General features: G+C 42.1%; 1 protein-coding gene across 1 annotated transcript; it reads right to left on the reverse strand.

The window, feature by feature from the left end:
• Positions 1-44,117: 44,117 nt before the first annotated feature.
• PREX2 (phosphatidylinositol-3,4,5-trisphosphate dependent Rac exchange factor 2) lies at positions 44,118-354,858 on the reverse strand. The gene is made up of 40 exons (XM_065397932.1): positions 354,718-354,858; positions 269,597-269,668; positions 269,399-269,521; positions 267,826-267,930; positions 260,752-260,853; positions 259,123-259,284; positions 246,446-246,579; positions 243,311-243,414; positions 236,129-236,278; positions 230,908-231,052; positions 223,348-223,448; positions 213,680-213,783; positions 212,221-212,270; positions 211,484-211,559; positions 209,786-209,858; positions 204,071-204,213; positions 203,856-203,948; positions 200,635-200,783; positions 196,879-196,964; positions 193,958-194,094; positions 187,475-187,592; positions 186,265-186,449; positions 182,873-183,034; positions 178,620-178,842; positions 177,972-178,179; positions 173,522-173,701; positions 164,261-164,355; positions 162,945-163,027; positions 162,480-162,570; positions 160,563-160,691; positions 146,229-146,270; positions 141,625-141,842; positions 136,998-137,100; positions 134,005-134,148; positions 129,370-129,484; positions 90,577-90,643; positions 87,704-87,894; positions 67,711-67,813; positions 47,921-47,988; positions 44,118-44,163 (listed from the first exon to the last, which is right to left on the reverse strand). Exons 1-40 carry the CDS (start codon positions 354,856-354,858, stop codon positions 44,118-44,120), a joined length of 4,821 nt encoding a protein of 1,606 aa, XP_065254004.1.
• Positions 354,859-463,019: the final 108,161 nt, after the last annotated feature.

A 463,019-nucleotide genomic window follows, 5' to 3' on the forward strand; every position in this document is an offset into this window, starting at 1 on the left:
TCCTCCACCATTAATTCACTCTCAGCTGTAAACTAGCCTTCAGACTTTCCAGTTTAGTATCCACCATAAAGAGCCCAATTGACAGAGCTATTGTAACAAAACCAGGAGGGGTCATCACCAAGGACAGAGCCCAGGGCCTACAGCACCAAAAGCACAACTACTATCTTTGTTAACTAAAGCATCCTATGATCTCATGGAACAACTTTCTTAGCTGTAAGTAGCAGATTCATAGCCTCTATGTGGACCAGATACTACAGGGAGACATAATCACAGATATTTCCTTACCAAGAGCCTGAAAGTTACTATCCAGAGTGGACCGCATGTTACTATTTTCTGGCTGAAAGTTTCTCACAGCTCTCTAATGGAAAGCTTGCCTGCTGCTGAAGTGTAGGAGTACAGGTATTTCCTGCAGAGTGTGGGCTCAGTGGCATGATAGAGTGGGAACAAGAAGCTTCAGTGTTAGCATATTTTTTCACTTTATCCCAAGGAGCTCAAACAATACAGTCATCAGCTGTTTGGTATAAGCAACATTAAGATCTCTAAAAATAAGTCACTGCAATTTGTAAATAAGCACAGAGCTTTGGCTGTGTGTGTCTGTCTCAGGTGGCTGTTAGGGAAACATTTTAAAAAAGTAAATTTTAAACAAGCTTTTAAAAAACTAAGGACACTAAAATAGCTCCTTTTAAAATTGATTGTCAATTAATTTTAATGAAGCATTATAGATTTTAGAACATGTATAATTTATATTCTAGCGTTTTGTTTTGTATGAGGAATTGTATACTAGGCTACTTTTCAACAAAGCAATATAATAGTCTTTCATTTAGTGCTGTTTTAGATATCTAACAGCAATTTTAAAAAAGCTTATGTTTCTTCATATATAAACAGTACATTTTTAGTGGGAATGAGATTTGTTATTGAAAGATTATACAGGCTGTGTTTCCTATGTAATAGTCTTCACTGAACTCTAAGAACAAAATGGTTACAGGAATCCTCACTCAGGGAAGTAGAGAGATGTAGTACACAGAAAGCGAAAGGTATCACTGTTTCCACAAAAAGTAAATAGTGGAAAACAGAAGAAAAAGCTGGGATGCAGACAGAAAAAGCAGAGGTTGTCTCATAACCCCATGACCCTACTCTATTCTATTCAGGTTCTTATACCATGCTCCTCACCTCGGAGCACTCGCCAGTAGTGCATTAAGTGATGTGACTAACATCTGTCACGCACTGTGTGTGTGTACTCATCCTCTCCCTGGGGGAATAAGTGTGTGTAATAGAGTGTCTCCTTTCAATAGGGTGTTTTTGTTTTGACCCATTTGGTTGCAGGGACTTCCCTGCACAATTCCAGCTACCATAATAATATTCTATATAATTTCAATGACGTGGCGCCTATCTTTCAGTAATAAGTCATTCACTGCATTTCCAACACTAAGGTCCCAGTTTTAAAAGGTGCTGAACACTTGCCGTTCCTATCAATTTTAGTTGGAGTTGTAGGGGCCAGCTTCTCTGAAAATCAGGCCCTAGATGTAAAAAAAATGTATTCTGCAGAATGAGTGGAACAGGCATTGCTTAGCAGAAAAGGAAAATGATGACTCGGCTGTCTGTAAAGATACCCTGTGGGTCACAAATACCAACAATTTCCTTCTCAGCTAAAAGTTGATCCATATGCTCTGCATGAAGCTTGTTTCCAGATGGCATTTTGAGTGTGAGAGAGACTTCATTACATAAAAGGGAAATATGGAAATACATATATCACAGAGATGCACATAGCTTTGAGGCTCCCAATAAGTACTGTATGCTGCAGTTATCAAAAATTTTAACCAGAAATCCCTTACTAAAACATCTATAAAGCAATTAGAAAACAAAACAAACATTACTAGAGGGCACATTAAAAGAAACCCAATATTATCAGATTTTTAAAAAATTTTCTAGCTCCTAAATTAGGGTTCACTTTGTCAGGTCACATTTTTTTTCTTTAATATGAAATAATTTTACACAGGAGGATACTCTATAAGCTTATAAAGAACCATTGATACATAATATTTGCACAAAAAACAAACAAACCAAAACCACCTTCTTCATAAGAATCCAGAGGAAGAGGGGAAAAGGTTTTTATTACTACTTCTATTTTCTACCTTTTACTTCTCTACTTTCATGGTTTGTTTCTGTAGAGTTGGATTTTTTATGCAAAGTCAGTTTCTATATCAAGAAGAGGTGAGAGAGCCATCAGTCAATGGTCAACTACAATGGCTTTAACTGTGCATGTTGCTTTTGCTTTCAAAAATGTAACTTAAATGCTTTTAAAGAAAACCTCCCAGTGATTTAGATAGATAGATTTTTATTCCCCGTCCCTTTCTTTCTGAGTTACCTTAATCAAAATAGATTCCATCTCTAAACACCTATATCTTATGTAAATGGTACCCTTCCTCATCCCTAAAGCATGCCCTCGCAAGTTTATGATCTTTTTTTCCCATGATGTTTAAAATAATGGCGGTCTAGCAGTTCTTGACCTAGAATGTTGTCATCTAGTTTCTTATTTAGTATTCTGCTAAACCAGGGGTGGGCAAACTTTTTGGCCCGAGGGCCACATCTGGGTGGGAAAATTATATGCAGGGCCATGAATGTAGGGCTGGGGGTTGGGTGTGGGAGGGAGTGCAGGGTGTGGGAGGGGGTGCGGTGTGCAGGAAGGGGCTCAGGGCAGGGGGTTGGGGTGCAGGAGGGGGTGTGGAGTGTGGGAGGGGGCTCAAGGCAGGGGGTTGGGGTGCAGGAGGGGTTCAGAGTAGATATGAAGGACTCCTTTAACTTCAGTGGAGTCCCACCTGCTTACATCAAGGCTGAATTTGGTTCTTTATATCTTTTGATCTACATTTATAACTTAATTTGCATATTGTGACTGAAACCTCACACTGACCACTAATGCTCGGATTCTGTTATGATACATATCCTATTACCTTTAGAACAAGAACCCTTGGGAATCTCATGACTTTTATATCTTCTGGGACCCATGCAACTAGGACAAGAATGAAGCCCTAAGAAACTGTGGATTCAGAAAACAATAATGTGCTTTGAGTGGGATGACTAGCTAGGCCTCTGGGAGAGAATGTCCTGCTTCCTCTTATGCTGGGATGCAAATTACACAATTTTCCTTCTTCTTCATATTCACCTTACTCCTTGCAATGGCTGGCTTGGGAATCATTTTTTCTAGTTCTTTTCAGCAAACAGTTTTTCTGCACTGGGAAATTCACCTAATCATAAACTTTGCCAGGTAGTTAAAGTTAAGGTCATATTACCAATCCAGCCATTAGAATGTAATAATGTTTAATTCTTTTGTTTAAAATAGTTTTTCATGCACTTGATTTATTTAATTCAGTATAGGTTAGGCCATTTCAGGTTAGTTATAGGAGGAAATGCATGATCTCCCCTCACACAGGGAACATTTCCTGTTGATGGAAAGCAATATGTGAGAGCTAGGTATTATTATTATTAAGTATATTAAAAGCTTTTACCTGTATAAGTTTACGGGTTGACCACAGTGTGTGTTGGGAGGAGGAGGGAGCTTGAGGAAAAAATGGATTGTGGAAAATTTCAGCCCTCCTTTTGCCTGCAAACAGCAACTTTAGAAATAAACAGTGGCTTCTAAGGTATGTCTCCCATACCTGTTTAGGCATTTTCAAATTAAGTTTCTTCTGTTTAACTATGCAGTGTTTACAGTGCATTTATTAAAACACTGTTTAAAAAGTCTAGGTTCTATCACAGGCTACATTTGTGTTCAGCAATATTGACACTCAAGGCCCCTAGTAATTAATAACTTTTGTAAATACAAATGTTTTGTAATGTAAATTGATTATATTCCTCTTTCTACAGGCTGATTCAATTATTAACCAGTATTAAACAAACAACATTAGCAGCAAAAAATCAGATTCCTGCATGCAACTCTTCCTGCCTACTTACTAATACCACTTTGCATGAGTATTTGTTTGTGTAGAAGCCCCATCCCCATGGATTGTCAACAGGGACTGAACTAAGACCCTTCAGCCTGTGTTGTGTTAGGCCATGTCTATACTAGGAGTGCTTTACCAGTCTTGGCATACTGGTGTGGATGCAGCTTATACTGACAAAAACTGTAGATTTGCTAGTATAGTTTATTCCAGCTCCCCAGAGCGAAATAAGCAATACCAGCCAAAAGTGCAGTTTGACAGTATAACTGCATTTACAGTAGGGGCTTTTGCCAGCACAGCTTTATTGGTCAGGGATCACACCACTTCACACTTCTAACCAAGATAGCTATGCTGGCAGAAGTTTGTAGTAGAGACCTGGATTTAAAAAGGCACAAGTGTTCTAGCTCAGTGCTTCTTAAGCTATCTGATGTGGGGGACCGGCACTTTTTTTCCCCAATGTGCCAGGGACCGGTGCCATATTATTATCCTATTCGACGCTCTTATGAGGAAACTTGCTGCGGACTGGCACCGGTCCGCGGACCACCACTTTGAGAAGCACTGTTCTAGCTGGCAATTGTAGCTCTTATCGTCCTATGTGGATCAGGCAGCCACTAGAGGGGGGGGAAGAGTCACATGCTGGTGTGGATTACATTTGCAAGCTGCTCTGTGCAAGAAACCTCAGGCTCAGACCTCCTATAAACAAGTGCTGTGTCTTTATCAACTAGTAGTTTCAACTCAGGTTCTATTCCCACAACTTTATGAATGCACATTATGCTTCTATACTAAGGTTACCTTAGAGTCTGTGTACATGGAAAATATGTTTATATTAACTAAATAGCTATTGTCAGTGTTAGAACTGCAAAAGGCACCTCCTCATTAATTTTACTGGTCTATTATTTAGGCCCTAATCCAGCAAGCGTTCTTACATGTATTTAGCTTCACACGTGTGTAGTCCCATTGGCTTCAATGAGCCCACACATACTTAAAGATAAGCACATGTTAAAGTACTTTGCTGGATCAGGGCCTTAGCTAATGCTCAGATTACTTAGTGCATATAGAAAGTAAAACATTGTCTCCCCTATTTTTAATTATATTACTTCAACAGCAGGTGTTAATGTTACTCTAGGATTCTCCTAACAAAAGGGAAAACCTCAGAGAGCCAATTAAATTGGTTTTCTGGCTGCTTTTAACTGCCCGAGGCAGACCCAAGAATCAGTATTGTCCTGGAAGGTCTATAACAGTATTGCCAACTCCCAGCATTCAAAAATCATACGTCAGGGCATTACCATGAGATTAGCTTTACAATTATGAGGTTTAAAAAATAAGGTAATTTGGGTTCCTTTTGTTTGTTTTGGTTTTTAAGCCATTAGAGTTCACATTTTCAAGTTTTTCTCTGCAGCCACGAGGAAACTTATTTTATTTTAAACAAAAGCTGAGATCTCATGTAATTATGACTGCAGCAGCTGGAGAAAAACATTAAACATTTCAAGCCTGGTGATCAAAAAAAAATGAGATGAAAACACTGCTATATCTTCTGCTCCAATCTTAATGGAGTTGAATTTGGAGAAGCTACCCAGGGGCAGCAGTTGGAAGGAACATTTGCCAACCTAAAGGTCCTTGTCTTTACCATGTGAAAGCCCATGCAGAGAGATGCATTCTGCACTGTGTTCCAAAGGAGGTAAGAGATGAAGTCATCCTGATTTCCTGAAGTAGAAATACATGACGAATATTTTGGGTGGAATCCATAAAGAGACTTAGGCACCATGATGCTCAGCATTACAATGCCTAACTGTTAGGTGCCTAGAAAAGCCACAGGAACAACAGAGCAATTCACAAAGCTGAGTTAGGTGCCTAGGCTCCCTACCTATACAATGAATGGGGAGAGAGAGGCTCCTAAGAACGTGATCCATAAAAGCCAGCATGTTAGGCGGGGAACTGTCCAAGCTAGCCAGTGGGAGACACTGATGTTCTAAACCCGTCCCTTTCTCCGAGATAAGTGCCTAGGAGGTTCCTAGCTTTGCTAGTGATACACAAATGGGAACCCCTCTCCTGTCTTATGCACCTATGTAGTTTCCTGCGGGAATGAGTAAGATGCCTGCCTTTCTCCACACACATCAGGAGAAGAAGGAGATGGAGGTGCCAGTGCCAACCTGATATCTAACCACTGGGCTCAAAGTTTACTCACTGGGTTATGGGCACGGTCGTCCCTAGTGGGGTGCGGGGCCCAGGATGGAATGATGTCACTTCTGGGACTGACTGCGCCGGGGCGGGTAGGGGAGACTAGGGGAGGCGGTTCCTCCCCAAATAGCCAGGTCTGGCCCTGCCCACACTCTGCCCCCCCGGGCTCTGCTTCGGCTGTGCTGCTGGGCTCCAGGGGGCTGGAGCCACGCCGCCCACCTTCCCGGGGAGGCTGCAGCGGCGCCATGCGCGCTCCGGGGCTGGGAGGCTGCAGTGCCACCACCACACACACTCCCTCCCAGCGCTCCAGGGCACGCGCTCTCCCTTGGGTGGAAGATGCAGGGCTGGGGGTAGCCTCCCCCAGCCAGCGGTTCACCCGCTGCCCATGCGGCACCAGCCAATCGCGCCCGCCCGCGGGGTCCCCCAAAGGGTGGGGCCTGGAGCAGTTGCCATGATTCACTGTCCCCTAGGGATGGCTCTGGTTGTGGGAGACCCAAATTCAATTATGGGAAAAAGAATTTGAACAGGGTTGTCCCACCTTTCAGGAGAGTGTTCTAACCACTGAACTATGGGATATTCTGATTCATAATGAAAGAGTGATTGGAGCAGAGGGACTTGACCGAGAGTCTCCTGTTCCCCACGTGGATGTCTGAACCACCACACTACAGAGTCATTCCCACACTCACGCTCTCGCAGTAGCCAAATCACTCTCTCATTATGTATCCAGAGTGCAACCGCTTTAGCAGGAGAGACTGAGGAAACCCCACATCAGAATATCCCATAGCTCAGTGGTTAAGCACTCTCCTGTTCAAATCCTTTCTCCCCCCTACCAGGGAGAAGCGAATTGAATCTGGGTCTCCCACATCCAAGATGAGTACTCAAACCACTGGGCTAAAAGTCATAAGGTGGGCACTGCCACTGCTGCAGCCAGCCTTTGAATGGGGATGTGACATTACCCAGGGTACAATCTGGACTGTTGAACAGCTGTGTCCTCTCAATTCTATAACCTGGGGTGCCTTTTACACTGCTTTGCTGTGAGAACAACCACTTCTGGTCTGCTTACTAACAGCTCCAGCATGTAACTTACTGCTAGCTATACTGTATGAGTGCCACTCTTGAATTATGCTGCAGCCACTATTGAATTACACTGCAGAGCAACACCAGCAAATTCCCAGTCCCAGATGCTCCCCCAGAAATGTGTGTTTTGTACTGCCCCGCCCTCTTCTGGACAATACAAGCTCATATAAAATCTGTCATTTTATTAATAGTAAATCATATGCATAAATCATGTTATCTCAAATGGAGTTTCCCAAACACTTCAGTCCAAGCACACTGGTTTAGAGAAAACATTAAAACAACTTTACAAACTACATAAAGATAGATTTTAAGTAATTACAAGTAATGAGGCATAAAAGTCAGAATTAGTTACAAGAAAATAGAAGTAAATTGCAACTAATGCCTAATTCAAAGCAAACCACCACGTTTTAGCAGTCTTCCTGGCTCTCTCCCCCAGTCCAAAGCAGTTTCCTTTGTTCTTGAGGTGTTGTGGATGCCGTGGGTAGAGAGAGAGGCAGAATCACTTGGGGCATCTGCTCCCCATTTTTATACTTTTTCCTCTTCTTTGAGAATCATCTCCAGCTGGGGTTCAGAAGATAGAAAGTCTGCGTGGATAGGAACCCCCAGCTGTTTCTTTGTCAAAGTGTAAATTTTTACCCACATCATCTTTCCTGCCAAAGAATGGCCACTTAACCAGGTGATGGTCCATTTGATTTTGCTGACACTTGGCTGAGACATTGGCTAACCTTTTCTTTCTGGGGAACTGGTTTGTGGCTGCTCCCCCTAGACTTGGAACACATCTCGTAATACTATACAGAGGAATCTTATAGCTTTACATGCATTGTTGCCCCACATATTTTACCAGGACAACAACAACATAGCATGTTATGAGTTTTCAAATGATACCTCACAAGGCAAACGATGTACAAAATTTATCTTAGTCCTGTAAAAGAGGTGAACACGGGGCTACAGACTGCCACAGGTGGTAGGTGTTCTCAGAGCACGTCTACTGGATCAGGCCTCTTGGGCAAGTTAGGTGGCAAGGCAACACCTGTCTTCCCCTAGTTCATGAAGGGCTTTGGAGCTTCAGCAGGAGATAGGCTCCAGCTGTCCAGATGGAGGCAGCAGGGAGCATGCCCAAAAGCAGAAATGTAAGTACCTAGGGATTTTTTTCTTTGAAAAACTTAGCTGCCAAGTAAGTTTAGGCACCTAAAGTGTTCTGTTGGAGTTTTGTGAATTGAAGCAGGTGGCTTAGGCACCTACAACTAGGACTTAGGTGCCTAAAGCAGTGTTTAGGAGCTTTGTGAATTCCATTCCTTGTCCTCAGATAGCTGGAGCTTTTTCTGATTGCTCATAATATTTGAGGAGTGATGTGAAAGTAGAGAAAGTCCTTAAGACAGTTGAGCCTATGTCCATTAAAATCTTTGAAGAAGAGTACCAGGATCTTAGACTGTATTGGTTTGGACATGGTTAGCAGTGTTAAAGCCATATACCAACACACACCTGATTCTTCCTGAGGGGGCAGTATTTGGTATGGGATGCTTCCCTTAAGGGGCTGTGCCTCTTAGAAAATGCTGGGCACAGGCCAATTCCATCCTGACTGATTTGCTTAGTTGGATAGAGAGATTGATATTTCTGCCACCTAACTATCTGCAGTTTTAAATTCCTGCTACCATTTAATTTTATTAAAGTTGCAGCTTATTTCCCTAACATCAGCTGTCTCCCACTGGCAATAGAGAGTGTGGCATGCTTAACACGATCTGCCTCACAATAAGAACATGCCTCAGACAGTTAGCAAAAAGGTAATTGAATTTGTCTTCTATCTCAAAATAGGGGGAAAAGCTTGGTTTATAATTAGAGACATGACATCCTTAATAAATTTTTAAAATTAATTTTAACTGATTAATTTTCAAGCTCTCGATAAAACAATTTACATTTCATAAACTGCATTGTCCTAAACAAAGGATTATATTCTGTAATAAAACTGAAAGGATTTGGACAGTAGGTTACTTATGTGCTTGATTTCCTATGTGTCTGAATTATTAATAAGAGATGTAGGGAGTTGTTTTGCTGGGAATTTTTTCATGCAAATAGAGGAATATATTGTTTACTTCATAAAAATACTTCAGATTTAATCCGGCTCTTAGATAGAGATTCCTATCTATTTGGTCATTTTAAATTTCTGTCCATCCACTATTTAGTTCAAAACTCTAAGTACAGAAAATAATTAGAATGATCAACCTCATAAAAAGGTGTTAAAGCAAGAAAAGTTAGGCCCCAATCATGGAAGTACTTACTCAAGTTTAAATCAAAAGGACTATAGACATGGATAAAGCACATGTGTAAATGTTTCAAAGCTCAGGGCCTTCGTGTTGGAATAACTATTGACTGACCCTCTCTAACTCTTTGCAGTGTATTTGTGTGAACAAATTGGATTGTGGCTGTTCTATTGTAACTGGGTTTATGGAATGGATTTTGAATTGTTCATTCTACGGTAAATTTTTATGCCAAGTGTAGATAGGAGTTGTATGCTATTTCAAATGCGTTTAGAATTATATTGTAATTGTTTCCCCCAGATCCACTATAGTCAGTCAGCATAGGGACTTGCACTGTTTTTCTTGCACTGTATCTTTAGAATGGGGGTTCTCAAACTGGGGGTCAGGACCCCTCAGGGGGTCACGAGATTACATGGGGGGGGTCGCGTGCTGTCAGCCTCCACCCCAAACCCCGCTTTGCCTCCTGCATTTATAAGGGTGTTAAATATATTTAAAAGTGTTTTTAATTTATAAGGCATGTTGTACTCAGAGGCTTGCTATGTGAAAGGGGTCACCAGTACAAAAGTTTAAGAACAACTGCTTTAGAATCAGAGATAACTGAGAGATAAGCATTATTAAACAAGTTAGAGAAAGAAGGGCTGTGATATTTATGAACAGTACTGCATTATCAGATATAAGCAAAGGAAAGATTTTTACATTTGTTTGGCTTTTGGTAGTGATAAAACTAATAGTAAAGGTGAGAAACAGCTGAAGAAAGGAGCAGCAGGGGATACTCATAAAGGTGAATGAACACAACTTTTTTGATGACAAATGCAAAATGTGAAGCAGCATTTAAGGAAGCACAGTGAAACAAGTGATGGAATAGTCTTGGAAGAGGAAACAATAAGAGTGACTGGTTAACTTTAAGGAGAATGGTGGGAAGGAGTGAAGTGCTGGAATCTTGCTGAACAGATTAAGGCACTGAACGAAATGGAAAGGACTACAGACCAAAAGAAGAGAAGAACTGAGCTTATTAGAAGATGATTGTCAGAGGCACTGTCCCATGCTGCACTGTCAGTTTGTCAACATGATAGGGAAAATAGATAAGGGATTTGTTTACTTGGGGCTGTGGTTAAGAGCAATGAGAAAAGGAAAGGTGAACCGACTCCACAGATAGCGAAGGGACATGGATTTCATCTAGTGGACCCGGTCTTGCTCCCTTAAGTAAGTGGGAGCAGGATGAGATACATATCTACATATAAATGGCAAAAGAAAAAGAAGGACCCCAGGCTCTGGAGAAAGGTTTAAGAAACTCCTGTATGTGTTGGAAAATAGAAATGAACAGATTTGTTGCTGGCTAAGATAAAAGGCTATGGCACTGAGCTGGATTATAGGGCTAAAATAAATGAGGGAATTATTAAGTGGGTCCGTTTGAGGTGGAGGAAGTATATTATGGGAGGAGATGTATACCACGTATTAACTGCATCTCTATATGTCAGTTGCTAATACTGAGCCTTAGGTAATATTTATTAGATTATATGCATTAGTGATTGGCAAGCCTCAGAAGGTTTAGCAGTTCAGTTTGAATAATCATCCACAAGTCCAAGGTCAATTGGGTAAAAAATAAGCCCCTCCACAGCAACCCAGCCCTCAGGACTGTTAAAGACTCTGTACTCCCTTGACAGGTTTCAGAGTAGCAGCCGTGTTAGTCTGTATCCGCAAAAAGAACAGGAGTACTTGTGGCACCTTAGAGACTAACAAATTTATTAGAGCATAAGATTTCGTGGGCTACAACCCACTTCTTCGGATGCATATAGAGTGAAACATATATTGAGGAGATATATATACACACACATATACAGAGAGCATGAACAGGTGGGAGTTGTCTTACCAACTCTGAGAGGCCAATTAAGTAAGAGAAAAAAAACTTTTGAAGTGATAATCAAGATAGCTCAGTACAGACAGTTTGATAAGAAGCAAGTGTGAAAATACTTACAAGGGGAGATAGATTCAATGTTTGTAATGGCTCAGCCATTCCCAGTCTTTATTTAATCCTGAGTTGATTGTGTCTAGTTTGCATATCAATTCCAGCTCAGCAGTCTCTCGTTGGAGTCTGTTTTTGAAGTTTTTCTGTTTTAAGATAGCGACCCGCAGGTCTGTCATAGAATGGCCAGACAGGTTAAAGTGTTCTCCCACTGGTTTTTGAGTATTATGATTCCTGATATCAGATTTGTGTCCATTAATTCTTTTGCGTAGAGACTGTCCGGTTTGGCCAATGTACATGGCAGAGGGGCATTGCTGGCACATGATGGCATATATCACATTGGTAGATGTGCAGGTGAACGAGCCCCTGATGGTATGGCTGATGTGATTAGGCCCTATGATGATGTCACTTGAATAGATATGTGGACAGAGTTGGCATCGGGCTTTGTTACAAGGATAGGTTCCTGGGTCAGTGTTTTTGTTCAGTGATGTGTGGTTGCTGGTGAGTATTTGCTTTAGGTTGAGGGGTTGTCTGTAAGCGAGGACAGGTCTGTCTCCCAAGATCTGTGAGAGTAAAGGATCATCTTTCAGGATAGGTTGTAGATCTCTGATGATGCGCTGGAGAGGTTTTAGTTGGGGGCTGAAGGTGACAGCTAGTGGTGTTCTGTTATTTTCTTTGTTGGCCCTGTCTTGTAGGAGGTGACTTCTGGGTACTCGTCTGGCTCTGTCAATCTGTTTTTTCACTTCACTATTGTAGTTTTAAGAATGCTTGATAGAGATCTTGTAGGTGCTTGTCTCTATCTGAGGGATTGGAGCAAATGCGGTTATATCTTAGAGCTTGGCTGTAGACAATGGATCGTGTGGTGTGTCCTGGATGGAAGCTGGAGGCATGTAGGTAAGTGTAGCGGTCAGTAGGTTTCCGGTATAGGGTGGTATTTATGTGACCATCGCTTATTAGCACAGTAGTGTCCAGGAAATGGACCGCTTGTGTGGATTGATCTAGGCTGAGGTTGATGGTGGGATGGAAATTATTGAAATCATGGTGGAATTCCTCAAGGGCTTCTTTTCCATGGGTCCAGGTGATGAAGATGTCATCAATGTAGCGCAAGTAGAGTAGGGGCGTTAGGGGACGAGAGCTAAGGAAGCGTTGTTCTAAGTCAGCCATAAAAATGTTGGCATACTGTGGGGCCATGCGGGTACCCATAGCAGTGCCGCTGACTTGAAGGTATATATTGTTCCCAAATGTGAAATAGTTGTGGGTGAGGACAAAGTCACAGAGTTCAGCCACCAGGTTAGCTGTGACATTATCGGGGATACTGTTCCTGATAGCTTGTAGTCCATCTTTGTGTGGAATATTGGTGTAGAGGGCTTCTACGTCCATAGTGGCCAGGATGGTGTTTTCTGGAAGATCACCGATGGATTGTAGTTTCCTCAGGAAGTCAGTGGTGTCTCGAAGATAGCTAGGAGTGCTGGTAGCGTAGGGTCTGAGGAGAGAGTCCACATAACCAGACAAGCCTGATGTTAGGGTGCCAATGCCTGAGATGATGGGGCGTCCAGGATTTCCAGGTTTATGGATCTTGGGTAGCAAATAGAATGTCCCTGGTCGGGGTTCTAGGCATGTGTCTGTACAGATTTGTTCCTGTGCTTTGTCAGGGAGTTTGTACTCCCTTGTTCCACTTCCCCATATAAACTACACCATATAAACTTTCCCCTTGCACTCCCTACTCTCTTACTCAATATGTTTTAGTGCAGAGAAAGGAATCAGGGTTTAAATTAGGTTCTTATGTTCAAGACCTACTTTGCTCATTCCTAACTGGGATGGTGTATCTGAAAGTGCAATATATGAGTGAAAAAATAAAGAGAAGTGCAAGTTGCTGAGATTTTTGTCTTCAGTGACCAGTCACCTCACACAGAACAATCTGCCTGAGCACTTTCAGTGATCTCAGCACTTTTAATCAGATCCCTCTCTTTTCTTATCCCACTTGAGCAAACATTTACTATTCAGTTCTTCAGGAATGCCTCCTGCAGGAAACAAGTTTCTCTTTCTGGTACAAATCTTAACTCTAATGGCTCTTTTCTCATATCTAATTAAGGTTTTGTCTTCCTTTTACTACTTCTACTGCAACACTCTTTTCGTCTTCTATTTTCTCCCACTCAGCTTTCTTGTTTACAGGATAGTCTTTAGGGCCCCCCATACCCTTAATCTCTCTACCCCAAATGCCAAGCAGTGTACACAGAAGCCACAATTCCATATGGAAATTAGGGAATGTCCCACATATTTGGAGCCCCTTGTAGCTATCTCATCTTTGGTTATTACTTCTGAGCAAAATTCACAATTCTACACCTCAGGTCCTTCTATCTGACCATATTCACTTATCTCCTGGCTCGTCCATAAATTTCTGTTATTGAATGCTTTAAAGATGGAAGCAATCCTCCTCACTAAAAAATTCTCTCATCTCCCAGGGGCCTCAATAATTACTTTTACCTCAAATACAAACTTGGGTCCTAAGGCTGGAATTCTTATTCTTTTTACTCCAGGCTTTGTTTGTTTTGCCTTTCCAATCTTCTTTGTCTGCATACAGTAACAGCCTTTCCCTGCCACTGGAACATTCCTAATAAATGTATCTTGCAAATGTATCTTGTTTAGGGACACAAATCTGATATCCTGGCACAGTTTTTACTTGGGCAAACTCCCTCTGGCTTCAGTAGGAGTTTGCCTGACTGAAGCTAAGTAAAAAGCGAGTAGCTCAAAATTTCATCCTTTGACTCCAACTGTGCTGAAATTGTTCTTCATGTCTTGATCTTGTGCTAGCATAGTAACTCCTCCTGTTACAGTCTAATTCCTCAAATACTTACTTTCAGGGTTTTAATAAGGTTGTCGCCACACTGCAATCACTGAGGGAAGCAGGACCATACCACAGATGCCCTTCATTATCATCTTCAGCTTCCATTTTATCCCTGAATCCAGTTCAAAACTCCTTCATTAATTTTCAAAACTCTGTGGGCCCTCTTATTTCTCTCTCTCATCCTCCTAGCAACAAACTTCCCTCCCCAGCCACTGCACTTGTCCTCTCTATTCTCTTCCCCACATTGTCCATGGAGGAAGGTTGATTAAACTGCCCCACTTATCTGGAACCTTTAAACAAATTACACTGGTCTACAATTTTTGAGAAGTCGTCTGCTTCAGAGATAAAATGTGCTATTTATTATGTATTTTGATGTGCTGAATTCAAATATGACAATTAAAACAACTGATTGGCTATTGTTTCTAAGATATTTAAGTTTTTACATTTTATGTCTATGTATATTGTGTAGATAGTAGAGTTTTAATCATAAATTGTAATCCTAGGTCTTTTCATGTATTTATGGTTGCTTTACATGATAATATTTCACCTGTCCTGTTTATGTAACACTTTAAAAATCAGCAAAAGGGTTATATAAATAAAATTTATTATGAAACAAAAGGCAAAAAACTATTATGTACATAGTTTAGTCCTATTCAGTGTCTACTCGGCGCTTCTTGGCTTGTCTCTTGTATTCATTAAATGGAGCATCTCTTGTCACTGTCCAGCAATAGTCTGCAAGCATTGATGGGCTCCATTTGCCCTGATAGCGTTTCTCCATTGTTGCAATGTCCTGGTGAAATCGCTCGCCGTGCTCGTCGCTCACTGCTCCGCAGTTCAGTGGAAAAAAATCTAGATGAGAGTGCAAAAAATGTATCTTTAGTGACATGTTGCAACCAAGGCTTTTGTATGCCTTGAGGAGGTTTTCCACCAACAACCTGTAGTTGTCTGCCTTGTTGTTTCTGAGAAAATGTATTGCCACTAACTGGAAGGCTTTCCATGCCGTCTTTTCCTTGCCACGCAGTGCATGGTCAAATGCATCATCTCGAAGAAGTTCACGAATCTGAGGACCAACAAAGACACCTTCCTTTATCTTAGCTTCTCTTAACCTTGGAAATTTTCCACGGAGGTACTTGAAAGCTGCTTGTGTTTTGTCAATGGCCTTGACAAAGTTCTTCATCAGACCCAGCTTGATGTGTAAGGGTGGTAACAAAATCTTCCTTGATTCAACAAGTGGTGGATGCTGAACACTTTTCCTCCCAGGCTCCAATGACTGTCGGAGTGGCCAATCTTTCTTGATGTAGTGGGAATCTCTTGCACGACTATCCCATTCGCAGAGAAAACAGCAGTACTTTGTGTATCCAGTCTGCAGACCAAGCAAGAGAGCAACAACCTTCAAATCGCCACAAAGCTGCCACTGATGTTGGTCCTAGTTTATGCACCTCAAAAGTTGTTTCATGTTGTCATAGGTTTCCTTCATATGGACTGCATGACCAACTGGAATTGATGGCAAAACATTGCCATTATGCAGTAAAACAGCTTTAAGACTCGTCTTCGATGAATCAATGAACAGTCTCCACTCATCTGGATCGTGAACGATGTTGAGGGCTGCCATCACACCATAGATGTTGTTGCAGGCTACAAGATCACCTTCCATGAAGAAGAATGGGACAAGAGCCTTTTGACGGTCACGGAACATGGAAACCCTAACATCACCTGCCAGGAGATTCCACTCCTGTAGTCTGGAGCCCAACAGCTCTGCCTTACTCTTGGGTAGTTCCAAATCCCTGACAAAGTCATTCAGTTCACCTTGTGTTATGAGGTGTGGTTCAGAGGAGGAGGATGGGAGAAAATGTGGGTCCTGTGACATTGATGGTTCAGGATCAGAAGTTTCATCCTCTTCCTCGTCTGACTCAAGTGAGAATGATTCTGGTGCATCAGGAACCGGCAGTCCTTCTCCGTGGGGTACTGGGCGTATAGCGGATGGAATGTTTGGATAATGCACAGTCCACTTTTTCTTCTTTGACACACCTTTCCCAACTGGAGGCACCATGCAGAAGTAACAATTGCTGGTATGATCTGTTGGCTCTCTCCAAATCATTGGCACTGCAAAAGGCATAGATTTCCTTTTCCTGTTCAACCACTGGCGAAGATTTGTTGCACAAGTGTTGCAGCATATGTGTGGGGCCCACCTCTTGTCCTGATCTCCAATTTTGCAGCCAAAATAAAGGTGATAGGCTTTCTTAACCACAGTGGTTATACTGCGCTTTTGTGATGCAAAAGTCACTTCACCACCAACATAGCAGAAGTTATCTGCACTGTTCACACAAGTACGAGGCATCTCTGCTCACTTTGGCTAAACAGAAATGTGTCCCTTTGCAAAATCAAACACTGACAAATAAGAGAGCACGACACTGTATGATTTCTAGAGCTGATATAGGGCAATTTGTTCAGCAGAGTGATGTAAGCTTCGTTATGATTCCATAATCCATGACTTCTAGGAATAACATGATGCAATTCATATCATGTATGACGCAATACCAGCTTCAGATTGCATCATTCATTGTTTTGCCTAAAAAGCAAGTACTGTCCAAACCCAGTCATAGATTTATTCATAGATCCAGTCAAAGATGTATTTTAGTCATTTCTGGTTTAAATTGAGATCCCTTCCCTTTATAACTCACTTATCCTCCGCCATTCCCAAGTCAAGGGTCGTATATACTGACCCAATAGCATATCTTGAAAACTAGAGCCAATCAACAATTTTAAGCATCATTTTTGTTCTCAGTGACCCAGAATTAGTAAAGTTTGACTACATTTATTTCAGAAGCATTTTGGCTGTAGAGCAGTGTAATTAAATGTTCGTTTTGAGTCACTTCTTTTGAAGTATCTGTTAGGGGGCTTATTCCTTCACCCGCTCACTTCCCTGGTCCTTCTTGCATGAACAGAGAGCAACAATACCCGAAGTCCAAAGGTGCAAACAATTTGATGTTTATTGGGGTGAACTTCCAGCAAGCATGATTCCAGTTTCCTTCCTCAGTGTCCCCCTTCCCAGCTCTGACACCACAGAGCCTTGCCTGTGTCCCTGTTCCCATTCCCCCCTTACTTCCTGATTGACTGCAGACTATATAGTAAAACTTGAGTTCTGCTTAGCTATACCTTAACCAATCATTTTACTGAAATTTAACTAACCAATCCTAACATATTGTAACATGATTATTTAACCAATTATATTCCACCACCTTAATTGGTTTACACCCAACAAAATTAATTATACAGCAGACAGAAACAATCACAGAACCAGACAGAGATTATACAGACAAACAATAGGGAAGTGGAGACTACAGTGATAGAACAATACAGAAATGAAGATTTTACATCCCAGCTATTGATAAATGAGTTCTTGCCAGACAGGATGCTATCAAACTAAGTTTTCTTTTACATCTTCTAGGCTCTTCCCTTTCTCTGGAGGTGATAGGAATATTAGGACAGGATTGTATTCCTAACAGCCCAATAGCACATAATTTCAATGTGACTAGTTTGGAATGTAAGGATGTGACCATACACTTCCCAGCTTATGGCTGGCCTCTGCTGCTTAGCCAAAGAACAGGGCCTCAGACTGTCACAGTAAGAGAAGGCCCTTACACTGGCAGACAGTGATTTTGATTCTTTCTTTTATACCTCTATAACTAGCTTAATGATAAGAATACACCTAAATTCTTAAAGTATAGGCCTTTGCAGACAGGCCTGAATATCTATATCCTAACACTATCACCTATAAACTTTAGTTTCTCTTTAGTTTACAGATTGTCCCATTTATGCAATACAGCAAGGACACCATGTATAACGTTTCCTTTACTGTGTTATGACTAGCTGATCCAAATTGGTGAGCTCTTTTCTACTGAGTCCCATGCCAACAGAAACTCAGGGATATACACTGGTGTAAGCCAACAAGATACTATATAGCGTGTCACAACAAAATTCACTCTGAGGAATAGAATTTCCCCTCTTACCATAAAGATAAATATGGCAATAATTGTTTGTTCTGTGTGTCTGGTCAGATTCCTAAATTGACAATCAGCACCTCTGTATTTGGAGCACCTCATTTCACTCAGACAAGGGTCTTAAGCAGATATTATGCAGTTCTCAGGTGGTAAGTGTTTGGGCATCCTCTCCAAATTTCCACTATGAATGAAAATATACATAATACAGTACTTCAAAGTCATCTCTGGAAGACTTTCAAAGCCCTCCCGCTTACTAGCTGGAGAGTGGCCATGTCCTTGGGTTTGCCAGGTAAGTATTTTTAAGCTAAAAAAAAGAGTCCTATGGAGACAAGGTAGCAGATGGCGATATTAAAAGAAAAGAAAGTACAGCACAGAATGTAATTTGGTTTCTATGCAAATAAAATGAACATGAAAAACAACAGCAGAAATGCAAAGATATTCAACTTGTTTAAAAAGAAATATAATGTAATTGGGTATAGGTACTAGTTAAATCAGGAAATGGACTGTAAATGTAGTTTTCTTTATGAGGAGATAAAGTAATTAGGAGGATGCTGAAAGGGAAGGTTATATACATCAAAATTACTGTGGTAAGAAATGTACTTTTTAAAAAATCCTGCAGGGTATGATGGGAGAGAATAGTGTTAAAGAAGTAGCATGAGCTAAAGGACCACACTGCAGGTAGCCTGCACACAGAATGGCTCAGAGTGGCGGGGAAAGGCATGGTTGCATGCATCTTAATACTGTTCCAAATGAAACAATGTGTTAGTGCATGCAATATATGCACTGCTTGAGAAACTGACTAAAGCCCCAATCTTGCAAGGAGATCTATGACAGCAGACCCCTGCACTCACCCAGTTCCCAATGAAGTCAAGGGGTCTATGAAAGCAAAGGGGTTCACCCACACAGAGTTCCTTGCAAGATAGGGACATAAGTTCCTAACTGGCAAGTCATGGCCTTTTGGGCCCTGGCACGGGCAGATACAAAAGCAGGGCTGTTTTTCTTTTCATCAACTACTAGATTGCAATACCACCCAGCTGCTGCACAGATGCACTAGAGAAGTTAGATGTTCCTTGGACTGTTTTGCCCCCTAGCAGATCTATGCAACACAGGGCAGGATTTGGTCTACAGAGGGTAGAAATCTTCTCACCAGAAATGACAGAAAGTTAATGGTTGGTCCTGTATTTACAGAAAGTTAATGTTGATCTCTCCAGTGAGAAGAGAAAGCAAACCAGTACCTGTGTCTGGAGATAAAAAAGGCCTGTAAAAAGCTTAGCACATAAATTCTAAAGAATTTCAATTATACTTTTATAAGTAGTAGAATAAATATTCTAGCACAACCAAAAATGTATATACAATTGTGGCAGTACTGGAGAACTGTGAAGTAAGATCAGCTGTGTTTTGTTAAATAGCTTGTTGAACAATAAGTAAGATCAGAGGCCATTCTGTATGTTGTCCAAGGGGGAAGACCTAGGAGAACAAGAAAGATATGAGCTGATGGAACCTTAAAAATGATTAATCATAATAAATCTGATTTAAGATTGCTATAAAGATACGTTCAGAATGGATGGCATAAAAGTGTATTGGGAGTGGTCTTTGAGGAAATATGACAAATTGATAAACTCATTGAGCAAATTCATTGATAAGGATGCTGTAACTCTAACAGGCTGTAATCTCACCAAAGTGTTCTGGCACTGTCGTAAAGAATTCTTGAGTGGTTTGCTATGAATAGAATGAAAATGTGAAATTATAGCTTTAATCTGTACCTTTTCAGAATGCATGATTTAACATAATGATTTAAAATATGAAACCCCTTATCTGTCACTGGCCTGGCCTGTTTCTCCTTCACCTCATTTCTAGTCTCTCAGAATGGCAGGTTTGTTTTTTAAACTCTCTACATTACAGTCACAGCCTTTAAAAATTTACCAATTGTACCTAAAACTAAATAGATACTCTTGACCCTCTGGCCCAAGTCGTTAGCCAATAATGGGAGCATTGCAGGATTGTGTCCTTTAGGAGGAGAAATAAATTATACAAATTGTATATGTTCTTTCATGTTATCTTGTTTATTTACTAAGATTGTATAACGAAGTCCTGTTTCCCTGAACACAGTAGAAACAAACATCAGCAGGCAGTTTCCTTGATCAGAAATCCTCAGGTTTGTCACTTCAGTGAGCCCTTCCCTTGCAGCTCTTCTGTAGTCTTTCTGCTAGCATTTTTCTGGCTCTAACACACACAGGCTGTAAAACCAATATCCTAGCCCCAGGGCTTTTAATCAGGGAAACCCCTGATAATCTGCCCACCCTAGCTCTGGCCAGGCCATGTGGCTCAGTGCCTCAGGCGGCAGCCTCCATTTGGCTATAGCTCTTTTTACTACATTAAGAGGCTAATTGCATTGAGCCTGAAGGAGGGTGCTTGGCACACTCACTGACTTTAACAAGGTCTGTGATTGTCTTTGGATCAGGTATGTGTCTTCCCCCTCCCCTGGTGGCAACCATAAGCAGCTTTGAGCACAACAGTATGGAAAATTCAGCATCTATGCTTTGTGAGTCCCTATAATGACCATGGGAAATACTTTGGCTACTGCTCACACTGAGGTTATTTAACTTGAAATACTTATTTAATTATCTCAGGTAACTGGCAAGTTTTTAAAGTTCCCTCACTGAATAATAAGATCATTGTATGCAGTACTATTTTACAATTATTTTCTAATTATAATTGAACAATTGTGTTTATTGTTGTACTGTGATCTCTCACAAGCTAACTGAGGTCAGTTTGGGACAAGTTTGGATGGGAGACTTTCAAGATGCACCGGGGTGCTGTATCAAGTTGTGTTAGAGGTTCAGTAAATGGCAGTTTACTGTGAGTCAGTAGTGACCCAAAGCAAAATCGTCAGAAGGCACTGGGCTACTGGAGAGGTTCCCTTTCAAATCAAGAGTAAAACCCAGTCTGTAATAATATTGGGCCAAATCCAGAATTCCTTCCTCAACAGGATTTTTCCTGAGTAAAAACTTGAGTATTTGGCCAGTGATTAATAAAACCTTTCACTTGTATGGAGGCTTTAGTCACAGAATCTCAGTGAAATGAATGGGAGTACACAGGGAGTAAGTACTACTCAAAATGAGTAAGAGTGGCACAGACACTAGTTTGTGCCACCTTTTTAAGGTCAGTGAACACACTCACACAGGTAGTCCCATTGAATTCAATGGAACTAATATAGAGAGTAAACACTCAATCACATGAGTAAGGGCTCCATAATCTAGTCCTAAGTAATTAAGTATTTATGGCACTCCTCAGGTGTAGGGTATTTAGTCCTTGTGTCCTGGTGAAATTTCATTGTGGGTAATAATTCTGCCTACTTACATTCTCCCTGAATTTTTAGGTGGAGCCTCAAGTTAAGCAGAGAAATACCCATCTCTAGGGTTTCAGGCTTAGTTATAGGGAAGTTTTTTCCCCACAGTATAGCCAAAATAGAACTACAATCATATTTATACACTACTCTGTAAACTCAAAACAAACAACACCGATTTATAAACAGGGTAGCTTTTATATCTCTGGACTCGCCTAGGTCTGATTCAACTCCTAGCCAGTTGCTGTTCCCATAAGACAAATCTTTTCTTTTTTTCAAGATTCTGAGGCTAGCCACTCAGCTGCCTGTGATTACCTCAGGTTCAGAGGACAAAGATCATGCTTTCCTGCAGTTACCCTTAGCTCAGGAAGGACTCTTGAAAACGTGGTCCAGAACTACTGGATTTAAACCTCCAAATCACCAGGCAGTTGCATAAAAGGCTAATATCATTCTGGAGTGTACTAACTGGAATGTAGTATGTCTGACACAGGAGATAATTGTCCCACTCTACTCAGCACTTGTGAGGTGTCAGCTGCAGTACTGTGTACAATCCTGGGCTCGACACTTTAAGAAAGATGTGGACAAATTGGAGAGAGTTCAGAGGAGAGTAATAAAACTGATAAAAAGTTTAGAAAACCTGACTTATGAGGAAAGGTTAAAAAAACCTGGCATGTTTAGTCTTGAGAAAAGAAGACAGAGGGGACCTGATTGTCTTCAAATATGTAAAGGGCTGTTATAAAGAGGGTGGTGATCAATTGTTCTCCCTGTACACTGAAGGTAGGACAAGAAGTAATGGGCTTAATCTGCAGCAAGGGAGATTTAGGTTAGACATCAGGGGAAAACTGTAACTATAAGAATAGTGAAACTCTGGATTAGGGTTCCCAGGGAAGTTGTGGAATCCCCATCATTTGAGGTGTTTAAGAACAGGCTGGACAAACATCTGTCAGGGATGGTCTAGGTTTACTTGGTCTTGCCTTAGTGCAGGGGACTGGACTTGATGACTTCTCGAGATCCCTTCTAGCTCTACAATTCTATGATTCGTTCGTTCTGTGCTACTCAGTGGCTTAGCAGCACCTTCCTAGCATCTGTAAGCCAATAGTGCATATGCTCCCTCCACACAAGGCACACAAACCATTTGTAGAGGGAAGGTGTGGAGTGATTTTCTTTGCTACCATAAGGGAGATAAACTTTTTTTTTTTTAATGAAAGCTTAGGGGGTGGATTCTAGAGCACAATTCTGCAGTGGAGAGAGGACAGTCTGTATCAAGTTACATGGCTGAAGAACTTCAGAAAACTTAGGACCCTGATAAAAAGCATCCATTACAAAGTCATTTTTAAAGTATCATGTGTGGCCCCTCTGAAGTAAATAACTTTTGAGACTGCAGCCATGGTACAAAATTTTGAATGACAGCCTTTAATATGAGAAATCCAGCATCTACTGTGTTCATTCATAAGGAAAACATTTCAATCCCATGTACAAAATAATCCAACTGCTGTAGTCCTTCTCTCCCAAAGTGATCATTAATGTCTTCATCACATTTCTCTTTGTTGCAGAAAAATTAGTTATTTAGGTTTCCCCTAAAGATGCATCTCATTCTTGTCTCACTCTATTTCCGTATGGAAAGAAAGGAGAAGAAATTTCCATAAGGGTGGAAGCTGGACTCTAATCTTCCTGGAATTAAAGCTGTATTCAATGAACAGCAGTCAACAGTAGTGGCTCCCTCTTCTATACATTTTCATTATATTAAGATTACCTCTACTTACTGAAGGTCACTCATAAAAAAAAGAGTTCTTTCTAAGTAGTTTCCTATAACAGCATTTCACTATCTATTGTTCTTTCAGAAATAAGATACAGAGTCCCCTTGGATACATTACTGGCTGTATCCAGGGATGAGAAAATTGAAAGGACTACGCAATTCTCATAGCAAACTCCCAGAAGCTATTGAAAATGAACAGCCAAAATTGTGCTTTTCTTTCTGTATCCAAAACTCTGGGGGAGTCTGTGGTCCACAAAAAATGCAATACTAAGCACTGTATCTTTACAGTTCCTTGATTTATTTGCTTTTTGAAAGATATGAACGAAGTCACTGAGAAATAAGTGATTATCAATGAGTTTTGTGATACTTTGTCAGTGTGTATTCTGCAGAATTGATGGGTCTGATGTATAGTCAAACATACTTTCTGTCTTGAATCATCTTATTGTAGAATCTTAGTAAAATGCAATGGGGAACAGCTATTTTTTTAAGGTGGTTTCTGCATTTGTTTTTATATAAAGAATCAGGAACCTCCTAAGCAATTAAATAATGGAACCATTTCCTGTGTCATAAGAATGTCCAAAATATAATTCTCCCAGAAAAATTAGATTTAAAATGATGACACACATGCTATACATTTAAAAAAGCCTAAATTAGATTTTGTGATGGGAAACACTCTTCTGCTGTAACCTGTGCCCTGTTGGTGCTCAAACTGTTTCCTCACCCTAGAAGATCCTTCCCTGCATTGGGAACTGTGTGTGGGGGAAACTTTGGGTCTCCCTGCTAATTCCCCAAAACACAGAATTATTCCACTTGCCATTCCTCCAACACAGTAGAAACTCTGAAACATGTTTTCTTCTCTAATAGATACTGTGAAAGGAAATCTTCCCACCAGAAATGACCTCAACAATCACAGCACTGCAGTGAACAACCATTTATGGTCAACATAGTTTCTGAACAATCAAACACAAAATGCCAGTAAATAAACCTTCATTATAATTTTGACATAATTGTCTTAGGTCAGCCTATAATTGGACTGGAAGGTCATAACCTCCTTATCCCAGCAAATTTCAATTAAAATCTCACTTCCTTTCTTGTATCCGTACTTCTGCAACAAGGGACTACTCCAAAGCTCTCTGAAGTCAATGAGAACCTTTGGCTTAGGGAGTTTTGGAGGCACTTGGGAAAAGAAGGTTCAGCATGCTTAGAGAACAAAGGCATTCTAAATAATAAATACACTGATGCAGAACTTTGCTTGAGTTGCTGTGTGCATAGATTGAATACATAAATATTACTGAACATATTTTTCATAAACTATCCCATTTATTAGCTCATTTTGGCAGTATATAGCAAAGCAGAAATAATTTTCAATAACTGGATTATAGGATCTGCTAATTGAATAGCTTTTCTTTGAGTGCTTTAGAAAAAGTGTCAGCCTGGCAGCAAGCCTGAAGAATATTGACATGGGCTTGAACTGACCTGATTGAGCTCTTCTTACAGGATTCGTCTACAAAATGGTCCTGAAATAATTAAGACTCAATTGTGCCTTTAAGTCATTGAGAATGGTAAGGGGTGGTGCAAAGGTGCACCACCTCAGCTGGAGCTCCTGGGCATCTGTCAGGTGCTGTTTTTCTAGGAACTCAGGAGGAGCATGGCCACTGTGCCACTCTTTTAAGGATGTATGCCAGCTCCCTTACATAGATTGTGTGTGTAGGGTGGGGATGACATTAATCCACTCCTTCAGCCACAGTGGAGAGGTTAGCACTAGGGTCAGCATCTGTAGTGATGCCTCAGCCAAACTCAGAGAGATTGCTAGCAGGAGCTGATGAGGGGTGGGGAGGTTGTGACGCATGGCTATTCCCAATAACCCACATTCAGAGGAGGGCATGAAAGTAGAGACGGATGAATCTCCACCTCACAGTAAATTCCAGCTCATTTGTATGACATTTTAGATGCACATAGGTCCAGATTTGTAAAGTTATTCAGCATTACAAGGCCTAAATGGCTAAGATGGCTATGTCCTGTTCAAGTGATTTAGGCACCTAGGAGCCTAAATCTCTTTAAGTCAATGCACTTAGGAGCTTAAGTCACTTTTAAAAAAATGAAACTTAGGGTCCTACGTCAGTTAGGTGTCGCATTGCTGAGCAGAGCACCATCTAAATCATATAGGCCCTTTAAAAATCCAGACCTTAATTTTAGTATGGACTAGAACATTTTGTTCCCTTTCTATTTATTTAAACTTTTTATTAAGAGAAGGTTACAATAAACCATTAACATATTACATCATATTACCTATTCAGGGTGGTTGAACTAGAACTCAAAATAGATTTGTATGCTGATGTCTTGTTATATTTGCAGGATCCAGAAGACTCCTTAACAATTATAGAACAATGGACTCTGAAATTTGGGTGGTATCAGGCTTCAAAATAAACTACAATAAATCTGAAAATTTAGGAATTATATTCCTGAAAGGGTCAAAACAAATCATTGTAAGCTGCATGAATTGAAATGTGTATAGGAATCTTTAAGATATTTAGGAATAAATATTGTGGAGAAACATAAAAATCTTTTTAAGGCAAATTACCCTCTGGTGTGGAATAAAATAAAATAAAAGCCTTGGAAGAATGGAACAAACATGAAATTTCTTGGCTAGGTTTGGTAGCCTCAGTAAACATGCATGTCCTCCCAAAGTTATTTTTGTTTCAGTGTATCCCTGTTGGTATTCCTGACATGACATTAAAAACATAGCAGGAGGAACTATGAACATTCATGTGGCAACATAAAAGTCAAAGGGTGAGTTCTAAAATTCTGTTTAAGTCTACAAAGGGCTAGCTTTCCCTGATTTGGCTTATTCTTTTAATTATGATACATAATAATATGTGATCAACTGGGTTAACAATGGGCCATCCAATCACTGGGTAAAACTAGAAAATGATTGGAACCCAAATATAGCTATTTATAGTAATGCTTGGGTTAAAGAAATCTAGGTCACCAAAAATAAAAAGTCAACCATTCATGCAGACCATCTTACTTTGGACAAATTTTCAAATTTCCTGTTGTCGAGGCCCTCTCCCTTAGTTACCTTTCAATTTTTAAAAATGTGTTATTATTTTAGTCATTAATATGTTTCTATTAATTCTATTTTAGGGGCTTAAAGAAAAAGATACATTTCATCCATAATTATCTACTAACATGGTCAGTTATGACTGATCCCTTCATTAAAGTTGTTTTAATTTACTTTACTAGTTAATTATCATTTATATGAATACAAAATACTATGCAGAAACAAGCTAATACATGGTTGATATGGGACTCCTAGCTTTGTATTACATGACTTTATGCATTTTAGTACTTGGCTGTATTGATGTAGTCACACACACACACACACACACATTTTATAATTAACTTGAGTAGCAAGTGGTAGAGAGGTGGACAATAGAGAATGGACTAAAATAATTATTTTCTAATGTTGATGTTCACTGGCATAAACAACGGATACAAATTGCATGTCTGTGAAAATATAGCAGAAAATAAATGATCTGTTTTGCCTCTTTTAGAACACTGACAAACTATCAACATTCACAGATTTTGCTTTACATGCAAAACTTTTTGCACTACTCTGGTGGCTGACTCTTAGCTTCTGGCTAACCAAAGGGTGGAACCTCTGAATATGAAAACAGTTACATTGGAGTGGTACAGTCAGGGGCGGCTCTAGGCACCAGCAAAGCAAGCACGTGCTTGGGGCAGCCCATTTGCAGGGGCGGCAGGGATCCAGCCTGGGAGCTGAGAACCAACAGGGGGCCCTGGGAGCTGTAGTTCCTTGGTTAGCTCCCTGCCTATAGAGCCAGCCCTGGAGCAGGGAAAGAACTACATTTCCCAGCATTCCCTTGGTCACTACCAACAGGAAAGAGGGGGAGGGAGTGAGGAAGCTGAGACCTCACGCTGCAGCCTGCTGGGAATGGAGAGCTGCACTGGGAAGGGCAGGGATACCATATTTTAACATTCAAAAAATAGGACACTCCACGGGGAGGGAGGGTAGCCCCACCCTGCCACCATCCACTCCCTCCGACTGCCCCCCACAGAAACCCCAACCCATCCAACCCCCCCTTATTCTACAATAAGATGATTCAAGACAGAAAGTATGTTTGACTATACATCAGACCCATCAATTCTGCAGAATACACACTGACAAAGTATCACAAAACTCATTGATAATCACTTATTTCTCAGTGACTTTGTTCATATCTTTCAAAAAGCAAATAAATCAAGGAACTGTAAAGATACAGTGCTTAGTATTGCATTTTTTGTGGAGTTGGCTATATATAGAATGGAGCACCAGTACTGTAACTAAAACTGTAATTTCACAAAAGGTGAATGAGGTTTCACTGTATTAAAAGCAGAACTGATGTGTTATCAAATCTTGCAACAATCTGACTGTACTTTATATTTCTTCACTTCATGAAGATAACAGACCAACTCTATGGAACGCACTGTATTAAGATAGAATGAAAACAAACTGAAAATTGCACTTGACTCACCACCTTTTAAATACGTGTGGCACCTCTCTAACACCTTCTTCAGTCATGGGTAGAATTCATTTCCCATACCTCTTTGTTTGGCCCCTCTGATGAGTCTGCCAGAAGGGTCTCAGTCTTAATGATGATGCTTTGATCTGAACATCACTGCACCGGGAACAAGATTTTGGGGGAGAAGAGTAGGGAACTAGACTGTGATTACACATTCATTTCAGAGTCCACAGAATATACGTAACCTCAGAATGTTTGTTATTCACTTTCAACCTGATCCATATGTGAACTAGTGATATAGAGGTGAAACACTCCATATCCCATTACTTATCTCCTGAATCATCCAGCCCTTCCACCCCCAACCAGTAGAACACCTAGTAGTGTTGCTATCACCTTTCCCTCCATAGATACAACCTTATCATGTCTTAATATGCTAATATGTCCTGGGAGACAAAGTAGCAAGCTACCCAGTTTGAACCATTATCACTTTCAGATTCCCAGCCACGGAGACATTTCTGTCAGTACCCATTATCACTGCCTCTACTTTGAACTTTATCAATGTCCCTGTGCATAAGCAAGGACACATCTTGGACCTTTTGCTCTCGTATGGTTTACAGCCAATGTAAATGTTAAGGATATGGCTTGGGGCAAACTAATCATCTCTATTATTCTTTCTGCAGCACCATTTTTGGCCTCATTTAAAGTGGACAATCAAGTGCTTTATAACCATTTATCTAACGTACAATATATGTAATTATTCCACTTATATCCTAAATGGTTTAAAAGTTCTGTTTCCTACTTTCCTAGCAATTGAGGATGTAAAGACTGCAGATAATGGACCAAATCCTGTTCCCGTTAAACTGAATGGTAAATTTCTCCTTGCCAGTCATGTGGACCATGATTTGGCCCTGTATGTCTGAGCATTAGTGAAAAGCATTGTGGCACCCTAGAGACTAACAAATTTATTGTTAAGGGAACCACTGTTGTGGCCCCTTGTGGCATGTAGTAGTTTAGATAGTTTAGTGTCCTTTTTCCTTTGTAGAGAAGCAAAGTGTGTGTTGTAAATGGCTTGTCTAGTTTTTGTAAAATCCAGCCACGAGGAAGTTTGTGTGGAAGGTTGGCTTTTTATGAGAGTATCCAGTTTTGAGAGCTCATTCTTAATCTTTCCCTGTTTGCTGTATAGGATATTGATCAGGTGGTTCCGCAGTTTCTTTGAGAGTGTGTGGCACAATCTCTCAGCAAAGTCTGCTCAAAGAAACTGCGGTTAAGATTATCATTACAAAAGTTTTTTTTCTCCTGCTGATAATAGCCCACCTTAATTGATTAGTCTTGTTAGAGTTGGTATGGCAACACCCATTTTTTCATGTTCTCTGTGTATATCTATCTATCTATCTATTTTCCTACTGTATTTTCCACTGCATGCATCTGATGAAGTGGGTTTTAGCCCTCAAAAGCTTATGCCCAAATAAATTTGTTAGTCTCTAAGGTGCCACAAGTACTCCTCGTTCTTTTTGCTGATACAGACTAACACGGCTACCACTCTGAAACCTGTCATTGTACAATGAGTTATTTGGGAACAATTTCTGTTGACTTACACTGTTATCTTCCTTTCCAGGAACCTCCATCTGTTAGTCTTTTTGTAGATTGTGAGATACTTGGGGCAGAAATCATGCCTCCTTGTTAGTATGGAAAGCACAAAGCACATTGTGGATCCCCAGGAGATTTGTAAAGGTACAAAGAGCCATTATGAGCCTAACTCTCATTGTACCTTTGGAAATCTCACCCATCCACCCCACTAACAAATAATAAGTGAAAAGAAACAAGCTATGGAGTCAGATGTGGATAACTGCTTCTCAGCTATCATTGCTGGCAGTAAAGGAAGTCTCAGAATCCTGTTTAAAGCATCGCATTGTTTGGTTGTTGAAGGGTTAAAATCCATGTGCATGTTATATAACAACCTGGTATATGGATTGTGCCAGCTCTTTCTCAGACCCAAAGTCCAGAGTTTGGTCTGGAGACCAGAGGCCTAGCTAATAGTGATCAGCTAAGAGAAAGCTGGGGTAAACAAAATAGCATTGCCTTTGCTAAGATCTGCTTGGTCAGTAGAAATGCCAGATGTTGAAGCAATAACTGAATAATTATGTTTCATCCAATGTTTCAAATTGAACAAAGGATCCCTGTTCCTATTGTGTTTCTCCTGAAGGGAAAACAGTCTTCCCACAGATCCAACCTTGAGTTTATGAAAATTGGCACATGTCAGTATAATGATATGGCATCCTTCCACCTCCCTTCCCAGGGACCAATGCCCTGCCTTAAGGCATAAAGGAGACAATCTGTATTACCATATCCTTTCACTGTTTCTTTGCTTTAACCCCTAGGAATGTACCTGTTGGACAATCAAAGGAGTTGCTCCATTCCTATGGACCCCAAATCAAAATTCAACATATATATTTTATACTAATAACATTTTATCAAAGTATTAATTAAATGTTAACTTGCTAATTTAAGACCATGGGCGGAGACATTATGTAACCTTTTAACCATTGGCTAATGTGCTATCTTGTCTTGCTGCAAAACCTATCCTGGGGTGTGGAACTGCCTACCCCGTCACTTTCCCCCGCCCATGAAAAATCTATATATTCTATTGTAATCAATTGATTGACAGTGTTTCTGAGCCTAATAAGCCAGGTGACACTCCGCCAGCGCTGTGTGTAATAAACCCCTATGCTTTGACCTTTACACGGTGTGGATTTATGTCTTTCAGTTGTTTTTCTTAAGGGCAGGGGAGAAGCATATTGATTACTTCTCTTGTTGTACAGAAGTCAGGGGTGAAAGTAACTTAAAGGACTTACCGATACGCCGGAGTCCCGAACGGGGGCGTGGCCTCAACCAGAAGAGGCGTCGCCTCAATCGGAAGAGGAGGGGCCTTTAAATCAAGATTTAAAGGCCCCGCTCCAGCTGCGGCTGGGAGCCCTGGGGCCTTTAAATCACCCTTGGAGCTACCAGCTGCAGAGGCGGCTGGGAGCCCAGGGCTAAGGGGTAATTTAAAGGGCTCGGGGCTCTGGCTGCCGCTACTGCAGCGGAGCTCTGGGCCCTTTAAATCGCCGAAGGAGCCCTGCCGCCGCTACCCCACAGTGGACAACGCCAGGTGCTTCAGAGGGAATGAACAGAAAGGGTAATTATCAAGTGATCCATCCCCACTATCCACTCCCAGCTTCTGGCAATCAGAGGGTAGCACTGCCCGAGCCCGGCTGCCTGAGCCCTGGGGTAGGTGGTAGGGCTTGGGCGACGCTTTAAAGGGCTCCCCGCAGTGGCAGGAGCCCCGGGCCCTTTAAATCGCCGTCCGAGCCCGGCTCCCTTAACTCACCCAACAATATTGTTAATCTATCCAGCTATACTCTTAGCCTGGCAGAAGAGTCTGTCCTTTCTCGGGGCCCCTCCTTCTGCCCCTTTGCCCTTTAAAGCGCCAGCCTGAGGAAGCCGGTCTGGTCCGGCATGGCATATTGGCTCTTGCCGGTATGCTGTGCCGGACTGTATTGGGTTACTTTCACCTCTGACAGAAGTTGTGTTTTTCTTTAAGGAAGGTTAAGATCCAGGCCATCAGAAATTCTCTATCCCTTCCTTTCTCTTGTGTGATGAGCATCTACATGAGGCAACTGGGGTTTCAGATTTTAATGCTTTCTTTTGAAGTAAGGCCAGGGAATTAGTCCAGAAATAAAAGCCTACGGTCTGTTCTCTCCATCTCAGGCCCACAAATGTCCGTCAACCATGTGCCAGTTCTGTACTTATTTATTTCCAAGTATTACTCACACTATTAATTTTTAAATCTGTGCTGTCATAATTCCAAACCATTTAACCTATTGTAAGGCCACCTCTTAATAAAGAGGGATGCATAAAGGATGCATAAAAGCATGATCAACTTTCCCATTGACTAGTGTCTATTATATTGCTAAAATATTTGATCATGTTTCAGAATAACAGTTGTATTGAATTTACAGATTAGCATCACTCAGTCTGGTTTCAAACACACTACAACACTGATCAAGATAACAAGCAAATTTGTTTCTTAATATTGATGATGGTATGTTATTGACTTTTGTGGTGCTGGGCAGAACTGTATTTGATGCAGTTAATCGCATTCAGTTGTTTGCAATCTTGTATTGGTTTGATAAGACCTACTGTATGACTGGCTGGTTTTGATCAGTCCCCTGTGATTGCCTGCACTCTGTTTCTCCTTATCCTATCACAGCAGTCCGTCTTGGGCCACTTTTTTGTTTACTAATCTAGGTGAGCTAATGACGTTGACAAGAGTTCAGCTAGTGAGGCGCTCAGATGGAAGTCTAGGTATTTCTGATTCATTCAATCAGCCAATGGAAATTTGTCAATTCACTACACTGGGACCTGAACCTGATAATACACTCGATTGATATTTCTGATACTCACAGTAATATACACACTGTCAGAATGCTCCCCAATTTCTAGAGGCCATGATGCTTCCTAACGGAAGTATAAATATAAAAATATTTCATGCTCAGCAGCAGTCAAAAGTACAATTGCAACCCCCCGCCCCACAAAAAAATCCTGTAGCTAAACTTGTACTTCTTTAAACATGTTCTGGATGAAGAATCAAGAGAACAGACATTTAAATAGAATCTAATCTTTAAAATGTGAGGGTTGTTTAGTGATGTATGCCAATAATGTCATGTGGCTGGAGTCCAGCCACTCTGCATCGATTTCTCAAAGCTTTCAGCAGAAGCCAGACACTCAGCACATTTTGTTCATGTTTTTCACACCATTGAGCACTTGTCCTCTTACCTTGCATCCTCACGTTATTTCCTTCATCTAAGTTCAGATATAGTTATGTATAGTTTCTGTTCTGTCTTGTTGATGGAGGTGTACTCCTCCACCTCTTGGCTGGGAATAATAGGCGTTAAGTACCTCTCAGGATGATGTCCTCAGCACTGAGATGTTGTAAAGCAGCTGTGAGGATTAGAATACTAAAAATATGTTTTTGGTGCCCTGGCAAAAGTGTGAGGCATTCAATTTTTTTCGAGGGTGATACAAGTCTGCGGTGTGTTAAATGTGGCATAATCTCTTAGAAATGCATGGTACCAAGAGAACAAAACACATTGTGCCTAGGAAGAAGGGATGGAAGAAACCCAGTAATAAAAGAGAACAATTTCAGCCAATTAATATTCTACAGAAAGAATCAAATATCATTTACATGTGTAGTATTATAATAAAATAAAACACATAGCACATCCTAATTGCAGAGAGAGAGAGAACATTAGTAATAGAAAATTTAAAAAAAAAAAAAAATTTTGAGCAGCATTTAAGGGAAATAGTCACCAGTGAAGGTCATCGGGCAGATATTTCATGCAAGACAAGGATTCAGTCTTGTCCTTGTCTAGTCTTGAAAAAACACATTGGGTCAACTCTGCCTTCCGATTTATATATGTAGTGGCTCCCTCTTATAGCACTTCCTTACCAGAGTCCCCATGGCAGTCTGGTGTGTGTGGTGCAGCAGCCACTCAGACTTAGCATCCCTGCTGGTCTTCCACTGCTCCAGCACCTTTTAGGCAGTTGCAGCTCTCGTATAGAAGGCAAAAGGTCCCGCCCCAGCAAAGGAGCAAGTGCACTTTTATTTTTTATTTTTTTTAAAGGGGGGTATGTGCATGCACACGCACATGTCTCTCACAAGTTAACAAAAAAACACGGCAGATCTATAGTGCCCCTGGGGTACTCGTCTCCACCACTCCTGTGGCGCGCACACAGTACTGATTTGCAATATTTGACTCATCAGCGTGGCACGCTGATTTCAGTGAGGTTGTGGGATGCTGGATTCACCATCCAAGCCACAGGCTGCGGTGCCTGTAGAATCCTGGAACATGTTCTGCTCTAACTGTCCCATGTAGACCCTGCTGGCACACTCTAACAGGTACCTAGAGCACACCAGCCTGGGGAAGTTAGAGCCCAGCATGTGAGTGCTCTCTACAGTCATGCCTTTCCCCAGGAGCAAAAGAACAAAACTCAGCAGTAGAAGCAGGTCCCAGAGTGATTCTCCATAAGCAGCTCAACAGCAACTCAGTGAGGAAAAACTCTGGGAAAGCAGAGAACCACACCACAGACCAAATGGGGGCTTGACTCCCCTGCAGCATCCAACAGTCTCTGCCACTTTTGCTGCTACCACTGCCACTTGAAACAGTAGTTTGAGTCCCCATCTGCCCCAAAGTCCACCAGCCACCACTGCTTCTAGATTACAGTGACTTAGCCCTCCAACTAGGTCACTTACAGTTCTTCTCTTGTAGGGCACTCAAAGGCCAAAACAAGCATGAAGCAACATAAAACAAATTCTCCCCTTTCGTCTGGGAATTCTGCTAGACGTTAGTCTTCCCCAGGCCCCAGCCAACCTTATGATCCAGAATGAGAGCTCTTGCACCATCTCTCCCCCCACCAGAGCTCTTCTTTTTAAGCCCCTCTCTGAAAGTCTGCCTCATGCTCCAGCTGTCAAATTTGGGCTAATTGGGCCTTCAGTAGCCTATTAATCCCTTCCTGCTTGGTGTGCTCCATTACCTCTCATTAAAGGCATTATTATACTATAGTAGTAGTTTCCCCCCTAACATGTGAGCTGTCATGGACACTCTGTGTAATTGAATTTTTTTCCAGGCACCACTGTATGCTAACTGATTAGCGAAGAAATTTCACCAAAACATTTTTTATTACATTTATGCACATTTATGGACGAGGTCACAAATCATTCATGATTCCATGTCCTTCATTTCTCATCTCTGCATTGCTGCAGATTGTCACTATCAGTAATGAGATGATCATGACTCAGGATGGTAAAGAAACAGGTCAAGCTTTAGGGCTTAGTCTGTATGGTCACTATTGCATCTCAGTAATTCAGCATTCAATTAAAATGAAACGTTTTGCAGCCAGGACTTGCTGTAATTTGAAGTTGCTGCCCTATTGGACATTTCCTGCACAGGATTCTGTAGAAGCTCAGAAAATCTAAGTTTTGGGTGTGTTTTTTTCCCCCGAGGCCATTTGAATGCAAGCTTTCCTAAATTGCTTTATACCAATTAGCAATTGTGTATAAAGGACAAGTCAACAAAAGTTTGAGCAACAGCTTAGACCTGAAAGACTGTTTGAGTGAAAGAGAAAATTTTCAACTAGATAGGATATTGTCCTTCAGTTTCTGTGCTCTGTTGAAAGCTGCTATAGTCCTCCCCTAGATGTGGTTATATTCCAGTTGTGAGTGAAGAGCTTTCTGTCTATGATGTGTTGTTTTTTTTCAAAGCATTTTATAATTGATAAACATTAGACAGCTATAATGTTACACAGAGCTGTTGTGGTCATTATTCAGCCATACTCATTTACAGCCCCAGGACCACTGAATTCTTTTAATTTTTAAGGCAATTTCCAGGAGGAACTTTAAAAACTTCTGATATCAGTTCCTATTTCCAAAACTAGCCACCCAACACCAGAAAGGAATTTTTACAATTGTGCAGCTATCTTTTATTTTAAAACTAGGCCTAAATTTTGTCCATTCAAGCACTGGTCATGGATGCTTCATCTCGTCCAGTTTGGTATATGCTAAATTACAACTTACCTTGTCTTGACTAAAGTTTTAGAAGGTGGTAGATGGAGCTATCTAACATTGCACCTTTAAGCCCTAGCCTAGACCAGGCCTGAGAGGAGATTAGAGTGTGCCAAGAGGTGGGATTGACATGGATAGAGAAACAATGAGACCATCATATGGTTAAATGCAGAGGATGCACTTTTATTAACTAATGGTTATCCCAGCTGGGAAGCAAACTGTATCTGCCCCTTTCCCCTATACTAGATGGGAGCCAGTGACCCAGCTTTGCACCATCCCCATCATCCAATGGTAGTGGTGTGTAGAACAAATGCTAGAGCCAGGCCTAGATGCAGCACATGACAGCTTACTCCTTCCCCACATCATGAGGAAAAGGGAGGGAAGGAGAAGAGCGATGCAGCAGTCCCCAGTCACTGCAGGTGCAGATGGGGAAAAGAGAGGGCATTTGCAACACTATTTGAGCTGCTCCTGGGCAATATGGCTTCTTCCCCATGAAAGGGTGTCTCTATTGCTCCTGACCGTGAGGTTCCACTCTGGCTAATGGGATGAGCATTTTCAAAAAGACATCAGTGAGGTGTCCTAGAAGCCATGTTCAGAACACAGTGGAACTGATAACTTGCTCTTACAACAAACAAATAGGTGGGGGGGGGGGGGAGGGAGGAACAGCTGCTCAGCAAAGTCTAATATTTCAGTTGCTTTTACTCCTCCAAAATTAAATTGTTGCAAACCTGCTGCTGCCTGTGGTCTAACCACTTGGTTAGGCAGATTGGCAACTAGCTTCTAAGGCCACACTGAGCTTCACTAACAGATAGTGTATGGCTCATTGGTATCATTTTAATTCAGACTGGAAAAAAGGCACACATTTTTAACAGGGAGGTAGGTTCCCCATCACTGGCAATTTTCAACTCAAGATTGAACTAGAGCATATATTTTAGAAAAACATCTAAATAGAAATTAATTCAGGGCAGTACCATGGCCTGAATTATGCAGAAGGTCACACTAGATGATCACAGTGGTCCCTAGTGATCCAGTGGATATAGTGTACTTGGACATTCAGAAAGCCTTTGACAAGGTCCCTTACCACAGTCTCTTAAATAAAGTACGCACTCATGGGATAAGAGGGAACGTCCTCTCATAGATCAGTATCTGATTACAAGACAAGAAACAAATGGTAGGAATAAACAGTTAGTTTTCAGAATGGAGAGAGATAAATAGTGGTGTCTCCCAGGGATCTATACTGGGACCAGTGTGGTTCAACATATTCATAAATTATCTGGAAAAGGGGGGTAAACAGTGAGGAGGCAAAATTTGCAGAGGATACAAAATTACTCAAAATAGTTAAGTCCAAAGCAAACTGCAAAGAGTTACAAAGGGATCTCACAAAACTGGGTGACTGGACAACAAAATGGCAGATTAAATTCAGTGTTGATAAATGCAAAGTAGTGCACACTCGAAAACATAATCCCAATTATACATACAAAATGATAGGGGTCTAAATTAGCTGCTACAATTCAAAAAAGAGATCTTGGCATCATTGTGGATAGTTCTCTGAAAACATCCACACAGTGTACAGCAGCAATCATAAAAGCAAACAGTGTTAGGCATCATTCGGAAAGGGATAGATAATAAGACAAAGTATCATAATGCCACTATATAAATACTTGGTAAACCCACACCTTGAATATTCAGTGCAGTTCTGGTCATCCCATCACAAAAAAGATAAATTAGAATTGGAAAAGGTGTTGAGAAGGGCAATAAAAAGGATGAAGGGTATGTAACAGCTTCCATATGATGAGAGATTAAAAAGATTGGGACTTTTCAACTTGGAAAAGAGACAACTAAGGTGGGGCGGATATGGAGGTCTATGAAATCATGGTGTGGAGAAAGTGAATAAGGAAGTGTTACTTACTCCTTCACATAACACAAGAATCAGAGACCACCCAATGAAATTAATAGGCAACAAACAAAAGGAAGTACTTCTTCACACAACACACGTGGGGACTCATTGCCAGGGGATGTTTTGAAGGCCAAAACTATAACTTGGTTAAAAAAAAATTAGATAAGTTCATGGAGGATAGGTCTATCAATGGCTATTAGACAAGTTGGTCAGGAATGGAACCCCATGCTCTGGGTGTTCCCTACCCTTTGATTGCCAGAAGCTGGGAGTGGATAGTGAGAACAGATCACTTGATAATTACCCATTCTGTTCATTCCCTCTGAAGCACCTGGCATTATCCACTGTTGGAAGACAGGATACTGGACTAGATCAACTTTTGGAGCTGAGCCGCAGTCTCATCAGTCAACCAGGAGCTGATCTGGAGATCACCTACACTTGTGTCTATTGGTTTAGGAGTGATTGAGACACACCTAAATCCCAAGTGTTTCATCTTCTAAAGTCAGTTTGAAAATCTTATGTCTACACTACAGCTTATGTTGGCAAAACTTATATTGCTCCAGGGTGTGAATATTCTACTCCCTGAATGACATAAGAGCATGTGTTCACAGTGCTATGTCAGAGGGAGAAGCTTCTGCTACTTGCAGAGGTGGGTTTTTTATGACGGGAGAGCATAGAGCGTCTTCACCAGATGTGCTGCAGCTATATCGGTACAACTGCGCCACTGCAGCTCTGTAAGTATAGACATGGCCTTAGACACACAATCTTTGACCACACCAGCAGAAAATTAGGCACATCTATCCCATGGCACACAGTGGTCATGAGCAAGCCTACCTCCAACTCTTTAAATATTACAAATGTGCCTAAATGGGAATTAGGCACTGGAAAAGACAATCAAATCATCACCAAAGTTCCTACATTCAGCCCTTCATTCTTCGAAAAAAATAGTATATATTTAAAAATACAATTCTTGTTGTTTGACATTTACTCTCTACCAGCAGAATTCTGATGGGTGGTGTACCAAACAGTTCAGTAAAACTGAAGGTGTCTTTACAAAAATAAACATCATATATTTCTTATTTAAATGCTCTGTATAAAGAAAGATTCACAATGGCCATATAATGTTTATTTTATTACCATCTGGTGCTTTGCAATACATTGTTAGTATTCCAGTCTTTAATAGGTAGACTAAAAAAATAAATCATATCTAAAAAAGTACACAGTATTAGTTTAACCCATAATCAATATAGTAACTGACTCAAAGTCTGCTACATAGATGCTTTACAAACCAGAAAATATGTAATTAAAATCCACATGTCAAGAGATTTAAGATTAAATTACAAATGTTATTTTTAACAAAGTTAAAATTATCTGACCACATGGCTGCTAGTTTGGGAGTTTTCAAAGAGAAACTGTTGATACACTGTATGAATGTATGTATATATATATATATATATATATATATATATATATATATATATATATATATATATATATATATATATATATATATATATATTAAAAGCAGTAATGCTCTAGGACTTTTACTGAGGAGTTACAAAAATATGTTCATCTGAAAAATATGCGCATCTACTTCAATGCAAAAATTAAAACATTTTTTAAGTGTTGCACAAGCTTAATTGACTTCACACACTCTACGGTGTTACAAACAGAACAGTGCTGCTGTAATCATTTTAAACTGACAAATATGTATTCATACAGTACATATATACATACACTAGATATGTTGTGGGTATAACCATGACTTTCAATTATGGGTAATTGCAAATATGTACCAACCTGGGAATCCACTACCTTGTGCATTTGAACTGTGGGAGGAATAATTTTCAAGATGGTATTTCAATTCTAGGTAAAAAAGATTTCTAGCATGGAATTGTCTTTTCTGGAGGACAGTCCTAGAAATGACAACTTGGCATGGTCAGTCACTGGGCAATTTGCAGTTGCTCATAGGTATTAGTATCTGTGCATCTCTTATGTATACAGTACATACATTTATACACACATAGCAGGCACACACAGAGACTATATGCAAAAAAGCCCACATCAGTTATAGGCAGAGAAAATATCCTTAACAAGTTATGTTCTTGAAGGAAAAATGGTTAATGAATATATACAGTATATAAAAATCAATACAGTCAGTTTACAAAAAATATAATAAGTGAGTTCAATATCTTTTTATACATCAAAATCTAGATATCCTGAGATCGGTATGGATTTCCATCTAATTTACAAATGCTTGGTGTACTGATGGAGTACAATTAGAAAAGCACTATGTGCAATTTTCAATGAGCACATAGAGAGAAAACATTTAAGGCAATGTGTTAATTTTAAGAACTATCCTGCAGACAGCATATTAAAACAACAATAGAGAAAATAAGCAACTATGTTGGCAGACACAAACCTGCCTAGCTGCAAAATTAACAAGTAAAGTATATTTGCATAAATATACTACAACTTTAGATTTTAAAGCTTCTAACTTTGAAGCCAACCAATGATACTTTCCTATTTTGAACTATTGTTTAACCATTATGCAACAGGACAGGTACTCACATCTTCAGGTACTTGTCTTCTTATATATACAGTATATCTAACAATGGATTAGTGATACAAAAACTGATGCCATTCACCTATCATTTTCTTTCAGTAAAAGCAGAACCATAAGGCATAATAAAAACTGATTGAATTATTGAAATCCTATACTGTACATGGGAGTCTAATCAATGAAGTTACTGATTGAAATATAATTATTATAGTGCCTAATGGAATTTAGTTTGTTGGTTTAGAGCCAAAACAATCAAAAGAGTAGCTCTGGCAGCTCTTGACTGCACTAAGAAGTTAAACTGAAGCACTTGTGCTGAAAACCCAAAGGTTTGTGTAAATATACTAAAAAGTTGTCTCAGAGGGTGTGAAATTGAAGGTTTTTTTGCTGATAGCAAAAACACCTTAAATTTGTGTATATCTAATGCAAAAAAACTATGTTTGACAACTAGAAACAGGAATTAATTCATTATCTTACATTTGTACCTTTAAAATCTAAAAGGACAACATAGTAAGTGTTATGACATTTTTAATTTATTCGGATTCTTAATTTTGAGGAACAGACTGGATCAGTTCTCATTTCACAGAACCAGGACTTTTAAACAGCCAATAACATATAGGTGGCAGTTATAGAAACTGTACCAGTCATTCCAGCTCTACCCTAGAATAAAAGTATAATCTTCTTCTAGACATGAATGTTGTAATGGATTAACTATTTCATGGCTATTAACCTTTCCGTCTAGATTTTTAAATATTCTATATATCCTTCATAGAATGAAAATTGTAATTACTACTAAGATGCAGTGGCAATTACATTTTTATATATACACACATTTATTTAAATTTTCTTCACAGATGTGTTTTAGTTAATTTGTATGAAAAAATAAGTTACACACACCAGTTATCTTCCCCAAATTGCTGTAATATATTGCAGTACAAATAAGCTACATAACTGGTTGCAGAAGAAAAGAAGATTTAACAATTCCTGTAAGTTATCACTTCTTGTCACTTGCAAGCCTAAGAATTTATGAGAGGATAAACATAATGTGTGTGATGAGAAACTATTTTTTAATCCTGTGTGTGTACATACCATGAGGGGTAAAGACATCCGGCACAGTCATTTACAAAGATTTGTAAATGTATAATTTAAGAGTAAGGCTTCTTCAATGCCAATCTGAACTAATTGGGGCTTAAATGTGTTAGGATGTGTGATTTATTTGGAAAATGGGGCCAAGTGCGAGGATATGCAAACTGCAAGATGTCTGCAACTGAAATGGTTAAGATTGGGATTTTCAAAAGGCGGTTAAGCAAGTCAGGCACCCAATTCCCATAGAAATTCATTTGGAGTTGAGGGCTAAACCCTTTAGGTGCCTTTGAAAACATTATCTAAAACCTACATTCATTCACAGCACAGGCCATTGGTTCTAAGAGTTGGAAGTGGCTTGCATAATGAACCTATGAGAGTTGCATAAACTCTCAAAAATGTGTTTCCTAGAGCAAGTAGAGCTGGGCACTCACCCCTTTTTGTCTTCCCAACCCCATAGGTATTTGGCGCATATAATGTAAAAATAGATGCACAAACACAGGGCCAAAATCTTCAATGCCTACTGAGACAAAACTCTAATTGAAGAGTTTGGTTCAGTGACTTTGTCTAATACCAATCTGACCTCAGTGTTTAATAAATATCTATTATCTTGTGCTTTCAAATGCAAACAAAAGCCAATAAAAACAACCATATTACACAGGTGGCATATTTACACTCCTGCACTGTCAATGTGACTCAGTTTATATTCAAACATAGGGAGCAATAAAGTAGCGTCTCCTTATTTAGTCCTTGATAATATATGTTCATGTGGCAGATTCACTTCACTTGGGTATATCATGCAGCAATATCAATTTCACTCACCTGATAGCACTCTTGCTTCTAAATAAACATGTTATGTAGTTCAGTCTCACATGAAGACTTGGGCTCATACTAAATGATGACACTGTCATACTAAACATGTGTTACACAGTTAGTGGTACCATCCCTGGCATGAGAAAATAGTGCATTCCATGTATTTCTTGTATTCAACCAAGCAGAAGCTGAAGAGCTCTTGCAACTTTCTGAATGGAGTAGGGATTATCCTAGCCAATACTCCCTCTCTCAGTAAAATATGCAAGCTGTGAGATTCTCTGACTATAATAGGAATTATATGAAACCAAACCCCAGCCCTTTATTTTCTACGAGTGTTGGGTCATCCCAGAAAAACAACCTAGGTTTTCCTATTTCATGTATATCTTATCATGAGAATAGAATTTTGTGTTTATCAAAATGCATCAAAAAGTCACACCTTCCAACAAGTATTAGAAGGGTGTAAACATACAGAATGGAAGGAAAATTGTGACTTTATGAAACATTCAGTGTAACTTGTTTTTGTCACAGTTTAAGGAAATTTAATAGATTTTACATTTAAGCTTGGATCACTACTTAATTGGTATGAATACACACACACACACACACTGCAGCTATATGTGCACACATATACACCTGTGTGTATGCAAAAATATTTACTTTGTTACCAAAATTAAGTTCTTTATAGCAAAATCAAGAATACTGAAGAAGGTAGGCATATTAATTTCTCCTTTGGAGAAAAGTAATAAACCCATTGTATGTCCTACATAAAGAACACTCTTTGCAAAGTACAACTCTGTATTGACATATTTCTGTACGAGTTAGAGTTAATAAATGTGTTGAAAATTCATAAATAAGTAAATATAGATCTGCTAAATCTGTGATGTAGAGGTTTTTGTGCCAAAGCATAACTATAACTAGCTGTAGTACAGAAAATACTTATACATTTAGATTATATATGCTACTCTCTAATATCTATTACTAGTAGCAATATTTTAAAACATCGTTTTTGCTTTAATGTGCATGAATGTGAAGGGTAATTTTGGTGCATTTATTTTCTCTAAAAACACTTTGGCCAGAAAACAATTAAACGTGTATATTTGTCATGGTCCCTCAACATTCTCAATACAGTCTGCAAATTAAATCCATAACATTATAAAGTTACCAATCTCCAAAACCAACGACTTCTACAACTGTAAAATGTAACTGACAAAATATTGTATATGCTGGTATAAAAATATTAAGCTTCAAAACTATGCTTTATCTTAAATACTCTAAAATGCAAAATATTCCAGTTTAAAGCTAGAAGTTTGCCCTTAGCTCAATGTACACTGCTTAGCTATTATAGCCTGTATAATACTGTACAAAGATATACACTACTGTTTGAAGACCCCTGAAATACAGAAGCACAACAAGGTATATTTAAGACAGGTCGAAGTCTGAACTTCTTTCTAATTATGGGTGGAAATCGGACCCATAATGTCAATTTTCTCTAACTGAAGTTTATTTTTCATTCTTATGGCAACTTCAAAAAGGGTAAAAGAGCACCATCAATTCACTATGCAATAATAGGCTTCTTTAAACCCAGTACAACAATCGACCCCTTAAGACATAGCTGAGTTTACTGTGTTGGAGCTAATTCTGTAAGTATTTATTCACATGAGTAGTCAGACTGAAGTCAATGGGACTACTTGTGAGATGAATTCTTATTTTTAATAGGCATTTACAGCATATACCAGAAGTGTTAATTTCCTTATTGCTAAAAGTTAGGAAATTATGATAAAATATTGGTGGGAAAGAAGGGAATTAGCAGTGCACGGGACATCAAATGTGTCAAGTGTCAAACTCTGGAGGATTTATTTTAGGCTTTTTTCCCTTTTCAAGTTCATTCTGTGAACACAGGAACAGCTTTTATATGGTTCAGATGGAATGGCTTTGCCATTAGATATTTGCTTTCATGCTGCTACCAATGCATAATGGAGTAATTTGCATTGCTGAACTGGCCACAAGAGAGACAACCTGATTCCAGTGTAAAATATCCAGGTAAAAACCCATAAAGTTCCTGTTTTATTTACGGGAGACCATAGTGCATGGAGTCCAGAAATATTTTCTCCAGAAGTCAGTTGTCCAATGCTGATAGAAAAATATTAAGGACAGACACTTCTTTATCCTGAGTGAAAAGCCTCTATTTATCAATTCTCCAGGCACGTTCTACTAGAATGCCATTTAATTTTGCTGTATAGTCCAATGTCTTAAAAGATGTTACTTGATTACTTCTTGGGTAGTTCTCTTCATTCTTCCCCAGCAGGAGGTGGTGGCTGGCATAGCTTGTATAATCTGGGCAAAATGAAAAAGAGCCATCATATTAGTCTGGGAGTACTGTCATTATTAAAATGGTCTGATAGAGGCAAAACAAACTAAATCTGAAGTTATATTTTGGTGATCCAGTTGCTACAAATGCAAGCTGCAAAGTCAGACCTTTCTCTCCATCACTCAAACAAGCAGAAGCTCCACTTAGGACAGCTCCACTTTTGTAACCTCAGCTCCACTTAGGACAGCTCTGCTCTCTAGTTTGCCTTGCCCTCTCAAGGACTGCAGTACATACGCACAGCAATTTGCAGACCCAATTCCTATTGGCTGGCCATCACATGTTTTATTAACTGTTTATTTTTTTCTCTGTTTGTACGTCTCCTACAAAATGCTCCCATTTGGTCTTGGGTTCCAGCAGACTAAGACAGACATCAGATGCACCACAAGTACATATGTCAGCCTTCGAATTTTGGAGAGAGAGACATTAACTGAAGTCAGATAGAGAAATTAAGGACTCAAGGTAACAGGTTCAATGCAAAAAAAGATCAATACAGTCTGAAATAGTTGTGCTGCCAGTGTTTGTCAGTTCCTCCATTTATGAAGACACTGACATTTCTATTAACTCCTTCATCACAGGTTGGCTTTTAACAAATGTTTGTAAAGTTACCATCACATTAATACCAAAAATAAAGGACAATTATTCTGACTTGAGGCTCACTGTAGCGAGGACTTTTCTGTTCTATGAGAAAGGGTAGGAAAATGCCCATCGCTTTGCAGCATCTCCCCTTACACTGCAGCACTGTGACACAGTACTAAGAATGGTCTAATCTGGAGTCTACATATTTCCTGAGAGAAAGTGCATTATTGCAGCAGGTAGAAAGAGATAATAAAAGGAAGAGACTAAGGTGTCTGGCAGGGCAGGGAGGAAGTGTGGCAGAATCCAAAATGAAGTGATCATTGCACATAAAGCAGTTAGATGTCAGGAGATTGTGACACTGACAAAGCCAGAGAGCAAGAAATAAAAATATGTTTAATGTGTTTGAGTATTATGAAAGATGCTGATACCTACACACTTTGTGGTGTTGTGGTACCTGAATTTTTGCAGGGAAGTTTGCAAACTTCCAAACCAAACTTCAAATAGCTTTAGAATCATAGAAGATTAAAGTTGGAAGAGATCTCAGGAGGTCATCTAGTCCAACCCCCTGCTCAAAGCAGGATCAACCCCAGCTAAAACATCACAGCCAGGGCTTTGTCAAGCCGGGCCTTAAAAACCTCTTAGGATGGAGATTCCACCACCTCCCTAGGTAACCCATTCCAGTGCTTCACCACCCTCCTAGTGAAATAATTTTTCCTAATATCCAACCTAGACCTCCCCCACTGCAACTTGAGACCATTGCTCCTCGTTCTGTCATCTGCCACCACTGAGAACAGCCTAGCTCCATCCTCTTTGGAACCCCCCTTCAGGTAGTTGAAGGCTGCTATCAAATCCTCCCTCACTCTTTTCTGCAGACTAAATAAGACCAGTTCCCTCCGCTTCTCCTCATAAGTCATGTGCCCCAGCCCCCTAATAATTTTCGCTGGACTGTCTCCAATTTGTCCACATCCTTTCTGTAGTGGGGGGCCCAAAACTGGATGCAATACTCAAGATGTGGCCTCAACAGTGCCGAAGAGAGGGGAATAATCACTTCCCTCGATCTGTTGGCAATGCCCCTACTAATGCAGCCCAATATGCCGTTAGCCTTCGTGGCATGAAGGGCACACTGCTGATTCTTATCCAGCTTTTCGTCCACTCTAATCCCCAGGTCCTTTTCTGCAGAACTGCTGCTTAGCCAGTCAGTCCCCAGACTGTAGCGGTGCATGGGATTCTTGCAGGACTCTGCACTTGTCCTTGTTGAACCTCATCAGATTTCTTTCAGCCCAATCCTCCAGTTTGTCTAGGTCACTCTGGGCAGTATCCCTACCCTCCAGCATATCTACCTCTCCCCACAGCTTAGTGTCATCCGTGAACTTGCTGAGGGTGCAATCCATCCCATCATCCAGATCATTAATGAAGATGTTGAACAAAACCGGCCCCAGGACAGACCCCCCGGGGCACTCTGCTTGATACTGGCTGCCAACTAGACATCAAGCTGTTGCTCACTACCCGTTGAGCCCGATGATCTAGTCAGCTTTCTATCCACCTTATAGTCCATTCATCCAATCCATACTTTTTTAACTTGCTGGCAAGAATACTGTGTGAGACCGTATCGAAAGCTTTGCTAAATTCAAGATATATCACGTCCACCGCTTTCTCTATATACACAAAGCCAGTTATCTCATCATAAAAGGCAATCAGAGTGCTCAGGCATGACTTGCCCTTGGTGAATCCATGCTGACTGTTCCTGATCACCTTCCTCTCCTCCAGGTGCTTCAAAATGGATTCCTTGAGGACCTGCTGCATGATTTTTCCAGGGACTGAGGTGAGGCTGACCAATCTGTAGTTCCCCGGATTCTCCTTCTTCCCTTTTTTAAAGATGGGCACTATTATTTGCCTTTTTCTCTAAGGAGTCATGGGTCAGACACTAGGTGGGTTCCGCCTTGCTGCCAGAAGCAGTAAGAGGGAACTGAGAGAGGGTTGCACCTGCTCTGCCCTTTCTGTCCTTGCAAAGGAGCACAATGTGGCACAGGGCACTAACATGGAACTAACCAACACTGCTATTCGAAAGACTCTGATCTCACATGTTTGAGGTGCATGTGCACCCACAGTAGGATCCCTGCTGACACATATACTCGAAGCAGCAGCTCAGATACAATGCAGAGGAGATTAACTGTCAAGGAGTGATGCCTGGTTGCTCCATAAGTGATTTTTGTAAGGAACTCATTAAGTGGTCTATTCTCCTACTGGAGAAAAATTGGTGGAATCAGAGTTGCCAGAAAGAGGGGGGAAGCAGATGGTTCCTAAGAAGGAAGGGCTGGGGAATCCAGAAGATACTGTGTTGACTGGTTGGGAATGCAGAGACTTCCCCATGGTTAGACAGCTAAGGGGAAACAATGGCAACACATTCCACATTAAAAAGCCTCTCATGCTCCAGCTTATGTGGTATGAATTTTAATGTTTCCATTTTGGGGAAAACAAAGATAAAACTTGCTAACACAAAATGATATAAATTCAGGAGATATTTCACACTACTGGTTTTACTTCCAAAGCCTTTAACACTTGGGTTACAAACTCCCCACCTTTGTAACTTATCAACCTGTGGTCAATTTCATTTGACTTGTTTTGGAGTTAAGCTCAAAAAAAGGAAAACACACACACACAGTTTTCTCTTTTGATTATTGATCAGAATCCTGAAGTCTCTCTCATATGAAGCTTTGTTGTTTTCCATTGTTTATGTTCTTAAATATTACATTGTTTCCTTACTGGAATTTTAACACCTCAGTGGGTCTATTATCTGTTATCTACATATATTCCTGTTTATGTATCTATAGTATATCACTGTGTAATTATTATTCAACAACCAAATATTAGATTTTAATCAAACTGAGAGACTGTAAACAATAAGATAAACTTCAGAGTAAATTTTTGAAGTATTGCATGAAATTTTAATTCTGCAACTAGTTTACTGTAATTGGAGTTATGTGGTTTTAAACCCAAGTAATTCTCTGGATATTAAGAAGCCAAACTTTGTCCATAAGTACAGTGAAGTCAATTTGAGCTGCATGCTTGTGACTGGGAGAATGATTAGGCACAAACTAAACAAATCATGGACTCGGACACAAACAACTGATTCTACTATTTAGTTACCTTGGGACAGATTGTGGCGTTCGGTCCCTCACTCCTAAATTCTTGGCAGTGTTCTGCACTCTTGCTCCCTGCAAGAAAGAAAAAAGATTTTGCTTCACACCGAGCTAATGCAAGTTTTAGTGTACCTACTGGGTGTATAATAGGCCAAGGATTAGATTTATCAATAAATAAACTTCACTATTGATGTCCTACATAAATAATTCTTTTCTTTTGAAGGCAACCAAGAAAACCACTTTCTAATAAATGCTACTAAATATGATTTTATAAAGATGCAGGAAAAGAGAGACAAAAAGCAGATACAAACAAAGATCTTCAGAAAAAAAGTTTAACATTTAAGTTGTGAAGAAGCTAACAACTACACTACTCTCACACTGCTGATTCAGTTTTCCTGGCATTCCTCGCTCTTCTGGAGTTCTCACTCTTCCACAATTCCCATCACAATCAGTGTGAGTTCTGAGTAAGTATTACAGGTTCCATCCCACACCCAAGAATACTCCTTATGAGCAATTGTCTGTTTAAGCACAGAAAAGGATGGCCTGTGCTTAAGGCACTAGATGAGGACATGGTAGATATGGGTTCTATTCTTGGCTCTGACACAATCTTCCTGTATAACCTTGGCCAAGTTACTCTCTCCGTGTCTCAGTTCCCCATTCATAAGACAGGAATAATAATGCTTTCCTACCTCACAGGGATATTGTGAGGATGAATTCATTTAAGCATGAAAGCTGCTCAAATACTATACTGATGAGCAACACAGACAAGTGGTGCATCAATGGAAATTAATTAACCTGACTTTCCAAAAACAGTCAGCAAGCAATGGCAGATCTACTAGACGTATTATTATTGCCAATCAAAAAGAACAGATCTAATAGACTTACTATTGCCAATATTTGTTTTCTAGTTTTTAGAGGAAGCAAAACCTATTCATTCTCTTTCTCTCTCTCTTTCCCCTCCCTTCCCCAGGTCAAATGCAAAACAAAATGAAGACAACAAATAACTGCACATGAAGGTAAAAATAGATTAATCTCACAATAGTTAAACTGAGAGAATATCAATTTTGTGTGGGATAGAGGTAAAGTTATATCTAAAACAAGACATATCTGTAGTGACAAACCGTGCAAGGGTATGGCTCAGCCACTGATTGGATTGAGTATTAGGCCTGGTCTACACTACGAGTTTAGGTCGACTTTAGCAGCGTTAAATTGAATTAAGCCTGGACACGTTCACACGACGAAGCCCTTTCTTTCGACTTAAAGGGCCCTTTAAACCGGTTTCTTTACTCCACCTCCGACGAGGGGATTAGCGGTAAAATCGGCCTTAGCGGGTTGGAATTGGGGTAGTGTGGACAGAATTCGACGTTATTGGCCTCCAGGAGCTATCCCACAGTGCTTCATTGTGACTGCTCTGGACAGCACTCTCAACTCAGATGCACTGACCAGGTAGACAGGAAAAGCCCCGCGAATGTTTGAATTCCATTTCCTGTTTGCCCAGCGTGGAGAGCACAGGTGACCATGCAGAGCTCATCAGCACAGGTAACCGTGATGGAGTCCCAGGATCGCAAAAGAGCTCCATCATGGACCGAACGGGAGGTACGGGATCTGCTCGCCATATGGGGAGATGAATCAGTGCTGGCTGAACTCCGTAGCAGTAAACAAAATGGCAAAATATTAGAAAAGGTCTCCAAGGCCATGAAGGACAGAGGCCATAACAGGGACGCACAGCAGTGCCGCGTGAAAATTAAGGAGCTAAGGCAAGCCTACCACAAAGCCAGAGAGGCAAACGGAAGGTCTGGGGCAGAGCCGCAAACATGCCGCTTCTACGCGGAGCTGCATGCCATGCTAGGGGGTGCAGCCACCACTACCCCAACCGTGTGCTATGACTCCTTCACTGGAGAAACACACAGGGAAGCGGGTTCGGGGTACGAGGAAGATGAGGATGAAGATAATGTAGATAGCTCACAGCAGCAAGGAAGCGGAGAAACCGGTTTCCCCAACAGCCAGGATATGTTTATCACCCTGGACCTGGAACCAGTAACCCCTGAACTCACCCAAGGCGTGCTCCCAGACCCTGAGGGCACACAGGGGACCTCTGGTGAGTGTACCTTTTTAAATATTACACATGGTTTAAAAGCAAGCATGTTTAATGATTAATGATTAATTTGCCCTGGCAATCGCGGCCAGTACAGCTACTGGAAAAGTCTGTTAACGTGTGTGGGGATGGAGCGGAAATCCTCCAGGGACATCTCCAGAAAGCTCTCCTTCATGTACTCCCAAAGCCTTTGCAAAAGGTTTCTGGGGAGGGCTGCCTTATCCCGTCCGCCATGGTAGGACACTTTACCACGCCAGGCCAGTAGCACGTAGTCTGGAATCATTGCATAACAAAGCATGGCAGCGTATGGTCCCGGTGTTTGCTGGCATGCAGACAACATCCATTCCTTATCGCTCTTTGTTATCCTCAGGAGAGTGATATCATTCACGGTCACCTGGTTGAAATGGGGCGATTTTATTAAGGGGACATTCAGAGGTGCCCCTTCATGCTCTGCTGAACAGAAATGTTCCCCGCTGTTAGCCACGCGGTGGGGGGGAGGGGTGAAGTGATCATCCCCGATAATTGGGTGTGGGGGAGAGGGGGGTTAGTTGGGTTTGTGCTGCATGTTAACCTGGAAACCGCAGCCCCTCCTTTTACATTGCAAACCCATTTTAAATGGCCAACCCAACGGGTGCTTGGTATGGGAAATGAGGGCGCTACTGTTTGAAACCATTCCCACATGTTAAGAAGGTTAAAAAAGCCAAAAGACTGTGGCTTACCATGGCTGCCTGCAAGCCGAAATCTGTTGCCTGGCACTGCGTGAGTGATCTCTCACACCAAACCGGCAGGCCCTCAATATAAGAGGAAAAATGCGACCTTGTAACGAAAGCACATGTGCTGTGTAATGTGAACAGCAAAATTTAACGTGAAAGAGTGTACCCATTGTTCTCTAAAATGTGTCTTTTTTAACCACCTCTCCCTTCTCCTCCACCAGCTGCAAATGTTTCTCCTTCACAGAGGCTAGTGAAGATTAGAAGGAGAAAACGACGGACTCGGGATGATATGTTCACGGAGCTCCAGATGTCCTCCCACGCTGAAAGAGCACAGCAGAATGCGTGGAGGCAGTCAATGTCAGACTACAGAAAAGCACAGTATGAACGAGAGGAGAGGTGGCGGGCTGAATCACGGGATGAACAGAGCAAGTGGCGGGCTGAAGATGATAGGTGGCGTCAGCTTGCAGACAGAAGGCAAGAGTCGATGCTCCGGCTGCTGGAGCATCAAACTGATATGCTCCAGTGTATGGTTGAGCTGCAGGAAAGGCAGCAGGAGCAGAGACCGCCGCTACAGCCCCTGTGTAACCAACAGCCCTCCTCCCCAACTTCCATAGCCTCCTCACCCAGACGCCCAAGAACACGGTGGGGGGGCCTCCGGCCACCCAGTCACTCCACCCCAGATGATTGCCCGAGCATCAGAAGGCTGGCCTTCAATAAGAGTTAAAGTTTTAAACTGCAGTGTGTCCTTTTCCTTCCCTCCTCCCCCACCCATCCCGGGCTACCTTGGCAATTATCCCCCTAGTTGTGTGATGAATTAATAAAGAATGCATGAATGTGAAGTAACAATGACTTTATTGCCTCTGCAAGTGGTGCTCGAAGGGGGGAGGAGAGGGTGGGGTGGTTGGTTTACAGGGAAGTAGAGTGAACCGGGTGGGGGGGGGGTGGAGGGTTCATCAAGGAGAAACAAACAGAAGTTTCACACCGTAGCCTGGCCAGTCACAAAACTCATTTTCAAAGCTTCTCTGATGCGCACCGCGCCCTGCTGTGCTCTTCTAACCGCCCTGGTGTCTGGCTGCGCGTAATCAGCGGCCAGGCGATTTGCCTCAACCTCCCACCCCGCCATAAATGTCTCCCCCTTACTCTCACAGATATTGTGGAGCGCACAGCAAGCAGCAATAACAATGGGGATATTCTTTTCGCTGAGGTCTGAGCGAGTCAGTAAGCTGCGCCAGCGTGCTTTTAAACGTCCAAATGCACATTCCTCCACCATTCGGCACTTGCTCAGCCTGTAGTTGAACAGGTCCTGACTACTGTCCAGGCTGCCTGTGTATGGCTTCATGAGCCATGGCATTAAGGGGTAGGCTGGGTCCCCAAGGATCACGATAGGCATTTCAACATCCCCAATGGTTATTTTCTGGTCCGGGAAGAAAGTCCCTTCCTCCAGCTTTCGAAACAGACCAGAGTGCCTGAAGACGCGAGCATCATGTACCTTTCCCGGCCATCCCATGTTGATGTTGGTGAAACGTCCCTTGTGATCCACCAGGGCTTGCAGCAGCATTGAAAAGTACCCCTTGTGGTTTATGTACTCGGTGGCTTGGTGCTCCGGTGCCAAGATAGGGATATGGGTTCCGTCTATCGCCCCACCACAGTTTGGGAATCCCATTGCAGCAAAGCCATCCACTATGGCCTGCACGTTTCCCAGAGTCACTACCTTTGATATCACCAGGTCTTTGATTGCCCTGGCAACTTGGATCACAGCAGCCCCCACAGTAGAGTTGCCCACTCCAAATTGATTCCCGACTGACCGATAGCTGTCTGGCGTTGCAAGCTTCCACAGGGCTATCGCCACTCGCTTCTCAACTGTGAGGGCTGCTCTCATCCTGGTATTCTGACGCTTCAGGGCAGGGGAAAGCAAGTCACAAAGTTCCATGAAAGTGCCCTTACGCATGCGAAAGTTTCGCAGCCACTGGGAATCGTCCCACACCTGCAGCACGATGCGGTCCCACCAGTCTGTGCTTGTTTCCCGGGCCCAGAATCGGCGTTCCACGGCATGAACCTGCCCCAGTAACACCATGATTTCCACATTGCTGGGGCCTGTGCCTTGTGAGAGGTCTATGTCCATGTCAATTTCCTCATCACTCTCCTCGCCGCGCTGCAATCGCCTCCTCGGCTGGTCCTGGTTTTGCTTTGGCATGTCCTGGCTCTGCATATACTCCAGGACAATGCGCGTGGTGTTCATAGTACTCATAATTGCCATGGTGATCTGAGCGGGCTCCATGATCCCAGTGCTAGCTATGGCGTCTGGTCTGAAAAAAGGCGCAAAACTAATATCTGACGGATGGAGGGAGGGAGGAAGGAAGGGGCGAGTGACAACATGGCGTACAGGTACAGGGAATTAAAATCAACAAAGGTGGCTGTGCATCAGGGAGAAACACAAACAACTGTCACACAAAATGGCCTCCCCCAAAGATTGAACTCAAAACCCTGGGTTTAGCAGGCCGTTGATTTCACGGAGGGAGGGGGAAGCAAATGAATACAGAACAAATCTATTTTTTACATCTTAAGCTGGCAGACGATGGTGCAGCATGACTGATAGCCCTCGGCATCTTCTGGGTGCTTGGCAGAAAATACTGGGCGCTTGGCAGAAAATAGCATACTACGACTGATAGCCATCATCGTCAAGACAGTTCGATAGGACTGAGCATGTCTGCCCAGGTGCCCATGATTGACAGCCACTGCAGTACGATGACGACGGATACCAATCGTAATATACCATCTTCTACCAAAAGGCAAGGGGCTGCTGCTGTGTGCAATGCAGCCCCACGTCTGCCAGCCCCACGTCTGCCAGCACCCAGATCGCCGATGAAGGCTACCAGTCATACTGCACCGTCTACTGCCAAAAGGCAATTAGCTGCTGCTGTGTAGCAATGCAGTACCACGTCTGCCGGCACCCAGAGGACATATGGTAACGGTGAGCTGAGCTGAGCGGGCTCCATGCTTGGCATGGTATGTTGTCTGCACAGGTAACCCAGGTAAAAAGGCGCGAATCGATTGTCTACCGTTGCTCTGACGGAGGGGGAGGTGCCTGACGACATGTACCCAGAACCCCCCGCGACACTGTTTTGCATCATTCAGGCATTGGGATCTCAACCCAGAATTCCAATGGGCGGCGGAGACTGCAGGAACTGTGGGATAGCTACCCACAGTGCAACGCTCCGGAAGTCAACGCTAGCCTCGGTACTGTGGACGCGGTCCGCCAACTTAATGCACTTAGAGCATTTTATGTGGGGACACACACAATCGGCTGTACACAACCGATTTCTATAAAACCAGCTTCTATAAATTCGACCTAATTTCGTAGTGTAGACATACCCTTAGAGTGAGTAAATAACTTGCATTTTGGCTAAAATTTGGTACCTCAGTCCACTACCACAATAAAACTCCCACATTAGTACACAATAAAGGACTCAAACTTAAGATGGAATAGACTAAATACCTGCAGGCAGCAGGTATTCACAATTAGAGTAAACAGACACATGCAACTTAAAAATCATTGTTTTGTTATCTATTTTTTAAGTTTAATGGTACTGAAGAAAAAAACAACCCACACTTATCTACTTAAACAACTCTAGAACAACTATGAAAAATTAAATTCACTAAATAATTCATAAATAGCATTTCTTTCATGTTTTATAAAGTACAATATATTCTGAGAAAGCAAAAATATTGATTAAACTTTTTAACATTAGCTATTGCCAAAACACACATCATTGGTACATCTAATTTGAAAAACCCTGATGTCAATATCTCTATGACACATGTAACTCTATCATCATTAATAAACCACTTTGAATTGTTTGACATGGGTATGTATATATCAAAGATAAATTGCTGATGGTCAAGATCGATGTGATTAACTTAACTGAATACCAGTGTATACATAATATATATGAGAATATATTAACATTAGTCATAAGTAGATCCCGACTTTTAACACTGAAACTGCTTCAGAGGAAGAAAAATAACATATTTTTATTTACATCACCCACTAGACAAATTAATCCTAATATCTAGCTAGCATAGTAAATCAAAAGTGTTGATTTCAAAGGATTTTGGCTTTATACATCCATCTAATATACTGTTTATTAGGAGAACAAATTAGACCTTACTTAAACCACCCCCACAAACAGGTTCATTTTTTCTCCTGGGGGCTGGGAATCAGGATTACTAATAGCTTGCTATGTGATCCTTCATCCTCCATTTTAGTACATCTAAATCACTTGTGACTTTTTTTATTCAAGAAATAATTGGCTTTTTATTTTTTCTGCCCATCTGATATTTTTAAACCAATAACAATCTGCATGTTGAAATTGCTAGTCCCATATTGGAGTAACAGATAGCACAGTTAAAGAGCATTAGAACTCTTTGCTCTGTGAACCAATAGTGCCTGGGCACTCACGGAAGATGACCTTTATCTTTGGGTAGAGAAAGTTCCATCACCAGATCTGTAAATTGATTTATGAAGCGGTATTTCTATTGTCGTTAGAAAAAAAAAAAGACAGACCCACTCTGCCAGGACACTTACATAAGAACGGCCATACTGAGTCAGACCAAAGGTCCATCTAGCCCAGTATCCACTCTTCCAACAGTGGCCAATGCCAGGTGCTTCAGAGGGAATGAATAGAACAGGAAATCATCAAGTAATCCATCCCCTGTCATCCACTCCCAGCTTCTGGCAATCAGAGGCTAGGGGACACTCAAAGTATGGTGTTACATCCCGAACCATCTGGCTAATAGCCACTGATGGATCTATCCTCCATGAACTTATCTAGTTCTTTTTTGAACCCCGTTCACAATACCCCCAGCAATGATTTTCACAGGTTGACACTTGTTTAAGGAGGGCAAAAAGTAACCACGTTTTTGTGACATTCTGTACCCCAAAGCAATACCCTGGCACCCCCATATTTACAATGGTGATATAATTATGATATGTTTTATGCAAAGTATACCTTGTAAGGTATCATTCTAAAAGTCTTGATCTGTTGAACATTAATATCCCATTGGAATGTATGTGCTATCATTGTATCTGAAGTTATGAATATTAACTATGTACCAGTATTTCAAATGTGTTTGTAACTCCCATAAGGGGGGGGGAGGGATAGCTCAGTGGTTTGCGCATTGGCCTGCTAAACCCAGGGTTGTGAGTTCAATCCTTGAGGGGGCCACTTAGGGATCTGGGGCAAAATCAGTACTTGGTCCTGCTAGTGAAGGCAGGGGGCTGGACTCGATGAACTTTCAAGGTCCCTTCTAGTTCTAGGAGATAGGATAAGGTAGTTTACATCCAGTCTAGCCAGCACATTGTGAATGGACTATTTAAGCTAATGGCCCAATAAATGAACACAATGGGCCATCGCAGAAGCTTATGCCCACCTGATGGACTTTTCTGGGGACATTCTATCCAGAATATGGGTAATGGCCCCTGCTATGACTCATCGAAGCATGCAAGGGCATGTGACTGGAACATGTGATACTGGATTCCAACTTGTGCCTGTACTTTTCCACTAACTGTGCCTGGGGCTTTTTTTGGGGACAATGAAGTTCCCAACACATGGAAGAAGCTATAAAAGGGGGAAGTGACATCATCACTTGGCCTCACTTCTCCCACAACTCAACACCTGGAAACACCGTAGGAACAAAGTCTGAACTGGGGATATGGTCCCAGGCTGAAGGGATTTCTAGTCTGAGTATGGAAGACTGTTTGTACCATCAGGGTGAGACACTGCTTGATTCAAATCCTGTCTAGTGTATAGAACTTAGATTGCAATTTTGTTTTATTTCTTAGGTAACCAACTTTGAGCTGTACACTATCACTTACAATCACTAAGAATCTATCTTTCTGTAGTTAATAAATGTGTTTTATATATATTTTTTTACCTAAAACAGTATGTTGTTTGAAGTGCAAAGTGAAATCTGCTCAGGAACAGGGGCTGGTGCACTGTCCTCTCCACACTAAGGGAGGGGCAAACTGGATAATAAACTTACACTGGTCAGGCTTCTGACCAGGGCTAGACGGTATAGCTCTGGGGCCCTAGGCTAGGGAGCTGTGGGGGATTGGCTGGAGCCTCTCTATTGTTGGTTCATGAGTGGTGAGCAAAAGCACTCATGTAACTGCAATTGGGTGTGTCCATGCTTATGTATGACTGTGCAAGTGCAAGACCTGGAGAGGATTGCAGCTTGTCACAGCCTCACAGTGTGAGAGGGGGCACAGATTGGTATGCCAGAGGGCTCAGCAGTATCCCAGTTCCAGGTTGCACCGCAGGGAAATCCGTCACAGTTTTGAAAAAAAGTAGCTTACATTTGTGCCTATATAATCAACTGAGCACTAAATCTGTATCGCAATGTTATAGAAAATGCAATGTTATTGTATATCCACGTTAAAGCAATGACAAAATGTTACTCAGGGTAAGACAACACAAATAATGTTCCCAGGCTTTTCTGCCCACTTATCTTTTCAGTCTCCTTCTCCATATCGTCTTCCATGTGGACTCTATGCAAACTATGAGCTCATCCTCAAGGCTTCTAACCTCTCCACATTTAAGTCTCTCTTGAAAACCCACTTTTGTCATGCTATTTACAGAGAATTAAGCTGACGTGTGTGTGTGTGTGTGTGTATACACACACACACACACACATATATATCTACACACATATACATGCACATATAGCCTGTTGTTGTTCCTTTTATCCTGTCCTCTGTTTACTTGTCTGTTCTTAGATTGTCAATTCCTTGGAGAAAAGAGCATCCTTCCTGAATGTTTGGAAAGTGGCTACCATGTAGTGATAAGAAAATTTTTAACAATAACCTCATATGCTTTTATGATCAGTTATATCAACAGCTCAGCTCCCCTAACTATTACACATTCCAGGCATTTGGGAAGTTATTCTTCATTAATATGATTGAGGTCCCTGTTAAGGTTTTGTGTTAGAATTCAATCTTCACAATTTGGAGTACATATTGCTTTTGGGGATATGATAGGAGATGAAAATGAAAGCTTTATGGAGTGTTTGAGTGTGTTATTAACACAGCTGCAGGCAATATGAATGTGGAAAGGAATGCACATGTCTTTCTCCTTAACTTTTTTCCATGCTTTTAAGGTTTTGGGTGGGTGGGTTGTGTCCTGATGCAACCTTAACAGCCATTAAATATAGTTTTTGTTTGTTAATTTCCTAGTTTTTAATACAACTTTGTGTATTTCAGTGGATAGTGCCCCAAAAGTCATGGAGAAAGGAAACTGTACCTGCCTGGGAATCAGAAGAATAAACCACGCTGCTGAAGCCACTCAACTATGTTGACCCTCCTGAAGGGTATGAGAAGCTATGATGTATCTCAGTAAATTCTTCATGTCTAAAATATTTCATCCCCATTTACAAGTTACTGAAAGCAAGTACACCAAGAGCAACCCTCCATATTTAGCAGTGACAACATAATTGTCAGCTGAAGGGAAACTCTGTGAAGGAATCTGTGTCACCTTTCACTTTCTGAAACATTATATAGCCTCTCATGGACTACTGGACATTGGATTCAGCCATGAGGGGCTGCAGCAGCAGGGTGCATACCTGCATTCCAGCATCAAGTCTGTCTTTTGCACTCCTCCTTCCTCTGGGTGCCCCCCCCTGCAAGTATGAAGCATACACCTCAATGTTCAATCTTGCCAACATGCAACACCTGTAAGTGTCACAACTTGTCAACACCAAGAACTGAACCCTTCCAGAGCTAAAAGCACAAGCCCTTACAGCTTGTGCTAGAGAGACAGGCTCTCAAGCAAAGAGCTGTCACAGACTCCTCTCCTCTGTGTATTAGACACATGCAGTGTTGGAGTATTAACACAGTGTGAGAGGGTGATAGGATTTGCATTAGCAAAAACCCCTTTAGACACCTGTTTTTTTGTGAGTTCTAATTCTGTCAGGAGTAAGCCCAAGTGTTAGACTCTATTATTTGCATTCACAGATTTTCATGCTTGAAGAGTGTAAAAGCAGGTGGTTGTCCAGTAATTTATACATTTAAAATGATTGTAGACTGGATTAACTAATGAAAAGCAGAAGTCACTTAATTTGGATGCATTGGTGGATTCCAACTCATCCCTATAATACTAACTGTAATAAACAGGGCTCTGATCCTCAATTCTTACCGTACAAGCATTTGTGGACTTTGAATTATAAATGACAGGGCAATTACACTGAAAACTGTTCCAACGGTACAGCCCAGACAATTAATTATGACATTTGTGTTACATATGAGTATAGCCCTATTCAATTTAATAGGGAAAAAATCCACTTCCTGAGGTTGCCCTATTTAAGCAGGTTTCCTCCATTATTCACTTTGGGTGCCCTCGGATGTGTTAGGATTTGTCTACACGGTGCCAGCAAACTCACTAGAGGGGTGTGATTTGTAAAGCACTCTAACATGCTGCACTCTGTGTAGATCCTCTTGGTGTGCTCTAAAAGGTACCTAGTTCACATTCAGGGTCTAATCTAACAGTTTGTCTACATGGTGGGTAATGCACACTACAGGAGCGTGATTTCTAAAGCTCACTAATGTGTTGCATATTAATTGGGCCACGTAGACCCTGCTAGTGTGTATTACAAGTTCCCCTAGTGCATTTTAATATAGTGCTGGTTCCATTATTAAATTATGGTGTGTGCAGGTAATATCTGGTTAAAACTAATAAAACAAAATAAAATGGAAATAGGAGCCAGATTATATTAAGTAAACTCAAATAACATATATAGCGTTAGGATGAAATTCAGCCCTGTGCAGAATGATTGCACAAGGCCTTTCATACTACTCAAACCCCACCTGCTCTAAATCCTTAATATAGAGTGCAGAGAGCCTTCCACACCCTCTGCATGGTGCTACATTTCACCCTTAGTTTGTGTTTGTATTTTCTTAGTTTGAGTTGAATTACAAGATTCTCTGAAGATACATTAAATGGCACAGGGTATATTGTACCCACTATGTAACTAAAACATTTATGAATATCTGACTAGAATACTTGTATAGTGCATGTATTTAAAACAATTATTCTTGTTCCCCTTCCCCTCAAAAAATCTAGTGTCTTGCTAAATCTACAGTAACTCCTCACTGAAAATCATCCCGGTTAACATTATTTCGTTATTAGGTTGCTGATCTATAGAGAATATTCTCGTTTAAAGTCACACAATGTTCCATTATAAGGTTGTTTGGCTTGCCCCACTCTGCCCGCCCGGCATTCCAGCCGGGAAGCGGGCAAGCCCCCAACCCCACTTCCCAGCAGGAGTGCTAGGCGGGCAGAATGGGGCAAGTCCCAACGCCCCGACCCAGCTATGCCCGTGCCTCAACCAAGCTTCACAATCATCATTGGTGAGTACAGTATTAAATGGTTTGTTTAAAATTATTTAAAACGTATACTGTATATGTATATAATGTCTTTTGACTGGTGAATTTTTTTTTCTGGAACCCAACCTCCTCTATTTACATTAATTCTTATGGGGAAATTGGATTCGCTTAACATCGTTTCACTTAAAGTCACATTTTTCAGGAACATAACTACAACGTTAAGTGAGGAGTTACTGTACTCATTATTTCCTCCAAAATATTTATTCATTTCCCTCCATCATGTGAATTCATTTCCTCCCATCCCTATGATTAAAAAGCTTTTTTAGGCCTTGGTCATCTCTCATTACACTATTGTAGCCAATCTTTCTTTCAGTAGATTACCTTTTACCTTGTCCTCCTCCAGCCTATTAGAAAAACAGCGGTACAGCCATGCTGGAGGAATAGCCTGCATTGGGCACTGGCTCCTGTGAGTGGCGGCCTGACATGCTGCTGCTTTCACCGTTGTGGTTCCCAGTAGAGCCCTCGAGCTCTGCGGATACCGATTCATATCCACGGATATCCGCATGTGACATGTGGCAGCTGTGGTATGTACATGGTCCTAGCAGGGGCACCTGAACAGAGGTATGTCTGTATGAAATGCCGCCTAATTGACCTGTTAGAGGAAAAGGTCCGAGGGTTGGAGATGCAGGTAGAGACCCTGGTAGAGTTTAGAAGGGGATTCGAGCAGCTACTGGAGCAAAGGCAGGGAGTGGCGGAAGGGGAATGCTCAGGGGTGCAGGTGGAAGCGGGGGCTATGGTCTGTGAGGGGGTAATGTCGGGGGGAGAACAAGAGCAGTGGAAGCATGTGACCGTGAGAAGCAGGCCAAGGAAAAGGAGGGCTAGTGAGGGGGAAATAGAACTCAGGAACAGGTTTGGGTGTTTGGATAACGAGGAGGGGACGCAGCAGGTGGTAACTGATGGTGGGAGGCAGAGGAAGAAAAGAAGAGCGGCTAGTCCAATAGAGAGAGGGGAGGAGTTGATGGAGACAGCATCAATACTTGGCCCCGGGAGGATACAGGATGGCACTAGGGGGACTATAAGGGAAAATAGAAACAGACAGGAGTTACAACTACAGGGAACAGGGGATACATTAGTAGATCGCACTGTCACCAGGCAAAGGCAGGTTTATGTGATTGGAGACTCCTTACTGAGGAGGTTAGACAGGCCTGTGACCAGGGCGGACCCAGAAAACAGAAGGGTGTGCTGTCTGCCGGGCGCTAAGATACGGGATGTGGACCTGCGGTTGAAAAGGATCCTAAAAGGAGCAGGTAAGAACCCCTTGCTCATCCTTCACGTAGGAACGAATGACACGGCTAGGTTCTCGCTAGAGAGAATCAAGGGAGATTATGCCAGACTGGGGAAGACGCTTAAGGAAGTTGAGGCTCAGATTATCTTCAGTGGGATTCTGCCTGTTCCTAGAGAAGGGCAGCAAAGGGCTGACAGAATTGTGAGGATAAATAGCTGGCTAAGGGAGTGGTGCTATAAGGAGGGCTTTGGGATGTATGGCCACTGGGAGGCTTTCGGGGACAGACAGCTGTTCTCACGGGATGGACTTCACCTGAGTAGGGAAGGAAATAGACTTCTGGGAGGGAGGCTGGCTCATCTCATCAAAAGGGCTTTAAACTAGGAATTTGGGGGAGACGGTTGGGAGATGTCCAGTTAATCTCTACGCCAGATTCCAACACTGAAAAGGAGGGTGAAGAGATAAGCACAGATATAGGTAGGGGTAGGGGATTGGACATAAGAAGGAGGGGGCGGATGGACAGTACGGGGTCCGTACCAAATTGCATAACTAATGGGAGAAAGGATAGACAGCATACAGTAAGATGTTTATACACCAATGCGAGAAGCCTAGGTAACAAAATGGAGGAATTGGAGCTCCTGGTCCAAAAAATGAAACCTGATATCGTAGGAATAACCGAAACGTGGTGGAACGGTAGTCATGACTGGAGTACAGGTATGGAAGGGTATGTGCTGTTTAGGAATGACCGGAAAAAAGGTAAAGGTGGGGGAGTGGCATTGTATGTCAATAATGAGGTAAAATGTAAAGAAATAATAAGTGATGGAATGGATAAGACGGAGTCTGTCTGGGCAATAATTACACTGGGTAAAAGAACTACTAGAGCCTCCCCTGAGATAGTGCTTGGGGTGTGCTATAGACCGCCAGGATCTAGCCTGGATGCAGACAGAGAACTATTTAATGTTTTTAGGGAAGTAAAAACTAATAAGAACTGTGTAATCATGGGAGACTTTAACTTCCCAGATATAGATTGGGGAACAAATGCTAGTAACAATAATAGGGCTCAGATGTTCCTAGACGTGCTAGCAGATGAATTCCTTCATCAAGTAGTAACTGAACCGACGAGGGGGGATGCAATTTTAGATTTGGTGCTGGTGAGTAGTGAGGACCTCGTTGAGGAAATGGTTGTAGGGGACAACCTTGGCTCGAGTGACCATGAGCTAATTCGGTTTAAACTAAATGGAAGGATTAACAGAAATAAAACTGTGACTAAGGTTTACGATTTCAAAAAGGCCAACTTTAATAAATTAAGGCAACTACTTAGGGAAGTGGATTGGGCTAACATACTTAGGGATCTAAAGGCAGATGACGCCTGGGATTATTTCAAGTTGAAGTTGCACGAGCTGTCCGAGGCCTGTATCCCGAGAAAGGGAAAACAGTTAGTAGGCAGAAGATTTAGACCTAGCTGGATGAGCGGGCGTCTCAAAGGGGCGATTAAGAAAAAACAGAAAGCGTACAAAGAATGGAAGAGGGGAGGGATCAGCAAGGAAACCTACCTTATTGAGGTCAGAGCATGTAGGGATGCAGTGAGAAAGGCCAAAAGCCGTGTAGAGTTGGACCTTGCCAGGGGAATTAAATCCAATAGTAAGAGATTTTATAGCCATATAAATAGGAAGAAAACAAAGAAAGAGGAAGTGGGACCACTGAAGAATGTAGATGGAGTGGAGATTAAGGATAATCTAGGCATGGCACAATATCTAAATGAATATTTTGCATCGGTCTTTAATAAGGCTAATGAAGGGCTTAGAAATAGAGGGAGCAGGACAGAGGGGAATAAAGGACGGGGGATTGACATTACAGCATCAGAGGTGGAAGCCAAACTTGACCAGCTAAACGGGACTAAATCGGGCGGACCGGATGATCTTCATCCTAGAATATTGAAGGAACTGGCACAAGAAATTGCAAGCCCCTTAGCGATAATTTTTAATGAATCTGTAAACTCGGGGGTGGTACCGTTGGACTGGAAAATAGCTAATGTGGTTCCTATTTTCAAGAAGGGGAAAAAAAGTGACCCGGGTAACTACAGGCCTGTTAGTTTAACATCTGTAGTATGCAAGGTCTCGGAAAAAATTTTGAAGGAGAAAGTAGTTAAGGACCTTGAGGTGAATGGCAATTGGGACAAATTACAACATGGGTTTACGAAAGGCAGATCGTACCAAACCAACCTGAACTCCTTCTTTGAGAAAGTAACAGACCTTCTAGATAAAGGAAATGCGGTGGATCTAATATACCTCAATTTTAGTAAAGCGTTTGATACTGTACCGCATGAGGAATTATTGGTTAAATTAGAAAAGATGGGGATCGATATGAAAATCCAGAGGTGGATAAAGAACTGGTTAAAGGGTAGACTGCAGCGGGTAGTACTGAAAGGTGAACTGTCAGATTGGAGGGAGGTCACCAGTGGGGTTCCTCAAGGTTCGGTTTTGGGTCTGATTTTATTTAATCTATTTATTACTGACCTCGGAACCGAATGTAGGAGTGGGCTGATAAAGTTTGCGGATGACACAAAGTTGGGAGGTATTGCCAATTCGGAGAAGGATCAGGATATTCTGCAGGGAGACTTGGATGACCTTGTAAATTGGAGTAATAATAATAGGCTGAGATTTAATAGTAAGAAGTGTAAGGTGATGCATTTAGGGATGACTAACAAGAATTTTAGTTATAAGCTGGGGACGCATCGGTTGGAAGTGACGGAGGAGGAGAAGGACCTCGGAGTCCTGGTTGATCGCAGGATGACTATGAGTCGGCAATGTGACGTGGCTGTGAAAAAAGCTAATGCGATCTTGGGATGCATTAGGTGTGGTATTTCTAGTAGGGACAAGGAGGTGCTGCTTCCGTTATACAAGGCGCTGGTGAGACCTCATTTGGAGTACTGTGTGCAGTTCTGGTCTCCTATGTTTATAAAGGATGAACTCAAACTGGAACGGGTACAGAGAAGGGCCACTAGGATGATCCGAGGCATGGAAAACCTTTCCTATGAAAGGAGACTCGAGGAGCTCGGTTTGTTTAGCCTAACCAAAAGAAGGCTGAGGGGGGATATGATTGCTCTCTTTAAATATATCAGAGGGATAAATACCAGGGAGGGAGAGGAATTATTGCAGCTCAGTACTAATGTGGACACGAGAACAAATGTATATAAACTGGCCGTGGGGAAGTTTAGGCTTGAAATTACACGAAGGTTTCTAACCGTCAGAGGGGTGAAATTTTGGAACAGCCTTCCGAGGGAAACGGTGGGGGCAAAAGACCTCCCTGGCTTCAAGATTAGGCTAGATAAGTTCATGGAGGGAATGGTTTGATGGGATAACGTGATTTTAGTCAATTAGGCAATAACGTGCCATCGCTGGTAAAATGAGGGTCCAGCTGGAGATTCTTGCCTGTATGCTCGGGGTTCTACTGATCGCCATATTTGGGGTCGGGAAGGAATTTTCCTCCAGGGTAGATTGGCAGAGGCCCTGGAGGTTTTTCGCCTTCCTCCGCAGCATAGGGCAGGGGTCACAAGCTGGAGGATTCTCTGCGACTTGAAGTCTTTAAATCACGATCTGGAGACTTCAACAGCTGAGTTAAGGGAAAGTGGGTGGGTCAGCTTTTGTGGCCTGCATCATGCGGGAGGTCAGACTAGATGACCATAATGGTCCCTTCTGACCTTAAAGTCTATGAGTTTATGAGTCTATGGAGGGCTCTAACCATCATGATCATCTAATCTGACCTCCTGCACATTGTAGCCCACAGAACATCACCCACTCACTCCTGTAATAGACCCCTAACCTGTGGCCGAGCTACTGAAGTCCTCAAATCATGTTTCCCATCTTTTCATGTGCTGTATATTTATTCCTGCTTACTCTATTTTCCACTCCATGCAGCTGATGAAGTGGGTTATATCCCATGAAAGCTTATACCCAAATAAATGTGCCACCTTAGAGACTAACAAAAGACTCCTCATTGTTTTTCGAGAATTAACAATTTATACTAGTTTAAACCTGCAAGTGATCCATGCCCCATGCTGCAGAGCAGGGGTTCTCAACCTTTTTCTTTCTGAGCCCCCCCCCCCCCCCCAACATGCTAGAAAAACTCCACGGCCCAGCTGTGCCACAGCAAATGTTTTTCTGCGTATAAAAGCCAGGGCCAGCATTAGAGGGTAGCAAACAGGGCAACTGCCCTGGGTCCCACACCACAGGGGGCACCGCAAAGCTTAGTTGCTCAGTCTTCGGCTTCAGCCCCAGGTGGTGGGGCTCAGTGCCCCACGCTGCAGTCCTGTGTGTCAGGGCTTCGGCTTGCCCTGCGTTCTAGGGTTTGGTGGACCCCCTGAAACATGCTCGTGGCCCCCAGGGGGCCCCGGACCTCTGGTTGAGAACCACTAGTGCAGAGGAAGGCAAAATTCCCCCAGGGTCTCTGCCAATCATAGAATCATAGGAGATTAGGGTTGGAAGAGACTTCAGGAGGTCATCTAGTCCAACCCCCTGCTCAAAGCAGGACCAACCTCAACTAAATCATCCCAGCTAGGGCTTTGTCAAGCCTGACCTTAAAAACCTCTATGGATGGAGATTCCACCACCTTCCTAGGTAACCCATTCCAGTGCTTCACCACCCTCCTAGTGAAATAGTTTTTCCTAATATCCAACGTAGACCTCCCCCACTGCAACTTGAGACCATTGCTCCTTGTTCTGTCATCTGCCACCACTGAGAACAGCCCAGCTCCATCCTCTTTGGAAACCCCCTTCTGGTAGTTGAAGGCTGCTATCAAATCCCCCCTCACTCTTCTCTTCTGCAGACTAAATAAGACCAGTTCCCTCAGCCTCTCCTCATAAGTCATGTGCCCCAGCCCCCTAATCATTTTCACTGCCCTCTGCTGGACTGTCTCCAATTTGTCCACATCCTTTCTGTAGTACGAGGCGCAAAACTGGATGAAATACTCCAGATGTGCCCTCACTAATGCTGAATAGAGGGGAATAATCACATCCCTCGATCTGCTGGCAATGATCCTACAAATGCAGCCCAATATACTGTTAGCAAGAAGGGCACACTGTTGACTCATATCCAGCTTCTCATCCACTGTAATCCCCAGGTCCTTTTCTGCAGAACTGCTGCTTAGCCAATCTGCCAATTGCCAATCTGACCCGTGGGAAAATTCCTTCCCTATCCCAAATATAGCAATCAGTTTGACCCTGAGCATGTGGGCAAGACTCACCAGGTAAAGAATTTTCTGCAGTAACCCAGAGCCCTCCCCATCTAGTGTTCTGTCTCTGGCTATTGGCTATCATATCTCCCCTCAGCCTTTTTTTGGTTAGGCTAAATAAGCCAAGCTCTTTAAGTCATCTCTAATAAGGTAGATTTTCCATTCTTTGGATCATCCTAGTAGCCCTTCTCTGCACCTGTTCCAGTTTGAATTCATCTTTCTTAAACATGGGAGACCAGAATTGCACACAGTATTCCAGATGAAGTCTCACCAGTGCCTTGTATAATTGTACTAGCACTTTCCTGTCTCTACTGGAAATACCTCACCAGATGCACCCTAGGACTGCATTATCCTTTTTCACGGCCACATCACATTGACAGCTCATAGTCATCCTGTGATCAACCAATACACCCAAGTCTTTCTCCTCCTCTGTCTCTTCAACTGATAAGTCCCCAGCGTATAGCAAAAATTCTATTGTTATTAGTCCCTAAATGCATTACCTTGCACTGTGCACTATTAAATTTCATCCCATTTCTATTACTCCCGTTTACAAGGTCATCCAGATCTTCTTGTATGATATTCCAGTCCTCCTCCATATTGGCTATACCTCCCAATTTTGTGCCATCCACAAATTTTATTAGCACACTTTGTGCCAAGGTCAGTAGTAAAAATGTTAAATAAGATTGGTCCCAAGACCGATTCCTGAGGAACTCCACTAGTAACCTCCCTTCAGCCTGACAGTTCACCTTTTAGTATGATCCATTGTAGTCTCCCCTTTAACTAGATCCTTATCCACCTTTCAATTCTCATATTAATCCCCATCTTCTCCAATTTAACGAATAATTTCCCATGTGGAACTGTATCAAATGCCTCACTGAAATCCAGGTAGATTAGATCTACTGCATTTCCTTTGTCTAAAAAAAGTCAGACCATTCTCAAATTATCTTGTAACTAATTTAAAGAGACAGCCAGTTTTTGGATATTATAATTATCTAAGTCACTATCGCTCTTGAGAAAAATGACTAGTTAATTCATTTTTTGGCTGAACACATGACATTCCTACAGAGAAATGTTAACATTCTGAAGCGTAAGGCTGGCCTACCTGTTTGCGCATCACATCTGTAGCTTGCATAATATAGCGAGGAGGTAGTCCATGGCTCCGAGCAAGAATTATAGCCTGCTCCAGAGTGACACTCAGAGTGCAGCTGCAGTGAGAGACAGAATTAAGTCAGGTATCTGTTGTCATTACATCTCCTAAACAGTTACTGGTTGCTCAAAGAGTATAGATCAGAATCCAAAAACATATATCTAAGTTATTATATAGACAGAAATGTTCCTTAAAAACCTGCAGAAAGCAACATAAATGTACAACGATACAGCTACATACTAGCGCAGGCAAGAAACACACTCATCCTGGAAGTTACTTAAGAACATAAGAATGGCCCTACTGGGTCAGAACAAAGGTCCATCTAGCCCAGTATCCTGCCCTCTGACAGTGGCCAATGCCAGGTGTCCCAGAGAGAATAAACAGAACAGGCAATCACCAAGTGATCAACCCCCTGTTGCTTATTCCCAGCTTCTGGCAAACAGAGGCCAGGGACACCATTCCTGCCCATCCTGGCTAATAGCCATTGATAGACCTATCCTCCATGAATTTATCTAGTTCTTTTTTGAACCCTGTTATAGTCTTGGCCTTCACAACATCCTCTGGCAAGGAGTTCCACATGTTGACTGTGTGTTGTGTGAAAAAAACACTTCCTTATGTTTGTTTTAAACCTGCTGCCTATTAATTTCATTTGGTGACCCCTAGTTCTTGTGATATGAGAAGTAGTAAACAACATTTCCTTATCTACTTTCTCTACACCAGTCATGATTTTATAGACCTCAATCATATCTCCCCTTAGCCATCTCTTTTCCAATCTGAAAAGTCCTAGTCTTATTAATCTCTCCTCACACGGAAGCCGTTCCATACCCCTGATAATTTTTGTTGCCCTTTTCTGAATCTTTTCCAATTCTAATATATCATTTTTGAGATGGGGCGACCACATCTGCATACATTATTCATGATGTGGGCATATCATGGGTTTATATAGAGGCAACATGATATTTTCTGTCCTATTATCTATTCCTTTCTTAATTATTCCCAGCATTCTGTTTGCTTTTTTGACTGCTGCTGCACATTGAGTGGATGTTTTCAGAGAACTATCCACAATGACTCCAAGATCTCTTTCTTGAGTGGTAACAGCTAATTTAGACTCCATCATTTTATATGTACATTTGGGATTATGCCTTCCAATGTGCATTACTTTACATTTATCAACATTAAATTTCATCTGCCATTTTGTTGCCCAGTCACCCAGTTTTGAGAGATCCTTTTGTAGCTCTTCGTAGTCTCCCTGGATCTTAACTATCTTTAGTAATTTTGTATCATCTGCAAATTTTGCCACCTCACTGTTTACCCCTTTTTCCAGATCATTTATGAATATGTTGAATAGGACTGGTGGGGGGACACCACTATTTACCTCTCTCCATTCTGAAAACTGACCATTTATACCTACCCTTTGTTTCCTATCTTTTAACCAGTTACCAATCCATGAGAGCACCTTTCCTCTTATCCTGTGGCAGCTTACTTTGCATAAGAGCCTTTGGGGAGGGACCTTGTCAAAGGCTTTCTGAAAAGCTAAGTACACTATATCCACTGTATCCCCTTGGTCCACATGCTTGTTGACCCCCCTCAAATAATTCTAGTAGATTGGTGAGGCATGATTTCCCTCCACTAAAAACATGCTGATTCTTCCTCAACAAATTATGTTCATTTATATGTGTGACAATATTGTTCTTTATTATAGTTTCAACCAGTTTGCCCGGTACTGAAGTTAGGCTTACAGGCCTGTAATTGCTGGGATCACCTCTGGAGCCCTTTTTAAAAATTGGCGTCACATTAGCTATCCTCCAGTCATCTGGTACAGAAGCTGATTTAAATGATAGGTTACAGACTACAGTTAGTAGTTCTGCAATTTCACATTTGAGTTCCTTCAGAACTCTTGGATGAATACCAGCTGGTCCTGGTGACTTAGATCTGTCACCTAAAAAGAATGGCTCAGGTTTGGGAACTCCCTCACATCCTCAGCCGTGAAGACCAATGCAAAGAATTCATTTATTTTCTCCGCAATGGCCTTATCGTCCTTGAGTGCGCCTTTAGCATCTCGATCGTCCAGTGCCCCCCTGGTTGCTTAGCAGGCTTCCTGCTTTTGATGAACTTAAAAAATTTGCTATTACTTTTTGAGTCTTTGGCTAACTGTTCCTCAAACTCTTTTTTGGCCTTCGTAATTGTATTTTTACACTTCATTTGCCAGTGTTTATCCGCCTTTCTATTTTCCTCACTAGGATTTAACTTCCACTTTTTAAAGGATGCCTTTTTGCCTCTCACTGCTTCTTTTACTTTGTTGTTTAGCCACGGTGGCACTTTTTTGGTTCTCTTACTATGTTTTTTAATTTGGGGTATACATTTAAATTGAGCCTCTATTATGGTGTCTTTAAAAAGTTTCCATGCAGCTTGCAGAGATTTCACTTTTGGCACTGTACCCTTTAATTTCTGTTTAACTAACCTCATTTTTGTGTAGTTCCCCTTTCTGAAATGAAATGCTACAGTGTTGGGCTGGCGTGGTGTTTTTCCTGCCAGAGGGATATTAAATTTAATTATATTATGGTCACTATTACCAAGCAGTCCAGCTATATTCACCTCTTGGATCAGATCCTGTGCTCCACTTAGGACTAAATCAAGAATTGTCTCTCCTCTGGTGGGTTCTGGGACCAGCTGCTCCAAGAAGCAGTCATTTAAAGTGTCAAGCAACTTTATCTCTGCATGGCGTCATGAGGTGATATGTACCCAGTCAATATGGGGATAATTGAAATCCCCCATTATTATTATTGAGTTTTTTTATTTTAATAGCCTCTCTAATCTCCCTGAGCATTTCACAGTCACTATCACCATCCTGGTCAGGTGGTTGGTAATATATCCCTACTGCTATATTCTTATTATTAGAGCATGGAATTTCTAACCATAGAGATTCTATGGTACAGTTTGATTCATTTATGATTTTTACTTCATTTGATTCTACGCTTTCTTTCACATATAGTGCTATTCCCCAACCAGCACGACCTCTTCTGTCCTTCCAATATATTTTGTACCCTGGTATTACTGTATCTCATTGATTATCCTCATTCCACCAAGTTTCTGTGATGCCTATTATATCAATATCCTCATTTAATACCAGGTACTCTAGTTCACCCATTTTATTATTTAGACTTCTAGCGTTGGTATATAAGCACGTTAAAAACTTGTCTCCTTTAAGCTGTCTGCCATTACACAATGTAACTGAATGGAACTCTTTTTTATTTGACTGTTTCTGATCAGACCCTGCCTGTATTTTATCATTTTCCATCCTCTCATCCTCACTAGGACAGAGAGATTCTCTATTAATAGATCTTCCCCTAAGGGATGTCCGAACCATGTGCTCCTCCACACTTGTCGGCTTTCCCCCAGCCCTTAGTTTAAAATCTGCTTTATGACCTTTTTAATGTTAAGGGCCAGCAATCTGGTTCCATTTTAGTTTAGGTGGAGCCCATACTTCCTGTATAGGCTCCCCCTTTCCCAAAAGTTTCCCCAATTCCTAATAATCTAAACCCCTCCTTTCTACACCATCATCTCATCCATGCATTGAGACCCTGCAGTTTTGCCTGTCTGTCTGGTCCTGCGTGTGGAACTGGGAGCATTTCAGAGAACGCTACCATGGAGGTCTTGGATTTCAATCTCTTACCTAGCAGCCTAAATTTGGCCTCCAGGACCTCTCTCCTATCAGGGCCGGCGCTTCCACTAGGCGACCCTAGGCGGTCGCCTAGGGCGGCAAGATTTGGGGGGGCGGCATTTTGCCGCCCTCGGTGGCAATTCGGCGGCAGGGGGTCCTTCTGCTCCGGGTCTTCGGCGGCGGGTCCTTCACTCGCTCCGGGACCCGCCGCCGAAGTGCCCCAAAGACACGGAGCGGAAGGACCCCCGCCGCCGAATGCTCAGAGGAGGAGCGCTGCCGCCTAGGGCGGCAAAAACCCCAGCGCCGCTCCTGTCTCCTATCCTTCCCTATGTCATTGGTACCTACATGTACCACGACCACTGGCTCCTCCCCAGCACTACACATAAGTCCATCTAGCTGTCTCGAGAGATCTGCAACCTTCGCACCAGGAAGGCAAGTCACCATGCGGTTCTCCCTGTTATCGCAAACCCAGCTATCTATGTTTCTAATGATCAAATTGGATATTACTAATATCTGTCTCTTTCTAATAGCTGGAGTTCCCTCCCCTGGAGAGGTATCCTCAGTGCGAGAGGATACCACATCATCATCTGGAAGGAAGGTCCCAACTATGGGATTGTTTCACTCTGTTCCAGTAAGATGCTCTCCTTCCCTGGGACTTTCATCCTCCTCAACAGCACAGAGGCTGTCAGACAGGGGGTGGGACCATTCTACTGTGTCCCGGAAAGTCTCATCTATGTACCTCTCTGTCTCCCTTAGCTCCTCCAGCTCAGACACCCTGGCCTTCAAAGCCTTTACGCGGTCTTTGAGGGCCAGGAGCTCCTTGTACCAAATGCACACATATGCCACCTGCCCATAGGACATGTCTACACTATAAACTTAAGTCGACCTATGTTAGGTACAGTAATTACTGCGGTGGTTCATGTCCACACTGCCCTTCTTGTGTCGGTGGTGTGCATCCTCACCAGGAGTGCTTCCACCGACTTAAGAGGGGCAGTGTGGGGGGCTGAAAGCTAGGGCTCTCAGATCCATGGGTAGCTCCCCACCAGGAGCCCAGCTGTCCTCCCTCCCCCCTGGCTCCCTGCTTCCCACTGGGAATGGGGCAGCTGACCTGACATGCACAGATCTCCCTGCCCAGAGACTGGCTGCCCTCCGCCCCCTCCCCCCCCCGGCTCTCCACTCCCCACCGGAGCACAGCAACCGACCAGACTCTGGGCACATAGCTCCCAGCTGAGGGCAGCCAGGGTTCCGGCAGGGAGATCCACGTCTGGTGTCTGGTCAGCTGCGCCATTCCCGGCAGGGAGCCGAGAAGCCTGGTGCAGTTGCCCCATTCCCAGTGGGGAGCTGAGAAGCTCAGTGCAGCTGCCCCATTCTCAGCAGGGAGTGGAGAGCTCTGCGGAGGCAGAGGCAAGCTGGGCTCCCAGCGGGGAGATCTGTGCCCAGAATCTGGTCAGCTACCGTGCTCCTGGTGGGGAGCTGAGAGCCCAGGCGGCAGCCCGGATTGGAGTGGGGAGCCAGGGTGATAGCCTGGCTGGGAGCGGGGACCCCGGGGGGACAGAAGGGCTCCCCAGGGGGAACCCTGGAGTCAGCCTGAGTCGGGAACGCGGGTGGAAGCCCAGCTTAGAGCAGAGACCAGGCAGCAGTCTGGCTGTGGAGCCCGAAGCTTATTTTCTTATCACTTTCATGTCTCCAGGAGAGCCATGAAATTGACAAGAATGAGAGCCAATAGCTGTAAGTAATGCAGTGTCTACAGAGACACTGTCACCCTAACTACACTGACATAAGCTCTATGCCTCTCATGGATGTGGAGTTATTATGCTGATGTAGTAGGGCACTTACATCAACAGGAGCAAGGCTGTAATGTATACACTGACTTAATAGACATAAGGTCTACGTAAGCTGCCTTATGTCAACCTAATGCTGTAGTGTAGACCAGGCCCCTCCTGTGTGCAAAATAGACATATTTTTGGACACATTACAATGAGAGGGAACACTGAACAGTTTACAGCTTTGATAAATGTAATTGCAAAGGTTAACAATTCTTTTGGCCAATGTAATTTCTAAAAGTGCTTTGATGTTATTTAATCTATGCAACTTCAGAGAGACTTTTTCACTTCATTAAGGAGAGGAGGACTTGGCCCTTAACTACAACTGGAGGCAACACTTTCCAAGTTTTTTTTTCTTTAATTTAAAATTAGCAGCCATGGTGATATCAAACTTCACTATTAGCTGTATCTGTACAGTACTCCTAAAAAAGACTGAGGGACACTACATAGTTTTCATAAATTTAATTTATCAGCCCTGATCCTCCATTCTGTTCAGTGGAGTTACAATGGCATAGAACTAATGTCAAATGGGGAGACTGAGACCGAAAAGTGTGTGGCCCAGAGCAAGTCACTTCAGTAAGTCAGGGACTCCCAGCTTTGTGCTCATTCTTCCAGACCACACTGCCCAATACATTTTTGGGTAGATGTCTTCAGTTTTGGGCCTCAATTCTGCTCTAGTTCAATCAAATGAGAAAAACCTCAATGACTCGAGTGGGAGCAGGATCAAGTCCTTTGCTACCTTATTCAGTTATATCTCCCCATTTGATAACCACGGGGAGTACATTTCAGAGTGAAAAGTCCTGCCCTGAAACCATTCTGGCACCAGCACCAGACAAAAAACTAGGGACAATCAGCTTGGATACACCGGCTGACCTAATCTATTACGGTGAGACAAGGGTGGAAAGATGATTTCTCAGATAGCCAGGACAACAGCCACACAGGGCTTAGCAAATCGAAGTCAACTCCTTCAGCAAAGCCTATGTACTTCTTGGATAATGTAACACATACTGTTTGGCTGCACCACCTAATAGGTAGGTAGCTGCAATCTGCACCAAATGAGTTTCTCAGTAGTCTTTCAGTATACCACCAAACAAAGCACATTGCAGTAATCAAATCTTTGCATCCAGCAAAATGCATATATAAAATGTTTTCTCCTTCATAGACCTTTACAGTGTCTGTTCCCTAATATGTTAAAAAGCTAAAAAAAGAATCCTCAGAAACATAATTAAAATTTGTTTTCTATACACCTTTGGTCAAATACTGACCAGAAGATTTTGCATGGCTTGTATTATGCACACTTCCATGGACAATGTGTTTCAATCAAATAATCATCCTGCTAAGCAGAAGATCTGTAGGAGGAAAAATGTGTGCACGTAGCTGATGCACTCATTTAAAAAAAAGGTGATAAGTTTTAAATACCACTAAGTACATTTATGGACTGTAAAAGTTTTAAATTAATAAGCTTAGAAAGGAGATACTGAATTCAATCTTTTTCTTTATTAATGGATTTTTGTGCACAATTTAGAAACTAAGTGATTTCCTTCAATAATTAAATCAGTTCAATTCCCTAGTTTCTTCTATACACTGACCTCAAAGTTAACATGAAGCAAGAATCTATTGATCTTTGGTGATATATGTCATGATCTTTGATCTTATATGCTTTGGTTTAATACTGCATAACTATACTTTCTAAGTTCTGTTTCTGTTATGAAGAGCCTAATTGTCACAATGAGTAGCAAATTACTCCACAAGCACTCCATTCAATGTAATGAGACTGCTCAATGTGGCAGAATCATATCCCAAGTAATTTGTCTTCACAGAGAAATCGTATAACTCCAGTGCATACACTCGAGTACAGTACTTCACATGTCTGTTTATTAAATTATCTATTACGTGAGTATCTGTTACGAGCAGAAGGAAAGATACCCGATGTATTCCACATGTGAGAAACATAATTCAGTCAGAAATTCACACATTACGTTCACCTTGAAGAATTAACTGTGGACAATGATCTGAGATGAAGCTATCCATCATCTGACAAATGCTGAAACAGCAATTCAGCTGAGTGCAAGGGTACAAAACACCTCCCCTTTCAACAACGAAGTGGTCAAGCAATTAAACCACCAAAGTGAGAAAAGTTAGGACAAACAGAAAATAGCATCATGAAGAACAACAGCTTAGACTACTAAAGAGATAGGTAACTACTGGCGTGTAACCCTGAAGTGTACAGAGCCAAACTGAAGAGCTGACTTGCTTCTATATATCTGCAGCAAAAAAGTAATAATAATTCTAAGAGGTACGTTTTCATCACAGCACGGAGAATTGGCAGTGAAAGCTACCTTAAATAGAATGGGAATGGCACTAACTATCAATATGCCTCTCTGAAAATGTAACCGTGCATCTAAGATTGAAAACTAATGCATATAAACATACTCTTTTGATATATTCATTGCTTCTTTTCAAAAAGCACCACTAAGTCTTGTATTTGTTAAAATCTTTGGAACAATGTCATGACTTCATTTTAACAAAGAATTTTATTAAAGTTAAAATTTACGATTGTGCATGATTTAGTTGTATTTGCTCTTGAGACACCAAAATGGCTTTGATGAATGGTTGCCATAAAAACAGAAATGATTTATTCATGTTATTTCTCAAATAATTAATGCATTAGTTCCTTATCAACCAGATAATAATGACTAAGGCTACATTTTAGTCACAGGTATTTTTAGTAAAAATTACGGACAGGTCATGGGCAGTAAACAAAACTTCACGGTCTGTGACCTGTCCATGATTTTTACTAAAAATACTCTTGACTAAAACGTGGGGGGGCACTGCCCGGGGGCCCCGCGGGTACTAGGGGAGGGCGTCCCAGGTGCTGGGGGGAAGGGGCGGGCAGCGGCACGTGGCCCAGGACCCCTGCTGGTGCTGGAGGAGGGGCAGGCAGCGGTTCCTGGCCAATGGGAGCTGCGAAGCCAGCACTCTGGGTGCAGGCAGTGCACAGAGCTGCCTGGCCACGCCTCCGCCTAGCAGCTGAGCGAGGGGGATGTTGCCACTTCCGGGCAGCCCCCCAGGTAAGCGCCACCCAGAGCCCGCCTCACCCCATCCTGTGCCCCAACCCCCTGCCCTCTCCAACACCCAAACTCTGCTGCCCAAGGCTGCCCCAGCAGCGGCCATTGCGAATGGCGCAGGGGCTGCCTGAGCTGCCGTTGAGCCAGGCGCACCGACCGCTGCAAAAGTCACGGAAAGTCATGGAATCAGTGACTTCCATTACAAACTCATAACCTTAATAATGACATAAAATAACTAACTTATTACATATTACCAGCAATAAAGCTGTAATTGCTTTATTTTGGTTGGATAACTAGATAGTTAAATAGACACATTCTATATGATAGATATTATAAATAAACCATTTAATAATGTTTCACTGAGATGATTCATTAATAAATCAGTATTTACACTTTGGTACTTTTTCACAATTATTTAAATTTAGTTTTCTGCCAGTCATGGCATATAATTTACATACCAATATTTGTTTTTATTTCAAATAATTGTTTCGTTTTCTGCTTGAATTACATTGTACAAAATTTGTTTTGTGTAGTCAATTTTTTATAAGAAGCACACTGACTGCCATGAAATGCTGCATATTCCTAGCTGCAAAATGTTGCAAGCAAAATCAGCATGGCAGCCAAGTGCTGTAATAAAAAAAAAAAAAAAAAAAAGGAGGAGTGGGAGAAAAAACACAACAAACATCACTGAAAACTACCCACCAAGGATAGGTTAGAGAGCTAGGTATCTCAGCAACAAAGTTGTCAAGTAAAATAAAATGAACCAAATGCAAAACTAAACAAATGCACCTTGCATGTTGTTCTGAATGAATATGAAAAGCAGTCAGTTCCAGGTGTAAGGGGTCTGCTCGAAGAATACTCTCCTTGTGGTCTTGAAAAGATTAATACTAGGAACTTACAGCAGGAGTATCCCTGAATATATGGCATAAGGTATTCAGTGGCAAAAGCACTGTTGCCATATAAGGTCAGAGTCCAGCAGGGTTGAAGGGTCCCCAAGACCATTCAAAGATCTCTAGGCTATCAGCCACACCCTTGGAATCTTACAGGGAGCCAAAGCAGCTATGCAAACCATAAGAACCACCCAGCTCAAGGGTTAATAAGCAAGATTTATTTAAGGTTATAAAGCAACTCAGAACCATATATAACCATTGTGTGCAACTGGTCCTTCAGCAGAAAAGAGACTAGATAAATCACAAGAAGAAAATAAAAGAAAAAAGCTCTTTTTAGAGTTCACCTAAACCCCACCCTAACATTCTGTCAATGGAAGCAAAAGTCCCAAATCCTCATACCTCAGAGTTTAAATGAACAAAAATCTGTTTCTTTCATTCAGGTCAGAGAAACAGAAGCCCCAAATTCCCTTTCCTCAGCATTTAAACAAGACAGACTAACAAATCCCATGCAGGCAGCCTACTTCCCTCAACATAGTTTGGCTTTCCAGGTATACCCAGCCCAGAACATCCTCTTTCTACTCTTTTTATAAGTTACGGCTGGTTTCCTGCAAAGTTAAGGAAGTTCAATTACTCCTAGCCCCTGCCTATTTCTCCTAGTCTCCCAGAAGAGTCCGACACCAGAACCATGGGTCTTCCTGACAATCCTGGGACCCAGGTGGGTGGTATGCCCAGTCATGATGTCTTCTATATAGTTGAACAACAACTTTGCAAACATCTTGTTGATCAAGTCTCCCTTAACAGAAAAGGTTGCATTACTTTTTCAATCATCAATATTCCCCAGCTCTGGGATTCATTTGTTTTTGATTGAATGGCATGCTGCTTGTTTCCCATTTGTTACATTTGTATATATAGACAACATAGCTTTTATAGTGCTCTTACTGAAAAAGATGAAAGATTAAAATAACTCAGAAATGGACTATTCAATGACAGGTTATTTAATGTAATTTGTCACCACATAGGAAAAATCAATTGGTGTTTGTGTACAGTACCATCTGAGCTGCCACTCAGCATGTTGTATAGAAACGTTACCTGAGTTAAAGGAATCTAAATAATAAAATCCATTCCCAGTTTTCAATTAGGGTTCTGGCTAGCTTATACTTACAGCTTCATCATTAGTCTAACATCTCTTGAATAGGGATGATGAGATGAAACAAATTGGTGTAATATTTGGCACATCACTTACGGCTGTTGGGGATGTCAAAGTGAATTATATCCTGGTCACACGAATAAAGTATTTGAACAGGATGTACATTTGCTTAGTCTAATTAATTAAAACTCTAAAGCTGCTGCTCAGTGTTAAATTTTATATCATTATTCTTTTGATAAATTTTGCATAGTTACTATATGCTAACCATTTGACCGCTTTTTAAAATATAGATATTTTAAGCATTTACTTGTTCTCATAAGACTTAAGTTAACTCTTATCCAGGAACTAATTATGCCAACATACTTATTAAATATGGCAGTTAAAATGTTAGCATAAAGTTTTCTTTTTTCTGATCTGAAGTTTTTAAGATAGTTCTTTATAATTCCTAGTGATTGTACATTAATTTGTATTTATTTATAATAATTATCTAGACAAGTGTACAGTAGACTAGAATCAATCTAAAATGAGAACATTACTTATTAGGATGTATTAAAATAGAGTGTTGACACTCCTGCCTGTGGATCTTGCTCCACTGTTATGTGAAGACATTGCCAGAACTTTTGTTAGAGTCTAAGCCACACCCTGAAGGGAATGGTCCATGAGAACCGTCCTAGAGCCTAGACATATTTAAATTCGTTATTCGGGATGATGTAAGCATACGTAAGCATCACGATTTTTAGTCTATGTATAAGAAAGTTTAAATATGCTGGCTGCAATCTTGGTTTTAAAAAAACGCCTTTCATCTCATTTGCTCATGTGCTGAAACTTTACTGAGCATGATTTTTTTTTTCTTTCGAGGAGAGGATTGGACCAGTGGTTAGTACAGTTATTAGAAATGAAATAAGCAGGTAAGATACTAAACCAACCCTCCATTAACAAAAGAAAAAAAATGTAGTTACATGAAATATGGGGGGGGGGGAAGTTGGCCATTCTGTTTGACACTAGTAGTAGGAAAAATTGAGTCATTATTTTAAAGGAATCCTATGAAGAGATTTTTGAAGAACATATTATTTCACCCTCCCATTGTGTCTGGTGAGAATATAGCTGTAGCAGGGGGAAAGGGGTAGAAAGCAATGGACATGCTTTGGTTTTAAGAAAATTTCATTAAAATTCCAAAGCAGAAGATAACCTCTAAACAGAGTTAAAATATTATAATTGGTCTAGTGGAGAATTCTGAGACTCATGCTTGGCCCTTTATGGACTTTGTGGTTAAGTTCAGTTGCCTCAAGTGTTATTATCATCTTGTAAGCAGAGTCAGGTGCTGATCCATTCATGTTTAGTGCAACATTAGTATTAACTTTTTCAAGATATGTCCAATAATCTTGGTGTCTGAACGCCTCTAATTTCATTATGAAAATACAGTATCTATCAATGCTTCTTTCTGGAAGCTATTGTGTTTGTTGGTAATGCTACTGCATCATGGAATAATCAAAATCTGCCTTGGCAGGTATTTTCAAACTTCAGCTACTAGCTGAGTTCTTGCTTGCTGAAACAAGAGACAGTAAATTTATAGCGACAGGAGACCAATCCTGGAGGATGTGTTTTGTAACCCAAGCTACTACTTCCACTCAGGAAGGCCTCAAACCTGATGCCTTTTGGGTTTTTTACTAGTGTATGTTGATTTTCTTTAAACTGTTTCTTGGAGGGTGGGAGACTGGCTTCATCTTTCAAGAGAACAACTGCTAATTAGACTAGTCTCTGGCAGGGAAGATGACTCAGTTTCTGAAATAGATGAGAAACACATGATCCCAAAGAAGATTTCTTACAGAGGAACAAGTTATTTGCTCATAAGAAATGGTCATTATGAGCATTTCATCTAAGAAAGGAAACGCCTTTCTTTCTAAAGCATGAAACAGTTATCACCATGAACTTGATAAATACTCTTGGAGCAAACAAAATGCAGAAGGGAAGGCCCTTGAGTTAAGTTTCAATTGAGGACTGCAAACCAGAGACACATTTCATGATAGAGTTGAATAGGTGTGTATATATAGTCATATTTCAGATCTAAATAGGAAAAATGCCCTGATTTGTAGCCTTTAAGGTTTCTACCTTGGGACTTCAGTCCTGCATATGTAGATTTATTCAGGTTTTTAGTACAAACCTCTTTGGAGTTTACTAGCTCCTGAAACAATGAACTGAGCCTCCAGGGGTCCAACCCTCTGGACTACAGCAATGGCTCCAGAGCCTCTGGACACCATTTCCCGGCCTGCTTAGGGTCCAGAGCAGGGATAGAATAGTCAGGAAACTTCTACAAAAGCCAATAGGGAATTTCTGATGGAGTGATTTATATAGACAATGTGCTGGGCCAACGAGAAGCCAGGACTGGTCAGTCTCTCAGTTAGAGGGGACAAACAGGCTTGGAGACAGACAAAGGGATTCATTTTAGTTTCGCTTTTGGACTGTTTGAGTTTGGAGCTGAGATTGGGGCAGCACAGCTTGGGGTCAGGGAGTCTCTATTCAACTCTCACTCCTGCACAAAGGGAGACTTTGAGCTATTGTGGGATTTAGAACACGATTATGAAGTGCCAGTCCTGTGGAGATCAGCGATTAGAAGGGCAGAGAAGCAACCTGGTGCCAGCTACCTATAGTCAGCCAAGATCTCCACAGGGCTCCAGACCAGGGAGTCATGAGGGGACCCTGCCCCACTCAGGGCTGAAGAGACTGTAAGGGAACCCCTTTCTTTTTGTTTAAGCTGACCAATATTCACAGCGCTCCAGCACTCATTGCAGGACTTCTCTTCAGCCTCTTATCTGCCTGGAATGGTGCTAGAGAGGGAGCTGAGGGTCTGTGTACAGTGGTGAATGCAGGGACGTGGAGGATATGTTATATTATTGATATCGTAGTGTTTTAGTTAATCTTAATCCTTTTCTTCCTTACAGAATTTGTTTCCTGTCCCTAGTAAAGCCCCCTGTGTTATATTGTTCTTTTGGAGTGTGGAATTTCATTGATTGGAGCTTGTAGTAATGTATTGTGTTGTTTGTGTCCTTGTGAATTTCCCAAGGGACAGCACCTTTGTTTCCCAGGCACAGATTGGAGTCACTTTGGGTGAAGGCACCAGGCACCGAAATAAAAAACTCAGGACTCAACCCATGCCAGGGGCAGAGACAAGCCACTCCGATTAACAAGCACCAGGGAGGTTTGAGCCAAGCCTTGGGGAAGGGGTAACATTAAATTCAAAATTAGCCTGTTTTTTGTGAGCAATGAAACCTGTTGAAGATAATACTGCCCTTTTCTCTAATTTTTAACAGGAACGAGTGCATTCCTCCATACCAGAGATGCTATTTCCAGAAATAAAATTTGTGAACACCCCTCTCTGTTGGAAAAGGGGAGTGAAAATAAATTCAACTGAAAAACCAGAACGGGGATCTAGGACTCACTCATCTGTCAACTTTTGCCTTTTTTCAAAGACTATACAAATGCTTTTAGACGCATCATAGATACCCTATAATTCTACCTCAAATTTAATGCTATTATGTTAGTGGTTGGAAATTTTGCAGGTAGGCACTAGCTACAGAAGACCTCACCTTGAATACTGTTTGTATGCCAAGAAGTTGGACTTGCCAGGAAACAAAGAATAGAATTTTTAAAGGTTTGAATTGTCCTGTGCTTCTTGTCCGCTCAAGCTTAATAATGGTGTCAGGATAGTTCAAGAACAAACTTGGCCACCATATACATTAGTCTGAGGAGCATCCTCTTCAAATGAGTAGGAAAGAGTTTCATTTTTATGTCCTTGGCAGATCAAATCAAGCTGTTATCCATTGGGAAACTGCAATCTAATTTATTTCATGTTGTAGAAGAATTCAGATTGTTCAATTTAATTCTTTTTCATCTCAAAATCAAAAGAACTTATACACAAGTTGATTCTAGACAGTTTGAAGGGGTCTATTGGATTTTTTTATATTGGTGTTTTCTGTAAGAAAGATTTGGATTCCTCCAAAGCCCTGAGTACTGGAGAAGAAATACTGTAGGAAACATGAGAGTTTGGTTCTGCAGGTTGAAGTGAGGGAGCTATATATCAACCCAGGCAGTTAAACAGCTACATAATGCATAAAGGTGAAGGGAGCGAAGAGGAAAACACTGCACTGGAATCCTTTTTGGAACCATCCCACTCAGTCTGTTTTCATGCATTTCTCTGCACTTTTTAAAATTATGTGCTAAGCAGAATGATGTTTCAACAGATGAAACATGAAAGAGAACTGCATGTGACTAACATCATTCCTAATATGCATGTTAAAAGCGAACAAAGCAAAAATGTGTAGAGTATAGAAAGGGAATATAAATAATAATAAATAACAATAATAAATAAATATAGAAGGGGAATATAAATCAGAATTGTTATGGATTACTTGTTGGTTTTCAATGTGTTGTTTGTGCTATCTTTTAGGACAAGTTCCCACATCTCTATCTGCCTTTGAACTGTAACAAGCACAGTATTAAACATTCTATTATCCTAAATATTTATATTATGAAGAAAAAAAAGTTTATTTCTGTCTCAGTGAATAATGGATCATGAAAATATATTAAAAATAAATGGAGATAGGGATAGTAAAATTGAAGGGGAAAACCGAATATTTAGCAAAGAGAGAGCAAGAGTGAAATCAAAGTATAGCTGACTACTCTTTGAAAGGATTGAGACACATAGGGACTCATTCTGCAATGCATGCTCATGCTGGCATGTACTTACTCATTCAAGTAATCCGGTTGAAGTCAATAGGTTTACTTACAAGATCAAGTAGTTCAGCGTGAGTAACAGTTGCAGAACTGGGCCCCAAGAAAAGATCTTTGCAGCACAGTTTCATTGATTTCAGAAGTAAATTTCTCTAGTCAAACTTTTAAAAGAAAATGAATGTATAAAGGAGAATTGAGATGAGAACAACAAAAATATAGTTACAGTGGAGCTCTGCGTTGCTGTTTGGGAGATCTGGGTTTGTTACCCATGAAAGGTGTGTTGCTCCCTGGACCTTCATGAGCTGGGCAGGCTTCAGGAGCACAATCAACCTTTGGCAGAACCTGTCTCCTCACTCAGCAGGACATCTGCTAGCCTAAACCCTGTGGCTTAAAGGAGCAGCAATTAGATGCTTTAAAGAAGGAAATCAAATACAGAAAAAATAATAAAGAACAGAGGTATCGCCAGAAGATTCATAATGGTTGTAAAGGACACACTCTCCTTTCTATCCACCTGGGAATAGAAACTTATAAATAAACCCAAAAATGGCATTATTTGAATATTTTAAATAATTCATTTTAGTTTGTATTCCTACTAGTCTCCAAATTGAGTTCTGCAGCTGCTGCACCTAATTTTATTTTGGCATAGAAAGAGCTAGGGTCTGTGAAGCACAGTCTGTCTCTTCCCTCTGGAGCAGGAACTGGCATAATGATTCAATATTTAAAAGTGCTTTTGATCATCTACATTTGTACAGACTGATTACAACTTCAAATAAAATGAATACAGGCAAAGAAACCCTAGTATCATTTACTGGAGGATAGTTAATTGGCAGGTAGAATTGCAATGTTTTAACTAAACGAAGTAAAATTTAATAGACCATAACTAGTTATGATGAAAAAAGGCAAAATAAATCATAAAAACCAGATTCCTTAGAATCACATTAATTGTAATTCCTGATGTTGAATCTGCACAACAGATTCATTTTATGATCATTTATGGGGAGGTTGTAGACATATATCACAAAGGACAGTGAAGGTTAAAGGTACTTATTGCTCCCTGGTTCTTGTTCAGCTGATTGAAATATACTTGAAAAAGACTTCTGTCTGGAATAGATACTGTATTTCTAGCTCTAATGTCAATTGGCAAACATAAAAATCAAAGCAAAGTAATCACCAGCAATTCAAAATCCCCAATATTATCTTGGATACTGGAATGAAAATGTGAGCTCTTTCAAGCTGTTTTAGCCTAGTACAATGTAAAAAGCAATTTAACTTGGATCACAGAGAAATTAGAAACCAAAACATTGCTGAGACTGAGGAGGTTATAAGTGATAGTGACAGTACAGCCAAAGTCTGTAGTCCAGTGGTTTTCAAACTCTTCCATAGTGGGATGCCTTTTGCCATATTGAGACCCTGTCCCAGAACTTCCCTCCCATCTAGGCGGGATCTGGCTAGTACTCTCTCCCACCTTCCATTGAAAAGGAAGGGAAGGACAGTGTGGCCCCTCCCCTCTGACATCAGTTCAGGACCTCCATGTTAAGAATGTATGCTCTAGTCTAGTAGTCAGTCAACAAAGTTTAACTAGAGAAAAGTGGGAAATCCAGATTTTTATTCTACCAAATATAGCCTGAGACATTAAATTCTGGCAGAGATGGGAATAATGGTTTGCTCAGCTCCCATTTCCCGAGAGTAGAAAAAAGGAGTGATCAGCACAGCATCCTGAACTCTGATACAGACTCCTAGACTGAGACTTAGGTCAGGCTCCATTAAGAATCTAACTTTGGAAACCTGGTGAAAATAAGTTCCAGGGGCCAAAATCTGGGGTTTGCATATTTAATGCAGACATGTGGAGACACGAACTAGGGTCTGTTACTATCATATTGTTCACCTTTAAACTGGTAGGAGGACTGATCCATTGAAGGAGGTTTCTCAAAGGGTAGCCTACCCACAGGGCTAACATACAATATTTTATTAGAAATGAGAATTCAGAACTCCATGTGTCTAAGCTATCAGGTTTAGAAATAGAGGTCTCCTCTACAATCTTGCAAAGATTAAATCTCATTCTACCAGAACAGGGGCAAAAAACTTATCACTACTTTTTAGGCCACTATACTTCATGAGACATTTTATAATTTATGCATATGAATGGGCAATACTGCTGAGTGAATAATTCAAAGTGTACCATTTTTTCAAACAATTGTCTTTCTGTTCAAGGATGTCAAGTTTATGATTTTATCAAATACATCCCCATTATTTAAAGTTATATTCCCAATAATTCTGAATAATTCATGATCTGTAAGTTGTGCACTAGCTGTTCATTCTGCATATTTGATATTCATGCTGCTTTGATTGGACATGTGGATCACATGGTATGTTTCTGCCCTCTGATTGAGCGTAACTCAAAAAAACCTACCACAACAAACAGATTTTTGACAAAATATTCACTTTTTCTAATTCAAATTTCATTTTCTGTGAGTATGCTACAATAGCCATTTAAAATTCACCATTTTTCAAATATTTCTGCTAATCAACACTTTGTCTGTGTAGAATATTCTCAGGAAACTCACAAACCCAGTTAAAGTGAATTAATTAACCATTCAAATAAATATTCATGGTACTATGCCCATCTCTAATAAGCACCAGAAAGAGAATTATGCCCAAATAGAACCCTCTCTTTCTTCCACCTATGAAAGTTTTTGGATGTTTGGCTATAGATAAAGCATATGCACACAAACCCATAATTCTCGGGGAAACAGGTATCTAATATTCCTGTCAATAGGCCAGCCTGAATAATTCATGACCTTTCAATTCTTGGGGTCAATCCATTTTTAAGTACCACTGTTCTTACATAATATGTGCTGGACAAGGCTGAACTGTTTAAATCCCTGTTCATTCTACAGATGACAGTCTCTTTCACAGTAACATTTTAAAGGAAAAATCAAGGAAAAAGGCACATGGGAGACAGAAGATGCTGCTCCTCATTGGAGCAGTGGAGGGAAAAGAAGGAAAGAAATGCTGCCCATATTTCCATTGGTTGACTAGGAGATTTAGCTGGAGTTATAACTTGGAAAACGGGATTCTCTAAATCATCAAAAACTTCTTACTTGTAAAAATGTTAAATCTGGATAAATAGCCAGAGTAAAGCATAAGGGCTTTATGGCCTTCTGAAAATGTCATGCTGATCCAGCTTATATAGTGTTCCCACATGCTAAAGGAAGGATAAACACAACCATCCTGCTCTGGTACAGGGGATGGTATTAAAAAATATCATCATCTCATATAACTGCCTAAAACAGAGTACTAGAGAGACAAGTGGATGAGGTAGACCTGCAGAAGGACCTGAAGAAGACCTCTGTGTGGTTTGAAAGCTTGTCTCTTTCACCAACAGAAGTTGGTCCAGTAAAAGATATTACCTCACCTACCTTGTCTCTCTAAAACAGAGGACAGTATACTTCATGCCACATACACTTGTCTGCCAATAATGCAGTGTCATACAAATGCACCATCAGATCTGAGCTGATAAAGATGGCAAGTCTGTTTCATAACGTGCACTTATTGATTGTTTCTCTGATACCTTGCTGACCTTTTCCAGCTTGTCATGCCTGATATTCTGCATTGGACTGGCACTATACTGTTTTTCCAAAGTTCTTTTTAGAAAGATGGACATTACGTAAAATTAAAAAGAAAGTTATTTTTGTTATAACCCAACAAATTTGTAATTGATGCTGCTCAAATGAAAATCTGCTAAGGATCAGAAATTAATAGTGTAAGGAGTTTGAAACAGTGAATCATGAGAATGAACACACCATTTTTAAACTGACTGATAACTGGAATCTATAGTTTGTATCCTTATGTAAAAAAGGATCATGTTAGCATCAGCTTCTGGGTTGTATAAAGAACCATTACAGAATATGTACCTAATGATTATTTTCCTCAACTGTTATTCTTTCATGTTTGCTGTAATATACACAAAGTTCTAACCCTACCCCGCTGGTACTTACACATACTGTTTTCTTGAATGAATTTCACTAACATCCTGGTGATCTTTGTAAAATTGGTTATTTAGAAGTATGTTAAGGTTGCTCAGAGTTTAGTACAGTGCAGTATATAGCGAATCAATTGAAAATTCAAAATGTCAAGTGTCTGAGTTCATTTTCAGTAATCAAATTGGTCATGCCAAGTATTACCCCCACAATATAGTGCTTCTGGTTATTCTGAACCAGACCTGCAGTATTTGAGTTTTTTGAGATCCACTGCTACTAAGATTCCCTCCAGTGTATAAAATGAACACTAGCTGTTAAAATGTCTTGCCTATACTGGAGTTCAGTAGAAAATACACAATATATTATGCAAATAGGAAACCTTCCTTGTCATGCTTTAGAAATTTTAATATTTCTGCCTTGTACTAATTTGTAAGACGAATAATCTGTTGCAATTATACAAGCTAAAATTATATTGCTTATTTTGTCAATCACTGCAACTACTTTTATCTTCCAGAATCTCACCATGAATAATCTTTTAAGAGTCCATTAGATACATACTAGTACACTCAGAAAAACATGGAATAAAAATTATTCTCCAAACTGGATTGCAATGACTGACTAAAGCAAAGACAGGTGGATAAATTGCCATACCGATGAACTCCACTATTGCACATTATGATGTGGCAAGCTCCAAGTCTGCTACAGAGTTCTGAAGAAACTGACAGCAATCCAACTCCAGAGGCACTGCAAGCAGTGTAAGCACAGGCCGCTGTGCGCTTGGATCGGATAAAAGACACAACCAGTCGGTAAAGTTCATCCAAAGAATTGAGGGGCCGCATCAGCTGCAAGCAAAGGAGAACAGAGAGATTTAGACAACATTTGCCATCAAGATGTATGTGAAGTTCTCTTCTGGGAGGGTGACAACTAAATTGTTTCTGAGTTTAATGACTCCAGACAAGAACAGATGAGCACTGTGGGCCAAACCCTGAGTCCAGCTGCTTTCAAAGCACAGATTTGAAAGGGCATGCGCAAAGCACACAATGTATTGTGGCAATATTTAAGACAGTTTTTTTAAAATCGGTATCTGGGTATTTTCATTGAACGTATAATCCCCACGCCCATCTCTACTGTGTTAGCCCTCTCCACCTGACTACACATGGGCAGGCCTTCTTCCAGGAGTATTTCCAAAGAAGGATTAATGCAGTGAAAGACAAATGCAAAGATAGGCGCAAAGGGAGGAGTGCTGGGACTGATGCATGACCACTATGAGAAAAATCAGCATACAGGTAAGACAAAACTGTCCTATGTTTATGCAAACAGCCATTCACTAATCCTGACTAACTACTGAAAGAATATTAGAGCGACTAGGTGGGTAAGGTAATATCTTTTATCGGACCAACTTCTGTTGGTGAGAGAAACAAGCTTTCGAGCTTACACAGAGCTGTTCTTCAGTTCTGTAAGATCAAAAGCTTTTCTCTTTCACCAACAGAAGATGGTCCGATAAAAGATATTACCTCACGTACCTTGTCTTTCTAATATCCTGGAACTAACACAGCTACATCAACACTGCATACTAAAAGAATAATAGTAAGCAGTAGAACAGGAGTGAAGAAACCACAAACAAGAACAATTAACTTTGCAACAAAACTGAAAAGAAAGTACAGGGGTCGGCAACCTTTCAAAGAAGAAGAGCCATTTTTTTGTTTTTGTCTTTGACCAAAATATTTCGAGAGCCGCATCACACGCAAAGCTACTTGTACAGTTAGAATTTATCAGCTAATAATAATTGAACATATTAAAGTTATTACTACTCACCAATACTTTTAATGCGACCTCTGCCATTTGAAGTTGAATATAAACAGGAGGGGGCTCTGGGCTGGGGCAGGGGATTGGGGTGCAGGAGAAGGTGCAGGGTCTGGGAGGGAGTTTGGGTGCAGGATGGGGTTCTGACATGGGGAAGGGGGTGCGAGGTGCAGGCTCTGGCCGGGAGATGCTTACCACAGGTGGCTCCTGGCCGGCGGCGTAGCAGGGCCTGCCTGCCCTGGCACCACGCCGCTCCTGGAAGTGGCTGGCTGCTGGCACGTTTCTGCACGCCCCTGGTGGTGAGGGGGAGGTGAGCTCCGTGTGATGTCCCCACCCCAGCACCATCGTCACAGGTCCCATTGGCCAGTGGGGGCTGCGGGGGCGGTACTTGTAGGCGCGGGCAGCGCATGGAGATCCGCAGCCGCCCTCCCCACAAGGGGTACACAGAGACGTGCCAGCAACCAGACGCTTCTGGGAGTGGCATGGGGCCAGAGCCCTGCTGCACCACTGGCCGGGAGCTGCCTGTGGTAAGCACTTCCCAACCAGAGCCTGACCTCGCACCCCCTCAAAAAATGGCTGCCCGCAAGGGGGCAGCCAAAGAGCCCCATGCGGCTCTGGAGCCACAGGTTGCCGACCCCTAATGGTATCCAGATTGAAATGATACATATATAGAGAAAGAGTTTAACCGCATAATATTGAATTTATATATATATATATACACACACACACACACACACAAAGATAGGAAAGACTGTCTTCATGAATTGGTAACAAAAGGCAGCGTCTCTCCCACGGTGTTCGGTAAAAAAGTGAAATGAGGCTCAAGTCACATTGCAGCTCTTGTCATACAAACCCCTGATTTTCTCTGCTCATGAGATACCTAGGGATTCCCATAGAGAGAAACCTGCTAACCAAAGAAAGAATATTTAAAAATCTAGACAAGCACTCCCTAATGGGAATTTTAATTCACCAGGGAAATGGTAGCCTTATTTAGACTTATATTTACCTATATTTGAAAAGTACACTGATTTAACTAAAGTGATTTAAAAATAAATCTAGCTAAACCAATGCAAACTGCTTACATAGACTCACTTAACATGGTTTAATGTTTAGTTATATCAATTTAGCTTGCATTGGTTTCAACTGGTACTAGTTTCTAGTTTAGACAAGGCTTTATGAAATATAAAACTGTAGGCTGTAAAATGGATGTCAGATCAAAAGCGGATGCCATGCTAGGTAGTGCGTTAGGCATAAAAGGAGGATTTTTTTTCTTAAAATGGAAATAGGAATCCATTTTAGGGGCGCCATCATGGGAAAGTTGTAAGGGCAACCTTGTGAGGAAAATCCTGAAGGGCCTGTTCTTTATGGGACAGTGCACCAAGTTCATTCTCCTGGGCACAGGGACTGTTGCCTGCAAGCACCCCTGACAGGACCCAAAGGGATAAGGCGGAGACCAGGCCATGGCTCTGCCCCTTTACTCTTTGCTAAAGTCAGAGGAAACAGATCGGCTTCACACGTGAGCATGTGCTGCATCTCCTGAAGCAAAATATCTCTTAGGAGGGCAATGCTGTGTCAGACCATCTGTAATGCAGAGCTGGGACAAAAGCCATAACAGAGCCCTGAAAAAATACCTCAAAATAATTCAACTCAAGCCAAAAGAAAGGGATTAGGATAATGTGTAACATACAGAGTTTAATTAAACACCTAATATTATTGTTTACCTTATCTATATAAGCAGCTTTTGATGTTGAATTTGGAGGGAGGTTCGACTTGTCCAGGTAGAATGCCCTGAGATAACAAACAAACAAAACTGTTAATTGTTTAAAAGCCTCTATAACATATACTTTAAATATAACTGAAACGTCCTTTGATTTATGAAGGGTTTTTTAGACTTAAGGACATGAGACAAGTAAGGGCTGGAACAAAATGAAGGTTAAAGGTGCACTAATGCTCTTTTTAAAGAAATTATGAACATGTTTTTTCTTGGCAAGCTGCAGTATAATGGGTCACTGAATAACGTGCATCTGAGTGTAGACCGTGCATCAGAACTTCTGCAGTGTGTTTTACTGCAAAGTTACTAGAAAAACTGGAATTGGTTATGGAAGATAATATTATTAGAGGAGCACCCCAAATGTACTAGGCACGGTGCAGACATATAGAAAGACATTGTCACTGCCCTGAAAGGCTACAATATAAAAAGAAACTAAAAAAACTAAGAGTGGGGGAAAGATACACCATACAAGCTAAGTGAACAGGGTGATGACCAGAACTAACAATGTCTGTGTCAATTTTTATATATGCAACAAACTATCTTCAACTGCTCCTCTGCATAATTTCCACCCACCTATATGAAAATGATTTCATATATAAAGAAGCAATTGAATGCAAATATTGTTCATCAACATAAAAACAAAATGCAATGTGAAAGAGAAAGACCAACAGACCCAGAGCCAACAGCTTAATAAAAATTAATATTGCATAGGAAGTGTCTGTAGAACATAAAAAGGCAGCATGTGTTCTGTCAAAGGACAGCGGCTGGTGTTCCATATGGTACACAGTATGCTCAGTTCGTGTTCACAGGCCTTCCATATTATCCTTTTTCTCCTCTGTCCTAAAACTGAATAACCCCACTCCTTTAGTACATAAGAACATAAGAACAGCCACACTGGGTCAGACGAAAGGTCCATCTAGCCCAGTATCCTGTCTTCCGAAAGTGGCCAATGCCAGGTGCCCCAGAGGGAATGAATAGAACAGGTAATCATCAAGTGATCCATTCCCTGTCACCTATTCCCAGCTTCTGGCAAACAGAGGCTAGGGCCCATCCTGGCTAATAGCCATTGATGGACCTATCCTCCATGAATTTATCTAGTTCTTTTTTGAACCCTGTTATAGTCTTGGCCTTCACAACATCCTCTGGCAAGGAGTTCCACATGTTGTCTGTGTGTTGTGTGTTGTGTGAAAAAAACACTTCCTTATGTTTGTTTTAAATCTGCTGTCTATTAATTTCATTTGGTGCCCCTAGTTCTTATGTTATGAGAAGGAGTAAATAACACTTCCTTATTTACTTTCTCCACACCACTCATGGATTTTATAGACCTCTATCATATCCCCCCTTAGTCGTCTCTTTTCCAATCTGAAAAGTCCCAGTCTTATTAATCTCTCCTCATACGGAAGCTGTTCCATATCCCTGATCATTTTTGTTGGCCTTTTCTGAACCTTTTCCAATTCCAATATATCTTTTTTGAGATGGGGCGACCATATCTGCACGCAGTATTCAAGATGTGGGCATACCATGGATTTATATAGCGGCAATATGATATTTTATGTCTTATTATCTATCCCTTGCTTAATGATTTCCAACGTTCTGTTCGCTTTTCTGACTGCCGCTGCAAATTGAGTCGATGTTTTCAGAGAACTATCCACAATGACTCCAAGATCTCTTTCTTGAGTGGTAACAGCTAATTTAAACCCCATTATTTTATATGTATAGTTAGGATTATGTTTTCCAATGTGCATTACTTTGCATTTATCAACATTGAATTTCATCTGCCATTTTGTTGCCCAGTCACCTAGTTTTGAGAGATCCTTCTGCAGCTCTTCGCAGTCTGCCTGGGACTTAACTATCTTGAGTAGTTTTGTATCATCTGTAAATTTTGCTACTTCACTGTTTACCCCTTTTCCCAGATCATTTATGAATATGTTAAATAGGACTGGACCCAGTACAGACCTCTGGGGGGCACCACTATTTACCTCTCTCCATTCTGAAAACTGACTTATTCCTACCATTTGTTTCCTATCTTTTACGTAGTTATCAATCCCTCTTATCCCATAACTGCTTACTTTGCTTAAGAGTACTGGAGGAAAGGAAGCCTCTGATCTAGCCTCCCCTCACAGCACCTGCTGCAGAACCCCAATACTGTACAAATGGTTCAAAGAAGACTAACTTGTTATTAAGCACTGACTCATTATTCCCCATGACCCTTTCCTTACTCCCCAGTGACAGCTCACCATGTCACAAACATCCAATGCATGCTACCTATTAGTGGTAGCACCACTTCATCATCTGCCTGCTCATATTCATAGACCATAGAGAATTTTTATTTTTCCAACAGACGTATGAGTAGCATCACTTATCAGACACTATCACCAGCTTACCATCTATGTGGCATTATCAAATGTTAGTAAACTAATATTAAAGACTCCCTATCAGGAGCAATTGCTGGTTTCCTTTAAAGTCTGGCTGGAGCAATTTCATAGTGTTCTATTACTCTATGATGCTCATACAGCTGTTCCTGAATGTGCTGCATAGAAATCCATGGTGACAGCATATTTGACTTCACTTGGTGTCAGTGAAGGCCACTCTTGAACTTGGACTGAACATATTCTGAACAAGATGTTATGCAGAGCAGGGTAGGAGAACATGAGTGCAAATCTGTTGTAACAGCTTTACTTTTGAGTCACAGAAAAATGTTTATTATTACAAACAAAAAAATAATCTATTAAATTAATAACTGGACCTTGTCAAAAATGGGAACATTTTTGCAAACATTTTCAAGAAAAAAAATTTGGGGAGTAAAAAAAAATTGAAAATTTCAGTCAGTTCTATAGATTGTAAAATAATTGTAAGCAACTTAAAGTGAATAAAACGGTTTATAGTTGTTTTAATAGGAGATCAGTATGGTAGTAAGGATGGACCATAGTGAGATAGAAAAAAAATGAACTTTAAAGAGTAAATTAAATAAAGGAACAGACTGCTTCTTACTCCTCTAAAAGACAATGAAAACTAAAAGGTACGAAAAACAAAGACCAGACAGCTGAAACCACCATACTTGTCCTTCTGTCAGTGGCAAGGCATCTGACACCTAAGCAGAATTAGTGTGGCTTATTACCTTGGTGCACTGTCAATAAGATGAACTGCCGACAGTCTCCGTCAGGAGGAAGGCACAGCCTGTCAGTGGAGGATTGCTGGAGATGGCATGTGGTAGAAATTCCATGTTTACTTTGTAACTAAAGAATTATTTTAAACTACAGTAAAGTCTGACTATGAAAATAGGAAGGAGATGTGCACTTACAGCAGCATCCACAAATGACAGGATCATCCTGGGCCCCGATCCTGCAAATACATACCCACATGCATAACCTTACTCACATGAGTGGTCCCATTAATTTCAATGGCACTGTTCACAAAAGTAAAGCTATTCACATGCATGTGTTTGCAGGGTCAGGGCTACAGAGTACAAATTTTAATAACCTTAAATATTTGAATTACCAGTAATAACTGCCCTATTAAAATCTGACACCCTATAATACTACTAGATTCTGCTGTATTTAGTTTTGTGGTTTTGAGAGGAATATTTTTTCTAGACAGAAGATGTAGATTCACCCCAAAAAAACATAATGACTCTGAAACCTGATCTAGTTCTATTATTTACAATTAAAGTGAGTCTGTAATGCCTCTTTGAATAAACTCAGCATCCAAAGGAAGTTGGAGAATAGACGACAAGAGATTTGCAGGAAAAAATTGCTATTAATGCTACATGACTAGCCACAGTGCATAACAGTTACCTCAGCAGTAACAGACCAACCTTTTCTGTGTTACTGTATAGCAGAGCTAAAAACAAATTTAAGTGTCATTATGCCATTCGTGTATTGAACATTATCAGAATAAAAGCCTACATTACTTTCTGCTGCTATGCCACAGGGAAATTTACTCATTCAGAATCTGTTCAGTATTCCCATCCTCTTTATACCATTTTTTCAGCAAATTCAGCTGCATTAAAACACTAGTAACTAAATATAGAACAGTATACCCACTAATGGACTATGCAAAAAATAACCAGCTCCATTCTGAAAATGAAGCAACATGGACATTGTAAAGGGATACAGAATTAAATTAATTGCTTCATTAATAAAGTCAATTATTCATTAACCTAAAGTACTAAAATTGAAAAAAATCAATTGAACAATATTAATTTTACAAATCTAAGATATCCTATTAAAAATGAAACCATAGCCAGAATCAGCTAGTAGTCCCAGATATTTCTCAAGTGCTTTATTTTTATTGTTTTTCATCAAAATTGTCTTCAGTTTTTCTCAGAACATGACAAATTGTGGACAGCATATAAATTTCCAAAGCACTTCACTTAATTACTGAATGCCTGTTAAGGTCCTTAATCAAATTTCAGGGGAAAGAGGTAATGGCAGTCTTGGCATGGTACCCAGTTTGGATGATATTTTCTAATCCATTTGAAGTGAACAAGAATGAAATCATAGTACTTTGCATGCATGCACCAAATGTTATTAGAACTGCTCTAAAAAAAATTCAATTTTTATAAGCTGTGGTAGACCATTCTTATTATAAAAAGATAGAAAACTACAGTGAGTTACCACATATTATAGTATATTTTATAAAACAACCCTTGTGCAACAGTCTTCAATAATGGAACAAATATTTGGAGGGAATTCTGTAAGGGAACTAGGTAGAATAAAGTGCTTGGGTTTAAAAAAGAATCTGTCAGATAAATACATGGTTTTTTGATCAAGCTATCCATAAATTGTGGATGAATGGAATGCCGTAGTTGTAATGTCTTGATTGTAGTGAAACATTTGATGGCGTCTCACAAAAGTAATTCAGACATGTAAAGGCTTGAGAGACTGACTTATAAGAAAAGAAGGTGGCTCTGATCCTGAAAAGACATACACATATAACTTTACACACAAGTCGTCTTCTTTTCTGTGCATCACAAGTCGATATCTAGATTGTTCAGCCACCTAATTGCTGCATCATCAAGGGCAGTAAGGGGTTATAGTCCACCCTCCAATCTTCTAATTGTGCACTCCTCCTCCACATGTTTGACCATCGGCATCACTGCCCCACAGTCACACTATGAAAACTGGTCTAAGCCAAATCTATGCATTGTGGCAACCACACTAGCTGTTCCAGTCAGCAGCCTATTAAGCCTAGTCTAGAATCTGTGTCCCAGGTTGCAAACACAGACATAAGTTAGGGCTTCTGAAATTTATCAGCATGTCTCCCTCTCTATCCCTGAGTTATTTTCACTATGCGAGGACATAACTGTCGGCCATGATATGCTGTTATTCATCCAAGATTGGCAGCGGGGTGGCAGCACTGTATGTAGGTGAATGAATGGCTTCCGCAAAAGGATGTTGCAAAGTCAGTTGTCAAATGTCAGCAGGAACTGCAGGTGATTGTTTTTTTCTTCTGGAGGCAAACGGATCTTCTTATAGGAAGTGTGTGTTGCTTATTTACATCTATTGGAACCATTGTCAGCCTTGTGTGCAGCAGGTTGTTTTCATCATCATAGACCTCCATGTAGTTTAAGGGTAATGGCATCTCATTGAAATTTTGAAGGAGCCATTTGAGCCTACAAATATAAATTACATCATAATTTGTGGCTTAGGCAAGCACTAATGATATAGGTGGCTGTGTTCAGCTCTGAATCAATGAGATGTGTATGCCAGCTTCTGCCCCAAACTGTTCCACTATATTCTGCTGGAACAAATACCAATGCCAAGACTGAGGTTCATAAAACATTTGCCTGTGCTCCCCAGGAGGTCCCTGCTAGTTTCTGGATCAAGGCAGCGTGGGAGCTGATCAAAGTGTCAGATATTGAAAAGTCACTCAGCCAGGATATAAATGCTCCGGCCACTCATCTTCGGCAGTGGAGACTTACATGAAATGAATCTAAGATGGTGGCCACAATCTTCTATCTGAACAACTGCCTGGCCAATCAAGCCCTTACAGTCTGTATTGAGGATTGTCCATTCCCTTTCCAACTAGTAGTGAGGGAGTAGTGGGGGCAAAAGACACATCTGGCTTCAAGACTAAGCTTGATAAGTTTATGGAGGGGATGGTATGATGGGATAGCCTAATTTTGGCAATTAATTGATTTTTGATTATCAGCAGGTAAATATGCCCAATGGACTGTGATGGAATGTTAGATGGGGTGGGATCTGAGTTATTACAGAGAATTCTTTCCTGGGTGCTGGCTGGTGAGTCTTGCCCACATGCTCAGGGTTTAACTGATCACCATATTTGGGGTCGGGAAGGAATTTTCCTCCAGGGCAGATTGGCAGAGGCCCTGGAGGTTTTTCGCCTTCCTCTGCAGTATGGGGCACAGGTCACTTGCTGGAGGATTCTCTGCACCTTGAGGTCTTTAAACCATGATTTGAGGACTTCAGTAACTCAAGCATAGGTTAGGGGTTTGTTACAGGAGTGGGTGGGCGTTGTGCAGGAGGTCAGACTAGATGATCATAATGGTCCCTTCTGACCTTAAAGTCTATGAGTTGTCATATATTTAGGAGTCAAACTGGACCACAGTCTAACATACTGGTCCAATCTAGAACACACAAATAATCCAAAGGAAGGCAGGTTTCTGATCCTACTCTCAGCTTGTTGTTCTTAGCAGCTCATGAGGCCATCCTGTATGCAGATGATCCTCTCTTTGAAATAAGATGATAATTCTGAGAAGCCAGAAGGGGTTCTAGAATTAAGCAAAGGCAGTTGGAGTTTATGAAATGATTTATGGTCCAGAAAATGTTCTATGGGGCTTGGCTTGGCTCCCTGTATAGCAGAAAGAAATTTAGACCTCTTTGCCTGCTTCATCACAAGTGGCATAGCATCAAGAAATAGGGCCTGCATCAAAGCCGCTGCTGGGCAACCTGACTAGTGCAGCTAGCCTGTAGCAGGCTGCCTGATTCGCTACATCACCAATTGGTGGACGAATCAGTAGACCAACTCGTAAGCCGAGAAGCAGCAGCAATTCAGCAGCTGCTCAAAGCATTCCTCCACGGCTGTGATAGTTCCTACACTTGCTTATTCCCAGTCTTGCTCCTGCCTTGCCTCATTCCAGGTAACCTGGCTCTGACCTTGGCTCCGATTCCTAACTTCTGCCTCTGCCTCTTGGCCCTGGTATCCAGCCTCTGACTCTGGGTCTGACCCTGGACTCCTAGCCTGGCTACCAACTCCTGCTCCAACCTCTGGGCCTGACCACCCATGTTCCCGTCTCCAACAGTCTGAGTAGCTTCAAAACCACAAACAGTAAGGGAACTAGAACTGATGCGGCAAGCATGGATCCTACAAAGGCCAATATCTCTCTGACAGAGATAGTTGGAGCCCTATGGACCTTGTAGGCTCATGTTGCTGCCCTTCAGGCACAGAACATGGTCCTAAAAGCTCAAGTTGCACCATCTTCAGCTCTATCCCCCACACCCCACGAGCTCAAGGTCCACCTGCCTAACAAGTTCAATGGAGATCACAACAAATGTTGTGGGTTCATAAATTAGTGTCAGCTCCTATTTCTGCCACCTCCACAGTCCTACCCCACTGACCAGACACAAGTGAGGTTAACTATCAGCCTGTTTACTGGGGAGGCCCTGGGTTGGGCATCTCTGCTCTTGGAAAAAACATGGCATGGGTGAAATCCCCACACAGCCTGGATCCCTCAGTCAACCTATACATCAAGATTTATGACCGCCTGAGTGAACACCGCCAAGAAAAAAGATGGTCCTCCCAGGTCCCAACAGCCCGGCTGGCTCTGCCCCCATCCATCACCAGTCCCTTTTCTGTTGACTGCACGCATGAAAGTCTACCTGGTCTGGTCCTGACTCCTGGACACGGAGAAGAGTCAACACTGGGGATCAGGCCTATGCCTATACTCAGGGAACCTGGACACTTTGCATCAAGCTACCCCACCAAGGTCCAGCCCCGATGGGGGGTCCGATCTGGGTCGGTACCCTTCATCTCTCCTCAGTAGTCCACACCAGTGCTTGTCTGCTCATAACCTGGTGATGGCCAATCAGCATCCAACGCATCTCCAACTACCTCGCCAACTCCAGCACACTGCAATGCCTGATACCATTCTAGAGGTGCTAATGGACTCAAGGGCCTCAGGCAATTTCATGGATCTGGATTTCACCTCAGCACACAAGATCCCCACCCAATGCCAGGACTCCCCCAAATTACTGGAGTCACTCTTTTTGTTGGGACCACCAGACAGTTCCATTAAAGGTAAATACCCTTTGAGACCACCAAGAAATCCTCCGGTTTGGGCTAATTCGTGTACCACATTCATCCAGTACAATTGTCCTTGGCATCCCCTGGCTCATCATCCATGAGCTGTACATCCAGTGGTGGTCAGGCATGGTAAGCTTTGACTCCTCAACAGTCCTGTTTATTGAGAGCCGACCTTGGTATAAAACAACCCCTTATGGTTTACTGTGTCCTCCAAAGAATTTGGAGATGCAAAGAGAGGTTCCAAAGGTGACCCCAGCAACCCCCATGACCTCCCCATCAGCTGCAGGGATTCCAGTTAAATATCAACACTATGCCAACATGTTCAACAAAAAGAAAGCTGACACTCTACCACTCCATCACAGCTAGAACTCCCCTATTGACGTCCAGCCAGGAGCAGAGGTTCCTTTCAGGCACATTTACTCCCTGTCTGAACCCAAACTACAGACACTCCAGAGTTATCTTGAGGAAAACTTGCAGAGTGAGTTCATTTGCCCTTTCACATCTCCAGCAGGAGCTCCAGTCTTTTTTATGGTGAAGAGAAACAGCTCCCTCTGGCCTTGTGTGAACTACTGAACTCTGAACAAGATTACAATCCAAAACCTGTACCCCTTACCACTTATTAAAGAGCTCTTCAAAAGACTCCATTTTGCCAGTGTCTTCACAAAGTTAAATCTCCACGGAGCTTGTAACATAGTGAGGATCCGAGAAGGAGATGAATGGAAGACCACCTTCCATATCAGGTAAAGCCATTTTGAGTATTTGGTCATGCCATTTGATGATGCCCCGGTGACCTTACAGTCAGAAAGTGGCTGCAGTACCCACTAAGGCTATGTCTACACTACAAAATTATGTCAACCTAACATACATCAGCATACAGCCACCACAGTTATTAAATTGCTTGTGCGCACGCACATTTGGCTTCTTGTGTCAGCAATGCACGTTCTCACCAGGAGTGCTTGTATCGATTGTGTATTGTCCATGTGGGGCACTGTGGGATGGGGCTCCTAGAGGCCTGTAACAGTCAACGTAAGCAATGCCTTGTCTACACTGACACAGTGTCAATCTAATTACATCGACTGTGACTCTATGCCACTCAGCAAAGTGGGGTCACTAAATCACCATAGAGACAAAATTACGTCAGCAAGAGCCAAATTTAAGTGAAGACACTTCCAACAGCTAGATTGACACATGGCATCTTACGTCGACCTAACTGTGTAGTGAAGACCAGGCCTAATTCTTCTGTTCCTGGCCTCTGGCTGGAGTAGTCTTTGAACCTGGCAGGATCGAAGAGTTTGGGGATGCGGTTTTGGGGGGTAGGGAGGGCAAGGAGGAAATAGGAAAAAGAACCCATCGTGGTTGTTTTTTCTTTTCTACCAACTGGGAGATTTCTAATTTTTGCCTGGGGAAGGAAGTGGTCTGACCAGATAGGAGGCAGGCAGCAGATGAGATTAGATATAGCACATGAAATTTCAGAGTAATTAGTTTCTTTTGGAAAATTAGGGGGAAATTTAAAACAATTGATTTACAAAGTAAAAGTAGTTTGATCTGAACTATAAAGCAGCCATTTATATAATATTTGCCATGTCTGAGCATGAGCACACACACAAATTTCTCTAAGGCCTGGTCTACACTAACCCCCAAATTCGAACTAAGGTACGCAACTTCAGCTACGTGAATAACGTAGCTGAAGTCGACATACCTTAGTTCGAACTTACCGCGGTTCAGACGCGGTCCACACGCGGCAGGCAGGCTCCCCGTCGACTCCGCGGTACTCCTCTCGCCGAGCTGGAGTACCGCAGTCGACAGCGAGCGCTTCCGGGATCGATTTATCGCGTCCAGACCAGACGCGATAAATCGAACCCGGAACTTCGATTGCCAGCCGTCGAACTACCGCGGTAGTGTAGACCTGGCCTTAGATGCATTCTAAGTTCTGCCATCTGGTGGTGAACTGTATGTATTGATTTTTCCAATTAAAGTATTTTTATCTGTTGTTCAGTGCAAGTGAATCTACTGCAGAAAATTGCTTGCTGTTAAAGCAAACAACTGAAGGAGTCAAATGTATTAAATGTTCTTTCTGAAGAACAAAAATTACTAAACCTAATTACTCTAATCAGAATACATTAAAATCTAGCTTGAGGATACATTTTAGGAATTTTAAACCCACAACAGTGAACACTTTTTAATTTAAAATGCATTATAACAAGTACAAATACTACTCATATGCATACTACTAGTGTTTTCACAATACTTTCTCTCTCATTCATACTATAGTCCAGAAAGAGAAGGGTTCTGAAATATTAATTAGCTGTGTAAGTTTGCAGGACAGGATTGCATTATTTGTCGCATATCATACATTAAGATAATCATTTGGTATATTGATGTCTTTTTTCTGTACTCAATAAAAGTTTAACGAGACATAGGAACAGTCTGATAGCATAACATACAAATATTCCCCCCCCCCGAAATTTTCCCACATATACACTACATGAAAGAAATCAGATTTAGCCTCATGTCTTTTTATAATAAAGAATTTTTATGAAAGGTGGGAGGGGTGGGGGGAAGGAATCAAACAAAGGTTTAGCCACAGGGTTATTTACCCACTGTCTCATAAGGAGGATCCTATGTGCTCTGAGGCACAATAAACATAAATTCTTCATGCAAAGTCCTATAATTTCTGCATCAGTACAATATTATTTAGCAGGGGAAATAAGTAATTAAATCAATTAAAAAACCCTCTCCACACAATACCCTGGCACAACAATTTCATTGCTTTCAAACACCTGCTGTGTGGAAAGCACCACAAATGGTACATTTTCACGCATATTTTACATGGTCAGTTGGCACTGGATCACAGGAAATACCACCTGGCCTGCAAGGCTATGACCCCTACCCACCTGCAGTTGACATTCTTGCACCCCCCCCACCTCCTCAATCCTGCTGGAACCCAAGACGACAAGCCATCTTTTGGCAGCCACATAACAAGTGTAAGAAAACATAGGGTAATCATAGAAAGCCAGTATAGTCCATGGTGTGGAAAACGTGCTTTTAGGGGATACCATGTGGAAAGTGAAAAGCAAAACATAAACAAAAGAAAAAAGGGAAAATAATTAGATCTGGGGATGAATCATCCCATCCCATAGAAAAATCTACAGCAGGTGGGAGAGGAGTCAGAAAACGTCAAGAGATTCACCTCAAGGAGTTTTCTTCTAATTGCCCCTCTGGTAGAATATATTTGGGGCATGGGCTGGGGCATAGTCCCCCAACCCCACAGATCCTAAGGATCCACAGGGAAGTGAAATCCCAGATGTGCAGAGGGGATTGCATCTCCATTCTTTTTCTCTTGCCCCCACAATCCTGCAGTAAAATGACTCCATCAGGAGCTATCTTGTCAGCATCTGAATTGGCTGCTGTCCAGTTGCTGAGGCGGGTCTATGGAAGAGTTAGTCTTGTGAGATCTCAGCATGGCTATCTTAGCTGAAGAGCATCTGATTCCTCAGTTCTATCCCCTAGTACCCAACCTCAGTGAAGCCTTATCCTTCTGGTACACAGAGAGAGGATCCTAGGAAGTTGTGGAAGGGAGATGATGAAAACCACAGTGGAATGGAATGAGGTGGAAGCAGCACTCAGTCATCTGCCAGATTTTTGTCCCCCTAGCTCATGAGTTGGAGAGACACTTCTGCTCCCAGGAAATTGAATCTCTTTCTCCAATATCTCCTGAAGACAGCCCTTTTCATTAGGGGAAAGGTCTCCACCTGCTCTCCGTTTCTAGGTCCTGGCCCAACTACAGTTGCCTTTCTTCTCCCCATTATCAGAGCAGAGGAAGTGAAACAGTTGTGATTACTTATCCTCTGCTGGGGGCTTCCATTCCTTATCCCCCACTTTTGTCAGTGTTGTCACTGCAGGGGGTATTTATGGGCCATTAAACTAGACATTAAATAAATCATTAAATAATTAAAGACAGGCTGCTAAATAGTTATTGGATGGTAATTATTTCTTGTTACTCCTATCCTGGACTGAATTCAAATAGGTGACCGATAAGTGAAAGCTTCAGCTCCCATCTTTAAATACTTTAGATCTATGTTCTTTGCATTTGAAGAAGCCAGAACAGAATGAAGAAGTTATTCAGATCAATGAATCTGCAGAGTTAGAACTCTGTCCTTCTGAATCTGGTAGTTTGTGTCAATTCGTGCCATTTCAAAGTTTCACAGTATTAACTAATATAAGGAAACATTCATTATACTTTGTCAAAGATTTAAAGAAAAAGAGCACAATGCTGGTAAAGAAAAATCCAAACTCTGTTCAAACCACTGGGGATTTCTTTTATACCAGCTATGGTAACAGAATGTAGTTTTTTCAGCAGCATCTCTCTTCTCTTTGGTGTTATTTCATTTAGATGCAAAGAATCTCAATTTCTGTTTGACCTAAAATGCTTTTCATTAAGTTTGTTAAAGACAAATGTAACTATTATTTTCCTGTTCGAGCCTTGAGAATAAGTATTTAATGCTGAATCTCCTTACTTCATCAAAATATGTCATGTACAGGTAGTTCACAGATCTATAACAAATTCATTTGGGGCACTTCTTAAATATCTACAAAATATCAGATTTCATTTTGATATAGTCATATCAAGCACACAGTGACTTTGCATATACAGTTGTGCAACCCGGTTTTAGTGTTGTATAATTAAACAGAAAGCAGTATATCAAATATTTGTCGTAAAGAAAGGCATGGATTTGCACCTCTCATCAATATGTCACTCTGTTACAATATAAATATTTCCATAAAACAGTTTTATTCTGTGAAAATTACTATAGTCTGTCAACTGTCTTCTGAATATGATAGGCAAGGACTATTAACATGATCAAATTTGTTATCAAGTGAGACAGGGATCCTTTTCCTTCATTCAATATCTGAAATTGTAATTAATGACTTCTAGGTGACTATACGTCCTGTATGATTTGTGTCAAAGTAACCATTAGAGAATTTTAATTCACAGTCAGAAGCCATGAATGCCATCAAATCTATCTTCTGCCCTGACTACATTATGCAGTTTGGGGAGAAAAAAACTATCATGCCAAGAACCTACAGGCTGAGGAGTTGCTCTGTGTACAGGGACAAAGAGATTAAGTTTCTCACATGCAATTTGTTATGCTCTTGTGTAAATTCTGGAAACAGAAACATTTCCCTTTTTTCTTATCTTTCTCTAGAAAAACTAAAGGAATAAAATAATAATGATATGAAAAACACATGGAGATGTAACAGGCTATCCTAGACTAAAGTATTAATTAAATGTACCATCATGCTGTAAAAGGCTACTAATGCCAGAAAATAGATACAGTAATCTTTAGATGCAGAACCTATTTGATGTTACATTTTAAATGAAATATTTTTTTAAAATACAACCATTACACTCTGCATAACACTGCTCTACAGCCAAAATGCTTCTGAAATAAATGTAGTCAAACTTTACTAATTCTGGGTCACAGAGAACGAAAATGAGGCTTAAAATTGTTGATTGGCTCTAGTTTTCAAGATATGCTATTGGGTCAGTATATACGACCCTTGACTTTGGAATGGTGGAGGATAAGTGAGTTATAAAGGGAAGGGATCTCAATTTAAACCAGAAATGACTAAAATACATCTTTGACTGGATCTATGAATAAATCTATGACTGGGTTTGGACAGTACTTGCTTTTTAGGCAAAACAATGAATGATGCAATCTGAAGCTGGTATTGCGTCATACATGATAGGAATTGCATCATGTTATTCCTAGAAGTCATGGATGATGCAATCATAACGAAGCTTACATAACTCTGCTGAACAAATTGCCCTATATCAGCTCTAGAAATCATACAGTGTCGTGCTCTCTTATTTGTCAGTGTTTGATTTTGCAAAGGGACACATTTCTGTTTAGCCAAAGTGAGCAGAGATGCCTCGTACTTGTGTGAACAGTGCAGATAACTTCTGCTATGTTTGTGGTGAAGTGACTTTTGCATCACAAAAGCGCAGTATAACCACTATGGTTAAGAAAGCCTATCACCTTTATTTTGGCTGCAAAATTGGAGATCAGGACAAGAGGTGGGCCCCACACATATGCTGCAACACTTGTGCAACAAATCTTCGCCAGTGGTTGAACAGGAAAAGGAAATCTATGCCTTTTGCAGTGCCAATGATTTGGAGAGAGCCAACAGATCATACCAGCAATTGTTACTTCTGCATGGTGCCTCCAGTTGGGAAAGGTGTGTCAAAGAAGAAAAAGTGGACTGTGCATTATCCAAACATTCCATCCGCTATACGCCCAGTACCCCACGGAGAAGGACTGCCGGTTCCTGATGCACCAGAATCATTCTCACTTGAGTCAGAAGAGGAAGAGGAACAGGATGAAACTTCTGGTCCTGAACCATCAATGTCACAGGACCCACATTTTCTCCCATCCTCCTCCTCTGAACCACACCTCATAACACAAGGTGAACTGAATGACCTTGTCAGGGATTTGGTACTACCCAAGAGTAAGGCAGAGCTGTTGGGCTCCAGACTACAGCAGTGAAATCTCCTGGCAGGTGATGTTAGGGTTTCCATGTTCCATGACCGTCAAAAGGATCTTGTCCCATTCTTCTTCATGGAAGGTGATCTTGTAGCCTGCAACAACATCGATGGTGTGATGGCAGCCCTCAACATCGTTCACGATCCAGATGAGTGGAGACTGTTCATTGATTCATCGAAGACGAGTCTTAAAGCTGTTTTACTGCATAATGGCAATGTTTTGCCATCAATTCCAGTTGGTCATGCAGTCCATATGAAGGAAACCTATGACAACATGAAACAACTTTTGAGGTGCATAAACTATGACCAACATCAGTGGCAGCTTTGTGGCGATTTGAAGGTTGTTGCTCTCTTGCTTGGTCTGCAGACTGGATACACAAAGTACTGCTGTTTTCTCTGCGAATGGGATAGTCATGCAAGAGATTCCCACTACATCAAGAAAGATTGGCCACTCCGACAGTCATTGGAGCCTGGGAGGAAAAGTGTTCAGCATCCACCACTTGTTGAATCAAGGAAGATTTTGTTACCACCCTTACACATCAAGCTGGGTCTGATGAAGAACTTTGTCAAGGCCATTGGCAAAACACAAGCAGCTTTCAAGTACCTCCGTGGAAAATTTCCAAGGTTAAGTGAAGCTAAGATAAAGGAAGGTGTCTTTGTTGGTCCTCAGATTCGTGAACTTCTTCGAGATGATGCATTTGACCATGCACTGCGTGGCAAGGAAAAGACGGCATGGAAAGCCTTCCAGTTAGTGGCAATACATTTTCTCGGAAACAACAAGGCAGACAACTACAGGTTGTTGGTGGAAAACCTCCTCAAGGCATACAAAAGCCTTGGTTGCAACATGTCACTAAAGATACATTTTTTGCACTCTCATCTAGATTTTTTTCCACTGAACTGCGGAGCAGTGAGCGACGAGCACGGCGAGCGATTTCACCAGGACATTGCAACAATGGAGAAACGCTATCAGGGCAAATGGAGCCCATCAATGCTTGCAGACTATTGCTGGACAGTGACAAGAGATGCTCCATTTAATGAATACAAGAGACAAGCCAAGAAGCGCCGAGTAGACACTGAATAGGACTAAACTATGTACATAATAGTTTTTTGCCTTTTGTTTCATAATAAAATTTATTTATATAACCCTTTTGCTGATTTTTAAAGTGTTATATAAACAGGACAGGTGAAATATTATCATGTAAAGCAACCATAAACACATGAAAAGACCTAGGTTTACAATTTATGATTAAAACTCTACACAATATACATAGACATAAAATGTAAAAACTTAAATATCTTAGAAACAATAGCCAATCAGTTGTTTTAATTGTCATATTTGAATTCAGCACATCAAAATACATAATAAATAGCACATTTTATCTCTGAAGCAGACGACTTCTCAAAAATTGTAGACCAGTGTAATCAGAGGTTCAATGTAATGAGGGTAGTTAGCTAAATAATTTGTCATTGAATTCACTGATTATAATTGCTTCTTTAGAGTAACATACTTATGTTTACCTCCTAAAAAATATAAAAGAATATCACAGTGGAGCAGAAAGCTATTGGGTAGGCCTTTTCCATCTATCATGTAGTTTTTGCTTTTCTCTCCTCTTCTGCTGAACAAAAGGGAACAGAACTATCTGTCAATAATTCTGGATACAATTGGCTTAAAAGAATGGTTCTAAATTACAAAGAATGATAAGCAATAGGAAAATAAATATGTATTTCCTCTGCTGAATGCACACATAAATTCATTACTATAGAGTGGTGACTGGCACCCACATGGCTGGTGGAGCTGGAGATAGTAATTTGCACTCTCTTCTTTTTAAAGTAAAAAACTGGGACATTATACATAGTCAGGGATGTCACAGGAAAGTGTTTTATTGGGGGATAAGGAAGGTTGATGGGCAGATCAGAAGAAAAGCAGCACATTTTGCCTTCTCTTATTACCTTCCCCTTTCAGAATGAAAAACTTACGGTGCTACCCTGTACACTGCTTACCGTGAAGTGCAGGATGGGAGAAAACAATATTTATCCCTCTGTGACCCTGTCACTGTTTTCTCCTAGTCCCAACTTCTCCCACTCCAAACTAGCTCTTATCCTACCATCTCCCTCCCAACAGACCTTACCAGTCCACCCACATCATCACTCATTTGTTGGCTTAATTTCTCCTGCACCAATTCTGCCAACCCATCAAGGGACTTTGGGGCAGATTGTTAAAGGTATTTACACAGCTAAAGATACAGATAGGTACCTAGTGGAATTTTCAAAAGTGCCTGGATACCTAACTCCCATCAATGGAGCTAGGCACCCGGATGCTTTTGAAAATCCTACTAGGTGTCCATATGCATCTTTAGGCACAAAAATACCTTTAATAAACTGGCCCCAATGATTAAGTGTCCTTTGTGGTTTTGAAAATCTTCTCCTAAGTGTTTACAGTATTTTGGGGCACTGACCAATGGAAAGCTGCTTCTCTGAATACCAGTGAACAGAAACTACTAGATATCTTGAGATACACACTCTAGGAAGCTACTTCCATTTTCTAGGACAACATACCTCTTAATAGCAATTTCAGAATGTCATTTAAGGAGGCCTATCCTCTTCTCACAGACTTAGTTTGTAACTCTGTCCACTCTATTTGCCATATACGGAAAATGGATTAATTACACTGATTTTAGGAAGGGGGTAAAGAATAACATCCCTATTGCTGTTAGTGGAATTCTTAAAGCGTTAGCTTAAAAACACCGTTCAATCTGAAAATTTATATTCCAGAAGCTTTCAAAACCTGTCCCAGCTAATGGCAACACTGCATAAAAATCAATGGGAGTTAGGCCAGAGTAAGGATTATAGGATTTAGTCCCATGCAATGAAGTTAATGATAGTTGTTTTTGACTTATACTCCCTATGACAAAAAGGAAAAATACGTATTTGCCAGATGTAAAAGTACAGTATAGTTCTGTTTATCTGAAACCCGATTATCTGAACCTCCACATTATCCAAATCCCTTCCTTGCTCCCCATGTATCTTATGCTGGGTGATAGGGGAGGAAGCAGTGCTTAATTTGTGCCATGGCTGAGCTCTGGGCTTGCCATGTGAGTTATGAAAGTAAAAAAATTGCTTGAGCCCCAGCACCTCTTTCATTACAAATTAAGTACTGGGAGGGAGGTTCAGGTAGTAGAGCAGAGAACCCCCTGGACAGGACTGCAAAGAGGAGGACTCAACACTGAGCCATGGAAGAGGCCCCTGTCTGCTGACTGGCTGAATGGCTCCTGCCCTCTTGGCTATCCAAACTCCTGATTATCCCAATAAAATCTGTGCTGCCCCCCGCTATTCAGATAATCGGGAGTAGACTGTATACTAAAATCACATGAGTAGTGGGGAATTTTATTAATTATTATTATTATTTTAATGGTATTATGAACAGTAAACCATCTCAGATTCGCAGATCGTATTTTCGGCGATCAACACAATATCAAACTACAGAAAATGCTGCAAGAACTCAACACAAAAAGCAGCCAAGTCAGACTGAAAATTAACCGATCCAAAATGAAATGTATGTGGTCTGATACCTTGTCAAAAGCCCAAATAACAATTAAGGGAGAACAAATAGAAGAAGTTGAGCAATATGTCTATTTGGGCCAAGAAATTAACATGTGCCACAATCAGAAAGGTGAACTCTCCCAAAGAAAGAAAGCAGGCTGGTGTGCATTCAATTCTATCAAGGATGTCCTCCAAGGAAAAATCAACAAGGCAACACGCACCAGCCTCTTCATCTCAACAGAACTGCCAGCAATGTTGTACGGCAGCAAAACATGGGCGCTGATGAAGACAGAGGAGCAGCAACTGTCTGTCACGGAGAGGGCGATGGAAAAAAGAATTCTGGGAATTTCAATCCACAACTGAGTCCCCAGTGAAGTGATTGGACAGCAGAGTAGAGTGCAGGACGTTGTTGTGGAGAGCAGGAATAGTAAAATGCGATGGGCCGGGCATATAGTGAGGCTCACTGACAATCGATGGACTGCAACTGTTGCCGAGTGGTACCCCCGGGAACTGAAACAACCGCTCGGCCGACCTCCAAAGAGATGGGAAGATTTTATTGTGAAAAGACATGGCCGCACATGGAGAAGGAAGGCCAGGATACGAGAAGAATGGAAGACGTGTTGTGATTGGCGCAATCTATACAAGGGCTGAAGGACTGATCGATCAAGCTGATCAAGGTGATGAACAGTAAAAAAAATCCTAAATTATAAGCAAAACAAAATACATCTTGATTGCGTCCCTTTAAGTCTCAATTATCCAAGATTAGCAATAGATTAATTAAGCCAACCCAAAAGTTCCCATAATGACATTGTGTTCAGGATTCAAACATCTTAATAACATTATTACAGTATTTATTACTTGCATTACTGCAGCACCCAGGAGTCCTAGTCATGGCACGAGAGACAGCACAAAGGTGCTTGTTTGACAATTTATCAAGTGGGTGATGGAGGCTGACATTACTTTCTAATGCAGGACGTGATCCATGACAAAATGCACTGGGATGAGAAGGGAAGCCCTCTCATCCTTTCAGCGATTGCAATAAAGAGCTGTGGTGACTTACGAAATGGCTTTGTGCATTCAATGTAGAAGGCTAGGGTATGCTTGACATCCAGGGAATGGAGCATCCGCTCTCTGCCAGTGGCATGAGGCTTAAGGAAGAAGACTGGTAAAAATATGTCCTGATTCACATGAAACTGGGAGACCACCTTGGATAGAAACGCAGGGTGAGGACGCAACCGAACCTTGTCTTTGTAAAAGATGGTGGGGGGCTCGGAGGTAAGCGCTTTGAGCTCAGAGACCCTTCTGGCTGATGTTATAGCCACCAGAAAGGCAACCTTCCAAGAGAGGTAGGAGAAAGGAAAGGTGGCCATGGGCTCAAATGGAGGGCCCATGAGCCTGGACAAGACTAGGTTGAGGTCCCACTGGGGAATGGGCTGCCGCACCGGGGGTGTGGGGGTGTAAAGCCTGTCCAAGCCTCAAGGCCCACCATGGGGTTTCCGAAGACTGATCTACTGACTGCCCCTGGGTTGAAGGCTGAGAGGGTGGCCAGGTGCATTTTAATAGATGATGTTGCTTCAGGTCCAGTAAGTAGTCCAAAATGAGGGGAATTGGCACTTGCTGCTGTGGGATACCCTTCTGCAGGGACCAAATAGAAAATCGCTTCCACTTTGCCAGATACATGGCTTGGGTGGAAGGTTTCCTACTTCCCAGGAGAACTTTTCTCACTGAGTCCGAACATTGGAGCTCCAACAGGTTCAACCATGGAATTTCCACGCCGTGAGGTGGAGGGACTCCACATTGGGGTGCTGGCGCGATGAGGTCCTGAGTGATGCGGTCCGGACATAAGGGAAGGGTTACTGGTCTGTTGACTGACAGGCTTAACAGCGTGGTGAACCAGTCCTGGTGGGGCCACGCAGGCACTATGAGGATCAACAAAGCCCTGTCCTGGCGGACCTTGAGGAGGACTCTGTATGAGAGGGAAGGGTGGGAATGCATAAAGCATGTGACTCATCCACGTGAGGTGAAAAGTGTCTGTGATGGAGCCTGGGCTGTGGTTCAGAAAGGAGCAGAACCACTGGCAATTCCTGTTGCTCTGTGTCACAAACAGATCTATGTGGGGAAAGCCCCACTTCTGGAAAACTGAAAGGGTATTGTCCAGCCTGAGGGACCATTTGTGACTGAGGAACGAGTGGCTGAGTCGGTCAGCTAGCTCCTTCTGCGCCCCCGGGAGGTACGACGCTTGTATGTGTATCGAGTTGGCGATGCAAAATTCCCAGACCTCTAGGGCTTCCTAGCACAAGAGAGGAGCGAGCACCACCCAGTTTGTTTATATAAAACATCACCGTAGTGCTGTCTGTGAGCACTGACACACATCTGCCTTGAAGTTGATTCTGGAATGCTTGGTATGCCAGACAGACTGCCCTCAACTCCCGCACGTTAATGTGCAGTGATAGTTCTGCCTGCGACCATAGGCCTTGAGTTCTGATACTGCCTAGGTGCGCTCCCCACCCTAGTGGCGAGGCGTCCATGACCAGCAACATGGGAGGTTGCGGTTTGGCAAAGGGAACTCCCGCACAGACCACTTGCGTCCGTAGCCACCAGACTAGCAACTCGAGAATGGAAGGGTAACTATCCTGGCCAGTGGGTCTCGGCTGGGTCTGTACACTTGAGCCAACCACACCTGGAGGGGTCTGAGACGTAGTCTGGCATAGTGGACCACGTATGTGCACACCGCCATATATCCCAGGAGCTTCATACAGTTTCTGGCCGTTGTTGTGGGGAACTGGTGGAGGTTCTCGATAATGTCCCTGAGGGCTTGGAAGTGTGGCTTGGGCAGGGATGCCCGGCTTGCACAGAGTCCAAGAGAGCCGCTATGAACTCTATTCTCTGTGTAGGGACCAGCATGGATTTGGGCATGTTTAGTATGAGGCCCAGCCTGAGGAATGTGGTGCAGGCCAGGGCCACATGCACCTCCACTTGTGCTTGCGACTTGGCCTTGATGAGCCCGTCGTCCAGGTACAGGAATACTTGTACCTGACGTTTAGAGAGGAAGGCTGCCACAACTGCCATGCACTTCGTGAACACCCTGGGAGCCATCGAAAGCCCAAACGGGAGCACCGTGAACTGGTAGTGCTGGCCGCTGGCCACAAAGCGAAGAAACCGTCAGGGCTGGGATAACAGAGATATGGAAGTAAGCGTTCTGCATGTTGAGGGCAGAGTACCAGTCCCCCGGATCCAGGGAAGGAATGATAGAGGCGAGGGAGACCATGTGAAACTGGGCTTTCTTGATGAATGCATTGAGGTCTCAAAGATCCAGAATAGGTTGCAGTCCGCCCTTGGCCTTGGGGATAAGGAAAAATTGGGAGTAAAATCTCTTGCCCCGAACTCTTGAGGAACCTCCTCTATTGCTCCCAGACTGAGGAGCGATTGCACCTCCTGGAGAAGGAGTTGCTTGTGAGAAAGGTCCCTGAAGAGGGATGGGGAAGGTGGGTGGGAAGGCGGGAGGGAACAGAACTGGATAGAATATCCCACCCTATCACGCTCAGAACCCAGCGATCTGTTGTGATATGGGACCAAGCACGGTAGAAGTGGGATAGCCGGTTCACAAAGGGAAGGGAAGGATCCAGATTGAGTCCTGGTGCTCCGTCCTTGGGTGCACCTTCAAAAGTTAGGTTTCGGCCCTGGGGGCTGTTTGGATGAGACCTGACCTTGGCCTGAGGAGGACTGCGACTGGTGCCTCCTATTATTCCTGCCTCTTCTCCTAGAGGAGTCCTGCCTTGGGGGTCCAGAGTAGAAGCGGGAGGGGGGCTGGGGTTTGAAGGCCTACCTTTGGGGTGCGGGAGTGTGGATCCCCAGGGACTTCAATGTCACCCTTGAGTCTTTCAGACTATGCAAGCGGGAGTCCATGTTCTTGGCAAACAAGCCCGCATGGTCAAAGGGCAGGTACTGAATGGTGTTCTGGACCTCCGGGGGTATGCACGAAACCTGTAACCAGGCGCTCCATCTCATGGTGATTGCTGTGGCCATGGTCTGAGCCTCAAAGTCAGCTGTGTCTAGGGCAGCCTGGAGGGAGGTCCTTGACACACTTTGACCTCCTCATGAAGTGCCGTGAACTCCGGGCATGAGTCTGACGGGAGCAATTGCTGGAACTTAGCGAGCGCTCTCCAAGAATTGAAGGCGTAGAGGCTGAGCACCGCTTGCTGATTAGCAACGCAAAGCTGGAGCCCCCTGGTCGAGTAGACTTTATGGCCGAAAAGGTCCGTGACTTTGGGGCAGGACCCGGTTGACCTTGCTGCTCTTTGTGGTTCATCGCATCCACCACTAATGTTCCAGGCTGAGGGTGGGTAAAAACGTGTTCATACCCCTTCTGCGGCACAAAATACAGTACCTCCTTTCCACCCCTTTGGCCATAGGAGGTATGGAGGCCGGGGTCTGCCATAGCACCTTTGTGGTGCTTTACATGGTCTTTATAAGGGGCAGCGCTACCCTAGAAGGACCGTCTGGGGCAAGAATGTCCAACATTGGGTCCGAGTCTTCTGGCACCTCTTCAGCCTGGAGGTATACGTTTTGGGCCACCCTCCTAAGAAGGTCCTGGTGCACCCTATTTTCCATCGCAGGGAGTGTGGTGGTAGAGGTGCCAGCCACCGCCTCATCCGGTGAAGAGGATGATGAGGCCTGTGGGACCAGGTCCTCCTGACCCTCAGAATCCCTGGAGGGTGGCTTGGGTACGTCTGCTCTATTTGGGGCGGACTGTGGCGCTGGTACCACATGGGGTGCTGGCTCAAGAGTTGCACCCACTTGCGAAGACCCAGGGTCCTTGTCACATGGGGGGTCTTCAGGTGCTGTGGAAGTATGGTGCAGCACCGACGTGGCTGAAGTAGGAGCACAGGACGCGGACACCATGGACATAGCTCTGGACCCCTGCCCTTGAGCCTGATGGTAGGCCCAAGGAGTCCAAAAGGGCCACCGTACCGGGCCCTGCCATTGTGGGGGCCAGGATACCACCAGTGCCAGCACGTCCCATGATCTGCAGTGCCGGGACTCAGACCATTACCGACCAACTATGTTGGGAGATCGACGACTTAGTATCAAAGTCCGACGAATAGTCTGAGCAAGACCATGGAGGGGTGGAGCCCGATGGTGCTGTGGAATGGTACCACGGTGACGAGGAGCAGCGCCGTAGCATCGTTGACTTGCCCCGGTGTTGAATGGGTGGTGGTGCCACCATCGGTGCTGCAAAAGGTGCAGTAGACTGTGCCATCGCCGGTGCTGGGCCTCGCGACGCTGCCTGGACCGGTGCCAGTGGTCGTGCCTGCAGGGCCGGGGACTGCGCCGTCAAGGCAATAAGGTATCTGGCATGGAGGGAAGATCAATCTTGTCCTCCAACTCCTCCCGAGATGGGGAGTCCACAAGCACCAGACTCGATGGAGCCACTGGCAGGACCAGAGTCGACAGTGCCAAGATCTAAGGGCCAGGCTGTGGGTGCCTTGACATAGGACACACCCCGCTGGGATCCCTGTGCTGTTTCCTGATGGGGGACCAACCCCTGTCCGCCTTCTTCTTCTTATGCGGCACCGGGGACTGAGAGCAGTGCTGCATGCTCAAACCTGCTTTGTGAGCCAGGGAGCAGTGTCTACGCTCCCTGGAGGAGTCTTTTTTCTGTGCTGAGGCATCCCGTACCAAAGCCAGTACAAAATACGCACCGATGTCGCCGATGCCGCTTCCGGTGCTGGCTGAGGGTGAAGAGCCGACTCCATTAAAAGGAGCTTGAGGCGATAGTCCCACTCCCTCTTCATCCTGGGTCTAAAGCTCCTGCAAATGGAGCACGTATCTGTTTGATGGCCCTCACCCAGGCACTTAAGGCTTCCCACAGTGTTCACATGATTTAAATCGCTGAGACCGAGGCATACCCCGGCCAGGGGAGCTGGGGGGGGAACCCCCCGAAAGAGGCTAACTATAACTACTATTAAACTACTACTTTCAAGAACTATTTACAACTAACTAGAAGGTAACCACTAAGTAGGCACTTGCAAAGCAAGAGACTGAAGGAAGCTCCAATGACCATCACTGGCGTTAAGAAAGAACTGAGTAGGCGGCAGGGCGGCAGTGTCCTATATACACCACCATGAAGGTGCCACTCCAGGGGGCTCCACAGCTGACCCGATGGTTACCACTAGGGGAAAAACCTTCCAACGATCGTGCACGCGGCACGCACACACACCTATTGGAATGGACATGAGCAAGCACTCGAAGAAGAATGTAAAGATAAAATGCAGAAAGAATCAGCAAGCTTTAAACATAGTCTGGAGGTGACAACTTAGAGAGAGGTCGAAGTCAAAGATCACACTCTGGTTATGGGACCGAGTGACTGGCACGATGGTTATGTTGTCCACAGTGATGGAGAAAGGAGGTAGCAGGAACGGCTTGGGGAGGATGATCAGGAGCTCTATTTTAGCCATGTTGAGCAAGAGCTGACTGCTAGACATCCGTGAGGAAATGTCAGAGACACAGGCTGAGATTTTGGTTTGGCCAGAAGGAAACAGGTCTAGAATAGAGTCAGATCAGTGAGTCGTAGTTGAATTTGTGTTTGTGGATGAGATTACTCAGACACAAGGCATGGAGGGGGGAAGAGAAGCGAACCAAGGAGAGAGCTCTGTGGAACTGTGACCCAGGAACCTTGTTGTGACAACTGGCAGAGAGCACAGAGAGGCACAGAATTTTACAGGGATCCCTTGGGTCAAGTATATGCACAATAATTCACCAAAGGGTGTCATGAAAGTTCTCTATTCAGAGCCAGTAGCTCACTGGTCATCATAATCATTGTGGAACGTGTGCACAAATAACACTTAAAAAGTTATGCATCTATACTGGAAATTATGTTCTTAAAGCCTGGACATTAAAGGCAGGTCCCCAGAGGTGACATGTCTCAGACAGATCCTGTTCAGGCAGGGGATAGTAGATGCTTAGTTCATCTCTGGTCATTGTGCATTGTGTGTCTCACAATGTAAGTCTATTTGCATACTGAGCCACCAGCTAATCAAGACTGTGAAATTAACAAGAGACTGCGAAATCTACAGGAAGGAACACACAGCAGGAGAGTGTCTGGTTTATTAATAAAGATCAGAGTACTATTTTGATAGATCAGGAGTTGCAAAAGAGACACAGTATCCTCTACCCAGGGGACAAGCTGGCAGCATATTCTGTCTAATAAAAAAAAGGATGACAGCCAGGCTTGGATGAAAAATGCTAGAAGGACTCTGGGAAGAGCTTTGCTCTATATAATGTGAAAATATCTAGTTAAATAAGTTTAGGCTCTAGAATGCGTGTTCTGATTTTATATGTAACCATTTGTTTCCAATATTTCTACTTGCTGTTATTTGAATCTCTCCTCTTTGTTAAATAAACTTTTCCTTATTTTCACTATAAACATATCTAAGTGCTGTTTGTTACAAGGAGCGGTGACCTGGGCAAAGCCAGTAAGCTGAGTCTACTGCTTCTTTGGGAGCAGCGAATCTGTGAGTACTATGAGTATCCAGTGCAACAAGGGCTGGACACTTCAGGGAGATGCTTGGACGGCTCAGGAATTGGAGCATGCCTATCGTTTACCTGCAGAGGGACAGCAGAGCCTGCATAGGCTGAGAGGGGAGCACTTTTGTTGTCTGTGTACATTTTTTTTATGAATCTAGCTAAATTTCAAAGCAAAATGTTGTTTTGAAACAAAAAGTTGAAGCATTTCATTTAAAAATATCAAAATGGACCATTTAGACTTTTTGAAGAACATTATTTTCATTTTTTTTAATTAGACCAAAAACTATTTGCTGAATTTGACCTGAATTTGCAAATGATGTCATTTGACCAAAAAATGTATTTTTGGTCAATAATTATTTGCTGGAAAAAATGCTCAGCTCTACTCAAGGGTATTTTTTAAGATGGGAGAGACTAGCATATGCTTGTATTGTGAGGGGAAAGAGTCAGAAGTAAGTGAGAGGTTAAGGAGAAGACTGGGCATGAGGGACATCAGGAGATTGGATGAGGTCATTTATATATCAGCTACTGTATCACTAAGGCATATGAGTGTAGGCCTTGCTGGAGCCTTAGGCATAACTAAAAATGTGAACCAAAGGATGTAAACCAGAGTAGGTCTGGCCTTGGTAGAATAGTAACACAGCAGGAATTGGCTAATGAAGGAAGCACTTCCCTGACTGGAGAGGATGGTGCAAGAATACCCAGAGTTCTCAAGTAACGATGTAAACAAATTTCCAAGTGACTGTACAGGAATACACTGACCCTTTGTAAGATAAGGATGGGATGACAGGATAATGGATGAGGATGTTTTGTTCGAACTAGCAGGCACAAGGTATAAGAGTGGTAACTAACAACATCTGGAGTGTAATGGGTAACTGTCTTGTATCAGTGTATAAAAGAAGTCATACGAGGGGCAACTTTGTATAGGTCAAGGGGATAGGACCCTAGTGGGCCTTTACCTTATCACAGGGCACCAGTACCGTGCTTTGCCAACAATAAACCTGGCCAAGTGCCTTCGCCACTGAACCGAGCCTGTGGTCTTTCTTATGAATAACATCGAGTTCTACTGAATTAACATGGAGCGCTGTTTGCTAGTGCAGCTGACATCAAAACTCCAAGAACAGCAGCACTGAGCAGCAGCAACAATGCTGCTGCAGCAGCATTCTGTGGCATTAACAACAATAAGCTCTTTATATTCTTCCTCTAACTTAGAAGATAACTGCTGAGTTATCAAACATATAGTAATAAAGACGTTTAAAATCTTTGCTGACTTAATTGCTTTCTTGTGGTTGCGCAACATCTTCTCATTAAGAAACCTTTAGGTCAGAATAAATTTACAATGCTGGCAACTGTCACCACCTTCCCAATTTGCAAATAGAACTTTTTTCCCTGCAAGTGTCAGGGAAACAGAAATGGCGACACCTGGTTAACTATAAAAATAAATGCAATCTGGCTAGCAGCGTGAAAAAGAAATATACACCCAATAAGAATGAGTATGGTGCAGATGTTAAAATTTGTTTTAAAAAAAATCATAGTTTTATTTATTTACTTCTGAAGTAACAGCTTTCCACAGATAAAGGTTTTCCTACGTGTTGATGCATCTTTTCTGGAATTCTGTAGCAACTCTAATACTTCACTGCACTAAAATTATAAGTTCCTTATAGTAGTGATTTGATTAAAACTGCTAGGGTTGAGTTAAATAAGAAAAATGGAGAGAGGTTCTATCCTTCCCCCATACACATCTTGTACTATAGCTTCCTCATGAAAATCCTATGATTTATGTTTCAGTCTTGATATATAGTACTTGCAAAAGCCTAAAAACAAGAACTGTAAAAGATTAAAGTTTTATGACTGCCCAACTCAGAGTCAAAGAGAGCAGTTTTGTATCTAGGCCAACATATCTGCTATATCACTGGTCAGAGTTCCATCATTAAGGTTGTGTTTTGCAATTAAAGCATGGACTCAACCTCCCTGTTATGTATGATGAATAAAGCATACCCTCCTATTTCTTTTATCTTTTTTACAGTGCAAATATTTGTAATAGAAAATACTAATATGAAGTGAGCACTGTACACTTTGTATTCTGTACTGTAATTGAAATCAATATATTTGAAAATGTAGAACATCCAAAAATATTTCTAATAAATTTAAATTGGTGTTCTATTATTGTTTAACAGTGTGATTAAAACTGCAATTAATTGCAAATATTTTTTTTTAAAATCATTTGACAGCCCTAGTAGATTCTACTACCTGCAGAGTTAAAAGTTATACTTCCAGTACTTCCAGGGAGCATGCATACATTTCCATGAGATATTTAATTTCAATTTTATGGTTTTCTTTGAGAACAATTATCCAAATGTCACTGAGTTTTGCTGCTATAGTTACTTTATTAGAGTCTCTTAGCCAAACACCTATTCTGACTAGCAACTGGCAGAACAAGAATATTAGCATCTGCTTTTCTGGATTTCTTGTACTCTATTTTCACATTATATTACATATGCAGTTAATTCCTGAAGCTCCCTTGTCCCTCATTTATGGGATGTGGTATGATCACCATTAAAAAGTCAGCACTTACAAACACTTACCACATTAGTATTGGACATAACAGGTTTTTTTTCCTATACTGGGAATACAAAAGACCCACTCGACACCCCTATGAAATTTTTGGTAAATCTTGACTGTTTAATCATGACTTTTTGAAAAAGTATTGTCCTAGAGATTGGCCACCGGTCAGGTTTGTGAGTAAAGATGGCCTTAAGAGTACTGTATCCCATTAAAGCTGCAGCAGGAACGAAGATAGGAAGAACATAATAATGCACAGCAGCAGCCACCTTGTTCTGTGCTCTTTCCAGCTCACACAAGCTAAGTAGGATCAGGCAGCATCCGCACTTTTAGGCCAATTAAGTTAGTGAGATTTTTGCCATTGATTTCAGTAAGCTTTAGGTCAGGCCCTTGGATAGTAAACCTCCTCAACTAGCTGTCTTGTGCCGCTGGTGTAAGAGCCAAGTAATTTGGAAGTAGATCTTCTTCAGTGAAAGGCTGGCCTCAGCTAGCCCATGTGTTGCCATGGTCAGAGAAAGCTGCAGAACCCATGTTTCACACAAGTACTTCCACAATAAACGAACCAGTAGAAGAAACTGAGAACATGCTCCTGGATGACAGTAAATGAAACAAGGGAAGAGTGAATGCAGTAGGGTGCCTAATTATTATAACAACAGTTGGGTTAAAAGTGCAGAGACACAGATATAGTAAACAGAAAGGAAATGCACAATTTTTATTGAATATCTTTTACGAACTCCTAAAGGAATTTCTGAAAGTCCATCAATGAGGTAAAACAGAAGAACACTATGTACACCTAGACATATTTTCAGAAGAAAAGCACAGAGAACCTCTCTTGAAAAGGGTGAGTGGAAGGAACTGTACATTTAATACTGGGATCTTCACTCTTTTTTTAATACTGCTCACTGTTCCCTATCCAAGTACTGTCACTTTAAGAAAAGTTTGGACAGGATGACTGTGTTCTCTTTCCTCCTCCTTCCCCTTTCTCCTACATCTTTATCTCATCGTTCTTTCCCCCACTTCTCATTTCTTCTTTTAAAAGCCGCCCACCTTCTCAGAGCTAATGGGAACCAGATACCATTACAGATTTCATCAGCCTCATGAAGCTAGAAAAACAAAAAGCCACAATTTTACTGCATTCTTGATTTTCCAGTGAGCCTTTTTAAAATTCAGCTACAAATATAGCCTACTCAGAGAAATGGCTTCCACAAATGCAGTGAAAACGCCTAATATCTATTCTCCTGGGCTTGTTACATTACTTTACATATAAATAAAAGCAGAAATTTTTCTGTATGAAAAATTCCACTGGATGTTATTTCCTCATGGAATCATTACTAGAATGCACCATCTTGTGATCTTTTTATGCACACTGTACAGTACATGTGCATATCTCTTAGTTGCAGTTGAAGCAAATACCCATGTTTATTTTTCTTTTTTTGTTGACACAATGGTATTGAGCTTCCAGGAAAACTGCATGGGCTGTTAAATCCTGTTCTGTAGAAATTAAGTAAATAAACCTACAAAATTAGATTATAATATTTAACAATTCTGATATCAATACATCAATTCATTAACCAAATACAGCTGTAACTCATGATATAGCAATATAGCATTTATCAGTGTCCTTTAGGGAATTTAAGTATACCAGTTTATGGTGTTCATCTCAAGGTAGATATTAATTTAACTGGTATGCACAAAAACTCTAGATTGTCCTAGGTGAGGCATTTCAATCTTACTTTAAACTGAAACTGATAGATTATTTATTGAATTGCTTGAGTATATGCACTGAAATGGTATTATAGTTTTCTAGATTTACTAGAAAATAAACTAGAGATTAACCTGAATCTAAACCCCTTATGCAAAAACTCCCACTAAGTGTTGGATGTTCACACCCACCTTTAAAAGTTGTGGGACAATCTGTAAATTAATCCCTCCCATGCACCTTCCCCCATCAAATGTAAACCTAATATTTTTATAAAAATAATATTTCCACAGAATTACAATAGAAATTTTTTGTTCTGTTACAAAATATTTTAAGGGAATCATTTCTTGTCTTTAACATTTTGCTAAGTCATTTTCCTTACATTATAAAGAATTGTGAGTATTGATTGGGGTTCTCAAATTTTTACATATGTGGGTGCTTATAAGAGAGGTTGGCTCAGATATCACTTTCCATTACTTTTGTGATCACCCAGACTGTTCCCTTCTCATATGCAATCAAATAACAACCTTGCAGCAACTATACTAATAGTGTACAGGGAAAAATATTAGGAAACAATTTCATTATTTTCACTTGTCTTTCAATGCAATTTAGCAATGCAAGGAGGAGAGCCAGAACCATGAGACCAGCCGGTGCCCTGTGAACTACCAGTCAGGGCCGGTTTAAGCCGATTCCCCCGATTCCCTGGAATCGGGCCCCGTGCCTAAGAGGGCCCCGCTCCAGGGGTCTTCGGCGGCATTTTGGCATTGGGGTGTCCGTTCCAGGTGTTGGTGTCACTAGGCATAACCCTAGGTAACTCGGGAGGGTGGAAGATCACGAGTGTTGATGAAGCCTTCCTGCACTAGGCCTAAATGAACCAAAGCTCCTCCATATTTGAACTTTAATCGACCTAACAAGCCAGCAACAGAGAATGGAATGTGTAACAGTCAGTTATCAGTTGCAACACCGCTCAAACCGGTATAAAGCGGTAGTAATAAGGCCTGCATGCTTCTGGCTGAAAGGCAAAATAACAGATCAAAGGGAAAAGGACAAGATAACGGTTCACAGAAGAGTTACTAACAAGCTAGACTTATAGCCGCCAAGATGACTTAACTGCTTAAATATAATTGCTACTGCTTAATGTAACTACTATAGGAGGAAGGGAGGGGGAAAGGGAAGAGCTTAGTTACACTAAAGCATAAAAAGAGAAAACTTGCTTATGTTGGTGTGCTTGATCTGGGACGTGCCAAGTCTCCTTGCACCGCTTTGAGATCTCAAATAAAACTTTGATTGCTTCTCCACCCTGGTGTGCTCATTGGCGCGACGCACACCGGGCAACGAACCCCGCTGTTGCTTTCCTCAGGCACTCTGTGCCGGCAACAGTTTTGGGGTCCCTGGGTGGGCTCGAGGCTGAAATTTAGCCTTGCCCGGACCCCTCTTGGAGGTTGACGGATTGCGGCGACAACCGACGCCCAGCGCGCACCGGTGACTTCATCGGGGGCCTCGTCGAAGACGTGGTTTGGTCGACCCCGGAGGGCACAACGGTGCAACGCGCTCGAGTAGTGGAGAAGCGGCTGCGGGCGACGGTGGGGAACCGGTCCCGTGGATAAGGTAGGAACCGTCCAGTGATCTGGACTTTTGCCTGTTAGGACCTGGGGATGCCCAGTGTCTCCCTAGAGTATGGGGCAGGGACAGAGTACTACAGGCAGGGCACGGTGTACACCCTTAGAATGCATTCTGGTGAACTGGAAAGTGTTTGAATCGGATCCATTGACTAAAAATAAACTGAAAAAGTTCTGTACAGTAGACTGGCCTCAGTACCAACTAGAGGGCCAGGAAAGGTGGCCACCGGAAGGATCACTTAATTATAATACGATCCTTCAGTTACTTCTGTTTTGTCAGTGATCGTGTAAATGGAATGAACATATGTATGCACAGTTGTTTATGTTGTTAAGAGATAGGTCAGATCTTTTGCAAAAGTGTAATTTGACTCCGACGGGATCGGTAGTAATTAATGTCAGTCCCCAGAGCCCCCCCGCAGTTGTAATGGCAGATCTGGTGTCCCCTTCAGCTTTCACACCCCCACCATATAAAGAAAGGGTGCCGCGGGCTCCAGAGATTGCCCCCTCGGTAAGGTTCTATCCGTTAATCACTGAGACTGTAGTGGCTCGCTCCGCGGCAGACAACCGCCAGGCCACTACTATGCAAGTTTATACCCATGTGCCTTTTAACCCAGTGGACCTAGCAGCCTTTAAGGCACAGGCTGGGGAATTTTCAACGAACCCAAGCAAGTTTATTTCGGTTTTTGAGAGGTGCCTGGCCAGTCACAAGCCTGACTGGGATGACTGTAATATCCTCATGAGAACCCTGTTGTCTGAGGTGAAGCGAAATCAGGTTGTGTCTAAAGCAAGGGAGGAGGCACAGCGGAGACATGACCTGGATATCCAGAATGTCCCCATTCCTGCCGATATGGTCCCCATAGCGGATCCAAGGTGGAATCCTAATGAGCCTCAGGATCAGACCCGCCTCAATACGTATAAAGAATTGCTTTTACATGGTCTCCAACACTCAGCTGTCCACCATAACAATTGGGCTAAGCCTTATGAACTAATACAGGAACCAAAGGAAAGCCCAGTTGCTTTTCTGCAGCGCATTCGGGACACCATTCAGCAGAATACTAACGCAAACCCCGATGAGCAGGCAACTGAGGCAATTATAAAGGGCATTTTTACCAGCTGTGCGGCCCCTGATATTAAAAGGAAACTGCAGAAAAAGGAGGACTTCATGCGCATGACCATGGCACAAATTCTGGAAACTGCAAACAGGGCTTACAGCCTTAGGGAGGGAGAAAAGGAAAAGAGGCAAGTGAAAATGATGGTCGCAGCAGTACAGGCCAATGGCAGGGGAAAGTTTCAGGAAAATGGAAGGGGCCGGGAAATGAGAGGCTGGGGACATGGGCGCCCTGGCTCACAGGAAAGGCGTCTGGGTCGCAACCAGTGTGCCATATGCCGGAAGGAGGGACATTGGAAAAATGAGTGCCCCGACAGGGAAGGTACCCCTATGATGGCAGCAGAGGATCAAGAATAGTGGTGTCAGGGGAGATGGACTATCCTGCCCCCGGAACCCCGAGTAAACATGCGGGTGGGAAATTCGGAAATAGACTTTCTAGTAGACTCTGGAGCGGCACAAACCGCCGTAAACCAACCCCTTCAGCTGCCCGTGGCAGATTCCCTCACTGTGGTGGGCGCCACAGGGAAAGAAACCAAGTGTCCAGTGTATGCCCCAGCGGAATGTACTTTGGGAAACAGAACTTTATCTCACAAACTGGTTTACCTCCCCGATTGTCCAACGCCTCTATTAGGACGGGACCTGCTTTGTCGCTTAGGTGCCACTCTGCATTTCACCCAAGATGAAATAACCCTTACCTTACCCCCAGAGAATGCATGGATAATGACCCCTGCAATTGAGCCCTCAGCCATGCAAGCCCCAGAGTGGAGCCAGTGGGAAGACCAGGTTTTTCCTCTAGTATGGGCTTCGGGGGTCCCAGGAAAGGCAGCCCATCAAACCCCCGTTAATGTTCAGCTCTTGCCAGGAAAAGGTCCGGTGCGAATCAAGCAGTATCCAATCAAAAGGGAAGCCATAGAGGGACTGCAGGAGACTAGAGACCAGTTCCTAAAGTACGGGGTACTTCGAGAATGCCAGTCAGCTTGGAACACTCCCATCTTGCCTGTACAAAAGCCCAATGGCACATATCGGCTGGTCCAGGACCTGAGGGCGGTTAATGAGCGGGTTAAGACTCTGCACCCCCTTGTTCCAAACCCGTATACACTGTTGGCCTCTATAGGGGGGCAGTACACCCATTTTTCGGTCCTAGATTTAAAGGATGCTTTCTTCACGATTCCGGTCAACACCCAATCTCAGGAGATTTTCTCCTTTGAGTGGAAGGACAAAAGAAGGGTTAAAAAGCAGCTTTGCTGGACAGTGTTGGCCCAGGCATTTAAAAATTCCCCCACCCTTTTCGGCCAGGCCCTGGCCAGAGACTTGGAGGAGTGGGACAATGAGGACAAGGTCCTCCTCCTGCAATATGTAAATGACTTGTTAATTGCCGCTGTGGGTCTAACCCCTTGCCTTAAAGCCACTGTGAGCCTCCTGAACTTTGTTGGACTCCGAGAATATCGAGTAGCACGGAGTAAGGCTCAAATTGCCCTCCCAGAAGTACAGTACTTAGGGTTTCACATAAGGAAGGGGGAGCGTCAGCTTTCAAACGAAAGGAAGGAAGCTATCTGCCAAATTCCTATCCCAAGCAATCGTAAACGGCTCAGGGCATTTCTGGGCATGGCAGGTTTCTGCAGAATATGGATCCCAGAGTTTGGACTGTGGGCTAAACCCTTGTACGAATGCGTTAAGGGAGCGGATCACGACCCCTTTCACTGGTCCTCAGAAGCCGACAAGGCATTTAAGGTTTTAAAAAGGAAACTAATGAAAGCCCCAGCCCTGGGTCTGCCGGACCTCACTAAGCCGTTCCAACTGTATGTGCATGAAAGGAAAGGGGTGGCCCTGGGTGTGCTTACTCAGTTATTAGGCACCTGGAAATGTCCCGTGGCATATTTCTCTAAACAACTGGATCCAGTTGCCAAGGGGTGGCCGGCATGTTTGTGGGCGGTCGCAGCAACTGCCCTAGTGCTTGGGAAAGCCGAGAAACTGACACTGGGGGAAATTGTGCAGGTGTATACCCCTCACATGGTGCAAGCCCTGCTGGATACTAAGGGTGGTCTCTGGCTTACACAGGCTCGGGTTGCTCGATATCAGGCAAAACTTGTAAAAAATCCTGAAGTTACCCTACAGACCTGTCCCTCCTTCAACCCAGCTACCCTGTTACCGGAGACAGAGGAGCAGGAACACGACTGTTTGGAGGTCATAGATGCCCAATACTCCAGCCGCCCGGACTTAAAAGATCAACCACTCCCGAAGGCTGATTATGAGTGGTATACCAACGGCAGTAGTACAGTTATAAACGGGCAAAGAAGGGTGGGCTATGCTGTTGTAACTCTCCACGAAACCGTGGAAGCAAAGGGTTTGCCTGCTGGGACATCAGCCCAGCTGGCTGAATTGGTAGCCTTAACCCGTGCACTTGAACTGTCAAAAGGGAAAAGAGTTAACATTTTTACTGATTCCAGGTATGCTTTTGGAGTGCTACACGCTCATGCAGGTCTGTGGAAGGAAAGAGTAATGCTGACAGCCCAAGGCTCTCCGGTCAAGCATGGGCTTCAAATTCTCTGGCTTTTAGAAGCGGTACAGCTCCCCTCAGCGGTAGCGGTGGTGCATTGCAAGGCTCATCAAAGGGAAGAGCGAAATGTGGCCTGGGGTAATGCCAGGGCGGATAGGGAGGCCAAGCAAGCTGCTACCCTGGAACCACTGAAAGCTGAAAGTGCCCATATGCATGCCCTCATCCCATCAGTAGGGGAGCTCCCGGCCCCTCAGTACTCTCACGAAGAAAGAAACCTGGCCGACACACTTGGGCTCCAGAAAAAGGAGGAATGGCTACACTCCACGGAAGGAAAAATCCTCCTACCAAAAAATCTAATACGGCCAGTGCTACAGAAACTACATCAGACCACCCACGCTGGCAGAAAGGATCTTACCCAGCTTATGAATAAATATTTTCTAACCTCTGGACTTAGACCCCTGGCCTCCCAGGTACAGGCTGAATGTCTAATCTACCAAAAAAATAACCCTCGACCGGGAGTGTCAGTGCCGCCAGCCACTCTGGAACCTACCCCAGGCCCGGGACTGGTTTGGCAAATAGATTTTACCGAGTTCCCCCGAACCCAAGGGTTCAGATACCTCCTCGTCTTGGTGGATCGATTCAGCGGATGGCCTGAAGCCTTCCCATGCCGTAACAACACTGCCAAAACGGTGGCTCTTAAATTTGTCAAGAAGATCATTCCCCGCTTCGGATTCCCCCAGTGGATGGAATCTGACAACGGAACACACTTCACATCTCAAGTCGTTCAAAAGATATCGGATGCCCTGCAAATTCCCTGGAAGCTCCACACTCCATGGCGACCGCAGGCCAATGGGGTAGTGGAGCGTACAAATCAGACCCTTAAGTGACATCTCTGAAAGGTCTGCCAGGAGGCCTCCCTACGGTGGCCTAATGCCTTACCCCTTGTTTTGCTCCGAGTTCGCGCTCTCCCAAAGGGCAGATTAGGGCTCAGTCCCTTCGAAATTATGTTTGGAAGGGCATGGCCTATGAACGGTACACCGGTTCTGTTAGGGAAGCGGGAGGTAGGCTGTGGCTTCTTATCTCAGTACATGTGCTCTCTGTCTGCTGTTCTCTGTTCTCTCCACAGGTATACCAAAAAGTTGCAGCCTCTCCCGCTGGATGCCCCTGTCCACTCCCTGCAGCCAGGTGACTCCGTTCTCGTTCGTACCTGGAAGGACGAGCCTCTCCAAGAGAAGTGGAAGGGACCCCACACCGTCCTGCTGGTTTCACACACAGCAGCAAAGGTTAAGGAACACAAAAACTGGATCCATCACTCTTGTCTAAAAGCAGTGCCCGCTCCTGAACGGTGGACCGTCCAGCCTACGGAAAAGACTGCCAGCGACAATCTGGGACTTAAACTGTTATTTAGGCGACAATAAGGTCTGCAGGGAATGCCCTGTAGCTTCTTTGGACAGCCGCAGCGCACTCCCCGCGAAAACTTTAAGCATTGGTTGTGTTTATTTTCACAGGGCCGGCCTAATCTGGTGGCCTGGTCCCTTTTGTTTTTAATCTGCCTGCTATTGGTAATTGTTATTTTGTGGGTATTTGGGGAATTGTAATTGTTAGACCCCAGGGTCACCTGCCCAAAATGGAATCAGGTCCAGGGTCTGCCACTGTGTTACTCTTTGCCATAGGGGCACTCCTCTCATTGACTCCCGTTTCCCCCCAGGCACATGCGGGATGGAGAGGAATCCCTATCAACTTAGAAACAAATACGTATGAGGCCCTGAAGGTTTGCTTTGCCCAAGAGTTTAACCTCTCTAACTGCTGGGTTCGTGCCCAGATCCCACATCACGCCGCTGGGTTGCCCTGAAAAGTTGTTCCCCAAAATTGGTCAAACTTCTGTCAAAGGTGGATGGTAACCAAAAACAGCACCTCTGACAATAAAAGTTTGCGATCTAATTGCACTACGGAGGCCCCTTATGGCCTACACAATGGCTCTTGGAATCCCCACTATAATAGCACTCTTAAGCCCCGGCCTATTCGTTTACACTCTCCCCCCGCTGGCCTCATATGCTTCCAGCAAACCAGTATAAGTAACCATACCTGGTTTGCAGGCAATAGTACATGTAGATTTTATGTTGGTCCTGGTATAAATCTCACTGTCCCTGTACTAAATGCCACCGGTTGGCAGACCGGCAATGCGTCTTTTACTCTTTCCACACATGCTACCCTACGGGACAGAAGAGGTGACAATGAAAAGGTTAGTTATGGCGAATCATTCTGGGTCTGTGGTAATAGTGCCTACAAATGGCTTCCTCATGGCTGGCATGGAAGCTGTTATTTAGGCTATCTTGCTCCTCCCCTCCGCGTCCTAGCCCAAGCCCCCTCAGGTCGCCCCAAATACCATCGGTCCTTGTATGCCACCCCACAGCCCATTAAAGAAGAAGACAGGTTTGGTATGATCCTCCTCCCATCCTATGGGGTGGGACGGCTGACTCAATTTTATCGTAGACTCTCTGCATTTCTCACCAAGTTTGCCAACAAGACCGTGGCCATAGAGAAAAGCCTTAACTCAGAGCTTTACCAGCTCCGGTTGCTGTCCCTGCAAAACAGACAGGTCTTAGATTATGTTTTAGCCTCCCAGGGCGGGGTGTGTGCCCTTATTGGAAGTGAATGTTGTACTTATGTCCCGAAAACCTCACAGGACATTAACAAGCACGTCCTGTCGGCCGAACAGGCTTTCGAGCAGTGGAAGGCCCAGGAAAGGGAACCCACGGTTTTCGATTCCCTGGCAAAATAACAGATCAAAGGGAAAAGGACAAGATAACGGTTCACAGAAGAGTTACTAACAAGCTAGACTTATAGCCGCCAAGATGACTTAACTGCTTAAATATAATTGCTACTGCTTTATGTAACTACTATAGGAGGAAGGGAGGGGGAAAGGGAAGAGCTTAGTTACAGTAAAGTATAAAAAGAGAAAACTTGCTTATGTTGGTGTGCTTGATCTGAGACGTGCCAAGTCTCCTTGCACCGCTTTGAAATCTCAAAAAAAACTTTGATTGCTTCTCCACCCTGGTGTGCTCATTGGCGCGACGCACACCGGGCAACGAACCCTGCTGTTGCTTTCCTCGGGCACTCTGTGCCGGCAACACGGGGGTCTTCAGCGGCATTTCGGCAGCGGGGGGTCCTTCGGTGCCGCGGAAGACCCAGAATCAACCCCCCGCCGCCAAAGTGACGCCGAAGCCCCAGACCGCCGCCCGGTATTGGAATCGGGCCCTGCGGGTCATAAAGCCGGCCCTGCTACCAGTGCTCCATGGACCACAATCTGAGAATGTCTGATTTAGGTTAATTTAAAATATAAAGTCTACATAGCCACCATAGGGAAGGCTGGCTCACTACCTACCTGAGTTTCTGATTATACTGTTTGACCTTTTCCAGTGAGGCTGCATTAATCTGGGCTTGAAATTCTTCTACTGACACATTGTCTCTGTAATAATATCCTTCCATGCTCTCCAGTGCTGTGATAAGAGGGAAAAAATAAGTATTAAATATTTACTATACTCTTTCTCTGCACTTAGAACCTGTCTGCAGTCTAGTGCCATACTTCTTAATCTTGACGCTGTGACCCTCAACATTGATTGCAAAGCTGTTTCTGTGTGTCATCAAATTTCTACAGATCTTTCTCTAAAACTTCGTTTACAAGAAAAACATTTCTTGCCCTTAAGAAAAACTGTAAAAGACAGGGCTAATATCAGTTCTGTGATTCTAATTAGAGTGCTTCTGCCCTCTGAATGTAAATACACAGGCACAATTTAGAACAGATTTTAGTTCCGAGGTGACCTTGGAAACCTCTGGAACAATGAGATACTGTAGCAGTGGTTAGGCTACAGAAAAGGAAAGGAAACATAATGACTCTCTTTTACGAGGCCTGACCTTGGGATACGTGCAGCCCCTGAAACTCCAGTTGCTTTATTCGAAAGTTTCAGGTGTTCAGTATTTCTCAGGACCAGGCTCCACTAAAAAACTTTTCCATACAGCCTGGAAAATGCCTTCGTGGACTGAAAAAAAATCTCTACTTTGGGATCAGAAATGTTTTCAGTGTCATGGAAACTTTACTCTGACTCCCTGTCAGTTAATGTATATACATCTATAATTAAATTAAATGGAGGGGGCGGAGAAGTGAAAAATGACAGAGTGATGAGGTAAATCATTTAACCCTTATACTTTTGGCACAGTTTTCCCAGCTCTAGTTCACACAAAAAAACAAACAAAAAACAAAACAAAAAACCACTCAATTTAATGTAGATAGTCAGGATGTTAAATCATTTTTATAGCTGAGTCATACCTACTTTAAAAGACCTATGAGTGTGCAGCTGAGAAATCAAGATCTTCACTTTCTGATCTTATTAGATTAATCTCATAATATAGAAATGGGATTTCAGTTAAATACCTGTGGGGGAGAAGCACTGTACAAATTTTAAGAGTTAGTTACCCAAGAGAACGATCAGAAAATGCATCTAATAAGCAGAATTCTTATGGGGACAGCTTGCAGGTTCCGAGCCCCAGTTGCACACCAAATACTAATTCTCATGACAATTCTTAATGTGACCAGTCAGTAAATAATTCATTCATTGTTCAAGAACATGCAAATCACAGTTCCTCTGAGTACTTATAGAGTTCATAATTTTGCTTCTGTACAAAAGATGGTAAAGACCAATGATCAAATTGCCTCCTAAGATGCCTGTCTTGAGCTCAACCAGACAGGGCCCATGTGGAGGGCCCACTGTTCTCATTGGTATCTGCATGGTTGTAGGTTTCCAAGTTAGTAGGTTCTGTTGCAGAATTGGGACCTTACTGTGTAGAACAGTTTTGCTCTCCCCTTAAAGAGAGAAGAGGGCATTGTAATGCAGAGGAGAGAGGTGCTTCTGTTTTGTATATTTAAAAACAGAATAGAAAAGTCTAGACTGAGGTTAAATGTGAACTGCCAAAAAATGTTAAAAATAAAAACAAATGTTAATTTCAAAGTTAAACAGGTTAATTAGCTCAACTGCAAATCCGAAATAAAGAGTTTGATTTTTTTTAAACTTATTTATTCAGTAGATATAAACTCACCCACTGGGAATTCAGACTTTATGACAATAGAAATATCCCCACATATTTTCTCCCTCTCTCTTTCAAACACATATATCATATTCATACATACACACATGCTCTGATCCTGCAAGGAGATATCATTTCTGTCCTTTTGAGATCTGTATAGTTAGTCACATGGTTCTAAAAAGTCTGGTTTACAGGTAGAGGGATACATAAGACATGGTAAAGATTTCTAAAGCTCTCTACAAATTTTCTAAGGCCCCAGTCTTACAACTGTTTATACACATGCTTAATTTTATACATTGGAACTCAATTAGACTACTCACTAGCATAAGGTTAAGCATGTGTGTATTTGCAGGAATGGGGACTAAAATTGGTTTTTTTTTCTTCTGTAAAATACTGTCTGTAGCCCATACAAAACACATGATGGTGTAATATGAAGATTTAAGTGTCACTCATCTGAAGTGACCTTCACTGACTCATGTATTCATCCTGCAAGTAACAAAAACCCTTTCCAAACTCATGCTGCTAAAAATCTTTTATACAACACCACTATGTAGACTCTGTATTTAGGCTGGAAAATAGCTTGGCTCTATTGAGTCTCAGACAGCAAGACTTTTTCTCCAAAAAATAAACAGCTGCATCTACAAAATGCTCAGTTCTTGAAGAGATGACATTTTCTCTCTTGATCATGAACAGGTTTCAGTTAGATTTGGAGAGAGTTTCTTGTCAGCCAGTGTAAATGAAGATCACAGCTTTGATAGTACATCATTATAAAACTGATGTGAAAATGAGTCACAGCTCAATGTGCATGTAAGAAAAACGAAAGTGAAGTTACAGTAGTTCAATGTATCAGTCAGTAAGACTTTTGTCATCACTAGAAGGATAGCATGTCTACCTTCTGCAGCTGGGTAAAGTAATGATAGGAAGGAGGAAATGGGTGTTATGCAAGGCATCTGGTTCTCCCCCTTGTTCAGAGTATTTTTCAGAAAGATGTAGAGTTTAAACATGGATCCCAGATCCAATACAGATGTGGGTGAAACTGGCTGATTTCACAAAGCCAACCTCACCAGTGAAGTAGGATGGATTTTCTCAATGACATTTTGATAGGATAGTGAATAAAGAAATCTCAGGAGTTTAAATACTGCAAATTATTAAATAACTGGGCCTTCTGGGAATCCTGGTCTCTTGCTCCCTTCCTCAAGCTAGCTGATGGTGAACACAGCTAGTGCCATGTCTGAACTTGTCTGCTGAGACCAGGGGGCATGTCTTAATATCCAACCACCTGTCAGGAATCAGGGCCTGCAGCACAGGCAGCCTCATCAGTACAGCTGGCCTGCAGCAAGCTGACCATAACGTCTGTTTGGCTGGAGGGGTCTGCAGGGTGGCTCTTAAGACAGCAGAAGCAGTTAGCTGACTGCTCGATGCTCATGCCCACCACTGTGAAGTCTCCTGTGTTACCTTGTTTCTGCTGCTCCTGCCTTGCACCTAGCCTTGCCTCTGTCCTGCCCTGCCTTGAATCCCTCCTTGCTCCAGTTCCTGACCTCCAGCTTGACTCATGACTTTGTTTCCTGACTACTGACTCTGGCTTGACCCTGGGTTCAGGTATCCAGTTCCCGTCTCTGGTCTGACTCTTGGCTCCAGCTTCCGACCACTGATGGGTTCAGGTATCCAGTTCCTGTCCTCCGGTCTGACCCTTGGCTCCAGCTTCTGACCACTGATGCCTGCTCCAACCATTAGGCATGATGCCTGCTCCGAACAATAGGCTTAACGGCCCTCATCCCAGTTGCCTGACGCTACTGCCCCATTCGGTGTAAAAAGTCACGGACAATTCTGCAGCACATTCTGTACAGGAAAGAAACTTTAATATTTTCAAGATCATATTGGAGCCAAGCTATTTCCCATTCTTTGTGTGTCTTTATCATCTCATCATCTGCTGAGATGTTCCTGCTGTTATTCAGTCTCCTCATTGCCCCTCCAGTGGGTGAATTTAAATCTATAAATAGTTTAAATGAAAAATCATTCAACTTTTTCTTTGGGACTTCATTTAAATTTGAGCTAACACCTTTTACTTTCAAAGATGTATTTGTCTTGACTTTAGCCTGAGGGTTTTCTATTCACCTTTAAATATTTTTGTATTGTAGTTACTTTTTATTAGATCAAAAGTTTCCACAAATTCTTCCTTTCCTTCATTTACTTGATTTATGAGCCCATTCCGGGTGTGTGCCAAGGACCTCCTGCAACATACTGAGAGCTCTCAACTCCCACTGAACTCAAAGGAAGCTGAAGGCAATCAGCACTTGGCAGGAGGCATTTACCACTTTGGTGAATCAAACCCCATGTTCCTGATGACTATAATGACACCACTGCTCACTGTAGGGAATAGGCAATTTACAAACAACATAAGCATCAATGCCATTCATCCTTTCACTAATGTTTGTGGTGTCATGGCTACAGATACCTGGAAAAGATATTTAACTCTCCATATGTTTTAAAGAAGAATCACAGCTGATATCACCTTAGTCCTTTACCTGTTTTTTCTTGCTTTGTTCATTTGGAAAATGAATTTTTTTTCAATTTAAGAGAATTTTCAGGTCTGAGAATTGCCCACTAATATCCACATTGAATGAACTTACAAAAAAACAAACAAAAAGATAATCCACTTATTCTCTGCAGTCGGTGTCAGTATGATTGGTTTAAACTCAGAAGTATGCTCTGGAAGAGTTTATATGAAAAATATACTTCATTCCTTTAAAATTAAAATTCATCTCTTAATTAGAACCCCAATTCAACAAAGTATTTGAATTGAGGCCCTAATTCTGAACTTAATGAGACTATTCATGTGCTCAGAGCTACACATGTGATTAAGTACCTTGCTGAATCAGGGCTAAGAAGGGACTGCAGATTTTCCAGACACTATTTGAAGGTATAGAAAAAGAATTACCTTGTGCAAAAAGTACTGGGTGGATTTTAAACCCTCCTCCATTCTTCAGCTTTTGAGGAAGCTGTTCAAAATGGTAACTATCAAGATAAAAGTAAACCTTCAAAGCTTGCCGGCTTCCTTCTGCTTGATATGTGATTGGAACATCTAAGAAAATAGTTAACATTGCCATGTTATTAATAGCCAACAACTATGTGATATTTTCTCTTCCAAAAACTAGAAAGAATGTTACACTCAAAAATTATACACAGCCAAATTCCTGTCCCTAATTCTGCCTGCTTTGCAATGGAACACCACCACAAAGCAGGCAGAAAGATGCCTTAACAGCCAACCACAGGTTCCTGCAACAGAGGGGAATCTTCAGGTGGTGTAAAGGTGATTCTACACCACCTACTTTCCCACAGGTCTATGAAGGGTGGGGAGGAAGCATGCCAGTGGCAGGAGGGAGTGGGGTGTAGTGCATACTGCTTTTTTTGATCCTCATCTGGGACAGCAGACCCTTTGTGATCACAGCAGCTGGCATGAATTAAAGCAACCCATAGGCTGCTTTAAGTTATGCTTGGGCCCACTTTGGCCTCTAGCCAGACCAGGATCAGTGGAGTAGACAGATGCCTTACAGCCACCTTTCACTCCCCTCTCCTCAGTGATGCCAAGTATAAACTCTGTGTACCTAAGAATGTGTCCCATGATATTAATTCTAGTCATTGAACCATGGCCTGCTCACATCAGAATGTCTGTAATGCATAAAGCTGAGGAATATATAACTACGGAACCATTCAATGAATAATAGTTAAATTGGAGACTCATTTTCTGACAACTGATTTCTTACTGTACAGTACATAAAATTATATAATAGTATGTTTCATTACACACTGACACACCAGATGTCACACTGAATTAAATGGGAAGTTCCCTTTCACATTGGTTTAGATTCCTAGATCGTCTAATGCCTCTGGCTCTATCATTTGCAATGATTCCCCAATGTACATTTTCAATGTTGTGCAGGTGAGTAAGCACAGAACTGCCATTAGCAAAAGCCAGTGAAAATTTACCCTTTTTACTCTAAGGGTCCATCTACACTTTGAATTGGGGGTGTAATTCCCAGCTTAACTAGACATACTTGTGCTAGCTCTGACTGATCTAGTGCGCCAAAAATAGAGCGTAACCACAATGGTGCAAGCAGCATGAGGGACTAACCATCCTGAATACGTATCTAGCAGGGTGAAAATATTAAAAGATTTGCTAGGTAAGTAATCAGGGCAGCTAGTGTCCTGCTCCTCATACTGCTATGGCTACACTCAATTTTTAGCATGCTAGGTCAACCACAGCCAGCACGGGTATATCTGATACTCAAGCTTCACATTACACTTCCAGATCAAAGTGCAGACATACCCCAACCTTAACATTTGCAGAGTTACAGCAGCTTACTTCAAATAAAAATTCATGCATATTTCCAGTTATAATTTTAAATTTTAAAAAACTACAGCCTGTAGCTGTTATTGGTATTGATGCTATTAGATTATGATTTTGCAGCTCCAAGAAAAGGAGGTTAAATTGCCACTTGTTACTATTTTTTGGCATCAAGAAATAATTAATTTCTTTTAACTTTGGCAGTTATGCTTTGCCGTAAATGAAAAGCTGAATTTGCCACCAAAATCTGCTTCTCCATGAAACCATGAAGTTTGGATAGTTGTGATGGTGGCATTTAAATTAAAGGCTGAAATAGAGCTTGTTGCAATTTTGTTTTGATCTGAATGCTGCACATAAGATCTCTGTATATCACCATATATGAGAAAGACTTTTCCATGGGAAGGAGACAATATGAGCACTGCACAACACAGGCAACTAATCTGCTCCCAACTAGGAATGCTGTCCAGGCTGACCCTCCACCCTGTCTTGGATTGATGTCTGGCTTAATGGGACCTTTTCTTAATGGGAAATGGTTGAAGCAGGGCTATGGAATCTCCTGCAGACTTGTTCACCCAACACAGCAGAAGTAGTATATGGATCAAATCCTAACTCACCACCAGCCCTGCAAATGTGAACCCTGGCAACACTCCGTGGCTGTAAGGTGGTACTTGAATTCTGGGAGTGCTGACACCCTCTCTCACTAGCAGCTTTGGGGTCTTTTTACTGTAAAAGTTATCTTGTGTGATCTCTATCCCCAGGGCAGTATTTGTTTGGAAAGCTTGAAGTTAATCAGACACGCTTTTCCTCCTGCTGAGTTATGAGACTTTGGAAAAGTGTGTTTTCATTCGCTGTGCCAAATTCACCGCAGAGTCTGAACATCAGGAGGGGGGTGCAGAGGCAGAAAAAAGCTGCAACCTCTCCTCCACCAGGAGTCGGCAGGCAGTCAGTGCATCCCCAAGAGTAGCTTGGGCATGGGGGATACTCTGATTCAGCACATCTCATTAGCCTGCACCAGCAGGGCTCAGAGGACACTTCTTGACAATTTAAAGATGTCCCTGACCGAAAGAACCCTGGAGGAAATACCATCTGCCTCTTCCCACTCAGAAGTCAATCTCCTCTTCTAGCACCATGCTCCTCATTGGTACTGAGAGATGTAAGTTATCCCTTCGTGTGTCACTGATGATGTAGATGTGAACAATGTTCTAATGTTCTTCTGTCCTCTCACAACTTGTTTTACACACTGCTCCTTAGTGAGAACTAGCTCTTCTGGACATTTTTTCTGGAATGGTCACTTATCCACTGGCTTCACTGAGACCTCGAATCATTTACTGAGGCTCCTGAACAGCTGTCAGATAATAATTACTTTTCATTGTGACTGACCTTTGCTGGATATCAGGAGATCTAGTGAGGAAAGGCTCTGTTATTCCATTCCCAGCCCCATGACCCATATCATTCCCAAATTAAGACATCTGCCCATGAGCTGAGATGCTCCAGAAGAGAAAAACATTATATTACTTTAAACATATCTAACATGCCACTGTTTGTTTATAGAACAATAAATCTCATAAATATACTTCTTTACTCACTTGCGACTAGTGGTTCTAGTTCTGACTGTCTAAAATAAAAAGTAACTTTTTCCAGGTCAAACAAAGCAACCAATGTATCTTCTAGCATGGCTTGTTCATCAGTCTGGAATGGAAAAAAAATCTCTACTCAAATAAAGATTATGTGATTTTAGCATGATGTTTCCATACTGGAAACCATTTACAGCATGAACATCAAAAATAACTGCAGAAAATTACACCCGGCTTCATTAAAGTATTAATCTAATTAACTTTCAGGAATAACAGATGATGGATTTGTTTTTATTCGGTTTCTACTCCCTCTTCTACTGGCAAAAAAATTATTATTCAAATTGAAATTAGAACTGAAATTATTAAACTATTTTGCAGCTAAAGTTAATTTACAGCTACCATTACAGCTACCATTTAATTTAATTTTAGTTGTTGTGTATGTAAATGGGCAAGCTTACAATATATATGACACTAAGCCTAGATTTTAAAAATTCTTCTACATTATTGTGATGCACTGTTTTAAAATAGCACCCTGTAACCCCCTTAGTCATCATTTGTATATGGTTGTGATATTTCATATGGAATGCCTTGCAAGGTATCATATGAAAGGTCATGATCTACTGAAAATCATTGTTCTGTCAAAATATGTGTATCGTGATTAAGGCTATAATTTGGTCACGGAGGTCATGGAAGTCACGGAATCCATGACTTTCGCAGACCTCCATGACTTCAGCCTGCAGTGGCTCGGAGCTGCAGGGTATCCCCACCTCCCGTGGTGGCCAGGAGCTGCAGGGTAGCCTGGCCGCCCAGAGTGGCCGTGGTCCCCTGCAGCTTCCCAGTCCCCATGAGTACAGGGGTCCCCAGCAGCTCTCCAGCCACTGTGGGTGCAGGGGTCCCTGGCAGCTCCTCAGCCACCGCCGCCACCGATAGGTGAACCCCCCGGAGCTCCCCAGTCCCCGCAGGCAGCAGGGGATCCCTGGCAGCTCCTCAGCTGCTGCCACCAGAGGGGGAATCCCCTGCAGCTCCCCAGTCCCCACAGGGGGCCAGGCTCCCCCGCAGCTCCCTAGTACCTGCGGATGTGGAGGACCTCCGTGGCTCCCTAGCTGCCACAAGCGTCAGGGGAACCCCCACAGCTCCCCCGCCTGGAGGGGAATCCCCCAGAGCTCCCCAGTCCCCAGGCGGTGGGGGATCCCCCGCAGCTCCCAGCCGGGGGTCCCTCCCAGCTCCCAGCCACAGGGCAGGGTCCGCAGCAGCTCCCAGCCACAGCAGGGCAGGGTGCTTGACCCTCCTCCCTCCCTGTTTAGTCATGGACATTTTTAGTAAAAGTCAGGGACAGGTCACACCTTCCGTGAATTTTTGTTAATTGCCTGTGACCCAGTCTGTGACCTTTACTAAAAATGTCCATGACAAAACCATAGCCTTAATCATCATTGTATATGGAATTATGATATTCTGCAATATGGTTGTTATTGAAGTTGTTGTGAGTTTGGCTAGCTCTCCAGTAACAACAATGGTGGTGACCCACATCCAAATGGGCATTAAGCAACCATCATGAGCCATTCACCAGCAGGGGAATTGTAAACAATAGATCTACAATTCTGTAAGAGGCAGTTGTGCAAACACCACACAATGAGGGTTGCTCAACTGTATGATTCAGCAAGGCCCACCAGGACATGTCTGGGCCAACATCTTTCCTGGGACATGAATTGAGAGTGTAAAATAAGGCACAGTGGCATCATGAGACCACCTTTCTCCTCCCTCACCTACTCTGAAGGCAACAAGAATGCTGGGAAGACAAAGACTTAGAACTGAGATTGGTCCCAGGCTGAGAAAGAAATTCAGCCTGTGTATTAAGAACTGTAATCTGCCTGCAACATCCAGTGGGGTGAGAAAAACTGCTTGATTCAAAATATTCCTTAGTCTGAAAGTTCAGGACTTAGAATGCGTGTTTACTTTTTATTTTCTTAGGTAACTACTTCTGATCATTATACCTACCACTTATAATCACTTAAAATCTATCTTTCTGTAGTTAATAAACGTATTTCAATGTTTTATCTTAACCAAGTGAGTTTGTCTAAAATGCGTGGGGACTTTGCTGAGATTGCAAAGGCTGGTGAATGTCCACTATCCTTTGACAAAGTGGCAAACTAATTAATGAGCTTGTATTGTTCAAGAGAAGGTCTTGAGCAGTGTAAGACGGTACATTTCTGGGGTGCAAGGCTGGTGGGGATTTGCTAGTGTCTCCCTCTCTATAGTTTATGAGGGGCTTAGAGAGCATTCATGCAATTTAGCTGAACGTGTCGCTGCATGCTGGTGGCTGTGTGACAACAGCACCTGGAGGGGTTTGCTGCTTGTCACTAGCAAACCATTGTGCGAAACAGCCCAGGATGGAGAGTTAAGGGGGCACAGAGGTCACAGAGTTCCAGATTGTTCCCTAGGGGTCCCATCACAATTACTACACAAAGTTAAAACTTTGTTTTTAAACACATCGGGGAAAAAAACACCTGAGCATAAGCTATCATTTATAGATAGTGGACTAGATTTTCAAAAGTCCCAGTTATGTGCTTAAGGGGAAATTTTTGTGCCAACGGTTGAATGGGCAGCTTAAATGTGGGTGAAAATAGGGGAGTAATTTTCACCTTGACCTACCCAATTTTGGATGCAAATCAAGTAGCTAGATGTGCCAAAGTCATGATTGGCACCTGTACTTCATTTTTGCAGGCTCAGATTTTGTGAACTCTCAAACCAAAATGATGGAAAATCTTACCCTTTGAAAATCAAGTCTCGTACCACATAACTTCAAGAAGTAAATTATAACCCTTTCAAGATATTTTATTGGATCTCTAAAAACAAGGGAAGTATTCACCAACAAATATAGTTAGCCTGGAAGTAAATACTTAGAGCAGTCACAGCAGAATCAATACTCACTTAAAATAATCGTATTTTTCATATTACCGTCCCTTCTATGCTAAACTACCAAGCAGACAAATGTAAACCTGATGTATATTTAGTTCTTTCTGCAAGCATTGAAACAGTTAATAAATGCACAACAAAACAGACGGCAATAAACATATTCCCTATAACATGAGAATTAGCTGAATGTTACTGATTTACACAGAGGGGAAAAAACAATTTTCCCTGTTCCATGAACTTAAATAGTATTTCCCATGTATTTATGAAGAAGGGGTTATGCCTGCAACATTTTACCTACTGGTTCAATTTATTAACCCCCTGGAGAGAGGGCAATTTTTATCACCAGAGTAATCTGAATACCATTCTACCACATGGGAAATCTTTACAAAATTGTTCATTCTTTATTGAAATCCAGATGTAATGAGTATAACTGCCCTCACAAGCCCTTGTTTAAAGTAACATGGATCATCTGTATCCAGAATGCTTGGTTAGAAAATACTGAAAAAGTTGTTCTTAAAGACTTTCCCCTGAAGTGATGAATGTTATTATTGGACTAACTCAGCACTCCTTTTTTGTGCAAAAAACTTTACAAAATTGAGTGTTAATTTTAATTTACAATTACATAATTGGAACAATTCATCATGACTATTATTACCAGTATATGAGTACATGAAAATAACATTTAAATAATGTGGGATTTTAATTACAAAGGAGCAATTTCTTGAGCCTTGAAGCAAAATCCAGAAGTTATGGTGTACCTGTGGTAACGGTTATCTTGTGACAGAACTACAACAGCTAAGAAGGTGGTAAAACAGAATTGCAAATATAGAAGACACTATATTAAAAGGTCTCAAGCTTTCACAATAAGAAGTCAGAGACTGACTCATCAAACCAGTAGGCCCAATCCTCAGGACCAGCCATTTGGCACCTCGCAGCTCAGGGGAGGAATGACTGAAGAGGACATTGCAAAAACAGCTTTCCAGCTCCCTGATCATCAGACTACCAGATACCAGTCTAGTCCGCTAAGTGACTTAAAGTAGCCTCAGGGATCCATGCAGGCAGCCAGGGATTACTGGAGTGAGGGGGTGCTTTGGCTATGGCACTTTTTTCTCAGCCACGACCCTTTTGCCAAGGGCAGTGGGAAGGGTGGCAAAGGAGCAACAATGGTCTACCTGTGGATTCCCTGCTGAATTCCTACTGGCTGGTTACATCAACTTTCAGTTTGGTTTGTGCCACCATGGCGGCAAAGCAGCCTCAGCGAGACTGAAGATTTAGCCCTCAGAGTTGAATTACCAAGGGAAAGTGGGGATTTTCTGTTAAAAATAGGTAATGAGTATTGTATTTTCCTTATATTGTTAATTACAGTGACTGAAGCTATGGTGATCACCTCATATATACTTATTGTTCAGAGGGGAAATAGCTGTGATAGCTGTGTGGTGTCTAATGGCATATTGGATTTTTAATCGCTACTATTGTGTGTTCCTCATACACCTTCTCAGTATCTAGTAACTTGAAACAGAAACATAACATTATGTTTGTGAGTAACATTATTAATTTCCCATATCAGTAATTATTTGAACTGCAGACTTCCTGAATAGCAGCTAATAAATACATGAGCTAAACACAAAGGATGCAGGATACTGTAAACATAATGCACCTTGCTTCGTGCTGCCCTTACTCAGCACTGTCATATTGACTCACGTGTTTACTGCAATGAGATTCTTACCAGGTTAGGTGACAACAATGACTGGAAGTGAAGGAGGACACCTGCATTAGCTATCTGTTCCAACCACCTTCTGCTGGCCTCTCCAGTCTCCATTTCATACTCTTTGCTGTTGTCAAACATCTGATTTAAGGCAGCCATTAGTTGCTCTGAAAAAGCACAGACTGTGGCCACCAGACTTTGGCAGAAGACCATGTCTCGTCTGAGCTGTATCTCACTATCTGTGAGGGAAAGACCAGAAGAGGAAAAGCAAGACAAATGGGAGAATAAATTAACAGTAAATTAACTGTAGCAAGTTTTTGTTTTGTTTTAAGCAAAAGAGCTGTTGTTTTCTGGAAAAATAAAATCTCACATCGCAAAAAAGCCTTAACTAAGAGATTTTACTCCTTATTTGAAAAAATTCAAAACAAATTAAAGGAGTTGTGTGAAAATAGTTAAATATGCTTTACGTACAAACCTGTTTAAAATTCACTATCCATTGAATAGTCATTAAAATGTCCCAATTTAGAAATCAAACTTTGGTAAGCAATTTACTTTCTGAGTCAGTAATGTTACTGTGGGTAGCTCATATTCCAAGCTTTGGAATTTGAGTAATTAACTCAGTAGAGTAAGTGTTGCCTTTAGCTTAATGAAGTATTTAATTAAAGTCTTCATTTAAATGCCACAATGTAACTTCCTTTCCAATACACAAGTTTTGTAGGTATCTCTGGCTCTTTCCAGATTCATGGTTCTGACCTATAAAACATCCATCTCTCTCGCTCCACCCCCGCCGCCCTTCCTCCCTCTTTCTGTCTGGTGGCAATTTCTCTTCTGCTCATAGGTCCTTCTTCTACAGACTCCCACAAAAAGTCATTTTTCAACCCTCTGCCTAGTTCTATTTTGCTCATCATCATTCTATCTTTAATTCTTACCAAGCTCATCGTGATATCACTCAACTGCAAATATCTTTCAACCTTTAATGTCTCCCCTCTTGTCTTTTTCAGCTTTCTGCCTGTCACAACTAGATTGTATCCAAACCGGAACCAGCACCTAAAACAAAGACCTGCTCCACATGGCAGCACCATTGCTGTGAAACACCTGCCTTACTGCCTGAGCATGCACTAGTTAGGGGGCATGTCAAGGGGAAGAACTGGCCCCTCACTCCATCCCCAAGAAAGCTGATTGGTTATTCTACCCATGTTCAACATCCTACTATCAGCCCTCTTGCCATTACAGGATGGATATGCTACTCCAGAGGAGAATCTGCCATGCCCAAGTTTGGGACAGTTATAAATGGTTATAGGTCAGTTGGTCAGCTCTTGGCCTATCAGTTGGGAGAGACTGCATGATGTGAGCTGCAGACAGGGGTCACATGATGTTGCTGCTGGACCACAGCAGGCCCAACCACAACCTGAACACAAGGGCTGTAAGACAGGCCTAGAAAGAAGGTGGGACCAGAGGTGTAACACAGGGCAGCCAGCAGGGACTGGGTGACTGCAGGCCAGAGAAGATCCAGTTCCTTGGAGAAGAAGCCCTGACTAGTACTTCAACTACAACTTCAGGCCCCTGAGGATGATGGGGGAATAGAATCTGGCCGGTGTAAGCTCATCCTTTATAGAAACATTGGCCACCAATCCAATGGGAAAGAGGTGTTCCCTAACCTGGGAGCGAGATTGGTATACACTTGGAGATGTTTGGTTACCAATGGAGTAAGACCTCTTTTATTAGAATCTAGAGTTTATTGCATTGAGGCTTAGTGCATAATTTCTGTGGTAATTAACTACATGTGACTCTCAAAGTGTTCCTTTTATTAACACTACAGCTCCATTCATGAGGGCTGATAAAGGTGTTGGGATATAGTTGTGTATTGTAATTCTTCCTGGTTACTGATTTCACAAAGATAGAAGAAAGATTCTCCACCCCAGAGCAAAAGGGTGTGAATTTGAGACAGCCTAGCAAAATGGTGAGCCCCCAACTGCAATCAACCCCACATTTTGGGGTGTTCAAAATCCAGATCCTAATTTTGTGGCTCAGGCCCTTTTAGTTTTAACAAGGTAAAAGTTGAGGGGCATGATTCTCCACTGATTCGCACCTTGGTAGTCATTTCACGTGTGAGAAGTGAATGCAAAGTGGCTGTAAAACATTTTTTCTGATTTGATAGTTTTACACCCATTTTGCTCTTATATCAATGACTACACATGGTGTAGGACAATGGTGAATTGGGCCCATTGTGAACAGACAGGATCCCTATTCGGTTTTCAATAAAGTAAAAACACAGTGGGTTAGTATCCAAACTTGTCCCCATTCTGGGGTTTTCCCTTTTCCATTAACTGAAATAACAATACAGAAAACTCAGCCTGAAGTTGGCTTCTTCCTGAGGTTTCTCCCTGCAGGGCCTCTCCTCCTTGCTCCTAGTTCTCCCTCTCTCACAGAGAGGCTCAAACCCTTTTATATCTCTGGGATGGAACTATAGGACTCACCTGACCAGGTAACCAGTAAAAATAATTCCGCATCTACAGAAATAACCCTGCATCCTAACACCTTCTTAACAAATTATGTGCTTCCCATGGGCAACAGGTGCCTCCTCAACATAACTCCATCCTCTCTATCTTCCTTCTTAACTCAAACTTCACATTTGCTTCCACTGTCTCTAACCTTGGAAACATCTTTGACCATGAGTTTGCTTTCTTTCTCCTACCTGTCTGTAAGGACTTTTAGAATACTGTCCACAAGTGCTACTGCTTCTTTACACCATTTCTACTGAAATCATTATCCAAGCCTTTATGTTTTCTAATCTTGATTACTGTAACTTCCTTCTCTATGACCTCTCCAAGTTCTATTCTTCAGAATCCAACATATGTAGAAAATGCTGCTGCTGGGTTTTTTTTCTCATTATAGAGAAATACAATAATCTCCCCCATGCTCAGATAATCCCACTGGTTCCCCAGTTCACATAACAAACTAACAGGCCTTCGTGATTTTTAACACCGAACATATATTTGCACCCGTATGGATCTTGTTCTCTCTACACTCCCCAGTGAGCTATCTCCATTTGTCTAGAAGCAGCTAATTCACTGTGCCTTCATAGATCCTTCACTCCTGCAGTGCCTGCCTTTTGATGCAGCCTTCCTGTATCACCAACACCTCACATTTTCAAATCTCATCTAATATATTTTAACACTGTGTTTAATATTGAACTCAATAGCACTTTGTGATACAGTTTTTATGAGAGACTCTATAAAAACTAAAGTTGTAGAATAAGTAAAATGATGCAAGCCCTGCGATTATTCTTTTATAAAATTAAACTTTTATTTTTTTCAGCCTTATAAGAAAGTAAAACGAAATATTTCTTTCTTTCAGAAAGCTCCCTGGCCTTTTTGGCAATTATCTATTCTTTAAAGATTGCCACAGAATATTACCAAAGAAGGATTTCAGCCAGTCACAGATCAGAAAAATCAAATGTTTTCTTCTTTAAAACGGCACTGAATTTCTTACAGACATTATGGGCATGGGTTCATAAAAGGGCCTCAGCTTGACCTCTCATTTTACAGCCTCCATTAATTGTGGGCACAAATTATGGCATGTAGACATCTGATTTGCAGATACAGTTTTGTAGTTGGAGGTCTATTTGCTATCATTTGTGCCTCCCATTAATTGCATCTGCAAAATAGGAGTTTTTAAAAATCATGCCCTTCAGGTGTCCAGTTATATCACTCCTCTGCACTGGCCACTCCATTTAAAACTTTTGAACAATTATTAATAATTATAAGCCCAAACTTTAAAACAAAGGACCATTACTTTTCTTTTATTTAATGCTGTGGTTTGTCTAAACTGTATGATAATAATTGGCTTTTATAGTCAAATGTCTCTGCTTCACTTGGCATTTAACCACCTGCAAAAGCTGTAGAATGCCTTGTACACTCTTCTGCCATGAGCATTATCTCCTGAATATTGAATGCCCATTTACTCATTATTTTGTAAATACATTTGCATATTTCATGTTGTTAACAATGGATGAAATTGTGGCAAAGTAGTCCGGGGAAAATGCAGACCATTTCCAAAAAGCAGGGTGATAATTTTTTTAAATCCATCAAATTCTGAAGAATTAGGTAAAAAAAGAGAAGGGACAGGGATGGGCAAGAAAGACAAGAATAACAAGGAAACTAGGGCCAGGGGAAGCTGGAGGTAGAGAGGAAAGAAAAGGAAAGGGAGAACGGAAATGATGGAAAATGAAGGTAGGTATAGAAAAGCAGAGGAGAAAAGATAGCAAAAATATTGTATATCAGCTCAGTGCTTTGGCAGCCACTTCACCTGCTGAGATCCAAAATAAGTGAGGGATGGTATTTTGCATACCAAACATAAATATTCAGTTTGTATTGTCTCTCATTTACTAGAGTTTTCATTTTAAATTGCCATTGCCTTCGGGAACACTTAGTGTACATAGTAAGGGTAAAACTTCACATTCCAAGTTGTGGTCAATGGGTTTGGGATCTTCCCTTCCTCTCTTCCACTTACCTCTTCTTTGGGTTCATAACACAAATATAAAACATCTGTGAAGAGACATTCTAGTGCTTCAAAAAGAAAACGAAAAACCAAACCTCAGACTGAAACTAGCCTATTAAAAGTACCTGTATATTCAAGGAGTGCCAAAAGTATCCTTGTCTTCACCTCTGGAAAAAAGCACAAAGTTTTAGGACATAGTCAAAAACATCCCCTATATCACAATGCATATGCAGATTCTGATTTTACAGTAATCAGAAAGAGTAATCAGATTCATTTGCCATAACAGTTAACTTAATTTTACATCTCACTTGATGAGAAAATTAGTCGTATTCTAAGTCTCCGATCCTGCAAAGAGAACCATGTCGGTGGAACTACTATGCCTGTGTGCAACCCCTGACACAAGGATCCCACATACCAGCACTGCACAGAGGCACAGGTCCATCCACGCAAAGGCAGCTGCAGGGTCAGTCTATATCGCTGTTCGCTTAACACCCCAAACCCTTTGCACAAGGAATTCCACCTCATTTCAGTTCTGCTCATAGAAGACCAGCCCTATTTTAATCATTTTCCCCATTTTATTCTTAAATCTCAAAATCAATGTTCACATGCTGTATGAGAAATCTCTCTCTGGAGCATTTTCATTCCATTGCAATCTCCGTTTTAGGGATTTTGGTTTTTGTTTTGTTGTACAAAAATTTAGTATGAATTAAATATTTTTATGACCTGAAGCAAGGCCACACAATAAGAAAACTTTTAAATTTTTTCATAACTGTTTAAACTATGTTCTGCTTTTAGTAAGCAACAATAATTATGGTCAAGTAATGTCTAAAGTACATTGAGTAATGCAGGCCCAAAATTTGAGCTAACCTTTGCATTTTCAAAATTTGACATGGAAGGTCTTTCCTATTTATTTTAGGTGGGGCTGGTAGCACTGCCTGTTATTAAGTCTGTTAGGGCTGAAATTTTCCATGATGAATATTCAGGCTGAATGTTTTTGGAAAATTTTAGGCAAAATGGCTCACCAGTTCTAAGAATAAGGCTAGGAGAAAATACATTATTTCTCAATGTTAAAAAAATTCCATTAACCTTTCTTTGGAAACCTCCAACATGCCTATGCTTTGAAGAAGAGACTTGAAATACAGTGTCGGTGGGGTGGGTGAAGGGCGGACTTCATATCAGGGATGTGCCTATTGCCATTCCTGTGAAAATCTGCCCAAATTTTGCCAAGTTATAAGCCTTTGAAAAAAAAATCAGTTTGCAGATGCTCAAAGACTTGCTAGAATTTAAAGTCTCCAAAGATTCCATCTTCAATGAGCAAGCTCAACCCTCGCACAGTACCTTGCGCTGACCAGACCGCATACTTGCCATCCCCCTAGAGTAACTTGCACCATGTGGGCATCAATATGATGCCAAGTGATAGACTATCTGGGTGGTTTTTTAGTTTGCATTTTTAAAACCTAGAACATTTAAAAAATGACATTAAGAGCATTATAAAAAATCCAATGGAAAAATAGTATGTGAGCATGTAATTAAAAAATTTATTATACCGTAAACACACAAGGGACTGAATTAAAGGTGCACAGACAACCTTAATTTGGGATTCCTTAACTTTTAAGTGCTTGATTTGCAGCCATAATAATGTCCTTTTAAATTAGATGGTGGGGGTCGGTGTATAGCTAACTATTGGTTTTACGTCCACCAATATGTGGTAAATGGTATAAGCAAAGTGCAGAAGTGTAAATGTACTTAGTACTATTGCTTATATGCTTTATATGAACTTGGTGGTACACTGGAAATACTGATCCCTGACTGTAAAAAACATGAAAATTAATTATATTTTATATGATTCACTAGATAGGTTTTTAGAACCAATATGCAGTTGGAGTTATCTTTGGCACTGTCTTGCCGTTCACCGCCTTTAAGGCAATTTCAATGAACATATAAAGCTTTTGTCTTAGGTGGAGTAACTGATATGCAAGAGTTTGGCTTTTGTGTAAACTTAGTAAATACATTAAAGGCCACAATTTTCAAAGAAGTGGTTGTTGACTTGGGGGCCCAACGTACAAGATTTAGGGCTTGATTTTTAGAGGTGTTGAGCAGCCACTTCAAAGAGAGTTCTGAGTGTTCAACGCTTCTGAAAATCAGGCCCATGGTACCTCAGGTTAAGCACACAAGAGCTAAGGCACTCAGAATTAGTGGCTACTTTTGAAAATGTGCCTACAACTCATCCTCAGCAGCCTTCGTTTTCAGATGAACAAAGGAAGCCTAAGGGCACATTAAAGATTAATATACTGGGGTCTAGAAGTCTGATCATTTTGCTTAGAAGACTGAAGCTTCTGTATGTGGAAAATTTTATTTTATAATCTGAAGTATGTAGCTATGTTGAGGCTATTTCTTGCAGCTCATTACAGATGGGATTTGTTGAATCTCTGAATTCAAAAGCATTTAAGGTTTCTATGAATATTATTCTCCTGCTTATGCTAGAATTACAGGCTGCAGCAACTTTCCTTTATCCTCTTTATTATAATCTCGCTCTGTTTCATAATAACAATGAGGAGTCCGGTGGCACCTTAAAAACTAACAGATTTATTTGGGCATAAGCTTTCATGGGTAAAAAAACCCACTTCTTCAGATGCATGGAGTGAAAATTACAGATACAGGCATAAATGTATTGGCACATGAAGAGAAGGGAGTTACCTTACAAGTGGAGAACCAGTGTTGACAAGGCCAATTCGATCAGGGTGGATGTGGTCCACTCCCAATAACTGATGAGGAGGTGTCAATACCAAGAGAGGGAAAATTGCTTTTGTAGTGAGCCAGCCACTCCCAGTCCCTATTCAAGCCCAAATTAATGGTGTTAAATTTGCAAATGAATTGTAGCTCGGCAGTTTCTCTTTGAAGTCTGTTTTTGAAGTTTTTTTGTTGAAGGATGGCTACTTTTAAATCTGTTATTGAATGTCCAGGGAGACTGAAGTGTTCTCCTACTGGCTTTTGTATGTTACCATTCCATATGTCTGATTTGTGTCCATTTATTCTTTTAAGTAGAAAGAATAAATGGACACAAATCAGACATCAGGAATGGTACTATATAAATCCCTGGTGAGCCTACACCTTGAATACTGCATCCAATTCTGGTCACCATATCTCAAAAAGGATATAGTGGAACTGGAAAAAGTTCAGAGAAGGACAATAAACAGGGGTACAGAATGGCTTAAAAAGAGATGACAAAGTGGGGGATATTATAGAGGTCTCTAAAATCATAAATGGTGTGGAAAAAGTGATTAGAAAAGTATTATTTATCCTTTTACACAATACAAAACCCAGGGGTTACCCAGTGAAATTCATAAGCAGCAGGTTTATTACAAACAAGAAAAAGTACTTTTTCACACAACACACAGCTGAGCTGTGAAACTCCTTGCCAGAGGATGTTGTGAAGGCCAAGACTATAACAGGATTCAATAAAGAACTAGATAAATTCATGGAGGATAGGTCCATCAATGGCTATTAGCCAGGATGGAAAGGAATGGTGTCCCTAGCCTCTGTTTGCCAGAAGCTGGGAATGGGCAATAGGGGATGGATCACTTGATGATTTCCTGATCTGTTCATTCCCTCTGGGGCACCTGGCATTGGCCACTGTCAGAAGACAAGACACTGGGCTAGATGAACCTTTGGTCTGATCCAGTATGGCCGTTCTTATGTTATGTTCTTAGACCATTGAGGCAATGTACCAGGAAGGCTTATTGAGTCTTTAACGAGTCCTTTGGAAAAAGGATGGGAGCACCAAATTCTATGTGGATTTATAGAAAATTGAATGAAGTCACTTTAAAGGATTATTATCCATTACCTCCAATAGATGATACTCTGGATGTTGTAGCAGGTGCAATATGGTTTTCCACACAGGATCTTTTGAGTGACTACTGGCAAGTGGGAGTGTATCCAAAAGACGGGGGGATATGCTTTCACTGGGTGATACTTGTGGCAATTTAAAGTGATGACTTTTGCCTAGAGCAATGCACCAGCCACATCTGCGAGACTAATAGAAAGGGTATTACCTGGAATGCTCCTTTCAGCCTGTCTGTTATACCTAGATGATATCATGGTGCCTGCTAAAACATTTGAACAGGAGCTAAAGAATTTACAAGTGGCCTGTGAGAAGCTGAAGGCAGCCATTTTGAAATGGAACCCAAAGAAAAGTGAGTTGTTTCAAAAAGAGGTAATGTACCCTGGGCACATAATTAGTGAGGAGGGAATCTCCACTGACAAAAAGAAAATTGAGGCTGTACAGAGCTGGTCAACTCTCCAGACACTCTCAGATGTGCAATGTTTTAAAGGGCTATGGCTCCTTTTACAGACGATTCACTTTTGCCAATATTGCAATTGAGTAAATTGGTTGAGTGAAAAGGGGAAACCATTTCAGCAGTCAGCAGTGTGTGAAGAAGCATTTCCAGGGTTGAAAGTCTCTGGTGACTGAACTGTTGTGGCCTATCCATGATTTAAAACTCCTTTCACATTGGAGACAGATGCTTTCAGTTTGGGGCAGTACTGACACAAGAACACAAGAGACCTGAGAGGTGGTAGCTTATTATTACAAAAGTCTAAGTTTTCCTGAAATAAATGATTGCATCCCTAAACAGAACTCCTAGCTCTGATTAAATCGATAGAACATTTTAATTATGATTTGTATGGGAGGAAGATTATGGTCAGGACAGCTCATGCTTCCCTGCAATGGCTCTATAGATTCAGAAATCCTGAGACAGGCTTGCCAGATTGTAGAAGAAGCTGCAGTGCTATGATTTCACAATCACACAAAGGCCTGGCCATAAGCATGGCCATTGCCATAAGCTGATGCCTTGTCCAGACGGCCTTGTTGCAAAGCTAATTGCAAACACTGCCCCAAATAGGAGCACAAAGGAATTAGGCCATGTCTATGTTACAAACTTTGGATGACATAAGCTACATTGGTGTAAAGCTGCCGCAGTTAGTCTTTTGCTCCTGCATGTGCATACTTGGCTGCTCGCATCGGCGCTTTGCGTATTCAGAAGAAATGCTCATGTCAAGGCAAAGTGCGGTGTGCCATGGGTAGGTATCCCAGTGTGCCAAGAGCCACCCTCCAGTGCAATGCCTTTTGGGGGGGTTTCGCAATATGTTGTGGGGCAGAAATGAGTCATGCAGGGAACTCTGGGATTTAGGGGGTCAAGTTGCCGTCATGCAACTTTCTCCATCCCAATCCCATAATTTTTACAACTGTTTTTTAAATCCCACAAACCCATGTGACACTTTTTGCTGTCCACCATCTGACAGGAGCATGGAGCCTGTACAGCTCTGCACTACTGACATGAACATGGCACAGGACTAACGGTCCTCCAGTATTTGCAGAGTCACAGGAAGTACCGCAACAAGAGCGCACATTATGATTTCTTTGAGGACAGATTGCTAAAGGACACAGTGAAAATCAATTCAAGATTGTTGGTGGCATCCTTGGAGCAGTTGCAGACAGTGGAGCATCACTTTTGGACCCTAGAAACAAGCACTGACAGGTGGGATTGCCTCGTATTGCAGGTCTGAAATAACAGTGACTGCAGAACTTTCAGATGTGAAAAGCCACCTTCCTGCATCTATGTCCCAAACTCAACCGCTGCCCTCCAGTGCTGGGACACCAGAATGAGACCTGCATTGACAGTCGAGAAGTAAGTGGTGGTCACACTATGGAAGATTGCAATGCCAGATTGCTACCGGTCAGTGGGAAGTCATTTTACAGTTGGAAAATCCACAGGAGAAATGCAAGTGTGCAGGGCCATCAATAGTAACCTGCTGTGCAAGACTGTGCAGGGCATCGTGGATGGATTTGCAGCTATGGAGATCTTGAACTATGGCGAGGTGACAGACGGCACTGTGACAGGGTGGTGCTCACCAAGTCAACGCCCCTCCCACAGTTGCATGCTGTCTCTCCATCTCTCTCTCTGGTCTGCAGTCCCTCTCTCACTCCAGGAATCGTAGTATCCTCTTCGTAACTCAGCCCTCCAGCCAGATCACTCAGTGTATTTCCCCCTTCTGAGGTACCAAAGTCTTCCTTCAGCAGTCCTAGGCAATTTTCCCATTGTCTGGCAGGGAAACCCGGGCCTGCCCTCTAACTCTGGGTTCTGGCTCAGGAACCCTCTAGCCAGCAGTCAAAGTCTATTCCCTTCTACACCTTACTGCTTTTTCCTGAGCCCTCTACCACCTTCCTGGCCACCCCACCTCTCTGGGTTTGCCAGCTCAAACACGCCTCCCTTCTCGCAGGGAGTGACTGCTGCCCCAGTCTGTTGCCAGTTTCCTTGTTTTATAGGCCCCGCCTCTTCCGTCCCAGCTGAGCCCGCTTGCAATCTATCCCTGCTCCCTGGGGATAAAACACAAGGTGGAGCTTGTGGAGTTAACAGGTTAACTCCTTCCAGTCCTGTGTGGGGTGACCACCACATCACAGGCACACATTTCTCACACATTGTGGCACCAGCCCACCTTGCTACAGAGTACATCAACAGACAGGGCTATTTTTCTATGGTTACTCAAATTTTGGTGGATCACCAGAGACGCTTCACTGATATCAATGTGGGTTAGTCAGGAAAGATGCATGACACTTGCAACTTTAAGAATACAGGACTGTTCAGACAGCTGCAAGCCGGGACATTCTTTCCTGTCCAGCGGATTACCATTGGCAATGTTGAAAAGCCAATAGTGATCCTGGGAGACCCAGCCTACTTTTTGCTTCCCTGGCTCATGAAGCCAAATACTGGCCACCCTGACAATGCCAAGGAAAGATTCAACTACTGTCTCAGTAGGTGCAGAATGACAGTTGAATGTGCTTTCAGTAGATTGAAGGGGAGCTAGAGATGTTTATTTATTAGATTCTATCTCACTGAGAAAAACATTGCAATTGGTGCAGCTGCCTGTTGTGTCCCGCATAATATCTGTGAGGCAAAGGTGGAAAAATTGTTACCAGAGTAGAGGTGGAGCAGTTGTCTGCTGACTTTGAACAGCCAGATACAAGGGCCATTACAAGAACTCAATGTGGAGCTATGCTGCTCAGGGAGGTCCTGAAAGGGCATTTATCAGTCAGACACAGTAATGTGCTGTGCTGGACAGTGCTCTACCAGGTCCTGAAGTTTTGGGAGTTGCTAGGAACTGTTTAGTGCTTGGTATACATTTATGAATATCACATTATCTCTTTTAATGAACCTATGAATTATGCGGTGCTTACTGTACATTTATAAGTATTATGTGTTTTGCACTGAAACCTATAGTCCTGTGGTCCTGTTCAATTACAATTAATGTGTGCTTTCAGTAGCACCAAGCATTTTGCTGCATCTGTTATGAAGCAATAAAGATGAAATTTCCAAAAATAAAAATTTATTGTGTAACAAAAACAGTGCAAAAATAATTTGCAATTAAAAAACAATACAGAGCAAACTTATAAAATACATTAACAGAACAGAACTTTAAAAATAGAATGCTAGAAAACATGTGTCCCCATTTCAGTCAATTTCAACCAAACATACACCAACCATGGTTCTCACAGTTCAGTGTATGTGAAGTTGTAGTATTCCTTACTGTCCACCCATGTGGAGTGGTGGAGGAAGGGTTGTGGTCCATGATGCCACATAGAAAGTTGCGGGGGGGATGTAGGGAGCTGCTAAAATGGAGTTCCCCATTGATTGTAAAAGAAGGTGAGCACATGACTGTTGGACCTGTACGTTAGCAAGATTCTTCAGCATTTGTGTTTGTTGCCTAAAAAGCCTCATTATGTCCTGGTGCATTTGCCTCTCTGACTCCTGGGCCCAGAAACTTTTGGCATCAGCCTCTCTGATCTTCCGATCTTTTCCTGGATATCTGGTCACCAACTCAGAGTGAACAATGCAAAAACAGAACTCAATATTTTCTCATAGACCTTTCTCAGTCCTTCCCCTTTCTATCTCTGTAGAAAACTCTACAGACCATTGAGGACCCTAATCATGCACCCTTACTGTTATATTCAATTCCTTTCTCTGCTTTCCACCACATCCAGGCTATTAAGACCTGTCAGTTTTTCCTTAATAATGTTGTAAAATGTCCCGCACTCTCCATCTTTCTTGCTGACATCCTGGCTCCTATCTGAGTCATCTGACCTTGACTACTGCAACTTCGTTCTCTCTGGGCTGGCTGATTCTCATAGTATGGCCCTCATGTCCATCTAACGTGCTGCAGCTAAATTAATCTTTCTCTGCCTCTTTGATAATGTTATTCCCTTAATCCTTGCATTGGCTTCTGACCTCTTCCACATCAAATTCAAACTCTTCAACCTCAAGGATCTGCACAGGTCTGCTATTGCTCACAATTTGTCTCATCTGCTGCTCCTTGGTCTGCCAACTTGGTACGTCTAGCCACTTTCTCCCACAAGCGAGTCTGCACCTTTTCTTGAGCCAATTACCTAGGGTCTAGTAATATCCTTCTTGAACCCATGCCTCATTCAGTCTCACATTCCTCCTACAAATTCCCTCCATTTATTAGCCTTTCAAGGCTGACTTGTACTGCCTGATTTCCCCTCTTCTAGTTAACGATATTATAGGATAAAAGTTTCAATAGTAAGAGATCTTGACTGTAGCCCATAGGGCTAGCCTGCTAGCTTGCTATATTATATATTCTGTTTTTTTCTTTATTGGTTTGATTGATTATATTATTTTGGCTTATATTTTTGTACTGAATAATTTCCGTAGAAATTACTCCATTATATTTGGCTGTAATGCAAGGAACCTATAGATCTGTATCCTGTATGATTAGCTAGAGCAAGTTAGCATGAGTGCTTGTAACCTTTGGCATAGATAAATGGCCTACCTGGCCATTGAGGAACCTGGACGATCAGACTCATTTAGCATTCCAGAGACAACGCTGGTCCTTTGTCTCCCATCACCAGGTTGCCAAGAAAGGGTGTAAATATGCTAGTCTAAAGTAGCTTTTGTAAGGAATGATACCATAAGTACTCATAGAACTGTATTATTTCTTTTTGATTCTATGGTTTTGAGCTTTGATGACTTTTTCCTTTATTTTAATAAAAATCTCTAAAGCTTGGCTTTGTCCTCAGCGTGAGTGTTCTTGGCATACTCCCCAAGGGTCCTTACAAATTACTGAATTCTCTACATTCTCTAATTCTGTGACCAGATTTCAGGATAAGAACCTGATTACCTTCTAGTCAGATCATTGGTGAGCCTATAACAAACCAGACCTCTATACATCAGGTCAACAAGAACTTTTTTTATTTACTTCCCAGGAAAATCATTTTTTTAATCTGAGCGCAAATTCATTGATATTTTGACGTGTTCGTCCAATTCCAATAATAATAATAAAATTGACAGACTATAACAGGGGTCGGCAACGTTTGGCACGCGGCTCGCCAGGGTAAGCACCCTGGCGGGCCGGGCCAGTTTTATTTACCTGCTGACGCAGCAGGTTCGGCCGATCGCGGCCCCCACTGGCCGCGGTTCGCCGTCCCGGGCCAAAGGGGGCGGAGGGAAGCCGTGGCCAGCACATCGCTCACCCCCGCTGCTTCCCGCCCCCCCCATTGGCCCGGGACGGCGAACTGCAGCCAGTGGGGGCCGCGATCAGCCGAACCTGCTGCATCAGCAGGTAAATAAAACTGGCCCGGCCCGCCAGGGTGCTTACCCTGGCGAGCCGCGTGCCAAACGTTGCCGACCCCTGGACTATAAAGTCCATCCTGAAGATATTAAGAATTTTCTCTTTTCTTCCTATTTATTACACAACAGAAATTAAAAAACATTGCAATGTAAAAGTTAAACGTGTCTTTTATGGGGTTCCTACATCTCCATCTGCTTTAAATAGTGAATCATTCTAATTTAATACAGCATGTTATTGAAGGCAACAGAACTATCAACAAGAAAATACAACCGCTTCTGAGTTTTCTATTAAAATCTAAGCACTGGAGTCAGTTTTCAATAAATGGATTCACTTAGTTAACATCAATAATGGTTAAGCAAGTTTTCAACCACTATAGCCACTATTCACCACTAAACATTTCTTTAGGTGGTAACCAAAGAGGCTTTGAGGGCTTCCTCATCTACTTACCACAGAAACCTAAATCTGACTCAAGAGACATAAATGTCCTCTTTTCGCCTTATTAAATATAGTCACTTAACTTCTGCTTATGTAGAAATATGAAGATTCACCTACTTACAACTGAAATTCTATTGAACACACACATTTAAAGGGTACACTAATGGCCTAACCAAGGATGGGCTTGCTAAGTTGTATGACAACACTTTCAACCAGCCACATCGAGCGTAAATATAAAATATTTTTAAACACTAAATAGAAAACACTTAATAATTTTTTTGACTGACTCCTGTGTTTTGTGCCTGATCATTGAAACACAGATCTGGGAGGAAGTTCAATTCAGCTTTTGGCTTGAAATAATTTTTGTCTTAAAATGCAAAATATAAAAATGAATTAGGGACCAATTTTTGTTCTTTCTGAATCAGGTAAATAAAAGAGCAAAAGGGAGAGGTCAAGTAACTTTAAATTCGCTGCTCAAACCTCATATTAGTTTCAGTCAGAAATATCCCAAAACAGAACTGCAGGCTGGCTAGTCTGTCTGCTAAATGCCTTGATCATTTGTGGAGACAACAAATGGCATGAAACTCAGAGGCACAGCACAGGGGAAGGGACTCTGAAAGTTGCTTTAAGCCTGCTTTGTGCTCTCCTGATCCTGGACTACTTGGGGGCTGGAGACACCCACAACACAACTTAGACAGGCTCCTAGGGCTGTATAAGTAACAGCAGCTTCCCCAGGCTGTCCTATGGGTCACAGTACTGCCTAGAATCTTGCAACACTGTGTGCTGCAGCCACACCCTTGACACACCCACTTCACCAGGACTTGCAAAGGGTCCTCCAAAGCCAGCCTTATGGCTGACTCTGACAGTGCCTGTGCCAGGCTCATGGGGAGCTTGGCTCTTAGGGCCCCTTTTCATCACATCACCCCTATTACCTGGTGTAAGGACAGGAGTGATGGTCTTGCCCAGGATCCCCTGAGTGTTTTTTTTTAATGAACACTCATGAGATATTAGAATAATTTTTGAGAAATCAATTAACTTTTTTTTTCAAATTCAAAATGAAAAAAATAATTAGAGCACATGGCTGAGGGGACTGGCGATGGGGAACAGACTTGTTTAATTGGATCCAGGCAAAGACAGTAGTGACTAAATTTATTAACAAATGATTAATTTGGTTAAAGAAGTCACATGTGAGCTGGTTGCTGCAATTTTCTAGTAGATAATTATCAGATGCCATGGACGGAATGGGCAGAGAGTGGGGTATCTTTTCACTTCCAGAGTTATCCCCTCAGACCATGCTTGGGACACATTGGTAGGGCAATATAAGGAAGCTCATGCTCCTGGGCTTGAGTAGCATCTGTGTGGACAGAGGGTTTCACTCTTCAGATGTCATAACTCAGCATCTTTTACACGCACAACATTTACTTTAAAATCAGTCATTAAAAATAAAGATTTAATAAATTCTTAACTGATTTTTTTAATCTGCATTTTTGCAGCAGAATGTCAATTTGACACACTATGCTTTTGTTAATTGTCCAGCCAGGCACCAAAGATCTGTCTAATAAAATCACTGTTATTTAATGACAGTGTTGTGAAAAGAGAAACTGTATTATGCAGAAGCAGGAGGTCATTTGGACCCCATTGAACCTTTCTTTAAAACTCTCTAAAAAAGGAAGTAACTTTTCCAATAAACTTAAAACAAGATTTATTTGAACGATCTTGGTGAGATTCCTAGGACACAGTAGGACCAATTTTGAGGTGGGCATAAGCTTATTTAAGTCATTTATGGACAAACTAGTCACATCAGAATGGCCTGTTGAGCTCTGACAGACTCTTAGAGGGTGTCAAACGATTGGTGAAGACTTAAGTTTTCACTTCTTCAAAACCATTAAACCATCCATGATTAATGCTAGAATGTACCTGGGTTTCGGTTTTTGCTAGGAACTAGATTTTTTTGAAAACAGTCTGTTCCCTGTTGATTCTGTGGCAGCCATTACAATATAAATGTGTATTTTGTTGACTTGGCTTTCTAGATTTTACAGATTTTGACCTTAGTGATTTGTACCAAATGGAGGAGAGATTTGTGTGGTTTTGGACTTTTCTATCCCAGTGTCTGAAGATCTCAGAGGATCTAAATTTAGAAATACCATAGGGTATTATTTGGGACTCCTCGCATTGGCCACTGTCGGAAGACAGGATTACTGGGTTAGATGGACCTTTGGTCTGACCCAGTATGGTCATTCTTATGGTTTTTAAAGTTTATATTTATAAAGCATATCACAAATTCTTTTGGTAGTTTGAAGAGCAGTTTCATCATGGGATATCATGGAAATTAGCCAATAAAATGAAGCTGCTAAATGTACAAACAAATAATTTTAACCTTAGACTGAAGCAACCTACAGCTGGCTTTGGTTCCCACAAAGAGATGCATGTTGCAATATTCCACTGCATAGTTTTATAAATCCCTTAAGCTTCTCTTTTCCATTGCTTCCCTATCAAACAGCACAATCAAAAAGGCAGGTCCTAAAAAGTGCTGAGCATGTCCTGTGAAATGCACACTCAAGTTCAATTAGGCCTGCTATGCTCCCTTTGAATGTCAGTGTTCTCACTGAATTCAGTGGGAACAGAAACAGGACCACTAACTTCAATAGGTGTTTGAATCACTCAGCATCTTCATCTAAGAGTCCAAATTCCCCTTGCGCCTGCTACTCAGAGAAGACAATATTCCCTTTTGCCTCCAAAGCTTCTGCTGGCATCTCTCCTTAGCGACCTCCGAGATATTATTTAAATTAGGTGTTCTCAGATTTTGTCATAGTGAACTTCCCTAAGCTAATAAAAACAACACTGCACCTCTCCACAGTTTATTAAGACAACACAAATAACTGAAAATCCTATATTTTGCAAAGATACAAGTAATAAAGTAGAAGGGCTTTGATCAATATAATTATAAGAGTACAAGTGTGTTATCTTGCTCTTCTGTTACAAAGAGTACAAATCGCAGCAGCGATTAAATTGCACAAACATTTTAGGTCATCATGATCGCCACTTACTGTGTGACACCTCCCCCAACCCTCACTTCTCTGGGGCCCAAGAATGAAGAGACAAGGTCTCACGGGTGCTGGGCCTACAGGCAGGGAACAGGGATCCCCTTTAGTGCATGTGGCCCATCATGTGAAGGCAGCAGGGTTCCCGGGCAGAATGGGGGCCAGAGTGTGGCACTCACAGGTCTGCAAGCACCAGGAGCTCCGTGTAGGTCCAGAGCAGCAAGAAGTTGAAGAGGGTACTGAGTTAGTAGCCAGGACTGACCACCGCTGTCACCAGCTGGAACTAGACTATTACCATGGGGGAGGGAGTGCATCACCCCAACAAGAACTGCACAGGGCCCCGGATCCTCCTGAGACCTGACCTAAACAGCCACAGGGATCCTGACCCCTGTTGGCTCTTCCCCAGGAATGGGGAGGAAGGTGACACCAAGGACCTCAGCAGAGTTCAGAGCCCACTTCACACAAAGGCTGCCGCCTTGATGGGGGCACTGACCCAGAAATGAACAGCTTCAGAGGACCAGAAAGAGAACCCTTCTGGTAAGCCCAGTTCACCCAGCCCCACTGCCCAGGAATGAGCGGTAGCTCTGCGGTGAATGATGCGAATCCCCCAGGATATTGCAGGACAGGGCTGTGATGGGGGTGGGGACCATGGAGAAGGAGGGGAGCCACTACACCACCACTGCAGGGCAGGGCTGAGAAGAGGAGACACATGGGGATAGAGGAGAGCCCCTGGGATACTGCAGGGAGTGCTTCAGCCAAAGGGAGGTGCACCAGGGGAGATGGAGGAGCTCTATATGAGCTGGGCATCAGCATGGGAATAAAATGGAGGGCATGAGAGGTCCTGTGATGCTGGGGGGGGGGGAAATGGGGAAGCAGGAGAGCTGCTGCGCTGCAGCAGGCAGGGCCACGCTGGGGAGCATAGCAGCACCTGCAAGCTGCTTTCCCTGGTATCCCTGCCCCCTGGTATGCCCCCATTCCTGCACTGCTCCTTGGGTGGAGCCCTGGCTCCCTCTGCCCCTTCCCAGCCCGAGCAGAGTTCTGGATTCACTCTGACATGCAGCACCACACCCTGGCCAAAAGACAGGCAACAGGCACCTCCCCTGCTGCAGGCCCACACCTCCCAAGGGAGGCGTACCCCATAATTTGAGAATCTCTGATTTAAACTACTCTCCATTAGTCTTGCTACTGAGATCATAAGCTGTGCTGGAATTTAGAAATTTCCTATTGGCTACATGCTACTCTGCAGACCTGGCCTCACGGACAACATAAACCTGTTATATCCTTCCTCCACCCTCCCTCATTAGCTATGAGTTTATTGAGGGTTACGTTTTTCTTACTGACCTTCAACAAATTTTCTGATATTCTGTGCAAGATTTTGGACACTGCTGGGAAGGTTCCAAGGGTCTTGCTTGATGTGAAGTCGTAATCTCTTTGGACAGCTAAGCTTAGGCTCCATTTCCTGCTGAAACGCTAAGCAAAGGAAAAAAATACCTCTTTAGTTTAAACATCCTCAGAAACCCACTGTATTTCTTTCTGAGTTGAACAGTCTTAACATTAAGAAGTGCCTGCAATTTCCTGAAATTTTGTCTTGACTGCTGTTACCTATAGCTTTTCAGATAATTTAATTCACTAAATACCCGTATAAAAAGTCAAGCAATAAGTAATTAGTAAAGTAAACAAGTAAAAAGTACATCAGTAATAAGTAATTTAAATAACACATGAATTCAACTACGTGTTTCATGGTTTAAGGGCTTTTTTAAACCTTTATCACATCCACTCAAGAATTCATATAATAGTGGACAATAAGCTATACCAAAATTATCAGAAAAATAATCTTCCTTACTTAACACAGAAACTTTGGCTGTTTAACCTAGACTAGCCTTCAGATCACTAAAAGTATCCCTGACATTATTATGGTATATCTATATAAAGCTGCATTGTCACACAGAATATACATCCCCCTTTTTTTTTAGTTCTCGTTCTAAATCATCTTTGTGAAATGGATATCTTTTTGGGTCTTTATATTGGATATTTCATATCTTGCACCTAGTTGCACATTTATAATTAAATAATGTTTTCTGAATGGTTTGTCGTGGAAAATTTTGCCAGCCATTCAGTCTGAAAACAATGATAAATATTGGTGTGCATAAATGTCATCTGTGGGTCATACCCATCTTTCCCTAAAACAACTTTAAAGGCTCTAAAAATGAAAATAGCTGCTAGAAAGAAATCTCACTATGTCTGTATTAACTTCTGGGCAGACTCACTGCAGGGTTAGTGAGTGGAAGGGCATGATGCATCAGAGGGTCAGATAACAAGCTGGTATATAAGGGTGTAGCTTCACTGGCTTCAATGGAACTATGCTGATTTATGAAAGCTAAGGATCTGATCAATGACCCTCTATAATTAATGCATTTTATTTGCTGAAAGTTGTATATGTTGACACTAACTCAGAAACCAAAGCATTTTACAGTAGCATTATTTCTATTACCCACACAACATTCCGTTGTATTTCCCAATCTCCCATACAGTCTTTTTTCAAACTCAGTTCACCCAAAAAGCCTTTCAGTAGCAATTTTAAAAAGTGTATCAATCCTGCTAAATGGCTCTAATCCTGCAAACACTTCACACACATTTAAGTTTAGACTGAACACTTATATACATGATTAACTTCGGACCTACACATATAGAAGCATGTATGCAGACCTAAAGTTAATCATATACATAACTCTCAGAAGGATCAGGGCCTCAAATTACACCTAGAATTATTTTAAATAATTAATATTTAGAATAAGAATTCACACTAAAGTGTTGCTTATTATTTATGAAGTACAATTTTACAAGAAGAAAATATCCACAAAGATAGAAAAGGTCAGGCATTAATAGTTAAATGTAATCAGAAAGTGCTTCAGTTGCTAGAACAGAAATAATATGAATCAGAAAAACACTTGTAATATGTTAAAACTGATTTTTGCTTCAAAGCTTCAGCAATTTTATATTCAATTCAGAGGCTGTAATTTCAGCTTAACTTTCAAGAAAACCTAAATGCCTTATGCAAGGAAAGTAAAAATGTACTAGCTAAGAATAGTAATATCTATGTAATAAAAAATTTGAATGGCAATTATTCCAGAATGTAACATGAACAGAAAAGATTGGGTTGTTCTTTAACATCCAAATCAAATACTATATTTTCATACAGATGTGCCCTGTATCTCTTTGTGCCACCTGTTGATTCTAGTAGTTAGCTTTAAATGTTACCTTGCAGGCCTCGACCTGGCGTGAAGAACTTGGTTTGTTCAAAGGCCCTCATAACAGCTGGTCCTTTCAGAAGATTGACAATTGAGTCTACCTGTTAGGATCAAAGTTCTGTGAGTGGCTTGCCTTTTTCATAGCAATGTTTAGAAAGATCTGCTCTGAATGAGAAAAAAGGAATAGTGAAAAAATGATTACTTTATATTTGTTTGTAATTACCGTAATTTAAATGTTGGCTGTAGCTAACAACTCAAGACTAGAAAATTTGTTAGGATGAATCTAAGGAACTGTTCTCTTCAGTAATTCTGGGTTAGTAGCCCCAGGGAAGGATAAAAAGTAATACGTTTCATTCAAGTAAACAGTGGAAAGCAGAAGCAGCAAGGAAACCCCCACTTGCGGCAGCCAGCTTTTCCCTGATGGTTTGAATATAGACCAATACTGTTAAGCAGTCTAAGGAAAACAATCTCATACCTGACCAAAAAGATGCTCCAAACAGCTATGAAGTTTGTCCTGTTTATCATGAGAAATGCGAACACTTAAGGGAAGTTCATCACCTGTGTGTAAAATATTTTAAATCATAATTAACTTCAGGGCTCAGCATACTTTTCAAAATCATACAGATCTGGGCTACTCTGCTATGCATAGGTTTCAGAGTAGCAGCCGTGTTAGTCTGTATCCTCAAAAATAACAGGAGTACTTGTGGCACCTTAGAGACTAACAAATTTATTAGAGCATAAGCTTTCGTGGGCTACAACCCACTTCTTCGGATGCTATGCATACAAGCTGATGCTTAAGCTTTTAGCTCGTTCTGTATTTAGCACTTTACACTAATCTGTGAGATTCTTTTGTAGACTAGTTTTATAATGTAGCAAAAGTAAACAACAACAACAAAATGGTATCTGTACAATAAATCACACATCACCCTTTGTGAAGTAGGTAACTATTGTATTATTTATACCTTTTTATAAACTAAGGGCCAGAAACTTTAAGCAAAATGCCCAGGCCATATTGTAAAAGTTGGGAACAGAAACTAGGAGTTTCTAGGAGAAACTAGGAGAAACTAGGAGTTTCCCTGATCTGTGTTCCACCAACTAGACCACAGTTCTCTGAAAGAAAAATGACAAGATCACTGAAATATCAGCTAGCTATTTATACCACCTAGACGACAGTCACTGAATGCACTGACATAACATTTTTATAAGGACCCTGCAAATATTTCACAATCTTAATGCTATTGCTAATGAAATGGCTCTGATAGTTCAGTAGTTTTTCAAGAGGGATAAATACGGCATTAAAACGAAAAAGGAACTATCAAGTGGCAAATAGGTAAGAATTTGCATCTATGATTATTTAAATTCAATTTGTTCAACCTTGACATAGAATAGAATATTATGGTGAGCGTGTCTTTCTGAGGTCTCACTCTCCCCAGCATTTGTACACAGTGGTATTTTGTATTCAGAGTCTTATCTCCTGTCTGAGACAGAACTCCCTGTTTATGTAAAATTCCTCTTCTTTTGAGCAACATAATGCATTGCCCAGGCCAAAGTGGGAAGCTGGTTAAAATGAGTCTCTGACATCTTTTACTAATCCACTATATTTTCAGCTGGATTGGAAAATTGGCTTTGTTATACAGAAAGGGTAAAAGTGCAACATACACTAAGCAGAAGTGAAATGCTACACTCTTGCCACTTACTATGATGAAGACAGACATGCCTATGAATAAAACAAACAAAAACTATCTCCAGAAGAACTAATAGAGGAATTTGTAGATTATTTTTTAATCTTACCTGAGTCCATTTCATCACTGTGAAAGTAAGAACTGCACTGGCTACTGCAAATGCTGGTAAATGAGGCAATGGAGTTCCTGTTGCTATTGCAATCACTTGAAAAACAAAACAAAATAGTGCATCCTGATGTACAGGTACTATATCAAAGCACAAAAAGTACAGTGCCTTTCCTTTATCTTAAACTTTCCTCTCTTCCCGAGATCTTTTACAATGCTTTACCCTTGACTTTAAGTTTATGACATCATACAAAATATGTAGAAACTACTATTTGTCTCTGATAGGACTCAGAGGGCTAGATTCCCAGAATAGATGCTTCGGTTGTCCCCACCTCATGTGTGTGAACAAGTAGTTTCACATTGAAAATATACAGTTCCACATAAAAATCAAGTAACTTTTCATGCAGGTGAGTGGCTGTTTTTGGAGATGTAGCCTCAAATGTGTTAATTTCTCCACATTTAAATTCTGTACACCTACTGTGACAAAGTTCCTCCTCTATCTTGGTGGGCCCTGCACTTATTGGCGGATTTTCTTGCCTCAGAGATTCACCATGTGGGTTGGGGAACAGCCCAGAGACCTTCCCCTCTGGAAGAATCTACAGTCCAGGTCAATTGGGAGGTTTGGGGGGAACCCGGGCCCGCCCTCTACTCCGGGTTCCAGCCCAGGGCCCTGTGGACTGCAGCTGTCTATCGTGCCTCCTGTAACAGCTGCATGACAGCTACAACTCCCTGGGCTACTTCCCCATGGCCTCCTCCAAACACCTTCCTTATTCTCACCACAGGACCTTCCTCCTGGTGTCTGATAACGCTTGTGCTCCTCAGTCCTCCAGCAGCACACCCCCTCACTCTCAGCTCCTTGCGCCTCTTGCTCCCAGCTCCTCACACTCGCACCACAAACTGAAGTGAGCTCCTTTTAAAACCCAGGTGCCCTGCCTGCCTTAATTGATTCGAGCAGCTTCTTCTTAATTGGCTCCAGGTGTCCTAATTAGCCTGCTTGCCTTAACTGGTTCTAGCAGGTTCCTGATTACTCTAGTGCAGCCCCTGCTCTGGTCACTCATGGAACAGAAAACTACTCATCCAGTGACCAGTATATTTGCCCTCTACCAGACTCCTGTACCCCACTGGTCTGGGTCTGTCACATATCCCTCCCCCCTGCTCAACGCCAAGGGGTTGGGCAGCTTGGGACGCCAGACAGTGCACACGTGACAAGCCATCGGCGTTGCCATGACGGCTCCCTGCTCTATGTTGCACACGGAACTGGAAAGGTTGGAGGGATAAGAACCATCTGGTCACCCTTGTGTTCTTCTCCTTGTTCCGCTGCATCCATTGAAGAGGGGCATGGTCGGTCACGAGGACAAATCTGCGCCCGAGCAGGTAGTAGTGCAATGTTTCCATGGCCCATTTTACAGCGAGGCATTCTCTCTCCACCACTGCATATTTTTGTTCCCTTGGAAGGAGTTTCCGACTGAGGTATAGTTTCCTCCCCGACCATCTGTGATAAAACGGCCCCCAACCCTACTTCCGATGCATCTGTCTGCAGGATAAACTCCTTGGTGAAATCAGGGGCTATCAGTACGGGGTTACTGCAGAGGGCAGTCCGTAGGTCTGTGAATGCTTCCTCTGCTGCGTCAGACCATCTCACCAGATCAGGTCCACGGGCTTTCACTAGGTCTGTCAGGGGGCTTGCCCTTGTGGCAAAGTGGGGGATAAATCGTTGGTAATACCCCACCACACCTAGGAACTCCCGGACTTGTTTCTTGCGACTTGGTCGGGGCCAATTTTGGATGGCCTCTAACTTGTTCACTTGGGGTTTTACCAGACCTTTTCCCACAATGTAGCCAAGATATTTGGCCTCTGTAAACCCTACAGCGCACTTGGCAGGGTTTGCTGTAAGGCCAGCTCGCCTGAAGGTATCGAGGACTGCCTCCACCTTCTCCAGGTGGGTTTCCCAGTCTGGGGTATGAATGACCACATCGTCCAAGTAGGCAGCAGCATAACTGTTATGCGGGTGTAATAGCTTGTCCATGAGGCGCTGGAAGGTAGCTGCGGCCCCATGTAGTCCAAAAGGGAGGACAGTATATTGAAAAAGACCCTCTGGTATAGAGAACGCAGTCTTTTCCTTTGCGTCTTCCACAAGGGGAATCTGCCAGTACCCCTTTGTCAAGTCTAGGGTAGTCAAGTACCGGGCATTACCCAGATGGTCCACTAGCTCATCTATGCGAGGCATGGGGTACGCATCGAACTGGGATACTTCGTTTAGTCGCCGGAAGTCGTTGCAAAATCTTGTGGTGCCATCAGGTTTGGGCACCAGCACGATTGGGCTGGACCACTGACTGTGGGATTCTTCGATGATCCCCAACTCCAGCATTTTTTTTACTTCTGCTTTTATTTCCTCCCTTTTTGCTGCTGGCACCCGATAGGGCCTCATTGTTACTCTGGCCCCAGGGTTCGTGACGATGTGGTGATATGTCTTGGTTGTTCGACCCGGTTTTGTCGAGAACACATCTTGGTTCCGGAAGATCATCTCAGACACCTCATTCTTCTGGTCTGGTGTTAAATCGGGAGACACTCTCACCTGTTTGGAAGGCTTGTCTTCCTGGGTTAGGTCTTTTTGGACCGTTGTGCATGCCTCTTGTGCATGCCAGGGTTTCAGAAGGTTAACGTGATAAATCTGTTCTTGTTTTCTGCGTCCTGGCTGCCGCACCGTATAGGTTACTTCCCCCACGGGTTCAACCACCTCATAGGGCCCCTGCCATTGGGCCAGAAGCTTGCTTTCTGCCGTGGGTACCAACACCATAACCCGATCCCCTGGTTGGAACTGTCGCACTTTTGCCTGGCGATTGTAATGGGTTCACTGGGCCTCCTGGGCCTTCTCCAAATGTTCCCATACAATAGGGGTAACCCGGGTTATCCGGTCTCGCATCTGCATTACATGCTCTATTATATTTCTCCCCTTATTGGGTTCCTCTTCCCAGATCTCTTTGGCGATATCTAGTATGCCACGGGGGTGACGCCCCTATAATAACTCGAAGGGGGAAAACCCAGTTGAGGCCTGAGGTACCTCCCAGATAGCGAACATAAGGTAGGGTAGTAGGGTGTCCCAATCCTTCCCGTCCCGACTTACCACCTTCCTTATCATAGCCTTGAGGGTTCGGTTAAACCTTTCTACCAACCCATCAGTCTGCGGATGGTAGACCGAAGTTCTCAGGGTATGTATATGGAGCAGCGTACAGAGGTCCTTCATTAGCTTCGACATAAATGCGGTTCCTTGGTCGGTTAATATCTCCTTCGGTAGCCCCATTCAGGCAAAGATCCCCACCAGCTCTTTGGCTATAGTTTTAGAGGCCGTGTTCCGTAGGGGGACGGCTTCTGGGTAGCAAGTAGCATAGTCCAAAACAACAAGTATATATTGGTGGCCCCGAGCCGTCTTCTCCAGGGGTCCCACTAGGTCCATGGCTATTCGCTCGAAGGGGACCTCTATGATGGGAAGGGGTACTAAAGGTGCCCTCAAGTGGGGACGGGGACTGTGCAGCAGACACTCTGGGCAGGAGGCACAGTACCTCCGCACTTCTTCATGTACTCCGGGCCAGAAGAACCGTCATAGGACTCTTGCCAGGGTCTTCTCTACCCCCAAATGCCCCCCAAAAAGATGACTATGAGCAAGACTTAATACAGCGTTCTGGTGTTTTTGAGGTGCTAGGATCTGCTGTACCTTCTGCCCCTGTACTGGTGCAACCCGGTATAAGAGATCCTTCTTCATTATGAAGTAGGGTCCTGGTCCTTGGGTTTTCCCTTCCACGGGGACCCCATGTATTTCAGTCATCTCCTTCCTAATGTTGTCAGACCTTGGGTCTTCTGCCTGGTCCCGTCCAAAATTTCCTCTCCCGGGGCTAATCTGCCCAAGATCTAGGGGCCCAGTCTCTGTTGCTTCTACTGGTTCAGAAGCATTAGGGTGGGGGTCAGACTCAGGTGCTTCTCCCTCCTGCGTGGCCTCCTTTCCAGCTGCACGGGTCCGCCTACCTACAAGAGCGACCCTCTGGCTTTGGGTCAGTATTCGGGTTCCCAAGGCCTTAGCTGCCCTTCTTTCCCTTTTTGTCTTTCTACTCTGTCTGGGAGTGGAGAACAAATCTGGGGATATTTCAGAGAAGATTGGGGGTTGACAGTCTGCTGTGGATGCCTCACCAATTTTAGGGTCCCCATCTTTCTCCAATCCCCCTACTGGGAGTAAGTTTCCAAACCCTGGGAAGTCCCTCCCTATGAGCACCGGGTATGGGAGTTTAGGGACTACACCTGCTGTTACCTCAGTAGTGTTCCTTTGGATCTCGATTTTTACTGGGATAGTGGGGTAGTAACTAACTGTCCCATGGACACATGTTATCCCCGTACGTTTAGCCTGCAGCAGCTGACTACGCTTCACGAGCTTCCCTGAGATAAGCGTGATAGCACTCCCCGAATCAACCAGTGCTGTGGTCCCTACCCCATTTAGTTTCACTGGTCTGGCATACATATGTGGGGTTAGTGAGACCCCCACAAGGTGGATTAGGGAGCATGGATCTGCCCAGTTCCCCAGGTTACACTGCATAGGCTCCTCAGCATTGGGACACTGTGCAGCTATGTGTCCCCACTCCCCGCAGGCATAACATCTGTATGGAGCCTTAGGCGTTCCCCGGTCTCTTGGATTGGGCAGTCTAACACCACGATCCTCTTCTCCCTCAGTGCTCCGACTCTTTGTGGCCTCTGATGGGCCTTCAGTCCCTCTCTTTTTCCATCTGGGCCCTCCTGGTGGCCCAGTCACCTGAACTTTAGGGCTTGGTGCTGCTAGTTTAACCCAGGGTGCCTCTTCCTTAACTGGTCGGGTCAGCTCCCTCGCTGTCCTTCGCCTCTCTACCAGGGCGACAACCTCGTCATAGGTGGAGGGTTCGTTCTGGCTTACCCAGGCACGAAGATCTGGTGGTAGTCCCCTCATGTATCAGTCGATGACCAGAACCGCTAGTATCTCTTCCGGACTCGGGGACTCTGTTTGCAACCACTTTCATGCGAGATGGATGAGGTCATACAATTGGGACCGCGGGGTTTTGTCTTCCTGCTACCTCCAACCGTGATACTGCTGGGCCCGCACTGCTGTCGTTACCCCAGATCTGGCCAAGATCACTGCTTTCAACTGGGGGTAGTCTGCTGCAGCCTCTTCAGGCAGATCATGGTAGGCCTTCTGGGCCTCCCCACACAGGAATGGGGCAAGGATGCCAGACCACTGATCTCGAGGCCAGGCCTCCCGTAGGGCTGTTCTCTCAAAGGCCAGAAGGTATGCCTCTACATCATCCTCCCGCGTCATTTTCTGCAGCCAATGGCTGGCCCATATGAGCCGTGTCCCATCATGGCCGCGATTCAGCTCTGTAAGCGACTTTACCTGGTATACCAGTTCCCGCAGCATAGCTCGGTCTTGAGCAGCCTGGTCCATCAGCAGGCGATTAGTCTCTTGCTGCAGCCACACTGCCTCCTGTTGGGCGGCTGCCTGGACACGGGTACCCTCCTGCTTGGCCGCCGTAGCTTGTATTAGTGCCCGCATTACGTCATCCATTGTGGTGAAAAAAAATAAACCCTCTCCTTTTTGTTTTGTTGTTGTTGTTGTTGTTGTTGTTTTTTAAATCACCCTCCTTCTTCCGCCGTGCTGTGCACCCCAAGATCCCACTCCTGACACCAGTGTGACAAAGTTCCTCCTCTATCTTGATGGGTCCTGTGCTTATTGGCGGATTTTCTTGCCTCAGAGATTCACCATGTGGGTTGGGGAACAGCCCAGAGACCTTCCCCTCTGGAAGAACCCACAGTCCAGGTCAATTGGGAGGTTTGGGGGGAACCCGGGCCCGCCCTCTACTCCGGGTTCCAGCCCAGGGCCCTGTGGACTGCAGCTGTCTATCGTGCCTCCTGTAACAGCTGCATGACAGCTACAACTCCCTGGGCTACTTCCCCATGGCCTCCTCCAAACACCTTCCTTATTCTCACCACAGGACCTTCCTCCTGGTGTCTGATAACGCTTGTGCTCCTCAGTCCTCCAGCAGCACACCCCCTCACTCTCAGCTCCTTGCGCCTCTTGCTCCCAGCTCCTCACACTCGCACCACAAACTGAAGTGAGCTCCTTTTAAAACCCAGGTGCCCTGCCTGCCTTAATTGATTCGAGCAGCTTCTTCTTAATTGGCTCCAGGTGTCCTAATTAGCCTGCTTGCCTTAACTGGTTCTAGCAGGTTCCTGATTACTCTAGTGCAGCCCCTGCTCTGGTCACTCATGGAACAGAAAACTACTCATCCAGTGACCAGTATATTTGCCCTCTACCAGACTCCTGTACCCCACTGGTCTGGGTCTGTCACACTACCTACCCCATAACTCCTATAAATGATGAAGCATGCTGGCTTAGGATTTGCAAACTGGAATTTATAATGAGGTTAGAAAAGAATTAAACTATTAAACAAGATTAAAAATGACAATTTTCTCCCTTTAACCATGGTTTATGAGCCCACCCTCTGAGCTACTGGCAGTGCAATAGGATAAGTGCTAGTGGACCTCTGCACCTGCACAAAGCCCCAGTGACTTCTCTGGAAATCTCTGTGGCTACAAAAGTCTACTCATGTGAATCCAGTTGCTGGATGAGGGCTCCTGTGTGTATAGAGTAGGGGGCAGGTGGTAGTGGTGAGGATTTTACTTCTCCCTGTATCTGATTATATGGAGACTTCTACTATTTTTGGTACTGCAGAGATCACTATACAGTCATGTGATTTTTTTTTTATGCCAAATTTGTGTTTCTGTACAAGGAGTGAGAATGAATTCATCCATATCACACTGAGGGGGAAAAATCTAAGATTTTTTCTAAACATATTTCCAAATGGATTTGAACCCACAGGCTGTAACAGCAACCAAGTCAGCCATATCATCTAATCAGCAACAGAGTATTTGGTTTAAATGTAAGCGTTTTCAGGTGCTAAAGTAATTATCCAGCAGAGGGAGTCCACAATGTCCCATGAATGTAAGAGAAACTTATCATCTAGGTACCTCTCAATCAATTTCCTGCCATTATAGGGGCCTTGGGCATTGATGCATCTCAGTCCCTTATTCTCTGCCAGTGGCACATAATAGCTCAGTCTCCTGAGAGCTGTAATACTTTTTGGTCTAATTCTGGCTGTTGGGGTTGGTATGGGGGTGGCTGAGGGGTGTTTGGCAGCTTATGATACAGAAGAGGTCAGACTAGATGATCGGGCAAGTCCCTTCCAGTCTTAAACTCTATGATTCTAAATTCTATTCTATAAAAGCATTTAGTTTAAAATGGCTGCAGAGTTCCAAATGCATGCCCTACTTCATACCATGCATAACAAAGTTAATAAAATAGGACTCCATTTTATATTATTATTATACACCTCTACCCCGATATAATGCGACCCGATATAACATGAATTTGGATATAACGCGGTAAAGCAGTGCTTTGCGGGGGGTGGGAGGGCAGAGCTGCGCACTCCGGTGGATCAAAGCAAGTTCGATATAACACAGTTTCACCTATAACGCAATAAGATTTTCTGGCTCCCAAGGAAAGCGTTATATAGAGGTAGAGGTGTATTTATAAATTGTTTACATATATGTTAATACCACAAAGAGGGAAGAGCATTTTTGGATAGGATGAGGGGGATATAATTTAGGGTGCTGTCCACTAAATGACTGAAACCATGTTGGTAACAAAATGTTTCTAGCATAGAGTCCCGAAGAGTAATGAGAATTTCTGGCTGGATATTAAGAAATATTTTCTGATGATGAGCTCTAACAGACTTTGGAAAAGTCTCCTAAGGGAGAATGGTGGAAAGCTCATCACTAGGGTCATTTAAAACTGGACTGAACAAAGCACAAAAGAATAAAACACGGGTAAACATGGGGGAAAATCATATTTAACCACTTCTTAGCCATATATTTCTGCATAAGTATTGTATTGTAGTGTTTAATAGAAATTTGCATAAAAACACAAGTAATAAATGAAAATGTCCTACATTTCCCATAATGGCTGCTCTCACACAGAGACAAAGGGGGAGGGATAGCTCAGTGGTTTGAGCATTGGCCTGCTAAACCCAGGGTTGTGAGTTCAATCCTTAAGGGGGCCATTTAGGGATTAGGGGCAAAAATTGGGGATTGGTCCTGCTTTGAGCAGGGGGTTGGACTAGATGACCTCCTGAGGTCCCTTCCAACCCTGATATTCTATGATTTCAATGGCATTTACAGTGATTTGCTGGTTGTTCATTTAACTACTAATATTTTTAAAATATCCACTGTTATAACTGACAGTTGCACTAATAATTGGTATTATGTGCATGGGAATCTGAGGGGTTTTTTTTTGTTTGTTTTGGGGGTATTTTTTACACACGTTAGAAAGATTACAGAAGTTTGGGATCAGACTAAAGCAGATGATCTAAGAAGCATTTAGTTCCTTCCACTTCAGACACCAAACTGCTAGTTCATATCAGCCATGCTGCAATAATCAAACGTTAGCTCATGAAATTGGTCTTCAAAATAACAAAGAGTGCTGCTACTATTCCACCATTCTAAGAGACTTTTTACTTTTTGACCCCAGTAATCTGTTTAAATTGCAAATTGAAGTTAAACTGAATATACATCATCTGCATTTACATAATCCATTCTTCATTCTAAGTATCGGAAAATGTTCACAGTTGCTATGAATACTACTTCTTTTTCAAAGTATATATTTTAATTCCATAGTAAAGCTTTTATTATTGTTAGTACTAGAGATAGGATGATCCAGCAATGTTTAGACTGGGATGTTACCAGAGTTAAATGTTGGGGTTCAGATTTTTATTCAGGTCTTTAACTGTGATTGAGATTAGATCTGGAAACTGACTCAAAATACAAACATTTGGGGGTTTGCTTGGGCCTAATTCCACTACAGAACACCATAGCCAAAACTGTCTGTTTCTATGTTCTGCAGCAGACTGAATCAGAACCTGGCAAATGGATCCATAGTTCTGGCTATGCTCCTCTGGGGATATTCAGATCCAGAGTTCTGGTAAAGGTCCATCTCTAGTTATTATTACAGGAAAAGACTTGTATTACAATAGAAAATAATCCATCTTGATTACTAAAATATAAAATTCTCCCTTTACAAGAAGTAATAACCATTGTATTTTGATATTCTTTAAAGCCATTTTGAAAATCTACAATGCTGCACATTATGCTGCTGTATCCGAAAGACTGAAATAAAAAAGATTATTAGTAAAACTACCTGTATGAATCCCTGTTGCTGATGGTGTCATGACCAGAATCTTCCTGCTCATCACCTGCTACATTGAAACAGACCCTTTTCCCATTCCTTTCTCCCTTTTCATTGTCACTGTCTGCTGGTATTAAGGGCTCAGGTGTTTTACGTTCTGATTTGGGAGAATAGGTTATTGAAGAGAGAAGGCTGCAATGTGACAAAATTAATCGGGATTAATGCATTTTTTCAAAAGTAAGCTGATGATAATTATCATCATCATCCAACATGCAATACTACATTTCTCTGTTGTTCTTTTCCATTATTTTGTTCCATATGAAAAGGCCACAAAACCTGTTTTTTAATTCAGACTCATGTCCATTGTAAAATTATGGCCAACTAAAGCCAAAAAAAAAAAAAAAAAAAAGACTACTGTAAAAACAACAAAAGTTTAATGAGTCAAAATCATGCTTCAATCAAAGCAACACAAAACAGTAAGTCTTGCAATAAACCAATTCTTCTTGGGGAAAAAAAGTTACCATATTATATCCTTGAAGTCCTTTTGGTGACTAATAATAAACTTAAACCATATATTTGCATATGCAAAACTAGTAAATTAACCACAGAAAACATTTCTCTGTGCAAAACAGGTAATTACTTACTAAATGTTTATTGTACCCAAACTACTAGCTTTCACGTGTCATTCTGCCTTATTCTAATAAAAGGTTCTGGGAAATTTTATTTTAAAGTCTGTACCTTCATCAACATTCCAAATGACCACACCACCATAACTGGTCAGATAAAGTGATGTGTCACTTGATTTGCCATGACCAATTAGGTAGTGCTGTGCCATCATGTTTATGAACAGCACCTCTCTGAATCATACCTTACTCATTTGATAACAGCAGAACTCCATTTATATGATCTAATTGGGACTAGGGCGAGATTGGATAAATCAAAAATTCAGATAATCTGGAGAATGAGAAGGTGCAAGGCTGCAGCGCCGTCTAGCAGCCAGAGGAGAAATCACTCACTTCTGGACCTGTGTGCACTGGTTGTTCGGTTAATACAGAGAGCTGGATAGTGGAGGGTTGCATAAACAGAGTTCTATTGTACTTATCCAGAAGCTCTACATAGAGCTCCATTTGAAACTTGATGTGATCAACTGGCACCCAAAAGCTGTGGAAATTTTTATACCTGAACATGTACAAATGCCACAACGAAGTCATACTACTATATAGTTATTCATCTTCATCCCATGAAACACATGTTCTAATAGACTTTATGAAAGAAAAAACGAATACACACAATGTTATTTTAATTCCAGTTACTGGAAATCAAAACTGCAAAGGAAGATTAACATTAATAACATCTGAACAAAAAATTAGATGCAGCATTATACTTCTGCAACAAGTCCTTTCTAGCTATCTTTTAAATTAGCAGTGGCCGGGCTATGTTCAAAAATAGTTTAAAAGCTTTGAATCCCTATACTGTGTTTGTTAAGTAACAGCTGTCACCACGGTTGGCTTGGTAGTGTTGGCAAGTGCTCTGCTTCTAACCCAAGATCAAATATATGTCAGGGGCACAAGTGTAGGTGACATCATATCTTTACATCTAAAGACCAACTGCAAAACACTTGTATTCGTGAGACTGAAAATATCCTCTTTGGTTTTTAAAAGGCAGCTTACAGAATTCCCCTTCTTTACACTCTCTACCTACACAATAAATCACTGATGCTAAAGGCATTTTATCAATCAAAATTAACAAAGGACATTTCTGATTAAAAGCACTGTAAACTTTTACATTCAGTTTTATGAGATTTGCACAGGTCTAACTGAGGAAGGTAGCATATACCAATTCTAAACACTAATGAAAAGATAATAACTCACCTAATAACTTTGTTCAGCTACAGAGCCACATCAGTACCAAACTACTAATCTCTCCACTGCTTTGATGAATATAATCTACTTGAAATCAATGCAATTCCAAACTGTTCTGCAAAGTTTTGTTCCACAAACTCAGCACACCCTGACTGATTGCCATATAGGGAAGTGATTTTTTCTGAATGAACATATTTTCCTTCACACTCAGAATTCTGCTAACACAATAGTTTTAGTCATTCTGTGTAACACAACATTTAAAAAACTAACTCAATGTTAAAACCATAAAATCTTTGAGCATACATAAATAATATATTGTCTCAGAAACTGATAGAGATTTAAGTAGTTCTTCAAAGGTTTCAAAATCATCCATTGAGAGGCACAATATCCGAGTGTAGATTATCCCTATAATGTTAATTTGCTGTACCACTAGCAGCATATAATTTTTACTATCTATTAAGCATAATCTCTCTCTCTCTCTCTCTCTCACACACACACACACACACAGAGAAATCTGGCCCTGTTGAAGTTAATGAACGTTTTGCCATTGACTTCAACAGGCCAGGATTTCACCCAGAGCCTCTAAAGAAACCATTTGATCATTTTTTGTATAGCATTCTCAATCCCTAAGATTAACTGCTGTGACCCAGACTTTTCCCCTGAATATCTTTTGTTTATACAGTACCTAGTACATTGGAAACCAATCATAGTAATAATAATAAATAGTTAATAATTCAGCAAATATTGATTTTGATTTTATTTTTACACCATAGCAGCAAATCTATTAACAGGAATTCTGCAGTAGCTGTAAACTGGAAGGATCAGTTTGTTTAAATGTACTATATATATATATATATATATATATATATATATATATATATATATATATATATATATATGCATGGTTATTAAAGAACACATTCGCACATTTTGATTCAAGCAGAGTGATTTAATTATTTTGTATTATTTTATGTGTTTTATTTCTTAACATTCCCTCTTTCACCCTAAGAACTAATGGTCATGACTGTGTTGTAAGCAGTACATGGTGTACTGTATTAACAGTTCACACCCAGACTATCCTGGCCTCCATCTTTCCCATTCTTCCTGTTTGGAGCTTTTAAGTAGGCCTCTTGGGTATCCTGCTTCCTGTACAGAACTACTTTCCGCCAAGACAATCAAACTCTGGCAGTGCAGTCAAAGTCCACAGGGAATAAAGATGAAAAGTCTGATGCTTATAGGCAGTAAAGTGTAAAATCTTTAAAATAAATCTTTGCACCTTATATAGGTTTTCCTACCAGTTCAATTTACAGAGACTCTGTTAATGAAGAAAAATATTAACCCAGACTCTTGTGTACTGTTTACGTTTGCAACTGTGTGACCCACAAAATTTATATATTCTTATAGATAGCACATTCATGCTTGTATGAAAGAAAGCTCAGAAGTCCCTGAGGCTTTATGCAAACTCTAGGGAGCAGGGGGGAAACCAATGATAGCCTAAGTAACCAGAAACTACTGAAATATTAATTGAGCCTTCAAATACAAAACGTATTGATCATTTTATAACTTTAAAGAAGACTGACAATTTTAAGACATTATAATGCTGTTGCTTTATTTTTGTGCTCATCCAGCAATGAAAAGATTTTATTTCTGATTTGCTAAATTAATTAGTTAAATTATGTGTAAAGACATGGGGAGTGGAGATTTATCTCTTACATTCTTTTGCAAACCCTAAGCTGTATTTACTTTCATTTAGCCATTCAAACCTGTTATACTATACAGCATACATCTAGGGGGGAGAAAAAAACACTCCAAAGGAGGTATTGATAATTTTTCTTCCTGAGCACTGATCAAGGGCCAGGCCTTAGAAAAGTTTACTGGTCTTGAAAGCAGCTGTTCTAGTCCCAAGTATTTCTGCTCCTGGGAGATCATTAAATAGTAGCTCTTGCTGACTAAGTGAACCTAATTTATTTGTTAAAAAAAGTTTCTAGTATTTGTATTTTTATAAATTTAGGTTTAAATTTAAAGCCACTCAGTAGTGCCATAAAATTTAAATAAAAATTATTTTTTTGTTCCTTTGCTCTTGTTTTCTCTCCTAGTGAAGTCTGAGAGATGACATGGATCTCATATTGCCTCTTCCCCCCAAACAGTTACTGTTTCCACAGCCAAGAGAAAAGCTATAATGGTTCAATGAAGCAAGGTAGAAACTATGTCACGCTCAGAAAGAAAGAAAAAAGAGAGCGAGAGAGAACAAAGTTCAAAATTGCCTGCACTTAAATTCTTTGGACCATTGTAGCTCTACTTGAATATGAACAGGGACTGCTTCTGCTGATCTCATGCAACAACGTTCAGATGGGTTTAGATTAGACCAGGCAAGTTTATACATCAATAGTTTGGAATGCCCACATTTGATTTATCAATATATCCCATGTAGGGTGACCAGATGTCCCGTTTTTATAGGGACAGTCCCATTTTTGGGGACTTTTTCTTATATAGGCGCCTATAGGTGCCCCACTCCCTGTCCCGTTTTTTCACAGTTGCTATCTGGTCACCCTAATCCCATGGGACATTAAAGGCATATTCAGACGGTATCATTTACTTACTCATCTATCTGAGAGACACACGTTTCCACCTCTTTCAGTGCAGTTTGCAATTTGCCCAACAATTTCTGATAGACATCTTGTGTTTCTAAGTCCTCTTCCTTTAACAGATATCTCAGACCATGGCCTTCCTGTTGACCTAGGGAATGTCCTGAAGGGGCTGCCATGGTGGTAATGGTATGTTGTATGTAAACCATGGGACTCAGTTTACCTGCATGTGATGCAAATAAGGTCAAGTTCACATCTTCTATCTTTCAACACAAATTACTTTTAAAAGTCAAATCTATAACGGGAAATAATTACCTGATTAAAATATTAATTTTTCATATTTTATCTTACAAATTCAATGTTGGAAGTATAAACGTGGAAAAATTAGTTGATCTGTTCTTGGTAAAGAGGAGGGCTATATAATTCTGCATGTTAATGTGCCATGTAATGTAACACAAAGGAAAGAGTTAGTACATAATTATGTCAAGAATTTCTTATAAATTTATAAGCAAATCCATACTAACAATATATAGCCATTTCTTAGTGGAGTGTCCTTATGTTTAATATTGAGATAGTGTCGAGAACTGGTTAAATCTGAAAACTATAAACTAGGAGAGTTGGTAGATATTCTTCGTTCAAGTTTAGGTGGGCATGCTGGCTTACCTTGCTCACTATTTTTGTTTTCTTTCTCATGTGAAGAATGCTTTCTGCTGTCTAGCTGCACACCAAAGGCACTACCAAGAGAAGTTGAGGTTTTAGGATAAGAGACTTCCATTACATTGATATGGCAGTTGGTTGGACAGAAATCGCTGCTGTGAAGTGGTGAGATCTTTGACTTGGCCTGTTTAAAGGTAGGCCATGCTCTATTTTTTAACACTCGTGAAAACTAGAAGTAAGAAAGAGAAGAAAGTTCTGATTAATAGTTTTCTGTGCATAGGTAGCCAGGTGGAAAACAAAGCTTAAAAATGCTTTAGGCATTCTACCTAACCTTTCAAATTTCCATTTTTTGGGAGGAGGTGAGGAGTTCTTTCTGATTTTAGGTTTTTATTTTTAAAACAAATTATGGGTAATTTTTGCAAATTAGAAATAGATTTATATTAAGGATTTAACCCATTTATTTTCTGTCAAATGTCTCAATATTAGTCCCATTTGAAGTCCTGTGCTTCTGAGGATGAGCTCCAGAAAGTATGAGAGGTCCCTAAAAACTACAAACATAGCAAATTTCCGGTATTTTCAAGTGTGCATTATCTAAAAACACTCTCAGATATTTGCTTTAGTTTAGTTTAGTTTAGTTTTTAATAAATATAAAACTGGAAGCTAAAATTATGAATTTATCATATTGAGAATGAAGTTGCTGCAAAATTACAGTAAAACAAACTATAATCTCCATATTTTACAAAAGCAGCAAAGAGTCCTGTGGCACCTTATAGACTAAAAGACGTATAGGAGCATGAGCTTTCGTGGGTGATATATGCTCCTATACGTTTGTTAGTCTATGAGGTGCCACAGGACTCTTTGCTGCTTTTACAGATCCAGACTAACAAAGCTACCCCTTTGATATTTTACAAACTTTGCTACACTTGGGAATTAGAAAATGTCTCAACTTTGAAAACTGAAGTACTGGTTAAATAAGGCATAGACTTCTAAGAAATAAATCTTTGAAAAATTAGATTGAAATAGTGCAGAGACATTTATTGACCCACAGGCAGTACATCTATTTTACTTCTACAGTGTTCCTCTGAATCAATGAAGATTTCTTCTTATGTACATTCCTGTAACTATTCTTGTCCCCTTTCCCAAGTAGTGTTACTTCAGAGAATTAGATCATAATCATGATGACAAGACCATTATAAAATCTTAGATTAGGTGACCACATGATGTGAAACACAACCGGATTAGGGTTTATGTGAAAACATGTATCTCCCCATTCAATTCACAGTCTAGAATCAGGGGAGATTTTAATGGGAACATCCATCATCACCTGCAAGTAGCCGGTATTTTAATCACATCTCATCTCCAGTTAAAATATTACATAACAGGGCACATACCTTATTAAACAACGCTGATCATTAGGTTCATGCATCAGAATATTTTTTTAAAAGTTACCTTTCAAAGTGCTTACCCAATTAAATGTCCATGTACATTTCACTGATTATCTGGCTTTAAGTATCTTTTAACTGAGTCAAGCTATATCCCCTCCCGCACCACCCATAAAGTGGTAGCTTTATGTATTGGGATTTAAACATGTGTTTACTTGTGATGTTACTGACTCTGTGTAAGCTTGATAAACATTTCTATACAACCAAGATTCAACTAATGAATTATACTTAAATATTTGTATCTAGGACAGGATCCTGGAGATTACACGAAGTCCAATTATGGAATTGTTTAAAACTGAAGAATGTACCAAGAATTAAGAAGGCACTAAGAATATCTAATGGTAAAAATGTTCCTCCAAGCAGTACATATTTCATATTTGAATCTCCCACACATCCTGTTCCACAGAGACCAAATGCCTGGTTATGATTTAATCAGGTCATAAGTCAAGTCCAAACTTCTTTTCATACATGTATTGAGAAACATCTGGGGCCCATGGCACTGAACTCAAAGTGTATTACAAGCAAAATATTCTGAAATAACAGGAACTCCAGAAAGCCACTGGGTTTCTATTTATAGAGTTCAAACTTTCACAGTGAAACTTACAGTAAAGCTAAGGCATTCTGAGAGACTTTTGTTACTATGGTTACATTTACCTTGCCAAAAGAAGGGCATATCTATTCCTGGAATATGAACACTCCAACAATGTTTCTAACAGTCATTGAGAGCTAAACTGTGAACCTGCATCATACTTATTGATTTTGGTGAGGGTGAGTTTGAGGCTTCTGAAAGTGTGGATCACACTGGCTAGAAGCAGATATTGCAATTAAAGGTTCTGTGACGTTTTCCAACGTGGCTGTGCCATTGTACTTCAACCTAGACTCAAACTCTTGCTGTTCTTGCCGGGCACTCTTGTTCATAAAGACTATGCATCATACTCAGTTCACAGTAGAAAACAGGAAAGGTATATGAGACAGATATTAGTTACCTACCCTCTAAAGAACATTTCTGACTGAATGGTTAAAATAAGTGATGCTCCCATCTCAAGAAACCCAAGGTTCACTTTAGATAGACATATGAAAGTCTGGATGTAGACTTATACTGGCCAAAATCTCTAGAGGTATGTCTACCCAGCGGCTTGGAGGGTGCTTCCTAGTTGGGTAGACAGACACACTGTGGCTCTGCTCGAGCTGGTATGCTAAAAATAGCAATGTGACTACAGCAGCTTTGGTGGCAGCCTGGGCTAGCCACCCACATATGTACTCAGGGAGTTCGGCAGGATTGTATTTGGGCAGGTAGCCCAAGTCACCACCTATGTCACCGCAGCCACACTGCTATATTTAATATGCTAGCTCAAGCTGGACAAGGGCTGTTCACCTTCATTAGGGAGCACCCTCCTAGCTGCTGAGTAGTCATTCCCTAAGAAAGGGTCATTACCGTCTAGGAAGCAACTCCTCCCCCCCGACCTCTGTCCCATCCCTCCTCCAATTTTCATATGCAGGGTCTGTTAGAGTCCACATTAAACCTCTCACCTCTATTTTGAATTTTTTCTTGCAAAATCCCAGAACAGACCAGTTTGCAAATCTCACATCCTAGATCCAGATGACAGAGGGTGCAAACAATTCAAAGAAGAGGTATCAGACCTAGTTCAGACTGGCCCCACAATTCACTAACAATTGGGGTAGGGGAGGGAGGAAACTAGAGGTCAAGAGGAGAGAAATGCAGGTTCACTTGGGGGAAATGGGCAAAGGTTTGATTAGTTTATGCGTAGCTTAGTTAAACTAGTCACACAGAAATAGTGTGAAACTGCAGACCAACCTCAAGAAATGTGTTCACGCATTTCCTTACAATATGCAATACACTTTTTGCCATTTTTACAAACTCGACGATTAGCTAACAGTTGTCTGATAATTTACAGTGCAGTCTGTCAGTAGTAAAAGTGGAAAGGGTTGACTCAAACTACAGTCTGCAAGTGAGGAGTTAACTTATAACAACTTTATATTTTAAATTAACATGCAATATGAGAAGAATTTAATATCACTAATATCGCTTCACTTCGGGTAAGTTCTGAAAATTCACTAGATTTATGAATGCTGTGAAACAGAGTGCTTGGTCTTTCATTGGAAATACACAGAATTTCTGGTTATCAAGCTGGTTACTATCTATATGTTCAACATGACGAAGAGAGGATAAGACCTATCCCATGAATGAAAGGCATAATGAAGGGCACATGTATATTTAAAGGACTTCCTGAGGTTTTTCTCCCTGATGCTGGGAAAACCTGACCACTCCCAGTTACTTGCACTGGGTGGCTCCAGCACAGGCCCTAGTTCCTTACTGGTTACAAGGGGCCCCTGCCCCTTGCAAGCCTTCTTAAGTCTTTCCCTGGGAGCTCACCGCACTCCCTGGTAGGGTGGGGGTGAAGATCTCTCAGATGGGTGTTCCCCTGGTGGCTCCAGGAGTCACTACAGCAGTCTTTTACCTAGAGCAATCCTGCTCCTTCCAACCCAGCTGACTGCAGTTTCCTCCATTTTAAAGGCCTCCTGCCTATCATACATGATATCTTACAGGAGGGGTGGAACTAGCCCTGCCCACACAGCATCTCTGGCACCTTCCTCATCAGTGTGGGGTTTATACACCCCATCACAATATAATTATGCAATCACTCAGTTTAGGTACTCAGGCATCTGGGTGGGTCAAATTTAACCGCCAGTTTTGTCATTGCAACCAAAATGTTTAATAGACATTCAAATGCATTACTTTTTGTTGGTTCTTCCACAAGGAAATAGCAGATTTTCAAGACATTTTCTGATCCATACCTTTTTATAACTAGAGATTCTTCGGTAGATATGCTCAATTTTCTCGCTGCAAATTACACTGAATCTACTTTGGAGGTCAGTGGGGATTACTTCATTTAAAGAATTCAGGCTGTTGCAGTTTTGCACAAAATGCTCATCACTTTTAGCCAGTGCTTCAAGAATCTGTAGTAATAAAGACAATGGCAGTACATTATGAAGTCAGATGACTAAAATGAACATTACTTATCAGTCCTGATATTTACAAGCTAAAAAACCTGAAAATCAATTGTCCCTTAATATTTTAGGTATGCTGCGTAACTAGAAAGGATGATGCTTTGGGAGGAAAGGGTTCCCTTTAGTAACTCCTTGTCTTAGTAATAGAAACTCCAACTATACAAGTTACATACAGTGGTTTCATGGACTTGTTCTATCACTATTAACGTAACCATTATGTCTTTCTTGAAATACATTTTCTGCTAGCAAGCATTTATTTCAATTAAGTGTACATATTATGGGATGCTGACTTATCAGCTACAACATTTATAATAAAACTAACCTGTTGACAGATGATGTGATACTGACTCACGAAATCAGCGTACATGAGAACTCAGCTCAGTCATTTTTACTATTTGTTCAGCATAGATGAGATGAGCTGACAATTATCATATTCATTAAGGTACAACTCTTTCACTGTATTCAGTCAGTAAATTAATTAAAAATTTCAGTTTCCTCAGATATAATTAATAATGCAAAACTCTTCTTCAAAATATTTTGCTTCTTCTACTGCTATAATGAAGTTTATTTAAAAACAGTACCAAGTCTTCTGCAGAACAGCTTTGGATCACATTTTTCATTATATATTTAATAACGGTAAAACTCTGCACTACTATAGTATCTTTCATTTGAGAACCTTGACCTGCTTTACAAACTTTCACTAATTAAGCCTCATCCCTCCGCAGTGTAGGAAAGCAATGCAGAAGGGCCCCTTCCCCACCCTACTGAAACATAGCTGCCTTTGACAAGGAATATACAACTATTTAATACTGCAAAGCAACACAAGGAAGAAAATGAAGAAAAGTATTATATCCAACTGCAAATGCAGAGGAATTTAGGTTAGTAGAATGTGAAACCACCTTCTGAAATTTCAAGTTGGGATTGAATCAAGTGCCATGACATTTTTAACCACCAAAATCTCTGTTTAACATCCCACATGAAAGACAGTGGGGGGTCTGATTCTCCATTAACCTACACTTGGGGTAGGGCTACACTTACCCGGTAGTTCGGCGGCGAGCGATCGAACTTCTGGGTTCGACTTATCGCGTCTTGTCTGGACGCGATAAGTCGAACCCGGAAGTGCTCTCCGTCGACTGCGGTACTCCTGCTTGGCGAGAGGAGTACCGCGGAGTTGACGGGGGAGCCTGCCTGCCGCGTGTGGACCGAGGTAAGTTCGAACTAAGGTACTTCAAACTTCAGCTACGTTATTCACGTAGCTGAAGTTGCGTACCTTAGTTCGACTTGGGGGGTTAGTGTAGACCTGCCCTTGGTGTAGTCATTCACATCAGTGTAAAGCGGATGTAAAATGCTACCATTCTGAGTTTGTAATGTTATACACCCATTTTGCACTAGTGTAAACAATTACACAAGATGCAGTCCAGTTAAGAATTAAGCATAATGAGACAGTGGTCAGTACTGACTTAGACTATATCTACACTTATGGCAGCAAGTAGAATACAGGCACTATACATGTAACTACGTGCCACTGTAAAAGGCAGACTGCATCCACATTTTTCACTGTGGATGAAACTACAAGTGGCAGTGAAATGCTCCAGCAGCAGGGAGGCAATAGGGAAAGGCTCAACCAGGGGGAGGCAGCAGGACAATACACTGCTAAAAATATCAGCTCAGATGTGGGAGGCATTGCTTGAGCATATACAGGCGAGTCTCATCTTACACTGGGGTTCCATTCTGCAGTTAGCGCATAAAGCGAAAACCGCGTATAGTCAAAATTACATTGAGTTGAATGGTGGGCGAAATCGTCCGCACTACAGGTACAGTATTAAAATTGTTATTTTTTCCTTTTTTTGTTTGTTTTTGCCGACCGCATAAAGCTGAAATCGCGCATGTTAAATGCGCGTAAGATGTGACAGACCTGTACAGAGTCCCGTAGCGTAGGGTATATATCCTAGGGTTCAGGTGTGCAGGGTACTCTACTCGCCTAAGCCGTGCCTCACTGTCTACACTGCTATTTAGACCTGTGCTAGCTGGGCAGGCAGTGTCTGGAGTCTACATCCCATCTTAATTTAGATGTATCTTTAGAGGGAAGACAGACACAATGATTAACCAGCACCACTTTCTGCAGCACCTAGGTGTTCCTTGAAGATCTGCAACCAATTCCTGAACTGGCTTGACTCAGTATAAGGTAGTTGTACTAATTGAGGCCAAAAGTCAGTGTTCTGGAAGCTCTAGTTTTCTTACAAATACTCAGAGTATGGCAGTGGAAAAATTAATCCTAAAAATATAAGATTAGTAAAAAATATTTAAATTACAAACACTTCTACATACTGTATTATTAGAGCAAGTAATAACATCCCTGTGGTTCAATGATTTAATCAATGAAAAGATAACCTGCAGAAATTGAATTCACTCTACAAAGTTTTGGCTTTAATTTTTATTTATCCTTGCCTGTAACTGTGTAAGTGATGAAACAGGAATTAATAAAAAGCAGTATTCCTACATGAATTGATAATTAATAGTTAGATGTAAAATGCAACAGCTCTAATTAAGACATCTTTCCCATGTTATTAATAAGAAGTCCCACTTTTGCAGCTTTGGAAGTATTCAGATGAAAATTTCCAAAGTAGCCTCAAAATTTTTGTGCAACATTTTCCTAATCTATGTTTTTGCAGATGCATATTCCTGTGTCTATTCGGAGGGAGATAATATGCAAAAAAACCCAGCAAGGCACCTTGCTACTTTTGTGTATGCACAGAAACTTAAGTTCAGAAAGTTGTACCTGCAGTTTTGGAGGTCAGGTTACAGACCATTTGAAAATGGGGTCTTGAATATTTTTTATGTGACACTTCATATCCTCACCCTTCAAAATGTTTTGAGGTTCAATTACAATAAGTCCCTGAACTTCTTTGAAGTTTTTTTGATAGCAAAAAAAGGAATTCTTTGGCATTTGTTGAGTTGAGATGTTCAATTTATGACCACAACATAACTTATTTTGCTTACTGAGTACATAGTCATGATTCAAAATGTCAGCAGGACAAAGGTGACCTGCAAATATTAGACATGAAATAAAACCAGATGTCCCTCTCAATTAATAACGGATAGATGTGACTTCAGTGGAATTAAGTATAATACAAAATTAATACACATAAAAATGTAATTTTTCTACATAGGCCTCATACCTTTGCAGTCAAACTGAAAAAGCCCTTTGGTTCAATCATTTTCTCCACCACATGGCATTTTATTCCAGCTGTACTGTCATACTCATAAACCACTCCATATTCCAGATGAACATTATCAACAGTGAGACTCACATGATCCTTCCTCCCATCAATTATTGCCATTGTGTTAAACTTGTCAATTACTTCTACAGCAAAGAAAATTAATAGTTAGTTTTGTTTTGGCTGCTTCAGACCTAAATCAAAATAAAAGAACAATCACTGCAGATCCTATGGAAGTAGCGATGTTTTGATAATTTCTATTGAAATGAACATCAAGAAATCCCAAGGTGACTAGGTGACAAACTCAGAAAAACTCAGGTCTGGGGCTGACTAAAACTCGGGTTAGATGAAGTGTGAGAAATCCTACTGGAATATCCTATGACACAACCTATTGGTTGTAAAGGGAGACATTCTGCTTTTCTTACAAGCTGGAGATGTAGCAACAAATAGGAATGGAAAGTTGGAAAACCCTTGTTTAAACTGTAAAATATCAGGGTTGGAAGGTCATCTAGTCCAACCACCTGCTCAAAGCAGGACCAATCCCCAGACAGATTTTTGTCCCAGATCTCTAAGTAGCCCCCTCAAGGATTGAACTCCCAAGCCTGGGTTTAGCAGGCCAATGCTCAAACCACTGAGCTATCTCTCCCCCCACTGAATGCTTGCTCCAGAGACACACATACAACTCTGAGGGCAGCATTTGCCCAGAGAAATTAATTGAAAGTCAGCTATTAAGCATTTTCTCAATCATCCTTGTTGACTCATAACTTTTGCCTGAAAAGTATCCTGAAGAACATGTGACTCATTATTTGTGATCCAATAGAGCTTTGAATTAATTTTAATTTCCCTTAAATTATTTTATTTGTGAATTTTATCCAGATAATTTATAGGATAAGATGTCCTATGAATGCAAATGAATGAAATTTTAATGAAAGTGCGATACTACAAAATTTCTCATGGATCCAAGAAACTGTTCAGCTAATTCACACAGTATTATAGGGTGATGGTATTTTTAATTCTCCTCTGTGTCAGATATGCAATTGCATATAAATCCTTATGTAAATTAAAACCTGTAGTCTGCTTTCAGTTTCCCTAGTGGGAAGAAGAAATTTCTATGTTCCTTGCTAACAGAAAGAAATTCTAAAGGATGACATGCAAAAAATAAAGATCACACCTTCCACTTTGCAGTCAAAGGCATCTCCTCCCTCATCTCCAGGGGGTTTGGAGTTCGCTTTCTGAAGGTCTTCCTGTGCACTCTCTATACTGTTATATACCCACTGTATGGAATCTTGCTATAAAAGAAAAAAAATTGCATGTATCATCAAAGCTGTCTCATTTCACTGCTTTCAAACAGGAAATAGTTATTTCAATTCCCTACCTGAACAGGATGTTTATCAATTACTATCTGCACTTCATTTTGAAAACAAACAATAACATTGGAAATGACAGAGGAGTGAGATTGATTTTATCTAAAAACAGCTGTAGAGAAACATACTGTACCAATAACAGAGATTTCATCAGTTCATTTGTTTAAACAGTGTATGCAGTATTGCTACACTTTGTTTTGTGTGTCAATAAAAATGTCCTTAATGCATACCTAAAACAAGTTGTTTTAATACACTGAAAACCTTATTATGACAGGAAGCTATAAAAACAACAGAACCAACTTCTATCTCACTAAACCTGCTGTACACCTACTGGAGCTTGCATTGATTGTTGAACACCAGCCATGGGGGCATAACACATTCGCTTTGCCTCTAAACCACTCCCACTTTGCATTATGTGCACCTGGAGAACTCCACTGGTGGTGTCTGTAGGAATCCTTATGCCTATACTCAGGGCCAGCTCCAGGCACCAGCTTAACAAGCAGGTGCTTGGAGTGGCCAAGGGAGAGGGGCGGCATCTGCGGCAATTCGGGGGCGGCAGGTCCCTCACTCCCTCTAGGAGCGAAGGACCTGCCGCTGAACTGCCGCCGCCGATCACGGCTTTTTTTTTTGCTTGGGGCGGCAGAAATGCTGGAGCCGGCCCTGCCTATACTCAGTATAGAATTGCCTCTATTCCATGCAGAACAGACGTTTTTTTCCTCAGAAGTGTTGCACAAAACTTGATCTTACTTGTATCCAGCAGTGGGGGATGCATAATCAGATATTTTGAGCTCTAATTAATATTTCAATGTATTTAATAATGTATTATGCTAATCAAATACTGTATGGAGTTGGCAGAACACCCTTCTCATCCCCATAGTTGACATGCAATGTACCTATCAATCTCTCACCCTCCAATTACTATAGCAGAATAAATGACAAAAATAATCCTGCATTGTGACTGAACTCAAATCACAGCCTGTAAAGAGGAAAGAGTGGGATGAAATGAAAGTTAAGCAAGGATGCCAAGAGTTAAACTTGAGTATGTCTTCTATACAAACTGTTAAAGCAGGTTGTGCTTGGTTAAGGTAAAATACACATTCATTACCTTTACAATCATCTGCAAAGTAATGGTTAGTATAATATCCTGAAGGATTAAGATATATTTTCTCTCTAGATAAACCCACATTTGAATCTTTTTTACCTTTTACTCTGAACTATTTATATGTCATTAAGGATGCTTAAGATTTTATGAAACTTTTATTGATTTTCATAAAAAAAAATAAAAAATACAAAAAAGGTAAACAACATACAGCTCTTTATGTTACCAAATACTGCACATTTCACAGGATAGCCAATACAATTATTCAATTACACAACTTTACAACTTGTCAAAGCTGCAAGACCAAACTGTACAAAATCACTCAATATTACACAGACATAGCATTTTAGGGTGGGGGAAAAAAAGATAAGAGGAGGAGGAGACTGGAGGAAAGGGACAGGAAGAGGGAGGGGGAAAGGGGAAATGTCAGCATTTAACATTTTGTATTTTAACTTTTGGACAAATTCTTCTCAAGGAACTGTCTTGATTGCTTGCAGTTTGTTGTGCACAAGCAGGCCAGAGGAAATCATTTTGAATCCATTCTACTTCCTAGGTTGATCCAGATGTTGCTGATTTGACTACAGAGTACTTTACAAGCCTCCTCTGCTTAGACACATGGGAAGCACTCAGTCAGTACCTATACCCATATCTAAGTTGAGATTTAAGTACCCATTGTTGGTTCATAGGGTGCCTTATTCTGGCTAACACAGAACAGGTTCCTTATTATTCCTAACCTGACATTAGACAGCCTATCACAAGGAGTAACATTATCTGAAATGTATTTCTATTTATTTATGCTGAAAGTGCAGGATCACAAAAGTTAACATAAAAGACTATTCCAAAATATACTATTCTTAACAGGGTTTTCCAAGAGCGCTATATAATGCATGTAAGCTAAAGCTCATGCACAAACTCTACAGGATCTTCTGTCAAGTCACGTTTAGTGTCACCAACAAAGAAACTAATAGGTCTTGTATCATGATCAGTGGAACTGCAGTCAGAGGACCATATACCTTGGAGGGGCTGTTATTGAGGGCACACCAGGAAGACAGGGAATGGGTGGAGTTAGGCAGGAAGCCACTCAGCCACATGGACAGAGCAGTGCAGAGGGTTTACTAAAGTTCCACTTGTTCAACTTAACCTGCGTTCTGTTTCACTTTTTGTGAATGAAACAGGGTGGCAGCATTTGAGCTGTGAGTTCTCTGCAGTGCAGCAGGTGGCAGCATGAGCCATGGAACTCAGTTTGAAGCCCCCAAGAGCCCTGGATTTTGCATATCCAATTCTAGACTAGAGATGGACCCTGTGGAAGGAGGAGTTTGAGCTGGACACAGACCTGGCCATTCAAGAGGATGACAACAGCAGGAAAGTAAAACTGTTATTTTACCTTATTAGGGAACAAGGCAGAGATATCTGCACCCCTCAGAAGCACATCACTGCCTCAAGCCTCACAGCAGCCCTAGGAGCCCTGGGAAACTATTCCTCCCTAAAGCAGAACAAAACTGTGACAAAACAAAGATTTTTCACTAGAGTCCAAGCCAAAGGAGAATGGCTATAGGGTGACCAGATGTCACTATTTTATAGGGACAGTCCCAATTTTGGGGGCTTTGTCTTATATAGGTGCCTATTACCCCCCCCCCATCTCCCGTCCCGATTTTTTACACTTGCTAGCTGGTCACCCTAAATGGCTAGATCCTTATATTTCTGCCTTATACACAGTGGCTACTACATGCAATTTTGAAGACTTGACAAACTTCCTGATTTGGGAAAGGACAGTCTGTGGCACTTGGGATCACCTCCTGAAAGAGTGGCTGCTCTGGAAAGGCACTCTTACATTAGACAGATGGGGAGCAGAAACCTCAAGTGAAAGGATGAGAGCCCTAGGAGGCACAACAACTCCACAAGTATATGCAGTCAAGAGCACAGGAGAGCAAGTAGCCAGGGTTCCATACACATAGTGAGGGGCACTAGCTGTGGAAGACAGCATGGGTGGCTCAATGAGAAGTGCCACACACTAGGACAACATTGCAAGGAATGTGGCAAGTTGAATCATTTTACCAATGTGTACAAGAGCAAAGAACGGTCCCAGAAAAATTCAATCAGATGTGTACAGGAGGGAGATGGCACATCAGACAGTGTTGATAACATCATTATTCTCTCCTTGAGTCTGAGCGCATATTATGTTCAAGCTGTTGGGACAAGATAGCAACAAGGGACAATGCCAACCTCTATGAATGCAAGAGTGTTAATAGGGAAACACCCTATGCAATTTCAGCTGGATAGCGGGGCCTCCTGCAATATGATCAAACATACCTTTCACAGAGAGCAGACACAATCTAATAACGTACAACGTGAGATTAATGCTGTCCATAGGAAAATGTGACCTCATAATCACTAATCCAAAAAATAACAGATGATACCAGCAGAAGTTTGTGGTGGTGGAGGATGATAAACACCATCGACCCCTCTTGGGGAATACAGCCATACAAGCCACAGGTCGGATAAGGTGCCGCATCAGAATTTTATAGCTAGAGTGCAAGAAGCAAAAAGGGAAATCCCATGGACAATGGAGACCATTTTAAAAGAATGTAGGGATGTTTTTAAAGGCAATGGGTGCCTCAAAGGAAAGCTTCAACAGGAAATGGACCCAACAGTGGAACCTTTGAGTTTACCATGAAGGAAAATTCCAGTGGCACTATGTAATCCAATACTCAAGGAGCATGAAAGTCTGCAGCGCAGGCATATCATAGCACCAGTAGAGGCCAGTAGAGGCTGGGTAAGAAGCATGGCAATGGTAAAGAAGCAATCAGTAAAATTACATATCTGCATAGACCTAAAGCCACTGAACAAGGCATTGTCCCTTTATCCACTTCCCACAATTGATGACCTCTTGGTAGAACTTTCCAAAGCCAGAATTTTTGTAGTCTCTAATGTGATGGATGAGTTTTGACATATAAGGCTGGATACGAGTCCAGTATGCTGACAACCTTTGCAACATCATTTTGTCCCTGCAGATGGCTATGCAAACCGATGGGCATGATCCCAGCCCCAGAGATGTTCCAGAGAAGACTCACCCAAGCACTGGAAAGGTTGTCTGGGGTGAAAATAATTGCAGATGATCAGGGCCGGCTCCAGGCACCAGCTTGGCAAGCAGGTGCTTGGGGCGGCTGCTCGGGAGAGGGGCGGCATGTCCAGCTATTCGGCGGCAATTCGGTGGACGGTCCCTCACTCCCGCTCGGAGCGAAGGACCTTCCCCCGAATTGCCGCCGCAGATCGCGATCGCGGCTTTTTTTTTTTTTTTTTTGGCTGCTTGGGGCGGCCAAAACCCTGGAGCCGGCCTGCAGATGATATCCTCATTATAGGTGAAGGGAGCGATGATACAGAAGCTGAACAAGAGTATGACAGAAAACTGCAAGTTTCTACAGCAATGCAGAGACAAGAACATAAAACTGAACCTAGAAAAAGTGTGACTCAAACAGCATGAGAATATACATATACATCTACTCATAGCAGAGGGACCAAACACAGATCTCAACAAGATCAAGGCAGTCAGAGACATGCTAGCGCCAGTGGATGTGAAAAGGTTCCACAGCAAAGATAAATTTTCTGTCCATGTTCTGTCTACACCTGACTAGAGTTCTGAAACCCATCCATTAGCTCACAAGGCAGGATGTTGAGAGGGACTGGGAAGCTCCCCAACAGCAAACATTTGACACACTAAAACAAATGATAATGGATGCCCCTGTGCTGAAGTACTACTAGCCAGGAAAGTCACTAACATTGCAGTGTGATGCATCAGAAACCAGAAAGTTCACTAAAGTTAACACAAAAGACTATTCCAAAATATATTATTCTTACCCAGGTTTCCAAGAGTGCTATATAAAAGGACTGCCAGATCATCTAGTCTGACCTCCTGTATATCACAGGCCACCAGCACCACTCAGCACCCAAACAATAAACCCAACAACCAAAATTAAACCAAAGTATTACAGCCCTCAGACTGTAGAGATTTGTGTTATCTCTGGAAATTTCAGCATGCTGCTCTGAGCCAGATGAGTTTCCCTTTAAACACCAGAAAATGCTGTATGTTGGAAGAAGAATATATATTTTGTGATATACCAAACAACTTTTAATGGAATTCACATCCAGTTGCAGTAATTGTTCACCTAATGATAGGCATGCAAGCAGTCAATTTTTAAGTTCTCCTTTTCTGGATGCCCACCCATCTCCATAGCAAATCCACATCTGTGAAACAGTCAGTCCACCTCAGGTATAAAGTATTTTTTATCCCTTTAATTTAGCCAGTTTAGGGCAAAAGAATCCATGCTGTATCTGGGAGTAAAAATAACCCTTTGACCAGAATTCAGAGATAACTGCCTCAATTCTGTACTGGAGCACAAAGAAATCCAAAGAAACATTTTCATGAAGCAGTATTTGCATAATGCAGTTGAAACAACCCCCTATTTCTGCTGCTTATCTCATATCTGTTCAGTAGGTCTGAAAGGAGGATTTCACATTTAGTTTTAATTGGATTTCAACGCTCACTGAAAGACATTGTGAAGTTAATTAACTGGTTCACAGTTTATGAAGAATTTCCAAGAACGTGGAAAGATTACATTACTGAATCCAGCTGTTTTGTTTTATCATGACAATTACTGTGGAAATTCAATTTTCTTTCGAAACTAAAAGCAATAATAATTTATTTGCTCATATTAAAAAAAGGAAACTCAGAATCCTTGAAATAATATTTATTTTCTAACACTGCACTGTAATGGAAGTGGAGAGAGACTTTTACAGACAGGATATATTCACTCTGCTCTGTATGTGCTAAGTGTTAATAAAAGTCAGGAAAAAGATCAACTGTTTGTGTTATGTTCTCATGAGCACACAGCTAGCTGTATAAACTCCACTCCATCCAGATGAGAATATATTTCATGGTTTTTTCTGCACAGAGCTATAATACTGCTGGATATAATCCTTTAAAAAGATAACATGAGAAAACTATTTAGTTAAAAGCTTAGTTTTTTGAAGCAGAACTTAAAGAGACCTTGAGTATCAGCAATAAATATTAAGTAATCATCAGTTTTTATATTTTAATTAGCCACCTCCCCTTTATTCCCTCCACAACTGGATGTAAAGAACAAAAATAAACAATGGATAGAGCAATGAGGGCATAAGCAGTAAACTTGTCTACCTGCATTGGACGCCTGTATTTCCTGCAGGCTGTGACATGGGCGATAACACTTGCATGAGTCTCTTTGCTGACATTAATTCCATTCACTTTAATTATGCACTGTCCAGGGTGGAGACCTGCTGCAGCTGCCACAGTTCCTTTAAAAACAATTGTGAAAGTTGCCAAATTCCATGTTAAAAGATCCCCTTTTAAACATACAGTCCAAGTGCCTCAATCTGCATAAGTATCTGCTACTATTGATTCTTGCATGACTGTTGCTAGTACAATAGAGTTCAGTGAGACTCTGCAAAGATTCAGGGGTCCCTGCTAGGGATCCCCAGTGTGGGGACCATATCATAATCCTGTAGAACAATTTACTGAAAAACTATTCAAAGAGAGCTACTACAAACCTCAGCTATATCAATTTAATTGTTAGTGTCTTAGAATAAATTTCACCTGATAAAATAGTGCAGAACAAGATATCCTCTGTTGGTTTTGTTGTGTCTGATTGCAAAGTTCATGTAATACTTTATAGCTTATAAAAATAATATGATGTAATGCACTATTTCACGAAAAATAACATATTGCCAACAGCCCAGTACTGATGTATAACCCAACAATAACAAACCAGTGTGCATGTGCAATTAAGGAAATGTTATTTCAGTAAGGAAACAGATTTTAATTTTAAGCTTCTAGTGAGTGATTACTAAATTACTGTAAGAATTATTTAAAAAAAAACCTTAATATTCCTCCTTTCATAGTTAAATTCTATTGTGAAACAAATTCTGAAAAACTGATAGACACTACCAACTAAGACCCATGGTCAGTTTGTTGCTAAATTTCCCTAGGCACCTAGCTGAAAATGCTGGGGAAGATTTGACTTTTGTAGTAAAACGGTAAAAAAATCTGTAATTTGAAAATAACTATAACTATTCAGAGTCCTAAGCCTTTGCTCTTTGATTATAGCAAATGTCTCTATTGATAAATAAAAATCAGACGCTTTCTGACAACTCTCCCTATAATTCAAAGCAAGTATTAAAGCAGATCAGGAGTTTCTTGTCAAACATTATGTGAAAAATCCAAGTCCAAGGGCATTTCTGTGTATTCAATTCTATTTTAATCTCTTTACCATTTCATCTGTAATGGAAAATGCCTAGCTTCCAGCTTTAAAACAAAAAACAAAAAAAACAGTCAATGGTTATTGGAATAGGAAATTTTATTAACTTTAATCATTGTGAGTAAAAATGAAGAATACTCTTTGAATAAAATAAAATATACATTCCAGTGATTTGTTTCTATAGTAGAGTGATAACCTTGAAAAAGTCCTGTGTACAACAAAGGTAGTGTCAGTGTAAAATATCTTGCCAGCATGCCTCAAACCTATTCTGGAGGGACTGGCTCTTGGAGTTTGAAGTTAGTTTGGTCTCCAGGCATATTCCATTCCTTTATCCTCTGTTGAGATTGCCAACAAAAGATGCCAATGAAGAATAAACATGTTGCCCCCAGGCTGATACAAAATATTTGGGGCCCTCCTGCACAGCTGAGGGGCTGGCAAATAGAAAAATCATATATTGACTTGTAAACTGTCTGAATTTGATAAGGAATGCATTGAAAAAATAAATTTGGAATCCCATACTATGATTTTTAACAATCACTTTTTACAGACTATAGCTGCATTTTAAATTAAGTTACTAGAGTAAAGTGTCTTGAAATCACACCACAATCAGCTAATCTGGTTCCAACAAATACCTGGATTTAGAGACACAGCTTAAACAGATCCCATTAAATAATATCCTTCAAGACTGCAGAAATGTTATTCAGACTCCAGAAAACCATGGTCCCAGTTCAGGAAAGCATTTAAGCATATGCTTAAGTGCATCCATGTTCAGCAATTCACTTAAGCATGTGCTTATGTGCCATCAAGATCAATGGGACTAAAATATTTGCTTAAATGCTTTGATGAACAAGGATGGACAGCTGAACTGAGACCCAGGTGTGGAAGTAATTAACAGACTGGTGTGTATTGGACTCTATGCTCTTGAAGACCTGGTTTCTGGCACCACATCTCAGGTCAAAATTGACTGGTTCTTTCAACTGGTTGCTTTGACAAACTTAATCATACTGCTTGGTTTAAGGCTTCTCAGTTACAGGGGGGTAAATTGCCACAACATAGGCTAAAATATGGTTTTAATGAGCTCTGCATTTCACAATACACAACAGATTGTTTACTGTAGTCAGCGATAGGGAATTAGAGAATTCTGCTCCTCATCAGTGTCAGAACAGCAATCCAGAGTACATTGGGTTAAAGAGTTGGCAAATGTTTGGCAATCATGTCACAGAAAGGACGTAAAACACTATTTAGAGCAAACATCTGTAGTTAGTAAAATGGTCTAAGTCACTGGAGCCCAGAGCTGTATGAAAGGATTTGTCCAGACTGCACATATGTTCTCAAAAGGGTTTTCAGATGAGTCAGACCATAAATGTGTAATTTAATAACTAAGTAGCCTTCAGAACGTTGCTTCCAAATGCCATTTGCTAGATCAATTACTTTTGCATTTGATAATTATTCCTGAATCTGTAAAGGATATTTGACCTTAAACCCTATGTAAGTGTTAGTGAAAGAACTACGGTAATTTAAATATTTGTAAAAACCAACAAAAGACCGTCTAAATTTTAGCCAAATTAGCATATTCATAAGACAGTATTTTGGATGACTACTTATTTACCATTTGTTATGCTTGTAACAAAATAACATTCTGCAGATTTTTCAAGGGTAAAAACAATTAAAAATCTTATTAGGAAGTTTGAGTTAATGGTGTTTGTCTCAACAGGAAAGAATATGTAAACTGAAATTATAATTGTAAGTGTGATCGACCTCAACCAGGCCTAATAAGATGTTAGGCAGATGATTACCATGATCCCATTCTGATCCTGTTTCTTACCTCTTCCAACAGCATGGACAACCGATGGACCAAAGCCCCGGATTTGGAATCCAAGCCCATCTGCAGAGTCAGGGATCTTCACTGTCCTAATACCAACAGAGACTCAAGATCAAATATCAGATGTTGACATTTTGTTCTTTAAAGTAAAGATTGGTCACAGTGGGAAAAGTAACAGGTAGTAAAAATCTGCTTAAACTCCTCCCTACTATGTCTCATAATTTTTAAAAATAAAAAGAGCTAAAGGAAAAGGAGAGATGGTTTGGCCAAAGCTATTTATTCATTTATATTCTGCCCTATAGTGCTCATCACCTACTACTTGAGCATTTCACATATAGAATGATTTTACCTTCACAATACCCATGAAAGCAGGAGAATATTATTCCATTTTACAAAGAGAACTCAGTAAAATAGAGATTAAGGCCTATATTTTCAAAAGTGTCTATTGATTTGGGGTTCATCTATTTTTGATCCCATATGAAACACTTTGAAGGGGCCTGGTTTTCAGACATTGCTGTTTTATATTCTTGCTATATTTACCTCATGATGCTATCAAAAAATGAAAAATGTGTCAGTAAGGACTACAGGTTAAACTTTTTCATTTGACGTTCCTATAGACAATATTTGAAAAATTCAGAAAAATTGAAAACTTTTCTCCCAAAATTCCAGTTTTAAGAAAAGGCCAAATTTGAATGAAAATTTCATTCTGAATTTCATTCATTATGAATAACAGAGAAAGCCACAGAGAAATACAAATAGGAGCAAAAAAGATAGAGGACTGATCATGATGCTCTTATTCAGAAAGGACATCAAAACTTGGCCCAGAGATAATAGCATGATGAGACTGTAAGACTAAATAGTTGAACTGTTATGAGAAAGATAATTCCATTTAATGGAAAATTTCAATATTTCAAATTGGTTTTGTTCCAATTTGGAACGAAAACCAATAATTTCAAAATTCTGGGCAGAGCCACAGACCCTGGAAGCCCTGGACTCCCCCGCTCACAGGTAGCCCACCTGGTGGACTGCCCCAGAACCACAGACATTGGTAGCCCTGAGATGCTCAACTCCTGAATAGTGTAACTGCTGGGCTCTTAAGAAGTGTGGACTCTAGATGCTTTGGGAGCCTAGGCTGCTGAGAAGCTGAGAACCTGGAATCCAGAGCTCCCAAGTTCTCAGCTCCCCATCAGTCCATGAGACAGGCTACCGAGGAGCTGGGAAACCTGGCAGGGTTCTGTTGGAACTTTGTCAGAATAGAACTGTTTCCAGAGAACATTTCACTTTTGGTGAATCAGCAAATTCCAGTGAAAAAATATACTCTCCTTAGGCTGCAGAGCCCAAGCTCCAGCCCAACTAGTGAGAGCTCCACAAGACCAAATCTGTCGACCTGGGCTGGGAGGTTTGCTGCTGTGGGCTGTGTAGATGTACCCTTAGGCACTATGGTAATAAACAATAATAATAATTTTGAGAATTGGAAAGAGATAAAGGTAATTTTAAAATATGTTCACACAATATGGTAAAAAAAAAATCTTCGTTCAAATATAGCGTGGAGTATAAATCAGCTTCATTACTTCACTTCTTGTTGATAGCAGGGGAAGCTGAAAATATGGTTGGCACTTGGAGACAATTATAGGCAGAGCCTGAATACAAAACCTTTTGCAGCCCAGGCATCTCTCTAAAAACTGATGTATTTTACAAACAGATTTTTAAAGACTGTTGGATATTAACTAAAGCTGGGGAAAACTCAGTGGTCTCACTTTGTAAAATTTCCACACAAAATGCATTATATAAGCATCTCTCCCTACTTCATACACACACTCTGGGGGAAACTATGTAAGACCTGAGTCTTGTAGAACTCATTAGTTTAAATTGGCTTTGTGTTGTGGACAAAAGCTGAGACATATTCATTTTCACTTAGGACTTCTATCAAGATTTGAACTGAGGTCTACACAGGTAAAGGCCAAAGCACTGACCCAGTGCACCAACCAGCCTGCAAATATTAAGTTTTTCTAATTTTACCAATATGGGACTCAATCCTGAAGCTTCTGTTCACAAGGAGTTCCACTGACTTCAACTGGAGTTTTTCCTGAATAAGGAATTCAGGATCAAGCCTCTCCCTAGCAGTACTGTTTTAGCAGCGATCGGTAAATTTTGCAATTAACCATCCCACAACTCATTCTTGAGAACATTCATAACACATGCTAAGACAAACAGTAATCAATCCTATAGTCTCCCCTCACTAGTCACTGGATAAAGTTGTCTTAGATATAGGATACCCAACCTTGAATGCAGGAAACTGTTTTCAGACATGAACTCTTAAATATTGGACAGAAGCCTGATGAAAACTTAATAAAAAAGCTGTTTATTATATTTGCTGTATATAGTATATTGCACTTTAATTTTGGTTCTTAATAGAGAGGCCTTTACCTTGCAGACTGTGCCAGAAAAGGGAAGCAATAAATACATTTTTTAAAACAAGAAACAAAAGGGAAGAAACCAAAGGTTAGCACAAACACATAAATACATATATACATTATTACAAAGATGTAGAGGTACCTTGTGCCTTCAGACACAGCCCCAAACAAAAGGTAATATGTAAAATGTATCATCCCAAGAGTACATCCAGAGAGCCACTCCTCTACGGCACAATTCTTCCCTTGCTTTCCCCCTTATTTTGTGTGGGTTTTTATTAGCGGGACATCCCAGTGCCAAGATGCCCCTCCCTGCTCACCTGCTCTGGGGTGTGGATGGGAGGACAATTCTCTTTTCTTCCAGTGCAGATCCACACTACAGTTAGCCTGTGCATCTGTGTAAGGGACGGGGGGGTGGGAGGGGGATTATGATTCCCCCTATTCTGTGCAGCCATGTAGTCCAAGTCACAATGTAGTCCTTAGTGTAATTTTGGGCCTGATTCACCGCTCTCTTAGGCTAGTGTAAAGCAGGAGTAACGCCATTAAATTTACTGGACCTATGTGGTGTAAGTAAGGGTTAAATCAGACCTTTCATTCCTCTGTTTCTATTGAATACGTGCATTTAAGGCTTAGACACAGATGAAAAGAACTGAAGAAGTTGCACAGTAAACAGGCACTCCTTACTTCTTTTACATAAAGGGGACGCCAGTCACGTAAGAATTGTCAAAAACATTGTATTGCGAGGAGTCCAACTGTTAATAAAGATCTTGAGAGGGTTACTTTTTAATCCTATGTACTTTATTTGTAGAACCAGAATAGAAATGCAAAACACCCATTAGATCATTGAGTCTAACCCAGGCGAGGTCAGGACATAGTCCCTAGACAGAGGAAGTTTATTAAAAACAGAATGTCAGCTAAGTGGGTCAAAATTCCCTATATATTCAGAAAAACTTCATTTATACTTGTGGTTTCTACGTGTATTTAAAATGACAGACTTGAACGTCAAAAGTGACTGATGTTTTCCCTTTGCTGTTGTTGGCAGATAAATGTAATGCAGATAAATGTAATGCAGATAAACTGAAAGCAGATTGATTAGATGTGAGGCCTGGCATGTTGATATTGTATTAATCATTTTATTATTCAAGAACAATACTTTTGCTTGCTCAGATAAGTGTATATGGGCCATTTAAGTAATTTAAATAACCTCTCCGCAATAGTACACCTTATCCCAATAATGCAATAACATTAACTCAATGCTGTCTTTCCTGTTTACTACCTAGACATTTGCCTTCTAGAATTCACTTCAGTTATCATTTTTAAAATTCCCAAAACAGGAAGCACAACTTACTCCCTTGGTTTTGTGCTCACAAGTACCCTGAGGGGCCTTCTGCTGTTTAAGCATGCTTTCAGGAAGCAATCCACTTCGTTGAAGGGTCTCAGAAAAATTAGGTCACCATTAATGGCAAATATCTTCTTCCCAACTTCCAGGCCTGCCATCTAGGTGAGGGGGGAGGAAAAAAACAACACTTGAGCATTTTGCTTTGTTTTGTTCTTGTTAGGTTTGGTTTTTATAACCAACATTGTATTGATTTTGTCTGCCTATAGACATGCCCATTAGGAGTCAGTGATATAGACATTCTTTTTAGTCTCCTCCACACAGCATCCACAAAACAGCCCTAAACTATACCTGGAAAAATGTGGATTGTAAACTCCAAGTTTCAAAAGCACCTAGCATAAAGGGCCCTGATCTTGACTGGGCCCTTTGGATACTCTGCAGTACAAATCAATAGTCTTAATTATTAATATAATGTAGATAATGTGACCGCTCTTATTGGGCCAACTTTTATTATTGCCACATTAACTAACTTCCCTACCTGTTGTTCTCTAAAAAAACTGAAACTTACTTTCAAATATAGAGGCTTGCTGAATATTTTAAGAAGTATGTGAATATTTCATAAGTTACAAAAACAAACCATAAACTCAAAAGTTTTGAGTTTCACACCTTTGAGTGAGGTATACAACATGTCAGGTCAAAGATCAAACTATTGGCCAACTAGGGAAGAAACTACCTCCAGCTAGAATGTTGCAGGATGTACAGAGCTGCTCAAGGCATCCTCCAAGTCTTATTGCCACTTGAGAACAGGGCAGTACTAGACAGTTGACAACTCAAAATGGAATTACGGAAAGATAACAGAGCTGGACTCAGGCTGGATATAACTCTATGGTTGCACCATACCACTTATTTGTTGTGTCTCCTTTAGGGCTGTCGATTAATCCCAGTTAACTTAAGCGATTAACTCAAAAAAATTAACTGCAATTAAAAAAATTAATCGTGATTAATCGCACTGTTAAACAATAGAATACCAATTGAAATGTATTAAATATTTTTGGATGTTTTTCTACATTTTCAAATATATTGATTTCTATTACAACACAGAATACAAAGTGTACAGTGCTCACTTTATATTATTATTTTTATTACAAATATTTGCACTGTAAAAATGATAAACAAAAGAAATACATTTTTCAGTTCACCTCATAAAAGTATTATAGTGCAATCTCTTTATCGTGAAAGTGTAACTTCCAAACATAGATTTTTTTTGTTACATAACTGCACTCAAAAACAAAACAATGTAAAACTCTAGAGCCTACAAGTCCACTCAGTCCTACTTCTTGTTCAGCCAATTGCTAAGACAAACAAGTTTGTTTACATTTACGGGAGATACTGCTGCCTGCTTCTTATTTACCATGTCACCTGAAAGTGAGAACAGGCATTCACATGGCACTTTTGTAGCCAGCGTTGCAAGGTATTTACGTGCCAGGTATGCTAAACATTCATATTCCCCTTCATGCTTTGGCCGCCATTCCAGAGGACATGCTTCCATGCTGATGATGCACATAAAAAAAAAATGCGTTAATTAAATTTGTGACTGAACTCCTTGGGGGAGAACTGTATGTCTCCTGTTCTATTTTACCCACATTCTGCCATGTATTTCATGTTATAGCAGTCTCGCATGATTACCCAGCACATGTTTGTTTTAAGAACACTTTCACAGCAGATTTGACAAAACACAAAGAAGGTACCAATGTGAGATTTCTAAGGATAGATACAGCACTCGACGCAAGGTTTAAGAATCTGAAGTGCCATGCAAAATCTGAAAGGGACTAGGTGTGGAGAATGCTTTCAGATGTCTAAAAAAAGCAACACTCTGATGCGGAAATTACAGAACCCGAACAATCAAAAAAGAAAATCAACCTTCTGCTGGTGGCATCTGACTCAGATCATGAAAATGAACATGCATCGATCCGCTCTGCTTTGGTGCATTATCGAGCAGACCCCATCGTCAGCATTGTCTTCTGGAATGGTGATTGAAGCATGAAGGGACATATGAATTTTAGCGCATCTGGGACATAAATATCTCGCGATGCCGGCTACAATAGTGCCATGCGAAAGCCTGTTCTCACTTTCAGGGGACATTGTAAACAAGACATGGGCAGCATTATCTCCTGCAAATTGTAACCAAATTTGTTTGTCTGAGCAATTGACTGAAGTAGGACTTGGGTTCTAAAGTTTTACATTGTTTTATTTTTGAATGCAGTTTTTTTGTACATAATTCTACATTTGTAAGTTCAACTTTCATTATAAAGAGATTGTACTACAGTACTTGTATTAGGTTGTAATCAAAAATAATTATAAAATGAGCACTATACACTTTGTATTCTGTGTTCTAATTGAAATCAATATATTTGAAAATGTAGAAAACATCCAAAAATATTTAAATAACGGGTTTTCTTTTATTAACAGTGCGATTAATTGTGCAATTAAAAAAATTTATCGCACAATTAATCACAATTAATTTTTTAATCGCTTGACAGCCTTAGTCTCCTTTTATCCTAATCCCTATCCCTAAAGGCCTTTACCAGCTCTAAAAATCTCCTTTGTAAAATAAAATCTCAGATAGAATATTTTACTGTCACACTTCTCTGTATAAGTACAGTTAGTCCCGTTCATGTCAATGCGAACTCTGTATATACCCCACAGAGGTCTATCTGAAGCAATGCTAATGTAAACACAAGCCCTCTAACTTACTCATTCAACATCTCAAACTCTATATTTTACATTATTACAAATAAAAACCATAAAAGCCTTGACACACCACATTTATGGGAAATAAATCAAATTTATGTCTGCGGAGTAGAACACATGTTTTATTTTCATTCATTACATTTTCTTCTCAACAGTGCTTCTGCCACTCATGAATAATGATGCCACCGTATTCTATGTAGCACATGAAAATAAATATATTTATAATTTATGTATGGTATCTCTAAGTTCATATATTGGAAATCATAAGTAAGAATAAAATGATAGTAATAGCAACAGTCATAAACAAAAATGATAAAAACAATTAAAAACAACACTTTTTTTCTTGAAAAAACAGACAAATTAAAACACTACATTATCTTAAATTTTCAAAATTGTATATCAAAATACAGCTGTAAGTGTACATTTGTAAACATTACCATAAAATAGAGACAAATGTCAGACTATATATTAGTATATGTTACCTCAGCATTTGACCCCTTCTCCACTAATTTAATAATTGGTAATTTGTTTTTGTCTTCTAAACCAAAACCATAGCTGCCTTCATTAGATTTAATCTGAAAAATAAAAATAAAATTACACAATTTGCCTTTCCATTAAACAATAATGCATGGTGTTTATTTAACATTATTGAATCCTATTTATTGCTTGCCAATTATCATTCAATTTGTTTACTTACCAATAGTGACTTGGCTATGACATTTTCCACTACTTTTAAATCATGTTTCATAAGCCTGTGCTTCATATTTGATCCTTCCATTTCTTCATCCGCAAAAAAGCGAAAAAGAAGTGGCTCATCTTTAAATTCACTTTTTTCTAAGACTTTATGATACAAAATACAAAGATTAATCCTTTTATTATGAATTCCCGAATATATGTTTTTAAAACAATTAAATATTGGTAAAGTGCTTACATAGATTAAATGCTGCAAAGCTATTTTAGAGTTAATTCTACACTAGAGGAGTTTGAATTTTCATAATAAATTACACTTTCTAATTGTATATTTTAAAATGAATAAAAAAAATCTTAAACAAATAATGACTGAAGGGCAGTTGAGGCCTCCCCTCTTCCACTTCTCCCAGTTTTTCTAAAATGCTATTGAGGAAATCATCTTTTCCATTGTTTCAATCAGAAGACCCATGCCTTGAATTTTTTTATTGGCTTCTTGTCTCTGATGGCATCACATTTAACCTCCTTGTCGTCAATTTCAAAACCCTACATATATCTCTGCTCTTACTCCTCTTTTTTCCTCTTCTTAGGCCTGGTCCACACTAACCTCCCACTTCGAACTAAGATACGCAACTTCAGCTACGTTAATAACGTAGCTGAAGTCGAAGTACCTTAGTTCGAACTTACCGCGGGTCCAGACGCGGCAGGCAGGCTCCCCCGTCGACTCCGCGTACTCCTCTCGCAGAGCAGGAGTACCAGCGTCGACGGCGAGCACTTCCGGGATCGATCCGGGATCGATTTATCGCGTCTAGACAAGACGCGATAAATCGATCCCAGAAGATCGATTGCTTACCGCCGGACCCAGAGGTAAGTATAGACGTACCCTTACTCTATACAATTCTCCTGATATTCTTGTCTTCCTCTTCCCTGGGGCACTCTCTCCTACTCTCTGCTTCACACTTGGTCACGCTCCTCCAATACTCACCTCTTTCTCATTCACCAAATGCCTCTTTTCTCTTCTTTAATTGCTTTTTAGAATTTCACTTCTTATAGCAATCCCTCCTACTTTCTTCTCACATTCGTTCCCACATTCTCCCTTTACTGAACTCTTGTGCCATGTCTGGTCTTTCTGCATTAGTGTTGTCTAATGAAAACTGTGAATGCATCTGGGCAAGAATCATGTCTTTGTCAAGATTCTGGGCTAGGGAGGCACAACTAATGGCAGGAGCTTGGGATTCCAGAACTGAAGCCAGGGGTCAGAGCCAGTAACTGGGTCAAGAGTCAAGCTGAGGAGCTTATATAGGGACAAGGAGCCAATCAGGGATCACTAAGACCACTGTCAGCCAGATTCCTTGAGGCAGAATGTTCCATGGCATTGAACCTCAGTGGATTGAGGGTCACAAGAAGTGGCCCAGTTACAGCTGCTGCTGGGTGGCACTGTGGGGATGTTGGCTGCTTAATAATCCTCCAGGCCTGAGTTCAAGTCCCATTGATCCTGACTTCACTATAGCACCTCCCGTTGGGAACTTGGGGGCACCCTGGTGGAATATATAAGCAGCCCTTGATGTAAAGCAAACAATCCCACAAGGGGTGTTGTTCCTTACTTACTGTTTCAAGGTTGCTGGGGAGGGGCTTCTCCTTCATAACTGAATGGATTAGGGACAGGTGGTCCTGGGGAATGGTGGCATCCAGGAAATTATGGGGCCTGAGGATGTGTGGTGACTCAGTGTGGGGAAAAGTTGTAGTCAGGGAGGTAGTCCCCTTTTCCGGACAGGGCATCGGCTGCCTTGTTCTGGGCTCCTGGGTGATAGTAAAATTAAAGCATGTGAAGAACAGGGCCCATCAAAGCTGTCTTTGGTTCAGCTCCTTACCCTTCTGAGATACTCCAAGTTTTTATGATCTGTATATATCTTCTCCAAAGGTGGCTTTGATTGATAGAGCCTTCTTATCTAAAATCTCATCATTTTGTTCTGCCAGTGTGAGTTTATGAGAGTAATAGGCACAAGGGAGCAGGTGCTGTTGGGGGCCAGATCTTTGGGAAAGTATTGCCCCAATTGCAACATTAGGTGTGTTGGTCTCAACAACAAAGATCTGCATTCGACTGGGATGAATCATGATTGGAGCACTGGTGAAGGCCATCTTGAACTGGTTGAATGCCCATTGACCAGGTGAAGAGGGTATGTTTGCAGACGAGCTTTTTCTATGGACTATCTGTACAGCCCTCCGTGGATACAAAATTTGTATATGCATCTGATGATACACAAACATGGTCTGCAGATAGCCGCAGATATAAAGCAGATATCTGCAGATTTGCAGGGCTCTAGCTATCTGATCTTAAAACCAAGGAATGACGTGCCTACAAAAATTAGTGAACTCCAGGAAGCATTGAAGCTCCATGATGTTCCAAAGGGCTGCCCAGGTCCAAACAGCATCCATCTTTCTGGAGTCAATTCAGAAGCCCTTATTGAACAAGATGTATCCCAATAACTCCATGGAATGCTAGTTGAAGCTGCACTTCTCAAGATTTGCACATATGCCATGGCAGTGGAGCCAATCCAGAACTGACCAGACGCGTTGAGTGTGCTGCTCAGGGCTCTCTAAGATAAATATATGGTCAAGATAGACTATTACTCCTGGATATAGACTATCATGAAATATCTCATTTGCAAAGTGCTGGAATGCTGTTGAAAGATTGAATGGCATTACCAAATATTTGTAGTGGCTGTACTGGATTCGAAAGGCAATTTTCCACTCATCCCCTACATAGAGCCACACCAGGTTAAAGGCTCCACGGAGGTCAAGCTTGGTAAACTCCTGGGCTGATGTTACAGAGTCCAACAATTCCAGAACGAGTAGGAGAGGGTACCGGTTTCTGATGGTTACCTGTTTAAGGGACCAGAAATCCACACATAAAAGCAGGTCCCATCTTTCTTCTCAACAAAAAGAACTCAGGCCCCAGCAGGGGAGGTGAAGGGATGGATAAATTCTCCTGGAGACAGGATCGCAAAGCGGTCAGCTCTGGCTCTGACATGGCATAGATGAAGCCAAAATGTATCTTGGCTCCAGGTTCCAGCTCAATCGGACAATCATAGTCAAGCTGGAGTGGGAGAGCAGCCACATTCTTTTTCTCAAAAACATCCATGTAGTCATGGTACTTGGCAGATAGGGCAGGAGTTGGTTCTAATGGGGGTCCCTGCTGGGCTACAGCCTTGGCCCATGGACTCCTCAGCAGCATCCTGAACTCAGGATAGAGGGGTGCATCTTGGAGTCAAGACTCATCTGATGGTGCATGCAGGCAAAGTTGCTGACAGAATTCAGTGTGGAAAATGACTTTCTGCTCACACCAAAGGACATGCAGGTCATGAGTGGCCATCCATGAGATGCTGAGAATTATGAGGAAGTGTAGTGAGTGGATCACTCCAAACCAGAGGATCTCTCTATAGTCCTGGATAATGACTTCCAGGAGTACCGTTTCCAGTTTTACTGGGCCTTAGGACAGGAGCGAGCCATCTGTAGTTTCTAAAAGGTGGGGGGCCATTTTTTGTTGCAGCAGGATACCTAAGGCTTGTGCCATATCAGCGGCTATAAAACTATCCACAACCCCAGAGTCCACGAGCACCTACTAGGGGGTATTTTTAAGGTTTTCCCTGGGACATGCAGGCAAACCTGGAGTTGCAAGTGCTGGGCTCATCGTGCCTTGGACATGCTTCAGTAAGACATGGGGGCAGCTTGGGGATGGATATCCCTTGGTCCAACCAGGCTGGTCCCACTTACTGGGCCTGGGTTTGGTCATTTCCCTACTTTTTCTGTGCAAGAGCCCGTGATGGGCAGCTGGCAAGTGTGTCCAGATTCTCCACAATAGAAACACAAGCCATGCCATCAGTAGTAATCCCTCTCCTCAAGGTCACATGATGACGGGCTGCATCAATTTGCATAAGTTCTGGGACTGGCCACAGATGGGTACTGGGATACATCGTCTAGGTGGTGGTGCAGCCAACCTCCTCTCTTTATTTCACTCATGCAGCCTGTTGTCAATGCATATAGCAAGACTGATGAAGGCATCTAGATGAGTCAGGGTTTCCATGAGAGCTAGTTCATCCTTGATCTCTTCTATCAATTCCGATGCAGATTACATGAGCTAGGCAGCTTCATTCCATTCTGTATTGGAGATGAGTTGCCTAAAGTGGGTAGCTTCGGAGGCAACCGGTCCCTGCCCTTGCCATAGTTTTCATGGGGCTGCTTCCACCAAGTGAGCATGGTGGGGGTTGTCAAAAATAGAGAAGGCCTGGAGGAAGACATCCCAGTTCAATAGTGTTGGACTCTGTTGTTCCATTAGGAGTGAAACCCACTTCAGCACCTCTCCCATCAGGAGACTAATTATGAGTCCTACTTTAGCCTGGTCAATGGAGTAGAACTGTAAGTGGAGCAGGAACAGCAGGCGCCATTGGTTGAGGAAAGCCCTACATTTTTACGGTCTCCATTGTAATGCTCTGGGATGGGGACTGTTGGACCAGAGTCTGGGTGCACTGTGGCACAGTGTTCTAGTCCCACAACCCAGTGGCTGCTCTCACAATAGCTGATTCTTGGTGGTGTACTGTGTCACCTGGGCCTATAACAGTGTTTTCATCGAGTTGCTGGGGGGTCTGCACTCACAGGGTCTGATTCTCAGACGAGAGCTGCACCACCTGTGTCTGAAACATGAGAAGTTCCTCCTGTGGGCTGTCAACCTGTCCAGGTGGTCTAGTGCCCATTGGGACATTCTAGGTAGGGGACAACCCACTGCCTACATGTCCCACAGGGACAGCTTTCTATATGGGTTAGTGGCAGTCCAGGATCCTGGGCAAAAGGGAGGCAGGATTAGTAGCAGGAGATTGAGATACTGGAACTGAAGCCAGGGGTCAGAGCCAGTATCAGGGTCCAAGAGTCAAACTGAGTGTCAAGCTGGAGTCAGAGTCAGGAGTTAAGCTGAGGGACAGAGACAGAGCCAGGAATCAGGCTGAGGGTCAATACCAGGAATCAGGATCTGTGTTGGGGTTTCAGGAGTCAATCGGGAGTCAGAATCCAAATCAGAGCTGAGATTACTACCTGGAGTTCAGGAACAGAGCAGCAGGGCAGTCATGGCAACTAGCTAGGGGTCCACATTGTTGCCTGGACACTTCCTGATATGCCCCATGGGCTTATATAGAGACAAGGAGCCAATTTGGGATCACTAAGACCACGATCAGTCAGATTCCCCAAGGTGAAACTTCCCATGGCATTGAACCTCTGGATTGTGGGTCACAGGGAGTGGCCAGGTTACACTTGTTGCCAGGTGGCTGTGTGGGGATGTTGGTTGCCTGCTATCAAGTCCTACTGATCCTTATAGTCTTACTTTATATTTGAACAGCAAGATCAATTTTTACCACTGTCTAAGTGGTTATTAATAAATAATCCACCATAAATCCTTCAAAAAGATTGAAAAAAAGACTGAAAGCCCCACTCCACACTTGTATGTATTCTTCCCTACACTATTAACTTAATCTAAAATAATACAAGAAAAACTTAGTTAAACATCTTTTTTTTTAAATTTCCAGACAGCTCCCTCTTTTCAGGTACACACTGAAATGATTTACTGATTTTACCTTCGCCCTTTTCTAATCTCTTGGGGCGGTCCCTGTACCATTTGCCTGCTATGCAGAAGTAATTCAACAAACTGTGACCTTTAGCTTGAGCAGAATTTACTTACCATGGTGCATAAACCCATTGTCACATAGTCCTACACCAAAGATCATTGCTTCTTCCCTGGTCCGACAATCCCCCTGTTAAACCATAATAAACACTATGTAATATAAGAGCATAAGAACATAAGAATGGCCATACTGGCTCAGACCAATTGTCCATCTAGCCCAGTATCCTGTTGTCTGACAGTGGCCAGTGCCAGATGCTTCAGAGGGAATGAACAGAACAGGACAATTTATCAAGCAATCCATCCCGTCATTCACTCCCAGCTTCTGGAAGTCAGAGGTTTAGGGACACCCAGAGCATGGGGTTGAGTCCCTGACCATTTTATCTAATAACCATTGATGGACCTGTCCTCCATGAACTTAGCTAACTCTTTTTTGAACCTAGTTATACTTTTGGCCTTCACAACATCCCCTGGCAATGAGTTCCACAGATTGATTGTGTGTGGTATGAAGAAGTACTTCTTCATGTTTATTTTACACTTGCTGTCTATTAATTTCATTAGGTAACCCCTGGTTCTTGTGTTATGTGAAGGGGTAACTAATACTTCCTTATTTACTTTTTCCACATCATTCATGGTTTTATAGACCTCTATCATATCCTCCCTTAGTCATATAAGAACATAAGAATGAACAATAATGAATAATAATTCAGAAAAATTGAACCTATTCTATCTTCATATCATGCACAGAAATCACACTGGAACAGTGGAGAGCTGTGCACAAAGATCATGGGCAGATTATGCTCCTAGATAACACACATTTTCCATCATCTCAGTGACGATTGCCCCCATTGTTATTAGCCACAACATTTTCTCATAAAATGGTGAATCTTTTTGTTAATATTACATTGTCTCTATAAATTGAGTATTTATTGACAACCTTCAGAACTAAAGTTCATAAGAGATCCTCCATTTTTTGTAACTTTTTCTGTTTCTAAAACTCATTTTCACAAATTATCTTCTTCATTCCATACATTGCCTACTTTAATTTCTATGCTCTTTCATCATCTTTGTGAACAGAAATGCTCAAATCTATATTTAAACCTACTCAAAGAACCATGTTAACTTTTATTTATAATCCACATAACTTTCTGTTCCCAGGTATCCAAGTACCCCAGTGTTGAAAAGGAAGGATTCTTAAATCCCCTCTATCATGCTATTCCCAAAGAAAACACTTAATTCTTTTCACATTCTGCAGCCCCTCCATAACAGGAGCACATAATCACACTCCAGAAAAGCAGCAAAGTTAGGAAAATATTGGTACAACTTGATTCAACAAAGAAGTTTTTCCTATTTTCTTCCAATACAAACCACAACTTTGCCTAAAACAAACTGGTTGTAAACTGCTCCCTGCTGCTTCCTTTTGTCCATTCAGTCAGTAATTTGCAGCTTCACACACCATTCATTTTAACTATACACATTATTAAACAAAATGCTAGCATTTTGAAAGCAGCAAGAAGCTAAGCAGCATGAAAAATTGAAAGATCAATGTGAAACACAGGAAGATCAGCAACTGACCATGGACAGCTGAATCTTGCTGTTTTACAGAATCAACAGGATATTTACATTAACTCTGTTCTAATAATTAGAACTTTAAAACAACGTATTTTCATTTTCTTCTATGTGATAAATTACAACTTTCCATGTTAGGAAGTTAAATTCATAATGCAGAAAAGTAAATCAACCCCAGGATACACTTGCCTGTGCAATTAGCCAGTCTATCAGTTTGTTAGCCATGACTACAGATTTATATGTCCTCAGATGATAATCTTTATCCCTGTTAAAAAAAAAAACAGAAGGAAAAAATCCTATGTTTTACACACAAATTGACACAAGCATGATCTATGTTGTTTTTTGAATAGTTTTCTGTACCTTAAAAATAGAACTTCAGAAGCTGCCCTGAGGTCTCAACTCCTTAGATGGAGCAAGCCAAAGCCTACAGTGTAGATAGGAGTGGGGAGGAGGGCTGGACTTGTCCCTAGGTAGCCAACCATGTTCCCTGGGTGTAAGGATAGGCATCATGTTACAAGTATGGGAGTGATTCTCCAAGTGAGATATATAGTGCTAACATGAATGTGAGTGCGCTACGTATGTGGTAAGCCTCTGAGCATGCCCAGTATGAACTAGATTCTTCCAAAAGCCTGAGTAAACTGTCCTGACAAACCTGATTCCTGCTTTCTTAGTGAAAATGACACTTGGGGCACTATCTATACAAAGCAGCCTGGGACAGTACACAGTACTTTTAAGTGCTAGGTTGGAATCCCATCCTGCTGCTACTCTGGGTTTTGGGAGCAATCTCTCTACAATTTCTTCCCCACTAACACACCGCCTGAAACACAGGCTAGGATTTGGCTCTGTGTTTGTATATAGTAGCTACAGTATTCAAATGTATACGTTTGTTTTAAATAAGTCACTAAGAACTTCACAGCTGGACTCACCTTATCACTGGAGTAAACAGACTGTGAAGACGACAGTACAATCTTACACCCTGTTAAAGATATAGATATGTTTAAATCCACATTTACACTGAAGCAAATACCACTCAGTACATATTCTGACAATACCTATCCATTCAAAATAATGCAAATAACTTGTATTTTAAAAAAGTAGAACAGAAAAAGTGAATATTAATTTCATAGATATGTTTTCATGCAGTTATTTCTGAAGTGTAATAAGCCTCCAGATTACAAGACAAATAATATTTGTGACTAAATTATCATGGGCTTGTCTAATTAATCTTAGAAATCCGAGAGATATGTAAAGACGAGTTACATAACTTTAGCACAGTATTAAAAGATTTTTTTTAACATACATTAGTTTAAAAGAAATGTATATGTTAAACTTTCACAGCTAAGATGACTTTCTGTGAAAATGAGGATTCCAAACAAACTGAATTACTAGAGAGGAGAAAAGTGAAGTATATTTATGAATATTGCCAGAAAATCAAATTGAACATAACCCACTGTATCCACAAGCAAGCCAAATAAAAATTAGATGTAAAACAGTTCAAAAGTTTTAAAACTTTTAATAAAGAGTCATATATATTTGGTTTCTAATGTTTTAATCACAAGCATGTAACTATCCATATACAGTTTTAACAAAACAGCATTAAGATTATGGCACATGGTACAGTGGCAAAACAAAAGAAATGTAAAGTTTAGGCAGAAACTGTGTCTGCTAAGTCTGCATTGAGGGATCCCCTTCACTTGAGACACTCTATATTAGGAAACATCTAATTGAAGAATCAGTGAAGCAGCTGTCCTAACTCAGTAGGCTGGGAGAAAACCTGAATGGTCCCAATTTTCCACTGGATCAGGACCACAGGATCACAAATTTAAAAACATCAAAGGGACTAAAGAGGACTCTGTTGACTTTGTTTTATTCTTTCAATATATCCTTGGGTACAGTGTCAGGGTGGAGATCATGCAACCTGCATATTTCCATTAAAACATCAGGTGACTTTTAATAAGCCAATATACCCTTCACACACTAAAGGAATACCAAAAGCCACTCCGATACAAACAAAAAGAAATTCTGGTTTATACTCCCATACTCTTTTTCTTTTCACTGAATATAAGTGGACTGAAAAATACAGTAAACTACTGTTTCTACTCCAGTCATTCAAAAAGGTGGGCATTATATCCTTTATATGTTTATGTAACATAGTACCTCCTGGATAAAATCATTTTTAGAAACATATTTCTCAGTTTCTGTATTCAAAATATGGTTTGCAATAAGCCAAGAGCCAAAATTTGCCTACAGATATACATAATTAACTCTGATTCACATTAGACAGGTGTCCAGGGACATAGTTTTTCCTAACACAATGCATTTTGCTTGATTTTAAACTAGGACCTCTGTATCTGACCCATTTTTAATGATAAGAGCTGTTTATACCTTGGAAATCACATCCTGCATTTCACTTCTTGGATAGTATGTTCCATCATCATAACGGAACCTGTAGAGCATGTGTTCAGGTTTGAACTGGTGCTTATCTGTAACTAATAATTATCAAGTGTTAGCCAAAGAATTCCAGCTTTCTGCACAGGCAGATTAATTAAGGGTACAAATACAGTAATTCCCTACAAGACAACCCCAAATACATTCAGTAATAAAGACATATCATGGATCTATAATTAAACATATGTTGCTATTATTTAAGATGGAAAAGATCTACTTGAGTAAGCAAATGTCAATATTTTTTAAATAGCAACAATACATAGAAAAACGAATTTTGTAGGTTGGGGCCAAATAGTTTCTAGCCCTTATGCTGATGCCTAGAGAGCGGGACAGGAGTGTACGATGCCTTTCCTACTTGCATGACCCATAAAAAGTCAGGCGGAATGGCAGGCCCTGCACTCTTAGGAGCACAAGGGTTGCTCTGTCCTAACACCCCTCCCCGCCAAGGTTGCATAGCACCTCAAAGCAGGAGGAAGGCATAGGTGGGAGCTTGAACCATAGTTCTACTGTCACCCACCCACACTAGCCAGCAGAGCTGACCAGTTTTGTGCAGGGGAGTAAATGACATCCCAAAAAGGAGCAGGTGCATAGTCTCCACACATCCAAGAGCTCCAGGAGGCAAGATTATGGGGTTTTTAAATAGTCTCATGCATGAGATATATGGAGTATTTCCTGAAGTCTTTGCCTTGGCAATATTCCAATTACAGTTAACATCCTTGCAAAAGAGACCCGCATCTTAAATTTGTAAACAATCAGAGCTAGATTGTTCCATTCAAAAGGAGAGATAGCCTAGTGCAGGGGTCGGCAACCTTTCAGAAGTGGTGTGCCGAGTCTTCATTTATTCACTCTAATTTAAGGTTTCGTGTGCCAGTAATACATTTTAAGGTTTTTAGAAGATCTCTTTCTATAAGTCTATATTATATAACTAAACTATTATTGTATGTAAAGTAAATAAGGTTTTTAAAATGTTTAAGAAGCTTCATTTACAGTTAGATTAAAATGCAGAGCCCCCCGGACCGGTAGCCAGGACCTGGGCAGTGTGAGTGCCACTGAAAATCGGCACGCGTGCCGCCTTTGGCACGCGTGCCATAGGTTGCCTACCCCTGGCCTAGTGCATACTAACCTGCAACTTGGGAAATCTGGGTTTAATTCTGTTTCCTATCACAGACTTCCTTATGACCTTGAGCTAGTCCCTTAATTTCTCTGTGCCTCAGGTCTCCATCCATAAAATGGGGACAATCGTACTTCCCTACCTCAGAGGGGTGTCTTAAGAATCAAAATATTAACGATTGTGAGGTGCTCAGACACTTTGGTAATTGGGTCATACATTAATATAGATAGATTCAAATAGGGCCCATATTAAGGGCTAGTAGAAGAGCACCAGGAAGCATGCCATAATAAATGCCTATTCTCTTTTACAGGGATGTTTAAGAAGACAGGGTGACAGCCTGTATAATTACACAACTAATTCATAAAACTCTAAGGCCAATTCTTGAAGTTCTTAATGAGTCTTTACCCAGGTAAAATTGACATTACCCTTAATGGAAGTTTTATCTCAGTGATGTCAACATTTATTCCATACATCTCATGCACCCAATTGTTAAAAATCTAATCTTGCTATCTTGATAATCTTATAAATTATCATTTATAAATGACAGGTTTCAGAGTAGTAGCCGTGCTAGTCTGTATCAGCAAAAAGAACAGGAGTACTTCTGGCACCTTAGAGACTAACAAATTTATTTGAGCATAAGCTTTCGTGGGCTACAGCCCACTTCATCGGATGCATAGAATGGAACATACAGTAAGAAGATATTTATACATACATTTATAAATGTTCTCTCAACCTGATCTCTCACTCAGCCATTGGAATTTTTATTTTTTCTATATTGGTGTTTTGTTTTGTTCTTTAATCAAGGTTAATTAAATACACAGATGAGTCTAACTCTGTAGTTCTTCCACACAAAGAACTTTCATTGACGTAAAACGAACCATACATACAAAACTGAACTTATTAATGTCAGAATGATAAAAAAGAACCCTTCTAAATGTCTCAGTTTGCTAGGATATTTAGCAATGATGGTTCAGAAGTTTGGATAAACACCACAAAATACAGATGCTTATCCAAATTGCCTCAAATATCTTGAGTTTGCAAAGCAGGCTGGAAATTTTGTGAAAACAGGCTCTCATTCCAGTATACCTTGCTTCCAGTAGTAAATGGAACTTGGAGATGCAAGGACATGGGGAAAAAATTAAATAAAGTTCACAAGACTTTTTGGAACCTTTAAAAAATGGTGTGGTGCAAAGTATAGCCTAATGTTTGATCTAGTTCTTCTTTCATCCAGAGTGTGTTGCACAATCCTAATATTTATTTAAGTAAATTAGCTAACCTTAAGGGTATTTTGGTAACTACAAAGCTCCTTATGATGTTGAAAGGAAACTTGCATTTATAATCAGCAGGGATAATTGATCCAGCAAGACAGTTCAACCCACTAACTGATAATAATGAGTCCTCTCAAACGTCAAAGACAATGCTTCTAGGTAGGTTTAGCAAATGAATTTCTTCTTTGAGCAAGATTGGGGAAAAACAAGGAAAGAAAAATAACTTTTTCATTACCACAGAGTTTACATATCCACTAGGAAAACAATGTTCAGCACAGTGAGGGTCTGCACTATAAAAATAATGCCAGCACACTGAAAATAAATGACCAGCATAGTGACTATCTGAGTCTAGCAAAACCCTGTACAACATTTGTAATGCGCATAACAGCCAAACTCCCCCTCCCCCCCCCCCCCCGTGAAAACAGATGGTTCATCATTCAACTTTATTTTAAGAATTCTATTTTCACTGAAACACAGCTGGATCCACACACTAATGAAAGTAATATGTCTGGCTCAAACTTCCATGCTCAGATATAATACTCTTTCATTGTGAAATCACATAACATTCATTTAAGTCTGTGTTGAGGGAATCTATTAGTGTATTTTGGATAAAATTTAAAAGATCAGTAGAAGAAATTTTGGCATCAAAACCTTTCTACTGACAAAAGTTCTATGTGTGTAGTAAACATACTACAGTCTGACATTTTGAATGATTATTGAAGAAATAGTATAGATCATTCGCATTAAAATGCAAAAAACTATATGAAGAGAGATGAATAACCTGGATTTGTCTCCTTCTACTCTACGTGTGTTCAGAGTACTCATAACCCTGATCCTCACCTTTCTTTATCAGCCAAGGATATTGAAGAAGCAATAGCAAAGAACTGGGATGTCACCTGAAGCCCTCAGATTTCCTTGACCATTGTTAAATGGAAGATGAAGAAAAAAGCATTTCTGCATACTGCTGTTATTTGGGTGTCCAGGAGCAGCAATTAATCCAAAAGGTCCCCAAGGCTTTGACAAGTAGTGCAAAAATAATTAGAGTAGCCGTGTACATTGCTAGCCATGTATACTCCTCAAACAAAATGGAAGCTTCCACAATGGCAAGAGTCCAGCTGACCCATGTAGCCTTGGTAGGCTCTGTATTGCAAAAGTGCCAGGGCTGAAGATTTGCCACCCTGTGAAAGGCCCAATGCAACATTTGCCAACTTTATTAAATCCACTCCTGCTTACTCACTCAGAAATTTGTGTGAAGAAGGACACACCCTGAAGAACTTTTCCAGACTGCAAACCCTAATTTATTTTACTCAGCCCAACTACCTAGCACCTCTTGTTGTGAGAAATCATCGTATTTCACAGAAAAGATCATCTGCAACTAGAATGGCCTCAAGAGCCACTAAGAACGACAAAACAAAACTAGGGCTAGAAATAACATCCTCCTTCTAAGAATTTGGGCCGTTCACAGTAGTACTAGTCATGGAGGCACTAATGGCAACCAAGGCCACCACCTGTTACTCTGTCCCCTCCTCCTCCTGGATGGTGAAAAACAGCACAGAATATGTGGGACCCCTACTAATAACAGCCAACACCTCCTTTGCCAAGGGGAATCTATCCCTCACCCAAAAACATGCAATAGTCAGACCAATACTAAAGGAGACATTGCTCAACAGTGGAGACACCACAAAGTATTGCCTAGTGTCAAACTTTTTAGAGAAGCTAGCTACCTATAGTCTACAATGCCATGTGTCAGCTACCAGTGTTCTGTGTCCCCTCAGTCACATTTTTGGCAAGGTATAGAGACTGCTCTTAAAGCTCTGGCAGAAGACTTGCTCCTGTCCATAGTCATAGGAAGAACACCCATACTCAAACTAGAAGGAAAAGGGACACACTTCAAATAATTTATTTCAGACTGGAAATAATAAGGTATACATTTTTAACTTTGAGAGTAATTAACCACTAGAACAAATTTACCAAGGGTCTTGGTGGATTCTTCATCACGGACAATCAAGATTGGATGTTTTTCTAAAAGATATACTCTGGGAATTATTTGAGGGAAATTCTGTGGCCTGTGTAATATAGGAGGTCATACTAGATGATCACAATGGTCCCTTCTGGCCTTGGAATCAATTAATCTATGAACTTGCCTTCTCGATATCATCCGGGGATGATTCATTCCCTCCTACAGTTAAAGGGGCTAACATCTGGTCACTGTGGAGTGGTTTGTATACAGCAGTGAAGTGGTCAACCACTTCCAACCTAACCAGCAGGTTTTCACTAAATCTAGCTAACTACTACTTTTGACTTAGTTGAGGACTTGGTCTGAAAGTTTCTCCTCCTGTATCCATGTACTGTGTCCCTGCATTCAAGAGAATGCCCAGCTGGTAGAGTGGGACTTGGGCACAAAACCCTACATTGCTACACATGATAGAGATTGTGAGAAGACAGCCTCATAAAGGCAGGTCCAAGTGAAAACTGAGTGGAATCCCACCTGGGTTTCAGCCTATCCCAGGTTCAGGAAATCCCTATGATGTAGCACAAGTGGGTTCTAGTTGTGCTGCGGGTCCAACAAACAGTCATACAGTCAGGGCCGGATCCAGGGTTTTGGCCGCCCAAAGCAGCCAAACAAAAAAAGCCGTGATCTGCGGCGGCAATTTGGCGGGAGGTCCTTCGCTCCGAGCAGGAGTGAGGGACCCTCCGCCGAATTGCCGCCGAACAGCTGGACGTGCCGCCCCTCTCCGAAGTGGCCGCCCCAAGCACCTGCTTGGTAAGCTGGTGCCTGGAGCCGGCCCTGCATACAGTACACTCACAACGGCTGGTCTGGTCATGCTGTGGTTCTGCCAGGACTTGCTTCTCAGCCTTCTGCTGCTTGAGGCACTGCTCACCATGATGGGGGGCAGCCAGGCCAACCCTGAGTGGCTCTGTGACCCTGTGTGTCAGGTCGCAACTCCACTCACTCAATTTTGAGCTCCCTAAGTATTTTAGCGGTTGGGAGCAGGGAGCCAGAACAGGACTTTGATGGAGAAGTCAGTCAAAATGCAAAGATCTCATTGGATAGCACTTCAGAGGGCTGGACTCATCAATTAGATGTCACAATGTTGATGACATCATCTGCCTTGGATGTTCTATCAGGGCCAGTCCCTGCCCCTTAGGTGACAATGTCAGGCTGGGCAATGGATAGAGACAGAGAGGCATAGCAGATAAATGGGGATTACCATTAAAGCATATGGCCTTCCACAAGGTAAGTACAGCGAGAGCATCTTGAAGGGACTTAAAAGGGGCTAGTGGAGATGACCATCAGTTCTCCTGGGCTCACTCTCTCTTTCTTTGTGTAGAGGAAAGAAGAGGCTCGAGGACCTCCCTGATCCCAAATTGATCAATGGGTCATTATCAGAGATAATGCAGAATTCTGATCTGGATTTAGATTTCTGACACTCCAAAAGGACAGACTGTTGGGTCTGGAGTTTTGATTCAGCTCTTTATCGACATGGAGCTAATGAATTTTTATAGGCAACCCCAGGTTCAGATTCAAAATCCCTGTTAAATTCAGGAGTGATGGGGTCCATGTCTCTGGTGAGTGAGGTGTGGAACTCGAGAGAAAATAGGTGATGTGGGGACTGAATAAACCTAGAAAATTGGAAAAAGACAGACCTTGGGTGGAGGGTCCCTTGTTCCATTTACCCTCACATTCAGGGGTCATTTTTTCATATCTCAAATGTCTTGGCCCAAAACTTTTCTGAAAAGAATAAAACCGTGGCCCATGTGAGTGTTTCTGGTCCCACTGCCCATGACTTTATGACATTCCCTCTAAAGGAAACAGGAAATAACTGCTGTAAAGGAAATAATAAGGACTCAATTCTACTTGGAGTTGATGGGGATGTGCAAAAAGACTAGAATATTGGTCTGGGGAGAAATCAGCTGAAATGCAGCAATGTCCTCAGGCAGGAGCAATTTTAAGAGGGTGCTACAATGGCAACGGTAGCCTTGGGATATCCCACTGGGAAAGACACCATTGCCATCTCTCCCATCCGGGGCTCAGAATGGTGAAGGGACAAGCACAGTCAATACTCCAGAAGAGCTTAGTACTTTTATTAAAATAATGTATTTTTCCACATTTCTATCTGTGCATAAGCATCCTGTGTGTGTATGTTTGTGTGTATATGTACACAGAGACAGAGAGAGAGAGATCAGAGCCCCTCAGGCAAGCCCAACAGACCCGACAGGGACACAGCGCAGCGAATGTGTTTTGCTCTGACACCACAATGCAAAGATCAGATGGAATTTTATTGCTTGTCTCTCTTGTTCTATTTAGTTTGCGAGCTCTTCAGGGCAGTGACATTTCAGATTTATGTTGCGTAGACACCGAGCTCACTAAAGGCACTATCCCCAGGATTTATATTAACTCAACCACTGTCCTGCATCCTTGCCTTTAGTGCCTGGAAAAGCCATCGCACCCCTCCCTTCCCCATCACATCCCTTCCTTCTAGGCCATGGTGACAACAGGAAGCTCTTCATTGCCCTCACCATGTTGAAATCTTGCAGTTCAGCATTGAAACAATGACTATTATCAAATCTCATGATTCAGGGCTTCAAATGGTCAGCTGCAGGGATCAGGAAGGATTTTTTCTCCCTCTGAAACACAATTGGCCAGATCCAGAATTTATGGGTTTTATTGCCTTCCTCTGAAACATCAGGTACTGTTCACAGCTGGAGGCAGCACAGCAGACGAGGTGGACTGATGCTCTAAAGTGATTCAGGTAATCTTTGTTCCCAGATGCTTGGCTGGCTGGTTCTTGCTCACATGCTCAGGGTCAAACTGGTTGCCAGATTTGGGGATTTTTCGCCCAGGTCAGATTAGCAGAGACTTTGGGGGTTTCCTGCTTTCCTCCGCAGCACTGAGCAGGATCACTTGTAAGGATCATCTGGACATATCCGTCTTACTCAGTTCCCTGCCATTGCAGGGCCTTCAGGCATTGGTGGCCCCTCAGTCTCTCCTGTTCATTCTCCACGGCACACAACAGGTATTTGGCTTGATTTGGTCCAATAAAAATCCATGTGGAGAGATTCAGAAGTAAGTTGTCTGTTATCTCCCATTCCCCTCTGTTCTTCATGTCCTCCCACCTAACCAAGCCTTCTGTGCCTTACTCCATATTGCATTTAATTCTCTTCCTCTTTCTCCACTACTCTGCCTGGATGCCAGCAGGGGGGCAGTGGTGGCAGGCATTGAGACCACAGGAAAGACAGTCTTCCTGCTCTCAATTCTCATGTTGGTGACACTGCAGCCTCTCACTACCAGGAGGAACAATTACAGGAAAATCCTATTTAGTCCTTGCACCCCAGGGCAGGAGCATGTTCCATTGCTCTATGGGGACAGTGCATGCACAATCTGGTTGGCTGTGGTGGAACTGAGCATACTCAGACTATGTGCAAACTGAGCATGTGCAAATTGATTTTTCAGAGGGTTATAACTTGGCCAAATTTGGGTGGCTTTTCACAGGGATGGCAAAAAGCACATCCCTGACCCAAAGGCCACACCTCTGCCAAATTTCAACTCCCTACTCCAAAGCAGTGAGGTGATAGAGCTTCCCTATGAAATAGCTGTAAAAACGTTTTTAACATAGGCAAAACAATGTATTTTTCCCTAACCTCCGTCTGCGACATGGCTGAAACATTTTTGCTAAAATTTTCCCAAAATTGAAAAATTGGCCTGAAGAAGACACCCAACATGGACAATATCAGCCTGAACAGTTAGGGTTTGGAAAAGTTATAAGCATCTGAAATCAAGGTCTTATAATGGAAAGTGTTAGGCAACTTTACCTATAGTTACACCTATAACACTTGGCAAGCAATCAGGTAAGGTCTGATCCAACTCTCATTATATTTATTCTGAGTTGGATTGGATTGGATAAGACCTATACTGCTGAGATATGGGCACTATAAGTACTTAGATGGGTTTAATCTGGAGAAATGTCACTTCCATGTTTGAAGGGGGGAAAAAATATTTTCAGGAATATGTAATAGTCGTCTGCCCCTTTAAGTCAGAGAGAGAGGAAGAGTGGGGCCTGCGCCAGTCAACCCTGTTCCAAGGTATGGCAATTTTAAGAATCAATGTTCCACTGTGGGCTTGTCTACGTGCAGAAGTAAGTGCCCAGTAAGTTAGGGTGTGAATTTAAAGAACACTAGCTAATCCACACTAACTCCCCTTGTGGACACTCTTACTGTGCACTTAAGAGTGCACTCAGGCAGGTTAGCTTAGTAGACTTCCAAAGTGTATTATGCTAATGAGTACAAAACCACTCTTCGTAGCCACACGGGGAGTTTGTACAGAGTTGCTAGTGTGTACCAGGTACTGCAGGCTTTTTCTCTATGTAGACTAGCCCTGAGGATCAACAGGCCAAGTTGAGAATGAAGTACAGGTGCCAGAGTCAAGTGACAGCCTCCTGACCATTACAAAGGCAGTGTTGCCAACTTGCATGGTTTTCTGAGTGTAGGGGGGTTCTTAAAACCCTTAACTGCTGCAATTGTGTTATTACCTCAGCTTTCAATTTCTAAGAAACCTCTAGCCCTCATTGCTGCAGAGAAGAAGCCTGAAAACATGAACTCTAGTCTCCAACAACAGAAGGCAAATAAAAAGAACTCTACATTTATTGCTTTTCTTTAATCTCATGACTTTTTGGTGCCTGACTACAATTTTTGAATGCGTTGTGTTGGTAATATACAAAGGACTACTCTTGGCACGGGTGGGGGAGAGCCTAGAGTGAGGTGAGACCTGCAGGGAGGTCCCCTAAGGTAGAATCAGAACCTTGGTGGACTGGAGAAAACTGCCAGAAGTGAGAAAAAGGCCCAGAAAGGAGATCTATGGATATCTTCTTCCAAGAGTGAAGACGTTTGAACCCAGAATTGAGGTCAGAAATACCCAAGGAAAAAGACTCTCCAGGGAGGCCAGGTTGGTACCTAGGAAGAGGCCCTGAGAAGGAAAGAAAGCAAGTTTGGCTTTGAATTATGGGGCAGATACCCTAGTTGTTTAGGGTTCACAGAGGTAGGAACCCTTAGTAGAAAGTAGGAGTGGGTCCCCCCATGCTACTACCCTGTGAAGGACTTCACCCTTCGACGTTAAGTACTGACAAACCAGTTTTGTGTTAATCAGAAAAGAATGTTCAAAATAACAACAAATACGAACATAAATTACCTTGAAAATATGTACATATGTTGAAATAAAAAATATTTACCATGGTGGATAATGCCATTCTCTAACAACGCTTGGCCAAGATGAACACCTTCTTCAGATTTGTGTATTTCTCCAGTTTCCAGTAACCAGGACACAAACTCACTAGATTAAAAAACAAAACAAAACCACACACATACAAAACAATTCCAATATTTTTAAGGCTTTAACTCTAGAAAGCAATACTGTACAATATTCCGCACACTATTCATTTAGCAGACTGCAATGAGCAGTATTCATACTGACATAACACTCTTCAACATATTCTGCATAACAGAATTATTTCCAACATATTCTCATTTTCCACTTGTATTTGTTATACGCGGAGCTGTTAGTCACTCCTATTAAGGTTGAGGGATACTTCCCATTATAAGACCGTGTTTTCAGTTACTTATAACTTTGCCAAACTTTAACTGTCAGGCTGAAATTTTCCATGCTTGGTGTCTGCCACAAGATGCATTTTTCTGGAAAATTTCAGCCAAAACAGTTCAGCTGCTTCTGACAACAAGATTAGAGGAAAAATACATTGTCTTGCCCATGGTGTTTTTTTTCCTGAGACCCTTTAAATGTCTCTCGTCTTTAGAGCAGGGACTTGACATTTGGCAGAGGGCAGATGTCCTTTGTGTGATGGATGTGTTTTTTGACATCTCTGGGAAAATCCACCCAAATTTGGCCAAGTTATAAGTATATAAATATCTCAGTTTGTATATGCCCAGTAGAGACTTGCTCAGTGACAATGGAAGTTTTAGCTGCAACACTCTATCATGCTCCAGCCTCGGATGCAGGGGTCAGAGCAGGACTCTCTCTGCAATTGCAGCTCTGGACTCTGTAGGCCATGGTGGGGCTGGGGCATCAGAATTGAGAGACTGAAGATTCTCTCTCCTGTGTTCTTAGTGACCATCCTGCTGAGCCTGCGCAGTGTGGATGAGGAAATTTCCTAAATCAAATGCAAAGGGGACAAGACAGATTGGGAAAAAGAGTCTGGGAGTGGGAGTGAGATCCGGGAGGCTGGTGGGGAGAGGGTGGGACTGGCTGGACAAGGAAATGGGACTCAGAACCAGTGGAGCAGGGGAAAGGAGGTGATGGGAGGGAGACATCTGTAGGAAAGCAGATGAGAAGGCCCAGGAGCTACTGTGGACCAGAAACATGGGCAGGGGCAGAGTAAGCAACTGGACATGAGAGGGGAGGGGAGAGACAGATCAGTTAAGAATCCGGGTGCGGGAGGAGACAAGGAATCAGGGCTGGGAACAGATAAGCAAGGAGACTAGGACTGGGATGAGAAGCCTGAGGAGTGGATACTGGACTAGCAAGGTAAAAGGAATAGGACTAGGATGAGAAGCCAGGGTGGAGAAGACACATGATTGGGATGGATACAGGCCGAAAGAGTCTGTGCCCACAAAAGCACATTCCCCTGCAGAAACTGGAATGGAACCCAAGTCTGCTGAGTCTCATCATTCCTTTGCTGTCAGCAAATATCTGTGAAATCCACTGGCAAAGTATGTGTCTTATCTTTCTCTAGTTATCTGGAGGATGTCAACTTACTATCATTATCAGTCACTCCATTATGTCAAGTGGCAGAAGTCTATGTGGTAGACTTAACGTTTCCAACCCTGCTGATATTGCATGTGGGTGTCAATGTGATGCCACATGATGGAATACATGTTTTATTAGTAACCTAGGAAATTACACATCCACAAAATACTATATTAAAAGAGTATTACTGAGATTGCAAAGTCAAGCACTCAAAACTTAGGAAGTGACAGAATTAAGGTTGCCCATGTAACCTTAATTCACCACCCTTGTGTGTCTGGATTATAATACAGGGCTTTTAATACGTAGTCATTCTTCCGCTCTACTCTGCGCTGGTTAGGCCTCAACTGGAGTATTGTGTCCAGTTCTAGGCACCGCATTTCAAGAAAGATGTGGAGAAATTGGAGAGGGTCCAGAGAAGAGCAACAAGAATGATTAAAGGTCTTGAGAACATGACCTATGAAGGAAGGCTGAAAGAATTGGGTTTGTTTAGTTTGGAAAAGAGAAGACTGAGAGGGGACATGATAGCAGTTTTCAGGTATGTAAAAGGGTGTCATAAGGAGGAGGGAGAAAACTTGTTCACCTTAGCCTCTAAGGATAGAACAAGAAGCAATGGGCTTAAACTGCAGCAAGGGAGGTTTAGGTTGGACATTAGGAAAAAGTTCCTAACTGTCAGGGTGGTTAAACACTGGAATAAACTGCCTAGGGAGGTTGTGGAATCTCCATCTCTGGAGATATTTAAGAATAGGTTAGACAAATGTCTATCAGGGATGGTCTAGACAGTATTTGGTCCTGCCATGAGGGCAGGGGACTGGACTCGATGACCTCTCGAGGTCCCTTCCAGTCCTAGAATCTATGAATCTATGAATACGTAATCACATACTATTTCTAACACAGGACCCCTAACTTATTAGGCTACATCTACACTACGGGGGGGGGGGGGGGTCGATTTAAGATACGCAAATTCAGCTACGCGAATAGCGTAGCTGAATTCGACGTATCGCAGCCGACTTACCCCGCTGTGAGGACGGCGGCAAAATCGACCTCCGCGGCTTCCCGTCGACGGCTCTTACTCCCACCTTCGCTGGTGGAGTAAGAGCGTCGATTCGGGGATCGATTGTCGCGTCCTGACGGGACGCGATAAATCGATCCCCGAGAGGTCGATTTCTACCCGCCGATTCAGGCGGGTAGTGTAGACCAGGCCTTATTCAGTTCACAGCATGGCCTGCTCTGGGGATCAATCAGGGCTGTATGTGAAGGAGTCTCTCGTCTGTAGGATTGTTGTGATAATTGCATATAATTATGAGCTCAACCGTGAAAAGTGATGGTAAGTTTATAAAAGGTCACAATAACCTATAACAACAAATGTTAAAGGGGGGAAAGTATGAAAAGTGAGACAGAAAGACTGAATTAGTCCAGAATGAAAAGGCCTACTAATATACACCTCTACCTCGATATAACGCTGTCCTCGGGAGCCAAAAAATCTTACCGCGTTATAGGTGAAACCACGTTATATCGAACTTGCTTTGATCCACCGGAATGCGCAGCCCCGCCCCCCCGGAGCACTGCTTTACCGCGTTATATCCGAATTCGTGTTATATCGGTCACGTTATATTGGGGTAGAGGTGTAACTCGAGGACTGTGCAAAGATTATGCTTGGTAAAAGAGAAAACTGTGGAACAAGAAATCAATGAACCAAAATTAGTGTGTCGGAATTAAGAACTAATTGGTGAATAAAATAATGAGGGGATTGACTATTCCACCCCTCACTCCCTTTTTGGGTCCCTAAAGAAAGAGACTTTGGGAGAAAATATGGCTGCTGGAGCAAGCTTCATCATCAACGCTGCAAGTCCACATTTTCCTGGGACCCCGGGGGCCTTCATCATTCTGATCCTGAGGGATGTCCAGACCAGACTGGGTGAGAGGGACACAGATGACACTTCCACATCCACCAGCTCTAGCTGAATCCCAAACACCGCCTGGGATGTGAGACTTTGTTCGCCACCTTAGTGTCCTTTTGTTTCCCTATCTTATTTCTTCTCTTTCCTTTCTCTCTCTTTCTTCTTCTTTCTAATAAGAGTCTAGCTTAGCCAGCCAAGACTCTATATTTTGCAACACTGCTGTAAACCTGTGACTTGAAAGTGGCAGCTAAAAGCAATACCCTAAACACCCCAATTCTGGTACAAGTTTGCCAGGTCTCCAAGAGGCTGATAACACTGTGTGTTAGGCCTGTGTTTTTCCAGCACTGAAGCTGCAAGTGAAAGTCAACATCAGAAACAGAAGCTGCATTTTCTACTTTTGCTATTCTTTTCTTTCCTTTTGTGTGTGTATTTGCCTTGTTTTGTCTTCTGGGAAATGGGATCGGACTTTAACAACAAGAGCAACAGCAGCAGCTTCAGCCCATCTCAACTAAATTCTTCTCCCCCCTCCCCCCCTAAAAGGACAGTTATTAACATCTTTAATACCATTTAAGAGACTGTTAAAGAAGGGGTTCTTTTTCTTCTAAAGGCTCTCTGGAGCTCTAGAAAGAAAGGGAATAAGGGCTGTTGTTAGACTGAAAGCCTTACTTAATATTTTAGATTTCAAATGCTTTAAATGTTTTTCCTTCTCTTCTGTATCTTTAAAAAAAGGTTAAAAGGGATTTTTAATGTGTGTTTACCAAATTGCAAACCTTGTTTAACACTGTTTAATGCTGGACAGGGACTGGGTTATGTTAGCACTTTTAACTCTTTGGATCCATATACTCCATTTCAATTAATACAAGAGGACCCCTGCCCCATTTGTGCAAGAAACTGGAAAGTGTGTAGTGAATGAGGCAGGGACTGCAAGAAGAGAAAGAATTGTTTCATGGTTTAGACTGTTAGATGCAGCCCTGGAGAATTGGATTCTATCCTTGCCTCTGCCACAGACTTCTAGTGTGATGCTAGTAAATTAACTTAACCCAAACTTTTCATAGGTGATCACTAGTTGTATGTTCCTCATTTTCTGTGTGCCCAACTTGAGACCCCAGGTTCTGAGCTGCAGAAGTGCCAAGTCCTCACAAGTCAATGAGAGTTGTGCTTTGAACATAAAGTGCTATATAATGCCAAGTATTCTGAAAACTCAGGTCTCAGTTGTCCTAAATTGGGCAACCAGAATTAGCAGAAACTTTTGACTTTAATTATCTCTCTATACCTCAGTTCTCCATCTCTAAAATGGGGATAGTAGCACCTCCTCACCTTACAGGGGTATTGTGAAAATAAATTCGTTCATGTTTGCAAAGTACACAGAGATACTATTGTGATGATCATAAAAAAGCACAGGAGAAAATTAATAATTCTGTCTTCAGTGCAGGGTTTGAATAGTGTGCAGTAAATAATGCCTGGAACCACACACTGAAGAACAAGGAAAAAATAAAATAGTGTTTAACTGCTCATTAAATGAACACTGTCCATCCTGTGCAATGATTGAGGCAAGGGTTCTGGGGATAAAATATGTACCGTATGTAATTGTGTCATTACAGATTGTATCATAATGCTTACGCACAAGGGAAGAGTTAATTAAGATTGCCTGGGAAACTAATTCTGGCATTTCCTAACTTTTGAGTGCTTGACTTTACAACCTTAATAATCTTTTTAAATGTATTTTTGTGTCTAATATATTATTTACTTAGTTGGCACATATATCAAACACACTTGCATACACACAACACATATGGTGAAGATATCCATGTGATAAGTTGCACCAACCTTACAATAAATAAAATTCACAATTTACCATACATCTTTGGCTACCTCACCTGCACTCTGCCCATTAATCCATCTCTTGTGGGACTGCTTCTAATTTTCTAAACCTCTGAACAATCTCCATGTCTTTTTTAAACCTACATCCTAGACAAATTCCCCCAAATATGGAATTTTCTCCCAACATTACATTGACCCCTTGCAGGGGACAGGCAATACTGATTACTAGTCCAGTGAAAGGTTTAAGGTCCCATACTTGATCACCTTGCACAGCTAGAAATAGGAACTTTATATCGCTGGAAAGTTAGGAAAGGGCAACTCATGTCCACCCTGGAACCCATCACTTGCTTCTATCCAAAGAGGATCCTGATATCAGACCTTCAAGAAAAGCTATTTTCAGTCAGTTTTAGAGTTTTTTATGGCTTCATATGTCCCTGTACAATTGGTTTCATGGTAACCTGGTTTTACTGGTGGAGGGATGCAAATAGCATCAAAATGTTTTACAGTGCGGTATTTCTAAAATAGTTTTCCCGTAACCTTAAAACATGGTGTGATGGTATAAAACATGGTATAAAAAGTTCATCAGCACTTGTTTGGAATTATCTGCATAGCTCACGTATGTTGTCGTCACTTATGATTAAAGCTACCATCCCAATCTTATCAATAGAAACTTTCTATCAGACCGTCATGTTCTCTCTCTCCCTCTTTCTGTATATATAGTATGGAGGTGTTGATACTGCTCTATACTTCAGATTGAACTGCAATTTGCACTTAATGCAAGACTAAAATCCCGGTTTCACACAGTAATAATTGAGTCTAATCTCCACATTTGGCATATAAACTGCACAAGTTATAGTTCTAAAATATTATTCCTTGTTGAAGCCTAAACCCTGTCATGTACTGGTCTACTCTACCACTTTAGTAAATCATGTATTTTAAAAAAATGTTATTCTCTTATTTTTATTATACCACAAAACTAACTTTGATGTCCTTCACCACTGACTGTTTTCCATCATGAAACAAATAAAAATGGGCATGAGCTATTAACATCAGCCTGCTGGTAGCTTTTAAGATTCAGACAGTTAATTGCTATACTAAATAGGAAATTAAACCGGAGTTTCCTTGGGTGAGTTTCTTTATAACAGTAAGTAACAGCATCAATAAGAACAAACATTTTAGATACATTACTGCAACAATAGTGCATATTTAATGGTTTTTCAAAACAGACAAATGATATTCTCAATCATAGCAAGTAATATAGTGATATTGAAACTTCTCTATCAAATAAATAAGTATGAATAATTTTCCTGGTGCTAAATATATGGCCCTAAGCAATCTTAGACTGTGCACCCAAAATTTGAGGGCCCACAATTAGAGGCCAGTTTTGAATATTATGGACCAAGTGATTTACATCAGAGAGCATTATGTTCTTATTCCATGCCAACTACATTATGAATCAGGAGGGATGGAGTGAAATGCTAGCCTCATTGACGTCAATTGGAGTTTTGCCACTGATTTCAACTGGAGCCAGGATTTCACCCATGGGCTTTAATTTTGGTTATTACACTCACTAGCTGAGTGACTTTGGCAAAGTCATTTATCATCTCCAAGCTTTCGTTTTCTCTTCTGTAAAATAGGGGCAATGTTAAATACTTACATCACTAAGTACTTGTGTGGAAGCACTAAGTGATGTCTATAAATGTTTCATAAGTGCTAATCTTTCTTAGGATTAGTGGAGGATGAAGGCTGGAACAGAACTTTGCATCATGGGCTCATTATACCATCTGTGTCATATGGCATTCTTAAGAGGCTCACCTCAAACAGGAGTGGACTTTCTAAGGTCCTTAAAACCAACATGCAGGGCTCCTAATAAACCAAATTTAATAACTCCTGACTTTCCTTCCTTCCAAACAAACAATAAGTTCTTGAAAGGCATAAGACTGACAGCTAAAACAATTTTGAGGTTCTGAGGCCAAGCCATTCTGAAATTATAATAACTCAAATCAAATCAAAGAAGTTAGGAAAATGTTCCAAGTTCAAAAAGTGACACCACTTCATCTGATATGCACTTATACCTCCAATGTGCCTTTGCCAATTTACATCTATCTTCCAGAAATGTTCTACCTTGGAATAAAATTATACCTGTGAAATTTCAGGCAGATTGATTTAAATTTTGGTTAATGTAGGGAATGGAAGAAAATTGGGCCTATAATAGGAAGCTTCTTTCAACCTTAATTATAGATAATACTATACAAGATTTAAAACATGTTTCTAGCTGCTTAAAATCCAAATGATAAAAATGCATACCATACCTTCCCAGAAAACATTTGGGGAAAGTAGTTAGTTTTCTTTTCCTGTCTTTGATCAGGTTCCCTTGTTTGCACATCATTTTGTAGAGTTTCTCTCCCTGCTCAGAGATCATCACCCAAGTGTCTTGTTCCATACCCAATTTTAAACCTGCCAACAAAATCCAAAATGCTTTTGTATTTATAAAACATTTCCCAGCTATCACCATTATCTTTCAAATTTTAGATATAAGTAACAAACATAAAAAATAAATATTTAAGTGTATAAAAGCAGAGTCATAACTGGACACATTAAATTATCTTTATGAGTACTTAGATGCTAATATTAATATGAATAACAAATCCCCGTAAAAGTAAACAATAAAATATTCCAAAAATATCTGAGAATATATTAGAATGTTATTTATAAACTCCCTACAGTAAAGTGACAATCAATGAAAGTTCCTGACAGCATATATTTATTCTCTCTTACATTGATATCACAGTAGGAAATATTAGTGTTGTGCTTTTCATTGGTTTCAAATGAATACTCCCTCCCCCCCCCCCCATGTTTGAGAAAAGCTTTTTCCATTTTTCAACTTTTATTGTGTTATAAAAAAATAATTCGTATTTATGCTTTATCTTATATAATATTATATATATAATATAATATCTTATATAATTTGTACTTATGCTTGTACTACTGCTTTATCTTTTTAAAGCTCTGTACAAAGACTAATTAATCCTCACACATACCCTTCACTGTAGAAAGGCAAGTTTAGTTCATCCTATTCTACAAATGGAAATTAGTGTTTGAATTTTTATTCACTTCGCAGTTTTTACAAAAAAAAAATTTACATGCTTTTCAGTTTGTTAATTTTTTCCTCATTTTTTTGTGTTTTTCTTATGCGACCACTATTACTTCTTTTGAGTAAAAGATAGCCTTATTGTTCAGAACATATTTTCCTTGAACTACATGATGTATTGACCACGCATGAAGACCTGTGCCCCCAGAAAGTATTGGAAATCATCACAGCTAAGTTTCTTTCTCTATAAATGGTTCTGAACTCTGCAAAAATTGTACAATGTGGAATTTTTGGTATGTATTTTATAGAAACATACTCTCAATTTATCTGAGTTTTTTCAGATTTTATCAGTTTTAAAAACTGGAAATCTTCTGTATGAGTAGTAGGTTATTTAATTTTTTTAATCTGCAATATAAACAAAACAAAGATAATAGTGGCATTAGTTGGAAAAAAGCTGATAAAATATAGCATTTAACATCGATACAGAAATGGTTCTCACTAAACATTCACCTGATACTGATAATCCAGACAAATGGATTAACCAATACAAGTATGTTCACTCCTGGGGAAAAACAACTTAACCAGTATACTGCCCTTAGAATATATGGGTCAAATGGCATCCTGATGCATTACACTCACATCACTTGCCTTCATTTTTTAAAATAAAGGAGTAAATGCACAACATCATAAATCTTGTTTGAGAATATGCTCCTATTAAGTTAATAAAGACAGTTTAAATGTATCTTCCTGCATTCCCTAGGTGATTGCATAAAAGCCAACAAACTGTATTACAATCCTTTTTATATAAAATCTCCTGATACAGTTGGAGTTTCCATTACACCAGAAACATAGTGATATAAAATGGTCCTGGTCCATAGCTCAAGTTAGAAGATTAATATCTACAATAAACCCAATACTTCAGCTATAGCATTCTTTTCCATTTTGCTCAGTAGCATTTACCTTGATTTCAGGAACCAATATAGGTTGAATTTCTCTCAATATCTTTCAAATAGCTGGTTTTGATTTAGCATTTCAGCTTATTTATTTGGGAAAGATTGCCATAGCAAGAAAAAGGTGTCCTTTTTGTTTAGATAAGGAGTTGAAAGGGATCCATATCCCAGGAGATCAACATTCTCTGTGTTCAGTTTCTTTTTTCCTCCTAGTTGGTCCAAGTCTTTTTCCTATAATCATTATCTGTACTATAAGAGTTTCTCCACTGGTCAATTTCATGTTGGATTTCCTGGTTGTGTGTCAATTAGTTCCTTCCACAAAGGAAAGCATCTGCTCATAACCTCCTTATCTGGGCAAAACTTCTAAGGAAGTCAATGAGAACATTGCCTAAGTAAGGCATTTAAGAAGCAAGGCTTATTCTAAATTGATCTGTTAGACAACACACTGATAGACTGGAGTTATAGCAGTTCAATAGCACAACTTGTGATGGAAAGATAAAGCAACCAGGTCTCTTTCATTATTGGATTTAGAATTGTAACAAGTTGCTTAAAGGTAAAAGTAAAAGAGCTTGAAAAAGTTTAGCTACAATCCATGACGTTTACATCCTACAGTTGCTAGAGGGACTATGGAAAAGCATATACTACAATTTTTCAAATTATGACTACTATGATCCTAATTAAATGAATTGTGTCTCTCCCCTTTTTGATTTTTAGAAAGTTATGTGCGTGCAAACTTCATCTGAATTGCACACACATAAAACAGAAAAATTTGGTTTCATGTCTCATTAAGTAAACATAGAATTAAAGCATCTTTTTATTCGTGGTGAATGGGAAATTGTTTACAGTTACTTTTAGCGTATTTGAATTCTGTAAAGATGTTTGTTTGGTTCATGAGTCATCCAACATCCTGCTTGTAATTAAGTTGATGCATCCTGCCGCATAAGAGGTGTTTATACAGATGTTTTGGAAATTGTCTGGGTAGGAGGAGATAGAGCAAGTTTATGAGTTGTCAGAAGATAAGCATTTAAGGAACAGATTGTTAGATTCTGTGATGGGACCCAATATGACTGTTGCCCCAGTCTCTCTTTATCTCTTCATCTGCCATTCCATCCCCTTCCCCTTTCTCTTTCTATTTACTTCCTCCTTATATCGTAGTTATATCTTCAGTGGCAAAAGTATTGCTATTAACCATTAGTTGAGAGAAACTGCAGACATGACAATATGGGCCCACATTGTAAAGTTCCATTCTGAAATCCAAAGTTGTGTAGTGTTCAAATCTTGCGTTTTCATTTCATAGAATCATAGAATCTCAGGGTTTGAAGGGACCTCAGGAGGTCATCTAGTCCAACCCCCTTCTCAAAGCAGGACCAATCCCCAATTTGGCCCAGTGAAGCCTGCACAGGGATCTGAACATCATCAGGCACCTCTCTACTGGAAGCAACTCAACAGCAAAATTTTATAGCACCAAGATGGGTAATAAAAACCGACAGCATATCATCATGAAACACTTTTCAAATGGCCTCACTTTTCATGTGTGAACTACAGATGTCAGTCAGGAGGCAGAGCAAATCAAGATAGATAGTACCCAGGTTGTCTGGCCTGATTGGCTGAAACCTCTCTGACCAAGTTGCATGAAAGGCCCTAAACCAAAAGCAGATAGTTTTCTTTCTTGTTTTATGCACCTGGGTTTCCCCCTTGTTTCCTCACTCACCCTTTCAAACGTTGAGTACTTCGAGGTTTAAGCCCCTTCACCATTATTTATTATTAGTATTTCTACATATTTATTATTAGTACTTCTATATATTAGTGCCTAGATTCTCCAGTGGAGATTGGGGTGCTTGGTGCTGTATAAACCTATGATAAGAGACAGTCCCTGCCCTGAAGATCTTACAACCCAAATAGAAAAGGCAGATAAAGGATGTGAGAAAGAACGTATTATTATCATCATTTTACATATGGGGAACTCAGGCACAGAGTGATTAAGTGACTTGCTCAAGGTCACACAGAAAATCTGCGACAGAGACATGAAATGAAATCAAATCTCTTGAGCCCTAGACCAATGCCCCAACCACAAGGCCGTGCTTCCTTTCATCATCAAGACTCCATATCTTGTTACTTCCTATATTATGTTTGCTGGCAGCTGAAGTTAGTGCTATGTAAGTTGGTGCTGTGTTGTCTCTCATTGGCTTAGTTTTCTATTCTGCACTGTGTTCACCGTGAGTACCTGGGATTATGGCCACTTATGAAATCAGGTTTACATTTTGTCTAAGGTTCTTCCACACACATTTAGCTTTTTAGGAATGATTTTGCCTAAGATGTGGATTTTCACCTTCCTCCACTTGGGGTGTGATATGGGTGTAGGGGTGGTGTCATACTTCATATTTGTATTTCTGGTGTAACTTTTCGGGAGGGGGGGGGAATGTACATGTTCTGGTTTTATGCTTCAGAAGATAGTCTTTGCTGCAAATCAGGATCATGAAGAACTGATGTATCAAATTACACTGCCTTCCCAGTGACAATGGTGGGCCACTAAGTGAGGCTAATCACATTTATTAGCATTTTGGGGGTATAAGCTGTCATTTGCATTACCTGGAGGGTGGCTCATCTGCATGAAGGCCCAATACAGCCAGCTGGCTCATTTCAAAAGCATAGGTAGCTTGTCCCAGGATGGCACCAGTAAATACAGACACATTAGCAGATATTATGGGGCAGATCCTCAGATGGTGTAAATTGTCATAGCTCAACTGGCCTCAATGGCACTAGCTGAAGATCTGCCCCAGGGACTATCAAGCTTCAGACCAAGGCAGCTGTCAGATTCCCATAATTCACACATCCCCAAATTGTGTAGGTGTGCCCCCCTAGGGAGATGAGACACATGTTCAGGGGGGCACGGCTGAGCCCTAGGCAAGCCCCCACAGGGAATGGGGAGGGAGCACCACCCAGCTCCACTCCCGGCCCCGGCTGCCGGCCCTGGCTGCCAGCCCCGTGCCCGGAGCTCCGCACCCCGTACACTGGTTGCTGGCCCCACGCCCGGGGCCCCAGCTGCCGGCCCTATGCCCGGGGCCCAGCAGAGGCTCTGCTCCCGGCCACACCCCCATCTGTGGCCCCAGCCTTGGCTCCCTTACCCCTGTCCACGTCCCCTCCCCCTCCCCCTCCAGGAGCCACAGTCCCGCTCCCAGTCCCAGCTCAGGGGAGAGGGGGTGCAGACCGGGGTAAGAGGGGGCACGAGGTAAAATGTTTGGAGACCACTGCAACAATAGCATCAGTTACCAGTACACATGGCTGGAGTCACATTCAGCAATGATGTCCTTCCTGGTTGAAATTTGGTTTATGTGTTTCAAGTTGTTATTACATCAGTGCTTCACAGACAATTTGACCCAACATCATGGGTCTGCCCTATCTGGAGCTTGCCACTTGGCTGTACTTTTAATGAAAATACAAATGTAACATGGTCTGCCAGAAAGAAATGCAATGTAAAGTTTATTCACCTACCTTTCCTTCTCTCTCTCTCTTTTAGAATAGCTTCCAGCCATTCTTGCTTCTCTTCAGAAGTTTTTGCCATGCATACAAACCATTTGTTCTTTGCTGTGTTGTGGATTTTCCAGCCATTAACAACAATGTGGCCACTGCTATGATAGTCAGCTGGAAATAGATAATGGAGAGAAATCTCTCAGAGTAGCACGAAATGAATTAAATATGACTGTTTTTTATTAGACTCCCCACCATAATTCCTCAGCTCTTCCTGTAACAAACAGAAGAACAAGGAATTTAAAGTATTGTTTCTCTAATTTTGACAATCAAAATCCACACAGATTGTAAGCTATGTTGTATTTCCATATATTGTATTCCCTGCCGAAGAAGCCTTCAGTGAATTTAGTGTTTTTGAATAGTGTTAGATTGACAGCCTTGGAGCTTGAATTTCTCTATATAATCACAGATGTTCTATTATTTGTAGCTTTCCCACATTACACGACTAGAGTGCCTCGACCTAAGGCTGCGGGTTTGTCACAGAGGTCATGGAAGTCACGGATTCCGTGACTTTCCATCACCTCTGTGACTTCTGCAGCGGCCGGTGCACCTGGCTCAAGGGCAGTCTCAGGCCATCCCCTCCCCACCCCAGCAGCAGGTTGGTTGTAGGAGGGGGTAGGAGTTGGGGCACAGGACAGGGTGAGGCGGGCTCAGGGCAGCACTTCCCTGTGGGGCTCCCCAGAAGCAGCCACATCCCCTGCTCAGCTTCTAGGCGGAGGCGTGGCCAGGCAGCTCTGCACGCTGCCTCTGCCCAGAGCACTGGCTTCGCAGCTCCTATTGGCCGGGAACCATGGCCAATGGGAGCTGCGGGGGCAGTGCCTGGAGGCAGAGATAGCCACGCCTCTGCCTAGCAGCTGAGCAAGGTGGACGTCGCCACTTCCGGGGAGCCCCCCAGGTAAGCACCACCCAGAGCCCGCCTCACCCCATCCCATGCCCCAGCCCCCTGCCCCCTCCCACACCCAAACTCTGCTGCTGCTGAGGGGGGAGGTGCGGAGCCAGGTAGTGAGCCTGCCAGCCCCGCCACACATCCCCGCCCCCCCAGCCCCCAGTGGGGGTTCCGGGCCATGCGCCAATGCCCGCCCACCCCCCCAACCCTCGGGTCGCCCTCCTTCATACACACACACACACACACACACACACACACACACACGTACGTTCTAGTCAGGGGTATATAGTAAAAGTCATGGACAGGTCACGGGTTGTGAATTTTTGTTTACTGCCTGTTACCTGTCTGTGACTTTTACTAAAAATACCCGTGACTAGAACGTAGCCTTACCTATAACCCATTCTTCCAAATACAGAAATGTCAGCATTAGCACATACAGTATAGTATGTTTTTGTTTTCAAATATCTTGAATTTTCAAATCTATTAACTTTACCATATTCTATCTTATGAACAAGCTTTATGCATTTTATTATTCATTAATGTTACTTCCGTTTTAGTTACAACATGTCTTTAAAATTTTGATGTTAGTACTTTCGTCTATGAATCTTATCTGGAAATCTGCTAAACAAACAATCTTTCACACCCAAAGTAGTGTCCTTGAACTACTTTGAACATCCTTCAACAGAATTATCTGCCTTTCCTTTGGGCAGAAATATTTGCAAAACCCAAGTGACAACAAAAATCATTTTATGAAAAATATAAATTAAAACTTGAATTAACTACCACTGTGCAATAAAAAAAGATCTAAGGTCAACAGTATCTCATCACTAACTTTCTTTAAGAGGCAGGAAAATCCAAAGGCCAGCCAGAAACCATCCTAATAACTTCAGAGCTTTATACTTTGCAAATCCTTTTTCATAATTCAGCCCAGTTTTGTATAATGAGATGGGATTTTCCAAAACTGAAACCTTTGCTGAAATGCTTGCTGAGATTTATCATAAATCTCAGCAGACATGCTGGTATCCTTTCAATAACTCTGCATTTTAATAAGATGGAATGCAGCCAAGTATTGTATACATAGGCTGGGAAACATCAGTAACTGTCAGAATGTATTGTTCAGAGAATCAGGAAACTGATGTCTAAATATTCAGCTGAAGACTCGTTCTGGTGCTCAAAAGTGTATACGAGAGAGTGTAAGTGTGTGAGAAGAAGAAATTTACAGTAATTTTTATAACATTATATTTATTATACTATTTACAAATTTTTCTATGGCACTTATTACTGTAGTATGTGAACACCTAACAAACAAACACTGATCTATTTATCCTCACAACAACTATGTTAGGAAGGGAAATACTATTATCTCCAATTTATTTACGCACCTAACTTACATTGATTTCAGTGGAATTTAGGAGCCTAAATACCTTTGAGGATCTGGGCCTAAGTGACTAGCCAAGGTCACACAAGATGTCCATTGCAGAGCTTGAAAAAGAATCTAGATCTTCAGACTACCAGACCAGTTCCATTATCACAAGATAATACTTCCATATTTTATGTGCTGTTATTACAGTGGGAGCTGGCAGCAGCTCCTATATTTAGGTTGCCTAAAATTTTTATTACAGGAGATTGCTGAAACCTTTTTCTGAGAAACTCTAACATCTCCATTGTTTGCAGCAGGTCTTTGAAATTTGGTGTGGGGAAAGCTCTTGGGTCCAAGGAGTTCGCTTGCACTGTCCCATGTATTGCCACTCAAGTTTTGATGAGTTATAAACTCTTGAAAAACACCACTTCCCGTCTTTTGTGTTATTCTGTCACTTGCATGCCTCAGGAAAAGTTTGGCAGCATATCAAAATATAATAACTCAACATGAACATTCTAAGGCTGGGACCATGTTGTTGCCAAAGCATCAGCATCAGCACACACTACACTGGGAAAGCCCAGGAGCTGCTACAGCAACTGTAGCATGGGAGGCAAGGTAGGAAAACCAGGCCAGGCCCCTTCCACAACCATCCGCAGACTCAGCACGTGGTCCTAGGAACCCATCTATTCCTTTCTGGGAACACATGAGGTGGGAACTCTCCTATCTCCCAGAGAGGAGGGGAACGAAAGAGAGCCTAACGTAACCAGGCTTCCTCTGATCAGTACCAGCAGCCCATCCCCTCCATTGGGATAACAACCTTCTAATGCTAACATAGTTAGCCATGCAGCTCAAGTGGTAGCAGCCGGGCAGTGCCAAAGTTCTGGGGTTCAAGCCCTGTTGATTATGAACAACGGGGACTTGTTGCAGTTGCATGTAATAGCATTTGTTTTTCTCCTTTTTTAAAAAAAAAACTAGGAAATTCTATAAAAAATATTTTAAATAAAAATATGTAGATTGCAAAATCATCAAAAAGCACACAAAAACTAGTAAATGACAGATACAGAGTTGCTCATGCAATCTTAATTCAGCTCTTTGTGCACATGAATTATGGCACAGTTTTTAGTTACATGATCATAATACTGTTTTTTTCCAGTCTCATTCAGTGCATGTAATGGATGCAGAGGGGAGAGAATTAAGATTGCTCAGCAATAGCAAATCTGGCATTTCCTAACTTTTGAGTGCTTGACTTTACAACCTAAATAATGTTTTTTAACATAGTTTGTTTTGTATGTAATTATAAATATACTTTTCTATATAACATTTATACAACTGAATTTAAAAAAAAAACAGATAAACATTACCATGAAAATAATGTCTTTTCTGTTCTAATAAATACAATAAGAAAAACAACACTATGCCTCCTGATGCTTGAAACAAAATGAATAGCTTCCACAAATTGTAATGCTCAGCCAAGGCCTGGCTTCATCAAGAAAAATAGCTTTTAGGAAACGCATTGTTAATTTCCCCAGGCACATCATTTGCATTATAATATATCATACACATAAACCCCTCTTTTCCCAACCATTTGCTTCTGCTAACCAACAATGAGGGATATAACAGCATTTTTCTATGTCTGTCAATCAACATACTCCCCTAACAACTCTCTCGATTACTCACTCCTGCAGAATCCTCAAGTACAACAATGGAGTCAATAAAGGTATATCAGTTTACACCAGTTGAGAATCTGACCCAATGATTTTAAGAAAAAAAGGTTGTCCATTAAAGGCTTGCACACCAAAAAATTGCACATCAGAAGATCTGGAAACACCACTCAGCCTCCATTTGTCTTTACTGTTATTAATATTTATAAAAAGAGCAGTACATTTGTGTGAAGTTTTACAGAAATTCAAAGGCAAGAGCCATACCCCACATAGCTCACAATCTAAATTAAATTAAACACTGAACAAAATGATGGCAACAGAGAATTAAGGGGAAGAAAATAATATAATTCCAAATAGGAATATGCAAAACAAATGTGAATGAAGCTTGAAATAATAGATCAGTACATTTAGCAATAAGACAGGGCAAAAGAAAAGAAGCAGATAGCACTAGGTTAAACATCAGCTGTAGAAGCATCATGAATTAAGTGGGTTATAAAGGAGGCATTTGAATGGACACAAGGAAAGGGAGATCACACACAAGGGGGCAGCGTGAAAAAAGGCATGATGATGCAAGTGGGAGAGAGAGATGAAAGGAGCAGCAAGGTAAGAAGCTATGGTGCAGCATAAGTTGTAGGGACAGCTGTATGTAGAAAAAAGGTGTTGGCAAGGGGACAGTTGTACAGGGACCTGAAAATGAAGTTGAAGCATTTTAACATCATACAGAGAATCAGTGAAGCAACATAAGGAGGGGTGACACGGCAAAAGCAGCAGAAAAGGAAGAGTATTTTAGCATTCTGTACAGATCGATGGGGGTAGGAGGAGAGTCAAGGATGCAGGAAGAGAGGAGGTTACAGTAATCCAGGTAAGAGAACCAAAACATGAATGTAGGCCTTAGCAGCAGTGAAAAGGGGAAGCACTGGATTTTAGTAAAGCTTCAGAAGAAGAAGTGACAAGATTAAATAATAATCAGGATGTGAGGACAGAAAGAAAGGAAAGAGTGAAAGATAACCCCCAAGGCTTTTAAGTGACTGAGGGGATAACAGCATTTTCTTGGGAGGGGGGAAGAGAAATGAGAGAGAGGGAAACTATATAGGAGTAAAGATGAAATGTTGATAGGCTTGAAGAATCAGTATGATAACCAGGACAAGACAATGAAAGGTGAGGAAGGATGTGAGCCTGAACAGAGTGGAAGAGATTAGGAATTGAGAAGTGTGATGGGGCAGGTCAGCAATATATTTATGGTATGAGAGATCATGGGAGCAAATGAGATCACCCAGGGGTTAGATGTCAGGTGAAGAAAATGAAAGGACTATCGCCAAAACTATAGCAAACACAAGAGTGAAAGGGGAGGAGAAGGAACAAGAGGGTTCACTAAAGACTACATTGAAGGAGTGGTCAGCAAGGTTGGAGGAGAGCCAAGAAAAGATGAGAGACACAAAAACCCAGGGATGAAAGGGTCCCACGTATAAGTTGGGGGTTGAGAGGCCAAAGATTATAGAAATATCAAGAATAATGGGTAAGGAGATATCACCCTTCGACTGGATGAGGAAGAGGTCATTAGCGTCTTCTGTGAGGTAAGTTTCAATGGCACAAAAAGGGTGGAAGCCGACTGAAAAAGAAAATGGAGGAGCACTGGGAATAGACAGCATGCTCAAACAGCTTGGAGATGAAGAGCAGGGAAAAGGAACAAAAGTTAGAGAAGGAAGCAGGACTGAAAACCCTCCTTCTGACTTGCTATGAAGATAATTATCATCCTGTAATCTTGAAAAAAATGAAAAGCGACCAACTACCGACTCCCTCCCTCCTTCATCTACCTGATTTCTCCACCCACCACCTGCTTCTTCCATCAGACAATGAAACCTTGCATTTAGAAAATGTTGAAAACAGATTTTAATCATTTCCAAACTTTTGTCCCCAAAATTTTTTGAATAAGGAGATTTGTTCAAACTGACCCTTTTTCATGAACAGTTTCGATTTCAACAAATAAACATTTTCTAATGAAAAAACATTTAGTTGGATAATTCTCAATCCACTCTATCCATGAGCTCCCTCTCCTTCTTTCTACCCCTCTCACTAGTAAGCCTTCCTCCTGTGGGGAAGAATGGGCTGCTTCTTTCCCTTCCCCATTTCCCCTCTCCCCCTTCTATGTGCTGCAGGGTGTGAGGCAGAAATCCCAAACTGAAAAAACAAACCTCCAAAATATTTCATTTTTTTAAAACTGAAAACCAAAAACATGTCGTGTTGGTAAAAATGTTTGGATTCCAAAAACCTGGCAAATTTTAACTGAAACCCAAACATTTTTACAAAATGTTTTCAGTTTTCACTTTCCAGGTTGTGTGGCATGTGTGTAGGTGTGTGTCTTTAAACAAAAAACAAGAAAATTATGACCAGCTCTATGCATTAAAATTGTAAAGGAATAAAATATCTTTTTTTCCTTTTCCTCTTTTTAAACTTATTATGTTGCAATTATAGCATATAAAAGCAAATAAGATAATGTTCTAAAAGACGCAACTTTCAAAACTGTTTTTACTACCACATTATAGGAACAGGAATCTCCCATGTAAGCATGCTGGATGTTATAAAGTGAAATTTAAGCACCATTTCAGTCAAGACAATAAAGATCACTTTAGCATTTCATCATGACTCTGCCACCAGTTTAAATCAGTCAGCTGTGACTGATTGACTAGGGGCTTGTCTTCACTTCCAGGGTAAGTCGACCTAAGTTTCACTACTCCAGCTACGTGAATAACGTAACTGGAGTCTATATAGCTTAGGTCGACTTATCCCGGTGTCTTCACTGTGCTGTGTCAATGGAAAATGCTCTTCGGTTGATTTCCCTTACTTTTCTGAGAGAGCTGGAGTACTAGGGTCAACTGGAGACCTCTCTGCTATCGATTTAGTGGGTCTTCACTAGACCCGCTAAATCGACCCCTGCTTCATCGATTGCAGGGGCATTGATCTCCCCATAGTGAAGATCAGCCCTAAAACAGTAATTGCCCAGCTCATAATGTTTGAAATCAATGATGCGTCACAGAAGCACAGTTTTAGTGGCACTATCTGCTTCTATAAAGTGAGATCTTTATTATTTCCTTTAAATCTGATACTGCAAGGTGCTGAGCACTCTCCACTCCCTCAGGAATCAATGGCACTTGAGACTGCTTAATGCTCCACAAGAGATGCTCAGCACCTTACAAGATGAGTTTCTTTATGTTATAACTGATCACTGCAAATGTACTCACCTGTGCCATCATCTACGTTCTCCACTTCCATTACCTCTGTGTTTATTCTGCCTCGAAAAAGATACCGATGGCCATCAGTAGATGCTTTGCTGTTCTTCAATCGTCTTGTAAGAGAAAAAGCATAAGAACATTGTCCAAACACCATACTATACATTGTTTCTGTACCAAAACTACTATTATTTTTATGCATTTCCGTAGCATCTAATGGCTGCTATAAGAATCAAGGTCCAATTGTACTGGTGCTGTAGAAATCAGAATGGACCCTGTCACAAAGAACTTATATCTCTTATAGAGCTGTTATAAAATTATAGTTAACTCATAATATAGTTTAGATAGCATTAGTACAGTGGGGAAAGTGGAGAAGGTTCAGTTAGGATGACACCCCCTCCCCCTCCATACACACACAGCATTTTCATTCTAAACCTCTTTTATCAAGGAGTCCGGTGACACCTTAAAGACTAACAGATTTATTTGGGCATAAGCTTTCGTGGGTAAAAAACCTCACTTCTTCAGATGCAACCTTATGCCCAAATAAATCTGTTAGTCTTTAAGGTGCCACTGGACTCCTTGTTGTTTTTTTAGGAAGTGAGGTTTTTTACCCACGAAAGCTTATGCCCAAATAAATCTGTTAGTCCTTAAGGTGCCACCGGACTTCTTGTTGTTTTTGTGGATACAGACTAACACGGCTACCCCCGATACTCTTTTATCAGTCACTTCTAGTTTGCTGATTAACTACCTTTCGGGCTGAAGCCTCTCATGCTTCCAGGAGAGAATCATTCTGGAATGTTTGATAAACATTGATGCATGTTGCATCCACTATCGAGTTATCAGAACAAGAAGTTTTTTTGGAACTGTTAGGAAATGTACTGAGGCTCTTGGCTCTCAGATATCTCTAAGACCAATTTCTTTTCTAAACTTCCAATATGCCATGTAGGGAGCTCTGGGTGAAGAATACGTTCCACTTTATTTCAAAAGCAAATGCCTGAAAGCACAGCATAGCTTATGACTGTGATAACCGTGTGCTGAATATGCACAGTAAGTTATTTTCTTTAACTTCTTAAGCACTAATTGAGGTAGGATACTCCAAGTATATCCACCTGCATTTACTTGAATGATCCATTATGCTTACAGGGAAGTTTTCTTTCCCATATGCTTACTGAATAATCCTTATCTGAACAACAGTTTAGTTACTACATTTTTATCAAACATAAAACAGGCATATTGACCATGCAAATTTTTTCTTGCTTCAGTATTAAAAGAGGGTGACACAAATACAAAAGGCCGGGGAACACAGCAGAGATGAAGCAGTATGAGCTATGAGTTCCAGTTGGTACACATATTGTTTTTACAGAAATTATAGCAATTAAAACCAGCATTGACTTTAATGAGGTCTGAATTTCACCCTTCATTCTTTAATTTTGGTCACCTACATTTGTATAGGTGATATTTGATTTAGCAATGTTAGGCCCCCATTCAGAGAAACACTTAAGTACATGCTTAACATTAAGCACAGTTCCATTGACTTCAATGAGAGTGAAGAACATATAAGCATGTGCTCAAGTAGTATCCTGAACAGAGATGCTTTCTAGAATCAGAGCCATAGTGATGAAATACATATATTGACTACAGTTACAAACATTCTAAACAGGCATCTATCTTTGGGGATGGGAAAGGAAATAAGGGGGAAGAAAGGAGAAGGAAGAATCTTAAGACTTTACAGTCATAGATCAAATGCTTACAGCTTCAACATGGAATTTCAATATTTTATCCAGGATGGGCACCTTTTCCTCTAATAATAACTCATCTTAGCCATTCACCTAGATGCCCTGTTCCCCTCGCACAACAGACTGTAAACATACTTATGGGGCTGAGTAAAAGTTCTTAAAGGAACCTTAACCATGAATCCCCTTATTTCTGTGAAACTAAAATCTCAAGCCCTGTAACACACTAACTAGGATTCAATTTGTTCTCATTGAATTATAATTTTCTCTATATCTGATCACATAAGTGATTACAGGCAAGGCAGTGTGACCTAAGGGCTATAGCACTGGATTGGAATTTAGGAGACCTTGGTTCTATTCCTGGCTCTGCCACTGGCATGCTGGGTGACCTTAGGCAAGTCATTTCCCCTCTCTGTGCCTACCAGCTCTTTTTATGGGGACCATTACAGGAGAAGGCTGAATCAGTGCATTTCCTGGCCACTCTGACAAAGTTCCCTTCAAAATTGGTGCCATCAACTTTTTGATCTGTAGTGGCTCCCTATTTCTTCCTAATGCAAAACAGTCTGTGGCTGATCTCCACCACTGAAGCATTCTGCCTTGGCAGACCTTACACACCCAACGCCCTCCACAAGGGTCTATTCCGGTAGAAGCCACTATAGATCCTAGAGAACATCTTTCCAAAAATCTGTAACTAATGCAGGTGAAGAGATCTTCATAGCATCGGCATATAATCTTATCCTGATGCTTTGGGATAAATAAATCATAGAGCATACTGTACATATGATAACATGAATAAATAATATAATTTATTTTGTACAAACATTCAGAAAATAACTAGACAGATTTTTTTTAGGAATAAGGAGTCAAATCTATTCACAGCTGTCTAAAAAGTATATATCTGACAGTTTTCAAACAGGAATTGTACTCCCAATCAACACAATAGACAGTTGAAGTCTCACACTCATTTTCTAAGACTTCTCTCACAACCTTAAATATATATTATTTACAAATTATTCATTTAGGGTCATTCATATCCAGAATTCCACTGACTTTGGATATCCTTGGATGGTTATAGGTAAGAGTCTAAGTTCTACTGACTTTCAATGAGATTTAGGCTCTTAAATGTACGTCACTTTTGAAAGTGGTCGTTAGGATTATAAATCCCATAGGCACTTTTGAAAATATATTACCCTTAAGCCTCAATTCTGTAAAGGGCATCTGTGCAGGCACAGGGGTCCTCTTGCATGGTTCTCTTTGCAATGTTGGGTGCCTTATACCACAATTAAAACAGTTTCCCCCATCTCTGTAGTAGTTATTTAGGCAATATCCATTTTTTTTAAAGTCTCTCACTAGGATGTACTTGTTTATATGGGAAAAATGTAAATAATTTCAACAGTAAAAGCTAATAAATTACCTGTGTTTTCGTTTACAGTAGACCAAAAGATTGTCAAAAAGAAAAAATACCCGCTCCTGGATATTTCCTGCAGAAATTTTCAGCAAAACTCCATACATTAGCATTTCCGTGCATGAATCTGTGATGTTGGACCCCTAAACCAAATCAAGAGAAGCAGATTAGTCCATGCAAATTGATGATGATTGCAAAACCAAGCAGAATGCAGTTTTCTATACAAATTAATTTTCAATTATAGCAGTTCCTTTTTTAAAAATTACTAAAAAGAAAAACCCACAGTAGCTTGCTTTTAAGTTTAAACATTGTTTTGAAATGTTTATTTAATGAAGACTTTGCATTAATCCAGTGTTACCATCAGGTTCTGGGCTTTATTTTCTCTCTTTCTTTTTGTGGATTATTAAATCTCCCAAATTATATTAATCTCAGTACATGACAATTTAGCCAAATGGTTAGAGTTAGGTTGGCTATAAAAACCATAACAATGACCTTCAAATAGCTAAACTATGGTGTCAGTGTTCTAAAGAATACTTTTAAAAATAAAATTCTTATGAAAAAATGAAATTAGAGGGGCCATGTTTCAGAAGACTGCATACAATATAAATTCTATCCCACTGAACCTAATTTGTCAGTGAAGTAGTTCTGATGTATTTTAAATAGTTAAATGTATGTACTTTCATACCAAACTTTCAAAAAAATAAAAACAAAAACAATCAAATTACAAATTATAGACAAAGCTGACAATAAAGGTTTTAACACATTCCAAGTATCAGTGAAAATAGGTCAGCTGTTCCAAAACTAAGGCTAGTGAAAAATAAGTAGTTTTGCCAATGATTAAAAAGTTCTCCAGTGGTTGGTTTGAAGAGTTCTAGCACCTCCATGCTTTAGAAAAGGAACTTGTCATTTGGCTGGGAGATTGCCTATCTTTTGCTGCCCCCTGACACATGGCCGGCTCTGGCTTTTTGGCCTCCCCAAGCAAAAACAAAAAACAAAAACAGGGCAGCCAGAACGGGAAAGCAAAAAAAAAAAAAAAAAAAACTGCGGCGGAGCGCGGGTGCAGGGGGACCAGCTAGCGGGGGTGAGGGGGAGGGAACGGGCGGGAGAGAGAGAGAGAAGGGGGGCGACCAGGGCTACAGCGGGGCGCTGCCGCGCCGCCTGCCACCTGCCGGGAGGGCTCCGCTTCGGTCGGCGGGGAGGGAAGGACGAGGACTGCCCTGCCGGGCTTGCTGCAGGGCGCTCCCGTCCTCCGCACCGCTGCCCCCTACAGGGCAGCCGAAGCAGAACAACAACAAAAAAAAGCGGCCGTGCCGCCCTAGGATTGGGTGGAATGCCGCCTCGTTCAATCTGCCGCTCCAAGCACCAGCTTGCTCGGCTGGTGCCTGGAGCCGGCCCTGCCCTGACAATCCAGGCAGTTTTGGTGAGATATAAACACTTGAAAATCACCATATACTCATGTAAAGGAGCTTGTTAAAGACTTTGCTGCTAAAATTTCTGAATATGCTGTCTGCACTGAGCATGCTATAACCACAGATCTCTCTACATGCCAGTTACACTGAGCATGCACTTAGGGTGCTATGAGCTACCTTCATGATAGGAACAGAGCTATAGCTGGAAAGAGTCCAGCGGAGGGCAACAAAAATGATTAGGGGGCTGGAGCACATGAGTTATGAGGAGAGGCTGAGGGAACTGGGGTTATTTAGTCTGCAGAAGAGAAGAATGAGGGGGGATTTGATAGCTGCTTTCAACTACCTGAAAGGGGGTTCCAAAGAGGATGGATCTAGACTGTTCTCAGTGGTACCAGGTGACAGAACAAGGAGTAATGGTCTCAAGTTGCAGTGGGGGAGGTTTAGGATGGATATTAGGAAAAACTTTTTCTCTAGGAGGGTTGTGAAGCAGTGGAATGGGTTACCTAGGGAGGTGGTGGAATCTCCTTCCTTAGAGGTTTTTAAGGCCCGGCTTGACAAAGCCCTGGCTGAGATGATTTAGTTGGGGATTGGTCCTGCTTTGAGCAGGGGGTTGGACTAAATGACCTCCTGAGGTCCCTTCCAACCCTGATATTCTATGATTCTATGTGGGGGAATGCAAAAGAAGCAGCAGTCATGGATACCGTTTCCCCATAATCCCATCACTTTGGCCCAAGGGAAGATGCTCTGAGTTGAGATCCAGGAGGAAATCAGGGGTTCTAGTCACAGCTCTTCCTCTAACTGTTGTTAATTCTTTGTACTTAACAATATTTACTACAGGGGTGTACATTTCCAGTGCACACTAACTGCTCTGTGTTAGTCACACTAACACTAACCCTGCTGGCATTCACTAAAAGTGTACTGTTTGAAATGGGCAGGCTTCAGGCACCAGCGCAGGAAGCAGGTGCTTGGGGCAGCCAATGGGAAGGGGCGGCACGTCTGGGTCTTCGGCGGCAATTTGGCAGCGGGTCCCTCAATCCCTCTTGGAGGGAAGGACCGGCTGCCAAATTGCCGCCAAGGAATGAAGCGGAGCGGTAGAGCTGCCGCCGAAGTGCCGCCAATCGCGGGTTTTTGTTTTTTTTTTCCTTCGCTGCTTGGGTCGGCAAAAAAGCTGGAGCCAGCCCTGGAAATGGAACTACATTAATGCACACTATGGAACTGTTAGTGTGCATCAGCAGGGTCCATATGGGCCTGTTAATGTGCAACACACAAGTGAGCACTAGAATTCACACCCCTTTTATGCAGACTAATGCACCAAGGAGACAAGCCGTCAAACCACAATCTTAGGAGGCAGACAAGTATCATTCACTCACTGTACTGTTAAAGTAAAAGCGGTAGCACAATGTCACCCCTGCAGAGCTGGGAACAGACTCAAGTCTCTGCTATGACAAGTTTCAACCATTTACACACACTGTCTTTCAGAATGAATCTGCCAAATCTACATGTCTGGCTGTGCCATCTGTAGCCACTAGACAGAAAACCACCAATTTTCAGCAATTTTTTATTGTTTTTTTCCTGTGGAAAATTTTGATGAAAAATTCCTTTCATATTTTTATTGGGGGGATGATAACCATTTTCCAAACGGCTCTAGTAATGAAGCTTATTGTTCCATGTTCATATACCAAAAGACCCAATTGACCAAACTTTTTTTTGCTGCCCCTCCCCCCAACTCCTGCCCGTCCAGGAAAGAAAGTGACTCACTGAGCAGGCGGTTCACACCTGGGATGGCAGCAGGACCACTGGCTCCATCCTCAGAGGAGCCCATGGCAATGTGGCACAGACCAGACTGGGGCTCCTCACTCTCCCTCCCTCACTGACCGCTAGGGACTCCCTGCATGCTCTCCTCGCTGATTCCCTGGCTTGGACCTGACACCCAGCCACAGGCCCGCAGCCCATCCTGCACCCCCCTCCCCCTGATAACCTCATCATGTCCCTCCCAGGGACGTGTGCCCACAATATGAAAACCAATGCCCCACTTTATGCACAGGTAAAATGAATAAGTTACTTTGACTCTAAATGCCTGACATGATTAAAGTCTCAATTTTAACACTGCATTAACTGTAGTTTTCATCATATCACTACTCTGGGTATTATTTTTCCTTTCCTTTTTAAACAAACTGCTGGCTGAGGTCTTATAGAGATGAAAAAATGGCTTCAGCGTGTTGTATTAAATATACAAGTGTTCCATGGACTCCTTTTCCCTTGGAGATCTCCCATCTGAACATTAAACAATGATAACCTTACTTATCTTATAACATTTGACAAGATCCAACCTGTGATGGTATAATTGTAGGTCAGTGATTTTTGTTAACTGTTATTGTATTCATTGAAGCCCTGGAGAGTGACAAAGAAATCAAATCCAGCTCTTCCACAGAACACTATCACAACGCCTCCAGAATATAGAACCTTTCAGTATTCTTTTGATTTATTTAGCACTGTAAGGCCAATGAGGAGGCTGATATAGTACTAGAGGCCAGGCCACCAGTCCCTCTATCTGCTCCTTGCAGATTGTCTTCTGTGAGAGCAGGAACGAGTTTTGAAGGACACATTGGATTAGTGGGAGGCATAGGAACCCACTTCAGACTCCACTGAGGAGTAAGAATACCGCCAAAGGCCAGGGTGGTACAGTTCCAGGAAGAGACATCAGAGACTGGGACTGGAATCTAAGTTGAGCCTGTGGTACCGGCGGTACCATTGAAGGCTTCCTGGCTATTGGTACCTAGTGTTGAAATGGAGCAAGTATTGGGGTTCTAGATACTGCCACACTGAAGAGGCCTAGGATGACGGTACCAGTCCTGAGACCAAGGGCCGATGCCATAGCCTGCGCTGTGTGCAATGGTACTAGGGTGACCAGATGAGAGGAAGAAAATATCGGGACACATCGGAGGGGGGGGCGGGGGGGGCGCCGGCGGAGGGGGAAAAAAAAAAAAGGAGTACCGCGAAATATCGGGTCTAATTGCGTCCCGACCAAAGATCGGTCGGGACACGGGACAAACGCCTAAATATCGGGACGTCTGGTCACCCTAAATGGTACCAATAATGGGCCTTCACCCTGAATCAGCAGTGATGGAAGTACCAAGAAGCATCACAGGTCCTTTCCAGCTGTGTAGGCCTCTGGCATCTGGGCTAAGATCGATGGTTGCCATGCAGAAAGCAGAGGTGATGGATCCTCTATTGTTACTGATGAGGTAGCTGGCCTTGATGATCTTAGGGTGGGCACCAGAGTTGAAAAGTTCAGTCCTACGAGAAGCACTGTGAAACAGTACTGGGGAGTAGTGAGCCAAAAGCTGCACTTTACCTTCAGTACCAGAGTGGCCTTCTGCTGCAGAGGTGTCACGCACCAAGGACTTTGAATGAGTAGTCTATGCTGTTTTCTTTTTGGCTTTAGAGGATGAGTGTGCTCTGAGCACTTATGCTTTCTGGAGGACAGGGTATCCAGAAATGCTTGCTGCTGAAGGGGGTCTCCTTTAGCCTCTGTCAATGGGCAAGGTTAGGAGAGCACTCCTGGAGGGAATAGTCAATGAGCTCCCCTCCATTGATCAAGTGGGCTCCAGTGCTGGGCAAAGAACAGCCCTCATGAGAATATAGCTAAGGCACTCTTCCTTTTGCTTCTTTCTTCTTGATTTGAACTCACGGCAGATTGGACACCTTTCTGTAATGTGACCCTCACTCAGGCACTTCAAAACGGCAAGTGTGTGGGGCTCTAATAAGCATTTTCTTGGGATACCAGGAGCTAGGCTTAAAGCCATGGGACTTTGGCATAAGCTCCCCTGGTACTGGGCAATCCCCAGACAAGCCTGCCTATCCAAAATAAAATAAAGACATCCAAAGGAGAAAAAATGAATACCACTAACTCTAATTAACTATGTATAATTTGTTTCCTCACAGAGGAACGAGGGCTGTAAAAAGCACAATAACATGCTCTGACCACCAACAATAAGAAGGAACTTAAAGATAGGCAGGGCAAGTCCACCCTTCATACCCTCAGCTCAGAGCACGGGGAAGCCAAGGCACCCGAGCAGCCATCAATACAGGTACCTCAAGAGAAAATTCTCTGGCATGACTGCTAGGATTGCCACCTGTCCAAGTTTTCCCACAGTCATCACTTTTTTGAAGTAGCTGTCCTGGGAAATCTGTCAGGGTGCTCAGTACATGCCACCTGGTGTCCAGCTTTATGGGCTCAGGATCATCCCGGATGTCCACGATTTTTGAACCTTAGAGGTGGCAACCCTAACCAGAGCATGAGATACGCACACACCTACATTGTAAAGGATGTATCCAATCAGTCAAAGAAGAACCTTCATCCATGCGGGGGAGGGAGAGGAAAAGAATGAAAGGCGCCTCCCTCCCCTTGTGCACCCTGTGAGGGTACCAGGGACAACTATTGTCTTCACACTTGAGGTGAGTGTTGAGACTGCTTCCTCCCACTAGAGACACGCATTGCCCCAAAGGGTGCAGGGAAGGATGGAGAGGGCACATGAAGGGATTTATGAACATTGAGTAAATCAGGGAAGAATTGCAGCTGTCTGACTCCCTACTCAGGGAGCTAAACCCTGCATGTGCCTGATGGTTCACAAAGTGTGGGATTTTTAAATGGAGTCCAAGGGAGGCAGGCACCCAATTCCTATTGAAACTCAATGGGAATAGGGCTCCTAATTCCTGTAGGCTCCTTTGAAAATCTCAGGCAGACAAAACATTCCCCCGCCGTAAGAAGTTTTTAAAATTAAATTAATATTTCCATATCTATCTGATCATGGGTATCATTTTAAGTCCCTACCTGTAATATTCTGATATTTAAAACTATGATATACTGGGTATTTCCAGGCTTTTCTCCCTGTGATAAGTATGATTGCTTTTTTGTTGCCCAGTTCCTAATTATCAGGGGTTTGTAGGTTTAGGTTGTGGTTTTTTTTTTTTAAAACAACTTAAAATCAACATCTTGATGTTTAGAGTATGAACATTCCTTCCTCCACTGAAAGTTGAGGGCAATTTCTAACAAGAACGGTTCATCCCAAAACAATGCTTTTTGTGAAAACAACAGAATCAACTGTAATTATAATTTTTTTCATTATCTACATGGAAATAGATTCTTTCAAATACCTGCACCTACAAGCACCCTGAATAAGGCAACCTGATGCATGTTTCTAAAATTAAGGAAAATAATGCACGCAATGTGCAAGTTCAACAAATTAATTAATAACTTTTTTATTTCAAAGCAAGTACCTTCAAACAAGATCAAGATACTAATCCACATTAAGGACTATATATAGGGAAAATTTGAAGTTTTAGAATCACAATATTTTTGATTGGTCCAAGCACAAAAAGTTTGTGGAAAATTCCTCAGGTGAACTTAGAGCAATTTTTTTGCCCCATTTAGATCATTCAAAAGCAGCAAGACAGGTTTTTAGTAAATATTTGGGTTCAGGACAAATTATTTGGGTAAGATCAAACATAAGAAAAGTCACTGTTAATGGAATTCCCATGGAAAAACATGGATTTATATTCCTAGTCTGTAGAATGGGGCTGCAGGTTCTCAACCTTGATACAGCATCACTACCACAGTACTTCAGTTAATGTTTACAAGCATTAAATAAAGCACTTGTGATATAGTACTATAAGTTCAGAATCAGTATTTGTTGTTTTTAATATTTATTTGTGAAATAAAGTTATTCATCCAAAATCTACTGGGCCAAATTCACACCTGGTGTAAATGGGTGCAATTCCATTCAAGTCAATGGACAGGACCTCAGCAGAGACCCTGTGACAGAACACAGTTGTTCAACAAGAAGGGAATTAACTCTTCATTTAGTCTTTTCATGGGGTAAAAATGAGGCAAGACTGAGGACTGCAAACACCATCAGGGTATGTCTACATTGCACACTCCTTTCAGTGGCATGTAGAGTACAGACACTACAAGCCCCCCTGGCACAGGTGCAAGGAGATGGTAGACGGTGACTAACAGCTTAGGCTAGTAGAGTAAGGACATGTCTGAACCCTGTGGGCATGTACCTGGGTATGTATCCTTCTCACCCAAGCAGTGCCTCTCCCAGCTTCATGGCTGTTTTTAGCAATGTAGTGTTCCACTGTTTCCCCGCTGCTGTGAAACACTCCAGGAGCATGGAAAAACTCTGGCAGCAGAGAAGCTGTGAGGAAAGATTCTGGCAGCTCCCCATTGCCGGAGCCTTTCCCTGCTGCCTCCCTGCTGCCAGAGCCCATTCATGTATCTCCACACTGCAGTATGGACATGGCCTGCTTTTCACTGAGGCATGAAACTACTGCAGCCCGTGGTGTGCATTCTAGACGTAGCTTCAGACTCTCAGTGAATACAGAAATCTCTATAAAAATAGCTATTTTGGTGGTAAGGAGAGGGGAAAGCCTAAGAGATGGCAGAATTTCCCATTCAACTGTTACCAAGCTGGGTTGAAACCAAGCTGGGATTCTCGGTGTTCTGATTACATGAAACTCCATTTTGTGTGTGTGCCTGTTTTCTTCTCTCTCTCGTTGTAACCTTTGCACAAATTTTATTGACAGATGTTTTTAATTGCTGAGCCATTCCACCAGTTTAGACACCCACTTATACAAGTTCTGAATTAAGCCAATATATTTAACAATCTAGGATATTAAGTGAAAAAGTAATTGTATTAAGAATCTTCTTTCTTGAAGCAGATGTTCTGTTTCCATACATCTCTATTTTTATCATAAACACAAGCTTAGCTTTATGACACTTGTATGGGAATTTAAGTCATGCTTTCATCCTTGGGTTCTAAAAATATTTTTTCCTCCCAGAAAAAGCCAAGCAATGTGTTAAACATTTCCTTCTGGTAAGAAACCTCCAACACATTTGCCTCTTTATTCTTAGGCTCTATAGAAAACCAGATGTTTACTTAATTAAACCCACTCTCATACATTGCATTCAAGTATTTGTTTGTGCAGAACTATCTAAAATAGTTACCTCCTACAATAGCTCTGACATTTATACAGTTTCAAGGAGTAGACATACTCTATGTATGAAGAGGATGCCTCTAGGAAAATGAGCAACTTTGCTAGATTGGGCATCGCATTGTAGTCATATCATAATCAAATCTGGTCTGTTACACTGGCATAAATGTAGCATAATTCCATTAAAGACAATGGAGTTATTCCAGATCTGCAACTGCATAACAGCACAGGACTTGCTCCACTGACTTTTCTTTAATGATATATTTTAAAGGAAAAAAACTATTTAAAAAGCAAACAGGACTCAGATGAATCTTGTATTTAATTAATTACTGTGTGTGCAACTGTCACTGAATATAAAATCTTTCACATGGAAATCTACTTTAAGAAACGCTTTGTTTGGAAACTTTTTTTTAATTTTGTCCAATGATTTGAAATTAAAGGGATTTCTAAAGCTTCATCAAGATGATTTTTTTCTTAGCCAAAGGACTGCTAGAAGGAATAGGACCAAATCTGCTAGCCTTACTCACACAAAATGACTGATTAGTCTGATATTTATTCATTCTATCCATTTATCTTTTCTTACTTATTTTTTCTCCATCAGGCTGGACACTAGCTTCACTTACTAACCCAGTCATTGTACAGACATTCACCCTGTCCTTCTTCCACTACCTGTCCTTACTGTCTCGTGACTCATCAAAATCCATATGTTGTGTAATTGCCAAAATTAGCTCCATGTCATGTAATTCACTGCTGTGCCTACCGAGAGCCCTATTAATGTCAGTGGAGTTACACACAAGTACAGCAATCCAGCCATATGTAATGAATTGTAATATTAAGGCATACATTTGTAAAATCTTCAAAGCAGGGATATTGTCTGATCCAATTTGGACAGTGCCTAACATACTGGGCATAGTTAAAATGAGCAATAAAATTACTATGACTAATAAAATGTAGCCATCCCATTAAATTAAGTGGAGTGTTTTCATTATTAAGGTAAACAGGATTTGTCCCTAATTTTTCTATAGCACCAAAAAGATATGAAAGATTTACCTTATAAAACAATATGACAGACCTAGCAATAATGGCCTCATACATTATTATACCTGGGAAACAAGACAAAATAGACAACTAACACAATACGGAACTCATTCCTAAATTTAATATGGAAAAGCCCCTAAATGATTAGGGAAAACAAATAGCTGTTTTGTAGTGCAAAGCATAAACCTAAACATGTAAAGAAAGTATACAAACTCAGTTTTCCACGAATTGGTCCCCAGTATCATCTGGGATATTTGCATAATTGTAACCATGGTATGCATATAATTGTATACATCTTTAGGGATTCAGTACAGACTTTTTGAATTTTCTGCATTTCTGTTTTGGGGGGAGTGGGTAAGGTGGGGGTCAAGATTAGTTTTTATTTTCTTAACTGGTTGATTGTAAATTCTGTTCTGCAGGTAAACACAAAAAAGAAGCAATTAAAACAACTTTTCCCAACATATATTGGACATGGTTCTGCTAGACTAGATGTAGCACAAAAATAGTGTTTACATCATTTTGACTGTTTAATAATAAATGTTAATGAACAATCTGTTCTTAGAAAGCTACATAAATTAAAACTATATAGTCATGGTTTACTGAAACTTCAAATTAATTACCTTGCTAACATATGCAAGAATATATAAAGATTAAATATGTGATTTGTCAAAGTAGGCAACAGTTCCTAAATTCATAACTTAAGCTTTAAGCATCTGCCAAGTCATATTGTTAGTAACTTCTAAAAACTGTTTTAAATTTGTAGAGAGGTGTCAATATATTTGATGTGGAAAGACTGAGGAATTTAATAGGTATGGTACTCAACTTTTTATGCCAAAAACCCCGCATTGTTTGCATTATTCAGACAAACAAAATATTGATGCAAAAATATTTCTGTTCCTTAACTATTTATGCTCATTAAGATCTAGGTGAGGAATCTGCTGGATATGCAGGATCTTGAAAGCAAGCACAATAATGAAAAGGGGATCTAGTGAAGAGATTAAAAGAGAAGAGGGAACATAGTTGAAGCGATGGGTGAGAAGGATTATTTGTGCATCTTTTCTCTTGACACAATCAATTTATGCTCTGAAGCATTTCGATTGCTAGCACTTTTACCACTCCAGCTAGCCGGTATTATTGAAGAAGATATCCCTACATCTAGTTTATTTTAATTTTTCAAATGTATTAATCTGTCTCAGTGGTATCCTGTGGCAGTGAGTTCCACACATTAATTGTGTTTTGGATAAAAATAGTATTTCTAAAATCTATTTTAAACATGTTGCCTTTAATTTTGAATTATCTCTTATTCTTGTACTTTGGGAAAGTTTAATCCTATTGGACCTCTCACACATTCATTCTTTGCCTTATAAACTTACTTTCTCATTTTCAAAATACTGCAAACAATATGTCCTTGCATGAGCCCTACATAGGGTGACCAGATGAGAGGAAGAAAATATTGGGACACGGGTGGAGGGTGGGGAGAAGTGTCCGCCAGCAGAGCAAAAAAAAAAAAAAAAATGCTGCCGGCGGAGCGAAATATCGGGACAAAGATAAGTCGAGTCGCGGGACAAACACCTAAATATCGGGACGGTCCCGATTATATCAGGACATTCCTGATTTTATGGGGACATCTGGTTACCCTAGCCCTACACCCTATTTCTAATCATTTTTGTCTTCCCTGGATGCTTTCTACTGAAGACTTGTTATTTTTGAGACAAGGGACTAAAATGAATGCAGTAAAATCAGGTTGAAGACACATGACCAATTAATATAATACTTGGTGCTTAGAGAGATTCCTTCTTTCTATGTACTGTGAATATCTGCAGAATGTGGTAAGTGGTTCCTGGGATTGAGAAGTTTGAAAATCACTACTCTCTAAAATCCAGGACTCAAGGCGTAATAGAAGACATGTAGTAATATAGATCCTACCTATCCAGTTTTGGAAACAAGAGAAAACTTATTTAGAATGCTGCCACAGGAACAGTCTTTAAATGATATGTTCAAATCTCCCTGCACAAAGATGGATGCTTCTGTCTAAACAAAATTAATAACTATGCTCTTTTTTAGAAAGAGTCAAATCTTCTGCTACGCTTAATTAACATTAGGTACACCCACTGCCTCAAGGGCATGGAGTCTTTGTCTGGACTATCAGGGGGAAAATGGTTTTGCCCCTTAATGCAATTCTCCCTTCTCTTCCCCTGCCCTGCTCATAACAGCCTGCTTCCTCCTGAATTTTGGGGGAGAGGCAGCATCAGTTGAGCAGTTTGGCTGGCTGGAGGTGCTCAGCAGAAGCAGACTAGCTCCTGCATGCCTGAGGGGCCCATACAGGCCCTTTCCCTGCAATGAGGCACCATTGCATGCCTGGATTAACAGGTCCCATTCTCCTAATCCTGGGATTAGAGTAAAACTATGTGTTTTTGATCTGCTGTAGGCATTGTGCTAGTCACCTTTATGGGACTGGGAAGGAATTTTTCCCTCATTGTCAGACGGGCCAGGATAGGGTGGTTTTGTTCACCTTCCTCTCAACAGCTCAGAGACTCAACTGTAAATACAAAGGCTATTGTATTCACACTGCTGAACATGTATTTGTTGGCACTCTGCAGATAATCCCTTATCTGTTAATTTTTCTAAAGTTTATGTGCTATACATTCCTCTCCCCGCCCCCCCCCTCCCGCCCCCGTTGACTAGGCAGGACATTCAAGTAAGTGTCTAAAAGAGCAAAGCCTGAGAACAACAGTTAGTAATCCATAGAGCTAAAGCACAGACTGATTTTTATATATTTATTATTATTTGATGTAAATGGTTAATATCCTGAATCCAGAGCTAGACAATGTGTCTTTTCTGAAAGATGGTTAGTGCACTGAGAGTGTCTGCATCACTGATGATCCTTACACAAAAATATTGATATTACTCATACATAGAGTAGATCCTAAGTAAGAATTGTGAGTTTACTAGTGAAATGAGAAGTTCCCTGTGAGTCAGGGTCACAAGCATTGGCATGCTAAACCCAGGGTTGTAAATTCAATCCTTGAGGGGGCCATTTAGGGATCTGGGACAAAAATCTGTCTGGGGATTGGCCCTGCTTTGAGCAGGGGGTTGGACTAGATGACCTCCTGAGGTCCCTTCCAACCCTGATATTCTATGATTCTATGAAAAGTAATGTACTGCATATGCTGATAATTGCCCACTTGCAAAGCTGCATCACTACATCCCTGTTTTACATAATGAGAAATACGGTGACACTACCTCCCATCCTTCAATGTGAGACTGCCATTCTTCCAAAACCTCTAATTTTTCCATTTGTCTCTTAGCCTCATTTATATTGGAACAGACAGCTTTCATGGCTTGCAGAGCTTCCATTAATACTGTGTAGTCACTGTGTTTCTTTGGCGTCCGCTTCAATAACTCCTGTTTATACATAAAGAGTACATCAGTCTTTGATCCTCAAATGTACATTACCAGGAGGCTCATATTGACTGGGATGCTAAAACTAAACAGTAGATATCAAACTCCTCTTTTATTAGATGGAACCCTATTACATCCTGCAACATTGTGTCCTGGTAAGGCAATAAAGCTCTGAGAAACAAACTAGCAACAGTAAGAATAAGTGATATTTCAAAAACGAAGTTTCCATTTCAGCTCTCTCTCCCCGTCCCCTCCCTCCCCCGGAAAGGTTGGTCTTGATGTTGACCTTTAACCTCTTTTATAGGACAGTCAGCTTTTAATGACAAAAATCATACATACTGTATGTCTCAAAGTGCTTATTTTATTGTCACAATTAGTACCTAAGGTTACTGTGAACTGAAAGAGGGTCAATTGTTTTTTGCTAATTTTTCGCAGTTTGTTTGCTTGGTGTATTTAACAATACTTTGTGTATAATTAGTCTCAAAGTATCTCTTGTAGAATCTGTTAGTCAGTTTCCTTTGTTCTTTGTGTGTATTTCTCACATAGCAAGAAAGAATATAAAAACAATTTCAAAATAGGACAATGTGGTTGTAAAACCACAGAAATAGGCTGGGTGACTCAGGGTTCAGTATAGTAATAATATTATTTATCTCACTTTTTAAAAAAAATGACTAAATGTTAAGCTGTGTCCCTTCAGTCTTCTATGTCAGTGCAGTGAGATGTGCCTCTTTCAGAGCTGACAATGTTTTAGAAGCTAAAGGTTTATTATAAAAAAAACTTATCCAATAGTCAAAATGCAATTAACAAATGCAGCTTCCTCTTCAAAAATGCAAGTCATTTCCTCCTTTTTAACAAAAAATATACAATATCCAACACAAATTTGTTATGCATTCACTATTCACACAGAGAGAGAGAGAGAGAAAGAGAGAGAGAACTAGACAGGTGTCATTTCATTGTTATCTGAAAATACTTTCTGTCTGCTTCTTACAGTACCTATTTAAAAGCATTTTTGACATTTGTTTTAGTTTACAGTTTACTAATAATGGCATTGATTCAGGAAACCACTTAATTGCATGCTTATCTTTAAGCAAATGAATAATTGTATCCCTACCTATCATAGCATTTAAGCATGTACTTAAATCAAACTGAAATCAAACTCATTAAATTCACTGAAGTTTAAATTAATGGCTTCCTCTCAACAATGATGAAGGTGGCCATCACCCTACAAAGGAGGTGCTGAAACTAGAGAGGTGCCAAACCTTTACAGCCAACAAAGCCTGTTAATCTTTTTTGCACTGAAGTCCCTGGAAGATTTGCCATTGGCTTTAATGAGTGCAAGCATGAAGCCAATATTTATTTGGGGGATCATTCATCTTGGGGAGAGGTTGTTGTTACTGTCATGCTTAAATATGCATAGCAACAAGTTTTATGTGCAGAATATAAAGGCCTAGGTAGCAAACATATAAGTACCTTCAAAAGGAGGGGATACTTGCATATTCTCTGTATTGGTGTTACTAGATATACTTCCAATGGAACATCTGTGTTCTTACGTCCTCCAAGCAACATACAGTTCTAGGGTGCAAGCAAATTAATTTGATTACAAAATCATGAGGAAATGACATTTTCCCAAACTATGAGTTCTACAAGAGTTCAAGAAATAAACACATTACATTAAACTCTTTCCTGTAGTTTCCTATGAGAAATCACTGTTCTAAAATATAGGTAATTGCATTAAAAAAAAGCTCTCCCAAAATCATTGACACAAACACTTGCCTAGAATTGTAAATTAACATATACAAAGATAATATTAAGGTAAACTTGCAAAACTATCATGAACAGATACATAATCTACTCGTCTACTCTTTACTATAATAATTGTAGACACTAAACCAAACATCTAACATTTTACTTTGACACACACAAAAACAATTACCTGACTGCAGTTGTTTAGTGTTATTTTCAAAGAACGTATTAAAGAAACAAATCAGTACTAAAGCTATTTTAACCATTTTAGGTATACTCTGTTCTAGATATATAAAGTAAAAGAAATAATTATTGGATTGTTGATATTATGCAAACTAAATAAACTTTTCCAGCCATGGTCTACAGAAAATGTAGGTAACAACCAGGAGCACAGTATTGGAAGCAGAGAAAAATATGGAACGTTTGGTGGAAGCATTCACAAACACAATTCAGCGAGAGGTAGAGATAGGATTAAAGACAGTCAGAGAATCAAAATATGCAAATTGCTTTAGGGCAAATATTTAATTGTTGGAATTATAAAAAAAAGTGGACCTAATACTAATAGTAATGAGTGTGTATATGCAGTAGTAGAAATGGGGACAATAGAGGAAATAGTGATATGATATACTTTAAAGCTATATGAAATCAAGCTCTATGTATTGAGAACATCATACCAATACAATCAAAAGTAGTGTAATATAGACTGATAACACTCCTACAACTGCTCACACTTTTAAAAGGCAGGTAAGTAGGGTCTCTCTTTACCCATCAAACACAGAAGGCATATTGGAAAGGTCTCCCTACAATTCAAAGAGGAAACCAAACAATAAAGTCAGAGTGCAGCCTACATGATCAGACTCTGATTTATTTAAATTAAAACAATGTGTGTATCCCCATCTTTAGCTACTCTGTGGGGGCAGGTAGGGAGCCTGGTTAGCCTTCCAATTATTCTTAGATGATCAAATAACAGTAATAACAAAGACTTTTGTTCTCCATCTATCTATATCTGTTCAGGAGGCTGCAACTGCATCTTTTGGATGTTGACCTGCTACCAAGATGTATTCATAGAATCATAGAAGATTAGGGTTGGAAGAGACCTCAGGAGGTCATCTAGTCCAACCCCCTGCTCAAAGCAGGACCAACCCCAACTAAATCATCCCAGCCAGGGCTTTGTCAAGCCAGACCTTAAAAACCTCTAAGGATGGAGATTCCACCACCTTCCTAGGTAACCCATTCCAGTGCTTCACCACCCTCCTTGTGAAACAGTTTTTCCTAATATCCAACCTAAACCTCCCCCACTGCAACTTGAGACCATTGCTCCTTGCTCTGTCATCTGCCACCACTGAGAAGAGCCTAGCTTCATCTTCTTTGGAACCCCCCTTTAGGTAGTTGAAGGCTACTATCAAATCCCCCATCATTCTTCTCTTCTGCAGACTAAATAAGCCCAGTTCCCTATTAATTCACTGCAGCTAGACTGGCCTGCTGCAATGCACTCTACAAAAAGGTAAAACTGAAATCCATTTGGAAGCTGAATCAAGTGCGGATTGTGATAATCCATTTGCTAGGTGAAGTATCTCTCTCTGAGTATGTTACACTGGTGCACCATGATCTACTTTAACTGTCTATTGGCTTCCAGATGGAGTTAAAGGTATTGGTTTTGACTAGATTTATGTGAATAAATTATTTTTCAGTCCAGTAGCTGAACCAAAAGAAAAAAGAATTAAAAAAAAATAATTTTGTCTCCCCAGTCTGAAATAGCCCAAATCACATGGTCTTCAGGGCATGGCATAAAGCACATCTTTTTTGACAGACACTGGGAAGTTCTAAGGCATATTGAGTAGAGGGGGTTCTTTGACTACTGAGGGACAGTGATTATTATTACATTTTTTTTGCAAAGGTGCTGCAATCTTCTCAAATTTCACCATGTTCCGTTATAGTGTTTGGATTCAGTACCATTATAGGAACAGTTTCATTTGGATCCAAATCCAGATCTGTTTGTGGAGATCAGAGATCCAGGATTTCAGTTTGGACTCATCTCTAAAATAGCCACATCCTGTCTCACAAAATAAGCTCTTCATGATTCACTCTTAGGCATATTTTGTTCCGCACCACCACATACAGCGTCCACAATTCATGTTACTCTCAGTGCAGGATCCAGTTGTGCGTGTGGTGTGGCGGAGAACTAACGTGGCTTTATGCCATGTTAGCAACCGCTCAATTTGGGAGCAGGTTAGGGAATGACATTTCAGCCCTTGATTTAAATTGGGGCAGCTGGATGTCCACAGTGAGAGGGTGTTCCAGCTGCCAAAAATCACTGGAGTGTATAGACATGCTTAGTGACAAGAGAGGTGGCATAGAACTCTAAGTCACTCAGTGATTTCTCCTTATGACAGGGAAATTCCCACTTAGCCCATTAAGTTCATGTTAAGGGACTGTAGAAACAAGAGAATCAGGGCCAATAGATTCAAATGCTAGAGCAAACTGCACGTTGCATTACCCAATCAAAAACATTATGGCTGTACTCTATCAGGTAGTGTGGGGCAACAGCTTTGAAAAGATGTGCCATGTTAAAAAATTAAAATCACAACAGTTCAGATGTTATACTTATTTTATCACTACTCTAATGTTTTGTTCATAGTTTCTTTAACTTAAATCGTTTTCAGTTGAAATGTTTGTCATATTTCCCAAATCTGAGCTCAGACATCATGTTCCTTTGCCAGAAATTTAAAGTTCTAATATAGCATTATCTACATAAAAAAAAAACCCTCTTAGGGTGTCATATAGTGTGAGTTGGGGAAATCCAGGAAACAGTTCATACTAAATTCCCTTTTTAATTAATAATGTCAACCACTGAGAAACTCCATGTTTCTAAGGAAACTGATCTTGTTATGGAAGATTCATGAGGACTCTCATACTTCACATTTTAAAATATCTGCTTAATTGTGTTGTAAAAATTAAAGACTTTTATTGTGTAGCTGTTTCATTTAACTCAGTTTAAGCCAATTCAGTATGTTGCTGCTAATATATAATCCATAGCAAAACATTTTTTTCCCTTTGGCACTGCAGCTCCCACAGTATTAAAGTATGGATTTTTCTTTACCAAACCTGGCTCTAACCACAGGTCAGTCTTTAAATTTCCTTCCAGGTCAGTTCTCTGATTTCCTTCCATACCCCTCCCCACACCATTTATCCCATTTTCTCTCCAGTCCTTCTGCCATACATGGCTGGCATCATTATGCATTGCCTCCAAAACAGGGAGTACAGTAACTCCTCACTTAACGTTGTAGTTATATTTCTAAAAAATGCGACTTTAAGTGAAACGATGTTACGTGAATCCAATTTCCCCATAAGAATTAATGTAAATGGGGGGGTTAGGTTCCAAGGAATTTTTTTTCGCCAGCCAAAAGACATGTTTACATACATACATTCATACATACACACACAATAAATTTTAAACAAACAATTTAATAATGTACACAGCAATGATGATTGTGAAGCTTGGTTGAGGTGGAGGAGTCAGAGGGTGGGATATTTCCCAGGGAATGCCTTGCTGCTAAATGATGAACTAGGACTCGGCTGAGCCCTCAAGGGTTAACACATTGTTGTTAATGTAGCCTCACACGCTACAAGGCAGCACGAATGGAGGGAGGAGACACAATAGACGCATGGCAGTGGCTGCAAACATTCCCTGCGGAAACTGAACATGATGATGAACCCACGCTATCCGACTGGAGCGTACCACTCCCTCCACTTTGTAAGTGCCCGGGGGGTGCATGTGAGACAGACACACACACCGTGAGTACGAGAGAGACAGAGATGCGCATTGCCCCTTTAAGTACACTGACCCCACTCTAAGTACACTGCCTTTTTAAGTAGATCAGCAACTTGAGACAGCAGCTGCTGCCAGCAAGCTCCCTCTGTCCTGAGCCCTGTTGTGTCCCCCCGCCCCATGGAGATGGGGTACAGGAGCGGGGGGCAGGATCTGGGGGGGGGGGCGCACCCTGACATCAGCACCCCTCTTCCCCTCCCCCCCCCCCCGCACAGCAAGCAGGAGGCTCCCGGGAGCAGCTCCAAGGCAGAGAGCAGGAGCAGCACAGGGCAGTGGGGGGAGGGATACCTGAATTGCCCGGCAATTGATAGCCTGCTGGGCAGCTGCTGCACAGGGAACTTAGGGGAGCTAATAGGGGCGCTGCCGGGCCACCCTGGTTCCAAGCCTCCACCAACTAGCTCCAATGGGCTGTTCTTCCTGCAAGCAGTGGACAAAGCAGGCAGCTGCCAAACAACGTTATAAGGGAGCATTGCGCAACTTTAAACGAGCATGTTCTCTAAGATCAGCGACGTAACAACAAAACAACATTAACCGGGAGGACGTTAAGTGAGGAGTTACTGTATAGGGCACATTGTCCAGTGCTAGTCTGTAAACTAGTCAGGAGGTGGCACTGCGTGTGTGATGTAGGCAGCCCCTACCTCTGAAAATATCACACCTAAAATGCATCTGAACAATAACCACCTAGAGTGACCATCTTTAAACTAGGTTCGACGGGGACAGGTGAGCAAAGCCCACAGGTAAGTGGGAAACATGGAGACCTGGGAGATAGATTGGAAACAAGAGGGAGCGTGGGCTATAATGGCAGAGAGAAAGGAGGGTCAGGGGAAAACTGGGAGGCAAGATCAAACCAGGATCTTAGATGCCTATATACAAATGCGAGAAGTATGGGTAATAAGCAGGAAGAACTGGAAGTGTTAATAAATAAATACAACTATGACATTGTTGGCATCACTGAAACTTGGTGGGATAATACACATGATTGGAATGTTGGTGTGGATGGGTACAGCTTGCTCAGGAAGGATAGACAGGGGGAAAAGGGAGGAGGTGTTGCCTTATATATTAAAAATGTACACACTTGGACTGAGGTGGAGATGGACATAGGAGATGGAAGTGTTGAGAGTCTCTGGGTTAGGCTAAAAGGGGTAAAAAACAAGGGTGATGTCATGCTAGGAGTCTACTACAGGCCACCTAACCAAGTCGAAGAGGTGGATGAGGCTTTTTTTAAACAACTAACAAAATCATCCAAAGCCCAAGATTTGGTGGTGATGGGGGACTTCAACTATCCAAATATATGTTGGGAAAATAACACAGCGGGGCACAGACTATCCAACAAATTCTTGGACTGCATTGCAGACAACTTTTTATTTCAGAAGGTTGAAAAAGCTACTGGGGGGAAGCTGTTCTAGACTTGATTTTAACAAATAGGGAGGAACTCATTGAGAATTTGAAAGTAGAAGGCAGCTTGGGTGAAAGTGATTATGAAATCATAGACTTTGCAATTCTAAGGAAGGGTAGAAGGGAGTACAGCAAAACAGAGACAGTGGATTTCAGGAAGGCGGATTTTGGTAAGCTCAGAGAGCTGATAGGTAAGGTCCCATGGAAATCAAGCCTGAGGGGAAAAACAATTGAGGAGAGTTGGCAGTTTTTCAAAGGGACACTATTAAGGGCCCAAAAGCAAGCTATTCCGCTGGTTAGGAAAGATAGAAAATGTGGTAAAAGACCACCTTGGCTTAACCACGAGATCTTGCATGATCTAAAAAATAAAAAGTCATATAAAAAATGGAAATTATGAATATAGGCAAACAACACAGGAATGCAGGGGCAAGATTAGAAAGGCAAAGGCACAAAATGAGCTCAAACTAGCTACGGGAATAAAGGGAAACAAGAAGACTTTTTATCAATACATTAGAAGCAAGAGGAAGACCAAAAACAGGGTAGGCCCACTGCTCAGTGAAGAGGGAGAAACAGTAACAGGAAACTTGGAAATGGCAGAGATGCTTAATGACTTCTTTGTTTCGGTCTTCACCGAGAAGTCTGAAGGAATGCCTAACATAGTGAATGCTAATGGGAAGGGGGTAGGTTTAGAAGATAAAATAAAAAAAGAACAAGTTAAAAATCACTTAGAAAAGTTAGATGCCTGCAAGTCACTAGGGCCTGATGAAATGCATCCTAGAATACTCAAGGAGCTAATAGAGGAGGTATCTGAGCCTCTAGCTATTATCTTTGGAAAATCATGGGAGACGGGAGAGATTCCAGAAGACTGGAAAAGGGCAAATATAGTGCCCATCTATAAAAAGGGAAATAAAAACAACCCAGGAAACTACAGACCAGTTAGTTTAACTTGTGTGCCAGGGAAGATAATGGAGCAAATAATTAAGGAAATCATCTGCAAACACTTGGAAGGTGGTAAGGTGATAGGGAATAGCAACAAGAATGATTAAAGGTCTTGAGAACATGACCTATGAAGGAAGGCTGAAAGAATTGGGTTTGTTTAGTTTGGAAAAGAGAAGACTGAGAGGGGACATGATAGCAGTTTTCAGGTATGTAAAAGGGTGTCATAAGGAGGAGGGAGAAAACTTGTTCACCTTAGCCTCTAAGGATAGAACAAGAAGCAATGGGCTTAAACTGCAGCAAGGGAGATTTAGGTTGGACATTAGGAAAAAGTTCCTAACTCTCAGGGTGGTTAAACACTGGAATAAACTGCCTAGGGAGGTTGTGGAATCTCCATCTCTGGAGATATTTAAGAGTAGGTTAGACAAATGTCCATCAGGGATGGTCTAGACAGTATTTGGTCCTGCCATGAGGGCAGGGGACTGGACTCGATGACCTCTCGAGGTCCCTTCCAGTCCTAGAATCTATGAATCGTAGGATGTCTAAAATCATTTCTCACATGACCTAATAAGGCACTGCTGTCAACTCACTGATTCAGTGAAAAGATATTAAAGTAGAACACCAAGTCAAAGTTTACTTACCAAAAGAAAAGTCCGTACTGTTCTTATTTTGTTAAGTTCAAGCAGAACTTTCTGTGCCTTCTCATGGTTACTACAGTATTCATCATAGATACAAAATCTGTCCTTCTGTAGAGACAAAGAAATACTTTGTATATTCAGATTTTTATTAAGGCCAAATGACTAATATAAGAACACTTTTAGAGGATAGAAATCTAATGTAATCTGCATTTTGGAAGGTCAACACCTTCTTTCCTATTTTTATATCTAATTATTGTTTGAAATCCAACACTTCTAGAATTTTTAAATTCTACTCTTAATTAGAATTGTAAAGACAAATAGTCTGTGAACATCACTGGAGAATCTGTGGAGAGATTCCAGTGGCTGGATTACAATAAATCAAACAGGACAACAAAGTGCACACACACCTACCCATTTGCAGACATCATTACCTATCTGGCACATGCAAACATTTGCAGATACAATCCACATTTTTGAAGAAATAAAAGGTGTGTTGATAGCATTTTTGTGAGCCCTTCCATTCTACTGACCTTTAATCTTTGGTCCCACAATGTGCAAATGTAGACTTTAGCAAACAAAGGCTGAACCAAGCAGAGATACCAATTAGATCCAAATTTATTTATTTTTTAGGTCTGTGACAGTGTGTAAAGAGTTAGGCTCAGTCCTGACTGATTTAGCAAAGCTCTGTAACATTGATGCTCTTGCACTCAGACAGGAAAACAATGCTCCTAGAGTATAGTTGCTGCAGAAGATCCAGAAACATATCTGCTGTGATTTACTGAGGCACTGCTCTGCATTTTCTGTTTCAAGGCAGGTAAAACAATAATAATAAATAGCAAACAAATATATTAATATGTACATGAGAATTTTAATATTAAAATGATTTTAAATCCATTGTTTCTTGCAAACTAAACTCTCTCTCTCTCTCTCTTTTTTATTCTGCTTCCAGACTGAGTTTTAGGTGCTTCACATCTCAACATGGCATTTCATTGTTCAGGCTTATTTTTGCTAATGAACATAAATAAAAGTCCTACAGCCAAATTTTCAGAAGTGTTCATTAAGGCCTTTATTCAGCAAAGCACTGAAACACCTGCTTAAAGATAAGCATGTTCTCATGCCCCATTAACTTCAAGGTCCTTAAGAAAATTTCAGGTGGAAATCCTAGTATCTATGAGCTTGCACACTTGCCTGGTTGGAAAAAAAGGTTAGTTATATAATCACTGGGTAAAATTTTACTATTTTAAATAAACATCCTCTGTGTTTGAATGAAAAATAAAATCAATTCAGAACAAGTAGTCTGAAAATTCCTAACAGTTCAAAGCTAATGTGCTGAACACAACAAAGCTTGTTTATTCTACAGTGAAAAGAATGGGTGAGATGACATGGTAAGGTTCTCTTTTTTTTTTTTTTGGCAATGAGTGTAAACTCCAAATGACCTTAAAGGAACCTAAATTATGCAATCAAGTCATTTTGTCCTCATGACTGAATATACACACATATCACCATGGCATTAATTAATGAAGACAATCAGGAATGAGAAAAGTTAACTATGAAGTTGTATTAAAGAATAGCATACAAAGTGAAGAAAGCAGATTCCCACTTCATGGTGTGCATTAGGTTCAGGATTCAAACACCCCTCCACTAAGGTCAGGAAATCCTTGTGAACTGCAAGAATATCTTCAATATTTGAAAACAGCATCTGTAAAAGAATAAAACATAAATAAATATAAAAAGAGAACACAGAGAAGAAAAATGTGTGCAATTAAAAACTAACCTTAACTGTTTCCTCTGTGATATTTTTATCCACTTTGGAGGCAGCGAACTGGAACATTCTCTGAAGGAATGCCTGCATGAAACAAGACAACAATACAAGTGAGGAAATGGTACACTGCTTTAATATAGGTTAGTTCAGAGGGAATAAGATAGCTTGAGCAAAAGTATTATACATTTTAATTAGTTTGTCTAATTTTATTATGTTTGGGATATGGAAATAATATTCCATGAGAACACTATTCAAAACTTCACCCAAATACTCCTTTTAATTAGTAGCTAGTAGCTTTGTTAATTTAAACCTGCGTGAAACTATGTCAAACAGATGAAATGAAACAAACTGTTAAAATACATAGCAAAATATTAATAAAGGCCAAAAAAATTCAAAATTCTCTGAAGTACAATTTTCTTTGATTGCTCCGATTACTTAAAACAGTTAGACTCTAACATCGATAAAACTCTTCCACAACTTGAGGCTCAATCCAGTTCCCTCTGGAATTTTTCCATTTATTACAAGATGAGTTGAATTAAGCCCCTAATTTCTAAATCAAAGCTGGTTTTAAGCTACTATAAACAAGCATAAAATATACCACAAGAAGCCACTAAATTATGCACAAACCTCTGATGTATTAATAGCTGAACCAGCTGGAAGGAAAATTGATTTAAACAAGATGCTCGGTGCACAAGCTTGTGCACTGTGGTTTAGACTTCTTATATTTGGTCTGGACAAAAAACTGGAAACAACAACAAAAAACACCTGCAATGAGGCTCATTCCACAATTTATTTAATCATGTTTAAAGTAGCAAGTGTTTGTAATTAAATTTCTACAGATTAACTTCATTATCAAAAGGTACATTTTGAAGATATTTACAAACTGAAAGTTTAAAGTCTTAAAGCACTGGGTGTTCACATGGACATGCATCTCCTTTAGTTATTAAAAAATTGGCACCACAAGTGTTCAAAATGTCATGTCCTTCATATCCGCTTAGCTCCAAGTCACTGTGCATTGTATACTGTATATGAACTCATCTAAATTCTAGTGTGGTGCAAATTCCATAGAGGATGCAATAAATAACGCTGGTAGGGGAGAAGGATAGCATTCACAGTATCCCTTTTTACTCTGCTATGCCTTACACATTTTAATTCCTAAGTGTTTTTTCTCTCTCCACTGAAAAGAGCTATGCAACTAGGAATATTTTTATTATTGAATGAAGAAATAGACACCCCTAGATTTCCAAGATATAGAGAACACTTAAGTTGGAATATTGCAGGTCCATTTAAATGCTTAATGCCGATTTTTATATTACTATTAAAAAACAAGCAAGCACCTTCCCTACCCATTTGTGATTTCTTTCTACCTCTTTATCAGTGTTAACTCTATTAATTAGATTTGTAACTGAGCACAGAATTTGGCCCACTGACTTTAATCCCTTTCTTACTACAATACATGAGTGACTTGCATGTGCATTAAACACATTAAAATATATGCAGACTTCAGAGTAAATAATCTATACATGTCAGATCATTAGCCACAAAGCAAGTAAGAAATGTAGCATATAATAAATCAGAGAGCAGGTTAGAAAAGACAACTGCAACACAAAAGACAGATGCAAAAGAAATAAAAGAGGTCATGCTGTGTTTTATGTGAGATGCCTAAAACACCAGTGATGGATAGATACTATATAGGAATAAAATTCTTAGCTATCAGTTGCTTTCTGTGATTTGACCCAAACAGTGAAGATTTGAAGGTTGGCACTCATCTCTGTCAAAAAGGCGTCAGCTAATACCAGAAGAGTTTTTTCACATCTTTGAAGTATCCTGGGATCCTTATTCCTCAATAAATATTTCCTTTGATCAAAATATATAGTGGAGCTAGGCAAATAATTCAGAATGAATAGTTTACTCAACACTTTTTCCTTCCTGTTTGTAAAGTGTCCACTTGCAGCCTACAGTTTTTTTCAAATACACTTGTTATTAAAAATTATTTCTGGAATAATTTCTATGAATGATTCTTGATCTTAAGATCTTGTGTGCAAGCAGTTTGTTGCAACTATTTCATATTTGAAATTCAAGGCATGTTTAGTCTCCCTGATTTCAGACACATTTCTTTAAATAAAGGCTGTGATGTAGATGAAGGATCGTCCAGTGGTTTTGGGCACTAGCTTGCGACTCAGGAGACCTGAATTCAATCCCTACTCCACCACAGACTTCCTGTAGACCTTGGGCAAATCACTTTGCCTCTCCGTGCTTTGGTTCTCTCTCAGTAGCAGCAGGGAAATAGTACCTGCCTACCTTACAGAGGTGTTGGGAAAATAGAGATGTTAAAGACTAAGAGGTGCTATGAGAATGGGGCCATATAAGTACCTAAGTTAGAGTATTCATGATTATCAATTTATTTACTGAAAATACTTTGCAATATATATTTTTTTAAGTCTTTGTTTTGATGAACCATACAATGAAAGCTTTAACTGCTGCTGCACACAGTGGTGTATATAACTTTGTTACTGTTACAGTGTTGCCAACTCTCATAAATGTATCATGATTATTGCAATATTCGATGTTTTATTCCAGGTCATGGTATAATTATCTAGGTATGATCATGTGAGAATCTCAGCGTTTCAGTTATGGGGGTTATTTTAAGTAAGTTTGACTGAAGAGAAAAACTCAAGAATGTGCCCTTAGCAGCTGAAAACCTGGAGGGCAAATTAAAAGAATCAAATCAATTTTTTCCTTAAATCTCATGATTTTTAAGCCAATTTCATGACTCAGGGGGCTTAGTCATGATTTTTTATCATTGGGATATCAAATGAGATATTTGATCATAACTGCTGTTACAACAGTTTTCTTTTTACAGCATCTTTTCATTTCTTAGGAGACTGCCTGTCTATTGGGGAGCTGCCATCTTGCAAGGCAGAGTTAATAAAGCATATGAGGACCAAACGCTTCAATTGTACTGTAGCAGCTAGATCACAAATAAAATACATGGCCATTTTATTAATACAGAAAACAGCAATCTTATTTCACTTATAAACCTGCATACACATATTAATTTTATCTTCAGAAGAAGGGAAAAAAGTGAAGGAAAAAGATCACTTTAACTTTTACTCAACACTGCTGTAACATTGTTGTGACCCTATCACTTATGATATAGGAATAGCCAAGGCAAACTTGCAAAACTAAATATATTTTCTGCTAAGGAAATTTCCTGTGTATGTACATTGTATTACATCTGAAGTCCTAAATCTACAGTACATAAACTTGTTGAATAAAGCTAGAAAGACTTTTTTATGTTGAAATTGAACAAAATCTAATTTTTTTACATTAATGATCTAACACGTACTAAAAACTGTAAGAACACAACCAGAAAAGAGAGAATTAAATGCATATTGTAGGTTGCTATAAGTATACCTAAGCTAACATGTTTCATAGTAGATTCCTCAAGTTCAAAACACATCAAAGTAGAAATATTTTCTTTTGCATTTTCTCTTAACATTCCTAACAGTTCTGTAGACATGCTAAGTGGTACAGAACATTGTTTTATTTCAAAATGCATTTTCACCACATCCATAGAGAACACGAAGAATCAAGCCTGGGGAAGATTGATCTAGATAACTTTAAACTCATAAAAGGTCTAGAGGTGTTTCTTGATTCCTACTTGCCATACCTAATTCAGCTTACAGACATTAAGGCAACATTTGCATAATAATGTGAATTTTTGCACAGTGTAATTAATGCATGTCAGATGCTAAGCTCCCCACCTCCACACACACACACACACACCATATAGCTAAGGCTAAGATTTTCTCACAGAGGTCGTGGAAGTCATGGAATCCGTGACTTCCAAAGACCTCCATGATTTCAGCCAGCAGGCCGCCGGGAGCAGCGGGGTACCTCCACCTCCTGAGGTGGTGGGGCCCCCTGAACTCCGAGCCACTGTCAGCAGTGGGGGTACTCTGCAGCTCCCCGCCACCGCGAGTGGCAGGGGGACCCCGCTGCCCCCAGCCATGATGGCCCCCCGCAGCTCCCCGCCCGCCACAGGGGGGCAGTGGTACCCAGTTCCTCACCATCAGGGGTGCCGGGAGCCATGGCGGGGGGGACTCTGCAGCTCCTGACCAGCCTCCGCAGCGCTGAGCCATGGGGGGTGGTGGACCCTGGAGGTCCAAGCTCCCAGCCCCCCACTTCTCCCCCCCAGCAGCTCCCCATTTTGTCATGCATATTTTTAGTAAAAGTCAGGGAGAGGTCACGGGCTTCCATTCATTTTTCTTTATTGCCCGTGACCTCTCCCTGACTTTTACTAAAATTATCCATGACAAAATCTTAGCCTTACATATAGCTTTTGTTGGAGCATGTTGCCTTGATTTTGCCACAAAAAACAATGTTGACAGAAAGGGCTCAGACGGCACTGGCAGCTGTGGTAATCACTGCACATATTTCACTTCCTCCTCCCATTAACCTGTTCCAACAGCAGAGGCAGCAGCTAATCATGCTGGCTTCTGATACTAAACAAAAAGACTCTTCTTCTAGTAATTCACCAGCTGAGTCACCGCCTGTTTCTCCAAACTGGTCTGCCATACTGGATGCATTGTAAGCAGTATACAATTCATCAACCAAGGTCAGTGATATTCTTAACTTCTTTCTACAATACCTAGTGTCACCTTCACAGATACTAAATTGTCCCAAGTCCCAGCTGGCCTATAAGACCAAAGGAATAGATGTCATTTAGCACATCTGCAATACTTTTCATTCCAGTGCTAACCCTTCATACACACAACTGACCAAATCCTGCTCTTGTCCATTTCTTCTGTCATCCAAATGGCTCTTACTTCCCTACGTCCTTCATTCCCATCTATCCTGCTTAAATACTACCATATTCATTGCCAAACACCATGACCCCTAATCATTTATTTGAAACCTGTGGCAACTTCTCTTTCAATCCTTGCCCTCCTTCTCTGCACAGTGGCTTTTTCAAAGTAAAGATCAACAAGATCTGTCATAACTCTCCCTCCCTGATTTTCTCTGTCCCTCCTTTGTCCAGCAGCCATTTTATCACTTTCCTCCTGTCACTGACTGTGAAGCTTCTGACCTGCTCTCAAATTCTAACCCCTCCACCTGCACACTCCATTTCATCCCTTCTGTCATACCCACTGACTTCCTTGGCCCTCACCCTCTGTCAGTTCTTCCCCTCTAAAATTCAAGCATGTTCTTGTCTCCCACATCCTCTAAAATTTACCTCTTTCTTCAATTACCATCTCCTCCCCCTTCTTCCTTCTACCTCCAAGCTAACTGAATACAAAGTTTACTACCATTGCATTAAATTCCACTTAATCTTGGATCCCTTCAGTGTGACTTTCATCCCTCTAGTACACTGAAACCATTCTAAGCTTGGTTTAGATAGAACAACCTCCTCCGGGCCAAATCGTAAAGCATCTATTCCAACCTCTTCTGTCCAGATGGCAAAAACGCTTGTCTGTGTCCTTATAGATTCATAGATTCTAGGACTGGAAGGGACCTCGAGAGGTCATCGAGTCCAGTCCCCTGCCCTCATGGCAGGACCAAATACTGTCTAGACCATCCCTGATGGACATTTGTCTAACCTACTCTTAAATATCTCCAGAGATGGAGATTCCACAACCTCCCTAGGCAGTTTATTCCAGTGTTTAACCACCCTGAGAGTTAGGAACTTTTTCCTAATGTCCAACCTAAACCTCCCTTGCTGCAGTTTAAGCCCATTGCTTCTTGTTCTATCCTTAGAGGCTAAGGTGAACAAGTTTTCTCCCTCCTCCTTATGACACCCTTTTACATACCTGAAAACTGCTATCATGTCCCCTCTCAGTCTTCTCTTTTCCAAACTAAACAAACCCAATTCTTTCAGCCTTCCTTCATAGGTCATGTTCTCAAGACCTTTAATCATTCTTGTTGCTCTTCTCTGGACCCTTTCCAATTTCTCCACATCTTTTTTGAAATGCGGTGCCCAGAACTGGACACAGTACTCCAGCTGAGGCCTAACCAGAGCAGAGTAGAGCGGAAGAATGACTTCTCGTGTCTTGCTCATAACACACCTGTTAATACATCCCAGAATCATGTTTGCTTTTTTTGCAACAGCATCACACTGTTGACTCATATTTAGCTTGTGGTCCACTATAACCCCTAGATCCCTTTCTGCCGTACTCCTTCCTAGACAGTCTCTTCCCATTCTGTATGTGTGAAACTGATTTTTTCTTCCTAAGTGGAGCACTTTGCATTTGTCTTTGTTAAACTTCATCCTGTTTAACTCAGACCATTTCTCCAATTTGTCCAGATCATTTTGAATTATGACCCTGTCCTCCAAAGCAGTTGCAATCCCTCCCAGTTTGGTATCATCCGCAAACTTAATAAGCGTACTTTCTATGCCAATATCTAAGTCGTTAATGAAGATATTGAACAGAGCCAGTCCCAAAACAGACCCCTGCGGTACCCCACTCGTTATGCCTTTCCAGCAGAATTGGGAACCATTAATAACAACTGAGTACGGTTATCCAGCCAGTTATGCACCCACCTTATAGTAGCCCCATCTAAATTGTATTTGCCTAGTTTATCGATAAGAATATCATGCGAGACCGTATCAAATGCCTTACTAAAGTCTAGGTATACCACATCCACAGCTTCACCCTTATCCACAAGGCTCGTTATCCTATCAAAGAAAGCTATCAGATTGGTTTGACATGATTTGTTCTTTACAAATCCATGCTGGCTGTTCCCTATCACCGTACCCCCTTCCAAGTGTTTGCAGATGATTTCCTTAATTACTTGCTCCATTATCTTCCCTGGCACAGAAGTTAAACTAACTGGTCTGTAGTTTCCTGGGTTGTTTTTATTTCCCTTCTTATAGATGGGCACTATATTTGCCCTTTTCCAGTCTTCTGGAATCTCTCCCGTCTCCCATGTCTTGTCTTGATTTCTGTAACCTTCATCAAATCTCGCTTCAATAGGAGCATTCACATTCTTGAAGTTAAATGTGTTTAAGTGCTTTGCTGAAGAAGGATGGTATAAATTCACATACTTAACATTAAGTACATGCTTATGTGAGTTGCTGAATCAGGGACTGGACGTCAGGCTGGCTCACAGATGCAGCAATACATTGAAACAGTTTTTTAGGGTGAAATTTACCCATGTGCAGAGGGCTACCAGAAGGTGTACATATGACTTAAGCCCTACTTAATCATGTGAGGGCTTAAGTGGAATTTAAGTAAGGTATAGGCCTTGTGCTGACCCAGTGCACAGGGATGAACTTCATCCATTGATCAGAAGGCAGAGTTATTTTCTGTGTTTTATACAAAATGTGTTGAGATTCATACTAACACATTTTAACCTTATTAAAGAAATAAACAAAGGAAAAAGCTCTCAGTTTGTCTCTGAGTCTGCCACTGAATTTTGATTTTTTCCCCCATCTCTCTAAAATGAAAACTTCATGAGGGCAGGGACCTACCAATGTCTTGTAAAGCTCTGGGCACACTGTCAGCACTTAAATATAAAATAAACAACAACATGGGTTCTATCTTAGTAAAGACATCAGGATTTGGTCTTCTCCTTTCAAAATGGTAGCTGATCAAGAAGTTGATCAGCATAACAAAGACTATAATACAAGGAGAAAAATAGTTACAAAAAATGTGTCATTATATGGAAATTATTGACAAAATTTGGTTGTATTTATTTTGTGGGGATTTTCCAGTGAAAGAAGAGTTATTTTGGACCAACAAATTTGTTCACGCATATATAACATTGCCTCTGATCAGATATCACCTGCTTCTGCTAAGAAATTTTTACACTGAGAACAGCAATTACATTGCTCATAACACTGACAGTGAATCATTCAGAATTCAAATAAACAATTAAAAGTCTCAAAACAAAGGTTTGCTGTATCCATCACAGGAAACCAGCAGTTTCCTGGATTTATAATATGCTACATTATTACTGACAAATCTAACTTAGTCAGTTCATTTATTCACATTACTGGCAAATCAAGCTGGAAAAACTGGAAAAACCCAAAGATAAATAGTAGGTCTCAAAGTAACAATACATTCATGTTGAAGTGCAATTAGAGAAAGAAAAGTGACTATAAACATGGAACCTTCGAATTTGATAGATCTGTTCCCCATGTGTATTCAAAGTCATATCTGCTTATGTTAGTGACCAATATTACTTTTTACTACCTTTTGCTCCTGTTTAGCACTGCATAGTTTACACAGATATGCGAAAGTGAGCGTGATTCTTTTCTGGCTCCCATATCACAGAATTTTTAACAGAGATCCAATAGTAGAATCTTTATTATTGGTGATGACATATGTACCAAAAGAAACACTGCTCTACTTTCAGAAACAGGGCTTAGGGCTTGATCCCATTAGAGTTAAAGGTGCAGAATCAACTCCGTAGTTTGTAGGGCTGGCAGCTAGCAAACTAAAACAACTGTTTCTTCTAAACTGAGCAAACTTGATATGGAAATCACTGCCAGACAAATAAAATGGAATCCCAAGTTGCCATTTTTATAGGTTCACCTTTCAGAGTATAACTGCACTTAATTAGCACATCTGCAATACGTTTCATTTCAGTGCTAACTTCCTTCACACACACAACTGACCAAATCCTGCTTTAGTGTACACATATGTATACTAAACTCTCTTCTCATTACGCAAGCTTAGCTGTGAATATGGGCTTACTTCATGTTTAATGTGGTTAGATGTAAATTAGGAACTCAAGTGTGTTGGATTTAAAAAAAAATTACAAAAGTTTTGTAAAAACTGTATATTATTCACACAATATTCAGGGCCAAATTCTGGGTGTCATTTGTATGTATGCATATGCCAGAATAAAAGGCAGGCAGAGGGGAGCATGGGACAAAAGTTTTCTACCCCATAAAACCTCCAGGAAACCTGTTCTGTAGGACATTTGATAGGATTTGCAAAGGGGAATTCCTGAGTCTAGGGGCAGTGACATTGTTAGCCCATTTGAGGTCATACTTCCTCTGTTCTACCAATCACTGTATAGAGCACTTGCGGGTCAAACACATTTACAGATTTGGTCAATATATAAGCACAAAATAATGATATTTTTGCATGAAGCATTAATGTTTCCACAATTTGGAGCCATTAATAAGAAATAAACTAATTTTAACTAATTACTGATTTACTTATAAATACAGAGAAAATTAATTCTGTGATCAAAAACTAGGTGGTGTAAGTCTGAAGAGAGTGGAAAGTGGTGAGAAGTTTGTATTTTTTATACATGTCCAAAAGGCTGATTCTCAGCTATAAATGCAAAATGGAACTCAATCTTAACATTAAAATTGCACAATGCTACTGATTCCATAAAATTCAACCTATAATCTTATATTCACTCAAATCTCTATAAATCACAAAGAATATTTTATAAAGGCACTTTCCAATATCTGACCAAAATTTTCATGTAGGATATGACTACATGGCTGTCTCAACCTCATATGCCTCATTCTCCACCTGAAATTCAAAGCCCCCTCACTGCTTACCCTTCCTCAACCATTGTTGCCAAAAGCCCTCTCTAACACAAGCTAGTCTATGAACAAAAGCACCTCCCCGATGGATCACGCTCTGAATAATTATCACCACCTGTCTCCCTAACTTTGTAATCCACCAGTGCTATCATCACTATTCTACCCAACTACTTGTAGAACAGCTTAAATCAAACCCCCCAGATTAAACACCCCACACATTTGGGAGCAAGAAGGTTGAAAGCTGGTTCTGAATTTTTCAGTAGTTACATCTGTGTCCTTACTTGTTAACTATAAAACTTCATTGTTTTGCCTCTAAAATCTTTAATTCTTTTACTCTATGCATAATACCACTGAATATTCTGATAATTGTTTTCTTAAGGGTAATTTTCTTTTTGTTAAAAACTTTACAGAATATTGCATAGAGTTTACATTTTCAGTGCATCCATTCATAAAGGCACCTCAAGGTACATGCAGGTAGAGAAAGCAAGTTCAGCACATCCTCTGTATGTCTGCCCTGATCATAGAATCATAGAATATCAGGGTTGGAAGGGACCTCAGGAGGTCATCTAGTCCAACCCCCTGCTCAAAGCAGGACCAATCCCCAGACAGATTTTTACCCCAGTTCCCTAAAAGGATTGAACTCACAACCCTGGGTTTAGCAGGCCAATGCTCAAACCACTGAGCTATCCCTCCTCCCCAGAATAAGCCTTTGAATCCATATTTTTGTAAGACTTTGAAGTGTTTAAGAAGGACCTCAGTGGACAACTAGCTCTTTTTCACAAGGCAAGTCAAATATGTCAATTGGATCTCTCTGTAAATAGGTACACAGCTTTAAAGTGGTTTCAACTATAATTTTATTTCTTTAACCAGCTACAAATTCATTAAGAAGCTACATTTGAAGAATGCCCTTATAACAGAAAAAATCTGAAAGAGTAACACAACCTATTTTAAAAAAGAATCATTTTCAGAGCCATTGTACTGACTTTTGCACTACAATTACAGAATAAAATATTAGAGAGACAAGGTGGGTGAGGTATCTTTTATTGGACCAACTTCTGTTGGTGAGAGAGACGAGCTTTCTAGTTTTCACAACGCTATTCTTCAGGTCTGGGAACATATAAGTACAGTGTTAGTGTAAACCTACAAACAATTAAACAAGCCTTTTTAAAAATTACATAAAATTTGTTAAAACTTAACAGCATTCTTTAAGAATGCCTGAGTTTTAACTCTTGGAACTTGAAATAGAGTATAATCTTGTGATCGGAGGCCAAACAAACACATTTGAATGTTATAAACAAATTGTCAAATATGAAAGTACTTTTCCCTTATCTTCAGGAAACAAATTAAGTTTCTTCTCAAAACCCATTGCATTAAGTGTAAGCAATAGCATCTGATAGTACTTAAATCTAGTATCATTTGTGTCAGATGGAGGAACTGAGATTGTGGGGAATTTCTCAGTAAAATCATTGACACCTATTGTTGGCTGGCAGTTTAACTCTTCCCAAAATAGCATGTAGTTCACACATAGTTGAATCCTGCACATCTTGGAATTAGAGATGGGCCATAACTAATACTTTTTAATGGTAATACTCCTGCCCCCTAGTGGTTTGGACAAAATGGGTGTCAGATCTGAGCTGCTCCTTGTTTTAGTAAAAACCTGGTTCCTTGGCCTAACTTCTTGGAATGTTTCACCCAAATGTTGCCTGTTTTCCTTAGACAAATGATCAAGACTGGCCACTCTGAACTAATTCAAAATTAAACTATTGAACCAACCTCAAAAATGTAAATGGTTCTGCTGACGAATTGATCTTTGGATTGCCAACTTAGGCCCAGATCCTTCACTCAGATCCACATGGGTAGACCCCAGAGCACGCAACCAGCCCCGTTGAAATCAATGAGGTTTGGCACAAGCCCAAGAGACTACTCATGTGGATGCAATTGCAGTACTGAGGCCTTAAATTTAAACAATCTGATTCCACAACCTCTTTATTTAAAAAATTCACATTGAAGTAAATCAGAGTTCTGCACCCAAAACAGCAGTCTATGCTAAAAATGTATTATCTAAAATAATTCATTGAATTTCAATTTAAAATGTGTGGTTTTTAAAAATGCTTTTTGGTAACAATGGGCTGGATTTAGTGAATCCCCACTTACAAAAAAAAATCACATTAGGGTCGTGATTGATGGTTTGTTTATATGCTAATATTTTAATTTTTTTAATTTGTAAATGTCTGAAATTCCAAAAGTAGACTTTTTTATATTTCAAAAGTGGTTTAGTTTCTTAATTCTATAGAACTAGACTTGATTAGCTGTGGTAATCAAAGACTCAAAATTGGTGTTTTTAAAATAACAGAATTTATACATTTTACCAGAGTTCATTTTTGTACACAAAAATACACAAATAAGAAAGTACAGTTACCTGGCAACTGAACTTTGAATACCAACCAGAGCTATCTTCATCACAGCCCAAGAAAGATAAAGCAATAAAAAGTTTGTTATCTTTATACAATACATTGTTACGTGCAAGCATAAAATGAACACCACATGACCCTGTGGCCTGTCATGAAGTTTGCCCTGTGAATTTGCTGCTGCATATATGGTCATGAGCCAATTTCCATGGAAATTACCTCATTAATAATTTTGTATGGCTTATATTTTATTCAAAAGGTACTTTCCATTGTGAAAATACACAAAATATACAGTTTTTATTTCTTTGTTGACATTATCATCATCAGGAAGAGTACCTGATTACCCTTTTTCAGAATCCTACGTTTTTGTAACCTGTTTTAGTTCTTGTTGCAAGTTTTCTATCAATTGTTGAAACATTGTAAGTATGCAAAACTCATTATTACCTTTTCTTATCCTTCTTACAGGATATAATAAAATGCTATACAGATTACTGTTCACCTTAAACAGGAAAGGATGCTTATACGTATGATTTAAAGAGGGGATAGGGCCCAAGTACATGTGAAAGAACAACTCCTATCTGTGGAGAGTCCACATAAAGAAAACCTAGAAGAACTCTATGTAGAATAAAACAGCAGGCAGACATCTGTCTACCACAATATCTACTCATATGGCCTCATCACCACGGTATCCAAGAACCTCTTCATAGCCGATCAAAGAAGTTAAGTTAAGGTTGGTGGATAGTTGGTGGACACTATTTTTTTTTTTATCTGATTGTTAAACGGTTGGGAAGACAGTGACTTGCGTGGAAGAAGGTAACACATGTATACTTCCTGAAGCAAGTAAATAATCTGGTATAGGCATTCCAAACCCCCTGACATTTAGAGACTAGAGATTTAGGATGAACATGGAGAAGACGAGAGTAGTTGAGACAAAAAGCAAGTAAGTAACAAAGTGGTGAGGAATGCTTTCTAGTATCTTCGGTTGTTGGGAGGCTGCACTCCTTCCTCTTGGATGAGAACCAATCCATGCTTTCATCATGTCTTTGCTAAACTACTGTAGTTTATTCCATCTGGAACTGAAGATAAATACATTGCAAAAATTACAACTAGTATAGCATGCAGCTATGGAGCAATAACAGCTGGCATGAACATATCAGTGCTCTGTGAATGCCATTGTGTACGTATTCATTTCTAGACTGAATTCAAAGTCCTAGTCGTAATCTACCAAGCCTCATCCTTACCCTTTAAGCACCAATATCAGGCTGTCTCAGAGACTGCCTGTTCATGCATGTCACACAAAAACAACTATGCTACCCAGGAAACAGACTCAGATGTAGACTCTTGGGGACAGAGCAACCTCAATAGTAGAACCCCAGCCAGGGGGAGCAGAGGAGGTCAGACTGAGCTCAAGCCTAACTATGTTCAGATCTACATGCAGGACCCAGTGCTTCAGAATGATCTTCCTCAAACAGAAGCATCTTTTACATTCCTCCTCCCCCCATGACCAGTCTATAATAGGGACATGTGGAAATAGGAGGGGATGTTCTCTGCCATGCTTCCAGGCATGAAGCATCAACAGTTCCACCAGAACTGGGGGGAGGGGCACCAGGGGAGTGGAGAGACAGACTTTGGCGAGACAGGGTCTCTTTTAAACTAGGGAGTGCAAACACAGAGAAAGAATGAATACACTGTATTTGTTGGGCACCATAGATGTGGGTGAAGAGTAAACATGCCATAAGCAATCTCATTGCTTAAAATTAAAGAGTGGTTTAACAAAGAAAAAGTAATCAGCCTCTAGGCAAGGAACCATCAACACATTCCCGCACTCCACAGAGATGGCTCTATGCTATACAGGCTGAAATCCTGTCAGAAAGAAACAATAAGAAAACCAGATTACTTTGTCTTTCAGACTTAATCTTATTCTCTAGAAACTCACCCTGGAAAAAAAATTCTTAAATTTTGGCTTTTCTGGTTGTAATAATAATAACACTGCTCTACAGCCAAAATGCTTCTGAAATAAATGTAGTCAAACTTTACTAATTCTGGGTCACTGAGAACGAAAATGATGCTTAAAATTGTTGATTGGCTCTAGTTTTCAAGATATGCTATTGGGTCAGTATATACGACCCTTGACTTGGGAATGGCGGAGGATAAGTGAGTTATAAAGGGAAGGGATCTCAATTTAAACCAGAAATGACTAAAATACATCTTTGACTGGATCTATGAATAAATCTATGACTGGGTTTGGACAGTACTTGCTTTTTAGGCAAAACAATGAATGATGCAATCTGAAGCTGGTATTGCGTCATACATGATAGGAATTGCATCATGTTATTCCTAGAAGTCATGGATGATGCAGTCATAACGAAGCTTACATCACTCTGCTGAACAAATTGCCCTATATCAGCTCTAGAAATCATACAGTGTCGTGCTCTCTTATTTGTCAGTGTTTGATTTTGCAAAGGGACACATTTCTGTTTAGCCAAAGTGAGCAGAGATGCCTCGTACTTGTGTGAACAGTGCAGATAACTTCTGCTATGTTTGTGGTGAAGTGACTTTTGCATCACAAAAGTGCAGTATAACCACTATGGTTAAGAAAGCCTATCACCTTTATTTTGGCTGCAAAATTGGAGATCAGGACAAGAGGTGGGCCCCACACATATGCTGCAACACTTGTGCAACAAATCTTCGCCAGTGGTTGAACGGGAAAAGGAAATCACTGCCTTTTGCAGTGCCAATGATTTGGAGAGAGCCAACAGATCATACCAGCAATTGTTACTTCTGCATGGTGCCTCCAGTTGGGAAAGGTGTGTCAAAGAAGAAAAAGTGGACTGTGCATTATCCAAACATTCCATCAGCTATACGCCCAGTACCCCACGGAGAAGGACTGCCGGTTCCTGATGCACCAGAATCATTCTCACTTGAGTCAGACGAGGAAGAGGAACAGGATGAAACTTCTGGTCCTGAACCATCAATGTCACAGGACCCATATTTTCTCCCATCCTCCTCCTCTGAACCATACCTCATAACACAAGATGAACTGAATGACCTTGTCAGGGATTTGGAACTACCCAAGAGTAAGGCAGAGCTGTTGGGCTCCAGACTACAGCAGTGGAATCTCCTGGCAGGTGATGTTAGGGTTTCCATGTTCCGTGACTGTCAAAAGGATCTTGTCCCATTCTTCTTCATGGAAGGTGATCTTGTAGCCTGCAACAACATCGATGGTGTGATGGCAGCCCTCGACATCGTTCACAATCCAGATGAGTGGAGACTGTTCATTGATTCATCGAAGACGAGTCTTAAAGCTGTTTTACTGCATAATGGCAATGTTTTGCCATCAATTCCAGTTGGTCATGCAGTCCATATGAAGGAAACCTATGACAACATGAAACAACTTTTGAGGTGCATAAACTATGACCAACATCAGTGGCAGCTTTGTGGCGATTTGAAGGTTATTGCTCTCTTGCTTGGTCTGCAGACTGGATACACAAAGTACTGCTGTTTTCTCTGCGAATGGGATAGTCATGCAAGAGATTCCCACTACATCAAGAAAGATTGGCCACTCCGACAGTCATTGGAGCCTGGGAGGAAAAGTGTTCAGCATCCACCACTTGTTGAATCAAGGAAGATTTTGTTACCACCCTTACACATCAAGCTGGGTCTGATGAAGAACTTTGTCAAGGCCATTGACAAAACACAAGCAGCTTTCAAGTACCTCCGTGGAAAATTTCCAAGGTTAAGTGAAGCTAAGATAAAGGAAGGTGTCTTTGTTGGTCCTCAGATTCGTGAACTTCTTCGAGATGATGCATTTGACCATGCACTGCGTGGCAAGGAAAAGACGGCATGGAAAGCCTTCCAGTTAGTGGCAATAAATTTTCTCGGAAACAACAAGGCAGACAACTACAGGTTGTTGGTGGAAAACCTCCTCAAGGCATACAAAAGCCTTGCTTGCAACATGTCACTAAAGATACATTTTTTGCACTCTCATCTAGATTTTTTTCCACTGAACTGTGGAGCAGTGAGCGACGAGCACGGCGAGCGATTTCACCAGGACATTGCAACAATGGAGAAACGCTATCAGGGCAAATGGAGCCCATCAATGCTTGCAGACTATTGCTGGACAGTGACAAGAGATGCTCCATTTAATGAATACAAGAGACAAGCCAAGAAGCGCCGAGTAGACACTGAATAGGACTAAACTATATACATAATAGTTTTTTGCCTTTTGTTTCATAATAAATTTTATTTATATAACCCTTTTGCTGATTTTTAAAGTGTTACATAAACAGGACAGGTGAAATATTATCATGTAAAGCAACCATAAACACATGAAAAGACCTAGGTTTACAATTTATGATTAAAACTCTACTATCTAAACAATATACATAGACATAAAATGTAAAAACTTAAATATCTTAGAAACAGTACCCAATCAGTTGTTTTAATTGTCATATTTGAATTCAGCACATCAAAATACATAATAAATAGCACATTTTATCTCTGAAGCAGACGACTTCTCAAAATTTGTAGACCAGTGTAATATATGGAGATATACCTATCTCACAGAACTAGAAGGGACCTTGAAAGGTCATTGAGTCCAATCCCCTGCCTTCACTAGCAGGACCAAGTACTGTCCCTGATAGTTCTTTTTCCCCTCCCCAGATCCCTAAGTGGCCCCCTGAAGAACTGAACTCACAACCCTAGGTTTAGCAGGCCAATGCCCAAATCACTGAGCTATCCCTCCCCTTGTACATGAAAGAAGCTGGGATAAGTGTGGAGGTGAGGCTGAAAATTCTTCAGAGTTAGGCACTTTCCACAAATGTTTTTCAGAAATCTTAATTTTCATTTAAAAATACTTTTCTAGAGCTTCCTGCTATGAAGAAAGCCATGCACTGGTTTATAGAATGAGCACTATCTCTGCAGACAGACAACTAAGGCATCAGTTCTAAAGGAGGTTAGACCTTCCCCTTTCATCCTAAAATGGTATGCCAATTAAATACCAACAGCACACATCCTTAAAATAGTTACAATTAAATTGCAGCACTGATCACTGCATGTCTTGAGAAATTTGCTAGGCACCTATCAGTTGGAGGAAGGCCTGGTCTACACCAGAAAGTTAGACTGGCCCAGCTACATCGCTCAGAAGTGTGAAAAAGCCATACCCCTGAGCGACTTAGTTAAGCCGACCTAACCTCCAGTGCACACAGTGCCAGGTCAATGGAAGAATTCTTCTGTCAACCTAGCTACTGCCACAAGGGGAGGTGGATTATCTACACCTATGGGAGAAGCCCTACCATTGGCACAGGTAGTGTCTACATTGAAGTGCTACATGGTGCAGCTGCCGTGCTACAGCTGTGCCACTGTAGTGTTTCAGTGAAGATAAGCCCAAAATCTTACTAGCCTTAACGTTCCAAAAAGCACTCAGAGGCATCAGGTTTGTCAGGAGAGAAGTGCCAGCCCTTAGCTGAGTGGTAACTCTGTGGCATCTGCTGGCAAATGTTAACATTATAACGATAAAACCTGTATTTAAAACACATTTTTGTTAACAAGCAGGAAATGCATTCACCAGCTCATCACTATTGTAGCAAATTGATGAGCAGGCACATACAGTCCTGCATGGATGTTCAGCATTCCACTCTCTGCTCTGCTTGAAATGCAGAGACAGAGTGGGATTGTAACGCCAAATAAGGGTATAATTCTGCTTTGCCAAATGTAACTGTGTCAGGGGGTGTTTTGGTGGCCATGCCCAGTACTATCACCTAGTGGTGATATTCTGGGTTGCATTGCCCAGTGGCAGGAGCCAATGGACACGTCATCCAGAGGCTGGAGTCAATGGCCAGGGGTAGGGGAACCCAGGACCTCCCCACTCCACTGGGTTCCAACCCAGGCCCCAATGGGATAATAATTCAAAATATGCAGCCCAGGGAGTGGGCGCCCCTACACCTGGGCCACTTCCTAGCCCGGCTTTAGTTCCTCTGCTGAGGCCACTGGTTTGCTTCTGAGTTCCCCCTGGAATCCTCTCTGGTCACAGTCTGCAGGGTCTTCCTCTCTTGCTCAGGGCTTGTTGTTGCCCTCCTCCATGGTTGAAGGGCCTGTGGCAGCTTGGCAGTGGGGGTGGGGCCTGGGCCTGGCCACATGGGGCCCTGGCAGCTTCTCGGCAGGAGCCTGCACCACACAACTGTTATCCTGCTTGGTCAGACTAGACTGAGCTGAGCTGCTCCCTGTTGAGCTCAGCCTCCATTGTGAGCATGCCCAGCAGGGGTGGCTGGGAGTGGCTTTCTGGGCCCAGAGCTGCTCCTTAACCCTTCCTTTACCAGGGTTTGTACCTCCCATCACAAACTGACACTACTCTTCCTGTTTTGCTTATGTGCTCCAGGAAGATCAGGGACTGAAGCATCCAGTGCCTATAAACTGAAGAACTACTCCTCCCTTGTAGATAAAAGAAAAGGTGACCAGAGGGGTATGTGTGTGGGAAGAAGATTTGCACTTCCTTCCTCAAATCCATCAGCTAAAAGGGAGTAATGTTAGAGGTGCTCCTAAGTGAGGGTGAAGAAAGGAGCACCCATGTAGACAACATACTACACTTATCAGACATCCACTAACCAAACCAAAATGTGGTACACAGAGTGCTCCTCCATTCCTTTGGGACCCAAGAAATAGGCCACTACAAGCAGAATCAGACCTTTAGTACTGGTTTAGGTTTCTAGCTGGCTGATGTATAGTAATGATTTTGAACTCTGAATATCTCTAATGATGTCATTTTCATAGGATTTCCCTATTTAGTCCATTAACACTGTCTTTCTCCAAAATGAATCAGAGTTTGATATAGTTCCCTCAGGAGCATGTCAACAAATCAGCTGCAAGGAAATCACAAATCTAAACTAGACAGTCAGCCTGACTATTTCCACAGTACTCAGCTCCTCCCAGCCAAGTGAGGAAGGAACAAATCTGTGATTCACCCATCCATGTGAACATAATGTGCTGCTGGCTAAATAATGGACATTGTCCTACCTTTGAAACGTTTCTTTGCAAATTCTTCTGTTCCAATATGGGATAATGGCATTAACCCTGCCAACCAACAAGTAGAGACAATGGAAATCTGTATGTGTGACATTGGGTGTCATCTCAGAACAATGAATTCTACAGCAATTACACTTGACTTTGAAAATATAGCAGTAGTTTAAAAGATAAGAAGAAAACTACAACTTCCTTCTAACAAGGTAATCAGCTAAACAACAAGAAAGAGAATTCGTAGACTGGAACAGAGGAATTGACAGCAAACCGTTTTATACAAAGGAAAATTTCCATTCCTGCTTCACTCTCTGTATCATCTGAAACTTTACAGTGACATCTCTGCCCAGAGAAGTTTAGAATCCAGGAAAAATAGGTCTGAGCAGCAAAGACAAGATTACAGTCTGGCACAGCAATATGACAACTGCTTGAACACTTTTCTCCCAGGAGAAGCCTAAGCAGCAGATTGACTGGTCAGATTTGACAGAGGAGTGCAGAGAAATTCAAGCTGCAGTGCAGCAAAATTCCTTTACAGAAACATCTCCATTTAGTGTTCTGGATAGTGACTAGCATAGCTTTCACAGAGAGAGAGAGAGAGAGAGAGAGAGAGAGAGAGAGAGAGAGAGACTTCAGAAAAGAGAGGGGAAATTTCCAAGCCTACTTGTATGCCTTCCTGATAGCTGAAGTGACGTTGTAGGCGGAGGACAATTCTTTTTGGAAGCACCACACACATCTGACTTTCTGAGGGGATGGACAATATCCATAGAATCATAGAATTGTAGGACTGAAAGGGACCTCGAGAGATCTTCTAGTCCATGTCCACCCTCAGTCTTTTTCCTCCAGACAAACCAAAAACCCAATTTTTTCAATCTTCCCTCATAGGTCATGTTTTCTAGACCTTTCATCATTTTTGTTGCTCTTCTCTGGCCTTTCTCCAATTTGTCCAAATCTTTCCTGAAATGTGGCACTAAGAACTGGACACAATACTCCAGTGGAGGCCTAATCAGCACAGCATAGAACAGAACAATTACGTCTTGTGTCTTGCTTACAACATTCCTGCTAATACACCTCAGAATGATGGTGGGGGTTTTTTGGTTTGGGTTTTTTGGGGGTTTTTTTGCAAAAAAAAAAAAAAAAAAAAAAAAAAAAAAAAACAGAGGGTTTGTCAGCTATCCTTTTAATTAGCACATCCACTTTTTTTTCCCCTTATCATCTTAGTGAATGGACAAAAGGAAGGGAGCATAATTTCCTGACTACATGAAAAATCAAGTTCACCCTGGGAATCAAGGAGGGTGGAGTCCTCAGCCCAACTTTGTCCCAGTGGAACTGCAGTAAGTGTCCAGAAATAGACAGAATTTGTAACTTGCTGAGTGAGCGCTGAACAGATTACTGTCAGATAAACAACCTTGAGAGACAAATGGAACAAGGAGGCCTCATGCAGCGATTCAAAGGGAAGGCTAACCTGAATTCCCAAAAGAACACAACAAACTTGCTCTTAACTGAACTGCCCTTAAGAAACAGAGTATATCAGCATATGTTGTAGACCAGCTGCACAAAATGAGGGTTAATGGCCAGGCCACCTTTCCAGACCATGCAGTTTTGGGTAAGCAGCTTGGTCTAGGGTGGAGGCAGAAACAAGGAATCACATGTTTTAGCAGTTAGAGTTGAGTGAGAGTCCAAGAGAGGTAGACACCTAAGAGAGCTGCTTTTTGGTGACAGGCCATGGGACTCTCTAGGTACAATCTGTGTAAAAGGGAGTTGCCTGTAAGCAGTCTGTTACACCTCTGTTCAAGGAAACAGGAGCTCTGTACATTTTGTAAATAGACACATTACACTAAAATATACCCAGACCCCACACTACCAATTTTTTCTCCAAATGGGAAACTGACTTGTAGTCAGCCTACTGAGTTCTGTATAACTTGGATTTTTTTCAGTTTGTATACCATCATGCCTATAAACCAGCTAAAATTGCTGAGCCTGAATGCACTTGTCCCACAGGATGAGGCCACTAGATGCAATGTTCTTATGAAGCCTTCCACAATTACCAGAAGGGCTAAATAACATTATCAACTGTTCCTTCAACTATTCAATCGCCTGTATCAGATTGATTCCTAGAGCTGGGCAAAAGCAAGGTATTCTCTGTTTTTTTATATTATTGGATACTGGAGACAGACTGAATAAACACAACCCTCACCAATGCTAACAGACACACTAGACTTGTGTCTCCATCACATTAGGGATTATTTCTCACTCATGGAAGAACATGCCCCCACGTGTCACTACTTGCTTGGGTAAGAATGGTCATTAATCTAGTTCTTCCTTCCCAGTGCAACGATTTATCTTTACTTCGTTTCTGGAACTCTAAAACACCTGGCCATATTTAGTCCTGGAAAAAATGTCTCTATCCTAACCTAATATTTCTGTAATTTCTCTGCTGTTTGTGAAAGGTAGACCCAGATAAACAGGCTGTTTTTCTGTTCTGAAAGATTTACCCTTTATACATCAATATCCCTAACAATGATGGCATAGAAAGACAATGGACAACCCTCAGATATCCACTCCAAACACATAGCCGAACTCATCCATTTCATCCTCACCCATGACTATTTTACATTCAACAACAAACACTTTGTCCAAACCATGGGAATAGCCACCCTCTTCATGGACCACCTTTAAGAAGAATTTCTGGACAAATGCACCATAAAACCAATGCTATACCTGAGATACAGTAATGATATATTCATCCTCTGGACAGATGGCTTAAACTCCCTCATAGATTTCCACCACAACTTCAACAACCACCACCCATCCATTAAACTTTCTCTGGAACACTCCCACACTAGCATCAACTTCCTGGACACCACAATCAGCTTCAACAATGGAACCCTACAGAGATCCACAAACAAGAAACCCCTGGATCACCACACTGACTTTCATCGGTCCTGTAACCACCCCAAACACACCAAGAAATCTGTTATCTACAGCCAGGCACTCAGAAACCACAGAATATGCTCTGAAACATATTTCTGAGGAGAAAGTCCAGGATATATAACCCATACTCAATGGGGACCACATCCTGAAAGAAATCCTTCCTGAACCCACACTTCTGGTCTTCAAACAATGCCTCAACCTCTCCAAGATCATCATCAGAAGCAAGCTCCCCATAGACCAGGGCATACCAACTCAAAGAGGCACCAGACCCTGCCAGAACAACAGATGCGAAACCTGCAGACATATCTCCACTGCTACAATGATCAACACACCCCACAACACACCTTTCGAGATCAATGAATGCTACACATACCCAGGGGCGGCTCTAGGCACCAGCAAAGCAAGCAGGTGCTTGGGGCAGCCCATTTGCAGGGGCGGCAGCCGGCAGGGAGCCAGCATGGGAGCTGGGGGCCCTGGGAGCTGTAGTTCCTTGGTTAGCTCCCTGCCTATAGAGCCAGCCCTGGAGCAGGGAAAGAACTACATTTCCCAGCATTCCCTTGGTCGCTATCAACAGGAAAGGGAGGGGGAGGGAGTATGGTAGCTGAAACCTCATGCTGCAGCTTGCTGTGAATGGAGAGCTCTCTGTTAGAACGGGGTGGCACTGTGAACGGGGAACAAGTATGCCCAAGGAGTAGAAGGCTTTGCCCCAGATATCCCCTTCAGAAGACATCCCCAGCCTGAATTAGGGATACTGGTGTGACCTCACCTTGCAGCCCCCAAAGAAAGAATTGGGTGGACTAAATGGACAGTGCCCCTCTCTATCTGAAGCCTAGCAAGGGAGGTACGCGGATCCCACTAGAATTTAAAATGAAAAGTAAGGGAGGGGAGGCTCTGGACCTGGGCAGCTTTAGATACAGTACCAGGCACGTAGGAGGATTTCCACTTCTGAGCCATGGAAGCAGAAATTGACTTTTCCTTTCCAGATTTAGCTAATATTCAGAAAGGGAGTCTAGCACCTGCCTTCCAGATTTGAACACCTCAAAATTCAGGAGTGCTCAAGCTCAATTTGGGCAGCTGTTACTTCATTTCTCCCAAATCAAATATACTGATCCACTGTAACTTGCTGTAGAAAAAGTAGGATAAAATTGAACAAGAAATGCTTCCCAGTGGTTATTAGGACTGGAATTGCTATTTTCAACAGCCATTGCCATTTATTATTATTATTATTTAGTTTTATTTGTTTAAAAGGAAGACAGTGATATTGCATTGGCAACTTCCCCATAGAAAGAAAGAGTGGAACAAAAGAATAATAAAGGCACCTCAACTTTTCCTCATTTATGGAGGACAGTCTTATAATATGCATCCAGATATCCTCCAATCACACAAGCTGAAAATTGTTCCACTTTATTAGAGTTCTGTAACCATATGGGAACCAATCCTGTCTGTGTACTGTGCACATCTAAAATTCCTGCTGAATGACCTGCCCTGGGAGCGAGTTACCAGTGACCCAGGGCTGGGGCAGAAGGAGGGTGCAGTTGGCGGGGGAGAGCCCAGGGCTGGGGCGGCAGGGGGTGCGGGTGGAGGGGGGAGAGCCCAGGGCTGGGGTGGCAGGGGGTGGGGGGGCACTGGTGGGTGGGAAGGGGGGAGCCCAGAGTTGGGGCAGCAGGGGGTGCGGGTGGGGGGGGAGAGCCCAGGGCTGGGGTGGCAGGGGGGTGCGGGGGGGGGGGGGGGAGAGCCCAGGGCTGGGGCAGCAGAGGGCTGTGGGGGGTAGACCAGGGCTGGGGTGGGGGGACAGCCAAACATTTCTTTGCTTGGGGCGGCAAAAAACTTAGAGCCGGCCCTGCACATACCTATCAAAACTAGTAGTATACCTCATCCAGTGCGTCCCAATAACAATTATGTGGGTGAAACAAAACAATCATTACATTCTCATATGAACTCACTCCAGAAAATGATAAAAGACAAAAACCCTATATCACCTGTGGGTGAACATTTTTCACAGAGCAATCACTCTATATCTGACTATCAGATATACAGTCTTCATCCTCAAAGGAAACCTGCAAACACTTTCAAGAGACAAGGCTGGAGCTTAAATTCATTACTCTGATAGACACTGAAAATCATGGACGGAACAGAGACACTCAATTTATGGCTTATTACAACAATCTGTAACCCACTAACCCCATCTGTTTTTCCTAAGATTGCAGAGGTGTCAAAGGCCACTCTGCCTTGAATGGTCCCTTACAATATGTGCTAACTACTTATGCTAAACATTTCCACCTTGTATTTTGCTGTGATGCTGGGAGCACCTTTCCCAGACCTGAAGAAGAGCTCCGTGCGGCTTGAAAGCTTGTTTCTCTCACCAACAGATGTTGGTCAGTAAAAGATATTACCTCACTCATCTTGTCTCTCTACAGTTGATCCTGGGGCAGACAAATTTTGTTTACTGTCTACTTTGTAAATAACTTGGACTCCTACCAAAGTTTTGCACATGTTTCATCAAAGGGAATTCCAATTAGAGGAGTCTTAGACACCACATATCTGCTGACTACATACACAGCCTGTTGGTTCTCCAAGCTCCTACTCTAGCCGTCACTACTTATACAGATGCTGACAGGAAGTCATAGGTCCAGCCTGCTATAAGATCTGCTGCCATGGTAACTAAAACTGATGTTTTCTAAACACAAAGTGACAAGGGTTTACTCCTAACATCTTTATTGACTTGAAAAGGATGTTGGTTTTGACGGGTAAACATGGAGGCCTGGAAACCACTACAGAGACTTAAAAGCCCACATCAGCATTAATGTCCAGTAAATGTTTTGAGGCCAAAAATACTTCTGTAACTCTTTCTTTAACATTTATGTAACACTTAAATGTTTGATGCAACATAGTTAATTTAAATGAGTCCTCCACAGGAACAGTGCAGCTCCCCCATGCACATGAGCAGTGTCTTCTACTCCAGGGATAATGCACTCATAGTCTACTCTCTATATCTTCAATGGTATCTTGGAAAGCTCAGAGAAAACTTTGGAGCTGATCTTTAATATAGTCTCTCCTATTCCTGATTAATCAGATTCTCCAGGCTTTACCAATAGGAAGCCCCCTGGGGCATTTCCTGCAAAAATATAGGTTCCATTCCCTTCTTCTTAGTATGCTCTGGTCATTGACATTCTGAAGTGTTGTGAAACTACTGTAATTAAGAAAAATGAACAATGAACTCAATCCTGTTGAAACCCTGTTACTATAGCTCTGCTCCCTCTCCCACACCAGATCTTTACCTTAAAGAAGCATTGGATCTGACATGCCTCGCTCTGGAATTTGACAAGGGTAAAAACTGATTGTGGCTCAGGAAATAAGTCCAGAACTCACTGACCTAGCTGGGGAGGAATACCTAGAGAGCTGAGAATTCTGGCCTATGAAGTACACTGTTAGCCGGCAGTCCTGGACTCAGTTCCTGACACCATCCTAAAATAGGAGGCTCAGGACATGGAGCTATTTTGTCTCTTGGGTACTTGGGTATACAGAAAGACTGATGTTCCTTCTCTCAAATGTATGCATTGTACAAAAAAGGGACCTTAACCATCTCAGAACCTCTCTCTTCAAATGAAAATCTCATGGATTTTCATTTTACTAGAGTAGACCACCTTGCTCAAACAACTACATTTTTCTTTCCGCCCTTTTTTACGTCAGCTGCTAGAGTGAGAACTGAATTGCAGCTCAGACTCCTGTTTTTCTAGTCCAGTGTCAGAAGTTCCAGAAGCTCTGGGTTGCTCAGCCTGCAATACTTTAGATGGGGACAATCCTTTTGATGGTAGGTACAAAAATATTTCACATTGTGTCACACTGCCTGGAATGGCTCATAACTGAGAGTGTCAACCTCAGGGAAGACTGTCAAGAGGCAGGGCACAAACCCCAAACTGGTTGTGTGTTCTATACTTAGATTTCACCAAGTCAGTAACAATGTGAACTTCTATAGCACTGCAACAGCCTTAATAGTGAGCAACAGACAGTTCCCTGGGGCATTCCAGTCTACCTTGCCACCCAGGTAAGCTGGACTTTGTCAGAGATGGTTGCTTTACACCTAAAATCAGAACAATATTCAGGTTACTTCCAGTCCCAAAGGACCAATCACTTACCCTCGGTCAATTATATTCAGATCTCAAACCAAAGATAATGCTCATAGCCAACTGTGTAACAGACTAACTAAAGGTTAGTCAATTTGGGAAAAGAATTATTTACAAGGTTAAAGCAGGTAAGCATATACACACACAAAGGAGTTCCAGTCAGGCTTCAAAAAGGTAATAGAAACTTCTATAGTAAGCAGACTCTATATCCTTTAGGGCTAACCCACGCAAAAGTGCTGGAGACTCCTTGCTTATGCTTAGAAATCCTTGCCCCTTAAAGCTCAAGCAACATAGGAATAATAAATTACCCTTAACAGGAATTTTTATTCCCTTCTTTTCAAGCGTTCTAGTTGTGATGCGAGGATGACTTGGGAATGTATTCTCTTCAGGGCTGTGGGGGGAAGCAATCAACAAAGTCTTTTGTCCACAATAGCTTATCAGATGTCTGTAGACCTTCTCGTGTTGGGGGAGGAGATAAGACCTGTTGTGGTGAACTCGTATTTCACACTTGTTAATGCTTCTCCCCTGACTGGGGGATTTACAGTCTTAGCAAACATTTTTATATTTACAGAGCAAACATTTAAACATTACCTTACGGTATTCAGATATTATAGGTAGAATTAATACAAGCAGCATTCTACAAGCATTCCATAAAGTGTAAACAGTAAAAACATTCTTATAACCCGAATATCTATTTTAACTATACTAACACATAGGTAAGCCAGACTTGTTTTCAGCTATGCATTTGTCAGTGTTTAGTGAGGCCTGAGGCCTTGACATGAACTGGCACCTGGTCTGCCAGTGTCACACATTGTATCTCTATGTACCACTCAGATTTCTGTTTCTTATTTCACAAATTTTATACCACCTACTATATACTGAGCTCATAGTACATTTTATAAAATCATAGAAATGTACAGCTGGAAGGGACCTCGAGAGGTCATCTAATCCAGTCCCCTGCACAGAGGCAGGATGAAGTATACTGAGACCATCCTTGACAGGTGTTTGTCCAACCTGTTCTTATGACAGGGATTCCACAGCCTTGCATGGAAACCTATTCCAGAGCTTTACTACTCTTATAGTTACCAAGTTTTTCCAAGTATCTAACCTAAGTCTCCCTTACTGCAGATTAACCCCAATATTTTTGTCCTACCTTCAGTGAACATGGAGAACCACTGATCACAATTCTCTTTATAACAGTCCTTAACATGAAAGCTATCAGGTCCCCCTCATTCTTCTTTTCTCCAGACTAAACATGCCTAGTTGTTGTTTTTTTTAAACATAGGTCAGGTTTTCTAAACCTTTGATCATTTTTGCTGCTCTCCTCTGGACTCTTTCCAATTTTTCCACATTCTTCTTAGTGTGGTGCCCAGAACAGGACACAGTACTCCACCTGAGGCCTCACCAGTGCTAAGGAGAGTGGGACAATTAACAATGGTTAATTGTTAATACACCCCCAGAATATTAGCCTTTTTCGCAGCTGCATCATGTTAAATATAAGTCAGCAATTTGCGATCCACTATAATCCTTTTCAAGCTGTATTCCTACCTAGTCAGTTAGTCTCCATTTTGCAGTTGTGCCTTTGATTTTTCTTCCTAAGTGTAATACTTTGCACTTGTTTTTATTGAATTTCATCTTGCTGATTTCAGACCAATTTTCCAATTTGTCAATATAATTTTGAATTCTTAGCCTGTTCTCCAAAGTGCTAGCAGCCCCTTTCAGCTTGGTGTCATGGCAAATGTTATAAACTTACTCTTCACTCCATTATCCAAGTAATTAATGAAAATATTGGATAGTTCTACACCCAGAAAAAAACCCCAGGGGACTCCACTAGGTAAGCAAACTAGGTGACAGCAAACTATTGATAATTACTCATTGAGTATGATCTTTCAACCAGTTTTGCATCCACCTTATACTAATTTCATCTAGACCACATTTTTCTCATTTGCTTATGAGAATGTCATTTGAGACTGTGTCAAAAGCTTTACTAAAATCCAAGTATATTGTGTCTACATCTTCCCTAGCCACTAGGCCAGTAACCTTGTCAAAGAAAGAAATTAGGTTGGTTTGGCATGTTGACTATTACTTATAACCCTATTATTCTCTTGGTTATTACTATTAGTTTAACAATATGTTCCAATATCTTTCTAGGTATCAGAGTTAGGCTGACTGGTGTATAATTCTCCAGGTACTCTTTGTTCCCCTTTTTAAAAGATAGGTACTATATTCACCTTTCTCCAGTCCTCTGTACCTTACCTGTCCTCTTCGAAAGCTAATGATGAAAGAATAAGAAATACAGTGATAAGTGGTGTTTTCTCATGGGGCCTGGGTCTCAATTTTCATTATTATTTATGTGCCAGTTTTCTCTTGCATAGAGTATTTTGGAAAAACTCGTCCTCTGCATCTGTGTTGTGAATTTCTCTTAAAAATAATTTTTAGAGTATGGAATAGTCTCTTAATATCTGCAGCACCTAGGTGTTCCTTTTGAGGCCTTCTGACCAAGAAGTGAGTAGGCCCAATATCTTAAGTTCTTTCAAATTTGAATATGTGCACTCCCCATTCATTTCTATTCTATTCCATTTAATTTATTTTATTGTTTATTTCTACTGGAATAAAATAATTTGTCAATTTCCTTGCTCATTTTGAGTTTGGTCCTGAAATGTGCTGAGCACCTGCGAGTCCCCATTAAATCAGTGGGAATTGCAGATAATAGGTGCCACTTTGGTTCAGGCCTTGGATTTTGTCTTTGAACACATTTTTGTTTTCTTTTCCTGCAGGGCACATTAGTACCTTCAACAGCTTCCTGGGTCTGTGGCTTAACCTGATATTTTGCGGTGGAAGGAACAAAGGATACAAAGAGAGCATTTTGTTCACAGAAGAGCAAGCCAAAAACTTGTGGCACAGTTAGTACAGCTATGGAGTGAGAAGCTCCCTTAAACCTTCTACATTTAGAATGCACACCTATATTTCAAAGGGGGGGGGGAATCTATTCAATAGCTATAATAGGGGACTGATCAGATACAGGAATTTGCTGAAACTGTAATGGATGTTTAGGAGTGTGATTAGGCTCTGCTGAGAATGGAGAGGAATTAAGTTGGTGGCAGTGGGAATGAGGATGGAAGGTAGCAAGAGGGTTTTGGAGTTGAGAGGAAATTAGGAGTTGGACCCACCAGCTGGCAGAAGGGAGAAGGAGGGCGTCTTATGCTGCACACCTGGGTGGGTCAGCAGCAGCAGGGATTGAATGTGGGACCTCTGGATCTTAATACATGAACCAGTACTGCTTGAGCTAAAAGACCCAGTTCTGTTAGCCACACCTGTAACAAACAAATCAACATCTATCTGTAGTCCAGCCACCACTAGAAGGGTACAGAGTACCACACTGAGTGAGTGTTACGGATGCAGGAATTAGGAGGGAGATTAAATCCAAATATGGTTGGGGAGGAATTCTGTTCTGTTTATTTTTGCTCGTTTCTCTCTTCTGCCCTCAATTTGGCATTCTAGGCAGTGCCATATTCAACTTGTCGGGTCCAAATGGCCCCAAAGTTCTCAGTCTGAAAGGGTACAGCTGGAGGCCAAAATTTTTAAAAATGAAGAAAAACATTTTCCGACATTTTTGGCTATACATTTTCCATAAATACACTTGAATACTAATTTAAAATATGTTCTCTATATTATGTTAGAGTGATTCGGTTTGTGTAAAACATAAAACATATAAAAGCCCAGTGATTGGTACTGTCGAGGCAGTATTCCAGATTCCCTGTGGAGCTCCGTCTTGCACAGATAATAATGGTAATGCTCTTTTTCATATTTGGCTTGAATCACTACACTGATTTTCATAACCTATTTTTAAGCTTTTTGCATGAATAAGAATACCTAACATGATTATACTGAGGCAAAATTTCCATACTAGTTGTCATTGCTTTCATTTTTCACACGGAGACTAAAATTCTTGAATCTAAATTAGTGTACGAGTGCAGCTTATTCGCTGAATATGATCCTTCAACCAACATAAGTTTAAAGTATGTACAAGCCAAAGTAAACCAGGAAGGCAAATGTAGGGAGTTTATTCTGTTTTAAATGTTGTATTTAAAAAGATGCAATCTGATTTGATAATCAATTTTCATACTTACTTACCAAATCGCTGAAAGTCCATCCGATAGCCACAATTGGCAGTTTCTCATTAAACTGGATTCTGTATGAGTTGTTAATATAATTTGGCAATTTAAGAGCTTAATTCTGATCTCTATTATACCAGTGCAAATCAAGGGTAGCTCCAGTGAAATCAATGGAAATGAATCCATGTAAGAGTCAGAACTGGACCCAAACACATGGATAAATTTTCTGCTGGTGACCATTTCCATATAAAATGAGACCACCAGGGCTTGTTTTTTAGTTTCTTAATAAAATACTTAAGATTTCAGATCCTGAACTATAACTGAATTACGATTCAGAATTTTGGCATATTGAGTGAATCCACTCATAGGCTTGTATGCTGAACATGACAAATTTTAATATTAAGAACATGTGAATGTATTAGTTAGTTAACTAGTAGGATGTATTAATGTGTGAAGATTAAAGGCATTACAAGAAAAAGTACTGGCACATTTTATTTAATGATATGGCATAAGAATATTTCTGGATAAAGACTATTAAAAGTAACATATATGTATTATATTTCCTATGGTACAGCTATACGACTGGAGGTGGGTGGGGGTGTGTTCCTGTTCTCTATTCTTTGCGTGGGTGGTGACCAATCATAAAACAGGAATTTTCATGTCCAGCTCCTTCCCTTCTTAGACTCATGCAGGCCTAGTTCCAGTTGCTTCCAAGGAAAACAGCAGCTGGAATCCTAGGGGTGAAGTGACATTTTGAGGCCTTCAGTCTTCAGAATAAAAAAGCAGGAAGAAAGGCCGCAGCAGACTAGGTACTGCAGGCTGTAGCCTGGCTGTGACAATCCTCTTCAGCCCTACGCTACGGGCCCTGTATGTTGAGAACTCCAGCTCCCCACTATTCCAGGTTCCCTCTCTCTCGCTGTAGGCAGCTGCTGGTGTGAGCAGACATCGGGTCAAACTAGGTGCTCCTGCCATGCTTCAGGTGCCTCCTGTAGAGCCTCTCTCTCAGCCTCCTTTTCAGATAAGAAAGGGAGGAAAGAGCTGCAGTGATGAGACCATCCAGATGGAAGCAAGGAGCCCATCCCTTCTTCCATCCTAGTGGAACCTCCCTCTGAAGAGAGGGACACTGGACAAGGGAGCTCAGAAGGGAAGAAGATGAGCACTAAAATTCTTGTGTCCTTATTGGTCATCACCTGCTTAATGGAGAGAGGACAGGAACATCCCTCTGTCTCTACCAGTGCTGATAAATCATGAAAAACAATAAACAAGAAATATTTTTCTTTGAGGGGACAAAATGGTTGACAAAACTTCTGTTACATTATCATTTCTGAAGCTCACTTCTACATATTAGCTTGTATGCATTACAGAAGAAATATTTAAAGCAAAATCTCAGACTGTATTCTTCTGATATAAAATGGATAGATGTAGAGGGTGACACATCCCTAATTTTCCATTCATTAAGCCCACAAAATATTAGATTAGAACTACTGTAGAAACTAATCATAGAATGATAGGACTGGAAGGGCCCTGCATAGGTCATCTAGTCCAGTCCCCTGCACTCATGGCAGAACTAAGTATTATCTAGACCATTCCTGACAGGTATTTGTCTAACCTGCTCTTAAAAATCTCCAATGTTGAAGATTCCACAACCTTCCTAGGCAATTTATTACAGTATTTAACCACCCTGACAGTTAGGAAGTTTTTCATAAGGTCCAACCTAAACCTCCCTTGTTGCAATTTAAGCCCATTGCTTCTTGTCCTATCCTCAGAGGTTAAGAAAAACAATTTTTCTTTTATACATATTTTAAAACTGTTATGTCCCCGCTCAGTCTTCTCTTTCCCAGACTAAACAAACCCAATTTTTTCAATCTTCCCTCATAGGTCATGTTTTCTAGACCTTTCATCATTTTTGTTGCTCTTCTCTCAACTTTCTCCAATTTGTCCACATCTTTCCTGAAATGTGGCGCCCAGAATTGGACACAATACTCCAGTTGAGGCCTAATCAGTGCAGAGCAGAGCGGAAGAATTACTTCTCGTGTCTTGCTTACAACTCTCCTGCTAATAAATCCCAGAATGATGCTCGCTTTTTTTGCAAGTGTTACACTGTTGGCTCATATTTAGCTTGTGGTCCACTATGACCCCCCAGATCCCTTTCCACAGTACTCCTTCCTTGGCAGTCATTTCCCATTTTGTATGTGTATAACTGATTGTTCCTTCCTAAAGGGAGTACTTTGCATTTGTCCTTACTGAATTTCTTCCTATTTACTTCAGACCATTTCTCCAGTTTGTCCAGATCATTTTGAATTTTAATCCCATCCTCCAAAGCACTTGCAACCCCTCCCAGCTTGGTATCATCCACAAACTTTATAAGTGTACTCTCTATGCCATTATCTAAATTATTGATGAAGATATTGAACAGAACTGGACCCAGAACTGATCCCTGCGAGAGCCCACTCATCATGCCCTTCCAGCATGACTGTGAACCACTGATAACTACTCTCTGGGAACGGTTTTCCAACCAGTTATGCACGCACCTTATAGTAGCTTCATCTAGGTTGCATTTCCCTAGTTTGTTTATGAGAAGGTCATGCGGGACAGTATCAAAAGCTTTACTAAAAATCAAGATATACCACGTCTACCACTCCCCCCCATCCACAATGCTTGTGACCCTGTCAAAGAAAGCTATCAGGTTGGTTTGACACAATTTGTTCTTGACAAATCCATTCTGACTGCTACTTATTACCTCATTATCTTCTAGATGTTTGCAAATTGATTCTTAATTACTGCATTCCTTCTATCAACTAGAATGTAAAGCCAGATCCAAACGGTATATTGGGGACTGTACAAGCTCCTCTCACAGCTTAGTTTTGATTCTGTTTCCACAGGAGCAGTCTTATGCAGCAAATCTGCTCCTTGATTATTCAATGTCACATAATCTTTGTCAAATTGTAATTTATTTTGATCCCTAAAATAAGATCATATGACAGTGAATATTCACAAGAAGCAGATCTGCTGCGTAAGACTGTGAGACAGACTTGTTATTCCTGTTAGCGCTGCACAGCCAACACATCTATGAGGCAATAATCTGGATTCTACTCCTTGTGCATCAACAGAATTGTTTACTAAATTCCAATTTCAGGGCAATCAGCTATGCCTAGACAAATCTACTAAATGCAATAAGTTGCCAGGTCTATAAAGGGGCCTAAATTAAAGACAATGGGATTTCTGAGGTATAGCTCAGGACAGAATTTGGCCTGCAACACCTTTATTAATCTAATAGAACACAGGGAGAAAAGAACTCAATTTGACTTTCAGATCACAGACTGAGTTTGTAGGTCTGGCAACAAGCATCTTTATACTTTTAAGCTGTGTATATTTGATCTGAAAGTCATTGAAAAACAATAAACAGATCCAATACAATGCCATTTTAGTCATTTTTATGGAAGAGCTACACTGTAAATACATGATAACACAAACAGAAAAAACACTAATTGCACATTAATGCTGAACTAGGCCATAATTAACAGATTGAATTTTTTTATCTGATCATAGAACACAGTTCACACGCACTTTGTTAAGAGAAATGATGACCAAGACATTGATTGATGGTTAAATTACTATTCATGTATAAGCAAAAATGTCCCAAGGCTACTTTATATACACATCTTCCAACAGAACACTTGTAGTTATTGCCCAGTTGTGTCCATCATATTTAGAAAAATTACTTCACATACTGCCTACCGATGTACCTTTTCTAATTAACAATCTAAAAATTCATGCAGATGTATAATTATTTTAAGATTTTTAATAATGTATTTGATGCTCTGTCTTGTAAATGCCTAAGGACAAGCAGATTATGCACTAATTACTATTTGAAACAATACAACAGTATTTTAAACCACATTATAACAAAAAATTGGTCTAAAATAAATGTTAACTGCACAATGTAACAGATGTGAGCAAAACTTGAGTTTCCCATTAATTTCTGTTAGAAAAGATATGTATATTCTTCTATCTTTGAATTATGAAAACTTTGGCCAAGATTTTCAAAAATGTTAGATGCCTAAATATGAATTCAGACTCCTAACTAAGTGTCCTGGATTTCAAAAGTGTGAGCACGCAGCAGCTCCCAGTGACTTCAGTAGGGCTCTGCGTGGGCACAAGGGTCCACCCTCACAGAGCAGTTTACTGGTTCAGAGCCTAAAGCCACAATCTTGCAGTCAGACCCATTGGGACATTGTCTTCCATGGTACTGAATCCAATTGCAGGACAGACAGAAGAAACTAGCTGCTCTTCAAAATCCAGAGAACTTTAACCATAAATTTAGATGTGCTTCACTTAACATCGCATACGTTGAAACATAAGATCCTTTTCTACATACATTTTACATTACCATTTTATTATCAATCATTATTATACTGTCACATTAAGGAAACATTTTACTGGTATGCACTGCTTCAAGATCTTGTAAGCAAGATTATAGTAACTATTTTTCTGGTTCTGACTTATAAATCTAAATTTTCATATGGCTAGAATTTTGAGATTCAGAATAGCTTTTGCAGACCAAGTTCTGTATATAAATGTTCTGGAATATAGAGGATGTTGATGTAGAAAAAAATGTTTTTATATTATAATTTGAACTAAGCAATTTATTTTATATTAATAGATTTCAACGCCAGAAGGGACCACGGTGACCATCTAGTCCAGGGGTTCCCAAACTTGGTTCACGGCTTGTTCAGGGTAAGCCCCTGGCGGGCTGTGAGACGCTTTGTTCACCTGAGCGTACGCAGATACGGCCGCTTGAAGCTCCCAGTGGCCGCGGTTCACCGTACTTTAGGCACTGTTAGGAATAAATTAATAGGAACACAGCAATTTTGTCTGATTAAGGATTAAATGCAAGTAAACATGCTCTTGTCTAACACTGCAGTTTATTAGATTTAAACACACACAGACATAAGCAATAGGTTTAGAACATCCCAGATATTTACCTAACATCTGGAATGGTATTGAGTAATTAACAGCAGGTTCGCAGTGACCAGTTGCTCATCTGCCGGGGAAAAAGGGTGTCAGGAAAAATGTCTTATGATGTCTTTAGAGGACTGCTCCAAAATACACTTTATTAACTAATCTTTTATAACTAACTTTTATAAAACACATAGGTCATAATGACCCCTACTGGATTATTACTTTAACTTTTAATAAACTTTTAATATTAGAGGCATCTAGATTTAAGGGGTTTTAACCACCAAAGTTTTCAGTCTCAGTTGTTTACTTGTCTGTCCCCTCCTCCCATTCTGATTAGCAGAAACTGCCAGCTAGATATGACCTTGTATCTAAAAGCCTGCTTCAAATTAACCCTTAACTATGTGGTGTTTTATTTAATTAATTCATGGTGACTGAATGTACATAATATGGTTGCAATTGGCTTGATTACATTCTGGGGTCCACACACCCCTCAAATCCAGGGCAACACTGCCACCTCTGTCCTTTGATTTTCAGATAGCTGAGGGAATTGTACATCTAACTCTCATTGAATTTCCATTTGATTTGGACTCCAAACATCCTTAGATTCCTTCTGAAAATCTCAGGTGTGTTGTTTGTTTGTTTGTTTATTTAATAAACTTACTTTTAAAAAATACATACCTGCATGGCCCCACAGTGTGCCAACATCTTTATGGCTGACTTAGAACAACGCTTCCTTAACTCTCATCCCCTAATGCCCCTACTCTACTTGCGCTACATTGATAACATCTTCATCATCTGGACTCATGGAAAAGAAGCCCTTGAGGAATTCCACCATGATTTCAACAATTTCCATCCCACCATCAACCTCAGCCTGGACCAATCCACACAAGCGGTCCATTTCCTGGACACTACTGTGCTAATAAGCGATGGTCACATAAACACCACTCTATACCGGAAACCTGTTGACCGCTATACTTACCTACATGCCTCCAGCTTCCATCCAGGACACACACCACGATCCATTGTCTACAGCCAAGCTCTAAGATACAACCGCATTTGCTCCAATCCCTCAGACAGAGACAAACACCTACAAGATCTCTATCAAGCATTCTTAAAACTACAGTACCCACCTGCTGAAGTGAAAAAACAGATTGACAGAGCCAGAAGAGTACCCAGAAGTCACCTACTACAGGATAGGCCCAACAAAGAAAATAACAGAACGCACTAGCCGTCACCTTCAGCCCCCAAATAAAACCTCTCCAGGACATCATCAAAGATCTACAACCTATCCCAAAAGACAATCCCTCACTCTCACAGATCTTGGAAGACAGACCAGTCCTTGCTTACAGACAGCCCCCCAACCTGAAGCAAATACTCACCAGCAACCACACACCACACAACAAAAACACTAACCCAGGAACCTATCCTTGCAACAAAGCCCAATGCCAACTCTGTCCACATATCTATTCAAGTGACACCATCATAGGACCTAATCACATCAGCCACACCATCAGGGGCTCATTCACCTGCACATCTATCAATGTGATATATGCCATCATGTGCCAGCAATACCCCTCTGCCACGTACATTGGCCAAACTGGACAGTCTCTACGCAAAAGAATAAATGGACACAAATCTGACATCAGGAATCATAACATTCAAAAACCAGTAGGAGAACACTTCAACCTCTCTGGTCACTCAGTAACAGACTTAAAGGTGGCAATTTTGCAACAGAAAAGCTTCAAAAACAGACTCCCATGAGAAACTGCTGAGCTTGAATTAATATGCAAACTAGATACCATTAACTTGGGTTTGAATAGAGACTGGGAGTGGCTGGGTCATTACACATATTGAATCTATTTCCCCATGTTAAGTATCCTCACACCTTCTTGTCAACCGTCTGGAATGGGCCATTTTGATTATCACTACAAAAGGTTTTTTTCTGCTGCTGATAATAGCTAATCTTAATTAATTAGCCTCTTAGAGTTGGTATGGTAACTTCCACCTTTTCATGTTCCCTGTATGTATATATATCTTCTTACTATATGTTCCATTCTATGCATCTGATGATGTGGGCTGTAGCCCACGAAAGCTCATGCTCAAATAAATTTGTTAGTCTTTAAGATGCTACAAGTACTCCTGTTCTTTTTGCGGATACAGACTACCACAGCTGCTACTCTGAAACAAATAATTAGAGCATTTCCTACAATTAAAAAAAAAAAGACAGGAATATTAGTCTAATCATCATAATCTTCTAGAGCACTGTCACAGGTATTTATTTTTTCCTGCCTCTCACACACACACACAGGCCTTTTTTCCCTATATATCTTATGCATTGGATACACACTATTCAGAGAGAGCCTCTGAATTTTGCTTTTGCACATCAACATGCATTTAAAGGCTAAATCAAACATATCGGAACAGACTTTTCAAGTGTGAAATCACCTATTCCTATTTTGCCCATATTAAGGAATTGCAGAGGGTTTGGTGTGATGGAGGAAGACAAATGCTCTTTTGGTGACAGTAAGCAACAAATGCACTTTTGCCTTGCTCAGTCCTAGTGAGGCCCATGCATTAGGGCTCCTAGCTCTTCAAGGCAGGGACATATGAATCAAGTCTAGTTTAAATAAAATCATGAGGATTTTTCCACACACATTTTCATTCTGGTCCATTGTTTTCTTTTTTAATTCACAAATATGTCCTAGCCTGAATATATGACTACATCCAAATCTGAAACATAGTAGCTAAGAGACTTATTATAAGCATACTCTTTATTGACTGCTAAGAAATACTCATGAGGAATGCAGTGCGTCTTCCTTCATTCCATAAAAAAGCTGAGAGAATCCACTGGAGTTTGTTTTCCTGGCCTCTCTTCACCCAAAGCATAAAAGCCCAAGGGTACGTCTACACTTACCTCCGGGTCCGACGGCAGGCAATCGATGTTCTGGGATCGATTTATTGCATCTTGTCTAGACGCGATAAATCGATCCCAGATCGATCCCGGAAGTGCTCGCCGTCGACGCCGGTACTCCAGCTCTGCGAGAGGAGTACGCGGCATCGACGGGGGAGCCTGCCTGCAGCGTCTGGACCCGCGGTAAGTTCGGACTAAGGTACTTCGAATTCAGCTACGTTATTAACGTAGCTGAATTTGCGTACCTTAGTCCGAAGTGGGGGGGGTAGTGTGGACCAGGCCCAAGACAAACCTTAAGCCTGAATCTCTCATATATCCAGTATGATGTACTGAGTCACAAAGCTTGGAAAAGACGCATGCAGATCTTTAACAAAAAAACAAATTCTGCTCTCATTTACAGCTGTGGAGTCCTATTAACTTCAGTAAAGTTCAATGGTACTATAGAGTAGAATTTCTCCCACATATCTGAACTGTTATTAAGCAACTTCATCTGTGACTAGTGCAAACACACTAGTTGTGTTCATCCTATAGTGTAAAGAGCTGCCTCACCAGCTAGTGAATTTAAACTTTGCTTCGCAAAAATATTTTAACAGTTCTTCCCATTACTATATTATTTGCGCTTAAAGGAAGCAATTTTTGGTTGCATTAATGTAAAGAGTTTTCAGTCATTAAGAATACCTTTTCTATCCTTGTTTCAGGTTTATGACTCTAATTAGAGATGTACAGAAAAACGTGTATATACTTTTCAATCCTGAAAATGTCAAAAGTTGAATACAACTACACTTATTATTCAAGGCACATTCTCGATTCTACATGGATTTCTTTATGAAAACAACAAAACAACAACAACAACATAAGCATCATCTCCCCACCCCAATCTGAAATCACATTAATTAGCTTGGCAGCAAAATTTCAAAGCATACCAAATGCTTACTAGGGTTCACTGTGCTATTGTTTCTCACTTTGAAAACAAGTCATGATTAGGGAAATCTACATGGGAAGCATACTTCAAATACAGAAAAAAGGTTTAATCTGCCTAGAAATTGGCAAGCACTTGATGTGTTTTCTATACTTTATGTTATGTTTCTCTGCTCACTGGAACGAATTGGCTGCTATGAATGAAAAGAACTTTTGCATCTAATCAGTGGCATGAATTTAGACTCAAAGCTGCTGTGTGGGGACTTCTATGAGGAGTCTGGGCCCACTGCCATCCTTGTGCTTGTGAATGAAATGGCATGAGACACACACCCATCCCCCCAACATAGCCAGGGCCTTCACCACTTCCTTTGCTGGGAAGGCTGGGGAAATCAACTGTTTGTTCATGGAATGAACATGACCCAGAAAGGCAACCAGCATGATCAGTATGCTCACTTAAGAAAACCTCCTCTGTATTGTCCATTGTGCTGTATTAGGTTCTGTTTTCTAAATCAGCTTGTGAACCAATAGTGATACAGCCCTCCTTCACTGTCAGATCAAGGAAGTACTTGATAAACAGGCGCCAAAACCGATCTTTGACCCTTCTGTGCTTTTCATGTACTACTGAAGACATTGCTGACCCTATATTTTGGTCTTGTAGTCAAATCGGAAATGCTTTCTCCATCCAACAACCAACAGAAAATGTACATGATTTTTCCATCAGGCGCATGCTGATCAAAATGCAACAAGTAAATATTCTACCATACAAAGTGCAAGTTCACAAATTTTCCATTTACTGGTAAGAACTATCATATGTCCAATTAAAATATTATTAGCCAATGAGGTTACATGAGCTGTAATTTAGCACAGAATCTATCCATCAATTTGTGCTAATGGAACACTATCCATTTTAAAAAGTTAGCGATAGAAGCCCTGATTTAGCAAAGCAGTCAAGCACATGCTAAACTTTAAGCCCAAGTGTTTTGCTTAATCGAGGTCAGAGGATCCTAAGCCAGCTCCCACGGCAGTCAATGGGAATTTAATCAGGCTACAGAGCAGAAATTTTAGAAAATGCCCTGGTATCAGAGCAAACTACTAACAAATAATCAAAAGGCAGGCCCTATTGCTGCCTTATATGCATATTCATGTTTGCCTTTCGTCTATATTCAGTTTTTTAACTAACAATGTTCAAAACAATTATATTAGAATACTTCTCTCAAAATATCAATTTTAGCTACAGTAACATTCATTTAAAAATAGGATAATAAAGTATTTCACCAAAAAAAAAAAATCAATAAATTTTGCTACATTATCTTGGTTAATATATTTTATTGTCATTCTTTTGAAATATGACTTTGCCAAACTTTGGCAAAAACATCCAATTTTCTAAAACTATTTCAGTTCTCAGTATACTATATAAAGCTCTCTGGTATATTTAAAAAAAAATTGTCTCCTAAACCAATCCAAAATTATTATGCAGAGGTCATTGCAGCAGTTAAATAATACTAAGCTGCTGAGTTTCTGGTCATTCTTTTGTTTTGATCACCAGGGATCCTAGAAATCCATTTACCATGGAAAAATGTGGATTTGCAATTTTAAAAAGAATCTTTACTTTTTACATTTTGTGAAAAAATAAAAACATATATTAACTATTAACTAAATTTTATTGAAAATACCAGAGTCACTTACTGAATAAGTGACAGCCCAAGCCCTGCCACGCAGGGTTGACAGTGGGAGCCCCACTGCATGGGACTGAAACCAAAGCTCTGCCACGTGGGGCTGATAGCCCAAGCTCCACCACGGGCCTTATGAAATGCTCTGGTGGGCTTAAAAAATTATAACTATATCAATAAAATATTGAGCTTAACTGATAGCTATATATATTGTGGCTAGGGAAACTAAAGTTCGGTGTTTCATTTTAATTGCAGACAAACGTGGATTTTTAATCAGATAATTTTGGATTATTTTATTAAGGACAACTAAGATCCCTGCTGATCAGTAAAATGACAACACTTCTGCCAATCCACACTATTGAGAGGAAACAGTATTCAGAGTTTCAAAAAAATATATATTAAGATTGTAAAGTTTAGCACTCAAAAGGTAATGTCAGAATTAAGATTGCTTATGCAAAGTTTGTAATATTTGGCCAAGCAAAGTAAAGTCTAACACTCATCTTGATGGTATTTCTCGGTCTGTCACGCAACATAAGCAACCAAGTATGTGAACCTAGTAATGTTCTTTTAGTGTGTATGTGTGTGTAATTTCCTAAGTTTCTAAATAAAGCAAACTGAAAAAACAAACTCCATCATGTGAAAGGAGATTGACCTCACATAGGTAATTAGCACAATTGGGACTTTTCTATCCACAGCACAGATGTCTACCACTTGAGTTAATTGAACAACCAATACCAGCAGTAGACCATTATTCGCTGTGTGGACCAGCTAAGAGAGGGGGAAGAGAGACATTTTGCCAGTGGATTTCACAGCTATTTGAAGACAGCACAGGAATGCTGAGACTCAGGAATCTGAGATTCAATTCCAAGTGTTGGAGGGGAGTGTACTCTAGGATATGTATAGATCATAGAAGATAAGGTCTCTTCCAACCCTAAGGAGGTCATCTAGTGCAACCCCCTGCTCAAAGCAGAACCAACACCAACTAAATCATTCTAGACAGGGCTTTGTCAAGCCGGGCCTTAAAAACCTCTAAGGATGGAGATTCCACCACCTCCCTAGGTAACCCATTCCAGTGCTTCACCACCCTCCTAGTGAAACAGTGTTTCCTAATATCCAACCTAGACCTCCCCCACTGCAACTTGAGACCATTGATCCTTGTTCTGTAATCAGCCACCACTGAGAACAGCTGAGCTCCATCCTCTTTGGAAACCCCCTTTCAGGTAGTTGAAGGCTGCTATCAAATCCCCCCTCACTCTTCTCTTCTGCAGACTAAACAAGCCCAGTTCCCTCAGCCTCTCCTCGCAAGTCATGTGCCCTAGCCCCCTGATCATTTTCATTGCCCTCCGCTGGACTCTCTCCAATTTGTCCACATCCTTCCTGTAGTGGGGGGCCCAAAACTGGACAATACTGCAGATGTGTCCTCACCAGTGCTGAATAGAGGGGAATAATCACTTCCCTCGATCTGCCGGCAATGCTCCTACTAATGCAGCCCAATATGCCGTTAGCCTTCGTGGCAAGAAGAGCACACTGTTGACTCATATCCAGCTTCTTATCCACTCTAATCCCCAGGTCCTTTTCTGCAGAACTGCTGCTTAGCCAGTCGGTCCCCAGCCTGTAGCGGTGCATGGGTTTCTTCCATCCAAAGTGCAGGACTCTTGTCATTGTTGAACCTCATCAGATTTCTTTTGGCCCAATCCTCCAATTTGTCAAGGTCACTCTGGACCCTATCCCTCCCCTCCAGCATATCTACCTCTCCCCCCAGCTTAGTGTCATCTGCAAACTTGCTGAGGGTGCAATCCATCCCATCATCCAGATCATTAATAAAGATGTTGAACAAAACTGGCCCCAGGACTGACCCCTGGGGCACTCCGCTTGATACTGGTTGCCAACTAGACATTGAGCCGTTGATTACTACCCATTGAGCCTGACAATCTAGCCAGCTTTCTATCCACCTTATAGTCCATTCATCCAATCCATACTTATTTAACTTGCTGGCAAGAATACTGTGGGAGACCATATCAAAAGCTTTTCTAAAATCAAGATATATCACATCCACTGCTTTCCCCATATCCACAGAGCCAGTTATCTCATCATAGAAGGCAATCAGGTTGGTCAGGTATGACTTGCCCTTGGTGAATCCATGTTGACTGTTCCTGATCAGTTTCCTCTCCTCCAAGTGCTTCAAGTTTCCTTGAGGAGCTGCTCCATGATTTTTCCAGGGACTGTGGTGAGACTGACCGGTCTGTTCATGCACCCTCATCTCATCCCTTTCTCTGCTCCTATCCAGTTCCCCTTGTCTTCTGTCCCCACCACCCATCCCTGACTTTTGGCTCTGTCCTCTTCTACTCCTATCCCTGTTCATATCAGTCCCTATCTACGCCTGTTCCCCACTCATCCCCATCCTTCTGTGTTCAAGCCAGGTTGCTTCTTTCTCCTTCACACAGGCTACTGGGGGATGAGGGGGCATTCAGAGCACAGGACAGACACTCTTCCTGTTTTCACATCTGCTGCCTGGCACCACAGTGGCCCTTGGAAGCCAGAGGAACACTTGCAAGAAAAGTCCTAATCAGGTCTTGCAGTTCTGGAATGAGGCATGCTCAGTTGCTACATAGGGATGGCACAGGCGCATTCAGGTCAGTACATAGGAACTGTGTGGGGATGAAATACGCTCAGTGCAAATGGAGTTTTGGAGAATAATGATGCAGGCTTCTAAAATGACTCTACTGGTCATGGGCAAACTGTTATTTTCAGAGGTTTAAAACTTAGCCAACTTTGGGTGGATATTGACAAAATAGCAAAAGGCATATGCCTGATACCAGGGCAACTCCCCAGCCAAATTTAAATCCCTGCCCCAAAGAATGGAGGTAGTAGAGCTTCTCAATTAAATGACTAAGAATTTTTGAACATGGGGAAAAGGCATATTTTCCCCCTAATTTTATTTTTTATTAAACATTCTAGAAGAATTCGGCCTAAGGCTGACACCCACTAGGGGTGGAAATTTTCAGCCTGGACAGTTGATGTTTGGGAAACTTATAAGTAACTGAAAAAAGGTACTTATAGTGGAATGTGTTAGGTAATACGAATGATAGGTTCACTAACTCTACTACCTATAATACTTCTTCCGCTAGACTCATCTATGCAATTAAATATGAGCAAGAACAACACTATAAATGCATCATATAAGACTTGCATCCTGATGAAGTATTTTGGTTTAATAAAATATAAAATGTACAAATAGGAATATTACAGTACATATTTCTTACTAGTAGAAAGTGATATTAGGATATAACACTATACAATTACAAAATAGAGAACTATCTTTGTTGAAGTAATACAGGGAGATTGAATTACGGATCTCAACCTTTGTATTTTAATGACCTGTTCATTACAAATTAATGTGCTGTGCCTCATTGATTCACTAATAAAGAACATCTTCTCATATGTTCACGGTTCATACATACATTGAGCAAAGTCACTATTAGCATATTATGTAATGTTTGCACCATTATATTTTAGCTGGGATATTAATTTCTAAAATGCACAAAATATGGTATAATACATTTAAACAATGTATTGTATGAAATACAAGGGTTGTAAACACAGGCTCTGACTTTTGTTTTTGCCGGTGGGTGCTTTTGAAGAGATATGTGTGTCTGTGGGTGGGGGGAGGAGGCTATTTTCAGCATATTTATATACTTCTTTCATATTCTAGTTACTGAATGTGTATCATTGGTATCTTAATAATTTAATTATTAAAATAGTAATAAACCACATAATTACGTTATCATTAATTACAGTATATTAAAATCATTGCACTCATCTACAAGTTGTCTTCACTAATGTCCCAGTTTAAAGACATTAGATCTCACTATATTTTTCTGAATGAACTGTCAGCAACACTGTGGATCGCGATTGCTCAGTACCATTTACAATGGCGTCAATGATGACAGGCCCACACACAGAAGGGGCCCCAGTGCCTGGAATGTGGTTCTGTCCCCCAACACACACACACACACACACACACACACACACACTCCACCTGCATTCCGCCCCGAGGCCCCGCCCCCGAGGCCCCACCCACCACTCGCTCCTCTCCACCCCCTCATCCCCTGCTCGTTCTTCTTTGCCCCCTCCCCACATGCAAGCAGTGAGCAGGGCCTCAGGGGAAAGAGGCCGCCTCAGGGTGGAATGCGGGGGGAGCAAGGGGCGGGGCCATGGTCTGGGCACCGAGGCCCACAAAAGATTAATCGGGCCCATCAGGGGTATTGAACACCCCCTATTTTTTTCAGTTGGTGCTTAAGCCCCAGAGCACCCACAGAGTCAGTGCCTATGGTTGTAAATTTAAAATTAGTAAAGCTCATGCTACCACTTGCTGACATGCTGCTTAGAACACTTCATTCAAACACAGGGAGGGGTTCAGATTGAAGCACTGATTATAATACTTAATGCCCTCTGTTCTCACTTATCCTGTTGCTATGTGTTCCCAATAAATACCTCCAGACTAAGGCCTGGTCTACACTACGTGTTTAGGTCGACTTTAGCAGCGTTAAGTCGAATTACGCCTGGACACGTTCACACGACGAAGCCCTTTCTTTCGACTTAAAGGGCCCTTTAAACCGGTTTCTTTACTCCACCTCCGATGAGGGGATTAGCGATAAAATTGGCCTTAGGGGGTCGGAATTGGGGTAGTGTGGACGGAATTCGACGTTATTGGCCTCCGGGAGCTATCCCACAGTGCTTCATTGTGACCGCTCTGGACAGCACTCTCAACTCAGATGCACTGGCCAGGTAGACAGGAAAAGCCCCGCGAACATTTGAATTTCATTTCCTGTTTGCTCAGCGTGGAGAGCACAGGTGACCACGCAGAGCTCATCAGCACAGGTAACCGTGATGGAGTCCCAGGATCGCAAAAGAGCTCCAGCATGGACAGAACGGGAGGTACGGGATCTGCTCGCCATATGGGGAGATGAATCAGTGCTAGCTGAACTCCGAAGCAGTAAACGAAATGGCAAAATATTAGAAAAGGTCTCCAAGGCCATGAAGGACAGAGGCCATAACAGGGACGCACAGCAGTGCCGCGTGAAAATTAAGGAGCTAAGGCAAGCCTACCACAAAGCCAGAGAAGCAAACGGAAGGTCCGGGGCAGAGCCGCAAACATGCCGCTTCTACGCGGAGCTGCATGCCATTCTAGGGGGTGCAGCCACCACTACCCCAACCGTGTGCTATGACTCCCTCACTGGAGAAACACACAGGGAAGCGGGTTCGGGGTACAAGGAAGATGAGGATGGAGATAATGTAGATAGCTCACAGCAGCAAGGAAGCGGAGAAACCGGTTTCCCCAACAGCCAGGATATGTTTATCACCCTGGACCTGGAACCAGTAACCCCCGAACTCACCCAAGGCGTGCTCCCATCCCCTGAGGGCACACTGGGGACCTCTGGTGAGTGTACCTTTGTAAATATTACACATGGTTTAAAAGCAAGCGTGTTTAATGATTAATGATTAATTTGCCCTGGCAATCGCGGCCAGTACAGCTACTGGAAAAGTCTGTTAACGTGTATGGGGATGGAGCGGAAATCCTCCAGGGACATCTCCAGAAAACTCTCCTGGATGTACTCCCAAAGCCTTTGCAAAAGGTTTCTGGGGAGGGCTGCCTTATCCCGTCCGCCATGGTAGGACACTTTACCACGCCAGGCCAGTAGCACGTAGTCTGGAATCATTGCATAACAAAGCATGGCAGCGTATGGTCCCGGTGTTTGCTGGCATGCAGACAACATCCATTCCTTATCGCTCTTTGTTATCCTCAGGAGAGTGATATCATTCACGGTCACCTGGTTGAAATGGGGCGATTTTATTAAGGGGATATTCAGAGGTGCCCGTTCCTGCTCTGCTGAACAGAAATATTCCCCGCTGTTAGCCACGCGGTGGGGGGGAGGGGTGAAGTGATCATCCCAGAGAATTGGGTGTGGGGGGGAGGGGCGTTAGTTGGGTTTGTGCTGCATGTTAACCCTGAAACCGCAGCCCCTCCTTTTACATTGCAAACCCATTTTAAATGGCCAACCCAACGGGTGCTTGGTATGGGAAATGAGAGCGCTACTGTTTTAAACCATTCCCACATGTTAAGAAGGTTAAAAAAGCCAAAAGACTGTGTCTTACCATGGCTGCCTGCAAGCCGAAATCTGTGGCCTGGCACTGCGTGAGTGATCTCTCACACCAAACCGGCAGGCCCTCAATATAAGAGGAAAAATGCGACCTTGTAACGAAAGCACGTGTGCTGTGTAATGTGAACAGCAAAATTTAACGTGAAAGAGTGTACCCATTGTTCTCTAAAATGTGTCTTTTTTAACCACCTCTCCCTTCTCCTCCACCAGCTGCAAACCACCTCTCCCTTCTCCTCCACCAGCTGCAAATGCACAGAGGCTAGTGAAGATTAGAAAGAGAAAACGGAGGACGCGGGATGACATGTTCACAGAGCTCCAGATGTCCTCCCACGCTGACAGAGCACAGCAGAATGCGTGGAGGCAGTCAATGACTGATTACAGAAAAGCACAATATGAACGAGAGGAGAGGTGGCGTGCTGAATCGCGGGATGAACAGAGCAAGTTGCGGGCTGAAGATGATAGGTGGCGTCAGCTTGCAGACAGAAGGCAAGAGTCGATGCTCCGGCTGCTGGAGCATCAAACTGATATGCTCCAGCGTATGGTTGAGCTGCAGGAAAGGCAGCAGGAGCAGAGACCGCCGCTACAGCCCCTGTGTAACCAACAGCCCTCCTCCCCAAGTTCCATAGCCTCCTCACCCAGACACCCAAGAACACGGTGGGGGGGCCTCCGGCCACCCAGTCACTCCACCCCAGATGATTGCCCTAGCATCAGAAGGCTGGCCTTCAATAAGAGTTAAAATTTTAAACTGCAGTGTGTCCTTTTCCTTCCCTCCTCCCCCACCCATCCCGGGCTACCTTTGCAATTATCCCCCTAGTTGTGTGATGAATTAATAAAGAATGCATGAATGTGAAGTAACAATGACTTTATTGCCTCTGCAAGCGGTGCTCGAAGGGGGGAGGGGAGGGTGGGGTGGTTGGCTTACAGGGAAGTAGAGTGAACCGGGGGGGGGGGGGCGGAGGGTTCATCAAGGAGAAACAAACAGAAGTTTCACACTGTAGCCTGGCCAGTCACAAAACACGTTTTCAAAGCTTCTCTGATGCGCACCGTGCCCTGCTGTGCTCCTCTAACTGCCCTGGTGTCTGGCTGCGCGTAATCAGCGGCCAGGCGATTTGCCTCAACCTCCCACCCCGCCATAAATGTCTCCCCCTTACTCTCACAGATATTGTGGAGCACACAGCAAGCAGCAATAACAATGGGGATATTCTTTTCGCTAAGGTCTGAGTGAGTCAGTAAGCTGCGCCAGAGCGCTTTTAAACGTCCAAATGCACATTCCACCACCATTCGGCACTTGCTCAGCCTGTAGTTGAACAGGTCCTGACTCCTGTCCAGGCTGCCTGTGTACGGCTTCATGAGCCATGGCATTAAGGGGTAGGCTGGGTCCCCAAGGATCACGATAGGCATTTCAACATCCCCAACGGTTATTTTCTGGTCCGGGAAGAAAGTCCCTTCCTCCAGCTTTTGAAACAGAGCAGAGTGCCTGAAGACGCGAGCATCATGTACCTTTCCCGGCCATCCCACGTTGATGTTGGTGAAACGTCCCTTGTGATCCACCAGGGCTTGCAGCAGCATTGAAAAGTACCCCTTGCGGTTTATGTACTCGGTGGCTTGGTGCTCCGGTGCCAAGATAGGGATATGGGTTCCGTCTATCGCCCCACCACAGTTTGGGAATCCCATTGCAGCAAAGCCATCCACTATGGCCTGCACGTTTCCCAGAGTCACTACCCTTGATATCACCAGGTCTTTCATTGCCCTGGCAACTTGGATCACAGCAGCCCCCACAGTAGATTTGCCCACTCCAAATTGATTCCCGACTGACCGGTAGCTGTCTGGCGTTGCAAGCTTCCACAGGGCTATCGCCACTCGCTTCTCAACTGTGAGGGCTGCTCTCATCCTGGCGCTTCAGGGCAGGGGAAAGCAAGTCACAAAGTTCCATGAAAGTGCCCTTACGCATGCGAAAGTTTCGCAGCCACTGGGAATCGTCCCACACCTGCATCACGATGCGGTCCCACCAGTCTGTGCTTGTTTCCCGGGACCAGAATCGGCGTTCCACGGCATGAACCTGTCCCAGGAACACCATGATTTCCACATTGCTGGGGCCTGTGCCTTGTGAGAGGTCTATGTCCATGTCAATTTCCTCATCACTCTCCTCGCCGCGCTGCAATCGCCTCTTCGGCTGGTCCTGGTTTTGCTTTGGCATGTCCTGGCTCTGCATATACTCCAGGACAATGCGCGTGGTGTTCATAGTGCTCATAATTGCCACGGTGATCTGAGCGGGCTCCATGATCCCAGTGCTAGCTATGGTGCCTGGTCTGAAAAAAGGCGCTAAACTAGTATCTGACGGACCAGGGGAAGGAGGGAGGGAGGGAGGGGCGAGTGATGACATGGCATACAGGTACAGGGAATTAAAATCAACAAAGGTGGCTGTGCATCAGGGAGAAACACAAACAACTGTCACACAGAATGGCCCCCCCCAAAGATTGAACTCAAAACCCTGGGTTTAGCAGGCCGTTGATTTCACGGAGGGAGGGGGAAGCTAATGAATACAGAACAAATCTATTTTTTACATCTTAAGCTGGCAGCCGACGGTACAGCATGACTGATAGCCACTGCAGTATGATGACGATGGATACCAGTCGTAATATACCATCTTCTACCAAAAGGCAAGGGGCTGCTGCTGTGTAGCAATGCAGCCCAACGTCTGCCAGCCCCACGTCTGCCAGCACCCAGATCGCCCTCGGCCTCTTCTGGGTGCTTAGCAGAAAATACTGGGCGCTTGGCAGAAAATAGCATACTACGACTGATAGCCATCATCGTCAAGACAGTTCAATAGGACTGAGCATGTCTGCCCAGGTGCCCATGATCGACAGCCACTGCAGTACGATGACGACAGATACCAATCGTAATATACCATCTTCTACCAAAAGGCAAGGGGCTGGTGCAATGCAGCCCTACGGCTGCCAGTCATGCTGCACCGTCTACCGCCAAAAGGCAGTTAGCTGCTGCTGCTGTGTAGCAATGCAGTCCCACGTCTGCCGGCACCCAGATGACATATGGTGACGGTGAGCTGAGCTGAGCGGGCTCCATGCTTGCCGTGGTATGTTGTCTGCACAGGTAACCCAGGTAAAAAGGCGCGAATCTATTGTCTGCCGTTGCTCTGACGGAGGGGGAGGGGCCTGACGGAGGGGGAGGGGCCTGACGACATGTACCCAGAACCCCCCGCTACACTGTTTTGCATCATTCGGGCATTGGGATCTCAACCCAGAATTCCAATGGGCGGCAGAGACTGCGGGAACTGTGGCATAGCTACCCATAGTGCAATGCTCCGGAAGTCGACGCTAGCCTCGGTACTGTGGACGCGGTCCGCCGACTAGAGCACTTAGAGCATTTTATGTGGGGACACACACAATCGGCTGTATACAACCGATTTCTATAAAACCAGCTTCTATAAATTCGACCTAATTTCGTAGTGTAGACATACCCTAAGCTTCTCCTGTCCTTTTGCTGTTTTCCAGACAGTATCCTTGACCAGATTCCCAAAGTCTATTGCTGTTTCACACATACACACACACACACACGCCCACAGACAGAGCATTCCTGCCACAATCTCTCATACTATGCTCTCCTCTTCTACAGAACTGCAGATCAGCTTTTCACATAATGTTTTCTTGCAATATGCCTGGCTCGTTTGCCGTATACAGAAGCATTTAATTTCTGTACCTTCAGAAATGCTGAAGTATAGAGGTCAGCAAGAGACAGCTAGATCACTCTTAATGCACCTTTCCTGACCAAATTCTTAGCTGTTTGTAGAAGTTTCCTGCAGGTTATTCTATGGACACATCTGCCAATTCAAAGTTACCCACATTTATAACATGTTTCAGTTCAGAAGTGAGAATTGTAGCAGTTCAAACTCTTCTTTTGTGATTTGTTATTGGCAGGGCCAGCAGTTGCCATAGTATTCATCAGTTAGCTTCACTGTTCTCCCCTCATTTCATATAGCAGTGATTCCACTATTGTTGGCATGAACCAGAATACTAATCCATAGCAAGAAGCGATGCTATTGATGGAAACAGCATGGTTTGAATTCTAGCTCTTCCAAGTAATCGAAGTATGAACGTAGCATAAACAGCATGCAGACCTCAGAACTGTGGCATTTTGAAAACATTTAGCCACTATCTGTACAGTATTTTCCAGTGTCCATTATCTAAATATATAGACTTCAATATATACTAAAATTCTTTTTAGCTAATGTAAATCTGGACTTCCAGAGTAAATACTTTAATTAAACTAAGCAGACAATAAATTTCTTCTTATGAATTTGGAGATTCAGTATAATTTTAACTTCTCAGGGTTCTTCTGGGTCAGGAACATACATCAGCAGTTTATGCAAGTTCTTAAAGAATTAAAGGCAGTGAGGAACTCTTTTCCACAGTAAATTGTTAAATATTTTATTCACAGTCCTTACTGAACTCAGTTTTCCCCTTAGTTGCCAAAGAGATCTGATAAGCAACACAGCTGTCAGCTCACCCACACTGGGAGAAAGAGCGAGCGAGCAAGCACACACACTGAACGTAAAAAAGGTAAATGGGAGAAAAGAGCAAATTAAAAAAAAAATTAGAGAAAAATAAATTAAAAAGATGTATACAAGATGAAAAATTATGGACAAGCTAGTCAGAGAAATTTGGGATACTGAAAAAAGACTGAAGATACATAAAGATATGAAGAAAAATTGAGAATATGAAGAAAAAAAGACAGGTTGTTTATTTCCAGTTTGTACACACACAAAATCTTGCCTTATACAACATCTATGATTTAATGATATTTTGGCTGCTTCTAGGGAAAAAAAAATCTGAAAATGTAATTCGCTTTGGACAGGTAGGATTGACATTCCTCCTCAGACCTGAAGTATCTATTTTGTTTTTCTCTCATCTGCACAGTGCTCTCCATAGTCAGTCAATTCCAATTAATAGAACTCATCTATAAATCTGGCAGCTAGATTTTAGAAATTCAACATACAAAAGTTATATTTTATAAAATAGATAAGAGCAATCTAAAACTTACTTCCATACCTATGGAACCTCAAAGTTGAGAGTAATTAAAATCACTATTTGGGCCCCACTGAAATACAAAAAGTTTGCTTATGGGTAGTCTCATCTTCTGGGGATGAACAGAGACAAATTTGAATCTGAAACACAAAATGGAACTGAAGTAGGGGTATCCAATCTGTGGCCCAGAGACCACTTGTGGGTCTGAAAGCTCTAAAATGCAACCCTGAAGGATGGCTGATAATCAACTACAATTTTTCTTCTTATTAATTGTAAACGTGCACCTTATGATTTTTAAACTGAATTGTTTGAATCAACCCTATCACTACTGGAGAGAAATAAAGGGCACTGTCTCTCCCCAACTGCCTCTCCATCAACTCCAGGAGCAGTTCTGATGTGAGCTGGGAGCGCTCTAAGCAGCTGCCATCCTTTCCCTGCTGCAGCTGCTCAGCAGCAACCTGCTGCATCACAGAAGAGAAAGTAAATAATAGGTCTAGCTGCTCCAATGCCTGTTTCCAATTCAAGGCTGTGGAGTCTCAAGAAGAGCAGGGCAGTGTTTAAATGTCTCTTTCGGAGACTAGGGGAACTGCTAGAAAGGGATGGTTCTTCTGCACCATAAAACCATCCAGGGCAGATCAGAAGAAGGGGGAAGGGGAGAGGAGAATCAGAATTAACCATCAATTATGGTTCCCTGAGCTGCTCTACCTTGTATTAGCTGACATTGTTCCTCAAGGGACCATACATCAACAGGAGATAGCAAATATCCAGTATGTCCCAGCCACTGCCCTTCCCTGCCAGGAGTGGTAGGTGCAGAAGCCCGTTATACATACATGGTGAAAGGCATAAGTGCCAATTACTACAGTTCTATACCTGCTGACAACACCTCAATGCTGGGGGTGCATTCCCAACTGAAAATTGGACAGTGATTTCCACTTTCTTTGCGCCACTTAACAGAGAGTCTTCCTACAAGTATTGATTGTAGCATCCAAATTTTTGATGCAACATATTTAGCCATAAGTCTCCAAAGTTTTGATACCACTTGCTCAGTGTTTCTTAAGCATAGAAATTATAGTGCACTTTTACATATTTTTTCCTCTTTCTTTGAAGTTTAAGCACCCCTTCTCCACTGATAGGAAATGAAGGCCCTGAATTCATGTTGCTACTCAACAGTTGGTTTACAGATACCGTTACTGGAAGCATAATGTATCCTTTTACTAAATGTAAATGTTAGGGGCCAAACTTTCAAGAAGGACAATCTTTTATAAGTTTCAACTATACACAAATACACATCAATATTTGTGCATGCAATAAGCACAATTTCACATGCAAACTGGATATATGTAGCTACAAGGGGCCATTTAGATGCCTTATGATTCATTTCCATGCACTAATACACAGTTTGCATGTACATTTTTTGAAATTATGCACACCCTTTTCAGCAAGGACTTAGCCCTCTACCTTTATGAAAATTTGTCCCCAGAACATATAAAAATTAGAAATATAAATGTTCACAACTGAAATAATCCAGACATTCCTAATGTTCTTGGGCAGGATTAGAAACATTTTATCAGTGTATTTCCCAGCAACATATGTAGTTCTTTTCCTTTCCCGGTTAATAGCGATAACATCTTTAGATGGTTTAGAAACTGATGATAAAAATGAAATGGGTTGTTCAATTTTCATCATACAAGATGAGACATAGACAAAAGGCAGGTAACATAGTAAGTAGTGAGAATAAATTAGAAGTTTAAAATTCTGTTTTAATGCTCTAGGGTGTTTTTTTGTGACAAAGTGTGACAAATAGCTGTGCTTGGATGCAAGAATTCTAACGTTATGAGTCATTATGACTTTAGAGCAGACATAACTTTTGGGAGTTATTAATCAGAGAATTGAAGTTTTACTAATGAGGGTAGGTGATTCCTTTTTTTAAAAAATTGATAGCCTATTGAAAAAAGGGTCATTTGTAAAGTGGTATTTAGAACTATTAAGCTGATGGCTAAATAGAAGATGGGGGAGAGGTTCTAGAGAGGCTAATTAGAAAATATTAGCATTGTCTCCGTCTGCTCTGCCGTTAGGGACTTCTTGGATCACACTTTGTCTGGAACCTCGCCCCTGACTGTTCTGCCATGGGTGGCCCTAAGGGAGAACACGACTCCAGGCAGCATTGCCCTCGGGGTCATTGAGACATGCAAGCCTCTCCAGCACTACAAGGTGGTGATCCATGGAGAGGATAACTGCACAATGAAGGTGAAACTGTTGTGTAATGTTACAATGGCTGTGAAGGTGGATGAAGGCTGCAGCAGATAGAGGATCTCCAATAGTCATGGTGTCCATACCATTGGTTTCAAGTCGTCTATCTGTCAAGGATAGTGTGGTGACAGTTGTGCACCAGTCTCCCACTTTAAAAGAGGTCCCACACAGGCATCTTCCAGTTTTTGGGAAAATAACATTTGCACAAGTCAAAAGTCCGGTGGCAATTGGCGAGTGGCGATGGGAACAGGACAGTGAAATCCAGAAGTTCCTAGTCACAGACACACAGGCGGTGGGTGTGTGATACAGTCATCTTGCTCGAGGATTGAGACGGGTCAAGCATCTCGGCAGCTGCACCCACTACTGAATAGTCCTTTTTAGGATCCACTCTGCTCACCTCACATGGGGACGGGGTTAGAAAAGGTACCCTAAAAATAGTCTTGCCTCTGTTTTTCCTGGCTGGATAGATGCATCCAGCAGGATTACCACCTCAGCGGTCGAAAATGTAAGAAACTTTTCAACTTTGGAACTTGGAACGTACGTACCCTGATGGACAACTCAAACAGCAACCGACCAGAGTGACATACAGCCATTATTGCTCATGAATTGAGTCGGTTTAATATCGATATTGCTGCTTTGTCCGAAACTAGAAGAGCTGATGAAGGACAGGTGAGGGAGGAGAAAGGAGGACACACCTACTTCTGGAAGGGAAAAATCTATAGATGAACCCCGATTGCATGGAGTGGGCTTTGCTATAAAGAACAAGCTCATAAGGTTCATCTCTGAGGACAGTTGGCATCAATGGGCGATTTATGACACTCCGATTGAGGCGCACCAAAAATCAACAGGCAACTATTGTGAGTGCCTATGCACCAACACTGGATGCCAATGAGAATGTAAAGGAAGATTTTAATTCTCAGTTGGAAACCATTTTATCGGAGACACCTACAGAATACAAGATCATCCTTCTGAGGGATTTCAATGCACGTGTTGGACGAGACTCAAACCTGTGGAAAGGAACAATCCGGAAAGAAGGAGTTGGCAAAAGAAATTCAAATGGAATTCTGCTCCTGATCAAGTGTGCTGAACATTAGCTTATTATTATGAATACTCTTTTCTGACAAAAGGAAAAGTTCAAAACATCTTGGAGACACCCACGGTCAAAGCACTGGCATCTCCTCGACTACGTCATAGTCCGTGCTCGAGATCGTAGTGACATACTTCTCACAAGAGCAATGACAAGTGCTGATGACTGTTGGACTGCTCATCTCCTTATTCGATCCACAATGAAAATTAAGATCGCTCCCAAATGGAGGCTGCAAAAGAAGGTCAGGCGCAAGTTGAAGATTCAAGATATGAAGAACCCTATTAAGCGTGACCACTTCCAAGCAGTCTTAGAAGAAAAGCTCCCATCAGTTTCCGGAAGAAATTGAGGAACATTGGAGCCAGTTGAGAGCAGTAATCATCGATGCCTGTGAGGAAACCATAAGCTACCAAACCAGAAAACATCAGGATTGGTTTGGCGAGAATGATGCTGAAATTGAGCAACTCATCAATGAGAAGAGAATGGCATTTCGTGCTTGGCAGAACAACATAAATTGTAATATAAAGAGAGAAGCCCATGCCAAGGCGAGGGCAGAAGCACAATGCAAAATCAGAGAACTCAAGAACAAATGGTGGACTGAGAAAGCACAAGAACTGCAACATCTTGCAGACATCCACAACACATGAAGTTTCTTTAGTTCCATCAAGGCTGTTTATAGGCCAATTTGTCATGGTATGAATCCCCTTCGCTCTAAGGATGGAATCACACTTCTGAAGGACAACGAAGCCATCAAGTCTCACTGGAAAGAACATTTTGACGATCTCCTTAACCATAATTCTATGATTGCAGATGAAGACCTTGAGCAAATCCCTCAATGACCATTTAGGGAGAAGCTCGGAGACCCTCCCAATTTGTATGAGGTACACAATGCCACCAAGCAGATGAAGAACAACAGGGCAGCAGGTCTAGATGGGATCCCCGCTGAAATCTTTAAAGACAGTGGACCAGAGCAGGTTTCGGCAGGTTTACCCCTGAATGTCACTCTCTTCAAGAAAGGGGATAAAGTGGATTGTGAAAATTATCTTGGTATCTCCCTCCTAGCCATTGCAGGCAAAGTTCTGGCGCGGATCCTTACAACCCACTTTCTGCCCCGTCAGAAGAAATTTTACCGGAGTCACAGAGTGGTTTCTGACCATGTCATGGAACTGCGGATATGATCTTCACAGCACGGCAGCTGCAAGAAAAGTGTCAGGAGCAAAACCGACCACTGTATATGGCTTTTATTGATCTAACTAAAGCCTTTGATTCCGTGAATTAACGTGCCCTCTGGACTGTACTTTTTAAGACTGATGTATTTATCAGGACATCCAATGTCCTAAAATTGCTTCATGATAACATGAAAGCAACTGTTCTGAGCAGCATTGGCTCCCAGAGTGAATCTTTCAAAGTACCAACAGGAGTCAAACAGGGCTGTATCATCGCTCCAACCATGTTTGTGGTTTTTATTGCCATCATTCTTTACCTAATTGCTGGGAAGTTTACAGCTGGCGTTGAAATCATTTACAGAATGGATGAATGCTGTTCAGGCTTAGCAGGCTGAAAGCCAAGAGTAAGATTTCCACATCATCTATTGTGGAACTTCAGTGTGCTGATGACAATGCAATCTTTGCCCGTTCTGAGAAAGATCTTCAAACTATCTTGAATGTGTTTGCCGATGCTTACGCATGTCTTGGTTTCACTCTTAATATCAAGAAGAGTGAAGTGCTCTATCAGCCCTCTCCAAATGAGGTATTACATGCCCAATCTATCAAAATCAATGGCACTGGAGAATGTCATCTTTCATCCAAGGCAGATATTGATGCAGAAATTCAACATCGTCTGAGTTTGCCAGTGTAGCTTTTTCTTGTTTACAGCACAGGGTTTTTGAAGAGCATGACATTCGAACAGACACCAAGCTTCTTGTTTATCAAGCCGTTATTCTCCCAACAGTGTTGTATGGGTCCAAAACTTGGACAACATATAGACACCACTTGAAAGTCCTTGAGAGGCACCATCAACGCTGCCTTCGTGAGATTCTGAAGATCAAATGGGAAGACAGGAGCACCAATATTAGTGTTCTTGAAGAGGCAAAGACCACCAGTATCAAGGCAATGATCATCCGTCAGCAATTCCGCTGGACCGGTCACGTTGTCCGGATGCCAGACCATCCCTCCCAAAACAGGTTCTTTTCTCTCAGCTGAAAGAAGGGTACCGTAATGTGGGTGGACAACGGAAGCGTTATAAGGACTTGCTGAAGGACAACCTAAAAAAGTGTAATATTGACATTGACACTTGGGAGACACTTGCCCAGGATCGCTTAAAATGGAGTGAAGTCCTAAGTGATGGTCCCCTTCATTTTGAACTTGCTCGCCGACAAGCTGAAGAGGACAATATGCGCAGGAGAAAGGAAAGACTGGCTCCCAGTCATGGTCAACAGCCTCCTGCTGAGCCTGAACACATCTGCCCTCATTGTAATAGAACTTGTGGTTCAAGGATTGGCCTTATTAGCCACCTGAGGACCCATGACTCCCATGGAAGATGATCATACTCGGTAATGAGTGATCACCCATCATTAGCATTGTCTAACATAGATATAATGGGGAGAAAGCTAGAATCAACAGTAGTGAGCATGTGTCACCTGATGCCCCTATTATGAGGAGAAGACAAAAAAATGTGTTCCCAATAAAGGGAGGAGCTCATGTTTTACAGACAGACTTCCTGGGGATCATTTGAATTAATTCTGATCTGACCATCTGAAAAAAAAAATTAATTTCAGGCTGTGGGAGACTAACGTTTCTTCTGCTATGTCAGATGATCAAGTACCTTAAACAATTCTCAGTAACTTAAGCATAAGACCTCCTAGCAAAGATTTCAGTGATTGACTTAGCAAATACTACTTCTTCAGCTATCCCTCAAATTTTAAGTGGTTGAGGAGCCCAATTCGTGCCCTGCAGATTTTCCCACAGAAGTGACAGGTGTAATCTTGGAGGAGACATACAGACGCCCCCTGGGTTACGCAAAGCCAAATTAGGCAAATCCGCACTTACGGAAAAAGTTCCGTAAGCTAGAAATAGGAGGGGGTTTTTTGTTTGTTTTGTTTTTTTGCGTAATTGTTGGGTATACATTTCTGACTTACACAAAATTCAAGTTACACACAGCATTACGGAACGGAATGCTTGTGTAAGTTGGGGAGCGTCTGTAGTTGTTGGCTGGAGTGTTGTGCCCTTTCTTTCCTCCTTTGTCGCTTCTCTGTCTCATGAGTACGTCTGTTCTCCTCAAAGTTAGCTGTGGCTTGGTGTATGGGGTGGTGTCATTGTGTTCTGTTCCACGCCGAGTCCTCCCAGTTTGTTGGGTTGATGCCTCCCTTTTAAGATGTACTTTCAGTATGTCTTTGAAGTGCTTCTGTTGCCCTCTGTGAGCCCTTCTTCCCCGACTTAAAACTGAGAAAAGAGTACTTGCATTTGGAGGTGAGTGTCAGGCATATGTGCACAGTGCCCAGCCCAGCGGAGTTGGCATTGCATGACCTGCGCCTCTATACTGCTGATGTTGACTACAGAGAGAATGCTGATGTTAGTGTGTCGGTCTTCCCAGCTGATCCTAAGAATCCTCGTGAGGCAGCACTGCTGGAACCACTCCAGTGTCTTGAGATGTCGTCAGGTTACCCAGATCTCACACCCATAGAGAAGGGTGGGGATGACAACTACCTTGTAAACCAAGATCTTGGTACCTGTTTGTAGATCCCCATCATTGAAGACTCGTTTGAGTAGTCTTCTAAAGGATGTGCTGGCACAGCGGATCCTATATTCAATTTCTGTGTCAATGCTGGCTGTTTGGGAGAGGTGGCTGCCAAGGTATGGAAAATGGTCCACATTTTCCAGGGGTTTGCCGCTGATGGTGATTTGCAGAGTACAAAGAGTAGTTTGTGCAGGTGAGGGCTGGTAGAGTACCTTGGTTTTCCCAATGTTGAGAGAAAGACCCAGGCTGTGATAGGCATCTGCAAAAAGATTTAGGGTACTTTGCAGGTCGGCCTCTGTGTGTGTGAGAATGACGCAATCATCTGCATACTGAAGGTCAGTGATGCCAATTCTCATGATCTTAGATTTTGTTTGGACGTCAGAGATTGAGGAGTTCGCTATCCATATGATACTCAATCCCGATTCCATCAGGAAAACGGTCACGGATGAGAATCAGGATCACAGCAAGGTAAATGGAGAAGAGTGTTGGAGCAATGACACAGCCCTGCTTGACACCAGTGTGAATGATGAATGGTTCGGTCTCTGAGTCGTTGCACAGAATGGTGGCAGTCTTCCCATCATGGAGTAGTCTGATGATGGAAATGAATTTCTGTGGACAGCCAAACCTACACAGCACCTTCATTGGGCATCACGATTGATAGAGTCAAAGGCCTTGGTTAGATTGATGAATGCCATGAACAGTTCTTGCTGTTGCTCTCGCACTCTGCACTTCTCCTGAATCTGTCGTGCCACAAAGTTCAGGTCAGTTGTGCCTCCGGATGGCCTGAAGCCACACTGTGATTTCGGAAGGAGTTCCTCGGCAAGAGGGAGAAGGCAGTTTAGTAGGATCCAGGCAAGTATCTTCCCTGAGATGGAGAGGAGGGCAATATCTCTGTAGTTCCTGCACAAAGATTTGTCCCTTTTTTGAATATTGTAACCATGTCAGCGTTCTTAAAGTCAGTGGAATTTCTTCATAGTTCCAGATTTTATCAAGGAGTTGGCAAAGTTTGTGTTGGAGCATTCTTCCACCAGCTTTAAAAACCTCAGCTGGGATACTGTCTGGGCCTGTTGCCTTTTGATTTTTTGTCTGGGTGATGGCATGCCGGACTTCCTCAGAAGACGTGGGGGGATCAGCAAGGTGTTCCATTGCCGAGCATTGAGGAATAGACTCGATGGTGTCTTCAGAGACCGTAGATTCGCAGTTTAGTAGGCTCTCAAAGTGCTCCTTCCAGCATTGTTTAATGGCAGCTTTGTTCTTGAGGAGGGTGGAGCAATCCTGGGAACGTAAAGGGGTTGGGCCTTTGGAGCTTGGCCCATATATAGCTTTTGTTGCTTGAAAGAAGCTTCTCATGTCATCCTGGTCTACAAAACCCTGGATCTCAGAGGCTCTCTCTTACCACCACTTGTTTTGATGTCACATAGCCTCCTTTGGACTTTTACTTTGAGCAGGTGATAAGCCTCATGTTTTCGTTGGTGAGAGGAATCATTTTGCCAGTTATAGAATGCAGTTCTTTTCTGTTGAATTAATGCTAGGATTTCCTCGTTGTTTTCATCAAACCAGTCTTGGTGCCAATGAGTGGAATATCCTACAGTGAATGGTATTTTTAAGTTGATCCTAGTGCTCTTGAATGTCAATGATGTTATCAGGCAAGTTAGAGAGTTTCTCAGACAGGTGTTGCTGGAACATCTTGCAGCTGTCTTGGTCCTGAAGTACTTTGACATTGTACCACTTTCGCTTAGATGGTACCACTTTCGCTCGTTGGGTGTTTGCGGTGGGGTGGAGTGAGCTGCAGGTACATGACTGATCTTACTAATTGATGGTCTGTCCAACAGTGATCTGTACCTCTCATGGCTCATGTTATATGGACATCAGCATAATCTCAAGCTCTGACTATAATATAGTCAAGGAGGTGCCAGTGTTTGTACTGAGGATGTAAATTTGTTACTCTGCCTAAAGAGGGTATTGGTGATGAGTGGATCATGCTCCACACATTTGATGAGGAGGAGAATTCCATTGGGGTTTACATTTCCCACCCCTTCTTTGCCTATTTTGCTGCTCCAGAGTTGCGAGTCCCATCCAACTCTGGCATTGAAATCTCCCAGAAGGATGAGTTTGTCTGCCTTAGGTATGTCTGTGAGGACTGCAGCAAGAGCACCATACAATTGCTCCTTGTTGTCCTCCTCATCATCAAGTGTTGGGGCATATGCACTGATGACTGTGGCATATTGGTTGTTGCCGAGCTTGAGCCGAAGAGTCATGAGACACTCGTTGATCCCCACGGGAAGCCCCAAAAGCTGACTGGCAATCTTATTTTTGATGGCAAATCCAATCCCGTGAATGCATCTCTTCAGGTGGCTTTCCTTTCCAAAAGAAGGTGTAACCACCTCCATCCTCTTTTAATTGATCCTCATCGGCCCAGCGGTCAATGTCAATACTACACCTATCAGGTCACCAGACTTACTCATTTACCCTATTTCTACTTTGCCAACAGGGCTTTGGAGCTGTGCTCCGGCTCCGCTCCAGCTCCAGGCAAAAACCTGCAGCTCCACTGCTCCGGAGCTGCTCCGCGCTCCAGCTCCGGGCTCTGCTCCAAAGCCCTCCAATAAAATATGCTTTGTTTAAGGTAACTGGAGTTTTACCGGCTTTGAGAAGCACTGGTGTAGAGTACTCCAATTGCACTGCCTTTGTGAGCTAACTGCCTACTGGGCTAATCATACTGTTTATGAATGTCAGCCAGACAATTTTCTGTCAAGTTCCAGTAATCTGCACTTTCATAAGACACAGCTCACTCACTTTTAATATTATTATTTACTGAGCACTGACAGTTTGATTTATCCCATAAATGATAATATTCTGCTGTTTGATCTAAGAAGCTCAAAGCACTTTAAAGTCATTAATAAATTAAATCTCACAGGACACTTACAATGTGTTATCTCCATTTAACAGATCAAGAAACAGAGAGAGAAGTTAAATAAATTGCCCAAGGTACACAAGTAGTCTGTAACATTGCTAGGAACAGAACCCAGATCTCTTAGTTCTGTGACATAAACACTTTGAACTGCTTATTGTTAAGAACATAAGAACATGGTCCATCTAGCCTAGTGGTTTTCAACTTTTTTTCATTTGCAGACCCCTAAAAAATTTCACATGGAGGTGCGGACCCTTTTGGAAATCTTAGATCTCGCAGGGGTCTGCAAACCACTGATCTAGCCCAATATCCTGTAATTTGACAGTGGCCAGTGCTAGATGCTTCAGAAGGAATAAACAGACAAGCAATTTTGAGTGATCCATCCCCTGTCATCCAGTCCCAGGCTTCTGGCAGTCGGAGGTTTAAGGACACCTAGAGTGTGAGGTTGCATCCCTGACCATCTTGGCTAATAGCTATTGATAGACCTATCCTCCATGAATTTATCTAATTCTTTTTTTAACCCAGTTATACTTTTGGCCATCACAACATCCTATGGCAATAAGTTCCATGGGTTGACTGTGTGGTTGGTGAAGAAATACTCCTTATGTTTGTTTTAAACCTTCTGCCTATTAATATCATTGGTGATTCCTGGTTCCTGCGTTATGTGAAGGGATAAATAACACTTCCTTATTCACTTTCTCCATACCACTCATGATTTTATAGACCTTTATGATATTCCCCTTTAGGTGTCTCTTTTCTAAGATGAACATCTATGTTGAGCCACCTCCAGCTTTCTTGGATATTAAAAATAGCAGCAAGTAAACGCCCAAGAAACACTCTAGCTCTGAAACCACTGAGATTTGGGGAGGCAAAGCAGGTACTTGGTCATTACTTGAATTTCCTGGGGTATGCAAAAAAGGGGAAAGGGTCTGCACCTGTGTCCATGTACTGTTGCTTCACACCCCACAAAATAGCCTCACAAGGTCACAGACAGCATTCATCAGTATCTGCAACCTCCCTCACTGATGTCTGAAGTGCCCATGCCTGCCTCCCTTGGAAGGAGAAGGAAGAGAAGAATACAGCTTTTGGCATCAGAAGTTTCTTTTGTCTGCTTTGATGCGTCTGCGGACTTGTTCATGTTCCTAGGATTTTGGGTGGAAGAACTTATGAAACTCTGAACAGAAACAGCAACTTGCTATGAAAAAAGGAATTTTATTCACACGGAGAGAGTTCTTTTCATCAAACAGATTCTTCAAGCCTTGGTTCACAGCCTTGTTAGCCAGTTTTTCCCCCAATGAAGGAAGTTGCAGTTCAGCCCTGCTGAGTTGGGAATTTAGCATACTACATGTGCTGTCACAGAATTCTTCATTTTGTGTGATAAGAAGCACCGATAACAAGATCCAAGTAGTAGTAATAGAAATATCAGAGACCATATGGGCATGCAGCCATATTCCTAATCTTTTAAACAAAGCATTATGGCCAAAATGACCAAGATATAGGTGGAGACCATGTTGTGATTCTTGCAAAAGTTGCTGCTAACTTCCTTCAGCAAGAGAGAGACCCCTCCCCTGGGAGTCTGGACATTTTCAACATACAAGTGACTGAAGAATCACTACAAAAGAAGTATGAATGCTTGGGAAAGTCAAAATAATCTATGCATCACTTAAGGAAGGGCCAGTGGTTTGGCATCTTGCTTATCCTTATTCCTGAATTATGTCTTCAGCATTCTCATGGCAGGGGGAAGGATACAGCCCCTTTTTCTGTGAATTTAATTCTTTTTTTCTTGGGGCATTCTGACCATGGGTATTCCAGGACCATGGACATAGCCTCCACAAAAGCATCAAGTCCCCTGTAGAAACTGCCTGGTCTATTCTTGGGACAGTGGAGAGAATAAATTCCCTATAAGTGTGTATTCTCCCTGCTCTGAAGAACTAAGACAGCTCCTGTGCTCTCAGAAGTGGGCTCCATCTAATCAGGCTGAGGTCAAAGCCGGGAAGAAAATTCCCCCATCAGGGAACTTTTTGAATCCCACTGCCAGCTGTGGAACTCAAGAACCTGTTGGTTACCTTTGAAGATGGATGGAGGAGAAGGAAGCTGCATCCAGTTCAATGAACTGAAATCTTATGCAGTGTAGGAAAGTATATCCTATTGCCTCCTCACCCTACTACTCCAGGAGGGCTGAGCAACCCAGTAGGCCTCTTTAAAAGTTGAATTCAGTGAGAAAGACCATCCATCTCTCTTTATCAGGCTTTATCTTCTGGCGAGTCTCCACCTAAGGCCTGCCTCATCCTATGGAGGTTGAGCTACCTAGCTAGTGTAATCCCTTCCAAGCAGGAACTGTCTCTTTTCATGTTTGTACACTGCCTAGTTCAATGGGAGCTTTTAGACCGTACTACAATATCAATATTAATTATTATTATTATTAATTATTATTATTATTATATGGTGACTACACAAGATGAGTACCATTGAAGAGACCACTCCCTGTCAGAAGAATACTCCAGTCAGCAAGACGTGTAGTGAGGTCTGCGCTGCTGGAGCTGTACCACCTGCTACACAACTTCTGAAGAACCATTACGACTGCCAGCTTTGAAATCCTGCTGTAAGTGGAGCATCCATAGAGGTAGGGAAGAGTTGACTATTTTAAAAGAAAAAGCAGTGTGTTCTGTGAAGGAAATGGCTGAATGCAAAGATGCATCCTTTGTGGGTGGAGCAACCTGGTTCAGGAAGTGGAGTAGTCCATGTTCTGGACCAGGGGAGGCCCCAAGCAGAATGCAGTAGTGAGAAATGCTGATCTACTTAGGGCAAGGGGGAAATTAAAAGGTTAGCTGTAAATAGTAAATGGTGACATCAAATGAATTCCAAAGCAACAGTTTATGTCTGAGAAACAAGACAGGGACAGTCGGGAAAGCATTTTACAATTTGTGTAAAGCAGGAGTATCTACAAAAGCATCAACCACTAAAAGGTCCATGATGAAAATTGGATGGTATTTGGTTTATATTTTAAGTTTACACAATTGTTGAAAGGGCTCTTTAATCTTTTTATATATCCGAATTCTTCTGAGCTTAGAACCACATAAACAAACCATTAACTTCAAAACCATATGACTTTAATTTGATACTCCATGTCACTTTTTTTAAGGTTCAATGCTCCATTTAAAAAAAAAATCTGGCAATCAGGAGTCAAAACTCTTCCATATGGCTTTCAAATTTATGTAAATGTGCTGTACTGAAACAGATCAAATTTGATTTCTTAAGAATAGTTTAAAAGTTTCAGTTTCTCTAAAGAGTAAAATATCCAAAATGTTATACCAAATGTACAGTATGTTATAATACTACTTAAGTTGTAATTTTAGATTTTTAATTTTCTATACTGTAATAAGTATTTGGGGAAAATCCAACCTATTTAATTTTGTTTTAAGAGAAATTTACAAGAGTGCAAATTCACTAATATTTTCATTTTGAAAAATGATATAATACAGACTAAATTCTATTAATGTAATAATTCTGGTATCTCTCTTATTGTTTTCAAATTCCCTTTTACCATCACAGAAAATGTGTGAAATTCTGGCCCCACTGAAGTCAATGACAAAACTCCCATTGATTTCAGTGGGGCCAGGATTTCACACAAATAATTTTATTACTCATAATAGTGTTTGTCATTAAGTGTCACCATCTGACAACAGACGCCATGCACTTAGGTAAGTACATTTTTTTCTAAATTTAAGGGAAATTTGAGGTAAATTCAGATAACACTGTGTGTGATAACTGTTGTGATGTCATTTACACAACAGAATAGGACTAACAAGGAAATAAGACCATCTATCATTAGATAAAGGTAATTCATTGTTGCAGATCTAAAGCAAACTTCAAAATCTTTACTAGTACAATGGAGATGAAAAACAGAATTGAATTTCCTGACTTGTGTGTGTCTAAATTCTCAACAATCACTTGCACTGACGTTTTCTGCAGAGGGATTTAGAAAGCATATGGTTTACTGGAAAGCACATGTCCTGATTTGCCAGAACTTAGAGAAACTGGATAAGTAACAAGTGAACATATTGTTGACTTGATCGTTAATACAAAATCCTACAATAGACTACAAATATAAACTGCTAAAAACATAAAATGGAATAGTCAAACTAGAATTTTTACTGATATCTTTAAACAGGAACTGTGAATTTAGCAAATTAAGGAAAGTTTCTTCATCCAGCCTATAGAATGAAATGTCTGACTGACTGCACCATTGTTACTGTGAGAAGCAAACTTTTGTTTTTACTTATTCAAAATATAGTAAGATTTGCTGATGTCTGGCAATATATTTGTAAATCCTCTCCTTATTCAGTCTTTCAGGTATACATGCTTTCATTTGCTATGCGGGCTATACAAAGATTTGCTCAAACTTGTGGTTTGTGGTATTTAGTGCTGTTCAAACAGCTCACCTGAATATTTCATTATCTCATAACGAGACAGGCAGGGGAGTCCTTATAAATATATTGGACCAAAATCTGAATGAATAGGCCTTACACATAGGTTATTTGCAAGGGTGCTCAGCACCAAATCTTTCTCCTTCCCCAGTCCATGTAAAACCAGAGGTGTCTCACTGTAGCCACTACTGCAGTAATATCCACATAACTGGCACTCCTACATTATGGAAAAATTTGACCAGCAGATTTCCCAATGCACAGATCCACAGGCTTTCTTCCATCCCCTCCTCCAAGTCTCCTATATGCACAGCACTGCCACAGAAAGCATAGTTCCACACTTTGCATCAGGAACAGAATCCCCTGGCACAGCCTTTCTTCACCTCCTCTATAAGCAACAGAACTCTTAATATTCTGCTACCCTAGAGCCTTTCTCCCAGACCTTCTGAAGATGTCAGGATTTTGCCTACAATACAGAGTCAGGCAAACCACAGTAGTAAGATACAATTTTATGTCATCTATTCACATATCCAGTAAGTACCTTCACAAGATATTTATGTATTATATATACTTTAAATAAACAGGAAAGTTTCTGCTTTCTCTACTGAAATTATATTACTTGTAGGTACTGAAACAAGGACAGCGAAGGTGGTCTGGAAATGTGAGCAAGGAAAGAAACTGTGATCCATTACCTACTGGGATTTGCTTTTTCAATAGCGATCACAGTAATTCAACACAATGAAAGCAAAGAAAATATCTCTCTGCACTTCGTAGTATGTTTGAAGAAAATATGATCTTCCTATCGTTCGGAGCCCAAGAAATCTTCAGTATCTGCACAACAACAAAACAGGAATGTTTCCTACCTCCTGCTCCAGGCTAGTCTGACTATTGTAATAGCTGAATGTACTAAAAATAGACAAAAATCTTCCTATTTCCTGTGGGTACAGCCTTACAGTATATGGGACGAAATTAACACAGTCAGACTATAACTACCAACTTCCAGGCATTATCCTTAATAAACAGGATCTCATGCAGTTTCAAAGGAGACAATATACATATATTGAGTAATCTTTGAAAGAAAAGAAAAGGTTATGTTTTCAGGACCATGTTCATCTACTCTACCGCACCTCTGCCACAAATATAGAATGCTCCAAGACAGAATATGAAATACATTTAAACAATGTCCAATCAATTCTACAACACCCATTATTTGTTTAGCTATAGTATACTATTTGCTGCTGTTACTCAACAAAATCTTACTACCAAAGATATTTACCGTTAGGGCCTAGAGCTGACTTAGATACAGTAGTTGTGAGTATTTGAGAGATTTCCTCTAATTCTGATTTTTAATATATTATCTTGAATCTTTGTGAATGCCACTTGTATGATGATGATGATGATGATGATAATGATGATGATGATGATGGACAACTCCACAACCTCTTTCATTTTCAAAATGTTCTTAACAAAAGTCAGTACATGTTTTAATTTCAGAAGATATTTTTTCCTTACTGAAAAACTTGATATTATTCAAAAGAAGGTTTATATATTGCACCTTTTTAACATAATTCTCAAGAACTAAGCATTATGCAGGTTATCAAGTTCAATGTAGAATAGTTGGAAATGAGAACAGAAGATCCTTATGCAAAGAGAAACAACACTTTCACATACCACAAATTGATTGTATAAGAGGAGGTCTAAAACTAGACTTCTTCCCCAAATCAGAATCCACATTTTCATCAACCTTCCAGCATACAGGTATGGACCATCAGCTGCACAACTCAACACACTAAAAATCAATGGATGCATGTCCCATCAACATATCTACAACAAGATCTGGAAATCTCATCATTTAGATTTTGGTCTTCAAAGTTACATTTATACCCGTCCTCGTTGCCAGAAGTGCTGATAATCATTGCTCCCTCTTCCATTCCACCTTTCTTCACCCAGTCAGCTTGTCTTTCTCCTTCCAGTTGTCTTCCCACTAAGTAGAAGATATTTCCCTTCTTTTTTCATGCAAACAGGCTCTCCTATACTTCCACACCTCCCACATTCTTCCTAATTGTTATTTTCCCCTTTTTCTCTCCCCACTCTTGACTTCAGTGAGTCCTTTGAGACCTCTTCTTTCAACTCCCTTTTCCCGCATATTGTTTAGTAATGCCTCTTCACACACATTACCTATTATATTCTGTGACCATTGTAAATTATGCCTACTTCTAGTACTTTCCCCAACTCTTAAAATTGCCCTTTCTCCATACCATCTTCTTAAACTCCTCCTTTGGTTCTGATGCTGACTATGGCCCCCTCTCTGAGCTTCAATTTCCCAGCAGAGTCTTTGAAAGTAACTTTTCTTCTGGGGCAGAATTTGTCTGGGGCTTACCCAAGGAAGGGCAGCTCTGCTTTTGGGCGGGGAGGGGGGGGAGGAAGGAGGTCAGAAACTGCTGTAAAAAAAGGGTGCTCGGTGGTCAGCTTTGCAGCAGTGACTCACCCCCCACCCCCATCCAGGAATGTGCATAAAGGTACGAAACCTGGGTGGGGCAAGCCTCTTTGCTCCAGGCGCGCAGCAAGGAAACCAGCTTGTCTCCAGGGAAGCAGCAATCAGGATTTTTTAAGCAGCATGGCTCCAGGGGCACGGAGAAGGGTGAGCTTGGGAAAACAGGGGGCTGTTTCCCCCCAGCTCTGGGGGCAGGGAAGGGCAGCAGAGGAAAATTGCAAGTAGGACATATGGGGGGTGAGTTAGTAAGTAAAGCTCAGCATCTACTGCAGTCAGGAGACAGCGCGGCTTCAGGCTCTCAGCGTCTGAAACAATCAAAGCGCATGGGAAGGGGAAGGGAATTTAACTGTTTCACGTACCAGAGAGCCAGGGCTGACTCCAGGCACCAGTGCAGCAAGCAGGTGCTTGGGGAGGCCAATGGAAAGGGGCGGCACATCCGGCTCTTCGGTGGCAATTCAGCAGTGGGTCCCTCAATCCCTCTTGGAGGGAAGGACCGGCTGCCGAAGAATGAAGCGGCGGCGGTAGAGCTGCCGCCGAAGTGCCGCCGATCATGGCTTCTTTTTTTTTTTTTTTTTTTTTTTCCGCCGCTTGGAGCGGCAAAAACGCTGGAGCCAGCCCCGCAGAGAGCCGTTTGCTGCTCAGGTGCCTGTACCTTTGCTGTAAAGGGGACAAGAAGAGGCAGCAGCTGCAGCACAAGGCAGTCCCCATGGAGCCCAAGGGCTGGAAGGAGACCCAAGGGAGACAGTATTGCAGCAAGAGCAGCAGGTGCTCACAAGTACGGGAGCTACTAATGCCCTGGGCGATGTGTTTAATAACCCAAGGCATAACCCAGGGCAGCCTCATGAACTGAGGGAGGGAAATGACCGAGGGGAAGCATCCACGCATACAGGTGGGCAGGCTGTGTGGATTAATGGGGTAGTCAGCGGAGCTGTGCAGCAAATGGCCAGTGAAGTGGTTTCTGAGGTTTTCTCCACAGCATTACAGCGCTTCTAAAGGGCACAAGGTCACCTAGAACCAGGAAGTTCTCTTCCACTGAACACAAGGGATGGCGGTAATGCTGATCCCAGGGGTGAGTGTGATCTAAACCACACAGAGGTTGGGGGGATGGGAGGCAGAGGTGGTATCCGGCCTTCCAGCCTGGCAAGGGGTGGCAGTTGCAGGGGCCACAGCGAGGTGCAGGGACTGTGCTCAACCAGTCACTCAGTGGGTTCACCTGAGGGGGACAGGAGTGAGCCTATCAGGGTAGTAAATACTCTGGGCCCAGGAGTGGGAGGTGCAGAAGCTTGGGCAGACCCACCTAGAGGTGGCACCTTCAGTGTGGGCACTGATGCTATTACACAGCTGCTGCAAGCTAATTTGCATTTACTACAGCAGCTTCAGGCAGCTAGGTGTGAGGGGTCTGCACAGGGTGACAGGGCAGGCCCAGCATGGGCTCAAGTTTGGGCATCAGGACAGGGACAGGCCCCCGGCAAGGGTGCCTCCTGGGCACATGGGGACCCATCAGCCATCTGGGCAGGTAACCTCCTGGGACAGAGTAGAGACTCCCGGGGGGTCTATGCGGGAGAGGGCTCTGCGGAACTCCCTCCATGCAGTCCAGAGTACAGTTATGCCAGGGTGGCTGACCCGATGGGAGTTCACCTACTCAGTACAACTAAAGATAAAATCCTGAGAGGCGAATATGTGGATATATTACCCCTATTGCACAGGGAGGTGTTGACAGACAGTAAACATGGGCAAGGCAAGCAAAACAGCGAGCTGCCCAAGAGACCAAGGGTGCCTAGAACATGGGAAGCTATGCGGGTGTTATAGTACAGGCCTACTCAGAAAGGTGCCCTGCCTTTGTTAAGTATATAGATATAATTAGGCGGGCACACAATATGTTTGGGGGCATGTCCTGGTTTAATTATGATGAGCAGTTTTGATTAAGGGCAGCAACGCAAATTGGGATAAGGTGGGACATACCTCATCACACACTGTGGTTGGAGTGGATGACACCAAGGGCACACAGACAGTGGTTTGTTCATAGTGCAGCAAGCTTGGGAGGGGCCCCAGGCATGTAATAGTATTTGCTGGGCATTTAATGATGGTGGTTGTTTTCACAACCCCTGTAGATATAGGCATGTTTGCGAGACCTGTTTTGGGACCCATTCAGCCCGTTCTTGCCAGAGCAGAAAGGGAAGACCACTGGGAGGAAACAGGAATGGGGGTGGCGCAAGTGTCAACCGCAGGTTTGCCATGGGTGGAACAGAGTCTGGGACACGGAGCACAAGCTGGGACACGGAGGGGGACAAGCTGGGGGTGGTGCAATGGGCACGGGCTCCAACACCAGCTAGGCCAGATGTGTTAAGTAGGGTTACCATATTTAAAAAATAAAAAAAGAGGACACTCCACGGGCCCTGGCCCCGCCCCTTTCCCACCCCCGGCCCCGCCCCAACTCCACCCTTTCCCCGCCCTAACTCCCCTCCTCCCTCCCAGCCACGCGAAAAGGGCTGCCCGAGCGCTACCAGCTTTACGGTTTGCCGGGCAGCCTCCAGACCCTGCGCCCCCGGCCGGCGCTTCCCCAGCGCAGTAGGAGCCCGGGAGGGGAAGCGCCCAGCCAGGGGCGCAGGGTCTGGAGGCTGCCCGGCAAACCATGAAGCCGGTAGCGCTCGGGCTTCGGGCAGCCCCTATGCCTCCGGACCCTGCGCCCCCGGCCGGGCACTTCTCCCCGGCTCCAGCTGCTCTGCTCCTCCCCGGACTCGGACTTCGGCTCTGTTTAAGAGCCAAGCTGCCCAAGCCAGCGCTACCGGCTTCGGGCAGCCCCCTTGCCTCCGGACCCCAGCCGCCGGCCGGGCACTTCTCCTCCCCGGCTCCAGCTGCTCTGCTCCGGCGGCGCAGGGTCCGGAGGCAAGGGGGCTGCCCAAAGCCGGTAGCGCTGGCTCGGGCAGCTTGGCTCTTAAACAGAGCCGAAGTCCGAGTCCGGGGAGGAGCAGAGCAGCTGGAGCCGGGGAGGAGAAGTGCCTGGCCGGCGGCTGGGGTCCGGAGGCAAGGGGGCTGCCCGAAGCCGGTAGCGCTGGCTCGAGCAGCTTGGCTCTTAAACAGAGCCGAAGTCTGAGTCCGGAGAGGAGCAGAGCAGCCGCGGGAGAGGAAGTGCCCGGCCGGTATTTTTCCCGGACATGTTCGGCTTTTTGACAATTCCCCCCCGGACGGGGGTTTGATTGCCGAAAAGCCGGACATGTCCGGGAAAAACCGGACTTATGGTAACCCTAGTGTTAAGGATTCTCCTATGGGATTCCCCTAACAGGGCAGATGGGGCATATTTGTGGGAGGGGTTTACAGCAGGATTTCGGATCCCTGTTGTAGGAAATAGAATTCATTTGATGTCAAAAAATTTAAAGTCAGTAGCTGGGATGGGACATATTGTTCAAAAACAATTGCACAAGAATTAAAGGGGGGCAGGACAGCGGGGCTATTTACTCAATTGCCTATAGCACATTTGAGAGTTTCCCCCCTGGGGTTGGTCCCCAAGAAGACCCCCAGGGACATACCGATTAATTCATCACTTGTCATACCTGCAAGGTGGCTCTGTTAATGATGGAATAGACCTGGCACTATGTTCCGTATGCTATTACTCCATTGATGAAGTCGTTCGTATCGTTAGGGTGTGTGACCCTGGGGTGCTAATGGCTAAATGTGATATCACGTCTGCTTTCCGACTCCTGCCGGTGCACCCGTTGGACTTTGACCTGTTGGGTTTCTGTTTTGAGGGGCAATTTTATTTCGACAAGGCTATGCCTACGGGCTGTTCAGTATCCTGTGCAGCTTCTGAAAAATTCAGTACAATGATCCACTGGGCAGTGGTGCGGTCAGCGGGACTAAACCAAGTGGTGCATTATTTGGATGATTTTTTGTTCGCAGGGTGAGCCAGGTCAAATGAGTGTGTTCGCCTGTTGGACACATTTCAGGCCCTGGCTAAAAAGTTGGGGGTACCCCTAGCAGAGGAGAAAACAGAAGGCCCTTCCACTACATTGACCTACCTGGGCATTGAGCTGGACACCAGGGAGGGCGTATCTCGGCTCCCTCAGGATAAGCTTCAGGAGCTATCGGGGTTGCTCCAGAGAGCACTGGGGGCTCAAAAACTCAGGCTGCAGGAACTGCAATCTATTTTGGGGCACCTGAACTTTGCTTGCAGGGTTATTGCCCCGGGGCGGGCGTTTTGTGCCCAGCTGGCAGCGGCAACAGCCCGCATAGCCAGGCCGCACCATTACATACAAGTCACTAGAGAGATGAAGAAAGACTTGGTGGTGTGGGAAAGTTTTCTAAGTCGATTTAACAGGGTATCATTGTGGAGGGAGGAATGGTTATTACAAAGGTGGTTAAAATCCACTCGGATGTGGCTGGGGGCACAGGTTTTGGGGTGTTTTATCAAGGCAAATGGTGTGCACAAAAATGGCCTGCCACCTGGACACAAAATGGGGCTGTGCATGACATGAACTTCTTGGAGTTTTTCCCCATTTTAGTTGCGGTGGTGATTTGGGGATCGGAGCTGGCTAATAAAAGGGTGCGCTTCTGGTGCGACAACATGATAGTGGTACAGGTTATCAATCTCCAAACTTCCAGATCGCACAGGGTTATGAAGTTGGTAAGGGCATTTGTTCTACAATGCTTAACCTTCAACATCTGTTTTTCTTCAAAGCACGTGGTGGGCCTGGATAATGGCATAGCAGACACCTTGTCTCGTTTCCAATTTGACAGATTTTGTAAGCTTGCACCAGGGGCTAGCAGTGAACCCGAGCAGATGCTCTGGCTCTCTTGAACCTCGGAATGTGATGTGGTCGGCGGAATGGAGATTTTTTGGCTCCAGCTTACAAGTTGTTTATTTTGTTTTCTTTTAAGGAGTCTTGTCAATTCAAGGATCCAAAGAATGGGTCACCTATGCGGCCCTCCATAGATGGTGGTTGTTGCAGTACCAGTCAAGGACAATGCAGCTGCTGGTGCCCCTTGATGCTCACACATGGGACAATGGATTCTTTCTCCCTAGTAGGGCTGTTAGGCAACAGGCCATTTGGAGATGTGTGGGAACCCAGCGGGGTTGGGGAAGAGGCAGCCAAGCAAATTGCTGGCACCTCCTTGTGGCAGATGTTCAGTGCAGGTACTCCGTAGGGAGGGCAGCCAGTGACCAGATAAATGGATTGGTAAAGGACTTAAAAGAAAGTACTGGATAATGGAACAGAATGAGGGAAGGGGTTGGGGACTCCTATGATTGGTACAGCTGGGAGCCAAACCCTCCCCTCCTCCCGTTCTCATAGCTCTCCTTAACCCTCTTACGAGGGTGGTGGATGGTAAGGTCCAAGCCGTGGGTCGGCTGGGGGACCTGGATGGAAACAAAGGGGGGGCTGGTGGAAGCCCCAGAGAATTGATTTGAATAAGCATAGATTTGCCTGCACTGTACACTTTATCTGCTGCGTAGTCCCAGACATCTATATAATAAAGTTGTGATTAAAGTTCTGATTAAAACCTACAAGTCTCCTGTCCTTCTTGCGGTGTACCTAGACAATAACTTTTCTTCTGTCTTTACAATCACCTTTTACTGTACACAATAGTTTTCCTAACCCATTTGAATCATGGTTTCAGTCAGAGAAATTTTTATCTGTCATGAAGTTCTGCTGAAGTCTTCTTTTCCAATTCACCTCACTCTTCTTGACATCAGAGCAGCATTCAACACTGTGGACTTCTTACTAGATGCTTCTTATAGCTCTCTGCAGGCATCTCTGCTTCCAACCCATCAGGATTCCAAACCTTCCTGTTTAAATATTTTTCTCTGAACTAAGATTGCCTTTCAACATACCTACACCAGAAGGTTAATTTCTCAGCTCTTTTTGATCTATCTTCTCTATTCTGTCATCTCTACCCTTAAACTTTAGTTAATGAACCACTCAACCATGCACTTTTATTGGCACATTTACTTTTACCGACACTCACATGAGTCTTTCAGGAGATTCTAGCCATCCTTGAAGCTCAGGGACAGCTTCCCCCTACTTTGTGTTCTGCTACCTCAAGGAATAAAAGAAAAGGAAGTGTGTACATCCTTAATCAAGAGTCTCAGTACACCTTACCTAAGAACAGTCAAGGGTGGGGGCTCTCAAATGTCCTTCATTTTGGGGAAAGTCATTCATTTTAGTCCCAAAAATCACCTATACATCACATAAATTTTGCATCTCCTCACTTATACTTTTGAAAGTTGTTTACATAAAAAATAAAGAAACATGAAATTGAGGCTATAGAAAGAATTATTTACACTAAAAGAATGAATCCCACAGCACTTTAAATTTCCTATATGGGTAATTCTTTAGTGACCCTCATTTTGGGTCTTTATCATACATTGCAACATGCACTTGAACTTTGGCAAGTTGGGAGGTATGCTGAAAGAAAAAAAAAATAATTTCCCTTTTCTTATAGGGAAACAAAGTCAGGTGTTCCTTAGTATTTTAAATTACACTTTCCTGAATTTTCAGTTTATTTCAAAACCACAAATTTGGATGTGCCAAAAATTAATATTTGTGCTTTCAACTTTGTGTGTTATGAAGCTGCAAGAGAAAAAGGCCAAAACACATTTTTACTTGTAGTGGAAAGAAGTGTCTATTGGTGTAAATTTGTTTAAGATGACCATTTCTATAGAGACATCTTATGAAAAACTGGAACACGTCAATTTTCTTAATGCTTTAAATGAGTCTCAGAAAATATCTTTTTACATGGCGTAAACAGGAACTAAACAGTATTAAATGTTTTATGATCCAATTCAAGCTGACAAGACACATAACTATACCAATTCCTGTAACATTTCAGATATGTGCCACAATTACCCTTCCTTCTACCCCATGAGGTCCTTTGTAATGACCTTCTAATGAAAGGATAACTTTGTACAGTGTTGATCTTCAGTTGCTTTCTCCCACATTAAAATCTCATATGTAATTGCTATCCTTATAACTGCCCCTTTTTACAATGCTGAGAAATTACAGATCCCTAGAATAGTGTCATAAAGCATGTGAGGTGTGCCACTTCTTCTAGCCATTTGATCAGCAGTATGTTTACATTACTTAGGTAAGGTAAATCTTAAATAAACCAAATAATATAGTGAAGCAATATTCCAGTGTTGTTACTCAACTGTATGGGGTCCAAAAAATCAGCAGCTTCATTTTACAATATTTAATTTTAATGAAATAGCTTTGCATTTTTAGTACCTAGTTTATGAGAAGGCCACAGTGGGGACCAAATTAAGAGGTAAAACATGGCTTCCTGGGTTTACACAAGAAACTGAGAAAATCCTAAAAATGTGTGAAGTGAGAAAAAATATTTTTCACATTCCATTTTTCTGAGTCTCATTATGCTCATTACAATAATATAAGGTCAAATTTAGATTATTTATCGGACAAGAATACAAACCAATGAATCATTCAATAGTTACTGTATGTTTATATGTTGAGCACTTCCTAAGTACATTAATTCCTTATCTGATATTTTTATCTAGAGAAGTTATATACAGTCTACTTTGCTTCTTGTTTCAGACATACAACTTCCACATTTAAACCTCAAAGATTATTTCTGATAAAAAATGGGAAATACAAATGTAAATTCTTGTTTACTGATTTATGTTTGATTATGATTCTGTTTGAACAGTCCAATATGCCATCAATATCTTTAGGAGGAATAAAATATAAAGTGCATTTAACATAAATTAGTTGAGCAAGTGGTGTTGGCCTTGTTCTTCAGCTATTATTACAAGGCAAAATTTCATTTAAACATATGAAGCATGTAAACGTCAAGTATGAGTATTGCAAAATACTCATTTCAAAGTTAAAATATAGGAAAATCTATCCAGAGGAAACCTAATAGATCACAGGAGTACTTCTGCTCAAAGCCAACTTTAACATGTTAATAAGTGCCTCCATGGAAAGAGTAGAGAATAGGTGGTTTATCATAGGCCATTTTCAGAAAGACATTCCACCAGCTACTCTTGTACCTCAATGAAACAAGTGTAGAGTCAAACACCTGTTCTCTCTGCTCTTTCCACATCTGCTCTCTTCAAGGCTAACGGACTTTTACCTTCCAGCAGTATTCTCGCACCTCTGCTCTGACCTGCTACAAATCCTATGGGACTTCTACTTCATGCTCCGCAGAGCTAGTTTCCTAGCAGGCTTCGCCCACACACCTGACAATGACAGTTGGAGGCAGGAGCTACTTCAAAGCAGACTGGCATACAAAATGCATTGAAGCCAGGCTGCCAAGAGCACGAAGTGGAGGAAGGAGTTCAGTCACAACCTCAAATTATTTCATTGCAGGAACAGTGGCGGTCTCTACAATCTTAGCTCTGCCCCTATACTGATGTATCATGGATAACTTGGCTTGTAAACAGCCTACAGGGAATTATGGTAGCAATACAATTTCTACAGAATGAAACTGGCTTTGGAAAATTATTCTTACACAATCTCTCAGAGATGTTTTTAGTAGGCAAACTTTTTTTAGCATCAAATATACATAACAAAAAAGATAGCCTTGTAGTTAAAGAATAGGGCTGGAAACCAAGATATTTAGGTTATATTTTTGGCTCTACTACCAACCTCCTCTGGGACCCAAATTCACAATCTCTCTGTGCATGAACCTAAACTTCCTCATCTGCAAGGTTGCTGAGGCTTAATTTATTAATGACTGTAAAACATTCAGAGATCTTTGAAAGGAAACTGTTATAGAAGTACGAGATATTACCTGTTGTTCCACTTGTTGAGCCAATGTATCACAGAGGAAAGAATTCCCTCTATATTTATGTTTGAGTTTCCTCCTGGATATCGAATATTCTTGAATATTTGCTCAGCACTGTGTAGCCTATGAATCTGCCCAGCCATTTTGAAGGTCAGATGGGGAAAAATGCATAGGCATAAATACAAAAAGTTAGCATACAGTCCTAAATATCTTCACAAAAAACTAACTAGATACCCAGATACACTACACCTATCACCCTGGTTGTAACAATTTAGAGAGCTGAACCAAGAAACTTCACCATAATTGCAGAAGGCACACCAGAAGCCAACTGTATACAGTTAACTGTTCCTGTCCTCTTGCTCTGTATCTTTTTCAGTGCTAAGCTTATACCCAAGACAAATTCTGTGAGGTTGAGGCTTTCAAATCCAATTTCCCTTTCTCCATCAGGCCAGAAATTCAGTCAGCGTATTTCCTCCCCCATATTAACATTTTCCAGAAGAGAAGATAGGCTTGAATTTTTCAAGGGCAACAGTCCTTCTCATTCCAAAACAGATTACAACAAAGATGCATTTATAGTAGTCTACAGCAAAGACAGACCAAGGAGAAAACCCAATTAAAAATAGGAGACATCTGTACTGAGTACAGTGTAGTATAACCCAGTGTATTCAAAGCAAAATAAGTTACTTAATAGACAGCCCCCTTAAAAGCTTTGGCCTTTTTGTTATTGTCAGTCCTCGAGTGAACCTTGTTCTTAACTCGTTGAGATAGGAAACACCTTTCTTGACAATAAACTTTGTAAAATATCTCAACTGTTTTCCTTTATAGGGAAATAAATAAACCACTTTTAATACAGCTTATCGTTTACCTTAATAAAGGCCACAGGTGGTGCTGTTGATATTTAATTTTGCCTGACTAAGAATAGCATAGCACATTCAGGTTTTTCCTCACTTTGTAATGCCTAGACAAGTTAAAAAACAGCAGAAACTGGAAGTGAATGGAAAAAGATGCTGACTTTCTATGGTAATTGTGTTTGCACTTCCTTTTGACTTTTTATGATGTAGCAGCCATAGAATTTGTGAGGGGTGAGAGGGGGGAGTTAAACTGAGGAGAGGAAAAGGAAATCACATAATCTTATCAAAAAAATGCAGCCAGCCAAAATCCTTCCCTTCCATTCATTCAAAAACCTTTTATAAAATATAAATGCAATTATACATACTATTATGAAGTCACTAATTATTATAGTAATTGATTAATATTTTTCCTAGCAAATTTGTACCAAACTACAACTGTAAAAGAGTATTTCAGAAGTAACTTGTGTGTGAGAGGCCCAGGAAGCTTATGGCACTCTGCAGCACTACCGTTTGGGGAATCTCATTTCAGTCTCCAAGCTCCTCATTGCTAGAAACACAGAGGGTGAAATCCTGCCCCACTGAAGTCAATGGGAGTTTTGCCATTGACACCAATGGGACCAGGATTTCACCCAGAGCCTTAAACCTCAGGGGAGAGAACTCCTGGCATTTTTCAACTCGTTCCTTTGGCTAATGTGTAGAGAAGCACTGCTGGACTCCAAAAGGAGCTGTTTGGGGCCCATGGGAACATGGGTCCTGAAAAGTCATTCCAAAAAAGCCTATTCAGTTTAGATCTAGTTAGCTTGCTGTTCTATATTTAAAGCAAAAGATGCAATTTTAGTTTTACATAGTGTATCATATATAAATGAACACAGACAATTAAGGGTATCTATTGTATTTTCTAAAATGTCATCTCATGACCGATGTTAACACTGATGAAGCCACAAAAGTTAATAAAAAAGCACCATTACCATAAACTCCCAATGACATTATATTAAATATCATTCCTATTTTTCCCCCCTCCAGAATAGCGACTAATCTTCCCTCCACCCCACACCAGAAGGGCAGGGGTTCATGGAAAGTGTAGTTTATAGATTTTAAATACAGTCTTCCCTTTCATTGGAAAAGTCAGGATTCTCTAATGTGCTTTGAGCTGTATGAAATGGCATGATTAGCAAAATAAAGTGCTGTACTTCCAAGTGTTGGAGAACTCTGAATGCCAATTGGCTGGTGACGTAGTACTCAGAAACTTCAAGTAATTCAAAGTATTCTTTAGCTATAGAAACACGATGTCCTTTAAAAATGCTTTAGTGCCTTAGATGATAACGTTTATTGTTTGCAGTAATGTTAGCTGTATTTATTAGTGTTCTTCAGTTACCATAACTTAACTTTCCTATAACAACAAATGAATATTGGCATCCAATTCAAACTCCAAATGCGAGAATGATATATTCTAACAATAAAGGCCATGTTTCAGTCAGATTCATAAGCACATGCATAACTTTAAGTGTATGTCTAGCCCTATTCATGGCAATGAGACTACTAGTATGCTTAAAGTTATGCAAGTACTTAAGTACCTATCTGAAACGGGGCCAAACGTCCAGTTATTAGTTAGGTATCAACTGAATTTATATATGACATGCTATTAAAGTTTGTCACACAGAAGATTCAGAAAAAGGAAAGAATAATTTTAATACAATCTGGCCCTCTCAGAGGTTGATCTGTGATGTGTGTAGGCTAAAAACACCAAAAATAGGCAGGTATGAGAAATCACATATAGACGTGACAGCAATGCCCAATTCAGTAATGAAAGTATTTACCCAACTTGACATACCTCTGCTGTATTTCATTTAATACACACACCAGCCTGGCAACACTGTGATACAAATTTACCAACCCAGACAAAAAGTCTTCTTGCCCTTCCTTACCATGATGACAATGATGGATGAGGAATGACTGAGGGAGAAAGGTATTTTATTTATCTAACCAAAATATTCTCAGTAAATGGGCAAGCAGAATTTTACAATTCAGATACATACTAAGACTACAGTGCCTTATTGTTAGGGTCCTACCAAATCCATGGCCGTGGAAACCACGTCACAGACCGTGAAATCTGGCTACTGTAGGGGAGGGGAAGGACTGGAAGCGCTCCAGCCAAGGGCTCCTACCGTGCGCCAGGATCCAGCTACTAGTCCCAGCCTGGGCTGGGGAGGGATGGGACTTCCTCTTCCCCTGCGGGGGCTGCTCCCAGAGCCGGGTCAGACCCACCTCCAGGAACCTTCCACAGCTGCAGGAAGCTCCATGGATCCTGGCTGGGAGCCCAGCTCTGAAGGCAGCACAGAAGTGAGGGTGGTTGTCAGCCCCTAACCCGAGCAGGAGGCTGGGACCCCAGCTGTCAAACGCTGACCCAGGCAGAAGGCTGCCGTGAAAACCAGGACATATGGTAATCCACTGTCCATACCCTGCAATCTTCACTTCTGCGCTGTTGCTGGCGGTGATGCTGGCTTTAGAGCTGGGCACCCAGCCAGCAGCCGCTGCTCTCTGGCTGTCCAACTCTGAAAGCAGTGCAGCAAGGGTGGCAATCCCACAACCCCCCTACAATAGCCTTGCAACCCCCACAACCTCCTTTTGGGTTGGGACCCCCACGGTTTCAACACCGTGAAATTTCAGATATAAACATCTGAAACTGTGAAACTGACTATTTTAAAAGTCCTATGACTGTAAAATTGACCAAAATGGACCGTGAATTTGGTAGGGCCCTACTTATTGTATATAGTCCAATTACTTCACTAGGTCTTGAAGAAGCATGTGTGTCAATGTCTTCAGACTTTCAGGTTTTCACTTTTAACATTAGAAGGAATTTTACGTTAGGACTGATAAATCTATTATGATTTATGTTATTTCCCCACACAAACCCCACCCCGTGTTATCTATTGTCCATTTCTTTTACCAATTCCTCCTGAGTCAGGAACTATGATTTATAATAACAGGTACAGAATTCCAGTCATTCCCCCTTATAATCACATTGCTGCTCAAATCATCTTGTGTTATCACTCCTTAACAGGGCACATTTGATTAAAAAGTTATAGAATGGCCACATGAAAATTTCTTCCTGAATATTTTATAGGTCAGCTCGCCAAAAATGTTAAAAAAAAAAAATCACCATCATGACCACATAGATGTTGAATATTTTCATTTCATTTCCAGTATTGGAATTATATTGACATTGTTATTCCTAACGGAACTTGTCCAGAATCATATGCGATGAATGTTAACAAAAAAATGTTATCTGGCAGCTGGTAAAATGGGGTATGGAGTCTTTTACCTCTCGGAATCTAGCCCAAATTGATAGTGACTGAAAGTTTGTACTGACTGACACAGTAGCCTGTGTGAAATAGTGATCAGATACCACGATGAGCACCACCACAGTGCCTATAACAAGAGATAGTAACCTTTGTCTAGTTTGTAATGGGCATCAGGGGCGGCTCCAGGCACCAGAGCACCAAGTGCGTGCCTGGGGCAGCAAGCCGCGGGGGGCGCCCTGCCGGTTGCCGTGAGGGCGGCAGTCAGGCAGCCTTCGGCAGCTTGCCTGCGGGAGGTCCGCCGGTCCCGCGGCTTCGGCGGCAAGTACGCCGAAGGCACGGGACCGGCGGACCTCCCGCAGGCATGCAGCTGAAGGCTGCCTCACTGCCGTGCTTGGGGCGGCAAAATACACAGAGCCGCCCCGATGGGCATGCAAATAGCATAAAAAACATCTGCACAGTTGATAAACTTTTTGACAGTTTTAGCAAAAATTCCAAGGATTGAATGGGCCTGGAGAACAAATTACCCTCTTATCCTAAGTGAGGGTCCCTGATTGAAGTCCATTGACAGGGTAGTACAGGGAAACCACCCCAGACCTGAACCAGTTCTACAGATAAACAAAGGACTCTTAGGCTTGGTCTACACTTACCCCCCAAGTCGAAGTAAGGTACGCAAATTCAGCTACGTGAATAACGTAGCTGAATTCGACATACCTTACATCGAACTTACCGCGGTTCAGACGCGGTCCACACGCGGCAGGCAGGCTCCCCGTCGACTCCGCGGTACTCCTCTCGTTGAGCTGGAGTACCGCAGTCGACGGCGAGCACTTCCTGGTTCGATTTATCGCGTCCAGACCAGACGCGATAAATCGAACCCGGAACTTCGATCCCCAGCCGCCGAACTAGCGCGGCAGTGTAGACATACCCTAATCTTCAATGTTGTTAATCCCAAATCTTTCACTAACATTGCATTCACTTTCAAAATGAGAAAAATGACACCATCAAGTAATTTCTCATGGTTTAAATGTCTTTGTTCTCACTTCTTCACACTAGCCTCACTGAGGTTTTTCATACAAGTTTTCCCTATTAATTTTGGCCTTTTTCCATTTACCAAGCTAGTTTTTTATTTCCTATATTTAACATATCTGAAAATATGACCATTCTTAACAACTTGAATTTCCGCACCATCTTGTCTAGTCAAACTAGCTTGCCATACACACCAGGGACTCTTGTGTTGTAATGTTTGTAATTGTAGCTAGTTGCCTCTCCAAACATAGCATAATACATTGCATTCTGTGGGCCTCACAAAAATAGACCCTGATCTCAAGTTGTGGCAAATATTTTCTGATCCTATTAATTTCAACCAGTAAAATTTTTAAAAGCACTGAGGGAGAGCTCCACAAAGGGTCTTAAGTGTCACAGTGCTCAGCCTTCCATTGGCTAATGTTCTTGTGCCATGTCACCCAGTGGAATCCACAGCTCCAGGTTAGATGCCCAAGATCTCTATATCTAGAGAGGCACTGAAAAATGGGATCCACAAAGGCCAGCATGCTGAGCAGACAGCTGCCTAAGCTAACCAATAGAAAATATATATGAGTGGGGTGTGGCCTAAGCCCTACCCCTCAAAGGGAGTTAGGCACCTAAGTCTGGGTCAGAGGGAGGCACCTATCTCCACTGGATTCTCAGTCATGAACCCTCTCCTGGAAATAGGCACCTAATCCCTTTTTTGCAGAAAACACAGAAGGAATTGAAGCTACTGTCCCCTTTATAACTTTTAGCCCATTGGTTAGCACACAGACCAGGGTTCAATTCCCACCTCTTCCTGATGAGGAGCAGGGATTTGAAGTTGTACCTCCCTCCTCTCAGGAGGGTGTTCTAACCACCAGGCTATGGGGTATTTTGGGGAAGGTATCTCTCAATCACTTCTTTTGAAGCTGGTCCACTGTATATAGAGACCCAGATTCCATTCCCCCTCCTCCAATGGGTATTTAATAATTTATACATTCTGGAACTGCTTCAATGTAAGAAACTTGTCCCAGAATACCCCATAGTCCAGTGGTTAGGGCACCCTCCTGGAAGTGAGAAGACCCAACATCAAATCCTTGCTCCACATCAGGCAGGGGAGGAACTGAATCCACTCTTTGAAAACCAAAACCCTATAAGGAGTCTCAAGTTGGATACCCAAAGATTGAGTATCCCAAATAACCGGTCACTTGTGAAAATGTAAACATTATAATTATTGTGAGGTAGATTAAATATAGAGCTGAAAACCAAATCTTGGACAAAGTCACTTCAAAATCAATATTTGTGCCAATAAGCACAGCATGGTTGCTAAATGGAAGCATAGTATAGTACAATTTTACTACCACTTTCTCTCTTTTTTTAATATTCAAATATAAAAGCAAAATACATTGGACCACTGATCATTTTACATAAACAAATGGACAAAAAGGCTACTCTGTAGATCTTATTTCACTCCACTGTCTGTGCTTTTATTCTCCTTGTCACAGCCAAGTTGAGAATTTCCTTTGCCATGATAATAAGCAGAAAGTTCAGAGATCTCAAAAAAACAAAGCAGGAAGTTTGCTGTTTGAAAGATTGCCCCTTCAGAGGGGATGGGGGAGGAGAGAAAAGAATGTCAGGGCTATTATGGAAGACCCTCTGCAAAACTAAGCCGATGACTTGAGATTTGTTTATCCCAAAGAGGCCTTAAAGTGATGCTGTTGATGCTGGGTGCAAATGGGAATGGGAAGAAATGTTATGATGTTTGTTTTATCATTCCATAGTGGAAATAGTACTTTCTTTGGCTCTACCAGAGGATAACTTCATCAGAAAGCAAAAGTTTCTGCAACTACCTGATTTGAACCTAACAATAAATCATGTTAACACTGATTTTAAGACACAGAATGAAGCTAAAACTTACTGCTACAACATACTCTAAGATGCTTTTAAAAAAATAATAATAATTAACCGTTCCTTCAACTCTCCATCCAACCACTACATTACAAAGCCTGGTTTAAATTGGAGAATATGGGGGTAGAGGAAGGGGTGAATGCCACATGTGGCTTTAATACTCAACAGCTGCTGTAGATCAGAACCCCCCTTTGCTCTTTCTGTTACAATAACCCTTGAAACATAGTATTCTGGTGGGGGGTAAGTAAAAGGACTGCACTGCGCTGCTGTCTGGATAACGAGCGAAGACTGAAAAGATCGTTGAACAAAGTGTACCTGAATCTCACTGCACTCTGTTCTTGGATGCCAGTCCCAGATTAATTGTTTGTCTCGTGGTAAATTCCCTGCAAAAGCGCACCTAGGGCCAGCCATTTACAAGCCACTTCGCTTCAGTCTCTTTAAAGCAACAGCAAAACAACAGCTACTTGCAATAAACTGATTGACTCAGGGAAAAGTATTTCACCCGGCTCTGCCTCCGAGCGCGTTTGTTTGGGTCTCTCGCCCTCTCTCCCCCCTCCACACGCGACAACCCCAATTCCTTGGTGTTGTCCCCCCTCTTGGTAAACCTGTAAGGGCGGGAAGGGGGTGTTGTTCCATTAGCCACCAATGAACCCAGCTTCGTGAAACTTAACTCACCGACACCAGGAACTCCAAAGTGCCCACATAGTCCCGCTCAGTCTTCAGAAGCTCGTTCAAAACGCACACCCTGAGGCGAAGCTGTTTCTCCAGGTCCTTCCCGCTTTCCCCTTTCCCTTCCCCTTTGCTTTCTTCTGTCATTGTTCCCCAAAGCGAAGCCTCGCTCCCAGCTCCTGCTTCTCCCAGCTCCTCTGCTGTTTGCAGCCACCAATAGGAAAAGCTGCCTCGGTGTTTCCTCTAGCAAAGTTCAGATGGGACAACAAAAGACCCCACTCAGTTACATAGCGGGGGGCTGGTCGTCCGTGGCTTGCAGGCTATTAACCAGGCTCGCTCGCTCTTCCACTGCTCAAGAAGTGCTTTGAGAGCCAGAGGAGCAAAGCAATACAAATGCGTGTCTTCTTTTCCAGTAAGGAAGCGGGCACAGCCTGTAGGAAACAAGTGGTCACTGGCTCCTGCTCTCCGAGCGCTCTGTGTGACTGCGAGATTGGAAGGCTTCAGTAGCAGCAGCAGCCCAGGCAGCTTGGACATTAATCAAAAGCTTTGTGTCCATGTGACTTCGACCCCTTCCCCCTGCGCCAAATCTCAGGAAAAAGGAAAGGAAGCACAACCTTGGGAAAGATTGCGTGCCAGCAACTGCCTGTTTCACACACACGCTGTGCGCTTTAGTCTGAGGCTAATTGGAGATCTCCAACTCCAGAGGATAAGAATTCACTTTAAAATGTCCCAGACTCGCTAGACTGCTGGGATTCAGGCGGTTGTTTATTGCTTTCTAATAAGCAGTCAGAAAGTGGTTTCTTCAACCCACGCATCCCCCTCTTCATATATAATTATAAACACACACATTATACACATATGTATATAATATATATTATAGCTTCACGTTTTATATTCTGCCACGTACAGGCAAATACCTGTGGCTCTGTGTGTGTAATCGTGTTATATCCACTCATATTTTATATTCAACATTACACACACAACTAAGCACACTATAAACATACACAATAGTTTGGTTGGAGTTGTCCTGTTTTAAAGGAGCTATTAAATCTGTCCAGGTCATGAGGATTACTCTTTGCACTTGGAAGTTCAGATTCGTATAATAAATGAAGACACTACAGGAATCTGACAGGGACCTTCACAAACACATCCATCCTGTAGATGTGGGGTGTTAAAATGTAAGTGCATGTCTTAGTAAACAAATATCACCTTCACTTACAGAGGGGTCAAACCCAGACCTTTAATCTGAGACACCCCTCCCACCCCTGCCGAATTTTGTGGGTACAAATGAAAGGTTTGCGTCTCTCAATCTGCTCTTAAGATTTGCAACCAGAAACAATATTCAGAGACCCTCTTTTTAGGTTCCACATTGAGGTGGTATATTTCCAACCACAGTGTCCCAACAAGAGGGAGTGAAATGGAGCCCCTGGACCTACCCATGCCCTCCACCCAAGATGCTAGTCCTCTTGGTGCCTAAGGGAAGAAAAGGTGAAGAGACAAACCCACACAGTGTCTCCACCTTTCCCTTCTTGCAACCCAAGGGAAAAGACAAAGACAGCCCAGGCTTGGGGGGCTCAGCCTTAATTGTGAGAGGAGAGTATAAGGCTCCCATAAAAAAAAAAACCCATCTCCCAAGTAGTGGGTAGAGAATACATTAGTACAGCAGTTCCCCCCAACTCCTGCCTCAGGTATTGGGAGCCAGGAAGGCAGGCACTATTGGAGGCAACAGTTTTTGTCAGATATCTGCTGGTGGCTTCAGTAATGGTGCCCAGGGCCAGATTAAGGCAACCTGGGGCCATAGGCACACCATGACACAGGGCCCCCATGGCTCTGTCCTCCTCCCACACACACACACTTGAAGTAGCCTTGGCAAAGAGACCCACCCCTTCCCAGAGAGACAGGGGCAGCAGCATGGGGCTCTCCTCTCCCCTGCGTCCCAGGTGTGGCAGCAGGGGTCCCTCCCCTCAGGGTGACTTAAGACGTCCCTTTTCACCACCAGTCCCAGAGAGAAAGGAATGGCAGCCAGGGGGCCCTGTCTGCTTGGGAAATGGGTAACTGTAAAAGGGGTTCATGAATTTGTGATTTAATAGCAATTTTAAAAAAAGATTTTCTTTAAATGGTCAGATGATCCAGGACCCTCCAGCTGTGCACACAGCCAACAATGGAACAGTGCATTTTTATTACTCCTACCCTCACCCTCAGTCTCCTTTCCTCCTATTACTTGTTACCCCAGCTTGTCTAAAATCAGATCGCAAACACAGCAGCAGAGCAAAGATCATCTGGGAGGCAGTACAGTCTTGTGGATAGGTGACTCAGGTATGGTTGCCAACACTGTAATTCAAAAATATGGGAGAAATCCAGAGGTCCAGGGACTACTTAGGCATGATGGAGGGGTGGCTGGGCCAAATTTGAGTGGCATTGTAACCCTGTGCATCAGGTCAAGTTGCCAACCAGCAGCAACTTGAGTAGCATTGAATCCTTGTTGAAATATGTGATAAAAGGTGTCCTGTGCTGATTTAGTACAGGACAAACAGTATTTTATTTAAATAAGGGATGTCCCGCTTATAATATAGGACTGTTAGCAGCCCTAGACCCCAAACACCTGGGTTCTAGTCCCAGTCCTGCCCCAACCTGCTGTGTGAGTTTGGACAAGTAGCTTCACCTGATTCTTCTCAGATGCTTTTCTATTTAGATTGCAAGATCACTGGGGCACAACTGTCTCCCACTATATGTTTGTACAGTGTCTAGTAAATGCAGTCCCGGTCTTGGTTGGGTCATCTGGGTGCTACTGAAATAGAGATAATAAATAGGGACCATGTCTTGCTGTGTTTGTATGGCACCTAGCACAATGAAGCCACAGTCATGAGAGGATTTTGGATATTACTGAACATATACACCTCTACCCCAATATAACGCGACCTGATATAACATGAATTCAGATATAACGCAGTAAAGCAGCGCTCGGGGGGGGCTGCGCACTCTGGTGGATCAAAGCAAGTTCGATATAACGCAGTTTCACCTATAACGCAGTAAGATTTTTTGGCTCCCAAGGACAGCATTATATCGGGGTAGAGGTGTATGTTGTAAGAATGAATGCTTGCTTTTGCCAGTGCCATGGCTCAGAGTGGGGCTGCTAGTGCCATTACCACCCTGAGGAAACACCTTTGACCATAGAGGAATCCTTTAGTCAGCTACCCAGAAACTAGGTTATCACAGGTGTCTCCCAGCCCCCCATCATGTTGTGATAACATAGACCTCTAGATGAACTAGTGAGACCATCCCACCCTACCCCATTGCCATCAGTGGGAGGGGGCAGAGAGAAGCTAGTATCCCCTCTCCCCACACACTATTGAGCCACTAAGTGATATTAATGTCTTCCCTATAGCTAGGGGGGACATTGTCTCAGGCAAACTCCAAGCCACCAGCAAACAGGCAGAGGAAAAAAAGAACAAGTGACTCTCTGTTTTCTTCTCTCTCATGTGCACAATTTAGATATCCCCATCACAAGTTGTATCATGAGCCAGCATTCAGAGAGAAGGCTCTGTCTCCTGTAAAGTAGAGAGTTTACTCTGCTAAGACACTAGGCCATTGTATAGATACATGTTTATGGGACATGTATATGGTGCCTCTGGCAGTACCTACCCAACCTCCTGGGATCACGCTGCTCTCAAAGAGCCTTGGTAGTCCTGCGTGCATTAGGATGAAGGAGTTATGACAGGGTTCCTGATATAAGGTCACCACTGTTATAACAAACTTCTTAGCATTGCAGACAGCATGCAAATATGTTCACAGAGTTATATTGTCTGGAAGAACTCAGGGGAATATGGGAGCTGTCCATAAAACTCAGGATAGGTGGGAACTGAACCATAGGACATAATATAGAATTCCTGTGGGATCTATTGCTACCTCTGCCTGTCCACGGGAAAGGTGATGCGAGCACAGATGCTGATGAGGAGCAATAAAAAAGTAATCCAAAACCCTGGATTCTTTGGTTTGTCTTATGCCTCTATTCTCTCCATTGGTCAACAAAGAAGGAATTATGGCCAGCATCCTCAGGTTATCCATTCCATGTCCCCCTTTAGCGCCTCACAGAGATGCTTGATTAACTCTGGAATCAGCCTGAATTTTTGAAACAGACACCTCTACCACATCAAGTGGCCTATAGACTATATGAGGGGAATAATGGTGCCTCATTCTCTGCCCCTCTTTCCTGACATCTCTCTTTGATCTGCTTTGGGGGTGAGGAGAAAAAAAACAAAAAACAACCTGCATATTACTGCTTATTACTCAGCCCCACCCCCACCTCATCTCTGCAACAACCCCCACCCTCTCCATTCCCTACTTAACTCCCTTTTCCATCCACAGCCTTTGTCTGCTTCTCTTTAAACTAAAATGTGTATTATTCACTTGTTCTGCTATATTTGCAGCTTTTGGTACATCAGCCCAGAGCTGGTTTGGGTGGGAAAGAAAGAACAGCAGCTTCCTTACTTTCAGAGTCATTCAAAAAGGGTTCTGAGTTTGCAAAACAGCCACTTCCTCATACTGTAGCCACTGCCACTGGGCAGAATCAAGCCTAGCAGGCCAGGGTAAACTAACACAAAGAGGCACAGGTGAATATTCAGCAGTTACTAGGAAGCTAGATTCATAAGATCCTGTTGTATACATAAGGCCTGAGCTGTAGACTAGGGGGTAAAATTTTCAGAGGCATCTAAAACACTTAAGAGCCTACATCTCATTCACTTTCAATAAGGCTCAGGCCCTGACTGTGCAACAGGTGTTACAGCAGCACAGCTATGGAACCATAGCTATGCTGCAGTACTGCCATAGTGAAGATGCTTCTGACAGCAACAGAAGGGGGTGGTTCTGTCATTGTAGGAACTCCACCTCCCCGAGTGATGGTAGCTAGGTTGACGGAAGCATTCTTCCATTGACCTAAATGCATCTACACTGGGGGTTAGGTCATCATAACTTTGGCACTCAGGGATGTGAATTTTTCACACCCCTGAGTGACCTAGCTATGTCAACCTAACTAAGTGTAGACCAGGTCTTAGGCTCCTAATGGCTAGATCCACAAAGGGTTTAGGCACCTAACTGCCACTTTAGGTTCTTAAATCCAAAATTTAGATCCTCAAATGCTCTGTTCAGCTGCCACCTAACCCCATGGGCATTTAAATTCCCATAGACACCTACATTTCTGATAGTGGGCATGTGCACAGCTGCCTAGATCCTGATGCCCCGTGCTAATCTCACGCCTAAGCCAGGGCAGGATACCCAAACTAGGCATTCCCCCACCTATCTTGCCTGCAGGGCCTGATCCAGGAGGCACATTCAGGGGCTGCCCTACCCAGCATGCCTTTTGGATTGAGCACCACACAAAACACAGGAGATGGCAATGCCAGGCAGACAATGAAATGACTCTAGCTCAATGGCTAGGGTACTCACCTGGGAATTGGACATGGGAGAGTCAGGCTCTAGTTCCTACTCCTGTGACTCTTTTAATCCAAAGTGAAACAGCTTGAACAGGAGAGACAGAGAAAGCTCCATCCCAAAATACCCTGTAGTGACATCAGGAATCATAACATTCAAAAACCAGTAGGAAAACACTTCAACCTCTCTGGTCACTCAGTAACAAACTTAAAGGTGGCAATTTTGCAACAGAAAAGCTTCAAAACTAGACTCCCACGAGAAACTGCTGAGCTTGAATTAATATGCAAACTAGATACCATTAACTTGGGTTTGAACAGAGACTGGGAGTGGCTGGGTCATTACACAAATTGAATCTATTTCCCCATGTTAAATATCCTCACACCTTCTTGTCAACTGTCTGGAATGGGCCATCTTGATTATCACTACAAAAAGTTTTTTTTTCCTGCTGATAATAGCTCATCTTAATTAATTAGCCTCTTAGAGTTGGTATGGCAACTTCCACCTTTTCCTGTTCTCTGTAGTTATATATATCTTCTTACTACATGTTCCCTTCTATGCATCTGATGAAGTGGGCTGTAGCCCACAAAAGCTTATGCTCAAATAAATTTGTTAGTCTCTAAGGTGACACAAGTACTCCTGTTCTTTTTGCAGATACAGACTAACATGGCTGCTACTCTGAAACCTGCAGTGAGAGTGTTTACCTAGTAGGTGGCAGATTTGAGTTCAACATTTAAGACTAAGCTCCTCTCAGGCAGAATGGGGATTTAAACCCAGGTTTCTCACTTCCAAGCTCACTGCTGTAACCACTGGACTAGGGGAAGCATGAAAAAGGACAGTCATGGATTAGGTGTCTAATTCCAGGAGAAGGTTCATGGCTGTGGATCCCAAAGGGATTCTCTTTAGTCCAGATTTAGCCATCTAAAACTCCTTGAGGGGGATGAGGTTTAGGCATTTCCTGTTGGCTAGCTTAGGCAGCTTCCCTCTGAGCTTGCTGGCCTCTGTGAATCCTGTTCTTAGATGCCAAACTCCCCACACATTGAACAAAGGGCCTGGGAGCCTAACTCAGGGCTGTGGATTCCAGTAGGCAGCAGGGCATCTAAAGTTAGGCATTGCAACACTGAGCCTAAATCCCCTTTGTGGATCTAGCCTCTTAGTGCCTATGTCACTTTTTAAAATGGGACTTTGCCTTTTAAGTAACTTAGACCTTGCAACTATGAATGGTGCAATGCCTGAATACTCTTAAAGATCTGGGCCTTAGGCTTTTTTGAAAATTTTACCCCAGAGCAGATTTCTGTTAGAACCCTGAAGCGATCATTCAAGCTAGGGAAAGGCTCTGGCAAAGCCATAGGGGTAAAAGACACATTTAAATGTCCTAAAATACCTGTCAGACTGTCAATTTTACTGGAGAGACTATATAGTTCTTGGCTCTTTTGTTGTTAAATGTCCTGTTGGTCTGTCTGTCCTTCATTGGCAATTTGCCACAGTCATCACTTATTAGCTGATGGCGTTACTCTCACATGACATATATTTACATACCACAGCAGAGGCATGACTTTGTTTCTCTCATTTAGTACAGTCACCTCAAGAAGGGTTTTTATTTAGACATAACAAACTTTTGCTGGCTTTAAAGATGCACCTCCTCCTTTTAATGCACCTTATCCCAAACAAAATTAGTATCCCTGTTATTGTGTACAGGTATCATCACTTAGAAGACAGATCTCTTCATAGATATCCATGACTCTCAAAACCGATATTAAACATGTATACTCTGAGAAGATTCTTAAATGGAGGAATACTTTGTATAAAATCTCACAATGTGCAACATTGGAAAAAGGATTAACAGCCAAGCCCTGGCACCGAGCCCAACAGTCAAGACAGTCCTTAGAGTAGATGGGAAAGTCATCTGCGCACATGTACAAAACATTGTATGGTCATCAGGGTAGGAACTGTATTTATTGCTTCTGTTTTTACAGGTCCTACCCCAATAGGGCCCACATCATAGTTGGGTACTGTGAATACTACTGTAATATAAATCTTAAATAATAAAAATTTATACTAAGCCTAAGAAATTAAAGCAAACCATAGGAAAGAACTATGAAAACTATAATCCTGTTTTTTCTGCAAATTACTGTAAATTACCACAATATTCCTACATAGACTGGCCAACACACCACAGAACCATTTTTTCTGTGATCCTATCAGTCTACTTCATGAACCCCTTAACTTCAGAAGACTATCAAAGCCATTTTGGGGCTTTCAACAACTGTTTCCCTCAGCAAATGCCACCCACACTTCAAGCATCCCACTTGTTTAACAAACAAGGGACCAGATCCCATGATATGTGAGCACTTTCCAAGGGCACTCAGCACCTCTGAAACCTAGGGTCAAAACAGGGTGTTACTGTGCGGTAACTGAAATCTAGCTGTCATCCAGCTTCATCTAGGGGTATGTCTACACTACAGGATTAATTCGAATTTATATAATTCGAATTTAGGAAACCGATTTTGTAAATTCGAATGTATTCGGCCACACTAGGCACCATTAATTCGGTGGTTTGCGTCCAAGCTAAAATAGTAGCATCGATTTCCAGAGCGTTGCATTGTGGGTAGCTTTTACATAGCTATCCCATAGTTCCCGCAGTCTCCACCCCCCTTGGAATTCTGGGTTGAGACCCCAGTGCATGATGGGGCAAAAAACATTGTCGCAGGTAGTTCTGGGTACAGCCTCCCCCTCCCTCCCTGAAAGCAACGGCAGACAACCATTTCGCGCCTTTTTTCCTGAGTGAACTCTGCAGACTCCATTCTGCATCAAGCATGGATCCCGTTGTGCTCCAGAACGCAGTCTTGAACATTATAAACACCTCGCGCTTTCTCGTGGAGTTTATGCTTACACAGGACCAGAAACAAGAGGCGAGGAGGAGGAGGAGGCGGCGATTGCAGCGCAGCGACCAGCGTGATGAGGACATGGACACGGACACAGAATTCTCTGAGACCGCGGGCCCCGGTGCTTTGGAGATTATGATGTTAATGGGCCAGGTTATAGGCTTTGAACGCCGATTCTGGGCCCGGGAAACAAGCACAGACTGGTGGGACCGCATAGTGTTGCAGGTGTGGGACGATTCCCAGTGGCTGAGAAACTTTCGCATGCGTAAGGGCACTTTCATGGAACTTTGTGACTTGCTTTCCCCTGCCCTGAAGCGCCAGAATACCAAGATGAGAGCAGCCCTCACAGTTGAGAAGCGAGTGGCGATAGCCCTGTGGAAGCTTGCAACGCCAGACAGCTACCGGTCAGTCGGGAATCAATTTGGAGTGGGCAAATCTACTGTGGGGGCTGCTGTGATGCAAGTAGCCAAAGCAATCACGGAGGTGCTGCTACGAAAGGTAGTGACTCTGGGAAATGTGCAGGTCATAGTGGATGGCTTTGCTGCAATGGGATTCCCTAACTGTGGTGGGGCAATAGATGGAACCCATATTCCTATCTTGGCACCGGAGCACCAGGGTACCCAGTACATAAACCGCAAGGGGTACTTCTCAATGGTGCTGCAAGCACTTGTGGATCACAAGGGACGTTTCACCAACATCCATGTGGGCTGGCCGGGAAGGGTTCATGACGCTCGCGTCTTCAGGAACACCAATCTGTTTAAACGGCTGCAGCAAGGGACTTACTTTCCGGACCAGAAAATAACCGTGGGGGATGTTGAAATGCCAATTGTTATTCTTGGGGACCCAGCCTACCCCTTAATGCCATGGCTCATGAAGCCATACACAGGCAGCCTGGACAGGAGTCAGGAGTTGTTCAACTACAGGCTGAGCAAGTGCAGAATGGTGGTAGAATGTGCATTTGGCCGTTTAAAAGGTCGCTGGCGATCCTTATTGACTCGCTCAGACCTCAGCCAAACCAATATCCCCATTGTTATTACTGCTTGCTGTGTGCTTCACAATCTCTGTGAGAGCAAGGGGGAGACCTTTATGGCAGGGTGGGAGGCTGAGGCAAATCGCCTGGCTGCTGATTACTCGCAGCCAGACACCAGGGCGATTAGAAGAGCACACGATGAAGCGCTGCGCATTAGGGAAGCTTTGAAAACCAGTTTCATGACTGGCCAGGCTACAGTGTGAAATTTATGTTTGTTTATCCTTCCTGAAAACCCGCCCCCTTTATTGACTCATTCTCTGTAAGGAACCCACCCTCCCCCTTCCCCCAGCTTGCTTTCAAAGGAAATAAAGTCACCATTGTTTAAAAATCATTTATTCTTTATGAATTGATTATAAAAAGAGGGAGAGAACCTGAGTGGGGTTTGGGAGGAGGATCAGCGGGAAGGAAAAGCCCAGTAAAAAAAGGTTAAGAAAATGGCAGCCTTTTGCTTGGGCTGTCCACTGGGGTGGAATGGGAGGGTGTACGGAGCCTCCCCCCCCCCCCGTGTTCTTACACATCTGGGTGTGGAGGCTATGGAAAATGGTGAGGAGGTAGGGGGGTTATACAGGGGCTGTAGCGGCACAGAACCTGAGTGGGGTTTGGGAGGAGGATCTGCGGGAAGGAAAAGCCCAGTAAAAAAAGGTTAAAAAAATGGCAGCCTTTTGCTTGGGCTGTCCACTGGGGTGGAATGGGAGGGTGTACGGAGCCTCCCCCCCCGTGTTCTTACACGTCTGGGTGTGGAGGCTATGGAACATGGTGAGGAGGTAGGGGGGTTATACAGGGGCTGTAGCGGCACTCGGTTCTCCAGCAGCCGTTCCTGAAGCTCCACCAGACGCCGGAGCATGTCTGTTTGCTCACGCAGCAGCCCCAGCGTTGCTTCCCGACTCCTCTGATCTTCCTGCCGCCACCTCTCATCTCGAGCGTCTCTCCTCTCCTCACGTTGGTCCCTCCTGTCCTCACGTTGGTCCCTCATGTCCTCACGTTGGTCCCTCCTGTCCTCACGGTCACTGGCTTCTTTCCTATACTTGCAAACCGTCTCCTTCCACTCATTCAGATGAGCTCTTTCATTCCTGGTGGATTGCATGATTTCGGAAAACATCTCTTCTCTCGTTTTTTTTTTACGACGCCTTATCTGGGATAGCCTTCGGGAAGGAGGAGGGAGGCTTGAAACATTTGCACCTGCTGGAGGGAGTGAAAAAAGGAGAGAATTTTTTTAAAAGATACATTTTTCAGAACAATGCTTATACTCTTTCACGGTGTATACTATTCACATTACATAGCACATGTGATTTCTGTGCAAGGTCGCATTTTGCCTCTTAATATTGAGTGCCTGTGGCTTTGCTGCTAGAGATCACAGACGCAGGTCGGGGAAACAGAATTCACCTTGCATGCTGCCATGGTAAGCCACTGTCTTTAGGCTTCTGCGCCCTGCTTTCCCACATACCAAGCAAAGCCCGTTGTGCTGCAGTTTTCCTGTTAGCTTGTTTTCTGCTGCTGAAGGTTAACACCCCCCCCCCATCCAATTCTCTGGGATGAGTGCTTTATCCCTCCCCCCACCGCGTGGCTGGTATCAGGGAAGATCCCTGCAGGAACCAAACTAACACCCCCCCCCCCCACCCGCCATGAATTCTCTGGGATGAGTGCTTTATCCCTCCCCCCACCGCGTGGCTGGTATCAGGGAAGATCCCTGCAGGAACCAAACTAACACCACCACCCCACCCGCCATGAATTCTCTGGGATGAGTGCTTTATCCCTCCCCCCACCGCGTGGCTGGTATCAGGGAAGATCCCTGCAGGAACCAAACTAACACCCCCCCCCACCCGCCATGAATTCTCTGGGATGAGTGCTTTATCCCTCCCCCCACCGCGTGGCTGGTATCAGGGAAGATCCCTGCAGGAACCAAACTAACACCCCCCCCCCACCCGCCATGAATTCTCTGGGATGAGTGCTTTATCCCTCCCCCCACCGCGTGGCTGGTATCAGGGAAGATCCCTGCAGGAACCAAACTAACACCACCACCCCACCCGCCATGAATTCTCTGGGATGAGTGCTTTATCCCTCCCCCCACCGCGTGGCTGGTATCAGGGAAGATCCCTGCAGGAACCAAACTAACACCCCCCCCCCCCACCCGCCATGAATTCTCTGGGATGAGTGCTTTATCCCTCCCCCCACCGCCTGGCTGGTATCAGGGAAGATCCCTGCTAGCAAAACGCGAAAAGCTCTGGGCCAATCCTCCCCCCCCCCTTGCACTTGGCTAAATGCAGGGAAGGATTTCTTTTCAGCCACAGGCAAACAGCCCAGTAGGAACGGCCACCTCAGTCCCCTTAATTAAATTCCCTTATTTCAACCAGGTTACCCTAAGCGATATCACTCTCCTGAGGATTACACAGCAAGATAAAGAACGGATGTTGCTTGAATGCCAGCAAACACCGGGACCATACGCTGCCAGGCTCTGTCAGGCAATGATACCAGATTACTTGCTACTAGCATGGCGTGGTCAAGTGTCCTACCATGGAGGACGGAATAAGGCTGCACTGCCCAGAAACCTTGTGGCAAGGCTTTTGGAGTACCTCCAGGAGAGCTTCATGGAGATGTCCCTGGAGGATTTCCGCTCCATCCCCAGACATGTTAACAGACTTTTCCAGTAGCTGTACTGGCTGCGAATGCATCCCAAGTGCTCAGGGCAAATTAATCATTAAAAATGCTTGCTTTTAAACCATGTTTTATATTTTAAAAGGTAAACTCACCTGAGGTCCCTTCCATGGGGTCATGGTCTTGGGTGCTGGCTTGGGAGGCTTGGGAGGGTACTTCAGTCAGGGTGAGAAACAGTTCCTGGCTGTTGGGGAGAACGGAGAGCTGGGTGCTCTCTGCCAGCTCGTCCTCCTCCTCCTCCTCCTCTTCCCCTTCCGCGGAATCATCAGGTGTCCCTGATGAGATTATCCCCAGCTCGGAATCCACAGTCAGAGGTGGGGTAGTGGTGGCGGCCCCCCCTAGAAATGCATTTAGCTCAGCGTAGAAGCGGCATGTCCGCGGCTCTGACCCGGAGCGACCGTTTGCCTCCTTTGCTTTTTGATAGGCTTGTCTGAGCTCCTTGACTTTCACGCGGCACTGATCTGTGTCCCTATTGTGGCCTCTCTCCATCATGCCCTTGGAAATTTTTTCATAAGTTTTGGCATTTCGTCTTTTCGAACGCAGTTCAGCTAGCACTGAATCCTCTCCCCATATAGAGATCAAATCCAGTACCTCCTGTACGGTCCATGCTGGTGCTCTTTTTCGATTATCAGCCTGCATGGTTACCTGTGCTGATGAGCTCTCTGTGGTCACCTGTGCTCTCCACGCTGTGCAAACAGGAAATGAAATTCAAATGTTCCCGGGGCTTTTCCTGTCCACCTGGCCAGTGCATGCGAGTTCAGATTGCTGGCCAGAGCGGTCACAATGGTGCACTGTGGGATAGCTCCTGGAGGCCAATAACATCGAATTGCGGCCACACTAACGCTAATTCGAATTGACAAATTCGATTTTGGCGCTACTCCGCTCGTCGGGGTGGAGTACAGAAATCGAATTAAAGGGCCCTTTAATTCGAATTAAATGGCTTCGTTGTGTGGACGGTTCCAGAGTTAATTCGAATTAAAGCCACTAAATCCGAATTAAAGGTGTAGTGTAGACCAGGCCTAGGACAGCCAAGTGCAAGGCTCTAGGCCATGTAAGAGTTACAAACTGCACATTTGGCCATAGCTGACAAGGTCTCTTTGTCACAATTTCTGTTTTGACAAACATCACCATCCTAATAAAAAAGCACTACTTTTACTGCATTTTTTGGTCTCAGCATGATTCAAATTGACTTCCTGGGAAGGGTTAGGATATGGAATAATACTGGTTAAAAATATATACATCCATGCATCTTGGTGGTAGTGTACACCCTCACTTTGAATAGGTGCACTGCATTTATAGATTTGGTCACATTAACTCAAAAAAGATGTAGCAAAAATAGAAAAGGTTCAGAGAAGGGCATGAGAAAATGTTTGCAGAGATGACAATATATGAGGAGAGAATGAAAACCTTAAGGTCCCAGTTCTGCAAACACTTACATAAGACCAAGAGGACTACTCATGTGTTTAAAGTTAAGCACTCACACAAATATTTGTAGAATCTGAGTTTAGGATTGTTTAGTTAAGAAAAGAGAAAAGCAAGAGGAGATGTGGTCGAGAGACGACGATACAACTCCAGTCAGGCATTTCAACCTAATGCCATCTCCTGACATACGAACAAGGGTGAAACTCAACAAAATTAAAAGGAAATGCATTTAAAACAGATAAAAGGAGGTACTTTTTAAAATCTGTTCATGACCTGTGTTACCATTATGTGATTTATATATAAATTGGGGGATGGGAAGGTTTCTCAATTTTGTCTTGAAGAGAATGAGGATAGAAGAGCATATTCCTCCTCCTATTATGGTCATCCTCAAATATACAGCTCATATTTGGCAGGAAATATGTAAAAGAGATAAAATATTACACCACACTTACATTACCTTTCACCCATAATGTCTGTTTCATATAGTTGCATTATATTAGACACAAAAAGCTACATTAAAAGAATATTAAGTTTGCAAAGTCAAACACTCATAGCTAAGAAATGCCAGAATTAAGATTCCATATGCAATCTAAATTCACCCCTCTTGTGCAAATACATTAGGATACAGTCTTTAATTTCATGATCACATAGTATTTTTTCCACAGAACTCCTGTCTCATTCAATGCATAGAAAGACCTGCTCTGGGATGAATTGGAGTTGTGTACTACAAGAGGCTGTTCTTGGAACTTCTTGGAGCCACTAGTCCTGGAACCCACAAGGGGAGAGGCAATTCTTGATTTAGTTCTAAGGAGAGCACAGGATGTGGCCCAAGAGGTGAATATAGCTGAACCGCTCAGTAATATAGATCATGATGTAATTAAATTTAATGTCCTTGTGGGGGGAAAATACCAAAGAAATACACCACAGTAACATTTAACTTCTAAAAGGCGAACTACACAAAAATCAGGAAGCTAATTAAATAGGGATTAAAAAGAATAATCACAAAAGTGAAATGCTTGCAAGCTGCATGGAAACTATTTAAAAACACTATAATAGAGGCTCAAACTAAATGTATACCCCAAATAAAAAAATAAGAGAACCAAAAAAATGCTAGCAAAGCTGAACAACAGAGTAAAAGAGGTGATAAGCAACAAGAAAAACATCATTTAAAAAATTGTGAGTCAAATCCTATTGAGGAAATTAGAAAGGAGCATAAACTCTGGCAAGTCAAGTGTAAAAGTATCATTAGGCAGGCCAAAAGAGAATATGAAGAGCAACTAGCAAAAGAGACAAAACTAAAAGCAAAAAAAGTTAAGTACATCAGAAGCAGGCAGCCTGCTAAACAATCAGTGGAGCCACTGGACAATCAAGGTGCTAAAGGGGCTTTCAGGAAAGATAAGGGCATTGCAAAGAAGTGAAATGAATTCTTTGCATCCATCTTCACTGAAGCAGACGTGAGGGAGATTTCCCACACTTGAGCCCTTCTTTTCAGATGACAAATCCAAGGAACTGTCCCAGTTTGAGGTGTCAGTAGAGGAAGTTTGGGAACAAATTGATTAATTAAATAGTAATACATCACTAGGACCAGATCTTAGTCACACAACAGTTTGAAAAGAATTTAAATATGAAATTCTAGAACTATTAACTGTGGTATGTAACCTATTCCTTAAATCAGTTTCGGTACTAGATGACTGGAGGATAGCTAATGTAATGCTGATTTTTAAAAAAGGCGCCAGAGTTGATTTTGCAATTACAGGCTGGTAAGCCTAATTTCAGTACCAAGCAAATTGATTGAAACCATAGAAAAGAACAGAATTATCAGACACATAGATGAACACCGTATGTTGGGGAAGAGTCAACACAGCTTTTGTAAAGGGAAATCATGCCTAATCCATTAGAATTCTTTGGGGGATCAACAAGCATGTGGACAAGTGGATATAATGTAGTTGGACTTCAAGAAAGCCTTTGACAAGGTCCCTCACCAAAGCAAAATAAGGAATCATGGGATAAGAGTGAAGGTCCTCTCACATATCAGTAAATGGTTAAAAGATAGGAAACAAAGTATAGAAATTAATGGTCAGTTTTCACCAGGCAGAAAGGTAAATAGTGGGGTCCCCCAAAAATCTGTAATGGGACCAGTGCTGTTCAACATATTCATAAATGGTCTTGAAAAGGGGGGGAACAGTGAGGTGGCAAAGTTTGCGGATGATACAAAAATACTCAAGATATTTATGTCCAAAGCTGACTGAGAAGAGTTACAAAGGGATCTGACAAAACTGGATGACTGGGTAACAAAATGGCAGATGAAATTCAGTGTTGATAAATGAAAAGTAATGCACGTTGGAAAAAAATAATCCCAATTATAAATACAAAATGATGGGGTCTAAATCAACTGTTACCACTCCAGAGAGAGACCTTGGAGTCATCATGGGTAATTCTCTGAAAACATCTGCCCTATGTGCAGTGGTGATCAAAATAGCTAACAGAATGCTAGGAACCATTAGGAAAGGGATAAATAATAAGACAGAAAATATCATAATGTCACTATATAAATCTATGGTGTGGCCATGCCCTGAATACTGCGTGCAGTTCTGGTTGCCCATCTCAAAAAAGATATATTAGAATTGAAAAAAGTACAGAGAAAAGCAGCAAAAATTATTAGGGGTGTGGAACAGCTTCCATACAAGGAGAGACTAAAAAGAGTACAGCTGTTCAACTTAGAAATAAAACAACTAAGAGGGGGATGTGATAGAGGTCTATAAAATCATGAATGGAGAAAGTGAATAAGGAAGTGTTATTTATCCCTTCACATAATGCAGGAACCAGGAATCACCAATAATATTCATAGGTAGCAGGTTTAAAACAAACATAAGGAGTATTTCTTCACCAACACACAGTCAACCTGTGGAACTCATTGCCAGGGGATGTTGTGAAGACCAAAACTATAACTGGGTTCAACAAATTAAATAAGTTCATGAAGGATAGGTCCATCAATGGCTATTAGCCAAGATGGTCAGAGACCCCATGTTCCAGGTGTCCCTAAGCCGCTGACTGCCAGAAGCTGGGACTGGATGACAGTGGATGAATCATTTGATAATTGTCCTGTTCTGTTCATTCCATCTGAAGCATCTGGCACTGGCCACTGTTGGAAGACAGGATAATGGTTTAAATGGACTGTGATGGGGCGTTGGCCCCACACTGGCCTCTAAGGGGTTAATGGAGCCCTAGGGAGGCGTGCAGGATGCAGCCAACTAGAGAGGGGCTGAGAGGAGTGGCCAATCAGGGCCTGGAAGTCCCATAGAAGAAGATCTGCAGGGTAGAGCAGGGTCAATTACTCCCTGGAGCTCAAGGAAGGAGGACTGGGTGCCTGGCAGGCAAAAAGAAGCTAGCACTCTGGACAGAGGAGTGATGTTAGCAGGGACAGGGGGAGCTAGAGAGAGCTCCAGGCCAGCTGAGGCCCTGAGGCAAGGGTGTAGAGTGTGCTGCCGGGGTCCTGGGGAAGTAGCCAGACAATTGGCTGCAGTCATCACTGGGGAAGTGGCAGGACAGTTGGACTGCAACACTCACCCCCCGGAAGGCAGGAACACAGATCGTGACATTGCCGTAAGGCTGTGTCATGAAGAAGATTCCGCAGGCCCTGGAGTGACATGGGTCAAGGAGCAGAAGTGATGGAGGGTGAGGCACCACCAGAAGAGGGTGTACCAACCTGCAGAGCTAATCCCCAGGATGACCAGCAGGAGGTGCCAGTGTGGTGAGTGGAGCCCTGTTACATGGACCAATGGTCTAAACAAGTATGTCCATTCTTATGTTCTATTGCAAATTGAAAAAACAGAAATCCTCTCATGTGCCATCATTTTGATACACACATGGTTCATCAGCATGGCTGGAACCTTTAGATCCACTGTGAATGTATTTAATACAACGTTGAGCAGTGAAGAGGCTAACATTTATGTGATTGTAAACACTACTGAGATAAATAAGGGAAGTTAACATCTCTTCTGACATGTCTTCAGTCTGCCTGCATGTACACCAAGTTAACAATGTATGGTTAACATTGGAAGGGGGTACCTTTGCAGCTAGAAGACTTTAAAAATAAATCCTTACTTATAGCAAAATCTGAAGGCAACCCCTAAAGCCAATTTTTTATTTTATTTTACTCTGCTATTATTAACCACAACAAACATGTTTCACTAGTTCCCAGGGAACATAAATCTGTGGAAACAATACTATCAGACATTGAAAAAATGCTGTCAGTGACATCATAAAATAAAAAACTAGCATTAAAACTGTTAAGATTATCAGTTGAGCCAACAAAAGCAAGTACAATTTACTTAAGACACCTCAATATTATTAACTGAGCATGAAAATATCTAGGCTTTGCAACAGAGAGTACTGCATGGTCCTCTGGCAATGTCACATGTTGGGCAAGGGTATCTGTTATGGTCTGTACCTCTATGTTCACCCCTTTTATAAGACTATGATACATTTTGTACAAGGTATGCCTTGTGAAGTGTCATTTGAAAACTCATAATTTGCTGATCATTATTGTCCTGGTAAAATATGTGTGGCAACATTGTATGTAAAGTTATAAGATTCTACTGTATGGTATTACTAAGACATGTTCCAAGTCTGGGACGCAGTCACAAACCAGTTCCCCAGAGATGAAAGGCAAACTGATGCCTCAGCCACGTGTCAACAAAATCAAATGGACCATCACCTGTTTAAATGGCCACTCTTCAGCAGGAAAGAGGGTGTGGGCAAAAAATCTACATCTTGACAAAGAAACAGCTTGGGGTTCCCATCCACACAGACTTTCTGTCTCCTGAAGCTCAGCTGGAGATGCTTCTTGAAAAAACACCTATAAGAAAGGTGCCTTTCTCTCTACCCACAGCATCTACAAAACCTGAAGAACAAAGGAAGCGGCATTGGACTGGGGGAAGGGATCTTGACTGAAAGAAATGCAGCCAGTAAGACTGCTGAAACATGGGGAGAGAGACTTTGCTTTGAATTCACTTAGCTTTTTAGGTTAGGCATTAGATGCATTTCACTTTTATTTTTCTTGTAACCTATTCTGACTCTCATACCTCACTACTTGTATTCACATAAAATCTATCCTTCTGTAGTTACTAAATTTGTTTTTATCATTTTATCTAAACCAGTGTGTTTGAATTGAAGTGTTTGGGAAACTCTACTTGAGATAACAGGATTTGTGCATATCATTTTCTGTCAATAAAATGATGGACTTTATATGAGTTTGTATAGTCTAGGAATGACCGGTGCAGACAGTACAAGATGTACATTTCAGGGGGAAAGTCTGGGATTGGGGGTTTGCTGGTGTCACTCTGCAGTGTAATTCAAGAGTGGCTGGCTGCAGCACTCATACTATAACTGGGAGTAACTTAGGCCTGGTCCACACTAACCCCCCACTTCAAACTAAGGTACGCAAATTCAGCTACGTTAATAACGTAGCTGAATTCGAAGTACCTTAGTTCGAACTTACCGCGGGTCCAGACGCGGCAGGCAGGCTCCCCCATCGATGCCGCGTACTCCTCTCGCCAAGCTGGAGTACCGGCGTCGACGGCGAGCACTTCCGGGATCGATTTATCGCGTCTAGACAAGATGCAATAAATCGATCCCAGAAGATCGATTGCTTACCGCCGGACCCGGAGGTAAGTGTAGACCTACCCTTTCATGCTAGAGGCTATGTGTGAGCAGATCAGAAGTAGTAGCTCTTACAGTGAAGCAGTGTAAAAAGGCCTGCCAGGCTGGAGACCTGAGGGGACACAGCTGTTCATCAGTCCAGATTGTACTCTTGGTATGTCACAGTATCATCAACAATTTTTTCCCATCACTATGGGTTATGGGACAACTTTAAATTGTTGTACCACTCTTGTTGCAGTCACAAGATACATACAGCTACAGGTTTATGGTACAGATACAGACTAGTATTTTTCTTATAACTAACATTTGACATTGGAGAATTGCCTCTGTATCCAAGTTTGGAAAGAGTAAATAAATGAAGTTAAATATAAAATGACATTTTTAGATCTAAATGATGGTGATAACAATTCACTCTCAATTGGAAGAGCTTATTAGGAGAAATGTCTAATATATATATATATGAACCAAAAATGTACAGTTAAGAAATTGTGTATATATTTTTCCTTTTGGCAATGTATCAATTACATCAGAACAAGCTCTGCTTACTGGGTCAGACCATGGTTCATCTTGCCAGTATCCTCTCTCCAACAGTGGCCAGTACCAGAGATTCAGGGCACGTGCCCAGAACAGGGCAATTATAAAATGATCCACCCAGCTTCTGGTAGTCAGAGGGTTAGGGTCACTCCAAGCATGTTGTGTCCCTGGCCCTCTTGGCTAATAGCCATTGATGGACCTATCCTCCATGAACTGATCCAGTTCTTTTTTTACCCCAGTTATACTTTTAGTCATCACAACATCCCATGGCAATGAGTTGCACAGGTTAGTTGTGGATGGTGTGGAAAAAGTACTTCCTCTTGTTTGTATTAAACCTGTTGCCCATTGATTTCATTGGATGACCCCTGGTTTTTGTATTGTGTGAAAGGGTGAATAACACTTCTCTATTCACTTTTTCAGTACCATCTATGATTTTATAGACCTCTATCACATACCCCCTTAGTTGTCTTTTTTAGAAGAAAGCCCAATCTTTTTAGTCTCTCTTCATATGGAAGATGTTCCATACACTTGTTCATGTTAGTAGCCCTTCTCTGAACCTTTTCCAGTTCCCTATATCCTTTTTGAGACGAGACAACCAGAACCAAACACAGTATTCAAGGTGTCGATGTACCATGGATTTATATAGTGGCCTTGTGATATTTTTGTCTTATTATTTATCACTTTCCTAATAGCTGCTAACAGTATGTTAGCCTTTGTCATGGCTGTAGCACACTGAGTGGAAGTTTTCAGAGAACTATCCATGGTGACTCCAAGATCTCTTTCTTAGATGATAACAGCTAATTTATAACCCATCATTGTATATGTCTAGTTGGGATTATGTTTTCCAATGTGCACTACTTTGCACTTGTCAACATTGCATTTCATCTGCCATTTTGTTGCCCAGTCACCCAGTTTTGTAATTCCTCTTTAACTCCTTGTACTCTGTTTTGGACTTGAATAATTTTATATCCTCTGCAAACTTTGCTACTTCACTGTCCGTCCAGGTCATTATTGACTATGTTGAACAACACAAGTCACAGTACAGATCCATGGAGGACCCCACAGTTAACTTTACTCCACTGTGAAAACTGACCATTTATTCCTTCTTTTTATTTCCCATCGTTCAGCCAGACTTTCCCTCTTATCCCATGGCTACTTAGTTTCCTTAAGAGCCTTTGAGGGATCTTGTCAGAAGCTTTCTAAAGTCCAAATACACTAAATCAACTGGATCACCCTTAGCCACATGCTTGTTGACATCCTGAAAGAATTTGAATAGAGTGGTGAGGAATGACTTCCGTTTGTAAGAGCTGTGTTGACTTGTCCCCAACAAATCGTGTTTATCTATGTGCCTTGCTAGTCTGTTCTTTTCTATAGTTTCTACCAATTTGCCTAGTGCAGAAGTTGGGCTCACTGGCTTGTAATTGCCAGGATCTCCTCCAGATGCCTTTAAAAAAAAAATCAGTGTTACATTTCCTACCTTCCGGTCATCTGGTACAGAGGCTGATTTCAGGAACCAGTTACATACTACAGTTAAAAGCCACAACGAGTCCTGTGGCACCTTATAGACTAACAGACGTATTGGAGCACAAGCTTTCGTGGGTGAATACTTCAAGTGGGTATTCACCCACAAAAGTTTATGCTCCAATATGTCTGTTAGTCTATAAGGTGCCACAGGACTCTCTCGCTTTTTACAGATCCAGACTAACACAGCTACCCCTCTGATACTACAGTTAGTAATGCAATTTCATATTTGAGTTCCTTCAGAACTCTTAGGTGAATATCATCTGGTCCTGGTGACTTATTAATGTTTAGTTTATCAATTTGTGCTAAAACCTCTTCTATTGACACAGCAGTTTAGGACAGTACTTCAGATCTGTTGTCCAAAAAGAATAGTTCTGATGTACATATCTCCCCCACCTCCTCTGCAGTGAAGAATAATGCAGAGAATTTATTTAGCTTCTCCACAATGTCCTTGTCTTCCTGGAGTACACCTTTATCATCTTAGTGGCCCCACTGCCTGTTTGACACAATTCCTGCTTCTGATGTACTTTAAAAAATGTAATGTTAGTTTCTGCATCTTTAGCAGAAATGTAATGTTAGTTTCTGAATCTTTATTGGTAGACAAGATCCCATGAGAAGCAAGTCTAAGGGGAAAAACAGTTCAAGAGAGTTGGCAGTTTTTCAGAGAGACATTATTAAGGGCACAAGAGCCTACAAAAAGTGAAAACTAGGTCAAATTACGAAGGATGAATATTAAAAAAACAGAAGCATGTAGGGACAAAGTTAGAAAGGCCAAAGAACAAATGAGATTAAATTAGCTAGAGACATAAAGGGTAACAAGAAAACATTCTACAAATACATTAGAAGCAAGGGGAAGACCAAGGACAGGGTAGGCCCATTACTCAATGAGAGGGGAAAGATAACATAAAATGTGGAAATGGCAAAAGTACTAAATGCCTTTTTTGTTTCAGTTTTCACCAAAAAGGTTAGTAGCAAGCAGATGGCTAATAGTGTGAATGCCACTGAAAATGAGATATGATTTGAGGCTAAAATAGGGAAAGAACAAGTTAAAAAATTACCAAGTTAGATGTCTTCAAGTCAGCAGCGCCTGATGAAATACATCCTAGAATACTCAAGGAGCTGACTGAGGAGATATCTGAGCCATTAGTGATTATCTTTGAAAACTTATGGAACACAGGAGAGATTCCAGAGGACTGGAAGAGGGCAAATATAGTGCCAATCTATAAAAAGAGGTATAAGGACAACCCAGGGAATTACATACCGATCAGATTAACTGCAGCACCCAGAAAGATAATGGAGCAAATAATAAAGCAATCACTTTGCTAACACCAAGAAGATAATAAAATAAGTAACAATAAATATGGCTTTGTCAAGAACAAATCATATCAGCCCAACCTAATAGCTTTCTTTGACAGGTTAACAAGCTTGGGGGGTGAGGGGGCGGGGAAGCAGTAGATGTGGTATATCAGTAAATCTTTTGATACTCTCTTGCATGACCTTCTCATAACTAGGGAAATATAGGCTAGATAGACCTAGATGCAGGGGAGGGATAGCTCAGTGGTTTGAGCATTAGCCTGCAAACCCAGCATTGTGAGTTCAATCCTTGAGGGGGCCCATTTAGGGATCTAGGGCAAAAATCAGTACTTGGTCCGCCTAGTAAAGGCAGGGGGCTGGACTCAATGACCTTTCGGGGTCCCTTCCAGTTCTATGAGATAGGTATATCTCCATATATTTACTATAAGGTGGGTGCATAACTGGCTGGAAAACCATTCCCAGAGTGTATTTATCAGTGGTTCAGTCAAGCAGGAATGATATATCAAGTGGGGTCCCATAGGGATCGCTCCTGGGTCTCATTCTGTTAAATATCTTCATAAATGGCTTAGATCAGAGTTCTCAACCTTTTTCTTTCTGAGCCCCCTCGCCCCCGCTCAAAACATGCTATAAAAACTTCCACCAGGGGGCATGGCTCAGGGCTTCAGCCATTGGGTGGGGGAAGGGGGCACAGGGCTTCTACCCTGCGGGATGCTGGGGCTCCAGCTGCTGGGCAGGGGGGGGGGGGGCCTCAGGCATAGGCAAAGTTTGACTTCTATTTTGTAGGGGCAGGACCTGGCCTGGCTCGGGCCAGCTCCGCACAGCAGGGCCAGGGGAGTGAGTGCCACCTCCACCCCCTAACTCACCTCAGCAGGCCACTCAGCCTGTCTGTGTTGGGGTGGGGGGCACAACCAAAAATTATAAATCAATGGGAGGGGCTCAGCTCAAAAAGTTTGAAAACTGCTCAGGGTGCAGGGGGAGGGGTAGCTCGGGGCTGTGTGCAGACAGGGAAGTAGCTCAGGCTGAGGGGAGGAATAGCTAGGGGCTGTGTGCAGACAGGGGAGTAGCTCAGTGTGCAGGGAGAGGAGTAGTTGGGGGCTGTGTGCAGGCAGGGGGTAGCTCAGGGTGCAGGGGGAGGGGTAGCTAGAGGTTGTGTGCTCAGAAGGCACTCCCCCCCCCCAAAAAAAAGGCTCTCCCAGAGCCAGGTCAACCTGCCCGGGTGTCTCTTACCGGCAGCTCGAGCAGTCAAAGGGGGCTGGTAGCTGATGAGCAGCTGCAGCCCCATGCACCAACAGAAGGAGGAGGAGATGGGGGAGCGCCACGGCTGCCCACTCTGCGACAGCAGCCAGAGCAGCAACCGTCCCGCACTGGCACTGCCCAGCTCTGGCTTCCCGGCACTGACCGGGCCAGGCCCTCGGGGGATTTGGGGAGAGTAGGTGGTGTTGGGGGTGGAGCTGACCTGGGACTTCCCTGCTCTGGTTAAGGCACTGCAGTTGGGGGGGGGCAATGCCCCCCATGCTCCCCTCCAACTCTGCCCATGGACTCGGGGCTTCTGCCTCACGGGGCACCAGGGCTCAGGGCTCTCAAACCCCCGGTTGAGAATCGCTGCCATAGAAGTCATTATGCTGGCCAGGGATCACTGGAGCACAGTGGTTATGCTCCCTTCCCCTGGCCACGTCTCTGGCACATCACCAGCACCCCTCCAGCATGGTCTGGGGAGGAGCTCAAGAGTGGTTGACTTAGTCCCTACTTCCATGAGCACATTAGACTGGTTTAATTTAAGTTGGTTTAAAAACTCATTTAGTTCAACTAGTACAAACCTCTGTATGGACACTTATTTTAAGAGAAAGAGAGAGTGTGTAGTTTAGCCTGTCAGCAAGGAACTGACTTAAAAAAATGAGGCCTAAAATAAGAGGTTCTACAGAGAGTGCTACACTGATTTAACTAACTTATTTTAAAAACATCTTTAATAAAAAAATGAGGCCTTCCATGTTGCTGGCTTTATATTCCACTGGGAGATTTCTCCAGGACAGGTATCCCTAACTTCACTTAGGACAGCTTTATGGTCCCCTCTGTGCCATGAAAGCAGTACAAAGGAACCAAATGGGGCTGAGGATTGGGCTTAGTGTACGAAAGTGTGATAGGCTGTGCTCTTTTTAGGTAGCATTTGGGCATTTTTAGAGACCTTTGCCCCTCAAAAGTCCTTCCAAATATAGGGGCACTTGGTCTCTGAGTGTTCCAAAAGAGTCTATAACAGCCTGATTTGTTTATGAAGGTTGAATAGGGCGCTGAAAAAAGCGCTGCCCCGCCGAGCCGCCCCCCCGCCGAGCCGCCGGAGCCGGCCCCCCCCGCCGAGCCGCCGGAACACCCCCCCCCCGAGCGCCGCGCCCCGCACCGCCCCCCCGCCGAGCGCCGCGCCGCTGGAGCCCGCCCCCCCCCCCCCCGCGGAATGCCACGCCGCGCTGCCCCCCGCCACCCCAAGATTGGCCGCCCCTTACCAGGTGCCGCCCCAAGCATGTGTTTGGTTGCCTGGTGCCTGGAGCCGGCCCTGCTGGCAACAGAAACTTAGGGAGCATGGGGTCTTTTATGTATGAGGGATTTTTAGTGGGAATTTTTAGTGCCTCCACACTTAGGAGGCAACTGAGCAGGGTTCTTGGGTATTGCAGTGCTACTTAAATTTTGGACTTAGGTGCCTAAACTGGGAGTTAGGTGCCAACGTCTTTTTGTAGCTCGGTACTGTAGAGCCTCTCTCTCATTTACATTAAGGTCTCTTTATACCTTTCTGCCAGTAAATCACATTTACACACATTTTAAAGTCCTTTTACGCTGCCAAAGCAGCCTAAAGTGGCCCTGGTGAAAAATGAGAACCAGGCCCTCAGGCCTAACATATTATAAATCAGATCTGCCTCGAGGAAGAATTGTGCTCACATGGAGTCCTAATAATTTCAGTGGCACTCTGCACAGGTACAAGGATCCACCTTTGTGGGTCTGATTGCAAGATTGGAGTTGAAATGCTAAACAGCTTATTTAATTAAATTTTTCAGTTTTGTCTCCAAAAAAGAGTACATTCTGCCTAAATAAAATAACCCTAGTACTACAGCTTAAAAGACATTTCAGTTCAGTTTTTTTCAACATGTAAAATAAACAAAGTTTATGGCCAATTAACCTCTTGATGAAATATTCATTACAGATCCATTTTAAGCATAGGAGCTGGAAGAATTTTTATAGTGGGGGTGCTGAAAGCCATTAAACAAAACTGTAAACCCTGTATATGATGGAAACCACTTCAAACCAGGGGTTGCTGCTGCACCTCTATTTCCAGCACCTATGATTTTAAGGCACTATTCAATTTGCTAAAGATCTCTTCTAGGCTTAAATTATGAGCAGCTGGTACTTAGCACAAGGCTTCATCTCACACAGCAAAGCATGAAGTGATGCAACTGGTCATAATAGTAGAGAATTAAGCACCAAGCAATAGAAAGCCATAGCCTCTATTTTTAAAAATGTGACGTCTCTATTTTGTCAAGAACTTTTTCTCATGCTTTGTCTAACAAATGTGTTTGGTGGGGAGGATGGGTAGGGGGAGGTACCACAAAGCAGGTGTCTGATAAAGTTATATGTACATATAGTAGGAATGATGTCTCATTAGATGAGAAAAAATAGACAAAAGGCAACCTTTGACTGATTTTAAGGATTCTCATTTTGGGAGGTTTATTTAAGAAGTGATTTGAGGAGCTTCACCGTGTCCCTTTATGGCTCTCCCAAAGCAACAGACACAGTAAATTCAGGGTCCAGTGGAGCAGTGAGCGACGAGCACGGCGAGCGATTTCACCAGGACATTGCAACAATGGAGAAATGCTATCAGGGCAAATGGAGCCCATCAATGCTTGCAGACTATTGCTGGACAGTGACAAGAGATGCTCCATTTAATGAATACAAGAGACAAGCCAAGAAGCGCCGAGTAGACACTGAATAGGACTAAACTATGTACATAATAGTTTTTTGCCTTTTGTTTCATAATAAATTTTATTTATATAATCCTTTTGCTGATTTTTAAAGTGTTACATAAACAGGATAGGTGAAATATTATCATGTAAAGCAACCATAAACACATGAAAAGACCTAGGTTTACAATTTATGATTAAAACTCTACTATCTACACAATATACATAGACATAAAATGTAAAAACTTAAATATCTTAGAAACAGTAGCCAATCAGTTGTTTTAATTGTCATATTTGAATTCAGCACATCAAAATACATAATAAATAGCACATTTTATCTCTGAAGCAGACGACTTCTCAAAAATTGTAGACCAGTGTAATTAAAGATAAAGACCTCCTAACAAGGGTTTTCTGAAATGAAACACACAGTGATTCACCTGAAAAGCATATTTATCCCTCAAACACAAGAGGGCTCACACATTATCCAAAACAAAAAGCTTGCAATTTTGTAACTACGACATAAGGAAGAAATAATCAATTCCCCACTCTACTAATATCTTAACCTTATATTTCATTTGCATCTGCCTTAAATACAGATACATTTGTTTTTTCTGCACCTAGCCTATTATGAAATTTCAACTACACCAATACAAATGCGCCAAAACACATTCAATTGATTCTAGACTATGCTGGACAAGAATTCAGATCTCTTTAAAAATTGACAAAATTCTGAATCCAATCTTCCATAATTTTGCTTCTACAGCTTTATCATTTTGATACAATTAACTCTGACACAACCTACTTCACAAATATAGATTTGGGGTCGAAGTCTAAAACTTCAGTTTTGAATACTAAAAAAAAAGGAGGAAGGAACTTAGAATTATGTTGTCAGTCAGTTGTATTTCAAACTTTTCCCCCCCTCCTTTTCTGGACTCAACCTATAAACTTTGTATTCGTGCTCAATCATTTTGGCTAAGCTTCATAACTTCTCCAAATCATTTTTCAATTTTACCGTTCCAGTTCTTGGTTTATAATTAAATCAAACTAGATTCCTACCAGTACTATGGCAGTAGGATCATCAGCTTGTAATTTGTAAATTTCTTCCAAAACTTCTTTCAACTGCTTTTGTAAGTTTAGGGTTTTCTGTTGAATCCTTTGTGTAATATGCTTACTATGTTTTGATTTAAGTTTTCCTCATGCAAAGTGCAAATTTCAACCTATTATGATAACTGGGTACAAATGTACTGACAATCTTCCTGGGAACTCCACTTCATTGAAAAGCTGAGGCATTGATCCTCCTTTTATCAAAGCCAGCCAGCCATGAGATTGATGGTGGCCACACAAGAATTTTAGAACTTACATAAACCTAAAGCAAAGTGGAAGTAATTATTTCTTTTTCCTACTAGGTTTAAATGGTGTGTTGGACACCCATGTGATGGAAGGTTAGGGTGATTGCATACAAGAAATTTTAACATTCATTCACAGCTAGAAATTAGACACTGCACCCTATATTCTTCATAGTGATATTATGATGATATGATTATAGCATAATTATGATGTATTTTATGCAAGATGGGTCATGTAAGGTGTCATTCGAAAAGTTATGATTTGCTGAATATGATTATCCTATTTGTATGCATGTATCATTTTTGTATCTGAAGTTATAAATACACACAAAGGGACAGCTTCCTCCAAGACGTTATTGACTTCCTCCAGAAACTCCACAACATTAACAACCTCCCCAGTACACATGCTTGCCACCATGGATGTTATCTCCACATACACATCCCTCACCATGACATCATCGCTGCCTCCCTCAAAATACCTACAAGGTAATGTACAACACTCAGAAATCCACCCAAAACACATTGTCAAACTCATCCTTTCATCCTCACCCACAGCAACATCACATTTAACAACAAATACTTTGTCCAATCCATGGGAACATCCATGGGTACTACGATGGCTCCCAATATGCCAACCTGTTTGTGGGCTACCTTGAAGAAGAATTTCTGGAAAAGGCACCATGAAACCAACGATATACATGAGATACATCATTGATATTTTCATCCTCTGGACAGAAGACCTAAACTTCCTTGAATTTCCACTACAATTTCAACAACCACCATCCATCCAACTCTCTCTAGTACACTCCCATACCCGCATCAACTTCCTGGACACCAAGATTAGCTTCAACAGTGGAACCCTACAAAGGACTATATACACACACACACACACACACACAAGAAAACCACGAATCACCACACACTTACTGTAACAGATCCAGCAGCCACCTCAGACACCAAAAAAAAAATCTGAGCCAGACACTCAGATACCATAGAATTTGCTCCAAACAGGAAATCCAGGCTACACACCTAAACGTGTGTCCTTGTTTAATGAAGGCGGTTTTACATGCCAATAGAGAAATAGATTGCATCATTGAATGGGCCACCCAAATACCCCAGGACAGCCTGCTTCAATGCAAAAAAAAAAAAAAAAAAAAAAAAAAAAAAAAGACATCCACCCTCTATTGTCACCTACAACCCCCCACACTGGAACCCATTTGGGGTGTCATTAAACAATTACAACCTATACGCGATGGGACCACATCCTGAAAGAAATCTGTCCCAAGACCCCTTTTCTGGCCTTCAAACAAACCCCCAACCTCAGCAAGCTCATCAGAAGTAAGCTCCCCACAGACCAAGACACACCAATTCAAAGCTCAGGCCCTTCCAGAACAGATGCAAAACTGCAGACACATCTCCACTGCAACAATGATAAATACCCCCCACAACACACCTTTCAAGATTCCCGGGTCCTGCACATGGCTATCACATCTGATGTACCTCATCCAGTGCATCAAATACCCAATAACAGCTATGTGGGTGAAACCAGACAAATCACTATGCTCTCAAACACACACAGGAAAATGATAAAGGACAGAAACACCATAACACCCATGGCAAACACTTTCAACAGAACGATCACTCCATATCTGATTTTTCAATATTTGTCCAGGACAAATTGTCCTCAAAGGAAACCTGTACACCACCACCTCCAAAAAGCAAGACTTGTAACTTAAATTCATCATGCTGCTACACACTAAAAACTGTAGACTTAAACAGGGACACTGGTTCATTGACTCATTACAACTATCTGTAACACACACCGACCTGCTAACCCTTAATGGCCCACTTCAAATCTGTTCAGCATAACAATCAAACTCTTATTGCCCACTCCCTCTCAAGTGACCTCCTACAACGTGTCACCCCTTATGCTTAACTATCTGTCCCAACATGCATTTAGCTCAGCCACTCTGATTTCTTTCCCCAGACCTGAAGAACTCTAGTTCAAAAACTTGTACTCACCTTCCACCAACGGAAGTTGGTGAAATAAAAGATATTACCTTAACTACCTTGTCTCTGTTTGTTAGCTCAGTTTAGCATCATTTTATCAGTAACAAAAAGGTTAAAGGTTAGTAGTAATATAGTGCTATTCAGAGGTAAAACTCACTAGATCCAGGATATAAGAGGGACTATGCAGTGTTGTTGTAGCCATGTTGGTCCCAGGATATTAGAGAGACAAGGTGGGTGAGGAAATATCTTTTATTGGACCAACTTCTGTTGCTGAGAGAGACAAGCTGGTCCAATAAAAGATATTTCCTCACTCACCTTGTGTGGGACTGGCAGCACACTGGTTTATTACATTCAAAAAAACCAGTTGTCTGAGTAAAGGTATGTTCAGAATAGCAATTGTTCATGTCTGTCTGTGAGGGTTGCAACAGCAGTAAGGAAGCAACCCTGGGAATGTATGATGGGGATTTCCTGTGGAAGTCTTAGATACATTATACACATTGAGGAGTCTTTCCCATTCAATTACTAGGACTTTGTTTGTTGTTATCAAGAATGTTTCCTGTACAGGTGTTTCTCTGAGGTTAAAAAGTAACTGCAGAAAAATGTGAAGATAAAACTTGAAAGTAATGTTACAGACATTGTTCTATAAGCATTGTCCACTAGACAGGGAACAAAACTGAAAGTCAGGAGATGTGAATTCTATTCTTGGCTCTGCCAGTGATCTGCTTGTTTGACATTAGAGTCACTCCCCGGTCTGTGCCTCAGTTTCTCCCCCTGTGAAATGCAGGCAATGGTGGTAATCTCCCTTTGCAAAATGCTTTGAGAACTGTGGGTGGACAATGTTAAGCCAAGTAATACAGAATTTAAATCTTTCTTGGCCCAAAATTATTTGGAAGGATGAGTGTATTTCAGCATTCAAGCTATTAATTTGTGACTGAAAAAAACAGTCACCATCAGATAAAGACATTGCTTCTTGTAAATCTTAAAGACATGATGTTAGGCATGCACGCATTCATGCAGGTCATGTCCTGAGGATGTTCCATTGGTAAACGTGCAGGAATGTTACATTCAAGAATGTAATAAAAGAAAAAAAATGTATCCTTTGAACTCTCAACAGCTGATGTGGTGTTTTCACATGTCTTCATGACTCATGCGTCCTTGCTTATAGAGTCGACTCTAGCGTTACTTTCACAAGCAAATTCCCATTAATGACAATGTATCAAATTCACTGCTGCTATAAACAGAAGTAACATCACTGAAGGGTTGTGCTCACTTACACCAATGCTAGATTGACCCATTGGAAATTACTTGAATAAAGGACTACATGGTCAACCCCCTGGGTATATTGCAATTCCTGTTACTGTTAGTGTGAAATGCAAAAATCTATTAATCTTTTCCCTTTCCATACTAAGGACTTCAATTATAATCCCACTTCCATTATAGACTAATATAGTGTTGTCTCAGTTTTATGTATTATCTGTTTTGCTCTAACAAATAAGAGAAGAAAGGCAATAAAAGATTACTCGACAAGCGGACTTTTTCACTTCATGATGAAGCACAAGTAGATTAGAAGTGGGTCTGACTAAGCAATCTAATAGTAATGTGTAAACAAAGTGTTTCCCCAACTTTTGAAAAATGAACCCGCTTCAGGAAAATGAAACCAATTCCCACCCCAGAAATCCAATCATATGGTATTAAGGGTCTATATAAGCCTTAATTTATACACCTTCAATGCTCTCCTTCCCCCACCCTCTAATTAAAGCTTTGTGCATTCCCAGCTAGACATACAGACATACCCAGACAGATATATTACCCCTGTATCTAACCAGCTTCTCAATGTTTCACTGAAGCGAGTCATGTGTAGTATCTGTTGAAAGCTAAGAACTAGATGATTGTCATGGTTATTGCATGATCTTTGTACAGGAAATAACTTCAGAGTTATATAATATGTAGGATATTGGGTTTCAAAACTATTGATATAAAACTTTTCACCCAAGGCAAGGTGGGTCTCAAGGCTAACTCAATCAACACTGAAAACAATGGACATCCATGAAGCCAGACTATGTTTACTGTCTGGACCAAGTACAGGTTTGAGGATTTACAAAAAGACAAAAAGCCCCCAAAAGTCTCTGAATAGGGAACCCTCTGGGGTAAGAGACAACTGTCTAGCTGCACAAGAGTTGATGAAAGAGTACAAATTGTTATCCACTACAGAAGTAGTTTTGCAAATGTTTACTCGGAATACCTCAAGTGTGAGACTTAGCATGGGAGAAAGCATGATGGTGCTCGTTTGAAAACTTAAGAGCGATTAGAAGTGGGAGTTGACCTTTCAATATTGACTGAGAGATGATAAGTCATGAAGAGCCTTGAAACTGAAGACAAATAACTTATGTTTGATATAACAAAGAGGGAGCCAGTGAAGGGATATAAAGAGAGAGGGGTGACATGTTCCAAGTGATATTCTAGGAAAATGATGTCTGCAGCAGCATTCTGAACAGATATGAGTGAGACAAGTTTGGTTTTGTCAAGGTCAGAGGGAAGGACATTGAAGTAATTGAGATGCAATACGATGAGAGTCTGGATAAGAGTTTCATGTGTGGACAGAAAAGAAAGGCCATATCTTAGAGATATTATGCAGAAAAAAAACCAGGAAGATTTAGAGAGAGGCCATAGTTGAAGATGATACCCAGATTACAGGTCTGAGTGACGAGCAGGATGGTGTTGCTGTCCATAATGATTTAGAAAGAAAGGAGCAGGGAAGGCTAGGGCAGGAGGAGATGACGATCTCTATTTTAGCGATGTTGATCTTGAATGGATATCTAGATGTCCCAGAAGAGATATCAAAGAGATAGGTGGAGATTTTAGTTTGGACAGGTCAGGTCTGGAGTCAAGAGATAGGTCTGAGAGTTTTCAGCATAGAGATAATTGACTTTGTGCTTGTGGATGAGATTACCTAGAGATAAAAGGTATATTGAGAGAAGCAAAGGAGACCAAGAATAGAGCCCTGTGGAGTCCCACAGAATGCTGCAGTGGGCATGAGGAGATTCTACTGAAGAACATGCTGAAGGAGCAATTACAGAGGCAGGAGGAGAACCAGGAAGTGACAGAATTATGAAAGGTAAGGGAGGAGAAGATTTCAAGAAGAGCATGGTCAGCTGTATCAAGGAAGATAAGGATGGCTGGCTCTGAGTGGAATGAAGAGTGGGAGTCTGAAAGGTGGACTCTGGATGGGGAAATCAGGAGGTGCAGAAGTTTGGAATCTGGACCTGGTGGTAGTGAGAGTTTATGGTTTTATATGAATGGTATCTGGACCTTGGGTGGAGAGGATCAGGAAATACAGAAAATTTGCAACTGTACTTGGATGGTTAATGTAGACTGTGGAGCTCAGCTAACTTGGGCCTCTGGATACTGACCTCAAAAACTAAAGCTATTGGTATATTATATATTTTTCAAACTATTCCATAGTTTTTGGATGAGTCTGAAGCAGGGTGTTTTGGGTTTCTTCCCCCACCAATAAATTGATTAAACTGGAACTATCAGAGTCAGTCCAATGCCAGTTCTTCTGCCAGCATTTTAAAGGTTATGCTAATAATTCCATTATTTTCTAGTGTATTATACAATGAGAACAGTGGGGTTTTTTGTTTGTTTGGGTTTGTGGGTTTTTTTTGCCATTTTAACTATACCTTTTGCATCCAGTCTAGCCCATTCTCCTGCAACTTGTATGGAAACAGACAAAACAATTTTCTCATGAGAGGCAACATGTTTAAATATGAGCACAGTTTAGTTAAACACATTTCCTGTTTTAAAAGATGTTTAACTTTTTGTAGTTCTCTTCCTACCAAATGGTCTTCATGCAGTAACTCTCTTCAGGAAATATTTAAAAATTTCCAGTAAAAAGGAAACTCTGGCTGACTAATGTCTGGAAGCAAAATATGGTATCAAGTACGTAACTATAGTAATAAAAAATAAAGCAAATGGAATAATGCCAGACAGATAAGACTTTAGCAAGTTCACCAGAAGAATAAAGTACTTCTGTTGCTTCCTCTGCAGCCATTCCACAGATACAAAAAAAAAAACAGTTCTACTAAACAAATTGTTTTAATAAATATAAAAACAGCAGAAGACAATAGATGAAAGGTGAACATTAAAAGGGTCACTTTTTGCTAGCTATGATATTATAGTGTTAATTATAACTTCTAATTTAATAGTTGAACTGGAGTAGTGCCTAGAGTGATCAAGGCCCCATTGTGCTGGGCACCAGAAACACACATAACGAAGAGAGAGTCCCTGCTGCAGAAAGCTTAGGCTCCAATTGTGCAAAAACTTATACACTTGCTTAACCCTATGCACTTAAGTCAATGGGTCTACTCACAGTGCCCAGAGTTCAGCACATGTGTAAGTCTTTACATGACTGGAGTCTAAGTATATGACAACAGACAGATACTTTGTACAATCCTCATCTGTTGTAACAATGAGATAGCTGCAATAATTACAATCAGCTGTGGTCACAGCACACCAGCTGCCTAGCCACTTAGTGTTAGTAGATAGTCACCATGGAAAGTCAAGGAAGGCTGATTCCAAAATTTTCCTACTATGTTTTCCTTATTTGTTTACAAAATTAACATGATTCTTGTCTTGCCTAGTGCTATGTGCCACTAGGGCACTGTAGGTCATTGGGGTGAAGAATGGGGTAACTGGCATAGTCAAGCTCCTGATGCAGTGATCTTGGTATAGTTTTCCCTGCCATTGGGGTCAAAACATCGATGTGTCACTCCCCCGTTCCATTTCTGAGATTGCATGGAAAGAAGCAGAAGTAGCCAATGAAGCAAAAACATGTGCACATTGGTTTGGTTGGGAAGGGGGGGTTAGGTTAGTTTCTGTGACCTGTATTTGTGTTTCTATAGGGAAATCATTAATTATCTGTGTATTCTCATTGCTTTTACTTCTCACTGGATGTCCTACTGAATCTGTTCGCACATTGCAATTCTGACAGTGGATCAGATAGCAGGAGTTGATACACAGACACAATCAATTTAAATATCTTGTTGGTTTAATGTAAAAAACCCCACAAATATGAAGATATGAATGGACCCAAGTCTCAAAAATAGATACATTTTAAGTGTTCCATATTTGGAGGTGTCCAGGTGGTAAATCTGCAGTGGGCAAAGTTCAAGGATATCATCTATTAAGGCTGAACCAATTATAGTTGTGTGCATTTGAATCCGTGTATTAAGAGGTGGCGGGGAAAAACAAATGCTTAAGAGACTTCAGATACTGTCTAAAATATATAAGATAAAAAAAAATTTAAAATAATTATTTTAACCACTTAATGGTGCAAGTGCTACATTTAGCAGGAGAAAATGAATGAGTGCACAGCCAAGAAGGCCAGAAATATGGAATTATAGAAGATATTTCAGTAGCCTTTAAAGGGTTCTTCAACTGTACTGGTAGCAGGCAGACAATGAAGGAGAAAATTGCTCAACAAAGTTTACATAGCAGAGAATGAGACAGGAGAGAAAAATGGAAGATTAGTTAAATGATCAGTTCCTGCTGTGTTTATAAAAAGGGGGGAATTGAAGAGCGGCCTACAGATGAGATTTTTGATATGGTAGAAAGAAGTTGGATATTAACAATAGAAACAGTTATAATGACATAGTCTTTGGTAGACAAAGTAACATTCTGTATGTTTGGCAGACAAAGTAACCCAAACCACATATTGCATGTTTGTCCATCACATTTAGAAGACTGGAAATTAGCGAGGTTTTTGAATTTATTTTAAATCAGCAACACACATACCAGTTTGGTGTGTAACTCAAATTTTACCAAATGCTATTCAGTAAGAAGTAAATACAGAACATTATGTTCCAGAAAGAGATCCCTGCCCAGTTTATACTGGGACTACTAGTAATGTGCAGGGAAAATATCCTGCCATCATTCTCAATCTGGAGTCCACTTATTGGAGAGTTTCTTCTTCATTAGAGCTGGTTGGGAAATGGAATTTCTGGTCCAGGGGAAATTCCAACATTTCAAAAATATCCTTTCATCCCAAATTGGAACAAAGAGTCAAAACTTATCACAAAATGTAAATTGAGATTTTTTTTTCCTTCAGAAACATTGAAAACAGTCTTGTCAAAACACTTCATTTTTATTTTATCATTTTGACTATATTATAGTGAAGACAAGTTGACTCTTATTATAAACCATTTCAACATGGTTTATTATAATAATGTCAAAATGAAATATTTCAATAATTTGCAGTTGAAAATATTAACAAAAGCAATACATTCCCAGAAAACATTTCAATTTCATCAAGTCTGCATTTGCTGAAGGGAGAACTGTTCCCTCAGAAAATTTCAACCCGTTCTATTCATTATCAGGAAAAAGAGTCCAGTAACTGATTACTCCTCTGTCTGGGGACTTTTGGTGTTACGTGAAACAGCAAAACATATTTTAATCAAAGCAGCACAATACCTCTTTAGGTTCCAGTTATACAACTGCCTCCTTATGGGCATACTTAAAGGAAGTCAAAGGACTGGGGCTCTGACCATTACAATAGTTCAGTTTACTAGATGTCACAATGGTCTCTAGGTACAATGAATGTAGAAATACATCACCTTGTAGAACCACATACTACCAATCTGCCTGCAGGAAAATGCAAGGAACTTTGCTATACCAGAGATCATGTCACACCTTAAAAAAAACAAACAAAAAAAAACAAAACCCACCACCTTTCAAGGAGAATATAAAGCCCCTGGTCATTAATATCTATTTCCTAGTTCTGTGCATCAATCCTACTCTGCATTCTGGAGTTGTATAGGGATTTTTCTGGCAAAGAGAGATGGCCACTCCCCAGTAAATTGTGTAATTTGCATCTGCCACCTGAGGCTAGTACAAAGGGTAACATGATCATAGAGCACTGGTAGTACAAATACATGATCATAGTGTTTTGTCTACGTATTAGCGCGTGTGAGTGTGTGTGTGTGTGTGTGTGTGTTTAGAGGGTAACTTTAGGATTTATTTTCTAGTATTTGGTAAAGAAAGATGAAGCTAGAAAGACAAAGTGTAACAGCTAAAACTAAAAAGAGAAATGAGACATTTACAAATAACCCTGCATCATGAACACAGGCTGCCAAGTCCACAGTTGTAACCCAAAATAAAACTAAACTTTTAAAGAAAGTGGACTTTTCAGTGTATATTTATCAAGACAAAAATGAAAAAAGATTGCCAGATAACTTCTCAGGAACCAAGTCCTGAAAGGGAAAAGAGACCAAGGAATATACTTGACCTTTGTTCGGTGGTGAGATACAGTGCATTCATATTATAGCCAGAGAGCAAGCAAGGAGATATATAATGTGTGAAGTCTCCACCAACTGAAAATTCTTCCAACTAGCTGGAGAGCTGCTATATTGAGAGTACAGTTGCTCCTCACCTGGGCTCAATGCTGGCTGACTCATCTCCAGTTTGCAGACAGCCACCTTCTAATTCTGCCTCCTGCAGCCTAGCCCTGATGAAGATAATTCAATAAGCATTGGACACTGGTTGAGGAGTCTCTAATTCTACAAGCAAAGAAAAATGGTCCTATGGGGTGTGAGGGGAGGTAGTGGTGGAATGAGAAGCAAAAGTGTTTCCAAGGGACAATTTTTCAAATAAATCAGGGTGTGGTAAGGCCCATTGAAAGGCTGTATTCCTGTGTATTTTGTATTTTTCTTCACCACATTCTAAGAGGAAAATAGCCTAAAATTCTCCAGATTCTGCACCTGACCCTCCAGCAGTTGGGAACTTAGCAACCTCCAGGTCCCCCACTTACTAGAAGAATAGTCTCTGGCAAACATTTTCATATGTTGGCAAATATGCCAGAGTCTTGCCTCACCCAGTCTGCTCCTTAATGTTTCTGCAGGTATGCATCTGTATTTTCCTTTGTATTTTTGTTAAGCTTCTACTAGTGGAGTCGAACCCAGGGAAAGAAGCTGTCTGCAAGGAAACTGCCGGCACTGAGGAGGGAGTTAGCTGCTGTTGGAACCTGGCTTGCCAGATCAAGATCACAATGGGAGTGAAAAAAGAAAGGGCAATAGAGAGTTTCTGTAACCATCTTCTACATACCAGAAAAGTACCTTGTTACATGGCAAAAGATCCCTTTGTCAGTAGATCCGTTTTTCTTTGATTTAATGGGATGAGTTGAGTTCCACTGTTTTGCCATGAAGGGCCAGGTGGTTAATTTTCTATCTAGCACATAGCAAGGGGCAACGTGTTATGCTGCCCCTGAAGGGGAGACTGTGTTTCAGGGAGTCCTGGTCTCTCCACTGCTCCCTGGAGGAAATTAACTGTGACAGGTCTACAGCTGTCACAGCACATGCTCCCAGACATGTTGGTGGAAGTACACGGTGAGGTGCGTTGTGGATACAGAGTCATGGCTGTGCCCCCGGCCCCCCTTCCATTCATTGGCACAATACGGGGGAGGGAGCAGGTCTGCACACAGGAGGCAGTGGTACAGAGCACCCACCTGGGGAGTAGCAGGGCACCTTAACACCCCTTTACTCCCTTGCATTGACACACAGGACAGACCATAAGCTAGCCCTTAAACTTAAAAAAAAAAATCTGCCTCATACAAGGCAGATTTTGCTCAGTCATATTATTAAGTAAGGGGTCTATGCTATGTCAACATGATTATGTTTTAAAGTGACAGGCTGAAATAGAAAAATTACTATGCCATTTAACAGAACATCTTACTTGAAGGAATGAATATGGGCATTTCATGAGAAACAGTTTGTCTGGAGGAGCATATATGGAATAATTAAATAGTAGAGAAGAAGTGACTGTATATGACACTTCATTTCTGAATAGCTAAAGCTAGAAGTGACTATTAATCTCCCTAGCTACCTGAAATGTAACCTCACACATATGACATTTTTCATTGCCATTTCATTACACTGTAGCTTTCCCATGGAATTCTTCATTCAAAAGTGAAAAGGACATTTCAGTACCTGAAATATGTACCTTTTAAATGATAACTTCATGAACATTCATCAGAATTAGTGACAGGCTATCCTTAATTCTTACTGACTGGCTAGACACTTCATAAAGGATAGTAATGCTGAAATGCATTTATTCATAACAAGTATACAGAAATGAGTCTGTGTTACTGCACACTTGATATAGCTAACCTTGCACAACGTAACAACTGAAAGGTAACGTATTGGGGCCCAAGCTTGCAAAGACTTACATGTGCATAAATAATTGTCCCAGTGAATTCAATGGGACTAACATGAGTAGTTATTTACATGCATATACTTTTGTAAGATCAGGACCTTGGAATATGTGATCCATTGGTGGTTAGTCTGGGACTGTATTCACAGATATGAAGAATATTTTTCAAAGAGAAATTAAATTTGAATGTTTGTACATCAACTACCACAATGGAGCCCTATCTGGTGGTGTCCTTTAAGCACTTTAAGGACCACTGTACAAATGTGAAATAAGAGCATCACATTCCACATGCCAGAAGTGGAAGAAATGGGCCATCTCTCTGCAAGACACCAGGGAAAGGTGCATAGACGCTGAGCAATGCAGCTGTACCCCCATAAGACAATAATGCAGAAGAAAAGACTAATGCAGGGTTGCTGAGCTACATGAACCAGCAATTTCTGCCTTATTACCTCCTGCTTCCTCTCCTCCCAAACTACCCTTGCTTGTCCACTGCCCCACCTCCCACTTCACATACTCCCTGAGTGAAAAAGCTGGCAAGTTCCTGGCAAGCTACCTAAGACAAAAGGCCTCTGCAAGCAGAATTGCAGCCATCTGTGATAAACATAGTAAATTATTTACATCACCTAAAGATATCAATAAAAAGCTCTTCAAATTTTACAAAGGTCTGTACAAACTGAACACAAACCATCCACAGATGCTTTACATCAATTTTTCAATGATCTTGCATTACCGCAAATTACTGCAGCCCAGCATGGAAGCCTTGATACTCCTCTAACAGAGGATGAGTTAATTGAGATGATGAAGAATATGAAAGTGGGGAAAGCCCCTGGAACAGATGGCTTCCCTGCTGAATTTTATAAATACTTTCTTGAACTCCTGTGTGACATGTTTTAACTGTTTAATGAGTCATTGCTGAAAGGCATGCTTCCCCCTACACAGAGGGAAGCCCTAATATTCATCATTCCTAAGCCAGGAATTCCAATTATAGGCCAATTTCACTTAATAATTATGTTAAGAATATTGGCAAAAATTCTCTCAAGGAGAATAGAGATGGTTTGGGGCTCCATCATATGTCCAAATCACATCAGGTTTGTCAGAGGCCATCATGGCTTTGATAATATCCATAGGTTATAAAAAAATTATGGCAGTGAATATGATGACCCCAAACCCCAAGTCAAACTAGCCTTAGACACAGAAAAGATTTTTGATAGGGTGGGCTGGAGATATGTATTTTTACCCTACAAAAATCTGTATTTGGATCCATATTTACTTCCTGGATCCAACTGCTATATTCTAGTCCAACTTTTCACATCATAACCAACAATATGGCCTTGGATACCTTCAACTTCTTCAGGGGAAGCAAGGATGGCCATTTTCTCCATTACTTTTTGATTTGGCTCTGGAAACTCTGTCAATAGCTATACAGGCTTATTCAGATATCCAAGGCATACAAATCAATACCATGAAGCATAAATTGAGGTTATATGCAGACAATGCCCTTTTTGTATATACCCAAGACAGAAAGACTCAAAAAACTAGATTGATATCTGGCTACAAAATAAACAGGGGGGGAAATCAGAAATATTAGAAATCTCCCAGTTGTCATGTAGTAGAGCTCTATCTCAATGGAATTCCCACAGGCAATGTGATATAATTAAGTACCTTTGGTATAAAAGTACAGAGAAATATTAAACTAGTGAAGATAAATTCAGATTCTGTGCTCTCTCAAATAGTTAGTGATACAACTAGATGGCATGCTCTCTCCCTGAGTTTGGGGAAGGATTTACATAATAAATATATATATCCTGCCTAGGTCCTGTATATATCTGTATACATGTATATATCCCTCCATCTTATTTTTTAAAATTGAATAGCATTAATATAGTCTTCCTTTGGGGCCTTGGTCAATGCCCACAACTATCATTTAAAAAACATCAATTCTCTGTGGACAAGGGAGGTGGGTTGTTAGGCTCCCAGACCGACAAAATTACCATTATGCTTTTATCATGTCACAGATGTCAAACTGGTTTCAGCATGCCTTTTTACCCACCTGGGTAGAAACTGTACATATATGAATGCACCTGATTCTGCCTGTGAGTCTTCTCAGCTCCTTTTTTTGTCTGATGGAGGATAGATCCATCAATGGCTATTAGCCAGGATGGACAGGGATGGTGTCCCTAGCCTCTGTTTGCCAGAAGCTGGGAATGAGAAGCAGAGAGTGGATCACTTGATGATTACCTGTTCATTCCCTCTGGGGCACCTGGCATTGGCCACTGTCGGAAGACAGGATACTGGGCTAGATTGACCTTTGGCCTGACCCAGTATGGCCGTTCTTGTATTCTGATAAGGTACCTACAGTGGTAGCTGTGCAAAGGGTGTGGGCTATCCTAGTTAAGAGATACCAACTTCATCCTGATCCAGAAGCACTCATTTGGGGTAACACAGACTTGCAAATTGGGAACAAACCTTAAATTTGGAAGAAGTGGCTGAGCAGGGCCATCATATGCATCTCCCAGCTAGTCAGTGATGAAGGCTTTGTCCCTTTTCTAACACTAAAGCAGTGCAATGACCTGTCACCCTCAATAGAGTTGCAGTATGTATAACTAAGATACTTGCTAACATCAATTTGGCCCTGTGACAATTTGAGAATCTGTACAAACTTATGAATTCTGGTTGATATTATGAAATTATTTTGAAGTGTTAACAGAAAACTGATGTATCATGAATGACCCTGTGTATGTATCTTTATCAAGCTGCAAACTTCAATTTGAACGTGCAGCCATTTGCCTATTCTATTTTCAGTTTGCCTCTATGGTGGGCTGCAATTCCAAAGACTGGTGGCAAAAGAACAACAAAAAAAGAGTCATTGATGTTTTTCCACTGAAAGGGAACAGCCCTAAACAATAGACTGACTCCCAATCAGGAGAACTGGTTCAACAGGGGAGAGTTTGTTCTGGCAATGAAGTCACCTGGCAGGAGTTTCTGGTCACCTGGGAAGGCTGAGCAGGCTATCACATGACAGATGACCATCACAAACTTACCACTTTCCACTCCAAGTACAAGGCACATTTCTCTGACATTGCCTTCTCTAGCACACACATAGCAACTGGGATATTTATACGTAAAAAAAACCCCAACCTACCGAAACAAGATACTCCACTGCACATGCTGCTCCCTCTGGTTTAATATTTCTCTGTACTTTTATACCAAAGGAGAGGATAAAAACCATCGTGACAGATGTGTAGTCACATTGCTTAATGCACTATTGGAAGATGCTCAGATAGTACAGTGGTTTAAGAATCTCTATAGAATAGGAATAGAAGGCTAAATGTTATAAAAAACAGAGGAGCTGATCTATCAGATGTTTTTGGACATTTTGTCTCCATCTCAAGAGAAGAGAAAAGCATCTCAGCGTGTAGAGACCTGCATGAGACCAGGGGCCCTGCCTGCTTTCTTGAGCCCAGATGATCCTCCAAGGACTCCCAAAGAAAGGGTGAGCTAGAAAGGGGTATTGTGGTTAGGATGTTTGTTGTGTTCTGTATGATCTGTACTCTCCTGTGCTTAATATGAGTAAGTAAAAGAGCAATTGTGTTAGACTTCTGTGCAAAGTATTCAAGTGTCTTAACTGCTTCACCATCACCACATGCCTTCAGAAACAGGTAAATTGTAAACCAGAAGGCTCTCGCCTTGAAGTGGAGTACTGGGAGAGGGTGTATTTAAGTACTGGAGGTTTAAGAGTCAGCACTGTGCTGTAGGGCTAGGCAGTTGGACAGCAGGTTCTATTTCTCAGGACAGGCTGCTAAACAAAGGGTCTGCACCCCTGAGAGTGTGCATAGGGACCTCAACTGGGGCAATGGCTGGACTCAGTTCAGGTCCCAGAGGCTTGGATTCCCTCCCCAGCAGCCTTGTGACTAGATATGAGGTGGTGTTCAGCTAGGATTTGTGACAAACCCATATGATGCCCAGAACTATGGGGAACTTCAAAAATTCTTCATAACTTCTCCAGGTTCATATCCACTATGTTTGCTTTGCTAATGAAGAAGAACTTAATTAATCTGGAGTGTTGTGAATGTGTGAGAAGGAGATTTGTCATAACACTTACAGGAATCCCAATGGTAGAGAATATTCTAGAGTTAATAATGCCTCTGTGGATCTCAGGCTACCCTTGATGCGACAAAAGAGTTTATTTCAAATGTATTGGACAGCGCAGAGGTTGCACAAGATAAAGGCCTTACTCTCTGACATTTGTTGGCATTGTAATAAAGAAAGAGCGACCTTGACGGATGTACTGTGGGACCATTTAACGGTCAGGCAGCTATGGAAAGAGGTGGACATGAGTTTAAACGGTGCTTGATTTCAGCAACCAAGCCTTTGCTAAAAATTACTTACCATCAAAGCTGTGTTTAACTCCACCACAAAGATTTGGGCTCTTGAGGGCTGCAATGTTCCCCAAGCTCATGATTTTACAAAGAGTGGGCTTATGCCAAGAACAGAGCAGTGGTATTCAGGCCCGTCTAAGTTAGCAGCCAAAGAAAGAACAGCTTACTGCTGTAGAGGTCTGTTATATAAAGTCAAACATAATTTGACTCCATTTTAGGTACTTTTGGATTTAGCGGAAAAAAGCTGAGACTGTTCAAAGAATGGCAGCCCTCCATTCCACCTAACATTCCTTTTTCCCCACACACCCCTTCTCACTATTCATGTACTTCTATTTTATTACTGTAACCAGGGCCAGTGTAACCACTAGGCGAACTAGGCGGCTGCCTAGGGCGCCAAGATTTGGGGGCACCAAAAAGCGGTGCCCCCCCAATTTTTTTTTTTTACACTATTGCTCCCGGTGGGCCACTCGCAGCCGCGTTAGTACCTACCTCTGCGGGCGTCCCATGCAACCGCAGGCCCCGCTGCCTCCCTCCGCCACGCCCCACATCACTGCCCGCCCGCACCCCCCTGCCAGCCCAAAGCCGCCTCCTCCCCGGGCTGCCGCATCGCTCCCTAGCCTGCTCCCTCCGGCTCTGGCAGTTCTGGACTGCTTGCTGCAGCAGCGGCTGCTGCCCAAGGGCTGCCGGCTGCAGATTGGAGCGGGTGACATCAGCCCGCCTGCAGCTGGCCCTATTGACAGCAATGCAGTGGCAGGAGGGGGGGGCGGGGGTGTGGGAAAGGAAGAGGAGACTGTGGCCACCGGTCCACCTGCAGGCGTGGATCATGGTCCTGCCAGTGGATACAGGGTTAAAGAGCTGCAAAAGTGTAACCGTCCTCAGCACGCACCACCTTCCAAGGCTTCATCCCCATCCATCCCTGCAGCCCTGTGGAGCAGGAAAATAGAGCCCCATTTTTGGGGAAACTGAGGCAGCGAACAGGGATGTGACTTGCCCAAGGTCACCCGGGGAGTCATTGTCGGAGTCCTGCTTTGAACACAGGAGATCAAGGCTTTTAGTTCTGCGCTGGCTCAGTCCATTAGACCAGAGGCCTTCAAGCCCTGAGCTCTGCACCTGCCCACACAAGGTATTAATCTGGGATTCAGGGGCAGCACACTGCAAGTTTTCAGTGAAGAAACACGACTGTCTTGGGCCCTTATGGCTACAAGGAAAATCTTCCAAAGGTGATGGGCGTCTAGCCAACACAGTTCTGTCTGCCTGAGTCTGCAGCCAGCCTGGGACAACAGCTCTAGGAAATGCGGCAGTAACTGTTAAGTCTAATTACGACACCGTCAGAGCCAGATTTTCATGTAACATGGGAGACCAGTTGCGTGGTGCACAACCACTGCAAGTGTGCAAGCAACTCCGGTTAAGTGCAGCTGAACCCTGGGCAGACTGCAACACCCAAGAGATTTTTGTTCTCCCACTGAATGACAGCAGATGCACCAGTAACTTTACTAGGTAGAAGCTTAGTGACCACATTAGGGCCATATCCTCCCCAATCCCAGCATTGGGCCAACTGCCCCTCATCAGTCTCCTGATTGCTTGTATTGTTATTGATGGGAGATCTGCTGTGGATTGAGGGGTATATATGGACCTGCCTTTGCAGGCTCAGTCCTGGCCCAGCATTTGAAATAAATTGCCCTGAGTTTCAGAAGCACTGAGAACCTTGGAATTCCCACAGACATCGGGGGAACCGCAGGTGCTTGGCATCTCTGAAAATCAAGCCCAGAAAGACACAGACGCCTCTGCCCTGGGCCAGAGCTCTCTGAGTAAGGGGCTTCAGCAGCGATTGGCGTGGGGTAGAGTAAAGAAACCAGGACAGTCATGATGGAGGCTGGAACTCTGTCCTCGCCTCACACCTGTGGGGAAGACAGTCCTTCAGACACCCCCTTCCGCCTGCATTGCACTTTCCAGCACAGGAGCAAGGAACCATTTCACACCTTAGCGCTGGGGGGAGCTGAAGCCCAGAACAGGGAAGTAACTTGCCTGAAGTCATCCAGTGAGTTGGTGCCAGGGTGGAGAATAGAAGCCAGATCCTGACTCCCAGCTCTGTGTTCTGATCCCCAAAACAGCCCTTTCCAGATCCATGGGGAGGGGGCAGGAGGGACTCTAGCCATGTGCAGGAGACCCAAGGCCATTTATTTTCATTAAATATGTAGACTAAATAATGAAATTAATAAATTTTCACACTGAACGTGTATTAATTCTAATGAGCAATGCCACATTATGCAGTATTCATTTTTGAAAGTTTATAATAAGCGATGCTCCGGGGGGGGGGGGGGGGAGAGGGAGGGAGGGCACAGGGTGGAAGTTTCGCCTAGGGCGCAAAATATCCTTGCACTGGCCCTGACTGTAACCATCACCCTAATATGTTATTTATATCTGTTGTATTTACTTGTATTTGTGCTGCTTTGACAAGTTGTAAAATTGCATAACTATTGAAGATCACGTGAAGGGTATGGTATATATCCAAGCTGTAAGACATTTTCCTTTTTGTACTTTTGTCTGTTTCTTCACAAAAATCTATCACAAACAACAAAAGTGACACCTCTATCTATGTATTTGTTAAGCCTCCCATCATCATAGTACCTGTGCACCTCCCATATATTTAAAAATAGAAACAAGAAGTCTCTATTTTTTGCTCCAACAAAATGCCTCAACTCTAAACTGGAGCTTTAGGGGAAAGAGGATAATTTAAATTATATATAAAAATTCTTCACCACCCTTTATATGTTGGGGCAAGGTGGTCCTTTCAGTGCAGCTCTGGCTCTGTGTCCTGTTCAGCCCAGGAGAACTGTAGATTGGGCTGAGAAAGCAAGCAGAGATATTAAAGAGAGTTTCTAGGAAAAGGTCTAGATGAAGGCCAAAGAGCTGGGGAATGTATACTGAAGAAGGGGTGGTGTTTTGGGCTAGAAAACAAGAATGGGAGAAAAGGGTGAAAGCAGCATCTATCTGTGGGTCTCCAAAGGGCCATGGAAGAAGCCCAATGGTAAAAGACTCTTGTGAAACCCTAAGCCAAGTGCAGGGAAGACACTGAACCAATGCGTGAAGGTTCTTGAGACTTTCTTTGGACTTTTGTTTACCTCAGAATGGGAGAAGTTTATTTGGGTTAGATGAAGGACTAAACTACCCAATTACCATGGGGAAATGGAGTCAGTGGCTGTACCCAACAACAGACAAGTCAGTCACTTCAACACTTATCTTTCTGGATTGTAAGATATCTGGAAAAGAGACCATGCCTACCTCTGTGCTTGTACACCACCTAGGATAACGGAGCCTCTAAGCAGTACTGTAATATTTACATTAAACAATAATATGAATAATGAACCACCACCTTGGTCTTCATGTGCATTAAATCCTTGATTTTTCTGCAGAAACTGCCCTCCCAAAGGGTGGTCAGATGTCTAGACTCCCCCCTCATTCAGAAGAGCCTGCCACAGAAAATCTGCCAGCAGCTGGGCCCAGTCGGGCAGAACAGGAGATGTCACTATAGGGGGAGTGCAGGGTGGGCTGGCTCTCCAACACTCCCCACCCACCGGCCTCTCCTCCACACTGGGCCACGATAGAAGCAACAACCCACGCACATCATAGAGTGGGACCTGACAGTTTTACTCAACCTCCCACACAAAGAATATTGCCACCAGCCACCTATGCTCATTTGGGGGGGGGAGGGGGAAGGGGGTTGGTTGGGATTTTTTTTAAGCAAATACTGTATCCATAACCATACAGTAGATCAATGCTACTGTACTATACACCTACTAATCTTAACATTTCTGTTTATGAAAATCTGTTCGTTATGAAGAAATCCTGAAAGTCAGGGTAAAAGTAAACCTCTGTACTTCCTTGTCATTAAAAAAAGGATTTACAGGGCTCCAGACACCTGAATGATGTCTCAAGGGGAAGAGGATATTCTTGGGTATATTATACAAGTTCAAATTATTACATGACTAAAATCAGACACATAATATACTTTAAAGAGGGTCTTAAGAGTGCCAACAATGTAACAGAAGTGTATTATTTTAAATGGTGTAGTTGGCCTATGGTATTATCATTACTTAGCTATCAGATTACACTTTTTGACACAGTACAGTAGAAAAACTGTTCTACTTCTGGATTTAGAGTCACTTACACTGGAGACACAAAGACAGGAGGGAAATGTTGTGGCATGAAAAACCATGTCACTGGCACGGTTTTGCTCCCTTGTCATCGCAACTTTATAGAATGTCAGTGTAGGAGCACAAGGTCTGGACTTTGCTACCATTTCAAAAGAAAATAATGCATTCCATTTAGACCAGTCTGGATACAATTTACAAGAATCTGTGCAGACAAAGCAATGACAGATTCCCACACTATTTAAATTGAAAGCATCAGATACAAATTATCTAGATGCATTTCAGTGAGTCAAATATAAGGAGTAATAAGCATCAAGTCCTCCATGCTCCTAGAAAAAAAAAAGATATAGCTGTATTGATTTCCCCTGCTGACATACTGAAGCAGCCCACCACTAGGTAAATTCATGAACAGAGATCATTGGACTATTTAGATGATGTTTTAAATTTCATATTTTACTCAATGAATTGGTTCACTATAGAAAGATTAATATTTTTAAGAAAGCACTAGCAATGAATGTTCCTTTCAGCTGACCAACAATGTGGCCCTAAAGCAAATAAAGAAAGTTCTCTGAGGTCCCTGGACCAGTCAAACCTCTGGCTGCCATAATGTTTAATGGCTGATCTATATAGGAAAGCTTCAAAGGCTCAATGCTTGTGGTACAATGGACTATTCAAAGTAAACCCTTGTCATGGAAAAAGAGATCATATACATAACTGCAGCACTGAAAACAGCTACCACTTTCCTCTACCCTTTCAGAATACATTTCTCAGTCACTTAAGTAATATGTGGAGACTGGGTATCTATATATGAAAATTGAGGTTTTCACAAATATTTCTGAACTAGTTTAGTGGTGAGGGGGGATTACCATTTCCGTGTTTTCTGGTTATTTACACTGCATTGCACTGGTAAGGCATCTATTGCCTATACACAAGACTGTGCACAATAAATCTAGTTAACCTGGAGAACACAGGATGAAAAGATTTGGGCACATCAGTAAATCAGCTCAAGGCAATTTCCAGCAGCAAAATGTTTCTTGTGAAAATGGCAAAAAGATTATCTCTTATGGAATGCACTTCTTTGTATACAAACAATTCACTGAAGTCAGACAAACCTACTATTGAATGCAGGAGGACCTTATTTATCCTCAGTTAAGCAAATGAGGTAAATTAATCACTGGTATAACTCCATTGACTAGTGGATGAATCACCCCATCTCACAGAAAACCAAAACTTTAATTTTGCCCCTAAACATACTGCATACTGTAGTTTATTTTGATCTTTGTGTATATTTTAGGGATGCAAACTTCACCTTGATGAGTAGTGTAAGTCAGGTGAGATGGTAATGACTGGTTAAAAACAATGGTGGGACAATATAATAGGAACTAGGTGAACTCCTTAACTGCTCATTTGGGGGAGAAATAGGTGGACTCCACTGAAATATTTTTTTTATTTAGGCACAAATATGCAAGAAAAAGATTCAGTCAATAACCATTTCCCTGCTGCATGCCCTTATTTAGCAAAGAAATACCATGCAGCTGTGAATTTGTCTAAGGCAGAAATCTTTGGAGGTTTGTTTCAGAGAAAATTTGGCATTTTTGTGGTAGAATGAGAGTTCTCTACCCTTGGAAATCCATTTCTATTTCAAGGGGGAAAAGGCTACGCTTGTATGTATATTAACCTGCCAAAATATGACACTTTGTTGATCTTACCATCTGTGAAATTTTTTCCTCCCCCTCAGAGCTATATTCCTCTGTCCTTGCAACTATAACTGTTTTCTCCACTGCAGTGTTGGCAGGCAGTGTCTGTAGTGGTTATTTTCTTTGTGACAAAAGGAAAACTCTTTGTCCATTTCTTAATGCGGGGTCCAAATCTTCCCACATCTCTCCTGAGGACAATGCCTGGGACTACAATCTTATCAAAATCATATAAACTAAGCAGAAGAAAGCCTGTTCAGTAACTAGATGAGAAGATGTTGCAAGAAGTGATGTAAGTAATTCAATAAATAGAACTGTCCTCCTGAGTCAGTATCGACAATGCCCCATCGTGGTCGCCAGGTACACTGTGCTACTGGATGAGACAGAAAATAAAATCCTACTTTGGTCATTAAAAATCCCATCGAATTTTTCATAAATAGAGGAGTATTCATCTCTGTCCTGGCCAAACTCCAGTGATGTAGTTATAATCTCTCCAGCTAACACTCCTTCTTTGATTAGGTTTCCCACAATAAATATTTTCTCTCATTCTAAAATTCTGTTAACCGAACAGAAAGGGATGTCGTTTTATTTGGATAGCATTGTATTCATTTCCTATTCTAATATGGTGTGCAATATTCCCAGATACTGCTGCTGCTACTATTAGTAGCAGTAATACAGTATTAATTAAAGGACCCAATAAAGAGCAAAGCCCCATTGTGCTATGTGCCATATAAACACAGTAAGAAACAGCCCCTGCCTCAAAGAGCTTAGCATCTAAACAGGCAATACAAAGAGTACTAGGAGAAACAGAGGCAATGTGACTTGCCATTTGTCATTAGCAGAATCAGGCAAAAAACACCACCACCACCCACCACCACCACCATCCAGGTCTACTGAGTCCTATTCTTGTGTTCCGTTCACACTGCCTCTGTTAAATACCATCCTTCACCCCCAGAGGTGGTTCCATTAAGTGATTCCTGCATCCTGTACATATTGTCTGTAGAGGACCTGGCAATCCTTATGAATGAAAGACAATACAAAAACACCATCATTGTTATAACATTATAGTAGCATAGTGAGTCGAAGGTCGTTGGGATCCTGTTCCCTAATTACATCTGTTTGTCAGTGTTTCCCCTAAGAGTTCCTGATCCCTACATAAGATTGTAACGCTGTGACCTTTTGTACCAGAAGTTCCATTTATTCTGCCAGGAAATTGGATTTCCGCCTCATGGTCACAGAGGATTCTGCATATAACCCTGGGTTGTACTGAGATTATGTGGGAGGACCAATAGCAAAGACACAAAAATGCCTCCCAAACTGCTGCTAACCTACATTCAGCTGCTGTTTTGGATGTAGATTACAGTCTAGCTATTCTCTTTTGGGGAGACAGCCTAAGATATTTTTTTCCAGTAACATCCTCTGATTGAGGATACATTTCAGAGCACTCAAAATAAGGATAAGGAAGATTAAGGTGAAATGGAGCAATGCATCTAACCAAAGTGTGAAGGTACTGCTCCAAGAACTCCACCCAAACTCCTGCCTGTGTTACAGTAACTATGCACCAGCACAGGCAGATCCAGCCCCTGGAGGGTGACCCACTCCTGTCTGCAGTTTAAGGACTGTTACCAAGGGAGAACAGGCATATAACTCGGCACCTTTGTATTCCAGTGATCCCCAGATTTCTACATTTCTGTTACTTTCATTGGACAGTAGAACCAATGAGCGACCACTGGCAGCCAGAATAAATTTAAAACTCCCTAAAAGCTGCTCAGATTTTCATCAGGAGCTGGACCAATACTTGGACAACTCCAGGATGAGGGGAACACAAGGAGGATTTAAGCTGCCTTGTAGCCCTACCCCAAAGCAGCATTGAGCACTTCTTGGCTACAGCCCAGGATCTGGGTTTCTTACCTGTAAATTCAGGAATAAAGGGCAACAACCCATTCTGTGATAAAGAAATTCACCAATGGGAAAAAGTCAGAAGACCTAGGAGATTTTATTCTTCACTTCAGCAAATACGTAGAGTGCAGTCAAATGTAAGTGATTACTGTTTACTTTAGATATTGCAGGGAATTGTTCATTTTCTAGGCAGTTCAAGTAATTTCTCTTGCACTGGTACCTTTCAGTTCTAACAGAATGTTTTACTGTGCAATGAGAATGAAACTAATGCGGAAATCTGTCAACCAAGAAAAACTTGGCATCCAGATGTTGGATGACTGGTACTTTGGAGACTGGTACCGTCACCAGACAAAAACTGCAGTCACTTGTATCTAAAAAAGAAATCCATCAACCCTAAAATCTTTTAGAGAAATTCATTACCTTGATGCAACTTTGTTGAGGAAGCAATCATCAATTACCTCTCTATGTTATCATCCATACTGTATATTTAAGTACACTAGTAAAATTGCACCTGCACAATAATTACAGAATATTTGTGTTCTCAATTTGCAAGGACTAAAAGAGATGCAGGATCTGTCCTTTTCCAAAAGGAAAAAACACTGAGACCTGTAGAAAACAAAAACAAAAAAAACCCATATATAGTTATAGATACAGGGTGCATATGCAATATGATACACGCATACTTATTTGACAGCATCCCTAAATAAAGCAGAAAAACCATTTGCTATCCTACTACCAAAAAACCCAACTTTGCTAGAAGGCTGTAAGAACATTAATATCTAAAACTCAACTAAACAGGCCTTCAGCTATTTAATATAGTTCAGCTACCTACAGCATCTGAGGAATGCTGGGGTGCAGGGACACCAGGCCACATTCTGCTTCCATAGGTCAATATTTCTGCCCCAACTTCATGTAGAAGGAGTGTTACAAGCATCTCTACATGGGTTCTGCACCATTTAAAGACTCCCTTATGTCAGGAGAAGTGGCCAGGTAAGCTAGCTTCAGCGCTGCTTTGTGGCAATGCAGTTAAGAATCAGGCCATTATTTTTAGAACTCTCTCTCATGCACTTTAATAAACCTTAAATGCTAGCAACTCTGGAATTACACAGTTGATATCTGTGATGTTAGGGACTGGCTAAGGTAATAACTGACTGTCCACTATCACCCCAATTACCTTTGCCCCCTTAAATCTTCAAAAATTCAGACACAGCAACATAAACAGTATTAAAACAGACATTTTCTCTCAAATTTTAACATCTTCCACTAACCTCACTATGAGGCAACACATCTGTTATTCACTCCCTCATACAGTCTCCACTGAGGAAATCTTGAGATATCTTCCTCCCACCCCATCAAAGTCCTGAGAGAGGGGGTTCTCCTCCATTCCTCTGCCCTAGTCACTGTGTGTATATAAATTATATAATTATAATATATACAATTTCATTGTAATCTCTATATTTTAATTTCTATAACATTGTATATATTATTGATGTCATACTGCATCCGTCACGTGCTTTTCTGTATTTACTTGAAAAATAGCTGTTTACATCTTCCTATACTAACCCCTTCTCTGTAGCTGGGCCAACGTAACAGAGAAATTTGGTGTCTGTAGGCCAAATCATTTTGTAGCTACAAGCAGCTTTAAAAAAAAGCACCCAAATGATTCTTCACATTGAAAGCCTCTTCATTTTCTGAACCTTTGTCTTTATAAAAGTTCTTGTACGATTTGAATAAAGCTTTCAAAATAGGAAAATAATAATAATTCTAGCCATGGGTAAGATGGGCCATGTAAACTTTCAAGAGGCCCAGAGGAATACTGATAAGACAGCAGGAGTATTTGTGCAAGAATGTGGCTCAAGTGAGCTGCAGCAGCAACACAGCCTGGAACCAATAGTAGGTTAGTTTACAACTAACATTTTTCTGTATGTCTGTGAAAACAGCTCACCCCTCTGCAATTCTCCCATGGAAGCACTAAGATGCACCTCTCTGCAGTAAGGCCAAAAAAATAAATTTAGAGCTCATAGGAGAAGGCATTCTGGAACCAAAAAAGGAACAGAAGGATTTCAATTTTTGAAATCCTCTTTACTTTTGGAATCCCCATATCTTCAAAATGACACACAAAATCTGAAACAAAGTTTCCCAAAAATAATTATACCGTGGTATAAAATGAGACAAGTAAAATTTCAGATAGATCATTTTAATATTGGTGAAGTTATGGAAGGGAAGGCCAAGTTTATTGTTAGAAGCTGACTTCATCCCTAACTATGGAGAGACAACTAGCCTTTCCACAGTAAGTCAAACCAGAAAGAATGAAAAAGGAGGCCTGTATCCTACCTATCAAATCCAGGTTAAGTGGCCTTGGCTCTCATGAAACTCTTCAGTAAGAACTAAGTGTACTCAACACCACACAGAAAGCACAAAAAGCTTTGCAGAATTAAGGCCTCAGTAATATGTTGAGGGTTGAGATGAAATAAAAAATGTGTTTCTGCCTAAGGGCTCATCAAGGAAAGAAAGAAATGTAACTTAAAGTTGCATAACTCATTTTCTTGATTTAATTCCTTCCATACTTGAAGATTTTGATTTACTCAGAATAGTAATTTAGTCTCCAAATAACAGAAACCTATACATGAGTATCAGTTCAAGTAGCATGGGTTAGAAACAGACATCTAGTAACTCATGAGACAAAAAATTTCATAGTGAACAAGAAAAGCAATAAAGTTTTGATTTGACAAATAACCATACTTATTTCCTTCCTATTTATAGCTACAAGGTGAGGTAAAACTCCATTTTAGAAGTGACCTTGCACATAAGAACAACATCTGTACTTTTTCTATTCAATGTGCTACCGCAGCACTAATGAAAAGAGACAGAGAAAAAGGAAATATCACTCAACACAGGCATCGCTCCCTCTGCTGGAGCTGAATTCTCCTTTTTTCTGGCTTCCTGATTTAAAATGTTAAAGCTAAAAGATACATTGAATCATTAATAGCAGAAATTATCCTTAGTTTTTTTTAAAAAACTAATGATTTTCTTAAATGACTTCTGATTTGGGGTGCTCAATATGAGACACTTTAAAGGAACCCATGTTGCCAAAAGTGATGAGCACCCATGTTCTGAAAACCAGGCCACTTTACAGTGTAACAAGTTGAGCATCCAAACCTGAAGCACCCAAAACCGTTAGCCAGTTTTGGAAAGCTTTGCAAAATATGTTAAAGTGCAAGTGAACGTTAAGAAATCAATCTGTTGTTCTGCTACTAGGGTATGATGGCTAAGGACGGGCAAAACTGTTCAGGAGTAAAACAAGAACAGACCCTGAAGAAGTTAAACCCAAACCTGGAACTGTTCTTGATACAGTATTTTTAACAATTGTGTTAATGTTTCTAATATATTTTCTCCATTTTAAATATCCTTATATTTCCACAAAATGGAAAAAAAATCCTGCAAGACAAACTATTCTTGTGGTACCAGTATTTACAGCCTAGCCAAAATTAAGAGGGACTGGAAATCTCACTAGGCAGCCCATTCTCATTATGGACCTAGTCCTGCTCCCAGTAAAGTTAATTGGCATTTTACAATTGATTTCAATGGGAATAGGATCCAGCCCAACTTTTCCTGTTCCAAAAGGTTCAGAGGCACTTAACCAAACCATACTGAAATTTCTACCCTTTGGCATTCACCCATTGTTACTCCTAACATGAGAAAGGTTGCCACTAAAAAAGCCAATAGTTACCACACTGAGATATCTGAAATGCTGCAGTTAAGCCCTTATACTGTAAATAGGAAATAAGGACATGATCATGCAGACCTGATTCACATATATGATTCTTGACTTTGGTGGGTGTACTCCCACCAGTAAGGATTAAAGGCTGCAATTTGGCAAAGAATTTAATCATGCTCTTAAATTCAGCCCTATTCAGCAAAGCATTTAAATATGTGTAACTTTAAGCATTGAAGAAACAAGGTGGGTCAGGTAATTTATTTTATGGGACCAACTTCTGTTGATGAGAGAGTCAAGACAAAGAGCTCTGTGTGGCTTGTCTCTCTCACCAACAGAAGTTGTTCCAATAAAGGACATTACCTCACCCACCTTGTCTCTCAGATACCCTGGGACCAACAGCTAAAATTACACTACATTTAAGCATTGACATCAATTGGGTTTTAGTAGGTGAATGAAGTTAAGCATGCATCTAAGTGCTTTGTTGAATAGGAATGGACTGCTGATCTGAGGTTTTTATAAGGTTCCTTACCAGAGTTTTATTTTCTCTGAACACATTGGGTGAGATTCTGTTTTGCGCCTCTGCACCCTCCCCTGGGATAAATTAGACAGCCCTGGGGGCTAAAGTATCTCCAGGCTGCCCTGTGGGCCACAGAGCTGGCTGGAATCTTCATTGCCTCCCAACACCCTCTCCTTTATGCCAGGATTGGGAGGGAGTCCTCAGAATGCAATCTTACAATTGTCTTCCTCAGTGCAGGCACCAAGGAATCCTCTCTCAGGTAGAGAGAGACTTTTAGGAGCCCTTTATGCTACTCCAGTCCTCTTAGCCAATGTACAAGGACCAGAGCAGAAGTGATTGTTGTCCTTCGTCCCACCCATTGTCCTTTCAGATCCACATTGTAGGGATCTCACATCCTGCCACATGAGCCACAAACCTACTCAGAAGTGTAAAGCCATTATTAGGAGACCTGCCCCTCAGATCCAGCATTCTGGAACAGCTCCTCTTTGCCTCCTGCAAAATTAAGATATTCTAGAGAGGAGGAGAATGACCGCACCACACCTTAAGCAGGGGCTGTTTTCCGGCTTGCCAGGGGAGAGGGACCAGCGCTTTACAGGCAGAGGATGGGAGAAGGGCTCAGAAGCTGCTGCAAAAAGGGGAGTGGGTCAGCGTGGTGACACTGACTCATCTCCAGGGACTGGAAGGGCTGGGGAGTTGAAACGGGGCAAGCCCAGTGGGAAAAGCCCCTTTCCCCCAGACTAGAGGTAGCACCCACCCTTCTTCCCTTTGATGTGGCAAAATACCAGGTGTGGTCATCATGCTAGTCATTCCTTTCTAGGGGGGCTGGATAGGAATATTTCCCTTGCCACCAGATTGGCCTAGCTGAAGGGGGGGGGGTCACCTTCCCCCCAGCAGATTCAGGGGGGGGCTTTGTTATGGTGAGTAGGGAAGGGTGGTAGGCTGTATATCACAACTCATTATATAAGTGCAGGGTGGATGTCCAGAGCAGGTACTCCATAGGGAAGGTTTACAGTGACCAGATAAATGGCTTGTTAAAGGACTTAAAAAGGAGATGTTTGTTAAAGGAGCAGAATGGGGGGGGATGTTGGGGGCTCCAATGATTGGTACAGCAGGGAGCCAACACCCCCTCCCCCTTCCTTATAGCCCACTGTGGCAGGGCTTGTACCTCAACGGCCCCTTAAGTCAAGGGGGCAGTAGGTAACCCAGCCTCTCTACACCCAAGTCCGTGTTCTAAACCCCTCTGTAGTTAGCACAGTGTGGCCCAAGGGCCAGAGTCCATCTAATTCTCCTCCTCTGCCGGGGTAATGCAGCCTAACGGCCGAAGTCCAATCACCTCACTGTGTGGGGCCACCCCCTTTTAAAGGTGGGTGTGAGGGGTAGAGGGACCCTGTCCCACCCCGGGTTCCGACCCAGGGCTCTGTTGGTGGTGAATTCTCCTCACCAATGGTCCGGCGGGGATCCTCCCAAAACACCCTGGCCTGAACAGTTTTAGCACCATTCCCCTTTAAGGACTCCCTGGGTCACTTCCTACCCCTTCCTCAGATTCAACCAGATCTGCAGCCACTCTTCTGCTGGAGAGTGACAAGTCTCCTTCCCCTCCTGCAGTCCACCCTGACTAAGCAGCTCTGCAGCCTTTTATATCTGACTTCCAGGTGGAGCATGCCCGGCAGAGCCTCAGGGGTGGGGCTTCTTCTGCTAGGAGGGAAGGATTAACCACCGCTGTACCAGTGCAGGGCCGATCTGCCCCGTCACACACAGCTTATATGGGGATAGTAAGATCCCAGCAATGGGTTCGCTGGGGGACCTGGATGAAAAAAAGAGGGGGCTGGCAGAAGCCCCCAGGTAAATATTGAATGATCATTGAGTTACCTGCATTATACAATTTTATATGCCATGTAGTCCCAGACATCTAATAATAAAGTTGCGGCCTGATTAAAACCATATCTAGTGTCTCCTGTCCTTCTTTTGGCATAGCCGAACAAAGAATGGCTCTGCAGAGGCAAAACTTTATGAGAACAACAGTTGCTTCGGCAGATCTATAGAATTGTAGCAAACAGTGACAAACCTCAGGATCACCGCTAAAAAGTATTTCTCAACTCTCCGTTTTGTTTGAGAGAATCTACACTGCTCAGAGGGAGAAACAATGGGAAGGACCTGATTTCAAAGAGATTTGTGAGGCCAGATCCCCTTTAGTTTCTACAGGCCATGAACCTCTATCCCCTCAGATTATATCCGAAAGATGTGCTTTCTTTAATATTTTTCAGTAGGTGTCCTGCCTTTTTAGCTAAATGGCTTTTTCTGGCTTATACTTCCCTGAAGTAATATGCTAAGCAGACAGTCAACTGTTTGCAGAAGCTTTGATTAATGTGAATCTCAGATAACTTTTGCTGAGTAATCACCATGAAACTTCATGTAACTTAAAAAACATAGGCCTGTTACATAAATCTGCACAAAGAAAGATACTGTAATGTGACAGCTCAGTTTTAAACAAATTAATTGCACTTCTTTGATATATTGTTCCCCCCAAAAATCAATTATAGACCAGACATACAATTTCCTTTTTCTGAATCTTACTGGCTAGAACTAACCCAGTTCGCTTTATTATGATGTCTTGATTAAAACCACAAAACATTTGCCTGCTGAAATATCACAATCACAACAGAACAACATCACTTGACATTGCTAAAAATAGTATACAGAAATGTTACTGTCAAGGCTGTATCCCCACTTTGAACTTTAGGGTACAAATGTAGGGGCCTGCATGAAAACTGCTAAGCTTATCTACCAGCTTAGCTCTGGTCCGCTGCCACCATCTTAAGAATTCCCTCCCTGGGAAGCCTTGAGAAACCTTTCACCAATTCCCTGGTGAATACAGATCCAAACTGCTTGGATCTTAAACAAGGAGAAATTGACCCTTCCCCCCTCCTTCCTTTCACCAACTCCTGGTGAATACAGATCCAAACCCCCTTTGGATCTTAAAACAAGGAGAAATCAATCAGGTTCTTAAAAAGAAGGCTTTTAATTAAAGCAAAAGGTAAAAATCATCTCTGCAAAATCAGTATGGAAAATAACTTTACAGGGTAATCAAACTTAAAGAGCTCAGAGGAATCCCCTCTGTCTTAGGTTCAAAGTATAGCAAACAAGATAAGCACTCTGGTAAAAGGTACATTTACAAGTTGAGAAAACAAAGTAAATCTAAGACGCCTTGCCTGGCTTTTACTTACAATTTTGAAATAAGAGAGACTTGTTTAGAAAGATGGGGAGAACCTGGATTGATGTCTGGTCCCTCTCAGTCCCAAGAGCGAACAACCCCTTAAACAAAGGACACACACAAAAGCCTTTCCCCCCCCAAGATTTGAAAGTATCTTGTCCCCTCATTGGTCCTCTGGGTCAGGTGTCAGCCAGGTTACCCGAGCTTCTTAACCCTTTACAGGTAAAAGGATTTTGGAGTCTCTGACCAGGAGGGATTTTAGTACTGTACACAGAGAGCTGTTACCCTTCCTTTTATAGTTATGACACGCCCCCCAAATCACAGATAGTGTTGGACGTTTGGTTCCACACTGGCTGTGATTTCTTCCTGGAGCTCTAGGAGAAAACAGAGTTAACAAGACACATGTACCTTTAGACATACTACTGATTATATAAAAACTAACAATATGTTTCATTACAAGAACAATTGTTAACCAGTTAACTCTGGGAAACTTTCCCGGGAGAGTGCATCAGCCACTTTGTTAGAAGCTCCCGAAATGTGTTGTATTTCAAAATCAAAATCTTGGAGAGCTAAACTCCACCGAAGAAGTTTTTTGTTATTTCCCTTGGCGGTATGAAGCCACTGTAGCACAGCATGGTCTGTTTGTAGTTGGAACCGCCGTCCCCAAACATATGGGCGTAGCTTTTCCAGCGCGTACACAATGGCGTAGCATTCCTTTTCGCTGATTGACCAGTGGCTTTCCCTCTCAGACAGTTTCTTGCTGAGAAACACGACAGGATGGAATTCTTGATCCGGTCCTTCCTGCATTAAAACTGCTCCCACGCCTCGCTCGGATGCATCTGTGGTTACTAGGAACGGTTCGTCAAAGTCTGGGGCCCTTAGCACAGGGTCAGACATGAGTGTTGCCTTAAGCTGGTTAAAGGCCTTTTGACACTTATCAGTCCACTGAACTGCATTTGGCTGTTTCTTTCTGGTTAGGTCTGTCAGCGGGGCGGCGATTTGGCTGTAGTGTGGTACAAATCGCCTATAATATCCGGCCAAGCCTAAGAAGGATTGGACCTGTTTCTTTGACTTTGGAACCGGCCACTTTTGGATAGCATCCACTTTGGCCTGTAGGGGATTTATAGTTCCTTGACCCACCTGGTGTCCCAGGTACGTCACTCTGTTTTGGCCTATTTGACACTTTTTAGCCTTAACAGTTAGTCCTGCCTGCCGGATGCGCTCGAAGACTTTTTTCAGGTGCTCCAGGTGTTCTGTCCATGAATCAGAAAAAATGGCCACATCATCGAGGTAGGCAACTGCAGATTCTCCCAATCCTGCTAGGAGACCATCTACAAGTCTTTGGAAGGTGGCGGGTGCATTTCGCAACCCGAAAGGGAGTACATTGAATTCATACACCCCTGCCTGGGTGACGAAGGCTGACCTTTCCTTAGCGGGTTCATCTAGTGGTACTTGCCAGTACCCTTTGGTTAAGTCTAAAGTAGAGATGAATTGGGCATGTCCCAATTTTTCCAATAGCTCATCTGTGCGTGGCATTGGATAGTTGTCAGGACGAGTTACAGCATTTAGCTTACGGTAGTCCACGCAAAAGCGTATTTCCCCATCTGGTTTGGGAACTAGAACCACTGGAGATGCCCATGCACTGGTAGAGGGGCGGATTATACCCATCTGTAGCATGTCCTGGATCTCCCTTTGTATAGCCGCTTGGGCATGAGGTGACTCCCGGTAGGGTGGGGTTCTAATTGGGTGAGCATTACCTGTGTCAATGGAGTGGTATGCCCGTTCGGTCCGTCCTGGAGTGGCTGAGAAAATCGGTGCAAAGCTTGTGCACAGCTCCTTTATCTGCTGTCGCTGCAGACGTCCCAGGGTCGTGGAGAGGTTCACCTCTTCCACGCCACCATTCCTTTTTCCTTCATAGTAGACACCTGCAGGCCACTCCGCGTCATCAGTTTCCTGGGCTGTAAACTGGCAAACGTTTAATTCTCTAGAATAAAAGGGCTTAAGAGAATTAACATGGTATACCTTAGGCTTTATGTTGGAGGTGGGGGAGGCTATGAGATAGTTAACAGCTCCTAGGCGCTCCTGGACCGTGAATGGTCCTTCCCACGACGCTTCCATTTTATGGGCCTGGAGCGCCTTTAAGACCATGACTTGGTCTCCTACTTTGAAGGACCGTTCTCTGGAATGTTTATCATACCAGGCCTTTTGCTCTTCCTGAGCATCCTTTAGGTTTTCTTTAGCAAGGGCTAAAGAGTGTCGGAGGGTGTTTTGTAGGTTGCTTACAAAGTCTAGAATGTTAGTTCCTGGAGAAGGCGTAAACCCCTCCCATTGCTGCTTCACCAACTGTAATGGCCCCTTAACCTCGCGGCCATACACAAGTTCAAATGGTGAAAACCCTAAACTGGGATGTGGTACAGCCCTGTAGGCAAAAAGCAACTGCTGCAACACTAGGTCCCAATCATTGGAGTGTTCATTTACGAATTTACGTATCATGGCCCCCAAAGTTCCATTAAACCTCTCCACCAGACCATTGGTTTGATGGTGATGAGGGGTGGCAACCAAGTGATTCACCCCATGAGCTTTCCACAGGTTTTTCATGTTCCCTGCCAGGAAATTAGTTCCCGAATCTGTAAGTATGTCGGAGGGCCACCCTACCCTGGCAAAAATGTCTGCTAATGCCTGGCACACACTTTTAGCCTTGGTGTTGCTTAAGGGTACAGCTTCCGGCCATCGGGTAGCAAAATCCATGAAAGTCAGTACGTACTGCTTTCCTCTGGGTGTCTTCTTTGGGAAAGGACCCAGAATATCCACAGCTACTCGCTGAAATGGGACCTCAATTATGGGTAGTGGCTGGAGAGGGGCTTTAACCTGGTCTTGGGGCTTTCCCACTCGTTGGCACACCTCACAAGACCGGACATAATTAGCAACGTACTTGCCCATTCCCTCCCAGTGGAAGGACTTCCCCAACCGGTCTTTGGTTCTGTTCACCCCAGAATGGCCACTGGGATGATCATGGGCTAAGCTCAAGAGTTTTACCCGATACTTAGTGGGACCTACCAGCTGTCTTTGAGGATGCCAGTCTTCCTGGTGCCCACCAGAAAGAGTCTCCTTGTATAAAAGTCCTTTTTCTACAACAAACCGGGATCGGTTAGAAGAGCTGAGAGGCGGTGGGGTGCTCCGTGCCGCTGCCCAAGCTTTTTGAAGGCTGTCATCTGCTTCCTGCTCGGCCTGGAACTGTTCCCTTGATGCTGGAGACATCAGTTCCTCCTTGGACTGTGGACTGGGGCTTGGTCCCTCTGGAAGCGATGCAGGTGCTGGGGCTTTTTCCATTGACTGTGAACCGCTGTCCGCTGGTGCACTATGTGGTATTTCAGGCTCTGGCTGAGCCTCTTGGGTAGGGTTATCTGCTGCTTCCACCAGTTTAGGCTCGCTGGTGCCCTCTGGCATTGGAGTTGTAGACGGGGTTGCAAGCGCTGGACTCAGTGCTGGCAATGGTTCTGGTGCTGGTTGCGTTGCCAGTTCCGGTTCTGGGACTGGCTTTGGCTGGGTCTCTGGGATTGGATCCACTACGGCTGTTGCAGTCGTTGGCAGGGGATCCGGTTCCACCACCTGGTTTTGGGTCTCCGGTAACACAGACGGGGCCCTGGTGAACGGCTCAGGAACAGGGATGGGGGTGAAAGCTTGCTTAGCCTGGCTGCGGGTGACTATTCCCACCCTCTTGGCTAGCTTCACATGGTTGGCCAAGTCTTCCCCCAGCAGCATGGGAATGGGATAATTGTCATAGACTGCAAAAGTCCACATTCCTGACCAGCCCTTGTACTGGACATGCAACTGGGCTGTAGGCAAGGTTACAGACTGTGACACGAAGGGTTGAATTGTCACTGTAGCCTCAGGGTTGATGAGTTTGGGGTCCACTAGGGATTGGTGGATAGTTGACACTTGTGCCCCAGTGTCCCTCCAAGCGATAACCTTCTTTCCGCCCACTCTCAAGGTTTCCCTTCGCTCCGAGGGTATGAGAGAGGCATCTGGGTCTGGGTTTCTTTGGTGTGATTGGGGTGTAATGAACTGTAATCGGTTGGGGTTCTTGGGGCAGTGAGCCTTTATATGCCCCAGTTCATTACATTTAAAACATCGCCCTGCTAAGGTATCACCGGGGCGATGTTGGTTGCTGGAGACTGGTGTGGTGGGGTGAGAAGGCGTCTGGGGTTTCCCTTGGGATGTGGGTGGGGCCTTGGGTCTTCCACGCCACCATTCCTTTTTCCTTCATAGTAGACACCTGCAGGCCACTCCGCGTCATCAGTTTCCTGGGCTGTAAACTGGCAAACGTTTAATTCTCTAGAATAAAAGGGCTTAAGAGAATTAACAGCCTTGACAGTTACAATCTAATAAAAAATAGATGTGTCAAAAATGAACAGATAGCTTTAGTTCTGTGTCCATACATTAGTCATTTAGGGCCTGATCCTACAGGTGCTGGCCTCACCTGAGGTGCTGAACATCCTCACTTCACATTAGTGTCACAGGCAGCTTAGAGGGATCAGTACCTCAAAAGGAGATGCTCAGCAGCATACAACATTGGTCCTCTGCAGATATATTTGGCTGGTCTCTGCCTAAGTGGGGCTATAAAACAGCACCATGACTATACTTGCAGTATGCTTGCATGTCTTTTTGTGAACCTCAGGTCTTTTAAAGCCATGTGGTATCACTGCAAAATATGGCATTGTTTTATGTCTTGTGAGGGAAATGGTTCCCAAATCCCCCAGATGAGGGCCATTAGTTATTTAACGTCTCTGTCTCACACAGAATACTCTGATGACGGATGTGAATAGGAACAGCATTTTATGAATGAATGAACTAATATAGTTTCCATTGTATTGAAATTATTGAAAATAAATGATCATCATTCATTTTAAATCATAAATCTTTTTAATGTGAATCTGTGGGGCTATGCTTTAGCATTGTGGCAGAATTTGCAGTACAAATATATAAACATATATCTTTAAGTTAGATATTGGACCAGTACAGACTACTACCACAATGCTGTAGAGTCTCATGACAGAAATATTAAATCACCACAATCCTTAGTTAATTTATCCTGAGCACTGTAAACCTTCTAGGGCCTTAGACATCAAATAAATTTAATATGCAAGGAAGAAACTGATTTTAATTGCTTACTTGGAAGGGTCTTCATCATACCTTATTCAATGAAATGTTAGGGTATAACTAATTCTCAGATGTAAAGCTAAAGACAGATTTGAATACAAAATAATAGCATGTTGACCATAACACCTGTTAAATTGAGGTCAATTAACAGATTAAATGAGCCCATCCCCTTCCAGCCCCAGTACCCTCAGTTCCCTCATCCATCATCTAACCTTGCCATTTTCTGACCTTTAGACTCTACTTTTGCTCCAGTTGGCTAGTCCCTGGTACCATCTCTGTAATCCCTTCCATTCCCTTGCCTCCTTTCTTCTAAGGTCTTCTGACCTCTGGCCCCACATCCAGGTGATCAGCTGGAAGTACTTCCCCTGCCAAGGAAAAGCAGGTCGGATTTGGAGTATGGCCCTAGCCCCCTACAAACATTGGCTGATAAGTAGCATGCCCTTTAGAAACAGCTAATAAAAAATGAGAAACCAAAATTTAAAAAGTGAGAGGTTTTTAAAATATTTGAAGGGGAAGGTGGTAGAGCAAAAATTGATTTAAAAAATACATTAGTATTAAAAAATTAACTAAAATCACAACGTATTTTCCTGCATGAATAATTGAAGTTTTTATCATTATTACTATAAAGCAACCAATCCAGATTTCATTAAAGTCAGTAGGGACCAATCTAGTAAACCCTTCTACACATTTAACTTTAAACAAGAATGGATTCAATGACATCAATGGGAGTGCTCAAAGTTAGACACATGGACCTCATTTCATCAAACCATCCCTTGCAGGATCACACTTTAGGAAAATGCTGAATAGGGATGGACTTAAGCACATGCTTAAATTCTTTGCTGAATTAGCACCATATCTTGCTTAGAGGCCCAAAGAAATGTTAATGTACATTGTAAGAATATTGGTGTGCTGTTTTACTCACCACTTATAATTTTCAAATTTATAAAATTCTAATTTTACTAAAAAATTGTGCACACAGCAAAGAATATGAATTAAGGTGTTAATTTTGTGAACAGTGATTCACAGACTCTGGCCAATGTCATTTTATGTATTTAAACTGAAAACTATATATCTATTTGATGAGGCTAACTTCAAATATAGTGTAAGTCTGAGGACTTACACCAGGGTTGAATGTGGCCCGTGGTATGTGCAACCAACACCCCCACCAACTCATTTCCTCCTCGGTCTTTCTGTCATCCTATTGAAGTGTAAAAATATATGGCACCTGGCCATACTTAAAATAAAAAATAAAAAATTGTTCCATGTTTTCATGCTGTGAAAATATTGTATATAGTCTCAGATGTGTCTGCCGAATACATGCTTTAACATTTTCTTGCACATAGCAGATAAAAAGGAAAATGTTCTGTTTTAATAACCACCATTTCCAAATCTATGGAGCCTTATTTGTTTTCTGGTAATTTGCCATGCAGCTGACTCATGAACAGCACTTGTTTTGGATAATGAAATTACTTTTAAGCTTATTGAAGATTTAAATATGATTTCCCAGTGCATAAAATGTATCTGGGGAGAAAAAGCTGAAGCGTGGAGAATCTAATATGGCACCAGAGAGGGGGAAAAGAACTCCACTGAAGTAAAAATGGTTGTCGTGATCACCAACACAGTTCAGAAACTAAAAATATTTCCTTTGTTCATGAGGAACATTTGAGTGACTCAAATGACAAGTTGAGTCATCTTAGGGAACAACCAAGAAAAAACTCAAGGACAAGAGCTCATTGATATGCTCTAAGAACATCTGTCTTAAATGTATGTGATGTACAGGTGCTAAAGAATTGTGTTAGTAACAGCAAAGTAGGATAGAACAACATTTGAGACAGATGAAGCACTAACAAAAAACTGCAGTGGTAATGATGTCCCTGTCCCTCATAAGGTACTTGCTATATGTCATTTTCTCACAGCTTTCAGAGAGGCTATGCTGATTGCACTATCTGAGGATCTGGGCTTGAATATTTAACGTTAGCTATCACAACTCCTCAGGGTCATATTCTATTACTTCATTTCTCAGTGTTGAGAAGCCCAGAGACTGAATCTGTATTAAAAACCAACAACAAAAACCACTCAAATCAAATGGTTTTGTTTCTGCTTCCTAACTGAATAATGAGAACTTTTTAAATAGATGAATAATAAATTAATATTTTGTTTGCACACTAACATCCTTGTTCACGTGGAAATATGGATATCTGTAGGAAGAACCTCCTTCCCCAAAAATATATGTGAACACAAATTTGTTTACAAGAATGTTTGGATAGGACATAAAACGTGGCATGAACATAGTTAAAATGAACATCTGTTTAGAATTCAAAGAAATGACTCCAGTGTATGTGTAACTATTCATGTCAGTGAAAGGCTTTGGCAGTTAGGAAACTAGTTAGGAAACTCAGCAACTAGAACCTTTCCTGACTGCTGGAGCCCTTCCATGTGGAAAGACTACAACAACAGGGATGCAGAGGGACACTACACTGCTAAAAAGAGTAGTGTAGATGGAGGAAATGCTGCTTGAGCAAGTAGAGTGCTGTGTAGGATAAATACCTGGGTACATACCCACAGGGATCAGGAATGTCTTTACTCATGTAAGCAGTGCCTCACCAACTACACTGATACTAAACTGTGCTAGGGGACCGTGTAGTGCAGTCAAACTTTAGCAACCCAAGGACCCCCATTTTGATTTACAATTTTTCAGGGACCCCCAAGTCTCCCCACTCAGCCCTTGTCCTGCACCCTTCCCTGAGGCCATGCCCCCTGCTCACTCCATCCCCCTCCCTCCGTCGCTCGCTCTCCCCCAACTTCGCTCACTTTCAGCAAGTTGAGGCAGAGGATTGGGATGCAGGAGGAGGTGCGGGGTATGGGCTCTGGGAAGGAGTTTGGGTTCAGGGTGCAGCTCGGGGAGGGAGTTTGGGTGCAGGAGGGGGTTCAGGCTCTGGGAGGGAGTTTGGGTGTGGGGTGCAGGTTCTGGGCTGTGGCAGGTGGTTGGGATGCAGGATGGGTTGAGGGGTGCAGCGCTTACCTCAGGCAGCTCCCAAAAGCAACCAGCACATCCCTCTGGCAGCAGCTCCTAGGTGGGGGGGGGGGGGAATCAGTGCTCTGCCCCTGCACTCAGGCACCGCCCCCGCAGCTCCTGTTGGCCGCAGTTCCCAGAGCTCAGGGCAGAGTTGGCACTCGGGGTGGGGACAGCATGCAGAGACCCCAGCCCCCCCCATACACACCAGGGGCCACAGGGACATGCCGGCTGCTTCCAGAAGCGGCACGGAGCCAGGGCAGATAGGAATCCTGCCTTAGCCCCGCTGCTCCACCGGACATTTAGCGTGCAGGAGGCACTGAGAGGGAGGGGGAGGAGTTGAGCAGTTTATCAGTGGGGCCTGCCAACCCCCTGGGGTACCCTCCAAGGACCCCAGTTTGAGAAACTCTGGTGTAGTGTATGTACTCTACACACCATTGAAAGGCGTGTGCAGTGTAAACCTATATTAGAAGCTTTTAAGTTCATTACATATAATAGTTAATCTAATGATTTTATAGATTCTTTTATCACTCCTCCCTCTTCACAGTCCTTCTGCAAAACAAAAGTGTGTTGGGTTTTTTGGGCAATTTTCTGATCTTTTTCCTGCTGATCTGTGTGTCTTGTCTATGCTGCCTTACTAAGCATATAGGCCTTAGGATATCTAATAATGTGAAAGAGTAGGTTAGTCACAGTGCTGGCTAGTCTCATGATTTTAATAAGTCTCACAATATTCGTTTTCCTAAAATCCCCAGCACCTGGAGTCATGGGATAGTGAGAAAATCTCAGCTTTAATTTAAATAAAAAGTAAGTTTCTAGCCCTCGTAATTGAAGAGAAAAGCTGGAAAAGGTGATCCGAATGCACCTTAAAGCTTCAAAAACCAGAAGACAAATTCAAGTAAATTTCTCTCTCCCACCCCATTATTTTTAAGCAAATCTCATGATTTTCTGACTCGATTCATGATTTTTGAATGTCGGGGGAGGAGAGGGTTGGTGATATTGTTTTGTCTGGCATCATACACTATAGCATGCTTGTTGCAGTAGAATAGTAATGTGTCTGTTTTAGGGTTTTATACTGCCACCCATCAGTATAGTACATGAGCATCTAATGGAAACCAAGGTCCTGATCCTACAGACACTTATGCTGATACCTAACTTTACTTATAGGAGTAGTCCCTCTGAATTTATAGGGATTACTTATGTTAATACAATTAAGCATGTGCATAAAAAGCAACAGATTAGGGGCCTAAAATGTATAATCTAGGTATTGTAAAATACACATGACTGTATTATTGTTAACTATGAAGCAGAATTGCACCCTTATGTCAAACAAAGGTATTTTTGCTTATTAAAAAAAGAGTTAAACATATTTAATTTTAAAACATTTTCCGATATACAATAATCTTAGGGGGAAACAATGCAAGTGTTTCCTATGGATAATCTTAAACTGAAATACATATCTCTGTCACTTTTAGTGAGTTCATGACACTCATTTACTAAATCAAGACCAAAGCCCAATTTTACAATTCTCTAGCCATGAGGCATATGGACTATTTGGTTACCAACAAGTTTTAAAACATTCAAGGCATGTTAGTTTGTTGGATTTTTTTTTTAAAGACACTATAAAATAGCATCAGAGCCCTTGTCAGAGTATACTTTCTAAACCCCTCTTTTTTGCAACAGCATAAATCATCCCTTTCAAGGAGAAAAAGAAAAAGGGAAAGGGTGAGCAAGCAGGAGACTTTCAATTACAGACATAGTTATGCCCTGTATAAAATGAGTTTCTGTAACAACCATGTCAACCTTTCTCCTTTAATCCAACATTTCAAAGGAACCAGAGACAGAACCAGAGAAATGATCACAACTAAGAGGCTATTTCATTTCTAATTTCATGTTATGCTTCTTTGCCCTTAATTGTGTTTCAAACAGCATTAATAAAATTAACATTATTTGTCCACAAGAATGTATCCAAGGTAAAAGAATTAGTCACTTGTTTCCTGCTTGGTTCTACATCTGTATGGCATTTTTATTTGTGAACTAAATTTCTCAGAGTTCTGAAGCACAGCCCAGGGAGACTGTCCATAATTTATAAAATTATTTACATTTATTTTTGAACAAACTATCTTTCAATGTGCAGAATGTACTGTACTTGTTCCAGCCAGTTATCATTAGAAGGAGAGCATGGATTTCTCCAGACTTTCATCATCTTGTGCATGGAAACTAAGAAAACCATCTGATTGTTGTTTAGTCCACTGACTGCTAATATTTCTGACTTTCACAGCCTTTATTATGAGCCAAGATCTCATAGTTTGCAGTATCATTATTGATACTCATTTCATGAGTAAAATAACTGAGAGCTTACATGTCATATCAAGAAGAGTAAGGAATTTTTACCCAGGTTGCTAATAAACCTCTCGTCCACCTTTTCCACACAGCCTTTCAGAAGGAATATTCCAAACTAAGTGCTTCTGTAACAGTGTGAGACTGCAGCACCCAGGCCCTATATTGGGTTTTCCACTCTCCTATTTCTTTCATGCCAATATCTTTTATTCTTTAGCCCAAGTGGTAAAGTCTCATACTTTTACATCCAGCTGTCTTAGATTCAGTCTCCACAAACAACCCAGCCAGAGTGGTGTTAAATTTGGCTATTCTATCTCTAAGCATGAGACCACAATCTGCTCCCAAAGCCAGAAAAAGAAACCTAGAGTCCTGGATGCTCAGAGCTCCACTGCTCTCGCAAATATTTATGTAACTGGCAATGCATGTTATGTGCCTCACTGTATGAACTGGTCCATGTAGAGAACAAAAACTTGCTTGCCCTCATCTAATTGCTCCTATAGCTCAGTGGTTCTCAATCAGGAGTATGTGTACCCTTGGGGGTACATCAACTCAGCTAGATATTTGCCTAGTGTTATAACAGGCTACATAAAAAGCACTAGCAAAGTCAGTACAAACTAAAATTTCATACAGACACTGACTTGTTTATACTATACACTGAAATGTAAGTACAATATTTATATTCCAACTGATTTTTTTTTTATAATTATATGGTAAAAATGAGAAAGTAAGCAATTTTTCAATAATAGGGTGCTGTGACACTTTTGTATGTGTCTGATTTTGTAAGCAAGTATTTTTAAATGTGGGAGTACACAAGACAAATCAGACTCCTGAAAGGGTCTAGAGAGGTTGAGATCCACTGCTACAGCTGACATGGAAGAGGTCTGTACTGTAGATATTAAGGCTGTGTGTTCAGTCCCGGCTGATAACCTAGGTGTAACACTTAGTGTATTGATTTAGGGATAACTGCTTTAATGATTTTACACTGAAAAACACATAGTTATAAGTGAGTTGGATGTTGTATTAATATTTGTTTTACTGTTGCAATTCAGGTTTTTATTTTGGGTAATGGGAGCTGTTCCTCTAAGACCAGAGTGTGGCAGACAGAGTGTGTTTGAGGTTGTGAGCAGTTCCTCCAGAGAGTGAGAGACCCTTCCTGTGCAAGCGCCAAAAAGGTCAGAATTAAATTTAATAAAAACTTATCTTTCCAGAAAGCAAACTTCATTCTTAAAGATGTATCATTAGTAGAGCTGGACAGAAATTTTCTGATAAAACCAAGTTTCAGCAAAAAATGCCTGTTCATTGACCTGAAGCATCTCGTGAAAGTGAGTCGAGATCAATGAACTTTTGTTGAATCACAGGCAGGTTTCTGACACAAAACAATCTGGTTCCCTGCCAGCTCATCTGGCAGGCTGCTGGGGAGCCAGGGCTTCCAGGGTCTGCAGCTTTGGGGCACCCACGTCACATCAGGGGTTTCAGGCTCTCTGCCAAGGAGCCTAGAAGCCCGGAGAACGTTGGCTCGAATCCCAAGAGCCTGAGCTTCCAGGCTTTAAGGTCTTGGGACAGACTTCCAGGGTCCCTGGCTTGGGGCTACCCCGGCCAGATCTCATGGGCAAGCTTGTTCCCACAAGTTAACTACTATTTTGGAGACAAAAATCTTGCAAGAATAGTTTACAAGATCTGGGCATCCAGCCACCACCAAACTGGGCAAAACCTAATCTCCATCCATACCTTGCCTCCTCAGCCCATGTCCACTGAAAGAAAAATTCTCTTGCTTCATAAATGTTTTGAAGCAAACTTCTTCTGGTCCAATGTCTCTTATGGGGTAGAATCCTGGCCCTTTTGAAGTCCAGGAGAGTTTTGCCATTGACTATAATGGGGTTGTGATTTCACCCATAACATCTAATCAGTAAAAATACAGCCTATTTCTCACCCTGCTGGTAACCTCACAAGGGAGTGCCTACCTCTGTCTAGCAGTGGTGGGCAGCCTTCGGCCTGTCAGGGTAATCCGCTGGCGGGCCACAAGCCAGTTTGTTTACATTGACCGTCTGCTGGCACAGCAGCCCGCAGCTCCCAGTGGCTGCAGTTCGCCGTTCCTGGCCAATGGGAGCTGTGAACCACAGCCATTGGGAGCTACAGGCGGCCGTGCCTGTGGACGGTCAATGTAAACAAACTGTCTCACGGCCCGCCAGCAGATTACCCTGATGGGCCGCGTGCGGCCCACGGGCTGCCCACCACTGGGAGCTGCTATAAAAGATTTTAATATCAGCCTCTCCCTCAAGGTTCTCTGTCTCACAGCCATCTTCCTTTCACAGAAAGATTGCAGGACAGGACTCTTAGTGGAGATCATGTATAAACACCTTAATCAACAGAAGGGCTGCTCCAGGTCAAGGTATTGTCTTCCGTCCAGGTACCTGCATCCGTACATCAGCAGGAGCACTAGTGTAGACCACTTATCAGTGTCTAGCTCTACACGGAGCAGGTCTAGATAACTCAGTTGTTAAAATGCTAAACACCCAGTCTACAATATCATTATCACCCTTGCTATCGCTGGTGGGAGATTTTAATAAAAATATCAGTATAGATAAAGCTTGTGTCAAAAAGTGCTACCTGGCTACTTTCTACTATGGAAAAAAGTAATACAAGCAAAGAAAATGCACCATGCAGCTCATGAAATGCTCAGAGGGCCACTTACCCTTTTAGTTGAAATCTTTGTTTGTTTAGTTTCAATTAGTTCAATTATAAGTATTCAGAAAGTCAGCATATATTAGGGAAGACAGCTAAATAATCAAGTCCTTACTCACAGATAAATTTCAATCCATTATGGCTCAGAATCCAAATAGTTCACTCAAAAACGCATCTTGAATTTTCATTGCACATCAGGTGCACCCTGTGCATCACAACAGAAAGCCGATGTACTAATGTCACAAGCATGGATGACCTCATTTCTGATTAATGAAACCCTGACATCAAAAACGTAGCTAAGGTTTAAATGAGAAATTCTAATCAAGCAGCTCAATTGTTTAAGTTACTAAAACAATTTTTGAATTCAGGTTTTTAACTGGGCAAAAGGACCTGACTGTTTCAAAACCTGCATTGCCCACAAATACAACAAAAGCTAAACATACTGCAGCCATTTCCCAGGCACCTCATTTTACAAATATTGTGAAGTTGTAATATAGACAGTTTGTTGTGACCAGTTGGGGGAAGTAATATATTTTAATGGACCATCTTCTGTTGGTGAGAGAGACAAGCTTTCAAGCTTACACAGAGATCTTCTTCAAGTCTGGGCTAGAGCAGGACCTAATTCAGTGATTAATATTTATTAAAAAATTCAAAATCAAGTTTGTTACGACTGTAATCAGTGTTGCCAACTGTCACAGTTTTATTTAGAGTTTCACAATATTTGTGCTTTTCTTAATGCCTCAGCACCTAGAGTCATGCAATTATATGACAATCCCACCTTTCATTTTTTAAAAAAAAAGAAAAAAAACAGCCCTCACAGTATGGAGAGAAGTTTGAAAATGTGATTAGAAAGCACCCTAAAAGCTCAAAAGCCAGAAGGCAGCATATTATCTTTAAAATCTCATTATTTTTGTGGCACTGTCTCATGATTTTTGAAGGCTCTGGGGTCGCAATATTGTTGTGTGCTCTTACTTTTTCTTTTTGCTTATTTGGTAGATGTGATAATTTGAAGCTCAGTCTATAGCAAAACATTTCCAGATATTACTCTTGCTATATACTGCCCTCCAGTGGATTCTTGTCAAAAATGAAATCGAAAGGTGATTAAATAGAAATTATATTCATATTTATAGACCCTTTGCCTGCAGAGACTTGCATACATGCTTAACTTTAAGCACATCACTAGTTCCATTGGAGTCCAAAGTTAAGCATATGCTTAAGTATTTACAGGAGCAGGGTCTAACTCAGCACTGATCAATATTTATTAAAAATTCAAGATTGCACACTTTAAATTCCACTAGTTACAATTCCTTATAGGATCAAGGGAAGAAATCTTACAATCCAGTGCCTGATATTAGGCTATTTCATTGTTTGGAACTTGCCAGTTTCAGTCACAAACCTCTCTCTTTACACCAATCATAGCTGGAGAGTTATCATTAAGGAAGGCCTTCAACCAGCTATTTTATATGCATCTGTACTGAGTTAAGGAATCTGTCTGTGCAATTTTTTAATTTGTGTAAGACCATAAACTCTGCATGTATTTTACCAAACTGCAAATATTTTGAAGGCGCACCTTTCTGTCTTGTCCATTGTCATTTTGCCTCCATGATGACTGAAATTCCAAGGGGTAGTGATACAGGGCTGACCTCTAGTCAAATACAGACATGTTAGAAAAAAGCTGGCTCCTGCCCAGGAGAACTGGTTTGTCACCTGGTAAAGGCCTGGGATCACCTGAGGAATCTGATCCTAGAGTCACCTATAGAGGAACTAGACACTTATAAAAAGGAGGAGGAGCTTATCTATTTGGGGTCTTTATCCACTTTTCACCTGTTCAAGAAGACAGAAGTTGCTGCAGCAATCTGAGGCACAGGAGATCCCTGCCTACCTGAATTTAGATGGTCCCTGTCACTAATCCATATGCCATCCCATGCCTCTGTTTCCCCTTTTGTCATATAAATATGTCTTGACTCAAGCTTTGCTTCTGTCAATCCCTTATTCAGGGGAGACTGTTTTTCAATAACCACTAAACCAACGTAAAGAAATAGTCCAAGGCTTCCATTTCTTCCTTACCAGAGTCTCTTGCCAGCACCCACTCTTGCCTCTCAGACTCAACTACTCTGGTCCCCGCCCATGCTGGGTTCAGTCTCTGGTTTAGCTACTCCTCTTCAGGGAACTAACTTTCACAGTTACTTGCCCTCATTAGGCATTTCTTTCTATCAGCCTTCCTACTCTCTGCCCCAGAGACAGGCTCAGACTATAGGCCTCTCTGTTCTAGAGGCAGACACCTTTCTAGAACTGAGTGACAGGAGCTCCCTAACTCTCTCCCTTCCCCCAGGGACTCTGACAGTTGTCTGGGGCTCTTCCTGCTAACTCTAAACCTCCATTAGGACCCTCCCTCTCCCTACCACCCCCCAACTGCAGAGAACTCCCTTCTCTTATGGGCAAGTTCCTATTTATACTATCATAGCAGCCTCTTCCTAATTCAGCTGTGGCAATTCTAATTAACTAAAGGATGTCACCCGGAATACCTAATTGCTCTCAGCTGTAGCCAACGGGGTCATGGCCCCATGACAGTTGCCCAAGGGAAGGGTGAGCTATAGCGAGGGGCACTGTATGCAGGATATGTGTTGTTTTCTATATGATCTGTACTCTATTTCTTGTGCTTAAGTAAAGAGTAATAGTGTCTTCAGATCCAGTACAAAGTAAGTCTTTTCATGATATGTGCTACACCTACCATGTGCCCTTTGAAGAGTTAACGTGTGGGCCCAAAATACCCACACAGCTAAAGTTCTGAGAGAGGGTGTGTTTGAGCTGAGGAGCGTCAGCAGTGGTAACAGGGGCTAGGCAGTTGAACCATGAGGTTTGAGCTCTCAAAAGAAGGGGTCCAATCCACTGTCTAGCACCCAAGCATGCATCTAAAGTCCTCAAGACAGGGGCTTTGCCTGGACTTGGTTCAAACTCCAGAGTTTAAAGCACATGGGATCCAATGGTTAGCTCCCCTCAATGCAGTCCAGTGAGTGGACAAGAAGGGCTGCTCAACTGGACCTGTGGGAGTATCATCTAAGACAAAGTTGATACCATAGCCTGTAGGGGTTTTTATATGTCTAGGCCTCTTCTATAGATTTTTCAGACACAGGTTGCTAAAACAACCACATTTTTATTATGAGTTTAGTTACAAATATTATATAGCTGTAGAAGGACTAGTTCAGTCAGCTCTGACCAGCTGACACAATTGAGCAAGACAGAGCTGCGAGTACTCTCAGACAAAAGTCAGTCTTTGAATGTAGTTTAAATATTATTGTTCAGTCCATTACTATTAGTCCTGTGAATACATGCAACTCTTCACTGGAGCTTAAAAACAATACAGAAAGAAAAAAAAGCACAATCATTTAACACCGACTTTAGGTTTTAATTTAATTCTTATTTTTGTCTGATTTTAACAATATCAGATGTACTCAAACGAATAGCCATAAAAAGGGTGTTTTAGTCTATAAAAAATGCAAGGAAACTTCTGTTTATAATCACATTCAGCCCAATCAAAAGGGACCCAGTTTTCCCCCCTTCTTCTGAATTTACTAGTAATTTTGAACATATGTTTATTCTGAATGGCAGAATCAAAAGCCCACAGGTTCTTAACCATGATTCACTACCGGGGAGGGCAGACACTAACACTGCCATATGCCGGCTCACAGTATTTTAAATCCTGACTAACTAGATAAGATGAGAACATTCATGTTTTTTTCTATGAAAAATTACATTCCTCACCTTCATACAGTTAGCAGGTGGACTTTTTACAGGCAAAGTATCTAAGAGTTTAGGACTTCAATCACTTTTGTCCAGTCCTGTTTCACTGAAGTCAAGGAAGTTTTGCCAAATATTTGAATGGCAGCAGGATTAGGCTTGTAAAATAAGACAAGTTGCCAAGTCAGCTTTATGACTCTCCCAGAATCTGGGGAGGAAGAAAAGTGGTTTAACAGCCTTCTCCCCCCTCCGCTGCATTAAATAGGAGTTCAGTGCAGCTGAGGACCCAGCTAGGATTTCCAGGTGTCCGGTTTTTGACTGGAACACCCAGTCGAAAAGGGACCCTGGCAGCTCCGGTCAGCACTGCTGACCAGGCCATTAAAAGTCCAATCAGCGGTGCTAAGGCAGGCTCCCTGCCTGCCATGGCTCTGTGCGGCTCCCAGAAGCACTGGCATGTTCCTCCTACGTGTAGGAGCAGCCAGGGGACTCTGCATGCTGCCCCCACCCCATGCACCGGCTCCACAGCTCCCATTGGTGGGGAACTGCAGCCAATGGGAGCTGTGGGGTGGTGCCTGCGGACAGAGAAGTGCACAGAGCTACCTGGCCATGCCTCCATGTAGGAGGCAGAGGGGGGATATGCCACTGCTTCCAGCAGCTGCTTGAGGTAAGTGCCACCCCTGATCCCCTCCCGTTCCCCAACCCCCTGCCCCAGCCCTGATCCCCCTTCTGCTTTCTGACCCCCTTGGTCCCAGCCCAGAGCACCCTCCTGCACCCCAAACTCCTCATCCCCAGAGCCTGCATGCCCAGCCAGAGCCCTCACCCCCTCCCACACCCCAGTCCCCTGAGCCAGCCCAGTGAAAGTGACCGAGTGAGGGAGGGTGGGGAGAGCAAGCGACAGAGGGAGGGGGTGAGTGTTGGGTGGGGCCTCAGAGAAGGGGCGGGGCAGAGCCTCAGAGAAGGGGCGGGGCAGATGGCGGGGCAAGGGTGTTCAGTTTTGTTCAAGTAGAAAGTTGGCAACCCTAGACCCAGCCCATAATCTATACTTCCTGCCACCACACAAGGTCAAATCAACCCAGTGAATGTTTATTGCTATTAACACTGGCATGCCCCACCCCACAATATTGTAACCCTGGAATCCCACTGCTCCACTAGAATAGCAATTCTGGAAGAGCAGAGCGATCAGAGTTACAGCACTCACTCTGCATAGACAAGATCCCAATCCTACCTGGGGGTCCGTGCTAGTGTATTGCATGGCAGGACTAAGGCCCTTTACTTTTCACACATCTTCACCAGTTCCAGGGCTCCTCTCTTCCTTACCCCAAAGCTGCCTCTTCATTCCTTTCCCACTCCCCATTGGCTGACATACAGCTTCAACTCCACCCTATGCAAAACAGCAGAACTGCAGACATTAAACTCATGTCAACTGGCCAACCACTCAAGATACCTGTGCATGAAACCAGTGGTGTGATTTCTTCTTGCCTTACCAGAAGCAGAATATATCTTGCCTTTTTGATTGCCTTCCTCAGCTTTGTAGTATTGCCATTTTTTTATTAGCTTGCTTTTGGGAACAGCTGCACTCCCAGCATTCAGAAGGAAAGGATGACATTTCTACATGTCCGTGTAATATAATTCTTTATGGGGCAAAATGCCAGATTAGGATTTCTGTTTACAAGAATGCTTTTAGTCTCTAATCCACATCAGACACTAAAGCCCAACTCTAACTTTCAAAAGTAGCTAGAAGCAAAATAAACAGATATAGATTTTAAAAGGATGTACAGAATAGGTAGGAGAAGAATGCACTTTAGGGAATTTCAAATTCAATAGAATACCATTTGAGCTTTCAGTTCCTTTTATCCCACCATCACTTTGGAGCCAACAAAGAATGAGGCTCTCCCTTCCCCAGACATCCAATCAACTTAAGCAGGGAAACTATTCTTCTATTCTTTCCTTGGGGCTTAGGTTTTTGTATTATTGCAATATTCTGGTTTGCACTTAGTTACTGGTAAGAATAGCTCTAATGAAACAGAGGACCCAGGCACAGGAATACTGGGCCTGAGTGTGATCTCTCTTACACTAACATTAATCAGGAGGAAAACTAATGTTGGGCCTAAATCCTACAAAAAGAAGGGTCCACAGAGCCTTATAGCCATGTGGAGTTGCATTCACTCCCTTTGCAGGCTCAGAGGGAGAGTAACAGCGGATTCAGTCCCACTATATAGTGCATTACTTCATTTTTATTATTAAGACCCTGGTCTCAGTTGCTTATAACTTTTCCAAACTTTAACTGTTTACGATGAAAATTTCCATGCTGGATGTCTACATTAGGCTGAATGAGTATGAAGAATTTCAGCCAAAACACCTCAGCTATTTTCTGAGAATAAGGCTAGGGGAAGATATATTGTTTTGCCCATGTTAAATCATTCTTTTCTATGTTTTGACACAGGGACTTGAAATTTGGCAGGAGGTTGCCTGTGTGTCAGATGTGCCTTTTTGCTATCCTTGTGCAAATCCATCCAAGTCTGGCTAAATGGTAAGCCTTGACAAATTTCAGTTTTTGCAATTTGGCTGGGGAAAGGGGAAAGATTAGGACTGGAAGCATGGCCTGGAGACTGGCTATAGGAGCCGGGGTGGGGGCAAGACTTGGACTGACTAGGTCTGGGAACCAAACAGGTGCAGGAGGAAACAGACTGGTTAAGGAGCCAGGGGGACACTGGGACTGACTGTGCAAGGAGACTGGGACTGAGAACCAGTGGGTCGAGGGGAAGAAGACAAGGGGGCAGGGAAAACAGATCTGATAAGGAGACAGGGTTCAGGAGGGGAACTGGAACTGCCTGGGCAAAGACAACAGGACAAGGAGCAGAGCGAGGGAAGAGGACACAGATTGAATGAAGAGACCAGCAAGGGAGATTGAGATTGGGAGCCAGCGGGGACAGAATACATGACGGGGGGTGACTAGGACTAGCTTGGGTAAGAAGACTAGGGATGAGGAACTAGTAAGGAGGAAACTGGGAACTGACTCAGCAAGGAAACTAGGAGTTTGCGGGTAGAGGGGGAGTGGGGACCAGCTAGGCAAGGAGACCGAGACTGGGAGTGCAGTGTGTGACCCAATGTATCCCTGTATTCACACCCTACACACCATTGTAGTAATCTTTGTACAAAATATGCTTTGCAAAGTATCATTTGAAAACTAATAACTTGCTGGTCGATAATATCATGGTGAAATGTATGTAGCCACATTATATGTAAAGTTATGAGTTCCCTGTGTATGATGGTATTAGCACATGTTCAAAATCAGACAGCCCTGCCTATGCACAGCTGTTAAACAGGACTGTCCTAAACAAAGGAATGTTTGTTTACCTCAATTTACATATTAGTAAACAGGATCCTCAAAACAGCAGGGAGAGGAGATGGCAGCAAACAAAACAATCTGCATTTTAGAAAACACAAGTGAGGGGAAGAAAGAGCATGTCCCCTTCCTCACTGTTTGGATAAATGTTGCTTTGAAGGGTCACCTTAAGAAGAATCCACTGGACTATAAAAAGAAGGGGCAGAAAAAAACAAGTTCTCTTTCACCTAAGAAGGCAAAGGCACCAACACCTTTGGGCCTCTGGGAGATAGCCTGACCAAGGAAAGAGTCAGTCACCATCTTGCTGGAAGACAGAGTAAAAAAGGCCCTCTTAAACAAAGCCTTGAAACAAAACTTGCTAGATTAAGTTTTAGACTTTCAGATGCGTGTTTTTACCTTTATTTGCTTGTAACCCTTTCTAACTTTATCTCATACTTGAATTCACTTAAAATCCTATCTTCTTTTGGTAATAAGTTTATTTTAATCTAATCAATCCAGTGCTGTGTTTAAACTGAACTGTTTGGTAACTTCAGTTAAAGTAACCAACTGTTAAATATTGACTCCTTACAGAAACACGAACCTTAATATCTGAACTGTCCAGGCAGGGCCAGCTCCAGCATTTCTGCCGCCCCAAGCAAAAAAAAAAAAAAGCCGCGATTGGCGGCGGCAGTTCAGCGGCAGGTCCTTCGCTCCTAGAGGGAGTGAGGGACCTGCCGCCCCCGAATTGCCGCAGGTGCCGCCCCTCTCCCTTGGCCGCCCCAAGCACCTGCTTGTTAAGCTGGTGCCTGGAGCCAGCCCTGTGTCCAGGAGAGGGCTGGACATTACAGAGCACATGGTTTTGGGAAAATCTGGGGCTGGGAGTGTGTTGGGGTCACCCTGCAAGTAGTAACGAAGGCCGGTGTAGTAACCAAGGCCTGTGGAAGCCAGAGTGGGGCTGTGGAGCTATAGACAGGCTGCTGGTGTCAGAGCTGTCTAGCACACAGAAAGTCAGGGTGTGACATGCATGCTGGTAGGCTGGTTGTGAGCAACCCAGGCTGAGAGCTACAACAGTGTGAGGTATTGTAAGGCTCTCAAGTTATGGGGCAGGTGGTGACAACCCCTCATTGGTCTGGGTTGCACCCCAGAATGTGACAGAGGGATAAGTGGGATGGGGAGTCCAGTGAGCAAGACTTGGACTTACTGGGCAAGGAGATTAGGCCTGGGATGAAAAGCCTGAGGAATGGAGACTGACTGGTTAGGTAAGGAGAATGGACTGGGATGAGGAGCCAGGGGTAGGGAAGAGACAGGACTGGGACGGGGACACACTGAAGGAGACAGGGCATTTGGGTGGACTGGACAGAAGAGTCTGTGCCCACTAAAGTACACTCCCTCCAGCGCCTAGAAAGGAACTCCATATTCTCAAAACATTATTCCTCTCCGAAACCCACTGACAAAGTGTCCCATGCCTCTGTAATGCTGTTCCACATAGGGAATGACAACCTCTACTACTGCTGTCAGTTTCTCTGTTAGCTCAAGTGGAAGAGAATCTAAAGGCTCCAATCTTGCTCATGATCCCTGTGGGCATCAATATGATGCCACATAATGTAATTTGGTTATTTAAAAACAAACAAATAAAATAAAATAAATAATTAAACACACACACACACCACGGAAGCTATACCAAAAAAAAAAAAAAACCACTATGCTAAAAACCCCTTAAGATTGCAAAGTCAAGCACTCATATTAGAAAATGGCTGAATAATTAATTTCTAGTCTATATCATTCAAATTGAGCACAAAATATAAACTCATGCACTTTCCTTCTGAAGCTTTCATCAGACTAGAAATCCCATGAAAACAGGTATACATTGTATTTCCTAATACGCTGCTGAGAATAGCCAGCCTTTAGAGCCCCTACTTTAAGAACTGCTAGAGAAATTACCTCAGTGATCTCCATTGCCATAGTAATTCACAGAGAGCAGAGCAGACTCTCAGTTTCACTAGACCAGGGCTTAAGTCACATAAGGCTTTACAGTAAAAAAAAGGAACACCTGGAAGTATACAGGAAGCTAATGCAGCCTTCAGAAAACAAGTGTCATATATTCCCAACTGCTAATGCTGCTAAGAAGTACACAGCCACATTCTGTACCACCTGAAGTTTCAGGTGGCCTTCAGGATTAGCCCCATTCCAGTAATCCAGGGATTGTTTAGATTTTGTAGAAGTTTTATCTGCCGAGTTTAACTGACTGATTCTTGTTCATATTGATAACAAAACTGTTGTATAAAGTTTTGTCACTTTACTCTGTTTTTCTTACTTTTGACCGGGGGGCGGGGGGAGAAAGAAAGACCTGATTTCCTCAATAATTAGGTTAGAGCAAAAAAAAATATATATATATATATATATATATATATATATATATATATATATATATATATATATATATATATATATATAATAAATAAATAAATAAAAGAATGGAAGCATCTACTGATCTACATGCAGGGCTAGATTTAGGGGCAGGCAAACCAGGCAACCACCTGGGGAGCTGGTCTTGGGAGAGGCTGACTCAAGGTGCTGTTTTTGTTGTTAGCGGCAAAAGGGGAAATAGAATGTTTGAAGTAAAATGTTTCAGGTATTCCGAATGTGGATTCATTTTTCCCTAACCTCCTAGAATGTTGTTGATCTTTGTAGAATCTCGTGGAACCTTTCAGACAACTACATTTTCCTTAAACCTCCTAGAATGTGGTCAGCCATGCCCTGGCGGGTACATAAGGGGAAGGGCAGCACCAGTCAGAGAAATAGAAGAATGAAGTGAAGTGACAGCCAAGCTGCAATATTGTGAACCTTGTTTATTGTGTAATTGTGAAAGTGTACTTGTGTTTTAAGACTTGAAGACTGTAAGTAGAATCTAATAAAGGATATATTTAATGAGATGCCAGAAATACCTAGTGAACCCCTACCTACGCAACAATATAAAATAAACACCGTTACTTCTTTTGTCATGCTTAACACATAATGGTTGATGACTTTCTAAAACTGCAGAACAGACTTTTGCTCTCCCTAATACTGGCTGTTTTCCCCTGTAGAAAATAAAATATGCCCCTGAAGAAGCCTTCAGGAGCTGAGTATAGGAAGTGAAAAGCTCAATTGCAATCTAGTTTGTAGCAAGGGACAAATTTGATGGGAAAATATCTGAAATAGGACAACAGACCAGGCTTTAGGCAGTAGCCATCATCCCAGTACAGAAGAAATAGTATTAGGACTTCCATCATTTATGCTTCTAAGTAATTTGCAGTTTTACCTGAAGATAAGAAGTGAGGAAAGTGATGGAGAATTGTCCAGTTTTCCTGGCGGCATAAAGGAGAGTGATGATGAAGAATGTGGCTAACATGAAAAGGAGAGTAATGACAAAGAAGAGTCAGCCTTACGTGATGACAGAAACAGCAGTGAGAAGAACTGCACTCCACAAAATCGATACATCAGATCCTGCTTTATGGCCGGTGATCCTAAACTCTGCCGATATTGATCATACAATTTTTAATGGGCTGGGCAAAATTGAGGCTATGACATTTCCAGTAAATGAGCAGAAGCGACACTTCTCAAAGTCATACTGTGAAAGAGTGCTCGAGAATGGTGACAAATCGAATCGGCATTGGCTAGTTTACTTGAAATCAACTTTTTGTTGCAAAATATTTGACAAGAATGCCAAATCGTTGTTTGCACTTTCCAGGTACAATTACTGGCATAACTTAGCTGATGCTCTGAAGCAACATGAAAACTCACCCGGCCATTTTACGGCCTACTCCAATGGTAGAGTCCAGGCTCAAGCTGAATAAATGCAAAGACGCAGAAAAACAGTGTATTATTAATGTAGAAACCCAGCATTGGAGGACCATGCTCCAGTGCCTGATCTCAATTACCCTCTTCTTTACAAAGAATAATTTGGTTTTCCAGGGTTCGAATAAGTTGTTCACTGAACAGAACAGTAATTTCCTTGGTTTGGTAGAGCTCCTTGGGAAATACGATGCTGTCATGAGTGAGCACCTACATGGAGTAGTTTGTAAGGAGGCTTGGGACCATTACTGCAGCAAAACAATTCAAAACTAATTGACCTTATGGCAAGGAAGATGCTTGATAACATTGATCTGGCTCAGCAAATCGAAGTATTAACTGTAATAATGGACTGCACTCCCGACATTAGTCACAGTGAAAAGATGTCATTTACAGTAAGATATGTTGATGACGAGGATGGCTGTATCCAAGTAAAGGAACACTATCTGTTTCCAGTTTGTGGACAACATTACTGGAAAAGGCTTAACAGAACTGTTTATAAATGTTTTGAAGGAGAATAAAATAAAGCTTCAGTACTGCTGTGGCCAAGGCTACAACAATGACATGAACATGAAAGGAAGAACCAGTGGCATTCAGGCAAGGATCCTTGCACTGAATCCAAGAGTTTTCTTTGTGCCTTGTGGCTACCATTCCCTCAATCTGGTTGGGTCAGATGCAGCAGCATCTTCTTTAAATTCAATATCTCTCTTCGGAGTACTGCAAAGTCCTGTTTTTAGCATCATCAGGTAGAAGCTCCTCATGTACAGAGTTACAAATCTGTCCATGAAGCCGTTAAGTGACACTCGCTGGGAGAGCCGCATTGACAGCATAAGGCAAGTAAGGTACCAAGTGACTGAGGTTTACAATGCCCTGATGGAATTGGCACAGTCAAGTAAAGCCAAGACCGGAATCTGACAAGGTGCAAAAGCCAGGCAAACTAGATCACTGACTTCAAATTTCTGGTCTGGCACAATATCCTGTTCCAAGTAAACATTGTAAGCAAGGCATTACAAACTCAGTCAATGGACATCACGACCACTACTACTTTGATGAGAAGCTGCCTTGATTTTGTTGTGGCCTACAGAGACAACAGATTTGAAGATGCCAAAGAAATGGTGGAAAAAACTTAGGAGTTGAACCTGTCTTCAAGGAAACTCATGTTCATCGGAAGAAGAGATAGTTTGGTTACAAGGGCAGAGATGAGGCAATAGGAAGCTTGGAAGAAAAATTCAAAAGGGAGGTTTTTTGCTCGCTCGTTGACACTGCCTGAGTGCTCCATCAAAGAAAGGTTTGGACAAATGAAGCACCATAAAAAGACCGGGGTGGGGGGGAGGAGGTTGTAAGACCTTAGTAAGCTGCTGGCGGACAGGAAAACACTCTTGAACAATTGTACGGGCTTTCACCAAACACTGACACATGAGGAATGTTCAGATATCAATGATAAAGACCTCTATGTTGAGTTGGACAACATCGATCACATTTTGCAACACAGGAAGCACTCTTCACTCCAAATTCTCCAATTCATTCATGATGCAGAGCTGAAGGACACATTTCCTAATGTGTGGATAGCTTTGAGGATACTGCTCACACTGCCGGTTACAGTCGCGAGTGATGAGTGCAGCTTTTTGAAGCTCAGGCTCATTAAAACATATCAATTGATGATGCCGACAAGAGACTGACATTGCTTTCTATTGTATCGCTTGAAAATACCATTGGCCAGTCTTTGGATGGATCTCTCTGATGCTGTGCTTCAGTTAATGAGGGCAAAAGTGAGAAAAGTGACCTTTTAAACTAATGGACTAGGGTTAACATTCTAAGGCTGTCACCTACTGTAACACTATTTAATACCGGTCCACCCAATGTTGGTGCACAGTTCAATTTCTTGATGTTAGTACATTTCAGTTATTCTTAAAATTAAAAAGTTTCTATAAGCTTGAGGAAATAATTTGCTTATATATGGTATGAATAAATACAGATTTACAGATCCCAGCATGCAAATTTATCATCTTATATGACAGGGATAAATCATGCATGCAAATAGTTCAAAGTCATGAAATGAGCTAGAAATGCAATAAAAAATAAGATATTCAAAAGTTTAACAAATGGAGGAAGGGACATCGAAGACACCTCTCACCTGGGGCACCATTTGGTCTAAGGCCCACCCGGTCTACATGATAGTGGTGGGTTAGACCTGCTCATTCCACCACAGTGGAGACTTGATCAGTTGGCAAGAGCAAACAGGACAAATGCCCACTTTTTTTTTTTTTTTTTTTTTTTACAAAAGTGGGGTGCGGTGCAGAGGGGCAAGTGGAGATGCCAGCCCTGCAGGGGGGGAGGGAAGAGGACAGCAGGGTTGAAGGGGGAGGGAGCATTGCAGCATGCAGGGGGGCCAGCAGGGTTCCAGCGACCAAGCAACAGCCTCACATGGCACGGGCTGGGGGGCAAGGTTGGGAAGGGAAGGGTTGGGATGGGATGGTCTTACAGTATCATCATCACAGGGGTTTTTAAAATGCTATTTTGATACTATGTTCCCTGCAGGTCTTGCATACCAGTATTAGCACAAGTGCGGCTTAAAAGCATAAGTATATAGCCACGTGGGGGCAACATCTTAGGGACACCAGAACAATAGTGGTACTACTGCAGTTACTCACTTTGATTTTTGCCCACCTGGTTCTTCTCTAAAAGCGTGTTCCCATTTCTGTGGATCCAACTAAGAATCATTAGCAGCAGATGGCATGGCACCTCCTCTAAAGCAACTGCAGCCAGTGCAAATGTCTGAGTCACATTTAGAAGTTAAACATAGCTGATGACATCTGAACTAAAAAGGGGTTCCCTGCTGTTGTATGGGGGGGGGGGGAAAGCACCAGATGAGTTGCTAAAGTAGGCGTGTTGGTGGGAGGGAAGGCGCAAGAAACAAAGGCACCCAATCTCATCTTTGCCTAGAGTACCATTGCTGTTATAGCCAGCCCTGTGTCAGGGGCATGAACAGGATTTTAAGGCCAGAATGGACAGACCATTAGATTATCTAGTCTGACTTTCTGTACATCATAGGCCACAGAGCTTCACCCTATTATCATTGTATTGAGCTCAATAACTGGTTTGATACACTAATGCTGAAACAAGGAGTTGAACCCTGGACCCTCAGATTAAAAGTCGGATGTTCTTACAAGTTACCTAGACTCACTATACTTAACCCTCACAGGCTTCATGGAATACCTCTGCTGAGATGGTTGGGAAACAATGCATTCTGCAACTACATTCTGTACAGTTAGAAGAAGAGCTAATGGCTAAAGTTTGCAAAATACAAGTGTATGCAAAGATTGCATATACGCAGTAATAGGTAAGCATGTAACAATATGCACTCCAAAACAGGGACACATTTTCAGAGCCCCTGCAAAAAGCACCCATTTACACTGTATGTTAGCCTAATAAACCATGTGTAATACTTGCTTACAGAATCTCACAGATTTATTGGGACACTGCAAGTACCAACTCCAGTACACACAGGTAGGACTGAACTTCCCACTAACCTGCTCGGTCAAATCAACAACATACCATACAAGACAACAACTTAAATCTAAAATAAGGATATTGCACCATCTACTGGTGGAAGTGCCATCGACACTAAACATTACAATTCCTCTCCCCTCCCCCCAACTACTAAGAATTTAAACAGTAACTCCTAGAAATCCAGGTAAGTCTGCCATCCACGCAGGTACAGTAATTTGTGTGTTTGTCACAAGAAACAGACATGACCTGGAGGATATGAACCCTGAACTCACTGATAATCTAGATCCAACTATGGTGATGTGTTCATGACTGAATATAGGGCTCAAGGGAGGAGACAGACTGTCTGAAGACAGCAGCCTCTTAAGGTCCCAAGAACATCCCAGCAATTCCTTCTTCGCAACCGGTCTTCCATTACTAGCCACAGGAACCTGCTGAGGTACCTCTAAAACTTCTTCTGCATTCCTCTGGGATGGTTGTTAAGTGTCTTCAGTGTTTGCCCTCCCTTTTCTTTCAATTAATCTGTGCACCAGTTCTTGATGCATGACAAAGGAGCAAGCGCTTGCATTTTATATTAACAAGGATTAGGTATTTAGTCTCTTAATCACTGTGTCAGTGATTTTTTTTCCAGTTGCACAACCACACCTTCTCTCCTTCCTGTATGGCCACATAATTTTCCTTTTTCCTGGCATCTTGCATTTGGCATGCTCACTTCTGGCTCACCTGTACCTCCATCTTCTAGAATGCTGTCCTCAGCATTGGTATAAGACTCTGCCTTCTCACCCACCTGTGTAGGTGGGGCGCTCCTTGCCATTTCTTGCAACACCAAGTCACAGGGAAGTCTGGATTTGGAGAGTGCAAACAATCTCATAATGGATAGTTGAGTGCCAGCTGCAGTTATATGCAAAGATGACAAAAAGTTGGCTTTGTATCCCAGTCTCATTGGCATTCACTGACTAAGACTCTAAGCATAAAGCCAATGGTGCTGTTTACTCCCCCATTATTTGCAGGGTGGATAACACTGGTCCTCTCCTTGGTTATTTGAAGTTATCAGCAAACCTCATTTAACCACCATGATTTAAATCCTTTTCCCGATCAGTGCAGATGCAGCTTGGGGGACTGAATGCAACACTGCATGTGTCATGAATGTGTAACCCCTGTTTGCTCAGAGTGGCACTCCATCCCCCTTTGGTGGTGGCTAGGCCTCCTAGAGTTAATAACCCTGCTGCAGTTTTGGCTAAGGGAGACACATGTAGAAGCTCATGCATTTAGCTCCAGAAGTCCTAGGTTTGATCCCTGCTGCCAACACCCCTGTGTGAATGGGCATTACAAATGCATCTGTAAACATCAGTCCTTTTATCCTTTAGTGGTTAGGTCATCACATACTTTGAGATGGCATCATACGCTACTATAAAATAATGATTTCCAGCTGAAGTTTCTGATAATAGGCCTTTCCAATCAATCGATCTGTATGAACTTCAAGGGCTTACCAGGTTGGGGCATTTCCCTAAAGGAGTTCTGCCTCTTCTTGCTGGCATTTTCCCTTCTTGATAAGACAGGAAAGTACCCAGTTCTTAACATCTGCAGCCATGACCAGATGAAAGAAATCTGTCAGATACCTGTCTCAGTCTTTTCATACCCCAGGTAACCTGCCGCTTTGTTATCATGACGACTCTCCAGTACCAGTCTCTGTAAACTTGCTGGTAAGACAATCCTGTTACCTTCATACACGAGAAAGTTGGTAGCCAGATCAATGGATCATCGGTCCTGAATTGCATTGAACCTCCCCAGACTGGCTCTCCTTTGATAGATCTGTTGGCCCACTGAACATAACTCAGGGTCCTTAGATTGTATTTGCCAGATGTCCTCACAAGACCACGCTGAGTCTATTCTCACTGCCCTCACCAGCTTGAGAGCATCTGCAACCACATTTTATTTGCCAGGTTTATGGTGACCTGTGAAGGTATATTCAGAGAGGTTGTGAATCCATCTCCACAGGCATACTTCTGGATTGTGCTTCATAAGGAGCCACTGCAGGCCACTGTAGTCCATATATACAGTGAATTCCGTCCATAGTAAATAGGGAAAATAGGCCTTGAGGGCCTCCAAAATAGCCAGGCACTCCAGTTCTATAACTAAATACTTGGTTTCCCTCTTGCTTAACTTGTGACCTCCAACAGACACCAATCTTTGCCTACCAAGCGCATCAATTTGTGCAACTGTAAATCTGACAGCAACTTTTGAGGAATATCAGGTTACCATGAATGGATGAGATGCATCTGGGAACTTAAACACAGCATGATTTAGAAGTCCTTCCTTCAGTGATTCAAATGCTTTTTGGTGTTGCTCTTTCTAGACAAAGTCTTAGTTACGTATTATAATGGCACTGCTCACTGTACAAATATTTTACAAATCTCCTGGAGAATCCATAGAGGCCTAAAAACCACTGTATTTCCTCTAAGTTGATAGGAACCTTCCAGTCCTTTCTAATGCTCAGTTTCTGGGGTTGGAGTGCCAACCTATTCTCATGGACTATATGTCCTAAGAAGGTGATACAACTCCCCTCAAACTGACATTTATTTCCTGCAAGTTTAAACCCTGACTCCTTAAAAAGCTTTTGAATCCTTTCCACTCCTACCAGATGTTCCTCCCATGTTATATGAAAACAAATAAAGTCATCTAAAAATGTGAGGATGTCTTCAATTCTCAAAACATTAGTTAGATCATTTTACTATCCTCTGAAACGTCCCTGGTGCATTTGTGAGTCCGCAAGACATTCTGCAGAATTGAAACAGTCCATAGAGTGCAACAAAGGCAGTTTTTTCCTCGAGCCTCAAGTGCCACTTTAATCTGATGGTATCCAGATACCAAATGAAAATTACTAAAATTTTCCAGGTAAGAGGGGGCAGGTAAGAGGGGGCACAACCAAAAAAGTTTGGGGACCTGTCATTTTATCCAGTGCGTCTGCTACATGGGAAAGTGGGTAGTTATCTTGAACCATCTGTGCGCATTAAGTCTCCTGTAGTCAAACAGAGGTGAATTAAGATTTACTGGGGCCCTGGGCACAAAGAACATTGGGGTCCCCCACATCCTCCCCTCCACCATGGGGTCCTGCCCACCACTCCTCTCCTTCCCCCAAGGCACCTCCCCCTGGCCTGGCCAGAAGCCAGGGCTGGAGTAAGAGCTGCCCAGGGAGCCCGGGCCACTGTGGGGAGCCCTGGACCCTCCATCTGCCCTGGGCGGCACCCCAGTCCCCTGCCCAGGGCAGGTGGAGGGCCATGGGCTCCCCACAGCTGCCCAGGCTCCCTGGGTGGCTTTTACCACAGCCTAGGACAGTGGTCCCCACACTGTGGGGATGTGCCCCATTAGGGGGGCACAGAGGAAAATTCAGGGTGTGTGTGTGTGCGCGTGGTAAGGCCTGGGGCAGCCCCCACCCAGAGATGGGGAGGGAGCGTCACCCATCCCTGCTCTGCCCCTAGGTCTGCTCCAGCCCTGCCCCAAGCCCCAGCCACGGCTCTGCTCCTGGCTGTGCCCCAGCCACATCTTCAGCCCTGCTCCCAGCCCCACTGTGACCCTCAGCTCCCACTCCCAGCTCTGGCCCAAGCTCCCAGGAGGGTGCGGACCAGGTAAGAGGGGACACAACCAAAAAGGTTTGGGGACCTCTGGCCTAGGGTAACCATATGTCCCTTTTGGCCCTGGATGTCCCAACTTTTTTGGCAAAACTGGGCATTTGTCCCATTTGCGCTTGCCAACTGATAACTAGTTGGGAAGAGCAAACGGGACAAATGCCCAGTTTTGCCAAAAAAAGGGGCTCGGGGGGCAATAGGCAGGACTCTGGCCAGCCCTGCGCAGGGGAGGAGGTGACTTGGGCCGTCTCTGTGTGAGGAGGAGTGGGGGGAAGAGAGAGGGGGCGGAGGGGGAGGGAAGAGGCCAGCTCCGCACAGGGGGGCTGGAGGGAGAAGGGAGATGGGGCCCGGCCAGTTCTGCGCAGGGGAGGGAAAGGGAGAGGGGGGTTGGCCAGCTCCATGCTGGGGGATAAAGTGGGGGTAGAATATACTCATTCACTCTCTACACACCAGGCTCCATCCATCTTCTGGCCTGGCTAGGAGTGGGACTCAGTGGGAAGAGGAGGAGCAGGGCAGAGAAACTGGGATGGGGCAGGGGGGAGAAGGAGCAGCAGGGGGCAGAGCCAGAGTGCCGGCACTCCTGCGGGGCTCCCATATTGGCCAGGGCCTCTGGGCACAGGCCCCATTGGCCTACATGGTAATCGCCACTGTGGGGCTTTCCCCAGTTACAGCTGGGGGTGCCCAAGGTAATGTAAATTGTTCAGTCAGGCCATCCTCCAGGCATGCAATTTAGCTTCTCTTTCACTTTGACCTGATATGCCAGAGGAATCTGAAGGGGAGGCTGCCTTGCAGGAACACTCCCTTGCTAAAGCAAAATCCAGCATTGCACCTGATCATATCACCCAAGCTGTTCATCATTCCAGGAGAACACACTAGCATATTGTAAGAGAGGCTGTTCTAATTGCTTCTTTTCATTGCCTTCTACAGCGGCTTCTATTAAGTCAACCCATAGTTCTTTTAATGACTGGGCTTCTCCACAGCTCTTGATCTCTGCCCCGTGAAAAGCTTTGAGACACCAGCTATGCTGGATACTATCCCCATGATCTGATTTTTTTTACTAGCTGTACTTCCTAGTCAGTCATATTAAATTGCTTTTTCCCAAAAAACTCTCCCTTTGGTCATGCTTGACACACAGTTCTGCTAAACAACAATCCTGAGTGGATATGGGCAGTTTCAAATTGCAGCAATCTTTTATCCTTAGGGGTATTATTGCACGATGTCCTGCCTTCACTGCAGCTTTATTCTTTGCCACTACAGGGAGCAGTTCCTCCCTGTCACCCCGTAGGCATGGTAGAGGCACCTCCAAGGCTCCAAGAGTTCCTCCTGAAGCTCCACATTTCCTCCTACCCACATCCACTAGGGATATCTAATCTGAATATTCTCAAGGTGTAAACCCACACACCTCCTAGATTTGGTGTTTGGTCCCCCTCTAGTGGCACCGAGACCACTTAGAGATTAATGAGTCTGCTCTGCAGCCTTAGCTAAGAGTCATATGGCTTTTAGCTCATACCGTAGAGACTCATGCGCTAAGCTCCAGAAGTACCAGATTCGATCCCGCCCGCTGACGACCAGGGTCTGTCAGCGTTTCACAGGGACAGGTGGGTTCTATTAGCACTCCAGGAGTTCTTGTGATGCCTTCAGATGAAATCCACTCCTAGTACAGCAGCACTACAAATACTGGTCACCACAACAAGAGTCCATTTCAGATGCAGAGACCCCACGTTCAGAGGGAGCTGGATTGCTTCTGTTGTCTGCAGTGGCTAATAATTAATCGTCACCAGTTTAACTCCTGCAGTATGAATTTTCTTCCCTTTCAGCACCAGGATCAGATTATTTCAGGTCTTGAGTCCAACAGCATTGTGGTTTCCAGCCGTCAATGTCTCCAGACACATAGCAACAGGTATCTAGGCAGCTCTTCACAGGGGCCCCTTCTAATAGTTGCAGATGGTGGTCCTACTGCATCAGCAACTTCCAGTTTTCCTGGTGTGGCTTCCTTCTGCGTGGACAATACGGTCTCCAATGGCTTTTGCCTCCACATCACCCGCAAGTGTCATCTAGTTTGGGACCCACTCAGGAAACAGACTCATCTGCTCAAGGGATGCCTGTGAATAGCTTGCCTCTCCAATTTTGGGCCACCTGCAATTTTTTAGCCCCTTCACTAGCAAGCATTTCTTGAAGTTCTTCATCTGGTATAGAGAAGTCACCCTAGGGCTAGGAATTAACAGCAGATACCTTTAAGGAACCCCCAATTTCTGCTTCCACATTTTGAACTCTGCCTCTAATCTTGTCCATAAGTTTATCCAGTTATTATCCTCCTTCAGCAGCAAGTTATGAACCATTTATAAACTGATTTTTCATACAGGATTCTCTCATGGCTTGCCACTGAGGATAGGCCCCTCTCTGCATTGCCAGTTCCAGATTCAGTGCAGTAGGTTCTGCTTCACTTGAGCCATCTCTTGGACAAGATGGCACAGGAAGAGCCCTATCGAACAGCCTCCTTAATGTACACACACACACAAAAAACTATGCAGGGGTATCCCATCCTGTCTCTAAAGCCCAGGGAGAGGGATGGGCTTTCAAAGCTTGAACTCCAGCCTGAGCCACAGCATCTACACCATTGTTTTTAGCACCACAGCATGAGCTTCACAAGCCTGAATCTATAGATGCGGGCTCTGAAACTTGCTGCCACAGTTTTTAAAATGCAATGTAGACATACTCTATAAGCAGAGACAGCTTGTGCCTGCTGATACGGGTGGGGTGGGGAGTGACAATGTAAAGGGGGGGGCACATGACCCTTCCACATGTTGCCTCTGGGATGAACCTTCCAGCCCAGCTAGGAAGGGGAGGCTCACAACATAGTTTTTCCCCAGAGCTCCCATGCCCTCACAAACACCTCAGCAAGGGGAGGGGCACAGGCAATGCCCCTAATAGGCTGAGCAGAGGGAAATCTTCTCCCAGCACCTTCCCCAGCGACCCCTCACCCTGCACCTGGCCTGGGGTCACTGTGCTCTCCCTGCCAAAGTTACCTGCAGGTGCAAGGGAGAGGGGACTCCGCCCTTCTCCTGCTATGCCTCCCCCCTGGCATGTTTCCAGCTCACTCGGCCCCACCCCCCAAAGCCAGACCTGAGCAGGGAGCAGAGGAGGTGCTGGGGAAGGTGCCTATAATAGTCCTCACTTGGGGGGGGGGTGGCCTAGTGGTCATGGCTGCAGCTCCTGACTCCCAAGGGGATTGTGGGGAGGGGAGCCCAGGCCCTCCCACTCCACCAGGCTCCAACCCTGGGCCCTTTGGGCTACCAGTAGTCTGGCAACCAACGCTGCCCTTCCTGGGCCTCTTCCTCTCGTCCACCCTGCCCCCAGGATCAGCTTAGTCCAAGGCTTTCCCCTAGTGGGGAAACCCAAACCACAATAGGTAAGAGGGGGTTACCAATGTCTCAGATCCGCTAGATACTTCCCTCTCTGGTTGTTTCCGGGGTGTGTCCTCCCTTCCCTCAGGGAGGGCCCCTTTAGGCAACTGTGTCAGGCTCTTAGGATTCCCTCTGCTGTGCTGCAGCTATGGGTTGCAGGTCTGCTCACCTCTAACTCTGCCACTCAAATGAGCTAATTCCCTATCTTTTAATTCCTCCAGCAGATGGAGCATTTGCTGAAGATGTGGCGGGGCTGGCTGTGCTCAAAATAATCCCTTAACCCCTTGTTCCCCAATGTGGGGTTTGTATACCCCATCACAGCGCTGCTGTAACCAGTTGTAATACTCACTTATAGAATCACAGGGATTTATTGGAACATTGCAGGTATCAGGCAGGACTGGACTTCCTGCTAACCCTCCAGGTAAGATCAACATAACATCATACAAGACAACTTGACACTAAGATCATAAGGATATAGTACCATTTACTGGGGGAGGCGTTGTCTAAACCAGGGGTTCTCAAACTTCATTGCACCGCAACCCCCTTCTGACAACAAAAATTATTACACAACCCCAGGAAGGGGGACCGAAGCCTGAGCCAGCCCAAGATTTGCTGCCCTGGGCGGGGCAAAGCCGAAGCCCAAGGGCTTCAGCCCCATGCAGGGGGCCTGTAACCTGAAGCCCCTTGGGCTTCAGCTTCGGCCCCGGATGGTGGGGCTTGGGCTTCAGCAAGTCTAAACCAGGCCAGGCAACCCCATTAAAATGGGGTCCTGACCCACTTTGGAGTCCCAATCCAGAGTTTGAGAACTGCTGGTCTATACTGATCATTACACATGCCTGCCATTCTGAATAGCCGTGTCATGGTTCTGAGTCTTCACCAATGCCCCCTTGGGGTGTTGACAGAGTTGTATACTTATTCCAGGTCTGGTTACGCAAATGGGGGTACTCAGTAGCATTCTGAAGGGGATGAAATCTCACACCTCCGGCCAAATCCCTCTGGATGCTTACCTGTTCCAGGACTCTGGGAACAAACAAATAACTTAAAAGCAGGAAAATAAATGAAGGGAAAGGAAATAGTCGGTCCCAGATGGGCCACTGGCCTCTCTTCCTTCAGAGAAGCCTTTGATAGGCCTAAGCTTGGCTCAATTTCCACTGATTCACCAGCAGAGGAATATGATACAGCCTCCTTCACCTCAGGGGACTTGGACCTTCTCTTAAACCTGGTCTACCCCTAAAATTTAGATCAACCTAGCTATATCACATAGCTTTTCACATAGCTGTGAAAAGTTTCACCCCCCTGTGTGACAGTTGGGATGACCTAACCCCCACTGTAGATGCAGCTCGATTGACGGAAGTGTTCTTCCGTCAACCAAGCTACTGCCTCTTGAGGGGGCGGATTTACTACAGCAATAGAAAACCCCTGTCACTGTAGTAAGTGCCTACACCACAGTAGCGTAGCTGCAGCTGTGCCGCTGTGGTGCTTGTAGTGTAGACACCCTCATCCAAGGAGGTAAGCTCTGCTCTCTGCCAGGCTCTCCCTGAGAGCTGTGAAGCTGAGCACTCTGCTGTCCTCACAGACCTGCCTGCTACTGAGCTGTGCTCTCCCCTTCCTTCCCCTCCCCCCCGCCTTAATTCCTCCTGCATTCTTAACATGACTTGCAGGTTCAGCAGAGCAGACACTCCAACCCAAGGCAATTCCTTAAGCCCTTCTTGCCTGGCACAGGATTTATACATCCAGTCACAGGCAGATTCTGTGTAGACCCTTTTGCACTTGAAGACATGAGACCAATCTGGCAGAAAGATGGATGAGGAGAGAAGGAAACCCAGTTGTACAAGGCCAAGATATCCCGTTTGCCCCATGTATGGGATTTTTTCCCCCAGCTTGAAGAAGGAATTCTTTTTTCCAGCAAAAAGGGAAATCTGGAGAGAAATTCACCTAAATGTTCAACACTATCCTTCAGAAATCAGGACTTCAAAAAGGGAGGTGTCTACAGTTTGTCTGCAAAGATTAAAATAATGGTAAGGTAAATTAAGTGTATTGCTTAGAGACCAGATCACTATAGAAAGTTAAATGTGCCTTGTATGGTTTAAGAAAGCAACCTCAAAGCTTTCTGTGTGTATGTGGGTACCTTGAGCAGCAACATTAGATCATCTCCTTTTTCCCTCCCCACAACATCAACTCACAGAGCTTTCTGGCAAGTCAGCAGATTCAGTATCAAACACTAATATGCCAGAGAGCCATATGGAACACCGGAGTGTGATGCTGCTGTTCCATCTCCAGAACATGCCATCTGTGGTTCAGACAGTGGAATCATTAAACAAAGATAGTTTCCGCTGCAATTTAGAGTTTTTATTTCCTTCACTTGTTTCTGAAGGTTTTCTTCTTCCTGACAGGGCTGCTGAATACTGTTGAAAAGCTTGTAACCAGAGGTAGGTATTATCCATTTACTACAATCAAGGATTTTTCTTCACGCAATTTCTAATGTACCAAGTAAGATCAGGATACAACATAAACGTACACTTGCCAGGGTTAATCATATGGAATTTCTTAACCTATTTTGTGCTTAGTTATAAACCTGCAGGTCTGTTCCAATGCCAAGTTGCAGCTGGAAACAACAGTCTGAAGTGTGAATAAAATTTTTTAATGCATACATGAGAATCAATGGGTTTAGAAAAGATCTTTTGTCAAATACATGAATGTTATTTCTTGCACTAAGGCATTAAGCACTAATGAAAACCAGACTCTGCAGTATTTTGTTTATCTATCTAAACTGTGCAATATACAGTTTTATATTTGCTGGTGCAAAAATATACAGTGTCTAACTGTAAAAGATGTAAGTGCATTGTTTGTCACTAGATGGCAGGAAATTAAAGTACATTATTTCCAGTAAGAGTAGCTTTCATATTTGATCACCTAAACCAATTAAATAAGCTGGATACAACATGGTAAATTCAGCTATAAGGTCAGACTGAACAATGCATCAGGGGTTCTGGAACAGAATCTACTTTAGCAGATTTTTTAAACAATATTTTTAAAGCGGAGAGTGTGTTTCTCCAAGGGCTACAATCTGCTTTGTAACACTAATGTTACCTCCCAGTAACTGTACTGATTTCAGTACAGTTATTCTGAACTGACAAAGGAATTTGACCCACTGACTTCATATCCCACAAATATTTTTAAAATATTATTAAAGGTCATATGTGTGGGCAGAAGCTAACTTACATGTATGAAAGATATTAAACCTCAAGCTTCAGGGCGTAAGCCAATATGAGATGAGGATGAGACCTAATACATGGGGACAGATTATCCCACATCTGCCTACTGCATGGTTTTTGCCCCTTCCTATATAGCATTGATTATTGGCCACTGTCAGAGAAAAGATACTGGGTTAGATGGACCAGGATCTGATCCAATATGGCAGTTTCTAGGTTCCTAAAACAGATCCCTACCCCGAAAGAATTTACAGTCCATAAATGTCTAATCCTGAGGGGAGTTAAGAATTTACTGCTTACGGTATGTCTACACTATAGAGACTATACCAACATAGCTACCGTAGTGTAGACACAAGCTACACCAACAGAAGGGGTTTTTCTGTCGGGGTAACAACACTGCCTCCCTGAACCAAGTTAGCTATGTCAACAGAAGCCCACTTATCATAGAATCATAGAAGATTAGGGTTGGAAGAGACCTTAGGAGGTCATCTAGTTCAACCCCTTGCTCAAAGCAGGACCAACACCAACTAAATCATCCCAGCCACGGCTTTGTCAAGCTGGGCCTTAAAATCCTCTAAGGATGGAGATTCCACCACCTCCCTAGGTAACCCATTCCAGTGCTTCACCACCCTCCTAGTGAAATAAGTTTTCCTAATATCCAACCTAGACCTCCCCCACTGCAACTTGAGACCATTGCTCCTTGTTCTGTCACTTCTACCGGCAAAGTGTACACACAGCTAGGGGTTATGTTAGCATAGCTAAGGGTGTGTTTTTTTCAGACTCGTGACTGACAGCTATGCTGATATACTATTTCCGTGTAGACCAGGCCTTAGTTAAGGCAATGGGGAGAGAGAGATCCTTCCTTTCTGCAGTGAAAACCACAGGAGGGGGAGTCTTCCTGGGGCATCTCTGCAAGAATTCCCTCATGAAGATTCTCCAGCATCATCTTAGTGCGGGGAGTGTTAGTTGAGCTCCCCTCATGGAAAAGCCACTCACAAACCTAGTGGATCCTTTGGGTTCCATGGAAGGCCCTGAACCCCCATAGCAGCTCTGGCCCCAGCAGTGCCCATTCAATAGCAGGCAGCTACCTCAGCCCTTTAGGCCCTGGAGATGGACATGTTGCAAGAGAAGTGACATTTGACAAACTTCAGAAGCAGCCTATTGGGTTGGTAATAACTCAGTAGGAATTAAACTTCTACCCAGCAGGCAACTGTGTCCTACTCTGCTCTTGCTAAAGACTTCAAAGCAGAAGAATATCTACTTGCATTTCCTGAACAGCTAAGTAGTTAAGAGAAGAGAAGTTTTAAACTTAAGCACCACTTCACCTCCAGAGCATGAAGCTCTCTCTCCTCGGAGTTGCAAAGTCTGGTGGTGAGTGGCTATGGATAAAGGGGCCTTAGCCCTCTCCGAGTCAATTTTCTGAGCCACCCCACCACCCGCATGCCTGCCCAGCTCAACAGGTGAATTCCCACATCCAGTGGCACCAGGATCAGAAAGGGGTGGGGCTTCATATGTGGACATGCGCATCAAGTGATGCTGTGGCAGCCTCCTCTGAATCTGTGAGCAGCAAGAGCCAAATGAGTGAGAAGCTAGGCCCAGCCCTGCAGGACAACAGCCACTGCTGTAGGGTGAGTGTGGGGTGAGGAGTATCAGGCAGGTTTCACACCTCGTCCTATGTGCAAAAGACGAACTACAAGCTCATCTAACTGAAGCTAGCATTCTAGACCCAGCACAATCTGGATTCAGGCCAGAACACAGAACTGAAACTGCTTTAGTGACACTAATGGGTAAGGCTACGTTTATGTCATGGAAGTCACGGAATCTGTGACTTCCAGAGACCTCCGTGACATTCTCTGCTTCAGCCCTAGGGGCTGCAGGACTCTGGAGCTGGCAGCCAGTGGGGCCCTGGCAGGGTTCCAGCGACAGGCGATGGGAGTGTGGGGGGGCTGCAAAGTTCCAGAGACAGGTAACGCACTCCTGAGGGGGCCTTCCTTAGGGTTCCAGCAGGGCCGCCCAGAGAGGGGGGGCAAGTGGGGCAATTTGCCCCAGGCCCCGCAGGGGCCCCCACAAGGATATAGTATTCTATAGTATTGCAACTTTTTTTTTAAATGGAAGAGGCCCCCGAAATTGTTTTGCCCCAGGCCCCCTGAATCCTCTGGGCGGCCCTGGGTTCCAGTGGCGGGTGACAGCCTCATGCAGGGGAGGGGACACCTCAGGCGAGCGGCTGGGGTGTCCCATTTTCTCTTTGGGAAATATGGTTACCCTGCAGCGCCCAGCCTCCGTGGGCGGAGGGGGAACCCCACAGCTCCCAGACAACACAGTGGTGGAGGAAACCATGGAGTCGCAGCAGCAAAAGTCACAGACAGGTCATGGCTTCTATGAATTTTTGTTTATTGCCTGTGACCTGTCCAAGACTTACTAAAAATAACCATGACAAAAATCTTAGCCTTACTAATGGGTGATCTCCTGCTGGCAATGGATAGAGGCAGAGGCATCATTTCAGAGAAGCTTGGTGGAGGGGGACAGACAAAGTTGTGTCAGCATCCCCACAACTGTCTCCTCTGCCCCATAGCAAATGATGCCCCTGGATGGACAAGAGACACCCATTCTCATGGCCCTGGAGCTCTCTGCAGTGCTCAACACTGTTAATCATGAGATACTGCTTTATCGCCTGGGAGAAATGGCAGGAGTCCAGACTTACATGCTAAAATGATTTGAGTCCTTGCCGGATGCACCCAAAGAATAGTGATGAGAAACTGCACTTCCACCATCAGACCTCTCACTGTGGGTGCCACAAGGATTGATTCTCTTTCCAGTCCTTTTCTACATCTCCATGCAACTACTAGGTGAACTGGTCAGATTACATGGACTCAAGTGCTAGCAAGATGCAGATGACACACTGCTCTACCTATTCTTTCACTACATAGGACCACACCACTACCACTAAATTGGCCCAGTGCTTGGATGAGATCAGCTCATGGATGAAGAACAGCTGGCTGAAGCTGAACCTGAGCAAAACAGAGGTGATACCGGTAGGCAGAGGAAAGTGTTTTGCGGAGTTTGGGCAACCACAGTTTCATTGAAGGTTCACACCCACAGTTGGTCAATTCAATCCATAGTCTAGGAGTACTCTTGGATTCCCCGCTGATGCTGAGCTCCCACATAGCAATGGCCATAAATAATGTTTTATATCATCTCTGCATGGCTAGGAGACTTCATTGACTCCTGACAGATGAAGACCTAGCCTCAGTTATTCATGTCTTCATCACCTATTGGCTGGCCTACAGCAATGCAATATACCTGGGCATGAAGCCTTCAGCACCTAGGAAACTCCAGCTAGTACAAAATGCTGCAGAACATCTCAGCAACACAGGCTACCATGAGCACAATACACCTGTCCTCTGCTCTGTGCTCACTTCCCATAGAATTTTGAATCAAGTTCAAGGTCTCCATCCTTATCTTCAAGGAACTCCATTGCGTGGGCCCAGGATACCTAAAAGACCATATAAAGCTCTGGAACAAAGACCATGGTCCACAACTTTGCTCCTCTAGCACAATGGAGCTCTCAGCCATAAGAGTAAAGCTCATTCATGTGAGAGACAAAACCTTCTCTGGAGGTAGTCCAAGATTGTGGAATGAATGCCCCCAGAAACTAAGGACCATCACAAACCTCACCACTTTCTGCTCCAAATACAAGTCATATTTCTTTGACCTTGCCTTCTCTGATAAATATATAGTAACAGTTGTTGTGATTTGGTGCCTGCCCCACACTGGGCTCTAAGGGGTTAATAGAGCCCTAGGGAGGCTGCGCAGGCAGCAGACAATCAGGGAAGGGCTGAAGGGAGCGGCCAAGCAGGCCCATATAAAAAGGGAGCTGCAGGGCAGCGGAAGGCAGTTCTCTGCTGGGAGCCCAGGGAGGAAGGACTGTCTCTCTGAGGGCTGAAAGAACTGCCAGCACCCTGGACAGAGCAGTGCTGCAAGCAGGGACCAGGGGAGCGAGAGACAGCACCGGATTGGCTGCTGAGGTTTGCAGGCTGAGGCCCTGAGGCAAGGGCAAAGAGGATGCTTGGGCCACATGGAAGTGGCCAGACTTTTCGCTGCAGTTGCCACTAAGGGAAGTGGCTGAACAGCAGAATGCAGGTCCCCCAGAAGGGGGAGCACAGTGGGTGGCACGGTCAGAGAGCTGTGTCGCTGAAGAGGACGCTGCGGTCCCTGGAGAGATGTGGGTCCCAGAGCAGGAGTGATGGCAGCGAGACACCACCGGACGAGGGTGCAGCGATAATTCCCAATACAGCCAGCAGGAGGCGCCAAAGTGGTGAGTGAACCCCGTTACTGTTATATTTATATTTTAAAGAAGAAAACCTACCAGAACAAGACACTCCACTACGTGTGCTTCTCCCTCTGGGGAGAGGATGAGAGAACAAACACCACATGACAGATGTATATTCACATTGCTTAATGCATTACTGGAATGTGCTCAGATACTACAGTGATGATCACGGAATAAAAACCTTATATAGACTAGAATGTGTTCATTAACTTGAAAGTCCATAGTAAAGGGTGGGAGAGGCAAAACAGAACTCTGTTGTTGGTGACATGGAACAACCTGCTCATCCACCCTAGGACCAGAGTCATAGGCACTAAAAGTTCTTATTTAAAAACCGAGAAGATTCAGGGGATATTCTCTCTCATAGGTTCAAATGAAGTATAATCAAATGAAGGCATAATCAAAGCTAATTATTCCCACTGTAGAGCAATTGGTCTGTGTTTAAGTGGTTGTAGAAGAAGAATATATCACAATTACTTTGCAATGAGATGGGATCCAATTTCTCTGTGCTACACAGGACCACATAACTGAGGAAACTGCCAAAACATTCACTTCCCTATAATTCACCTTGACGTCTCTTGAACCCTGACAGCAAAAGTTCGAGGATGTGTGGAAGGGAGGTGAAGAAAATACCAATTCTCTTCTCTTTCTCCAGGTGAGAAAAATGAAAGGAAACTACTTCTGACTGAGACAGGCTCTCAGCAATCTCCTCTCTAAGAACTGATGGTGCTGAATCTTCCAGCTATTCATTTTTTCGGGGTTGTCAGATTGACTCAGGCCCTGGATTAGAAGATCCTGACTGAGGAGGCAGTGCCTATGGTCAGGAGATGACCATATCCCAATTCTCACACATCCCAACCTATCTGACAAATCTCTTAGAATATCTGTGGATGTAAACTCTGTTTCCCTGGAAGTAGGAGTGTCCTTCTGAGCCAATCTGCTATGACAGTCTCTTTGCTCCACAGATAAATCGAGCTGAAGAAGGCAAAACAGGATTCTGACCAACACTTCTGATAAGCACTAAAGACTATGTATGTCCCCTGTCAGTTCAGATATGCCACCAAGCCCGTTTGTTGCCCTTGATTAAGTCAGGACATTGAGTTGGCAGTGGTTGCCAAGAAAAAAGTGTTCATAATTCCAGCATATTGACACTTGGTATCCGAGGCAAAGGAGAGCCAGGTTCTCTGCACTGACAGAGTTACAATATATTCAAGTCTTTTCGGGTCTACTAATTTTATATTGTAGCAGGAAAGCAGACTTTAGAAGTACTGACAGCAATGCTATTGTTTTAAAAGGTTTGCAGTATCCCTAGCAAATGCTCCCACTATGTTAAAATCAAAATAATTGAGCAAGTTCTACCCCAGAGAGGGAGTTTGCCTGGGAGTTCGCGGAGAGCCCACTGAGGCTTACATCTCGCGGGCTTCTGTGAGTTGCTGCAACAGCTGAGGAAGCGCTTAGAAGGAAGGCGATATGGAAGGTGAGCGTTCAGTTGTTGTAACCTGCACAGGTTGTGCCATGTTTGTCTTTCTTCCACAGGACAGAAGCGACTTTGTCTGTACAAAGTGCAAGCTGGTCTCCATATTAGAAGAGAAGGTTCGAGGTCTGGAGAAACAAGTATCGACCCTGCGTTGCATATGAGAAAATGAAGATTTCCTGGACAGACGTCAGGATATGCTTCTACAGGCACAATGTTCTGAAGAATCGGAGCAGGTTGCGCAGAGGGGACTGAGGGACGGTGAAGAAAATTGGCAGCATGTGATCTCCAGAAGAAGGAAGAGGAGCGTCCATGTACCAGCAATGGAGATACAGGTGAGCAACAGTTTTCATGTTCTCTCCACAGGTACTAATGCGGAGAGTGGAGTAGATGATACATCTGAGGGAAGGGAGCAGAAGGAGACTCCACTGATTGGAAGGCATGAGATGCACTGTTCTAGGGATGGGGGTTCCACGACCACCACTCCCAAGAGAAGGAGGCGGGTGGTGGTGGTCGGGGACTCCCTCCTCAGGAGGGCTGAGTCATCTATCTGCCGCCCCGACCGAGAAAACCGAGAGGTCTGCTGCTTGCCAGGAGCTAGGATTCATGATGTGACAGAGAGACTGCCAAGACTCATCAAGCCCTCGGATCGCTACCCCTTTCTGCTTCTCCACGTGGGCACCAATGATACTGCCAAGAATGACCTTGAGTGGATCACTGCAGACTACGTGGCTCTGGGAAGAAGGATAAAGGAGTTTGAGGCGCAAGTGGTGTTCTCGTCCATCCTCCCTGCGCAGGGAAAAGGCCTGGGTAGAGACCGTCGAATCGTGGAAGTCAACGAATGGCTATGCAGGTGGTGTCGGAGAGAAGGCTTTGGATTCTTCAACCATGGGATGGTGTTCCAAGAAGAAGTGCTAGGCAGAGACGGGCTCCACCTAACGAAGAGGGGGAAGAACATCTTCGCAAGCAGGCTGGCTAACCTAGTGAGGAGGGCTTTAAACTAGGTTCACCGGGGGAAGGAGACCAAAGCCCTGAGGTAAGTGGGGAAATGGGATACTGGGAGGAAGCACGAGCAGGAGAGTGCAAGACGGGAGGACTCCTGTCTCCGACTGAGAAAGCGGGACAATCAGCGAGTTATCTTAAGTGCCTATACACAAATGCAAGAAGCCTGGGAAACAAGCAGGGAGAACTGGAAGTTCTGGCACAGTCAAGGAACTATGATGTCATTGGAATAACAGAGACTTGGTGGGATAACTCACATGACTGGAGTACTGTCATGGATGGATATAAACTGTTCAGGAAGGACAGGCAGGGCAGAAAAGATGGGGGAGTTGCATTGTATGTAAGAGAGGAGTATGACTGCTCAGAGCTCCGGTATGAAACTGCAGAAAAACCCGAGAGTCTATGGATTAAGTTTAGAAGTGTGAGCAACAAGGGTGATGTCGTAGTGGGAGTCTGCTATAGACCACCAGACCAGGGGGATGAGGTGGACGAGGCTTTCTTCCGGCAACTAGCCGAAGTTACTAGATCGCAGGCCCTGGTTCTCATGGGAGACTTTAATCACCCTGATATCTGCTAGGAGAGCAATACAGCGGTGCACAAACAATCCAGGAAGTTTTTGGAAAGTGTAGGGGACAATTTCCTGGTGCAAGTGCTGGAGGAACCAACTAGGGGCGGAGCTCTTCTAGACCTGCTGCTCACAAACCGGGAAGAATTAGTAGGGGAAGCAAAAGTGCATGGGAACCTGGGAGGCAGTGACCATGAGATGGTCGAGTTCAGGATCCTGACACAAGGAAGGAAGGAGAGCAGCAGAATACGGACCCTGGACTTCAGAAAAGAAGACTGACTCCCTCAGGGAACTGATGGGCAGGATTCCCTGGGAGAATAACATGAGGGGGAAAGACAGCCAGCTCTCCTGGACTCCTTTTAAAGAATCCTTATTGAGGTTGCAGGAAAAAACCATCCCGATGTGTAGAAAGAATAGTAAATATGGCAGGCGACCAGCTTGGTTAAACAGTGAAATCCTTGCTGATCTTAAACGCAAAAAAGAAACTTACAAAAAGTGGAAGATTAGACAAATGACCAGGGAGGAGTATAAAAGTATTGCTGAGGCATGCAGGAGTGAAATCAGGAAGGCCAAATCACACTTGGAGTTGCAGCTAGCAAGAGATGTTAAGAGTAACAAGAAGGGTTTCTTCAGGTATGTTAGCAACAAGAAGAAAGTCAAGGAAAGTGTGGGCCCCTTACTGAATGAGGGAGGCAACCTAGTGACCGAGGATGTGGAAAAAGCTAATGTACTCAATTATTTTTTTTGCCTCTGTCTTCACGAACAAGGTCAGCTCCCAGACTGCTGCATTGGGCAGCTGAGTATGGGGAGAAGGTGACCAGCCCTCTGTGGAGAAAGAAGTGGTTCGGGACTATTTAGAAAAACTGGATGAGCACAAATCCATGGGGCCGGATGCGCTGCATCCGAGGGTGCTAAAGGAGTTGACGGATGTGATTGCAGAGCCATTGGCCATTATCTTTGAAAACTCATGGCGATCGGGGGAGGTCCTGGATGACTGGAAAAAGGCTAATGTAGTGCCCATCTTTAAAAAAGGGAAGAAGGAGGATCCGGGGAACTACAGGCCAGTCAGCCTCACCTCAGTCCCTGCAAAAATCATGGAGCAGGTCCTCAAGGAATCAATTTTGAAGCACTTTGAGGAGAGGAAAGTGATCAGGAACAGTCAGCATGGATTCACTGAGGACAAGTCATGCCTGACTAACCTAATTGCCTTCTATGAGGAGATAACTGGGTCTGTGGATGAGGGGAAAGCAGTGGACGTGTTATTCCTTGACTTTAGCAAAGCTTTTGATATGGTCTCCCACAGTATTCTTGCCAGCAAGTTAAAGAAGTATGGGCTGGATGAATGGACTATAAGGTGGATAGAAAGCTGGCTAGATCGTTGGGCTCAACGGGTAGTGATCAATGGCTCCATGTCTAGTTGGCAGCCAGTTTCAAGCGGAGTGCCCCAAGGGTCGGTCCTGGGGCCGGTTTTGTTCAATATCTTCATTAATTATCTGGAGGATGGCATAGACTGCACTCTCAGCAAGTTTGCAGATGACACAAAACTGGGAGGAGTGGTAGATACACTGGAGGGTAGGGATAGGATACAGAGGGACCTAGACAAATTAGAGGATTGGGCCAAAAGAAACCTGATGAGGTTCAACAAGGACAAGTGCAGAGTCCTGCACTTAAGACGGAAGAATCCCATTCACTGTTACAGACTAGGGACCGAGTGGCTAGGCAGCAGTTCTGCAGAAAAGGACCTAGGGGTTACGGTGGATGAGAAGCTGGATATGAGTCAACAGTGTGCCCTTGTTGCCAAGAAGGCTAACGGCATTTTGGGCTGTATAAGTAGGGGCATTGCCAGCAGATCGAGGGACGTGATCGTTCCCCTCTATTCGACATTGGTGAGGCCTCATCTGGAGTACTGTGTCCAGTTTTGGGCCCCACAGTACAAGAAGGATGTGGGAAAATTGGAAAGAGTCCAGCAGAGGGCAACAAAAATGATTAGGGGACTGGAGCACATGAGTTATGAGGAGAGGCTGAGGGAACTGGGATTGTTTAGTCTGCAGAAGAGAAGAATGAGGGGGGATTTGATAGCTGCTTTCAACTACCTGAAAGGGGGTTCCAAAGAGGATGGATCTAGACTGTTCTCAGTGGTACCAGATGACAGAACAAGGAGTAATGGTCTCAAGTTGCAGTGGGGGAGGTTTAGATTGGATATTAGGAAAAACTTTTTCACTAGGAGGGTGGTGAAGCACTGGAATGGGTTACCTAGGGAGGTGGTGGAATCTCCTTCCTTAGGCTAGGTCTACACTACCCGCCTGAATCGGCGGGTAGAAATCGACCTCTCGGGGATCGATTTATCGCATCCTGTCGGGACGCGACAATCGATCCCCGAATCGACGCTCTTACTCCACCAGCGAAGGTGGGAATAAGCGCCGTCGACGGGAAGCCGCAGAGGTCGATTTTGCCACCGTCCCTACAGCGGGGTAAGTCGGCTGCGATACGTCAAATTCAGCTACGCTATTCGCGTAGCTGAATGTGCGTATCTTAAATCGACCCCCCCCTGTAGTGAAGACGTAGCCTTAGAGGTTTTTAAGGTCAGGCTTGACAAAGCCCTGGCTGGGATGATTTAGTTGGGATTAGGTCCTGCTTTGAGCAGGTGGTTGGACTAGATGACCTCCTGAGGTCCCTTCCAACCCTGATATTCTATGATTCTATGAATTGGCTGCACTTTTCTGTTGAGATCATGATCCCTAGATGTTCTATATAGTAATGTTTTGACATTCTTCCAGATGAAAGGTACTGTGTATAATAATAATTTTTATTTAAACTGGATGTGTACTCAGTGGTATTGTATCATGTAATCTATCCCAAATACACAGTAACCCACTAGCTAGGTTTTGGAGGATGCTATCTAGAAAACTGATTTTTAAAGATGCTGCAGTCAGTAAAGGCTTGCAGCTTTACCTGTCACATGACTGTTTGGGATGGAGTGTAAAAGGAAAGGGAAGCTGGATCAAATGGCAACTAAGCATCTTTCCCCACTGGCCAAAGTGGGGAAAGCCCCTGGAAATGATCTTCTTGTCTAGTGTTTTCCAGTTTATTTGCCTTTGTTTTGTGGATAATCAAACAGGCCCTGAGGAAAGGGTCTTAAAAGGACTAATGGTTGGTGTTTTATTTCCGTTGCCTGGCCGGTGAAACTGCCCACCAACATACAGGTGGATATGTGCATTTTTAAGTTTAGGTTTTTTTAAAGTTAATCCACATGAAAATAAAATTCAGTGCTGCAAATATTATAGTTTTTAAAAATATATATTGAGGGATGTACAACGAATTGGTGACTAAGACCCTATCTACACTAGAGGGAAACAATGTTAGGCAGAAAATTTTAGAGTATTTTCTCTCTGAAAGCTTAGATTTCATAGTGTTTAAGGTCAGAAGTGACCACTGGATCATCTAGTCTGACCTCCTGTACATCATATGTCATTACATTTCACCCAGATACCACAATACTGAGCCCAATAACTCTAATGAGACCAAAGCATTTCAGTCTGCAAGAGACTAAACTGTTGTGTGCCACAGACAAAACAGGAGAGACAGAGGTGCTACCAATGCCAAAGACCCCTGCAATGGCAGGGAATTGATTAGGTGAGATATACCTACATGATCCTAGCAAGAGATCCATGCCCCATGCTGGAGGGTAAAAAACAAAAAACAAAACAAAACAAAAAACACCACACACAAGGTCCCCTCCAGCTTCCAGGAGGAAAATAACATGTTTTCATAACTTGAATGATAGAGCCATGTAGCTCTATTTTTCTTTACATAAATTATGTACAAATCTGAGATGCCTGGTGCCCAATTACTTATAGTTAGCTTGAAAGAGGACAGAGGTATCATTCCAAGCACAAATGTAAGATGACCAGATGATAATCAAACAATCTTGAAAAATTTTTCCTGCAACTGTAGCTGACAGACATTTCCTTTTCCCCTATCTTTATTATAATACTATACACAATGTTTCTATTCCTCTAGAAATAGTCAAACAACAATATAATGATAGTCCTCTTAAAAAACCCTGGCAGCTATGAGTTGTTTGATAAGTCATACGCGACAGTATTTTATTGAATTTATTCTTTCAGAAATGCCTGTTTCATATGGACATGTGGTAACCACTAGTTTATACAAATAAAAATCAACACCTATCCTCTTTTACGCGTTGTAACTTCTATGGAACTTTCATAGATGTTCACTAGTTCAATAAGTCACTCAGAATTCTTATGGTATCTCAAAGCAAATATTGTCCTTATTTTCCTTTCTTCACTAAGCTATAAACCCACTGAAGTGCATCCCCTGATGTTGCAACCAAGAAAATTAGATCTTGAGCACAGTCTTTGCGATTGCATAACACACTATGGGGGTGGGGGATTGGGCCCGTTTGAAGCATTTTATATACCAAAATAAATCAAGTTAAAACTTATCTGAGTCTGAATGTGAGCAGCCAAAAGTTGGTCTTTTTAAAGAAATATTTGTAGAAAGGACTATGTGGGATAATTTGTACACATTGCAGATTAAGAATACAGTCCACTCCAAAGTACAGGAGGCTGTAT

Source organism: Emys orbicularis, chromosome 2 (assembly GCF_028017835.1).
Source record: "Emys orbicularis isolate rEmyOrb1 chromosome 2, rEmyOrb1.hap1, whole genome shotgun sequence".
Taxonomy (NCBI): Eukaryota; Metazoa; Chordata; order Testudines; family Emydidae; genus Emys; species Emys orbicularis.

Excerpts from the sequence above, each read along its gene's own strand:
- PREX2 (XM_065397932.1), bottom strand. The coding sequence starts at position 354,858 with ATGACAGAAGAAAGCAAAGGGGAAGGGAAAGGGGAAAGCGGGAAGGAC. Across the intron at positions 213,784-223,347 it reads GAATGGCATTATCCACCATG|TTACAGATAAGCACCAGTTC; the intron begins GTAAATATTTTT and ends GATAATTATTAG. Across the intron at positions 129,485-134,004 it reads CCCAGTACTTTTTGCACAAG|CACTGGAGAGCATGGAAGGA; the intron begins GTAATTCTTTTT and ends CTCTTATCACAG.